Source organism: Cyanistes caeruleus, chromosome 2 (assembly GCF_971803275.1).
Source record: "Cyanistes caeruleus chromosome 2, bCyaCae1.hap1.1, whole genome shotgun sequence".
NCBI classification, from domain to species: domain Eukaryota; kingdom Metazoa; phylum Chordata; class Aves; order Passeriformes; family Paridae; genus Cyanistes; species Cyanistes caeruleus.
The window spans coordinates 45,400,733-45,897,996 of record NC_141702.1 but is presented as its reverse complement, the minus strand read 5'-3'; the positions used below and the strand labels follow the sequence as shown (position 1 = coordinate 45,897,996).

General features: G+C 40.2%; 8 protein-coding genes and 2 long non-coding RNA genes across 31 annotated transcripts; 6 read left to right on the top strand and 4 right to left on the bottom strand.

The window, feature by feature from the left end:
• Nucleotides 1-6,985: 6,985 nt before the first annotated feature.
• AMD1 (adenosylmethionine decarboxylase 1) lies at nucleotides 6,986-25,181 on the bottom strand. Of its 2 annotated transcripts, none has more exons than XM_086876827.1 (9): nucleotides 24,548-25,181; nucleotides 14,518-14,604; nucleotides 13,093-13,219; nucleotides 12,534-12,636; nucleotides 11,682-11,724; nucleotides 11,452-11,596; nucleotides 10,353-10,445; nucleotides 10,112-10,267; nucleotides 6,986-9,156 (listed from the first exon to the last, which is right to left on the bottom strand). In XM_086876827.1, exons 1-9 carry the CDS (start codon nucleotides 24,676-24,678, stop codon nucleotides 9,016-9,018), a joined length of 1,026 nt encoding a protein of 341 aa, XP_086732953.1. In that variant the 5' UTR covers nucleotides 24,679-25,181; the 3' UTR covers nucleotides 6,986-9,015. The 2 variants fall into 2 exon arrangements, with proteins under 2 accessions (XP_086732953.1, XP_086732954.1); XM_086876828.1 differs by lacking the exon at nucleotides 24,548-25,181 and adding an exon at nucleotides 15,216-19,419 and having other exon boundaries at nucleotides 14,518-15,137.
• Nucleotides 25,182-35,911: 10,730 nt separating this feature from the next.
• LOC111927148 (uncharacterized) lies at nucleotides 35,912-47,501 on the bottom strand. Its single transcript, XR_002863407.2, has 3 exons — nucleotides 47,324-47,501; nucleotides 39,742-40,220; nucleotides 35,912-37,863 (listed from the first exon to the last, which is right to left on the bottom strand). It is a non-coding gene; the product is annotated as an uncharacterized LOC111927148 (long non-coding RNA).
• A 5,205-nt stretch (nucleotides 47,502-52,706) lies between these two features.
• Nucleotides 52,707-177,327, top strand: CDK19 (cyclin dependent kinase 19). Of its 3 annotated transcripts, none has more exons than XM_086876825.1 (13): nucleotides 55,290-56,049; nucleotides 75,410-75,485; nucleotides 102,588-102,698; nucleotides 113,250-113,390; nucleotides 142,054-142,111; nucleotides 143,469-143,600; nucleotides 159,110-159,253; nucleotides 159,510-159,579; nucleotides 160,772-160,844; nucleotides 164,542-164,639; nucleotides 166,151-166,229; nucleotides 170,009-170,275; nucleotides 173,070-177,327. In XM_086876825.1, exons 1-13 carry the CDS (start codon nucleotides 55,922-55,924, stop codon nucleotides 173,199-173,201), a joined length of 1,509 nt encoding a protein of 502 aa, XP_086732951.1. In that variant the 5' UTR covers nucleotides 55,290-55,921; the 3' UTR covers nucleotides 173,202-177,327. The 3 variants fall into 3 exon arrangements, with proteins under 3 accessions (XP_086732950.1, XP_086732951.1, XP_086732952.1); XM_086876826.1 differs by having other exon boundaries at nucleotides 55,307-55,999; XM_086876824.1 differs by lacking the exon at nucleotides 75,410-75,485 and having other exon boundaries at nucleotides 52,707-56,049.
• A 29,424-nt stretch (nucleotides 177,328-206,751) lies between these two features.
• Nucleotides 206,752-241,387, top strand: SLC22A16 (solute carrier family 22 member 16). 6 transcript variants are annotated; one of them, XM_086876814.1, is made up of 11 exons: nucleotides 206,796-206,820; nucleotides 207,658-207,742; nucleotides 208,929-209,036; nucleotides 210,290-210,472; nucleotides 224,875-225,351; nucleotides 227,907-228,024; nucleotides 229,699-230,248; nucleotides 232,154-232,281; nucleotides 232,683-232,792; nucleotides 233,286-233,385; nucleotides 238,395-241,387. In XM_086876814.1, the coding sequence occupies exons 4-11, from the start codon at nucleotides 210,426-210,428 to the stop codon at nucleotides 238,605-238,607; spliced, it is 1,743 nt and encodes a 580-aa protein (XP_086732940.1). In that variant the 5' UTR covers nucleotides 206,796-206,820; nucleotides 207,658-207,742; nucleotides 208,929-209,036; nucleotides 210,290-210,425; the 3' UTR covers nucleotides 238,608-241,387. The 6 variants fall into 6 exon arrangements, with proteins under 6 accessions (XP_086732942.1, XP_086732938.1, XP_086732940.1 ...); XM_086876816.1 differs by lacking the exon at nucleotides 210,290-210,472 and having other exon boundaries at nucleotides 206,752-206,820; XM_086876813.1 differs by lacking the exon at nucleotides 206,796-206,820 and having other exon boundaries at nucleotides 207,625-207,742.
• Nucleotides 241,388-245,724: 4,337 nt separating this feature from the next.
• On the top strand, nucleotides 245,725-256,381 carry DDO (D-aspartate oxidase). Of its 5 annotated transcripts, none has more exons than XM_086876822.1 (6): nucleotides 245,800-246,192; nucleotides 248,547-248,631; nucleotides 250,474-250,681; nucleotides 250,873-250,981; nucleotides 251,780-251,956; nucleotides 254,493-256,381. In XM_086876822.1, the coding sequence occupies exons 3-6, from the start codon at nucleotides 250,510-250,512 to the stop codon at nucleotides 255,058-255,060; spliced, it is 1,026 nt and encodes a 341-aa protein (XP_086732948.1). In that variant the 5' UTR covers nucleotides 245,800-246,192; nucleotides 248,547-248,631; nucleotides 250,474-250,509; the 3' UTR covers nucleotides 255,061-256,381. The 5 variants fall into 5 exon arrangements, with proteins under 5 accessions (XP_086732945.1, XP_086732948.1, XP_086732947.1 ...); XM_086876821.1 differs by having other exon boundaries at nucleotides 245,921-246,136; XM_086876819.1 differs by lacking the exon at nucleotides 248,547-248,631 and having other exon boundaries at nucleotides 245,725-246,136.
• Nucleotides 256,382-264,227: 7,846 nt separating this feature from the next.
• On the top strand, nucleotides 264,228-265,954 carry LOC147654772 (uncharacterized). The gene is made up of 2 exons (XR_015283094.1): nucleotides 264,228-264,534; nucleotides 264,930-265,954. It is a non-coding gene; the product is annotated as an uncharacterized LOC147654772 (long non-coding RNA).
• Nucleotides 265,955-271,734: 5,780 nt separating this feature from the next.
• On the top strand, nucleotides 271,735-318,226 carry METTL24 (methyltransferase like 24). Its single transcript, XM_086876818.1, has 5 exons — nucleotides 271,735-272,058; nucleotides 292,374-292,472; nucleotides 296,219-296,358; nucleotides 302,120-302,348; nucleotides 316,704-318,226. Exons 1-5 carry the CDS (start codon nucleotides 271,750-271,752, stop codon nucleotides 317,016-317,018), a joined length of 1,092 nt encoding a protein of 363 aa, XP_086732944.1. The 5' UTR covers nucleotides 271,735-271,749; the 3' UTR covers nucleotides 317,019-318,226.
• A 7,825-nt stretch (nucleotides 318,227-326,051) lies between these two features.
• CDC40 (cell division cycle 40) lies at nucleotides 326,052-365,259 on the bottom strand. The gene is made up of 16 exons (XM_086876801.1): nucleotides 364,892-365,259; nucleotides 363,692-364,017; nucleotides 354,476-354,562; nucleotides 353,079-353,208; nucleotides 344,008-344,091; nucleotides 341,887-342,026; nucleotides 341,192-341,288; nucleotides 339,370-339,509; nucleotides 337,889-337,963; nucleotides 337,197-337,242; nucleotides 335,735-335,836; nucleotides 334,350-334,465; nucleotides 334,133-334,266; nucleotides 329,397-329,473; nucleotides 327,827-327,971; nucleotides 326,052-327,034 (listed from the first exon to the last, which is right to left on the bottom strand). The coding sequence occupies exons 2-16, from the start codon at nucleotides 363,884-363,886 to the stop codon at nucleotides 326,857-326,859; spliced, it is 1,746 nt and encodes a 581-aa protein (XP_086732927.1). The 5' UTR covers nucleotides 363,887-364,017; nucleotides 364,892-365,259; the 3' UTR covers nucleotides 326,052-326,856.
• Nucleotides 364,548-452,430, top strand: WASF1 (WASP family member 1). Of its 10 annotated transcripts, none has more exons than XM_086876804.1 (10): nucleotides 364,559-364,868; nucleotides 377,415-377,446; nucleotides 423,573-423,733; nucleotides 434,706-434,840; nucleotides 443,964-444,117; nucleotides 444,832-444,949; nucleotides 445,735-445,907; nucleotides 447,905-448,084; nucleotides 449,416-450,053; nucleotides 451,516-452,430. In XM_086876804.1, the coding sequence occupies exons 3-10, from the start codon at nucleotides 423,601-423,603 to the stop codon at nucleotides 451,671-451,673; spliced, it is 1,689 nt and encodes a 562-aa protein (XP_086732930.1). In that variant the 5' UTR covers nucleotides 364,559-364,868; nucleotides 377,415-377,446; nucleotides 423,573-423,600; the 3' UTR covers nucleotides 451,674-452,430. The 10 variants fall into 10 exon arrangements, with proteins under 10 accessions (XP_086732928.1, XP_086732932.1, XP_086732934.1 ...); XM_086876810.1 differs by having other exon boundaries at nucleotides 364,710-364,868; nucleotides 445,738-445,907; XM_086876802.1 differs by lacking the exon at nucleotides 377,415-377,446 and having other exon boundaries at nucleotides 364,548-364,868.
• A 22,505-nt stretch (nucleotides 452,431-474,935) lies between these two features.
• Nucleotides 474,936-476,418, bottom strand: GPR6 (G protein-coupled receptor 6). Its single transcript, XM_086875190.1, has one exon. It carries the CDS (start codon nucleotides 476,403-476,405, stop codon nucleotides 475,419-475,421), a length of 987 nt encoding a protein of 328 aa, XP_086731316.1. The 5' UTR covers nucleotides 476,406-476,418; the 3' UTR covers nucleotides 474,936-475,418.
• Nucleotides 476,419-497,264: the final 20,846 nt, after the last annotated feature.

Sequence of the window (497,264 nt, the reverse complement as noted above, 5' to 3'; positions counted from 1 at the left end):
GACCAACAGTAAATGATAATGATTCATTTACTTGGCTTTTTCATTTATTTGGCTTTGCTGCTTCTCTGGAATTCCCAAATTACATCTTTTTTTTTTTTTTTTAGGAAGTGTGCTCAAGAATTTTAGGAACTATAAAACTAATCCTAATCCAGCACTGAAACAAGAGATACTATGATGAGTATTTTCACTGCTATAGACAACAAAAACTTCAAAAAATATTCAACTTCTACACTATTCAATCTTTACACTGGTGTCTTTACTCAGAAGAGCGTGAGTTGTTCAAATCTCTTGACCTGATTTAGAATATATATATATTTATTCATATGTAGCCTTAAGGTTGTCTCATCAAAAGAATACCCATAATATTGTGGATTTAGGGTAACTACCAATGAAGGATCCTTGCACTCAGCCTCTCCATGTTACCACCTTTTCTAACATTCTATTTGCCACTGGCGCCTCTATGAAATGAAGTAAATGCCATTATTTCCAGCCTGTGTAACTGAAAAGACTTCCATGCACTTCCATTCCTGCATGCATCTCAAGATGAAGATCTATAGGTCATGTCTCCTTCCCACTTGGTCCTTGAAGAGACAGTTGTCTGTCTTCCTGCGTGGTTTCAGATTCCAGCAGATTTAAGGGTATTCCAGTCTACTTATCAGTACAGTAAAATCCTGCACTTTTTTTTTTGTATGGCAACAGAACATCCTGCATGTGACATTCCTATTCTCCTCAGCATACAAGCAACCATTCCTCTGATTCCAATAGAGTCCCTGAGGGCCTGACTTTAAATCTTACCATTTCACCCCAGAATCCATTAAAATATATCTTTCTGCAGATGGATAGAGGTCCACTAAGAAATTGTATGTGATGTATGGTTCCTGGAACAGAAACTTCCCATCAAAGCTGTCTCAGAGCTCAGGCTCCACTGCTAGAGTGCAATTGGTTAGATTTGCAGATAGAGCAATCAAAATAATTCACAGTGCCTACAGAGTCCTAAACAATCTTGAAATTAAAGGATTCCAAAATAGTAAAACTTGGGGAACTGCTACAAAAGTGGTAGTCTAGAACTGCTTATTTTTTTGGTGTCATTTACACCTTTCCATATCAATATACATAAGTATATACCAGTGTGTATTTACTTTGTATCTAAAATGTGTATTACACATGGAATACAGAGATTGTAAAAATTTCTTGAGTCACTATCATATCAGCTGAAAAAACCTGAATATTTTGAGATATTCAGTATGGACTGAACATCTGTTTCTGTAACTATCTATTTTTTTGTCTATTAATTTGCCTTGACTACTACAAGAAATTGAGCACAATGAAATGGCAGTTACCTAAATTCAGTAAGAATACCTAGGATTATGATTCTTTAAAAAGGAGTTAAGATAGTTTTATTAAAGCTAGTTTAAATGTGATTTCTGTGTGTCTCTGGACTACTCGCTTTGTGAAAGATCAAACCGGATAGCTTTTTGGAGTAGCTGATTCATTTCTTACCAACTGCTTGACATAGTAACTTGAGCAGTTGAAAAGAAATGCACTGGTTCGAAACTTCTTGTCTGCTGAGGCCTTCTGGGTGGTCTGCATAGTTTAAATATTTCAGGAATGAAGTGTTTAAAAGATTACAATGTTAAGAGAGCAGGTAATCAGAAAATGTATCTTTCTGTTATGTAGCAGAACACTAAATGGAAGAACTGAAAGGCACTGTTACATGTAAACTGCTCAGCTTTTTCATGTCATGGCACTTAACAACAGAGTACAACTACAAATAAACTTTTTACCATGCTTAGAACTAGAATATTAAAACATATGAATTTGCAGTTGGTTATCTAAAAACAGTGCAAGCACAGCTGAACCAATGAAATATTAACATTTAAACCAATATTAATCAAGATTAATTAATTAATTAATCAAGAGCACAGACAATTACAGCACTGGCTGTTTGTCTGTTTGCTTTACTGCTTTTACTAGCCCCATCAGCTTCATGCTCAGTATCTTTCTGCTGCAGGTACTGTAGCCTCAGAAATTACACCCTGAAGCCTTTGCAGCTTTTTCTTGTTGTTATATATGCCAGCTTTCATTTCCCTAGCACACTAGGGGAAAATATACCTTTCATATATTTCTTTTATATTCATTATATTTACATAATGTAATATTTCTGTATTTCTTTTATAATCATTAATATAATCATTAATATATTTATTTTATACTCATTCTATAAGGGGAATGAGTAATTTTCTTATTTTTCCATCCTCTTTCTCTAACCCCCCCCCATATTTCACAAAAGTTTAGGGGAATAAATAAATCAGGCCTTTACTTAAATTAGCAACTTCATCAACACTTTTGGTTTTATATCAGATTTTCATTCTAAATAAGATTTTAAGACTTGAGAATTAGAAACAATTCAATATTAGATTATCAAATAAGATGAAAAAATGACTTCTGCACTATCTGAAAAACACATCTGTAAAACTGCCAAATTTGGGCTGCGAGAGAGATGGTTTGGATAAAGCATCCCACCTATAATGTAGCTGATAATGTGGCTTTAGGAAAGATACAGCCCAGAAAAAGCCCAAGTCTCCAAGCCTAATCAAGTGAACACAGGAGTAGACCCGATGATACATACCTTGCTGGATATTGTAACAGTATTGAGGATGCTTTAAATAATTGAATGAATACACATTCTCTCTCCTCTCGGATAACGCAACAGCATTATCTTGGTTTTAAAACAGCACTATGAAATAAAAACAAGAGAGAAGCATCTTTAACAAAAAGAAGAGAGTTTGGAGTGGGTTACCACTAGAGAACAGCCCTCAAGGGCTTAGGCCCTCTGGTTAGTGTTGAGTTTCACCCTGAAGTAGCATGGAATACATGTGCATAGGCTGTATGGGGTTCTGGCTGCAAAATACCACAGCAGCTAAGAAATAATCTTTTAGTTAAGTACAGTCTAGTTTATCTACCTTTTTATAGCTTGGATTCTAATTTTGTATTTGAAATCTGACCATGTATTTGGCTAAATATTTCCTAACTTTTAAGGTCAGTGCTGTTCAAGATGAACCTAGTGAAGCTGACAGGTACTTAGCAAGTTCCTCTTTGAAAGAAACAAGTCCAATTTTAGGGACTGGAGATGACTGTAAAGCTACAGTGACTGATGTGTTGATGGAGCTGTCATATGGTGTGTTTCAATAAATAATCTCTGGCAGGCACAGAGGCCAGTGCCTCTTCTGGAAGAAGCAGATGATGAGGAGGCACCAAATTGTTCCAAGTTACTGAGCAAGAACAATGGATTTGGAACATTTTGTCTTGTTCTGTTACATCTGTGTAACTCCTGTCCACACAGAGAGGAAGCTGAAACTTAGTCCTATAACTGCAACTTCCAACTCCGTTCAATCCTATGCTGGCTTTTCCCTGTCTCTCTTTGTTGGTGCAGCAGTTTTAATAGTATAAAACAAGTACCAAATACTTACTTTTGCCCATAAAGTAAGGTAATGAAATTTGATACACAAAAATTTGACAATTTTCATCTTCTAGACTTCTGGAGCCGAAAGTCCATTTCTAGTGGAAATAAAAGCCAGAAGTTCCATTTCTCTGGCTACCTTGCAAACACAAGCCAGAACTTCACACCTTTCTAATGTAGAGGTGTCCATACTGGGAGTTATTTAATATCTTCTTTAATGACATGGACGAAGGGACTGAGTGCACCCTCTGCAAAACTGCAGATGACACAGAACAGATCGAGTTGACAAACCTGAAGGATGGGATGCCATCCAGAGGGACCTGGACAAGACAGAGATGTTGGCCCATGGAAATCTCATGAGGTTTAACAAGATCAAGTACAAGGTGCTGCACCTGTGTCATGGCAACTCTCATATCAATCCAGGCTGGGGAAAGAACAGATCAAGAGCATCCTCCCAAAAGGCCTTTGGGCTGCTGGTGGACGAGAGGCTGGACCTGACCCAGCCATGGGCACTCCCAGCCCAGAGAGCCAAACCTGACCTGGGCTGCATCCAGAGCAGCGTGGGCAGCAGGGGAGGGAGGGGATTCTGCCCCTCTGCTCTGCTGAGACCCCGCCTGCAGGGCTGCATCCAACTCTGGGGGCCAGCACAGGAATGACAGGGAACTGTTGGAGCGAGTCCAGAGGAGGGGCACTAAGTTCATTAGTGATGTGTCACCTCTCCTATAAGGCAAGGCTGAGAAAATTTGGATTTTTCACCTGGAAAAGAGAAGGCTCTCAGTGACCTAATTGCAGCCTTCCAGGACCTGAATGAAGCCTGCCATAAAGATGGGGAAAGACTATTTACAAGAGGATGTAGTGACAGGACAAGAGGGAATGGCTTTAAACTGAATGAGTAAAAGTGTAGATTAGGTGTTAGGAAGAAATTCTTTACTGTGAGGGTGGCAGGACACTGGAACAAGTTTCCAGAGAAGCTGAGGATGCCCCAATACTCTAAGTCTTCAAGGCCAGGCTGGAAGGAGCTTTAAGCAAGTCAGTCTAGTGGAAGGTGTCCCTGCCCATGGAAGGGGGGTTGGAATCAGATGAGGTCCCCAAGGTCCCTTCTAACCCAAACAATTCTGTGATTCTATGTCTTTAAGTGGGCAGATGCCTTATATGTTATTTTGGAATCTTAGTATTTAAGAAAAACGTAGAGTGATGAACTGAGAGGATCTGTATAATCTAGAAAAACATGTGGGAAAAATAACAGGAAGGCTATAAAGAACATAATTTAGAGTTAGGGATTAGGTAAAGTGCCTGCAATAGGAACTACAGGATACAAAAATGTGTGTTCACATTCTGGCTAATCCAGGAATGAAAAATGCTGAGCTTATGGTATTCATGTGTCTGGTCTTGCTCCTAAAAGTGACTGTACATATTTCATTTGTACACATATATTTAAAATTAATAGCGGTTGCCAAAGGCAGAATTAAGCATGTTATAGAGAATGTAAAATTTATATAAAGATATGGCTTTCAGGCAGCTGCAGAAGCAGACTCTCTAGGGCCTGCTTAGTTTTTAAAAATGTAACAGCAGCTCCAATATTATAAGTACAGTGCATAACAAGCAATAGAAGAAAATGGAACAGTTTACTTGAAATAGCTTGGGAGCATATCCTCACCATTTTCTCCAAGCCTTGTGCATTTAGCTATTGGTGGCATTTCTTTTGGGACTATTGCTAGGGAAGCCTGAGTTTACACCACCCCAGTTGGCAAGCTTCAACATTTCTGCCAACACATTATCCTGCACCACCAAAGCAGCAGCCAGACTGACAGCCAGGATCCATTTCAGTCATCTCACCCAGATACAAGTACCAGAGCAGCATCACCTCTTGGGCATCAACAGTAAAGGTCCAGGACTGTAAACCACTGGTTTTTAATACCTATTCAAGTGGCTTAGTACAAGCACTGGTGTCAGCATCTTCCTTTCTGCCCCATAAATGGACATGAGAGTGTTCAGGCACAGAACTGCCTTATCCTCTTTTCCTGCCCTCATCATGCCACCTTCAGTCTGCCCATCCCCTCCATCCCGACAGAGTCTAATATAGAATCAGAGAATGGGCTGGATTGGAAGGAACCTTAAAGCCCCCCTGCCACTGGGTCAGGCCCCCCTGGCTTTGCAACCACAACACTGAGTGCTGGGGAACACGACTGGTGACCAGGCACCCGCTAGATGTGGCACCACTCACCCCCTTTCTTTCTCTGGGTCTGACGACCCAGCCCATTTTTTTACTCAGCAAACAGTGCACCCAGTTTCTTCAGGATGTTGTGACACAACATCTAAGGATTTACTCAAATGACAGATGGACACCATCCACCTTTCCCTCATCCACAGAGTGGGTCAGCTTGCCATAGGTGGAGATCAGGTTGGCCAGTCAGGACCCGTCTTTCACAAGCACATGCTGGCTGGGCCTGATAGTCCTGTATGTGCTGTGTGACAGTGCTTAGTACCATGTGCTCCATGACCTTTCCCTGGCAATAAGGTCAGGCTGCCAGATCCTTCTTGTGGCCCTTTTTGTAGGTGGGCATCACATTTGCTACCCTCCAGCCAACTGAGACCTTTCCAGTTAACCAGGACAGTGGCAAAATAATTCAAGTGTCTTGACAAGCTCTTTCATCAGCTCCATCAGTATCCTTCAGAGGAAGATTATTGCTAATTTGTCATGGCTGAAATTGTTAAAACAGGATCTCTTGATGCTTCAAATTGGAATTTATTTTCATGGCGTTTGCTGGGCATTTTAAAAAGTCTTAAGTACTTGAAGTAACTACAAGGCACTACTTACTATCCACAATACCATTAGAGATCTGTAACATGACAGAGAAGGTTCTGGGTGACTAATGAAACCTGTATTCAGAAATAAACAATTGAAAGGTTTTAGACTTCCAGTACAATACGAACACAATACTTAGGTGACTTTGGGGCTTATCAGCGCTGCTGGAGCTTTGCAGGTATGATTAAACTGCAGCTGCTCTTCCGGTAGGGCTTACCACATGAACTCAAGGAATTTTCAATTGTGCTGGTTGCATCTGCTTAGCACTGACATTCCCAGCCACTACCTTCTGGTTTAGGTTACTATCTAGATTAGGTATACCTGCCTACTTCACCTTAAGAGATAAATCTCACCCTGAATTCTCAAAGCCAGTCTAAGCTTATGCACACAAATGTATGCTAGTTTGTTACTTAGAACCAGTTGTCTTAATTCAGAGGGCTATTTAGAATATTTAATGCTCAAAGAAAAAGATATAGGTTAAATGTAAACAACACATTTCTGTGTTCATTAAACTGTTTTAGTTTCAAGAACAGCATAACATTTTCACTTGGCTTCATTTCACACGCTGCCTCATTTTAAACTGCCAATGTGTAGAGATGCATCCCCTACCAGAGCAGTGCAAATTAGGACAGTAAGGACAAATCTATTTCAGAATTAAGCCATTTGGTACCAAAAAGCATGAAGAGAGCGAAGGATAAAATTGCTGGATCATCACTACAAACAATTTAAGCGAACTTTTATTGAAGCATTAAGTTGTGGTACAGATATTTTTAAATGATCAAAGTCTAACACCACAGAAATTATAAACACCATACTCCCCCCATCCTGATCACCCAGATAGTTCAATAACCCATTCAACAGCTTTCATTTTCATAGACGAGGCTTATGCTTCTTTTGTAAGATGCATTCTTTCAGTATTACTTAAAAAGGGATCTTCAGTCTACTTAAAGGACCTCAAGCCAAAAAATGTCAGAACAATTGGGACAATGCAAGAACAAAAAAAAGAAACCCCATTGAAATATTGGTCCTCAATATTAACACCAAAAAGCATTAGTGCCATTTACAGCATGTAATTGATAACATTGGTAGAGAACATCAATAATATGCTTAAAATAAAAAAAAAAATCAAAATGTTCCAACCACTTGATTTCTAACCAAGCAGACTTTAGTTTAGAAGCACTGAAAAAGCGCTCCATTCATAAATACGGAAGGAACAAAAGAACCATTGTATCAAACCAGAAAGACTCAAAACATTGCACGGACAAGAGGGGAAAAATAATCTCAATTTTGTTGTTAACATGCTGGTCTCACAGCTGTTAAATCCCAGTATTTGCAAACAAACATAGCTGAAAGTGTGCCAGCTTTTCAAAGCCTACATTTTAGTCAATACTCATTAAAGTGACTTTGAATTACACACTAATTCATGCTCCATGAATAGCATTCTACTTTGCTGCTGTCCAGGTGTCCCAGACAGCTCTTGTTCTACACCTTCACTTAATGCCCTCAAGTCACAGTAAGAGGAACCACCTTAGCAATTAGGAGGAAAAAACAGATGAAGTCACAACACTCAAGTACAACATAAGTCACATGCACAACAATGTCACAGGACTGTCACAAGACAGAGGCATTAGCTTTGCTTGGAACAACAAAATGAAGTGACACTGGACCAGTTTAGAAGCACTCTTTACAGTCCCAAGTGGCAGGTCACAGGTTTTACTGAGAATAATCCAAGCCAATCAGCGCACCCAGACGAGCAAATCCCAGTCCTCCACTAGCCCTACCTGCCTGTGCTCAGGAGGAGCAGCAGCTTCCTGTTCTGACACAGCAAAGGATTAGGAGAGAAAATGCCTGCTGCCAATATGAACTTGCACTTTGCAAAGCTGTCACACAATTATGCCAAGGGCCTTGAAGCCTGGCTCAGCTCTTCCCCTGTCAAGTCTTGGACCTTCATCAAATTCTGCCGCCGCGTAGCGGTGTGACAGCTTGGGGATGTGGACAGACAAATGACCAATACGGTGAGACAAAACTTAGCCTGCACTAGTACCGATACCCAAGTTACTAAAGGTGAAAGACCAATGCATTAGCTCAGTTCTACAGAAGAGCTGAGCAAATTCCTAGAAGCTTTATTAGAGCATGAAAAGTCAGTCTGATTTAAAAATAAATCAACCACCACCTGTAGTAGCTAAACAATTTGTAACTGTTTTAAGAACTTTCTCCAAACATGAAAGTGTTAATTAGGAATCAGTTTCATTAGAAATCATAGAAGTTCATCAAAAACTGTTTTAGACTGAAATCACAACATAGATTAAAAATAAAAAAGAGTGACAATTTAACAGAGAACTGTCCCCAGTAAGTAGGTAGAGGCTGAAGTCTAATGAGGACGAAAGCCTTGTCTGTGGGGAATTTTTGGTGATACTTGGAGAAAAACTATACTGTGTGTTATTCTACCTGAATCATTTTTACAAGTGTTGTAAAGTTTCATACAGTAAGATTTTTCTACATGCACTTCAATTTCACAGCAAGAGTGGCATAGAGTACCTAAACACAGAAGAGAGCATTCATGCAAGATATCTAACTCCTTGATATAATAATGCATACAATTCAAAATGGTTATACTATGATTACACCTAGGGCTTTCCACAACTACAAGGTGGTGGGAGTGGAAAGCATGGCCCCCTGAATCATTAACTAGAAAGCAACCACCACCTTCTATACGGGATTTCTTTTTGCGTTTTTTCTTCATTCTTAATCAACTGTGCTGTTGCTGGCGATTTTTTGTGAAACTGGTAAAAACAAAATTATAATCACTGAATTGGGCAATCTGGTGATCAAGACGTTTAAACCCCTCAATCTTCTGGGCAGAGGAAAACACTGTGCGACATTTAGAGCTCTAGAAAACAAAAACAAAAAAAGGGAAAGTTACTTTAAAAAGTGTCATTTAGAGATGGATTATCACACTGCATTTCATATATGGTTCTTACTAATACATTTTAAAACCACTCTTCCTGACAGCAGAAAGTTTCATTCCCAAGCAGTGATTCTGCCCCCTACATATGGTACTGCTGTTCTGTGAACAATTATGGGGGGTGGAGCACCTCTCTTATGGACACAAGTTGAGAGAACTGGGGTTGTTCAGCCCAGGGAAGGGAAGGCTCTGGGGCAGATGCTCTTAGAGCACCTTCCAGTACCCTAAAGAGGGCTACAAGAGAGTTGGAGAGAGCATGTAGTGGTAGAACAAGGGGTAACAGATTTAAACTGAGGGAGGGTGGGTTTAGATTAAATATTAGGGAAAAAAAAAACCAAACCCATCTTCATTGTGAGGGTGGTGAGACACTGGAACAGGTTGTCCAGAGAAGTTGTGGATGTCCCATCCCTGGCACTGTTCAAGGCCGGGCTGGATGGGGCTTTGAGCAACCTGGTCTAGTGGAAAGTGCCTCTGTCCACTGCAGGGGGTTGGAACTAGATAATCTTTAAGGTCCCTTCCAACCCAAATAATTTTGTGGTTCTCTGATTAGCTGAGAGCAACACCATTAACAACAGGTATTCTGCAACTGACAGTTGCAGACAAATTGAGAAAAAATGCCAAAGCAAGAAATTATGCCTACACAGAACTACACAGGAATCATTAGAATTCTTGGACTGGGATGCCAAATCTTGCTGTTTCTGAAGTTTTCTGAAGATCAGATTTAGTACATGCCAAAGCAAGACTGAAGGGTATTTTTGCTTTTCAAACTTTTACTTTTCCAGGCAAACTGGAAACTTAATCTCCAGTGATAATCTCTAGCCTTGCTTCATTTGTTCTGTATGTATCTCATCAGCCAATAAGCTAATGCAAGAAAACTCACCTGATTGACAAAGAGAGTTGTCACAAATTTTCCTGGCTTGAAGACCTCTACAACTTTTCTAATCAGGTCATCGTAAGAGGTCTGACTTATGTTTGTTTCAAAACTAACATAAGAAAACTCTGGTTCTGGAGTGATGTGAATAGTCCAGTAAGTTCCCTGAAAAAAAAAAAAGGTATTATTATCACCAAATATTTATTTATTTTATTTACCAATGTTAATTATTAATGAGTGTATAACTTACATCCGATTTCATCCCATTCATTGAATACCCACAAGGATTGAACATTGTAGCATCAATAACAGAACCTGGTATCAGGTCACGAATTCCACTCATCTGAAACAAAGTTAAACAACTCTGTTTATCATGCATCCTTACACTTGTTTAGATTTAGCTCAAACGCAGAATGAACATTTACTCAGCAAAGAGGACACCAGAATTCCCCCAATAAGAAGCCAGTGTGATTAAGTGTACCACTACAGATGACCTTGGTTTGCATCCTGTCACTACATCAATGGCAGTGACAAGCTGCATGCAAGCTGCATACTGCCTCTTACAGAGCCCAGCTGCATCCATCCAAGACAAGGAAACAGCTTAGAACTGCAAAGCATTTTTGCTTTTGCTGCTGAAATGGAAAACAGAGCTTTTCTTCAACTACTATCCACAAAGTGAAGGCTGTTTACATTTACTCCAGAGTAAGGATATGCTACTTCATACCCTAGAAAGAAGAGCAATCCCAAGTGTTTTGATTTACCCTGCAGTACCTGAGCTACAGCCAAATCTCAATAGCAAATACAGTATGAGAACCAAAGCCCAAGATGGAAAACAAGATGAAGTCAGTATACTTGTCAGGAAAACTTATTCATGTCACATGACTTCCCCATCTGGGAAAAGGAGGCAAAGTCAAGTTATGCTTCGACCCCAAATCTGCCCTTCTCCTCATGGAAAAGGCTCCCTGATTTAATCTTGATTTGGATAACTACTTAACCTTTTTGTTCCTTATCTCCAGTCTGAGCCTTACTGCTCGTGATCTACATCCTTAAAAGTTACTCAACTTGTAGTTTTATTCCTATTTGCACATTCTTCAGAGTAAAAGCTTCCAATTACCCAAAGCACTGCATATTGCTGCCTTCACTAAAGGAGGGCATTGAAAACATGAAGTTATATTCTCCCAAAACACCCTTGTGTTAAATCCATTTTCCTCACAAAGTATTAATCCAAGACTTCCTATGACATCTCTCCTACCACAAAATAAACCTTGTACTAAAAGGTAAGTGAATGATGCATTTTGTTGCTCAATTTCCACCATTCCCCAAAATGCTCAGTTTTCAAGCAAACATACACGAGTGACATCATTTGCAGTAACACCATCTTTCATGTAGAACTGGTCCATAACTACTGGGTCAAGCTCACTCATCAGAATTTCCAGTGTCTGATCAGGCTGATTGGATATCCGACTCTCTGGGAAATCCAGGGTGTACAGGTACCTACATGAAGCACAAATCAAGTATGTAACACATATTGACAGCACCAAGTTCCACTGTAAAGACTTCAAACTCTTTACATACATACCAGCAATCAGAGTTCATACGCCCCATGCAATAAGCTGCTCCATCTAGACAAGACAAAAATGCTTCAGTTAATGTACCACAGTTGAACATTTATGTAAATTATCATATTCATTTCTTATTTAAAGACAGGGGCCTTTCACAGAACCCCACGAGATTCACTGATGCAGTCAGTACCACATCAAATAACCAGGCATTTAACTTCAGGAATGCAAAGTTAATAATCAGAAAAGCAAGCTTCCTTAGAAGTGGGTCTGGACACCCCAGCTGAGAGGCTACTATCAGGAAATCAATATTACAGTTTAGCTATGCACAGAGAGAAGTACATTACATGGTACTCTTAAAGCCTCTGTTAAATGCATTTATGATTATAATTTCTTTTCAGATAACTCAGATGAGTACCACAGCTTCCATGTTCCTTCAAAAACCTGTCACCTTAAATTTTTAGATTCTTCTTAAAAGTCTTAAACTGCATTAAATGTTTAAATTCGGTTTTTAGCATAGTAACTTCTCTGAGAAGTCACACATTTCTCTGAGAAGCCCACATTTTTCTCCAGTGCATTACTTACTTTAAATTACTATCCTAGCTTTTTAATAGGGCTTTCAGAATTTGGCAGAGTGACTGAAAGTCTGAAGATGACCCAGTTAAGACAAGGTACTAAATCAAGCTTGGTATAATTTAAATTTTGATCTTGGCAAGCTAGTATCAGAAATTCAGAAAGTAAGCATTTACAGCTTTTGACTTTCATGCAAGGACCGCTGAATTCTTCACCTGGCAGCCTGTACCCATTGTACTGCTCATCACTTTTCATACATCAATCCTTCACCCAACTTTGTTGAAGTTTCATCAACTTACTTGGGAAAATTTCATTAAGAAACTCTACTTCTTCCTGGAAATTCCTATGTGGGTACTCCTGGTGGGAAGGCTTCATGAAATTCTTACGTGAATAAAAGAAGCTCTGAAAAAATAAAGGTGCATCTTAGGTATTGAGTGTATGCATCCATCTTGAACCTAAGAGTTTAGAAAACTGCAAGCATGTATCATGAACTTTCACAGGACCTAAGTTTTCCTTGTCAAAACACTGCTATCTGTATTCCCATTTCAGAAGCACACAGTTATTCCTATCTTAATTTCTAAGCTTCAGGAGACGGTTTACTTACAAAGTTGTTTTCCACTAGACAGCATGGGCACAGTTACTCTTAAGTAACTCAGCACAATAGCTTTTGTTAGTTAGCACCCACTAAGAGACAAAAAAAGGGGCAACTGCTGCAGCAGAGCAATCTTACATTACAATCTTCCCATTATGGGAAGTATACATAAATGTCCAAGTTTCAGAATATTTAACGAAGAGTGAATTTGAAATATTAGCAAAATGGTTTTTTGTACATTCCAAGGAAGATTTTTTTTACCTTACCTGAATTGAGTCAAACCCACTGTACTCCCTAGCAAGCTCCAACAGGGGAACCAGTGCTTGCAGTAAGAGGGTGGTACCACACGTCTTCAAAATGAAACGTCTCTTGGAGACAAACATGCTACTCTCACTGTAAAAGAGGTGTTAAGACTATATTAAGTGCTCTACATAAAACAATCCAGGAGGGAGTTGTTAGGTCTTGGTACTTATCCCAACCAAATGCATTACTCTAAGTGAACATTCAGTATATGGCACAAACATACCTAGCAAATAGATCAAATCAATAGAATGCAGCTAACATTTGAAAGCTGTCATTATTTCCCAAAACAAACACCTGCTCCAAGCATGGTATCACAGAGCTGTCACACTACAGGAAAAGGCAGACACATTAGACACCCTTAAACTATCTGAGAAATACAAACATTCTGTGAAGTGGATACACAGGCACAGCTATATGATATATATATAGAGATATGGCTCGTAAGTAAGATACAGAAATTAACTATATATCAACTAAGTCAGATACTTAACTACAGCCCAGCTGAACTGGAGATAGGCATTCATACTACATCCAGAACATTTAAACATGCTTAACAAGTATCTTTCCATCAGGTAACTGAACAATGGGAGTAAAAATTAATTTAAGTAACTCAGCTTGGAATGCTGAGTATACAAATTCAAAATCAAGGTTAAATTTTATCCAGGATGCAGTGCAACTAGTTACTCTTTCCAGAATTTTGTTTTAAATATGTGAATCTTGAAGAAACAAGACTTGAACACAGTTTCTTTGACTAGCTTGCTCTTAGCACAACCTTGCCCTCAAGGCAGTCTTTTAGAGTACAAAAGCTTCAGTATTTGTAATCTGAAATAAACCAGAGAATGTCAAACATTTCTGTAAAGTTCATGTACAAAAAGCAAGAAAAGTATTTTGCGAGATGAAAAACACATGGCAAAAGTAGTGTCCTTACAATTAAATGCAGCACAACAAAAAATCCAGGGTTCCAGGAAATCTACAGTTTTACAGATACCCTTAGGTCAGCTGCAAGTGTTGTTCCACTTGATTGCATTATGTGCAGTAAAAGCTGATCTACCAATAAGGATTTTTTTTTTGCTGATCTATAAGTGACACCTATAGCCTATTGTGCTGAAGCAATTAATACTGAAATTCTGTATTTGGGACACTTATTTACCCATGGACAAAAATCAGTGATGAGGTGCAAAGCCACCACAGCTCTGTCAATCCTTCTGGTTAAAGGGAAAGAGAAATACAACTATGATGAGATTTGCACCTCTGAGCAGGAGATCCCTGCAAGTTGTAGCCATCAAATTGCCATTAACCCAAGACTGGATTCTCAGCCAAGTGAATCACATATGACAGCTTTCACTTTTTTTCCTCCTAGGGACTAAAAGAATGAGCCAGTGCCTTACCTGAGTACATAAGCTTCCTGCTTGTCAGTTTTTGTCACACTTATGATCAAACAATGCACATTCTCCAGAAGTTTGTCCCACTCAATCCTGTGAAGAAATTACAGAAGAGCACAAACAACAGGTTAAACAAACCAAAGCTTGCTGGAGCCCTGGGTAAAAAGCCCGAACAAGACTGGAGTCTTGAGTTACTGGATCTGAGAGCATAAAATGGGAAGAGTTTTCATACTGTCTCTCACAATGCAGTAACACTCCATTCTTTGCTCTTGATGGCTCAGTAGTCCTCAAAAATCTGTTACCATGATCTGCTGCATGCAGACAACTGCTGAAGAACAACCTCAAGCTTCTAACCAGGTGAGCCAGGATAACCTTAAATCCTGCATCCCACAGGTGGGTAACTTAAGGTATGCTTTAGCTTGAACCTCTGTGCACTTCAATCACAGCAGTCATTGACAACTACTACAGTAATAAACCAGTAGGTTATCATTGAGATGTTTTAACTGACTAGTTTAGAGTCAAGTTTGTAATTTAACTGAAAAGCTAAAAACTATTATTAATAGATTCAGTGGTCTGAATGCCTCTTTGAATAACCAAGATCACAGAATTCCTTCATACAGTGCAAACTGTAGCTATGGTGCTAGAATTCAGTATGGTGGTAGAAGTTCAATATTTCAATTCTTTACCAATATTACTCATTCTACAAAGAATCTGAAACAAAAATAAAAAAACCAGAACAAAACACCAACAACCCCCCCCCCATAAAAAACAAATACAAAAAAACCCAACAAAAGCCAAGGGCTCAAATTAAGCCAAAAGACTGAAGTACTCAAGAGAAACGAGGGACTCGCAAAAAAACTACTCCGGTTGTCACTTTAGTCTTGTGTCTACACCAGATTAGTAGAATTCAACATAGTCAATTTTGCTAAAAATAAGACAGGAACAGATACAGCTTCCTGACGTCACAAAACTACAAGAGTGCCAGCTGTCCTACTTCTCCCTTCCCTCAGCATATTCCACCTGCAGGTTTGTGCTGGCTCCTGTCCTCGGGGATGTCATGATCCAAGAGATTTACTAACCCAGCACAAAACTAAGCTGCCCATCAGTAGAGCTAGAATAACTGCAGGAGCTAGGAGTACGAAAAAATGGCCAATTTTTCATCACCAAGCAGGCTCAGCTTGGCCATATAAAACTGTCAGCCTAATCCTTCTTCAGGAGGCAGACCTCTCAGCCTTTACTGACACTGCAAAAGCCCCAGGGCTGTACTCCAGGACAGAGCACTCACTGTTAATTCCATCAACACTTTCTCCTGCAGCCACCAGTCTTTCCCCTTAGAAAACTGGTCAGCTTGTGAAGTTGAAATTTTGTATTCTGACATATGTATAATCAAAACATCCATATATTCTTTAGCCTTTCTAAACAGTCAGCAAATAAATGCCTTAACTTCTCCCTTCATGAATTCATTCATTCAAAAGAATGCCTTTTCAAAATTAATTCTGTACCTTTACTAACTCGAGGATTTTCCCATTTAAAATACATATTACACCAGAACAGTAATACTCATGTATGACTCAACCAGAACATACATTAAGAAAATTCTATCCATTAAAAAACCCTCATAAGCAAGTGTACATCTGATTAACTTAGAAATTCAGTGATATAACTGGATACTTAAAATGAAAGTGAGTTTTGCTCCAGTTAGTGACCCTCGATGAAATGCTTTTCTGCAAACACAGACATGACAGCACACTCAAATCTCCATGTTAAATGAAAAAGCTTATTTTGAATGCTCAGGCCCACTCATTTACTCAGCTCTATGTTTATGTCATTGATTGGATTTAGTTCTGTTCCTAAAACTCAAGTGTACACAAAAATGCAAGCAGCTGCTCACCTTAAAAAGAGTGGTAAATGCAGAGAGCGAAATAGGTATCATATAAACTATCTTCTAAATGCTCCTAAAAAATAGTACTACTTTGCTAGTAAGAATACTAAAGGATTTAGTTTTCTCTGGCTACAGCACACCAGCATAAGTTTGCCAGACACTCCTGTAAATTGAACTAAGTAATGTATTAGATTGTTCAAACCATTCCAGCATCCCTACTGACATTTTATCTGCCATTAAATAAACACCCAGAGTATGACACTGCATTTGGGAAAGGTGAGGAAGGGTTCCCTGATGCTGAGCTGTACTAACTCCATTTGTACATTACTACAAATCTGATTTTGTACTTGTCCAAGTATTAATGGACATGTAACTATCTTAGGCTTTGCAAGAGCATACGTCTCAGCCTTCACAAGCTTCTTACTCGGTCAGACAGTCAAAACCTCAGGCTTAAGCAGGCAAGTGACACTTTTTCTTTAAGTATCACTGTAGTGCAGTTCTGTGCATGCATTTCAGGGCAACGCCTTGTGCATGTTTTCAGACACATATTTGCAGAGGAAGATGTAACAAGTTTGACAGTTCAGTGAGGGGCCAGTATAGCACCAACAATGCACTGTTGTGGGTTAAGTGCAAAGCCCAGGATGCAAAGGAAGTCCCATTATGCTTGCTGGTACCACAGCTGGTATTTCGGTTCCATGGCTGAAATCTGCAGTTGCACGAGACCTTTGCACCACAGCTTTGCTCAAGTCCTCACTGTGGCACTACAGAAACTGTAGCTAAGCATACACTAAATGTTGTGTTCAGCCTTTACAGAAATAAAGGGCAAGGTCATAATCCAATCTGTCTAGGGCAGCATTAAGGAAAAATCCTACAACTTCAGAATCAGACAAGATGCCAGGCTTGCTCTAGAAGCATGCACAGACTAACAAAGGGTTGCAGCACCAGGATCAGACTTGGCCACATTAGGGAGCAGTTCTGCTGGGATACTGGCCTGTATCTAACTGCATTTTAAAGTTAAGTACAGAAAACTAAAGGAAGGCTGGATTTGATCCAATATAACCTATTTAAACAAGATGACCTTACTTTTTGGCATGTTCTATTGTTTAAAGCTAAGGAAGAACATCTGGGACTACTTTGTACCAAGTAGATTAAGTTCAGTACAAGTCTAATCCTTGTATTTCTTCCCCCTTTTTTTTCTTGGCTCCATATAATTGTCACTAGTTGAAACAATATCTACTCACACTTGAATGAAGAAACAAAATCAACCTTAAAAGTAGTATTTCAGTAGTTATTACTACATGTATTGCAGCTATTCAATAATAAGTAAAAATCCGCTAAGTTAGTAATTTAAGATATTTGAGAGCACTACTAATTTGCATAGCTGAGTTAAGTTTCAACTTGGAAGCAAAGCCTGCAATGGAAAAAGGGTACCAAAGTAAGACTGATTCTCAGTGTAGTGCCATCGTGGACATGCGCTCTTCAAAATTCCCCCTTCAATGATCAATGTGCAAGGCATTACTAGTTCCTAAATTATTTCCCATAGCCAGACATCAGGACAATGCCACTTTGGAAACTGCTTTCCTATACTCAAGCATAGCAGAATATGATCCATGAGAGTCATTGGCAGATTTCACTGGAAGCAAGTTCTGCAGCAGACCTGCAGACACGGACTTGAGACTGACTCCTCACTTATGTGGGCTTATTGACCACTTCCACATTACAAAGTTATAAGATCCCCTTTCTGAATTTTCAAATAACTGCTACTGATCCAGAGTCAAATTAGTTTCTTGAATGGGCAAGCATGATACAACTCAAATGACTGCACCTTCTCAGAGAACAGCATCCATGAAAATGGAATACATCCACTCAAGTGTGACAAACTACCCTCACTTGAACAGTAAAAAGCTATTTGTTATACACTTGACTAGCAGAACATCCCAAAAAGAAAAAAACAAAACAAAACCAAGTTTAACAACCTGCTCCAATACCTGTGTTGCAATATTTAATGCCTTATCAACAGACTTGTTACCAGAGTACAAGTAACTTCCACGCAAAAGCCAGCCAGGTATGTCAGTAGGGAAAAGCTATTAGAACTTAGAGAGAAGTAGCTTAATTGTAGGAAGTATGCTTCATGAATAGTCAACAGTTCCTCTCAACCAAGTTCCAAAGCATCATATTTGCTCCTTTATTTCAGAAGGAAGTTTTCCTTGACAGATAAAACCATGCTTTTGAACACAAGATATTGGTCTCTTCTGAGCCTTTACCTTCAGGGGTAAAACACATCCTATGACAAGAGTCAAGCATGCCAGGCACAACACTGCTGCTTCAGGCCAACTGGAACTGGGAACAGCAATTTGAAGAGATTAAGAACTACATCGAGAACTCATTCCTATCAGCAGCCAACAGCCTCCTCAAGCATACCACCCCAGTAACAGGACCTTGCTAAGGCTGCCACACAGCACTGTAGAGAAAAGCTGTACTGCAGTAGGGCAGGAATTCTTAGGAAATAAATCATATTTATTATAAAGACATCTTTAGCCACATACTCTTGTATAGCTTTTCATTAGAATAGAACAGCTGACAATTCTGTAGTACCACAAGTAATAAGCCTTTTAATCTTGACTATGTAAGACCTCATTCTAATATTAAGCATTCAAATGCAGAACAATCTTTCATCCCCTCAACTGTTACCTACTAAGTGGTTTTAGGAGCCACATAGGTATCAGTCACCTCATTAGCAGGCTACAGCAAATTCCTACCAGTACTGTAATCCAGACAGCCTAAAACTCTGTCTAAACTGCCTAGGCAGAGGAGATGCAGCCAAGACACAAAAAAGCTGGCTAAACATCGGTGTCAGCAGAGCTGGAACATTGCTTTCAAGCATCCCAAAACAGGCAGGAACAGTACAGAGCTCACAAAAGTCACAAGCATTTTAAAGCACCTCTCATCAGCTTGTGTATTTCTCTGCAGACAGGTGCACGTGAATTACTTCCTATTAGAAATAATTTATAAATTGCTGTTTAAGATAGGTTACCTTGAACCACTTACACAGCCTGAGTTCAGGCTCAAAGCACTTGCAGCTAAGATAAGTTTACATGGGCAATATCTGTGGGGTGCACAGAAGTGTCACACCCTCTATATGTTCTGAGCACAGCTATACAGAGAGACTGTCCACATCTCCCTTATCTTAAACCTAAGAAGCCCTCCAGGGACAAGCACTTAACATTGAGAGACAGGCACCTGGGTGGAAAATTGCATCCACATTGAAAGTGATTCTGTGCAGTACTGATCACAAAATCCCTCTTGCCTAGAAAGTCCCAAGCCAGCTACTTAGGAGTGTCCCTCCCAAATTAAACCAAGATATTTCAGCAATGGCACAAAGATGGCCACAGCTGGGGCTCTGAAGGCTGCATATTTCTCCTGTTGTGAGCCTTACACCACTATTGCAGTTTTATGGGATGGGGACTCCATCCTTTACATCCAAGGAGCTCAATGGGTATTCCCAAGCCTCTCATATGCAAGGACATTGGAAATATTTGAGGAAGCATGAGCCCCAGCAGGCACAGCAGGACTTAAAAGCAACATTCAGGGCAAATTTGAGTGCAATTTGCTCCAGAAGGAACACAGTAAGACAGCAAGTATCTACCAAGAACTCCAAGTCTTCCTGTTCTCCAGGCCAAGCAAACAACCATTAGGAAAGCCCTTTGAGGAATACACCAATAGCTGCTTATTTATATTCTACAGTCTCAGTAAGGGCCCAGACCTTTGACAGAAATTGACTACCCAAATGCTTCAGCACTTTTAGTGGTAACGGAGGAAAACGCCAGAAACTCTTGAACAGAAGTCTTCACTTCCTGCAAGCAATATCCAAATCAGTAGTAGTGAGAATAAAAGGGCTTGTTTCCATTGTGTGAAACCAATCTTTAATTACAATTTTGCATTATAAGAAAGCACTTTACCTGTAGTTTTGAACCTGATCAAAAATCTAGTTGATTAATATCCATTCTGATGAGGGGATGACTGCACTCTTACATAAAGTTCTCCAAATAACCTTGCATCATCCGGGAAAAAAAGCTCCACAGGTACAAGGGGACAGAAGCCCTTATCTCAGCACAGCCCTGCCTTCTTTCCAGAGTCACTTCAGTTTTGTTCCAAAGCTCTGCAGGAGCAGAGCAGGGCTCGTGGCTCAGCTTCCTCATACCTTCAGCATTTGAGGAAACAGGCAGGTAACACTGGCCAGGACCAGGGGAAGGGGCAGAGATGCCACGGCACTGCAGCAGTGAGCTGACTCGGGCTACAGGGTGCAGTACACAGCAAGGATTTACATGACTCCTACCAAACCCTTGATTGTATTGGGTGCTTGGGAGCTTTCTTGTAGCACAGGGTCAGAATGTCCTAGCAGTGTCACCCCATTGCTGAGTTTCCTCCAGCTTGTGTACAACAGAGACATAATATAGACAAATAGGAAGATTAAAAGTTCATAAATAAGCTCAGTTTCTGAGTATTCCTCACGGTTGAATGCTTGAGAGATGAGCTTTTAGCACTGGCATAATTTATTTATGGTTTCAAACTTCTGTACATTCAAGATCCTGATAGCCCTTGAGAAGGAAATTGCATAGCTGCACATCATCTGAAGGAATTTTACTGTGGGAATAGTGAATGCACTACACAGTCACCATGGAAATCCAGGGCTTGCAGCAAGTTCATCATGTTTTCAACAAACCCTCTGCTTTCTATACATAGTTTAAGGCTATTTTTTCAGGGGAAAAAAAAAAAGCTTTATAAAGCATGGTGTGAACAAGCAATAAAATTAAAGTAAATTATTTTGAGACCACAAAAACATTAACTTCATTCCACTGCTGGATATAAGCAGGGGAGGCATATTTAGATGCTTGTCAGTAACTATTTCAACCACAAGACCTTTTTCATTAGCAAGTGACCAAAAACACCCCAAAACTTAACAAAATAAAGCTCAAATTCCCTGCTTTTTAGTAGGGACCTTTATTGAATGTATTACAATGACAGATCTTTTCTGAAATACATTACACATAATCCAAACTTTTATCCAGAGAGTAGGTTTCCCCATAAGAGCGGAAAAAAGTGGAAAAAAGTCTTAATTGCATCAGGTCAAGAACTTTTTTTGCTGATGATATCCAGCAAAGACTTTAAAATATCTAATCCCTAACAAGCACGCACAACACGGAAATTTTTAGCTTTGAGCACCAGCTTAGTCATTCAGTAGATGAATGGTTCACATTTCACTACTAAGCAGGTATTACAATACAAAAGGCAAGCTCAACTGGTTTGCAACTTGATTCTAATTTAGCTATTGTTCTACAGTTTCAGCTTTGATTTCAGGTTCAGTTCAACATAAACTAGCTTATTCAATCACCTTTATAGAATTATCATGGCAGGATACATTGTATTCAGTTTGCATCTATCAGCTGTAACAGGTAATTGAATTCTAACAGTTTTCCAGAAGGTAATGTTTGTAGAAGGTTATTTCATGCTAGAAACACAGTATCACTGATAATTACAAGTGGACTCAGGTTAATAGCAATCTCACACATGTCACAGCTTCCTAGCAAAGAAAGTAAGCTAGTTCCATTAACATGTTGTATTAAGAGCCAATTAACACGAAAGTCTTCAAAGCCTGCTCACAGCTCTGACACCGCATTAAAGACTACACGTTCAACAGTTAACAGTTCTTATCCACTCTATTAAAACTTTACAGCCATATCTAAACCACACAAAGGAACTATCCCAGCACCCACCCTGCAATTACTTTAAATGCTCTGGGAGCAGCTTAAAAGTTAGGTTCGAAGTTTTGGAAAGTCTTTGCAAAAATTAGTCTGAGCCGACAAATGGAACATCAGAGAGCATGAATGTGTCAATGAGGAAAGCATTCGCAGAATGCCATCTCTAAACTACGTCGGCACATCAACAAAGTCCAACGAGTACTTCTTTGGAATTTCACATTTTAAGTCTAACACTACAGGACTCCTCCAGCACCCAAGTAGCTCACATCATCTGCAAGCGTTTCAGCTAGGATTTTCCTTCCAGGATTGCCTAGACATTAACTATACAAGCTGTTACCCTGTGTCTACTACACCACTAAGCCTCAAAGAGCTATAAAACCACATTCGATGATTTCCACGTTAAGTACATTATTCGGAAAGGTCTATATACCTTCACAAGTCAAAGTTACACAAGCAAATTACCTCATTACACCAACAGGTCAGAGGTAAAAATGTATTCCGCAGTACTTCTGGTACAGCAGAAATGAAGCTTCTACTAACCATGGACACATGGGCTACTCAGACTTTAAAAAAAAAGGTATCAGCTCACTGCCAATTCACATCTGTGAAGAGCCAATTCTGCCGACATATAGACATGGGAAATTTTCTGAAAAATACCAAAGCAAAGAAAAAGACAAACAAGACACATCCTCTGAATGGAGATCATTAACATACTCCAAACATTAAGTACACTATTACAAGCTCTCTTGCTCAATCTCCCAGAGCAGCAGAGACGGCTGGGTAACAGCGCTGTGCACAAGCAGATCTGGATACACCGAGAGCCAGATCCTCCAGCAACCTGAAAAGCTGAGCAGCTGACCATAGTGAAAGGTGAACTACTCACTTGAGTATAACCTTCAGATTTGTCCTGTTTGCTTAGGACATTTTCTTAGCTACATTTTCCAGCTATGTTACTGATCCCACCTACATGTCATTTTTGTTGTCACCGCAAGCTCATCCCTAGTTCTGCAGATTTTGCTTTGTACTTCAAGCTTGCAGCTACCATTTTCTTACACTTCCAGAACACAATTTTTTGTGGATCAACAGCTGGACCTTCACTTAGTCTAAGTGTTCCACAGAATCCTAGAACGGTCTGGGATGGAAGTGGCCTCAGAGATCCCCTAGCTCCAGCGTTTCCACACGGTACCGCTCCAAAACACAGCGCTGGCAATCGGCAGCACAGACGGCCCGTGCCCGCCTTGCCCAGCACGGCTCCCGAGCCCCCCGAGCGCCGGCAGGTGGCCATCGGCCCCCGTGCTAACAAAGGCGGCGCAGGCACATTCCCGGGCGGCGGGCGGGGAGCGGCGGGAGCCGGTGCCGAGCACGTGCGCCGGGAGCGGAGCGGGCCCCGGGCCTTCCTTCCCCGCCCCGGGCGGCGCCGAGCGCGGCGCCAGCGCATTCCCCACATGCCCATTGGGTGACGGGCGCGGCCCGGCCCTCCGCGGCGTCCCGCTCCCATTGGCCTCGGCTCCTCAATGGGGCAGAAGGACGGGAGCGGCGGCGCGGCCCGGGAGCGCGGCCAGGACACTCACGTGTAAACCGCGGCTCCGGCCACACTTCTGGGGGAGGAGGGGGCACCGCCTTTCCCGGTGCCTCCCTCGCTCCGGTGCCCACCGCACCGCTGGGAGACACGGGAAGGGTCCCCGGGTACCGCCTGCTTCCCCCGGCGAGAGCCGCCCTATGGACCTCTCCGGCTCCGCAGTGCCACACCGGCCATGCGACAGGGAACCATCCGCCCTCGCCGCGACAGCCGCAGGGATCTCCCTTCCCAGATGGCATTAACGGGGAGGGAGACTCCCGAGCCCCCGCTCTCCGCACTACGGCACGGGCAGGCATTTCCCGAGCCTTCTCATCCCGAAACTGGCCGTCGGAGCGGGACGAGCCGCCGCAGAGGGGTGGGCTCCAGCAGCACTGCGCCACCGCGCCCGCTCCCCCCGCGGCGCTCCCGGCCGGCGCGGCACACGCCCGGCTCCCGCTCCGCTCCGCTCCGACACATGTTGCCAGCGGGAGCCGCGCGGGGCTGCACGAGCTGGCGGCGCGGAACGGCTCCCGGCACCGCCGCCTCCCTGCCCGGGGGTCCCTGGAGGGCGGCGGAAGGTCATTCCCAGCGGGGAGACGCCGGGGCTGTCACCGGGAAAGCGGGAAGGCGGCCGGCAGCGCGGGAGCCCAGCCCCCCACCGACGGCCACCCCGGAACCTGCCATCCCCCGGCGCGGCCGCCATCGCCCCCCAAAGCGCCGCCACACCCGGGCCATTCAGGGACCCTCCCGCCCCGCCGGCCGCCCCCCAGGGGCAGCGCTGCCCCCGCCACCGCCTCTCCCCGCTCCCACCCCACCGCGCCCCGGCCGATCGCGGACCTGGGTATGGTGCGGAGGTCGCCGGACCCCTTGCTCTGGTGCGGCTCCTGCTGCGCGGGCTGCTGCCGGGCGAACCACACCTCCAACAGCTTCTCGGTCCCTTCGAAGAAGTGTGCACCGCTCTCCTTCATGGTGAGACAAGTCGGCAACCAACAACCACAGAAATTAAACGACAACCAAACTGCCGCCCCCGGCCGCCACCGTTCGCTGCTGCTGCACGGGCCGCGCTGCTGCCGCCGCCGGGTCCCAGTCCGTCCCGGGCGGGTTTCACCTTCTGGGGGATTTGCGTAATATTAATTTAAAAAAAAAAAAAAAAAAAAAAAAAAGGAATAAGTAGAAGAAGGATTTTTTTTTTTTTTTTTAAACGGGCGAAAACCACCCGGAGTGCGCGGCGGCGGATGCGGCGTGAGCGTGTGTGAGCGGGTTACAGTCCGAGCGGGGGTGCGGGCGGGCGATGCGGTTCGGTTCCTTGTAGTCCGTGTGTTCCCCTGTTACAGAGAAGAGCGTTGAGCGAGCGCTAGCTAATGTCGCCGGCCATACTGTGTAAGCGAGGGGCCAGTGCGCACGCAGCCGCCTTTATACCCCCGCAGGTAACCGCATCACGCCCGACCGCGCCGCTCATTGGGCGCGCCCCGCTCCGGCCCGCCCCTGCCCGCTTCCCATAGGGTGGAGGGGACGCCTGTCAAGGCATGTGCCGGTTGCTCTGGCCCCTCCCGCTGCAGCCCGCCCGCAGGGAGCGGGAGATGGAGCGCGGGCGGCGGCGGGGCTGGGGCAGCAGCGCTCGGGGCCGCGGTGTGGCGGCCGTACCGGCGTGGGACCGCCCCGCCCCGAACAGGGCTGGGAAGCACGGGCTGTGGTCGGCAGGGAGCCGTGTCAGGGAAAGCAGGGCTTGAACATGGCCTAGAGACGGCGGGGGAGCATCCCCCGAAACCATTCGGCGCGTAGCGAGGGGCGAGCCCGAGAATTTCGGCTCTTCCGGGGCCGCGGCGGCAGCGCTGCGCCCGCACCCGGCGCTCCTTCCCTCTGTGCTCGCCGTGAGGCGCTTCCCTCGCCCGTAAGAGGAGCTCAGCCGAGCGTTCAGCCGTAGTTCCCGTTCCCTTCGCCCTATGCAGGAGCCCAGCGTGTGTGACTGAGAAATGGGGAGTCACCGGAACGCGGGTGTGTGGCACAAGGAGCCAGGGTCCGGGCAAGACATGTGCGAATGTGGGCGCCCACGGGAGGGATCTGTGTGCGCGGCTCATTGCCTGATAACCTGCGACTCTTTTTTTCCTGATATTTAGAAGAAATTATTGAAAACCACGTAGATCAATGGTCGCCTAAAGCGTTTTCTAGCTGTACTATAACACATTATAAACTTGCTGTTGCAATACTCCGTAGTCTGAGGAAAGTCTCGCTACTGACCAAATGAAGAACAGAAAATCCCGTCTTCCCCGACGAGCCTACGGTACTTGCAGTCCATGGGACAGGCAGCAGCAGATGGCTGGGGGCAGATGAATGAGTCCCTAGTAGGAGACAGTAAGATAGTATCGGACGGCATAATAGGCAGTGGGCTCTGTCCACCGGCGGAGGAGTGAGTCACTGAGCCAGTGAGTCATTGCCAAGGCAGCTGGACGTGAATCATTCCCTAGGTGGCTGGATGCCGCTGTATGCTCCCATGGCACAGCCTTAATAGCTGGCAGAGAACCGCGTTCTCCAGTGCTGGGGCTTCACTGGTTTTTATTAACTTTGTGTAAGTTGTAACAACTCTAAAAAAATAGGTTTTTCCTTTCTCAGCCGTTTGTCTGTGCCTCCATGCTGCCTCCTTCCTTGTGCCGGTACAAGCACTTGCTTGGCTGTGTACTGGACTGCATCAGGTTTAATGCTGACTACTTAGTTTTAATGATGGTTAATCGTTTTTAATTGTGATCAGCTTTAATTTGCATCAGTTTCCCAAGCCACTTCATGTTCCAGCTACATAGATGCTTGTATTGGTATAAATAAGAAGCTGTGCTTGTGCATGCACATCAAATTATGGATGGGGAGTGCAGGACCACTAGTTTCAGAAGTCACAATGGATTAAATCTGCTTAAAGTGCTCATAGAACTACACCTGAGAGTTTGTAGACTTAGTCCAGCCATATTCCACATTTACTTTTAATACCAGTCTACCCATCCTTCTTTTTAGATATGCAGAACTAGCTCCTAGTTCTGTCTTCTGTTAGTTTAATGTTCTCTCTAGTTTTTAGTCAGGTGTTTGATCCTACTTGTTGTTTGCAAGTGATCTGTGTGACATTGCTCCAGCTAGATATGTCTTTTTCTTGTCATGGACCCTGTCTCATACGGAGTTTCTGACTTCCTGATCTTGACTATGATGTGGTCTCACAGCGTGTCTTGGACCACGTGCTCGCAATCTTCCATCATTTCCTGAAGTCTTGACTGTTCTCTTGTCTGCCCTCTCAATTAGTTCCTTTTCTGACTTTGCCAGTTCAGGACTTGGCACCTGCTACAAGACACAGTTCACTGCAGTCAGAGTGGCCCTAACCCAGTAGCCGTGACTGCTGTCCCTTGGTTTTAAGGCACACCAATTGCCTGTAAGAGTGTTTCTGAGACATTTTGGAGGAGGACAAGATTTAAAAAAAAATTAAGTACATTATTTTTTTATTTCTGGGAAACTTCTCAGTGGATTGGATAACCTATGAAACCACATGAATTATTTGTTTGAAAGTTTAATAAGGAACAATACAGCTCAGTATCACCAGCTGACATGAGAAGGGAAATGATCTCAACGCTGTGTAAGATGAAATAGTATTTTTTCTGATGTGTTAGAAAAGTAGCAGGGTGATACTGTATATTTGAAGCCAGATCACCTAAAAAGAGATTTGCATTAATGCTGAAGGCTGCAGGCCTTCCTTCACCGGAGTCTGGATTGCTGACAGATACACAAAAAACAGGTGGAGGAGGGAAAGGAGGGAAACAGTGAAAGCTCTTTTTTGAATTGACTGACAACTAGACATGAACAAAGTATTGTCTGAGAGACAGGCTGAGGTTTCAGGAAGGACAGAAGGAGATTGTTTTGGATTAGAGGGAGGTTCTGTGAGTCAGCGTTGGAAAGATGTTTGCTGAATTCATGTTTACAACTGAGATTACCCAGAGATAAAGGGCAGGACAGGAGCTGAAGGACCAGCAATGTCCATTCAAAGGGGTTGCATGAATTTAACTAGACCAGTTTTGAAATAGTTTTAATAATATTAATCAGGCATTTGAATCTGGAGGAAGAATGGCTTGGGAAGACAGGACGGCTCAGATATCATCATATGATTGTGAGACACAGGGCCAAAAATTGTTTATGATCTTGTTCCTTTGTAGTAATCTGCTGGCACAACAGGCTGTAACTGGCCAGGTACATTCCCGTGTGCAGGAGGAAATTCTATGTTACAAAAAACTGTTGTGACTATTATTGTAACCTTTTTTTTTTTTTTTTTTTTTTATTTTTATTAATGTTAGGTGTGTTACCAAGCCAAACAGTCAGAGTGGTTCAGAGTTTCTGCATACCAGAACAGAGCTTTGGAGCAGTCAGAAACAGAATGCAAGCCTGTATGGTGCTGAAGCTGCTCCCCATTTTCATTGCTATAACCAGCTGCAGAGCACAGAGCTCACAGAGTTAGTGTGAAGCTAAGTTGCTCTTACCCAATATTCTTGAATGGGGTAAGCTTGGTGTCAACAAATAATCAAGTCTAGAAAGAAAGATGAGAAAGCATGAATTTTTTTTGTATTGAAAGGACAATGATGAATTCTGTTTTCTTAGCCAGTCTCTTTATACTTTCCCAGTAGCACAGAGGGCCTGTAGAGTTCTTGAAATTTCTCCCCAAGGAAATACTTCTTGTGTAGAGGTTTCCTCACTTTGAAGGGCTATTTTGAGCAGCTGGAATCATCCACAGGGGGCTGTGGCAGCAACGTAGTGTAGAGCAGCCAACTTACATGAGAGGCATTGCCAAGAAAAGTTGAGATTCAAGTACGGAATTAAAGCTGCCTTTACCAGCCCTCCACCCACGGGGCAGTAATGGGTCGTGCTCACTCTTTGTGGAGGAGAACATTCCTTGTTAATATTTGTGTGAAAGTGATATTAATGCTAATTCTATGCATCTCTGCTATGTCACCACGAAAAGCAAAAACTAGTGTGCTGTGAGGAGGAAACACTGCCTTAGTGTCTTCCCCAATTGTTTCAAAAGGAATGGGAAAGCAAGTTGCTGCAGAGCCAGTGTAGGAATAGAGAATGCATGACTTTCAAGGCATTTTTTCACTTCTGTTAGAAACAAAAGCACTCATCTCTACTGTTGCCAACCTGGCCCTGCTCCTCCATTTCCATTTTGATTTACTTGCTCTGCTTCTTGGGTTTCTGCTTACAGAAAGGACAGCAACCGCAGCCAGATTCACAGGTCAGAGAGTCACAGGTCTCAGAACAGAATTTCTCAGCAAATCTGGGCTGTTCTGATACATGGTAGAAATTGCAAACTGTCATAGCAAAAAGCAGAAATAATCTTTCAGTAATGGGAGCTATTTTTAGCTCAAAATAGTGATTTCAGCACCTAATGCTGTTATTCCCCACTGAATAAATTGATTTATTACCTATAACCAGGAAATATCCTTCTATATTAAATGAGAAAGGTAAATATGAAGAATTGTCCTGTGAAATCATTTTCAGGGTGCCATTATGAATTCCTCTGCAGCTCAGATTTGACTGATAGTTGTAAGTGTAGTGCTGCCATATGATTTGTCTCATGATAAATGATATTTGCTGCCAAAAAAAAAAAAAAGGGAAGTGCTGACGATTAAGTAACTCTTGTAAAATTCTGTAAGTGTGAAATTGTAAAGCAGAAATAGCATAACTTTAATACTTGGACAGTGTAGGTCTTATTAAAAACATTAAATTACTGAAGCTTCTTAAGGTTTAATTTGTAGATCCAGTTGCAAATATTTGGCTAATGGAATAATCAATCAATTACATTTGGAAAAGATGAATTAAATGAAAAAGTTAGGAATTTCAGTTTTGATCTAAGCTACACTTGCTGCTAGTTTATGTGTTCTGCAGGCCTGGATGTCATGGTGATAGTCCATAAAAACTCCACTGCTGAAATTAACCATCACTTTAGTGATGGGTGTGAAATTTGCTCATCTCCAGCCACCTGGCAGTAGACCCATGAGCTCACATATCTGTTCCTTTTAGAAATGGGGTGGAGAAGATGCAGAGTCTTGCATTCATTTTCTTGGGTTCTGGTCTGTCCTTGTTCTGAATGATGCTTTGCCCCACACTCCTGCTGTTGTCTAAACTGACTTTGCTCCCATGATCAGACAATGTACTCATTAAAATCTGAGGCAAAGTATTTATTTCAGATCAATAGCAAAGTGCAATTTATATTTTGCCAAGATTATTTTCCATTTCTCTGCACTTTTTATACCATAGCACTACAGTTCTTTTCTTTATTGTCTTTTGTTTATGGAGATGAAGAATTTTTTTGTTGTTTGCTTTTCATACCTTTTTGAAAGTCTAATTTAGCCTGACTTTTGGCAATTCTCACTTTGTCCTTCCTTTTCTTCATCCCTCAGATAACATTTCCTTTGTGCTTAAGACTCTTTGCCATTTTGCAAATGTTTTGGGGTTTGCTTGTGGTTATTTATTCAACTAGCTCTCTTCAGTAAAACTTTTCCTGCTTTCTTGAGACAAAGTCCACATACTTTTATCCTTTTCACTTCAAATAATTGTATTATCCTCAATATTTTAATTCCTCAGTCCCTGACTTCACAAATAAGTTCTCTGGTTTCTCAAAGCTTGTCTTTGTGAAATTGAGAATATTGTTTGCTTTTGGATCTTCTGCCAAATCAATTTTTACCTTACCAAATTGTTGTATATCTGTCAAACCCCTCTTCTGTGATTGTTCAATGGCAATGCAATTACTATCATGCCTATATAGGTTTTCATATGTGTTTGATTAATGAATGTAATACACTAAATGCAATAATGAATTTAATTCACAGATAGAACATAAACATTTTATCTTTATCTACAAAGTTTTAGAAATACCTTTAGCTCAGTTGTAATTACCTGTCGCCCTGAAAACTCAGCTTCTGAGCTTGCTGACATAGTTTTCTAAAGACTTTCCCAGGACAGTAACTGTAAACATAGATATGTGTACATTCTTTCTCTTACATGTCTTGTGATGGACATCTCTCATGGCCAGTGCAGTGGGAAAGTGTTATCCTGACCATCCAATCCCTGGCCGTGGTCAGAAGCCTATAAATCCTGGGAGGAAAAATAAACTTTCTCTTCTTTTCACCACACCTCGAGCTGTGTCCGTATGATCTATTCATCTTCAGCAGCAACAGTTACCTTCAATTTTTATTTGTACCTAATTTGCTAAAGATAAGATATTATTCAAACAAAAACTAGTTATAACTGATCTTCAAAGAGAGACTGAAGAAAGAGAATTGGGTAATCCTGTTTTGTTTTCTTATTGGTATCAGTTTTTCAGTGGTCTAAAAGCTTGTGTCAGCCCTTACATTTGGGCAATTAAAAAGTACATGGAAACTGTTGCTTGAGCTGTCTTGTAGTTGTGTTCCTGAAAATGAAAAGGCTCTCTGAGAAGACTGTTTTACTGAAGGAGACAATACACACATATGAGCAAAACTCATACTTTCTCCCCTTCCCCAATCTCCAAAAGCCACATGTCATATCAGTCATTTTAGTCTGGTCTAAAGGAAGCCAGTACACAAACTCAGGCCTTGTTCCTGCAAACATTTACACATTTAACTTTTAAACTATATTTGAGGTCAACAAAAGTACACAAATCTAAGAAGCAATCTATGTATAGAAGTATTAGCAGGCATGACAGAATGAGAGGGGCAGACTCCTCTTAGCTCTGCTGGAAGAAAGGAAGGAAGGAATGGTAATTTACAGTATTATCTACTGTTTTCTGTTATGAGGGTGCAGAATAATCAGAAATGACCTTCAGAGAAGGGGTTCCAGGGATGAAAATGAACTGTGCCCTTTCTCATCATCTTTGACTTTTTTTTTTTGTCAAACCAAATTTTTTTTCTGCTTGTTTTTACAATAGGAATTCAGGGTGCTATGTGCTCTACTTTCTTCCATCTGTGCATGGTGAGAGACCAGTAGAAACATTACAAAGATATATTAGTTAAATTAATGAATTGCATTGGCACATACTGTAGTTTAATACTGAATGAACGTATAAGAAATCTTTATTAAAAGTTTCTGTGTCTCGTTTCCTTGATGTAGATAGTTAACAGGTCATATCTGAGACCTCTTCATTGTCTTCCAATAAGCAGCTAAACTAAGAAAGGTGCAGTAGGCAAAGGGAAAACAAATAATCTGTTAAAAAAAAACCCAACCCTCAAAAAGGTTTTTCTATTTTAAGGACGAGATAAAGCTCCAGCTTTTCAAATGCCTAACCTGGCCTGTATAGAAAACTTTGTTTAAAAGAACCAACCAGGGAAGGATGGGATGTAAACCACATAGAGGAGTTTTGTTTACAGAGCTAACAAAGATGCATCTCTTTTTTTATGATCCCATATACAAGACCTATGGTTGAAGCTGAAAGGATTCTTGGGGAAGCAACACTGAAACCCACATTTCCCTCAAGAGAACCTAGGTATATCCAAAATTCAGTTTAAAGTTATGCTCTTTTTGTTTTCACTTAGTCTCTCTCTGAGTTAAGTTCATTTCTTTTAGACTTGATTGAGGAAAGCCAGGCTGTCTCCTCTTTATGCTGGTTGCTTCTGCAGAGATTGATTGTTAGTGATTTATAATCAGCCTTCCACAGGGAAAATTTCATATATTTATCATTATATAACCAGAAAATTAATGAAAAAATATTTATACAGCTTGTAATTGCTTACATTGTTTCTAATTGCTCATTTATTTAAAGAAGGGATTTACATTAGTTATATTATCATCAATTTTAATAAGCCTAACCATAAAAAATCACCAGTTAGATCTTAAACTAATGAGATTTATTCAAAAATAATGAGATTTCAGACATTAATAAATTGGGATTTGACCTCTGGGGTATTTGTCAATGTGTACATTGAAAATTTCAAAACTGTAAAAATGGAGTGAAAAGAAAACTTGGGGCTATCACATGACTAGAAATACAAATCTTAAATTGAGACACTGAGTGATAGGATAAAAACAAAATGTCTCTTTCTATGGCTTTGGGCACACTTCTATATTTCATCCAGAGTAAGAAAAAAGCTTTCTTATATCAAAGAGGAGTAGGTACCAGATTTAATATATAATTATCTGATTTACAATTGAAATAACTTATTCTACTCTGTGTGACAGCATCATTTAAGTATCTCGGTAGTAGTGTTCTCTGTAGACAATGCTAGAGCTAAGCTGCTGTCAGCATTTCAAAACTAAAACCTTTAAACAAAGGTTGTGACTGATCTCTGAAAGTTTCTTTAAGATAAATTGTTGCAGAGAGCATATTTCTGGATGACATAAAAAGTGATCTGGCTGTTTTGGAGACTGGCAGACAAAGTTATTACACAGTGTTGTGCATAACTGGAGTTCATCAAAAAACCCAAGAAGGCGCTGTCCAAAAATATAAATTTTTCATAACAGCAGTATTTTTTTTTCTTTTTTAAAATATTTTTCTTTTTATTTTCCTTTTTTTTTCTTTTTTTTTTTTTTTGCTATGGATCAGTAGTCCTTGATTAAACTGGAATCCACTTGGTGTCCCTTTTCATAATATTTCTTCAGTAGTTTAATACTGCCCCTCCCTCTGTGTTTTCAAAATACTAGCTAAGGTTTAAATTGCACAACTGTCTTTGATTGCAGCTTTGAATTTGTGAACCAGCTATGCCTACTGTGGTGGAAGAAATACACTGAACTCTTATACTTACTGCTAACTGCAGGTGCAGGAGCCTTTTTGTCATTTGGTCAACAGAGTATCTCTCACCAGTGATTTCAGTCTATGTGTGCAATTATGGAATATATGCTGCCTGGTTATGAAAAGACACATCTTAAGCAATACCATCGGCTTAATTATAATAATTAGATTTTTTTTTTTAAACTTAGTATTTGGAACATGTAACACAGAATCATAGAATCATAGCATGGTTTGGGTTGGAAGGGATCTTAAAGATGGTCTAGTTCCAGCCCCCTGCCAGCAGTAGGGACACATGCCACTAGACCTGGTTACTCAAAGCCCCATCCACATGGGGCAACAACAGCTTCTCTGGACAACCTGTTCTGGGGCTTAAGCATGCTCACAATAAAGAATTTCTTCCTAATACCTAATCTAAACCCACCCTCTTTCAGTCTGAAGCCATTACCCCTTGTCCTGTCACTACAGGCCCTTGTAGAAAGTCTGTCTCCAGCTCTCTTGTGGTGCCCTTTAGGTACTAGGAGGTGCTGTAAGGTGTCCTTGGAACCTTCTCTTCTTCAGGCTGAACAACCCCAGCTCTCCCAGCCTCTCTTCGTAGAAGAGGTGCTCAGGCCTCCTCTGATCATCTTTGTGGCCTCCTCTGGACTCACTCCTGAAGGGGCACACCCCTCTCATGTTGGGGGCCCCAGAGCTGGATGCTGGGCTCCAGGTGGGTCTCAGGAGAGCAGAGCAGAAGGGCAGAATCCCCTCCCTTAAACTACAGGCCACACTGCTTTGGATGCAGCCCAGGACAGAGTTGGCTCTCTGGGATCTGAACACACATTGCTGGATCATGCTGAGCTTCTCATCCACCAACATCCAAAGCCCTTCTCCTCAGGGCTTCTCTCAATCCATTCTCCACTGAGCCTGTATTTATGTTTGGTATCACTCCAATCCAGATGCAGGACTTTGCACATGGTCTTGTTGAACTTCATGAGGTCTGCACAGTCCCACCTCTCAAACCTGCCAGGGTCCCTCTGGATGACATCCCTTCCCTCCAGTGTGTCCACTGCACCACACAGCTTGGTGTCATTGGCAAACTTGCTGAGGGTGCCCTTGATCCCAATGTCTGTGTCACTGACAAAGCTGTTAAACAGTGCTGGTCCCAGTGCCGAGCCCTGAGGATGTCTCTCATCACTGGTTTCCCCTTGGACATTGAGCCATTGACACCAACTCTGAGTGTGTCCATCCAGCCAATTCCTTATCCACCCCGTGGGCCATCTGCCAAATCCAGGTCTCTCCAGTTTAGAGACAAAGATGTCATGTGGGACAGTGTCAAAACATAATCTGATTATATGTATTAAAAACATTTATTTTTTTTCTTCTCCTACCTACCATCTCTTTGGTCTCTTCAATTCATGTGTCAACAAGGGCATCAAGAAGAACTGTGCTGATTTAGATACTCTATAAGCAAATTGTGGTCCACATAAACAATGGTAGGATACTGTTTTAATTTTTTTAACTCATAGTTACCTGACATTGTTGAGGTAAAAGAGGTTGATAACCTCAAGTTAATTTTTCAAACTGTAAACATCATATATGCAAATACATATACTTAAGATTTCTGTGCTCTAAAATGGAACATTAATTCAGATATACTCTTCAATCTCTAGTTTTGTCAGGGAAATGTCAAGATTTAGACAAGTAATCTAAGAATTTATTTCTCCTTCTTTGTATCCATGTCTGTTTATATCAGGAAAAGAATGTAATTCAGCATGCTAACATTGTTCATTTGACAGGATCACTAAAGCAATGAATTTTTTCTGTTTCTTAGTTTAATTTTCTAGCCTAGTTGGGATACTAAACTTTCCATATTGGGTTTTACATAGGAAACTAGAAAACATTATTTATATAGAACATCATTACTAGGCAGTAAGTTCTGCCCAGGTTCTATTGGTTTCCTCTGCCTCAGTTTATAGGATCCATATTTCTACACATTTTCCTGTTGGTGCATTCTTCTCACCTGTGTTTGTGTGCATTTATTTTGTGGACAGTTTTCAGATGTTAATCACTCTGTGGCAAAAAAAAAAAAAAAAAAAAGAGGAAAGGCTGATCAGTGTTTTCCTTTGGTCAAATGACTTTCAAGTGCTTCCTTTGCTTTCAAAAAAAACATATATTTGAGCTCTTTGAAAGATGACAGTTTTGCTAGGAAATGTCTGAAGCAATTGCAGATACCACCAGAAAAATGAATCTCATTTAACTTTTACATATGCAATGCAGATGTTGGTGAATAAGATGAGTCACCCAGGGCTTCCCTTGGTGGTCAGTGTAGCAGAACAGGTAGGTTTAGGGCATGAATCACCCAAAATATTTTAGATAAGGATTCATTAAATTTTCTAGGTACACCAAAGGATCTACTTGTTCTACTGGAAGAGTAAGTGGAAGTGTGGCAGTGAAACTGAATGTCCAGTCTGGGAAGAGTGAGCAGAGAAATGAACCATCTGTGCAGGAATTGCAACAGTTTTATTACTCATTTTCAGGAACCCTATAAACTATGTTATAATAAATCACAATCTATGCAATAATTTATATTTACACTGCTAAGAATTTTGCACACAGACTGCATGAAAAAGTGGCTGCATAAAAATCATGCCTTGCTGTTTCAGGGATTGAAAGATTGACGCATCTTTACTGGAAAGAAAGTGTTAAAAAGTTTCTTTGAAAATTGTAAAGAATGTTAAGAAAGAGCCCTGCTGAACATTGACCTGAGACCATTTGTCTTCCATCTTTACAGCATCAGCACTGGAATTTGCATTACCTGACTTAAGATGTCTGCAGTTCTGATGTCTGCATCTGACATGGAGTCAAAGTGGACTTGGTAACTGACAATCCCAGGGTTTAAAGATGTGGCTCCATGAAAAACTCTGCTGTCAGCCTGCAACAGCTGACACTGCAACACCAGAGTACACTCATGCAGGGCTACTCAGCCTGACACAACCCAGCTTCACCAAGTGTGACTGTACAGGGTGGAGCCACACCAAAATGTGATGTCACCCTGTGCTAACTTGCCCTGCACTCCTCTGTCCAGAATTTTTCCATTTGATGCATTAGGATCAATTTCACACATTTCTCTGTTGCACAGTTTTTATTTTCTTTTTCTATTTAACAAAAACCCATACTTTGCAGCTTTCTGTCATCAGCACAAGATCTGTAAAAGGTAACGTACCTTGCATTTCTCATCCGCATATCTTTCATATACATGGAACTAAAGTAAGTCCTTCTAAAATGATGAGTCATGATAGGAAAAGAATGATTTAATTTTGAGGAGCAGGAAAAAATCACACTATGGAATAATGCTTCTGGCCCTAAAAACCACTGCACCAGGATGTGAAACTGTTTTGCAGGTCTTGTATGACTAGCACTGGATGAAGAAATTCAGAGTGAAGAAAGCCACATAAATGAAATTGCATGCTGAAAAGGTGCTGGCCCTGGCCTTCATCAAAGAGACACCAAAGTGAGAGCCACTCTGATGACAGATAAACAAATAGCATTTATGCTCTAGAAGTTAGCAAGCAAAGCCAGCTTGCCAGACAGTAGGCAATCAATTGGGCTGGAAAATCCACAGTGAACACAGTTGTTGTGCAGGTCTGCAAGATCATCAAACATCTACTTTCTTGAGATTATGAATCAGGGTGGTGCCTGAGGAACAGAGGAATCTGAAGCGGGGGATGATGAGGTTGTGGTAGGGAAATAGGTTGGGCGCATCCTGAGTCTGCATCCTCTGAATACAAATGGGCATATTTGTCCATGATGTAAACCTTGGCTGATCAAGGAAGATATACTCACAGGAAACATTTTTCTTTGACTGTTTTTTATTGAAGGGTGGATAGTGAAACTTGGCCTTCCCAAATGCAGAAACCAAAGAGATTCAACTTTTGTTTTAGCAAATGCAAGATGAATGTAATTGATTTTCTTAAAATTCAGAAGCAACACACCCTGTTAAGCCTGGTCTGAGTGAAATAAGCACGCTCTTGTGACTGCTGTGTACTTTTAGTTTAGGTTTTGTGAGGCCTGCTTTAAGGAACAGGAAAAGCATGGCAGTAGGTTGGTAAACTGAGTAGGCAAACATTTGGTCAGTTTCTATGGCATTGTTTGGTTAAAGGAAACACAGGATCCCTTCAGAATTGTGTTCTCAGGAGGGTTATTTGCTGATAGTCAGTTTTCCCATTATTGACCTTGGAAACAATAATCGGTTTCAAATTAACTACATTCATTATTGAATTCTCCTTGGTTTGAGGTCAGAGTCCAGAGGCTAGAGAAGGGTTTGGAAATATCCAGGAGCATAGAACACACTTTGGAAGCAAAGTGAACATGCAGCACCGATGCAGGGTACGTCTGGGGAATCCTCCTCTTGCTGCCACCCACACGATCTCAGCGCACACTTCTAGGAGGGGATCTGCAGAGCAAAAGACCTTCCAAATCAAAATACTAACGTGTATGCACTCTCTACTCAGCCAGAACATTCTCTCTGAATTCCCTCCCCCTCTTTTCCTGCAATTAGAAATTCATCACTTCAGGCCCTGCTCTCTTCTCGAACTGCCAAGGAGCACGGTGCCCTTGCCAGGGAGCGCAGTGCCAGAGGACGAGTGGCAGGAACCACCCTGCCCGCACTCAGGGAGGACAAGGTTGGACTCGATGATCTCAGAGGCCTTTTCCAATCTAATTGATTCTCTGTGATTCTGTGACAAGGAAAGTACAAGGCAGATGGGGCTGCCTGGAGCTAGAGATGAAGTGTATGGCTGTTAAGGGCAGCTAGGATTGAGGAGGGGGCTGGGAGTCAGAACTGAGGACGAGGGTGTGTTACAAGGACGTGTGGTCAAGCTTGTGTTGGTACAAGGACATGTGGTCAAGCTTTAAATGAAAGTGCTTCTACAGAAACGTCTGCTTTTCAGTCAGCATTGTCATTACAAACCTATTCTTACGCTAAAGAAACTGCTGGGGTTTGGCTGCTGCTAACATTAGCATATGGGCACTCAGCACACCGGTAATGTACTCTGCAGTTTTCCATGCTCAGGGAGAAAAGCTGAATTGGTACGGTAGAACAACTTCACAGGAAGTTAATATTGCAATTTAAATATCCTTATTGAAAGCAAGCAAATAAAAAAAAGCAGTGAGTGAGTATGTACGTGATCGAGAATCAGTGCTTTTTGGCTTGATAGATTAATGGGCTAAACCTGGCTTTTCCCAGTGAGCCAGTATGGTTTGTGTACAGCTGCTCAAGAGCTTTACTGGTTTCCCTGGCTGGGTAATCAGGCTGGTAAGGAAGGTGGCGATAGCTGCTGTTCTCAGAGCAGACCGGGAATTACAGCTCTGCAGCCATGGACATCTGAGAAATTCCAAGGAGGAATTTGAGCCTGAGGGAAAGCTTGTTTCTTTTGCTCCACGACTTCTCAACTTGTCTAAAGAGCTGATTGATAACAGATGCACCTATCTGCCTTTCTGTTTTTATTGAAGCATGTTGTTTTTCTGCAACAGGATTTTTCCTGTGATCTCCCCAGGATATTTCTCCCTTTACTGTGTGTACTAATGTTCAGCATTCTTTGTGGAATGAAGAGGCTCTGGAAGTGTATTATCTCTTGTTTAACCCGTTTTTCCCCTTAATCTGCAACCATTCTTCAGCAGTTACAGAGACTGCAGTTTTCTAGGACCTTCCATCAAAGGAGACATTTTTAGATTTTCTTGGTAACAGGAAGGAGAAGGAATTTGGAAATTCCTGAAACTTCTTTCCCTGCAGGAATTCCTGCCCCTTTCCAAACAGCTTGCTCTGGGTAATGGCATTGCTGCAGGGAAGCTAAATTGCTGGGGATTGCCTGTGAGTCCTATGAAAGGGGGAACTGATGTAGTGGATCTTAAACTAGGAGGACTGGAACAGCGTAGTCAGTCTCAAACTCAGTACAGGAAGCAGTGGTTATGACCATTTTAATGTCCTCAGCAGTGACAAAGGCCCAGGTACACACAGTTGTAGGTTCCCAACCATATGTACTGGGATGACCCAAGGGTATATCCTCATGGAGTGAAAAAAAGCTTGGGAAACTAAGAAAATTATGTGGAGGGATTAAAAAGGATCCAGGGGGATGAAAGGGCCATTTTTCTATAAGTAAAATATATATATTCTGAGGAAATCAGGATTTTTTCCTTGTCTGCAAGCTGAAGAAAATCCAGCTACCACTAAAAGCCTGTTCATTTCTTATGTTAAGAGACAGAAGAAAAGGCTGTTCCTTTCAAGTGAAAAAAAAAGTCAAGTTCAAGCATTCCAACAAAGGAAAAATCATACCTTTTAAAGTAATATGCAGCAGGACATCCTTGAGCTCCCATCCCCTTTCCTTGATGTACTTGACTTTGTAAATCTGTCTCTAATCCCACCCCGTTTCAAAAAAACATGTGTCTTTCCACACTGAAGCCTGCTCTGCCTTAATATTCTGCACTCTGCTTGCTCTTCAGAGCTGGGGATTTTGATCCATTTCAAGTGTGAGCTGTTTGGGGGGGGGGGGGGGGTTACATTATTCAGGCAACACAAAAGCTGAGTTTTCACATCAGTTTTGTGGTGGAAATATGGATAGAGATGACAAAGTTAACACTTGGATTTCTATAGAGGATGTATTCATTATGGGTTCAAGAGAGTAAATAAAAAGCCACTCAGCACTATGGCATCACTATGGAGGTTGACCAGCAGAGCATACTCTCTGTCCTCTCATACGCTTGTCATGATGATATCCCAAATAAAAGCAAGTAGATTCAGGATCAGTAGTCAACCTGTAGGTCACAAAAAAAAAAAAAATTATAAGCCCTTCCAAGAGTGCTTGTTGTACCAGAGAAACAAGATACAAACAGCTTTGGCTTCTTCAAATTACATCTAACTTTAGTGGAAACTGTGGTAATTAATGGGCTCTCACATACTAGTACAGAATGACTTGAGCAGGACTCTACTAAAAACTCTGGGTGAGCCCAGTTTAGTCAGGTGTTAAATATGATTAACTGCAGTGGCTTTGGGTGGCTTAACATTTTATTTCCAACACCCAGTTTCTTACAGTGCCATAATATATGAGGCAAGCTGAAGATAATATGGCTATTGTTTTTTTTTTTAAATGACACAAGAACATTTAATGTAAAATGTTAGTATTAAAAAGAAAAAAAGAATATGTATGATTATTAACAATGTATAAGATAATGTAATAAACCTAAAACAAAAGTAGCATTCTTAGAATGAGAGTAGAGTGGTTAATTTTGCAGCATAATTCCAGATGATAATAGGGGGACTATACAAAGGTGGAAAACATTCTGGATACATGCCACACACAGCTCAGGAGCTACACTGGTTCAAAAAATGATAGAGACAACAAACTCCTTATTCTCTGTATTGTGTGCTAAATTTCTTAGAGTCACAACTGGATCTCAGAGAAACCTTTAGTCTGTCAGTGAAATGACAGAGTGAATATCTTCCTGTCAAAACCTTACCTCCAATGCAACTTCTTTCAAGCCACAAATTTGGCTTCTGAGCATTTGGTTTGTTTAGATCTCCTGGGGCTTGTGTTCCCTCCTGTACTGATAGTCTCATAGTGAGACTTTATGCAAATGCCTACAAGGTATTTGTATCTGTCCAGGACACACCTTGGACCAGCTGCTGAGCATTCCTGCATTTTCTGCATAAATGCAGTAGCAGTAGCAGACTCAGGCATTTCACTGAGTGAGATAATGTGAAGGCAGGGTCTGCAGTACCTGGTACAGCACATGTTTATCTGCTTGAACTCAGGGCAGTGAGGAACACATGTGAAACACTCTGGGCCAGGAGTTGACATGGTGTGTTTTGGGAAAAAAGAAGGGTATACCACTCCCGTATTTTTTATCAACAAGGGTGATGGTGCAAGGCAGCCTCTACCAGACAAGAGAGTGCAAGGCTAATGGGACCTGCTTCAGCCTTCCCACCATGGTACCAAATGGTCCTGTTGTTTTGAGCTGCTGAGCACTTTGGAGTTATATTTTATCAAATCTTTTCTGAGACAGAGTGTACTTCAAGTTTGCTCCATGTCTTGACTTTCAGCAGGAAGCACTGTTTCTTTTGCTTCAAGGGTATTTTGTCTTTGGGGTTCTTCTCAAAGGTTTCTGATTCCTGAGCTGGGAAAGACACATCTTCCATCAAACTCTCTCCGTTATACAAGGTTATTCTAAAGGAAAAACAGGGAAGGCTAGGTAATAATCCCATTAATTACAGCCAGATTACATAATTATGGCTGTTGATGTGCTTTCCCAGAATTTGCCCCTTCTCTGGGATACCCTTATACAATTCATTATTGGGAGATGAGCTCCTGCCACTTCTTTCTGGTACTTGCCTGTCCAAATGTTTTTATTCCAGTAAATGGAATCTTGGCTAGAAATAGGTGGATTCACGTCTTCACATGCACTCTTAAGTCTCATCTAAAGTTTTTTAATGCTGTATCTAAATTATTTAAATCAAGAAATTAAACTTCTTGCCTTCATATGCTGGTACTGCTATTTTTTATGTTAGCAGGCTATTTCTTTATATATATATCTACCCCTCCCATATATATATATATAGAATGACTTCAGCTTCAAATCCTCTGACTAAGAAAGATATCTGAGTTTGCTATTTTAATCCAGAAATTGTCCCATGGGATCAAATTATTTGATTTGGATTTGTTATAGGATTGCAAATAAGAAACCTCCTGCCAGGATCAGAGTGCTGCAAAATATTTGCATTCCTAAGACATTGTGGATTGCCTAGGTGGAGCTTCTACCAAGTATTAAGCCACTTCTGAACTCTCTAGTTGTGATGATGTCTTTGGGAAGACTGTCATTTAGTTCTTAACTATATTAGAAATTTGGGTGGCTGAAGGTACAGCATGGGATTACTTGCCCACCACGTGGCCATGGGCACTGGCAGGTGCTCAAATACACATTATTGCCTGCGGGTTTTGCTTCTCCAGATCTACTGCGCTTGTCCACAGCTCCACAACTCAGCAGGACAGTCAGTTCTGAGGACTGTGTGATTCAGGCGAAGGGAAAGGGAAGAGCAGACTTTTACAATGGCATGTAAACATGCAGAAGGCATGTAAAAGTTACACCCACAAAGTCAATGTACTGATAGAAGCATCAAAGCAGGTAAGCAGCCTTACCCACGTTAATGCAATCTTATGATTAGAAAAAGATAATAATTTTATGTGTTATGTATTTTTGCATTCTATATATATTTGCATATAGCAATGATTTCTTGCTAGGTTTCTTAGGGAAAATACTTTTAAAGTAAGAGTTATAATTTTGAAATATATTGTGTAATAAAAAAAAATTGTGATTAAAGGAATTTAATATCAGAAATTATAAATTTATTCTGCTGTTTTACTTGGCTTCAAGTTGTATCCTTTCAAATTGCCACCAAAGGGCATTCAGGAGACCTGGCTACAGCTGGAGGCTATAAGCACCCCTCAGTGTGGCACATTCCATGTCACACAGCATGGGAACAACATAATAACTTACAGCCTGACCCTCCCAGATATCCTGCAGATTCATTTGGCCCTGCTCAGTAGTTTTTTTGGTCTTCCTTTTGTTTTATTTGGCAAATGAAGGCATCCTAAAGCTACTTAAAAACTGCACTATTTTTCACTGCAGTGCAATTAGATAATATTAAGAAAAAATGGCCTTATGAGATGATAGATACTCATCTTTCATGCTTATACATTGAGTCAGGATGCATTCTACTTCATGCTGTAGATTATGATAAAATTACTTATTTTATTAGAGAGAAATTTATAGGAATATCCCATCAGTGAAAGAAAATCCTGTAGAATGCTATAAATGTGCTTGCACAGTGGTGGGGGGGTACCTGCTTAGCATTATTGATTTTCCAATCAATATAGCAAGTATATTACACAAGGCTGTGTGCAGTCACGGCTTTAGCATGGTTTAGATCTGTTTACACTGGTTTAGCTGTCAGCAGGGCAGCAGATGGATGTTTCCTTCCCAACACAGCTGGAACTGATGAAGATCCAGCACCTCATCACTTGTCACCATCCAGCAGCAGGTTACTGCACCCACACCTGTTGCGTTGGCACTCTTTGGATCATCCCCTTGGATACCTCACTGGAGGTTGCTCACCAGTCTCACTGGCACCAGGGACCTATTTGGAGTCAGTCTGGCAGAACTCTGGCCATAAAAGGCCTTTTGCAAATGGTCAGTGATAAAGGCCTGGGGAAAAGTAATGACTCTGAATGGAGCAAATGTTTGCAAACTTAATTTGTGCTTATGGTGTAAATGTATAGTTATAAAGCAAACAGATAAAAATAGTTCTAAGTCGATGTAAGAGAAACCACACACAAAGTTTGAACTTGTTGGGTTAATAGCACATGAAATAAGTCCACTTAGCTTCTGTACATAAGAAATAGGTCCTGAAGGGGATTTTACATGACTTGCCTGCTGAAAGCTCTGCAGTGGTCAGGACACAGTACTTAGATATGTATTTTACATGATCAGTTTGAGCTGGGAAATCAAATTCCCCACATTCTGAGGCTTTCTTCCATATTTTATGTTTATTTCTGATATTGTTCCTCATATATATGTGCAGAACTTCTCTATTAGCCCCTTTCTCTGTGAAAGTGTATTATGTGCTCTGCTGCCTGACCAATAGGAGCTACAGTCACTGCATATTATTTCCTCATCAGTAATTTTCCAAATTTACTCCTATTTTCAGTTTATTCAGAATTTGTATGACCACCAGAATTTCAGACATTAAGTTCTTCTGAAACATTTTTGACACTAGATGAATTTTTCTACTATTTCAGGGACCTGACATATTTTCAATGCAATCCAAATTATTGCCAGTCATAAATAAATTCATTAGGAATGTCACTGAGTTCAGCGCATGTCTTTGTCTTCCTTCCATAAAGGTCATGTCAAGGTGAATTTGTGTCTGGCTTTTTTTTTTTTTTTTCCCCCCCCTCACTTTTAGTGTGTTTTGGAAGGGATAAGCATGACATGTGGTATCAATACACAAATGATATCAAGGAAAAGAGATTATACAGAATAGAAAGCATGCAATTTCATCAGGCTTTAGAGCAGGTATCATGTTACCTGCACCGTGCCAAAACCAGTTCTTTTTGCATCTGAATTCAGGTCAGGTACAGCCTAAGATGCTCAAAATGTGAAAAAATAATGCAGTTAATAAAAGCAGAAAGTACAGTCAGACATATACTGCCTATGATTCTATCTGTAGATGTTCAAGTAGAAGATCTTTTGTATGCAGGAAGCCCTAAAGGAAGTGAAAATGTTTCATTCAGTAGAATTGTATAGTATAGACCTATGAATACTTTTTTTTCCTTTCTAATTAATATATAATCCTATTTAGGATTAAATATAATTCTGACAAAAAACTACAATTATATTTGTTTGGGAAATGATGCCTAACTGCTGGAGCAAAGACATTTAACATGGACACATGTTCTGGCTCCTGAAATGTTCTCCCAGTGTGTCTACTAATTTTTGTATGAATCCAAATAAATCAAAACCACTGTGTTTTTTCTGCTAAATGGCCTTGCAGATTTCCCTTGAATATTGTAAATGGTATGGAAACTTCTGAGATCAATATTTTGCATATTGCACATACCTTCCATCGTTAAACCTTATTTATAAACTTTGGGGAACTGTATCTATTACATCATCAAAGGATACTTTTCTAGGACTGTAAACCTCAGGAAACAGGGCTTAGGCAAGATGTTGTTTGCCTACCCATCTTGTCAGACCCTCTCTAATAACTTTTGAATCTCTAAGTTTGTTTCATTTACATTTGGCTCAGAAACAGAAAACTTCAGGCTATGAAATTCCTCTAAGTTTTAAGAAACATAAGAGCTCAGTAAAGGAAAGACTACTTCCTTCAAATTACTACTGTGACTGAAAGGCTGCAGCCTGAGCTCAAAGGTTATTTATTATGTTGAGTTTGCTGGCAGCCAGCACATGCTCAGCTCAAAGGCAGCCACATCCCCTTGGATCTCACCCAGCTGGTAGCTGGGAGGCAGGAGGAGGGAGCTGTGGGCACTGGGGGAAGGGAAGATTGATGATGGGCAGTGAAACTGAGGTGTGGACATGGGGAAATCATGAGGGATGAAGCACAGATCCAAAGAAGCAAGGGCTTTTCACTTCTTAAGAGCAGAAGTTGGTATCTACTTGGGAGTGACTAGAGTCAAAAGCAACACATCAAAATTAAGTAGATTGAAGTGAGCTTAGCACCAAAATGCATTCTAAGTGTAACCAGCACAACGGTCACCGTTTCAACAAATTTTCTTTATCTTAGTTTATCCTCTTTTCCTTAAGCATCCAGTTCACTACATACAATGGTTGGGATTTCGCTACTGACAACAGCTTGGTAATCTGATGCCAGTCTACTGTTATTGTTTCTGTTACCATTGATAGCACAAATATTTTTATTTCAACATGCTTACTTCTATAACAAGCATGCTAAATTTACAGCTCCCAGTGTTTCATCTTATGCCAGAGAATCCACTGCAAGTGATGGACTCAATGGGTTATATGAAGAAAGCTTTGTTTGCACTAGCAGCTATCATTTTGCATTAATAAAATACTACTAATAAAGGAAAGATTAGTACTCAGAGTGCCCACAGTTACCAATTAGATTTGTGACAGCCCTATTAAGGATGTGTGAAGATGATTTTTCCTACTTTATAGCCAGAAGAAATGAAACACATGCAATGCATTTTTTCCAATGCTAACAAAGTGGTTTGAAACAGACTCTGAGTTAAATATGTCTCCATTAACTTACTATTGAAGCTCTATTTAAAGTGTGTACTAAATGCACTTCCTAAAATTTGAGTCTCCTTAATCTGAGATGACAAACAAACAAAAAAAACCCCTTCCATGTTGTTTTTTTTGCTTTCCAGCAGTCCCAAAAAGCTCATGCATGTGTAGAATCCAAATTCCTGCAGTTTCTTAGAAGCCTCAGGGTTACTGGAGGAGCTTGTTCTACCATAGGTTCAACCATATGCATCAATAGAAAAACTGCAGTCAGGGGAAAATTTTGGTTTGGATGTTATGGTATCAGACTGGGGCTGTGCAGAATCAAATACAACAGCTTCAGATTAAGGAAGATAAGAGATGAAAGCTCAAGTTCGTGTGACACCCCATCACACCAAAGAGAGGTCAAACTTCAGAATTACATTATAAGCTGCTGGTAAGGATTCTGCTGGAGAGTAGAGCTGGGCCCAAGGTGGCAGGGTAGTTTTGGCTTTACTGGCCTCAATTTGTTTGCTTTTTCTGACATGTGGACATACAGAAGGTGCAGGAACTTTCACAGCTGCACTGCCTGCTACCTGTCTGTCACGTGGTGTTCCTCTTGCAGAAGCCACATATGACCTATAGGTTGCTAATGCCTGCATTAAAGGTTGGAAGAAGCAGCACATTTTGTTTGGTTGGTTCACATAACAGGAACTATTACTGGTTTGTTAATCCTTTTGAGATCTTCCTTCCTGCTGGCACCAGCAGATGGGAAAGAGAAAATGAACTGTAACTTCTTCCACCCAGGCCCTAACAAAAAGGATTTGGTTGTTTCCACCTACCGCACTGAAGAAGAGAGCCATGCCAAAGCAATTAGACCAGTAAGATGCATCCCATTTCCTTCTCATTCTTTCCTTAGAGCTTTTCTGTGGGTGGTGGGTTGACCCTGGCCAGCCTCTCAACACTCACCCAGTTTCTCCCTTACTCCCCCTGAGGTGGGATGGGGGAGACAATCGAAAGGGCAAAAGCAAGAAAAAGGCATGGGTCAAGATAAAAACAGTTTCATAAGGCAATGAAAGAAAAAAGATTGAAGAAAAAGAATTAAGTGATGGAAAGGCACTCACCACCTCCCACAAGCAGACTGATGCCCAGCCAGTCTGCAAGCAATGGCAACTTTGCAAAACCTCCCCCCAGTTTCATAACTGGGCATGATGTTACAGAGCATGCAGGACCTTTCTGGTCAGCTCACGTCAGCCTACGTGCTGTGGGGGCAGAGTGAGAAACAGAGAAGGCCTTGATGCTGTGTGAACACTGTGCAGCAGCAGCTTAAACAAGGGTGTGTTATCAACACTGCTTTGGTCACAAATCTAAAACACAACACCACACAGGCTGCTGTGCAGAAAATTAACCCCCTCCCAACCATCACAATATACTACCAGAGGCTACAGGAAACCAAGGGCACTTCATCCTTCAAGGAAACATTAACGTGGAAGTTAAATGTACTTCAGCTTAGGTGCATTGATTTATCACTTTTGATTGTTCTAATTTTACTGAGTCACTGTGGAAAATTGGAGTGAAGGTAAGACAGAGGCAAGTGATAAGAAGTTAGCAACAAGGTCATTCATATTCTGTAGTAAGAGTGATTGTGAATGCATCATCCCCATGCTTCTAGTCTTGTTTCTGCATCTTCTGTGAGGCCAAAGTCACAGTCACCTTTTCCTTGATACTTCATCCAGCCAAAAGCACTGTAGGGATTCGACAATAACATTTTTGAGGTCTGGTAGCAAGGGCTTAAAAAATAATTTTTCTTCAGCAGTCAGAGCTTAAGTCTTTTCTATATATAGCATTAACAAAGGGAATTTGACTCAGGATAATCGTTTTTTGGTCAGTTTCCTCTTTTAGGCTGACTGAAATTTTACTGAGTGCAAATTTTTACTGGTTGATGAACAGAGCTAGTAAAGCTAAGTGATAATTTTAGTAATACTTTAATATAAAAGTTTTCCTAAAGATGGGAAAATATTCTACATTGCATTACAGGTAGAAAACCTTCTCCCCAAAGAAATATAATCATGCAGGACAATGGAACTTCTGGTTTCTGCTCTCATTAGACCATCTGGCTTTCTTTTATAATTCAGACTTGCTCAACTTCTTCAGCATTGTGAGCCAGAAGCCAATGCTGTCATTTCCTATTTGGCTGTAAATACAGTTCTGGAATCTAGATAATTTAGGATTTTGCCACTGAGGCACAGATGGAGTTAGGAAATAATAAAATTATGGTGGAAATAAGAAAACCAGAACTCCTGCAACATATAGAGCCTCTCAGCATAGGAGTTCTTAGTTTTATTTAAATCTAATTCCACCATAGTTACACAAAATCATTCACAGGCAGAAGGAATTTAGCTCTTGGATCACTTGGTTCTTTTGTTAGCATAGCTACTCATATTCTAACAAACTGTGTTACAGTGAATTCCTGTACTGGAACTTTCCCCTGGACCATAGTATACAATAGCTGCAAATGACACAATATTAATCAAATATGTCTTTTGTCTCAATTTATTTTTTACCATTTACCATTCACCTCCCCTCCCCCAAATCATTTATCCTCCCAGCTAACAAATCCAGATGTATTTAGCCTCTCCTCACAGAATCCTCATAAGAACGGCTGCAGTAGACAACAGAGACCCAATGAGCACATGATTAAAAAGTATCTGAAAAGGGCAAGGAGGCAGCAGTAACCCCTTCTGTATGCCTTCTCATCTTCCAGTAATGTGAGTGTTGCAGAGTTGCCAAAACAGTGCCAGTATTTTGTATTTAAAAGCTGTTAATATATTTGTATTTTGTCATTTTGATTTTCTAGGTTTTGGTTATTCAATCCTGAACATTACTATAATCTTTACTATATGCATTTCAAGATGGTGTAACTAGAAGTGAAAGCAACATGCAAGTAGTGCACTGCACTATAAATGTGTTTTACATTATGTTTTCTTATCCTTTTCCCAAAAAGTTCATCCTTTTCATGTTATTAATCACTTCTGAGCACTGAACCTTTGTTCAAAGAACTACTCTTAGTGACTGCAAAGCTCTTTCTGGTTGACACTAGCTTTTAGAATTCATCATGTCTGTATGACTTTTACCCCCTTGTGCATTATGTTGTTTCATGCTTTGGAATACAGTGCTTTTCAGCCACTGCTCACACACTGTCGTGGAAGCCTCTTGCAGTACTTTTCAATCAGCTTCAGATCTGAATTACTAAATATGTTATTCAAATGTTGTCACATCATCATTTGTGCCTTTCCCCAGTTCATTTATGAACTGTGAACAGCTCAGTGTTAGGTATTAATCCCTGTGTGATAACCCTTCCATCATGAAAACTCACAGTTTACTTTGTCTTTTAACTGTTTAGCCCGTGAACTGAGGGTCCTTCTTATGCCATATAGAATAACAGATACATGGAAAATAAGTCTGGAAAGAAAAAACAAGAAGCCAAATTTTTCATCACATTAATGCTACCTTACCTACAAAATTTCTGACAGAGTTTTACCTGATCTTAAAAATATCTAATGATTTTAATTTTAGTCTAATGATTACACAGTATCTTCAGATAATTGATTATGTAATTGTATTTATCACTCAAAGGTTTTCCCATATATACATATCACTTGGTACAACTGGAGATTTTTATTCCTTGTTCTATGTCTCCTACCCTAAGATAATTTATTGATGCCCTTATGAATGTTTGCTGTTAAAAACCTTTGTAATAGGGCGTCACAATCTGATTGTCTAGGAGCAACACTAAATAATAATATATATTCCCTCTGTAAAAATTATGTACATTGTATAGAGCTGTCATCAAATACTGTTCTGTAGCTGTAGCTTGTATTTAGGATAGATTCTGCCAATATAGTGGTATAAAACTTATTATATCCAAGGAAAAAGTTGAAAACCTAAGAGTAGAATTCAAAGTGGTTCAGGTTATTTTTTAGCACAATTCTGTTTCTTCTGTGGGAATGAATTTAACAGCAGAAAGCTATCAGTGCAGTTTAGCTGTATTCTCCTTTATATGCTTCAAGGGTAAGAAAATAAACATCTTTCCTTTTTCATTACATGGAACTATCTTTTCCAGTGCAAAGTTTTGAATTTTCTACTGCAAAGCTTAGAATTACTTCCAAAAACTTTAATGACTGTCAAGGAAATACAGTGGATGGAATATGATGGTGCTAGAATGAGAATGCCAACAATGCAGGAAGACTTAAACCATGTATACCAATGAAGAAAATTCAGTTACACTGACTCTGCAGCTCCAATTTTAGGCTGCTATATTCAGAATCAGAGTTTATGCTTTCTCCATAATTATGGGCAACTTCTACATTTTTTGAAATTCAAGCCTTTCTCTAAATCTCTGCTTTGGAGGTATTGGCTTACCTTCTAAACCAGCTAAACCTCTAAACCAGCTGTCATATTGATTCTCAAATGTGAACACAAAGGCATTAGTTAATAGTATTCTAGTATTCTCTGGCTTGTTTTGTTTGGTTTTTTTTCTTTCTGTCAAACTGAAGCCAGCCCACCATACTGCGTGCTGCTCCCCAAATGAAATAAGCTTGTGCATCTCGTTTCACAATTCACAGTGAGTAAGTGGATATCCTAAGAAAGATATACATGTGGTTACACTGCTTGAGCAATAATGTTGAGATAAAGATGCATAATGATGAACTCTAGCACAGTGAGCAATGCAGAATTATTTAATTTTAATTCATTCACTTTAATCACTATTCTTTCACATTAAAAAAAAAATTACTTGGCTGTCTCACACTGTTTTTTAGTTTCTGAATTCTAAATTACCTTGATTTTGTCAATAAATTCAAGTTCATACTTGCTAGTCTGCAAAGAGAAGGTAGGGAACAGCTTTTGGAAGGATTCTCTTAACATATCTCTTAATATGGAGTAAAGCAGTACAGACTATTCTGGGACCAGGCTCTTGGATTATGCTCAAGAAAAGCAGCACAAGGTTTCTGGTTTAGTACTATTTGGATTATGGTACTATAAAAATGAATTTAAAAAAACCAAACAACAAAACAGAGCTAGCCAAATAATTATGAGTGCAGAAGTCAGCACTCCCTTCTTTCACTCCTAGCATGCTCTCTAGATTTACTGTAAAATCTTGATAGAGCCCCTTAGTTACATACTTTGTTTTTTGAACCAATATAATAACATTAATATTTTTACTATAGGGGTTTAGAAGTTAATTGACATAAAAGATTCCAAAATTCAGAGTTTTACTGGGAATCATAACATATGAACTTACAACCAACTGGGAACTTTCTAATCCATCCCTATTAGAAATCATCTGGGGTATGCTATCCCACTTTCATTAGGCTCTTCACACTCATACTAATATGCTTAAAAATCCCAAGTATATCTCTACACATTCTGGAACAGGTCTTTTAGTTTTTCTCTGCTTATGTAGAGATGATACTACAATACATATGAGACCTCTATTCATCCTAAGGTTTCTCTGCTTGTATCTCTTGGAATTCTAAGAGCCATCCTTCCACTCTGGAGTGAAGCAACATTGGCTTTAAATGTGACAGACAGAAGTCAAGGCTGAGTGCATATTTTTATTAATATCCCACTCAAAATCTACTGGAAAAAAATTCTATCTTGATCCCTACGAATCAAAAGTTTCCCATTAGATTAACAAGTAAAAGCTTACAAAGAGAGTGAGTTAAGAAAAGGTGCTACTACTTCCAAATGTGGCCAAGAAAAAGAAATAATCCCACCACCTATTTTTGGTCTCAGTAACAAACGAAGAGAGAATTCTAAGAGATTGCCCATGGAATGAAACAAGCTGGAAAGAAAATAAGAGTATATTTTAAGTGCAAGGCAATCCACAAAGAAGAACAATGTTCTGCATGTATCACTTTCTTGACCCCGATGTGTTAAAAACCAAATTTTTCCTTTTTACATTAGAAATTAATGTCTTGCCTGTGTTGGAGAATTGTTTAGAGATCTGGTGAGGATACACAATTCCTCAGCTTTCAGCCTTGCTTGATAAATCTTTCACCCCCTGTGAAACTTAACCACAGTGACTTGAGATTTGGAAGAAACGGTGATTCTAATGAGTGACAATGTGGCATCTTCATTTAGGCTGGCAGGCTGAAAAATGTCCTGCTTGCAATCTGCAAGCCCATAATTTTCTTTGCTAGGGCTACTCAAACTTTCTGCATCAGCACAATTAACAAATGATATGGCATTGCGTATTAAAAATGTTGTAGTCATTTCTCATCTGACCACAAACAAAAAATACAATTGATAAAACACTTTAAAAGAAAACATGAATGCTATTAAATATGTGTAATATCACAACTGTTCTACTAATTTGGAAGTGCAATGGAAATGTCATAGTATTTTTCTGTCTCTTTCTCTTGAACAATTTGCTGTCGCTGCTCTGTAAGTGGCTGCTTGCTTCTGCTTCTCCTCTGGGAACCACCTGGAGAGGAGATGCCAGGCAGCTGTTTTCCAGCAGGTCTGACAGCCTGTGCCTACAGAAACAGTTTTTTCCACCTTTATGAACTTGAAACAGAATCCTGCCATATACTCCAATCTCAAGAAGAAAAAAATGTGCCCATTTCCATCTTTAACTATGATTCAATAAAACTTCTGTACAAATGAGACGGTAGCCTCATTCTTACCAGCCTCTGAGCTGGCCTGCGCTTGAAACTTTAGAAGAAAAATTGTTTAATTGGTTCTACGCTTTTAGTGGCTTTTGTGTGGCAAACATACGGATGCAGAAAGTAGAAGTAGGGCTGTGTCACAAGAGAAGGAATCAGGGCACTGATCATATTCAGTGTTTTTCATGACCAGCTTTGTGCCAGTCCAACTTTCACTGGCAGGGGAAATTCCCTTCATGACGAGAATGAGAAGAGCATGGCTTGATTAGTCCAGCAAAATGAGACTGCTGTCTATAAATACTTTTGGCAGAGGTACACACAGGAGAGCGGGAAAGGCTACTTCAGGACAGTATTTGCACAGAAAGAAAAGATAGACGTGGTACTGGTCACAGGGAAATGTAGGTTTGACATTTTGAAAAGGCTTCCAGCTGTTAGAGAGGTTTTTCTCGGACAACCTCCAAGTAGCAACAGTGAGGGCCAAAAAATTTACTGGCAAAGCACAATTAATTTACTTAAGAAAGGATAAAATGGCTGCTTGCAACACTAGGGAGCTGTGTACAGTATAAGGTGGAGAAGAAATTATGCTGCCTTGGCTTACAAGTGCCAGGTTACCATAATTGGGGTGCTCTTAGTCCTCTCTCACCAGCGCCGTGGACTTAAAATGAATTCTAAGAAAAGACATTCTTGTCAGTACATTGTAAAATTGAAAGTGTAAAAAAAAATGCCTCAGTGGTGAAAATGGGCAGTAACAGCTATTTTTCTTGTTCAAAGAGGGCAATAGGAACTACTTGAAGAGTTTATTATTACCAACAACACGGTAGTCAATATTCCCATTTATATTAAAATTGGCAGAATAAATCTGGGTAAAATAACCTTCTACAGTTAAATTTTCTTTTTTATGTCTGTGCTCCTTTCTTCTGAGTTTTAGTTTTGATTTCTAGGTGACCAAAGATGTGAACACTTTGCAAAATTTAAGTGGTTAGCTCAAATTTTAGTAAATGTCTTTAATGTTGATACTGAAAGATTGATGGTGCTCTTCCTCCTGTTCAGGAAAATTGCCAGCTCATGATCAGGCCTTGCTCAGAAAGACCCACATCTGCAACTGCAAAGCAAAGCACTTGCAGTTCTCTGGAAAATATTACTTTGGTAAATGAGTGATGAAGTTTTCTGAGAATTTCAGTTGCTAGCTACCTGTCCCAAGGGAAATTCTGAATCATCCATTGCCTTCTGGAAGAAATAACCACCTCAAAATGGTTACACTCCTGCCTTTCCTTGAGAAACAAACTTCTGGCTATGACCTCATGACTTAGCTATGCACTAGAAATCATAAATAGCATTGTCCCTTATCGTGCAGTTGACACCTCCCTGTGCTTTGTCAGCAATGACAGCTTCTCATCAGCTCCCCTACCCCTCCCATCCAGCACGTGGAAAAACTTTCCATTGTGGTAAGTAATGCTGGCAGAGCAGGTGATAAACTGAGACCATTTCTGTATATGGGGAGATGCCATTTTTACTCTGCCCTCTAATTTAATTCTGCTTCATTCACTCGCCGCTGGCATGATTAATCCAAGTTGAATACGCAAGGTGGGGATTGTCCCTTGCTTCTAGAGCGGGATGTAACCAGCAGGTTGTAGAAGGCCACGTCAAGGTTGACCTTACACTCCCTACAACTCCCTGAAAGGAAGCTGCAGGGGCGGTCAGCCTCTTCTCCCAGACAAGAAGTGACAGGATGAGAGCAGATCATCTCAAACTGCACCACGGGAGGTTTATGTTGGACATTAGGAGGAAATTTCTTTACAAACAGAGTCATTAGACATTGGGACCGCCTGGAGAGATGGTGGAGTCACCATCTCTGAAGATATTTAGAAAAAGAATGGACGTGGCACTTAGAGCCATGGTCTGTACTTGACATGGTGTTTGGACACACACTGGATTCAAACTCAGAGGCCTTTTCCAACCTAAATGATCGCGAGATTCCGTGTGATATTGTTACCTCTGCGTGGCACTTCCATAATGCAAGTAAGCTTGCAGTTACGCTTTTCACAAAAAAAAAATAAAAAATCTTCGAGATACCGAGACACAACATTAAGAGGCCTGAATGTTTCTGTGATCTCAAAGTCCTTAGATGAAATCTGAACCCCAAAGCAGCGCCGCGTTTATGTAAAAATCTTCTCCGCGCTGAAGCGGCACAGTCTTGCTACAGCATCGGATCAGAAAGACGCAGCAATACGCCTGGGCTGTATCTGAGCGCCAACGCAGTACGTCCCGCTGTATTTCTGTAAGTGATCGGTTTATTTAGCACCATCAAACTGCACGAAGCCTCCAAACGCTCTCCTTTCCAACATGGACCCGCAGCGCCACAGCGCTGAGGCCGGCCTGGCCCCGCCCCGCCCGCCGCACGGCGAGGCAGAACTGACCAATCACAGGACAGCATCCCGCAGGGAGGCGGGGCCGTACCGTGAATGGCAGCTGGCGAGATAAACAAGTCGCTGCACTGTTTGGCGCCCCGCAGCACGGGGTGCGTGTCCGCCGTTCGTTCGTCTGTTCCTCCCTCCTTCGCTCCCTGCCAGCCAGAGGCGCCGTGTCCGGCCGCGCTCGCCGTTCCCGCCTCTGAGCGCAATGTGAAGAGTCAGCAAGTTCCCAGCGGCCGCTGAAACGCTCCGGTGTCTCCGGGGAGGGCAGTGCGCCGACGCCGCCCGGCCGGGGCGTCTCGGGGCATGCCGGGAGTTGTAGTTCTGCCGCTACGGCGTCTCGCCTGCGGCGGTGGGGCCGGCTCCCGCAGCCGCACTACGACTCCCGGCACCCCGCGCGGCGCGCCGCGAGGAGCCCAGTTGAAGCGGGTGGCGGCGGCGGAGCGCGCCCCCTCCCCCCCGCCGAAAAGCCCCAAACCAAAACAAAAACAAACCGCCCCCCTCCCCCCCCCATCCCCCTCGCCCGCCGCCCCCGCCGAGCCCCGGACATGGCGGCGCCGGGAGGGGGCTCCGCCAGCTGCGGGTGCTGATCCGGCCGCCGCGTCCCCCTGCCCGCCCGTCCCTCCCCGCCCATGGGCGAGACATGGACTACGAGTTCAAGTCGAAGCTGGCGGCCGAGCGCGAGCGGGTGGAGGACCTGTTCGAGTACGAGGGATGCAAGGTGGGCAGAGGCACCTACGGGCACGTCTACAAGGCCCGCCGCAAGGACGGGTAAGGGCCGCGCCGAGAACCCCCTTCCAACCCCCCTCCCCCCCCGCACCAGCGTCCTCCCCCTCCTTCCCTTCCCTCCCTCCCTCCCTCCCTCCTCGGAAAGTTTCTGGCAGCGCGGGGGCCGGAGCGCAGAGCCCGCCCGGGTATCCCCCGCCCCGTGCCGGGAGCGGGCCCCGGTGGCCCGGCCCCGCGGATCCGTGTCCGGCTGCTCGGAGTCACGGAATCAATTAGGTTAGAAAAAAACCTCTGAGATCATCAAATCCACCCTGAACATCACCATGTTCAACTAGACCATGGCACTAAGTGTTACATCCAGTCTTTCCTTAAACACCTCCAAGGACGGGACTGGGCAGCCTATTCTAATGACCCTTTATGTAAGCAGTTCTACCAAATGTCCAACCTAAAGCTCGTCCCGCTCTGCCCCGCTTCCCTTCCTTATCCCTGGTGGTGCGGTGTCAGCAGGCTGTGCCCTGGGGTCGCCTTTGCTTTGCACGCCGTGTTTCAGGTCGTCGCTTTCGTCTTTTGTGTGACCGCGTTCGTACTTGGATGTTCTGTTCCGATTACTTGCAGGGGATTGAGAAGCGAGGAGCACCTGGCTCCCGACGGCCCCTCCTCGGCTGCTCCCTCCCGAGCGGCCCGGGAAGCTCCCGGGGCGTGTGTTGGTCCCTGGTGTGTCCCCAGCCCCAGGTATCCCGCCGATCCCAGTGCCGGGCACGCTTGGCTTGATGGCCTGTCTGGGAAAGCTCCTTGCAGGCAGAGCTGGTGGCTTCTGTCCAGTACCTACGCACAGTTGTGTCTCCTTTAGTTTCCCGTGAGAGAGCAGGATACAAGTCCCTGTCACCAAACACCTGGCTTGATCCAGAGAGGTCCTTCAGGCATCATGTCCCCGTATGTTGGCTAAACAAGGTTTCTTCTATTCTGTGGGGAAGAGACGCCTGGAGCTATGGGATAGGTATTCCATGGATGCCATTTTCATGGTACTATGGCTAAGAGAGCAGTGGGGAACTAGGGTTGCCATGTGGGTTTGCTTAGCTGGCAGTTGCTGAAGGGGAGCAATCCTGAGGGCTGAGCAAGGCTCTCGTGCAGGTGTGGGTTCCAAATAGAGTCCTTTGCTTTCAGAAGAGCCATTGAGCACTTTTTCACTGTGGTGTGTGCCTGGTGCACAAACACAGGCTGCGTTTATAGAATGTTCTAAGCATACTGTGAGGTTGGATAAAATATATCTGTGAATTGAAGGTGATTTCTTTCAGTCAGGATGCTAAAGGGAATAGCCTTCCATTATAGCCAACTGAAATTTTGGAAAAGAGGAGACTGAATATGGCAAAATGACAACTTTTAAGTAAAATTTTGGAAGTAGTTAAGGAAATGCTGCTGTTTTAGATTAGTAGAGAGGTCTAGGGATTCTTCAGTAGGAATAAATTGCATTCATGTGTGTCTTGAAAATTTAAACTCTGAATTAAGAGGTTATAGTATAAAAGTGATTAATAACTGAAAAGTAGACATTAATTCCAGAGAAGGATTAAATACCACGAAATGAGCTCTGGTTCTAACTAGGTTGCTCTGCAACCTTAGGAATACTAGAGCATAGCTAACTTGAAATATCAAAGCTTTTCCAGGTATTAGAGCTGTCACTGAGCTCGTCCAATATTTTTGAGTAAAGTGGTAATGGTTGCTTCTTTTTCCTAGGTATTAATTTATCTATATATGTAAAACATACGTGGGATATATGAAAGGAAGTGATAATAAAACCACCAAAAATGCTAGTTAAATGTTTGTTGCTGTTCTTTGATACCGTAAGCCTAAAATTGCAGCATAGAAATAGGCAGAGCTTTAGCTTTACTGTTTTATGAAAGAAAGAAAGAAATTTGATGTAAGTCAAAACCAGACATTTTTCATTTCCATCATCTGCAATGGAAAGCCATCACAGGAATTACATTGCTGCTACAAAGCACCATAAAGGACATGTCTTCAAAATCCTTAGAGCAGTAGCAGTATGACAAATGCAAATGGGTAGTAAAGCAAGAGTAAATATTATAAAAAGATAGCTAGTGTGTCAGAACTGGGAATAATCAAAGGGAGACCTTGAGCCATAAGAAAACTAACTGGTAAAAGGAAGTGCAAAGTTTCAGTGCTGTCAGATAGATTGGCATGTAATATAACATGGCACAAATTCAGCTGTACTATACTCAGAGGCTTTACTTCATGAAGCTCAGAAAATGGTTATTTTTTATTTTTTCTTGGTCTTTATTTTATGGCATTGGTGAGTCCACTCTAAGTTGCTTTTGTGTAAATTTAGATCCTTGGGTGAAAGTAAGATGAGAACAATTTAGGGAAAAAAAATTAGAAAACAACTAAAACCACTAATATGAGAGGATTTCCTTATGTAAACACCTACCTAAAGTGTATCTGCAGGTTGGAGGATATTTAGCATTAGTTCTGAACTTTAAGGGGTTCCTAATGAAAGAAATCAGTAAAAGATTCGTATCATATATTATTCATATAAAAAAATAGTGGTTCATTATTTATTGTGTTCTTATCACTGGGGGTTTTTGAGCCTTGTGTAAAGGAATTCTTCTTTAGCTGGCTGCAGATACCATTAAAGTATTTCCAATTTTCAAGGCATTCCTGTATAAAAAAGAAAGATTCTGGCTTCTTGCTTCATATAGTCAATTTACAGTATCAGGAGGCTGAGGGCAATAAGAATCTCGTAGCTCTGTAGAAATTCCACTGAAAACTTGTCACTTTGCATTTCAAAAAGTAGGCATATGAATTTTATGAAATAGTAAAATGTGTTTATATGGAGCTTGGCAAGCTGTTTGATAAAATGCTTGTAAAAAAGTGGTTGTGTTGCTTAGATCTCTGTGACTGGCTTGTGCATAAAAGCAGTTTTTTGACAAAGTAACAGCTTAGTTTGGCTTTTTCAGCCTAGAATAGAGTATCATTTGGGCATGTTTCTAGTGAACTGACTGGTTTCTATGAAAATTGAAAGATTTTTTTCTTTTTTAAATAGATTTGAACAATGTTGGTGTTACATTTGAATGCACTGCACCATTATGTTTTTTAGAGATTTTGAGCAGCTGCAGCTTCTATTTGGTTCAGTAGTGTTTGTACGGTTTGGTGAGGTCTGGAGGTACTATTTCTGTTATATGTTTAGCTAAATTAGGCCCCTGGGTTTACAGAATTTTCATTAATACTTCTGTAGTCCAGAAGGTGTAGAGAATAGGTATCTATATTAAACTGTCCAATCCTTTATTTCATGTACACTAAAACCAGACCAATGACTTTGATGGGGGAAATCATGATATAAGCCTCATGATTGCAATTCAGTTGCCAGTATTAGGTTTTCAGCTCTTTATGTAGTTGGAAAAATCTGTTACAGTTTTTTTTTTGTTTGTCTATTGCTTCAAAGCAGTACTTTTGCTAAGTGTTTTTTTGGACGCATTCACATCTGTCTAATAAAGCAAAGAATGCAACTTTTCCAGTCATGGTTAGGAAAACCAAGTTTTGTTTCATGGCTTACCTCTCCTCATTATGTTCCTTGCCTCTTCTTTGATCACTATTTAAGCTGCAATGTTGTGCTTAGTCGTTTCACTTCTTGTATGTCCTTCTCATATGAGAGACAAGGTTCAGGATGAGTGAGTTTTGGAAATTCTGTTGGTTGTGTATGCCTGAGTTATTTTCCCTTACTTTTTCAAAATGATTGAGTCCAGGCCACTACAGAGTATTTCTGTTCCTTCACCAGGATGTCAGTTCACCTGCAGATGGATGTTTGCATGAGTCAGCAAGCTGACAAGATACCACTGCTGGTTAGTCAGGAGCGCAAGGAATAGTGGGATACTTGAGTCAAGTAGAAAATAGGCCACTCTGTTCTTCATTCTGTAGCAGCCACAGCAGATGCAACATTTAAAAAAGCTGTATCTTCATGTGAATAAACCCTTCCTATTTATTGCAGCTTCTGCTCACCTGTAAACAAACAATTGAGGTGTCTGCTTTTTCTCACTCTAGGACTATTTTTTCATTTGACTCACTATCTGTGTTTGGGCAACAAAGGTTATTATAAATTACCTTTATAGCCACTTGGAAAGAAAAAAAACAGTTTGTAATTTTAGTTTAATCTGTATGTTTCAGAAGACCTTTCAAAAAGCAAGTATGTGCTTTTTAATCTTGTTACTGAAGGAATGACAGAAATACAAAGTGATCAGCTTTCAAAACGATGGCAGTAGAAGGGCCAGGATTTGTACCCTGGGCAGCTCCCAGGCTCGCTGCCAGCTCAGTAGCTGGCGCTGCCCTGGCAGACCCTCCTGCCATGTTATCCTTTGGCAAATACAAAAGGTTTGGCACTGCCCTGTACTTACAATGTATCAGCTGAACAAAGTGTATAGATTTATATGCTACTGTAGTAGTATACTTTTGTAACTTGCCAGATTACTTTATTGTTACTGTACTTGTGACTTTTAAAAAGAGAATTGGTATAAAACAGGTGTTACCTTAGTTGCCAAATACGGAATTCCCCTTTGAAAGCTGGGTAACAGTTATGCAAGTCTGGAAACATCACTGTGGGGTACAGGCATAGGAAGGGGAAGGCAAATGAAATATTTTTTCTGTCTTCTTTCCTCTATTTTTCAGTACTGTAAGCTTGTAACTGAAGAAGAGTCTGTTTTCCTCCTTTGACTGACACTGGCATGCAGAATCATCAATGTGAGGTTCTTCACTCACAGCATCCAAGTCCACATGAGAGAGTTGAGTGCCCCTTTCCTGGCAATGTTCAAGGCCCGGTTGGATGGTGTTCTGAGCAACCTGGTTTAATGAAAAGTTTCCCTGCACATGGCAGGAGGGTGGAACTAGATGATATTTAAAATTCCTTCCAAGCCAAATCATTCTATGGTTTTGTGAAAGGTAGGACATGGGAAAGAAAGAAGGATGGAGTATATAGCCAAGGCAAGTATATAATCTTAATACAGATTACAGATGCTTATGGTTGTGGCCATGTCAACTTTTGTTGTTATGAGACAACAAACATGGCTCCCATGCAATGGAGCCATGCTTCATAGCATTTTGAGCTGCTATGAAGCATGGCTCCATTGGAAAAACAGAATTTCTCTTGAGGCAGCTTGGTGTATTTGGTATTTCTGCTAATATTGTTACATTGTTCAGAGGTTACATCTGGTCAAGGTGGTGGCTCAGGTCACTGTGGTGGTAGAAGAGGTAAAGGTAATCTGCTTGATCTCTTAAATCAGTATTCATGTAGCAATTGATTTGTGTACTATTCTCCCCATATTGTTATTTTGTCAAACTTAAGTAATTTAAGTTCTATAGCAGGAGTTTGTCAGGGGAGGAAATTTGCACTCAAATTAGCTAAATGCTGCAAATGAACAACGTTGGTGGCAAAATGACAGGGAAATGAGTATTGCAGTTGCATTTACTCATAAAAGAGAGGCAACTCACTGATGTGGCAAGGATTGTACTCTCTTGAATGTGAAACTGGAGTATTATTTCCCAATGCAAGTTGATACTTGTAAGACATTTGAGAGTCTATAATATTTTATATCTTTACATTTTCTTATTTCCTCTATTTGGCATTACCTTGAACATAAGTAATTTGAGTGTTGTGCTGTAGCTGCTCTTTACTAATATAAACCTGTGTCAGGCTAAAACACAGAATTATTGACCAAAGTTGGAAGCACAACCTATTAGATCCTAAACAATTACTTCTCTCTGCAAGAAAATCTCTTACCATTTTTGTATCTGAAAACCTGTGATTTGCTTTCCATTTTCATATTTTTTCTTTTCCTGATGAAGCTTCTTATCTTGGGGATGGTAGAATGGCTGAAGGTGTTTATACCTTGCTAAAATATCTCAAAAGAAAAGAAAACTTAAATAGTAAATTTACCTGCAAATCCTGAAAATATATCTTAACCACTGAACACTCTCAATATGTGTGAGAAAGAGCAGCAGAACTAAACCAAACCTGTCAAACTAGTTGCCTGCTATGCATTCTAATAGAAGAGTCCCCATCTAGGAGGAGATAATTAGTACTTCATATCTGTGCCTTAATGAGAGCTGCCGTTGCAGCTATACCATGGCTTTGCTTCCTGCCCAAGAGGATAGTGCAAGTGGTGACGAGTAATTTTTAGTGCTTCCCACAGACTCTTGCATATGGTTTCTCCCATGGCTATTTTGTCCCTTCTTCTGTTACTCTTCCTGAAACTAAATGCAGAAATGAGCTGTAAAGCGCATTGTGACTTTTCAGTAAACAAATAGTATTTGGCAGGTGTTCTGTCTGCTACTGTGGCAAGCACAAGGGTGGTGTGGTGTGGTTCCTCTTCTTGAGGAAGAAAGGGAGGTCAATAAGATGTAGAAGAGGTTGTGTTTGAGAGAAACAGGTGATTTTTCCTACGCTTGCAAAGCAAGAATTTTACATAAATTAGCCCATAAGATGTGAAGGAAAAACTTTCAAAGTTGAGTGGTGTTTTTTGGTTTTTTAAAGAAAGGAAGAGGGAAGAAGATTTCTGTACTGAGGGGGTTAAGAATTTTCCAGTAGAGCTGCAGGAAATGGAAGTAAGAGATTGAAGGGGAAGAAAAGTTCGTTTTCTGTCCCCCATCTGGTAATAGGGAGCAAAGCAAGATAGACCGTGGACTAAGTCAGAAACTAAATACTTGTGCAAACTGCTTGACATAGCAATTTAATATATTGTATTTCTGGGTCACCCAATGTAACATGTTATATTGTGGGTAGAAGTGTAGAGGTGTTTTTCATAAATTTATTTTCAACATGAGTATTTTTACATCGTGTGTGATTTAAAAAGAAACCAAAACATCAGCAAAAACTCCCAAGCCCCAGAAATTGCTGTGCCTCATAATGTTGCACATATGTTTGTACAAGTAACCAAAATTTCTGTGGAGTATCCTAACCAGATTGCACTAGAGGTTTATCAGTAACATTAAATTTTCACCTGTGTTTTGAAAAAGCCTACTGAAATGCTGTTTGCCTCTTTTGTGGCCCTAATCAAGCTCGTGATTTGCATAGACTTGGGTCAGAAGATGCCTTTGTCCTCTGTTTGTAGCAACTGGGTTATGTGTTGTGAAGTGAATCTGTTTGTGCTTGCTTCTGCTTTATGTTCAGTCCAGGAGGAGGTACAGTCTATGTGTGTGATCAGGAAGGGATTGTCAGCAGCAGTGACAAGAAGCTCGTACACTGTGCTTCCAAAGATGTGCTGTTCTGAGAGCTCCTTTGCTGGCATTTGAGAACTGACATATACTGCATTTTTTTTTTAAACTGAAACGAAGTGTTAGAACTTAAAAAAGATTTATTTATTTCAATAACAGCACATTTGCTTGAAGGAATGCTGAAAGTAGTCCAGGACAATTGCATTTAGAATAAATTGGCTAACTCAGTATGTGACTTCAGGAAATGAAGAACAGTTTCTACTTGTGTAGCAACTACAAGAAGTTTATTGTTTTGACTTAACTTGAGTTTCATGTTTTTTAAATATTGCAGGTTTATAAAAGACCTCCCAGCTCTGGGACTTTGGTTTGCATGGTTTGTTTGACTCTAAGTTAGATGACTGACAGATGGCTAATTGTGATGATATTAAGAAATCATTATACCTCTAGTGAAATTCACTATCTCAACAGATTCAAGAAGAAAAAAGTGCAGAAGTATTTTTAACCAAAATTTGTTGCTGATAAAGTCCAAGTAAAGTCTTTAACTCAACTGAAATTTAACTTCTATATCTGATTTTTTTATCAACATTTTTTTTAGACTTCTCTGTGGGAGTGCAGTCCTTTCATTTAGTGGTGGGAGTTTGAGAGAGCTTATAAAATACTAGTGTATTTAATAAGACTGGAGGGAAGAAATGGTGTGGAGATAGTATCAACTGACCTGTACAAAACGTGTGTCTGTAAGTATGGGTTGGGTTTTTTGCTTGGTGTGTTGCAATTGGGGTTTTTTATCTTTTATTATTTATTTAATTTTACTTTATTGGAAAGCAGAACTGACTTTTCTGCTTGTGAGAAAGATTGAAGAAGCTGAGATTACTGAAAGAGTGGATCCCTGAAGGGCATTGTTCATGTTCATGTTTGTTTCTGTCTTTTCTGGGCTTAGCAATCTTTAAAACAGTATTTTCAAATGAGGCCACTGTATAACTGTTTGTCCCTCAGTTGTCATTTGTTCTCTACAAAATTAATGATCCTGAAATATTCTGTAGTTGTTCATCTTGTAGAAGAAACCACACTGAAGGTAGACTTTCCAATAGGCAGACCAATGGCCACAGCTTCCCGTGTGTGCTGGGGGTGTCAAGTTACTCTGTTAAGTATCAGGGCTCTGGACTAAGTAAAAATACAGATACAAAATGGGGACACTCTGGGACAGTGATCCCATAAAGTGGGCCTTGCATGCAGTATGATTATTTTTTTTTTGGTCACTCTGTGCTGACTTAAGTAGAAAACGCTATTGATTTCTTTTTGCAGTCAAGTGAAAATAAGAGTTATAGGCAATTGACTAGAGGTGGAAGCTAATATGTTGGAATGGAAACTACATCTGGAGGTGTGCTTCACTATTTTGAAGCAATGTATCTGCTTTCCTCATGCATTAGTTGAAGGAAAAATCAATCCTTTTTGTGTGGCCAAAAGGTTTTCTGCGTGTTTTGTCCCCCCCTTTGTTTTGCTGTCTTTATTAGAGCACTTGGAAGCATTCGCACAGGTAATGCTGGAATTCAGCTCTGGCTGTGATTGTCCTTGACTTTCCCACCTCTTTGCTAATGTTGTGTGGTATGAGAGCCTGAAGAGATGCAAGGGGCAATCATGCATGCCATTTTTAGCAGCATGTTTGGTTCTGAAGTTGGCTGTTTTGAGAAAGATACTTCTTGAGTATCATGAAGTCATGAATTCTGCAAATTCAGAGGTGTTTAGAGAAAATTCTCACCTGTGTTTTATAATGAATTACTGTGGATTCATGTTAAGATTTAGCGCCTTGCACATTCAAAAATGTGGTGTTTGTTGCTTGTGTTAATTATTGTCTGTGCTGCTGAGAGTGGGTGTCAGCTCATGTCTTTGAATGTATCCGTTCTTGAAACGGAGTTTCTGTATCACTTGTTGTCGTGTTCTCAAGGGCATTGTAGACTTCAAAGTTAGCTTATGTTCATATCTTTTGATTAAAACCAGTCATTGTACTGGATAACCAGTTGTTCATTTGCCCAGTTCTGTCATGCTTCAGATGAGAAACAGAGGTAGACAAATTGCCAAATTTAACTTGACCTTCAGAACAACCAAAGGACTCGGTATGAGTAGAATGCCATTTATTCCACTTTTAGTGTCACTTCAGTGATGGGGGAAAAAGCAGCATAAAACTTCATCAAGTGATGTTCTTAAACCTCAGATTGTGACAGAAGCCTGTTCTGACTATGGGACATGGAGTTCTAACATCCAAAGGAAGCAGAATGCCCCTCCCTTTCCCTGGGAACAGATATGATAGCTGACTAAAGACCTTGTTTGTTCTTAAGAAGTAGCAAAGTTGTTTTAGTGGCTGCAATAAAGACCTCTGTCTTTGAGAAATCCTCATCCCCTGACACTGAAGTGAGGAAAAAAGTGGAGATGCTCCCTTAAAAAAAAAAATCATCAAAAATATGTTTTTTTTTACATTTCAGACTGAATTAAATTGGATATTGTGGTGACTTCATGGAGTTTCATTCCAGTTCTTCTACCTTCTTTTGAGGATGTTGTTTCAACTTTGCAACTTTTCAACTGTAGTAAATGTGCTCTGTGTTACTCTGCTCTATTCTGCCCATATGGGATTTGGGTCTTGCTTCTTATTCATGATCTGGGTGTAGCTTTAGTACCTAAAGGCTATTTTACCACCTAAGAATTACACTAACATTGTGTTAGCAAGCTTTCATGTAGATCTGGCTTTGAGAATTGATAATTTCACTGTAAATGGTTTGAGTTAGGAATTTTGAAGGAAAAACCAGAAAATTTGTGATAAGTCTCTCATAATCTGGGTTTTCAAGTGCTTTAGGGGAAGCATTTGATTATGTCATGAGTCAGAAAAGGAAATCTGAGTAACTGCAGCTTTTAGGCCATTGTCCTTCTGTTAGGTTTTACATTGAGTCAATAGTTCTGCTCATTCTGCTATAAGCGAACCTAATGCATTGTAGGGATTTAGGAAAAAATCTGCACCTGGTATTTTAAACATGTTCTTGCTAAAAAAGACCCCAAGAAAGTACAGACTTCCTACTATTTGGTGATTTGATAGTAATTTCCCACCTATCAAAGTTGCAGTATTCAGCCAGATTTAGCACTACGTAGAAAGAGCTGTGATGAACTTGAAGCTGGACTATGTAGTTACGGTATGGCTTTAGGACTTAAAAAATTCCAATTTCTTGGAATTAATTTCTTCACATTTATAGTTAGTCACAAGCATTCTTCTTAAGTGGTTTTATGGAGCAAGTGGCTGATTTTTTTTTTTGCATAGTCTTAGTTTGGCATAGTCTGTTTCTGTGACCTTGGTACATAATTTGCTGACAAATAAAAATTTGTTTCCTCTTTATTTCAGAGGTATTTTTCTCCTTGCTGCTGCTGTTCCTTGTTTTAAGGTAGCAAATCCTGACATACATTCTCCTTTCGGACAGGGATGTTTTTCTTAGATCTTTTCATTATCTGTAATCAAACCTGTCTGTAAAGAAATAAAATCAGGTGCAGCTCTCTGATCTGCTTAAATGTAGCAAATGCTGGAAGAAGTTACCTGGAGCAGCAGAATAATTTTACAGCTTTCAGGGTTTAATGTGAACGCTTTAGTTTTTACCCTTACAAACAGGCTGTCAAGTCTGATTACCCCAATCTGCTATGAATGTACTTGTATGAAATTCACAGTTCTCAGTTGCTCCAGATACTTAGGAATCAGTCTAATTTTAGCTATGGCAACAACTCTTTAGCTGGTTGAGTTCTCTGAATTTTCATCAATAAATCTGGAGTGAGGGTGGCAGTGATTGAAGTTGTGCTCTCTTTCCTTGCAAATACAAAATTTTATTATTATAGTGTAAAGGCTAAATTTTAATAGATTAAGTTTAGTAAGATTTCCAGTAGTCTGGTATTACATAGATCTTAGACTGTGATGTGAAATAATTAGGAATTGTTGTTAACAGAAAGTATCAATGCTACGAAGATTTGCTTTTAAATTTCTAAAACTACTGGAATGAAGAGAAGAGCATATGGTTATGTGTAATGGAATACTTTTAGTCGTCTCATATTGATTTTAAGAGACCTCTGCTCTCCACTCCCAGTCTAGTGAAATCATAGCTGGGAAAAGGCATCTTTTTTTTTTTTAATGGCAGAAAACTTTATCAGTGCTCAGATTCACTTTTTGTCCTTTTTATCAGCTGTCTCCTCATGAAGAATCATTTATGTTATGTGAAGTTTGTGGGGGATTTATAGGAATTCAGTGTCTTTTGAGGGGCTCTGTGGAAGCAAGAAATGTCAAGGGCACTGTGTTTAATGACAAGTAGCTTAGCATCACTTTAAGAACTTGCCTTGTTCTTTAACATGCACATTTCCTCCTGAGTTCATAATCTGGTTTACAGATGAGTAAACAAGGAGAAGGATAGCCATATCACTAGTGTGATTTAGAGATACATTTGGGGTTGTTCTACAGATTATAAAGCAAAATATGTTTCAGTATCTCATGGGATGCTGTGATAACACTGGGTGTCTATTAATGTGATGCAGTTGGTACTTTTAATACGAGCTCTTTTAGTCTGACTGGAACATGGCAGATTTTTTAGCAGGCAAAGCTGTGTGTAATGGTTCTTCTGCCTATTTCTCATAGTGTATGTGATAAAAGTCAGATATCTTTTTAAAAAGCCTAATTGTAGTAATCAGTTGCTCTGTATTTGAGTGTCTCTGCCAATTTATAGTAGACTTAAACTTAGAATGCTAAGTTCAATAAAAAAAAAAATATATATTTTCTTGAAAGTTTTTTTTTAAACCAACCAACCAGGAAAAAAATAATTATTTAAAAAAATCACAGATTGAATTTTGATTCCCGAGTTAGCCTTTTTTTGGCATACATTTGTGCCACCTGACATTGGCACTCCATTGAAAAATGGAGTAGTAAAACATACAGCATTCAGGAATTCAGTATTGTTGCATTTTGAGAAGAGTAATGTCTAAAACTGCATACAAATTTCTGCCTTTTGGATGTGTTCTTAATTCGTTCTAAAGGGTTTTATGGGTAGACTTTAAGTCTTGGAGGTAGCAGAAGATAGAGAAGTACAGTCGCCTTGTTATTCCATGTATACACTGAGCTATCTGGTGTCAGGAGTGGGACCTAGTGGAGTTGGGTAGGTATCATGAGGCAGTGACACCAATGAGCTGAGAAGCATTTAAGCCCTTTTTTGAAAACAGAGATTGTAAAGACTTGAGATGAAAAAAAAAATCAAAAATTTAAATTTTACGGTAGCATATTGTCTCCATTACAAAAAGCTTTTTCCTTTTGTTTACCTGGATCAGCCTTGGACATTCTCTTTTCACTCTAGTTCTTTTTAATATTGTATAGTGGACTGTCCTATTTGATATAAGTTTGTTGCATTGTTTTCACTCCTCAAGTTTACTTGTAGATATTTCAGATAAGATACAATCTCAGCTTCTAAAGATTGAATAGTTACTGTCTGATTGGGAGGTTGGTTTACCACCCTTCTGTTGTCCACAGAAATTGGATTTGTTACCCAGTGGGCAACAAGCTGATAACTACACACTTGAGAGAGACATTAATTATTTTATTTCAGAATTCTGCAAGCGTGGGTGCCCAGTGGAATACCACAAATCAAGCCAAACAACTATCAAAATCTTCTGCTATTTATACATGTCAGCAAACAAAGGAATTAGTGTTCATTGGCTACATGTTACATAATCCTTGTATTAATTACTCTTCTATCTTCTATTAGTTAATGATTCTCTTGCTTCTCGTGCTAATCAGTCCCATGGTGTTTCTCTTTTGGGCCGATGGGTTTTTGGGTCAATGATCTGTGAGTCGGTGGTTGGGATCTCCCCCTGCAGGATTACCTTTTACCCAGTCAGAGTTGATCCAGCACAGTTGTTGGGTGAGGTTTATTAGTTTCTTCCTCATCCTGGGGGTTCTGCCCAGTGTCCTTGTGGCTCATAAATTCTGTATTCTTTGTGTCTGCTGTCAGTGGCACATCCTTATTTTTCCAACTTTGTTAGCCTCCCTCTGTGTGTGAGATCACTGAAATCTGTCAGGCCCTAAAGCTGTTCTTTTTCTACCAATTCTACCAACCAGTAATTTGTCTTTCTAACACCTGGACATCACTTAGGGCTCATGGGCTGCTGTCTGTTTCACAGACTAAATATTTCTTCTTGTTGATTTAGCTTTGAAAGACCAAACATTAAAGAATATATTTTCTTGAGAAAATTTTACACATTACACATTTTGCAGCACTGCCACTAAGAGGAAAGCCCAGGTCCAGGTGACATACATGTCTGCTCTTTCTTTATGAGAAGTCCTTCCTTGTGACTGACACACATGATGTTCTATTTGCAACACCAAGAAAGTTCCCACCAAACCTCTGGGGGATGCATCAGCACAGAGGCCAGCTGTGCAGTCCACAGACATTACTAAAACTCTTCACAGCAGCAGAACAAGGTAAACGCCTGCTGCTTTCATCCATTCTTTTCATGGCCAAAACCAGCCAGTTCATCCTGTAGTGAACTTGGCTGGCTCTGGGTTGTAAGAGCAGCCTGTAGCTGCTGTGAAGTTCTAGCTGCTGTCTGTGAGGAAAGGTAAACATTTTAAAGGGGTGATGTTGTTAGGGATTTCTTTTCAAATTTCTGCTTACCATCCTTACTGTTTTACATTTTGAGTTTCTTATGTAGGTCTCAAAATGAACTAATGCAAGTGCATTGAAATACAACATGTGTACTGCTGGCTAGAAACAAGTTAAGATCAATATGTAGATTCACAGCCTCTGTGATTTGTGACTGGTTGTCACGTGGATGAAAATGAGCTGGCTGAGCTGCTGACTGGATAAGGATTGATACGTTTGGAGGATAGCAGTAAAAGAAAATTACTTTTCTAGTCTGATAAAGAGCATGTACCCTAGAGACACCATGTGTAGTTTTTTTGATCTAGTAATTCATTTGGCTTGGTGACTGCTTCTGTATCCATAAAAACATTAAAGCACAAGAACTCACTACTTTTTGCAAAGGATTTATGTTCCTTTTCCCAGTCAGTAGTAGACTTATTTTCTGGTACTGTTACCTTTGTAAAGGTTATGGCCATGTGCTAAGTACAGGATTAAATCCATGAGCATCTTGGGTAAGGTAACCAGTGCTGAGCACGATCTATTTAGTGGGTTGGCTGCTGAGTTCCAGATGAGGTTTTCAGTTAGCTTCTAGTTGCACATCAGTGTCATGGTTTTGCCTTTTCTCAGAGGGAGAAAGGTTTGCAACTCCTTGTGATCTCCTGCTGAGTGACTAACTTCATTTCTGTCTGGCATTAAACAAAGTGATCAGAATGTAACCAGATACCTGTATGGACATTGTGTTCTGGTGCTGTGCAGGACACTGAACTCCATAGTGTTCACGGGCTTTGTCCTACAAAGTCACAAATACATAAATTCCATTAGTGTTGTTACAGGGGTGAATTGTTGTTCTTTTTGTTATAGATACATATATTGTTGGCTTTTCGCAAATATTAAAATGAATGTTATGTGTATAAGAATGGCAATTTTTGTTGTATTAATACAGTTTTCTTTATTTCTGTTATTGATGAAACTTATTAATAGTGGTATAGTACATATATGTTAAGCTATGACATAGCATTAAAACAAAAGCTACTTTTGTCTGTATAATCCAAAGACTGAAAAAGATAGCTGGAGACACTTTCTTTTTCCTTTTGTAAACTATCTTATCCAGATGAAGACAGCAGTGACCAGAACTCTGGGGGGAGGAATTTATTGCATTTCTGGTATCAGAGAATATAAATCTCAATGGCGCCAAGAAGATTGATCTATTGGAAAGGGGGCAAGAGAAAACTAAACAGAAGAACACCAAAGATCCTAAGAAGAATGTATGAATATGTATGAGAATTTATGGATATGTAGTATGGTTCTGTTTTAAGGGACAATCCTTTGTCAGTAAGGTGTGCTCTCTTGGCTGAATGCAGAGACACGTGGCCGTATTTGTATACTTTAGTTTTTTTCTCCTAATTGTTTTTTTTAATTAGACTTTTAAATCCTATAAAAATTATGTGAACCTCGTTTTTCACATTTTCTATTTTTTTTTCCCTAGGTAAGTCTCGAAATGCTTTTATGGTGCACTTTTTTGGCTTAAGAAAATGTGCACTTTAATTATTATTTATTTATGGTATTGTGCACTTAATTTAAGGCAGCTATTGTTTGTATGTACTGTAATGATAATATCTGTATTAACTGATGTGATAGTCACAGTTCTAGCTTCAGAGTGATTGCAGTCTTTCAAGCCAGTTCCTTGATGTGGATAATTAATTTTGAAGTTGGAATATATGTTAAATCATCTGTGTATTCAAGAGAGACCATCATTGAAAGTCTTCAAATTTGAATAATAGTGATAAAACAATTGTTTGAACCATGCACTATTTTCAAATCCTCCTATTTTTCTTACGGTCTTGGGCAAGTTGTTTCTAGTTTTCCATTAGCTTGTTTGTAAAGTTGTTTCTCATATGATGGGAGGTCTCTCAAGTACAATTGCGATAGTTAAGACAGTTTAGCTCCTTTGAAATGTTGTAATTATTCTAAATCTTCTGAACTACATTTTTTTAAAGTGCATTTGGTACTTTTTTCTTTCCAAAGCATTTGGAAAATGGAAACTGAAAGTGTTACCCAGAAGTAGTAGTAATAATATTTTCATTTTCTGTATTGAATACTGCCGCTGGAGATCAACCACTGAGTACAACTTTTTGGGGCAAGAGAACAGAGTTTTCCTTTGCATAGAACAAATTAAAATATTGACATTAACCTTAAGGATTGCACAATGGGATATTTATTGGTGAGGGAGAACTTGAAGACCACGTTTTTATAGTGGAGGAATGTTCTCAATACTTGCTGGTATACATGAGGACCTTTGTGTTTGGGTGCTGCCTATGGCAGTCTGAAATACTAGTTTGGAAATATTCAGGTGGGCAGTATCTCATATTGGCAGTGTCTTTTTGGTAAAAAGTTAATCCCTCCTAGAATAACAAGAATTGTAGTATTTCTGAAACCAGAAGCAAGGCTGATTTTAATCTTTAACCCCTAATTTTGGGTAAGGGAGCTTGAAGCATAGAGAAGCCTTGTAGTGGTGTGATGCAATGCTTGTTTTATCAGGCAAATTCTTCTGCATCAGTTTTGAAAAGCATTAATAAAAATTGTTAACTCAGCTTCCTAAGGTATGTTTTCCCTCTGAGTTCTGCTTTGCTGTATTTTTTGTTCAGATTAGCAAACACATTGCTGCCATTAGCTTGTGGTGGCTGTTTGATACAACCTGCTTGATTAAACCTTGATCTGTGCTGCTTGCTTCCTGCCCACAAACTCCCATACAGCTGGAGGTTAAGACCTTCAAGGTAGTTGACCTGTTCCTGAGACAGTGTTACTGCGGACCAGATAAAAACAGTTGTGAGCAAAGACCTTACTTTCTGCTTGGCTATCCCTGCCATTGGTGCTTTTTACCTCATACCAGAGCTGTGTGGTTTGTGGTTGTTGTTTGGATTTGGTGTTAACTTGATCGTGCTTGCTTCGCTCCAGTAAAAAATGTACTGATATAGGATCTGTCAGAAAAGGATTTGTAAAAACTTTCCTGTTGTGTAATTCTGTACAATTTCTTGAAATGTGTTCAGAGTTCACTAGAGTTTTTCTGAAATGAAATGTAAGTACTTCTCCCTGTCTCAAGTGTTTCATGAGAGCACTGGTCTTTAGGGAGTCGAACAGTGTACTTACCTATCACACACACCGTTTGATATTATTTATTGAATTGGTACAAGTAGGGAAATAGCTAATAAAGTACCTGTGCATTCTTTTCTTTGGACACTTTACTGAATAACCAGAATTGTGTGTTCATCAGATGGCACTGGCTGACTTGCTTTTGAAGTTTCAAATAGATTTATTTCTTTTTCAGGTTTTCTTGAATGGGAAATATTATTAGCTAAAATACCACTTGGTGGACATCGTTTGGAATTGGCTATTATGTTTTCATAATAAGGACAGTTAACTTTGGGAAAGTTATAGACTTGCATTTCTGACAAAGCAAGTAAATAGTATTTAAAGGAGTCTGTGTTTATGATTCCAAAGCTATTGGTAGAAAAAATTGTCAGGTCAGGAATACAATCTTTTTGCAGTTCTTTATCCTTGCCACCTATTTATTATAAAAAAGCATTTAATTTTCCCTATTTTTGCTCATTTTTTTGTAAAGCCTAGTGTTTTAGAGTTATCTGGGCTGCAGCTCAGTAAGATTCCCTCCTTTTCCCACATGCTGTAATACCTTAGGTTGTTGGATTGGTTAGGGGTTTTTTAAAGCATATTTCATAATTTCCCATTTGTATCTTAAATTCCTGCATGGAGTGGCTGTCTATCAAGTGCTGACAGCCTTGCCGTGGTGGTGGTGTTCAGCAGTGCTGCTGAAGGCAGTGTGTGCCAGGTGTCATGCCTGGTCTCTGCAATGACCTTCGCTCTGTGAAGGTCTGAGTAGCTGGAGGGAATGCTTTGTGTGGAGAACTAGTTCAAGGGTAGCCATATCAGTGTGGTCCTGTGCCTGGTTCAGTAGATGTGCCAAAAGAAGGATGTGATGCAGTGCTGTAGTGACTACATTGCTTTGGGATTCCAGCTGATAGTTGTGCACGGGATTGTTTGTGCTGCATAGTTGAAACATGACCATAGTTTAAATGATCAATTTTCTATATCCAGAGCTGGTTTTGATTCTGCAGACAATATAATTTTGTCTTCACTGTTTCTGTAAGTGCCCTGTGTTAATACTTTGCAGTGTATGGAAATCCTCTGCATAGATAGAAGGACCATGTATAAGAGGGGATGGGCATTTACTATTTACCGTTTAAAATTTGGACTAATTAATGAAATCAAAAACAATTCCTGTGAGATAAGGTATGATCTTATTACTTGTGAAGTTACACGTGTTTTCACGTGTAGTTGGAAAACATCTAGAATTGTTAAAATTTTATTTCAAAAGGTGTATGTCAGTGTTAACTATAGACATGCATTGAGGGTTTAGCTGCTACTGAAAATTACTGAGAATAATGCTTGCCTGTGTTACGTACAATATGTGTAGATGGCTATTATTTCAAGTTCTCATCTTGTCCCCATATTTTTCCCACTTAGTCACTTCTCTTCCTGTGAATTTTGGAGGGAGAGGGTCTGGCAGAAGTTGGGAAACAGGCTGAAGCTGGCAGGACACAGGCTTGGAGCTCAAAGCCAGAGAGACTGAAGCAAGTGCAAATTGAGAATCTTTCTGTGTGGCAAAACAAAATGGTTTGGGACTGGAAGAAGGGCTAACTGAGGTCTACCATGAATGCCATGGAGAATTTGGATAGGGGATTGTGGATTGCTGAATTGTGACTGGTGAGTCTGCAAAGGGACATCAACTCTGTGGGCATTGATGCCTACCAGCATCTGTCACTGACAGCTGAATCCTGCAAAAACCGTGCTGTAGGCTGGTTCTGTTGTATCATGAAAGCTTCAAGATTCTACCTGCTTTTCTTGTTCTTTTGGTGGTCTCTCTAAATCACTTCAAGCTGTGATTGTTTAAAAGGGTAGTACAGTGTTTGGGCTGAACGTTTTCTCATATTCTGGCTTTGTACATCAGAGCTCAGAGTTTCACATGCTGTGTAGGGATCTGTCAATAGCCAGTGCTTATTATATAATTGGTTTAAAGTGGTAGTATTTCAGAAATAAAAATGGTTTGAGAGTGGCTCATAAAATCAAGAGAAAAGATTGCCATTCCCAGATATTTCTAGGGCAGTTTTCCAGGCATGGGATACAACTGCGGTGTTTTCACAGTTGTGGGCAGTAACCAGGAATTTCAGGGAAAGTGTCTTCCAAAACTGTGTTTGCAGTTATCTGCAGATATTATGCCTGTTTTTAGAGAGAAGTGAATATAAGTTAACTAAGTTTTTTTATGAAGTTTTCATTTGGGATCTGTAAGGTCTTTGTTAAAAGGCAACTTGCTTTTCATATCAAAGTGTAATTTATGCATAAAAGTAGATTGGCTTTCAGCTTCTTCATCCAGACCAAATTAAGTGTTTCACCATTATACTTATATTGATTGGTGTTATGTAAGTCAGAGCTAAATATATTTTTCTTTCTCTCTTTTTTTTTTCATGTATGTACAGAAAAGATGAAAAGGAGTATGCACTGAAGCAAATTGAAGGTACAGGGATATCCATGTCGGCCTGTAGAGAGATTGCAGTAAGTGTACATAAATGAAAGTAATTTTACTGACATTATTACTCAACAGGTACTTTATTTTCCTATAACTAAGTAACATAAAGATTATCCAAATGTTGTCTTTAAAGTATGCAAGCATTATTCAGATCTGAGCCCTTTTAAGAAGCTTTTAAAATCATAATTTTCTTTTCATTCTTTTCAGGTAATAGCAATGCCTCTTTCTGATAAATCTTCTTTCATCTTCTTTTATGTGTTGAGGGGGAAATAAATGTGAACTTCTAAATGAAGACTTACTTTAAAAAGGAATATTTTTAAACTGACTTGAAAGAAAAAGGTTCTGAAAGATTACAAGTACCATCTGAAGTCCACTTACTAAGGATGTATTTTATTTTAGACTAATGGTAACTTGTTGTTCTTTAGTATCTGAGAACAGTTTGTTCTCCTGATTTTTAATTTGTTTTGCCAAGTACAAAGAAGTTTCATAGCAAAACGAAAAACAGCTTTAATTATATTTTTATTACATGTCTTTGTTGCATACCTATCATTCCTTCAAATTTGGTAAAAATTGTTTCTAAATAAAGGTAGAATTTGATCTTTAAATGTTTTTTATGTCTGAAAATGTGCATAACTGACAAAATACTGAATACTGAGTAAAATTTTGTAATGTGTTTCTTGCATTGCAAAAGAAGTGCACTTGCTTGATTAAATATTTACCTTATCTTAATGCTGCCACTATGCAGTCAGCTGTTGAAATGTATTTTAGGACTGTGCCTAAAGCTTTTTATAATCTGGTAATGTTGCCTTGAAATACAGCATCCGGTTGTGCAATGCAATGTGAGGCATTGGAAACTTATGGTGTCTGTGAACTGAACAAACTACTGGTTTGTGTTTAGTGTAGTGTCCATGGTGATTCTGTATGAAGAGACTTAACAGATAAAACTGCTGTCCTTTTCAAGTACTTATCACTGTAAGGTCAAGGTTTCTTGTGGATTTGAGAAGTGGCTGCATTGCTGTCAGTCACTTTACACAGGATTTACCCAGTGACCTTTTTTTGCTAGTATTTCTGCCTTTGGAGGAAATAGGAAATCCTCTTAACATCTGTATTCGGCTATATTCTTGGAATTACAAAGTCATTTTTGACAATATTGAGGGGTTTTTGTTTTTTTGATCGTTATCCTTTGTTTTAAATTGTGCTGCTGTGAAGATGTTGTGGATTAGTCTGAAGGAGACTTTCCTGTGGGCATGGTAGCACTGTGATATGGCGCTGGTTCTGTCTACCTGGAGACAGCAATGTAAGGAAGGAGACAATGTCAAATTAGGTTTTAACTCTCATGATACATAATTTTTTATTTTTTTTTTAATTAGTAAAGCTCTGTACAAAGGTTAGTACAGCTTGTGAATTTTGGCATCTACTGTGTAAGTTACTTGACTGCTTTCAGCAGTTCTTCTGGTAATTATTCCATGAGTTATAGTTCATTCTTCTTTAAACCTTATTATAAAACTCTGTGACCTGAGCTAATGCAGCACATCAGCATTTTCTTCAGTGAGATTTCAGGTAAAATACTGGAAATGTGAAAAAGGTAAAGGTGAAATAGTTGAAAAAAAATGACAATGTTTTTGTCATACAGAAACAGACCAAAATCAAGTGCATTTTCCATAAAAAGAGGCAGATTTCTAAAAAATGCATCAATAGCTTATCTTGTAGTTAAAGGCTTAGATAGGTGACAAAGAGGGTCGTGTTTACTGATTAAATAAAGATTATCAGCCTGGACAGAGGTAATTTTAAAAATGTCATGGGTAGTTCTTTTGGCATTTAACCCTTCCACTTTTCTCCAGCAGCAAAACAAACCCAAATCCCACTTTGGAAGATGAGAAAATGACAGGGCACCAGTGTACCTGGTTCTGTGTGTATATATTCAGAGTATTTTAATAGTTTTGTAAACTTTAGACACTTGACATTGTACTCAAGAAATACATTGCTGAACTGAAAGGCATTCTGTTTTACAGTCCAAGACCATTTTGTGTGTCTTATTGCATAAATACCTATAGTAAGATCTACTGGCTAGCTTTCCCTAAAGGAAAAGGCAGATGACTCTTCTCTTCTGACATTACAAATCAAATTGGTCTATCTTTGCTTAGGATTTCAAAACCCATAAAGTTTCTCTTGCCGCTATTCATTTGTAGGAGCTTTTTCTGGAAGAAAGTTTATATCAATAAAAAGATTATATAGGCAGGGGTTTCTGTGGCAAGTGATTGTTGCTTTATTTCTGCTGTAGGGTGATCCCCGCTTAAAGAATCCTTATTTCAGCCAATTCTGTTATATTGAATATGACAGTATTAGAAAGGACCCTTTATACCTCAAAGAATTGTGTATGTGTAAAAATCCAGTAAATTTCTGTAACTCAAGTGTGTTCTGCAGATAACTGAAATGCTAACTAGTGCTCTTGTTATGAGGCAGATTATTGCTTGGCTTAAGCAGCAGCATTTTTTGAAGAGCAGAGCTGTAAAATAAGAAAATAGTGTTTATATTTTTAGATGATTATTTAGTTAATGAATGTGACATTTCTTTCAGCTCAAGGCTTGCATTAGCTTATTTTGGGAACCTGAGGTTGCTTGAAAGGAAGTCTTTAATTCTGCTGCTTTTGTATTTTACATTTTTTCCTTACCTTATTTAAGTAGGTTCTTTAGAACAAGAAGTGGAGACACAAGAAACAGACCAGAGGAGTATTATTTGTTAAGGCTGTTTTTTTCCCTGTTGAATATCTTGGCCATCATCTTTTAAGAACCAGTAGCTATGACCTGAAAAATCTGCCAACATGTAGCAGTAATGGAATTTGATATTTCTTCATCAAAAAGCACCAGGGTAATACAGCTTTATCTGAGATTTCTTGTCCCAAAGGCTTCACTTCCTGTGAGAGTATATCTGAGTTAATTCAAGGACTTTGTTTTTTGCAGTAAAGAGACTATAAACTTTTAATTGTGGATTTTGGGAAAAAATAATTCAGAATAAAAGAAAAGTAATAAGCCTTTTCTTGGTCAGTGCCATTCAGCAATAATGTAAATAGTAAATATATGGATATGTATCCTGTCCCTGAGCATGGAAGAAGTTCAGTGCAATTTTTATTGGCTTATTTAGCTGATATGATGAGGTTCAAGATCCTATGTGAATGGAGCATGTCAGAAAGCAGGATCACAACCCTGGACTTTAGGAGAGCAGACTTGAACCTTTTCAGGTATCTGCTTGGAAGTATTCTGTGAGACACAGCCCTGGAGAGAAGAGGGATCCAGGAAAACTTGTTGGTATCCAAGGATCATCGTGTCCAAACTCAAGAAAGTTCCATCCCAGCAAGTGGGAAAGAAAGCAAGGCAACAGGAGGCCTGACTGGATGAGCAAGGAGCTCCTTATTGAACCTGGACAGGAAAGAGAATTATATATGAATTGGAAGCAGGGATAGGCAGAACAAGTGAAGTATAGAGCTGCTGTTTGATCTTGCAAGAATAGGGGTTAGAAAAGCCAAGGCTGATGTGGAGTTGGGTCTGGCAAGGGACTAGAAGTGCAACAAGGAAGGATTCTGCAAGTACGTGAATATCAGAGAGATGACTTAAAGGAAACATGAACCTGCAGCTGAATGGGAATAAATGGTATGGAAAAGGGCAAAGTACTCAATTTTTTGTCTCAGTGGTTAACAGTGAATCCAGCCTTCAGGAGTCTCATGCTCTTGAGACCAGAGAGAAGGTAGAGGAAGGAAGCCTTACCTTGGTGGAGGAGGTCCAGGTTAGGAGCACTTAAACTGGGTATACACAAATCTGGGGCACCTGATGAGTTGTACCCACAAGTGCTGGGAGCTGCTTGGATTTCATTATGAGACTACTCTGTTACCTCAGAAAGATAATGGTGAATGGAAGAGAACAAGTGTCATTTCTGTTTCCAAGGAGGACGTGGGGAACTGCAAGTTGGTTGGCTCCACCTTAGCTCCACCTCCACTGAGGGGATGATGAAGAAAATCCTCATGGAAACCATTTCCAAACATGTGCAGGACAAGATGGTGATTTGACGTAGTCAGCATGGATTTTCAAAGGGGAAATAATCCTTAACCAACCTGTTTGTTGTGTATAAAGAGATGTCTGGCTTGGTGAATGCTGTAGATTCTGTTCATCTTGACTTTAATATCTTCCATAATATTCTCACAGAGCAGCTAGCACAGTCTACAGATAAAAAAATTACTCTACTGAAGGTTTCAAATGAACCAGCGATTTGAGTTAAGACTTAGATAGTCTTTGGTCAACTTCTGATCCTTTCTAGCTTTTATTTGCACCCTTGCCAATGAGAACTTCCCTTCTTCCAAGGATAATTTACCAACTTTAGCCTTCTTTGTAAACAGTGACTTTAATTCTAAATTTAATTCAATTTTTCTGTATCAGGGTGGTTTTATAACTAATTTTTTTTTTTCCCTGTAGGGAAAAAAAAAAGAGACCAGGCTGTTGCAGATGATTTAAATGGGGGAAGCAGAGCCACAAACCAGCATTGCTAGCCTGGTGTTTTTTTTAAGGAGTGCCCTAAATTGGTGCTGTTTTGCCCTGTGTGAATGTTGGGTCTGGGTCCTGTAACCATTTTAGTTGCTGCATCCAGTTCCTCTGTGTGCTGCTTGTTAGGGAAGGCTGCTCCTTCTGGGAGGCCTTGAAATGGTGCCAGTATGCTGTGGCACAGTAGTGGGAGCGTTAGTCAGCCTTTGTTGTTCAAACTTGCATTTATGGGTATAGGCTAAAATAAATTCAGACTATAATGTTAAATGAGTTACTGAAAGCTCAGTTGAACAATTTGGCATGCACAGATCATTCTCAGGACTTTTGCCTACTCATGCAGTATAGGTTCCAAAGTACTACAGCATACAAATATTTGATTTCTGAGGGTGGGAAAAGTTTTAGAAGCCTTGTAGGTTAAATAATACATCTTTGTAACCTTTTTGTGTTTGTCAGCTCTCTTGAAGGCAGCTCTTTCACACTGTATTTATGTTGTTTTGTGCCATGCTGTCCATGCCCTTTCCATGTGGGCAGTTCTGGGGTTGTGTCCCCCTCTTCTTGGGTTTGGGTATGCTGTGATGCTGTGGTGAGCCAAGGAAATCAGCCAGACTCGCAGTCTCCATCTTGAAGCACTTGGTGTCTTTGCCATGTGTTTCCTCTGGTGCCATTGGCAGCATGGCACAGGGCCTCAAGGGGACATGTTGTGCCTTGCAGGTAGAGCTAGTAAAACTTACTTGCTTTTGTCTTTGTCAGGTGCTGCACATCATTTACAAGCTGCTCTCACCTCCCTGTTTGGAAACTGCTTAGTCAAATGAGCTAAACATGAAGTTACTTAATTTGGGACAGCGGACCAGGCTGGGCTTAAACATCTTTGACCTGTCTCTGTGTCTCTTAGTAATGTGGAAAAGGTCAACTGTACAGGAATAATAACTTTTCAGTATTTATAAAACACTTAGAAGATTTGTACTGCCATTGGCTCTCTTCAAGTTGCATAAAATTTCATAATAGGTACAAGTTCTGTGCTTCAGCTGTATCGACCTTTTCTTTGTGACTATCACAGCAGCTTGCAGTACTTGCTGCTATGTAGGCTTATGTAGACTTTGGTCCCTGGATTTGTTGGAGGCAAGGCTGAGTAAAAAAAAGGCTTTTTGAAACTCTGTACCTGAGTACAATTGCTGTAGGAGATTCCTTTTGAATGTCAGGACTTCTTTTCCCATGCCAAGACAGGATAAATGGGTAGAATATTTGGCAAAGGAAGATCTCCCCATAAATTCTCTACTACCTAATTAGAAAAGATTGTTTGTGGAAACTTTGAAACTCCACTCCTCTTTCAATAGCTGGAGGTAGTGAAATAAGTAAAAAAAAAACTTTTTTGAAGGGATTTTTATTAGAGACCTAAGGCATGTGTTGGCTAGAAGTGTCTATGCATTGTGATTTTATGAGTATGAATCAGCTGGAAAAAGGTTTTTTGGTTCAGCTACATGACAACTCGTGTTTTGCATGCCATAGGAAGAATGAGTTCTCTGCATTACATGGTCTAATCTTGTATAATCTGTGTAATTTAAATGTTTTTTATGTAAGAGAGTACTTTAATTCCTGCTTTGGTTATTTTTCAAAAGGGTTCGGTGGGCATTTTTTTGTCTTTATTTTATTGCATCAGAAAGAACAATTAACTTCATTAAATAAAAAAGTACACAAGTAGTAAATAAGTGGAGTAAAACTGTTTTCTTTATCAATTAAATTGATGTTTTTATCAGCCCATAAATACACTGTTGTGTTTATGAAAATGAAGTTTCACAGCTTGAAGTACAATTTTGTATCAAGAAATTGGACAAAAGTAGATAATCTGAAGCAGCTAGTCAGCTCATTGTCTTAACTACAACTGTTGTTCCGATTGGGAATGGCTAGGAAGAACGACACAAACTCTCAAGGGAGTTTCAACACGAGAATTCCCTAGTTTATTGCTTCAGGCCTGTCTTATAGACAGATACGTGGAAAGGTACAGAAAGGAAACTCTTATTGGTTAACAAAGTGCTACATCACCATCATTGGTCAGGGGCACTCTGCCCCCCTGACTCTCTCCTGCAAGGTAAACAAAAGGACAGACAAACAGCACCTGGCAGTTGTTTTCTGTCTCTGAGGATTGTTTTGAAATCCTCCTTTGAATTCCCAGGCTAGCTTCTCAGGCAGGACTGAGAGGCCATGGGCCTGCAGTTTCTGCAGCTCCCTGCAGCCTGCTCCAAAGCTAGCATCCATATACAACTATCTCCTTCAGCAATTTAACAACAAAAAAGAGCATGCAGAGGACAAAGGAAAAAAGAAATGGTGCTTTTAGATTAATAAATGAAAAGTTTGACTTCTTTCCATGCACAGGTTACTTTTCTTTAAGTTGTGTTTCTGCTCATAGCAGGAGAGCAATATAAATAAATCTATGGCAAGATACATTAAAAAAAAAGCTTTTACCCCTTTCCAACATGGTATGAGCTGAGGAAACATCTGAGTTTGATACTTGACATCAGTTAGGCTATAATCCAAATTCCCTGTGCAGCTTGACTAGGGAAAATGACTGTTCAGTGCTATTTAGGCTCAGTTATTTTCACTTTTAATTTGTTATTTTGTTGAGATTCTGAATATTCTCAGAACACACAAATGCAAAATCACCTGATGGTGCCTTCAGCAGAAATGAACAAAAAGCCAAAGCCAACTTGCTTCAGATTAAGCTTTAGGCAGCAATGCACTAAAAGCAAATAGCTACTTTATCACTCAGGTAAAGAAAAACAGAGTTGCTGATGATGCAAAGAAGAGGTTTTTAAAGACTTACTTGTGAAACCTAAATACTCCTTGCTGGAGTATTATGGGACTGTGTGCGTGCGCGCGCACAAGTGAACGTGTATACTTATATGTTTTAAAGCTTCAATTGGAATGTTTTGTAAATTTTGTGTTCTTTTCTAAATTTGTCATAAACTTTGTTTTCTGTTTCCCATTCTTTCTCTCATGTTGCATATTTTCCTTCTGTTTCTCCATTTGTGTTTTCCCTGTCGTAAAGGAAAATTAGTTTGTACATGTTTTAGTTTATTCTGTGTGGAGTTGTAAAATTGTTTAAATTAATATATCGACTTTGCATAACTAGAATGTCTCTAATTTCACATTACATGTGACTATTTTTATGCCTCAGGTGGAGAGGTGATGGCATGGGTTTTCAGATGATGGATTATTTTTAAGTTGTAACTCCTATTATGGAGTTGTCCGCTTCACTTAGAAACAGGCTCACATTTGCCTGTTCAGCCTTTCATAACCAATGTAGTAGCAGAAGCTCTTGTTGCACTCAACATCCCTTGTGTCAAATCAAGGTGAACTTGAGCTTTCCTGACACCATCCCTGCATGCCTGGGCAATGTCTGTAAACTCCTCCCATGTAGCTTGTTCCTGTTTGCACCACTCTATACACTTGCATTTGAGCTCTGACAATCTGCTTAGCCAAACAGCTCCCCTACTTGTATTTCTTAATAGACCTGCCAATTTTCCTGAGCAACTTTGTTCTTCACAGCTGCTTCCTGTGGCTACTTACCAGTTCTTCAGTAAACTGAATGCTGTCCTGAAGCTCCAGGTCTGTGCTCTTCTTCACTCGGGATCTTAGAATCATACAATAATGGAATGGCTTGGGTTGGAGGGGGCCTTAAAGATCACTTAGTTCCATCCTCCCTGCCATGGGCCAGGGATGCCACCATTAGATCAGTTTGCTCACAGATCCATCCAACCTGTCCATGAACACTGTGAGAGATGGGGCAACCACAGCTTTTCTGGGCAACCTCTTCTAGTTCCTCACCACCCTCTGAGTAAAGAACTTCTTCCTAACTTCTAAAAAAATATTTCCTCTCTTTTTAAGTTCAAAATTCTTCTCCTTTTCCCTATCACTGTCTGCCCATGTAAAAAGTCCCTCTTCTTTTTATAAGCCCCCTGGAAAGCTGCAGATGATCTCCCTGGAGCCTTCTCTTCTCTGTGCTGAATATCTTCAGCTGTACTTGTTAATGGTTCCAACAGCCAAAACTACCTTGTCAAATCTCCAACCAGTTCTTCATTGCTTGAGAACAACTGTGTGCTACTTTTATTGTATTTATTGTATATTTATATATAACTTCCAGTATGTGTATCAAGAAGCTGTTCCTGATAGCCTTCCAAAATTTACTGAGTTAATTCCAGTGGATGTCAAGGAGGCAAATGTCTTCTCATAAGAATGATGGCTTGTGGATCAGAGACTTCCCTGAGTTGTAGAGAAGACTTCACCCTATTCTCCATCCTTATCAGATCGTTCTGTAATGTACTCCAAACACAAACTGTCCTCCTTACTGGTTTCTCTAGTGTCCCAGATCCATAAACTGCCTGAGACTTCTTGGTTCCCATGGAGTCTGTGAGGCAGAAATTAAATACTGTTCATAGTGTCTAAACTGCATGAATTTAATATAGAACAGAGATGGTAGGATTGCAAATGGATCATCACTGGAAGAAGGAAAAATTCTTGGAATTTGATCAAATGTTTATTTTTTAAAAATAAATTATCTGGCACTGTCTTCAGCGCTGTGTATGGCTAAGTGGATAGTGCTTTTAGTATGCAGTCATATTTTCCTCTGCAAATTTTTGTGTGCAAATTGTAGTCAGCTTTGTTATGGAAGGTAAAATGTAATCTTCTACTTAAACTTTATTCACTTAATTGAATTCCATTATGTGAAAAGTTTCAGTGTGGTGTTTTTGTTCTTGTGAACCTCTGTGTCTATTTCTGTGGTAAATTGAGCAGTAGCTCTATTTAAATACAGCTTCTACAGTGTTCTGCTGAGATTTTTATCGTCTTTATGATGACTGGAGACATTAGTGTATGGGGGTTTTAAGATACAGAGAGGCTTTCCTGTTTTGACACTGTAGTTAAGAGTACAACACAAAGTGGATAGCCTGGTGTCTTTAATTCTGTGATGCGCCTTGCAGTGTGATGCTTTGTTTGCATTTTGATAAGAAAGGTGTGAGCATCATAGGGGTGTTCCCTGCTCCATTTGGCCAAGTGCTTCTGGTTTGTAGAAGGAGCATCACGCTTATGCTTCCTCTGTCACTGCAGTGTCAGGATGCTTCCTGGAACCTGTCTGTTGCCTGCACCTAGTGGATGCACTAAGTTGTGGATATGTAAATATGCCACAAGTATACTTGACCTCGAGCTTTTTCATATGCTGCCATCTGAGCATACTGAAGTTAATGTAGTCCAGACAGGCTATACTTCTGGAAAAAGTTATTAGTTTTTTGAATATGTGGGCTACTAAAAAAAGCTATCAGTAGAACGATTTTGATTGGAGGCAGTTATGAAATAGGAGATCTACTGCCAGTTCTTGAAGACATGGAGTTCCTGCCTTTTCCTTCTGTGCTAATGAACTTACGCCATCCCATGGCTCCTGCAAAGTTTATTTCTCAATTGTCATTGTCTTTCCATATTTTCACTTGCTTATTAGATTAGTTTCATTTTTACCTCAGTTGCCTTTTGTATGATTTCCCTTGCTTTCCTTTATCTCCAGATGTCTTTAATATTGGCAGGCAATATAGTGGTTTTGTGTCTGCTAGTTCTATCTTGGATCCATTTTGGCTGTATTTCTCTAAGCTCCTACCCTAAAAAGCTGCTTATTACTGTGATTAATGATCTCTCTCTGACCAAAGTCCAATGTTTGTTCAGTATCCTCATTTGCCTTAGTATCTTTGCACTTCAGACTAATGATTGTTTCTTCTTTTTCAGCATGTTGTATTTGTTATGTATTAGTGATTTTCTGCTTGCCTCGGTTTCACCCAGTCTGTTTAATTTTTCTGAAGATGAGTGATCCTTGTAGCTTTACATTCTGTCTCTAAATATTTATTATACTTGTGGCCTAAACAATACTTTACTGTTGCTAAATGATCTTCTGTACTGTTTCACATTTGAAAATCACTGAACATTGCTCAAAGCCTTGCACTCAAAATAAGGAATTCTACTGTGATTTTATGTTTTAATAATTTTCAGCTATCTCCATCATTCAGATTTTCAGTCTGAGGCCAGATGGATCATTTAATTTTTGCTTCTTCTGAGCATCTTGAGTCCAGACCAGTTTCAAGCTTTTATTTTTAATCTTCAGTAGTTTTAGAGCACATGTTTTGGTTTTTTTCCCTTTTTTTTCCTTGTTTTTTTTTCCCCAGCAGAGATGTCCCTGGAAAAGAGATCTGTGGTGCTTTCTCACTAGGATTATTTTCATAAAATTATAGAATGGTTTGGGTTGAGAGGGACCTTAAAGATCATCTACCTCCAATCTCCCGCCATGGCTGGGGACATCTTCCACTTGATCAGGTTGCTTCAAGCCCCATTCAGCCTTACCTTGAACACTGCCAGGGATGGCACATCCTCAGCTTTTCTGGGCAACTTGTACCAGTGTCTCACCCCCCTCACAATGGAGAATATTTTCCTAATCTCTAGACTAACCCTGCCCTTTTTCAGTATAAAGCCACTGACCCTCGTCCTATCACTACAGGCTCTTGTGAAAAGCCCCTCTCCGACCTTAATGATTCTACAGTTTCAGTTTCTATGTTCTTTGGTCTTCTATCACATGCACACAGGAAAAAAGAAATCCATCCATCTTGCTAAAGCATGCAAAGTAATTTGGTCATCTGGTGCACTTCATCATTGTTGTTAACATTTTATCAATATTTATGGAATTGTGGTGAGTTTAAGGAAAAGGCATATTCAAAGTTTAGTCTGCTGCTTCTCTCCTGAATTTGGCTAGAGGACACTAGTGAGTGCCAGTAAGGAACCAGTCCCTTCTGTGCTAGAATCCAGTAATCAAGAGGGATGGCGGTGCAAGTAACTGTTTCTGCATCACATTCAAAGGGACTGAGCTATCAATTTTTGATTTGATAAAACTTGCTCTCAGGGTACCCGTAAGCTGTACCATTTTCACCTTGATAATTTGGCAATCACAGTGGTGGAAACTGGCTGAATAAAGAGCCTCAAAGTGACTGTTGCTTGGCCAAAGGACAGTGACACAGCTGCTGCTTTAGTACATGTGAAAGTGGGCTTGAGTGTATGTGATCTAATAAATATGAGCTTAATGTTAAAAAGTCACAGCATTTGGCTGCATTAGCAGCGATAAGGGAGCGGTGGGGAGAGTGACTGTGCAGTGTGACTTAGGCTGATATTGCCCTTTTACAGTGCATGATGCTCAGAAGGATTCTGTTGTCTAGGTAACGCGGTCTGTACTTCATTTCTTAAGAAAGATGGAACAGATGTTCCTACAAGAAGCAACCAATTATCACCAGTGAGAGCACTGGCAGTATTTAAACTAATTGCTTTGTTGTTGCATACCGTCCGATTCATATGCTGTGAATAGTGAAGGAAATTTAAAGTAAGGAGTCCTCCTTGCATGGATTTTCCTGAACGAGGCTTTTAAAAAATATTTGTGGTTTATAAAATAGCACTCATTAGTATGCCTTTTAAGTCTTCCATTTATCATTGCTTTTTTCTCTATATTGTCCACTCTTCTCTCTTTGATATTTGCAGCGTCTCTTTCATGATCCACTGAGTCCCATTGCTCCATCACATCTGTGTCAGATCATATTAATCTATTGTTTATTTAAAATAACTAAAAATCTGAAGGCGGTGGGGTAAAAGGATTCTTGCAGTGGTGTAAGAGATGGAAGATTTTATAAATTATATAACTGTTTTCTTAGATGGATTTTTTTTATTTTTGTGGCAAAATCCAAGCACAGCAACTCAGGTAGGGATGGTGGTATATAAGATCTGTGGCAAAAGGAAGCCCTGTTTTCTTAGATGGATTTTTTTTATTTTTGTGGCAAAACCCAAGCACAGCAACTCAGGTAGGGGTGGTGGTATATAAGATCTGTGGCAAAAGGAAGCCATATAGACACGTGTATACGTGAAACCCCACTGTGGGCTGCTTAAATGGGGGCACAGCTTGTGTGTGCTGAGATAAGCAGGTGGTGACAGTGGCAAGAGAGAAGAGCTGAAGGTGACAGTGTCAAACAGGGAGTGCCTGAGCACTCATCAGCAGTGTACCTTGTTTTTTGTGAAAAGTTGTGCTAAAGTAACTTCATATATGGATTCAAATGTTTGTTTTCTTTATGGATATGGCTTTATCAGTCTGGGAGGTTATTGTAGTCCTTACAGCATAAGATATGCTCCTGTCTTCTGTAAGAGATGTAGAGGGAGGGGTGTGTGTGTATGAGTCTACTTTTTTACCTTTGGGATTAAAATATGATGTTGGTTATTAAATAAGAAGAGGGCATTGGGACCAGATTCTCAGGGCACTGTTTAAGAGTCCTTAGCAAAGCCAAGCCATAATGTTATGCATTTTAGACAAAAGATCTGGCCCATTGCCTGAACTTTTCCATGCTTCTTGCCAAATATAAAGGCAAATACTCTGTTTTTCACATGGGGCATTGCAAAAACATGTTTTTTGTCTTGACAATAATAGGATAAAGGAAGAATCCTTGACCTACTCTCTTTTTTCTTTTTTTTTTTTTTTTTTTTCCTCTGATAAAGGACATGCTGTTTTGATTTTTATCTAACTGTGGAAAATGTCATAATGTGTGGAAACAAAGTGTGTGTTGCTCTTCTTAGATTATTTGGCTGAGTTATCCTATTGTATAGTTGTGACATGTTGATTGGGACAATGTCCTAATACATCCAGTTATTTCAATAACCATTGTAAAGTATTTGCAGTCTGAGTAGGAAAAAAATATTAATTCTAGGGGTTTTTAATCCTTTTTGCAAGACTCCTTGCATGTAACTTATAATCTTTTACTTGTCATCCTTCCTCTGACTCTGTCTCCTGGCTTTTCAAATGTTATCTCTAATTTCTATTCCAAACATTTTCTTTATTGTACAGTTTCTTCTTTCTATAGTATCTTTCATATTCTGTTGCTTAGACCTCCCTATGATATCTGGTGTGTAAGTATTCACAACTTCTCAATTGTGATTTCATTCCTGCTTGCTTTTCTTCTGTTGATACAGTTTTTGATTTTCTTTGCATTTCCCTGTTTTATCACAGGGCTTGTCAGCAGCAATATTTACTTTTGCTTCTTCTTTTTATTTTAGCCTACTTGTAATAAAATTGTAACCACCTTCTGCAGATTCTTCACCTGATTTCATGAGAGCTTTCTCCATTTTTGCAGTTTAATTGTATCACATATTGCCAGTCCCAGGTTCTTTTCATCACCCTTGACATAAACTTTGAGGCCTCCTCTTCTTCTGCTGCCCCTTTCCATACAAATCATTCTGACTGATTTTATTCCTGAAGGTCATGCTCAAAGAATAAAAGAATTTGACAAGGACAACATATTTTTCCATTTGGAAATAGAAGTTTCTTCCTTATGCCCCTTCTTTTCCCAGCACTGATTCATTTCCTTTATGCCTCATTTTTTCTCCTTCTTTCTGACCTTCTGCTCACAGTACAGCCTGCCATCTTAAGTGACCTCACTGTCATGGGAACTAATGCTTAAAAGAGGAGAACAAGAGGACAGTTTTGCCGGAGGGTTGGTGGGCCTCTGGACTTTGTGCCAAGGCTAGGAGGAGATTTGCTGTGTTGGAAACATTTCTGTACATCTCTCCTCCCTTGACATTTTTTGTATTTGCCCTTTGCTTTCCCCTCCACTACTCTTTCCCTCTGTTCTTCCCACATAGTTTATTTCTTTTTACACTTCCATATCCTACTCCTCACCTTACCAACCATTTTTTCTGCCTTCAGCTTTGCGAGTGTTCCCTGCTTTTTTTTCTCCTCCTCTTCTTCCCTACTGTTTCCACAGCCCGTTGCATTCCTGATATTCCATTGTAGTCCATGAATCCTTTTCATGTGGTCTAGCATCTTTCTTCAAGATCTTGCAGTTATCCTCACTTCTCATTCCAGCTCTGCCATTTCTCTTCAGTGCTACTGAGCAGAGCAGCTGGTAAGATGCACCTGTGCTCATCTCCTCCTGTGGCTGCCATGCTGATTTTCTTCTCCCTGGGATGATTCTCCTGACCTGCTTTTCCTTCACCTTCTTACTACCCCTCTTTCTGGAGTGAGTTTCAGGTCTATTGCCCCATAAGAAGTCATCCTTCTCCTCAGGGACTGAATTAAGCAGGGGGAAAATGAGGGACACTTTCTACTTTGTTTTAGTGCCAGAGCTGTCTCTGACCTGCATAATTTAATAGCTCTAAAGGTCTTTCTAAAGACTGTGCTCAAATAGTTTGTTTTTTTCCCCCGCAAGGGAAAATGAAGTGCCAGGTGGCATTTGGATGATAAAAAATTGCTTAGCCTGATTTTGCTAACCTGTGCAGAAGTGCGAAAGGTATCATAATACTGTGCAGCTTGTGTAATAAAATTGCATTTATATCTGTCATCTTTGAATTTTAATGTAGTGGATATGGGAGAGAAACTATCCTACCTGTTTACAGACAGCAGTGGCTTCTTGGATGATCATTACTTCAAGTGCAAGTTGAGGGTCAGAGGAGAATCTTCATCTCTCTTCTGTAAAGAGCTCCAAGATTAGGAGCAGTCAAAAAAGCAAATTCGAAGTTACTAGAATGATTTTCTAGTGAGTTTCTTAAATCAAGACCTGACAGTAAATCAGACTTGGTCAACCACATAAATCCCTGATATGTTCAGATTATGAATCTGTCCTGGTCCCTTTCCACTTCAGAAGGGATACAGTAGCACTAGTAAAGGTAGAGACAAAAGCAGTCAAAAAGTTGGTGATACAAAGCTACTTCAGTATGATGGGAATCTGGGTGGGAAGGGAGGAAAGCTGAAGGAAGATGTGGGAGGTCTAAAATCACAGACTTAGATGGGAAATTTAATTATGGAATTGTTACTCAGTGTTTATCAGAACAGAAGAACTAAGGCAACTGAAGGAAGATAGTAGTCTCCGATTCTTAAATACGTGATCTGGTGGGTTGCTCATATCATATAAGGCTTGTACTGTCTGTGCACTGCTCAACTTGTTCTTCTCCTTGGTGTATGCCTCAACTACACTGTGGCAGGATAGTAAGCAGACTTGAAATGAGTCTGAATCAAGAACAGCAGCTCTTACTTCTTTGACTAGGGACGCACATGTATTTTGTGTTTTTATTGCAATAGTGTTCTTTATAAACGGCTAAATAGTTTATGTGAATAATCAGGTGTTCACTAGTGCCCAGACTAGAACATTAGAGGCAATAACCATGCAAGAGACTTGCCATATTCTTAGTGGGTCATGGCATCATTGTGTAAGAAATGTACCTAACTTCTGAAAGATGTGGCTGCTTTTCTTCAGGCAGTCCAAAGTTGTTGTTTCAGAAGGAAGATGCACGTAAATGAATGCTGTTATTTTTGCTGGGATTAGAAAAATGTTATTTGCTGCCCTAATTGCATGCTTAATGAGATACTGGAGGAGTTCTGTTGCAGGTCTTTGGAGTTTTGAGAGACTTCCTATTACTCCTTTGTGCATAACATCTGGGGCAGTGTCTGCAGTCAGTTCTCAGGAAGAAAGTCTAAGATGAGTGTTTGTAGTATGTTGTTTTCAGGGCCACATGGCTTTTGCTCCCTTGGGCAAAGGGTCAGTTCACTACCCATTTACTTGCAATCTAAGTTACTTTAGAGGAGTATATTCATTGGAAGATAAATGCACAGTGCCACATGCTTAGCCTCTTATGTTGGTAAATATTAGCCAGTTACTAATTTCTTTATTTAATAATAACCTACTGTTGTTTCCAAAGTTCTCTTACAAAATGGATGTTTTGAGTTCTTATGGGCTGCTGTAAGAGCATATTTACCATACCTTGTTTATATTTTTATCTCTTTGCCTACCAAATTTTGTAACTTGCATTAAGCCACCTTTTGAGCATTCCTGTATTGGTCTTCATTGAGGGAAATGTGATTCTGCTGCATTCATTGTGTCATTAAAGAATTTTTCATATTTAAATAGAAGAATGAGGAAATATCAGACTTTAGATTACAAACTGACTTTTTTTTATCCAGTTGCAGTCTGATCCTAAGAGTATGAGAAGAATCTTGTGGTAGGCGTTTAATGACTTGGGAGACTGCCAGTGAACATCTTGTTTTAGCTTGCTTCACACATTAGATTTGTCTAACGCGTGGCTGAAGATTGCAGAAAATTTGGGTAAAAAGTGGAAACCTATGAGCAAAAGCAGAACAAATTTAATGGGTAATTGTGTTAATGAATACTAAGAGCATTCTAGTGTTGTGCTTCCAGAGTGAAATGCTGAATTTTTTTGTATATAACTGTCAACAGACTAATTATAGAAATAATTATTGAGTAAAAACTCTGAAAGAATAATATTTCTAAAGTAATCTTATCTGGAAACAGTATATAAGAAACCTGATCTTTGTGCACAACTTTTGCTATTTTAAACAAACCCAAGTTAATAAAAGGAAGTTAAAACCCCAGAATAACACATTATTTCCTGCTGTCTGCAGACACATTTCTCATTTGGAGCATGGTGTTAGACTCAATTTACACTTGCAACTACAGGCTTGTGTATTAGCTTGTTTAAGTAGAGGTAAGACATTAAAGCACATCAGTTGAAGTACGTCAAAGTTTAATGAATGCTGTCATTCAGAACTAAAGCGTTTTTAACTTGATTCCCATAAGGAACAGAGGTTTAATATGCTTAATATGTTTTGAATTCATACCTCTGATTTGATTTAATTTTCTATTTAAAGAAGACTGTAACTATAAATTATATATCAAAATGCCTGCATCCCAGTCTCGATGAGCAGAATAAGTACATATGAAGCATAACCATTAAGGTTGTGGTTGGTTGGCTGATTAGGTTTTCCTCCCTTTTTTTTTCTCTTTTTTTTTCCCCCACATTTTCTATACAAAAGTAATATTTTCTTTTAATCCTTAAATGCTACAATGTATACAAGTTGCCACATTGTTGTGTCACAGAAAACTTAACGGGATTTTCAAGACTGTTACTTTTCAATGAAAAATCTTCTGTTTCTGTCATTCAGCATCATGAAAATGGTATATAACAGAGTTGTATCCTGGCTGGAGGTTTCTGTTTTGTTGCTGGTTCAACCTTCTTGTTAGGTCCAGATTGGGTCCAAGGCACTTAATTAAATTTCTTTTGAGTTTCTCGGAGCATGGACTTTATGCTGGCTTTAGGCAGACAGGTGTCCTGATTCTGGCCATGGCAGGGTTAATTTTTGTATAAGGACTTCCTCATGCCGTTTTCCAGGAATTAGAGAAGGGATCCCTTTTGGGTCTGTGTTGTCAGACCCCCTGTGATGTGGTAGTGAGCATTTGCATATGAATCATTAACCTCTCTTGCACACATTTTTGTTATTAATATTGTTACTGTTCTTTTTCTTATTTCCAGTAAATGTTCTTGTCTCAAGCCTGATCTTTGCCTTTTTTTGCCTTCAATTCTCTCCAGCCCTCCAGAGGGTTTGGGGAAGAGGGAGGAGTGAGCAGGTGACACATGGTTTGAAGTGGTTTCAGTGGGAATACTACATTGGAGAGTACCATTCCTAAACCATGACACAGGATAACTGATACCTGATCTAGCATACAGCCCCTGGATACAAAATTAAGCGAAGTTAGTTATCTTTTTTTCAAACAGTTTCTGAATTACAAAGGACTGTTGTGTTAGTACTTTGTATTGAAGAATGCCTTCATAAAATGCTGTTGGACATGATAAATTGTTGTTAGAGTGTTGTCTCATTATAATTGTTGATTTATATTCATGTATATTTCTGTATCGGAGACATAATTGCCTGCAAGTTCAGAACTCAGATGTGGGAGTACTCGCTAGCAGCATACCTGACCTTGAATAATACACCAGGTCTTTTTACAAAGCAAGGGTAGGTTTTTCAGTTCTGAAGTTGGATTTGTAACTTGCAGCATGCACACTTGAGAAGCTTCATTTTTTGTGCCTTTCCTGGGAAAGGGTTGGGGTACCTTCAGGCTGTAGGGAGTCTCCTCTTTTTATCTGGAATATTGTCCTGAAGTGCTTGAGCTGTGTCTTTCCAGGCACTGTGTCCCTTGTGTTCAGCGTGTCAGAGCAGTGGTGAGGACTGAAGCCAGGTTTGCCACTTGGTGGGAGAGCTTTGGTTGTTGAGCTGTCAGGTTGAGAGGAGATGTTGGCGGCCTCACAAGCAATTTATTATGGAGCCAAATCTGTTATGCATCATCTGAGAGAACCCCTCACGCATTGAATTTTACAGGTGGTTCTGGCAGAAACTTAGGATCTTGGGCATAGGTGTTGGATCAGATCAGCATTGTCACACTTTATACCCTCTGGTTCCAGCAAATGTGGGAAATTTTCGTAGCATAGGATAGAGAACTTCAGGATAAGAAGTAGAGGCACAGAATTGCACTTTTCCCTGAGCCCAACAAACATATTTACGAAGTTGGGAGGCTGGTGATTGTTACTGTTCAGATGCAAGAAGTTGTTGGAAGTTTTTTCAAGATCTAGATTTTTTTTTAATGGTATCTTCAAATAACTTGTTTCACAATTTGCATTTATATAGTTTGTACTGTATAAAATGTGGAAAATGACAAATAATCCCAAAAATTAAAAATAGCTTTAGTAATAAAAGCATTAATCAAAAAGTCAGTTAAGTAGAGGAGATAAGTAAACTTTAGGACTAAAGTGAAAAAATGGACTGTAAAAATACTATCTTTGCAGGATACTATTGCAATCCCTGCCCAATACTTTGTATAGGTTAGAAATTTATTACCTTTGTAGAGATGCATCACTATGGTGCCATAATTAATTGAGGCTGGAAAAACATGCCTTTTGGCTGTTCTTTGCTAAAACATTGTTTGTCTTACTCTGGTTCGTATAACATTTATCTTTCTGAAGTCTTCTTGAGAGGAAAGTCTTCTTCGAAAAATGGACGATCAGCATTGATGTCTATTCATTGCCCTTCTGCAAGAGTTTTAGAGTACTGCAGTTGCCATTACTGTTTATGCACTATGAGATACGGTGCTAGAGCAAGGTGATAACTGGTTGCCAGGAATTCAGAAAATTGTGAAAATGTTAGAATAAGACCTGCAAGAGAAAGCTTGTTGCAGTTTAAAACTCCAGACTGAATGCGTAGGTTTGGGGAATGGTGTGATGCTACTTGTGAGGTGTTGTATTCCCTCTGCCCCATTGTAACATTTTAATATAGCTTTAGGTTTAAGAGACTTTGTTAATTTGATGGAAAATTTCTTTATCCTTTCAGTAACAGAAGAAATTTCTAGTCAACCTAGAAGCAAATTCAGGGTATCTTAAAATCTTCAGAAAGGACAAACATTCACTATTACTTATTTAACAAGTTACTTTCTATAGATGTTTTCAGTTTAGTTGGTGGTGTTATCTGTGGTTGGATGTTCTTTTATTGTAGGCCAAATAAGGAGAAAAATCTCTGTTGAGAGAGACAGAGCTTTAATTTATTTATACCTTTCAGCTGGGAGGAAAACGGTTATTGCTAAATCTCTGCCAGACTGACCAAAATTAAATACACAACTGCCTTTAAAAGAAGAGAGAGCATAGAATTCAATTGTCCTAAAAGAAATGAGGTTTCTTTTAGAAACATGCCCAAATTTAATAATAATTCAGACTTATTTTGTAGTAAAGATCTGAAAATAAATTATATTTTTAATATGTGCACTGTAGCAAAGCTGATATTGTGTGATCTTAATGTCAGCATTTCCTTATATAGTTGTATTAAAAATTAAGTGATTTCTTGCTTTGGAAGTAATTTTACAGTAGTCCTTTGTCTCTGTTATTAAGAAGTCTGTCCTCTAGTATATGATACTGCTAAGTAAGAAATGGAAAGAATTCTTAACTTGTATTTCTGCTCATGTCTCCAAGACAAATGCCAAAGATAATTTGGTGGTTTTTTGTTTTTTTGAGACCTTAAGAATTAAAAATGCAGTTATCCTAGTTTCTATTTCTTCAGTTTAGTTACAATGTAATACTTGCAAGAAGTCTTTTGCCAAGCTTTTGTTTCAGAATAATAATGTTATTTAGCAATGCCAGACCATTTTCAGCTCCCGAAATGAAAATCTTTACAGAATAAATACTTTCTTAATCCTTCTCATAGGAGAAGGGTGGGGCACATTTTTGCCTTCTTCCTGTCCTGACATTTGGCCATTTACTGGTTAGATTCTGTTCGTTGTCTTCTTTTTTTTTTTTTTTTTAAACACATTTGATCTTTCTCTTCTGATAATTTTGAACCCTCGCAATGAGTTTGGGGACTGCATGCTTTGAAGAGATGCAAGTGTGAAGAAAGAAGGTTGAAGAATGTGTAGACCATACGTGGAGGGATGTCTCTTAAACGTGAAGAACTGCTTGGGATCAAACTGGTCATAATTAGATGCATGTATAGGATGAATTAGAGGGAAGAAGGGAGTCTGCATGGACTCTACTTAGAGACTGTTTTGAAATATTTTAGCTTGTTAATTTTAATTTGGAGTATGCCTTGTAAACTCAGGCAGCACTCCTAGCAGTTTGTGTAAGAATGGCAATTGTTAATTTTTGGCATTTTACCTCCTCTACTTGGTTTTGCATGCCAAAAGCAGTCCAAGGACAGGCCTTAGCAGACCAGAGAACAAAGAATATATCCTTTGTAAAGTAGAACTTAAGCTAATGCTTAAACTTTTATCTTTCTTTTTAGATTCTTTGGGTAGTTTATCTTTATTTGTGTATGTATATATTTCTCTATGTCTGTTTTTATATTGCCTGCATCTTTCTGAGACCTCTTATATAAGTGTCAGCCATGGACAACTTAAAACTGGAAACAAACCCCCCATACCTGCTCAGTTTGAAGCTATTACTTATTAAGGCTTTTGGTACTTAAGTTATACAGAGTTATTAACTCTGTAATGGTAATTTCTCCAAGTAGAAATGGGAGTCCAGACTGGAAAATCCCTAACTTCGGAATCAGCTGGATCACTAAAAAAAGCTGAATTTTGAGTAGTTTTCTAATGTGATACCCTGTTTGAATTTGAATTCCCTTCTCTTTTCTTGGTAACTTCTCATCTTACCTTGATAACTTCAAGATCTGTAGCACAGTTAGCAAAGGATTGTATTTACATGTTAAATAAAATAAATAGCTGCCTGGTTTTTTTGAGAGGCCCATATATATCCCCCTGAGGCAAAAGCGGCAGCATGGGTTCAATATGATAATAGGCAGCAGAGGGTCTATGGAAAGGATAATATTAATAACATGGAGAGTATCTAGTATTGATTAATAGCATCTAAACCAGCTGGAATTTTAAAAGACTTTCTGAAGAAGTAAAATTATGATCTTTATGTTCCTTTGAAAAGTTCAGCTTCAATTAAAAAATAACCAGTGACCCTAGAGGCTTTGAATAGATTCATCACAGAAGAAGTGGCTTTAAAATTCTCTAATGTGCAATTGCTTTTATAAGCAATCAGCCTCATGCTTTGGCCTGTCCTGTGATTTCTTGTGATCCACGTTTCCACCTATCAGTTTCTGTTCTAACCTTGAAAATGGTTAAATGCAGTACAGTGTGCATTTCCATCAAAGAAACTACCAGTGCTGTTCCAGATCAGTTGAAGTACATAGATCAAAGGACGGAAGTAAACTATGTGAAAGGTGGGTACACCTCTTAGATGAGATTGCCCCCTGAATAAATTTTTGAAGGTGGTTATGGGTTTTGTCATCACTGACACAGAAATACCATGTCTGCTGCAAGATTTACTAGTGTCAGTAGTGAGAGCACTGGTTTGTCTTCCTGTTTTCTCTGATTTTTCTTATGTTTCCTTCACAGCAAGATGGAAATGTCTGTCCTCACCCTGCTTTTGTAAGTGATAGCTAGAAAGCGTTATTCATCCTGTGGCATAAAAGTATTCCTGGGCACAATTTATTTCCTTGAGGAATGTACTGTTTGACTTGTTTTTCAATATGCTGAAGTGTCCTCATAATTGATCACATTGTTTATATTGGTAACACTGCAGCTCTTCTCCCATTCACAGAAGTTGTCTCTCTCTTTGGAAGGAAAAAGGGAGAATTTTGCATATCTCAAAAGATCAAGAGACTTCCTAGTTGCTACTCTACTTGTAAAAGGAACTTGCATTATATGGTGATAGGTGATTTGCAGGCTCAGTTCAAGCATTTAAACCAAATTGCTGTAGGAGCTTGGTGTCAATCATCTTTTCCATCTGCTGGAGATGATCAGTAAAACCTCACTAAACCCATTTTTCATGAAGGCTTCTACAAGAGCACGTACTGCATAGGCATCTGGGGAATCTAGTGGTGATTTATATCAAGTTCATCAACTGAATTTGTTTCATAATGTTGATAAAGAAGCAAATGAAATATACTGTTTTCCCTACAATTGAGGAGCTGTTCCTGAACCTTCCTGTTCATGAAATGCTAACTTGCAGGGTAATTTTATCTCTTATTAGCTGTCTTTCTGTTCTTCAGCCATGATTATCATCTAGTGTAATGATTTCTTTCATCATTGATGCTCATATCTTTGTATTTTAGTGGGTATCCATCTTATTTCTTTCGATATTTGAACAGTTAGAGTAATTGAGAATTCCCCATTGAGAGACAGATTGTTTTGCTCCTTTGATCACCCTTTGCCTTTTTCCAGGAGAGTTCATATTTTGTGTGAGTGTGGAGGGGGTGGTGTTTGAGCAAAGAAAACCACATACAGTATTTAAAAGAATATATTACAGAAGCCTTTTATATGTTGATATAAATACATTCTGTTCCCTCCTGTAAGGACCTCAACTAGGATATCTAATATCAGATTTACCACCTTAATTTTCTTCACTGTTTTATGGCAATCCAGTTCTACCATTTCTCACTTGCACCTGCTGACTTTTCAGTCTATAGTAGGAATTCTTGGTTAGTTTTTAAGTGCATGAATTCAGATTTTGTGCTGTTAATTTAATTTTATTTCTGTTACTCTTTGTTTACTCAGTCACAGAATAAAGTGGCATAAAAGATGATGCATTATCACATTCCTTTTCTCCCTTGGGAATTCTGCCTTTATTTATTCAGATAACTTAATTCACACTCATGATGTTGATGCTGAGATGGGTTTTGTTAATAAACACAGTACTTGTTCTTTGGTAACTCCTCAGTAGTTAATATATAGAGCTACTTTACCTTGAAATGTGTCCCACTGTCTCCTGCCCTTTTAGGGTATTTTTCTAGCTCACCTTGAATGTATTCCAATTGTCATCTTTCCCATCCGATGAAGTATTTAAAACTATTATAAGGTTGAAGTTTGAACACAGATCTTCTACTTGTGTAGAAAATCAATTATCAGAGAAGAAAGTCAGGACAGTTTGTTTTTCACACATTTTTCTCTATGTTCATTGTTTCAAAATTGTTATTTTGCGTGCTTTGGATTCACAAGTCTCCAAATGCCTTGTCTCCTTTGTGTCCCGTTTTAAAATATATGTGATATATTTGCTAATCCTCTGATACCTCTGAGTTTTGCTTGTATATGACCTATGATAGTTTCTACTTTCTTAAGTGTGAGGCATTTCTATTATCTGTGAATCATTCATTCCATGATCTGTATCATAACTATTATTAAAACCTGAGGTAAAACATTACAGTTGTTCATTTTTTCTTTGTTTTATGTTATCCCACTTTTACTTGCTTAATCTTGTACACTCTCTTGTGCTCTTTCTCTGGCTAGACAACCTTTACTCTTGGATTTTCTATGCAAAGTCTACCTCAGCATGACTACTGGCATTTTACATTTCCAGGACTTCAAGCTTCTGTATTCTGTTGCAAACTTAACTTTTTTTAAGGCATCTTTGACTTTCACGTCATTTCCCTTCCCCTGCTAGAAGAGACATTAGCTTGTGAGGGAAATTCTCACTGTGCATCGCAGAGAACTTACTATTCATCAGACAGTTGAAGAAATTACTAGCAATTCTGCATATAGCAGATATCCATCTGGGAATCCTAGAAGCTGTTCCATGCTATTTGGGCTATCCAAAAGCATCATTTTAAACTAAGCTTTGGCATCAACTAAAAATGATGCTTGTACAATTCTCATGTTAATAATTTCAATAATAATCATCATATATATTCTGTTTAGATGAAAGCCATTTTACAGGACAGTTAAAGTTGCACAGATGTAGACAATTCACTATGAAGTCTTTCTCAAAGGCTTTTTATCTAAACTGCTCTGTGTGCTGCTACAAGAAAGAAATGTATTGTAACTGAGACACCATTTTTTATTAGCATTTTACCCCAATTTGGGTATGATGGAACTTAAATTTTAGAGGAACATTAGGTTAAAGTACTATTCAAATATGATGCTGTGTTCAGTTACTAATAAATTATAGTTGTCGCATATCCTTTTTAAGTTCAGGTTGTTACCTTGTAGTACAAGATATTGCCAAGTACACCAGCATCTTTCAATTACTAGGACAATATATTAATTTCTTCCCTCTAACTTAAATCAACCAAGTCTTCAAACCGATTTACTTCTGCAGAAGACCTAAGAAATTAATATTGGTATTGTGTTTTGTTTATCAGTTCTCTTTCTTTAAAGTTTATACAGCAATCTGCTGCAGAAGAACTGTAGGCAGTGATTTACTACATCCCAGAAATTGTCCTTGTGGTTCTAGGTAGAAAATGGTAAAAATGCACATTTGTGAAAGTTGTTTATGGTTTTGCATGGACATAATAATCATTTCCCAAAAAGGTGCATCATTTACCTATTAGATATATGTATAGGAGGTAAATATTGACAAAGTTCTAGTCATACATTGAAGTTGTTAGGGTAGGTGGTAGATTCAGTTGTGATACAAGTAGCTTTGCTGTGTCACCCTAATTTTCACACTGTTGGCTTCCACCTGTCTGCTGTAATGAAAATACAGTTTCTGAAGTCACTCATTTCTTTTTGTCTCAGCCTTAGATCAATACTTATCTTTGAAACACTTGTCTCAAATTTGCTGTCTTTTGATTTCCACAACTGTGTATTTGGTTCTGCCCAGTATTCCTTTCTGATCACATCTTTCCTGTGCTTTTAGAATGACTTCCCTTACCTTTACTCTTTATGTACCTATGAATTACTTCTCTTCAGTCCCTGTGGTCACTCTCTCTCCTGCAGTAGTCTGTTCCTAGATGAGATGGTTTTTAACATAAATCTGACAAACAGCTTGTGTTTGTGGCTCACGCTCATCCCTTGTACCGTATATGATTATTTTTGACCTCTTCTACTTGGTGTGGAGCACCACTGTAAGTCCAGCATAGCTAGAATAGAGCTCTCATTCTTGATGTGGTGTCTTAGAGCCAACATTTCCTTGGTCGCTCTCTTGCTGCTGAAGTGTTGGCTGCTGTGGCATCCAGCCTTGACAGCCTGAATGTAACAAAGAATAAGCTCACAAGGAGCTGCTCAGGGGACTGGGTTTGTCTGGCATGCAGAAAAGGAGGTTCAGGGTTAGGGAAAGAAAGAAAAATAAGAAAACACTGGTAAAAAATAGCCTCTAAATGATTTAATTTGCTGGAAAAATGGAATAGGTTTAAACAGCTATGATATTCTTTAGATTTCTTGTCTTGACAGGTATTTGTATAGTCAAAGGATAATATAACTTAAAATAAGTATTTTATTTCCCCTAAAATAAACATCTTGAGTCTTTTTCTGTTGGGTGAAAAAAGGGAAGATTAATTTCTCCCAAATGTGCCTTGGAAGCTACTCCATTTACAATTTTGCCATTATAAATTGATTCTTGGCAATGTATATACTAGTGCTACAGATGCGAGCAATTTCAAGATAAGACAGAAATGATCAATCATTCTGGTGACTACAGTGTGTAGAGGGAGGGGAACAAAAAGTGATTCCATGGAAATTATGTTTTAGGGAGTACCACTTCTCAACTCCTCCTGAAACTGGTTTAATCTGGCGGAAGGATGACTTCAACAGCAGAGCCTGCTTTAATATGCTGTCTAATTAGTGATGAGACCTAGTTTTCTTTCTGGCAAGCAATAAATAAATTTGGGATTATTTCTGGGTTACAGAATAGTAGTTGAAACCAACCAGTAGGAAACCCATTTTGGTACGCTTTCCTTTGAAAACACCCTGATGTTCTGAGAACATCAGCCTATGAACTTTGAGGCAAGTGAGGTAGGGATCCAAAGAAAAAAAAAATAAAAATATTGGTAATAAAATAATTATGTGATGATCAAGAACTGTGTTGTCCAGACAAAGAACTGGACCAGCTGCACAAGCTTCATTCTGGCATCCTGAAATTCTGATGTTCGCCTTTGATAAGAAAACTGTTATACTTATGTGCAATAACTTTTTCAAAGGAAGGTGCTGATGGCAAGTAGGATGAATAGGTGGGATAGGCAGCTCTGTGCTGAGTGTGGGACAGAGAAAGGTAGGTAGTGATGGGCAGCTATGCTGTTAGAACAGCAACCCATGCCATGGAGGCTGTGCATATCCTGATTTTGATGTTTGGAAGGTAATGTGCTGAATCAGTGGTGTCTTTCCTTCTAGGGCCTGTTTTAGGATTACTTGCTTGCTATTTGACCTGTTTGGTGGTTTTGTTGCTGTGTTTGCTTTTCTTAAGCGCAGAAGTAACAAGAGCTTCTCTGTTTCTCTGCAGCTTTTACGAGAGTTGAAGCACCCAAATGTGATTGCATTGCAGAAGGTTTTCCTTTCTCACAGTGACAGAAAGGTTTGGCTGCTGTTTGATTATGCTGAGCATGATTTGTGGGTAAGTACAGATTTCCCTGAGTGTTTGAGATTGTGCAATAAGTGCTTGTTCAAACTGATGTGTGTGGACATACCTTCACATAGGCAGAGATGCATTAATTTCTTGCTCTGTAATTAAGGGTCTAACTAGTAATCCTGTTACTTTTACACTTTAAAGCCTGCCAAAGACTATGTAGAGGTTTTTTTTTTGGAGTCAGATTGGGTTTTGATATGAAAGGAATTTTTCTGCATGCTTTAATTGGAGTTAAAGAAAGCATTCCTAAATTGAGATTTTCTAAAACTGTGTTTGGAAATGTACTTAATACTTTTTCCCTGACCTTTTTCACATACAAGATAAAAACGAGAGAGACAAGTGACTAACATTCAATCATCTGTATTTTAAGCAGAATTTGTTACAGTATGAGTAGAAATTAAATAACAAGTAAGCTAATTTGGCCTACTGATAGACTCTCATTACATGGAAGAGGAGACACAGATATCTTTTTTTAAGTTTCTAGCAATATATGATACAACTTGGCTTAGTCTGTTGTAGAGGTGGACATCAGTGACATTGTGACTTGAACTCAGATGAAAATATTCAAGCTCCACATCATTTGATAAGATGTGAGTTATTCAAACCTGAATTTGTATTTAAACATGAAAGATATCAAACACAAAGTGTAACCAATATGTTTGATTCCTTTGAAAATACTGGCAAGAAGAAGAAGTGGCAATATAAATTCCAGTATTGCTTTTGAGGGCTTCAGTAATACAGATGTTATTACAAATGTTAGTGACAAATCGCTCAATTTCTTTGTACTTGGCTCTTGAGCTTGTAAATGACACAAAATTTTAATTGGATGGAAAGTAAACTTAGACCATTCAAAAAGACACTTTGGTCTCAGAACACATAAAATCACAGTAATTTGTTTCCCTTCATAAGCTTGAAAGATATTTAATTTCACTTCTCTTATGGACTAGCAGGTTTGTATTTTGGAAGTTTTCTTCATCAAAGTTCAATGGACACTGAGAGCTTGTGTGTTTCACATAGCTGGTGGCAGTGATGATGAAGGGAAGTGCATTAGCTAAATTTCTGTATGACAGAGTTTATTTGTGTATTAATTGTGTTTAATCATTTTATAGAACATATAACAAACACATTTTACTGCTACATTTATTGCCATGTTTTAAACACCTTTTTTCCTAACTTTTTCCATTTGATTTTACTTTGGGCGTGTCGTTTTTACACTACATAGTGATTTTTCACATGATTTAAGAGCTTTAGAAGAAGAATCACTGCAGTTTGATGTTCTTGCCACTCCTCCCATATGGCTGGGTATTGGATATAATCTCAGTGAAGTTAATTCTTTTCTATTATTTAAGACTGAAATGTTTGTTACAATGAGGTACTTTATATGAACTGGTCTCCCACTTCCTAACTCTTTTGTTTTTATTTTTTTCTATGGGACATGCTACACAAATCATTTCTCCTTTCCTGTATAATTGCCCATGTTTCCTCGCTTCTTAAGCCTTTGCCAGGAATTTTTTCCTCCCTTGCATAAAGTTGGCCATGTTCAAGGCACTCTTGGTTCTGGCTTAACCTTGGTCCTCATTTCCTTTACTGTCAGCACTTCCCAAGCATCGCTCTTAATTCCCCTTTTGTCTGTTTTGCTCACTCCCGACTTTGTGTCTTTTTCCACGCTGCCTCCTACACATGGAACAGCCTCCCAATTAACGTACGTAAAGATCCTTCACTATCCTCCTTCAAAAAACTCCTGAAAATCCACTTATTTTGTAACGCATTTCAGTAATACCAACCACTTGTCATTCTGTCTGTGTTGTGTTGTGTTTTGCATTTCCTGTGCTTTACAGCTTGTGCCCTTTCAACTCTTTGGGGTAGAAGTTTTAGTGGGGGTTTAGCACTTTTTTTTTTTTTTATTGCTTAGCACCATGTGCTTCCCCAGCACTACATAAAGACAAAAAAGTCTATTTATCATGGATAGATCAGTTTATAAGGATCTAAGTTTTGGAAATGAAGGTGTGCTGTCACTAGAAAGATGTAGATTTCCAGACACTAATATTTTCAAATGTAGGTAACTTAGAGTTACTTACCAAAATCAATATGAATGGAAACTGTCTTTCAAAGCTGCCCAACCTTAGTAGCTCCTATTGGCTTCAGTGAAAAGAATAAATACTCATCACATTCAATCATTAGATTAATTAAAATCATTATATTTTTCAGCTTCTGTACTGGAAACATCTGGCAAGAGATGAATAAACTATATTAGATGTTATCTTATTCTGTTAATTTTCTAATACTGAAAAAAATGTCCTGTTCTAAAGGGTTGGTGCTAATTAAGCTTATTAAAAAGTTCTTCTATGGTGAGCAAGAACTTTTGTTCTTGTTACTTCTCAGTTAATTCCCAAGAAACTGCTCAGATCTGAAATTTTATGTTTAGATAGCACATACTTAATAATTTTCTGTAACTTCTGCTGATACCATTACCAAGGGATGTAGAAGCTATGCTAATTTGAGCTACTTTAGGGGAGTGTTGGTGAACACCAGTTATTCTGTCCTTGACTACAAGGATAGTCACTGGTAATTAGTAATAATTTTAATTATTAAGCCTATCAAAGATACTTTCTTTTCTTATCTCTCAAGCTACATTATACAAAACAGTGCAAAACCATGAGATTACCATGGAGAAAATCTAAGACTATAGGAATTCTTTTGATAAATGGATTTATAACTAGTTTCCTTTGATTACCAGAATTCTTAGTGTAATACGCAATGTTATGATTTTTCTTGGCTATTTGTCTCTGCCAAAGAGAACTGGTAAAGTCCTCAGGCTGTAGAATGTTAACTTGTCAAAAATTTGTTTTAAATGCCAGAGTTTCTGCTGTCTTATTGGCAAAAAAAAAACTTCATTTTTTATTGAACTTTCATGGATGTTCTTCATCACCCTAGTCTTATTATTCTACACAGTATATTCCTGTCCAGAACTTCCTGTGTAAAGCTAGTGTATTTAAAGACATTATTCAAATTTACATCAAATGCTTTAAATGCATGATGATTGCTAAAATGGACTTTAAAAAAGTTTGATACAAATGAGATCTGTCCCGGAGATGATTTTTATTGTCAGTCCAGTTACTTTTAGCCACCACTGAGGTTACCATATTTAGAATTTTTCTTTTGTTCCCTTTTAGAGCAGATTTCTAATATTGAAAGAATTTTTTGAAGTACACATTTTTAGTACCACAGATAAACACACATTTGATGACCTCAATTTCGTAGCCTCTATACTTTAAGCAGGATTTTTGTAGGTTTGTTTTTTGTTTAACTTTTTGTATTCATGGGTTATCTATATCCTTTCCTAGCTATGGTACAGCGTTATTTCTCAGACTTATTTAATATGTGTGTATAAGGTAATTTTTTTTAAGATAGCCTTTTCTGGAAATATGTGGTGTAACTTAAATAAGAAGCTTCTGAATGGGTTTGATCTCATTCTGAAAAAGGGTGACAATTTTATCATAGTAAAATGTGTTAAATATTTTTATAGGAATAAAAACCACTGCTTGTTCTTCATAAGTACATAAATAATTACCTATGATTTAAAGATATTGAATATAATGTGAATTGATATTTGAATATATTCAAATACTGAATGTTATGATACATTCACTATCCTAGACAAGTTAAGCCATGGTCTATGAGTTTTTGAGGTTTAGTTGAAAATTTCTCTCTTATTGTTAGATTCCAGTGATCTCTAACAACTAAATGCCTAACAGCAAATACTCCTGAGAAACGTGGAGTAAAATTCATCTAGGAATTATTGTTGATGATAATGAAACTATATGTGCAGACTGCTTTTGTTTTATAGGAATTACTTGTTATGTATATATTCTGCTTTTAGAAAATGTAGGGTAGAGATTATTAGCATAGTCACGAGTACCTAAGAATAGTGATCAAATAATGGAAAGGAGAAAATATTCTTCCTACATGTGAATTTCATAGCAATTCTTGATGCTCTCAGTCTACAAATAAATATACTAATTTCAGCTAACAACATGTTGAATAATCTTTTATGATAAATGAAATTGGGAGTGTTGCATACTGATGTATGCAATAAACCTGCACATTTGTTTAATCACATGAATGTTGTCTAACAGCTGAGTTTTAACATATTCCTTAAATATGGTAAAATCAATTATAATTCTTTCTTTAACAGGCTTCAGTTTAGCTCTAAAGCATCAATATAATTCAGATGCTAGTTGATGACAAATATCTTTATGTACATAAAAATACTTTTCTCAGTTTTTTTTTTAATCTTTTGATTTTCTAAGTCATGTCTACACTTTCGGTGTAATTCAGGTGATTGTACCAGGTGATTTTTCATGTAGTCTATAAATGTAAATGTATTTACCAATATAGGCTGGAAGAAGAATATAAGATTTTTTGAGACAAGAGGGAATGGGCTGGCATAGGTCTTTATTGATTCATGATTGATTCCTTCCAAGTAGAATGGATGGGGATTTTTTGACCATCAAAGTGAATTGGTTGAATTTCTTGCAGAGGGCAGTACCATTCCTTGCCCATAGCTGTTTGCCATATTCTTGGAACATACACTTGCTTTTTCTGCCAGACTTGTATGAATTTGAGGGTAGTTTATGTGGACTCATCTTCTGTACCACAAAGCATGAGAATTGGAGGAAACAACAGGTAGGAGCAGGCTTCAAAACAAAGGCAAAGTTCAAAAGCATAAATGTGTGAAAAATTAATGTGAGCAGAGTGGTGCGAGTACTGTGTATTTCACTTTTATGTGTACTGAAAGGGTAGCTAACTTTGGATGATTTTTATTAACATTGTATAGAGATATTTTGCAATATTTAGGGCTGAAAGATACAAGACCTAGAAAAACCCAGGCAAAAGCTAGGAAAACCTGTTTATGCCAGATCTGTGTTTCAAAGCTTAGATATTTAAAGCTGGCATTAGCAAGAGTTGCTGTATTAAGGTTTCTGTTCCCTGTTACTAAAAATGTTCACCTCTTGTCACTTTGGAATAGGATCTTTCATTAACCAGTTTGGTTAATGATGTTTTAAGCAAGATACTTGATGATGGCCATGCACTGCCACCATTTAGAAGGAACAAGCATGCTTTTTTCCCCTCCTCTTTTGAAGGATAGTTTATGTTCACTGTTCCTTCCAAGACTGGAAACTAAAGTGATTGCTCTAGAGGTACTTCTACCCACTTCTGTTTTGATTTGATTTTATTTTACTTGTGATAAGTAAATTGACAGATTTTTTTTTTAGTTTCTAAAACTCTGATGTTTGAAATGAGTCGTAAGTGTAGGCACATGAAACTATGATTTATTTTTGGAACAGCAAACAAATGTTACTGGAGTTCATTGGGTCTTTGCTTTCTCTTTTTGAAAATCATGGAAACAACACATGGCTAGTTTTTATACCACCTTAACATTTTGATTTGTTCTTTCATACTCTTTTTGAGTGCTTTATGTTCGAAGTAAATGTAGTAATTTGAGGAAGTTTTGTGTTTAAAATGAGACTGGAAACTGTATAATATGAATCCTCTTGGTTTAGTATGGATTAACATGTATCCAAGTTTCCATGTCCTCAATATTACAATGTAACTTCACTTTTTATTGGCACATTGCCATAATTCTGGTTTGTTCTCAAAGGCTGGATTAGGGATTGGATAGAATGCAGGGTTTTTGCTAAAGTGTGGGAGCGCAAGCAGTTTGCTCCAGCAGGGAGAGGCATCTGTGTTGGCATGATTGCAATTCAGTTTGATGGAGATGCATGTGATTTTTCAACAAGCATTGCCTTAAGCAGTAGAACTCAAGGAGTCAGGTTTTCTAGAGTCTTGTGTCTATGGATTATCTCATGTAGGTTCAAATGGGAGCTCACTGTAACTAAATTGAGTTAGATGTGCATAAAATCCCTCTGTTAGCCAGCTTCCTACTTTTGTCAAAAGTTTATAGTTCTAACTTGTTTGTTTGTTTTAACCTCCGTCATACTGGACAGCAGTTCTTGGAACTGGGAATGGGATGACACAAACAGATTTGAAAGAAGACTAAGATTCGGGTTTTATTGAGTGCTCACTTAACTGCTGGGTAAATCCTAGAGATTTGAATTTGATCTGTGTTGTTATGAATTATGTTTGCCTTGTTTGTGGTTGAGAATTTAGAAAATGCCCATAGTCCTTCACCAGCCAGCTTTCAAACCAATTTCAATGCATTAGGTAACATAGAAGAAGGCAGGCAAGCTCCTAGATTGAATATTGTTTCATAATTTTAGTTCCAAATGTCTAGCTCTGTTTCTCCTCTTAATTTGTTATCATTTATACAGTCTTGCCTTTGCAAGAGCTAAAATGGTCTTATTGAAATAATGTGGTTCATCCAGTTTTCCTTGCAATTTTATTACATTATTTGAAGTTGAAAATTTGGAATAAGGAGTTAGTAAGTAAAACCTATAGTCCCAGATATTGCAAATAGCAAATTATAGCTTCCTTGCTTTCCTAGACTGCTATTGAATGTATACTTTAATGTTGGTCAGTGAAGTGTTAGTTTAATTTAGAATGAAAACTTAAAATCACTTCTGCAAGGTCTCTGTCTTGTTTAAATTAAAAACAAAATATGTACAAGCAATAGAAAATTTTTTACATTATATTTATATTTAATAGTGATTACCTAGTTAGCTCACACAATTTTTGGGATCCAATCAGTGGCAGCATGCTTTTAAGATTTAGGAATCAGAAATATGGATGCACAGAAAGGGAAAATGGCTACTTTTGCTGAATAGACCCCAGTATTCCTTGGAGTTATGTTTACCTCTTATGACACGTGTGTTCGTCTTTTATTTTGAAAGGTTTTAAATATATCAGAAGAGAGCTTGCATCTGCAGTGTTCTAATGAACTAATTAAAATTAATTTATGTCTGCACAACACTGTGGATGGGTTTCTGTTCAGTAGCATGCAACTGGTATAGTGTGGACTGACAATAACTTCCTTCATTAATTTTGCTGAATGAGTCTGGGTGTTTTCCAGCTCTCTTGGCCAGGTGATCTCTTAGGATATGTGGGTTATCTTTAAGGAGTTGCAGTGAGAAAAGACCTGGGGAATACTGAAGCTTTTTGGTCCGCTGCTTATTGTCTTGTTACAAACATTCCTCTGACTTGCCTGGATTGTGAAAGTCCTCATGTTTTGTCCTTCATGGTTATCCAACTGGTGTAAGATTGAGCAAAGAGCTTGAGTATACCTAAAGGTTAGAAACTGCAGTGTCCAAGTGCAGCTCATGCTTCCTAGAGGGAGAAGGCAGAATATGCTTCATACCTGTCACAGTTCAGATTTATACTCTCAATTCACAGGACAACCTTAATTTTGTGCTATTCAGCAAAAAGATTTATTGAATGAGGGAAGTGTAATTTTGAAGCCTAGTGGTTGGGTTAATTTTCTGGGAAACGGGAAATGCAGGCTGTAATTCCTGTAAATTATTCCATGCCTTTATTAGGTCTCAGGTTCTGGCTGTTACGTGCTGTACTTGAAGCTGCGCTTTGGGACTCTTCAGGTAGTGAGGCTGTGCCTCCTCTACGTGCAAAGTGCACTTATGTGTAAAGAATATCCTAATTTGTGTCAGTATCTGTGCCCATTTCTACACCTGAGGTCTTGCAATTAGACTCTTAAATATGAAGTATTTTGACATAGAAGGAGGACATCTCCCTGCCATAGCTGAAGTCAGCATAATTGTTCAAGTTAAAAGTTCCTTTAGCATTGTTGTACTGCTGTGGCATCCTTTGCTTTGAAGCTCACTATACACCTGATCCGCAGGGTTACCAAAACTTTTGTCCCATTGTTTTCTGATTTGATGCTCTTACCTATATTTTTGCTTATTTAATTTGAGGTATAATTTCCCACAACAGTAGTAGGGCCATATAGATGTATTTCTGAAAATACGAAGTAATAAAAGAGAGTTTAGGCTTGCTGCCTCCAGTGGAAGAGATATTGTTCAGCAACAGCACCTGTTTGCTCTTCTATTTCTTAGATGGACATGGCCATTAAAATTGCTGTTTAGTGTATGCTAGGTGTGTTGTTCTTTCTTCATATGGCTAGTTTCTTGCAAGAAATTGGCTTAACTACTTTTTTTTAGACAACTTTTCAGTATAGGTCTTGGTCACAAGCACTGTGCATTCATTCCAACGTCATGGGGCAAATCTAGCTTTTCAGCACTCTATACTACTTGGCCCTGCAGTATATTTTTAGCTTTTGTTCAGTTCTCTAAACTGTGATGGTTGCAATCTTTTGGATATAAACTTCCATAGAGTAAGCTGGCAACAACAGGTTTTATTTGCTTTTGCAGGAAATTGGGTTTTACCTAGTGGTGATATTGCTTGCTTCGAGCAAAACTGTCCGTTTGAATTTGCTTTTGCCATTCAATAACCCTTTCAAGAAAGGAGCTTGTTTCCTTAGCCTTTCTAACTGGGAGACACATGGGAGGGCAGGGACAGAAGTCTGATGGCATTCAGCCTGGTGCTGTCTCACTCCCGACCTCCAGAGGTACCAGATGTAGAAGCTGAGGCAGAGCCACATGTGTTGTTCCTCCTCAACACATCTGTGGTTGTGTCCCGTTCTGCCTCATGAGACTCCTTCATTTTCTCTGTGCCTAAGGAGTAATGTTTTGTGTAGGTAGTAGTTGGTTTTTGATAGGTGTAAAAATCCCTTCTAATGATTACATACACCTTGTAAAAGGACTGGACTGGATTTATGGGCCTTTGTGTATGACCTTTGCCTGTTGGTTCCTCTGTATTTTTTTTCATCTCCTGTATTAATAAATATACCAATTTGTGAGTTTATAGTATCATTACTGCTTTATAAATCATGTTGTAATTACACATGAAGGTCACTGTCTGGTAAGCATTGTGTAGTACTAGGGACTCCTAGCTGAGACAATCGTCTTGTGACATCACAAGAAAAAATTTTCTAAGGAAATAATCCCTTAAAGCATTTAACTGCAGTTTCCAGAGTGATTACACAACTAAAAGATCAGATACTAGGAGCTTGTCTTGTCTATTGATCGTTACGAGTATATTAAAAACTGACAGTCCTGTAAATTTCTACTGCTTTTAGTACAAAGCCATTAAATACTGTACATTGAGTAGTGGAAGGTTCTGTGGGAACATTGTTGATAGGGAGTAAGCAGGTTGTTTTAATTTATTTGGTGTGTTCTGCCTTCCTTATTTCTTTTTAAACGCTATTGTTTACACTTTTGCTAAGTACAGTTTGCTAGTGGCTAAAGTACTGGTGACAGCAAGAGGTAGCATTTACCATGAGTAAACATTAACTCATTACCATTTTCATTGGGAGCTCTAGTGACAAACTGGGTGGGGAGTGGGGATGGTGGAGCAGTGGTCTGATTAAAGCACAACCTTTGGCTACCTCTTTAACCTGGGAAGGGAGAAGATCTTGAGCTAGACAAATCCTTTAAAAAAATTGGATAATTAATAGTCCTACTCTAGCATTTTGATTTGTTGTCAGAAAAAATGCAAACTGCCTTTATAATTTCCGCCTTTCAAAAGACAGATAATTGAAAACTGTTTTGTTTTTTGAGGTACTTAATTGAATTGCCTTCAAAAAGATATTTTTTTTTTCCATCTGAATGAACATATATTAAGATTGCATTTGTGCCTTGCATAGCCCCACCTTGTCTGAGGATTGGAAAGGTAGAATGGCCTGACTCCAGTTAATTTCTTGTACAGTGTAGCAAAACCAAACCCATTGTCTCCACATTGATCTTAGAATTAATTAGTTTGCCTATTTCATGATCTCTCACCAATCTTTCGATAGCTTTTTTCATTCCTTCAACTAGTACTGGGGTCCTTTACTGCATTCTGTGTTTTCAGGTGGTGTTTGTCCTCTAGTGGGCAGACTGACTTCTGTAATCCAAGAGCCACCAGCTTGTCATCATCAATGAAGTATGCAGCCATAACTTGAAAGCATGAACACCACCACTTTGAGGTGTCTGAACATGATCTCACCCAAATGTTGTGGTGTGGGGTTTTTGAAGTTATACCTTCCTCCCTTCAAATATGTATAAAAATATTTATTTAGTCTGTCTACTGGGATTCTGGTTTTGGGGGTAATAGTAGTTGCAAGTATGCTAGCCTGGGTGTTTTTCAAGAGGAGGGAAAGTCTCTATGAAAGCTTAGAGTGTGGCCCTCCTACTGGTAGATACTCCTGGTTCTGCTCTAGCTGCCAAGGGTAAGAGGATGCCATATGGGGAGGAGGGAGGAAGAAGAATGTCTAAGGCCCTTTACTGGAGGTAAGTAACCAGTATTTAGATATTCACAAAAATTTCACAGCTGTTCTTTGAAGCAACTCAGGGAATAAAAACAATTTAAGAGAATTGTGAATGCATCACTATTACTTTAATTCCAAAGTTCAACAAACTTTGTATTTCATTCCATTATTTAGTGTTAGTAGTTAAAATATCCTAAAACACCCAACCTTCTCACCTACCTATCACCTAACTTTCTTCATGTTTCTACTTGTTTTATTTCTAGCATATTATCAAGTTTCACCGTGCCTCAAAAGCAAATAAAAAGCCCATGCAGTTGCCAAGATCTATGGTTAAATCCCTACTCTACCAGATCCTCGATGGAATCCATTACCTCCATGCAAACTGGGTGCTTCACAGAGATCTGGTAAGTGTGGCATGCCACACCTGGCTAAGAAAGTTCCACGTGCGTGTTGTTGGGTAAGACAAGAAAAGCTCCTGTTCGTAATCTTGCGTATCGATCCCTACAGCTCTTCCTGTTATTGTTGCAGGAGACCAGTTGTGACTTTAAACATGAAAACAAACTATGCTTTCACATTGTTTTTGTCTGAGTCATATGAGCTTGGACAATGATGCCGGATTCGGTAAAGGGATTGCAGATATCAGTATCCAAAAACAGTACGTGAGACAGCTGATATATGTTGGTTGAGCATTCTTACAACTTTTCGCATGACTTTGAAAAGGCATCTAAATAGGAAAGTGATTGATACCCTTTTACATTGTTTGGATTACGTGCAAGTTAGCATAAAAGCTAGTGAAAGAGTAGTTTTTTCATGGAGTATTTCTTTTCCATGTGGTATTTTTTTGGACCGTGGGAAGAGAACTATAAAAGAGTTATCATTTTGAAATTTCTCATGACCTGAAGTAGCTCTTGAAGTTGATTGCAGATTACAAGGGCAGCCAGTTGCCTTGTCTTAGCTCCCCTTTTCCCCTTAAAGTTTTCCATCGCTCCTTTTAGTTATGTGAAGTGCTACCATGGTTTACCAAAAGAATACTAATACAGGTGTGCTGCCACTTGCATTCTAACTAGAATGTTTAGCATGAAACAGTGTGATGGTTAATATGCCAAACAGCACTCTTAGGTATGGTAATCTGTGTATAAAGTCACTACTTTTATTAGGTTATTTTTCGTAGTTGCCCCAGGATGTCAAAATAGGGCTGCAGAAACTTAGTCACTAATTAAGTTTTGTGAGACACAGATTGTTGTTGAGTTTTTAATAGTAAGTAGGGACTTTGATTAATTTTTGGTTGTAGAGCAAATTTTTTTAATAGACAAGTATAAAGTAAGGCAGGCCTGGAATATAAGCCATAAACATTTTCTGAACTGAATTTTATTTAATTTTTGTTCTAATAACTAACAACAGTACCAGTGCAGGTTTCAGTTTTTGTTATGGATCATTTTTTTACTTTGTTCCTTGGTTGTTTATTGTTGGTTTTTCTGTTAAATTCCAGATGTTAGTATATTTTGAGGAGGGGTGGGGGGGTGTGGTTTGCCTTTGGAATAATGGTCATGACCAAAAAACAGGAAGCACGTACAACTCTGATTTCCACGTTACAATTACTACTTTCCTAAAGAGTCAGCTGTTGCTTTGGCAGAGTGCTCAGCTGTTATTAGCTACAGCTTGAGAAGTAACACCTGAAAAGTCTATATCCACCTCTGTTTAAGGGAGACATAGCTGTTCATGGAACTGTTAATTATATATACACTTAAATATAATATATATATATATATTATACATGCGTTATATACATGTGTGTGTATATATATATATATTTAAATACATACACAAACTCTATCTTTTGATAGGAAGTACAAGATGGCATTTAAGATAACCAACAAATACCCTCGAGAATTTTCTTGCTGGTGGTGTTATTTCCAGCCTGCAGCACCAGGTGTTTTGCATGACTAGTGCTGCTACTTTACAGGTTTTATCTGTTGCTGATGAGTTGCTGCAAATCTGTTGTCTAATGTCTTTGTCTTTTCTTTTGGAATGCTGGGAGATGATGGTTGCTGTTGTGAAAAGATGACTGTATTTTTTGGTTCTGGAATGATAGTGCTTGAATGATGTTTGCATAATTGAGAAGGGAGGAGAATAGTAATTTGTCAAGTCTTTGTTCTTGGTCCGAAAATAAATGTAAACTGATGGATTCTGGGATGCCTCACTAAGACAAAGGAAACCATTAAAAAATTGCTTTGATACAGTAGTGACTTAAAGGTATAATCAAAATACTTTGCCTTTTAAATTTTTTTTCTGGATTTCTAAAGAATTCAAGTATGTCAAATAGTTCTATCTTGAGCATAGTAAGGAAAAAACCTGATGCTATTTTGGATGTATTCTTGTGTCTGCACTTGAAATTAGAGGTTAATGTAACTAGTAACCAATTTAAATCCTGGATTAACCAAATTTTTTTTTTTCTTTGTAATTGTTACTACTGTGCTCATGCTTGTGACTTTTTGCTATTAAAAATGATACCTCAGGCACAAATTCACAGGAATCAATTTCTTGCATAATGCATAAATACCAGCTCCTTGGTGTCTTCATAAGGTGGGGGAGCAGTTTTTCTGGTGATTTTCTCTTAGGTGTTTGAATTTACAGCTGCTGGAAAAAGTATTTTTCTATTTTATGTAAACCAAATATTGCATCAAAACACCTTGTACTTTCCTGGTTTAATATAACTCTGTCCTTACTATTTTTAACCTGTATTTGGATGTAGACCAAAGATGGTGACATCCATAAAAGTCATGTTATTCTTATTTCATTGCTTAAAAAAATAAAATTAGATTCTCCAAGAATATTTATCATAATATTAGTCAAATTCTCCTGAGCCATGGAAATGACCTCTGTAATTTATTTAACAAATGTTGTTGTGGAGAAACAGAAACCTGTGACATTAAGTATTTGCTTAGAGGTATTTGAAGAACATTGTTTAAATTGTAATTTACTACTGCCTTAAATCAAAGAGGTTTTTAAAGAAGCTAGAATACTATATTCGTTACTTAAAAACCTTAGAATTACTAAGATATTTTTAGTTAAATAATTTTTAAGATCAGCAGTAGCCAGCAAGTGCATGACAGGATAATAAAAGTGGTAAACAATGTGAACTTGCCAACTTGAATTCCATGTCCTTTCCTTGGGCTGAGCTAATGGATGGCTGTTGGCACAAGCAGGCGGTCTCGTTCCCCTCCTCACCGCTGCCGGACAGCAGCACCCATGCTAACAGCCTGGCAGGGGACAATCACCTGGCTCATGGTGAGCTCATTCAGGGAGTTAAACCCACAGAAAGCTTTTCACCTGCAAAACTTGTTTTCTGCAGGGCTGGGTCCCAAAGAGACCTCACTGGGAGCTTAGCTGGCAGTAGGAGCTTAGCTGCAGGAGCTGGTGCAGAGGCAGCGTGGGGCAGGAGGTGGTGGCAGAAGGCTCAACAGAGGCCGTTCCAGCATCACCTGTCATTAGATCTGGTGGTTTCATTGTTAAAATGTACTATTTTGAGTCTTAGGAGGGAGTGCAAGTGTTCTTAAAAGATTAAATCAATGTAACTTTGTAATGCAAGATTTACAGCAGACTGCCAACACAAGTCCAGTTTTAGGAAAGTGCTCAAATTGAGGCAAACACCAAATAGACAGTGCAAGCTCGTGCTTCTAGAAATGGGAAACTAATTTAGTGTTGTGTATATTTCAATTTTTTGTAGCATTTGGGTTATCTTGAGTTTGGCTTTTGTATCCTGAGGGTAGCTGAAAAGTGCTTAATGACTTATTAGGTATTTTTTTTAGCTAAGCTATTAATTTCTCCCAGTTAAAACATTCAGCCTATATGGCAAGATTCAAACAGGTATAGACTATGGGACAGGAACTCTGGGTTACTGATTTATTTGAATAGCGTTGTGTCAGTTCATACACCTTGGAGCTGACCTAAGTCTGTGAAAATCCATCAAAATTTGTTCTCCTGTGAGCCCATTTTGAGTGGGATTTTGCTGTTGAATTGCATGCTGTTGGGCAGTGATAATTTCGCCTTTTCAACATAGCAGCACTCCTGAAAGCCATGCATGAAAGGAGGGAGGATTTGCTGGCTTTGCTAGCTGCTGGAGCATTCTGTTATGAACAAGAGGTTAACAGAGATAGGTATTGGAGAAAAAAACCTTTGAGCACTAAGCTTTTGGCTTTTCAAAATACTTTATATATACTGTGGGCTGTAGGGTCTAACCAGTGCTCCATACCTTGAGTTACGAGCAAGTTAGAAGATGCAGCACTTGAAGGCCACTGTTTCAGAGTGCTCTGAGATCTTTGTCCCTTCCCTTCTTCTAGAAGGGAAATACTTAGATTATACAGGAATGTTCAGCAGAGGTCTTAGTTTGCCAAGATATCAAAAAACAGAGATCTTCCATATAGTGTTTGCAATGTCTGTTCATGTTAGCAACTGAAAGGATTTGGGCACTTTGTTGTGCTAATAATCCCTCTAGATTTTAGTTGCTTAAGGTCAAAAGCAGATAGAGACCATATCCTTTAGAACCTGATAAAAGCAATTTCTATTGGTAACAGAATGTATTTTCCTGAAGGGAGGTGTTATCTGTGAGATGTTTGAAGTGCACAGAATCCATATGGAGAAATTAATTTAAGATTCAACTTACGTCTTTGGGCATTTCTTTAGAATACTGCTTAATATTAAAATAACTGGTTGAAAAGTGAATGTTGGAAATCAGACTCACCAGAGAAATACAGATTTCTTCTTCCCCAGGGAGTTAAATGGTTGCTCTAAGGATTCTGAAATAGAAAACTTGCTTGTGATGGTCATGCAAAGCAACTTTGTAAAGTGATCCAAGTTACTGAAGTGTTTTTATTATATAAACATTAATCTGGGCACATCTATGTTCATGTGGGGTTTTCTCAGTGTAACCTGTTCTCTCCAAACCAGCCTAAATTCACTAATTCACTAAGGAGAGGGTGGAGGAATCCAGTTGTGGTAAAGACTTTGCTACTGATTTCCTATATCCAGATTTTTAAATACCATCTCCTTGTCTCTTAAAGAAGGAGAAAATAGTATCTGTGTTCTTTAGTTTGTTTCACTATGGCATCTGTATTGGTAGAAACTATTTTTGTTGTATGCTTAAGCTAAGCAGTTTCTATTCCTTTATGGAGTAGATTACGGAGATTCTATGCACTTCTCCCACCTTCAGAATATATGGAGAGCTAATCTGGGTGTTTTTGGTGGAAGGACATAGACAATTGAGATTGACATAATTTTGACTCTGCATATCTGTCTGTATAGTAAATGTCTACATGCAGCCTTTAGGATGATCAGATGTGTGAGCTCTCAGATTCAGGCATCTTAACAAGGCCCCTGGATACCCAGCTGGTGTAGTAATAGAAAGTCCAGTATCTTTCCAAGGATAAATTTTGAGCAGAGCCAAGAGATGCCAGTGTGGTGTCTGGCTCCAGCTGGCTGTGATTGCACTCAGGGCAAGCTGTCTTCTGCAGTGGTCCTGCTCTGCATCTCTTGTGGAACTGTGCGGAGTGAACGGTGCAGTGTTGTTGTCTCTCAGGGTTCTTTAGAAACTGCAGCCATCTGGAACCTGGGTTTTCTTCTGTTAGAAGTAAAGCAGAAAGGGAAAGCCCAAGCTGAAGGGGTCAGACAGATAATTTTCTGTCAGAGTCTGCTACTTCTGTCTCCATAAAAGCAAAGCCTGTTCAGAAGTGATTGAACTAAATAGGTTTTCATCCTTCAACTCTGACAATTTTTTAAGTTTTTAAGAAATATTTTTATTTATTCAGAATAAGTATTTTACATGACCCATCACAATGTTGCTATAGAATAGCAACATTTTAGTAAATTTCCAGTTATTCAGTTATATTAAGTTCAGTAAAGTTCTAACAGTTTTCAGGTTTTTAGTTGACTGATAGATTTTTAGTTTAGGGAAAGCCCCATGTCATTTTCTCATAGTAATAATTTTCTAGCCAATACGTAAATATGGAGTCTCTTAGCATGGACCTATACCTGGACTCTGCTCTAAAACTTTGCTCCCACATTACACAACTCACTTAACTTGTCTTTGCCTCTGTTTCCCAATCTGTTATCTATTTATGGGTCTATTTTGTAGCTTACTGCTTAATGTGCTATGAAATTGGTATAGTATGAATGGCTTATGTAGGTGACTTATTTTTGTCATTTGATGTTCCTTTTCTAAAAATAAAAATAATTTCATGTTGTATGAAGGCACCAGTAAACTTACAATTATGTTATGTGGATACTTACTTTTTGCTTCTGCTTTCATTTCGAAGTCTTTGATAAATAAATTCTTACTGTTACTAGTTTATATCACTTAACTACTTCCCTGACTTCCTCTCTGTGCCCTCGCAAGATTTTCCAGTAAATGGTTAAATAAGTTACCTAAAAATCAGAAGAACTGAAATGCCTTTTAAATTTCCCACTTGCATTTTGCTAAGCAAGCAAACTGTGGGTTTGAAAAATAAAATGTAAATAGATGAGTGTGGGAAACTCCCCTTTTACTAACAATTCTAAAATGGGATTTTTTATGTGCTGGTATCAAAAGTAAATTTAGATACAGGTTCATACATCCCTCTCTTGACAGGCAGCTGCTGTGTAGGAATGTAGAACTGTTGGGTCCTGCCTTCTGCCAGTAATTTTGTACTGGCTTGAAAAGCTTCTTGACCCTGGTACACCCATTTGAGCATACACATGACTTCTATAAATAAATACCAAGTCAATCTGTCTACCAGTTTCTTTAAACTTTTAAAACCCACTGTAATTGTAATCTCCACCATTCTGTGTCATGGGGTGTGTGTGTGTGCATGGGAAGGGTGCAGGAATATGTATGGACATGCACTCCTGACTCGAATTCTTCCCAAGCTGTGTATGGGTTTGGACCTCCTAATCATTTATTTTTCCATCTGCATGATCTCTTTGGGATGGAGGTCACTTTCCACAGTGTCAGAGAACCATATGAATGATCATACTCTGCTTGCAGATTTCCTAAAAGAAAGGAAATGCAAGCTAAACCCAGATATTTCAAGATATAAGACTCCATTGATGACATTAGAAGGTGACTTGAATTTACTAACTGAAAGGTCAACACATTTTTCCTCTTTTACATGTGGTTAGAGTGAAGATATTTTTTTTATTTACTGGTGAAGAAGAGCAGTTTGTAGATGCCTATACGTGTATCTGTATGTGCTTCTAGATAGATAAATGAACCAGAAACTTTACATGCTGATTAACAAACTGAGTTTTATCAACGTATACTTATATATATATATATATATATATAAAGTATTAAGCATATATTAAGGGCACCTCTTTAAAATGGTGCATTTCTCACTACTCAGAACTTTGCTTTTGTCCTTCAGTTGTAAAAACTAATCTTCACATGATTTAAAAAGGTATGTGAAGACGTGCAGACTGTTACCTGTGTTGTGTACATGGAAACAGCAATTTTTCCATGGCTGACTAATTCATACCTTTTGGTTTGTGGCAAGAGTATTAAGATGTTTGTAGATTAATTTTTACTAATAAAAATAATTACAGTTGAAGAGAAATGCTTTACCTCAGGTTCTGAAACAAGCTTATACTCATAAAACCCTGCCTGGATATAAATTCAATTGAGTCAGAAGAAACAAAGGGACTGATTTAATGTTCTTTTTGCTGCGTTTTACTGCTAAAGTCAACAGATGACATATGGCCTGTGAACTTCTTATCTCTTTTCCTGAGATGGAGAAAAGGGTGACAAGGAAGCAAAAGTATTAAAATAATTCTAGAATTTTTTTCCTGATACAGAACAAACAGACTGAAAACTATATTTTCTAGTGGCCCCAGTTTAGGTACCATCTGCTGTAAGGAGGTTTCTAGTAAATATGTGATGTATTTAAGCTTACTGGTGCAGCAGACCATTTGGAGTGAGCAGAGTTTTGCCTTCTAAATAAAAATACAAATGTTAGAAGCTGATTTTAGAAGTTTTTCTTTTGTAAAAGTATTACTACTTTTATTTTTTCTTCTGTTGGAGAAAGTACCCTTGGGATAATGGGATTGACTACAAGTGCATTTGTGGGATTATTTCTGTTTGGACTCATTACATCTTCTGAATAAGGCTACAGAGGTTGGCACCATGTTGTTTTATAGTAATAGAAATTAGTGAAGCCTAAGAAAAGTATGTTACAATCACTAAATACAACTAAATGTAAACAATGTTTAATCAAGAAAAAAATTTAAAAAGGTGTTTTTTCTCCATGTTGCTTGCCATCTTGTGCTTTCCCTTGTGCCTTTCTCTTCATTTGCAAACATGCTGTAGTTATTGCTGCTCTACTAAGCAGTTGCAGTAACATTGCAGATTGTTTTGCATTTAAATTAAGCATCTTTGATTAGTGATCCAGGAAGCTGCAGTGCCTAGCAAAGGATGTTAGTTTATTTCTCGTTTTACTATGTGTGAACTTTATCAAAGAAACTGGCTCTGCTGCAGAAAATGACTGATCAGCTGGTGTTTCCTAGATGGTGTATCTCAGGGCCTCTGTCTTCTCCAACTTCCATGCTTTCTGGTTACTGCTTCAGAAATCACTGACCTTATGGTAGCTCTTAAGACCCAATAACACAGTTATGTCAGTCAAAACAAAGGAAATACTTGGCATAATCTGTCAAGTGACCCTACTGTGTGAAGTGATCCTCTCTGAAACTGTGCATTAGGCCTTCAGATTAATCTTTAGGGAGGATTCTGAATTTCACATAAAACCATCTTGGAATTAAAGTTTCAAGACATTTTAATTAATACAGGACCAGTTCCTTCAGGATATCTGGACCACTGGTAAAATATTTATAATATTCTGTCACCTATTTTAACAGCAAAGATTACAAGACAAAAAAGACTACTACTACTTGTAGTAGTGCAAGTAGTCCAAACACACACAATTTTCTGAATACCAAACCTCAGTACTAACAGGATTTTTTGAACTGCTATTCTCTGTTGTTGTCCTGCCCTCTGGAAGCTAAAGCCCATGTGAATGACAGTAGTTTTGACAGACCCCATTCCCCTTTGTTCAGGACCTCAGTGGCAGAGCACAATTAACCTTCTGGTTTCTTCTGAGTGGCTTGTAGAAGCACTTGCAAGCAGTTCAGCAACATTTCTGTGCTACTATGTAAAGTAGTTGAAAACTGTGTGGAAATTTTTTTATTCTATTTAAGTTAGCTGGTGGCATCTGAAAAATGTTCTTTATATTGAATTATTTACATTTTCCTGGAATCCCTTCTTTCCACCCTCAAGCTAGCCCTCCATCTGTGATGTTTTGGCTCCTACTGTTATAATAATCTTTGAACATAGGTTGGGATTATTTTTCTATTAGTTTATTTCTACTTAACCAATTCTGGTTTGTTGAGGATGCTTTTTGGGTTTTTTTGGTTGAAGTATTTTACCTAACCAGATAATATAGTCATTCAAATGAAGTCAGGTCGTACTAGTATTTTATTCCTGCTTGTTTTGCTAGTTCAAATATTGAGCCCAAATCCCAAAATTTAGCACAGTAAAGTTCTGTGTAGCTGGTGTTCTCAAATGTAACTCATGAAAAATAAAATTCCATAGCCAATATTTTGCTTTCCTGAAAATCCTCTTGGAATGGGGCATTTCAGCTGCTCAAGCCATTTTGTCTTACACTGTAGTTGTTGCCAAAGAGAAGATTTTTCAGGTGTGTCTTCTGTTCTGCATTCTTCTCTAATCCATGAAATGCACTTGTACATTTTTACTTTGATTTGTGTTTCATGTAGTTACTTTCGATGTAACAGTTGTGGATGATGAATGTTAGAATTGTGAAATAAATGCAAACTCTAGTAGGTTACATTTTAATGAACTGATATTAACTTCTAATGAAAACTATGAAAACTTTTTTGTGGCAGTTTAAGTGTGAGTATGATTACCTATTTGGCAGCTCAGCTGAAATGCAGTTTCTTAAATAAGATGTTTAAAGTTTGGTTTGTTTCTTGACATTGTGTGAATCCCAGTCTCGGCCCTAAAACTTTATCAAGTTTATCAAGTAAATATTAATTTGAATTCTTGATAGCTAAACCAGATAGAATTGCAGACCCATTTAGGTTTTAGGTAAGGTGTGTGCTTGAAATTCTGGTTATAACTGGATAATATACTATATTTTTAGTAGCTTCTTAGTAGTTTTGCTGTCAGCAAATGTATACGCTGTTGCTGGCTGGCTGCTGCTCTTTCTAGGATGAAGGATTTACTTAAGTTTGTTGCTCTGTGTGCATCTCCTTGCTCTGGTAGGAGCTGCTCTTCTTCTTTGGTGCCAGCTTCCGTAGTGCAATGGGAAGAGCTTCCAGTAGCAGTAAACATTTTAGGCGACATAAATGTGATCTTTTCTGTGTACCATAAGAGTGCCTGAGTATATATTGCAGGTGGTTTGATAAGTTTGAAAACATGTTACATCAAGCTGTTTTCTTGTTTGTCTCATTTCAAGATTGTTTTTTTCATTCTTCAATGTGAAGTTTTGATTCTTATTTTTTTCCCTCTCTGTAAGGGTACGTATTCCTATTCCTTTTTTTATTCCTTTGTAACTTATATCTTACTCAAGTGCTGTTCCCCACAGTTCTGCTCATTTCAGGACTTTTTGCTTCAGTGGAAAAATGCTAGATGCTAATCTCTCTTCCTCACTCCCACAGGTGGTGTACATGGGGACACTCAAGGTCTACATAAAGTTTTGAAATAGATTAACTAAACTGCATTAAACTTGTTCTGTGGCTCTTCTGAGTGGTCTGAAAAGAACCTATGTGGCTGTTCTGAATGTGGTCCATGCTCAGTCCAGCTGTGCCAGTGTGAGGCAGTGGCGTCCCTACCCAGCCTTCTGCGGCACTGGGGGCGATGCTGGGTGCCATGCACTCAGTGGTGTGAGGGTGCTTCTCCACTGTGTCTGACCCAGCCCATAGTCCCAGTGCTGCCTTTGAGGTGCTAAAAGTGGACTGGAGGGAGCCCATCCTTTCCAGCCATCTGCTGCCTGGGTGATTATTTCCAGCCAAGACAACATGGGCTGTTAGAGGTAGCAACATTTTAAACGATGCTGTTGCTTTTCTTGGTGCACATGATGTGGTACCCTTTTTTAGTATTTCAGTAATTTAGTTAAAAATCTTAAACTAATACAGAGGGTATGAGTACATGAACAAGTTACAGCAAGGTAGTCTAGGGTGTGGATTTACTCTGCATAAGGTCCTCTGTAGTGTCTGCTCACCTGCATGTTTTTATGCTGCAGAAAACGCATAGTGCTTTGATACCTTACTCCTTAATTGGGTGAGATAAAATTGTTCTATTTACTGTCATTAAAACTGGACAACTATTTCATTAATTTACAAGTGCTTTGCATTGTTTCTGAGAGCAATTTCATTAAAATGTAAGTTACTAAAATGTCAGAATAATAATGACAGCATGTTACTGGGTTTTTCTGACTGGTACCCATATGCTGAGCTTGTAGAAGAATTTAGCCTTTTGGGTACAGTCCTCCTGCAGTGTGTGTAGTTTAGGCTTCAGCATGCAAGAAGTACTTTAGTGTTACGAAAGATTTTGTTCAGAATTGAAGGTGTTAGTGTCTCTTTCCATTTTATTAACATCAAGTTGTTAAATGTGTTGATAGCTTTGGGATTTTTAATAGTAGAAACATTGCAGCCATTAAATCTTTATCAAAACTATTATTACCTCCAGTAAAGCTTCCCTAGACTTTAATCCTGGTCCTAAATTTGTGACTATTCTCAAAATTGTTGTTGCAATTATAGAGAAGAATTTCAGCTGATGAGCTGTAGACTATACAAAACATGGAATGGAGTAACAGGAAGTATAAAGTTCTCTGATACTGTGTTCTGAAAGCCAGGGATTTTCTCAAAGGCATTTTGTTACAGAGTAAACTTTACAAAAGTCATAATCTGGTTTTGAGTAGCAGGACTTGAGTGTCTAGCCTGTTTATGCAGTTTGAAAAAGAAAATAAAAATTTCCACAATGAATCTGTTTGTATTTTAAGCACTTGATTTTTGTGAGAATATCTGAAGACTTACTGGCAACATCAACAGTGAGGTAAATCTGAAGACCTGAGCACTGAAAATGTAGATATTTTATCTAGTAAACTGAGGCAAATTTGCTGTAGCAAGGATGCTTGTGTTTTACTTTAAAAGTGTGGTGTGTGTTTGGAGTTATTTAATTTAAAAAAAAATAAAAATTAAAAAAATTAAGGTAGCTTGACCTGCCACTCTTTAAGATGCTCATGTTTTTGACATGAATCACAAAATGTTTCTCAGGAATTGGCACTATCTCACAGCCGTTGCATGTCTATGCAGGTTGTTTTTCATTTTTTAATAGGGCATAATTGTTGAATGGAAAAATATTATAATTAGTTCTGAACTACTTGAGATTTTGTTTTTGGCACGTAGAACCTTCTTCACAACTATTCTGTTTTTTTTTCTTGACACAAATCTTTCATTTGCTTCCAACTTCCTTCTCCTCTGCCCACGTTCCGTATCTGTTGATCTGCCTTTTGCCACTTCTTTAACATTACTCATATAACCTTGACTCAGCTTTAACTTTCCTGAAATACTCCTCCATCTCATCTTAACAATCTTAATTATCGCTCCTCCCTTTGGCCTTTGTAACTTTGAGTTCTGTGGCTGGTGTGGGTAGAATGCTGTGTTTCATAACTTGACCCCCATGTAGGAAGATCTCACACATTCCAGGTGGAGTGACTCTCCTTTGTTTTAGGTTATCATTAAAACTACTGTGCTCATACAAAAACTTTATGGGCTCATTAAAACTTAGTTTCTAGATTCTGAGTTCAGTAACACTCCGTACTGTAGTGATTCTGCCTCAAAAAAGATATTGAGACTGTCTTTTCTAAGGCTTTTGTTTCCCAAGACAGCTTTTCTGTATTTTCCCACTCAAAATTATATGTATTAGATCTTCTTTCCCTATCTCTTTTAGCTTCCTTTAGTAACTTTGTGTGAATATGATCATGTATGTTTGAATTTCTGCAATCTATAGTTCTGCTATGTCTTAGTTTTTATGTAATTCTTCTAAAGCATTTGGAGGTCACTGAGAAAATAGTTTACAAAATAAAAAAGGGGTTTATCCATTTTGAGTTTGGCAGAACTTTTTTTTTAAACAGCAATAACTTTTTTTGTCAGTACACTGTAAAAATTAAAAAAAAAACAAAACCACCAAACTTTCCAGAAGTGTTTGTGTTATTTATATTATCAGAAGTATTACTGACTACAGGCTTTTTGGAGGTGTCAGGCTGATCCCTTATCATAATAAACTAGCTTGCATGAAAGTTGATCAACCACAGACTTCAGTCTAGAATCAGCCTTGATTGACAGTTGATTGAAAAACTTTTAGTAATTGGTGTTGTAAACTGTCTGCAGGCATTGCAAGTCAATAACTAATTAGCCATTCCACACAGTATTAGATACAGCACAGCAACTTCAGTGTGTAAGAGGGGTCTTGATGCTCACAATAAAACTATTGTAAAACTGCTGCAAATAACTCCAGAGACATTAACAAGACTTTATTTAAATGTTAATATGTTAGGTTTAATTTTTCTGAGGTGACTTAATGATTTCTTTGTTCTTTGCTGTGTGTGTCATTTGGAAAGAGCCTAATCTTCAAAAGTAGTTAACAGATTCTCACATCTTGTTTTAAGATGGCTTATCTAAAATATTTAAGCATCACCTGTTAATATCCTGCCAAGAAATGCTTTTTGGTTTGCACTAATGAGGCCAAGTAATGCTAATACCTGATGTATGTGATCGTGAAATGTTCTCTTGACGTAGTTGTTTTCTTACGCATTTTTATTAGGCAGTAAAATAAAAAATGAAGAGTCTGTCAATATCCTACAGAAAAAAATTTTAAGAATCTGAAATACCATGTTGTAGCAGTATGTTACACTATATTAATATATTTAATGTACTTTCTTTCCCCCTAATAAAGCTGTTGTACGCTTCTGAAGAAAGGAAATAAAGAAACAACTTGCTTCTTGTGTAACTTATTCTGGCCTAGTTGCCATCTCTGCTTCCTCAAACATGTTTTTTTTTTCTGTTTACATTCATAAATCAAGATGTTTTTAGGAGAGAAGATTAGCATTTTGCTGTAGGTACTGTGCAGCTTTTAATAAACTGTAGTCATTTTTATTAACACTTCAAGTCCCTGTATCAAGTACGTTCAATACAAACACTCTTCTTTATCTACCTAGGTTATTTTAAATTTAAAGGCTGAAAAGCCTAAATTATGGGAGCCTAAATGGAATACTCATGCATCTGACAGTGTCATCATCTCAATCTTTTGTTGGCTTTGTAAACACAGTTAAGATATTGGGTCAGGTGGATAAACTCATTATTAATCTAGAGAGGTTTCATCACTGATCTGCTGGCACCTCAGTTTTCATTTCAGTTACGAGTGTAGTCTCTAACCTGAGGAACCTCTTGCTCTGAGACTTGCAGGTCACAGAGTATAAGCATGTTCTCTTGAAGGAGATATTATTGTGGCTGAGATGGGGAGTATGAACTCAGAGCCCTTTAGCTGCTCTGCGTGCCTGTGAGCACACTTTTACCAGTGGTATCGTGTGGTAAATATAAGATACGTTCATGCCTTCATGAAAAGGAGCAGGTTGCTTAATGCCTGCTGCAAGATACCACATGATAAGAGCATGCCCATGGCAGTTACCTGCATGTTGATGGAGGTGCTGACAGCTCCTGCTTTCATTTAGCCTAATTTGATCATCCAGCTGCAGGAATATCTAAGGCTACTCCAAACATGTAACTCTGCACGTGAAAACGCCTATAGCAAATACTAAGAATATAACGTAACTGTTTAATAGATGTGTTGATGAACAGTTTTTAAGTGGCATCTCACTCATTTATGCTGTGGAGAAGTATGCCATTGAAAACCTACTGATTTTGGTTATTCAAGCAAATGTATGAGGGGGCCTGGCACTTCCCACTAGCATGGAAGTGCAATGTGAGCTCTTTGTGGCCAGAGTTTTTAGGTTCAAGACCAGGTTTGTCTAAACTCTTGTGAAATTTTTGGTCCTCAAACACGATCTCCTTGCTAGTAAGAGATTCTTAGACTGAAAGAAGGGAGCAGTGTTACCAGCCCTGAAATGATGGTGTTGTGGAATTAGGAACCTTCCTTGCTCACATCCAGCATACTTTGCCTCAGCATCTGCAGAACCTTTATTTTGAAATTTTGGAGGTCCTGGTTTGAAATGAATGGCTGCAAGTATTCTGTGGAAAGACTCTTCTGAATAAGTAAGTGTTTTTCTCCATGAAAACTTGGAAACTGGATCAACAGTTAGGCAGAAATACTCATGCCCAACGTGGCAGGGTACATACTACTTAAAGCCTTTGCTTCCAGCTTGTCTTAGGCTGACTGTTGATACTAAAACACAAATTACAAATGTCATTCTTTAAAGTGAAACTGTTTGATTTCCAATAACACTTTTTAAAATATAAATATTTATCAAGCTGTGTAAATAATGTGGCATCTGAGAGGGGAATATATTTTTCTTTTCCAAGGCAAGAAAACTTAGCAGTCTTGGACTATACATACAGTAGCTAAGTAACTGGGATAAATACTCAAGAGTCTTAAAAATAATTTGTGGTCTCCATAATTTTTTAATTGGCATATTAAATCTTCAAATAGTTTTCCTTTTCTTCAACTGTTTTCAGTCTCTGTATTCAGAGCCTTTTTTCCCTGTTTCTTATACACCTTTCACAGCCTTCACCAGCTATGCCTGTGGCTGGAGAGGTCTTCCTTGGTCTCTGTCCCTTGCTCCACCCAGTGTCAATGTTTTATATGTCAGTCTTTGCTTGAAAGAACCTCTCTGGTTACTGTTCTGCAAGTTCTCTTCCTTCTTGAAACCAAAGCCCTGAGCTGTGTTGGTGCAGTTGCTGTGTCTTCCTTACACAATATGCACTGCTCTCTGTTCTCTCCTGTGTTTGTTGCTGTACTGGCCTTTCCCAGACTTGAGTTTTCCAAAGCAGGAGCTGTTTTTTGGTACTTTAGATACTGTGCCCTTTGTGCACGAAAGGCTGAATAAACAAACAATACAATACTTGAATTGGGTTGTGGTGTAGGCAGTGTTCACTCATGTTTGGAATAGCAGTATTCCAGATCTGTGCCTTTCAGTTGTTTATGGTAATTTTGGAAAGTACATTCTGTATTGAAAGGGTTTATGCTTGTTGCTGCCTGGCCTGTTAGAAAATTATTTTAATCATTGGAAAATCTTAAACACGTATGACCTTTAATTTATGAGAATAATTGTTGTGATGAGATGCTTTCAAATTGTTTCGAGATGCTGATGATTCTGAATTAGTGCTTATTTAAGGGCTAGGTCTTCAATTCTTCAGGCACATCTAGACCATCTAGACCTTTTTTGTTTCACTGGATTTGTAATGATTGGAGCTTATACTACAAAAGGAACGCCATAAATTTCAAAAAATTTGAATCCCAGCTGAGCATTAGACTCCTTTCCTATGTATTTACTGATGAAATGAGAAAAAAGGGAATGCATTATTACTCTAAATTTTACTGAGTGCATTTGTATTGAGAATCATTACCAAGACCTCATGAATGTAAACACATGCAGATGTGCTACTTGGTATCTCTTAATCTCATCTGTGTGTAGGAGTAATGGCAGGTAATGAATACATCTCAGGATTCAAAAAACAAGTAGGAATACTATAACTTAAGAGCCTATCTGCAAATATAACCTTTGTTACCTCTTTCTGACTTTTTCTTCTACAAAAAAAGACCCTAAAAAGATTTCAGAGAATCACCCTATCTTGTTGGTACTTTAATAACTTTCTAATATTGAAGTCTAATACTGAACACTGCTATAGCATTATATCTAGAAATGTTTTGCTGTATCTCCTGTGAGTTTCACAGCCTCATAAAATCTCATCGGTGCCTTTTCATCCAAGGGAATTGTTGCAGCCCCAGTCATGACAGACTACCTTGAGCATGTGAGCAGGTTTTTGGCTCAGGGGTGAGCACTGCAGCGGTCCAGGGACCCTGCTTTAAGGAGTACAGCAATGGAGATGTGAGCTGCAGAGACAGGACAGCTCTTGAGATGGTCTGGGGATTCTGCTCTCCTATAATCTGGTTAATGTTGTGAAACAAGTGCTCTCTTGAATAACAGTGGAAATGAGTGTTATATACATACAGTTGTAGCATGCCGTCACCTGGCTGCGTTTACTGGTTACTTAAAAGACTTCATAGCTGCTTGTTCAGGAGCACCTTCAGAAAACCTCCAAGAGAAAACTAGGAGCACAAGACTTCTCTGACTTTGTTACAAGACGGAGTCTGAACTGTTGCTGAAGAAGCTGGCCATTGATGCTTGTCGTCTTAAAAATCAGAGTCTTTGTGAACCTAAGGATTTCTCACAGGAAGCTGAGAACTGAGAGATGAAGTGAGATTTAATTTCAGGGTTGAAATCGATAAATCTCAGGTGGTGGTGATAAACTAGGAAAAAAGTTTCTGTTAGGATGGGTTTCAAAGGTTGCGTTTTATTTAGCTTTGTTTGTAATGCATGTGTCAGCTGAACAGTGGTACTTTTTCTATCTGCTTGCTTTGGGGTCTGTGGTTACTTTTTTCCCACTGGAAGACACCTGGGGTTGTGCTGCCTCAAATGATACATGAGTAAATTGTCTAAACATGGTAACTGGATGGTGAGTTTGAGACTTTAAGGTTCGGAGGACTGTTAAATCCCAGTCAGTATTGTTGCAGGCATAAGGCTTGTATTAGGGTGATAAAATTTCTCCTTGAAACCTGAAAACATGATCTGCATGAGGAAAAACGGACACTTAACCTAGCCCTGCAAATAATGGTACTTGGGAGCTTGCTTTAACAAGATGCTCCAAGAAAGACTATGTATGAGGATTTGGGTTACATTTTAAATCACTGATCTAGATTGTTCCCAAACAGAGAAGAAAGTTGATGCTATAGTGTGACAGGCATCTGAATTACTCATGTAGGTAAGGCTTAGTTTTAGTCTTCAGATTCAATGTGGAGGAAGGAGGGGAAAAGAGAGGGGATTTTGCTTTTTTTATCCTTGAGAAAATGAGCATAGAAGAACAGCACATGTGAAAATGGATAAAAAATGTAGCTTGATGCTGTGAAATTATGTATGTAATAAACTGACAAGAGCTAATAAAAATATATTATTAGACATAAACATTTGATTGTTAAAGTCCTGTAAAATGTAATGTTTTTATTGCTTTTCTAAATCTCGCCAAGCTTATACTCCAATAAAAGAAAAAAAGTATTCCATAGTTCTGAGTCCCTTCAGCTATATTCCCATGTCCATATGCAGACAAAAAGGGACTTTTTAAGACCCACTCAGCATGGAAGTAACCACTTCAGGTAATTATGCTACCCTATTCTTTTCCTTCTTTGAAATTTCCATTAAAGGGCTTTTAATATTTCAACCTAATTCAATCAGTCTAAGCTATCCAAGCAGAAGCTTGTTTGTAATGAAAATAGGTTACATTTATATCTATTCATTTGGTAGTATATTATTTATTGCAGTCAGAAAAGCTTTGTTAATTATTTGACTCTGCCAGACTCTTGGGGGAATGGAGATATTGGAGGTTTACTGCCAAAGATACTTTGTGAAAGGCAATTAAGAAAATGTTTCACGATGGTGTCACCAGTCTCACTTTCAATCATTTATTGCTTGATTGGATAGAGGCTTCATCCTCCTGACTTAATAACCCTACTAAATCAAGAGGAGTTGTCAGAATATTGTATAAAACAAATACCAGGTTTTGGCCGTGGTGGAATAGAATGCTGCAACTGAAAGAATTACCAGTTATGGTAGCTAATTTTCATGCTGCTGTAACAGAAACAAAGTAATTCAAGGAACAGGTGAGAATTGCATCATGCCATTTCCCCCTTCTCTTCAATTCTAGTCCGGATGTTAGTACAGGCATAGGCTTTCTTATGTTACTGTTCTGTCAGACTTATTGTCTTCTGGCTTTTGCCTTTAAGAAGGTGAAGAAAATAGTAGTGTTTGTAATGTTTCACACATGCACATATCTTCTCAATTTATTTGCCTTTGGGTTATAATTCTGAGTAAAGATTACATGTGAAGAATGTGTAATGAGAACTTGATGGCAGAGATGCAAAGACTTGGCTTGACCACAGCATCTTGGGGCATTTAGGATGTATTTTCAAGGCCCAACAGAGAAAGAGTTTGACTGTGCTTTTATAGAACAAAATTTATCCTTTCTGTTTTTTGGGTGTTTTTAAATTTTTTTTTTTGTTAATACATTAAAAGCAGAACATTCTTCCAAAGTATTCTGAGGTGAGTCTTTCTTCTGTTCCCCTGCATGGTGGACCTGCACATCTCATTGTTCAGAAACAGGGTAGGAAAGGTTGGACAGTCTGTCTTGTCCTGTGCTATGCTTGGTGCTCCCAAAGAGCCCAGGCAAGGTCTAAAGACAAGGCCCTAGATGGTTGCTGGGTAGCTTCATGGGAATTTTGCTTGAGTGTGTACTGCAATGTGTTGAAAATCCCAGGAACAATGTGAATTTAGCATATTATTTGAACATTTGCTTTATTGTCCATTGAAAATTTATGATCATATTTTTCTCTTTGTTTCTGGCTTCTCCCTTCTTTGTCCTTCTCAAGGTTGCATGTAATATTTTCAGTTCAAGTATGCTATTGCAGCACTAGTAACAGCAGAATGCTTTGGATAATGTTGCATAGCAACATAAAATTTAATTTGTGTCAAATGTTTTGGCATTCTCCTAATGTGACTTTTATTCATCCTTTTCTTTTTCACTTAAATTGCTTTGCCATTGACTGGGGTGAAGCTATTGGTACACTGGTACATTGTGAAGATTGTTTTAATCAAAGCAATGCCCAGCATCCAGAGTTGTCTGGAGTCTTCGTTTTTGTCTTGCACTAGTTTAGCACCCTGTCAGTCATAAGAAACCTAAAATGTTGTGTGAAAGGAAGACTGTTGCATTTCTGAACTTTTATGCAGTCCAGAATTATATTCCATTCTGTTAATTTCTCTTATTTCATATTGCCTTGTGTTTGCAGTCAATTTTCCAATTACCTAAGTGCAACTATATTATCCATTGGTTAACCAGGGAATAGAGTTCGTGAATAGTCTTTTACTGTTTCAACAATGACCAAAGCTCCTTGAGTTTATAAATCAAATATTTTTTCTTGAAATTGCCTAAGAAACCATTGTTCCAAATGGATTTTGAAGCAGAGTATTCTTATAACCATGGACATTCTGGCCATTTCTGGGGAAGGCCTACATAGAAGTGAGGGGGGGGAATTTAAAGAATTAATGTTAGTTGAGGTATATGCTTAATTACATGTCAAGAGAACATCTGACCTATGAAAAATCAAGTTAAACAGAGTCATGAATATTCTACCTGAACAATGATTTCATTGTGCTAAGGGTGGTTATATATAAGAGTAACTGAAGGAATATCAACTTAATTAGAATGTACGTCTGTGTGTGATTATGTGTGATTTGGTTAAAATGAAGACAGGAGTGGAAAAGTCTGTCTTTCCCTTTGGTAAAATACTTCTGTAGTGAGTGTGTTCTAGAGACTGGACTTCAGGCTGATGCTGTCTTCTCAGATATGTTTTTCTGGTGTTAAAAGTGTGTCTCTGGAGCCATTCAGCCAAAGGGGCAATAGAATTGGTTACAGCAGGGTGACAGAGATGTCTCTGGGAGAGTCAGCTGTGCTACCACTGCAGCTCGGCAGCATGAGTGCTTTGAGGGGACTTGAACTGTGGTCGTTGTGGAAAAGGTGAAGCCTTCTTAAGGGGAATGCAGAAGGAGGAGGGGGGACAGATCTGTTTTAATAAGAGACATTTTGATTAGGTGATGGGAAACAATTTTTTTGTCAGACAGTGCCAGGTGTTGCCCACCAGAAGGGCTTGGTAACTGCCAGTGTTGGAGTCTTGCAGCTCTCTTGGTCGTGATACTGAGCAATCTGATGAAGCTTCAAATTTGGCTCTGTTTTGAGCTGCAAAATAATCAGTTAACATCCAGAGGTCTTACCCAGCTCAAAGCATTGTATGATTTTGTCTGATCCTCCAGATGAGTATCCAGATTCTTGGGCTGTTGAAATCTGTCTGTAATGAAGCTTGTGTAGTGACATCTTTGCTTTTGTTGAAGGCTAGATCACCTTAAGCTTAATTCATGGACTTTTTTTTAAAAATACATGCAGATCTATGGTTGGATTGTGGCCCAAGTTTGTTTTTTTCTGCTTTCCCTTACCTTTGCTTTTTGTGCCAAATTTTATAAGAGTATATAAACATGAAAAAATTTCTTTGCTAACTAGCTTCCATGTGAAAACAGCACATTTCCTCTTTCAACACATAATGAATACAAGCAAGGAGTGTGTTTAACCAAAATCTTTACCTAGGGCATTCCAAATAAATATTTTGGTTTATCTTCTGTACAGTTTATTCCTACTCCTAGTTAGTAATGCTTTGCCATCATTCTCAGGTAAATTCTGCAAATGTAGTTGCTATTAGAATTCATGGTAGCTGGAGTTTAGTGACTATTTTGACCATATCAGTTCAGCTGCTGTGAAATGTATAAGTCATTATCGTAATCTGACAGCATGGTTTGTGACTGAATATGCAGTTTCTGTATCTCAGAATCCCGCAAGAGTGGTGGTTTTTTTCTCTCAGAGTGGCACGTGCTTCGGTTTCTTCATCAGTTCTGTACATATTTCATTTTAAAATTATTTTATAAGGACCAAGAGTGGAGATAAAAAGTTACTGTGCATTTTTAAATGTTTCTTATGCCTCTAATATTCCTCTAATGGTAATAAAATGAATTTTGACACAGTCTGGTGATGCTTAGCTGTAAAATTTTGTGTACCATTTTATGGTGGTTTGACCTGGGCTGGATGCCTGGTGCCCACCAAAGCCCCCTCAACTGGATAGGGGAGGAGAAAACAGAAAAAAAAGGCTGCTGGGGTGAGAGAAGGACAGGGCGTGATCACTCATCAGTTGCCATCACAGGCAAATCAGACTTAAGGAAATTAGGTGAATTTGTTCCCAGTCAAAATCAGATCTGGATAATGAGAAGTAAAACAAATCCTAAAACTGCCTTCCCCCCTGCCCTTCCCTCCTGCCTGGGATTAACTTTATTCCCTATTCTCTACCTCCTCCTCACACTGTGGCACAGAGAGATGGAGAATGGGGCTGGCAGCGAGTTAATCCCATGTTGGTTCTGTCACTGCTTCCTCCTCATGCAGGGGAGTCCTTCCTCTGGTCCACTGCCGTGTCCCTCCCGTGGGGGACACTCCTCCATGATCATCTTCAAGGAGTCTTTCCCACGGGTTTCAGTTCTTCACAGACTGCTCCAGCATGTGTCCTTTTTTTTTTTTCCTTTATTTTCTTTCCATGAAGTGTAGCACTTTACAAACAGGCTGCTCCAGCATGGGTCCACCATGGGATCACAAGTCCGGTGTCACAGTTGTCTTTTGGGCATCCATCTGCTCCAGCATGGGCTTCTCCACAGATTACAGGTGATCTCTGATCCATTGTGGGTCATCCTGGGCTTCAGGGAGGCATCCTGTCTCACCATGGTCTGTACCACAGGCTGCAGGAGAATTTTTGCTCCAGAGACTGGAGCACCTCCTGCCCCTCCTCCTTCACTGATCTTGGTGTCTACATACATACATATATTTCTCTACTCTGACCTCAATTACTTCTGTGCAGTAACTTTTTTTTTTTTCCTTTTAAAATCTGTTATCCCAGAGGCACAAGCACTCTGCTTGATGGGGTAAGAGCATTCTGTTCTACTCTTTGCTTCCTGTGCAGTCTTTTATTTACTTAATGTGTTTATCTCTATTTTTTTTGCTCCTTTTCAGATTTGAATAAGTTTTGAGTTCAATTGAATGATCTACCCTTTCAAAGCATTTTGTTTGCCTTGAGATTTTGCTGACTGTTTAGATCATGTTATGTAGTAATCAGTTTTATGTTTGGCCTTTGGATAATTTGATAATGTCTGTATTATTGCATTATTGATTCAAATGAAATTATAAATATCTTGATGGGATTTGTTAATAATATTACTTTTGAAGGTAAATCATTTCAAAATAGAGAAATAGTGGGAAAAAAATTGTATGGATTACAAATCTAGGCCAAAATGTAATGAAATATGGTTGGGTTTTTGTAAACCAAAGGTAAGGATAAGGTAACTGATAAAAACCAAGCTGAACGTGATCCTATGTAATCACACTGATGACTCTTATATGAGTTTGTAGTACATAAGGCTAAAGAGAAGCAGATATGAAGATGCATTACTCTGTATGGAATACTTCTCTCTAGTGCTTCAGAATCAGAAAAATGTTGACCAAACATTTTTCTAAAAGGAGTAGTGGGGATAACAATTTTCCTACATGCATTTCAATATATGGAAGATTTTAAAATGAAGTGGTAATGATTTTGAGTTTTGCGGTGCATAATAAAATCTTTAAAGAACCTTTAATTTTTTAATTAAATTTAATTAGCTCAATTATTAGCAATAGCATTAATGCCTATATGCCAATTTATTGATCTGAGCACAAAGTTTGGGTTTGAACAGTGTTGGTTTAAGGCAGGGAAATGCCTACATTTCCTTACAGATGAGAAGAACAAAAGCTTTGTTTACAAATTTCAGTGAACAATCAGCATTTCCCTCTTAATCTTGAACTGAGAGGCTCAGTGGTCTTTGGAATTGTGCCTGCAGAGTGGGACAGTGCCATGTCATTCAGGACCTTTGTCGTTTGGGAAGCAGCATGCTAAAAGCTGAGACAAAAATACTATGGCTCTCCTTTAGCTTGTGAAATGAAAGTATCTCTGTGTGTCAACACTGTACTGTTTACAATTGTTTTTTTAAATAAGGGAGACTTGAAAAGACCTCATCACAAGGCAGTGTCAGTAACTTTTATCTGTAAGGCTTGCAATCTCTTTTACAATAGAAGCCTCCTCATTTGAGATTATTCTTTGTCCAGTGACACATTCAAAAAGGGAAACACATTTGGTTGGATATAAACAATAAAGAATAGTGTATGGCAAGTGGTATATCCCTATGGACATTTTCTCACAGGACTGTAATTCTGCACCAAATCTCTTATGAATTGTGTCACTGCTGTACTTAAGGAGATAACAACCATTAAACCTGAAGTATTGCCATCTATTGTTAGGTGGTTGTTCCTGTTTTGAACTGTTATATCTTAATACCATAGATTTTCTTTTCTTTCAGTCTTTCTTCTGTTTTGCTGTCTAAATATGAAAAAAAGTGTATCTCCAGCTGGATGTCTGTATGAGTCCGTCGTAACACTTCTAGTATTTGTGAAAACACACTTGTTAGTCCAACATTTTCATTTCTCTCCCACCAAGATCTTTTTAATTGCTTTATTCTCTCTCCCCCACCAATGTAGAAAAGTAAATGTTATTATTCATGCTTATTACTTGTAAAGAACCTATTGTAAAGGTTCATAAAGAATCATCATCTTCCTCCCTTTTTCCAAATATTTCAGATTTTTGCTTTACTTGTTTGTTGCTGTTGACCTTGCTCTTTTTGCAAAATATTTTAGACAGTCAAATCCCAACTGAATTTCTCAGCGGGGATTTGCCTGTTCAATTTTATAGCTTATATTAAATGTGAGACTCCTAATTCTTACTGTTTCTGTTGTTCCTATAGCAACTAGATAGGGGGAGATGCAGCAGCATCACTTTGCTTCCCAGCTGGTGTTTGTGTTCTCAGCAAGGGGGGAGAATATGAGGAAAACAGAGTATTAATTAGGATGTAACTGGTAGAAAAGTATACTCCTTGCTGGGCCATCTCACCCTTTACTCTAGAGGAGTTAGTTAATGATTTTAAGCATGGATTCTCAAACTTTCTTTATTAAAATTCTGTCCTCTTCAATAGACACATAATTTACTCTAAGTATGTGCCAGCTTTTGGTCTTTCAGCTGCTGCTTGGTTCTTGATGGTTCCTTCCAGCTAACACCCTGTTTTCTTCATCTCATGGCTAGCAGTAGGATTTGTGTCGAGAACTAGACTGGTGCTTATGACTTACATATAGCCTGAACTTACATGAAATGTGGGACTTCTAAGTCCTGCTTTTTAATCTAATTTTTGCAGCTGTCCAGTAACTATAGTATACTAGACTGTAGTTTTATTGTCAGCTAAGTGACTATCTTGGAGTAAAACGTTTTGATATTTAAATGCTACATTTTCAGTGGTTACTAAGGTAGAACTAACGCGTTCTACCTTCTCTAAGAAGCAGAGGCTGTTTGAATTCTCCTTTAGTAGTCCTTTCTCTTCATGATGGAAACCTTCATAAGATAGTTTCCTGAGGATCTCTGATGCCAAATTACTCCCTTTGAAGTAAACCAAAATCTTTCCTCCAAACCTGAGCATATGACGTTCTGCTGCTCTGCCTTGGTGCCTCTTGTTTAGCCAAATGCTACTGCTCTGTGAGGGTTGTGTTTCTCTCACCGTGGTATATGCATTGTTAAGACTCTGGGGAGAGTTTTACAATATTCAAGCCATTATTACATAAAACTGTATTTGACCTATATTTTAAGCTTCTCTGAAGCTGTTTATTTTTATTAAATAAAAATTCATGGACAGAGGAACCGGATATCATATATTGCATCTCAAGAAGATGGGTCTCATCAGGTTTAGCATATGTACATTGAAAAGCCTTTCTTAGCCAGAACTGCTCTGATTAGCAAGAGGAACTCAGAAAGTGCCGATTAGTAGATAATCAAGTAGTTAATTTGTTCATGTGGGAAATAAGTTAAGGTGTAGGCTTCTTGTTACTTAAGGAGCAGGTTGGAACCAAGACTTCTCACCTTGCAGGAAGGTGCCACAGTGCAGGATGTTATTGACACAGTGGGGATCCTGTAGGCATCAGGTTGCCATCCATGAAATCCATACTGTCTTCATATTGTTGGTGGTGTCTCAGAAGAAGCCCTTGCTCTTTTAGAAATAAGTTTTTAATTGTTTCCCATGTTATTCCTTCCCTGTTTCCCCTGCCCCTGACTTTCTCAGAGGGATTCACAAGAGCTAATGAACATGACATCTGCTAAGTTTATAAAGCAGTTTGTTTCTCTGCTGGCTGCCTAAGCAGGGTTTCGATCCTCAGTGGATTACATATTAGAACAGATTTAAATTTTAGTCAGAACAGCATCTCTCCAAAACATTCTGGCTTTAAAAATACATAAATAGACAAGTCTCTTGCTTCCATAGATTCTAATCTAGTGTATTTCCTGTATTTATGGGACCAGTAAGTCTCCTAGGGCTTTGGGGAGTCTTTCTGAGGCTGAGGGTGCTGGGGCTATTTAGTCTCAAGAAGAGAAGGCTTGTGTAGGGTCTTACCAATGTGTGTGTGTGCCTAATGAGTAAAGAAAACAGAACCAGACTCCTTGCAGTGCTATCCCATGGCAGTATATGCAGGAGGCAGTAGATGTTAATACAGTGTATCAATAAACCTTTTTTACTGTGAGAGTGGTCAAATACTGGAAGTTTCAGAGAGAGGTTGTGAAGTCTCCATCTGTGGAGAAGTTTAAAACCCAGCTAGGCTCAGGCCTGAGCAGTCTGCTGTAATTAACCCTTCTTTGAGACTTGATCTGTAGAGGTCCTTTCCAACCTGAAATATTCTGTGAATATTGTGGATTTTGTCAGCAGATAAAATAGTTGGGAGCCTTTTTTTCCATGAAGAAATTGCTGCTTGGAGAATGTTTTTGTATTGTCAGAGAGAAACTATGGCTTTTGTAAGATGTTTTGAAAATCCTTCCTGCTTAGATTTTAATTTTTATCTTAGTCTTCTGGAATTATAATGTTTATTTATTACAACCTCATTCTTTTATTAGAAACAACCTGACCTATAAATCAGTGCAGTAATAACATTTTTATCATCATGCTTTGCTTGACAAATAAATGCATTTTTATAGTGCTTAAAATCCAATCCTGAATGTAAAGGTCTGTTGATGTATTTTTGATTCATAAAATCAGTAAGACTGGAAAATCCCACTAAGATCAAGTCCAACCTCACACCATCACACCATCATGTGTGATGCTAAACCATGCTCTCAAGTGCCAAATTCTCACTTTTTTAACATGTCCAGGGATGGTGATTCCACCAGTTTCATGGGCAGCTTGTTCCAGTGACTGCAGCTGTAACTTTCCAGCCACTTTTCCCCAGCCTGCAGCACTGCATGGGATTGTTGTGACCCAAGGGCAGAACCCAGCACTTTGCCCTGTTGAACCTCATACCATTGGCTTTGGCGCATCAATCCAGCAAGCTCATCATACTCAACTCTGAATCAAAGTTGCTAGGCAAAAGTTTAGGAAGAATTTAATCAAGAAAACTGGAGTTTTGCTCTCTTGGTTAGGTTAGGACAATTGTATCCATATGATTCCTAACAGAGGTAAAATGTAGTGTGAACTTGCATTCATCTCTTGCTGCCTGGTTACTGAATATGCAGCAAGTGATTAGTCTGTTCTCCGGAATATTCAGTGCAGGGTAATACATAAATGTGCAACCAGAGTTCAACAATTGCCTTGAGGTGTTGATTTTATTATCATTAGATATTAGCTAAGAGCAAGCATCATCTTTCTCTCTCCTAAACTTGCTGGTGAGTGTTTGCTCAAGGTCAATTGAAATAGTTTGTGTTTTCCAAGAAGGAAGTGCATGTTGCCTCTTGAATGGTTCCAGTATATGCTGGGAAATTAAAAGTCAGCGATGGTGTTGAGAATTACAGATAAAAAAAGGGAGAATAAAAGAGGCATCTGGAAAGAGAGGCAGTGGTTGGAGCCAGGGAAGAAGCAATATTAACACTGGGTGAGGGGTGGAAAGAGCAGCTTCCTGGGGGAAGAAGAAAGCATAGGTGTGAGGTAGGGTGCTTTTGTTTGTTTGTTTGTTTGCTTCCTTTTTCAAAAAAGCTAAAGATGTGTAATTCTGAGCTAAATTAGTAACTCTAGTTTGAGTATCTCATTTCAGGTAAATAGCAGCAGAGAACTGAGAATTTAAGTGAGATTCTGACATCGGTTTTCTGGACATCTTTTCAGATTCTTGAACAAATCCTTCTTGAGCAAACCCCTCTGCACACATTAAGGATTTAAATACAATTATTGTTTAGATGAGCATTCCAAAAATTCTGCTTTGAAGCTTTGTTATGCATCTCTTCATTCAAATCACTTAATGTTTTCAGTCTTGTTTACTTTTTTACAGCTGTTAACACAATAGGGCAAAAGCTTCCAAGGAATGACTATTGATGTCTGAGGGAACCTTGATCCTAATTGCAGAACAATTGCTGCGATGTCATGTGCAGATTTTATGTGGTGTTCACAAACAGCTGGTTGCAAACAAATAGATTGCAAAAAATGCTTATAAAGGTTTTGTTCTACTTGTAAAGCTGCTGTCTGCACTGTCAAAAGCTTTTGGGTTGTAGCTGTGTGTGAATACTCCTGTTTCAAGAGAGTTCTCATGGCATGAAATCAACTTTGTGGGACAGAAAGTGCTTTTGCCCATGTGATTTTTATCATTTGTACACTAAAAACAAGCTCAGCTCTAAAACTGTAGTTATATAGGATAAAAACAAAAGTGACTCTCAACCATGCACTTGCATACTGAGATTTGGCATCACTTTAAATAAGTTATACCAGCAAAAGTGGTTCTTGCTAGATTATTGATGTGTAGCATAAAAGTTAATCTAATATAAAACTTTCCTCTAGAAGAAAATCTCTCCAGTGAATATAATTATTCTTGTAACAATAGAAATGCACATTTAATTATGGATGGCATTTCTTACTGCGAAATGTCAAAGTATATTTCTATTTTCTAATTGTGAAATTGGTAACCAGAGATAAAAACTAAATGTCAGCAAGACAAAGGTAATTTTAGACTTCTAAGGATATTTCTAGAAATGTTTTCATTATAAAATAAATGTATGTAATGTTATTCTCAAAAATAATTATTAAAGGCTGATCAGCTAAAAATTCTTCTTTTGTTTTCCAGAAACCAGCAAACATTCTGGTAATGGGTGAAGGTCCTGAAAGAGGAAGAGTCAAAATAGGTAAACTTTTTGAGAAAATTTAATTGTGCAGCTAAGAGATTACTATATAAAAAAACGTGTAAGATAGAAGCAAGTTCTGTGTAAGATAGAAACAGATCTTCATTATTTTTTGAGTGTATGTATTTACCACCTCTAGTTAAATTTTAAATCTCATTCACTGAATTTACAGACTTAAGAAATTCTAAACATATTATTAGATATTTCTAAACTTGCCAAGGGTATTGGATGAGACATAAAAGCATTTGTATGAAACAAAAAAAGCAATAAGCACAGAGAACGTTGGTAATGACCAGGGTTCTTTTGATTTCTATTATGATCAGTTAGCATAAGTTAGCATTGTAACTTCTAAATTGTGGGGTGTGGGTTTTTGGTGCTGTTTTGTTTGTTTGTTTTTGGGGTTTTTTTGGGGGGGGTTGTTGTTGTTGGTGTGGGTTTGGTTTTTTAAAAATACAAATCACATTATTGCACATGTTTGTAGAGATACAAAGGTTTGTTACGCAAAAGTTATTTGGTGCTAAGGTGAGTAACACATGTGGCTATGATGGTCTTTATCCAAAATCTAATTACTTCCGCAGTTTTAGTGATGTGGATATTACCTTTTTTAAATAAATCATGTGGCAATACTCAAGTTTGTGTATAAAAGAGAAGTTTCAGATTTGAATTGGGTTTAAAATGTGTGGGTTTGACGGTACACCAAATTTTGTACTTTCTCATCTAGCATTTCTTACTGGTCCACTTTTAATTCTTAGTGTTACTTACCAGGCTCATTCTAAGGAGAATTTTTGGGTTCTATAGAATGAATGCTTAGTTTTAAAATACACCTCCGTAACAGTGCATGTTGACTGACTCTGGAGCTCTTCCGTCCGAATCATATAGGAGGCATGCCTTGAAAAATGGTGCAAAGCCATCTACACTGCAGTCATTTTAGTTTGGCACTTTGGGTAAATATATAGCAGTCACAGTTTTGTGAGCATGGACTCAGTTTTGTAAGCATGTGTAAAAGTAAAGGAGAAAATGTACATTAAAAACCTACTACTGCTGACTTCAGTTAACCAAGTTTCTGTTACGCTTCTGAAAAATGAACAGGCATCTGTGTTATGTAAAGTTTTACAATACCATGATGAAAACACATCAGATGTTAGCCTTCATAGTCTTAGGAATGAAGTAAATGGAATTTAGCCTTAGAAAAATTTGGTCCAGTACTGTTGTAAGTAGTTTTTGTTTTGTTAGAAACTTTGATTTGTAATTTTTAATGTTTTCGAGCAGTTATTGTAATTGTTTTTGACAATACTGTTGAATTCTGATTTATTTGTATTAAAATTTAAATATTCATCTCATTTTTCTCTTCATTCCCCAGCTGATATGGGTTTTGCAAGATTGTTTAACTCGCCTTTGAAGCCATTGGCAGACTTGGATCCAGTTGTGGTGACATTCTGGTACAGAGCTCCAGAGCTGTTACTTGGGGCCAGACATTATACAAAGGCCATTGGTGAGTTGTCCTGTAAGAAAGACATTTGCCTGCAAGTTCTGTAAGGATAGTAGCCTTATAATAGATAGGATGGTCAGCTGACCAGCTAGTTTTGGGGTTTTGTCATTGAAGTAGTAGCAGATGATCCCATCTATAAAAGATTAATCAAGATTAAAACTTCTTGAGGACCATGCTTTTATTTTTCAGTATAACCTAGACATTTTAAATATCTAGTTTGTTTTGTTTTTAAAACAAAAATATCCCCATAATTAGTTTATGTTTTCTTAATATTGGCTTAGAAATCTTGTAATGCTGTAAACCTTCGGAAGGGAAATAGCTATGGCATTCTTACAGGGTGTTACATGTCCAGATGCTTCTATGAAATGTGTGGCTTGATACGCAGAAAGCTGGACTCCTGTGCTATGCATAACCTGCAAATCATTTGCTCCTGGTGCCTTACGAAGCTCCATGTTCAGGAAATGCTGGTAGCCAGGCTCTTTCCACTTTAGTAAGTTCCAGAAGCACAATCAGCCTTGGTGCCCAGCTGTTTGGAGAATTAAAGTATTGAGGTGCATGGGAGGTATCCTGGCTGCATGGTTGGCTCATATATTGAACTGCAAAGGAAACAGTGACCCTCTGTTAATAGTGTTAAGTCATTCCTATGAGTACAGAGGTGACTTTCTTGGCAGGCATTTTTCTGTTGCAGAAGTTTTTGGAGATGCTCTGTGGGCCTTTGTTTGGAGAGTTAAAAAATACTGTGTTGTTCTGGCATCTCAGTTTGAGTATTCTCATGGGTGAACCAACACTTTTAAGGACTCACCGTGTTGGTTTTTTTCTTCAAATAACTCCTGTTTATTCAGCTACCATATACAGCAGGAGATCTGGAGAATGAATGGACACCTGACTTTTTGAGGTAGACTTCCATTTCCTGTTTCTTTATTGATTTCCACTTCTATTTGGAATCCTCCAGTGCAGGAGTTTACTTTGTGGACTGTAGGAGAACTGCGCAGCAAAAGCTGATGTATCAGAAGTGAGGAAAACCAGATCCATTTCAAAACCAAAAACCTCGTCCAAAATAAAATACTAATTGCAGACAGATTGAGTCAGGTCAAAAGGGAGCCTGGGAGGCTTCTTGTTCATCTTCCTGTTCAAACCAGTGCCTGGTTTGAATTCTGCCTGGTCTGATAAGGGGTTTGTCTAACTTGAAAACCTCTAAGAACAAAGATTTCACACTTTCTCTGGTTAACCTGTTCCACTTCAAAATCATCCTTGTAGCAAATAATTTTCTTTTTATACCTAGTTACAACTTTTCGTTTTGATTTATGCCAATAATCTCTTGCTCTCCTGTTGTATGCCATTGTAAGAGCCTAGCTCCATGGTTACCTCTGGTTAGGTACTGGGGGGGCTGCTCATTGATTCCTCTTCAGTCTGAACAAGCACATGTGCCTTGGTAGCCTCTCCTGGAGCAGGTTCTCCAGCTTCTGTCCATGCTGGTTACCTCTGCTTCTTGCCTTTGTTTCTCCACCGTTTCATGGTTGTTACAGCTAAGGCTGCCAATGATTATCATATCCCCAACCAGTTCTTCCTTCTTCCTCAGCAGCAGATCTGAGGAATGACACATATAGTTTACTGCCCAGTCCACTAGGAATCTTTTCAGCATCCCTGAAGTGACCCTGTTTGTGTTCTGTTTGTTCTCCATGATGTCACATGGTCTGCTCACCTTCTCCCACAGCTCCTTGTGCTCATGTCCCAGTGCCTGAACCAGGGTGTCTCTCAGTGTGAGGCCAGTGTCACCCTGCAGACTGACTCCTGCATGGTTCCCTCCTCTGGAGCTCTGCCTCAGCTGCAACAGAGGCATCCCAGGGGATCTGCTCCAGTGGGAGCTGGGGATGGAGCCTTGTGATGCCCCTGTTCCCTGCAGGGTTCTGGCACAATCCCATGGTGGCAGGAGCAGACTCTTAGGGCCTGCTTCACATCTGCCACTATGCAGACTGGGCTGCTAACTAGCAAGCTGGTGTTTGCTGAAGTGTTTTAAAGAAAATACCAACAGAATTGCCTCAAATATATTAGATAAATTAACATAAATTAGATGCTTAAATTACCCTGTGTTCATAGTGGAAAACACTGATGTGAATGGACCAGATTGCTGAGTGATGTGTATGTGTGTGTGGTACAGGGAAGTTACCTCAGCTGACAGCTACCTGGTTTTGATAGATGACATATTGTTTGGAGATTTGGGTGAGTGATATGCACCACTATCTCAGGGTATCTCTTTGAAGGATGAATTAGTATAATGCTGTTGTTTGTTTAATTATGTCATAAATAACTTGGGTCTTGCCCTGAGGGATCTCTAGTCTATACTAAAATACAGAAAAGAAGTTCCTGTGAAACTTCAGAAGACTTTGGAGAGATCTGGTTTTGCTTGTAGTTTATTATTTCTGAGGCTTTTATTTCTTGTATCACACCAGTGAGTCACCCAGGAGGGGTGTGAATGGTTACATAGTAGTACCTAGCATGCAGTGTGTGTGCTGAGGGCACTCAAAACAGCTTGGGCAGCAAAATAAAAAATATGGAAATGAAAACAAGGAAAGTTGCAAGTTGAGATTTGTAGGTTGACTGAAGGATTAGAGGAGCATGTGATTGAAGAGAAAAGAAAAAAAGTGCATGGAACTGATCTGTGTGCAGCTTTAAAGCAAAGGGAAGAAGTAACAAAATGACAGTAGTGGTGATGTTCATGCAGTTTATTGAGTCCAGACTTGTGTTTTGCTTCTAGCACTATGTGCACTTAAAAAAAGGCCATTTTCATGAGCTAAGAAGCATGCTACTGAGAGTTTAATTCGAATGCTGATGTTTCTGGCAACGGATGCAACTCTTAAAACTTTCTCTTAAATCTCTGTGCAAGAAATACAACTTTAATATCTCTTATTATTATGTAATTCTCAGGAAGTCTAATGTATTGCTTTTAGTAATAACTCAGAAATTAAGATTCCCATTTAATTGCTCTTGAGTTGGAAACAATAATTTAAAAGAAAGGTGATTAGACAGAGCAAATTGTGAAAAAAACCCAGATTATTTAGTATAGCTACTTGTTTTCCATAGTTATTTTCCTGTGTCTTTTGAATAATACATAACTTTTATTGATTAGTAAATACAAATAAGATAAGGCTAAAATCAGAATTTTTTCTTTCAGTTTTGTCATAGTAAGAAATATTTTTGTTTGAATGTACTAGGAAATCATTGTCATCAGTTCTCTTCTGCAGTGTCCTAACATTGTCCAACAGTTGCTACATGATGCAGATGTTTGCTTAGTTTTTTACTGAATTTGTCTTGATTTTACTTTAAATGTATTTTTTGCATTCTATGTGTAATACTCTCCCTTATCTTTGTTTCACATATAATTTAATTATTAGCAGTTTATTTAAAGTATCCTAGACACTGTCCACTATAATGTATAAGTTGATTTTATTCTTGTAATAGTGCCTTTAGGTGTGCTTTCTTACATGTACATAATTCTCATATGATCAAAGAATGAAATTAGAAGTCGACTTTTGACTTGTTCAGGATTTTTGTCTTTGAATTCTGGACCCGATCTTAGTTACATTTTGTGGGTTTAACTTTGAGGGAAAATTGGAGTAAATGCAATGTTTATTGCATTTTATATATTACACAAAGCAATACATAAGCATATTTCATTATTTTAGGGGTGATTTTTCAGTGATATTTTTCCTTTATTTAGTCTCTTCACCCTAATTAAATATTCTACTTTTATTTTCTTGCAGAACAGATAGTTGGTCATCATATATGTAACTTCATGTTTTAAAGAGATGTAGGAATCAGGAAAATACTATTGCTGAAAAACAGAAATAGCTTTTGCTTTCTGCATGTTAAAAGGGTAATAAAAAGGTTAGGGTTTGGTGGAGAGTAATATTTCATTCCTGAATTATGAATGTTTGTAATCTAAGCCCTATTTGTTAATAGAAGTTCCACATATAATATCTGCTGCCATAGTTAAAAGTAACTAACTTACCAAATGAATGCAAAAATGGAAAATGGTGTTGTAGAAACTGAAGTTCATTCTCTATTCCATTACCACAATATGAATTTGTACTAAATTCACTATAGCCTGTGAAGGCTTTCTGAATTTTCAGCATCAAAATTCAAAAATAGAATGTGTTTCTGTGTTCATCAGGCCTTAATACTTTAGCAAAGACATAAAACCTGTAAATAAAAGCAATTTAAACAAGCTTCAGGTGAAGCCAAGTTGCAAAAATGCAAATTGCTTGCCATCATGGAAACTTAAATAAAATTACTGAACAACTAGAAAGTCCAGCACAGCAGAAAATGCCTTTATGCCTAAAATACTTAAGAAACAAGGTTGATGAAATAAGTGGCAAGGTATAGTGCTCTTTTCATGTATGGGCAAAGACTTCTGCTGTTTCATTTTAGGGAAACTAAAGGAAATTACTGTGGTAAAATGAAGGAAACATTAAGCTGACTTTGAGCTTGAAAGGATACATTAATCAGAGTGTTTGTTTCACTCTGAGAACATCAGATTAGAAAAGAATGTTTTAGTAGGTAAAGCAAATAGTAAGAACTCTTTCATCATAGTTTTTTAAGAAAGCAAGTGGCAGTCTCCAATGTGATTCACTCTGGGCCATCTTGTAGCATATCAAGGTAATAACATAATTATGACTTGTTTTTATCAAGCTGCAGCTTGTATAGTTATCAGTGCTATCAAACAGACATGTTATCTTACCTCTCTTTACTACTTGCCTTAATTAAAGCAATAGCATATTTGATAAATGGCATCAGATGGCTTCTTGTATTTAAGATGGTTGGGATTTTGTTGACAAAAAAATTCTTCAAAGGGATCATTGAGCCACCCATTAAGCAAGGCTAAAACACTGTCCTGAACAGAAGAAAGATGGGCTTGTTTAAAGTGAAAAAATAAATCTGGAAACCTGAGAAATCTCCATTTCTTTTTGCACTTGTCTAAATTACAGGTCAGCAGAAATGTCAGAAATGGCCATGTGGTAACTGCATTTACCAGCCCAAATGAGACTTAGGTGCAGAGAAACTGTAATTCAAAGCCTGGGTATTGCACTGTTACCTCATTCTATTTCCAGACTACCATGCAGTTATGGAAGCTGGAAATGTGTGGAAGGTCTAACCAGATACCAAAATGGCTTTGAAAGCAAATGTCACAGGAAAATATTTGGTGTATCAGGGAATGAATTTATAATGAATGCTGGGATCCGTCAGAGTTTCAACAACTCCATTTGACCTCATGCAGGAATAAAAGAGAGGGAAATATCTGGAGTGTATTATGTAGGATTTAGGATGGAAATATGTGCATATGTGTTCCATATTGCCTATGCAGTGAGTCCCACACATTCCGAGTGCATCAGATGTCCCTACTGTGCATGCACAGATTGTTGGCATGCTAGCCAGGCTGTGGGGCCTCTGGAAATCTTGGACTGATGCCTGAGGCTCTTTTGGTCTCAAGTTTTGGGAGGGTTGGGAGGAAAAAAAAAAATTAGACCTGTGTGGAAAATCTGGTAAACCAGAAATTACAGGTGGGATCAGACAGAAGTTTGAAAACCCTTCAGGAAAATTGTGCTGGGGAGGTTCCTGTATACCTCCACACCTGTCTGTGGAGCCACAGGAGCAGGGAGACTGCTTTTAGGCATCCATGAGAAATAATTAAGAAGAACAAATCCATAGTCAGTCAGCATTTGGTTGCTGCATAGGGGTCCACATTCTTGTTTGTGAGAGATTGTGATTTGAGGAAGGGGTTGTGGAAAAACTAGAAAAATAAACTAAATTAGAGAGGTTTGGAAAATATTCATTTATGCGTGCTGAAAAGAAAAACTCAGGCTGCACCATGAAGGGAGCCTTGTTCATGCCCTGGGAAATGTTATACAACACGAGGAGTAATTGGATTCAGATGATATTTTGTGGTAAACTTGTTTTGGCATGTGGTAAACTTTCTTAATTTTGATTATGAAAGTTGTTCTTACACTTTTTCTGAGAGACAACATTTTAATACCAAGGATTAATTGTTGCTCTCTTATCTAGTTATTGCAGGTACTGGATCATTTACTGCTCTTTTTCCCTCTTGCTCTCTAAAATGGAAAAATATGTCTAAAATACTATACAAGCTTCTTCTTTTATTAAAAAATAAAAAGCATTTTTGACTACAATAATCTAAGAAATGTAAAGTTATATAAAAGATCATTAGATCACCTAATTAGAACATTTTAAAGCTATATTAGTAAGTATTTTGGGAAGCTTGGGATGCTGACATCAACTCAAGGAATATCAACTGAAGGATTGTTGTGCACTAACACATTAACTGTTTTGTGATCTAGTTCCTGCCTTTTTCTAACTCCTCTATTACTCTTGCTTCTCAAATATGTTAAGTCTGGAAATTAGCTGGTGACCATTGTCAACTCTGAAGAGTCTGAGAGATGTGTAGTAGTTTAACAATCAGAAGAATGAGAACAGTGCTGTGGGTCTGACCTGTCTCTGCTGGTGTAAAACCAGCAAAAAATGGAGATACTGTAATGTGGGGCAGACTAAGTTTCATTTCTTAGGATGGTAAGCTGGGTCTCAAAAGACTTAGCTTTAAATACTGATTCAGTCCCAAGGGTTGTATGTAGTTGGCTATGTGTAATTTATTCCATCCCAAGTGTTGTTTCATTATCTATAAAGTGAGGACGCAACATAATGTTATTGTCCTGAAGATAAAGTCAGTTAAGGATAATAGGGAACTCCAGTACAAGCATGCTGTAAATTTTTTTTTGTTAATTCAATGAATGGATTATTTGTCTGAGAACCTGGGATGTCACTTAGCATCTGCAATTAACTTGACAAATTTACACATTCTGGACATTAAAAACAAGGAAAGGAAAGAAAACAAAAGCACTAAACCTGATTTGGATTGCTCGGTAAATTAACCTGTAAACTTCCACATATGGTCACACAATACTTTTTGTATTCTCATGGCTCTCTCCCCTTGCAACAGTTATGAAGGGAATTACTGGATGTTTTTGCCATTTTGTTTAATATCTTGGCAGATTTGCTGCTGCATGATTAGTACTACGACTTAACCATATATGACTTATTTTAGAGCATGAAAAATAATATAAAAATACTCAGAAGACTCAGAACACTCAGAATATTCTCTATAGCAATAGCTCTGTGATAAAAACCCACTTTTGAACAAGAGGTACTTTCAAATATCTGTCTACATTTACTCCCATGTACCTCAAGAGTCATTAATGATTTGTGGGCAAAAAATCTTCTGTACTGGTCATAGTTTTAGTTCCATGCCTTTTTTCCTTCTGTTTCTCGCTTCCTATCAACTTTGTGTTCTTCCAAACAGTTAATAACCATGGGACCTCATATGGGATTTTTCTTCCCTAGTTTCTCACTGACTTTGCCCTTTACCAAACAGATGAGTTTTGCAGCAGCATGTTGATTCTCTAATCTTCCTGAGCAACATATGCCATGAACTCAGTTAAAAAAAAATAAAAAAATAAAAAAATAATATTTTTTAAAGAAAGATTACTTAGTAATGTAAGACGGGAGATTTTCTTGTGTAAGTTGGTTCCATAAACATCTTACCCTCACTATACTGTGCAGTAATGAGTAGCTTTAAATGTGCACTTTTTGCTATGAAATCTAAAATGTTGGCTTCCAAAAGTTGATTTTGGCTGAAAACCAAGTGCCTGTTATCATAACAAAATACATACTCCTGGTGCAGAGGAGTTGTTTTAACTGATCCATCAGTTTGATCTTCAGGGATAATTACTTCAGTAATATCAACTGAAACTTTCAACATTACAGCACTGATTGAGTAGAATGACTGGTTTTCAGGACAGGTGTGATTGCTTCACAAGTTGACTTCATGTCAGTAACTGTGATTGACAGCAAAATTTCCCTCCACACCAATTTATTTCATGTATTATCCAATGGAGTTGCTTATAATTACGTCGGAGTTATTGTCAGTGCCTTACTAGAAGTAGCTGTAAGGCTGAAAACCGTAGCAAAAGCCATGTTAAGATCTTATAAAGTAAAACACTCTGGAAGGACAAAGAAACTTCTCCAGTCGTACTGTTTGGGAGGCGCGGTTCTTCACGTGCATTCCTCTCCGTTGACTGAAATAAAGTAGGTATCGAAAACTTTGATAACTTCTAGAAACAGCTGTCATGGCTTGTGAATTGGAACAGTCCAAGAAAGTATTCTTCACAGATGTTCCTTGTGCTAACTCAGTCTACCAGATAGCAGGGCTTTTGCTCACCTTATGTTAGCTCTAAAGGTGTTGACATATCGGATCTGTGAAAAAGTTATAATAGTTAAAGACACAAGCCAAGTGAGAGCACACAACAGAGAGCAAACTCACTGTTCCTCTTTAGTTAGTGTGGAGTTAACCTGCAAAGAGTGCCAGGGTGTACAGAAAAGCTGGTTTATTCAAATATTTTTAATTAGAAAAAAATATATTTCCCTTTCAAAGAGTATGTACTGCATTCTTATTTGCTGTTGTCAGTAATTTTTTTCATATGATTTTATGAAATGCAGAGCTGTGCATGTTTCTTGAAAAGCTTTGTTAATACTATTTTGCCAAACAGTGGCTAATCTTGCCTGTTCTTAATTCTGTCATCATTATAGGAGGAAATAGTAACAATTTCTGTGTTAGACCTGCCTAATACTTTGCAGTATAAGAGAGATTCGAGAGATTTTTGCAATAAATCTTCATACTTCCTTTGCTTGCTGCAGTTTGTTATTTTGTAGTGGGAAGTAGCCCTGAAGCTACAAAGCTGCCTCTTGTCACCCTTTACATACCTCATGCTTTTAAAGTGTTGTCACTGGAAGGCTATTTTTCTTCTTACTCTTGTTTCCATGAAGAGTTTGACAGTTTGCCAGGGTACCTCTTGGACCTTGGGGAGGTATTTGCATGCCTGTTGCTGAAACAAAAGCAGCAGTATTAGTAGCAATTTACTAAATCTTGGAGGTGCTGGAGTTGTCATAATGTTCCTCTGCCATCTCCAAACATCTAAAGATTTAGGATTAGGGAAAAAGCAAGACTGTAACACCCTTTCCATGCCAGAACTAGGTGCTTGTCCCACTGACCTAATTCCTTGCCCTGAGATGACACCACCTGAGGCTGGAGCAACGCCAGGTTCTGGAGGAACTGAGAGAAGAAGAGGAAGAAGATGGAACTGTCACTCTATTCTGCGTTCATGCAACCATCACTCTGTGCTCCCAAGAAAGTTGGCTGCTCTACTGCTAGCTAGTAGATAATCTGGTTTATACAGCAGTAGTCTTGGAGATACAAGTGGAGAATTAAATAATTGTTGACGAAAATGTGGTATATAGGATTTGCGGGGGGAGGGAGCAGAGGAGTCTTTGAGAAGACAGTCACTGAAAATCCTTGCAAAAGCAATATAATGTTGGTGAAGGTTTGGTTCTCAAGGTACTGATGCTGGAAAAAGTCAAATTCTTGTGCTCTGGGGTTACAATTGTTGGTAAGATCTCAGCCTTGATGATTCCTGTCTTCAGGAATCTGCACATTTTAAATACAAGGTTTAATGTGGAATCATAAACCTGGAATTTCCAAATTCTTGTATGTGAAGTTCTGTAAACTAAGGATTAAGGTCTTTTACAGGATTTTCTGTTTGAAATCTTATTTTTGCTGCATGAAAGGACTACTTAGGGCCTCTGGATTTGTTGCCACTCCCTGTATTAAATCTATTGTACCTGTGTTGTCAAGCTTAGCACAGTAATTTTAGTCTAATGTTGCAAGCTAGATAATGTATCTAATGCATAGCAGAAGTCTGAAATCTTATAATCCGGGATCTTCATTTAATGATATACTGAGGAGTAGAAATTTAAATGGGAAAAGAAAATATTTTGACAACTTTGAATACCTCTGTTAAGACCGAATGATGAAAGCCTGGCCCATTAAAGCACTGCAGAAAATAACAATTATTTTAAGTGAATTCAGAATTTCAGTCAAGATGCTTTAAATTTTTTAGGGTTGTATTAATTGAAATTAATTAAATTGTTAGTGCAAACATGAGAAGAAAGCAGTTAGTTTAAAATGCTAGGATGAAGGCATAGAGGTAGAAAGAAAAGTAAGGAGGGTGGATTTCATTATTAATTCAAGTTAGTATGGTTTTGCAGTTAAAAGTTTTGAACTTTTACATTTTTACATCGTGGCACAGAAGATGCACTTTCAAAATAAAACATTGTTCTTAGATACATGGTTAGCTGGCTGTGAACATCCCTCAGATTAGTGGGAGGTGTTGTTTCTGTCTGCAGCACAGTCATCTTTGTGGCTTTACAAGTGTAAGTTACTCTTCAGTCAAAGTCTGTTGAGATGCTGTTTCTTAAAAATTGTTCAACATTGCCTAATGTCAAAGAGTGAAAGCAAATTTCTGACCCTTAACCCACTGACACCATTTTTTGCTTCCCCTTGAAAAGCGTATCACATGTAAATGTTTGACTCCATTTTCAATTCTTCATAGAAGGTGTCAAATTTGAAAGGCTAGTAACCACTTCCTCAACCTTCTGTTTTGCTGACTAAAGTTTAAATGAAGCACATAGAAACTGGGACCTTAATGTATGAGTGGGAAGGTCTTTCCCTTGTGTATATGTGTGATAACAGAACATATGTAACAGGCATGTTCTGTTCACCTTACGAGGCCGAAGAAATCCCTGTTTAAGGATATATTACTTCCTTAAATCTAATTTCTAATGCTAAAACCAGCATAAACATCAATAAACACTTTTTCTATACAATCTCTGTGCTCCTAGACTCTTGTATATAAAGATTCCAGGTAAGTCTAGAATGTGCCATTGTGCTCAGCATGAGGTGGAATATTTTTTTAAGAAAGGTTATTTCTTTTCATTAGAACAAGTGATGGCTATTTGAAAAAAATAGACACATTTACCTATACAGCCCCATTTTAGGTTTCTAGTCCATTGGTGTGTTTGATGTCCTTGCCTTGACTGGAAATTTTGGAGGATCTTAAGTAAATTCTGTAACTCTTACAGGTGGCCTTAAAAGCACTGTTTGGGCTAAGGCCCTGCTAACCAGCTCTTGGGTACCCTGGTTGTTGCATTAGCCTTTGACAGGTGCAGGGAAGCTGTATTCTGCTGTCTGTCCTTCTGCTTTTCACTGCCTTTGCCACCATTCACACGTGTCCAAGAGTGTAGACTTTGTGTTTAAAAGAACAACAGGAAAAAAGCACTTTGAGTGCTGATGCTATTATGCTAAACCTCACTAATGATGAATTGCTCAGATTGATTGCACCTAAATATGTTTTCCAAGCCTTTACTTGCTTTCGTTAAGAGGATTTTATTAAAGAATTCAGTGAGACTAAGAGATTGTTCATTTATTTCTTTTATTGGATATAGTTAAGAATTAAGATGTATTTAATCTTGGATTCTGTTCTGTGTTCAGTGAAAAGTTTCGGTTAATATGCATGGGAAAATGTTTCATTTTATGGGTCAAGGCTGTTGCTTAATAAATTGTCTTATTGTCTTAAGTGGTCATACTATTCTTAAAGAATGTTTCCAAGATACTGGAACAAATAGAGAAATGAGATTATTGTGCCATAGAAATGGAAGAATACATGAGCATTTGTCTGCTTAATCAGCCCTATCATTGAAACAGTATCCCTTTGTTCTTGCTTCTTGGCTACAGTGCTAAAGTAGAGCAGGACATGCAGGATTTTCTCAGCTGACCTATAAAGCTATTAGAGTCCCAGGTTTTAAAACTGGGACACAGACAGCCATACAAATACTTTAATGATCTGTGCACACAGGCATTTATACGGGGAATGTTTACCAAACACAAGTGTCTATCCATAAAAGGCTAGTTTTTTTTTTTCTTTTCATAAAATTATGTAGTACTTGAGAAGTATTGTCATAGTGGAAGGATATTTTACTAGAGAACAGGTTTGAATGGAATCTCAGGAAGTTGCATGGTTAAGAGTCACTCCCACCCCTCTTTCCAGAGCCAGGGAGGAAATTTGGCTTGCACTGGGGTCCAGTGTAAACCTGGGGGAAAGTGAGAAATCTGTGAGTCTGGGGGACAGAGGAGAACAGCAGCAAAACAACACAGCCCAACAGACAATAAAAACCTTTTACTATGGATCAGTCCTGAAGTCTAATGACAGCAGAAGAGACAGTAGGAAACAGACCCATCTTTACAGGAATGTTTGTGTTACTCGGGTAACCTTACTTGCATCCTCCCAAAACATCAGATGGGAAAACATGTAGTACAGTGCAACTCTGTAGGACTTTTGTGTTCTGGTTTTCGGTGGATCTTGGGTATGGATGCCTTCAGTAGTTTTAGCTTTGACTTCAGAACAGTGAGCACTGTCTTGACCATTTGTAGATGGGAGAGGAAAGAATTAATTGTTGGATAAATCTTGCCACTTATTTTGGTGCTTGCTTTAAAAAAAAGTTTTATTTATAATGAAATTTTTATATAACATTATAAGAAGCTCCTTTAGTGCAAGGGGCAGGTGATGCTCATTAGAATAATAATACAGTGTAGTTGAAATCACTACCTGTGTGTTTTAAGCTCTGCTCTGTCAGTGCCCACTACTGAGGAGTAGTGCATGTTACTTGGAATATATTTTAAATAGATGTAATAATCATTAATTTTTTAAGGATCATAAATGGAAAACCTTAAATGGCACTAGACAAGTGCTATTTTTAGTGCCCATAGCTGGGCCTAGAATTTGTAATTGGATGACTACAATGAACAGTGTAGAAGATTAAGACCTATTAAGACTGCTTGTATCTATGAAGTGTTTAAACTTAGAGGAATTTAATTTAGCATTCCTGCTAGAAAAAGGTGCCAGATGTGGTACATTATTATTGCAAATTATGAATATTTTTTAGAAGAAACAAACAAAAGGACTAGCTAATCTTGGCAGAAAATCATTAACTGTGAATGGTATCAATATATGCCAAGGACGCGTTCAAGATCAGGTTACATAAAAGGTTCATGAAGAGAAGACCCTGACCTGCATGGCTGCAAGGCCTTTTCCATCTGTTTAATCTTTTCTTACATAAATTAAAGCTTCAGGTTTTCTGTACCAAGTCTTTTGGGTTACTTTATATTAGTTCTTTGGAGATGAGGAATATCTGGCAAGAAACATAAAGAGCTGAACCCCAGCATATGGACTGCTAGAGAATATAACAATTGATCAAATTAAAAGTAGTCTCATGCTTGACTTGACTAATAATGCCACCCCATAGAAAATTGTAACACCATCTTGGGAGTTTCCATTATTTACAAAGATGTAACATCCAGGTGGTACAGTGTTTCTCTTTCTGAATTCTCAAAGGATTTAAAATGCACTCACTTTACACTGTATAGTGGCCCTTCTCTCACACAGTGCAGGTGGTGGAGAAACAGTTTTGAAGTTTGCTGTGTCACATCAGGGAGATTTCCCAGTTCAGCTTTGCTGTCAGGGGGAATACTAGATTTTACCTGTTTTTTTTTCATTAAGAGGAAAAGGTCAATCTGGCTAGAGCAGTATGAATGGTGTAATGAGCAGTGGCCCAGCCTCTCCCTCACAATGTGATGGGCAGTGAGCACTGTAGAAAGCCATGAAAACTAAGAGAGCTGCAATTCTTTTGGCCTCTAGATAAGCCATCTCCAAAAGGATTTGCTGTCTGTTATGAAAATGAGTGAATAGATGCTGTTAAATGAAGATTCCATTCTCATATTAAAAAGTAATTTCCATTCCAGAGTAGATAATTTATACCTACTACCCAGGCAGCAATTGTGATTAATATGCTGCATTAATTGCTTGAGCAGATAAAATCTGAACAGCTAAAGATCTTGTTTTCATGCAGATAAGGCTAATAGGGAAATCAAAGGAAGATAAAACCATGAGAATGTGATGTAATGCACAGAGCAAGTTATACCCTGTCAAAAGTGTAAAGTCTGAGTGAAATGTAATCAGATTTTCCTTTAAGGGAAGTTGGAAGAAAGGGTTATATATTGGGACACCTCAAGCTCCACATCTGTACCATGATGGAACAATGGAACTGACCCATTTTGGCAAGTTGAGTGTGATGGCTTATTTCTTGATTTCCTACAGAATGAGAACAGTGCTTTTTTTAAGGACACCCTGTCTCATAGGCAGCAGGGGCCAAACACCACCATTGATAGCAAGGTGGGGTTTGAAGTCTCAGATTAATTGTGATAACCAAGAGAATTTTTCTTGGTATTTTCTTTCATTTGAATAAACTAAGCTCTGGTTAGAGAATTTTGTATCTTTTAGACTGACACATTAAAGTTAAATTGTTTTTTTGTATATTTATTCTGTTAAATTAGAAAAATAAAAAAGGTTTCCTTGGGTCATCTAATTTAACTTCAATTACTATGCAAGTCTCCACTCTTGTATTCAGCAGACTATGCTTATTTTTAATCTGATCTCAACACCTTTTCCGAAGTTATATCCCAGTATCCCAGACACATATTTATCAGTGGAGTAAACTAGCCAATCCATAAATCCTTTTTTTTGGGGGGGGGGGGGGGGGGGGTGGGAACAAGATTTTTATCACTAGCAAATTCACACTTTAATTTTAAGATGCATAGTAAACCATTTGGATCATACAGAACACTAAGATGGATGGTAATGAGCAGTAACTAGAATGCATACACGTAATCTGATAAACTCTTCTCTTGTAAATTAATGCTTTAATCCACAATAGATTTAATCTAAAAAAGCGTATTAATGAGAATTTTATGGAATAGAAGTTGTTGTTTTTTTCTTTCAGTGTATAGAATTATTAAGGTAGAAAACATCTCTGAGATCATCAAGTCCAACTGTCAAATATCAAGCTGTTGTTTTCTTTATGTACTTGAGATGTCGATGAGACAGTTAAGTATTATTGCTGTGGGAGTCAGTTGTCAAGTAGGATTTTAATTTTTTCAAAGTTTGGTAGTCACTCTTCTAAAATTGATTAAATTTAGGATCTTTTTTTCCCTCATTTTAAGTAGCTTACACCCGTTGTTGGTGGCTTAAACATATGAGCCATTAGTCTTCTCCTTAGTATTTATTTGGTTATCAATTATAACCAAATTGGAATTGATTTGAATTGGATTGAATTTGAATTGAATTGGACTGAATTGTTTGGAATTGTTTTGAAATATGTGGTAGAAGTATTATTTCCATGTATCTTTGTGAGGGATAATCTTTGGTCAACTAAATGCCCTTTAAGCTATGTTGTAAGCATTGTGTAGGTTTCTGACATAACTGAATATGTTAAGTGCTGGACTGCCACTATGCAAATTTGCCTTTGAGACTCTAATTTTGGTTTCAAGAAAACATCTCCAGATTTTACCCTTTTTAATGTGTTATATTAATGCATTGTTTTTAAATGTGAAGCATTTTGTCTTACTGTTGTTATACAGGTTGAGAAATTGTGCAGAAACAAAAAACAGAACAATAGAGTGCAGTAAATTTTCATTAATTATCCCCCTTCTTTTGCAGATATTTGGGCAATCGGCTGCATATTTGCTGAACTATTGACTTCAGAACCTATATTTCACTGTCGCCAGGAGGACATCAAAACAAGTAATCCTTTTCATCACGATCAGCTAGACCGCATTTTCAGTGTAATGGGATTCCCTGCAGGTAATTTATTTTCATTAAAGCAGCAGACATGATGCTAGTGAGTTGTTTGTTGGTTTTTTCCTAAAAGAAATTACTAGTTGTTTGTATAGGTACGAAGAAACTGTCAGTTTGATGGATTTGGAAATGCTGACAATTAAAGAACAATAGCACTGGCCAACAAACAGGAAGTCGACTCCTGTAGTTATTTCTTCTTGAGTATTACTTAAACTACATGTTCAGAATTGTAAATGCTTTTTCTTTTTCTACACTATTGAAGATAAAGACTGGGAAGACATAAGGAAGATGCCAGAATATCCAACTCTTCAGAAAGATTTTAGAAGAACAACGTAAGTAATGAGAATGTAACAACAGTTCATTGAGTGTGGTGGAGGCAGAAATCAGCTCCTATGCTCTCACTTTTTGGGGAGGGGATTTTGAAGTATTTGGGTTCTAACACTGTGGCAGCTGTCCTGTTTGAATTATCTGGTTTACATGACTGGTGTTCTCTCCCTCAGCTGCTTGTTAAGAACATCAGCTGAGTGGCCTCCTCATTTCTCTTGAAGGGGTTGTTATAATTTAATCTATGGCAGGCACAGACAAATGAGCTTCCTCAACCCATTTCTATTACATGTTCAAGATAATGTTGTTCATTTTGTGTGAGAAAGAATAGGGAAACCCTGGTATTTTTGCCAAGTGGGTATGTAGAGGCAGCAATGTATTGGACAGAAATTTCTATTGAATATAACTTGTTCAATAGGTTGTGATTCAAAACCTGTCTGGGATCTGGGAATTTTCCATTTTTACTGTTTCCTGGTGCTTTGGCTAAATTAGTCAAGTGGTGATAATAGACCAGAGCTGGTAAAGAGTCACATGGACTCCTCAAAGTAAGGTAGAGGACATGGATTTAGGAATTTCGGATTCTGTTTCCAGCTCTGACATGGATTCATTACACTGGCTTTACACAAGATACGAAGCTTATCTGTGCATGAAGCTTCTTTCTTTTGAAAATGGCTATAGATGATAATTTCTGGAGCTGTAAATTAAAGGCAAGGCACAGATCATAGGTATTTAGGGCAATTTTGAGCTTGGGAGCTGTAGGGTCTGTATGGTTTTCTGGAGGTTGGAAAGACAGAATGGTAATCTAACTACTCTGCCAAGTTCTAACCAGAAACATTAGCTTAAATGTTGAGCTGTGATGAACTGCTGAATGCTTTCTGTGGCAGAATTGCTTTAGAAAAGTAGAGTATAAAGTTCAGCTTGTGTCTCTCTGTCATTGTCCTTATCAGCAGCTTATCCCTATACTATAAAAGTTGCGTGTTTCATGGAGATAATCTTTACACACTTGATAGCAGTCCTATTGGTGAAAAGCACACTTTGTGTGTAACTGCTAGATAAATATCTGACATGTCTTCTGATGTCAGTTCTTTTTACTGTTTACTTACTGCGGGTTGGGAGATGTTTCTGTGGTCACTTGATAGAGTTCCATGTTCTAAATGCACTATTATTTCAGACATGTCTTTCTTTAACTGTATTTTTCAGATATGCCAATAGTAGCCTCATAAAATACATGGAGAAACACAAAGTCAAGCCTGACAGCAAAGTTTTTCTTTTGGTAGGTGCAACTTGAAAATTGCTGTGATGACAGGAATGAAATTGCATTTCTAAGGGTAATATCTATGTCTGTTTTCCTATCTCATTCTAATGAACACCAATATTCAAGAAAGGTATTTAACACTAACTGGCCATTTTTGAAATGTATTTTCTTCATATATAAATTGCTTAACTGTTGGTATTGAAGATCTCAGAGTCTTCTCTAAGTAAGATCTGCAAGACACTTTTATACCCAGTTTTACCTTTAGGTCTGCTGTGCAAATAAGAGAGTGAGTATAGTATGTTTCTTGATACTGTGTGGCTTCAGAGAGCTAAAAAGCCCCCAAAAGCTAGAGTTTTGTGTAGAAAGGGAAGAGGAAAGGAGACATGTATCTCCTGTAGTAATTTTGTATTCTTTTTCTTCCCTCTGACAGTAGTCCACCACTGTTCTGGGGATGATTCCAAACAAAATCTCTATATATTTGCTGGTTGCCTAGTTGAGTCATCCATTGTAGGCCAACACAGGGCTTCTCTGTCTAATGCAGCATCATTTCTGGATGTCTCTGTGATGACTTAGTGCTGTCTAAATTTAGGAATTAAGTTCAAAGTGATTTTGCTAATGCTGTATACAGGGAGCTCAGTAATGAGGTTCTTAGTGCAGCTTGACTTCCAGTGGTCTGCCTTCAGTTACAAGTTCAGCATAGCAGTCATCTCTGACAAAGATTTGCTCATTTACTCATTAGTGGCTGCTGGATGATGACACAAATAGCTGTGGCAACAGAATAGGTTAGTCCCAAGTGGGTGTAAGGAAAGAATTTCTGTAAGAAAAGTGAGACTCAAAGAAAAGTTAATTAAAATTTCTTAACCTCAACTTACTGGGCACATATTGGAATCACCTAGAGGGCAAGTCTAACTGAAAAGATGACAATTGCAAGAGACATCATTGGTTAGCACATGAATTTCCATGTTTTCCTACTTCAAGTGGAATATACAAGAAAACCTGCTTGCTGTCAGCTTATATTGCCAATTCTTTAAGGTTGAACATTGAGCTGAGAGTCATCTTGGGTCGGTTGGCTGCTTTTCCTGGTGGAAATATTAACCAGATCTCTGAAGAACAACAAAACTAACCGTAGTTTGTCCTTCTTTCTGAGCATTGTGAGGAAGACTTAGTTTTCTAAGTAAGGCAGCTTGTTAGATTGTTCTCACTGTTCAGAGGGTGAACAGGGGTGATTTAGTGATCAGCTACAGAGGCAGAGGCTGATCTCAAATAGGTCAGTCTCCCAAAGGTCTGAATAAAAATGCCCAAGAGTATGGACTACCTTCCCAGTATCTCATTGCTGTACATTGGAGGTACATGTACTGTGAAGCAGACTCCCTAGAACTTCTTGTTCATATCCAAGCTAGTTATTTTTATGAGATGACCTCCATCTTTCAGGGTGACCTCTGAAGACATCTGCTTTGTAGCAGTCATTGACTGAGCCTGTGCTAATGAGTACAGGAAGTGTGGTGCATGGGGAACAGATGGCATCAAATAGATCAGTACAGGATAGCAAGTGACTCCTGACAAAGAGAATGATATTATGCCATTCTGCTGATTGACATTGAATGATAATGTCTACAGGAAGGGCAGAATGTTTTCCATTCAGGAAGAGGCATCTGTTCTTGCTGTCCTGGAAAAGTTACAGGCATAGTATTCATAGCTGTCATGTTAGGCCAGTGGAGCCTGAGAACTTGAGACCTGCTAGGAAGTACAAGATTTTTGATGAAATCTAAATTTCTCATTGGTTTTCTATGTTGTCTTAGCAGCTGCTGCTCTGAAAGCAAATTGTCTCCAGACATGTTTCTTATTAATTTTCCCAGAAGCTACAGATAATTGGAATTTCTCAAAGAAGTTGGTTCACAGTAGCATCACCAATAGGCAGGTTATCTTGCTGGGAGTGATATTGTGTGTGGTATTACTTGGAATGGGCTAGCTGATTGTATCCTCAGGAGTGAAGCAGGAATGCTAAGGGAAGGAGTCCAGAGGGCAGAGGCTGATGCCCTGTGCTCTTCTGTCAACAATGACATCTGGTACCAAAGATCAGGCATGGCCTTGCACAGAATATGCATTTTTGTCTCTGCAAGTTGTGGAGGAACTGGGAAATTTGCATAACCTGTAATGGTGCCAGAAGCTGCTTCAGCTGACAGAAAATTTTCATGTAGGGAAAGGTGATTTGAAGTAAAGATACTGAGTACCAAACTATTGTCTATATTGTATTGTGTGAGGTCACTATGTAGAGAACCAACATATCATTAGAAGTTCAGTTTGTGAAGATGCACAGAAAAGGTAGGGTTAAGAGCACACAAAAATACAGTAAATAAGTGCCCATTCAGACCCTCCATATGTATATAAATCAGGAATATCTTGAGGTGTATCTCTAGGCAAGCAGCAGAAATCCATTTAGGAGCTAGTTGCAAATGAACTGATGGGCAGAGAGACAGCCCAAATGGCTCTGTTTTGCTGTGAATCTGTTGAGGTCTGTGGCCCATAAAGTATGTGAATAAGTTGGGAGTTGGGAAGGAAATGGCAAAAGTACAGAGAGTTTTGAGACCTTATCTATCAAATAGGGTTAACTACAATTATTGAAAAAGATGATTTCTTGTATTTCCTTTCTTGATGAGAGTGAGTGATTTTTACTGAAGCTGTTTGCTCTAGCATATATATAAAATATATTGTAGCATATATATAGAATATAATATATACATATATATATATAATATACATAGAATTCTATGCCAGGTTTTTAATTTATTGGAATAAAAAGCCCCAAATACCCATGCCATAATCACATTATTTTGTTGAATATCCAGGCAGATTCTGTTGGAGACCTGAAAGATAGTTTGGGCTGAGATGTCCTTTTCAGAAGGAAATTTATTTTCACTGCTGGTTTGAATTAAGAGAGTATTGTGTGAGAGCAGGATACTGTGTAATGTAATTTGAGCACCCAAATTTCCTACTGTAAGTTTACCAGAATGTGATAAGTAACTATTTAAAATGGTGTGATATGCCTATAAGTCCTGTTTTACACTGCTAATATATTGTAATCCCCTTTTATAGCCTGTTGCAGTCAAAAGCATTCTAGCTAATAAATTTGTGCTTGTTTTCCTCCTAACAAGGAAGAAAGGTTACTAGGAAGGGTCTGCTCCTTCTCATTTCAGTACCAATTAGAGTAGGTTTGGGAGCTGCATGAGTAGCAGAGTGTTCTGATTCTGGAATGTTGCCAGTGCAAGAAATGAAGATTTATTGTTTCACTCCCTAAAGCAATACAGAGAATCCTGGTCATGTTCAGTCCATTCTTTTTTCCTTTTGTGTCAGCAGTGCAGAACAGTGTAAAAGCTGTACATGTACCACAACAGAAAGCCATTACTTAGAAATGATGTTTTATGAACCTGTAATAGGTGAATTTAGCATTGCTTTAGTGCAGTGGTTCAGCCTGAGCAATTAATACTGTCTGATATACTTAACTGTTTATTACATGAGAAATACTTCACAGCCACAGTACTTTGATGGATGTGCATTATAGTTCTTGGAAACTTCACTGAACAAGCAGTGCTAACTTTGGCTTGTCTGGACAAGCTAGAAATAATTTAGCAATCCACAATCCAAGACATACAAGTCATAGTTTGAAAAGTGATAGTTTGATACGCTTTTTTGCTATTTTTATTGTTATGCTTTGCAGCTTCAAAAGCTTCTTACTATGGACCCTACGAAGAGAATTACCTCAGAGCAGGCTTTGCAGGACCCCTACTTTCAAGAGGATCCTCTGCCTACATCAGAGTATGTATTCTCTCTTCTGTGTGCATCTGAGGTGACTTCTTTCTGCTACATGCTAGTCTCTGAAATGACATGACAGCTGAAAAATTCACAGACACCTATGTGTGTCCAAAAGAAATAGCAGTTCAACCATGCTGAGTAGAAACAAGTGTAGTACAGAAGTGTCTGTATCTACTTGTGCCACAACTGAGTGGTCATGAAAAATAACCCAGTACCTCAGTAGTTTTGTAATTCTGAGCATACTACCAAAGCCAGAGTGACAACATTACTGCAGTGTTTAGAGAATCAATCTCTGCCCTCTTCTGTTCTGCCTTACACAGCCAATGTTCTCCATTGCTTGGCTGATTGTGCCTCCCCTAGGAGTGGGACAGTTCCCTGACCTATAACCCATTCCCATGCCCTCTTTCACAGGGTAACAATATGTGAAAAGTGAAGAGGTAAATGGCTGCCTAAAATCCCACAAATCTGTAGTTCAGAAGGCTTGAGAGTACAGAATTGATATCTTGATATTTTGTTGTCATGAAAAGTGCAAATGACATATTCAGTCCCAGCTGGCAGATTTTGTCAGTTTCTCTTCCCAGTTTTTGGCAGCATAGTGGTGCATAGCATTATGATCTGTGTGAACTTGGTGCAGGTAGACTTCTACCTTTGCTTTCACGGTTTCCTCAACTAGCAGGCAACACCAAAAGGAGGGAACAGTCACTGGAATGCAAAAGGAGTCTGGTTGTGACTAGTTGGGTTTTTTAAATTTCTTTTTTCTGTTTAAAAAAAAATCGAACACTACAGAGCAACTAGATTAAGAACTGTTTACACCCTCTTGAAAAACACGTCATGTTGATTGTATTCTGAATGTTGGCACAGAAATCTAAGAAATTGATACTGGTCAAGATCTACCAGTAATTTTCCGCTTAGAGTTTATCTGATGCTATACTGTGGAGAACTCTAGCTCTTCATGGATTACCAGATAACATTATGATAAGGTCTCTGCCATAAACATTATGGAATGTTCCAAATTCCATTGGTTAGATGAATTTAAAAGTGATCTTTTTTTTCCTAAACAAGGGCTGAGAAGTTAGTTAAAGTGACTCTGCAGCTGTGATTGGCAAATATATTGAAGCCTGTTGTAAGCCAAGGCAGGCTCATAAGATACTTATACTCTTTGGATCAGTCCCTTTATTCAGTGAGCCATGCATGTTCCAACTGGGTGTTGTGGAACCTCTGACACTGTGTTTTTTCATTTTACCACCTGGATCAACAAGTGGTCGTTCTGGCATTTGGGCATGTTCAACCATGCCATGATTTCTAAATGATAGCCTTGTGCCAACAGCAAAGAGATCTGACATTACAATCAGCACCTATCTTGGGTGTTCACACTGCCACTCACTTGTGGAAACAGGATTTGTCAAATGCAAGAAATGAGGTTGTGTTATATGCACTTGTTTTTAGCATAGAGTTAAGGAAATGTATGCCATGTGTACATATTTGTGGAGTGTTTACTGTTTGCTGTGTTTCAGTGTGTTTGCTGGCTGTCAGATTCCATATCCGAAAAGAGAATTCCTCAATGAAGATGAACCTGAAGAGAAAGGGGATAAGGTATAATAAACTTGTTTGGTTGTTTGTTTTTTTTTTTACTTTCAAGTGTTCAATAAGAAAGCATCATGGTGCCAAATGAAAACTAATGAAACATGAAGAGTTAACCAAAAATGTGTTTCCAAGGCAAAGCTCTCTAAGAAGTGCTTCTCAGACAGTTGAAAAGTATCAGATGCCTTGGGGTGTCTCAGGTGGTATCACCAGCACAGTTTGCCCTGACCTGTAGGGAATGAGCTGGATGGGCTGTTCTGTCAGCTGTAGCCGGCTCTCAGCTGCTGCTGTTCCAAGAAGACCTTGCTACCTCCTCCAGCATTGCATGATGAAAATACGTTGTGAGCACATGAAAAGAATGGCATTTTCATTGTATGACTGGCATCCATCCAGCCACTTGAATGTAGATGGCTGTCGGGGTCTCAGATAAATAGTGGCAGCCTGCTTCTGGCACTACATCAGAACATTTCATCCATCTGCACGCAGTTTCCTGATCATGTTTTAAGAGCCCTCAGACAAAGGAGTAATAAGGATTCTGAGCTGTTCTGGTAGCAACAATCTGTTCTAAATATTCTCTTTCCCATAGCCCTGTAGACATGAGCGAGAACTTGTTTGTGTGCATAAATTTTGGTGTGTTTGCAACATAATCTGATCTTCTTGGTGCGTGTAGCTCAGCTGTGCTGTGTGACCACAGCGATTGTCCTGTTGTGCTGTGAAGGCCAGACAATGGTGCTACAGTGTAGGAAACAGCGTGTTATTTTCACTGAGCAGGGTACAGTGAGGCACCAGCGGTGATGTATAGCTAACAAAATGTGAAGACAACAGTCTTAAACTGTAGTTATCTGAGGACTATATGAGAGGGGCTGTTGTCTTTTGGAGAAACCATTTGAATACATGAATCTTCTGTTTGCAGTTTTCTGTGTAGCATGACAAACTAACTGAGTTTAAAACTATATTTTAGAGAGCAAATTTTGTTTTCAGAACTGATATTGCAGATTCTTCTTTACCAAGAACAACATTATTGGTAATATATCATTGATATATCCATATATCAGATATATGGATACTACTAGTGGTAGTATCCATGGTTTTTGTGTCCAGATAATTTTTTCCAAAGGAGGAAACAGACCCCTGAGCAAAAATAAAATAAAATTCATGATACTGATTTCACTATAATTTAGTTACTAATAGTTGTTTGTTATATATAAATAAAATAAATATTTCTTACTTTAGTTATTTTGCTTCAACTCTCACAGCTTCAAAAAACAAGAAGAAACCTTCTGAATTTAAATTACTCTGGCTTTTTTACATTTAAGTCAGTGTACTTGAAAGTAAATATCTGTGTTTTCCCAGGGAATGTTGCAGGGATGATGACAATGGCACGTTTATATTTTTAAAAGCCAACATATAAATGGTCTTTGAGATTGTTGAGGGCAGTCAGGTATTTTTGCACACTCCAAATTAAACTTTTTCCTAGACCATTTCTGTAATACAGGTCACACATTAGTAAATGAATGTGTTCCCACAGTGTAGAAAATGTAGAGGTAAAGGCTGTTCTGAAAGTTGAATCTGTGCCATGTTTTGTTTCTTTATAATGTTATTGTAAATGAAAGGTTTTATTTTTTATTTTTTTTTAGACTGGCTTGTTACTGGTTTGTTTTTAAAACCATAAAGATCTGTATAATCATTTGGAAACCTGGAGAGATCTCTGTTTGTTTATTTGGAATTTGCATCTGAATTAAATAACATTTTGCATAACTAACCATTTTGCAAAATGAATACTTAGCAAGACTAAAATGAGGGTTTGTAAAAGAAAGTGAAAATATTATTTTTCTCATTTAAATTCTGTTAGGCAAGTTTCTGCTAGGTTTGTTTCTAGGTAGGACTGAAATTTCATTTTGGTAATTTGTGCCTGAGAGGTGACATATGGCAGTGTGGGTTGTTAAGTGTAGTCCTTTCATGAGTTTAGTCATGTAGGAACTGCCACGAACCAGACTGACCTGAGGACAAGGTTTTTGCTGGTGAAAGCCATTTTTTGTGCAGTAAGGTGGTGCAGCCAGGCCTCAGCTGGAGACTGACAGAGCATATCTCAGTCTCTAGCCAGGCAGTAGCAGAAATAGTTCCATGCAAGCAAACTCAGGGTAGTCAACTAAATTTTGTGCTAAAATCTGAAGCACAAAACCTGGGTCCTACAACAAGATATTGCCTTTAATTGTGAGACTCACTTTAATATTTGTTTACAAATATATATTGAAGTTTTTCAGCTCACACAATATTAACTACCTTACTTGTATCCAAACACTCCTATGAAAACACAAATTTCAGAATTCTAACACAAATTGTACCTTAGTTATCGATGTTTTGTTTGTGTAAGTGAACCTCAAACCATTATGAAAAATAAATTGCTTCTTAATAGTTTTTTTTTTTTTACAAGCTAGTTTGATTAACTCTTTTAATTATTGAAGTTTAAATCTCCCAGGAAATAGAGTCTGACTGAGATGAGATTTGAGGACTACATGCAGGAGGATACATTGTGGGTTTTGCTAAATGTGAAGTGGAATTGCAATTCACCTCTTAAGTCCTTGAAGATGTGAGTCTTCTTTGTAGTCTTAAGTGAATACATCACAGCACATTTTATTGGAATGTATCTTGGGAGACCATTGCAATGAATGGCATAGATGCAGGTCTTTTATGTCATTTATCTGCTGTAACTAAAAGCCTCTTGGTGAAGGGGGGCATCAAGAATTTTCTGCCAGTGGCAGCTGGTTGTCATAATTTCTGAGAAACTAATAAAGTAAGGTTTTAATTAAAAGGCTGCCATACTAAAGCTTTAGTCATTATATAAGCAGATGCTCTAGGAAAAATAAACCCTATCCTGGAATGTTCCCTACAGTATATTAGGGGAAAGATAGTAAAGTTTTTAATTCAATCCATGTCAATTGAAGTTTTTTTATCATGATGAGCAAGTGACATATCTCACATTTGGAGTGAAGCTGCATTTCTTTGCAATTCTCTTAGGTGGTTTAGTGCTGGGATGGAGGAGCCATTCCTGCTGTTCGAAAGCAGATGAATGTGTTGTCTTTCCCACAGCTGTAACCATGGAGGATGGAATTGCACTCAGTTAATTTTCTGACCTTCCCACCACTTCCTCAAATACTCCTTTTAGTCTGTACCCCTCTGAAGCTGGAAGAGCTCTCAATGTTTTTTGTTCTTGTGTTCTTCTTCTTAACCTTTTTTTTCCCTTCTGTGACATTTTTCTCTGTTTATTTTCCTGCTAGGAACCAGTATCATATTAATTATCTTCCTTGTCTTCCTTTGCTAGTCTTCTCCTTCCCTTGCCAGATTCTTCTTTCATCTGTTTCCTCCTCTTTTGTCTTCAGCATCTCTGGTCTATTTTCACTTTTCTTCTATTGCAATAAGATTTTCTGACCCTATATGTTGTGCACCGTGCTGGGCCCTATTCCCTTTACAGCACCCTTTGCAAGGTGCTTTGATTTACTTCATTAGGCGATTACTGCTTTATAAAGGGTTCCTTTTATCCTCTGAGCACCTGGGTAGCTGTAGGAGGCACTAGGCTGTCTTTCCAGTTTAAGTCCAGCTTGTTTCATTAAAAAAGCAAAACGACCACCAAAAAGTGGGACACCCCCATAAGGTGAGGGTGAACTTCTCCCAGCATTCAGCCTTGCTGCGTTTTCCCATCGGGCAGGTGGTGACACCAGCATTGGCAGCTCCATGGAGCTCACAGACCTAGCTCAGAGCAAGTGACCATGTTGTGTCTCTTCCTCCCTCAGAATCAGCAGCAGCAGAATCAGCATCAGCAGCAAACAGCACCTCAGCAGCAGGCGCAGGCAGCGCCGCAGCAGCCGCAGCCGCAGCAGCAGAACAGCAGCCAGACCAACGGCACGGCGGCGGGCACCGGCACGGGCGCAGGGGGCGCGGGCACGGGGCTCCAGCACAGCCAGGACTCCAGCCTCAACCAGGTGCCTCCAAACAAGAAACCACGCATAGGGCCTTCAGGCGCTAACTCAGGCGGGCCTGTCATGCCTTCAGATTATCAGGTACCTCTGGAAATTTTGCTGCTTCTGATACTAAAGGGCCAAGGGCCAAAATGTCGTTTTCCCCCTTCCCAACTGCAAGAACAGATTACGTTTTAATGAATTTTTGGTGTAACCTGAAGCATCCTGAGGTTTTGTTCCGTGATTAGTAATTTTCAACCAGCTTGAGTTGTATCTACTGTGCTCTGTAAAGTCTCAAGGACTAGTCCACTCCAGGAAAGAACTTGGTATTTGCTTAACTTTGTATTTTAGAGTAATCTTGCTGAAGCCAGTGGATATAAATGCTCCATGGTATCAAGTTCAGGATACTCGAGTCTTTGCAATATTAAATCCCATGTGAGGTGTACATGTGAGACAATCCTGAAAAGGAGAAGCAAAGTTAGAACCAGGCTCTCTCATCTCATTCCTCCTATTGTCACGTGTATGAAATGGTTCTGTAGTTTATTCTGGTATCTTTCTAAGTCTGCTTCTAATGTTAAAGAAAAAAAATGCATGTAAGCACATTAATGACAATTTGGTTCATCCGTTTGATTCATACCAGAGAAGGGCACAAAGACACGTGTTGTTTCTAATGTGACCAAAGTAGAACAGATTTCATATTTTCTGGTACACTAGCATTCATAAGGAAAAGCATTATCACTGAATAATTTTTGAATTTGCATACTTGTCATTGCTCACTAGAATTATATTTTCCACTGAAAAAGTGACTTACATTAAATGTAGAAAGCACTGAACTTACCAGGATCTTCAGTACTTCTCAGTTTATACTTGCTAGAGCAGTAATTAGTTTACAGAAGAATTAAACAATAAAGGCAGATATTAAGGGTAAATTTTAAATTATGCTAGGGATTCTGTCTGCTCCTAGCCTCCAAGAGGATCCCTTTTTGGAGAATGGTCTTTTCAGGCTGCTTTAAATTTAAAATAAGTAGGTTTTAAGGCACCAGCTCTCAAGTTGTCTTGAATTAGCTCTCCAGACCTTCTTCACAGACAATTGGTTACTCAGTGCCAGACATATTTCTCCCATTTTTGTTTGACTCTTTTAATTACAAATGGTCATGAAGGCATTGAGGGCAATTTAAGGAGAAAAACAACTAAGTTTGTTTTTTGAAGAGTTCCAGACAGGCTTGAGGCCTGGACAGATCAGTACATCTGTCTGACTACACAGTATTTATAGTTGGTCTGGTTTGGGCTACGCTTAGAGGACAGGTGGGATGCATGTGATGAATTCTAATATGATGCATTATAGAATTCTTATCCAGTTCTCTGAACTGTTGGCAAACTAATGCCTTACAAGTTTCTAGCAGTCTAAATATTCTTTTCCTCAGTTTTTTTTTGCCCTCTATGACGCTTTTCTTCTAAACTTTAACAGCTCAGGCATCAAAATTATGATCTGTATGTTACCTTTACGTCATTCACTAAATTGCATGGTCTGATTATCTGTTTTTACACTTGTGATTGGCTATCTGCCTTTAACTCGTAGCTGACTGTCTTCTATTCCAGAAAGGAATGTCTGCAATTTGTCCAAGTCTGACTTGTTAAAAACAAATTCTCATATGGGGAACAAATATAAGCATGGGCAAGTTAATGCATTCTTGTAGACTTACAGCATTAATTTTGCTTCATTTTATCTTATTTAGAACTAGGTAGAAGATACTCTTTGCTCTGAGTTTCATTTAGCTTGTGGCCTAAAGTCTCTGTTGAAGTGTTTTTTGTCATTCACCAGCCTCGATATATGTTACTCCCACAAATAATGCAAACTCCTTGTTGAATTTTACTGAGCCTTTCTTATGTGATCTTGGGTATTTTGGTTAGCTGGTGTGCTGATGCTTTTCATCCAGGAAGAGCTCCTATGAAGTCATAGAATTTATTACAATTCTTTTTCTTTTCCATTAGAAGTTGAAAAACTTTCCAGAATTTTGAGAAAAATTTCAGGTTTCAGACACTGTGTTACACAACCAGCCTAATCATGTGGATTGTGGTGGGGTTTACCTCACTGCACAGTCTCCTGTCCACCAAGCAGTACTTCTCATGCCAAGTGATTTTGCAACTTGCATTATTGGGCAGCTCATGGTTAATTCTGGATGGGGAATGGTTATGAAAATGAAAGGGAAAATTCAGCAGGCTGGAGGTTGCAAGATTCACAAATTTGTCTTGCTGAGGTTGGAGTCCACTGAGCTGACTGCTCCAAACTGCAGGGGGGAAAAAAAAGCCTTCAGGAAAATGAATGTTAGCTTATGTACATACATATGTCCATCTTTAAGCAGTTTTCCTTGTTTGCAGTAGCAGGTTGAAAGACTCGCTTAAAATTATATTATTTTATCTTAATGGACAAATTTTCATTTAGATAAATTGAGTAGTTCTTAAGTCATGGTTGTCTCTTTCTTAGAAAAGAATAAAATGTTCCTCTATAACATTTAGTATTGCCTATCTTGAAAAGGGTGTTTGTAGCCTTAGCATTAACAGCATTTACAATAACATAGATGTAAGTTTAAGAAACAGATGAGTTTTGAAAGGGAGCTCTCTTGTCTCTTGTGTATTTTTTTTACAGAAAATGGGTGTGTACCTGCTACGCTTTTAGGTGTCTCCAAGGGTTCTTGTGTATTTTGTGTGCTGTGTTAAAGCTAATTGCAGATCAGAATGATGACTTGTTTTGTGGGACCCTAAATAGTAGCACTGTTTAGTTGGCTTCCACAACAATCATGTTTTAATGAGCACCAGAGAGGTAAAAAATTTCCTGAGCTGCATGATCCTGACAGGCTGGGTTTCATACCTTTGATCCCTCTCCTTTTTCCTGCAGCACTCCAGCTCGCGCCTGAGTTACCAAAGCAACATTCAGGGATCTTCTCAGTCCCAGAGTACAATGGGCTATTCCACATCATCTCAGCAGAGCTCTCAGTATCACCAATCTCATCAGTCTCACAGGTACTGAGGGGCCTGACAGGCTGCACTCAGAAAGGAATGGACTAGAAGCCAGAAGACTCCAGCAATATGAAGTTCATAACGATGAGAAGACCAAAAATACAAACTATGATGCAGAATTAAAATTCATGATGACAAAAGGAAAACTTCACTCACTGAAGACTTCCCCCACCCCTGCCCCATCCCCATCCCTTTATTGCCATAAAGGAGATTCTTGTGAAATTTTCCTTCCTCCCTGCCCTTGCATGTGCTCCATTGTGGTTACTCTAATGAACCCTTCTGATCTGAACCCAGCACTTAACTTCTTTATCCTTTGGAATTTTGAAGGATTCCTGGTGCACCTTCCTTATGCTGTAGTGATTGCCATAAATCTGTCTTTTCAATCTCTTTGATGGGATTTTAAAAGTTTTAAAATCTTGAACTCCCAGGCTTTCAAGCTTGTATATAGTTAGTTTTATACTAGGCAAACCAGTTTAGCTATACAGGTATATTGCACCTTTTTAAAGCACTATGTTATTTTCACAGGATATTACTGTTTTGCTCATGGATGTCAAGAACAGCAAAATTTTACTGTTCCAGAGTATTTTACTATTCTGTTTTTATTAGTCTAGTTTTCAGGCAAAGTATTAAAAATAAAAAATTTTAAAAATTAATAAAATGAAAAAAGAAAAATGAAAAAAGAAAAAACCCACCCAAGTCTCTGCAGCGACAGATATGCTTCATGCTACTGGACTGAACGCCAAACAGAAGATTGCTGATATTTCTTAACTCATTCACATTGAATTCTTGAAATCACAGTGATCATGCTCTGACTAGTTTTAAATTAAGCATTACTTCAAATGAAACCAGGACAGTCACATAAAAAGGAGATGCTTTCAGGATCTGTTGGAACAGAAGAATGGAATGTCTTCCCAGGCTGGACACCAAAATAGTCAGGAAAATGTATTTACTGCCCTCAAGTCTCAGTAGGAATGTGGATGACGGGCTTTTTCTGTTTTTCTGCTAAGTAGCTTATTAATGTGTGTGAGAGTTCTATAAATGTAGCTTTCTTTCACATTCCTGAGTCAGTTCTCAAAATTTAAAGGTTACAGACTTGCAAAAACAAATGCATTTAATCATTTTATGTTAGAATTTATAATTAAGAGAAATTGTGCAGTTTGAAAAGCATCTTGAAAATTGTTCCTTTTTCTTGTTTATAATGCATATTCTGTGTCCCTCACATTGCTGTGATTAACCAGATTAGTTACACCAGATGCGCTTGATTGCACTGAAATGTTTCTTTTTCCCTAGAGCAAACATGTTTTGATTGTGCCTAAGGGACTGTAAGTGGATGGGTAGTTGGCAGAAAATCCTCAGTAATTAAGCGAGAGTTCAGAAGCATAATCAGAGGATTATTGTCCAACTTCTGGAACCACAGTTACTCGGAGAGACACAACATATAATTTGGGACAGCTTCATTTTTGCTTCAGCCTTCAGAAATAAGGCTGACTCCTGTGGCAGAAAACGTAGAGGAATGCATTTAGAAAGCTACTGGCAGTGAGTTTCTACAGCTGGTGTCCAGAGAAGAGGTGAGGTGAGGGGAGTTCTGTGATATATCAGGTTTTTATACTCTAGAGTGTTCTCTTCTGTCCTGTGCCCACACAACAAAAATGGTGTACCCATACACATTCACACTGAAGGTGTGATCAGATGTAGCAAGATGAGTAGATCTGTTTGCTCTGAGGAGAATCATTTTTGTCACAGCCAGTCATATACATGGTTCTACTGCATTTGATCTCCCAATCATCTTTAGTGCCCCCTTCCTCCTCAAACTCATGCTGTTTTCCTACTTTTTGTGAGCAGTTGGCTTGCTTTGGCCATCCCTACCATCCTGTGATTTTGACAACACCCAGCTGCTCTGGAAAAGCAGCTAAAACCTGCTTTTGTCATCAAATGGATAAGAAGGTGGTGAAAAACTAAATTAAGCAATTGGAAGGAAAAAAAATTATTTCTGGGGAAAAAATCTCCCAAAGGATACTTTCAATGTGTAACACTTGAAGTGCTACATTTTATACATACTGTAGTCTGTCTACTACATATATATATATATATATATATATATATATACTCTGTTTGAAAGAACAGATTTTAATTGTTCCTTTATTTCAGTGACTCTGGGGTGACATTCTTTCTGTCTCCCCCCTGCTGATGTTAGGATGAGGTACTTTTGATCAAATGGATATTTGGCCAATGCCATTAAGTAACACTTCTTTTATACTTCTGCGATTTGAATGTCACATTTCTGGAAATTAACTTAATGGCAGAGTGATTTTTGTCCCCTCCTATTCTTTTCATCCTTCTGTTCTCTCAGAATTATTCTTTTCTGCTATGGTTATCTAACTTTTTTTTTTCCCTTCTGTGACCTGCAGCTGATCATCAAAATTCATACAAGATCAGGAGGTGGCAGGGATCCATTGGTTAATTAAGGTGGGCTCTTGTGCCAATAATGCAAAATCATGGTGTAGATTAATCTGTATAAAGAGTGTGAAACTTCACAGCAATGTAAGGTGCTTTAATTGAGTGAACTTCCAGCTTCTAGAGTGACTGCCACAACCTCTCTAAGCTGCACTTGCATTTCTTGCCTTGGTTGGGTTTAATAGATGACCACATGCCACTCCTCTCTCTAGCTTTTGTGTGCACAGGTGGAGCCAAGCTGACTTCCTCTGTTCCTTCAAATTCACAGCCAGGAGAGCGAATAAAACCAACAGCACTGGCTGCAAAATGTAGGCTCTGCACACTCTTGTAGTTTCTTCCTGGGGGTGAAATTGCCTTTTCTTGGGAGCTTGATGCATGCTGCCAGGGTGGGTGGCAGTCATAATGGAAAAAGCCTTGCTGCCTAGGGGTTATCCCATGAGGTAAAAGCTCCCCTTTCAGAAGAGAATTGTGCAGTTTATTGTGGGAAACCAGGACCATGTCATTTTTATCAGGTTTTTTTTTGCCTGTGCAGTTTCTTTATTACTCAGCCTCTGTCTCTGCCCATAACCTGTAGACCCACACCAAAGTGTTTCACGCTTGTACCAAGAGGTGCAGAGCTGTCTTCTCCAACCCGGTGGGAGAGCGGGCTGCTGAGTACAGCTTTTCACATCGTGGCTCAGAGGAAACAAACGTGGGGAATTAATGGGATGAGCATCCTGGTCCACATTGGTGAAGTTTTATGTAGCACAAACTGCACAATGAAGGAAAAATATAGGGAAAGCTGCGACTCCTGCACTGTATCTGTGACACTGTATCTGGGAAGGGGGAGGGAAGCGCATTCGTGGCGGGAGGGGTGGCGGGAAGCTAGAAGTGTTCAAATATGTATGATATTTTATATAAACATAATAAGCTTAGTTCCCCTTCATAATCTTCAGGAATGGTACTTTAACACCATTAAGCAAAGAATTGTTTTAGGATTAAATAAATGTATTGTACATAAGGCCATACGTAATCTTCTAAAAATGTCGCCAGACAGCAGCGATGTGTATTACTATATGAAAAAAGTCCTTAATGCACTGTTATCTCCTAAATATTTAGTAGTAAATTAATGCTATTTAATTTTTTTAAAAATTTGTCTTGTGTAGACACTAAAAAAGTATTACACAAAATCTGGACAGAACATGTCCTTTTTAACAGCAATTTAAAGAACTTTTTATATATGTAAGGTAGTAACTTTTCAAGTTGTTCTAGTTGTATATTCCCATGTTTACTATTTGTGGAAGTGTGCCTGTCTCTACTCAGTTATTTTTTTTTTTCCTAATAATTTCATGCACGCATCTTTCATTTTTGTAGTTTCCATTAGAAATTATTGTGTATGCACCTGGTGCTGCCATGGAACTTTGCCTCTCCAGATCTGTGGTGGCCTCATTCAGCAGTGCCCATGCCAATGGGCTACCAAAACCACAAAGCAAAATACTTGTTTCTCATTCTAGAGTTGAGAGTTTACGGCTTTTAAGTTGTCCTGATGTCACTCTTGAAATGACTGTTAAAACTAAGCTATGAGTTCATTGCATTTATTTTATATTCTTGGTTGTAATGAAATGGAATTGACTTTGCTTCAGTGTGAATTTTTTTAATAAAATAATATACATTTGTAATAATAATAAAAAGTTCAAATCAAATAAGTTTGCAGAAAAGTTTTTGTAAGCATCAACTTTGGGCTACCAGTAGGGAAAGTACAGCCCACAAAATTGCAGTTGTAATTATATTCAGGATGTTTATGATATCATACACCACACAAAACAAAGCTTGCAAAACCTCAGAGTTGAAATTACAGCTTTTAGAATTGTCCACGAAGATATTCATGGCTATGTGTCTATCAAAATAGAATGAAGCCTTATGGAAAGCAGGATCGATGGAGTGTTCTCTTAGGTTTTGCTCTCTGCTTGTAATTGTGCTGGTGTGCCACACCGATGGCATTTCATTATAACTTGCATGACAATCTTGTAGGTGCGTCTTCAGAAAAAGAAAGCTGGTTTACTCTGTTCTGGAAATAAATACCTTACTAAATAAATCCACCTGCTGGACCTTGGAGCATTTCAAGTATTTCAGGTGGCAACATGGAAAGTATGAGCTAGAGCATATTGGTGGGTTTTCAGAGTGGGATTCTGTGTGCTTTGCTAGTCTGTGTGATTCTGTTCCATCCAATGATGGATGCATGGATGGATAACTTCTTCCAAAAATCCTACTTGTCCTCTCCATAACAGCTGCATGGATAAGAATGGTTGGGATTTACTTGGCACTGCCCATTGCCTTAATTAGGCTTTGTTTTTTGATATGCCTCTTACACAAGGATGGGAGTAGGAGTGGCCTTCTGCTTAGTCTGCATCTCTGATGCCTCAAGACAGAGCAGTTCCTTCAGTGCAACTGAATATTCCCAACTCTGTAACCCTCATGATTTCTGCTTCTGTTGTCCTTCTGTAGATACAATTGTGCTTAGTAAACAGCTTTGACTTGGACGTTTCTAAAGCCTCCTATGCCAGCTCTGTCTCAATCTCCATTACAGCATGTCTCTCTCTCTGTTTTTCCTACCTGGTCATGAAGTTTACAGTCTAACCCAGCCTGATCATACTGATCTGAATTATGGTGTTCCTTTTTTGTCCTTGACAGCTAAACAACTTTGATTTCACAGCCACTGAGAAAGTTGCAGAGTGGGTTGTTTATTAGTCTTTTGCTTTGACTTGTTGCTTCTTGCTTTGTGTTATTTCTCTGGCTTTGCCATCTCTATTGCATTAGTTGTAAAGCTTCTCTCTTCACTTGCTCATGACTACCAAAGCCTATTGTTACACCATCCCTTTTACACAAATCAAGACATTATGTAAGTTGTCTCTTGTTCTGATTGTCCCACCAGGTCAGCCTCTGCACCCTTCATTTTCAGACTTCTAAATAAGCATTTTTAGGCTGTTTCAATTGCTCATTGTTCCTGAAGAGCTGTTGCCTAAGTTTCTGAAAAATGCCCTTCTAGGTGTCTTCTGCATCTGTCATTAAAGCCCCTTGGCTTTAATGTATACACAAGTTGAGTATTTTATGGTACTAGTGTGCAAGGAGTCATATCTGTTGTGTTAATGAACACTTCATTTTGCCTTCCAGTCTGTCTGCATCCATCTATCACCTCCCTGCATGCCCCTCACAAGCTCCCTGTGACAAGAAGAGTCATTTTGTTCTGATGCAGTAGCTTCCTGACTGGGGCTTGCAGCACTCTGGAATATGAATAATAATCACTGTATATATCATGGTGTTTTACTGCTGACAATACACAGTGGTATTGTTGTCGCTTTCCATGTGCTGTTTCAACTCCAGAAGCGTCATGCTAGTGCCAAATACCAATTTCATATGGCTAATCACAGAACCTGAGCAAGTGTTGTTCCAACAGGCAACAAAGGTTAATGATGGTGTACCTGTAGTTTTTTTAACAGGTGGGTTCTGCTGCATTACTTTCCAGGGAGCCTCATGTCCTTGTTTATGATCCCAGAAAAAAACCCAAAAGCTTTGGTTTATTTTGGTGGTTTTATCATAATTTAGCAAATTATTATTGCATCATTACTACAATGATTTTTTTTCATTTGCAAGAAATATTTATTAGAGCAACAGTTGTTGAGGTAGATTAAAATCACCAACAAGGTTATGAAAGATGTGTGTACAGTCATAGCTGAGCTGCTGAAATTGCTGGGGGAGTACCACAGCTGTTATGTAACAGATTTCCAAGTTAATCCAGAGTAGGTGTTTAAAAAATTATTGTTGTTGTTATTATTATTATTAGTCTGAAAGTTATACCAACCTACCTAATATTTTAAAAATAATGTACTTGTCTTGGAATAGGATATTTTTTTCCAGCTTGGTGAAATGGCATGCTGCTATGTGTATTTTAGGGTCTGTAACAAGCCATTTCTATTATTTTTTTGTGTGTTCTTTGAAGCATTATGAAGAGGACAGACACGCTGAGAGTATTTACCTTCCACGTGTTAATTGCATGCACAGAACACATGGTTGAATGAAGTATTCAGCAATTCCCTTAGCTAAAATGTCTTATGATGTTGTTCAGTAAGAAGTTGTTTGAATAAAGCTGGTATATGAAATCATTACAGAAAGGATACCTGTGCCCCAGTCCATTCTCAGAATGGATTTTTGCTTTGCTTGCACTGTCAGTAAACACAGTAAAAAAATTAGTAAAGGAAAATTCAAATTATTTTTTAAATATTAGTTATTTGCTACTGAATCTTGGATGTGATGTTACAGCCAACAATAATACTTTTTATGCCATCTCCATCCCACAAGACATCATGTCTCAAGTACAAAAAAACCTGATATATGAAGCACTGAAGAAAGGGATTCTTCATGGGTATCAGCAGCAGACAAAGTTTTAATAATGAGCCAAATATGCCAAGTGATGTATGGCTCAGACATCCTTTCTATGACCTGCATAAGCCATAAGTAAGCCTACACTGGTAAGATTCTTCCCTGTATCCACAAATAGGATTTCCGTGGGATGTTGTGGAGGGGAAAGGAGTGGAAGTGTGCAGCCTTTTGATTTTGTAAAAAAGTTTTAATGCTGTCAAGTTTAGGTATCTGAAGTTCTCCAGATTGTAATAAAATTCAAAATACTTTTAAGTATGTGTTTTTAACATTTGTTAAAAATATTTTCCAGCCTTGTCTGGGCAGTGTGGCACAGCCCTGCTCTGAAAAGATAACCTCAGCTCAGCATGCGTGACCTGGATAGGGGCACATTTGTCAGTTCAGAGTCTTGCAGACATTTTACACAAGTGGACACTGAACTTTAACCTATAAGCTCAGGTCACACAGGTCTGTGGAAAAGCAATCAGCTTTTACAGAAAACACACTTCCTTGGCTGTAAGGTGAGCCAGAGAACTGCGAAATTAAAGGCTTAAAGTCTTATGCAAAAGGTTCCTGTGGCCCCCCAGTTTGACAGACAGTGTTATGAGATGATTGTAAATTATCAGATCATATAATTGCTGCTAGTCTGTGCAGTTCTGAAACATCTATTGTTCTAAAACATCTTGCCATTATCTAGTATGATGTGGAATGAGTAATTTGTGAAAGTGTAATTGTAATTTTGTAATTGTATGACTTGTTTTTGCAGCGGTACAGAAGAAAGGACAGTTTCCAGTAGTTTGGTTTTGGCAGTAAAGCTCAGAACATTGACTTGCTAAGGAAGAGGAACCAAAGGAGATCAGGCTTCTCCCTTGCTGGTGTCAATCCTTCCACTGCAGCAGAGGAGGCAGGTCATATTGTGACATTGTGTAGTAACTGCAATTCTTGGGAAACGCTTGCTTTTGAAAGAGAAATATTTATAAGTGCAGCATCACAACCATATAAAGTATACCCAGCAAAGTTGATGTGAGTTAGTCAACTTTATGAAATTCCCTGCACATAGCAAGCAGACTGACTTGATTACATTGAGAAGTTTATAGACTTGGGTCTTTCCCACCCATTAATGCATGAAAATCTGCATAGTTTGTGGTTTCAGAATACTTCCCCTGGTAATAATGGAGCTTTTCTTTAAACTTCTGAAAGTTTTCTTGTAGCTTGCAGTATCCCACAAGCATAGAAATAAATCCCCACTCATTTAAGAAACAATGGGGCCATTTACTAACACACCCTGGTGGTATGTCCCAATGGGGATTATCAAGAGTTGTTTCTACATCATGCTGCTACTAGATGAAAGCTGGAAGTCCCCTGTGACTTTAAAACAGTTGGTTCTGGAAAGCAGGAAGGAAGCAGCTTCTCTTATCATTGGAGCGATATTAGAGGTGTTTGAAGTGCATTTGGGTCATCTGAGATTGTGACATGTATTGTATTTGAACAGTGGCCGTACACTTCCAACTCCAAGAACTCAATCGCGCATGATAACATTTACATATATTGTCTGTGGAGACGTGCTCAGCTGTGACTTGCTAACTTATAAATCTTATAAAATACTTGTCAGTGGATCTTGTGTGCTGGCGGATGTAAGGAACAACCTGCCATCTCTACCAGAACCAGGCATATTCTCTTCCCACCTAACGTGCCAGGCTCATAAATCAGTCGCAGTGCGTCATGCTTTTATTAATACATGGCAGTTGTACTATTCCAAGACTGTGTTATCACTGCTGCTTCTCGTGCATTAGAGATGTGGTAATCCATCTGTATTCTGCCTTGCTTCTTCGGGATGTTTCGTGTGTGGCTGTGGGGAGACCAGCAATGCACTGGCCTTGACTCTGGATAGCCTACACATTACCTTGAAAATGAGCTCAAAAGAGCACCACAGCAGCATCCAGTCTTGTCCTTGTGTGGCCTGAAATTCCAGTACGTGCAACATGTCACACGGAGGGGACACAAGAAGAGAGTGGGAAATACTCCTGCTTCTGTGAGGTTAGGGATGGTTTCTAGATATGCTACATGTGAATATGAAGACAAAACACACTTTGGCTTTGGTATTTCAGGAATCTCATCTGACAGGTGAATTCCAAGAGTATGCATGTTTAAATTATTGGGATATGTCCTAACTTTGTTTAGGCCAGTGTGATAATAAAACTGTGTTGACAGTGGTAGTTGCTGTCACTGTCTATGCCTTGCTGCTCTCACGCACATATCCAAATGTGGAGCTAAGGAATAACTGGTTTCCCAAAAATGCCCTGAGAAAACAGGATACCCTGTGTAGCCAGCATAGCTATGCATCCTAAATATAACAGCGCTGAGCATTCACGGAGCAGGGTTCAGGTTTACGCCACGTACCGCAGCCTGGGATGTTTGGGGCCAGATGTCCCCACCGTGTAACGTGATCGCTTCCTTGGGTGCCAGACCAGCTCCTGGCCCTGCAGCTGCTGGCTGGGAGCGCAGTTACCTGACCCAGACCCACCTCCTCCCGGCTAGAATGGTCCCCTCTGCAGGGGAAGGTGCTGTGTGGCACGGACAGGTCTCTCAGCCCCTGCACAGACCCGATGTGGAGGTTTGCTGCTGTTGATGGATGTCAGCTGTTGGGTTGGTCCGCTGGGAGGCTCTGGGGTGGGCATGGAGGTCCCCTCTTGGGTGGCAGTGGTGGACGCAAGGGGCGGTGGATGCAACGTTCCACCATGGAGCAGCTCCAGAGCAGAGCACGCGTGTGGAGATGGGAAGGAGGATTGCCCGGCCCCCAGGAGCCAAGGGCCCCCACCTGCTGCAAGCTGTCCACACACGTTGCAGCAGTGGGCGTCCTGGGAGGGTGCCAGCAGTGCCTGGGGCAGCCTGGAAGAAGGTAGTGCTGCTGGTGTGCCACTCCTGTCTGGGACTCTGGCACTGGGATCCTCTCTCATGGATGCTTTACAAACACTGTGGTGCTTCATAGAAATTCTCTGGACCTCCTGAAGCCCCATGGCAAATCCCAGCCTTACAAACTGGGGCAGAAGCAGCTGGGAGCATGAGGGAGGCTGGTGCCAGCAGCAAGGTGCCAGCCAGCGCAGCAATGGGCATGTTGTACATCGCTTCCCCCCACGCATGCCGCTCCCCAGGGCCTCCGGGGGGAGAGGCAGAAGGGAAGGCGCCACGTGAAGACCAGCTCACTCCTGACTGGAAGGGTGATGCACTGGGTTGCCCAGCTCCGTGGTTGCATGTGTCCATGGAGTGGGGCTGCAGTACCCATCTTCCAACATGTTTTTGGCCCTGAGATTTCTTGGACAGTCTTACAAATCCCACGTGTGGGTGAGGTTAAGACTTCGGGAAGTTTTGAGAACATGTTCCATTTCTCTGCAGTGCCCCAGATACAGATCTTGTTTTTCTGTGCTGACCCATAGGAGGGTCTCACAGTAACTCGCAGTTCACTGGATTTAGGTGGACTTGAGGAAGATTTGATCCCTTCCAATCTTTTTTTCCCTGCTCTGTTCTCATCTGCTAAGGCTGCTCTAAGCTTTGGCAAAAATGCTCCTTTTCATATTATGGCTCAGCTTTGTCCAGTCCTACACAAAGCCTCTCCAGACACCTGTCAATCTGTATCTGAGGAGATCATGCTATGGTTAATGGCAGATACATTTTTTAAAAAGTGTATTCAAAGAGCCCTTGGATGGTTTGTTTCACTTTACTGTCAGGGAGGATATCTGCTGCCAGTGCTGTCTGCTGTCCTGGGGAACTGTCTGACAGCTTGGATATTTGTCTGTCAGGATATCTAACATGACAGCATGTATTTCAGAGCACAGCCTAAGCCCTCTTGGGATTATAGTCTTCAAATTTTCTTACGTATGATACACCATTGTGAATGAAAGCACTGTGTGCCTCATTGGAGACTTCTGAGGAAGCTGTGAAGAAAAGAACAGTCCTACATGGGAGAGGGTTAGGCAGTTTGGCAGTATGGCAGGCATCATGTGCCATGAAGCTGGATCCTCTACTCAGGGAACACAAGTCTTGCTGAGGAAATGCATCTCATTGACCTGCAAGTTAAACAGTAAGGGCTGATGGAAACTTGAATTCCTTGACCATGGCAGGCAAAAGGAAGACTGCAAGTACTCTTTGCTCGTGTGAGGCTCCCGATGGCCCATCTAGACTAGGCAAGGTGTGATTTGTGCAAGCCCTTCACAAGCAGGAAACTGCTGCCTGCTTAAATTGTCCGCTGGGCAGGCAGCCTCAGCCTCTCGAGGGAGGGCAGGTAGCAGAAGGTCAGAATCAAGAAGGGGTCTCCAGCATCTTGTTGCAGGGCTGCAAGGCTCTGCAGAGTGGGACCCTGAGCGCCCACTGCTCTCCTCTCTCTGTGGCCTGACCTGCTGTGCCCCAAAGTCCCAGGTAGCAGCTGCTTTGGAGGAAGATTCCCAGCTAAAAACTACACTGACTCAAATGACCTTCCCATTTCAGGAGAAGAGGGTGAGAGCTAGACCCTCTTCTGGAAAACCCTCGAAAATGTGCATTTTTGCTTCCCTTTGGATGCTGGCATGGAACAAGGACAGGCTTATTTAGGGAGGGTCTGAACAAACCCTGACAATCCATTAGAGAGACTGATGTCCTAGTAGGGGGAGAGAGGTGGGGCAGGCTTCCAGGCCTCAGGGGCTGCTCTTTCATATTTCATTTATGAACTGTTGATTTGTATCTGGCTGGGGTTTGAGCCCACATGAGTCACATTCACACGAGCAGGTGGGAGTGGCTTCATTGTTTTCTCTTGAATCACCCCACATTTCTCTGTCACCAGAACATGCTTTAACAGCCACGTGCGTGTGGGTATGTGTGGTGCGTGCCAGACCCAGCCAGCCTGGTGGGAACAGGCTCAGATGACTTTGCCTCAGCTTGGTGGATTTGGCTGTGCTCACCTTACAGTTGGACTTGCTGATCTTAAAGGTCTCTTTCCACCTAAATGAAACTAAGATTTTATGATATGTGAACTGTGGTATTATGAAGTGTGAGCAAGTGCTATTCCTCAGGAGTTTCTCACTATTTGTTTTTTACACAAGGCTCTCCAGTGAGGGGTCAGGATCCCCTTTTTGACTTCTCCACTGAATTCTTGGAACACCAATGTGCTTATTCTCTTTGCTTTGTAGCTGGGCAGCATGAGCCTGTAGCAGTCACTGCTGTTGGACCTCAGTAGTGCTAATGTCACCACAGAGCTGTAGAAAGAATGGTTTGTTTAGGAAGGGGACCTTAAAGATCAATCATCCAGTCCTGCCCCTGCCATGGGCAGGGATACTTTCCACTAGATCAGGTTGCTCAGGTACCAGTCCAACCTGACCTTGAACACTTCCAGGGATGGGGCAGCCACAACTGTCTGGGCAACATGTCTCAGTGCCTTTCCACCCTCACAGTAAAGAATTTCTTCCTTATATCTAATCTAGACCTGCCCTCTTTCAGTTTAAAACTATTGGCCCTTTCCTGTCACTATCTGCCCATATAAAGTCTCTCTGCCTTCTTTTTGCAAACCCTCTTAAGGTACTGGAAGGCCACAAGGAGGTCTCCCTGTAGCTTTCTCTTCTCCAAGCTGAACATTCCCAGCTCACTCAGCCTGTCTGGGCAGGAGAGGCACTCCATCCCTCCGATCATCTTCATGGCCTCCTCTGGACTCACTCTAACAGGTTCACATCTTTCTGGTGCTGGGAACCCCAGAGCTGGATGCAGCACTCCAGGTGGGGACTCAGAGAGCAAAGGGGCAGAATCACCTCCCTTGACCTGCTGGCCACACCTCTTGATGGAGCCCAGGATGTGTTTGGCTTTCTGAGCTGCAAGTGCTCAGCTGGCTTACATCCAGCTTTTCATCCATGGGAGCCCCAATCCTTCTCCAAAGGGCTGCGCTCTGTTCTTCTTGCAGCCTGTACTCACCTCTGGGGTTTCCCTGACCCTACAGCACCTTGCACTTGGCCAAGAACCTCATGAGGTTCTAGTGGGTCCACTTCTCCAGTTTGTCCAGGTTCCTCTGGATGGCATCCCTTCCCTCTGTTGTGCCAACTGCAGCGCTCAGCTTTTTGTCATCTGCAAACTTGCGGAGGGTGAATTCAACCCCATTTTCTATGTTCTTGATGAAGATTTTGAGGAGCATCGGTCCCAAAATAAGACCCATGAAAGGGCCTGAAATCTCTCAGAGCCACTGGTAGCCTGAGGGCATAGGACCATCACATGCAGACAAGGTGTAGGGCTGCCCAGTGCTGCAGCAAGACCAGACATCTGGGCAGTAGAGCTGTCGCTGTCTCAAACCCCAAACTGTGCCCACCGCAGTGCCTGGCAGGCAGACGTGATGGCTGTCCTGGCTTGGAGGAGCTGGTGCAACCCCCAGGAAAACATATATGGAAGAGGAGAGGCATGGGGTAACACACCCCCTGTGTGGGCAGAGCTGGCCCTCTGAGGGCTGTGCCATAGCTCCTGACAAGCTTGGAGAGAAGAGCAGCCTTTCAACCATGCTGGGAACACACCAGCCTGCAAACTGTGTTTGTGTGAACAGGGCAGCCAGGCTGATGGATGCTGTGCTCAGCAGTCCCCTCACACTCCAACTGGCTCCTGGTGATGCCAATAAGAGGGGAAAAAATGCACTGATCTTCTGTGTCCACTGGGAACTGCTGACCTCCTCTGAGCTGTTGCATGTGCGCCTGCAAATGGAGAACTGCAGTGAGAAGCACCTCAGGATGTGCCCAGGCCTTGCACATCCCAGGTGCCAGAGTATGAAAAAGGCACAGGCAGTGTTTGGCAGCTGGTCAGAGTGTGTGGTGCAAGCTGGAGGAAGGAGAAGAGCCATGAGGCCCTGCTGCCCAGCCCAGCAGCCCACAGAGCTGGAATGGCCACAGAGCCAGCTCCATCCCAGCAGCACCAGCCACAACTCCTGATAAGCCTGGGAGAGACAGGGCTTGCAGGCCTGCCAGCAGAGGGGTGGCTCTTTAGGAAGAGGATCCTGTGTATTAGTCAGGAGGGGTTTTGGTGGGTTTTCCCCTCTGAAGATACCTACAATCAAATGTGAAGTTCACATTTCCCTACAGGACTTCAGCTAAATTATCTCCAACACATAAAATGCAAAAAATTTGAACACAGTTCTGAGCCAGCTTCTTTCCCAGAGCCTTCCAGAGCAGGCTTGTCACTGGGAGGTTTCACTGGGAGGTTTCAGAGCAAAACTATTGCATCCTGGCTTTGATTTTACAAACAGCTTCTTGAAGCTTGAAAAATAAATGCCTGTCCCTAGCTGTTGCCATTTTCTGCTTGGCAAGAGTCTCTGCCAGCAGAGACACCTCCATGGCGTTACGATGGGGTTTGTGAAAGTGATTTGTGTTGGCCCTTGTCCCAGGCAATGACCAGCGTGAGCAGGTACAGGGCCCTCAATCTGAAGTCTGTGGTGCAGCATCTGTTTGCTCCTTGGTGTTGGCATGGAGTGTTTGATAATGGGCCTCTTCTTTTTTAAATATAGGAGTGGGGAAGTGGCCAGAGAGCTGGGAGGAGACCTTTCTGCTCTTCAGGTGGAGCTGAGGGGTTCAGTATCCAAGCACTGCTGGCCAAGACTTCTGTGGCTGGCTGGTGAGGACCTCTGCCAGGGGTTGCCTGCCATCTGCTGGCAAATCCCGTGGGATGGATGGAGCCCAGGAGAGTGCTGCAAAAGGAAAGCTGTTGGGGTTAGGTAGTATTGCTCTGGCCAGAGTCAAGGATCAAGGGACGAGGGTTCATCACTCTGTTGCTTCCAGCTGGTGAGACTGAAGACTGCATTACTGTCCAGTAAGATTCCATAGCCCCATTGCTCTGGACAGGTTACAGAGGTGTATGACCTTCAAAGAGAAGCCCTGAAATTCCTGATCTGCTACTGCCTGGCATTCACATACATCCTGACGCCAGCATCTTGCCTCTGTTTCCAGCTTCTGCCCACCACCACCAAGGCCTGCAGTGACCACCATCCCACACTAAGCCTGTTCTCTACAGTTTTGTAGCCCTGGGCTGTGCTGGATTCAGGGCTGTGGCACTTTCTTGCCAAAGCAGGCATTGCCAGTGCCTTTCCTCTGGGGCTGCAGGAGGATGACGGCGATGCCTATGGGGTCAGCAGGGCAAGACCACAACAGGAAGCAGGACCTGCCCACACTGGGACCAACACCACAGCCAAGGATGATCTCTGCAGGCCAAGGAGGAGCTGCTGAAGTGCCCAACTGGGCCAGGCAGAGCAGCATGTGTGCCCTGTGTGGGCAAGGGGGAGCGGACAGCTGGGCTCTTCAGTGACACCATGGGGCAGATGTTGGTGAGTTCAGAGTGGCCAGCTGGGAGTTCTGTGCCTCTGAGTAGCAGTGCCTGAATCTATTTACATACAGAATGCTCTTGTGGTCCGGGGCCCAGGCAACCAGGCAAAGAGGATCTGTACATGCACTTGGTGCAGAAAGAGCAGCACTGTGATTTACAGCGAGTGCCTCCCTTCCCCTATCTCTGCCATGGAGATAAGCAGTGTTTTGCCTGAGTCTTGCTGTTTGTGCAGGGAACCTGTTTTCCAGATTTCTCAACACTATTTTGCCTTCTTCATGTCTGAGCTGTCAGACAGTGCCAGAAGCTGAGTTAATGTGCAGAGCAGAGGCAGGGCAAGGGCCCAGCCTGCTGGGTCAAGCACCATTAGCACCACCAGCAGGAGCAGCAAATTGCCCACATGCCAAGGGCTGCTGCAGCTGATCCACAGCTCTGTGCTCTCCAACAGCTTCACTCCTCTGCTACCAGGCTCACTGCTCCTTGGCTGCAGAGAGTGAATCCCACTGACAGTGAGGCAGCCCCAGGCAGCATGTGATGGGCTTCTGTAGGAGAGCAGGAACCTGCCCAGAGGGGTGCTCTTTTTGCTGATGGCTCAGCCTGCCTTCTCTCTGCCCTTCTTTCCCCTCTGTGAATAGCTGGGCTGGAGTAAACTGCTCTGCATTGACCCTCATGGGCATGGTTCTTTTTTTATGTTTCCCTACTCATTTTCTTTTTGTATCCAGTAGGACTAGATTAGGTGGAGTTTTGTGGCTGGGCAGGCTGGAGTAGTGTTATACCCTGCTTGTGAGCAGTGGCAGTTGTATGAGACAGAGATTTTGGGCAGTTTTTTCCCAGGAAATTGTGGCATTCCAGCATATCCATCTGTGCAAAACCAGGCACTGTGTCTGCTCAGACCCTCCTGTACATTTTCAGCCGTTCCTGAATTAAAGCTATGTGTGGGCAGTTCAGAAATGAAGCTGGGAGCAGTTCTGGTGCCAGGAGATAGGCATCCTTGGGTGTCAGCTCTGGCTCCTGTGACAGTGACTTCTTCTAGCCTTGAGAGTTAGAGGACCCAATACCTGCAAAGATTTTTGCTACATCTTCACTTTGATTTTTTTACCCACAAATTTCCCCACTCTGTTTCACTCTCTTGTCTCACTCAGGTGTGCTAGCTACATCTTTTTTGTAATAAACTTATAAACACTTGCAAAGATGATTACATCCCTTACCTGAGGAGGGGATTATTACTGGTTATGTAGAAATCCCATCTGGGAGCGGCAAGCCCCACTACAATCACTTTGTATCAGCACCTGAAGGCAGACACACGGCCCTAAATATAAGGCAGGTATTTGTAAATGGGATGGATGAGAACCATGATTGTAAAAATAAGTGTGTTGAAATGGCCTGCGTGATGCATGTGTGTGACATTCACTGCAAAGCTGTAAAAACTGTCCATGTTCCTCTCTAAGCTGCTTTTGGCCATGTATCTATGTCCATATCCCCCTCAATATGGAACTGTTGAAATGGATCAAAATATTCAGGGTATTGCACAACTTGAGATAAAGCTGCCAGTCTTGCTCAATGGCAGAGGGATAATAATGGCAGGCTCTCACAAAAAATACCTGCAGGGAGAGATCCCAGTTTCTTTGGTTTGTTTGTTTTAAGCTGAACTGCTGTGTTTGCACTTGTTGGTGCCAAATTCTTTTGCTCCCTCTGCCATATAACTGAATGCTGGCTTAGTTACCTTAAAATGTAGCATGAATTCCCATGCTGCACTAACTGCTGGAAAACATACAGCTGAGAAGGGAATTCAGGTGTTTTCAAGACATACTTCATCAGTGAGAACGGAAGGTGATGCTCAGGAGATTGGCACCTCACATTCCTCTCTGAGGAAACTCAGTGCAGGGGGGGAAGGAGTAACAGCAGTTCTTGCTTCACTTGCAGAGCCACAGCCTTTTACTCTGCTTTTCCTGAGGCTCCTCACCACCAAGCTTCTCCTCGGTGTTTTAGCCATACCCTACTAATCGCTGGCATTAAAAATAGAGGGGTTTCTGTGCTGTGCCAGTAGAGAGGGTGTCAGCCCCTGAGCCCTTTGGCAGCCGTGCAAGGGCTCCCATCGACTCTGGCGGGTGTTGGCACCTGGCCCAGGACAAGCAGCGCTGCCAAGAGCCGTGCTGCCACCCGCTCTTCAAGTGAGAACCCGACACCAGGGCAAAACCCAGGACAGCTGCAGCAGTCACACACCAGAGCGCCATTTGAGGCTTACACAGAGGCACAAAAATGAGCCGTGCCTTAATATAACCTCTTACAGCCAACTAAACCATGCTTTGGAGAAGGAAATTGCATCTCCCACAGTATAGCCTAATGCCTTTGCTGCACGGAGGTGCTCTGAAGGCACCATAAAATCTCTGAAAGGCATCAGACAAAATGAAACGTTTTTCTTATCGTGGCACAGTAATCCTGATTAGGGCTATAACGCACGAAGCTGTGAGATACAAGGTTTCTTAAACAGGGGCTGTTTATGCAAGCATTTCCTTGCCATGCCTGCTGGGAATACAGCCTCGACAGGAAAACGACATTTGCAAACAAATGAGCAGAGAGACACCAGCAAGTTCTCATCTCAGAGGGAAATTAGCATTTTAATATTCAGTGCAGGGTTTTGCTAGGCAGCCAGGGCTCATAGATGCTGTGTAATAATGACACCAATAATTAATAATGAATCTGATGCTGAAATGCCACAGTTAAGGCTGTCTGCATCCCTGGAATGTGGCAGGGGCTCAGAATGGGAGCTTTTCTTGTGGCAGATAGCTTCCTAAGAATATTTTAGAAATGGGGACAGGATGGCTAAAATTAAGGGATAAGTGGGGTGGATGGTAAGAGAGCTGAGTGGCATGGAAGTAAGGAAAAACTTTAGTGCTGAGAGAAAGAAGGACAAAGGTATCATAGGCCTGGTGCTGCTTCTGATGTTGCACTGGGACAGAGCATCCCTGAGCAGTGCTGGCCCAGGCTTTCCACCCCTTGCAAACTGCTGGTCCCATCTGGGCAGGGACAGTGAGGACATGGTGGCTGTTGGATATAGAGTGGGATAAACAAGGATGGAGGCAGGGAGCAATGGAGCTCCCTGCAGCTCTTTCAGTGGGACGGGGGGATAGAACCTGACCTGGGGGATGGGAGAAAGGGTGGACAGAGCCACCACTGATGGCAGGCTGGGAGACAGCATGAAGGGAAGGTGGGAGTTGTTGGCTGGCAGGTGAAACCTCTCTGTGCCTCCAGGAAAGCGGATGCTGCTGGTCTGTGTCTGAGTGCCTGGTCTGGGGACTCACATTTCTCCTTCAAAGCCTTGTACAGAGCTGGGAGGCAATGCTGCTGCTGCTCCTGGCTGGCCCAGCTCTACCATCCATCACAAAATCTTCTAAAGAAGGGGTGGAGAAAATATGGAAACCATATGGAACCTTTACATGGAAAGCATCTCCTATGAGCAGCTCCTCCTGTGGCTGACTCAGGACCACCAGCTTAAGATCACAAAGGTCTGAAGACTCCTTGGCACAGGCTGTTGAACCTCCACCTGTCCCAGGACTACAGGATCCAAGCTAACTGGGAGTGTTTATCCCACCAGATGGCTTAAAGGGGTTTTGTTCCCCAGCAAGCTGCTTGGAGGGATGCTCTGGGTGGTGATTTTTCACAGGCAAGGCACATCTCGTAACACCACCGTATGCCGCATAGCCACAGTGAGGTGTTTCTGGCAGCATCTGATGCCATGGCAATTAATTAACTGTGGGCACAGCAGGTGCCTCTTTAGCCTGAAGCTGCAATTTCACCACAGGCATTTCCCCATAACCTGCTTCTGATGTGATTTTTCTGTCAAATGTATCTGTTGCTCTCATTCTTTTTCTTTTTTTTTTATATTTTAAATTTTAATGACACCTTTTACTACTCTCTCCAGAGCCATTTGCCAGCTGCTGTAGTCAGCCATTCCCCACATGTGCAGAAAAGGCTCAAATTAGGGCTTCATTTCACAGAAGGTGAGAAGTGCACAGGCAGGGGCTAGTGACAGGCATTGCTCCTTCCCAGGGTACACCTGGAGCTCCAACTGCTCTTTTCCCTCCTTCCCAGGCCTGGCCAGCACAAACTCATCCTTGCTGCTCTGGGCAGGAGCCTCTGGGAACTGACTGCTCTTTGTTGTTTTATCTCCTATTTCTGTACATGTATTTTGGAGATCTTTCTCTGAAGTCTGCCTGGGTGGCTTTTGCTTCTTTTATGGGATTCTAAAATTATTGGCTGATGTTTATTCTCTTCATTTGGTGAAAGGCTTACAGCTAAATCTGAACAGTTCCTCTCTAATTTGTGTTTCTCTCTTCTCAAACCTTAATGGGAGAGGGAGAGATATTTTGAGTCCAAATTAGTTGTTTGAAAATTGTGCTTTGAGGGGAAAGCCATGCTGCTAACTGTCCAGTAGGAAAGTTGGAACCCAACTGATGCGGGGATTCTACTCAGGTCACTTTCTTCTCATATGCCTGCCCATTTTGCTGGGCTACATCTACTGCTAGTGTAAAAGGGAGAACTAGTTTTAGATCCCTGATTTCATACTAATGTTATGGGCTCATATTAGTAGTTGCCAAGAATGTTGTTGGCTCATACTTTGGAGTTTGGAATCGGGTGAGGAGGAAGCAGGGTAGCAGATAAGATTACAGCCATGGACTTGAGGAGAGCTGAAGTTGCTGAATGCCTTCCTTGCATCAGTTTTCACTGGTAAGACCATCCCTTAGGAATCTCTGACCCAGGAGAACAAGGTAAAGGACTGTTGGAAAGAAGACTTTCCATTGGTCAAAGAGGACTGTGTTAGAGAACATCTAGGAAAACTTGGAATCCACAAGTCCATGGGCCCTGATGGGATGCATCCATGTGTGCTGAGAAAGCTGGTGAACACCATAGTGAGGCCATTCATGATCATCTCTTTAAGGCTGTGGCAATCCAGAGTGGTGCCTGAAGACTGGGAGAAAGCAAATGTCATCCTGATCTTCAAAAAGGGCAAGAACAAGTACCCAGGGGACTACAGTCCAGTCATCCTCAATCCCTGGAAAGGTGATGGAGGGTCTTATTCTGGAAGCCACCTCTATCCATATAGATGACATGGAGGTGATCAGGAGTAGTCAGCATTGGTTCGCTAAAGGTAAATCCTGCTTGAACAGCCTGATTGCCTTCTGTGATGTGGCAGCTACCTGGATGGATGAGGGCAGAGCAGTGGATATGGTCTACCTTGGCTTCAGCAAGGATTTTGATGCTGTCTGTCTCACAACATCCTTGTGGGCAAACTCAGGAAGTGTGGCCTGGATGAGTGGACAGTGAGGCGGATTGAGAAGTGTCTGAGCAGCATATCCCAGAGGGTCACAATCAGTGTCTGGTTGGCAGCCTGTCACTGGTGGTGTCCCCCAGGGGTTGGTACTGGGCCTGGTGTTGTTCAACAATTATCCATCAATTACTTGGATGGAGAGGCAAATGCCTCCTCAGCAAGCTCTCTGAAGACACAAACCTGGAATGGCCGATTTTCCAGGGTGAAGAAGAACATGAACAGGTTGGAGAAATGGGCAAACAACTGTGTGAAGTTTAACGAAAACCAGTGCAGGGTCCTGGACCTGGGGAGGAATAACTCCATGCACCAGTACAGGCTGGGGGTGACCTGCTGGAAAGCAGCTCTGAGGAGAAGGACCTGAGGATCCCAGTGGACCACAAGTTGTTGAGCCAGCAGTGTGTCCTTGTGGCCAAGAAGGACAATGGTATCTTGGGGTACATCAGGGAGAGCATTGCCAGCAGGTCAGGGGAGGTGATCCTGCCCCTCTACTCAGCCCTACAGAGGCCACATCTGGAGTGCTGTGTCCAGTTCTGGGCTCCTTAGGACAAGAGAGACATGGAGCTCCTGGAGTGGGTCCAGTGGAAGGTAACAAGGGCGATTAGGGGTCTGGAACATCTCTTTTACAGGGAAAGGCTGAGGGAGCTGGGCCTGTTCAGCCTTGAGAAGAGGTGAGTGAGAGGGGACTCATCAGTGTCTATCAGTATCTGAAGGGAGGTGCCAAGAGGATGGAGCCAGGTTCTGCTCAGTGGTGCCCAGCAACAGGACAAGAGGCAATGGGCAGAAAGAGATGCACAGGAAGTTCCACCTGAGTCAGAACAAGTTGCCCAGAGGGGTTGTGGAGTCTCCCTCATGGGAGATACCCAAGAACTGCCTGGACGCAATCCTGTGCCTTGTGCTCTAGGATGACTTTGCAGAGGGGTTGAGGCAGAGGAGTTGAACCCTCTGTAGTACCTTCCAGCCTGATCCATTCTGTGATCCTGCAGAATCTTAATGCCTCATGCAAATTACCAAACCAAGCCCAGCCCCTTTAGTATGAGTTTCACCCTACCCTCTCTACCATGAGGTGTCCAGAGGTTTGGTGTTTGCTGTTGTCCTTAACAGGCCATGAGCAAGACAATTCTCAAGCTGTGAAATTCTGTACAGGCTGGTGGCACTGAAGCTGCAACCTGGAACACTTATGGAGTGGATCCAGGCTGAACAAAGATGAGCTGACAAGACTGCAAAGTAATTTTTTCAAGCAATGGAGATGGAAACAGCCAAAAAATGGCTCCCAGCTAAATGGCTGAGAGTGTTTTAGCAATGGTTTTAGGACAGGCAAAATGTCCTAAGTAGCTCACATAGCTTCTGAGAAAGGAAGATCAGCCTGTAATTGGAGCGATAAAAGGGGAAGACCTGCAGAGGTCCATGTTTTGCAGTTATTCCTAGCATGCCTGTGAGGCATCAGGCCAGCCACACAACTTAGTGTTAGGCAGGGCTTTCTTATCCTGCCACCCTTTGCCTGTGCTTAGAACCACATCCCTCACAACCACATCAGTCTTGCCCCAAAGTAAATGATATATCAATAAATCAGGAATGACAAAAATATTGCCATTTCCATTTCAAGAAGCATTTAGGCAGATCTGTTCTATTTTTTGTCTTTATGATCTGGTCAGTTCTTGCATGAGTGTGGCTCTGAAGGCAATTTGTAAGAGCTGGAAGCATGAGAGCAGATTTTCCACAGAGGACTGTGCAGATCAGTGATTTACACTGCTCTGCAGATCAATGATTTGCACTATTTTGCATCTACATTGGGAAGAGAACTCTGTTAAATAAAGGGAGTTTTTTGAGAGAAAGTGATTGCCAAATACCTCCAGGATTTTTCTTCGTCAGAGATGAAGAGGATGCTATTTGCATTCTCAGAGATAAATATATTTTCTTTATCTCACTGGTGTCCAGACCATGCAGATTCCGTAAAGAGCTCTGCCTTCAGTGCTCCTCTCCTGTTCATTCACAGACATACAAAGGATCATACTAGGAAGCAAGTGGTATAGCTGAAGTTGCAGTTTTTTCAGCTCTGTAAATCTAGCCAGGATTCCTGAGTGAATCAGTCCATATTAGATGGACTGAAGAAATCAGCATCTGCACAATCAGGAGGTTGTCTGTAGCCCGATTTTCACAGTTATTTTTATTTTTGAATCTCTCAGGCTGTCGTGCTGCCTCCCTGGCTCTGCAGCGCACACAGGCATCTCGGATGGAGATAAAGCATTACCATCTACTGGCGGCTGAAAGGATAACAGCAGAAAATTTTAGAAGGTAATGGTGCTTTAGCCAGGTACCGGTGTGAGATGATGCAGAGATCCCTGCTCCAAGGACAGGGAAGGTGGCTTACAGCCTCTTTGGCTGCGTTAGAGCAGCTGAAGCCTGGCAGGTAATTTCTCATTTACCTTTGCTGTGGCTGTACCTGTATTGGTCCTGTGTGCAGGAAATGTCGATGCTCCTGGCACTGTTTTCCCTGGGTTTGCATGACATATGATGGGCTGAAGCAGTTGTGGCTTCACTGTCTGGAAATGAGACCTGAGGGCTGAGCCGTGAACCACGATGCCCCAGGAGAGAGCCAGTCCCTCACAGGATGTGGGCTCAAGTCCCTGGGCTGTGAAGGGCTCCAGCCAGCTGGACACCTTCCAGGCTGTCAAAGCCAGGTGTCAAGTGCAGAAAAGATCCAGTTTCTGCTATGCCCTTTGCAGCAAAGTGACCCGTGAACCCAGGGCAGGGCTGTGTGAGGGTAGGAAGATGCTACTTGCTGCTCTGACTCAAATGTGCTGATAGGTTGTTGAGCTCATCCAGGGATGTTGCAAGCTGTGATGACCCAGGGGACAGGGAGGAGGTGGGGGTCACCTCCTGGTATCAGGGAGGGTGCTCCACAGCCCACAGCTTTGCTGCTGTCCTTGTCTAAAGAGTGGAGCAGAGCACAGCTCTTGTTTTGTGCTGCTCAGCAGAGACATGGAGTCCCACAGCCCAGGCACAACTCCTGGCAGGCATGGGTGAGCATAGAGGGAGCACTGCTAGGAGCTGGATCTTTGCTCAAGGGTCCCCATAGCTATGGAGTCCCATGAACTGCAGTCAGTGAGAGGCAGTGGTGTACAGGTGGTGGCTCTGAGCTGCACCTCTGGTGTGGGCACACTTTTGTTGAGCTCAGAGAGTGGAGACCATGGAGCTGACCACAGCAGCAGGCAGGGGATCACCTGCACCTGCCTGGGATAGCTTCCCCTGAGAGCTGCTCACAAGTCCCCGCCTGTCTTTGGCCAGTGCTCACCAGCTCCTTCAGGATCTGAGGGATATGGAGCAGAGGAGAAAGAGAGATGATGGGAAAAAACAGAGTGAAGGGATATCAGAAGACAACTGGGAAACTGAGAGGAGAACACCCAAGGATTTCATGAGGGATCTCCTTCAGTAATAGCAGCTCCTGCTCTGTTTCCTCAAGATACTCGTGTGACTTGTCCTTCTAATAAAACCTTGCCTTTGGTTCACATGTGGAGTGTGTCAAGGTGGCAACCACCCTGGAGGTTACAGTATGATGTACATGGCTTTATTCCCTACATGGTCATTTGTTCCCTACTTGCTGGATGGATTTTGAAGCTGGGGCCGAGTTTTGTGTTGCTGCAGCTGCCAGCATCCAGGTTTTAGCATGGACACAGTCTCTGCTGAGACAGCGGGATAGAAACAGTCTGCGCATACCTTTGTGTCTCTTGTCAGTAAAGTTATATAGCAGATGTGTCTCTCTTCTTCCTAAGATACTTGGACTTGTGCAGAATATTTCTTAAAGGAATTCCTACTAACAGCAGCACCCAACAGATGGATCATGTGGACTTCTTGGATAGACACCATCATGCTCCACTAGATCTTGACTTTGCTTCTGATTGCCAGTTAAAAGGCAGTCATAGAGAAGAGGGATCAAGAGCCACCCCATCTTCAGTTGTTTTATGCTTTTTCATGCTGAGGACATTATAAATTCTCTTTATGCACCATCATCTCCTCTCTCTATTTGCAAAAGGCCACAGTAAAGCTGAGAGAAACACCTCCAGGTTTCAAGGAAACAGTGTTAAGGGTGAGAGTCTCTGTCCATCCGTCACTGCTGTTTCCCTCTCTTCAATCTACCATTCTTGGCATTTGCAATGTGCCACAGCAATCACAGCCCACAGCCCTGCACGGCAATGCCTGTTGCTCACTCCTCTGCCTGTTGCCAACAGAGCAACTACTGCATTAGGAGGTTGTGCTGGGAGCCTCCTCTGACACTGACACAAGGCATTTTAATATTTTGGTCCTGTTCCACCTAGCTGCAAAACTCCAATACATCAGAATTGCTATGGAAGGGACTTGCAACCCTGGCACTGGAGAAAGCAGCAAGTCCCACATCCTGGGAATTGTGGACCTGTGGGCTCCTGAGAAGGTGAAAATAGAGCAACTTGTGTTGCTGATAGATGACTCCTTGCTAGGCAGCCAGGGAGGGGTGCTGAGGGACTGCTTAGGACAAGTGTGGGCTCCTCTGAAACTGTGCCAAAGTCATAGCCCTTCCAAAATATTTCAACACCACTGAACTGGCAAATTCTAATGAAAAAAAAAAAAAAATGCTCATTTTTCTTTTCCAGGGAAGAGACCCAGTTTGTTGGAACAAGTACTTTGGTAACACATCCAAAGCCACAAAATTTCTTTTTTTTTTTGTCCCCTCTATCTTCTTCATGTATGCTTCAAATCAATCATAGCCTGATGTTTCTCTAACAAATGGAAGAAAATTCAGAGCCTCATTATGTTACTTCTTTCATTTCACAACTCTTTGCCTGTTTTTTCCATCTGACTTGAAGCAGTGTGGTAGGATGGTGGACCTGATTTACTGCCCAAGTTTATGTCAGGAGAAACTGTCCTGGGACGATTTTTGCTTGTGTATTGGGGAATCTCAGAGAAGCAGGTGAGGTATAGTAAGCAGACAAAATCACTCTTTTAGTTTCCTGAGTTGCTGAGTTTTGAGCTGTCAAAACACCGAGTGGTTTGATTTGGTATTTAAATCAAATGCATTTTTATAAAAACCTTTGGAAAACTCTTCTGTGTATCCTGTGCGATTTGTTTTGAACAGAAACTATATTAAGTACCTTGAAATAATTGTCTTGAGAGGACTGGAAGTCCTTGAGCCTGTGCAGTCTTGGTTCAGTCCCTCTGGAGGCAGCCAAACAAATTCAAAAGTAACAGGAGCAGCATCCTGAATAATCACTGCTTTCTGCTTGAAATCTCCCACAGGCCAGCATGACAGGGTGTAGGTGGAATACTAAACAAACTGTTAATCCCAAAGGCTTGGCAGGGACTTGCTGAGCATACCTGCCTCACTGTGGTCTTACAGCATATAGCAGGCATTAGAAATCCAGTAAAGGAATAAACTGGGTCAACTGGGAATAAAGTAATTGCAAAAATTGAAAATAAAATCGATGTAGTCCAGGTCATTTTCACTGCGAGATTGAAGAGCTGAGTGTATCAAAGTGGAAACAAAGCAGCTGAAATGTTGTGGATAGGATATTGGCTTCTCTAGCATGTCACCAAAGTTCATTTTTATTTTCATATTTGTCTAAAGAACACAGGACCCTGCAAATCTGGAACAGCCACACATGCCAGTTTCAGAAGTGAAAAAGAGGGACAGCTTCGGCTGGTATCAGGTGAAGCTAGCAGTGGCTCTTAATAGCTCCTTTAAGTAAGGGGAGGCACAGGAAATGCAAAGGTTTTTGGTGCAGGGTGTGTGTGCTAGAGTGTGAAATGACTTCTGTTGTGGGATTCTCTAGCCAGATATGAATTATCTTGTACAGGAAATCACTTACACTTAAGTGCATAATAGCCAAAATTGCCAGTGAATTTTGCTCAGATGAATTTACAAACTAATTTTTCTTTCCTCTGTTGTCTAGGAGTGGTGGTGTGCCTTCAAGGACAGACAAGACTCTTGGTAGGGCTTCTCCTGGAAGGTCCTTGCTGTAGTGTTATCCATCTGTGCAGCTTGACTTTGGTGTTATCTTCACTTCCTTCTGTTTCCCTTGTTCTACTTTTGCATGGAAAATCCCATCTGGAGTATTGCTTGCTGAGAGTGGCTTCTCCATACCTCCTAAGAAATAATGGACATGGCCACAGGACTTTGCACGCAGTTTTCTGTGGGGCTGTGCTTCGACAAGGTTGTAAAATTAGAGTTTGGATTTGCTTTCTAGCCATTTGTGGATTTCACCTGGTTCAGCTTGGCAGCAGGATTCAAATCTTTAAAGTGTTTATGTAGTCAGAATCAGCCTGAGATTGGGATTTCTGAGTGACGGATTCTTGCATGTGTCTTTGGAAAGTCAGCCTCGTTTTTCTTTGACTCTTCACAGCCTAAATGCAAGCAGCCCAGTGAATGCAAATTCACCTATGGCATTTTGTATCCCAAACTATGCAGAATAATTTTGCTTCTATAATTGTGTGAGGCAATAGTTTTTGAATCTCTTGACAAAGTTGTCTAAATTTTTTGCCTTCAAACTAGAATTTTTGGTGAGAGTATCTGACAATTTCTGCCTGCATATCCACACATAGCCTCCACCTGATTTTTGTGAAACACACATAAAAAGTGTCTCTCATTTTTGGTACTTTTCTTGCACTAAGGAAGTAATCTTTGCTCAAAAATTTCAGTTACTCTTCATTTCTCTTTACCATATGTTAAAGTCATATTACATTAGAAAATAAGTAGCTCCTGTTGACGCATGGTCTGCTTCATTAGCCAGGGTGTTATTTTGCAGTGTACAGTACACACAGCATGCATTCCAGATCCCTGAGGTGCTTGTTCTTGGCATCCTTCCTGCTCTGAAATCTGTGCTGCCACTTCCTCCTTGCTGAGACCACCAACAGACAGGATCTGGGAGTCCAAATGTAGGAGTTTGAGATACTGCTGGCACTCAGGTCCAGCCCATGTTTCTGCCAACACAGAGAGGGCCAAATAATATGAAATCTGAACCTCATCCAGGCTGTTTCACAGACCATGTATTTGCTGAGGCATCAAGCAGAGAGCACGGAGCAGACACCTGGTACTGATATCATCCTCAGTCACTTCATCTAACTCTGTCAGATCTGTGTCCTTGGTTAATCATGCTAAAGAGCTTAAGCTAACATGATGTGCTGCTGGTTTTTCTGCACTGTTAAGCACTGTTAAGGAACCACAATGCTTTTCTTTGAGGTCCCAAAGAAAGTCCAGTTTTCAAAAAGAGCTCCAAACATCGGCATGGCAGCAGTGAAAGGAATTCAGTAATTGCCAGAGTGGTTTCACTAATCAACTGCAACAAAAATTTCATCCCATCAATTTTCTCTCTGAATATATTTTTTAAGTTAGAAGGCGCTCCTTGCATTTGATTTGATCATTTGCATAATGAAGGATACAGACTTTCGTCTTGGTTTATGATATAACTAATTTGATAAATATTTCTCTATATGAGAATATCTCTATATAAGCAAATAGGGATCTATCTGTAGAAGAAAAAAACATCTAGTTTGATGATGTTTAGAAAATTTTAGGGAGTGGGGAATACATCAGTTCCTTTGGTTGATGGTTTCAGTAATTATTTACAATTTCTGCTATGGCCATGGACCTTGTTTCTCATTTTAATGGATCTGGCTTAAACCTTCAGCTTCTAGTTTATATTATCTCTGCCTCTGCTAGTGTATAGGGCCATTTGGTTATTGTATTTTTTTCCTTATTCAGGTTCTAATGCAGCATAAATTCTAATCACTTCTTAGTCCTTCTAACAAGATTACAAAATTGGACTGTGGGTTCCCTTCACCCTCTTTGAAGCATTTTCTTATCTATATGTTTTGGTAAGAAAGGTACAAAAGATCAAAACATAACCAGTATAAAATGCAGGATATTCTAAATGATACGTGTTCTAAAGAGGCCTTCACAGTTCCCCAACTAAATACAGACTAGCAGAGAGTAATTTGGTAACTCTGCTTACGCTGCTGTTGCACTCAATGCTGCTGTTTTAGAAGGTCTCTTGGTAATTCACAAGGCCACATTGTCACTTTGCTGGTCACATTAGTGTCCAGGAAGTTGTGGTGAAAACCTTAGAGCAGACAGAATGGAGAATATTTGCCACTGAGCCTGTGTGTGCTTTCCAGTGCTGTGTCCTGGCAAATGTGGGATCATTGGTAGCACAGGAAGAGGGGAAACCTGCTAAGGCAATAATGATGGAATCATAGAATGGTTTGGGTTGGGAGGAAGCTTAAAGGAAGCTCCAGTTCCAAAACCTCTGCTGCAGACAGGGAGACCTTCCACTAGATCAGGTTGCTCAGAGCCCCATCCAGCCTGGCTTTGAACATTGCCAGGGATGGGGCATCCACAGCTTCTCTGGGAAACCTGTTCCAGCTCCTCACCACCCTCACAGGGAAAAATTTCTTCCTTATATCTAATCTAGATCTGCCCTCTTTCATAATAATTAAACAAAAAAATCAAGGATGGGATTTTGAGTGTGCTGTGTTTTGTTTAATTACAGAACTCTCTTCAGAATTTCTCTTTAAACTTTTGCTAAAATGTATTTTTACAACACCTATCAGATTTTTTTCTGTCTTTCATGCAACATTCTTGAAGAGCTGTGTCATGAAGTTAACATGGAGTTTAGCTTCTACTTTCCCTAAATGGAAAACTGTATGTGTACAGCCTGTAAATGTAATCTGAAACTGAAACAATATCCAGATAAATTCTCATTGCCATCTTCCTCATAGACTAACAGGCTTCTGTTACCCCAGACACTTGAGATGGAGTAATGACCTGTAAAGATTTCATTGTTTTCCTGAACATTCAGCTTGCTTTTCTGAATTTCTGTATGATTTTAAGATTATTCAAGAGGCATATTTATTCATATTGGACCAGTAAAGTTTCCATGATGAAACACTCTGTTCAAATACATTCAACATCTGTATGGCAGCAATAACTAAATACAAAAGCACACTGTGGAGGAAGAGTTCTTGAAAATGTGAAGCTGAAGTGGCCCACACTGAAATATCATGGTTAGATGTGTCCTTGTGGGTGTCCACAGTACAGCTAGGAGACACTCTCTAGGCTTTCAAAATCCTATCTGGGCCTTTATTGCACTGAATACAAATCCTGAATTCTCTAGGGGAGCCTCTCATGATTGTTCCAGAGTTCTGTCCAGGAGAGTGTGGAAGAAAAAAATATAGCCAAAGCCATAGTGAAAGACTTTGGGCTGCTGCCACTGCCTCGTGCCTGCCTGGCCTGCTTTGAGCAGCATCAGGGAGGAAAACAAGGTATATTGAGCATATTTGTAGCAGCTGCCAACAAATCACTCTCCCATCAACCTTACTACAGCTCTGGTTCTTTCAGACTGATGAGACCGTGCTTGGACTCCTGAGAAATCAGGGAATTGTAGATTTCCTTCCTTGTAGTTCAGAAGAATCTCAAAAGTTTTTGCTTAGCTGCGTACATGTGCTGATCTGCTTTTTCAGCCTGCTTGCTAGACTGCTGACCATGTTGGTAAATCTGTTAAATGTAAAATTATGAACAAGCTACTGCAATTTAATTGCAAAACTTCTAAACTCCCAAAGTAAATGGCATATAATGCCTTGGTTTATTTTCTAGCAGATAAAAATAACATCTGCACCACTGGTAACCTTTCGTAAAGACAAGTTTTCTGCAAGTGTTCTTTAGCACCAGCAATTCAATGGCTGACACACGTTTATGAAAGTAAAGCTTGTTTTGGGCTTACTCTCTAGAAGCTGTGTTTTCATTGATAAATACACTTGTCATGGGTCCTGCAGGCTTTTTCCTGCAAGGGAACAGAAATTTCTAACTTCAAAACAGGAAATGAGAGGTTACATTCAAGATGCGTTGTGGTTGATTTCAGTGAAGGGTTTTTTTTTCACTAGTGTGATAAAAGCAGATGCCAAGAGGGCACTCTTGGAAGGATTCCACCTGAAAGCCTGGGGGAGAGCAGGCAGTAGGCAGATCAATTGTGTTTCTTGTTTCCTGCAGTTCCTGCACTGCTCCTCATCTCTGGTCTACAAACCTTGCCAATGGGAGTGGGGAAACAGATCAGCCAGGAATTGGCTCTATTTAAGAAGTCATTATCTGTGTCCATGGAACGATGTTGGCAACACCGCCAGTTATCTGCCATCCACACCACATCGGTGCTTCGGGCTCAGCTGCAATGTGAAACTCTGGGTACGTACATGGATGTACCAGAGCCACGTCACAGGCACCTTCCTCAAACACCTCTCATGTACTGGTGACACTGTTAATTGACTTGAGAAAGGGGAGACCATGAACAGCCCTTACCAGTAGGTGCTGGATTTTTCCTAGTGGGAATGTCAGACTGAAGGAAATTATTTTGTAAGCCGTCTCTTCTCCTGTTACAAATTGTAAAGTTCACTCCTTCCTCAAGGATTTTGCAGTATCAAATGTCTCTCTTGAACAACAGCCTGCTTGTGAGTGCCAGAAATGAGGTTAACTCAAGTTTTCTAGTGATGAACCCTTGCATGATTGAAAGACCAACATTTTAAACTTCTGGAATACCCTGAAGAGTGTTTTTCTCTTGTGAACACCCTTGATGTTCCCACCTAAAGACATGATAGGAAAGGGATCACAACTTTGCTTCAGTTTCTTCTGAGTAAATCCCTAATAAAATCCCTACAATTCTTCAGTAAGTAGAGTTTAGATGTGGATGGCCTCACCTTGACACATTTTAATTACAGAAATTCATCATACCTTCTTTGATGTTCCCTGTATTTTCTGTTGCACAAGAGTTTATTATGGAGCACAGTCCTTTGGGAAGAGAGCTGTGTATTGTGTGTGAATAGTGCTATGACAGTGCTATGACTATTTCCAGGTGCCTGGTGAAAAACATCTCAGTGAGGAATGACGGGGACTAAATGCACAGTTACTACTTCATGTAGGGTTGGCATAACAGGATTGGAGAAAAGGCAAGCTTAAACCATGTTGTGCATCTTCATAGGCTTGAAAGAAACAAGGCAAATCTCTGACCACCACAAGTTTAAGAGAGCAGACATTAAAGACATTTCATTAATAACCCTTAGAAATGCAGGCATGTGGGGGATTGTTATTAACTTGAATAGGAATGCGTTCAAATTTCTTTCCTTTACTCTGCTATGGGCAGTAAAATCATGATATTATCAAGAGACAAGCATAAAAATGTGTATAAGAATGCCTACAAGGGATTCCAAAGAGGAAAAACTATTTATGGATCTTTTTAGGCTTCAAAAATGGTGCTGAAAGGGATTAGGTTTTCTCTCGTGCTAAACTTTAAACCAAAAATAGATATTCCCTACTCCCCACAATGCTGCTGAAAACTGATTAATTTACTTATAGGAAGCAAGACACTAAAACCAGGCACATGACCAGCAGCACAATATTTAACCAGAATGTTTACTATGCATTGGTGTTTGTTTATGCAAATAATAATTTGGCTAGTGTGGCTCTTCCAAGAAAGAACCGCTTTGTTAAAGTACCTGTGCTGCATTCAAGCACATACCATTTTTAAACCTGAAAAACATTCTGCAGGAAAAAAAACCCCAAAAAAACCCCAAACCCCAGGATGATTAAATTTAATGCTGGTATTTATAAGGTAAAACTGAAGCAATTCAAAAATGCTTACCGAAATTAAACAGATCTATCCTTAGGCATTCTGGCTTACATATTCTAAGAAAGTAACTGCAACAAAGTCTAGATTCAGTGTTAAAAAAATGTCCTTTGCAGATGCACAGAGACACGTGAGGAGTTTTGTCAGAAGTAGCAAAGCCTTCAGAGCTGGTGGAAGAGGTGAGTGGTCTAACAGCACCTCAGCTGCAAGGAGCAATCCACTGCTGAACTCATCATTCAGGTTCCTGGTTGTGTAACTCACTATTTGATCATTTTGCTGGTGTGGTCAGGAGCCGCTCAGAGCCAAGGAGCCTGACAAACATCTGCTTTTTCCAGGTCTATGCTGGAACAGATTGTCACCCTGAAGCCCCAACATCTGCTCTGCGCAGAGGAACAGTTGTGGTACTTGCTTGGTGCCAGAGCCTCTTAAAGGCACATTTCCCTGTGAAGCAGCAGAGCCTGAGTGTGTAGCAGAAGGGTTTGGGTCAGGTTTTGGAGACAGGTTGACTTCCAGGGATTTAACAGGGGTTTGCCTCTAAGCTTCTTCTGTGCTGTCTAAAAAATGAAGTACACAAGTAAAAAGGTTGAATTTACTTTTTTTTTTTTTTCGTTTTTGGTGGTTTTTGGGTTTTTTTTTTCTGATTTGTTTTGTTTTGGTTTTCTGCCTTTTTGAATAGAGCAGCCCTGAAAGAGATCCTGCAATCTGCTGGAAAATGTGTCTTTCATCACAGAATCATAAAATAACTCGGGTTGGAGGGTATCTGCTCTACCTCCTTGCTCTGAGCAGGGAAAACTTGCAACTTGTATCTGTCTGAGAATGGAAATGAGGTTCTCTAGAGAAGAAAAACCTTAAATATGAGGGCTGTATCTGCGACTGTTTGGGGATTTTTTTTTTTTTTCCCCTGTATCTTGCCTTATTCTCAGATCCCTGAGTGACTGGGCTGCTAAAATGTATCTGTTCCAACAAAACCCTCTGCTAAGTTAATTACAAAGGTCTTCTGTTGCAACTCGCTTTGCTAATCCTCAAACAATGTCAAATTGATTATCTTGGCCTATTACAGGCAAGGCAGAAAAGTAAGCCCAAATGTAATTGAGGCTTCATTACAAATTTGAGAATTAATGACAGTCAAGCAGATATGGGACACGTTACGTATTTTACTTTTATTAAATGATAATTCCATTTTACACTGTGTGCTAAAACTTTGGGGGCAGGCGAGGCAGTCGATGTATCCAAATACCAGTGCAGATTGTAAGGCTACTAAAAAGGATTCAGATATTGCCCTGTGGGGGAAAAAAGAAGAGGTTTTACTCTCTTTTAATTCAACACGTCCACGTGAAATACACTGGAGCCTAAATACACTGGATTATTGGATAGTAAGAGGAGGATTTAAGCACATAACTGCCTCCTTTAATTTCCTTTTAACGCGGTAAACACGAGCGGGCGGAGGCGCTGGGTCAGTGCGGGAGGTTGAGCCGCTCGGACGGGAGCAGAGCTGCCCGGGGGCAGCGGGGGTTTGTGAGCGGCCCGGGGGCAGCGGGGGTTTGTGAGCGGCCCGGGGGCAGCAGGGGTTTGTGAGGGCTGCCGGGGGCAGCGGGGGTTTGTGAGGGCTGCCGGGGGCAGCGGGGGTTTGTGAGGGCTGCCGGGGGCAGCGGGGGTTTGTGAGGGCTGCCGGGGGCAGCAGGGGTTTGTGAGGGCTGCCCGGGGGCAGCAGGGGTTTGTGAGCGGCCCGGCGGCAGCGGGGGTTTGTGAGGGCTGCCGGGGGCAGCGGAGGTTTGTGAGGGCTGCCGGGGGCAGCGGGGGTTTGTGAGGGCTGCCGGGGGCAGCGGAGGTTTGTGAGCGGCCCGGGGGCAGCGGGGGTTTGTGAGCGGCCCGGGGGCAGCGGGGGTTTGTGAGCGGCCCGGGGGCAGCAGGGGTTTGTGAGGGCTGCCGGTGTCAGCGGGGGTTTGTGAGGGCTGCCGGGGGCAGCAGGGGTTTGTGAGCGGCCCGGGGGCAGCGGGGGTTTGTGAGCGGCCCGGGGGCAGCGGGGGTTTGTGAGGGCTGCCGGTGTCAGCGGGGGTTTGTGAGGGCTGCCGGGGGCAGCGGGGGTTTGTGAGGGCAGCCGGGGGCAGCAGGGGGTTTGTGAGGGCTGCCGGTGTCAGCGGGGGTTTGTGAGGGCTGCCGGGGACAGCGGGGGTTTGTGAGGGCTGCCGGGGGCTCCCGGTTCCGGCGGCAGCTGCGGCCGTTGGGCGCGGCCGTTGTTCCCGCCCGCCCATTCCCCCGGCCGCGGGCGGGGCGGGCGCCGGGGGCGGGCGGGGACGGACGGGACGGGACGGGACAGGACAGTGCCTCTTCCCCCACCGCCGGGACAGCGACGCCGAGGCTCCCGGCTTGCAGCCGCCCCGCCATGGCTCTCAGCTCCGAGCGGCTCTTCGACTCCCTGGGACATTTCGGCAGGTACTGGGGGTGCCCCGCGCACGCCGCTGTCGCAGCCGGACATCCCCGTGCGGGGACCGATGGCTGCCCGCGCTGGGCGGGTGTCACAGCTGCCCCAGGGGCACACAGCGCCCGTGTGCCCCCGGCATCGCGCAGGCTGCAGGGCGCTCCCGCAGACACGCAGCGGCGGCCGCATCCGCACATGGCCGGCGGCTGTCACACGCACACAGAAAATGACACGGGCGCTGACACGCACCGCGCCGCGCTGTGCGAACCCACACGGAACGGACAGGAGCTGCTGCTGCTTGTGTTTGCAGCGCTCGACGCTCCCCATGCACATTTCCAGGCACATACAGCGCTCCGAGCGAGTGCTCGCTCCCGCCGTGCAGCGCATCCCGTGCTCGCTCCCGCACGGCCCCGCAGAGCCGGCGGCACCACGGGCGGGTGGGCACCCGGTCATGTCGTGCACGCCGAGACGCTTAAAAGTGACACATTTCTTGCACATGTGAGCGCACACACGCAGACACACAGCCCCAGGGTGTGGAACAGCCTGTGCGCTTCAGGGGTGACAGAAGGGCACGAGCAGTATGCAGGGCATCACTCTGTGACACTCAGGCTGTTTCTGCTGAGGGGCGCAGGGTTGTTGAGTGCAGGAGATGATGCGGTTTTTATTGAGGCCGGGTTTGTTGCCTGTATTACGTGGATATGGAGTATGTGCAGATATCTTTATCGGCAAGGGTTTACCTGCGCGGTAAATGATGTGTGCATGGTGGCGGGTTTCCTTTGATGTGCTTTGTGGCTGTGGGGTGTGTGTGTGTACAGAGGCCTGGGTTTGTTGGATGGATACACAGACATGGCGTGTGTGTGCACGTGTGTTTGCGCTTCTGTAGCTCTGGATGCAGGGCTGGCATCTGAGACTGCTTATAGCAGGTAATGGAGAAGAAATGTTAGGCAGGGAAATTAAGTTTTAGAGGATGTGACTATTAAGGCTAATGGGTGCACATCCTCACAGTGAGTTCTCTCCTGCACTTCCGTGATGTGCGGCTCATCGTGGGGTTTGCAGGCACACGCTCCTCGGAGCAGATGGCTGGAATAGACCCATGTGTCACAATCTGGCTGCGAGTTCAAGCTGTTGAATTGCAGTGCTGTGCTTTCTAGCTTGGTGACCACTGAGCCAGCCTAACCCACAATGTTGATCTTCTCTCAGGGGCAGGCAGGAGCGGCATTTTGGACAAAGCCTGGGAGCTCCTTGTAATGGTTGAAGTGCCTGAACTACAGCAGGAGAGGCTCTTAATATCATGTGCAAGCAGTAGTGGTGGGTATCAATAGCCTCTTCAGATGGTTAGGATGGAAGGACATTTTCTTGCCTGAGTGGCACCTATGCTTAAATTAGATATTTGGATAAGTTGTGACTTACAGGCGTGTGCACCTGAACAAAATCTCATCTGTTATCAGTTCTGGGTCAGCAACAAAAAGACCTTGTTCTGTGTGAACTAGGAGAGAAATCCTAGCAATCAGTTGATTTTGCTGCTGCTGTTGTTCTGTTCTGTGTGCTCTTTGTGGAAAGCAGGCACTTGACACTGAATCCTGAAATAACACAAATGTAGTTATTTTTATTTACTGGAGTAGTTTTTCTTCTTGAGAACATTTATCAATACTCTAGATAAAGTTTCCAAAACCATCCCTTGCAATTAAAAGGAGACCAATTCTACAGTAATAACTGGAGATCTAGGGTCCAGATCATTTGAGATGCAGTTCAATAGGAGCTGCTTTTAGGAGATTTGAGATGAGATGCAGACTACCAAAATTTGCATAGTCCTGGTAGACTTATGGCTGTTTGAGATTTCAAAGGCCACACTAGTGGTATAGTATAACAGCAAACATAATAGCAGCTTGTGGTGGGAAGAGCTATTTAAAAATATTGTAAAAACTTTTTAATCCTTAGATAGTGCTAGATAAATGACCCTATTTCATACAAATAGCTGTTCATAACTGTAACCATCGAGTTAGTTCTGTTCAGTTTCTAGCATCCTGGCACTGAGAGATAATCAGTGGTTCCTTTCTTCAGGTCAAGCAATTCCCATAAGGCCCATATAACCTATGCACTATATGTAGATTCTATAGATTTGACACAGTCAGATTCTGAGCAATCCAAGCATGACTGTTAGTAGTTTGAGACTGTTTTGATTTTCTTAAAATCTGACAGATGCAGTAGAGAATGAGCAGCTGTTCATACATATATAAATACAGAGATAGTGTGTATGCATTTTATATATGTAACATATAATATATATCTATATAGAAGTTATTAATATACAGATAATACATAATTTTTTAGTATACAGATAATATATAAACCTTTCACATTGATTAAGATTTTGAATTTTACAGAATTGACATTCACATGGATGCTGACAATATTTTGCTTTCTATTTGAGCTCTCACAAGTCTCAGTGAGGCCGTTGTTCTTAATAGGGTCTTGAGGCATGCATGAACAGTCATAAAAATGCAATGGCTCCTGTAGCCTATACCATTAAAAGAAGACTTTATGCTTCTGTTTGAATTTAGGCATGGGTAGCATCTGTGGCCTATAAATTCAAGAAGGTTGTTTTAAACATTGTTCTTGAGTCCGTCTGTGGAGCATGAGATCACTGGTCACTATTGCAGAGATTGGGTGACAGACAAATAGTGCTGTCTGACTCAGATGGCCTCATCACTGAAGGGTTGCCAAGCCTTAAAGCTCCCAATGAGGTGAGTGAACTGCACCCTTCTCCCATGCAGCAGATCCTGACAGACTGCACCTATGGGATCTCCCTCTCAGCCCCTCTCTACCCACCCACTCCAACTCCAAAAAGCAAAAACCCTCTCAGGGGCCCCTCAGGTAAAGTCAGGTGCAGTCAGACACTGGCTGTCACTGCTGGGAAAGGGGAGACACAACCAGTGGCTATCAGGTTGGTAGCAAAGCATGGGCAGAGCGGGTAGGTGAGCTTTAGGAGATGGCTCACACTGCCTGCACATCTAATTCCCAGCTAACCTAAAGGACTTTTAATAGCTTCAGTGACTTTAATCTACCAGCAGGACACAAAACGTACGTATGTGGCTGCTGGTGAGAAACAGGCTGTGTGTTCTGTCTCTCTGATCTGCACCATGGCAGTGGGCTGAGGGGAGACATGATCTAATCAGGAATAACTGCCTGGAGATAGACCAGGGGAGGTACCCCTTACGGTACGTGTGGATGAGGGTAAGGATTTGATTTCCCAGCTGGAACGTCTGGTAGCTCTGAGATGCAGCTTACACGGTACGCAGTGTTTTCCTTGTGATTAACAGTTTTCAAATCTTGGCTCATACTTTAGCTAAAAGCAGGTGGTGAAAATTGCCAGGGAGAGTGAGGAAGATAGGGTGTCACTGACACTATTTCCAGATTTTAAAATGAAGTATTTCCAGAACCTTTTAAAGTATCGCCTTTTCTTCTGAAATATTCTGCCTCTTATGAAGTTGAGTACATTACCTAGATTTTCAAATGTTGGTTTTATAAATAATACATTTTACTAGCAGCTAGACTATCTAATAAATTAAAAATTACTACTACTTATCTTTACTGAGATGTTTATATGTTTATTCAGGTTTTGACATTTTTGCACTGTAGTATTCTATGAACTTTTTGCCTGGTCAATGGAGTTGCTACAGTTTGGACTTTAGAAGCAAGCAAACCAAAGATTAGCAATGGCTATTGTGAGGTTGTGAGGAGGAGGGAAGCAGGACAGGCGCCTGTTTGGATAGAACAGTCACCTGTTTCAGCCAAACATGGGGTTTAGTAAACATTAATACACTTACCAACAGTTTCAACATCTTCTCTTTATTACCCTGGAACTTTTTGAGTGTTTATAAATATATGAGAGAGCCTGCTTAGCTCAACAACTCGCTTGACTTTTGTAGGAATTCTTTGTGGTGGACTTCTGTTGACTGCTTGTCAGTGCCATGGTAGCAATATTTGAGTGGCCAGTGCTAGCACTGTTTCTCTTCTCCCTGCTTTGCAGAGCTCTTGTTTCACTTCTAAAGCTCCACACCAAACTGTCTGTCTTCTTCTCACATCTCAGAACTTTTCCAGGCTCCTCTTTTCATGCTGTTGCTCTCATCCTCTCTCTTGTTTCACAGCTCCTGTGATCAGATTACATCAGCAAATTGTGCTGTGTACATGTTACTTCCAGAAATTCTTGGTTTGTATCAAATAACAAGGAGTTCCAAGTATCTCAAAGATTGTGCTCACAACTTCTTTTCACAAAAAGAAAAATAAAGAACACTTTCCAGCAATGATTTTTCAAACTCATGTTTTTTATGTATACCTTGAAAGGTTCTTTCCCAACAAAAAATTATTTGTCAAATAGAGAAGTGTGCTTGCAAAGAAATTTGTTTTCCTTTTTCAAGTCAGTATGGAAAAGCAGGCCATTGTATTCACATTCAGCCTTTGAACAGACAAGTTTTAATTAAAAAAATGGAAGCATTACAAGATTTTTCTCAAATACTAGTACTTTTAGTATTTAGTACATTCTACACACAATATTTTTAACCAATATAATGTGAATTTTTGTTTAACCTTTAAGTAGTTTGCTGAAGATGAACGAAGTGCCATGGTTTGGAGATTGTTTTAAAAAAACAAAACCCCTTTTTCCCCCCATATGCTACCTTATATAGTGGAAAAGTTTATTGCAACATATCTGTCATTCAGTTTTCAAAATGTACCAGTGGACAGCTGTTTGTATTTACTGGAATGTGCCAGACAGAAGAATCTCAAATCTAAGTCTCCCTTTGGCTCCTAGTCAGGGGTGGTGTTTGACAGAAATGTTTGATAAGCATTCTATATGCTATATTATAACATCTGAGTCAGCCTGTGCTCATTTCAGATGTTCATAGGATGAAACCTGGGGGACTTGGCAGCATTTTTTTACCCACCCCCCCTTTTTTACTTTTGTGTGTGTTTGCGGGGGGGGATATTTTGCAAATAGTACTTAATCCTGTTGGTTGAAAGGCATCATAATAGCTTTGGAGAACCGAGACAGCCCATGTGTTTTCAGAGAGCAAACTCTAGCAGCTTAAACAAAGGCCTTATTATCTATGCCTGACTAGGCAAAAGTGGAAATATTCTCAAGACTCAGAACCAAAGCTGGATGCTGGCAAGTGCCCTGGGATAATGGTGGCAATGCAGCAGCAGCATGGTCTGCAAGAGGTTCTAACAGCATTTGCTGGGATCCAGGTCATACTGGGGGCAGTCAAAAGCAAGATCTGCATAGACAAGAGTGTTCTGCCACAGAACGTGCTGGCATCCTCACCCTGGAGGTGCCTGCCTGCTTCTGGCTTGAAAAAGTAGATTTTAGTAAGAGAAGCAGAGTAAAAAGTAGACTACAATAATAGAGAGATGACCAAATAAAAGTCAGGATGAATTTTCATGTGTACTGTCCATTGCTTCTCGAAGGCTAGAACCTGCAGTGCGAGCAACACTGAAACTTAAAGCTGGTAAATCAATTATGATTTGTAAACCAGACGGCTGAGATTCACCTCTGAAATGTTGCCAACCGCCCTGCAGGGTGGCTTCTAAACAAAGTTGTAGCACAGACACAGTTATGGCAGCATAAGGCAGTATTCACACATGTCAAGAAGCTGATGATCAACTGTTTCATCCTGAAATATTATGGTGCAAATGACAATTAATGTCAATATGTAAGGCACAGTGTGTTCCCTGTAATACAATGTCTAGGACAGAGATGCCATTCCTATAAAAGCTTTGTCAGTAATTTTCCCATAATAGTAATGATTTTCAGTAGTATTAAGATATCTCAAAGTTGGAAGGAAATTTTTATTAAAGGCCTTACTCATGGAAAGTTTGACCAATTTATTGCAGGAAGTAAAATCATGCAAGTAGAAAACACCTTTAAATTTAGGGAATTTTTTGAAGGCCCCAGGAACCTTTAGCACATTCTCTGACAATTTTCTGTGCCACCATTTTGCTATACACAACAAGGATGGTACTGAGATACATACACTGCTGACATTTTATTTGAGGTAGCTTGAGGCACGAAACTATAGCAGCTGAACAAGCACGTGAGATCCTCAACTCATCAAAAATATGGAGAAAATAGCAAGCCAGAGAAGATACCAGCTGAGGTAGCTATATCTTGGTTACAATTGCAAGACTGGGAAAAGTGTGATGACAAACTGTAATCTACAAAAGTGTAGAGATTTACTAGTCCTAATAATGATGGTTGATCTGTCAAATTGTCTGTACGATTGGAGATAAATCTTAGCTGTCTTTGGAAAGCACTGAAACTGCCTAGAGAGCTAATGTATACCTTAATATGGTACACAGATGGCCAAACTACAGTGCTTACCTCATGCAGAGCAGATGTTCTTTGAAAATCACATGTGATGAAAACATGATTTGAGTAATCTAGAAGCACCATCCGTTGGATCATATACTGAACCCTTTTCTCAAGGAAACGTTTTCATCAAGAGGTGAAGTTGGGTTTCCTATTCCTGTTATCTGCAGGCATTACCATTAGGTAGCTGCATCTGTGATGCAGCTGCAGCAGTGTTGCTGAGGCAAGAATCTTCAGGACAAGCCCTGAAGAATAGATGGAAAAGGCCAATAAGGCAGCAAGAAGTAGAAAAGAGGTGCTGAAAAGGTGCTTCAAAGAACTGGGAATAATTTGCTGGTCTATAAAGAGCACCACACTTTGGATGGAGTTCATTGCCATTTAAATGTGTTATATCCATGATGGCCTGAACTTTTCCAGCTGTATTGTGACTTCATTCTTCTCTCTAAGTTGTGAAAGAGATATGGGAACATCTAAGTTCCTACCTGATACATCAGTAAAAGTCTGTTCTAGCTCTGTGGGGAATCAGCTGTCCAAATCAAAGCACTAGAGAGCCCATCTCAGTGTCTTCATAGGCCTGTAGTGTAAACTTCAGACATCTCAGTTAAGTCACCTTGTCTAGAGGGAGAATTGGACTATTAAGGGCATGGCCCATCTGTCTTATTTCCGCTATGTGGTTTAGGACAAGGTAAATCGTGGTTTGTCTGTGGTTCCTCACCAAGTGGAAAGGAGATCTAGGGAAATAGTATAGATGTATATGGTCTGCATACTGTATACATTATATTGCATCTAAGTGAATGTAAGAATGGTGAAACTGTACTGATGATATCCCATTTCATTTAAATAATTTATGTTTATATATCATATTCCAGAACCAATTGTTATTTGATCTTTTTTCCTGTGTCTTTAGAGCTGGTGTATGTCAGCAGAGCTGGGAATACCATAAAGGTGCTACAGCTCCACCTTTCTGAGAGAGATAATTCGTGTTAGTTCCAGGTTCAGAGAAACTGGAACCTCATCTCATTTACACCTGTATTTTAAGCTCCTCAAAGAACTGTCATCCTTTGTAAATCAGTGTAGCCAACCTCAGTTCTGTCTCACTCACTGAGAATAGAGGGGGCAGTAGGTACAAAAGTAGATTTATATAGAAGAATCCTGGTAGGTCTGAGCAGAATTCAGCTTCTTTATTTTTGTGGAGAATGGGCCCTCTAAAATTCTTATAAATATTGATGTCCAGTTAGAATACAGGATTATTCCAGATCATTCCCTTGTATGAGATACCATAAGGGAAAGACTCAAGGAAAGAACCTGACAGTACTTTGGAAGTAAAGAATGGGTTAGGCATTTGCAGTGAAGAGGAACAGTTTGGAGGGAAGATGAGCCACGAACCTGCAAAAGAAGCCGAAAGTCCTCCTGCTATCAGTAGCTGTAATTTCTGTGGTTTTGGAGATAACTTGCCTTGCCTTGCCTTGGAGAAGATGTGCTGTCAGAGCTACCAACCTGAGCCCTCCCAAGAGCTCTTGAATGCTTGGTGAACATCAGTGCAGACTCCTGAAGGGAGAGGAAGATAGGAGATATGTTTTACTCCTCTTCCCTGTCCTAACTGGTTTTTAACAAAGCCTGTAGAAGACTTTGAGGCACTTTTATAGTCAAGCTACTCTGTTACGGAGAGGGAGAAGAGCTGTAGGTGCGGAGGCTGTTTAATTTATTTCTCATGGAGAACATATCCACTAAATACAGGTGTACTTAAACAATTCCAGAAGCTAAACCATGTTTAACAGAAGAAAATACTTTTACCATACCAGACTCTGCATTAAATAGAATCCCTTTCTTCAAGCTGTAGAGCTACAGAATTGAAAATGTAGGATTCCATATAGGTAGAATTGCAACTGGTAGTATTCTCTTCAACAGAAAAGAATCTGTAGCTGATACTGAGATGCCTTTTCTGAAGTGATGCCTTAATTTACATGTTGGCTCTGTCCCAAATTTTAGAAGACAGAGTTATCTGATACTTAACTCCCTTAATGTAATATCTTGTTAAGCAGTATTTTTTTTAAAAAAAAGAAATATTCAAAAAAAAGCTAATAGAGCAAAAGTATCTACTTCAGCTTTTGTGTTTTGCTTTTGATGAAGCTTCACTATGGTGAATGTCAGAATTAACAAAGAACATTGTAAGAGTTGCAAATGGAACCAGGGAGAGTAAAATGACACATTATCTAGTTAAAACTGCTTTATGTAGCCCATAGAAATAGACTAAATTACCTTAACCATATTCAAGGCTACAAAAGTAGTGCTATGGATGAAATCACTGCTTATATTAAGGAAGACTGACAGAATGGAGTAACCCAAAATTCCATGGCATTTCTCTCAAGTATTTATAGAAATTATTTAAAGATACTTTGATCCATGGAGCTAATATTCCATATGATTTCTAACTGAAAACTCAGAAGATACTCATATGTACAGGAACAGATACAAACATTTCCTAGGAAAGTGATGTCCAATGTCCTTAAATTAAATACAGCCTTCTCACTTGTTTTACATTTTTCCATGAGAGCTTTGAAAAACCTGTAAGAATGAGTAATCTTACAATAATTTTCCAGGCAGAAAGGAATTAGATTTCAAGTATAGAAATTTAAAACCTTGGGTAGTGTGCTTAACAATGTGTGGCATGTTGTGAAGAGAATTTATGTAGAATTTTTACTGAATAAGTCTCTGTATCCAAATCTTCCTAGATGCAACAATAAATAGGAAACAACAACAAAAAAAGAGTAGCTGAAAGGCATAATATAACTATGACAACTGCAAGACTTAATTACTTTACTGTAAGACTTTTAATTGCTGAGTTAATCTTTAAAAAATAGTTTGCTCATTGCTTCAGAATAGGCAGTTTTCATGACTCCGAAGTAGAAATTCAATTCATGTGTTTGTACTGTCAGCTGCAACCAATTCAAAGTTTTGCAGTAGAAATATGTAAATAGAATAACAAATGAGTAAGAAAGTAATTAATATGACAACCAGTTAGTTTTATTTCAGGATTATAAACAGAAAAAAAAAAGATAAAATAAATATAAGCTAGTTTGAGCAAAGTTGGTCCATTGTGTGAGCAATGTAACCAGCAGAAAACATCTGATTTACAGGAAAGGAAGAATGAAATATAACTGTTTATACATGAAGTACTGTCCATGTCTATAGTTAGATGGAATCTCAATAAAAACACTTAGACACTTTACAGATTGTGATGTGAAATGATTTGCTTATGTAAGCAGATGGAAACGTTATAGTGTGGAAGGGAATGAAATACCTAATTTGGACTTGTCCACAAAACAGAGGCTGACCAAAAGAAAACAGTGTTACCAGAGAAACTGGAATTGAGTTTTCCCTGTGACAAGTAATGCTAGTAATATATCATGCAGAGTACATGCTAATTTTCTAAATGGTAGATGTTTATAGAAATGCCATTCCTGGAATAGAAACTTCCAAGTATAGAGCCTGAAGTGTTAATACTGTTCAAGTGTAACCACTCTGCTGTGTAACACTAGCTGAAATAATTCCAAAACAGAGCTAAGTCACTTACAAACTGCATGGTCATGCTCTTTCTTAATTAAATTACCTGGCATATGTCCTTAACACATGTATAGCAGAAAGGGCAAGTGGGTAACTAGAATAAAAAATACAGACTCCAGTGTTGGAATTGCTGTTGCTCCCCGTGATGTGTTCCCCCTTAATCAGAGGTTGCTTTCCCAGGAAAGTTGAGTGGAATGTTGATGTGTACCTTGGTTGCTTGAGTGCAAATCTAGAGCCTCTGTGTCTTTCCCAGTTTCACTGCCATTTGAATGAGAAGGTTGGGAGCTGGGCTGGAGGGCTGAGCCATGGTCACACCATTTTCTTGCCTGGCTCTCCCCTGGGGGCAGCCACCCTTGGCAAAGGGGCAGCAAGAAACACCAAGGCACCTTTAGCAGCAGCTCCCTTCCAGCTGTGTGTGGCTGTCCATAGGTGAAAGCTGTGCTACTAAACTGTTGAAACCCAGAAATATTTATGATTTTGTTACAGCTGATGACAGGAACCTTATGTGCCTGATTTAAATAGTCAAAAATTAAGAACTGTAGAACTGTTCTATGGAGTTTCAAAAATATATATATATATATTTAAGTATGACCCTTAATTCTTTAGCACTGTTTCTTTTCATGCTTATGTGACTTCCTTCATCTAAGCTGTCATACCAAATGCAGAGTAGTGAGCAGCCAATGTATTTTTCTTCTTGACTCTGTGAAAAAATGCTGGACTTAATGAAAGGCAAATGTTCATAAGTTTAACAGGATAGAAGTGAATTCTTCAGAGAATCAGTTTTAGATGTTAGAATGATTTGGTGTCTGATGTCTGGGGACTGCACATTGCCATTAGTGATGATAATATATAATTCCTGGGGTTTTACTGATCTCCACAGTTTTCTTTATTCCTGTTGCATCTGTGCTGTTGATAGGTTTAAAGTGGACATCCAACACAGCATCTTCTGCCTCTGAAAACAAATTCTGGAAATAACCATGTGGGCTGAGACTCTCAGCATCGTTCAAACTACCATTAGGAGGGAAGGAAGTTTATTCTTGACACCATAAGTCAAATAAGGCTGTGCATGTTGTATATTTAAGGCTGCTTCCAAATCTGTATCTCTGCACCATGGCAAAAATTCTCTTGAGTCACATTCAGTTCCTTTCCTCTCAAAATATAAATGTGTAAGTGCATGGTAGCTTTTTGGTTTAAAGTGGAAAGAATGCTGAATGGCTTTTCTCACATGAAAAAAAAAAACAACAAACAAACCAAACCAACCCAGGATGGAACAGAGGTTAAAGTGGTTACTGAACACAAATTCCTTCAGAAATAGTAAATATCTGGATATTTCTTTCCGCTGAATCCATCCTATTGAGTGTAAACTGCACAACAAAAATGTACTGTGTTTTCTGACTTAAGCAACTTACAAATTAGGTCATTTGAAGACAAGCAGTAAAAATAATTCTTGTAAAGCCTGTGGAATAGTACAAATCTTTTGCTAATCACAGAACAGTTTTGTGAGTCTGTTCTACACCAAAATGATTTAAAATGTTTGTATTAGATTTTTATGAGCATCTCGTAATTTCCCTTCTTCTCTTTTTGATGGACAGACAAGGAAATCAGAATCCTATTTTATTTAACATAAAATTAATGTCCAACAACAAGTTTTGTCCCTTCTGTACTCTGCAATAACTGACAAGGCTAAAAGTACTCTGAGGCTGGGGATTTAATCTCTAACATATATGTGGCAATGTGAACTTCAAGTATTTTTTGCATGCACCACTTTTCAAAGTAACTGGTGTGGATAATTTGTATGGATGCAATATAAATTAGACTGAGCAACTAGTCTAGCTTGTTGGTTTTGTGTTCCTTTTTAAAAAAAAATTAATATCTATTTTGACTGTTTTATTCAAGTCAGATCAGTTTGCCAGACAAAGTTCACAGATGGTCCACAAAAGAAATACCACCACAGCTGAGGCTAGAGTGCCCTGTGTCTCAAGGGGGGAATAAACAGTGGCAAAAGAGAAGGGAGAAAATATCGTGCAGTGACTGTGCCACAGAGATGTTGTGTCGTGAGACTGCAGGCAGAGCAAGAGTGATCTGAGATCCAGTTCATTGTCTTTATGGAACAGGATTTCTTATATTCAGGTACTGACATGATATTACCAGTTGCCCTTCTTACTGATCTTAAAACTTGTGCAGAGGAAATAGAAAATGCAAAAATATTTTTTTATTAGAAGCTGCAATCTGAAAAAAAAGAAAAAAAAGACTGTGGAGAAATATCACAAGTATTTTAAGAGGGAACATTTTCATGTTGTGTCTTGCTCAAGCTTTTGTGAAGACAATTTTAGGCTCGTTTGACTTCTGGCATTCATTAAGTGCCTTTATACTGGAGCAGTAACCTATAAAGTCTTCTTGACTTCTATATTTGACACTCCTGGCAAGAGTGACAAAATGTACTTGCCAAATAATTATTTCCCATGGCAAGTCACTGAAGAGATGGAAAAACACTGAGAGAAATTATCATACCTTTTAGGACAGTCGTCATGTTCACAGAACTTTTTTTTTAAAATGACAAAAGGTGGGTTTTTTAAAAAGGAAAACATGTCTATAAGATAGGTTATTCAAAATGACTGTTTGCAACAATATATGTTTTATAATCTGTTGTGTGTATGTGAAAATGACTGGTACCTAAAATCCCATTGCCAAAATCTTCCCTTTTTGAGATCAGCCCAGGAAAATAAATCACAGAATTTGCTTTCTTTTGATGAATTTGTATAGTATTTTTTGCTCCTGCAATGATATTTTCTTATGCATCATTTTGATGCATGAACAACAATATTTCTTTATTCAGGGAAATTTAAAATTGGTGTGGTTAATAAAGAGATTATAGTATATATTTGTCTGCAACAGACATTTAAGCTCAGTAATAAAAGATTTGCTTATCAGTTTGGTGTTCTTAAATTAAGAACTTGGGGAAAAAAGTTAATAATTTACAGTAGGGAGCAAGGACAGCCTAGATCTTACCCTGTGCCCCAGGGTCAGAGAAGTGGGTGACCTGTGTATGCTGTGCTGTGACCTCCTGACCCAGCACAGCGTCCGGGGGGCTGCTCCAGGATCTTGCAAAGGCCAGAGGCTGCTCAGCCATCGCATGACCACGGGCCAAAGAACTGTCCCAGGGCTCTGAGACTGGGGCAGGGCATCCACATGGCCACACACAGGGTTTGAGATACAACTCATGTACCCAGGGGTTCAAAGGGAGGCATCCCAGGTGGCAACAGAGGATGCAGCAGCTCTGTGCTCCTCCTTGTTAAACACTCTCTGCCATCCCAGTCTCTGCCATTCCAGCAGCCCTCTGTCTGCCCTGAGGCTGGATCTGTGTCTTTGTCCCTTTTCAATCTTTAGCTGTTCTGGAAAGCAAAATTCCATGAGCCTGTAGTATTCTCCCATCTCCTCCCATCCCTACTTACTTCCTACATCCCTAAATATCGACCTCCCTACACTTTTCATTCTTTCCCTAGCTTGTCCCTAAGGGGCTGATTGATTCCTCTTTGGTATCAATACAGGTTAAGGAATTTCCTGGCATTTACACCACTTTCTGGAAGAAAAGCTCTTCCTACCCACGGGAGATTTCCAGAAGCTCATAAGGTTGGGATTTTCAATCTAGGATCAGTGGGAATGCTGTTAAAACACTGCTGTATTCAGCAGTGGATTTTGCCTTCACAGCAAAGCAAGGCTTTCAGGATGGTTTTTGTGTGTTTTGTATATACAATAATATGTACCTACAGAGTACATACAGAGAGAGGCTTAGCCAGCCCAGTGTGGAATTTTACTGGTCAGAGCAATAAATAGTTTTTGCAGTTGGGGAAACAGCCTGTTAGTGTGGTGCAGAATGCCTTCAGACCCTGGTGCTTCAAAATGGTTTTCTAACTTCACATCAAGCTTTATTCCCTCCTATTCCAGCTCCCCCTACCTGCTCCTTGGCTCTTTTATTGAGCAGACAGAGGTCAAAAACTGCAATGTAATCCCTCCTGCAAAATTCTGAGCAAAATTGTCATTTCGCTGTAAAAAGACATTTTCCCATACTTAAATGAAGTCATATTCAGCATAAATTATGTCTGTTAATGTAAAGATCTTGTATTCTGTCTGACTTCTTGTGCTTGCTTAGCTTTGATGCTGCAAATTAGGAAAGAAAAATAATGGTGCTACAGAGTGGATATCTTTGTTGAAACTGAATAAGATTTTCATAACATTGAAAATGGAAGGATGTTTTTACAAGAATAAGCTATATCTAATTGTACCTTAAACCCTTGAAAGATGGGTGAAATACTGTATGACAGATATTTCTTTAAAATGAATCCTTTATTGCTTTGACAGAGGTGGAAAGAAGGGACACAAAGAAAAAGAAAGGGTAACAGGCTGTAGATTGTATGGTTGTAGGCAGTAACAGGAGGAGGAGGAGAACTGAGAATTCTGCACAATAAAGTGATAAAAGGGAAGGAAGATTTATTCAAGGTTGCACCAGAGTGTTTTATAAGCTAATAATAGTCTTATATTTGAAAAGGGGACATAGAGCTTAGATTTAATGAGAAACTTTCCAACAGAAAGATTTGACAGTGGAACAGTCTGTCAAAATGGTCATTGAAGTATGATCCCAAGAAATGTTCAGGAAGATATAAGATAACACTTGCAAGTGAGCAGTGAGGGCAGAGATTAACTAGACCTGCTCATAGCCCTTGTGATACTGTTGGGCTTTGAATTTGTAAAAATTTGTGTAGCACATAGTTTCATGCCATCTTCTCAGACCCTCTCCTTAAAAGTTATGTCACTTCAAGCCTCTCTGACAAAAAAAGGCATAAATCTATTTATTTTTCCTACTCACTCTTACTGAGATGAAGACAAATGATGATCCTGATATTTCTTGAATTGCAAGAATTAGAAAACTCAAGAAGTGTGTATGGGATTTTGAAATTATTTCATTCTCCCTCTCTCTCAGAAATACTAAGTAGATTATTTGACACTGCAATTTTCTAATGCATAATGACAGGTATTGAAAATACTGGGGATTCTGGTTCCAAGTATGCCAATTTTTACTAGCTAGTAGAATATGTAAGTGAAGATGTAAGTGTAGTAGAAGATGTAGCTTCTAGGGGTTTAATTCACTATTATCTCTTTCTAGCATTCTGCATACTGCAACAGTAGCCCAGGTTATTGAATTTGATTGCTCTCTGCTATTTTTAAAATGAGTTTGTGTCTTTTGATGGGAACAGTTTAAAATGAAACTAGAGAAGAGGAACTAAAAAACATCATTGACCATATTTGTCTGCATCAATAGGGTCCCAAGATTTCAAAATAACCTTTGCTTTTTCTATGGTCCAAGATAGCCCAAACGCCTTTCAGAGCTGTTTCAGCCTCACTTTGATCTATGGTTAGCTACTTAATCCCCAAGTAGCTGTTCTCTTGAGAGAGAATTGATAGACTTACAAGATTGCTGTGGCTATGTTCAGTTTCTCCTGACCATATCTCTCAGTTTTGCTCGGGAAAGGGCAGCACAGCACTTGTGTGAGGATTTCCTTGCAATATCCTCCAGAGGGATGTGGAGCCAGATTTTGAGCTGCCACGATGGGTTTAGCAATTCAACTCACTCCTCAGGCTGCTGTAGAAAAGTCAATCGAGCTGTTAGTCAAGAGAAAGGGGGATAAAAAGCACTGCAGCAGAACAACAGCAATGTCAAATGCCATTGGAAGGACAGGATAGGCCACTGGGTTTACATTTACCAAGGAAAGAAATAAGAATCAAGATAAAAGGCAGAGGAGAATGAGGATGGTGAATGGAGGTGTGTTTTACAAGAGAACTGTTTCACTGGAAAGGTTAATTGGGTATTAAGACAATGTAGCCAGTAAGTTCTGCTTCAATACTTTGCTGATATCTAGTTTCAAAATTATTTAGAAATTTTGATGATAGATTTAAAAGTCCTAGGCTATGTACTGTTGAGATCTGTATTATGGGAATTCAAGGCTAGATTAGATACATTTTGGAGAGGAGCATCTAGAGGCTGCATTTGTTACAAGGATTGCTCTGATTTTTCCCAAAAGACATTTCAAGGTAGTTGGTTTTAGACCTTATTTCCTACAACTTCAACAGAGATAGCCTCTGATCATGTAAAAAAAAAAATCTGTTTTTTGTTTCACATTGCCCAGGTCTGCTGTGTCCTGCAGTAGGAATGTATGTATAGAAGCTCACTGAATACTTCTTCAAATCATTGCAATTGATTTGTCTTCAGGAAATGAAGGAAGGAGAACAAAAGCTATTTTGTTTTTTTCTGAACAGATGTTGTACTAATTATATGTATAATTTAAACACTTAATTGAGAAAATTACTCCTTATGCTTAAATTATCAGAAACTGTTCAGAATTTGCATACAGTGACACTAGAGTTCATTGCAAGTCTTTTGAAATTTTGAATACATAAGCAATTTTTATACTAAGATTTACTTGCGTCTCAAACAAGTTTAAAAGCTGTTAAAATGCTAAAATTCAGGCTATGCATAAAACATTCTTTTACTAGGTTTGCTTTATGATACAATCTTTAATAGATAACTGCACACCCTGTTTAAGCCAAAACCCAGCCCAGTTAAGAGCTCTGTTTTGGTACAAAACATTTCACATTGTTCAGATTCTATCTTCTACGTGTGTCTACATGTATTCTCTCTTTGTCTTTTGGCTGCAATAAAGAGAGGTGAAAAAAAGGTGGAATACAGCTATAGAGATACAATTGGATGGAATGAGGGGCATAATGTGTTTGGATTGTCTTATTTGATGTACATATTTCTATCCCTAAGAACCTGAGGTTGCAACATTTTGGTTTTTCTAACTATTCAAGTAATCCAAGGCCTTATTTTAAGTGGATGTGCTACAGAGAATTGGAGGGCGGAAGGTTGATTCTAAACTAAGTGCTTAAGGTCAGCATTGTTTCATTTTAAATGGTATTCTCTGTATGACTGAACACATAACTAAGAGCAGCACTCATTTCTTAACAGCAGATTACTGTGGATCTTTTTCTCATCTTTGGTCTCTTGCAGAGCTTAGTTAATATTGAAGCAACACCACACTAAACAAAACACTAGACACATTAATGGTATCTCCATTTATTGATCTACCCAAACAATTATGCTGAATATTTTTTTTCATGTATAGAGGACTTTTCCTCAGTAAAATGTTTTCTTTCCCTTTACAGATTTCAAGCATGTGTTTATTTTGCATCTGTCTTTCAAGCTATGTCATGTGGTATCCATTACTTAGCATCTGTGTTCATGGCTGTCACTCCTAACTTTGTATGTGGGTTCCCTGGAAATATGAGTAGTGTTCTTTTCCACAACTCCTCTGCATCAAGTATAGAGGACATCTGGACACTATGGACATCAGCAGAAAATTACATTGTAGTCCAGCTGGAAAATGGAGAAATTTGGGAACTTGATCAATGCAGCAGGTCCAAACGAGAAGTCAGTTTGGAACTGGCATATGAATACAAAGGCAACAAGTCTGTATTTCCTTGTTCTGATGGATTTCTCTATGATGATACAAAGTGGAAGAGCACTGTTGTTACGCAGTGGGACCTGGTCTGTGACCGAGAATGGCTTGCAAAATTAATCCAGCCTACGTTCATGCTTGGAGTCTTGATTGGAGCAGTGATTTTTGGTGACATTGCTGACAGGTAAAGTGCCATCCTCTTGAAATTGTAGCTTCAGACTACAGTAACTCCACGTGTATCTACCTGTTTTTGTTTACTGTGTATTCATAACTATATATGCAACATTTAGGAGGTTTGGATATTGCTTTATTCACAGACGTGTTTAACTTGGTTTATTTTTCCTATAACAAGAACTAATTTTAAAATGTATTCTCAAGCCATTTACTTTTAAAACTTTTTCTTACTTTGTCATCCATTGTTCTAGGCCTTGATCCCCAAAATTGCTCTGTGCAGCTAGTATTTACCTTTACATTTTTATTTATTTGTTTGTTTATTTATTTTGACAGGAATAGCAATAGCTCATAATACCAGTGGTATTCTACTGGTAAATCTACTCTACCTGGGAGTAGATTTTCACCTTAATTTTCATGAGAAGAGGTTCCTTGTGGAAATGCAGATTTTTATTTTGTAATGTGACAAACAGCTGAAGGTCTACGAGAAAGTTAAATATCACGTATTTGAAAATCACCTTTCCTAACCTCTGTCATGAGTACAGCTCAGTGGGGCTGATGCAAAGGCTTCAAGGGTTTAATCAAGCCCCACCTTCATAAAATAAACCCCCATATACTATTTTTCCTTGCTGTCCAATTGTAGGTTTTCCCTGAAAAATTAGCTTAAACTTCAGTCTCTTGAAAGCTCTTGAACATAAGAGGAAAAATGGGCGTGGGTGAGCTGTGCTGTAGCTTCACTTATTTACCAGCATTTACAAAGTTCTGTTGAGCACGAGGACCATCAGTCCTGGACGGAATTGACCAGAGCAGTCTTTTGGCCACGGCTCCAAGGCCCATTCCTGTCCAACACTTCCTCCCTGGGTGCTATCTCAGATCATGCACTGAAATCCAGCATCAGAGCTGGACTCAGAAGCAACAGGGAGCCTCAGGGTGTGTATCTGTGGCCTCCTGCCTGAGCTGGTTTTCTCCCTCAACACAAAACAGGCATATTCCTGCCTCAGAAGAGCACCCAGCCATGTCCATATGAGAATCAAATATTCAGGCTATGTTGAACTTAGCTTTGTCTTGGGCACTTTCTGTACCTGTGCTTTGCTTTGAAGGCTGATTTATTTATGTCTTTCTGTAAAGGAGCTTTTTGACTGACTGTTCTGTTGGGTGGACAGTGACATTTCATCCCTCATCTAACAGTGTAAGCAGAACATGGAGATCAGGCATGTTGTTTTCTGATTTTCTTTCATTAGCACAACACTACGGTGTGACAGTCACAACATGGGAATGCAAAATTGATGATGAACTTTTTTTTTTTTAATTGGCTTTTAGAACACATGGAATCAATCTGCCTCCCAATCCCAGGCTTTGTAAAACTGTATTTAATACAAAACCAGAATATAATGCAAACATCTGTTTTCAGTCCCTTTAAGTAATTCATAACTTTATTAATTAATATACTTGGACATGATTTATAAGGTTAGGATTGTATTGTTCTCATTTCCATTAATTCAACCCATGGACAACCAGTTAAAATAATACACACATTCTGAGTTGCAGATTTACAACTGCAGAATTTACAGCTGAAAGTTATTATTTTCTGACACATCCTGGCTCATGGGAAATAAGTTTGTGTATCTCTCCCATTACCAATTAACAGATTTCCCAACAGAAGAGCTCTGATAACTAAGACTTATTGGGATCTTTTCTGGCAGGGATCAAAGACCAAATCATGACTCCAGGTCAAGGCTGGAGAAAAACAGGAGGAATTTTATTGCAGTACAAAATACTCACAGAAAAAAATGTCTGAAAGCCCTCAAACTCCCTGTCTAAAAGTAATATCCTCATTTGTGAAAGGCTTTTTGCAATGGAGGAGATAATAAGAGACCAAGGAATTATTACAGAACTATTACAGAGCATTTGTAGATCGAATGTAGTGAACTCTCAGTAGAGTCTTGTATATCTACTGCTGAAGCTAGTATTTGACATGGTTTTTTTTGCCATTAGTTTACTTTCTCCCTGGATTTCTGTGTTTTGATATGCATGCATATGTGCTGTCAGAAATCAAAAAATTATGGGGAACTATATGATTGTCATGTGTTAGAGAATTCAACTTCAAAGAATTTAAAAACATTAAATTCTTTAAGATTAAGATATGTTACAGTAACCTTTCATTACTATCAAAATTGGTTGTTACTTTGACAAAAGATGGCATGTGTTATCACAGCTAACTTTTGTTAGAAATTATTAACATGATGCTACTTAATATAAAATACCTGAAAAAGTGATTTATGTCCTCATAAATAAGAGTAAATTTACCAATCAGTTATGTAGAAATTAAGACTGAAGATGAGCATATGTAATGCTCACTGCACATTCCTTTCAGCCAAGAATTGTGGAATGGAAGTTCCATTCATCCTTTTTCTTGAAAGCTGGAATTAATGACAAATTAATACAGGTAACTAAGCCAAAGTTTCTGTGGTGTGTTATTTACTTCCATCTAGGCTGTCTGGAGCTGCAGGTGTATTTTAATAGACTGTTTGTGGTTATTCATTATTTTATTAATGCTGTGATTTGCAGACTGGGAAGACAGCGTATTATATGGTTCACAAGTGCTGGTCAGTTTGTATTTGGCGTCGCAGTGGCCTTCACATTTGACTACTACAGTTTCGTGATTGTGCGCTTTCTCCTGGCTATGGTAAGGAAGGATGTTCACCCTGGCCCTTTTTCCATGTCATTTCTTACCCCTTCTCAGGAAAACCTCCCTTTTGTTATTATTTCCTCTCTTACTTCATTATTCTAAAGCCCCATCTGTTGCACTTATTTCAGCAGAGCAGGGAGAGTCTGAATGTTCTTGGACCACAGCAATTTTCCTCTTTGAATTAATAGAAAGCGTCTGTATGAAGCAGTGTTTGGTACTTCCTCCATCCCAACCTCTGCTGGACTGGTAATTAAATACCAAGTGTGAGCAGCAAACTCTGGATTCTGCATTGCAGCTACTGTTGCATTTCTCCTTATTGTTAGAAATGGAATATATTTTTTCTTAAACTAGCAAATCTATAATAAGTATTATTTTTATCTCTACCGTTTTGAGTGATGGAGGAGAGATGCACATATTCTCTTCCATGCATCTCTTTGGTCTTTCAAGCTGTATCTGGAATACTAAATACATAGGCAGACATGTTTAACACCTAGATGTTTTATACTGTACTTAAGGGTATTTCAGTATATGTGTTTATGCAAACCCACACACAATTTTATGTGTGTGTGGTATAAATCAAATATCTGACACATATTCAATATTTATACATAGTAACCAATTTTAAATAACTATTTTACAGCCTGAAGTACATGCTTGGGCTTTTCACTACATAATGCAGAAAGAAATTAGAATGCCTGTTGGTGCCAGGTCCTGCAGTAGTTTAGAAAAACAAAAAACTCTGACCAGACCAGTGCTGTAGGTTTTATCTGGCCACTGGGACTGACTTGGAAGGTGCAATCCTAAACTCTAGCCCTGTGCTTCTGATGTCAGTGCAGCTTTCCTATCAGTGGGTTCAGAATCAGAGATTATTAACTTGAATATTGTTAATGGAAAAATTGATTAAAACAATATACTGAAATATTTTCTAGTCTATATTCTCTAGCTGTGTTTTGAAATGTTTTAAGATACCAGGAATTTGATGTTGATATATTTGAGAACTTGAAATATATATATTCAATAATATATATATATTTAAATGAAGAAATACTATTATGCAGAACATGCCAGTAGTTGCATTAACTTGATACTATATGGGAACCTGTAATTATGTATATATATGAGATTCTCTTCCAATATTGTAAAAACTTTGATTTAATGAGATATTTTACAAGGGTGTGGAAGGTAATTCTTGTAAATGTGCGGTTTTCTGACATGCAGGTTATTAATACTTTGCTTAAAAGCCAAGATCAAGATTTTCAGAAGAGATAATTACTTCAGAAGACCTCTCTTTTCCAAGCGTCCAGTTTGTGGTGTCATTAAAGGACCTGATTTTTGGAGGAGAAGGGATTAATGACATCAGCAAATTAAGTTTCTTCACAGGTGTCTCTTGCTGGCTGTCCCCCACTACAGAGAAGCATCCAAATTCACTTCACATTTTTAAACAGTGTCCAGACAGTCTGAAGGTTTGAGTGAATTTTTTCTCCAGCTGATTCATTTTCATAGTTGCCTTTTTTTTCTGTCAGTGTGAGACAGGCCAGCGCAGTGACAATTAAGCATACCAGATGTGGAACACTGTTAGCTGTTTGTTTTTACTGCTGGTGCACAAGGAGAGTAGAAACAAACCTCACTCTGTTTTTTGTTTTTTTTCTTTTCTCTCTCCCACCCTCCCAGGTTTCAAGTGGCTATCTGGTTGTGGCTTTTGTTTATGTGACTGAATTTGTTGGCATTAAAGCACGAACCTGGGCTTCTATGCATGTCCATGCTTTTTTTGCTATGGGAGTTATGGTTGTGGCACTCGTGGGATTTTTGGTTCGGACCTGGTGGGTCTATCAGATATTTCTCTCCATAGCAACTCTTCCCTTTGTCTTGTGCTGCTGGATGCTCCCAGAAACACCTTTTTGGCTCCTGTCAGAGGAAAGATATGAAGATGCACAGAAAGTGATTGATACAATGGCAAGATGGAATAAAGTCAGCACTCCCTGCAAAGTTTCTGAACTGTGCTCAGTCCAACAAGATAATCTAGCCAGTGGCAGAACAGGTGATGATGATATGTCCTCAACAAAGAAGCACAACATCTTAGACCTATTTTGTAACTGGCAAATTGCAAGAAGGACCATCACAGTCTGGCTGATCTGGTTCACTGGGAGCTTGGGGTACTACGTCTTCTCCCTCAGTTCTGTCAGTCTAGGAGGCAATGAATATTTAAATCTCTTTCTCATAGGTAAATATTTTTTTACCTTATTCTGTTAATGACAGAACTAGAACATAACATTTTAAAATGTCTATACATTTGACAGGCAATTTTTCACTTTGTTCATTCAATTGTGAACCTTGTTTGAAAAGTTTCTTGCTAACTCTTCATGAAGTTGACTAATACAGGAGTAGTATCATTCACCCCAAATTTCACTGTATCTGAGAAAAAAAAAAAAATCAGAATTTGTTGGTGCACAGAATTCTTCTCTGTCTTTTTGATTGTAAAACTATATTCTGGCTTGTCTTCTCTTTGCCCTGGAAGCTTATAGCAGATCCACACAAACACCAGGGGAAGCAAACAAGCAACACAACATTCACGCAGCTCTCTTAAAGACACAAACTAGGAAAATGGCAGGAAAAAAATATTCCTTTTAACACTTACAGTCATGATATATAGGGTTTGTCTGTGTAGAAACCACAGTCATAATCGTCAGAAGGAAGAGTCATTTTTGTTTTCTCAAAAGTGTATTTTTAATTAAGTTGTAATACTCTTTTATTTTATCATTTTGGCTGTAATCTTTCTCTGGCATGTAAGTTGTTTATAAAGGCAGCTCAGTGCATTCAAGGCCTGATCCAAAGTTTGTTAACATCAGTGGAAATATTCCACTGACTTCAGAAGACTCTAGATCAGACTTGCAGCTCTGAGCCAGTGAAGAATTAAATCATGTGCTTTGCTTTATGCAGCTGAGTACTCTCAGTGAAGTGAATGTGACTGATCGTGTACACAGGCTCACAGGAGGACTGGGGCTCTCATTATTCCAGTTTGTTTTGTCATGTATTGCAGTGTATTGTCAGACTGATGTGTTGAAGAGTGAGTGCTGGTATTGCACAGATAACCAAACTGCTATTGTGGAGTACGCTGTACCCACCTCTTCTAAAAATATTTTAGCAGGTCAACAGACACCAAATAATTACAACCTGCTTTTTCCAACACAACCCCAAAAGACTGTTTCCTGATATTATAGATGTATTGCTGTGCTATATGTAGTTAATAAAGGAATCCAGGCTGTTCAGAGATGTATCTTAAATTCTTCCTTGATTTTACATTGGACATAGTAGCATTCTTCCTGAGCAAATTGGCTTAAAACATGTCCAAACTGGCTTTGGCTCAATATTACTTGTCAAGGGGCAAATCATGTTTACACAGTGCAAACAGGTCTAGCCAAATGCCAGATCCTTTAGAGTGGCAAAAGTTTTTTCCTCTGGAAAGAAACATTAGGAAGGTATGATCTGTATTAAGAGTGGGATATTGTAAGCCCTCTTTTTTTATAGAGAAGGGAGAAGGCTGGAACTGCACTCTGTAGTAGTGGGGCTTACTCAGAAAACTAGATGTGGACAGACCTTTATTGCCTTTTATTTTGGGATGATTTTGAGCTGATGCTGGGGGAGGCATTTGTGGCTACTGTTGCCTGTCCAGGTGGAAGCTGGCAAATCCTGAGAGGTGTTGTCAGTGTGACACTAGCAATATTCCCTGTGGGCACACTTGAGCTGTTAATGTGAAAATACCTGAAGGAGAAGAGTAGCAAATTTCAGTATTTTAGAACTTTCAGACAGAAGTGTCAGTGTCATAGAAACAGAACTGTGGCCTTGCTCTTTTCTGTAATTTTCCACCCCAAAGAGAACTGGAGCTGCTCTGTGCTGTGAAACCTGTTTCCCTTGCCCTTCTCCACTCCCACTTCCGTATTTTAGGCTGCTCTCTGCCTTCTGTCACGCTTTCTGTAAGCAAATTAACTAGCCCAACACACTGGTTATCTTTAGATTTTACTTGTTCACTACCCCCTAGATCAGATAAATTCCTCATAAAGAGGAAGTTACAGTTATAAGATGCATATGTGTAATCATGACTTAAACTGAGATAATTTCATACTGACAGGTGCTGTGGAGTTGCCTTGCTATATCATTGCTTGCATTGCGATGGACAAACTGGGAAGGAGAAACACACTCATTCCGTTCCTTATTTTAAGTGCACTGATCTGTGTTTTAATTATGTTCATACCTCAGGTTAGTCACGTATGGTTGGAAGTGTTCCTATAGCAGAAATTGATTTTAAAGGCTCTTAAGTCAGTAGATGCAGCTGCTCTTTCTAAATCATAGAATAGTTAATTAAAGGCTGGTTTGAAGTTGCAGCTGCCTAAGTTGCAGTCTAAGGTAGATTTTTGTAATTTCAGTACAAGTTTCATTGTCATTGCTGGAGTCACACATAAAATGGTCCCAGGGCTTCAGTGAATCAGGACTGGTAAAAAGTGATGTGGAAACTAGTAACTTATTGAGCAATTTTAAAAAAGCAAGCAATGAGCATTGCTTATTGTTTAAAGAAGGTTCACAACTTCTGAAGAATGTAAATTATGTTTGGAAGGGTGCTATTTTCTGGTGACATATTTATTTGTGCTCTCTTTCAATAGGATTTCAGTATATTAATTATCTTAGCAAATATGGCTGGAAAATTTTCCATAGGTGTGGCATTTGGCCTTATATATCTCTACACAGCAGAACTGTACCCAACAATTGTAAGGTAAGAACTTTTGGCAGTTACATATTTTTCATTAATTTGATGTTACTTTGTTCCCTTTGTTATACCACACCAGATTCAGCTGCTCTTGGCATCAGTGGTGGTAAAAGATGTGGGGTGGGATGAGTTCCTCAGCTGCCTCAGAGCTGTCTGGAGTTTGGCTGTACCATTGTTTTTTATTTCTTTTGCAGTCCATGTGCATTGATAGGTTCCACTGGGGAAACTAGAAAAATACTCAATACTTTCTTAAACATTTTTTATGCCTTATAAGTCCTGGTTATTCATCCTGTGGGCTGTGCTGAATGATAATTATATTTTTAATATTAATTACAGAAGCAGCTGAATTTCACTACAATATAAATTTACACTGGCATAGCAACAGCTTCCTGGTACAATTGCTTAAAGACACAAATCCTACTGATGTTTTAAGTGTCTGTGCATCTCTAATTGTTTCCTTTAACTGCCAGAATTCTCACTCAAATTCTTTTCTGTCCAGATCACTTGCTGTTGGAAGTGGAAGCATGATGTGCCGTGTAGGAAGTGTGGTTGCTCCTTTCTGTGTATATCTGAGAAGTGTTTGGATTTTCATGCCACTTGTAGGTATTTATTTCAATGGTAAATGTTTTTTGAAAAAGTATATGTGTCACTTGTTTTCTCTTTAGTAACTTACCAAGTATGTTTTCCACATGACAAAGGAACCAAAACATTTAATTCAAAAGGAAAATTGCGTAAATCACTCTTGTTTGGAATGTTCAAGTATGCTGCTAAAGCAAAAGGGAAACTTTAAATAACTGAAATATTCTGAAAAGTTTTTATGACAGAAAACAGAAAAATATTGATTCTCTGAATTCTAGCATAAAATTGATTAAAATATTCTGCATCTACCATGTAATATTTAAGAAATGTCATAGTCCAAGCCTTTTTGCAGGCCCAGCAGTTTTTCACCATGATCCTGATTTATTTTCACGTTTTTTCAAAGGCATAGTTCTTCCCTTCCCGAACACACCACAGGTGGCTGGATTTTCTTACATTATGCCTTAACATTTTCCTTGGCTTCTTTGGAATAGCCTCCCAAAAGATCAAGAAGGTTTTGTGCTTACTGTATTTGGTCTCCATACCTGTCCCAAAGCTCCTGTTCTGTGTTTTTCACCAGAACTGAACAAAACAATCAGTGAGCTAGAAAAAGAGAAAGAAATGGTATATTGATGAGCTTCATGGTGACTTTGACAAGCAACAGAACCTTGTATTGATTAAGCACATCTTGTTTTTTAGGTAGCTCCAGGTCAGGTTACCATTAGGTTTTGGTTTTTACACCAGTTGCCCCAGAACCATTCCCACCCAGAGGTGGGACCATTCCTTTGTGTACTTTTGGCATTACGGAGTAATCCACTTTGGATACAGTATTTTTTGTATTTTCTACTCACACATGAATCATGTTTCTTCATTGCATTTCTGTTATGAAGCATTTGCTGCTTAGAAATCCTGCAGCAATTCAATCCATTTTTTCTCCTGAAGGATAAATGATGCCAATATATGTAAAACCAGATGGGATTACAAAGTTTGTATTAAAGATTTAAGTAAAGAAAAGTTTATTAACGATTTAAAATAGTTTGAGTTCTTTCAAAAACCCCTTAGAATTCACTGTGACTGGGGCACTGCTGTTATATGTTTATTATATGTATTAGATTATACATGTCAGAAAGTGAAAGTGTAGTGGGATCTGTCTTTAACCTGGATTCTTAGTCAAATTTTATCCACCATATTGGAGTTTCCTAAACAAGGGTATTGGGTCCCTTTGATGTGGCAGCTATAAAATCTTTAATTACAGATGCTAGAGATTGCTTCAGAGAATTCTTGTGAGCTCATTTCATTATTTAAATTAATTACTTTTGGTTGTTTTCAATGAAAACTAAGAGGATGAAGGAGACCACAAATAAATTTATTTCTTCAAGTTCCTAAAAATGTTTTCTTTCTTAACAATGCCTCCACACAAACCAATATATGATCCCAGAAAAGACAAAGAACATTTGCACAGCAGAGTGGTCATGGGAGAACATTTATTTTTTCCTCTTGTCAGCATTTTGCCTTTACTGGATGAAATAAGATGTATCTGTGAAGGAGTGTTGCAGTTAAACCACAGATGAGGGAGTGCTCAAACATTTTAGAGAGTGGTTCAAATGGCAGTATAAACACAGGAATTATTTCAGCTATGATCAACTCTCAGGGTACAAAAATTATCCAGAGCTTTTGTAGAGTTGAGTAGTAGTTCACAGTGAACATGTTTCCATTATTAGCTCCTGTTATAGAGCATTTGTCAATTTATTAAATAGGCTTGTCTTGAGTTGGAGCATAGTGTGCCAAGTCTCAGGTCAAGTAAGTGTTTGGAATGGAAGTGAAATCAAATGGATTACATTTGTAAGTAAACTGATACACATCACCCTGATCTATTGCAAACACTACACACTGTTGAACAGTTACTACTGCTATTTGTTTGGCTCTCTGCCTCATGCACAGTTATGCCACCTGTGAGTACTGCAAGCATCTTGAGTGCCTATAAATCTTGAACAACTTGCCAAGTATGTTTTTCATGTGACAACTTTATAGAAAATGTGCAGTGAAACAACTGCTCCTTACATAACCTATTTCTATTTCTCAGCTGTTAAGAATTATGTTGTAATAGCCCTTTAGCAGGCTTGATTTTTCTCTCAGAAGAAACCAATTAGAAATTTAAAAAGCCCACACTTTAATAATTAATTGTTAATCAATGAATACAAACCCTCTGTCAAATACAATCAGTTTTTCATGTCAAAATATAACTTTATAGATTGGTTCAGAGCCACCAGATGTGAATATAAATATGAATATGAATATAAATAGAAATATCAGACTATAATAATTTGTTCTCAGAAGTAAAAGTATTATTTTATAGGGATATTTAATTCAAATTATCTTTTGTTCTGGAGTATATATATCAAGTCCTAGTCTTAGACCACTGCAGAATTATAAATGTTGCTCCAGAAAGGGAGGAGGACATAAGAAAAATGATGGTAAATATTTTCTGAAAGTTCTATGGTATCTGTTAGAAGCTGCTGGTTGTACTGAAGTGTTGGGAGCACTCTAAGAGTTTGACCAAGGAGAAAGTCAGATTTCAAATTAACACCCTGAAAATACAATGCATTTTAGCAGATATGCCTGTCAAATTACCTTCAACATACTTAAACATGCTTAAATACTTTGTACAATAACATAAATACACTTTATTTGTACACATAAGCATTTGACCATATCAGGAGAACATTTTCTGGTACTGAAGTATGTATTTAAAATAGTAAATACATACATACAAAATGCACACATTTGTTGTGAGCAAGCAAAGGGCTAGATTATGTCAGATGCCTTATGAAGAAGTGTGCCAAGACTGCAAAAGAGTTGCTTTTACTAAATGTGACTGACTTCATTGATAACTGGCTACTGCCCTTGAAAAGGCTGATGATATTTGATAAGTCCTTGAGTTAATACACTGTGACTTAATTGTTTCATACTCTGGTGTAGGAAATATTAGAAAATGGTTTGAGGACCAGGGAGAAGGGAAATGTACTGTATTACTCAGCATGCAGCAGCTTTCACATAGAGGGGAAAAAAAGGAAGCTAACATGGGATGAAATACAGTTATGAGAGCTGAGATGAAAAGGCCGGAATGATGGTAGTGTGTACACTTACAGAATAGTGAGAATTCTCAGGGGAATGAGAGGTAGGGAAAACATGAGAAGAATGCCAAGTGTCTAAAAAGAATAACGAAAAAAGACACATATTCAAAGGACACAATGTTACTTTAAGCTTGTTCTTTTGAGTCTCACTAGTGACCCAGTTCTCATACACTCCAAATTTATGGGTGTCCATAACATTCAATATCCTTCACAGGCCTCAGTTATATCCTCAGTTATAAACTTCTGACACACTGAAGTGTGTACATAAAAGAGGGTATTGTGGAATAGCTGCCATGTGTAAATTTATCCTGTCTTTCCTGGCCAGAAAAACATGTTTGAATAGGAGAGAGGAAATTTGACACTCAGAGATGAGATTTTAATATTTTGGAATATATTTTTAAATATCACTCCTGCCACATATATGTCTAAAAGGATTTCATTCAGTTTGTGCCATTTCCTCTAGTCAAATTACTACTAGGATTTTTTTTTTAAACTTTCATGGTTAGACCAGGACTTTTATTTTCACTGCAGTCTGTAGTATTTAACAGTATTTTGATTTTATTTTTGTCTGCCTCTATATTTATTGCAAATGCAAAAAGGAGGGTATGCAACAGTGTGCCTTTTGCTTCTCAAAATAATACATGAGATAAACTGTCCCCTTTTTTTTGGAAGGGAAGAGAAGCAAAGCCAGCATGGTGCATGAGCAGGCAAATAGCACTGTTCAAGGTTACAGTAGGGAATTCTGATTTTAAAGCACCTTTCTGACTTAAAGTCTGGCTAAGTTGCAGATGGCAGCTGGGCAGTTCTTGTCTCAAGCTCTGTGTGAGAGACGTAGACACAGTGATTCCAAATGTTCTTTCTCACCCTTGGAAAGAAAGCATTAAACAAAGAACAGATTTCAGAATCAGCACAGGGCAAGATAAGGATAATACAGCAACAAAGTTCACAGTCACAGAATGGAAAAACACTGAGACCAGGCATGATGTTCTGTGTGAAAGCTTTTCTATCAGAAGAGAATTAGGTCATTTATAACCTGGTGTTGGAGGACTGACAGGGGTTTAATGCTGTCCTGTACTCAGAGAAGCAAAGTGGGAATTGATGTCTTTGAACAAGACACAGAAATGTCTGTGTGAAGGGAATGTGAAGGGAAAGAGCAGATATTCCTGGAACAAGTGAATGTTTCTCTACTTACCCCACATTATCCTGATCCTTGCACCACTCATGCTGTTGTTGTGGAATTGTGTACGCCATGGACAACTCCAAAATGGGATCCCAGTGCAGATGTTAGTAAATGCCTGCACTCCTAACAGTTCTTTGAAACTGAGTTTAGTAAAGTATTCCTGTTGAGAGATAGCTCATCATCTGCTGAAGAGCTCTCCTGAGCACAGATGTGCATTTTTGTGGCTATGGGCCAATGAGCCATATTGAGAAATTCCAGTCTGGCTCTGTAAGAAGAAACAAGCATGCAGGTACAGGTACACAGGAGCTGGAGTGTGAATTGAGATTACTGGTGGCAGGGAAATTGTAGCTCTGTGAAAATGCCTGTAAAAATAAGTGTATGTAATCCTAGAATAATTTCTTAAATACATGCCTGATACTGGAAATACCAAATAAAGGTAATATGTATTGTTTACTCAAATAGAATTTTTCCTGCTTGCACTGTATTGATCCCTTGTGAACACAACACTTCACTTGCTCGTTCATTAATTCTGCTGCATAATATTTTCATTTATGCAATAAAAAAATGGTAGATCTTTTATACAGGCAACATTTAAGACTTATGATCTTTGCTTTACAGTTCATTGTGCTTTATCTTAAATTTACTCTCGAGCAAGATCAAAACTACGGATAGCTTGAAAGACTTATCTACCTTTACAGCTACTGTTTATTTCTTCCAGTTGCTTGTTGGAGTCATGGCTCTTCTGAGTGGAATATTAACCATAATGCTTCCAGAAACACTGGGAAAACCATTGACTAACACTTTGGTGGAAGCTACAGAAATGGGAAGAAACAAGAAAAGCTGTTCAGAAAAGACTCCTTCAGCACATAGTGGTGCAGCATTAGAAAAGATAGAGATGTTTGGTCAAGAAAAAATCAGCACTGACAAATAAAGCAGCAGCAAAATGGCTGTTACCAATTTTAATCACTATCTAATTTATAAGATCTCTGTATTCAAGAAATGTGACTGTTCTATAACATCTGTGCCTTTCAGATTGTATTCTGTCCCCCACTTTTCAATAGAGCAATTGTATGAAACCTTTTCAAAGTGACCAAGTTACTGCAGAAAATTTGATAGGATTCCTAGATCCTTTGTCAAACTTACCCAGACTTTAAAACACCTGTCTGACTTGCTGTAACCAGTTGGAATGATTACTCTAAATGTTGGAACCTACCTGACTACATGTATGTAAAAAAAAAAAAGCCAATTCTTTGTTTCACATTTTCTGCAGTTAGATTTGTGAACCTACAACAAAGTGCCCTGCTTGGTCTCATCCTGTTGCAGCTGCCAGTTACTGGCTTGAGACTTCAGAACACAGTAAACTCTGTTACAATTCAAGAGAGAAGCCTTAACATTGCATCAGGTCATATCAATAATTTTAAACTAATTTATTCTTTTTTTTTTTTTTCCAAGTTTTCTACTAGAAATGGTGCCATTGCTAACAAAGGAAAGTATTCTGTGGCACAGCTTCTGACTGAAAAAATAATACTAAGTTTGCAAAATATGCAAATAGTTTGTATATTCATTCTGTTGAATGGCAAATGTATTTTTATTAGGGGTTTAGAAAAAAAAGTGTTCACTGGATCTACTGCTGTTTTAGTTTAGGTAAAACTAAACTGCCTGATCCCATTTAAAGTCATATTCATTCCACACCATTTTTTTCAGTGCTCCCTTTCTCACTTAGCTCAGATCTAGCATCAGATTTTTCATAACTTCTAAGAGCCAGACCAGCAACTTTGCCAAATGCCTCTATCAAGGTCTTCATAGTCCTGAGTGGAAAAGAATAAATGGCATATAGCTCTTATTCAGACTCTCTACACAGAAGTGGATTTAGTTATTAATTTTTGATAGAAACGGTTCCTATTCACCATTTTCTCATAGATATATATCTATAACTCATTTTTTCCTTATTATATCACACAAAACCAGTTAGAAAAATGTAATTTAAAAGATGGTAGCTGGAGGACACTGATCTATAGAAGAGTTACTTGTAATAGTTTTAGTCGAAGTGTCAAAACATCCCACTGCTGCTACACCTCATGTGTGCATCAACACTACTGTTGGTGCAGTGGTTCTGCTTTATGACTCTGGACCATAGAAAACTGATGGATAAGAATGCGTCATTCTGGCTGCTTCTTTCATGGCTTTCTCACACCTCCCTTTTATTTGTCAGTCTATCTCTAGACCTGTGGGTTTCTTCCTTGTCTGAGGATCTGCATCTCCTTTGCTTGACCACCCTTGGTTTCAGGGGAGCAGCACAGGAACTTCTGCACGTTGAGTTTCAGACAGCCCTCTCTTTCCTGGGTTGTGTGAATTCAGTCCTCCCTGGTTTGAAATCAGTGTTTAGGCCCTCATTCTCATGGCATGGTCTCATCAAAATAAGTCTTCCTTGATCTTTGCCATGTACCCACCCAGAAAGATATTTATATTACTGTAGATATTCTATATGCTGTAGAAATTAATGGTCATATTTTTCAATTATATCTGCACAGTTTTATTAGTTTCAATGACTTCTGAAACCAGAATAATGGTTTATATCCCGTTATAAAAGATTTTATTTCTTCACTCCACTGTCCTAGAATTTGGTCCTGGTATTAGGAGAAAATAATATCCTATATGAGGATTAACATGCTTTGAAGCAAGCAAAAATCAGTAAATTTAAGTTTAGGTAGTTTCTCTGAGATAATTACATAGAAAGCAGAAAGGAGTCTTTATGTTCCTTACAATCCTGCGGGTGTTCTAGTGTTTGCAGAGAAAACCTCCAGAAAGACCTGCATAGAATACTGTGGCTTCTGTTGAGATGTATGAGTTCAGCAAAAGCACTTAACCTTCCCCCTGTGAGTAATCCCATCATTATTCTGAGAATGACTTGAACACATACTTTGATGACTGAAGATCGGATTACTCACATGCTGTGGTTTTTTATTTTGCAGAAGAGCAGACCCAGTACTCTTCCACTGCTTTCAGGTTTCCCCCTCCACTTCCCAGAGCAGAGCAGCCCTCTCTATCTCCAAGATCTACTGCCAAACTCTGCAAGCCCTGCCTTAAATAAGGGTTTAATCATGCTAAAAAAACCACCATCATGCAATAGATCTAACAAGGAATTAAACTGGTACTGTCTTGCCTTACAACCACGCTCCCCACACACAGAGTTCCAAATTCTTTCCTTATTTTTGGGTTCTTTCACACTGATACACCCTTTTTTGATAGTACATCTATCTTAAAACTCACTACTTATAACTTTTAGGAACAGTATAGTCTATTTCTAACAAGGTACTAAAGAACATTTATAATTAATTTTTCTACTTCCTTACCTCCTGAGTAACTGATTTGGGTCTTACCCTGCCAAGAGCAGCCAATGCATATTCTGTGTTCCTTTGGCTTGAGGGATTCAGGACTTGGTCATCTGTAATCAGTAAGGTAAAGAGGTAAGGTAAAGAAAAGAACAAGAAAACAGTTAAATACACAATGATACTGATATTGTTTACAACTAAAATTTAATTATGTTTCTAGACCACAATGTAGCTTGATGGCTTAATCCCAAAAGCCATTTCCTCCTGTCACTAAAGCCAGTTGGTATTTGGTCTTTGATTCAAATGACCCCTGAATTTCCCTGACCTAATGATGTTACTTTTTTTCCTTGGAAATAAAATGTTTGTTGATTTATAGGTACACCTTTTGTGATTTTATGCATCAATAGCTTAGAGATTGCCTTGGGGTATCCTATTCTTTAACTTGAGGAAGGATATTACTTTAAAAAAGAAGGAACTAGCATGTTTCTAGCATTTCTATTTGCTTGTTTTTTTCATATGGGCAAAAATATGTTTAACACTAGTCATGCATTATGAATGCAGCAAAATCAGGGTGAGTTGATTTCTTTCTCTTAAATATCCATAGATTTTTTTAAATCCTCTTGCAAGAGAGCACTGAGTTTGAGAAAAAATGCTTCTGTTTCTATGGGGTATATTTTCATTTCAATGCTCATAAAAAGAATTAATTTTCATAGTTTCTTACTTCAGTTTATAAGTCCTTTTATGTTTGTATTTGTCATCCTTAGTGCAAATTTTTTGTGCTCATCAACGTCTCTGGAGTTACACAACAGTTTTATGAGATAATGAATTAGAATCCTTATCTGCCTTAATTGCTGGTCACTATTACATGATGGCAAATGTTTTTGTCTGGAACTGGATATCCAGTCTCATTAGATAGTCTTGCAATTTGTTAAGGACATACCTTTTTGGATTAAATATAAGAGTAACTATTATTAGTTTAATGATAATTAAGGAAAAATAGTAAGTACATGTGCTTGATATTTCAAAATTGTATTTTTAAACTATAGAAAAATATGTATTTTCTACTTTTAACAACTTCATTCAATTTCTCTGTGCAAAATTCTGTAATTTAAACAACCATACAGAAAAAAAAAAGCTATGCAAATCATGTGCAGTTATCATATGCTTTGGGTGGAACCCTGAATGTCTGAAAAAGGGATGAAGCCTCCTTGAAAGCTGAGGGCTATTGTGTAGTGGCTCTGTGGAAGGACAAAATGGCCTAACATCCCAGCTCTGGGATGCAGTGAAGGACTTACTGGCATTCTCTCCTGTGTCCTTCATAGTTTTTTTTTATCAACCCAGTCACTCAAGAAGTCTCTGTGGCATCAGGCTCAGCAGTGTGCAAGGCCTGTGAGTGCCTTTTGGAAAGGCTTAGGAAAAGGTGAGCTCACTTGTGCCATGGACTCTGGTCCAGAAAGGCATTTGTGACAGCAAAAAGGAGGCTCTGGATTCATCCTGTGCCCTTTATAAACATCTGAAACATGTTTGTCTGAATCCTAGAACAGATTCCTAGGGGAGAAATTAAACACAAGGACCAAAAAGAAAATGGGGAGTTGACAAAACCAGTTTATTCTAGCAGGGAAAATTCTAGTCAATGCTGACAATTAGTTACCTCTCACAGGAAGAAAGACTAAAGCACATCTATGTTCTGGTAGCATAATAATTTTGTACAATATTCTGTACTACATGAGGTATGTCTTTTGGTTATATGGGAGAAGTATGTACTTGTAGGAAAGAGTTTGTTTGCCCAGAACTTGAGGATTTAATATAATATATTTTAATAGGTTTTTTTAAAATATGTATTTATTATCTGCAATTATGTGCAAGAATAAAGTCAGACATGCATTTTTTAATCTTTACACTTTTACCTAATTTAATGAACTTCTATCAACTGTTCATTTGGTTCACACTCCCTTAAAGAGGCCTGGCTGGTGTTTTGGCATTCCATAGAGATCCTACGGTTTAGGATGGCAAATGTCATGTTTGTGTTTTTTCCCTGTTTGTCTTTGAAGGTGTAAACCAAGACTTGGGTAATGTGTTAGGAGGTGACTATCACAAAATGTGCATTAAAAATATGACATGTTTTGCATTTCAGTTGCAGGAAAAATATGATTGTTTCTTGCCTTTGTTTGTATTAGCTGACTGGAGCAGTAGTCCCTCAGACACGTTCAGTAGTGACAAAAATAGCTGCAGATACTGAGGAATGGCTATGAGTTACCAGAAAAGAGAGTAGGTGACCACAGGAATGACAGAACAATGTACTTGTAAGCACGTGGTGTTCACTGCATGTGAAGACTAACTATAGCTTCTTCATGCGGGAACTGGAGTGGGTTGACAGCACAAGGAAAATAAGAATTGCAGCAATTCATAGCTCTATTGTTATTTGTCCCCTTAGAGCTTCTCAGGAACATATTTATTCTTCCCTTCCCTTAAATCTCTAATTAGTGCAAATGACTCAACTTTCCATGTATATTTTATTAATCTTGCGTTTTCTGATCAAATTACACCCATCACTTTGCTTCATCATTTGTGTTTTGAAGGCTTAATGTGTCCTTGCCAGGTGATTTACGTTCCTCTCTGAAAGTAACAGGAGTGAATGGTACAAATAGTTGTTGCTAAAGCTGAGAAATTTGAATCAAGCCTGATAGACTGATTTCAAGAGCACTGAGCTCAGTGCTCTTGAAATCAAGCTGAGAAAAATCAAGCCTAAGAAGTAAATACTTCAAAGGGGGAAATATCCTTTTTAGTATGACTGGTATATAAACAGTGATTGCAGATTGCAGGTTCTGGACAAAACAACTCTTTCCAAAAAAATTACAAACCTAAATTTATGAATAATCAGAAATAATGGGGAATATCTCATTTAGTGACAAACCCACTCTTCTGTCTCTGCATTCCTGGCTAGCATACAAGCTGTGGATACTGCTTGGGTCTTTGTTGCAGATAAGTAGGATCCAGCTATGGAATGTTCATAGGCATTTAGTTATCAACACTGCCTCATAATCTTAATCTGTGGAGATGAACAGACTTGCATAGGAATAACAACAAAACAGCATCAAGGGGTGATTCTTGTAAAGATTGTCTCCACAGTCTCATTGCCAGTGATGAGATTAAAAAGTGGTTTTGGCTGAGGTAATCAGGAACATGGTGAAACAACCAGGGATAAATGGGGTCTCAGTAAATATTTTTACAAAGCTTTTCAATAGGAATGTCATCACTACTGGTTTCTTCCTCATAGAGAGAGAATTCACCCAGAAGTAAGTAAATCACATGGAACAACAGTGAACTGAGGCACAGCTGAAACTCCTTGCTGAAACAGTAACTTGCTATGGACACTGATGCTTGACCTGAACTGGTTAAAAAGTGGCAGATAAATGGTGCATGCCATTCACAAGAACTGAAATAGGTCAGCACTGCTGTGTTCAGAGGGGTGATTTCTGCCTGTTGTTAAGGCTCTGTTCAGGATAGCACACAAAGCAAAGGGAATGCTAAGGTAAAAGGAAACACTGCTTGAGCTGGGTTGATGGTGTGCTGGGATGCCACTGCCAGTCATGGTTCAGGAAGAGCTCCAAGTACAATCAGGGCTGTGTTTGTTCTGTGCCAGAAGGCTGGCAGTCTCTTCCCAAACGCACAAATCATGACTTGCACTTTACCAAATACAATGTGTTTGTTCACCTTCGCAAAATACTTCAGCCCATAGAAGATTTTTTTCAATTATATTATTAAAGGATTTGGTATCACAAACCTGTGAATTTCCTGCATCTTATTCTCAGAAAAAAACATACTGGGAATTCCCTGAAACATTCAGACTTGCACAAACATATGTCACAGAACGTTTTGATCCAAATCATTCCTGTTTGGCAAAGTTCTAAGCAATAAGCACTAGAATCTCAGGAGAAGTAGCAGGCAGATTTTATCTTAGCTGGAACTGCAACCTCCATGTATATTTGTAGATTTCCATATGTGAAATGACTCTCTCCAAACCTATTGCAGATGCCCTGCAATGACTCAGAATACTGTTCATTTTACAATACAGCAAGCCCATCAAAAATTTAATTTTTAAACAAGCAAACCTCTGTTCCTCTGCTGCCTTCCCTGTCTTAATCCTCTATTTTCAGAACACTCAGAAAAATCAAGCCATACTATAATTTGGGAGAATTATGCCTTGTTCCTGTCACTGTTGAAAGGAAAAATCTTAAAAAGAAAATATGTATCTTAAAGACCAGTGATGTATATTGTATCATGGCTTTAATTTTAAGAGCACGGCTAGACTGGGAGGCAAGAACATTGTAAGTGTGTGGAGCACGCTGTTGCTGTTCATACAGATACCCTTTGGATGGCTGCTGGTCTGAATTCAAACGGCTACAGAGAAAAGGCACCTGCTTGGAAGATCCATTGCAAATGCTGTTCGACAGGGCTGGAGGGAGTGGTCGGCAAACACTGTCCTGCTGAGAATGTTCAGGGACGAATGCTCAGGCTGTCAAATATTAGCCAAAATATCCTGCCAACGGCTAATGCCCCGGAGGCAATAAACCGGGGTATATGGCATGCAATTTCATCCTAGAGCTCCTGCAGAGAGGTTTGTTTTTGACAAACTCGTGTTTTTCTGCTGAAAACAGCCCTCCCCGGCTGCGCTCTGGGATTTGCGGTCTGGCAGGAGCCCGCTCGTTCCTCACCGACCTGTGGCGGCCTGAGTTCCCCTCCTGGCCGCGCGCGATTGCTCAAGCGCTGTGGCAATCCTCAGGCAGCTCCAGAAACACTCAGAACATGACTGCCTGTGAGGGAAGCAAAAGGACAGGGTATTCCCTGCAGCACAGCCGGTCCCGTTGGGCCTCCCCTGGAGGGAGTATCAGGGGGAAAAGTTCTGGCAGGCGGCGAAGCACCCGGCCCCGGCAGAGGCCGCCGGGCGCTCCGGGAGCGCTGCCAGAGCCGGAGGCGGCCCGAGCCGGGGCCTGGGCACAAACAGCTCCTCCGTCCAGCAGGGCGCGGAGCCGGGCCTCGGAACGGCCTGGGACAGGGGGGCGGCGGGCCCCGCGCTTCCCGGGAGGTCGGCTCTTCCAGAGGGGACCGGGGGCCTCCTCCTCACCAGGTATCGCCTGCTCTTCCCTCTTGGGTTGTTTCCAGCCCCTACTACTAGGTGTAGAAGTAAGTGTTGAATGTCGGAGCCCTTTTGCTGCCGAGGGCCGGGGAAGCGCCCGCAGTGGCTGCGTGGGGAATTCCCGTGGGCAGATCCCATCTCCCGGAGCCGGGCAGGGCTCAGCCCACACACCAGGGCGGGAGGGGTGAACCGCAGGGCTTAGCTGGGGGGAAGATCCGGGATCGCAGCTGCTCCCTGTTCACCCCTTCCCCGCCCAGGGCGGCGACATCCCGGCCCTGCGGGGAGCCAGGATCGCAGAGAGGATTGCTTTCCTCTCCCGTTCGGGAGGAAACAAGAGCATCCCTCGGCGTGTAGGTGCTCTTGGTGAAGGCGGCTCTTGCAGGTGGCTTATGGAGGGGTATACCTATCATCCCTTGGAAGCTGTGTCCCAGGCTTGCAAGCGATCCACCTGAAGGAGGAGCTGAGGCCTCCTGGTAGCCCCGGGGTCCCCTGTGACAGTGGCTTTCCGTGGTCGCCTGTGAATCCTGCTTTCTGGCAGCAGGGTTGTGTGTGCAGAAAGGCTGAGGGAATCCCAAATAGCCCCCAGAGTCCTTTGTTCAGGGAAGAAAGATCATCCTCGCCTTTCTCCTGCAGCACTTCCTAAATGTACATCTCACAGGGCAGCCCAAAGAGCAGAAAGGGGACCTGGCCAGAGGCAAAAGGCCAAAATCAGGAGCTTCTCCTCTGCAAAGACCCAAGAATGGATCAGCCTCTGCCCAGAAAATCCCCTCTCTGGGGTCCTGTGAAGGGAAGTAACACCAAGGGTGCTTGTGAACTGGGGAAGTGATTAAACAAAGTCATCAACAAAAAAATTAAGGGAGAAAGGGTTCCATGACATGCACTGACAGGGGCAGTGGGTACAGCTGCCCTGGTGGATGAGGAGCCCCTCTAGCAGCTCAGAAAAGCTTGAGCCTTTGCTCCCCAGTACCACAGGCTTCACATGATTCCAAACAGTGTTTCAGCATTTATCTCATTATGATGAGAGACAGTTAAAAAAAACAAAAAAAAAACCCCAAGAAACCAAGGCCTTAAAATATAACAGGTTTTGGTTTTCTTTAGTTACTTCCTGTTCTGACTTTTCTGGTCAACAGTTCAGCTGGGCTTTTTCCACTGTTTATTTGGGTGTGTAAATATGCTTATTTTGGTAGGCTGGCTGGGTTGCGACACAAGCTAAGAACATCCAGCGTGCCGTGACCGTGGGCTACAGCTGCAGCTGGCAGTGGATGTACACATTCCTCTGTGTGTGTGTGTTTGTGTGTGTGTGTGTGTGTGTGTGTGTGTGTGTGTGTGCTGGGGAACAGTGTATTTATCCGTATTGGCCATGTTACCCACTGCCAGAATGATGTTAGAGCTGAAACTCAGTGGCATTTAATGGTGGCATACTATTTGAGGCAAGAAAGAAAGAATAAAGACCCCCTTGTGTCACATGAGGCTGACATATCTCCTCAGCTGTGGGAGTTGAGAGGTGAAGTCACGTCACAAAATATCTCAGTATTTTTTAAACTAATTCATTCTGGCCTGGGAGAATCAGCAGGGTGGCAGGGACATGACATGAAACCCACATCAGGCAACTGGGGTCCTCATTGCTGGGGGAATTGCAGCTCCAGGTGACTCTCTCTGGCTTCTGGCCTGTTCTGTGTACACTATGAAGGGACAGAGAGCTAAATAATACCTGACACCATTTGCCTCCCTCCTCAACAGCTACTGCAACTGATCTGCCTTTTGAATGCTGATTTTTGCAAAATGCTCAGGCCTGTCTGAGGGGATGAGAATGTCTCCCCTGCTGGGACTAAGCTGGGCTGCCACATCAGCTAAAAATAATTTCTCCTCCTGTGCTCCCCATCCCACAAGATGCAGGCTGTGCTGCCAGGGCAAAGCCATAGGTGGGCCTTGCACTCAAAGTGGGGTCAGTGGCTCTGCAAAGCCAGAGTTGCTCATACAATCTGTGTGTAGACTCTGCTTTGAACCCAGTTAGTTTTTGGCATGAAGTCTTGTCATGTTCCTGGACTACAGCAGTAGGTGCAGGAAAAATGGTGCATTGAACAGATGCCTGCCTTCTGAGCTGCTCCTACAGGCTCCAGCACTATCAGCAACCCCTTCCTGCCCTTACTGGATTTTGCAGCACAGGGATCAGTTGATAAAAAACTGGCTCATCTGCAAAAATCCTATCTGAACTGGGTAGACTTGTGAAACCTGAATCTTCACCAAGCCACAGCTCCCCTTTCTTCCCCGGGGACAGGGAGGTCAGTCGGGAAATTCAATCTCCACCATGGTCCAAGGGCTTCAGCAAAGGAGAGTTGTGAGGGACAACTGAAAGCACATCTCTGGCAGGTGGATAATGTACCCATTGCATATGTTCCAGGGCAGCTGAAAAAGCTTGTCCATGGACTGCTGGGAGGCTTGAGAGCCACACACCATTTCTACAGCTGACAGTTCTGAGTGAGAAGGTTTGTTCATAAAGATGTGTTTAGATACTTTTCTCAGAACTAGTTTTCCTAAGTAATTACAGAATTATTACCCAGCCCCCCAATTTCTTGTTACTAATATTTTTCCTTACTTTACATTTCCCCTTCCCCCAGCATTTTTCCAGACTGGGTTTTTGCGTGTCAGCCATGCAGGCCAGCAGTTCTGGCCCAGGGTCCATTTTCCCTCCCATACTGTGTCTTTCTCTGCTGTGCAGGCACTTCTGTAGTCAGCTTGTGAAAGAAAATGTGATAATTAACAGAAAGAAACTTAATCATTGCTATGAGTGGAAGAAGACAGGTTGTAACAACCCTTGGCTATTGGCAGCAGAAGGAATGAAATGACAGGCAACAGTGCCTGCTGCTCTTTCCCTTCTTACATAGCAGAAACATCAAATTTTAAGTAGCAAAACCTCAGGGGTAAGTGAGAAGCTGTGTGAACAGTTATGAACAAGGATCTCATAAATAAACCTGACCTATCATAATTCCACGCTGTCTGTCTTGCCTAAATTTACATCAAAGATGCCAAAAGCTACAGGAAGATGGTAAATCAGCCTGTCATTGTAAGCGCAGGCACTGGTTTCCAGTAAAAGTTCTCAGAAAGCAGTTAGAAAGGCTGGATTTCTACAGTCACTGATAAGCAAGCCCCATAGGAGAAACCAGAACCATCAGGGCACAAAACTGAAAGTCTGTCTCACTCAGCATCCTTTCTGAAAGTGCATGTTGTAGATATTCCAGGAAAAAATTAGTTATAGGCAGAAGGGATCCTCCCCCTATATCCTTGGTCTGATTTTGACAGTAACTTATTGAAGGGGTGCTTGACCCAGCAGGAGCATCCCTATTCACCTGGTTCAAAGCTGCTAAAGGATTCATCACCTCTGAGGTTGCCCAGTCTCTCTCTTCTAGGCCCATTTAGCCCTGGCTTCGGGGAGTTTGCAGGATGCATGGAGCTGCATGGTTCAGTTCTGCTTGGTGCCTTCACCAGTGTGAGACCTGTGCTGGCCATGGCCAGGAACACAGTCTGGCATCTCACTGGGATGGGCAGCCAGGTGATTGTCAACTAGGAGCTATGTGCCACTCCCCAGGACAGGTGCCAGCTCCAAAACTTGCCCAGGACAGGGAAAATAGAGACATTGCACTTCCTGGAGTAGCAATTAGCAGATGAGGAGTGGAATAAAGCTGCTCCAGGGCATAAAGCATAAGTTATAAACTAAGGCAAAGAGAGGCAAAAATATAGGCCCTTGGAGCAGCAAGACTGGCTGGCATGTGGAGACCACCATGTACTGCTGAGAGAGCATGGCAATCTTGGATGCCCATGAATCTGTCCAAGGTAGTGGGTCATGCTGGCAGGTACAAGCACCAAGAATAGATTGGAGACCTCCAGTGTGATTTGCTTCTGCTGCCCAGGTAGTGACAGCCCTCACTGCTGGAGATCCCAATATTCATGCAACCTTTTTGCTTAAAAAGCTCTAAAAAAGCCAGTTTCTCCAGAGCTCTGTGACTTTTGCACCTGATACAAGAGAAAACTTGATGGGTGCCTCACTCCCACATGTTTTATTTAGGAAACCTCCAAACCAGCCCAAACACTAGTGGTGTACATGAAAATCACCCTCTTGTGCCGAGGATGAGGTACTGAAAGAATTTTCAAAATTTTTTGTCATATCAAAGGCTGATTTTTTTAGTCCACACCACAGTCCTGGTTGTGTGCAGTAGTCAACCTTCAATTAGTTGTCGGGGAGTGATTACATTACATCGCATGTGGGTGTTTCATAGCCTGATACTCACCCTGGATGATAGTGACATGTGATATGTTGTTTCCAAATGCAGGTAGGAACTTCTCTGCTCTAGCTCTGCATCCTGGAGATGGCCTCACCCAAGGTTGCAGTGGTGGGCGCGGGAGTCATTGGCCTGTCCACAGCACTGTGCATCACAGAGACTTGTCCCAGCTGCTCTGTGGCAGTCCTTTCGGACCAGTTCAGCCCCAACACAACGAGTGATGTGGCAGCTGGGATGCTCATCCCTCACACCTACCCAGGTTTGTTTAATTCAGGGTAGCACTGCTCATGGCACCTCATGCAGCTGTGTCCAGTTGTGCAGCGGTGCATAGAGGCTCAAGAAGAAAAGTGCCTTGACCTGTGTTCCCTGTCTATCCCATATCCCTGACATTTGTATGCTTCTTTTCTTTGCATTATTCCTGTCTGCACATTTGGTTTTGTTCACACACAGACACACCGATCCACAGGCAGAAGCAGTGGTTCAAAGAGACCTTCACTTACCTTTTTGCCATCAGCAACTCAGCCGAGGCATCAGAGGCTGGCATTCACCTAGTCTCTGGGTAAGAACAGCCCCTGGGGCAGCCTTTGGTACATTTGTCCTGTGTTCTGGAGCAGACAGACAGGTTTTCTTTGCTAGAATTCAGGGGTATTCCCTTCAAGGAATAGTTTTTATGTCTGCATTCCAAAGAAAATGCATTGTAGCTGCTCATATACGATGTATTTTTAGGCAAAATTCAGGGACAGGTGTGCACAGAAAAGCCACTCCAGTCTGAGCAGCACCAAATATCTTTTAATATTTAAACTGATGTTTTCTACACTGTTACCCACTAGTTGTTTGCAGCAGGGGTCATCTCCAGAGGGGTGGGACTGCCGGATCCTCCAGCTTCAGCAGCTAGGTACAGGGATTCAGCTGGGGATTGTGTGTTGGGGATGTTTTATGCTGCCTATTATCTACTCAAAAATTCTCCTCTTGGGAGTATTGAAACTGAGCACTCTGTAGCTTTATGGATACCCCAGGAATGGTGAGCAGGTTTGCAGGTGGCCCCACCAGGTCCACCAGGTGTCTGCAGTTGTGGTGGGGACACTGAATGAGGGCACTCTGTACATGCACCATCACTGGAAGGGCTCTCTGCAGTTTATTTACCCTGATGTGCCACCCTCAAGCCCAGCTGTGCTGACTCAGGCAGGTATTGCAGGAGCAGGAAGCGATGTTTACCCATTGCTGTTAACCTTGCAGAGCTGCACTGATGGGGGAAAAGAGGTTCCTGAGCTCCTGGGTTTGTGCAAAGATTGCCATGACACATAACATGGCAGAGCAATACCAGTGAAGTTTTCCAGGTTTTTCTCTGTCTTTTTAGCTGGCAGGTCTTCAAAAGCACTCCCAAAGAAGAGCTACCTTTCTGGTCAGATATTGTGCTGGGATTTCGAGCAATGTCTGAAGCGGAACTCCTAAAGTTCCCACAGCACCGATTTGGTCAGGCCTTTACAACTCTCAAATGTGACTGCCCACCCTACCTGTTGTGGCTGGAGAAAAGGTAGGTTTTGCTGCAGGCTGGGCATGCAGAGGGAAACTCTGGCAGAGGGACTGGAGGCAAGACAGGGTCTCCTTGAGAGCCTTAGGTTTGAATAAAACTGGAAAAAGGCTGTTTCTTCTTGCAGAAAATGCAACAAACTCTTGCTTGGGGAGAAGCACACAAAATAAATACCCAACTTTTCTAAACTTTGAAAGGCCCTGTTTATGCAATGTCCACTTTCTCCCAAAGTGTCTTTACGGTGGGCCTTAGAGTGTGAGTGACCCTGGGCAAAAGCCAACATAGCCACAGGCACCATACTTGGCCAGCCAGACCTTGAAGGTACATCAGGAACCTGCCATGTCCTGAGAAAACATTTGGCTGCTCCACATTTGCCAAACTTCCCAAATTATGTCCCTCTGTTTTTGAAGATTCATCCAGCCCCTGAGAGAATAAGCACATCTAGGAAGGTGTCTTATTGCAAAGACTTTGCACTTATGAAGTAGCTGGACCAATTAATCTCAAATTTGTTCAACAATTGGACTAATTTCTTAATCCATTTAGATGAAAAAAAGCCCAAAATGTTAAACAGCATCATCTTGAAACAATTTTTTTGAAAATGTTTGCCTGCATGAGATGGGTGATGCACTCACTCTGAGGAGTAGTGGCATCAGAGTTCATGCCTGGATTGACATCAAAGTTAGAAAATCTGCCAATTTTTAAGTTTCCCCTCAATACCTCAATTTTGGAGAACCATAGAAGAGACAGGATGCAGATCTAAAAGGGCTTTGACACCCTGGGACATACTGGGATAAGTATTTAATCTGAGTAAGTACCTCTAAAGTGAGCAAATGGCTGTATCCACTTGAGAGAAAGAGACAGGCTGCAAGCTGATTTGGGGTTAAGTAAAGAGATGTGTACTGACACCAAGGTACAAATTGCCAGCTCAGCTGGTTACTTGGATGCCTTTTATCACACTGCAAAATGCGAAAAAGCATTTCTTCTTGTAGCAGCCAGGCGAGCTGGGAGTTCTCCTGTGGCACCAGTGCCGTGTGGGGTCTGTGCCATCTACTCAGTACACATGATCTGTCATATTTCATTGCCTAACTGAAGCAAATTTCTGCTGCATGACAGCTAAGTTGTACAACCCATTTAGTATCTGCCATGTGATTTCTGCTCCCTCCTCGTTCCTGCTGTAGTCTTCTTATTTCTCAAAGGATGTAGTCTAATGAGATGATCAAGCTCTTTTTTTTCTCTTCTCCCTGGTGATGAGAAATGAGAGAATATTAAACGTGTAACTAATTCTCAAACCCCCAGTGACCTGAGCAGTATTTATAGACCATTCTCCTGGCAATCCACAAGGAAAATTGTTGTGCCCACCTTGCTTGGCCAAAAATAGACTTCAGGAATTTTTTCCTGCTTACTTGCCCAAATGCAGGAGTTTTCAGCAGGTTTTTTCACTGGTGTATTTTTGGTGGCATGCTGACAGAGTCCCAGTTACAACTCTTAGGAGCTCTCCCTGCAAGTTGCCCAGCCACAGCTGCTGCATGAGGTCTCCCCTGTTTTTCCCAGACAGCCTCAGTGTCCTGCTACATCAGGCTCCAAAGCATCAACTGTGCCCTGGATTCTTGACTCACTCATTGCTCTGTGGGAAACCACTGCCTTTACAGTGGGATTGATGACTTTGCCAGATGCTAGAATGTTGCAGAGGATGGGATTTTCCACTTAGTGCATCACAGACCTGTCTCCTGACTTGCTTATGCTAAAATCCCCAGCAAAATCCCTGAGCAATGGGATCCAGCTGACAGCATGCAGGGACTCCATCTCATACCAGTGATTTTCCACAGGGAAGATCTTCAAAATTCAGGCAAGTTCAGAGGAGGATTTGGCTTGAAATTGAGCTTAAAAATGAATCTCAAGAAGAGGTGACTTTCACTGAAGAGTAGACATGCATGTATAGTGCTCTGAGCCATCTTGGGTGACGCCTGGCTGCTGCTCCAGAAGGTTATGGGCACTCTGGGGGTCCTGTGCCACATCTGCCCAGCCTTAGTGCAGATCTCAGGGCTTGGCATGTGGCACTAGATGGTTACGTAGCTCAGGAATGAATGAATGTGACAGCATTGGGAATGAATGTGACAGCATATAACAGGCAGATTAAAAGGGACATAGTGCGATAGCTCTGCCACTAGCATGAGCAAGCTGATAAATATATATTTGTTGTTTCCCAGCTTGCTTGGGCTCTTAAAGCTTGGTACTGTTACAGAAATTAATCAAGACCACAAGGACCTGACTGTTTGCCTAGGGTCTGATGCCAGACCCTTCTCTAAAACTGCTTAACTTGCTTTTTCCAGCCTGACCAGGCTAAGTACCTTTGGTCAAATCAGAAAAAATCACAAACAGAACTCCCATGGCATTTTCTTTTCTTTTTGTCCCATTTATTGTTTGGTTTTGATCAGTATGTAAAGGCAAAGGCAATCCATCTCATTTACTTAATGTTCATAATAATTATGTAAGGGTTTAGAGGTTTCTTTTCTGCCTCACTTCTGGAGTCTTTTTGCAGGTTGAAGGCAACTGGCACCCAGATGTACACCAGGAAAGTGGCAGACTTGTGGGAACTGCACAATGAATATGACATCGTTGTCAACTGCACAGGCATGGGAGCTCACCAGCTGGTGGGGGACAAGCAGCTCTTCCCTGTCAGGGGACAAGTACTCAAGGTTCATGCTCCTTGGGTGAAACACTTCATCCGGGATGGAGATGGCTTAACTTACATCTACCCAGGGATACACAGGGTGACCCTAGGGGGAACCAGGGAAGAGGGGAGCTGGGGTCTCTCCCCTGATGCTGGCACTACTAGAGACATCTTTGATAGATGCTGCTCTCTTGAGCCCTCACTGCATAAAGCTCAGGATATCCAGGTGAAGGTGGGCCTGAGGCCGTCCAGGAAGTGTGTGAGAGTGCAAAGAGAGGTTTTGAGCCAAGGAGGAGTTAAGCTCCCAGTGGTCCACAACTATGGGCATGGGGCAGGTGGCTTTTCAGTGCACAGGGGCACAGCCAATGAGGCTGCTCGCCTGGTGGGAAAGTGCATTTCTGCTCTGCAAGGCTCCTCATCGAGGGCCAAGCTTTGAATCCCAGATGCTCCTTTTCCATTTACAGCTACTGCTGCATCTCCTAGCAGCAGCTTGATCTTTTAGTCCATTACTGTATAGAAGGGAACTAAGTCAACAGCTTGTTCCAGTGCAGATACTCAGTGGTATCTTCTATCACCTTGGAAAGGCATAATGTGTTGATCCAAGTATTAGTCCAGCTGATCATCTCCTCCATCTGCCCTGGCATTTGTCCTAGCCTCATGTGAAGAAGACAAGATAACATAAATACTCTTCACATAACAGGGTTCAGATTGCTGCAGTGTAGTGCAAATAACATCAATTCAGCATTTCTGCATCTGCATCTAAAGGGTGTCAGATGCAGTAGGCTCAGATTCAGTAAAAATAAGTTGTCTCCTCTTGTACCAAATCTAATCTAGAATTGCCCTTGTTTATCATTGTCTATATGATTTAGATGGAAAAGAAAACTCCATGCAGCACCTCATTACAATGCTTCAGGTCAGCTCTTACAGAAAGCAGTGTTAGGTCACTGTCACACACAGTGACCAGGCAAATGTGATTTTAAGAGCAGGTCTGTGATACCCATCACTGCATTTGCTCATATTGCACCTCAGGGAACTTACAGTTTCTGCTAATATTGCCCCACATGAGCTACAGTTTTGTGCATATTTTCTCACACTAGTTTGCAAATCTGTTTTCTTCCTTCAAGGCACTCAGATTTTGCTCTCAGACACCAATGATTTCCCCCCATCTCCTCCCCTCCTCCCCCACACAGCAGCATTGATATGGCCTTTGTTCTGTTGAAGAGGATTTTTCAGAGTGGGCTTGGGAATGCAACATCTCTTTTCTACTTCATAACAACACTGGCTGTTTTCCTTGCAACAGCTGATATGAATAAATTGGAGACAATCCTACAAGGATTTTAACACCAGCATCAGTTTCATAGAAGAGCCATTTAAGACAAGATACACACTTTAAAGAAAAATTTGTCTGTAACTGGACATGAACAAGCTCTTCTGCTGTAAAAAGGCTGAGTCACCACAGCCCAGATCTTTTCACTCCGTGGCAGAGGCTCTGTTGGGCTTTACACCCCCCTCAGCAATTCAAGCCCTTTGATGTGTCTGAAGATAATCACTCCCCAGAATGGCATCTTACCATCAAAGTACAGGTTTGACTCTTAGTGATTAAATGCCTCATTAAATCTTAAATGGCTCACTTGAGAGTGTTATCATCCATTTCTGTCTAGCTTTTTTGTCCATAGAATTACAAAACTATTCAAAATCCTTCAATAATTTCAGTGATTAAAATTAACTGATAAATAAATTTCTAATAGTGGATCAAAGGTCACTTCTGTAGTGTTTCCTTTCATAAGCAAGGGATTTTCTTTCATTTGAGATGGCAAGAAAGGCCACATTCAGCCATGGCTGCCAACTCTTGCTGTTCTCAGGGGTGATGAGGACAGTTATCATTTGCAAGGGACAGCTGTCAGAGGAAACCAAATTAAATTATAGGTCAATAAGTGCCTGGGACCAGCCTAAGCCAGCCCTGCCTTCAGCAGCCTCGTCCTCTTTTCCTCAGTTCTGAAGGCTAATTTTGCATTCCCCCCCCTCTATCCCCCCCATTTGTCCTTTCCAGTGGTATGAGAGGACAGAGATGCAGCTTTTGGCATAGGGCTTGTCAAACTGCAGCTTTGTCCTCAGCTAACACAAAACATAAAAATACATGGAAAAAGAACTTAAGAATGGATTCTTTTTTCTTAATCTTTATTTTAAGCTTAAAAATAGCAAACTGTAACTTACCCTGGAGCAAGAAACACTACTACTAATAATAGGGTGATCATAGCTCCATAAAAAAAGCAAAGCTATGCTTGTGCACTTCTCTGCAGGGCGATGGTGTTCTTCTAAAATTGTCTGGTTGATACAGTGTCAGAATAGGTTTGGCTGCAAAGTTCATCTGTCTGGTGTCCTAGCTCTGCTCATGTCCAGCAGAGGAGACAGCCACTTCTAGCCTAGGATCTTCCTCATCTGAGGGGTAGCTTAGTGTTTCAGATGATTTATCTTTCACACAGTTGTTGACTTGCTTCTAAAACCATTCTAAACCAAACATCCTGTGAAAACAGGTTCTAGAAAGGCAGAAACTTCTTTGTCTAGGAGCAGAATTTGTTGCCTTCAACTTTGTCTTGAACCTGAAAACATTATCTGATGCCACTTTCTTGCATGCTATGAGAGGTAGTGACTCCATAGCCCATTTTTGTTTAGAAAGCTCCAACATATTCTCTCTCAGAGTCTTCTTCCCCCACCTTGGAGTATCTTGCTCACTTTCACAAGCCCTGGTCCTCATGGGGACATACCTATTGGAGAAAACAGCACAGTAAAGCATAAGCAATCCAAGAGGTTCCTTCTCCAAGTGACAGAGCAGCCAACAAGGCAAGGTGCTGTGCTGGACCCTGTTCTTGCCAACAAGAGGGGCTGGTGTCCCAAGTGAAGTTATTTCTCAGGGGTCAGCTTTCTTAAACAGCTGGTGCTGTTTAAAATCTTTGTCGGTGACACAGACATTGAGATCAAGGACACCCTCAGCAAGTTTGCCAATGACACCGAGCTGTGTGGTGCAGTGGACACACTGGAGGGAAGGGATGTCATCCAGAGGGACTCTGGCAGGTTTGACAAGTGGGACTTTGCAAACTTTGTCATGTTCAACAAGGCCAAGTGCAAGGTCCTGTGTCTGGGGTGGGGCAATCCCAAACACAAATACAGGCTGGGTGGAAAATGGACTGAGAGCAGCCATGAGGAGAAGAACCTGGGAGTGTTGGTTGAGGAGAAGCTCAACATGACCCAGCAATGTATGTGCTCAGAGCCCAGAGAGCCAACTGTATCCTTGTCTACATTGCAGCAGAGTGACCAGCAGGTTGAGGAAGGTGATTCTGCTCCTCTGCTCTGCTCTTGTGAGACCCCACCTGGAGTGCTGCAGCCAGCTCTGTGGCCCCCAACATAAGAAGAAAATGCACCTGGTGGAGAGAGTCCAGAGGAGATAATGAAGATGATCAGAGGGCTGGAGAACCTCCCCTATGTACATAGGCTGAAAGAGCTGGAGACAGCTCTGGGGAGACCTTACAGCACCTTCCAGTACCTAGAGGGGGCTTACAAGAGTTGGAGAGAGACTTTTTGCAAGGGCAGATAGTCAGGACAAGGAGGAATGGCTTTAAAAAGAAAGTGGGTGGATTTGGATTAGAAAGAAGTTCTTCACTTTGAGGATGGTGAGGCCCTGGCACAGGTTGTCAAGAGATGGGGGTGCCTTATACCTGGAAGTATTCAAGGCCAGGTTAAATGGGGCTTTAAGCAACCTGGTCTAATAGAAGGTGTGCCTGCCCATGCCAGGGGGTGTAACTAGATGATCTTTAATATCCCTTCTAACCCAAACCATTCCATAACTCTCTTCCCTTTATAATGTATACAAATGCTTTATAGTCATTAATAAGCATTTAAGTGTCAATGAGATATCTGTTCTGAGTAGTACTAGCTGTTTCAGAGGCCATGGTAGAGGCAGTCTTCCTCCCAGCTCAGCCAGGTGTTTTTCTCTGCTTCATCATGAGATGGGTTTTGCAACTCCTTGAGGCAGTTTGCATTTTACTGCCTTGAACAGACTGGTACCACCAGCAGTTCGGTCATTTGCCTGTCTGATTGGTCTGTGGATGAACACTGGCCCTACCACAATCCCTCTAAGATCCACTCTAATTGGTGGCTTCTCTCCACTGTGAAGAATGGATGATTTATCCTTACCTTGTCTCTCTATCCTGTATGCAGTTGCTGACTCATGAGAGGATCTTCCCTTTTATCCCATGCCAGATTAGCTTCTTAATGGGTCCTTGGTGACAGATGTTGTTAAAGGCTTTCCAGAAGCTGAGCAGATCACAGTGAGCGGATTGCTCTCATCTGCAGCTTCACAGTTTCCTCTGAAGCTGTCAGAGGGTGGTGGTGCACAGACTCATAGGTTCTCACTGCAAAGCTCTGCCAATTCTCCCCTCTTAGTCTCTGTCTCTCCTTGCAACTATTCTGTTACTATGGCTTTTGCTGTTTGCTTGCTACAGGTGTCAGATTTAATGGTTTACATTTCTCTAGATCCCTTACAGTGCTTAAAAGAAAACAGTATCACTTGCCATCCTCTTTTTTCTTCAGCTGTTTTAAGTAAAGGCTTATAAACAGGCTCTTACAGTGCAACAATTTCCATTAGCATTCCTTAAAAACTCACAAGCAAGTAACATCTGCTTTTCATGTATTTGTTACTATCCCTTGCATTTATTTGTTCTAAAGTCTCATCTAATGACCCTTCAATCTGAGGCAGCTTCCCTGCATTATCCCTTTAACAAATGGTTCTGCCATGGGAATTTCACTAAGCTTTTCTGTGCTGAATGCAGACACAAGTAATCTGTTTAGCTGTTGTGTTAGGATGTGTTTTCTCTCAAACTCCTTTGCCACCCTGATCACTTGATGACTGCACACCCTGGACACCTGCAGAGCCCTCCAGCAGGCTCCCTCCTCCTGCTAGGAGAGAGGAGGCTTTTTGTCTAGTAACTAGTTCCCTCAAAATATTTTTTTAGTCTTCCTTTCCGTTTCTGCTTTTAATTTGACACAGTTCATGTCCTTTCCCTAATGCGGAAAGGATGTATTTTGGTTCTTTACCATGTAATTTTTATCATGCTATTACAATGACCTAGTAATTATCTTCCTTCTGGAATATGTCTGATATTTCAGACTTGTGGTTATAAAGATGTCAAAATGGCACCTTTAAACAAATGTCATCATGGTTCTCTGCTCCTCTCTTCCACCTCACTTCCCCAGTTTCTAGCTTGAAATTCTTTTTTAAATCTTACTCCTTCTCACAGAGGTTTTCTCCCTGATTAAAATCATGCCACAAAAAGATCGAGCATTCTATTCAGAAACATCATCTTTTTGTTCCAAAAGCTTTCAATTTGCCAAGAAGATGCCCTAAGATTTTGGGAATAATTGAACATCCTTCCATTATGCTTCCCTAGGCATGGAAAATTTAAATAATCTAAAATATATCTTAGATACATAGTGATACTGCCCTGTGCCAGCTGTACACCTCCCCACAAAGGGGAGTCACACTTTCAGTGCCTTCAGACCAGCTCACTGACACTCACTGCTTTCAGGCAGTTGAAGTTTGTTGAGATGAGTCCTGTCTTGATCCAGCTGCCCAGCCCCAGGTGTCAGCCTCTGACAATATCTCATCAGCCATCCCTGAGTTTCTGGTCCTCACCCAAGACTCATGCCAGGAGCTGAAGCAAAGCTGTGGCCTCTGTTACCTCTCCAGCTCCAGCTGAAGCTGAGCTGGCAGCTGAGGAATTTTCAAAAGTCCATTTTGATCTTAAATCTCTCTGTGCTGCCTCATCAGCTCTGCAGTTTTCATCTGAAATCACAGAACAAGTGTCAGAGAAATACTCACATTTGGGAGAGGATTAACAGTGGAAGGTTCATTAAATCTCCCTGACCTCCCCATGCTGATGAAAGGTGTCTTGAAAGAAAGACTTAGCTGTCACCTGGACAAAGCATTTTATCCCTCTGCTGTTCCTTAAGCCCCTGCATGTCTGGACATAAGTTATCCAAACTGTGCTTGAGTATTTCCTCCTTATCCACACTTTCTGATCTACATTGAAGAGGCACCCCTGGCAGATGGCAACCAATCTGTCATACTCACATGGAACTTCAAAGGTGTAATTGTGGTGTAGAAAGAGAACGATTATATTTTGAGACATTTTTATCAATCCTTGTGATTCCAGAGAGCAGATGGGATGTGTGATGGATTTTAGAGCTTGAGCACAAAATAATAGTTTTCTGCAACGGGGAATTTTGTTGATTTTCTTCACAGAAACAATGCCATAAAGTCATATTGTCCTGATGTAGGCTTTTGCCTCTAAAACAAATTTCTGGAAAATGCAGGAAAATTTTCATTCACCATTCATTACCATTCTCTTCAAGTCAAGGACTATTTGAGATAAATTGCAAATTCATTAGGAATAAATGTAGCAATTAGAGATAACATCATGGCCTGGACCGAGATTTTTATTGTTTTCACAGCAATCAAGTGGCTATTGTTACGTTGTCCGCTGCTCTATTCCCTGCTTTCCACCAGAGGGAGATATTGGATCAAGCAGTTGCTGAAAAAACCCTCACACTCCATCTCAAAGAGCAAACGGAGTGATGCTTAATTCAGCGGAAATCTGTGTGCCTGTGGGGCTCCCACACACCTGCAAGGCTTGGGGGACTTGGGTGCTTCAATAGAGCTCTGAAGAGGGATTGTGGAGCAATTATTTACGGAGAACACGTAAAAAAGTACAATAAAATATGAAGGTAGCAGCATAACAGAAGCGGTTGTTAACAAAAATACCAAACAGCCAAACAAACAAACAAACAAAATAATAATCCTAGATAAAGCTACTGCTATAGCAGCGTGTCCCAGAGTTTTTCCCCTACCAAAAGGCTGGAGAGGAAAGCATTGTAGTTCCTCATGTTGTGGGTTCTTGGGGTCCCCCAGCCCCTCAAGTTATGCTTGGGCTGGACATTTTGTGGGGCACTGGTCCATGTGTCCAATGGCTCCTGCCCAGGCTCCTGGTGAGCCCAGACACCATTCTGGGTGCTCAGGTATTAGAAATTACTGGTGCTTCAAGATCTGAAGTGGACTGGTTTCTTTCTGGGAATTTTTCCCTCATGTCTGTTTTTCTCAATGAAGAAGTAAAAATTACGTATTTTGGAGAAGGAGGAGCAGACACGAGTAAAAACCCAGGCTTATTAAAAAGCAGAGGTGCTGGGAAGAAAAGAAAGGGGAAAGAAACTTTTCTGAAAGTGAACAGTTTCATACAAAAGGTATTTCCAAAAGTAAAAGCAGTTTCAAGGGAATATTTTTCCTGTGTTTTGCTTTCATCCTTTGAGACTTACGCCGCTGACAGCAGCCAGCACTAGGGGAGCACTACCCCACATCACTTTCCTGTGTTCCTGTTAATGTCCATTATTCACCATAAGGACAATATATCTCTCACACAGTAAGACACATGAACCATGTGCATCATATGCTGTGCTCCCACTGTTGTCACATCTCCCACCTTTTGATTCAACTTCTCCGAAGTCCCAGTCAACTAGCTGATATCTAAGCCTTACACTAGCCTTTCCTTCAATTTGTAAGCCAAACAGAGGAAGGGAGGTTTGTTTATTCTCTGCGCCATCAGAGAATTAAGCAACTGAGCCAGCTGTCAGTGTTTCAGAACCTGTGTGTGAACCTTTAGTCAGCATTTTGGCTAAAATGAAGTTCTTAAAAACAACCCTTCCCTCAGGGTACACAGTAGAGCCATGGAGGGAGCTTCTCTGTTACACAGAAGAGTGGTTTAGGTGGCTTAAAGAATCACCATCAAATATATTAGTGAAAACAATCTTTCATACAAATTCACAAAAGTCAGGCAAAGCTCAATGGCAAGGCTTACTCTAATACTGCATGGTAGAGGATATAGAGGATAACCAATTAGAATCAATTTAGAGTGATTTATATGGAGGCCAGGGATGTAAAAAGGGGTAATGAAGGAAAGGTTAAGGGAGACTGGCAGGTCACGAGATTCAGGGTGAACTCCCTTGCTTGCTAGACTTCTCAGAGAGGTGCCCACACACGGCTGGATTTGATCTTAGACTCACACATGGTCAATTGTTTATGTTTAAGGAATCTAGAAGCACTTAAATGTTAGATTAAGCAAGGATCAACTACAAACAGCAATAACAATTATGGATTCAAGATAATAATATGCATACTATGTTTGCTATAGGGTGTCCAAGTCAATACACACACCCAGATGTGTGCATGCAAATGTTCAAATCCATGTGTGGGCATGGATATGTAATGTATAAGTACAAAAGTGTACATATATTAAAACATTTCCCTCAAGACTCAGTGAAATATTCATGTCTAATGCCTTTTTGGCATTTCTTAATGGGGGTGAGGTGGGGTGTTGAGTCTCTAGTAGTGGGATATCAGTCCAGATTCTGTTTCCAGGTGACACTTCTCTGAATTTCACAAACTTGAGAGTTTGAGCACTCTGAGAGGTGTCCCACACAGAGGGAAATACTGATGCAGCCCACTGCAGTCCAGAAGAGCTCAAAGGGTCTGTCTTAGGACCACTGGTTTTAGGGATGTGAGATGTTGGCTTAAGCCACTGATATATTTTCATCCTGGCTGGAATCTGGGTTAGTTATTACTGACTAGTAACTGATTTTTGAAATTCCAGTGAGTATGGTACATTAAGCTACATTTCAGATAAGGAACATTCCAAGGCTGTCAAGGGATGACTGATTATTCCTGCTGTCATCTCCCACCTTGGTAAGGCAGCAGGAGTTCCTGGTACGGTCAGTGCCACCCCCCACCTTAGCTTTCCAAGAGCTCCTAATATGATCAAAAGATGCTTCACCACCAATCTCTTGTGGGAAGGCCTGAGCAGGCCAGAGGAGATAGGGAGGAGGGACGAACCAACACACTCATATTTGCTTTCCTCCTTGCCATACAAATGCATAGTTTGGCTTCAAGGAGATGAAGCCTCTCTCCTCTGCACAGAGCTTGCAGCCTGGTGAGTCAAATGATTTCTTGGTCTGTGGGAGAGCTGGTCTCCTTTGAGCATTCAAAGAACTGGATTTGGGCTTCTCACATCCCATATTGCTGTGACTTCAAGAAGAGCAATCCCACTCTTAGGTGTGCTTCCAATGAAAAAGCTCAAAGGATATTTTGAAATAAAGGAGTCGAGGCAGCTGAACTCCAGGGAAAGACTCCAAGAAACAACCCACTTCTCTACAGAGGTAAAGCACTGGCTAAGCACTGGCTATACTGCTTCTGAAAATCCCTCCATAAGCCTGGGTGGGCACCTTTTTTCTGTGTGGTGAGTGTATCTGCACAGTGTCAGCACTCCAGGAATAATCACAGGACGAATTGACACAGAGATTTGCAGCAGGATAATTGCTTCAAACAGAAGGATAAATAGCTTTTTCTGGCATTTAATGGGCCTCTTAAGTGAACGGCAATAAACTCTATGCGAACAGATGTTTTCCCTCTTTTTCGTCCTTTTGCATCTCATCCATAATTATGTACTAAAATGTTCTTGTCTGGGTTGCTGAGAGCAATCTTGTTGCTGTTTGTCTTTGCAGTGTAAGACTGAGCACTTCAGCACAAAGATTGAGTGAAAAGCCCTGGATTCCTAAAGGCTCCTGCCACTATATGGCAGTGATCATCTTCTTCTTTTCGCATTAAGCCTGAGGGAGAAGTGAAAAGTTAAGGGGAAAATTTGCCTCTTCTAACTGCTGCTCTGCATGTCCCAGTGTTGGGGTGTCCCCCTGCAGGTGTTGGTGCCCTGGGCTCCAGCTAGTTCATTCCTCTGTTTTCCCAGCTTCTGGCATCGATCCATCTACAGTTCAGGAGAAGCCACATCTTCTTCATCTTTGCCTTGCAGGGGAGGTAAGTGTCCTGTGAGACACTCATCCCCACTGTGCTGACTGGACCATGGGGAGATGGCAGAGCAGGCTTTCCTCTGTAGCTGCTGGCTCTGCCTCCAGCCTTGCCAACAGGAGAGTAGCAGGCACAAAGCAAGCCCTGCAAAAAAGCCTTTATGCTTTCAGAAACATGTACTTTATCTCCTGATAAAGTGCAGAGAAATGACCTTGTTCCTGAGGAAATTCAATACATTCTGGTAAAGGGATCTCCTCCTAACAAGGAGCCTGTGTGTGAGCCAGGAGCTGGGGCACAGCCACAAGCATTAGCCCAGCTAAGTGTTCGATTAGCCATTGCTGGGAGTGATGCTGGTAGAGTTGCTACATTGCTACATTGTCACAAACTCACTCTGTCCTCCCCAGCTCATCTTCAGAGCATCCAACTGGCCTTTGCTTCCCACATCCATAGCTGAGGATGGAGGCAGACATGCTGCAGGGAGGCACAGCACATGCCAAAAGGATGAGCCCTGTGGTAGCACCTAACCTACATGCAAATTCTTGGCTGAGAAGGTCATTCCACTTTGGATCAAAGTGGTGTCTCTGCATCATTGATGCTGCTCCACATGACATTGAGGGCAAACTGCTTGGAAAAGAGCCTGCGGGAAGAACACTGAGTTTTATCCTCACCGTCTGCTCCTAGACAGGCTGCTCAGCTGCAGGGGAGCTGTGGTATCTTTTCTGCTGAGGGCAGACCATTTCTCTCCTCCTTGTTAGGATTGTACCTAAGACTTCAAAATGCAACCAGATGGAGGAGAGGACTAGCTGACCACATGGTAATAGTTCAAAAAAACAACCTTTTGTTACAGATAAAGACTGAATTTCAAACTGTCCCAAAAAAATTAGATGCTTTCCAGACACATGGATGAGGCCTTTATTAGAGGTGGGTGCATATTATCAAGTTGGCCTGCATACTGGTCCAGAACATTTTAGAAAGCCTTCTATCCTAGGAAAGCTGCTTTTCACCCATCAGGTCTCGAGGATGCTGCCAGCCACTCCCAGTGGAGTTTTTATTGCTTCTTGTCACCTTTAATGATGCATAAATTGTACAGACACACGCCAGTGTATCGAACAACATTGAAAGACAGACCATAGAAAGAGTGCAACTACGTTAATTATGGTCTTAATTTGTTTGTGAATCTTCTACAAAAAACATTTTGCTACTGTTCTTCTCCCTGTCAGCCCCAGTACTTTGGCTTGCACCTCATCCCCTCTTGGAGACCCCTTTTCCCTGAGTGCTTGCAGATGAAGGAAGGTCTCTCTCAGTGACATCTGCTCGATTGTTCCAGTGCCGTTGCCATCCCCTATATAAATACTTTGGCATTTGTACTGTTGTATGTAAGCCCATTAAAAACATGTAATAAAAAGGCTTATATAATTTCTTAAAGCCATCGTTACTTCTCCAGCTGTGGTGTTTTGTCAAATTCTGACAATTATAGATTAATCCCTATGCCAAATTACACTTTTTAATGAAAGACATTTTTCATCCTTGAGCTTAGAAGTGTAAAAATGTAAGTCAGATTTATTGCATCCAAAAAAAGGCAGAGATCTGAAGCCAGAATAACACTAAGGTAATCTTGAAAATACATAGAAAATAGGATTTTTAATAGAAACTCAGGATAATTTCTAAGCAAAGCTGGACATCTGGGATTACAGTATAGATACAGGGGAAATACAGATGATGAACTGATATCACAAAAATATTTGTGCAACAGTATGCGAACCATCACTACCTAATTCCTGTAAACTGGAATGTCTTTTTTTTTACAATGGCAATATACTTTCAATTTTTATACTAATATCTCTTCAATAAAATTCCCAGCCCTTATTTTAAAAAAACGGGCAGAATTTTGATTGTTCAGAATGATTGAACAATTTAGTAAAAGCACTGTTATTCCTCTCCAGGACTGAAACACAGCTTCTGGAGGCAACAGTTCTATTTTGTAGATAGCCCAATGATTAAGGTTAAATAAATAAAGTCAAGGCCCAGGAGTAGCAGAGAGCTGCAGAGCATCTTCTCCCAAAGGGCTGTCTCATTCTTCTTCTCCTTCCTGCAGTGGATGTGTGTGTACAGGTACAGGTATGTATGAGTGCAAATGCACAAGGATGTGACTCACAGGTAAACCTTGAGCTATAATCCCCTCTCCAGGCCAACAATTATCAGCCATCTCTTTTGTCAAATTTGGAGCATGTGGCAAGGCTGTGCTGTTTGATTCCTTCTGTAGCTGCAGGGAAAGACAGCTTCTGCCTGTGCCTCGTGCTGTGCTGCTGAACAGCAAGATCAATCTTGTGTTAAGCTGCCTAAATGGCCCACGAGCTTGAGGAGAGCTAATGGGAGACTGGATGAACATATATTTTTTAGTTGTTATCTTCAAACTTACCAGTGGTGAGCTGAGAAGCAGTTTTAATGATTCACACAGCTGAGCTTTTGCCTTGACAGCTGTTCAGACACGTATTTCTCAGCAACGGTAAGTGGGTAATAGACCAATACAGCCAATTTACTTCTCTGTTGCTAACATTTAAAAGTTAACACAAAGAGATTTTTTACATAGTTTTCAGTGGGATTTAAGGCATGAGAAGGAGTAAGGGCTGTACCTTCCTGGCAGAGCTGTGTGCAGGTTCCACAGAGGTTTGTCACTTGGTGCATAAAGAAATACTTCCAGGATTTTGAGCTCAAATTTCAAGGAACAGAATTGAAACCAGGCTTGCACAAAAGCCATCACCAAGAAGTCACCCAGGGAGCTACAGACTTTTAATTCCATGTTCCTCAGGGCTATGGCAGAACTTTCACACATAAATGTACAAGGCAATAAACCAGGCCTGGACCAAAGCTCTGACTGCTGCAGACTCAGGATCCGAGGCACATGCATCTTCTGTGGGAAGGACACACCGTGCTTGTGAAAGTTTCTACACAGAACATCTCTGTTTTCAAGTGCATGGAACAACATCACTCCAATTTTTGAAGCATTAGTCAGGAGTGTAGGAGGAAGGAGAGGGAAAAAACTCTTCCTCTGCTCTGTCCTGAAGAGTTTGGCAAGTGGCTCATATCACGTCCAGAGCACAGAGTCGAAAAGAGTGTTTTTATTCATTTACTCATTTTATAGGAGGAATGTTTGACTTGTATTAGCAGCCCTTGCTAAGACTGCTAAGGCTTGCAGAATCCTAGGGAATCCTAGTGGCGATTTTCCTGCCTGGGGTTTAATTTTGCACAGGAATTGGGGCAGACATTTTAACTAACCAGAAGATAAACAGAAGCCCTGACAGTGGGTGAAGGCAGAAGATGAATGGGGTAGGAAAGGTGCTTGAACTGAAAATGGCCGTAAGAGAGAAACATTAAATAACTGCTGCAAAGGAGAGATTTCACTACCAACAATATCCCAGGCAAGAGGTAATTTGTAAGCAGCAAAGACAGCACTGAAGCAATGACATTCCATTTGTGTTATACTTTTTCCTTCTAGAGGTTTAGCACTGTGCTCTTACTACAGACAAATTTGTAAATGAGAGAGGAATTTTAACAGTTTAAAGAATTTTCCTGGAGAAACTGAGGGAGCTGTAGCTCTGTGGTACCTGCATAAAAAGTAGATACTGGAAGACCAATGTCTGATTTTGGTTATCAGGGCACGAAGCTCACTGCTCTCAGCAGAAATTGCATGCTCACATTCAGAGTCGCTGTTCCAGTTACTTCTTGCGTTTCATGGCGGCAGCTTGTGCTCAGCTGGGTCCAGCTTGATGAATGTTCCTCCAACACCATCCATCTTGCTTTAGGAGAGCAAGGAGGACAGGTTATTTGCTGCCTGACTCAAACAGAGAGCATGCTTGGGGAAAGATGTAAAACTTTGCAGAAGCTGTATTTCCCAGCAATCACCTCAAAAAGGCCCATCCTCCAGCTGGACTGGAGTTTCATGCATTATGCTAAAATTTTAATTTGCTCTTCTTCTCAACAGGCTTTGTTCACACACATATCTTTGCAGCCAATTCCTGGGGGAGGAATTGATTTATAATGCACTTGTTAAAATGAAAAAGTGAGACTGTTTAAGGACTATCTTAATTCTTACTGATTCTCATGCTAACCCTGATAAGATTTCTCATTGTCCCTGAGATTTCCTGAGATCATTCTCTACCATTGTTCTCTTATTCTCTATCTTTAGAAACCCTCTGTTGTGTTTTTAACAGGCATACTTATATTCATAAGAAATTGCAGGGCAGGGGGCTGGGGAGGAAGTACGAGAAATTAAATTGTTTGTTAAAACACAAAAGGAAAATGAAAACACCGAGTTAAATTAGTGAACTGTTCTTTATCAGGACCAGTGATAGCATGCCCAGAAAATGGGGTTTATCAGCTTTCTAAGGAAGGGAATATTTTGTACAAGGTCAGCACTTAGAGCTCAGTGATGACAAGAAGAGTGGCTGGATTCATGTATTTGAGCTTTTTGCTGAAACTGCACAATGAGAGAAGAAACTCTGATGCTAAAACCAAGAAAGACCTTGTGGTTTCTATTCTGCTCAGATACACCTCTTTCATCTGAGTATGCATTGTTCAAGCTTTAGGAAAGCTTTGATTTCTCAAGGATTAAACTTCAAGAGAGAATTTTAAAGTGTATTTCTGAACTTGATACTTCTGGAATCAACCTGCCTTCAAGATTTCCTCTATAATCATATACATACATGAACATATATTTTAATAGGACTTCACATAGCATTATTTATTGACAAGGTGCTGATAGCTTAAAACAACATTTGTGCTAAGAATTTTGTGAAATAATCCCCCTGCATTTAATGTTCTTGAGGAAAAATCTCTCTTCCCTGAGCAGCAACATTACTTTTGTTCTCCATATGAATGCTTCCATTTCACAAAGGAGCAAAATCATGCACAGGCAGCCTTGTGACAGCCCAAGTGACCTTCTGCTGATGAGCTCCAGGTGATGCTCACAAATGGATCCAGGTACATGTCTCTTAAACTGAAGTCAGTCATGACTAGTGCAGTTACACTCTCCCTTTGCACTCATAAATAGCTCCTTCCTTACATGATCACAAGGACTTGTCTGAGATCCATTCCTGAGCCACCTAAGTGGGGTGGAAACAGGAAAAGTGTGTGGTTGTCAGAAAGATCCACTTCCAGAGCCAACTCATTTCCCTGTGGTAAACATATTGAGGCTGTCCCATGCTGGCTGTAAGGTGATCAAAAAATAGGATGATATCAACAAATGTGTCCAGGTCTATTAGGAAACTGCTCCAGATAGGGTTTTTTTGAGTTAGTTTTCAGCTGTACCAGGACCTGTTTTGACTTAGTTTATGACAAAGGAGCCACCCTCCTGCTACAGGAATGGCAGGTAGGACTGACACTTATACCCTTCCAAGAGGGGTCTACACTTATGGTGTTTTAAAACAACCATGAAATGCTTTAAACCAATTGAGAAGGACAGTTTGCCTGAAAAATAGAGAACATCAATGTTTAAATTGCAGGAATCATGCACCTCACCTACCGGTGCATCTGTGCTTGGAGCTGCACTGAAATCCCACTTCTCCAGACAGATCATTGCTCCCTCCCTTATCTTCCTGCATGCAGCTCCTCCATTCTGCTGCCAGCAGGTCAGGTTGCTTCTGCCAGTGCTCCTCTCTGACCTGCTCCCCCAGCAGCAGCCAGCTCTGGCTCTGCTCCAGGCTGTGAAGAGACAGGAGAGGTCAGATGGGAGAAGTGCAGCCTGCTGCCGAGGAGAGGACACCAAAAGGAGCTTGGTGCAGCAAGCCTCTCCTTGTCAGCAGACAAGGCAGGGACACTGGAAGCACAGTACTACTCACAGGAGACGAAAGTCACAACCCCTCTCCCCTACTTGGCAAAAAAAGGAGGAGTAGTCATGTGTCCAAGTCCTGCATATCCCACCTGGGAATATATTTATTACTCACTGGGCTGCAAATTTGTTGCCATGGTCCAGTCCCTGTTCCCACAGACCTTGCCTCCTGCCATTGACCCTGCTCCCCACCTGTGCTCCTGCTTCACAAAATCCTACCACCCACTGCTCCCTGCTCATGCCTTAGCCATGGGTTACGGTTGTGCCTTAGGATCAAAGCCCTCTTGAGCACTTCATAGTCCTTCATAGTGTGTTTCCATTGCAAAACAAATGCAGGGCCTCCTGTGCTCCCACTGAGATGAGCAGGACACTTGTCCCCTGCACTGCCTCTCAGCTCATGCAGATCCATTCCTTCACACGTGAAACCAAGAACATGTCATGAAAATCAGCAGGATGGTGTGACTACCCAAGAGAGAGACTAGGAGGCAAAGTATAAACTTAAAAGAGTTACTCATAAGCATGAATTGTTGCAGCCAAATTAGGGCACCACAACTGATGTTTCACACAGGCTTCTCACACCCTTCAAAAGTTCAGGACCAACATGATTTAACTGGTCACTAACAGCCATACCAATCATAGTAAACTAATCATAGTAAAACTTTACAAAGCAGGTCTATTTTTGCAGCATTCTTGCTGCTTGTCTATTGATCCAGATGTCCCTGGAGTCAACCTTGCTAGAGTTAATTATCTGTACTGCCAGATGATACTGGAGGGAGAAGGGAGGGTTTCAAAGATGTGTCAGAGGAGCTAGGATTTTGGTGTTATCTTGGCTGTCCAGGATCCTTTATCCTTCGCAGGCAGCTCTAACCTCACAAGATGCAAAGTTACTTTGGGGTCTTCCTTACCTCTAGGGCCGGGCTGTCCTTCTGTTTGACTTCAACATAAACAATCCCTAAGTCTCCAGTAAAATTTCACTCCCTCGTGACATCACAGTGTATAATCTGAACTAATACGTACCTTAACAAGTTAGCACACTTCCATGCTATAGAGAGGGACTGATACACTAGCTTGGGCGGAGGGGGGTTGTGTCCTCTCTCAGGCCCGCTGACACGCACCTGTGGCTACACAGCGGCGGGGCCGCACCTTCGTACCGGGCACTGCCCCGCCGGGGCGCGGGGCATCCCTTGGGCCGCCTGCGGGCGAGCACCGCTGCATCCCGCAGCCCCCGCCGGGCCGGGCCGGGACAGGGGCATCGCGGCCCCACCCCGGCCGGCCCCGCTCGGGGCGGGGACTCCCAGGTTTCGGCGGCGGCGGCCGCGGAGCCCGGCCCGCCGGCGGCATGAGCCCTGCGGCGGGGCGGGGGGGCGGCAGCGCCGGGCAGGGCAGCCCCCGACGCCATGCCCAAGGAGCGGCCGCTCTGGCGGGGCGCCGCTTTCCGCCTCTGCCTGCTCTCCGCCGCGCTCCTCCTCTGCCTGCAGCTGGGCATGAGGCGGTCCTGGTGTCCGGAGGACAAGTCCCGGGAGCCGGCGGCGGCGCGGGCGCCCGCCCCGTCCCGCGGCGCGGAGCAGCGCCCGGCCGGGGTGGCGGTGGCGGTGGCGGTGGCGGGGGGTGGCCGTCGCAGGGTCACCTACGTGCGGAGCGGGCGGCGGGGCAGCGCCGCAGCCGCCTGCTGCGCCCCGCAGCCCCCGGACAGCCGCCGCAGGAAGGTAGGGCGGGCTCCGGGCCACCCCGGATCCCTGCGAAGGGCTGAGGGTGAGAGGGCACCGGGGCCGGAGATGGGGCTGGTACCTGAGAAGGGGCGGCCGGGAGGGCGGTGGTGAAGCGAGGCGGTGTGGTGTGATGTGGACTTCTTGGGAAGTGGTCAGACGACTTTTTGAGCAGGGCTGCTCAGCTGCAGGGAAGCGGGAGTGTGCTGGAGCGGGGCTGTACATGGTGAGAGCAGGGTCTGAGAACAGAACTCGGTGACAGTGGTCCCGAGTCACCAGGAGGGCTCCGCAGGCCGTTGCATCCCGAACAGGATCAAACTTGGGCAAAGACCATTGCCATTGGCGTTCTCGGCGTCTGAGTGCCATTGCGTTCACAAAAGGCCATCAAGAAATGGTTCTAAGACCTGGTCTGCGTGAGAAGGAGCGAGTTAGTGAATGAGCTGCTAAATCTGCAATTAGGTTCCTACGTGGCAATGACTGTAAAGCCTTTTGAGGGCCGTCATTAGGATCTGAAGTTCAGCGAGAGTGAGGAGTGCCAGTGAAACCTTCTCCCCCCGGCCAGCTGCGTGTGTGGCCAGTAGCGGGATGTTGCCTTCTTCAGTGATCTCTGCGTCGTCCTTGATTTTGGCAGATGCCACGCTCTCAGGAACTACTTAGAAATTCAGATAATTATTTTGTGGTGTTTTCTTCTCAGTCTTTCAGGGGGAGAAGAGCCAGCTTCGAGGGCAGTGAAGGAGTAGTTTATCATGTACTTTGGGGTCCAAATGTCAGGGTGCGGTAGGTCTGGGCAGATGGTCCATGCAGAGATGTGCAGGTTTTTAAAGAAGCTGGAATTATCACGAGGAGGAGCACATGGGATTTTGCTAAAGATAAGACCACCTTTGTGGTCAAAGTAAATAACTATTTCTGATCTTTGCCCCAACAAGGATAAAACCAGTTTTCTGTGGAATGGCTAAAGCTTGTCCTTACTGCCTTGATGAAAAGGCTACTTGCTAACATCCAACCCATATCTGACCAGATGCCCTGTGATCTCTCACAGGTCATGCATGTGGTCTCAGCTGCAAATCTGCTTTCTTTTCTTTGCCTGTTCCACACAAGTAATCAATTTTTTATTTCACATGGAGATGGACAATGAACTCATGTATAGATTGACTTCTAGGTTTGGCTCATCTTCTGTGGGAAACTGTGATACAAAAAAATAAATTACTACTTTCTGCCTCTGCTTTCCTGAAAGGTTTAGAAGAAACTAGATAATCCTTCACCATGCTTCCTTCACCACTGGTGGTGATGAGGACAACATTGCCACATATTTGTTCAGAATAATAACTATGTGGTGTTCTTTTGTGCTGTGGTATTGATACCACTTTGAGGTACTTATGTCTTGCAGCATCATTTTGTGACTTTGGTTGTTGATGCTCTGTTACTTGGCATTATCCTAAAGCGCAACTTTTAAGTGATTCTAATTATGGAAGAATTTCAGCATTAATGGAAAAAAAAAAGGCTTCAATTCTGTGGATTCAGAGAGTTTCTTGAAAATATGCTAAGAATGGCATCAAAAAACAAGAGGCAAAAGTAAAACACATCCTAATTTAGTTAATGATTTTTGAGGAAATCCTAGTGGGGAAGTAGAGGAGAGACTGCTCATTTGTGGTGTTGGAGAGCTCAAGGCTCTGGAAAGCCCAAGTGTATTTTGGTGCATCTCCAGGTGAAGTGTGTGAAAGAAACATCACTGCTGTGGTTTGTGGTGTTGGGCATGTTGCTGCTGAGGTCTCATTTGAATCCCTCTAGTTAAGTCAAAGGAAAAATATTAGTATATATAATAGAGGGTGGAGTTGTTGCCAGGGTAGGTTTGAGACCATGAAGTGCCTTCTGTATTCAGCTATTTGACTTAAACATGTGGTTTCAGGCTAAGAAAAATCCACTAAAACATTTGGGGTTTGGGGATAGCAGGACTGAACTTTGAAATAGAGTTGTTAAATAAAAATATAGAGGCAAAAGTAATGGTAAAGTGAGGGTCTGACATTTTTTCATGAGAAGAATCACAATAGCTAAAAAAAAAATATTAATGGGTAATTTCCAATTTTGTTTTTGTTTTTTTTTTTTTTTTTTTTAATTAGGAAACATGGTATTCCACATCAGACTATTGTATGACAAGATGGGGGCATTTACCAAAACAGGCTGCTTAAATTTGTGGTCCATGGCTTCTAGCAGCAGCTCTGGAGAAAGGTGTCAGGGTGCAAGGGCCTCCAGTGTGCTGAACTGCTGAGTGTAAATCTTGCACAGATCTATCCTATGTTGGGTTGGGATTGCTTTTTGCTGTGGCTTTAATGTGTTTTCAGTGTCTTCTGTCTGTCCATAAATTATCGTCAGTCCATTTCTAAAGCCTGCAGAAGCTTTCAGGTATGGGAGTTTTTTCTCTCCTGCTGTTTATGGGGATGGTGTTGAGCTATGTTGGGATGTGTGAGGCAGCAGGATGGCAGCAAGGAAAAATCAGTGAGGCCAAACTTTGCTCTGTTTTCCTAGTGCCTCTAGGTTATAATTCTGCTCACACTTACATCACTGAATTAATGCAGAAGACTGATGAACAGAGTGTTTCCATAGATGAAGTTGAATATCCTACTTTGTGGCTGTATAAAAAACCATAAATTGCAAAAGCACACAAGGAAATTAATTGATGGCTGCTTTGAATCACTTTAAAATTTCCTGTAGCAGGGTTGTGTTATTTATTTCCCAAGCACAACTGCAGTCATCAACCAACACCAGCACCACCAAAAGGGGAAAAAAAAAGACACAGGATGGGAAAGATAGAGACTTGTCCATAAATGGTCCCTAAGTCTACAGGAAACTGTCTGTGCTTTTCCTGACCACTGGTGAGGCTCCGTCAGCAGAGACCATGGCAGTGCAGCAGATGAGAAGGTTTGACCGCCAAGGTTCCAAGCGTCTGTTTGTCCCTTAAGATGCATATATAAAAAACATTAGATGAAAGCAGCAGGGAATAAATTAATTTAGCTATGTGACATCTCTGGGAACTGCTGGAGCTGCCTGTTGTGGTGTTTTTGGGAGCTGTGCTGCTCCCAGCTGTTTTGCTCCTGTTTGAGCCTACCAAAGAGCAGATGCTGCTGCTCTTGCTGACAAATAACAAGCAAGATTTGGCACTGACAGCTTGTGATGGTCATCTGAAGAATCAGAAGTTTTGTTGTGCTACACAAGTAAATCAAATGGAAGTTCATAATCCCACTTAAAGCTGCATTGTTACTAATAAAATTATGTTTTTAAACTGTGATTCTATGCTTTAGTCGTGTTAAGCACTGACCTGGTAACATACGCAGCAGATTAAAAACTCCAGCTACATGGAAACACACAGATTCTGCCAGGTGTACCTGCTCCTGCAATAGATATTAGCAGGGTGTGCACCCACAGAGCTGAGGACATGAGGTGTGTTTTAAAAGGTTATTCCAGGGTGCCATGGCAAAAGGAAAAAAAAATATTGCATTTGGAATTTGAAGTAACAGCAGATTCCTGTCACAATAATTGCAATAACAAGGTTATGTTGGCTCTTGTGCACTGAATTTGGGAGGAGCCCTCTTCAAGAGTCTGGTTGAGAAAAGCTGGAATTCCTTGCCTTATGGGCAGATTTATTTCCATGGAGCTGGGAAGTGTGGTACACTGCCAAACTTAACCTGATGTTATTTTGGATGCTCTTTTCATGTTATATCTAGGAATAGAAAAGTATTTACCTTCAGTGATTAAAAGCAAAGAATAAGATTTTGCTGCTGGGCCCATGTGTACTTTGCTTGGGATTATAACATATTTTAAAACATGATGTAATATTGCCTAAAACCACAAACTCTTTTGAGATTATATTTTTTTAGGTGTTGCTTTCACTTGTATACATTTGTCTTTTGGTTCATTATCAATGCAGACTAATTGTCTTTTGCTGTTTCTTGTTGGATTGAAGGTTCTAGTTTTCTTTAATAGGAACTATTTCCAAGAGGTTACTGCTTCTCTGCAGTAATGACTGATAACAGTCTCATCTTTAATTGTCTGCAAATTATTTTGGAGTGATATCTTTGAAATTATGTGGAATAACATATGTTTGCCATTTAGTAATACAGCAGGCTCATAAGAACCTTATTTGATTTTGCATTACACTATTGCTAACATTTTGCTTAAATTTACATTTGGGCTTTAACTTTAGAATGACAATGCCATTTACATTTGTGTCAGTGGTATGTAGGGCTTATGCCAATAGTCCTTTATAATTCTAGAAATTTGGTTTATAAAATGTATCAGATGTTTTCATTGCCTAATTGCATGCATAGTGTTTTCAAGCTAGCTTTGCATCTTTAAAAGCATATTAATTTTTGGGTCCTGCTTTTATAGGAAGTTACTCTGAGTCTTCATGAGGAAGAGACGAAATTCTTGGAGAAAACTTGGTTATTCTGAAATTAAATTGATCCGTCTGTCTTTCTGAAGTTAAATTTATCCATCTGTCTTTCCACATCCCATGGTGTAATAGCCTGTCTGTTTTGGATTGAGATTTAACTTTTATAGGTTTGTTAATTCTGTTTGCCTGGAGCAATGATTTAACATTACCCCAGAGTTTGACACGGCAGGGCTTTGGGAGCTGTGAAGGGAATTCCATCAGGCTGCATTTGCAGGAGCGGATTTGCCCTGGCTGGGACAAATCAAAGCATTGGGTTAAAGTGGCTTCTTGGATCTCCAAAGTTTATTCCAGCCTTTCCACCTGTGTCCCAGCATGATGAGCTGTGCAGTGTTGTTCCCTAAGTGCTGTATTGAGGAGTGAATTACATCCTGGCTTTGATGGATGCGAGTGGCACGTGGGATGCTGCTGCGGAGGAGTGCAAAGCTGAAGAGCTGGATATTGGTTCCTTGGAGTGTGCTCCTTTTGGGCACCTTTTTTAATAACAGGTAGACAAACTGAAAAGAGTTTCATTCAGAGGAAAATGGTATTAAGAGGAGCAGGAAGGCAAGTCTGCAGGGATAGCCCAAAGTACTTGTACTTGTTTTGAATAGGGAAAAGTAGGTTTTGAGGGAATGTTCTGAGACTCTTCCAACTACAAAAAATAATTTTTTTGGAGGTCATAATGACCGATTGTTCCCTAGATCCACTTGAAGGAGGACAAGAAGTAACTGGCTTCATTTTCAGGCAAGATATTAGGAAAATCTTTTAACTCTGCAGTTGGTAAGGAATGGAAAGGCTCCTTAGAAAAATGTGAACTGTGGGTGTCACACAGGGAAGGTCTAGGAATGTTTTCCATTGTGCTTCAGGGCAACCTCCTGAGGTCCCTCTGGCTACATTTACCTGCTCTGCAATTAGAGAAGCAATCTGGCAGATACAATGTGATTAGCCAAATTGGAATTTAGCCTGAACAATGATCTAACATCAATAGAATAAAAAGAGGTAATGTAGTCTTTTAAGACTATAATAAGCAATCTTTGCCCTGGCTTAATACCTCACTAGAGAGACCAGATCCCACCATAACTGTTCTGTGTGATGACTTAGTGGACCCCAGAGGAAGGGACACTAATTGACAACTTTTTCCCCCTCCAGCACTTGGAGGTCTCTTAGCAAATATAAACCAGCCCAAAGTTGCTTATTTGGTAAGAATAGCACAGGATAGGAGCTTGTGGCTTCGATCTGTTAGTACCTGGGGAACAGCCTTGGTTTGTTTTTGCTCAAATATTCAGGCTAATAGCACTGACTGAGCGAGGTTATTGTCTTTGGAAGAAAAGAATAAGCTTTTATTGAAAGCAGTTTTCATCAGCTGATAACCAAATCTGGGGAGCATCAGCCAGCTCTGCCAGTAAACAGGGGCAGCTAAGGTACCAGAAATTACCCAAACACAGGAATCCTTCTCCAAGCAGTCAAGCAATAGCAATGCTGCGCTTTTATTGTATTTTAACTGCAGATGAAATGTGTTTATAGTATACCGTAAAGAGGAAATGGTAATGTTTTTTCTGACAATGATGTCGCTTGCAAGCTTGTGAGGTAAATGATTACTAAGTGTAAACTTGATTCTTACACACTTTTTACTACCTGAAATAGTTCTCTCTTCATGAATTTTTGAGAAGCAGATGGGGAATATTATTCTTCAGGAAGTCATTACAGTGTTATGAGACTATATCCAATAGCAGAGATTTCTTTCAAAACCTTTCAAATACCTGCTTAAGGCTTTCTTTTGGCATATAAGGACAAGAGAAGTTTTTCTAGGTAGCTGTGGCACAGAAGAAAATAAATCTAGGTGTTTAAGCCTTCTCTTCCAAGGGACCCAAGGACTGAGGTGGTAATTTATTCTGCAGATACCTTGCTCTCTGGGGCCATTACAGTTGTGCTATTATTTCCTTGAACCCAGAGAGACAGTTCATGGCCTTGTGCAAAGTGTGAATCCTTTATAACTGCTGTAGCAGATCAGGAAAAAAAAAGTGTTCCTGTTTGCTGTCTTCAGCTCAAACTGTTTCATGGGACTGCTCTGGGGGCCAAGTGACCTGAACTGCCCAGTAGCAGCAGCATAGTTAGTGCCAAAAATGATCTTTTGTCACATTTCATGTTTTGAAATAAGAAGTGAGGACAGTTTTGAGGACACACAGCTTTCCTTGCTCAAGCAGCTCTCAAGGTGGCCAATCTTTCCACATTCTTTTCTGAAATTTCCTTTTGTGGAGAGAAAATTCTGCTGAATATCCCTAGGGTTTTTACTTTACATCTCCAACCTTTATCTGCCTTCTTACAAGACAAGTGTTTAACTTCATTGCTAGTAAGGTTTTCATCCCAGTTAGTTCAGTCAGTTCACATCAACATTTACTCAGCCAGCCAGGCAGTTAACAGAGACATGTCTGCTTGGGGGCTGCACGGATGCCAGTGGATCCACATGGATGCCAGCATGCCAGATATCTCTCTCATGCCACTTTCACTGAGCTGTGGGCACAGTTCAGACCAAGGTGCAGCTGGGGGATCTTTGGTGTGAGCCCAGAGCAAAACTCCAGCAGCTCCTGACAAGAGCTGAAAGAAATCCTGTGGTGAAGAACAAAACCCTCTCACAGCTGCCTTGCAGACTTGTGCAGACAGTGTGACGAGTGCATCATCACTTCTTACAAAACAGATGTAGAATTTGGAGATTCAGGTATCCTTAGGGAGGGACCTCTAGCCTTTGCTCAAGCAATCTGGTTTGGACGTGGTAGATCAGGCTGTCCTGCAGCCTGGCAGTGATGGCTGCCACTCGTGGCACAGATTAAAGATTTGACATGTGAGAAAGTTTGTGTGAACCACCACTAATCTTTGATGGCATCCACAACAGAGCCCACTCTTATCGCTTGTTCTAATATTAACTTTGAGCTGAGTTTGTCTTGGACGGCTGTTCAGTGCTCCAGAGATGTGTGCAGTGGATGTGAGTCATTTCATCAACTTGAGTGCTTTTGTAGCTAGAAGATATGCACCAAGATACTTTTGTGCATGATGAAATGCTGTTGTCCAGAGCCCTTCTGTGTTTGTTAGTCTAAGATCAAATGTCCTGCAGTTCAGTGGAACAACTATAAAAGAGGGGAAAAAAAGGTGTGATTCAATTTTTCTTTCAGTTGTGGTATACAGCATATGTATCATGAAATCTCTATGCATACACTCACCCTAATGCTGTTTTTTTTAGTGTTTTTGCCTACAAAAGTGACTGGGTGACATGCTGCTCTGTTTTGAGCTAGCCAATCTTTCAGGGTAATAGAAACCATGTGCACAAATGGACCAATGGCTAGGGTAACAGATGAAAGCCATGATTTTGAACTCAGTCTCAGGGCAGCAGCTGGGTCAATTTCCACAGGAGATGGTGGAAATGTTCCCAGCTGTTTATGCTAAGTGGAAGGGCTTGGATTTTCAATGACATTGTGTGGTTTCCCCATCTGATCTTCTCTTTCATCTTCAGTAGTCTTGCTTTTGAATGTGCCATCAAGCTCAGGTTCCCCCAGGAGAGGCTCTGGCTGCAAATGCTCATGAACTGCACTGTCAGAGGATGGGTGAATAGGGTATCCTGTGGTCCTTGCTGATCCCTTGAAAAGCACAAGCCCTGGGTGTGGTTCTGGGGGAACCCCTTGGTGATCATTTTTCTTTCTTACTAATTTTTTGCAACATTTAAAAACTAGTGCTGTATTTTATGTCAACTCTGACACATGTATAAATAAAACAAATAAACCTTTTCTTGTGTCTTTGTGTGATGATAAATATAGTAGTTCCAGCAGCTGTTAGAAGACAGAAATCTTGCTTCTCACCAAAGTGTTCTCCATTTTCTTTGCAGACTGGAACAAAATGGCTTTGCAGAGTTCTTTGAAAATCAGAACAGAATTGTTGTGGGTTTGCAAATCCCAGATCCAGGGTACTTGTGAGAAACATCATTCCTGCTGCCACCTCTCCCCATCATGCAGTGGAGGCTTCTCTTGTCTCTGGCAATGTAGGACTAGGAGGACTTTGCAGTGGGACGTTGGCTTTTGAAGTCTCTTGGGACTGTCAGGTCAAGCCAACTGCTTCAGATTTTATATGGAGAACCTCTGGCTTTATGTACTTGTGGAAGAAAGCTGGCCAATAGCTCATTTAACAAGTGACCCACTGAAGTTTACTTTGGGTTCCACTTTCTGATCAATTTCAGATGTGCTGGAAGTTCTCCTGGTAGAGACAGAATTCTGGGTTCTTTCCAGGACTGACCCTGTGGCTTCTACAAACTGGAGGAATTGAAACCTCTGCCCTTCTTGGCATGTAGAAGACAAATTTGTAGGCTTTGAGAGCTTAGCAAGGAAACACCTACAAGACTCCATTAGACAGCTTGTCTGTCTTAGGGATATTGCTAAAAATACATTCTTGCTATTAGTTTTGATGAGGTAGGGTCACTTTTTGAGTGTGTGTGTGTGACACGTTGGTCCGCTGGGGAAAATCAGATAAAATTGGCAGAGAAGCAAATATCTGTGACGTTCCAGCGGCTGTACCTAGTTAGGAAAGGTGTGCATTTGAAAATGATGTTAGAACCAGCAAACATTAACATCACAGAGTTGCTGTTGCTTCTTTGTCCTCCCCCACTTGGCCTCATCCCTCCCCAGCCTTCTTCCTCATTCGTCTCCTAGCAGCTAGCTAAGTCAAATAATCAACTGGGAGCTTCAAAGCCCCTTTTTTAGCATCCTCTTTCATATTTCACAAAGAGGCACTGTTTGAAATGCTAGGGGGAAGAGATGGTAATGTCTATTGATATGGCATGTAATGTTAGAAAATATCTGCCACTTAGAAGCCTAAAAATGATAGGAATCAGTTCCAAATCTTTCCTGCTCCCTGCAGAGTGGACAGCAGTAGTAGAGGAGTGAGATTTATCCAATAGATAAACACCACAGGCTAGGAGCTGTCTGAAAAAAACCAGTTTTTTGGTACTGGTGCTCTGTATATTTTTGGGCTTTCCTCATGGTTGTTCTGCAGCACTGAAACTTCCAAAGAAGCAGACTTGTGTTTCATCCTGAATAGGGCGAAGCAACAACATTGTGTTCCTTTTCCCTCCCTCTTTTGAGAGAATTAAACAAGAAGCAATTATGTGTCAATTGCTTGCTGCTGAGCTGATGTGTTTCTTCTTCATTAGATGTCTTGATTAATGGTTTGATCTTGCAATTATTATTCATTATGAAATCTGTGGGAATTCTGGGTGCATCGTAAGTTCAGGGTCACACCATGTAGTTTTTCAGTACTTTATCTGTATAATGCTCAGAATTAGTGATAAAACATTGGAAAATATCCTTGATTGAAGAGGATGGTACGTATTTGCCCATGCCCATCCTCTATGGGATTATGATGCTTGGTTCTATACTTGTCTTGAACAAAAAATATTTAAAATTTGTGTGCTTTGAAATGAGCTTTTTTTTTCTTCTCTACAGACTGGAAAATAATTCGTACTTAGTTTTGTACTTAAAGTCATAACAATTTGTAAGCTGGCTGTTGTTCCCTTTCTAGACAGAGGGAACTACTTGCCCAACACAGTTTTATTTTATTTGGAAGACTTTTACATAGCTCTAGACTAAGGGCACTAATCCATAACCATATTAAAAAAAAAAAGGGAATATGTTTCAAGCTAGAATACATTCCGTTCAGTGAAACTCCATTATCTAATGCTTTTATGAAATAAGGAGTTAAAGAAGAGAAAAGTGAAGTTTGGCTTTTTGAATCTTCCCTGGCTATCCAGTAAAACACAGTTCAACCAAGTGAACTGATAGCGGGTTGAAGGAACAGTACCCTCAGTACCTGTTGTAAATCCTGTCTATCTTACCTTAGGGTTTTACACTCTGAAATCCAAGTACCTGTAGAAGTTACTCAGCCTTTTGGTTTACCCATGGATTAGAGCTGGTATTTACTTGCTTTATGAGATTATAGATGTATAGTGACAACTACTGCCCTCTCCTGCTCCCTGGCCACAGAGGGTTGTCCTGGTACTTACCCAGGAGGGGAAGATGAAGAGGATTTTCTGAGTCTTTGTATCTCCATTTAGTCTGGAAGGTGTGGTGGACCATTTCTGTTTAGACATTTGCATTCCACTTGGATGATAGAAGAGGCTGCACAAGTGTGAAATGCTCTTATTTGTGTGAAAGCATTGGTTTTACTCTAAAGCACCTTCTTTTTCCCCAGTTCTTAGCCCCAGGCAGAGGTTCTGAAGTCAGTGGATGGGCTGCCAGAGGCATCCCTATATGTAAATCAGAGTTAGAGTGCTGGAGCTTGCACAAAATAAACTCAGCTTATCTGGCTAGCTGAGTATTTACTGATGTATTCTGTTTGTTGTATTCTGTGGTTTAAATATTGCAGTAAAGTCAACCTAGAGGAAAATAGCTTTTTTCCCGTATTGTATGGATTATGACATCTCCGTATTTCTCAGCCAGAGCACTTCAACTAAAGCAGTTATAAATACAGGCTGAAACCACAGTCTTGCTTCTGCTTAGCAGAAACTGAATTTGACAAGCAGTGACCAGTAGTTGCTGTATCTGTTTCTTGCTGTTATCCTTAAGTGTTGGCAAAGGCATATGGGCACTGGAAAGAATTCGGCTGATTGAGCTGCCTAAGCAGTTTTGAGAATCTACTTCCATAAATTTCAATCTGTTCTGGCTCCTGGTTTTATCTCCATTAGATATATTATCATGCTGTCAGCCTCTGGATAGCACTGGAATGCTGCTGCCCGATTTATTTATTTTATTTTAGAACCATAGTGAAGAAATCGTACTTGGCTATTTTCAAAGCTGTCTCTTAGAGTAAAATCAATCTCTCCTTTAATAAATGTGTATTTTTCCCATATGTTGCTGGGATTCCCTGTGGCAGAGCTGTTAGTCTTTGGTGGCCTTTGAATGTCTGAGGAGAGGTTCCCCAGTGCAGCACTGCCCTTTCCTACCCCTGCAGCCCCCCAGATCCTTTGGCTGCCGTGGATTTATCCCTCAGAAGTAGTGAGGAGTAGTAGTTATGCTATGTCAATTATGAATGAGATGTAATGCTTTCTGAATTCATAAATACCTACAAATTAATATTTTGGCAGGTCTTCTGAAACCCTGCTTCCTGTGAGTCCCAAACCTGCACTCAGGGCGATGGTGAATTTACAGGGGTGTCCACAGTGGCTAATGTAAACCTGGCAAGTGAGTTCCCAATACCCTTCCCTGGGGAATTCAGGGTTACTATTTGAATTCATTGGAGCATTAGTCACGTAAATTCCCCAACAGATTTGGCTTCCTCATTTTAATTTTGGAAGCTGCTCCTTATTTCACCAAATCAATTTCTTGATTCTCAAAGTGATGTAAATTCTGTCACTTGTAGTCAATGGCGGGCATCCTTTTTTTTTTTTTTTTTCCTGTGGCTGCTTTTCTTATGAGAAAAGCGTTATTTAAGGGAAAAGACACAAACCTGAAAGTAGAGTTGGAGATAGCTTGAGTGTGGGCTTTATGTGTGAAATGCAGAACGTCCCAGGGCATCCAAGTTGTTGGTGTTTTGCATGCAGGTCGCTAGTGCAGCTTGCCTGCAGGTAAGGGCAGCAGTTCCCCCCAGAGCAATAATTTGTATTCGTGTGGCTCGATTTCACACCATCAGATGGGAAATGAGAAGCAAAAGGTGCAGAAAATAAACATCGGTGTTAACAAAAGGAAAGCAGAGGTGAAATGCTTGGTGATTGCTGCCTTTTCAGGGGTTGTTATGTATTCATGTTCAGACTGATTTGCTCTGCAAGAGTAAAGACTCTTGGTTTCAATCACCATACAGTGACTCAAAGCTTTTCTAATGAGAATTGAAATCAGAAAATAGTTCTCTTCATTTCAGTGTAAAACTTCACCTTTTTCCCTTTTCCCTGTTAAGCCTAAGAGTTTTACTTACTGGTGAAAACTGCAGCCTTGTGAAGCAAGTGCTGATAAACTGCTTTTAAGTGGAGCCCTCTGGGTGATGTTTGGAGCTTCCTAAGTTGACTCTTGCCGCACTCACATTCTGCTCCCAGGCAGACAAATGTGTGCTGCACTGCAGAGGCTTGGAAAAGATGATGCACAGAGAGTGAGGAGCTAGGGGAGACTAAAGTGCATCCTAGACATTCCCTCTTCCGTAAAATAAAACACACAAGTCCAGACATAGAATTCTCCATATAAAGATCATGTTGGAAACCCATTTAAATTTAAGACACACACTCATTAATGCAGAAAACACTCTTACCATGGGACTAGTTTCCATAGGCAGGATTTACTTTCCTGAGCACCCTTCCTGCGTGGGAAAGCTGGACTGTATTTGTGACACGTTGCTTGCTTGTCTTGGCACAAAGCTATTGTTCCTCAGCCTATTGTTCCAACATCAAATCTTTGGATAAGATCGTGGCCTGGATCCTCCTGGAAGACACGTTAAAACATGCTGAGGACAGGGAATTGTTTAGGCACAGCCAACATGGCTACATCTGAATTGGAAAGACGTTGATGTGATGGATGGACTGATAGATGGGTAAGGAGCTGGTTATAGTCAGTGGCTCAGTGTCTAAAAGACAACCAGTAACGAGTGGTGTCCATCAAGGGTCTGCACCAGGGGGGATACTATTTATTTTGGGCAACCTGACCTAGTGTAATGTGTGCTCCACTGAAGTGGGTTGTACTGGGTGATATTTGCAGGTCCTTTCCAACCCAGACCATTCTGTGATTCTGTAACACACTGCAGATTTTTTAGCTTGAGTTTGCCTGTGAGAGGGACTCCCTTTGTGGCCTGCTCATTGCACTGCACCAGTGCTCAACTGCATGCAGAGGACAGAGCAATCCAGTGGTGACTGGGTATGGAGAAGGCTTGTGTGCATGTGTGTGGTTGTGTCAGAGATGTCTCTGTCTTAGATAAACTCAGAAAAGTAGAAACATGGAGATATAAAAGGATTTCCTGTATTAATTTTTAAATTTTTTAAAAATTATTATTATTTTTAAATTTTTTTTTCCCCACAGTTTATCATGTGCAATGTGTGGAAGTTTCACTGTTGGAGTGGAAATTCTCAGTTTAAGTGGCTGCAGGACTAGGTGTCAGCTGCTTTTCCCTGTGATTCCTTCAATGCCTGATGCCTCAGAGGGAGCCCACTGCTTTTCTCTTGGTACAAGCACACACATGGAGAGGGGGAATGTATTAGCAAGTTTTGCACTATGGTTTCTTAAAAGAAAACCTCATATGTTTAAGAAAGCCAAACTGCAAAGAAAAAAAGAAAATAATAGTAATATGAGAGAGAAAAGAAAGGAAAGAAACAGCTCAGACGTGTAGGGATGGAAGATCTATGAAGCCAGTTGTGCTGGAAATTCACTCAAAGCTTTAAGTATGAGTCAGTCACTTTGTAAGCCTGTGTTTTAAATTACAGCTTACTGAATTTATGTGTGTCCCTGCTAGTCCTAAATTAAGGACGTAAGGTAGCAGGTTTTTATGAATGTGTCTTGTGAGCCCTCGTGGTGCTGGTTACATTTAGCTAAAGGGGACTGTATGAATTGACCTTTCTCAAGGAGGTCTGTGCCAAAGCTGAAGGCATACTTGTTCCTTCCTACTGATACCTCTGCTTTGAGGTGCAGTTTGTTTTACTTGTGCCACATACTGCTGCTCCAAACGTAAAACATTTGGAATTATTCGACCCTGCTGAAGAATGAAGTGCAGACAAATGTTGCTTTACTCTTATAGCTAAAAGAGTAGGCTCAGACCCCTAAAATGCATGTTTTTCTGGAGCATGGGGTGTGTGAATGTCTGGTCTGGGGGTTCTCTTCTGTGGTGTTGAGAGTCTGTGGTGTGAGTGTTCCTGAGCCCATCCTTCAGGCTTCCTTTGCAGGTCATGGAGAGACATGGACTTTTCCAGTGCTTGACTCACCTTACATATTTTACATGTCTGCTCTCTAGTGAGATGAATCATTCCCTTAAAGATCCTGTCTGCCTCATCTGTCCTGTCAAATAACTTAGCTCCCCAGCCCACTGTGGCAGCTTCGTTGATGGCTGGCTGCAAGCACGAGTGTTTCTTCCCTCCTGGCTCTCCCTGCGAGTCACCCGGCTAATTGCCTCTGAAACGAAATGTGGGCGTTCTCGAGGGACTCTTTACTGCTGGAGCTGCTCTGTGCTGTCAGCAAGAGGAGCAGGGTGCCAGGTTTGGCTGCTTCACCCTCAGCAGCCCTCCCAGTGCCCTTAGCAGGCTTCGCGCTGCTCGTGTGTCCCACGTTGGTGCCTCCTGCAAAGCCAGGGCTTGTGTGGGCTGCAGCACACAGCTTTTGCTGTTTAGGGTACTTCTGAATTGAGGGGAAAACCCCAAACAGTAAGTCCACAACAACCTAATAGGTTTAGGGCCTCAGGTGCTTGAGAGGGACCACAAATGAAATTATGTCCAAGCTCTGTAAGTCGTATCTGGGGACAATCTGTTCTCACAAGGGCAAGCCTTCAGGAGTACAGTCTAATAAATTTGCCATGTAGATGTCTGAAGTTTTGCAATCTGAATCTGAAACCCATGCATTGCCTTTCAAACTGATAAAACCCCTGCAAAACTTCACCCATGAGAAGGTTCTGTTCTGCTGAGTGTGGCTGTACACGGGGTACAGACAGAATAATTGAAGATGTGTATGTCATTTTTTTCTATGGCTAGCAAATATTTATGGTTCTTGATGGAATTTATTGCTGCAAATGATGTCCATGGACATTTGGTCTTGCCTCAGATGTAAAAAATTAAATTGTTGCACGATTTAATCAGAGGATTTGCTTAAGGCATCTGTGTATATATTGACAAGTCTTTAGTTTCTTCATTGGAAGTAACAGACTGCTTGGCAGGGCAATGGGATTCCCGAATTTTTGTTTACGAAAATGGCTAATATGTTTATGTATTTTAATTGGATGCTGAAAAGGAAGGAGATTAAAAGGGGGAGAAAAAAGCTACTGAGTTTAAAAATATGGAAATTTATGAAAAGCTTGCTAATTCCCTTTCAAATGTAAGCAGAAGGGAAGGAAGACATTGGGTTTTTTTAAATTACTGCACTAAAACTAGAATTGGTCTGGAAAGAATTTAAAGTTTTTTGTTTAAGTTTAGGCTGGAAAAACCAAACATTTGTCAGAAGTACAATTTTACACCTGCTGGTTTGCAAGCTCTTTGTGCATTTTGATTTAAATTTTATATTGAGATTTCAGATTTCTAGGGCAGATTTTAAATGACAATCCTTTAAAAGTATATCACATATATACTAGAGGTTATTAAAGGATTATCAAATGACTACAACAGATGGCTATGAGGGAAAAAAACAAATCTAGGAAAAAGTGGTCTCCAGAGAGAAGTCTCTGCAGATTACTGTCAGATTGTTCTGAAGGAAACATTAGTCCTTATCCTTAAGTCTGAAGTACCTGGAAGAAAAATCAGACCTTCAAGTGCGTCCTAGTTTTCCTAACAAAGCAATGGCATTGTTTTAAGGTTTTCTTTTCTCTGTGGTTATCTCATGTGGTGGAAATTCAGGCACCACTCTGAATAACAGTTTCTGGAAACCCATTACCCTTCAGGAGTAGCTGAAGTCAGTGTCTGAGCAGTGCTTGTGATAAAGTCTTCCTGAAGATTGATTTTTTCTTACAATGTTAATTTCAATTAAAGTGAAGCAATATACAGAGGGATAGTTCAAGATATTGAGTATATTTTTTAGGAGGCATTGTAACTTTCCAAGTACTGTTATCTCTTTATATTGTGGAATATGAATATGGTGATGATGGGGAAACACAATCAAGGTGTCTGGTTGGATGAATCCTTAGGGAGAGAGCACACCCATGGCGATAGGCAAAAATGCAGATTGTCTGAACCCATTTTCTGGCTCCTCCTGGGCAGCCTTGGGGAGTTCTGCCTGAATTTCATATCCAGAGCTGTATAATCTGGGCTGTAGTAGCTCCTCTGCTTCTCTTACTACAAAACCCTCTATGAAAGGAGCTGCTCCTCAGGCTGTTTGTTCAGCAGCCACAGAGACCTGCTCTCAGTCATTCTAGAGATTTCCACGATACAGGTGAGAAAATCCAAATCATGATGCCACAGTCAGGTTTGCTCTGAGTAAATAAAATTGCAAAGGCAAGAGAAGAGAAACCTCCTGTCGCTAAAGGACACGAAATGATTCACGCGACCACTCTCAGTGTCAGAACAAAACTCAGTCCTTTTATTCTTTGACTCCAATATTAATAGATTCTCGACAATGACCAGGGATTGGATAATTAAGTTACCACCTTCCCAATCACACTGGTCATGAGAAATGTCCATCAAAAGATGTTTCTTAGAAGGAATGTAATAAACAACTTATGTTTACAGGACTTCCATGGGAAAGTAACTAAAACTATGAAAACATTATCAGAAGGCTTCAATTTTCAGGGCAACACCTCCTCAAATAAGGATCCTTTTTTTATCAAGGATAAACCTGATTTTCACAAAGCATCTGTAGAGTTTATTTGAGAAAGCTTACATGGAAACACTATGATCCAGGCTGAAAATTACCTGGAAAATGATAAACAAGGGCTGCTCCTTCAGAAGGATATTTTGTATTCCTGATCGTACCTAAAAGGCATCACCGACATTTGTAACCCTCTGGGGGAGTGCACCCGGTCTGAGAGATGTGTTGGATTTTCACCCCCATCCATTGTCTGTGAATCTTATTGTAAGGCAGCTATTGAGGTACCCTGTAGGGGTGTTTAGGAGGTTTTAGGAACAGGACTCTCTTGTGTGTTCATTAGTGAATGGAAATAGGCTGTTGCTTCCTGAGGAGCCGGGGCCCAAGTGTGAAGTTTGGGAAGCTATCCAAAAGCATTGCCATCAAACAGGAGCCTCGGGTCTGATCTCTGTCACAAAAGCAGTGTTTAGGTACTGCTCCTAAATTTAAAGAACTATACAAAAGCTTGATCTCTTTCTGTTTTTCCTTTTTTTGCCCCCTATTTTTTTAGTGAAACTGCATTGGTAAGTCATTGAGGTTTTTATTTCATTTTCATGTGTTTGTCAATAGTTTGGAGTCAGTGGGAAGGCAGTTTATGTCTTCAGGATTTTAAGAACCCGAGAGTAAGCTGCAGTGGCTCTTGGACATTGCACTCTGCTGAAAAAGAACCTCATTCATGTGGTTCATTATTGAGATTTTTTTTTTTCTTCCCTGTCAACTCTGTACAGAAGGAATTCTTGCTGAATAGTCCACAATGGCCACCCTGCAATTCCTCTACTTAATGAGCTACCTCTCACACAAATAGATTTCAGAATAACTGGGCACAGATGTGTAGGTATCTGGGTGGCTGGTGTTTTGTATTTTTGTTTGTTTTCTTTGGTTTTTTTTGTTTGGTTGGTTTTTTGTTGTTTGTTTTGGTTTTTCCTTTTTTTTTCCCCCCTGAAAACGATTGTCAGTCTTCATTTTCATTTCAGCTTTCAAGCCTGTTGAAACAGCAGCATTCCTGTCATTGCAAATGTTATTCAGGCGTGTGAACTGTGACTCATTCTGAAAGATTACACGCATTTCCCTCCCTGGTGTGCACCTATCCTCCTGCTGTTCCCTGTTTGCAGGCTGCCTGCTGCAAGCAGAGGTCAGGGGAACATGCTGCCGCAGAGCTGGCTTGCTAGCTTGCTTCCAGGCTCATGCTGTGCAGAGTATGGGAGTCAAAGGTTGCTGCAGGCAGGAAGTTTCAGGTTGAGAAATGTTACTTTTGTCTGCTTCTAGGGGAGAAAAAATAAAATCTCGATATCCTTTTCAGCATCTCTTTACAGTTAAAAAAAACTAAAACACGAAACCCACAGCAAATCTGAAAAATAACCCCTGAAGGAACAATAAACCTCATACAGACCTCCTGGCTCACATTCACTGTAGACTGTGTTTATTTACGCTGCAAAAATATCAATTCATGATATCAGCTCAAGGCAGCAGCCGTCTGGTCTGGTGGTCCTCTTTAATAATCTTTTCTAATTTTACCTTCTCTTTGCTGCATTCCTCTCTGGCATCAGAGGATCCCTGCTGTCACTGTACTGGCTCTTCTGGTGCCACAGACCAGTCCTGTCTGGGGGCTCAGTGCCTCAGCTCACTTGTCTGCCTCCATCCTCTCCAGCTAATTGCTATCTCTTATAAGTTTTCCAGGGCTTCATCTGAAATACAGTCCTGTGGGAATCCCGAGTGGGGTTTCTGATTGTGTTTTATTGAATGCCAGCATGAGCCTTTGCAGGATGTTATAGATACATATTATATTATTGGCTTTTGCAAATATTAAAATGAATGTTATATGTATAAGGTTAGAAAACTTAGTTGTATTAGTGTGGTTCCTTCTATTTCTGTTGTTGATGAAGCTTAGAAATGGTAGTATAATATACATATATGTTGAGCTATGGCATGGTATTGGAGCGGGGACTACTTTTGTTTGTATAACCCAGGGACTGGAGGAGATGGTTGGAGACCCCCTCATTCTTAGATTATCTTGTCCAGATGAAGACAGCAGTGACCAGAGCTCTGGGGGAGGAATTTACTGCATTTCTGTTATCAGAGAATGTAAAACTCGGTGGAGCAAGAAGATTGATTTATTGAGAAGGGAGCGAGTAAAAAACTAAACAAAGAAACATCCAAAACTTAAGAAGATTGTTTGAATCATGTATGAGAATTTATGAATATGTAGTAGGACTCTGTTTTCAAGGGACAATCCTTTGTTAGTAAGGTGTGCTCTCTTGGCTGAATGCAGAAACACCCGGCTGTATCTGTATACTTTACTTTATTTTTATCTCCTAATTGTCTTCCTATTAAACTTTTAAATTCTATATAAAAATATGTGAAGCTCGTTTCTCACAAGGAGAAACCCCATCCTGCCCATTAAGGAAGCTCAGTTAATTGAGGATGATTAAAGGGAAGCTTGATACTACCTGCCTAACGGTAGAAGTGAGTTATGGCGCCTGAAGATGAAAAGCCACGAGGAATCAATCTTGATTTAGTACAGCTTAACACCGTGCTTGTATTTTTATCTACTTGAGGGCAAGAGATGACAAGCCTAAACTTCCCGGCATGACAGCGGGCAGAATTTGGAGAAGGTGGCGCAGATGGGAGCGCAGAGCGCTGTTGCTCTGCAAGCGTGTGTCTGAAAGATCTTTTCTGTCCCGCTCTGTCTATGTGGGAAGTGTTTCTGGAAAAGCTGACAGGATCCCCGAGGTTCAGAGCTGAGGGAACACCCACCAAAGCTACTTCCTTGGGGCTATGAAAATGAGGGGTGGTAGGGCTACAAGCAGCCACACTTATATTTTTTCAGGGAAACAAAGGACTCTGGTATACCTGTCAGGCAAGCATGGGAGAGGACCAGGACTTTTCTCAAAGCCTACAAGAAGCTTGTTTTTCAATAAAGTCTAGATCTTAAAAAAGAAAACAGGTTGCTTGCAGGGGTTTCCTTTGGTGATTAGTGTTTGCAATCCAAATTTTTGTTCCAGTGGACATTCAAGCAGAGAAACCTGATGGATATGAAATTAAAATGATATCGCTGTTTTCAGATGTTTTGCTGTACAATTTGGTTATTTAGATCTTGCTTTTCTTTATGCATTTCTCACAGCTTACTTGGGTGTCCTAGGATAACTGGGTTAACACATGTATCCTGTATGAGGAACACTTTCTGCATTACCTACACCTGCTTCCAAAGCTGATCATTATAAATCATATTTAGATGCTTTTTCACTGTTATTGAAACCTTGCTTTATTCTGAAATGTTTTTCATGTGTACACAAGCCCCCCAGGAAACTCTTTTAGTTTGAAATGAAATCTCCTTAGTCTATTAGCCCTTGTCATTTATGCTTGCACTGCCTTGAAGGTGTTTTTTGGTTTGCTTTGTTTTACAGACTGTAAGATGGCACATTGAACTACAACCATGGGCAAGTCCAACCCCTTCCCTCAACTATGAGGCCTCAAGGTTCCTAAAATACATTAGCACTACTCAGGTAGGTTTTTTGTTTCAGTCTCCATTTAGAAAGCACTTTGCCTGGCGCAGATTGTTCCCTCGTATCTAAGGAATTAACCTCACACCAAAGTTTTTTGAAATGTATTCATTTCTAAAGTTGCTTAACCTAGCACTGATGGTCAACACAAATATAAAGGTCAAAATACAGGTTAGAAAGAATGCATTATTTCTATGTTATTTATTTCCAAATAAGGGTTTGTGTCCTGACCAGAGTATTATATGATTGAAATTCTAGATGTGGTGTTTCTCTCTCGCTTTCTCTCCCCTCTCAGATGGAAAAATACAGAGCACTCTGTATCAAGGGAGTGTATTCAACCACTCCACCTCTCAATAATAATATGATAACCAGGCTCATTTTACTTCAAAAGGAGGTATTTGAGGTTCCCAGTAAAATGAGAACATGGCATCAGACCTTAACTTAGACAAGTTGTTTCAATGATCCCAATAGAATATTGATATTTTCAAAAAAAAAAAACGATGACCATGGAAATTAGTGGGTTTATATGCTTTTTAAAATATGGTATTTCCAAAAACAGATTGTTTTGATGGCTACTTCCAGCATTCAGCATACATGGAAATTGGGCCATCATGTCTTAACAGAGGCATCACTTATGCATAACAACATTTGCATGTGCATTTCCTGTAATAAAAAAATGGAAAAGGTGCTGGATGCTCACAATTCCAACAGGGCAGCTGTTTTTGGTACCCAGGTCTGTCAGCAATTGACCCTTGAATACAGAGTTGACAGCATCATTACTTACACAGAAGAACAGCAAAAAGCCCCAGGTGCCAACATCACTGAAATGTCATTCATGTATGAAATTCTTTGTTAATGCAGTGCTTTCAAGGCTGAGATTAATTTGAAACACCTCTATAAAAGAGAATAGCAGGGTGTTCGTGTATTCTCCAGCTTGTGGGTACCCCTGGCTAAATTCTCAATAAAATGTCATCTCTGCTGCCACTCATGCCAGCACTGAGAGAGCAGGGCACAAGGTGATGCATGAGGGGACAGCAAGAGATGTGTGTAGAACTGCTTGTTTTGTTGTACAGAAGTTTAGACTGTGGCAGATGTATTAAGTTTGAAGGCATCCTTCATCTCAGTGACTTAATAAACAGTGGCAGATGCTGCTAAACTCCACTAGTTGGGTCAAAGACTACAAGGACGCCAATTAACAGAGAGTTTATTCCTTTTGACACACTCAGCGAGAAGTTTCATTCCCAGAGTAACTGACCCTGGTTGGGGGAATAAGCATAAGTGAAGACAAAAAAGGAGAGGAATCCTGGCCTGGCAGATGTTACAAGATGAATAACTGATGGGATAACAGCATGACTGGTATGAGCATTTCTGAAAATAGCATCCTGCTTATGTAGATAAGCATGGGATGTCATTTTCCTTGTTTGCTGAGCACTTGTCTACTAATTACTGTGCCTAAGTTCAGCCCCACGCCATTAGCGTAGAATGGCTCAAGCTGCAGGAGCAGGAAGGTGCCATGCCAGCAGGGTCAAGGTGTGGCCAGAAAAAGCATTTTCAGTGCTAGTATTTCATGATCAGGAGAAGCATCTTTCTCATGCTGTTGTTTGTATGATAGGAATGAGCAGAAGCCCAGGACAGGATGTGAGCTCAGTGCATCAGTAAATCAAGCAACAGACTGATGATGGTGCTGAAGGCAGGTTCAGGGTTTGATTTTCACTTGGATTTTATATTTTATTAAAATTTTTGTTGTTGTTTTTTAGGTTTTTTTTGATGGCAAGAGCTATTCAGTAGCAAGAGCTGTTAAAATTGCTTCAAACTCTGACTGTTGTAATTGCTCATAATGCCATGAGTCAATTAAGTGGCAGCATTGCAGAATCTTAGTTTGCTGTAGAGAGTACATTATTCTTCTGTGTCTTAAATTAGTGCTTATTATTGCAGTGCCTTTTATTCCTTGATTGTTATGTGACTGAAGGGAAATATGTGGTGGGGTGCAGTGCAAATCATTGCTTAAACTTAGTGAATCCTGGGAACAGCATGAAGAGATGCTGTATTTGCTTTTATGAATTTTCCATGGGAATTACGAACCAAGCAGGAGCAGGGACATGGTGATGCAGTGTGCAGCTCTTTCAATGTAAAGCTACAGGTAATGACCTTTCAGAGCATACACCTTTTAAAGAATGAGAGCTTTATTTACTTATTATAAGGTACATGGTGGAGAGTGCCTGACACATTAAAGATTGGGTTCCAAGTTTTACTCTCACCCCTGTATAAAATTGTTTCATTTCTGTGGTTCCAGGTGGGACCAGAGCTCTGCCTTTAGTTTGGCTAAGACTGAGAACTGAGCCTATGCTGTCTGCTATAGATGAAGGAAAGGAGCAAGATGAGAACAGTCTGTTCAGGACTGATATTTAACCTGGTTTTGTCCTTTCCACCATTTTAGTTGCTGCCTTTCCAACAGTGCAGAAAGCAGCCTTGCATCGAGGGCTGGTACTGAGCCCAAAGAATAACTTTTCATCATGATGGCTCAGCTAGATTCCTGCAGCTCTTCTCAGTCTTTGCTTTCTTATCTGCATGATTGCAACCTGTGCCCTGCAACCCCTGACTGATGGCTGGGCTGCGTGGTTTGAGAAACCCTTCAAGAACAAACTGTGGATGCTGATGCTGGTGCAGAGCACTTTTCTGGGCAGAAGTAGCCAGAGCTTTGGTGCTTCCTTCTGTTTCCCCTTGCCTCTTAACCACTGCTATGGCAAGAGCCATACCAATTGTACCAGCTCCTCATCGACTGCTGTGCTCTAGCCCCTGTGTTCTGGAAAGGGTGCAGCACTCTCCAGCTCTGTGCCTGCCTTTTCCAGAGTGGCTTTGGAGGAAGAAGGTGGAGTGGAATGTGGTGGCCTGAGCTGCTGGATGGGCAGGCAGAGCTGGTGCTGCAGGCAGGGCTCCTCTGTAGGGTGTCACTCACAGGGCCATGGCTTTGCTGGCTCGGTCACTGTGGGTCTGGCTGCCCTGGCTGCTGGCAAAGCTGACTTCACCCCTCAGTGATTTTTGACACATCCAGGTTTCTGATGAAACCAGTGCATTTTCAGTCTTTGCTTTCTTGGTCTGTATAAGGGCTTTGACTTAGGGTGTTCCTCCCTGAAGGGTCTCTACCTCTTCTTTTGCAGGGTTTTTATCCTGGCTTTAGACTCTAGATGTCCCAGACAGCTCACCATAGACCCACATGCTATGGTTCCTCTGTTAGTTAGCACTTGCCTAAATCCCTTTGTTGTTGGAGAGGGTATGTGTTGGGGTAATGATTAAATCCCTTCTGGAGCTGAGATCCAGGACATTCTGGGTAAGGTACACGTTGCAGAGACACTACAACTTTGTAATTACAGTCTTGATTTTAACATTATTCAGGATACAGAATCCACTCCAAGGTCTGAAAAGAAAAAAAGAAATCAAACATGTAATTGCTGAAACATCTTTTCCTCATGGAAAAAAAAAAGAATTTGGGTATAGTACTAATGCTTAATTATTTGCTTTTCAAACTGCATTGCTCTCTGGGGAATCATGTAAGCCTTAAATTTCACCATGCGGAACAGACAAACAAGGAAAAAAATATCATCAAATCTTTGTAGCCATGTATCAGACTGCCAGTAAGACTTAATTTAAACCAATGAAAGTTTTTCTCTTTTCTACTTCTCCCCCAGAGGGCAAATTAAAAACAAATTAAAAGTCCTGTCTTAAAATGAAATATCCTTTGATTTCAACAGATTTCATGTGAACACATGAACCTGAACAGCTTGAAAGGGTACTCTGAAACCGCAAAAAAACCTTGGTCAATCTGTCTTGATGAGAGGTTTAGCCTCATCCATCGAATCAGAAACAAGCAGTGCCGTCTCTATTCACTTGGGTAAGTGCTCTCTTTAAAAGATAGGAAATTGTTTCATGGCAAATAGCTTCAAAAAGCCCTAGAAATACCACACAGGCTGCAGCAAGGTTAACTGCTAAAATATAAACTTTGTTCAGGTGTGTTTATCATGTGTTGATGTGCTTCTTTAAACTTCAGTTTTAGGGAAAATACCTTTCTCCATGAGGGTCTTTATTTTCCTTTGCCTTTCTAATATTGGTATGAAAACAAATTGCTTGATGGTGAGTTGTGAGTGGTAGTTCACGTAGAGGAAGATGGAAATCAAAGAGGTAAGCTGAGAAGCCTACAGCGTCTTCCTTGAGCAGAGATAACTTGCATAACTGCCAAGGATTTCAGCAGGATTACTTACAAATTTTCATTAACTACCTCTGGGACAAAACAGTACATCTCCACATGAGAGTGTGTTTGCTCAACACTTCAGGGGCGACATGTGCCAAAGTGATAGTGATAAAGTCATCTGTGGCTTTACTTTGAATTGTTTGCAGTGTTTATGATGTTTACAGCACTTGAGAGTGAAGTTTTCACTCTTCACAGAACAAGTGTTTTCACAGGCAGCAAAACCACACATGCAGCCTGTTTCCCTGCTAATAAAACATTTTGTTTCCCAGGAGGATGATGGAGGTCAGTCCTCAGAGTGCATCAGGCCATCAGCACACGGGTGCATTAAGAGAACAGTTGTTGATATCTGGAGCTCATTTCACACAGATCACCACGTAGAGCTGCCTAATAAAACCGTACTTGCTGTCCTGGGGCAGGCAGCTTTAGGTTGGAGGTGTGTTGAAAGGCTTCATCTCCCTTGAACCAGTGCAGTTTATCCCTGTGATTTTGCTGCTGTGGATTTACAAAGGGTGGATAACAAGGAACTGTGCCGGGCTGGCATTTCTCAGCCATTAGCACATGGCAGGTAACACCTGCAGTGAGCCTGGCAGGGAGGCAGGGTGCCCCCTACTCAAAGGGAGTGGTTTTGGTTAATTTGGGTGGGTTTCCATTTCGATTGAGTTTATTTGAGTGGTAAAGACCCAGGTCTTCCAAGAGAGAGGTGTTCTCAGGTTTTGTTGTGCTCTGGGGCAGAACAAGAACATGCCCTTAGAGACAAATCACATATACAGGTAGAAGATTTCTCTTGACTACTGTTGCTTTTTACATTCTGAGTGTTCATTGCAATGTATTTCAAATGCTACTTGCCTGGCATTAATGCAAGATAGAAGTTTACATGTATTTTTTCCTTCTCAGCTTTTCATGTTTGTATAAAAGTTAGGAGAGACGTGGTGTTACCCGTGCTCAGTTCCAGACTTCATTGTCTGACTGTAGTACTGAGTTATTGCCTGAGGGCCCTTCTAGTAGTCAGTAGGGAGAGGCAGGCGCATTCAGGCAGAAAATCAGCTAAGCTAAATAGCATTCTGGAGGCAGGTATAGCTTTCCTTTGATTATAGTGGAAGTCTGGGATAAGGGAGCTGCTGATTTTAGATGTCTTGGCAAAGTACTCAAAGTTCAGTGGAATTAACCTAGACCTTGCCCTTCAAGCTGCATGATTATTAATATTAGACATAAGCTCCTGTGTTGATGTCCTTTTTCCCTGTTGTTAAGAATCAAATGTGGGTTGAGAATGGTATTTTTTTCCAATTCACCACTTGGTACAATGCAGAGTTGATTTAATCTGTGCTAGGAACTGCAGATTAGGCACCAAGCTGACCAGCACGGAGATATTTTGCTCATGATTTTGAACAGAACTGTGCTAGTGTGTGTACACCAGTGCTTTATGGGGTGCTGTTCTGTGTATGGTCCAGGGAGCACGAGTGCCAGATTTTCTGCAGTGATCGAACGCTAGGGTTTAGCAGAGATGGAAACTGATGTTGGCTCTCTCATCATCAGATACACATATGCAGTAAGTAACCAACCAGGATACATAGCATGAAACAGCTAAAAAATAAAAGGGAAATACTTAAGGTTGTGGAGAAGCAGTCTCAAATTCACCAGTTTACTTCTGCAACTTTTGGAGCTTGTTACTGCATAATTCTTTCTCTCAGACTCACTTCCTTTAGTTTATGACAGACAGAAAAGTAATTTTGTTCTAAGGCAAAAATCCCCTTTAAACATTTTTGTTATCTCATATGTTTCATAAAGAGCAAATGGGGAGCAGCTGCTCCCACTGAAGAGCATTCTCTGCAGAGAGGATGGATGGAGAACAAATGTGAAAGTTCATTGGGAGTGTTACTGGGAATCGTGAATTAAATCCATATATCATTAAAACTGGAATAAAACATGCTGCTTAGGCTTTGCCTCCTTGAATGCTATAGAAGAGGTTACTTGTGAATGGGAGTGAGCAGTGTCTGGAACATCTGGGGATCACTTTAGATTGGTATTAGTTGCTTCCACTACTGGGAGGCAGCAATATTTTTGCCTGGGGGACAGGATTTCCCAGTGTGATACATAATTGCAATATGCATTAGTGAGCTCCAGTTATTAGTTCTAAATCTGCTTAGATTAAGTTAAATCAGTTACAAACACCACAGGCAGGCACTCAAGCTGGGATAACATAAATGAATAGGATTTCAGAAACTTAGCAGCAGAGGTTTAAAGAGTCTTGCTGCAATACAGCATAAATGCCATTTCAGGTGCATCCTAAAGTGTATGTAGGAGCTTTAGGATTCAGGCAGGGGGTCCTCCGTCTTTTCCTGAGCTGCTGAGCTCAGTTATCTTCCTTTAAAAGAGAAGAGGAGTGGCGGGGGGGGGAACAGAGAAAGGGAAAGCTGGATCTTAACTTGCATGTGTTTATAGCTCTGTCCTGTGGTCGCTGTGGTCGCTGGAGTACCTGCAGTTTTCAGGCTGGATCAGCTACAGGTGGCCACTAGAGCTGTGCCGGAGCAGACAAAGCAGCTTTTGTGCCACTCGGCGCTGGCTGCGCCCCGGGCTGATGCAGGGGCCGGGGTGATGCTCCGGGGTGATGCAGGGGCCGGTGTGATGCTCCGGGGTGATGCAGGGGCCGGTGTGATGCTCCGGGGTGATGCAGGGGCCGGGGTGATGCTCCGGGGTGATGCAGGGGCCGGTGTGATGCTCCGGGGTGATGCAGGGGCCGGGGTGATGCTCCGGGGTGATGCAGGGGCCGGTGTGATGCTCCGGGGTGATGCAGGGGCCGGGGTGATGCTCCGGGGTGATGCAGGGGGCGGGGTGATGCTCCATCCAGCGCAAGCTGCAGCCCAGTGCCTATTCTGAGCGCAAGGCTCAGGGTCTGAGCTGACCCTCTGTGAAGGCCGGGAGCAGGGCAGAGCCGAGGGAGCGCTCCCCGCTGTGCTGTGTGCCGGGTCAGCGTGGCTGCCCCGCTGCCGGCGGGGAGCGGAGCCAGCCAGCCCTGCCTGCCCTGCGCTCGCACACAGCCGGGCTGGGCTGCTGCTGCCAGCGCCTGCCCCTTCCCCGCTTTCGGGAAAAATAGGTCAGCCTCTTTCGGCATGTTTTGTCTTGCTGTTGATGGAGGCGGCAGCTGCTCTCTCCTGTTGGTGAGGAAAGGCCTCGCCAGTCTTCTGTGACCTCCACACCTTCCTTTTAAAGTCATGGTCCCTTTTTAAGTAACACGTCTTTCTTTAAGTAACTGAATCTTTCTTAGGAGACCTAATTTTTTTATCTTTTTCATGCTGCATTATCCCTTTACATGATCTCACGTGGGCCAGGCATTTTTCAAACCAGTTCCTTTGGAGAGGACCTTATTTTCTCTCCAATATATTTGTTGTTGGCTGGATCTCTCTTCAGACATACGTTTGAGCTGTTAACTACAGTGTCAGAAGATACATCATGCCCATCTTTACCCCATCTGTATTTTTTTTTTCCCGTTTTCCACCACCGTGGAGCTCCCTTTGCAGTCCACATGAGCAGCAATCTGTTTGGAGGCAGCCTGAGGTTTGTCTGCACCACAAGCATCTGGCCCTCTGGATTGTACCAGCTGCTATGCTTAGAAGCATGTCACGGACACATGTGGCCATCGGTCGCTGGTGGGCTCATCACTAATGCTGTAACTGTCCTCAACAATTCCCATGCTGTTCATTTTTAGCCAGCTTCTCATTCCTAAGGGATTACACTGGTCTTTGTTCATCACTGTTCCTTCTGTAGAAAGCCACATGCAAACAAACATGTTGATTCACTTGGTTAACTTCTGAACTTTTTTCCTAATGTGTGTTGAATGTATTAAAACTCCTCTCTTTTCCTCCCACACAGCTGTATGGGTTGGAATCCTGTGAATTAGGGTTGTACTTAAAAGCAGGCTAGGCTATTTTTGCACGCCCCATCTCCTCCTGTTTTCCCAGGGAAAGGGAAGATGGCTGAGGAGAAGACAACTTCCTAGGGTATTGTTACAGTGTGCTGAGCCAGTGTTACAGCAAGTCTCATACTGTATTGGTAATTCCCAAAACAAATGCTCTTCCACGCATTGTTTCATGAGTTGAATCCCTTTTATCTCACCTGTATGGAATTTATGTAGAACATTCAGTGCTGGGATAACGCTGTACCATAGTGCACAAAGTGATTTAAAATGTGTCGTGTTTTACATATTGGTGCAAATAGCCGAAATTATTTCATGTTATGCTTAGGATAACTCTGGTGTAGGGCAGCAGGTGCTCTGACAGCACATCTAAGAGTACTGCCCTGTCATGGTCTGTGCAGATAAATGTTGTGCTGTTAGTATGGAGTGAATAATCTCAGTTGTACAATTTACAGTACGACTGATTTAAAAGACCTTAATTTTCTTCTCAGCCCTACGTGTGTGTATATCAAACAGCTTAATTTTGTTTAAGTTTAATGTTTAATACATGATTTGAATCACATTTGGAACAAACTTGGAGGAGTAGGAATGAAGAGAACATCCTGTTTTATGGAATAGGGAAGGCCTGTGGTTCAGATGTGTGACTGCAATGGTAAATACCAGATTTTTTTAGTTTTAGTGCACCCTGTGTGAACTACTGGGCTGTAGGAGGTGGGAATAAGGTATAGCCCTTTAAAACACATCTTCTCGCAGAGGCAGGGACTGAGACAATGTACAATGAGGCTATTAATTTTTCTTCTTCTTTGGGATCTTCACCAAATTAGCAGCAATCTTTCTCTCAAGTTTATGTAACAACTCTGATGCTATTGTAAAGTGCTTATTTTTAAATATGCTTTTTAAAATCTGTGTCTTCCTGCCCACAGAGAAAGAGAGGCATTTGGTTCTTGTGTCTTGTCCGTACTGGTGGTCACTGTGGGTCATGCTTGTAACAGGGGACAGATGTGGTGTGAAACATGCCAGATTTTTACAAAGTGGTATTGCATAAATTTTAAATGTATTTTCTGCTTATTGCTTAGTTTTTGTAAGTTTGTGCAGCTGGGACTAAGGAAAGTATTGTAAACTTGTCAAGAAAAAAGCAAATTGAAAATAGAGAAATGTATATGAACATAAAATATGAATAATGACAGCACAGAGATTCCAGTGTTTGATTTACTTCTGTATGAAGTTTTTCATCTTCTGAATTAAGGAAAAGCTCTTAGGGAAAGTTATCAGCCTGGATAAAAGTGGTTTAGTTCTTGCCTAGATAGGAGCCATTTGTTCTAATATTGCATTGAGCTTAAATTTTCTTCAAGTTAAGTTAGTTCATCCTCAGAACATCCTACTCACTAACAGTTCTTTTTGCTGCATTATTTAGGCGCACTACAACACATTAATAGTTACTTTTTCTTTCTTTCTTTTTTTTTTTTTTTTCCCCTTTTTTCTTTCTTTGCATAGGCTAGGCAATGATGACAACCAGTTTGAGCTCAGCATGGCCAACAGTGGATGTGAGGTGCATCGCTTCGACCCCAGCATCAAGTCAGCTCACATTCAGGAGGGCCGGCACCTCTGGTACCATCGCCTCTCCATTGACTGGAGGGATCCCAACCCAGCCATTGCAGCTCATAAACTTCACAGCAACACAAAGAAGCTGGGCACAGTGATGAATGAATTTGGGCATCAGAAGGTAGGGAAGGACTTGGGTGTCAGGTTTCTGACTGCAGGGTTAGGTGTTGGGAGAGCTCCAGATCTCCCTTCTTGCTGCCTGAGGAGACCATGCACTTTCCAAGTTTTTTCTTTTTCCAAGGTTTTTTCTTCAGCAGTACTTCTAATGCAATTCTTGCAGGGGTGCCTTTTCTGTCTTGCTTTCTCTGTGTGCTGATAACAGCCACAATGATTTTAAATGCCTAGCCCTATACCAAGTACTTTCTTTTTCCTCCTCACTCCTTTTCCCTTGAACTATCTGGTGACACTGGGTGCTAGCACATTTAGTCCTGTGGAAGTTCTGGTCTTTGCCTGAGTATGGAAACTGAGCCACTCACACAGACAAGTTTATAAATAATAAAGAGAAATAAAGAGAAAACAATATTTGCAACAGTAATTAGAAGAGAAGAGGTAATGGATGGTTTGTTTACATTTTCAAGGTCACTGTTCCTAATTACAGTCCTCAAAAACAAAAACATCCTGTTTTGAAATTGGCAGCAATCTGTGGGGTGTTTTTTAAGCATTTCCCAGTTTGTTTTTAAGGAACTATAAAGTCATCAAGCATCTTCAAATCTCAAATGTTGCCATAATACATTTCAGGAAGTTCTTATGTTGCTTTTAAGAGAGTTTTTCCTTCAGAGGATATACAAACGTGAATTCAAATGCTAATGTTCTTCATTGCCTGCAGCTAGTTCTGCGTATCTTTGTTTTTTAAGAAATAGGCAGCCTGGGCTAAGGGAGGAGCTCTTCTGTAGGATTTACAAAGCAAGCAGTGCAATGTTTGTTTGGTTTGTTATTTAAAAATGCAAGATTTCCTTTTTGATTCGCTTTTTACTTTTAAAAAATGTTTTCTTTTGGTACAGCTCTACTGATTGGAACATTTTGAAGATAAGAGCAGAGAAAAAGAGCTTTTCCCTTCTTTTTCCTAGTCATACTGTAGCTGTACTAGGCTGTGCATTAGTGAAACATCTGGGGAGACAGAGAGAAGGCTTTTCTTTGATGTGTGCCTTGCACTGTTTTGATTTTAGAAGAATTAGTCACACAGCAAAAAATTAATGACCCAATCCAGAAAAAGTGTACAAGTCTTGTGATCTACCAGACCTGCTGAGGTCAGTGTCAGGTTATCATGGTAGAACAGAGTGGTTGTAACACCTTCTGTGGATGAGAAGGATATATGGGTGAATTCTGAGTGTGTAAGTTTCTGAAAACAGCGGGCTGGATGGCAGCCAAGGAACATAATGCACACATAACACAGGCAACCAGGCTTTCCTCTAGCTGTGTATGTATGACATGGGATTTAGTTAAGTGTTTTGGTGCATTATTAACAGTGTCTAAAGATACTTGCTTTGATAGCGTCTGGGGAGCTCCCCAGAGCAAAGCTTTGGCTTAGAGAAGTCAGGAGCTGACTCTCTCCCAGTGGGGATAAAGGTGTTACACACTCTGAGACTTTCTGGTGTTTTATACTTATGAAATACCTGAATGGGCTGACTGTCCTCACATTCTTCTGTTTAGGTTTTCTTTAACTTAGAAGGAAGGCAGCCTGAGAAGTTGTCTATTGCGTAGAGACATCATTCTTCTGGTGAATGTGAGTGGAATGTTCCCTCAACCAAATAAATAAGTTAATTCAAAACAGTTTCACAGAATATTTTCCGAAGCACTTTTTTTCAATTAGAAAATTAAAACATGCTCTTCGTCCCATTTTTAATTTAAAAAACTCTTCTGCCTACCCTCAATGTTGTTCCATTCCCCCTTCAAGGCAGGAATTCCAGGCAGCTGCATTTGAAGTTAATGCCTCATTTTATCCATGCTTTTATTCTTTAAGATTTGGGACTTGATCCAAGACCCTACAGGCGACTGAAACTATTTCCACTGAGGTTAGAAAATCAGGCTGATGAAGACTGCACAGACAAGATCTCCTGGAGTTCTTGCTGTTGTATTTTGGTGTAGAAAAGAAAACTTGCAGTTTGTGGTGTTTGTGTGCAAAAGAATCAAAGAACTTGGATGGGCTCATTTTCACCCTGACTCAGATGAGAGCGCACCTGCTATTCTGCAGGCAATACTGGGAACTCATCCACATCAGGGAAACCCATCCTGATGTTTTGGCAAGAAACACAAGCACTTTTTGGAGTCAGAGTGGATGTGAGAAAAGATTAGGAGAACTTGATCTTTCTAACTCGCTATGTGGCAAAACAGTCCTCAGTTCTGAGTTTCTCTGTAAATAGCCTGGAGGCAGAGGACTTACCTAGTGCTATATTAGGATGTGGCTGACAAAGGAAACATGTAGTCAGAGTATTTTTGGGAACTCTTAGGGCATGAAATCTCTTAAGCCCTGGAATAATCTCCGAAGGATGTCATGGGAATCTTATTTCCTGATATACAGATCTAAAGTGAAAATTTACTGGTGTATCTTCTGAGAAGAGCAATATTTTATCAGCCACAGGAAAGCATAAAGATGTAAAAATTGATCTTGCTCATCTTCTCCTCCCCCCATGCCCTCAACTTTTCTGCTGAACATGCACACTCTGTAGTGCACTCTTGATGAACAGTGGGGAAAAAAGAGAGAAAGCCACTGAGGGCCCATGATTCTTATGGCAGTGGAGTTCAACTTCATCAAAGCTTTCACTTTCCTGTTCTTTAACTGCCTACGGGGCTGAGGATACTACAGGGCTGGTGTTTCCCATGTATTAGTGGTAGATGCATGGGAAGCTTCCTTCCTAGAGGGTTGTTGGATGAATTAATTCAAGTCAGAAGGGATCTTGAATGGCCTTTGGTTCAGTCCTCTGCTTGAAGCAAGGCCAGATGTGAAGTCAGGCCAGGTTGTTCAAGGCTTTATCCACTCCGGTCTTGAAAAACACTGAGTTTTCTCCAGAAGAGACTGCCCAGCTTCTCTGGGTCAGCTGTTGTCCTGCTGGACTGTTCTCTTCATGAAAATGTTTCTCCTTATATCCAGTGTGAACGTCCCTGATTTCCATTCATGCCTGTTGGCTCTTGTCCTACTTCTATGCACTGCTAACGCTTAGCCAGAAATTCAAACCAAGCTACTAAGTGTATTCTGTATTCTGAAGACTGTGCTGTGATGCACAATTAAAAAGCTTCAACAGAAAGGCCCTGAGCAGCAGAAAAAAGCAAGAGTTCATTCTGTCCCAAATGGGCATGTGTAGTCACACATGCAAATTCTTATTTCAGTAGTAGTTTTCCTCCCTCTGGAGTTCTGCAAGGCAAGTCTCTTGTCATGCCCTCAGTGTGCTATGAGTTTGCATTCCTTGGCAGTATGGCTCACCAGTGGGTGAAATTGTTTCTTGTAAAACAAATTAATCTGGAAAGGAGAATCTGAGAGTGCAGAGTAAAACCTTAATTTAATCAGGAAGTGCTCATAGCTGTAACTTTCAGGGGACAGCAGAGCTGCATTCAACTCCTGCCATTCAAGTTATCTCAAACAAATTGTGTAAGAGATCAAACTGTGTCATTGTTTGTTAAGAAAAAAAATGCAAATCAATCCTGAGTTCAATTTGAAGGCTTTAATTTACACTCTTTCTTCATGTAGATTTTTTTTTCTCTGTAACAACTTGGGTAATTTTGCTTCATTTTAATTGAATAGGCTTCGATTTAGGATTTCAAAAGGAGAAACCTCCTTGCCTTCACCTGTTATTTAATAATCAACACAACTTCAAAACACTATACCCTGAAGTCATTTTGATTAATAACATCATCTCCTCCGAGGCAAGCAATTTATCACTTGCTCTTCTCCTCAAGTAGATACTATAGAATTTATTTCATGCTGCACTTTCAGTTTTGTGGAGGCTGATGGGAAAGGACAAATATTAAAGAAAAGATTAACCATTTTTGCTTAAAATCAGCTCTGTTGGTAGTACACAAATAGATATAAAATGAAGTCCAGAGAAAATGTGTAACAGCTTAATTATGCATGGTGATTTTATTAACAAAACAAAAAATAATCTCTTCAGGTTGGAAAATGTCCATGTTCAAGATTTATAGCAATGAAAACTGTGTAATTACTCTTTACTGTGCGTAGCTTAGGGCTCTAGGGGCCAGAACAGGCTTTTGAATTCTTGACTCTGCCTAGACAAAACCATTTAACTTTGGTTATCCCTTGCAAGGCTAGACTTTACCCAGGGAGCCTGGGGGCTGCTTAGTGTGAGTTGCATTCACTGAGGGGCTGCTGTGCCCTAGTTTGGTGTGTGGGTGCCAGCAGTGTTTGCGCGCTCAGCTCATCTTAACTCACAGCAGGGCCTCAGTACCAGCACCTGCAGACTGGTCCTGATGTGGAATCCTGAGCTCAAGATGAGGAGCCAGGAGCTCAGAATTCCAGGAGCTCTTGCAGGGATAGGTGTCCTTGTCTCTGCTGCTGCTGCAGCCAAGGAACAGCCCCCCTCACCTTGCTGGAGCAGGAGGCACAAGTTCAGATCTGTTACATGTGGCTTAGTGTCAGAAAGAACAGATGAGACCAGGTCTTTTGAATTGTTGCACCTCAAATCCTGAAGTAAATGTTTGGAATTCTGAATTCTTGAAAGGGCTAAATTTTTTCTTTGCTTTTTATGCTTATTTGGGGCTTTTCCAAAATCTCAATTCTAGAAGGAAAAAACCCACCCTTCATCTGATCTTCACATTATTTTCACATCCAATTTTTCTTGTGCAATCAATGGTCTTTAAGCTTAAGTGGCCCTTTTTCTGCAGCTGTTATTTACCATCCACATATAGCAGTGAAGAACAGCCTTTGCTTTTGTAGGGTTATCATGCTGGCCTTTCTAAGATTTCTCCAACATGAGAGATCCTGTATTTCCTGTAGCAACTTATTTGTGTTGTGCTGCCCCTCCTGCAGCTGGAGCATCAGTAATCAGTACTATTCAGAAGTGCCAATGGTGTCTCTGCTAAGGCTCAGGCTGTGACTGCCTTCTTCCTGGAAATGTCCTCAGTGTCCTTCCCTGGAAATGTCTGCACTGTTACTGCTTATCATCTTGTTTGCTTTTTTGTGACTCATCAGACTGTCTCCCTGTTATATCAGCTTCTGAATGGCACAGTAGAAAGAGTTTTGTCCCAGAACACTGATTTTTTTCAAAGTGTAAATGGCTGGTCATAACCTATTTGCAGAAGGACTAACTCTGCACAGCAAAGTCCCATTTTAGTACTGCACCCTTTTACACGAGGCAGATGCAATACCATAGCGTTTAGAACTCGTAGTCTAAATAAATGACCTGCCACAGGATGGAGGAGCATGAACCTCACCTCCATTAACTTAAATTTCTACATTGAGATAGCTGTTGAGGTCCTTATGGACTCAAGCTAAACCGTTATGGTGCCATTTGTCTCATTCGAGGGCAGATACTGCTGCAGTTTGAGCATTAACTGGTGCCACATGGGAACCTTTTCTTTGGGAGCCTCTCAGAGAGCTGGCAAATCTTACTCCCCTTGCTGAAAAGAGGCAGTCAAGCTGGTGCAGATGTTTCCAGCTGCAGTTGGAGATGCTGCCTTCTGTAGCCTTGTAATAGTTGCCCCTGAGTAACCTACGAGCTCGCGGCACACAGTGTTTCTTTCCTGCATGTATGTGTTTTTTTCATTTTCAGGGATAATGAAATCAAGGTGGTGATAGGTCTCTATTTGCTTAGTCACCTGGGGCTGCTGCTGCCTAAAATATTTTATTTGTAAGTAGATTGAAGAGTTTGGCTGCAACTAAAAATGGGTTTGACAACCTCATCTCTGGAAGCAAAGATCTTTGGATAGTGACCTACTGCACACCACCTCTTGCTCTCGGTGTTGTGTGCACAAAGTGCCTCATGCACTTCCCTTTACAGGGTTTTCTCTTGGTCCCTTACATCTTCTCTGCCTCATTTAAATTCTCTCCACCAGGAGCACTTCTCAAGACATTGTTAAGAATATTGGTATTTCTAGAGAGCGACCTGAAGGTGCTGTTTAGTATGCAATTGTCATGCATGGAGGAAAGATCTTTTTAATGACACTATTGGCTGAATATGGTGCAATCCATAGCCTGTTCTTCCCCTAGGAAAAGGCCTAGTTCGATGCCTGAATTGTAATGAAAGTGTTGAAGTATTGCACTGTTGGAGCAGAACTTACTCAGGTCATCTTTCAAAAAAAAAGAAATAAAGGCACTTTCAAAGCATATTATTGTCTGCTAAAAATTAGAAGGGAATGACAATTCTTTATAGGGTTTTATTTTCTTTTTTTTTGTTGTTGTTGTCTTTGTAGTGGTTGTTAACACCTTCCTGAAAAAAAATCAGGTGATAAAAATCTGCTTTCCCCCAGCTTTGCTAGAGGGCTGTGCAAGCTGTGTTCAATTCCACCTTCCTATTTGAGTTTTTCAATGTCTAAAGCTTGCATTCAGAGGAGCATGGCACTTGCTGCAGGCACTGTGGAGTCAGCATTGCTGCGCTGCTGCTGCAGGAAACTGGTCAGTCCTGGTTTTCTCCTCCTGTAAAACCTGGAGCTGGGCAGGAGCCTGGGGAGCTTTCCCTACTTCACCTGCTGAGCTCAGACCTGTATGACACACTCCCCAGCTCCTCCTTAAGCCATCGACCCTGGCTTAAACACAGTAATGTAAATCTCACGGTTTCAATTTGGCCAAGGTACTGACTATCTGATCCAGGTGGTGGTCCATGACACGGCATGGGTTTAATGAGAATTGAGAGCAACCCCTTTCTATGACCATCCTGGTTTTTCTGTGCTGCCCATCTTCCTCACAATATTCCAGTGGTGTTGACATTAACAAACACTTCAGATAAATGTCCTATCCAGAACCTCTAGGAACTTTCTAAAAAAAATGTACTTTTGTTTTTCTCCCCACCTCCTCCTCCTGTCATTGTTTACAATTCTAGCCATTGGAATCGGCCATATCTTGCTTAAATACTTTCACCTTAGTGTCTGGATCCTTTCTGGTCTCTTTTGATCTGACAGCAGTTTAAGGTTCCATTCTCAAAAATTTGAAGTCCAGAGGTCAAAGGCTTATAAGCTCTTCCTGCCCCTCTTGAATGCCTGTCCCGGATGAAATCTGAGTTGTGGAAGCATTTTGTGATAGTTTTTATTCACGTTTTCAGGAATGTACATGCAGCTTTCTTCCTGTCATGGTTGCAAGCAAATAGCAGAGTGGACAGACAGAGAGACAGAAGAGAGGCAGGTTGGAACTTTGGACCAAAAATGGAATGAAACAAATAGATCCCTATGGAAGGGTGTAATTTCAAAGGACTTTATTGCTCTGGCAAGTGCAGATGGGAACCAATTCCTGCACCAGATTTAACTGGAACTACTTGGATATACCAGGGCTGCAGATTCTCATCCTGCAAGAGATGTCCTTTGAGGTGTGGTAGACATTTTTTGAAGATGGGACTCTGATTCCTTTCTTCAATTACTTACATTTTGAAGGCCCCCATGGGCGCTGTGTTAATAAACCATAAAAGGTCTTGCAGCCAAAACGCTGCTTACTCTGAGCAACTATTTTATGGTAGCCTAAGCCCTCTGTCCCTTGCACTCCCTGCACACACTTGCAGGTCTTGCTCCTCAGGGCTTTGGAATCAATTGTTGCTTCACCATTTGCCTTCTATCGCAGACCTCCTCCGCTGACAGCCCCCTCGTCCTGCTGCAGTGTGCTTGTCCTGTTGCTGCTGGCTTTCACTTTTAGCAAGACCAGGACAGTGTGGCTTTATGCAAGCATGGAGCCATGTCCCACCATCCGTGTGTGGTGCTGGGGCAGCACAAACAGACTGCAAATGTTTGTTCCCCTCTAATGAAGAGGCTCGAGGGTCTAGCATACACCACTTATTCTTTTGAGTAAATATCCGTTCCCACAGGCATCCAGCAGCGTCTGGCAGAGGAGATCAAAAGAGCAGAAAGGAAAGGGCTTTCCCCCCTTTGTGGGGGGAGTGGGCAGCAGGACATCTCCTGCAGGTTTGGATGGCTGGATGTGCGTTTTGCAAAGCAACCCGTGCGCTCCGCCAGGGCTGCGCACGGAGCGGCTCTGCTTCCAGCTTGGCTGCTGGAGGAGTGTATGCAGTATTTAAAATGTCTCTCTGCAGCATGGGCATCAGCAAGCAGAGCTTTTGCAGCTTATCAGGCTGTTAATAACTTAAACTCAGCGTTTCTGCAGATCCCTGGTGGGATTTATCCTTTTTGGGCAATGTAGACATTGGATTGAAGGACTAGGTGAGGGGTCTGGGTTGTTTTCACCTTTTAGTGTACAACAGGAGAGCCATGGAAACTGGAAAGGGTAGCAGGGTGCAAATAGGAGCTGGGACGCAGTGTTTCTGAGCAGAGAGGCACATTTGTGAGCTTCTGCCACTCAGAGCAGATGAGGAGGTCACTGTTTGAGGGCTTATGTCCTCACCGTGACTTTTCACCATTTCCTCTGAAGAATCATCACTTCGATGAGGTGAGGTTCCTATTGCCTGCTCTGAGACTATTCTCAGTTTAAAGAAATGGGGAACAAAGATCTTTGATACTCACTTTTTCTTGTAAGGGGAAGGTCTTCTCCCTCAGCCATGTCCATGTGCAGTGTGTGTCTGCTCCATGCAGAGGGTTTGTAGAACCTTTTCTCTGGGTCACTCTACAGGAACCTTGGTCTTGCTGGGTAGCAAGCTAGACAAGATGTTTGGCTTTAAGATCATTATAGTGTAGAGCTAGCTAAACCAATCAAACCTATCTGAAAATCAATTCAGGCTTGGGGACCTGTATTATTGTATGACCAGAAGATGATTAACAAGTGACCCACTGTCTCTGACTAGTCCAGTGCCCAGCATAAAATAGGAAAGATGCCAAGAACTGGTCCCATGACAAAGAACGATGTTTGTGGTGACAGAAGGCTACAGGTGAAAACCTGTGACCTCCTGACCAAATGCAGCCAGGGAGAAAGGATTTCAGGCCATGCTGATCTTATAAATCAGCTGGGGGTTGTTTATCCAAAGATTATGTTGTCCATTGGTGAAGTGTCATTGAAAGGAGCCTTCTGCCAACTAAAAGGCCTCTTCTTCTCTGCCTGTCCACTGGAGTAAGAGGCATTGCTTCACTGGTCCAGTTAACTGGACTGGAGGGGGTCTATGTATCTTTTATTCTGTAATGGATCCTCCGAGAGAAATTGCTTCCAGATGGAGAGAGTATATGGGAAATGTCTTGGCATCAGAGACCAAGGGAAGAGCTAGGGAATTAAAGTACCAGATTTTTCCCAGACCTGGGCTTTGAGGCTATGGGAAGGAGACACCTGGGGTGGCAGTATGGATCTTTCCTAGGAACTTCCCCAAAGTGCTCGTAGTGCTTCTGAGCATGCAGCTGAGATTGATGCCACCTTCAAGTGCTGGCTGGACTTTCTGGATGGGTGCATTTGTTTGGGGCCATTACTGCATCTGGCAAGCTGTTGCTGTGTGGATAGTAGGCTGTGAGAGAGTTAAATAAGGTTTTTAAAATATGATTTTGAAACATTTTCTCTGATTTAAGTGGTAAGCATAGTATTACTTTATATCCTGCCCTGGATGTGGGTTCGTGGAAGTACATCACCAGAACTGAGAGACTGTCACTTGCAAGGCTGTGGAGAATAAGTGGTGAGAGCAGAGGAACAAAGCTTGCCTGCATTCACTGCAGGTTTTCTGTTTCAGTGATGTGTATATTGTATGAGTAACTTCCACTGGCCAGTTGCCCTTTACTGTAAAAAAAGAGCAAAGACCCTGTAAGTACCCAACTGCACAAATCAGCTTTGTGACTTTGATGCCTTAAGCAGATTCTTGAAGATGTGCCCTATCTGTCACACACTGGGAGTGAATAATCTCAAATGACACAATTGTCCCAGAGCCAGTTTAAAACGGGCTGTACAGACCACCACAGAGAGGTGGAAATGTGACCAGGAAGGAAGGGAAGTAGCTTGAAAGAGAAGAGCTGCCATTTGGAGACATACATCACTGATCAGTGGTGATTGACTTTTCTCCTGGTTTCAGTATCTGTGTTGCCTTGGCCAGGCCCCCAGCAGTCGTGGTCTCCTCAGCAGATGCTCAGAGAGAGAGAGGCAGGATGTTCACCCCTCCCACCGCTCTCAGGGAGCATGGGAAGAGACAGTCCCAAGCTGCTGGGAGCATAATTTTCTATTAGGCTATGTGGCATCCTGGCTGCCATCAATTACAGCCTTCACTCAGAATAAAAGGGAATGAAAGGGACTTTACATCCAAGCCATCCCCTGCTGGTGAGGACAGGCTGTGGATGCATTTTGAGAGGAAAGAAAATGAGCAAAGTATCATGCTGAAAATCTGCATATGGGAAAAGCCTAAGAGGGAAGATACGGTTAAACAAAACACACTCAAGAACCTGTTGTTGCCTGCAAATATGTGCTATCAAAATGTAAATTAAACAACCTTTTCTAGAGTTTTGTTTGTTTTCTGAGGATAGAGAATTGTACTTAGGTAGAGAGGGGAAAAATTGATGCACAAGCCAGCAGACCATTTCTTGCTGTACAGCTGATGTCAAAATGGTAAGCTGGTATCACACGGAGCCAGAACAGAGGAATATTTTCCTCTCAAACTCTAAAAGCAGCCCCACAGTTCAGGAGGCTGGGGTGGTCCTGAGCTCTGTCCCTATGCCTGAAAGCTGTAGCCAGCTCTCCTCTCCCTCCTCCCAAGCTTACACTGCAGACCTGCTCCTGCAGAACTGGAGGCATCCTCTGTACCTGACCTGCATTTGCTGGTTTTGCCTTTCCTGGCTTCCACTTCCACATGCTGAGCTCATGCTGGAAGTAATACAGCTAAATTGCTTCCTCCAGCTACTCACTCTCAATTGACTCTTCTCCATGGGGAGCTTTAAATGATGCCCACGGGGCAGCACCGAGCCTGAAATCCCCGTTAACCCTGGTATTTCAAAAGCGATCAAGGTGAACAGAGCTCAGATCTCTGCTTTAGGAAATGATGCACACTTGTAACAAGTCATTACCCTAAAAAGAAGAAATGAGCCTTCATACAGTATATGTTGACCTTCACTGAGTAAAACACAATTTTTTCAGCTGTTTTATATGCTTGAGCATGCATGAGCATGGTCCCCCCCCTTTTTTTTTTTCCCCAAGTGTAAGTGATACAATGCTGCAGTGCTTTTTCAAGGGAGCTAAACTGAGAAAACATTCAAAAATCCACATTCTTTTTTACTTTTTTTTACTTTTACTAACCTAGTTAGTTCATGGAGGATAAGAGGATTTATGGAAGGTAAGAGGAACCAGCCTTTGTGAGTGCTTGAAACTCACTGCCATAACTTTACCTTCAGGCACTGTAGGTCTTTGCCCTCCAGGATTTATTCACAGCAGCAGACTCCAGCTCCTGGGTGAATTAGAGCTCTGGATTTATAGATTTGTCCACTAATCCTTTCACTGCCACTGATCACTTTGGATCAAGGCAACTGGAAGGTGGTAATGCATTTCTTATCGGCAGTGTGCTGCTTATCACCGATGGTAAATGTCTCCTGAGCTGTCTAATCATCACAAAACTTGCATTTGGTGTTAGCAGGGTGCTTGTAATTTGCTCAGATACTCCAAAACAGAGCTGTTCTGCCACTCATTTTACACTATCCATGGCATGCAATGGAGACTCTGGGCAGAGAGGGACTGCCTGAAAGGCAGTCACAAAAGTTGGTGGGTTGAGACAGGTACCTTCCTCCCTCCAGGTTTCTGAGCATTGCAGGGCACTAAGAGCAACAAACAGCCTCTGGTTTGTGTATGCAGCACATCTCCACTAGCCTTGTGTTTCTTTCCCGGTCATTTCATTATGTGTTCAAGCTGTTATTGTGGTAACTCATTTTCTCCTACTAAAACACTGGTTAGCAGCCACTTTTCAGATCAATTTTGCAAATACAGCACAGAGCATGCAGAGTGCCTGCTGAGCAGCCAGAGCAGCAGTTAATGTCACAAGAGAAAAACAAACAAACCTGAAGGACTGGAAACATTACCATGGGAAAAAGATGTCCTACTGATGCCATAAAAGTAAGATCATGGGAAAACAAAACCAAATGCCTAGAAATATTTCTTCCCCAATCCATCCACCCCCTTCCCCAAGAAGAAAAAAAGGGTTTGAGTAATTTTTCCACTTTCAAAGTCTCGTAAGTCTCTCAGAGATAAAAATCTGTGGTTTCCTCAGTGCGGCTGTGGTCCTGTGGCAATTGCACCCGCGTGGAACCAGCTGCCTGCAAAACTGCATTACAGGTAGAGATATGAGTTGGTATTTGCAAAATAAATAACCAATTTAAATGTATGAAGGAAAACAAGTGAGCTCACCCATGATGTAGTTCTCAGCTGAAATGTCATGAGCTGCATCATTTACATTCAGCCTCCCCTTGAACCCAAAGGAGCGCTGTGTTCAACTGTTTCGCTGACCCGCGGATGGACAGACTGACAGGCTCTTTGTTAGAGAGGCAAGCTAGGAAATACCAGAGCTAAGGTTGTCCGTGCAACCTTCCTTTCCGCTCCCCATGCGGACATACCACAATGTGGGCTTTAATTCCACAATCCCTCGGTCATTTTCCACTGGCCCCCTGCCTCCTACAGTGTGAAGGAGGCACAATGCCTCCTTAATGAGCACACAAGCGATGCCTTGGCTTATTATGATTTGCTCTGAGACCATGGACCTCATTCAAGTCCTGCTCTGAAAATGTGGTGTTTTGTTTCCAGCTGTTTTACAGCTTGTTCCACCCAAATCTCGCAGCCCTTCACATGCTCAGCCCCTGCACTCTCACTCAGTGATTAATGCCCTTGTTTTACAGATGGAGACCAGAATGGGCAAGTGTCCAGCACCTACAGATTCCTGCCATGCCATGCCCATCCATAGTGCTGGGGCACAGCCCTAGGGAGGGCTGACGTGGCTGTGAGCTCTGCACCTCAGCCCCCAGCATCTCCAGTCAGCCATCCATGGAGCAGGGGAGGGTAGATGTGGCCACCTCTTGCCACAGACCTGTGGTTTCTTGGCCGTGGCCCATGCAAAGCACAGCTCTGGTTGTACTGGAGATGTGCTCACAGCACAAGCCCTGCCCTGTGCCCAGGGCAGAGAGGTTTGTGACCCCCACAGATGGGGCATGGCATGACACCAGCCAGGTGCCCTGGGATGGGGCAGCTTAGGAGAACAGTTGCCTTGGAAGTGCTTTTCCATTACCTGCCCACATTTCTCTCCTATGCCTGCACAGGTTCCTTTTTTTGATACTGCCACAAACAAATGGTTAAAGTGGACTGCCAGGGAGAATCTGGGGGTTTTGTTGAGTTTTTGGTTTTTTTGGTTATTTTTTTGTTTTGTTTTTTGCATGGTTTGATTTTTGTGTTTTTAGGAGTTTTTCTTTGGGGTTTTTTTTTTAGGAATTCTTTACTAAATAAAGTCTTCTGTTTTTCACTTCAAGCCCACCTTGAGTGTGAGCAGATGGGCAGAAACATCAGCTCAGGTGGAACTGGCACAGGCAAGCCCTACTCTCATGGTGTACGACTTTCTCCTGCTGGGCTCTGGAAAACAAGCTGAGCTCTGCAGTTTGTGACCACTGCTGCACTGTGGTCATTGTTTTCTACCAGGTGTGAAATGGTGATGAAATGTTCTTTTTATGTTAAAGCATCAGCTCGCCTGCCCCAGCTAATCTCTAAACAAAGTCAACCCACAGTTGTGTTGGGCTGTGAGAAGTTGGATTGCAGAATATCTCAGTACAAAATTAAATAATGGTCTAAAACTAGAACACAGCACTTTCCTGGTAGATCTGTTACTCCCTTCAAACACCTTCACATCTTCTTTTCCTCTATGTTTTTTTCTTTGGAGGAGCTGCCCTTAAAATCCTGAAGTCTTTGCACAGTTATCCTTTGTTTTGGTCCTCCTCTCTCAACATCTGTAGTGATGCCTGTGAAAGCTTCAGCCAGCAACTTGGCCAAGGGCAGCAGATCACCTGAGCTGCTCACATTGTTCATTTTTTTGCTTTGGCCTCCTCTTGCACTTGTGTGATGCATGTAGCATATGGCCCACGAGCACTCAACTACAGTGCAGGTAATCACTGTTAGTGGGTTTGGGTCTGTCATTTGGTTTTGTGTCTTCTTTCATAGCTGTGATGCCACCCAGGAACTGTGAAGGAACCAGTAACATGCTTTGGTTATAGGAGGAGCTTGGAGTACACAGCATTTCGACCATGAGTTGGAGGTGGGAGGGAAAGGGCTGTGAACAGTCAAGCGTGAAGCACTGTGTACTGCCTGTGTTAGCCCTCTGAGACTTTTTGATTTTTTTTTTAATACAAAATGAATAACCATGTGTATTGAAAAATGGTCAACCCTGGCCTCAGATGTTACTGTTACTGCAAAGTTTCTCATTTTCACATAGTAATGGTGCTTTTGTTGCAGATCGATGTCCTCAAGGCAGACGTGGAGAGCGCCGAGTGGAAAATTTTGGAAAACCTGATCCTGGAAGATGTTGTTGAGCAGATAGGACAGCTGGTCTTTGAGGTGCACATCCACTGGCCCGGGTTTGAGGTCAGTGGCAATGACAGCACCGTGGTGCGGTACTGGTACAGTCTGCTCCGAGAACTGGAGCTGAAGGACTTCAAGCTTTTTCATACCTACAAAGACTTATCAAAACCACAGGTGTTTCTGAAAAAGGAAGCCTTCAACGCCAGTAGCTGTTACACACTGAGCTGGGTAAATACAAGATGGAAATAGCAGAAAGGAATTTATGATGTGTGATTGCAAGCCATCTGGCCCCGTAGCGTTATTGAAGAGGATTTTGGCGTCACTGGCTAAAGTTGCTAAATATGCACACAGTGACTGCTAACAAAATGAGCTGGCTTTTATATTTATATGTTGTCAAAAGAGCTGACACTAGGAGAAGATACACGGTGCAGTTTTGTATAGCAATGTATTTGCCAGTGGGTACATTGTCCCAGAGGACAGAGGTTTCTGTAAAGATTTGTCTGGGGGAGCTAAGAGCAAGGCTTTTCCAGGCTGCCCTGTGCTTGAGCGTGCCAGCAAGGAGGGCATTCCTCTGGGCTGCCCTGGGAAGCTGTGCTGGCTGAGCAGGGCCAACCCCTGGGCAGGAGAGTGTTTGTGATGAGGTGTCTTTTTAAGAAAATGTCAAGTGTTACTTCTCTGTAAAGTGATCATCTTTGATTTATACCTATTTTACTTTGGCCTTGTTTCCTATGGAACAAATTTTAGGCAAGAACAGTATGTTCTTGAACCCACTGGCAAATTTCAGCTGAATTTGGCTGAGACAGAAATCACCACCAAACTAAACTTCTATTTCTTTGTGCAGTTTCTGACTGCCCTGACTTAGGTTTTTTGAGCTAGTCTGGCTGCAGAAAGTGACTTCAACGCTTCTGACAAAGGAGACAGTGGGACAGAGACACTCAGCTGCTGGATAAGCTGCTGCCAGAGCTCCCCTTCCTCACCCACAAGAGCCTTCAGCCACAAAAGACAGGGCTTCCCTAGTTCATCTGCTCAAAGAACAGCTTGATTCAAACTACTCATGCAATGGCTGCAGCTAGTGGTTTTTGATCTAGTGAGTTATAGGTAAGAGATGAAAATGCAACCTGGTCGTTTTTGTTTGTTTTGAGGTTTAGTTGAACATTTCCTGGGGCCTTTTCCAGTGCTGTGCCTCACCACCTCTCTCTGGCATAAGAAGGCCAGACCCTGGATCTGCACTGATGCTGGCAGAGGTGGTGGCCCAAGCAGGTGCCCAGGAATGCAGCTGTGCTGGGGCTCTGCAGGCTGGAATGTGGATTGTCTGCAGTCCCCCTGGGAGCTTTTTGACATTCTGAAAGAGCTAAGGAATTGGGGAGCTAAGAATATACATATAGCGGGTTGGATTTTTTCTTATCTTTGGGTGAATTTTGACATTAAACTTTGCATTAAAATACAAGATGTCACCACTTTTGTGTGTTTTGTATGTGAACTTTGGTTTCCGACTTCTACAAGCCTACAGCTTCCTCAAGGGAGGTGGTGGAGGGGGAGATGCTGATCTCCTCTCGTGACCAGTGACAGGACATGAAAAAATGGAATGAAACTGTCTCAGGGGAAGTTCAGATGGGGTATGAAGCAGAAGTTCTTAACCCAGAAGGTGGTGAGTCAGTGGAACAGGCTTGCCAGGGAAGTGGTCATGGCACCAAGCCTGTCAGGGTTCAGGGAATCTCTGCATGACTCTCTTAGTACTAAACCTGGTTTAGGTTTAGGTCCTGTGAGGAGCTGCAAGTTGGTCTTGATGATCCTTATTGGGTCCCTTCCAACTTGAGATATTCTATGATTCTATAAAAGTAGTTCCTGCTTGTGCTCCTGCACATCCCACCTGGACCAGGGCTTTGCAGACACCCAGAGCAGGGTGCTGTGGGTGCCCACCGTGTCCTCAGCTCTTCATCGAAATCAAGACAACCTGATGCAGATGTGTTAAATTCTCCATGTCCAAGGTGTTGGGCAAAGCACTTTTCTCCAAGCTGAGCTACCTACTGCCATCCCAGGTAATGCACAATCCAAGAGATCCACAACCTCTGAAAAATGAGTAACAAATGCCTTCTTTGTGACAGCCAGCCTTGCTACAACCCTGATACATTAAGTACTGGAGTTGTTTAACGATGCAGAGCCGTGAGGAGATTCATCAAAATGCAAGAGCCTGCCAGGGTTTCCTAAACTAATACCTGGCATGTTGGAATGGCCACGCTCACTCTCCACAGAATGGCTCAACTCCCATTTTTCAAATAATGGGGTGGCAAAAGTCCAGCTGCAAGTTCTGATTAATAAAGTATAAAAATATGGGCTCTAGCACTGTACAGGTTTTTCCTCCTAACTAGTCTTAGAGTAAACAGCCTAGTAGCTTATTATAATTTGTTTAAGAAACCAATGGACAGAGGTTAAAAAATAAATTACATGACCTCTCTCAGATGTTAAAATTCAAAACAGATACATATCTTCCATCACTTATTTCCCTGAAGTAAAAATGGTGATATGCAAATTACAGAAGTGGAGTAGAAGTCTATCCTGGTTCTTTGGTTAGTAAGGGAGTTTAATAAACCCTCAGCTAATCTCTTGCTTGGGATTGCCAGGTAGTGTCAGGAACACTTCAGGCTACAGCAAATACATCTTTGGCAAAAAAAGATTCCAATAACTATGGTAATTTTAAAGAAAACCTTATCTCTAATACAGGGTAGATAAAAGCCATTTATCATTCTGGAGGCAGTTATGTGATATTATAGGAGAAAATGAGCAGTGCTTATTTAATGCACTCTCTGTGCTTTTCTACTCCACATCTCTTAGAGCAGAGTTACAGCCTTCCTTTCTGAGGTCTTGCTTTTATGCCTTTACCCCTTCTCTTTTATTGATCTCTTTTACCTAAAGGACAGACCTTTAAATGAATTCAGTTCCTGTCTGCTAATGACTGAGCTGCTGGGTATGTGCCCAGAGACACAAGCCAGTGCTGGCTGACTGCTGCAGTGGACAGGCTGGTGCTGAGGGATGTTGTGTGGGGCCTGAGTCTACCCACTGCCATACCCAGGCACAATTGCCCCTGACCTGCTTAGAGATCATCTCCATCCAGTAACCACATGCCAGTGTTGTACTCCACAATTCTTCTCAGATCACACCTGCACAGAAATCACCACAGCTTCCCCCTTCTCCAAGGGCTAGGTACAGAGAGCACACCATTAAAACCAGTGGGGACAGGGCATTCTGCCCTTGTAGCCACAGCCTGGAGACTGGGAACTGCATGGCCATGGAGGAATCACAGAATCACTTGGTTGGAAGAGACCTTCAAGATCATTGAGTCCAACCAATACCCTAATACCTCAACTAAACCAGATATGGCACTGAGTGCCATATCCAGTCTCTTTTTAAACACATCCAGGGATGGTGACTCTGCCACCTCAGTCAGACTCAGCCCCAAATCTGCTCAGCATCACCATTACAGGTATTGCCCAGCTCTGCTCTCCCCCATTCTCCTGTCCTGCTCTCCCCAGGTGCACTGGGCATCGCCCCACATTCCCTACAGACCCGTGCATCAGCTCTCCAGTGCAACCAGTTCATTGCTTCCAGCCCAGGAGCCTCCTTCCTGCCCAATCCTCAGGCCATTCATAGTGGCCACAGCCAGTGCCAACCCCAGCTAACAAAGACATAAAGACAAGTCTTGTTCCTGATGTGGAGCCATTATTGCATCAGCTGGACAATTCCACCAGGAGATGCTTCAGGTTGGTCTAAAGAGGATGCTTGCAGAGATGACCCAGGGGTAGGGGTAATACTGCTTTACAAATCCTTTTGTGGGTGAGGGCATTTCTCTTTCAGATAAACTCACAATGATTTATAAAAATCACATATTTGTGAATCAGAACTTAAAGGTGCTGTCCATAACCTGAGGAAGATGAAGAGAAGCAAACAGATGTGAATCCCCTCAATCTATCCTAGCTGATACTGCAACATGAGCTTTCCATGGTGACCCCATAGCAGCACAGAGGGGAATTTGTTAGAACATTAATACACGCCTCTAGGAAAACTGAGCCCTTTCTGAATGTCACATTGGCTTCCTTGGAGGTTCCAAAATTTGCCTAAACAAAGGTCTGAACTCCTGCTGCACTCCAAGACCTGTCATTTATTGCATGTACTTCTGGCCCCAGGCTTTGATCCCATTGTGACTTGTGAAGGATTGTTCTTCAAGTGCCTCTCAACTGTGAAAGAACAAAGAAAGTGTAAAGGGAACATATGTCTGGTCTCTCTTGGCAGATGCCAAGAAGACATATCACCCAGTAGCACACCTGAAGAAATGGCACTCATTCTCTCTGGTGAATAATTCAACAGCTGAGACCATCTGGTTCATTACAGACCTTTGATTTCATGAGCTTCATTAGCCGCTCCCTTGTCCTTGAAAGGATACTCAGGGTTATTCAGCAGGAAATCACTCTTGATTTTTTCCTGCTTGTTAACACAATGTGACATTTAATTGCAGTCAGTATAGACCTGGTTTGGTGGCAGTAGAAGTTCAGAGCTGACCTACATTCAGGGATGTATTTATACCTGCCCCCCTCCACTGGCTTTCAGGGGCAGCATCTGCAGAGCAAGCTTGGCTCTTGAAGGGAACCACCTGGAGTAATGAATGGAACTCTGCCCTTAAATAGAAGTCCCTGTTCACAATGCAGTTTGATCTCATGCAAAGAGTTTTATCTTGTTCAGAAGGAGACCTTTGTAACAGCCCATGTTCCATCCCTTATCCCAACAGGCAGCACCTTGCACAGGGAAAACAGGAACCTGCTCTGCACTGCCTAGAAGTGATGACTCAAATGTGAATAGCAGTGCCAGGTCTCTGCTCTTTTTGGTGGATTACCCACATAGATCTTTGAGTTTAAGCAATTTTCTGAGGGGAATTGCAGTGGTACAAAACTTCTGCAAGTAATAAAAACACTTTAGGGTCTCAGCTGGTATTTCCCCCCTCTATATTTGAAATTCCATTTCTGAATCAATCACAAACAATGTGAATCCCACCCTTGTATCCACCTGCAGATATCTAAAGTGGAGCCATCACCCAGGGTGCCACTGCCCTTGCAGGGAGGTGGGGACAGGCGCCTGACTGGTGTCAGACATCTGAGGCAGCAGCAGCAGCTCTGCCCTAAGAGGACCTGTGGCTCTCCACTGGCGGCTCTCCACCGATGCCAGCCAAGAGCAGCCAAGACACAGGGACTAGAACTTCTTCAGACAACCCCATGCTGACCTCTCAGACTGACTTACCAGGCAGGAGAGGCCCTGAAATGACTTCTAAATTCTTCTTTATGAAAGAAAAACTGCTCCAAGAAAGAGGAAAATTCAGGATCCCAAGAAATATTCCATAATGTTATTCCACTCGTTTAATATTGGAGAAATAATGACAAAAAGCAAACAAAACCCACTCATCCTGCTGCCCCAAGGTACTCTCAAAGCATCAGCATCAGGGCAGAGAAAGGAGCTTGCTGCAGGGAAGCTCTTCTGACAAAACTCAGCAAGGTTTTGGAAACTCCAGGGAATAGGCCTTCCTTCTTTTTCCTGTAGATGTCTGGCCAAACAAATGAATTCAAGAAGTCTGAGTTCCCTTTTTATCTCCAAGGAATACTGGAAAGGATTATTGTTTGAGAGTGTACATGAGGAGGAGCTGACAAAGCAGGACTGTATGGGGATGCCAAAGCAAAATATGAACAACAGCCCTGAGCAAAGGCCTGGGGGTGCTTGGGGAAATCATTCTGGAGCAAGCTAACGTGGGAGGTGAAATTGTTACAACTCCTCTAGGGCAGTGCATTTTTCTTTTTTTTTTTTTTTTCTTAATATCATTTTGCAAGAGTTTAAACTCCACCAAGAAAAGGAAAGACTTATTTCACAATTAGATAGAGTTTAGCTGGGGAATAGGAGCAAGACACCAACTGTGGGGCAATTACACTGGGAGAATGGGAAAGATTTACAGCTCCCAGAACTATGTCTGGATAACTGTCAGTGGTCTTGAAGCTCCATAAAGTTCCTATTACTGAAATGAGTCCACAGAGGATTTGCATTGCTGCCTTCCTTTCCCAAACCAGAGAAGCAGGCTCAGTTAGCCTTGACATCTTCCAGATTAACCAAAAAGGCCTAATGAGAACCTCTTACTCTTGACCAACGCCGCAATATTTCATTTGAGCAGTCCCCCAGTGGTGTGAAGCACAGCAGGGCAAAATGAGGCTCAGAAAGGCTCAGTGCATTTAACACATTTTAAATATTCTGTCATACAAGATAACAAACAGATCTGAGGACAAACTTCCAGTGTGCCTGGTGAATTTACAGGTCCATGGCTCACTGAAAGTTATTGCAGCTTGTTTCTGAAAGCTTTAAATTCTGCAAGCAGCTTCTGTAACCATAGCCCTGCCACAAGCAGTTTTCTCTGAGTGCTGCAAGACAGCCGTAGTGTCTGCTTTGCTTATCAGCAAGCCTAACAGAAAAATACACATATTTTACTGCAAAATAAGAGGCTTAAAATTTTGAGTGTATGCTAGTGAAGTCAACCTACAGTAACAAGTCCTTTAAGTAGTCTCCAGAGGAACTACCTCCCTGGCAACTGATTTTTTCTGGTGTATAGGTTATACTGTTTATAATAAAGTCTTCCAGGCAAAACTCCCCTCCCTCCTCCGCTCTCCGCGTGTTCCCCCTCGTGCAGGCTGCTTGTCATATGGAGTCTTCCTAGCGAACGGGAGCAGGATTTTGTAATAACCAGCTGGTAGAAAGAAGGAGAGTACATGGTGTTACTGGGCTGCCAGAGCTGCAAGGCTCCCTGTTTAAATCAGCTGTTAAAGACCACGGCGTTAAACAGCGTACTGAACATCTGCCTGCTGCTAAAAATCGGATTTTTACAAGACAATCTTGGACTTCCCTGGATCTACAGTAATTTTAATGTTTGTTCTTCATAATGAGGGCAAAGACTGAGCAGCCCCATCTTACTGGGGACAATTATAAACTGAGCAAGACAGATGCCAAGACCATCTGCTTCAAGACAGCCAGCCTCCTTACCAGCAAGATGCACGAGGATATGTGGGCTATATTCCCCTCTTGCATATGAAAAAAAGTCCAAGAAAAAGCTGGCAAAAGGTCAAAGGAAATAACAAGTTTCCCAGACAGAACTCCAAGAATGATAGAGATAGTTGACTGACCTGTAAAACTTCTGCTATAAAAGCAATCAGTATTAATAAAAGCAGCAACAAATTTGCCTGTCATTTCTGAAAGTTACAGGTGGATGATCAAGGGGAACAAAATAACGATGCTGTGATGGCAGCCCTGCAGGCCAGCTAGCCTCTATTCTTCCCTGGCAGTGTAACACACCAGCCTCCAGCCCTCCTGAGATGCCCTTTCAGCTTGAATCACTATACTCCATTCTCCACTAATATCTGAGGAAAATTAACTGGGGATCTCGAAATGCACTCTTCCCTTTTCTCCCAGTGCTGCCTTTTCCATGGATCTGTCTGCTTACAGGCCAAGTTTAGAGTAGACTTGCTCTGACCAACACCTGTAATAGACCAGTTTCTGGTCAGACATGAAATTGGGAAAAGAATGACGTGATTTGAGTTGATTAGCCCAGAAAGAAATCTCCTCATAGGTGGCTGCTGGAAAAACAAGTCTGGACTCACACCTCACACACACACACACACACATACACATTTATCCTTCTTCACAGCAAACTAGATGACAATGTGAGCTTTGCAACAAGAGGGAATTATCCTCATGAAAATTCCCCCTGCAGGCTTCAATGCAGATGTGAGAAATTCCACAAAAGATTAATGCAGTGACCAACTGTGAGGGACAAAAGATTTTATCTGAAAGTTTCTAGGGCAATTTTGATTCTGGGCATGCTGCAAACGTTTAATCCCAATTCATCAACTCTAGCTGAATTGACTGAAACATTTCTTATTTTTTGCCTCCAAAGACAACATCCAGTATATGACTACAAAAATTTATACACTTATTTTTATATTTTGCATATACTATTTTACAAGTATATATCTAAAGTTCAGCCTGGTAGGTGACACATGTTGAAACACAGTACCAACAACAGAGCCAAGCATTTTGTGTATTATCATTTAAATGGTTTTAAGCATTTGGGAAAGGTGTTTCTGATGTGAAAGCCAGTAGGTGTTCCTGTGGGAAGATTTTCTATCTGCTCTATTCCTTTTCTCCTCCCTATTTCCCTGTACATATAAACTGTTAACAGTCAGGGCACACTGCCACATACCCATTTGGGAAATGTATTTGAAGGAGAAAATCCATTCCAAATTACCCCAGCCCACTTTCTCTTGAAGCAGCACCTGGCACACAACACACCCCAGAGCCCAACTCCCAGCTCAGGAATCAAACTTTCCATGTGAAAAAGCACATCAGAAATTCATCCTCTGCAAGACAGCAGCAGCTCTTTCCCACCCACATGCTGAAGAGCAGAGAAGCAGGAACAGGCTCTTCTCTCCCTACAGAGGATCAATCCTCAGGACATGCTGGAGCAACTCCTTCCTCTCTCTCCAGGCTCTACTGTTTTGTATCTCAGTACTTGCACAGGAACAAAGCTGGGCAATACCCAGGTACCACCAGGCTGGTGCTTGTGAAAACAGTGAGTAGAGTTTTTCAGGCACACAAGGCTGCTGGGATGGGAAAGTAACTGGGAACATGTAAACTCAGTGCAGTTACACAACAGCATGGACTGACAGTGGAATGACTCTCAAGCTCAGCATCACAGTTGGCCTAAAAATGTTTAAGGTTCCTGTTTACTCACAAGGGCCTAACTTGTGTAACTCACTCTTTGAAAGACCAGAATTTCTTGCAACCAGTCAACCCAAACCCCACAAAACAACCAACCATTTCCTTCCACCTCGACTATTTGGGATTCTTTGTCTCAGCTTCTATCCCGCTGTCAATTAAGGCAATTATTCCTTTGCTATCTTTTATAATGGTTGAGCAGTGATTTGACTTACAGTAAACAACATAATTCAAAATTGTTATTAAAGACTGATCAGTGGGATAAAATTTGCTACATGAATTTATTTTTATGTGCTCAAAAAAAGAGAGCAGACAGGGAGTCAAAAGATTTTTTTTTTCTCCTGCTGCCAAATGGCCTTAGCTTTAAATGAGCACTGCAAGAGAATGAGTTTATCTGAACACTGATACAAGTGCACATTAAAATACCAAATGGTAGGAAATATTTTATATGGACACTGCAAGACAAAAATTGGATAAAGATAAGTAGAGTTTTTATAAAAAGATTTATTAAAAATAAGTTCTTTAAAGAGAAAAAGTGTGACATGTATATACATTAAATTGTCAAAATCTTCATGGGGTTTATAATACAAACTATTCCAAACAGAACAAGAGACATTCACTTTTTTTAATATGTCATGCTTATTGGAACAGAATAGCATATGGGAAGACAAAAAAACAACACACAGCACACAACAATTACGAGGAAAACCCTGAAAATGAAGACTACTTGCAAAGGTGAAAGTGAGTGATCCTCATGATTCTACAGACAGAAACTAAGACTATGAATGGCATCTTCAGTTGATAAGAATTCACCTGACAACTGCTAGCTTCCAATTAACTCTCCATTTCTACTGTGAAATAGCAAATCTCAGCAACTGGATTTGTGCTTATCATTTTCAGCTCTATTGCAGTAGGTACCAAAGATTTCTTCTTCGGAAGAAAGTTATAGAATTGCTGGTTTTCTCTTTAAACTCTCTGACAGCCAGAACCACAAAAATAGTTTTTCTTAAAATTATTTTATTTTACAAGAGTGTTTTGCACAAGCAGAGGCAAGACAAACTGGCACATGATTCTGCATGCTTCAGATGACCTCAGCTTAGCTTCTCATTCCCAGATGCCATATTTAGAACTATATCCTTTCACTTGAGTCTTCTGAATTTCCTGGTGTTTAGTGCATATATACAGTGAGCTGAGAACTGCAGTATTACAAATGTCTACCCATCCTTACAGCAGAATGCTCCCTAATCTCAGATGTATGCTGGACTTGTATCTTTAGGTCTCTGTAGCATCTTCTTTAGTCCCACAGTTTAATCAGACCATCCCAGCCGCACGTAATGACTTTGGATGTTTCGTGTGGATGCCACACTGCACCGATACAGACTTTGTCATGTGCTTTTAACCTGCTGTAGAGTTTTGTTGTCTTCCAGTCCCAGATGTTTAATTTCCCATCTGCATCTCCAGATATCACATAGCTGTATTGACAGGAATAAAATGAAAGTTGTGGCACGTGTGCAGACTGCTTGCTACTACATTTGTATTATTATTGTATGCTATTACATTTATATTATTGTATGCTATTACAAGTAGCAACTGAGCAACAGAAAAGAGCTTCCCCCAGGGAGCTTCCCATCTGAGACAGACTGCAAACATACCTACCAAGGAATTAGCACTCATGCTGTGCTCTAAGGGCACACAAGTCCTGCAGAAGGTGATTCATCAACTGCAAGGAGAATGTGCTAAGCAGTGTGATTATACCCTGCACTGTGTTACTGGAACCCAAGAGAAAGTGACACAAGTTTCTCTAAAATTATAGATGCTTTTTCCTCTGGGTTTGAGGTTATTCCCCAGTTTTTATAGTAACTCATATCTTATGTATGAACACACAATACTGAATGTATGGGCATGTTACTAAGCCAAGAGGAAGAAAGAGATGGTTCTCTGAACAGTACATGAGGATACCCACTATGAACTGGGGAAACTGGTGACTTCAAATCCCAGATACTCTAGACAAGTGCACGTTGTGGTAAGAGACCCTGCACTACACACCATGTCCAAAAAGATGGGAGTCAAATGTGAAGCCTTTCTTGGTCCTGTCAGATGCTAAGAGTAAACTTTCTGTTCTGGTGCTTGGCAAGGGAGCTCTGCCTGATGCTGAGCTAACAGGAGGACTGTGCATTCATGAGTGTTGCAGGAAAAATTCAAAAGGAAATTTAGGCTCTAGACTTGCAAGTTTTAACATGAAATTCATGGCCACAAAAACTTACCTCATATCAGGTGAAAAATCCACTTGACAAGCGTAGCCAGCTACCATGTGACCTTTGAAAATTTTCTTTTTGTTTAATCTGAATCTGTTCTGAGCTCCAAAAATCAAGATTTGGTTATCCATCGACTGACAAGCCAACCATTTCCCTACAAATGCAATAAACAAAGGTAGTGTCAGGGTGCTGCATCTGAAGAAATAGACCTAACCAGGATGTTTTTTGAGATTTTGACAATTTGTCTTGCACTATCTTAATCCTTACTTTCATTATGTAGCAGGCTTCCAGGTAACAGCTGATATTGCTTCTGTCTGATACAACTGCCAAGAGTTGAAACCTTATGTTCGACAGGATTTGGCATGTCTATTCCTACAAAATGCACTCAGGACTCTATTAAAGTGTAGAGACTTAGACTGTTCCAGCTATGTGCTGCATCAACCCCACTGACTTACTGTCAAGTTTTTAAGATACTGTGTAAACTTGCTGGTGCACATAATCATATAACTCAGCGAGGGGAAAAAAAATCCATTTAGCTGCACTCTACTTGACCATCTGTTTTTTGTGGGTACTCTAAGGAAGTGACCCCCTCTTTTCTTTATGGGAAGATAACTGTAAGGTAGACTAAAGAGTTTGCAACTATATAGTATTCTGACATAATAGAATGCAATTAATAAAGATATTTTAGGGAAAGAGAAATCAAAGCTTTTCTAATCTTAACGTCATCTCATTTTGCACCTTGGCAGTGCATTAACTCCTGCCTGAGAACCCAGTGAAGATGATGTGCTACAGAACAGCCAGAACAGAGACTTCTGTCCTGAACTCTGCATATTGTCAATGCCTTTAAAGTGTTTTATGCAGTGACAACATAACATTGGCTGTGCAACAAGTTGATCAGCCTCTACTCAGCATAATGGAACTGTTAACAGCAAGTCTGGCAACACAGCAATAATGGTGACACTAAAGCTATTTAAATTTGGCCAAAACAGATAACAGGAATTTTGTCCTGTTAGAAGGCTTTTCACTGATTACTTGAGGCACAAAACAATTATCCTTCTTCAGCATGATTCTAATTGAAGAACTTAAACACCAGTGAAACATTAACATTAAAGAAACACTGAGATAATTTGGGATTTCTCTTAGCAATAATTATTCGGACTAAATTCATAACAGAAGGGAACAGGATCATGTACAACATGAGTTTCTGCTTTAGCAGTGGCACCACAAGGACTGCTGAACTTACTTAACACTTTGCAAACATTGTCTGTTCCCTTCATGTTTCTCTTAATATTTTAAATACAGCAAAGAGCAAATGGTAGCTCTATGGAGAGTCATTTTGCCTTGTCTGCATAAAGGCCTAATTTTAAACCGATACAGTTACCCTGATATAAACCCTCATTTGACATACCTCTTCTTTAGAATTTTAAATCAAAACAAAATCCAGTCCAATCTTGGAATAACTGCATAGTGACTGGGGAGAGGTGAAAGGAGGATACAACACAGCAACATCACAGAGATACAATCAGTAAGAGGTGCCTATATAAATTAGGTCTAAGAAGGCAGTAAAGTGTTAACCTACCATTTGGAGACAAAGTCACAGCTGGCATGGAATGCATACTTGGCTCAGCTATGTACTTGAAGTCTACAGGAATGTCCCTGCAAAAGGAAGAAGTATGTGTTTAATGAAGACATGGAGATGTTCCAAAGAGCCGCTTCAAGTCAGCTGATTTATGTGGCAACTGAACCATGGAGAATGTATGGTGGCATCCAAAGGAAGAACATGCAAAAATTCAAAAATATTATGAATGTCAACCCGAGAGCTCCAGATGCAGAGCCATCTACAGCATAACCTCTGAGGGTGTGGATTTACTTCAATCAAATGAGCCAGAGTCTAAATTAGAGTCATAATTCTAATTGTTAAGAGCAAAACGGTAACACAAAGTTCCTTTACTGCCTCCAGTATAACTGCAGCACTTACAAAGTTCCTATTTAGATAGCAAGAACATACTGACATATGCATGGATCTTACTGGAACATCTTATTGACTTGAGTTTTGTTTTAAATCAAGTATTTCTGCCTTTTTAAAAAATTCTTCTTTTTAAAATATTTTTTAAAGGAAAAGAAAACAGGATTCTCTCATCTCTCTGATGTGCTCTTTTCTTCCTCATCTCCTCAGCTGGGATGCCAACCAATTCCAAATATTCACAGCTGAACTGAATGCAGAAGCTCAATTGCATGAAGACTGCATGAAGACAATGCAATCCCCAGCTCAATTGCATGAAGACTGTGCCAGTGCATGTTCTTAACATACGCTGTCCTGTACAAAGACCTAGGGTAAAAACAAGGGCAGTCTAATCCTTACTCTGCAGAACTGCCATTTGGTTTTGACTATATAAATTGAATTACTAACGGCTTGTGCATATTCACAGTATTCCTCGTATCCTGTGCACTAGAAGACTGGAAAAAAAGGAAGGCATGTACATGGCTTTCTCATTAAGCAAATAAAACCTCCAGCAGAAAATAGATTTGATTAATGTATTCTGCAGAAAACACAGGCAAAATGTTCTGTAGCAACATTAATTAATACAAAGGGGATGTTTATGACTTCATTGTCTAATTCACAGAGCAGAAGGGCTGCTGGGACACTCTCGGAGCAGAGAGCGTGGGTGGCTGCCTCGTCCCAGCTGCCCGAGCCTTGTTGGATGGCAATACGGTCAGCATTAGCAAGGTAATTACCATCCTGCTTTATTGTGGAGGAAGTTATTTCCCATCATCTTGAGTTAAGCAACACACACAGGGGCAGCAGGGTGAGAAGCTGCTCTGTTGTCAGGAAGCGACACAAATGCTCCGGTGAGTTAAAATCATTTATTCCTCAGAATAAGAAGGGCAACCCACTTAATACACTAAAGCATACGCTTTAGGCCAGGGATAACCAGCTTCCAAACAGGCAGACCTAAGACTGCCATTGGGCAGCAAATCTGTGAAGAAGTAACTAAAAATCCACATCATCTCGGATCAACACAACAGCACAGGAAGTGCAGCCCCTGTGCCACATCCTACCCAAAGAGTTTCCAGCTCCATTTGCAACAGGACACAAGGTTATTGCTGCAGCAAGGCCCGGCCCTGATCCACTCTCACCACCCAACACTCCTGCAGACCAACAACCTTCTGGAGTCCTCAATGCCAGGTAAAACCAATCCCACTGCAAGCCCCATTTAAGTCTCATCACAGAAGATGCATCTCCAATACTGACTTGTACTGCAGTCAGAAATTTAAATGCAGCACCAGTTGTTTTGCCTTCTTTTCCTTTTACAAATGAAGGCAGGCTCACCTACTAGAATTTATTCACAACAGCTCTGCTTTATGTTGATACCTACCAGGCACACTTAAGACAGCAGCAGGATGTGCTGCATTAAATTATTAGGCAGAATAAAGAGATGCATTTGTATTTCACATTTGCTTCCAGTCAAATTGCTAAATAAGTAATGTCAGCCTGCTCTCTTAAAAAAATTACCAACAGGGATGCTATCATGGTTGCCCAACCTCAAAACTCATGTGATATATTTGTTTTTTGTGACAAATATTTAAGCTTTAAATATTTTAAAGTCTTTTCCCCACTTCATAGCATTTCAAAGCACCAGAAGTGATATCTGCTAGCCAAGATTTAGAAGTGCTATACTCTGGGGTTCTGATGCAACTTCCTCCCCAAGCAAGAGGTAGAAAAATCTTAGAGGTTTTTGGCAATAAGGAGGTAGAAAATTTTTAATGAAAGAAGGAAAAAAAACAAGCCAACCCAAACCCCCAGTCCAACCCAATCCAGTTTTGGGACCTACACATCATGAAGACATCTCTGAGGAGACTACATTACTTCTACCAGGAGCCATGGGCAACAAGGCCCACTGAAGGGCACAGCTTTACAGAGATGACAAGCCTCCCAAGCCTGTCAGCGTAATAGCCAAATTATCACTGCACAGTTCTTGCTTTGCTGGCTGATTTGGAGGTAAAAAGAAATAACAGCCTCCAAAGTTAAATGCCCAAATCATTTCATTGCTTATCCAAGCAGGATCAGATGCATACAAAGCAAAGATAAAATAACATTTTGCATTTCTAAGGGAGAGTACACCGAATATAATATCCCTGCCAACTTTAATATCCCAATCACACAAAACACAAAAGCGGGCAAATTTTCAAGTACTCCCATTAATATTCCTAAATAAACCATGTAATCTACAATCTACTATACTTGAAGTCAGAACTTTCAGAAACTAATGAACTGCAATTCTATGTACACGCCAGTGAAATCTGTGCACGGGACAAATTCTTGGGGAAAGGAGATTTAAGTTCTCAGGAGTTTCTCACTGTGATGAAGTCAGACATGCCATCCCAGTACCAGCTCTGGCCAAGTCAAAGTGTTTACAAAACACTCCAGAATTCCTCTAGACAATTGAAACTAAGTAATTAGACCAACTTTTAATTACTGGCTTTTAAGGCCATACTCAGGTCATAATTACTTCCACTTTGTTTCTGTAGGATACTGAAGAAACATTGTGCTGAAGAACATACCGAAGAAAAGTACCAAAAGGTGCAGTAACCAAATCACTGCTAAATAGCAAATAATTTTTCTTATCAACTTAGGAAAAAAAAGGATTTGAGAAATAATTTGCCATGGATGTTTCTGAGCTCCAGAATCTTCCATAATGTTAGTATTAACTTAGTTTAATGTATGTGTTAACTTAGTTTTAAGGCATTTTAAAAATCTGGATCTTGGAATTATAGAAATACGCTTCCAGACCAATTAACATATGTCACGGTAGGTTGTGGGGAAAGGTTTTCAAGCCATGCCCAGGAAGATGGCATTCCATTTGCTCTTTATAAAACCAAAGAATTTCCCAACAACTGCATTACAGAATATTGCCTAGAGTTCCCTATAATTTCAACAAGGGAGCTCTTTCTTCAGTGTACGACTTGCTATTACATGGTTTTTGCTTCAGAAGGAAAAAAGCTTCTGCTACTGGAACAATCAGGTTGCGATGTTCCCATGCCAGAATCTTTTTGCCTTTCCTGCTTTTCTCCACAGAAAGACTAAATCCACCCACTTCACTATTCATTTCAGCCATCACACAAAGCTCATAAAAACAAGGGGCAATCCAGTCCCAAGGAAATAACAGATTTGTGCAAGCAAGATCATCCTCCCACTCAGTAAAGAGGAGACATTCCTTACCAGAGATGGTATTGTAAAGATTTTTCTTTAAGGAGCTCAGTAACTGCATGGCTCTGCTTATGAAGTACTGAACAGAGGCTTTCTTGGAGTGGCATATGGTGGCAGCATTTTATGTCTAGCCTGAACCTGGGTTCCCAGACTTTGGTCATTCCCACTGCTACTGGCAATGACAGCAGCCAATCATAGCAAGCTGAGGATTTAGCTGGCTGCTTGGGTGATTTTCCAATACCACAGATTGGAGTCTCTTGTCTAGGCTACAGGGAAAACAAAAAAGCAAAAAAAAACCAAAAAAAAAAAAAACCCAAGCAGCTAGGAAGGAACTGATTAGTCACAGAACTGTCAAACTAGTGCCTGTATTATGCAACAGCTTTGAGTGTGTGAACAGCAAAAGGAAATGAATACCTCAAGATACGGGACTGATTATTTCAAAAATAAATTCTCAAATCCTAAAGAAATCTCAGAAATATCAAGTTCAAGATCTTAATACCTACAACTTTGCAAAAAACATTTCAGACAGGAGTGATCTGTTTTCTCTGGAGGTTAAATGCTAAAAACTGGAAGCCATTTCAAATATTTTGTATTACTTTTTCTTGGACAGACTCCCTTTTCTGTCATCATTGTATTCATACTGTGTGTATCAAATATTGCCAAAAAGACAGACAAACAGAAAGCCAGAATAATGCTACACTAAGCTAGTTATTTCAAACATGGGCCAAGTATCATATAATATTATGGATATCCACGTTCAAAGCATTCAAAATCAACAACACACCAATTTTTAATAAAGCAAACATTTCTTTATGAGTTAATTTAAGGACTAATACACCCTTGGGGAAAAGGGAGAGAGCAGAGACCACTAACAGAATGCAGTGAGCTTCAGGCTGATAGGGCTGCCTCATGTTTTCAGTGGGGAAGAGGAAATCAATGAAGTGTTTCAGGCATTAAGTCAGAACAGGGTTTTAAAGCTTTTTCTGAGCTAGCTAGAACTCAGTACACTCCAGTGGCCTATGTGCTATGTGCACTTTTAAAAATGAACTCTCCTCTCAGTTTGCTCACAATATACTTTGAGGTAAAATTCAAAATTTTAAACTTACCATTCCCAAACTCTTAAACTCTTGTCATCAGATGTGCTCACAAACCTTCTATTTTCATCCACAAACACAATGGTGTTGACAGCTCCCAAATGCCTATCGTATTCCTGTACAATCTCACCACTTCGAATATCCCACTACAATTAAAAGAGTCAGAATAAGAACCTGTTTTTCACTAAATGCCAGTACTTTGAGAGAAATAAATATTGAGTAGACATACCTGTACAATTTTCTTATCTGACATCCCTGCAACAAAGAGATTTTGTTTATCTTCATCAGGATTGAATTTGACACAATAAGGAACCTTCCTGTTGGTAAATCTTGAAATACATTGCCCTGCAACAGAAAACCCATTTATAGTGTATCAGGTTGGAAGTGCTATGGCCTGATTGGTTGTTTGCAGATACTGATCAAAAGCACTTTACTAAGAGCAGACAACACTTCTTTTAAAGTCCTTGAGAGAATCAGAGGGCAGAATTTGCCCTGCTCTTTAATTAGTCCCTCTTTCACGTTTGTGTGCATGCACCTGCATAAATATGCACACACACAAACTGTTCTGTAAGTTTGTTACAGCTTCCCAAACAATGCAACTGCTCAGTCCCCTGTATGCCACCAGGACATAACAAGAACAGTAAGGACAATAACATAAGGACAGGTTTAGGATACCACAAGCTGACCACTGTCTTTGCAAAGCATCACCTCCTTAGGATCAGATATCTTCTCAACAGGAGATACAAACTTGGGCAAGAACTCAAGATTAACCTTAGAGAAGCGTAAGAGTAATCCAACTGCAAAATAAAGCCCTGACCTCCTTTCTTAGCTTCAGCCACAAATACCTTGATTACTTGTTATCCGTAACTTACAGGAGCCGTGTTAATCTAAAAACTCTGTCTAATAACTGAGTTCAGACTCAAGTTCAGACTCAACACTGGAGAATTAGACTTACACCTTTCTGGCTATCACCTGTATAAGATTAGTGGCACTGGTAACCCAGAAAGCTAACAACTTTTTCAAACATGGGAACTTCCTGTCTTAGGAAGAGGCCCAGGTTTAAAAGGATACTGACAAAATCTATCCTGTATTTTTCTTTAACTCAACAAACTATTTGTAGCAGAATGTTACAGAGCACCTCCAGGCATGAAAGCATCAGACCTACCCTTCAACACTCTATACCAGCAGCTCAGTTGTCACCACCTTTTCTTATTTGGAGTGCTCTTTGGGTTAAGCAAAAGACCAAGTGAGATAATTTTTCTAAATTAAGCATATTTAGGTGTAAAGAGTAATTTTATGCCTGTAAATGTAAACATGTAATTAAATAATTTAGCAAGATGACTTTTTGCTGAAACACATTTTAGCATTACAAATAACTATCAAACTTTTCAAATGAAAAGGTATATGAAAATACAGGTAGTGTCAATTGCACTATTACAGATAACAACAAAACACGTGGGAAAAAAGACTAATTATCCTGCAATGAAAGCCTAAACAGTGAACTACAGGACAATATGAAGGATAACTGGAAACAATCTGAATGCAAAGATATATTTATAGCCACTATTAATTAAAAATAGTGCCAAATAACAGCACCTACAAATACAAGCCTACCTGTTTCAGTGTCCCAGAGTTTTAGATAGCGGTCATATGCAGCACTAAGGAACTGAGTGCCTGCATTGTTAAAACAGATGTCTCGAACAGCTTTACTGTGTCCTACAAAATAGAAAAAATGCAATGATAAACTTTCATCCATTCATACTTAGAGCTAATGTATTGGATTTTTTAAAAAAACCCCAACCCATATTAGTCAAGTTAAATGCTCTAACAATGCAAAGAGAAGAAGAAATCACTTATTGAAGTTCTTCATGAGAACTAGTAAAGAATAATTCAAGTGAGAAAGAAAAAGTAACTCCTAAAGAGTGATGAGAATAAAACCCCCATATCACCTTCACACCTCTAAGACACTAGAGAGAGAAACAAAAGCATTGCAAGAACCAACTTGATAAACAATTATAAACTTGTATAAATTGATACATAAGCAGAACTTCAGATGAAATTTAAAACACTCTAATACATGGCAACACCTAATAAAAAAGAGGAGAGAAAAACACTATATGAGACACATTTAATGGAGAAACATTTATAATTAGAAAACAGGTACAAAATATGGGAAAGGTTAGATCAGAAAACTAAGAATGCTTTCGTCTGATGTTAACCTTGCTACCCCTCAGCCTCAATACTTTTATCTGACCACCACATCAGACTTGCAGTTCTTTTTAGTTTAAATACTAGCACAGTAATTGATATATAGCAATATGGTAGGCAAATCTGGTTGATAATAAGAACCTTCTGAGAGAAACAGTCACACTGCTCAGAAAGAGTAGTCTATTGAGAGAGAACCTTTTTTGAGCCATCATCTTTGCCACACTGCTGTCATCAGAAATAATAGGTGAAAAAAGACTTCTTTCTTGTTACTCAACATATATTCACTCAGCATTCTAGAAATGTTCCTATTTCAATAGGAGAATCAGCTACTTTTGTCCTGCATTCAAGGCTGCTAAGAAGTTTGTATTTCTCTCCCTCTCAGCTATCTGCTTTAACAAGCACCTGTTACATGAACAAAGGCTGCACCTAAAAAAGATTTCCCATGCTTTTGCACCAAAAACTCAGCACAGATGGAATGACCTATTTAAAGAGGGATCATCAGACCATGAGATCAGACCACCTCACTGGTGAAATACAGAGGGTTGCTGTTCTCAACATGAAGATGTGGCAATTTCATGTAAAAATTTTGCCTTCAGAAAGGAGTCTTGAATAAAGTACTGATGACTGTAGTACGCTAATGTTTTAAGGGTTGTAAGGCTTTACACATTAACATTAAATTGCTTGGAATGGTGACAAAGTTATTAATGAAATATACATCTTTTTCAGTTCTTATTGCCAATATCATTCTGAACAAACATTGCCTGGGATGCACACAAGTCCTCTCTATGATAAATTAATAAGCTAACCTAAATCATATTCTTCCAGGAAGTTGTTCTAGACATAAACGAGTTTAAAAAAAGATTATTACCAATAAATGTTCGTAGACATCTTCGATCACCATATACTTCCCATAGCTAGGAAAAAAAAGATGGGGGGACATATGTAAATTGTTAAACAGTAATGATGCTGAAATTAAGTGTAAACATATATGGCAACACCTCTTAAGAAACTAATTACAAACATATACTATGCACTGATTAATCACAATCTATCCAGAAATTTGCTAGAATGTTCACCTTCCTGTTAGCAAAATCCCCTTAGAATAACTAAAATTCTCATACCATACTCCAATTTTAACAACTTAAGGTTTTGCCACTCAAAAAAAAAACCCCAAAGCATCAGCTTTCTGTTGATATATGCTGGACAGAAGTGAGATTAGTTCACACCACAAATGCTTCAGCAAAAGCAGAGACCTGTTGTTAGCTGTAAAACTAGGCTTCACAGAAAATGACTTAATATAACAACAAAGGCAATAACGTGAGAAACTTGTGACCTTACAAATACTATTAAAAAACAACTAACACTGTTCTAACAGCTTCAGTCTTGTGTACTATTTCTATCTTTGTTCCAATGAATTTGTAATTTAAAAATTAAGTGAGAAAAATAAAAGCAAAACAGACAAAAGGTATTTGGTAGAATTACCAAATGTTTATGTATCCTAGAATGCACTGTCTGTATTCCAGGATGAAATGTATACATGAAAACAGAAAAATAACTCACCTTAATTTTGCAATCCATAGAGCAAGACAATAGTATATGCCCAGACAGAGGAAACAATCTGACTGCACTAACACCCTATAAATAAGAACATAAGTTAACAGTAAGTGGATCATCTAGATGTTTTCTCAATTTGTTTACTCTCTTTTCCAGGCAAAAATATAAATATTCATAAAATATACAGATAATGTTCTAGAAACAGTGATGTATTTTGAACAATTGTTATTGGGAAAAAAAAGTATTCACTTTAATGGCTGTATATATAACCTCCTTTAAGATCCACACCATTACTATGGTAAACACAGCAAATAAATACAAACTGGAGGTTGGGGAACTATCTCTGCATAACAAGCCTTTTCATGTGGGGCAAGTATGGAATTAAAAAAAATATACTACCACTGCATTCTACCCACTGAGCTCAGATTTCCTGAGCACGGCATCTTCACAGTTTTCTGTATCCCAGGTACTCCTTTCCGGGAAGTCCAAAGAACCCCCAAGTACTCGTGTTTTTAACATTCCCTCTTCCATTTCATGTCGATTACTCTATTCATATGCCATCCAGTTCCTTCCTCCCACCCCTGGTTGCAGCTGGGTACTTTATCCTCCCTATTATTGTCTACTTATATCCCCCAGCTTTTCTAAATTTGTCAGCCCATTTTTCTTTTGCCTCTCCCATCAATATCATTATTCACCTTGTTTGAAGGAAAAAGCCATTTTACACATTAGTCTGTTGTAGGATAATAGACAGAAGAGGGACTAGAGCTTAGGGGAGGAGATTCATTCTGGAAAGACCTGATAGCTGCAGCTATAAGCTCCTTGATGCAGTAATCATTTAAGAAGAGCACAGAGATGCAACTCAACTAAAAGAAAGGGTAAAAGCTAAAAATATTCCCTGTGTCCTCTTCTCTTCCATCTTCCAAATATTATTAAGGTGATGTCCATTGAAGTGCAGCATATTCCCCCTCAAGCAATACTTAAAATTAGTGATGAAAGAAGCAACAAACTGAGTATGTGCTATACAACCCTGAGCAGTGAAACACTTTTTTAATACCAGCAGTGTATATATTGTTTTGGAATCTGACAAGAAGGAACTGTGGATGTTAAGCAGCATCAAAGAAAATCAAGACACACCTCTCAAAGGTATGAGCTATATTTGGGAAACCTGTAACGCTAATGCACCATAATCGCAAAACTTATGTAACTTAACCTAAGTTTGATATGAAATAGCCCTTAAGTACTCTTACTACAAAAAAACCTCAAACATTCTTAGTCACTATGTTAACACAAAAGTATATGCAGCTGGACAACTGCAACTGAGCAGGCATACACCTTATGTGAGCAAGTAATGCCACCAATTACATGCAGAGTAGAGTAAAGAGGAAAATACTCTTTCCTTCTACTGATTCTTCAGTTTTATAGAAATTATTAGCTGCAGACAGAAAATTAAATGGGTTGTTATGCTGTATGCTCACAAACACTCCTACCTTTGTATGCCCAGACCACACATGGATTTGCTTCTTTGGAAGATAGCACTTCTCAGGTGGTACTGTAGAACGGAGATTAACTCCAACATCTTGAGGGACATGAAGGTAAGATCTCCCCTGATAATCATACATTTCTTTAACTGAAAAGGCAAACACAGAATTCTCAGAATCCATATTTTAAGAGGTTAGAATCTTTTGAAAGGCTCAACAACTCACACAATTATGGTTTTCTCAACACAGCTGCTCTGCTGTAGAGGGAGAGGTGAGAGAAGCAGTATAAGAAAAACCAGCTTCTCCATACAGATGTGGAATCTTATTTGACACCAGTTAAACTCTAAGTCATTTCAGCAAAGTCTAATTGGAATCTTACAATCCAAACATTAAGACAATCTTTCTCCTATCCATTTTACTCATCAGCAAACAGCAAGAGAGTTCTCCTGACCAAAAAGACTTTGCTTACACTAACGCTACATAGATTAAACTGTGAAACTCTAAACCTGACATTTGCTTGCAACTCACATTCTGGCCAGCTCTGTGCTGTGTCAGTCATGTCAACAGAATTACAAATCAAGGAAAAAAAGATTCATTTGGCCAGCATGAACCAGTATCAGTCAGCAGCAGCCAACAGCTGCTCTTTAACTAGATTTAAGAAGCGATTGGACAGCCAGAAACACAGGGATGCATTGTGCATGAAAATGGATTATTTCAGAATAGACATGTGTTGGGTAGCCATGACAATAAACTGTGGACTGATTAAATTAATTTCTCAGTTTCTGGAATGTTGTTATGGCAGTTTTGGTTGTACTCTTGCACAGCATCCATGCTTAGACTTAGACTCCATCTTCAAAATGGAGTATTTCTGGAATGTTTGCATGAGAGAAGATCATAGCTTATATGGCAAGGTCTTTTCACTGTGAAATTTCAGGTAGAGAGCACGAAAACTTGGATACAAAATAATTAGTCCATAGGAGGCTCAGTGGCTAAAATTTCATGTTTGTTATGCTCACTGCTGTTCAATAAATGCCATTATGATCTACTACACATAAACAGAAAAATGTTCTAATGCCAGCAACGCTTATCTCACAGCCACTTCTTCCTCAACACACATTAGAAAGGATGCTCACAGCTCATGTGTGTGAGCCTGGCTGTAGAAGCTGGTAGACAAAGAGAGACCCAGTCTACCAAACTATCTGCACCAAGCAGAATAACGCAGGGCTGTTTTGTATGCAGACAGCCAAAGTAACAGTTTAAAAAAATTACTGAATTTTACTTAATTACCAAACCGTTTTCTTTGAAGGTACCACATACTACAGGCTTCTGTAGAGTAATTAATTCATACGCAGTTATTCATAGTATAAGGGCAAGAACATCTACATTAAAAATTGAGGAAGTGTAAAGAAAGACCAAGTAATTTTCTAAATTGTTCATGAACCATAACTCAGAGCCCTACCTGCTGATGAAAATACTGACACATAAAACTACAGTAATTCTGAAGCTGAAACTAAGCCAAACTCTTAACTTCAGTATGTATGCTCTGTGAAACAGAAAAGGGATACATGCATCTAGTAACATTAGAAATAAATAAATATATCCAATACCCTGAAAAATGACATTTCCACACTGCTCTTCACAGTACAAAGTGGAACTAGTCCAAGTTTATTTATCTCTTTCCCCATTCTTTATGCTTTTGCCTGTGAGTGCTGTTATCTCCAATACAGACACATCATGGTGCTGAGGCTGTCTGCCATCCTTACTAATTAACACAGCAGGCAAGAAAACACAGTGAGCTAGAAAATGCGAACAGCCAGGAAGATGCCATTACCATGTAATATAGTCTTCTCCTCTCCAGGTTTATCATCTTCTAGTTTTCCTCTTTTCTGCCTCTTAGCTGTTATTTCATCCAACTCCTTCTGCTCTTCCTGGAAAAAAATAAAACATGATCTCTTAAAAAAGCAGCATTCAGAATCATAACAAAATTCAGAACTGTACTACTGTTTACTCACTATTAAGAACACATCTATTTTCTAAATGAGATTAGAAATATTTCTAAGCATCAATAAAGAGAATACCCCATAAACCATAAAGACCTGAAAAGCTATGTACACTGAAAAGCAGTATCATCTTTTTATTCACAGACTAAAGCTAAGCTGACTGGACAAGAAGGATACCTGTTGGTTGGATGGTTCAGGATGTGTGTATTTGTGTGTGTGATATTGGGGATTTTCATTTGCCAGTTCTTTTAAAAAAAGTTTTACTTTCACTTTTTTTCCCCCCAAGCTGTTTCTTTTAATCAGACTCTACACACAGGTTGAATTACCTGTATTTCCAAAAAGTGTTCCAAATAATTGAATGCAGAATATTTGGAGCATCTTATTTGGATGTATCACCCAAAATGTTTCTATTACCCCCAAGCATAGCATGGGTCTCCTTGGACAAGCACTGGTGCAGCTGGATGTCTGTTGAAACCTACTGCCATGTACTGACAATTTATATCCATTTCATTAAAGCAGTACTTACTTCTGATGGTTTGGCTACTTCTTTTTCATCAACATATTTTGCCCATGGTCCCAAGAAACCATCAATATTAGATGCATCATTCTCCTTGAATTTCTTCCTTTTTTCAATTTTCCTCTGTCCTGTTTCAAATACTGTTAAACCTGAAGAAGGAAACAATACACTGACTAACTGCTAACACAGAATACATCAGAGGTTACACCATAGTCAGTTTAAAAGAAAAGGCCACCACCGCCGCTCCTTTCAGTAGAAAGGACAACATGGAAGAAGTATTTGAGCAAAATTGGCCAAAGCATTGCTCACTTTTCCAGCCATGAACACTACTAACTATGCACAGTAACAGTGACCACTTTAACTGTGTATCCTTGCTTGTTAGAATATTTAAACATGCATGTACCATAAATTTTTAACAGTAAGTCTGAAGACTGCATGAATATATCAGTTTTCATGCTTTAAACAGTTTAGTTTTGTGCCTAACAAAACAGGGTAGTTTTTGAAAGCAAAAGTCTTCTTGGCTTCTGATCTCTCTGAACCATCTCGGTTTGAAAAAAAAACAGCCCCAAAATGAAAATGAGGCAAGTGTCCCAAAATCCCAACCACAACTGTGCATTTTAATACAGAAAAAATTAATAGAATTCTAGAATGGTTTGGGTTGAAAGTGGCATTTAAAGGTCACCTACTCCAATCATCTTGCAAAGAGCAGCAACATCTTTAACTAGATAAGATTGCTCAGAGCCCTGTCCAACCTGAACTTGAACGTTTTGAGGGATGGGGCACCCACTACCTGTCTGGGCAACTTGTTCTAGTATTCACCAACCACACTGTAAAAAATTTCTTCCTTATAGCTTAGTCTGAATCCATCTTCTTTTAGCTTAAAATCATTACCCTTGCCCTACTGCTACAGGCCCTCTTAAAAAGTCTGTCACTATTGACAGTCAATTCCCTCCAACCATTATCTTGTTCTTTCATAGAAATACTAGCTTTTCACAAATATTGCACCCTCAGAATTTCATGTGTCAAAACCACTATACAATATAGATGTGGAAGGAAAAAAACCCTGTAGGAAATTATTTTAACATATTTTAAGTTTTTCAAGTTTGTATATAGGATTATACTTAATTTTTAAACAAGGTTTTTCTGCAGCAGCAGTAATACTCATCTAGTGCAACAGAGACTATAGAAGCTTTACACAAACAAGGGGAAAATAGGCAACATAAAAAGTTCAGTAGTGATCAGAAGGAACTTCACATTAATCAAGGGTTTTCTTAAAATTAAATAAGAAATTCTGTTATGAAAAGGGTTTTTCTAAAAAAAATTTAAATGGTTTAATCTTAGTAATTTCCTTCTTTGGAAGGAAAGAGTGAAATAAGCTTTCATGTATTTTAAGGAAGAGGACACAGAAATAAAGATCTTTTGTATACCCATGTGAATATGATATTTGAAAAAGACATGCAAGTGAAAGCATAACCATGATGTTTACACAGGTACAGTTTTCCAACGTGAACAAGTCCCTTTGAGCATTAAATATCTTGTATCAAAGTATTAATTACAAACCCCATGCCTCTGGTAGTCAATCCTCCCAGTGGCATGTCATGCTGTTACCATTTGGCAATCTCCCAGTGATTTTTCTTTTCCAAATAACCCAAAGAGTTTAACTTTGCTAAGCAGAGATAACATGCAGCTCCCAACAGGAGTGCACACAGAGGTTGCACACAGAGTGATCAGTTTGCTCCTGAGGAGTAGTTATGGTGATTAGCTCAACATACAGGTATCCTAATGCAGACACATGACAATGTTAGCTAAGACAGAATTTAAGAGGACCAAAAAGCTGTTTCAAATTGTACAGATAAATTGTATTCATGCAATGGCACATTGCAAATCCTCTTCTGAGATTTGTCATGACAACCTGAAACATTTGCTACTTCAAGAAAACAAAACACTCCAATATCTCTCTTCCCACTCTACATTAAAATTGCAACACACCTCTTCTTTATTTTGTTTTTGGACATGGGTAATTTTCCCATAATACCTTCATTTGCTAATACCTATTTCATTTTTTAGTAAAGAAAAAATGAAAACAGTTAAGAGATGCAAGTAATTTATACAACATTCTGAATTAATTACCTTGATTTTTTTCAGCTTCTTCTACAGAACCAATATATTTGGTAGCAGCTTCAGGGTTATCTACAGAGGGATCTAGTGCGTAACCTGGAACAAGAGTTAAAAAAAATACTGTTATTTCAAGCTTTTCTGTTTTGTACAACTTTTACTACTCTGTCCCTCTGCAAATTTTTTCCTGTTAACTATGAACAAGCTGGGGATGACAAAGAGTTGAAATTTTGGAATCCAATTAACTTTTCACTTGGCTGGAGTATAAAGATTACTGTGAAGTAGTACCATGAGGCCCTTGAGTACACATTGCTATCAGAATGCTTAAATTTGCACAACACAGAGAAACAAATAAATGTAATAGGCAGCAGTTAACAACATAAGATACAAAGGGTGGGTAATCACAAGAAGCCAAGTCACAGAATCTGGTGGGAAGGGACCCCAGGATGCCCCTGCTCCGAGCAGGGTCAATGCTGAATTCAGGCCATTTTGCTGCAATGCAAACATTAGATTTTGAAATGCCATAGCAACCTCTTCTTGTAAGAACATGGCATCAGGAAAAGATTAGCTCAGATTCTTTTTCAGAAGCACAGGATGTTAAATAGATGCTGCTTTAGCACAGGGCACTGCTCCTTGGTTTGGAAAGCCAATAAGTCATGTGGAAACCAGCCAGTGGCTGCTGCATACAGAGAGCCCTTTGGTTTCAGCAGCAGCCTCCTGCTCTGCCCACTACTTCTGCTGGGTCAAAGATAGTGCTCCTTATCCTTGGCAGTCCTGGGGTGGCAGCAGCTGGAAGGCAGAGGATAGAGATGGGGGAGAAAAGAAACCAAATGAAGTTTACTAGGGCTTTGTGTGTATTCTGTCTCCCACAGCAAAAATTACTTAATCCTCTTCTTAACAGAACTGAGAAAGCCTCAACTTGAAAGAAGTTGCTTTAACTAATGTGGATGGTACCAGAAGCAGCAGTCATGGCCTTTCATTTTTCAAATCATTAAGTATTCACATCTTCATTTCCTGACTACAGCTATTGAGCCTCAATAAAAACAAGACAACCCCAACCCCAACCAAATCTGCTGCATTTACTCTTAAAAATAATTTATAAAATGAGCCAGCATTTCATAGCTATTCAGGATATTTACAATTTTAATACATACATCCAACTTTTTTTTCCCATTTCTCCTGAAGTGGATAGCATGATCTTCTAAGATAGACAAATAAATTCATTTAGTTTCCAAGGAACAGGTCAGGCACTGAACGCTTACTGACCACCATGGTTTTTTTTTATTTTGGGAAAGACTGCACCCTGGTGGACATAACACCAGTTTTTATTAAACATTAAAGTGACAACATGTCTCTTGAGGAGGCAATGAGAATTTCTCTGCATCAAGGATGGTAAAAAAAAGAGAAAGAAAGGTATCAAACCATCAGTAAAAGAAATCAAACACATAATGAATTAAATCCTATAGCATACAATCCAATTCCTGTATTTCTGTTGATTCACAGAGACAATGATGAGCAGGGGGAGATTATCCAGTCTACTCTGGAGACCAGTGGCTCATAAAGGCACATAAAAATGCACATGAGTTGAGAAGCTATCAACACCATTCCGACAGCCAAAGGAGATTGTCTTCCCAAACATTTTTCAGAAAGACTACTCTCCTAGAACATGGTCCAGTTAATTTCTTTTTAGATGCTGGGGAAAAAAGTACTCTTGAAATTGGTGGAAGAACCATTCCAAGAACACAGCAGGTATTCCCATCCAAATAGAGCATTCTACCTGCCAACCAGCCCTGTCACTTCAAACCTGGTAAGACCCAGCTGTGGGCCAACATATGTCCAGATGATTCATGAATACATATGATATAGGGAGGGAAATACACACCAATGTCATTTTACAAAATATATATTCCCACTATTCCTCTGTTAAACAATAAAATAATTTATTCTAGACTTTTAGTAGGATTTACTTCTATGGATAACCAAACTGAGCCAACACTGCAATCAGATTTCCCTTCATTTAGCTGCCTGCTTTTACTAAGCCACTATTTTAATGAGTTCTCTTCCAAGCTATAAGGTTCCTGTTAACAGAAGAGAGATATTACTTTGGATTTCTGTCAAAATCAATACAGTGGTTTACTTGTCCTCCAACTGCATTGACACTATCTCTGGGACTCTATTTGCTTGGTACTTGTAAAAGAGGGACAGTATTCCCATGAATAGGGCCCCTGGGCCAAGCACAGCTTCCCGTGGAAGTGGAGACTTCTTATAGTTAAGTTGAATTTGGTCCAGCATCATTCTCATAGAAAAGCTCTGAACAATTTCTACTTTCTAATGGATATGTGAAAGGGAATATTTTCTTTCTGGCTGGGACTCCAAAACGCAGCTGCAAAAGACAGCTTGCTTTTATCCCACTCAGCTGGTATCCCACATAATGTGCCCTGACTTCTATGTCTCCTTCAGTTCAGTTAGGAGGCAGATATTTCCCACAACATTTTAGCAACGAAAGATACAATTCCACCTACATCCATAATTTCAGTGCACCTGAAAATCGTTGGTTAAATAATTAGCCTTTGATGTGCATTCCAGAAAGACAGCTAATTAAAGCCTGTTTACACCACACTGTGCAATGCAGCCCATAGAGACCCAGGGTAGCTCAGGTATGAAGAAAAATAGAACTGGACTAACCCACTCTGCACTGGCATCTCTGCAGAATCAAAGTAATCAGAGAATAAAGTGCCTACAATTGTTAACAGGTAATAGTGACTGTAGGTGTTGCATGCAACATGAGTAGATTAAAAAAAAAAAATCACAAGCGTTATTTCCAAGTCAGTTATTTTAGGCTCTTAAAATATCAGTGTTAGCGATGACATAATCCTGCTATAGCCAAGTTACTGAGCACTCAATAAAGAGATTTGAGATTCATGAAGAGAAGACTATTTCTTATTAAAAAGGACATTAATATCTTGTGAAGAAGAGATTTAAAAATACCAAATGTTGCATGAATGAAGCAGTCCACTTTTAGGATGTGCACTGATGCTCAAATAGCTATGAAATGGCTAAAATATTCATGAATAGTTTGTGTGCAGCATGTAAAAAATAATCTGTAATTCTGCTTCTGAAATTGTATATGTACTCATATATTGACTTCTTTATCAATATTCAAAAGGGAATTTTCAAGAAAAGAGACTCCTTCAGTTGAGAGCACAGATACAAAAGAATAAACATATGCTGGATGTTAGGACTTCCTAGTCTTTTTGACATGCTCCAAGGAATACAACACTGAAAAAATAATGCTAGTTAAGCATTTTAAATTTAATGACATGTGAAGGGGAATTTTATTTTCTAGAGACAGCCTTCCTTTGACAGTTGAAATTAAAATAGGAAGACTACCTTACATCAATGGAATCAAACTAGGGTAGATTACCTGGGACTGCAGATGCAAAACTGGTTACCAATTAAAAAAGTCAGACTCCCACAGTGCAATTATTAATGGCTTTCCATAAAACTGGGAGAGGACCTTTCACAAGATCATAAAATGCTCACTTGGACTATTTTATGCAATGTTTTTTGTGGATTATGCCATCAGCATACTCCTTTCAGCTGTAAATGACAATAAGGTTGTCCCCCACCCCAGGACTCCTTTCTTCCAAGCTAAACAGTCCCAGCTCTCTCAGCAACTGTAGACTTTAACCCTAATGTGGAAAAAATCTCCACTGCCTGCGACAAGTTCACTTCCCCAAACTCCTGGAATAAAGGGAGCCTTACTGAGATGGGTAGGTCTCATTTAAATTAAAAGGCAGATGGCACTGAGAAGGTTGAAAGAGTACTTTTTGATAAAATAGCTGTGGTACTTAAAGAATACCTAAAGAAATATAATACTTAAAAAAATACTTAAAGAAAAGTAAGCAATTTGTAATGACACACAATCTTTAGAAACCCATTTTGTCAAGGAAAAGGTAGCACAGAAATCTGAAATCTCAAGTAACAGGGACAGTAATGATCACAGAATTCTATTTAAATGGAAGGCAGGGAAATGGAAAACCCAAGCACACATGCAAAATGACAAAGGCTAAAAATAATATGCAGTAACATTGAAATATCTTGTTTTAAAATAATAAGCTAACATAATTGGTAGGACAGTACTGACATAATTGGATATAATATATGCTTTACCAGGTAGAAAAAATACAGAAATAAGACGGTCATGCCAGTGGAGAAAAACATGCTCTATGCCATAGAAAGCTTAAGACAAATCAGATTAACAAGTTAATAGTGTTAATGAGCATTAAATTATCCTGTGGACTGAAATTCCAGGTCTAAGTAGTGGTGAGTACAGTTGCCAGAACTCCCAGAGTGACCATAAAGACAGAAAATGCAATAACCATGAAATGGTAACAGAGATTAAACAACAGGTACCAGGGAAAGAAGCACAGTAATAATGACACATTTTAGTCATCTCCTTGTAGCAGACTGCACAAATCTCACACAAAGATGTGATGGTTTTTACACAATGTACTTGTACCATGAAGCAGTCACACCAGAGATTCACATGAAAAAAACCAGTTTAGTAGTGCAGGAAACTTGATTTTAAAATACTTTTTTCTAAGGACACACATTTTAACAATGACCATAATGGGGTATAAAACTAATATTGTTGACAAAGCAAAGGAAGATATAAAAACATTTATGACAATGATTTCAACCTCAAAACAGGAGGGCTATATAAAGAAAAGATTTTTAAAAGGAACAGAAAGTGAGCACCAAAGGGTAAAGCCTTTTTCAAATGCAGGGGCACTTCAAAGACAAAATACAGAAGAAAAAAACCTAATGCCTGCCAGCTAATAAAAGATGACTTTAAAGCAACTAGAAGGAAGTGAGCACAGTCGAATAGTAAGTAAAGAGAAACTATTAGAAATAAGAAACTATTCTTCAAAGAGTTGAAGTTGCATCAAGATATGGAAAACACAAACACCAAACTCCAGCAGACAAAGTAAACACAACACTAAGGCAGCCTGCCCCCAAAAGCAAGGGAAATCTCATAAGATATAAAAAATAACACTTGTACTTTGTCAAAACTGGCAGGGACAGAAAGTGTACCCGACAGCGTGCAGGCCAACAGACGATCAAGGACTGAAAAGAGCATCTATGAGGGCTGTATTAAACACATGTTATGGTGGAGCTTGGGTAGACCCCTGTGCCAGAACCCTTCTTTATGGGCAACATGATGTCATTATCTACCTCAAAATGAAATGCCAGGAGACTAAAGAGTCAAATAAGTGGTAACAAAACACCAGGATCAGAGGCAGTCACCCAAGAGATCTAAAGTCAAACTACAGTGCAGATACTCTTACCTAATATCACCTCAATATGACAGAAAAGGAATGTATCAAATACAACGCTGTCTTTCAAGAGACGTTTCAGAGAAGATATGGAGAACTACAGATCAACCAGCCAGACATTTGTATGGTTAGAAGATTCAAGGAGTAGAAACTGCAATAAAGAAAATGAGTATGCACCTGGATGAGCATTTTATATTGCAGGAGAGCAGACACCACAATTTTCTCTACAGGTAAGTGACAATGACAAAAACTCCAGAATATTTCTGAGGTGACAATCCTGCGAATGAGCAAAGCTTAGCTGATCTTGGATACCTTTACAAAACCAAGTTAGGCTGAGTACAGGGTGCCTCAAAAACACTTAAAAAACCCTACAGGTCCTAACATGGTCAGTAGATGGAAAGTTATTAAAACACTGTCAAAAATAAATGGTTGGTTTGCACAGCACAGGAAAGTTGCTGGCAGATTCATGCTCAAGCCCATGACATTCAACATATTGATAAATGATCTGGAAAAATGCAGCAAGTAGCTTTGAGCAAGTTACTCACAGAACAAATTCACAGTGAGATTAACATGTAACCACTGTGCAAAGGTTTGCTCTCCATCTTAGGAGCAATACAGTGGAACTGGAAGAGATACAGAAGAGAGACAAGGACAGCCATAGGCATAAAAAGGCTGCAATGAGGAACAAGATTGATCAGATCCATCCAGGTGGAAAAAAAAAGAGACTGAGAAGAAGCTGTGGCAAAGATGTATAAAGTAAGAAATCACACTGAAATGGTGAAAAAGAAATGATTGCTCATTTTGTTTTCCAGCATAAGAAAATAGGGTATGTGAAGCCAAACTAGAAAGCTGTTCAGTTCCACAGGTTCAAAACAGAGATACTTCCACACAAGGAGCTAAGCTGCAGAGCTGACTGAAAGAGATTGCTGTACAAAGAAAAATTATACAGGTTCAATAAGCAGGTGGAAAAGTTTGTCAAAAAAAAAAATCCATAAAACCCCCAACAAATTGTCTGAAAATTAATAAATACATAAGCATTGCCCGTGGTTCAACTTGGTTGAACAATTGCATATTGAAAAGAAGTATTTAGTAGTATATAAATATATATATTACTATATAAATATAATACTTATATAACTATAAAATATAATATTGTATTTTATATAAGTATAAAATAGTATCACTATTTTCTTGCTTCCTTCTTCTACTCCTCACTAGATACTCATTGCTGGCCACTTGTCTAATGGAATAAAGGGCTGGAAGGACCATCAGTCAATGACAGCATGGATGTTCTCAGCTGTCGAAGCATCACAAGAAAAATGTACTTTTAAGAATAAATATTTACTGCTCAAGAAGTAGACAAGAAAGACTAATTGCCAAAAAATACTTGGGTTTTTTTTTGTGATTAATATACAGGTTTCTCTATGAATATGCATTTACTTTCAGGATTGTATCTATTATAAAGCTGTCTTTTTTTCTGGTGAAAGACATTGAGACAGCTGAGCTGTTTTGGATACGTGATCTCATTTACTACCCTCATCCTTCATTTACAGTCACTGCTTATCTACTTGCCAGCTATTACAGATTTGTTTGAGACATCCTGCCTTAGCGCAATGGTGCTAAACAGAGCAATGGAGACCAGAAGTCTCAGGATCTGCAGCTTTTGAGAGAGGGTTATATCTGTTCCTCTAATAGGTTATGACTCACTCTTGGAAAAGATATATTGCCTGGGTTTATGCCTATCAATTTTACTTGCATTTTTATACTTGGTGTTTTCTGAGAAGATATTTATTATATCCTTCCAAATGGAAAAAATATTGAAAATGTTAATAGATAACTTTCTGACAACTTAAAGGAGTGTTTAAAGTTTTTAACAGATCTTCTACTGAGCCAGAATATCATGCCCACTTACTGCATCTTCTACTTGAACTTCAGCTTCTCAGTGCTGGTTCCTGATGTTTAAATTGCCTGTATCTCAGACTTTTCATAGTTCCATTGTCAGTGTATCCAGATCATTATCTATTGAACATTTCTAGAAAGCTGAATGATAGCTGCACAGTTGCCAGTGTTACAAGGTTTAAAAATACATTTCTATGCTCACTTTTAATACAACTTTCAAGACAGTTGCTATACAGTGATGACATAACCAATAAAAGTAGTTTTGAGTAGACTTGCTAGCTTTATCTTTCTCGAAATGAAACTTCTAAAATAAAAAAACCCAAATGAAACACTATGTGCCTACAGGCACTTTTTACCAGTAACTATTTTACACACACAAAAATATTACATTTAATTTCAACCCACAAAATGTTACATTTCCCAGAACAAAATCTAATCTGTCTATTCAGATCTTGAATGGAAGCTCCTACATGTATCTGTCAAGTTCTAATATCAAAATTACAGTCAAGTAAGTTAAAATTACGCTATGAAACTAGATATCCATTTCTCAATATTGTCATTTTGCTTAAATTCCACATCCTAACACCTTAGTGAAAAGTACCTATTAGCTAAAGCTATGTAAGAGAAAAACTCTGCCTTTAATATATTTCAATTTTTAACATTTACAAAAAAGCTTCTAATAAAACTCAAGTACAAAGAAAAATAGAATGAGGGATAGTCTCTGATGTTAGGCATTTTCTTCCACTGCAATACCTAGCTACCACAGATGTTAGCAACAAAGTCACAATAACCTGCACCACAAAATGCAGTAAATGAATTCAGGCATGCATAAAGCCCTAATGAAATTAAGGATACTTGTTTAGGAAGGTGATTTTTGAGGCAAAACAGTTTGCAAGAAGTAGTATGTTGAATGTAAATACGAATAACGAAAGATGCAAATCTCTTGTGCAAAAAGTTGAGTGTTGTGACATCTCAAGTTAACACAGGAAGTATCAGATCTTGTCTAATAAACTGAATTTCAAGTATATAAAGGATACTTCATCTGAACAAGTACTTGCAATCAAACTTAAAACAGAAATAAAAGCTTACAATGAAACACAGGAAAAAAATTAACCATTGTTATACGTGATCATGTGGCAGCTTTGTTCTTTCAAATGTGTGCAAAAGAATGTTTAGAATTTTCTTACAATTCATAAGAAATCTGCTTGAACCTCAAGCTTCCCCAGTATTCATATATTTTATTTTTCAACTGCCACTATTTACAAGGGAAAATGTTATTCAAGATAAGAAAGCAGTTACAACACTGACCACCAACACAATTCTTTGAGTCTGTCTTTCCCAAGACTATTTTAGTAATACATTCCCATTCTCTGCAAATCTGATTCATTCAGTTTGTATGAAGAGGCAACCATTGAAGAACCTGACAATTCAGTAAGACTTCCTTATGGTTTGGAGAGAGTCAGAATCACATGAAAGAATCTATTTGCATAATAGATCTACAGCTAGTCATGTGAGAAGTGTGATATTCTGATTTGTGTTTTCTACACTTGATGCAACTAACAGAAGGATTAATTAAGAGGGGCTTGCTAGGGGATCATACACTGGATTACAGTTCAAAAGGGAACTACAAAATGAGTCCTCCCAAATAAATACTATGATCTCTATTCATATGTATTCTTATACAAAAGCCTTTTCACATTTTAGTAATTCTAATAAAAATAAATAGCAACAAAATGAAAAACATTTTACAGAAGTTATAGTCCTATTAAATCTTCTATCAAGACCATCATAATTTGTCCAGCTTGGGTATGATGAAGATGGAGGTGAATTCCACTGTTAAGGACTTACCATAGGTTGCAAATGTTCGTCTTTGTTGTTCAAACATGAAATCATTGATGTGAGCTGGTTCTGCATATCCAGAAAGCATGTTTCTAGGTGCAGCCATTTGCTGAGTCCTAAATGGGTTTTCTGGTCCAAACTTCATCAAAAATGTTAAAACAAAGTGGAGCAGAATTAGTAATTTGTTATTTTTGTGTATTTATTTTTTCAGAAAAAAAACCCCACAGAAAAAAAAGAGACCTCTCTTTCAAAAATGGTAATTCAAAATCAACTTTATTCAATTCAAAATTCAACTTTAAATTTCTTTATGACTACTGAATAAGCTTCTTTGTCTGTTACTTCACATGGTAATCATTCAGTTGCTCTGAACAGCTGATTTCAGGATTGAACTTTCTAGCCTCTATTACTAGCATAGAGCTCAGGTTGATACTGACTACCTGACAGAACCAACACATACTCTCGTTCAGTATGGGACCAGTACAAGCATTCAGAAGACAAAACCCAAGGCTGTCCCACTTTAGGTTTCCCTAACTAAAATATTTACACACAGCAGCACTGAAGCAAGTTAAAAACAGTAGTTTTGTTCGTACACGTGATGGCTTTGATATGTTGCAAGCTTGCTGTGAAAAAGCCAATTTATGTGGTTCCTCAAAAGGTTTTCTAAACATAAAGCACAATTAATGTAGAAATTTGAGTCTGATGCATTAATATTTGTCTACCTAGAAGGCGAAGCCCTGGTCAAAGAGAAGAAAAATTGTACAAAGAAGTTAAATATGGAAAAAAGTTAAACGCTTGAACAGCTATTTTTATCTTTCAGATAGCCTGTCAGTTATAACAAAATGGAAAGTGGTTCACATGGCACCAGGCAGTCTAAATTCAGTCTTAAAAGGTTTTTCAGTATAAAAATTTAGCATAGCTCAAGTTACTAAAATTCTTAATACTGATGTGAATAATTAAACTGAAAGTACTTTGATTTTAATGTTAAATCCTCCTCTTAAAAGTCTTATATCTGCAAGTCTTACAAATGTTAATTCTGCCCTAATGAGCACAATGAGTAAATAGCAAAAATGTGAAAATAGTAAAGGGCCACTTCAATGCAGTTCATGTTTAACTCAACATCTTTATAATGCTATTTTCCCAGCTTAATTTTTAATTTTTGTAGATATAATTCTGATAAACATTTTAAGACTCTTCTTAGAAGAGCTTTATGCAGAATATTAAAATTCAAGCACTAAAAATACCAACACTCTTGTTTAGAATCTATTTTCTAGTTTTCCCAAACTATATTCCAAAATGCAGCAAACATTCGAAGAAGCTGTCTTACAGGAAATTCACACAAAATTTATACAACCTCTGCCCTTTAAGCCAAAGGTATTTCTGCTCTAAAAACCAACATTGTTTCTTACCTCAGGTGCAAACATAGTTTCATAAGTGGGATTGTACTGAACTTCCTTGATAGCAGGATCAAGGTGGACTCCTGTTTCCACATCTTCCTGAAATAAAACAGACATATTAATAACCCATTTTTCACACACAGACATTTAAATATATGACATCACCTTCATTCAGTCCAAATGAGGGCTGTAGTTCAAGATGACACTTTCAGCACTATGAAAGAGGAAGAGCACCTTGGCCAAAGTTTCTATTTTTAAAAAATCTTGATTGCAAAATCAATGTCAGGTGGTCACTGAGAAACTCGTCTAAAATACTTGAAGATTTTTGCATATGAATAATTATTTCTTCTTATTTAAAGATTTTATGCACATGTTTTAAAAACTGCATCAAGATTGAAGGAAAGCTTTCATTTTTTAGGATGTTTGAAAACCAGACTTGTAAAGAAGAACCAATTAAAATGGTCACAAATTCAATTTAAAGGTATAAAATCTAGAACTCTACAAAAGGTAGAAGGCCGAAATCACAAATAATTATTCTGAAAGACGGTTGCAAAGAAAAAAAATTACATATCAACATTACATACAAGTGTTAAGTGTAACAATGGTTTTCACAGAATGCAATAATCTCTTATTTCCAAAAGGTACATTTTCATACTGAAAGGTATAAATGTAATTCAGCTTTAGTACTTTAACACATTTGCAAGTTTGTAGTGACAAAAATTTAATTTGATAGATGAAGGGACAAAAAAGAGGGATTAACCAAAACAATAACTTCAAGCAACTCACAGGGGAAAATTCAGAAGGGCACATGCAGCTGAAATAGAAGACAGAGAAGAAAGAAAATGGCTGACAAGGTAGCAGTGCCCAAAAAAGACCTGGTTTCAGAGCTTTACGAAGGCTCTTTCACATCCACAGAACCCCTCCCCTCATTAAGACCTCAGTTAATGAACAAGAATGTTATCTTTCAAATTATTACTGTAATTGTTTCCTGTATTTTTATTCTAGAAAAATAGCAATTGAAAAGGACTCAGAATACTGCGCTAGTATACTGACAAAATCCATAGTAATCATACTGAAAAAGCTATCTTAGCATCATTTCTTAGTGCTTATCTACAACAGGATCCCAAAGCATTTGTGACTTACAAAAAGAAAGTGGCACAACAAGAATCAAATTTTAGCAGTCGCTTCCTTAATAGAAAACTATCCCAAATAAACTTAATCTTGCTTTGTATGATAGTATCTTGAAAGAGCAAAATGGCACATTCTTAACCTGTTTAATATTATTAGCTATTCTCCGACATGCTACACCCAGAAGCTTTTTTTCTCCCCCAATTTAACAGCAGGTCAATTACAAATTTGCTCATGCATACAAGATTTAAAAGATTTTAAAACCTGATTTTCTATAACATAGAAAAGAAAAAACAATACCTAAAGATCTCTGGCTTGTTACCTGATGGTATTTGATTAAAACTGCTCAACAAAGGAAAATAAAAGCATGTTAAAACACTCCAAACAAAAGAAAAAACAAAACAAAACAAAACAGAAAAAAGATATCTGCAATCCCATTGTTTTTCTACTAAGGATACTGTCTTAGTAGAATTGTTAAGTCCAACCAGAAATCTTTACTCTCACCATGTTATCAATTATTCTAACAGGCAGGTCCAGCCATTGCACTGATCTTGCCTGAACCCTCAGCACTACCAGTTCTCAGCCTGACCTCATTTTTCTCATCACGCAACCTTTCCGATTCACTGGGCTTGGATGTCAACAACTACTGCTACATTCACAGCCCTGACTTTCATACACCATGAACTTGCCTGCAAACAGCACAGTAGGCCTAATCCTGTCATTCAGCAAAAAATCCACATGTCCCCAGTTAGAACAGGAACATACCAAAACCACTTCCTAACCTGTGTCACCTACAAACTTGCACTTCCTTTTACTGCTCCATGTTGTGAGGACATTTTCCACATTTCAAGTCACATCATACAGCTTACTCTTCCAGCTACACCTCACATCTTGTCCACGAAACTCAACATTTGAGAAAATAAAAATTAATATAATTGATAATAAAGCAAAATTTATCTGATCAATGATTACTTGATCAGCTTACTTGAAATTAGGACAGTTTTTCCCCCTGCTCTTTAATCTGAAAAAGCAAAAAAAACCAGGTTTGCAAAAATGCCAAGAATTTTTCAGTTCTGCTATTTTTCCTCCTCTTTTCTTCCTGTGAAGTTCTATTATATGCTGCTTGGTAATTGAGAAAAGAAACAGATTGTGCCATAAAAGCTGGTCCTCTGCTGGATGATTATAGCAATTCTGGTTCTACTTCGCTGCTGGTGGAACAGTGCTGAGTCACTTGAAAGCCACACAATATGTTCACTCCTAGACCACCATAGGCACATTCTTTCTGTGTGAAAACCACCGAGCCTTGAAATTGAAGCACATGTTATATTTATCAGAGCTGCACTCCTCAAGACCTCCAGTCTTATTCACTTTTACATATATTAGGGCATCAAATGACAATCTCATAACATGCTACTGAAGCACATAATGGTTATCTCTTCATTACGTCATTTTGCTTTAAACTAGGAAATAATTTGAATGTGGTCCAACTACCCACTTTACTTTCTCAGTATTTTTAAAAAATGAAATAGTGATAGGAATATAAAGTATTGACAGAACATATTGCCAAATGTCAGTCCCTAGCAAGAGTTCAAAATGCAGCAGACAAATTATCCTTTGGTCAGCACTGGTAAGTGCCATTTTGTACAGCATTACGAGACTCTAGTAGGTAGCAGAAACATTAAAAATATTAACCTAGCCCATCATTCATTTCATCAATTGCCAAGCTATCTGCATTGGGGTATTTTGGTTGTGGCTTTATTATTTTTATTTTTTTTTCTGGATGAGAGGAAAGAATTCATTGGCAACCTCTGCACATGGTGAAGATCTCTGGGTACGGCTGCATGCATCACCAGAAGACCATTTCAGCAGAACTCATCTTTCTAGGACCCAGAAAGCAAGAAAAGGTAATACAGGTCTCACAACACTGTCCCTTTATGCTGGCATCAGCCTTAACTGCACGCATTCCAGATGCATTTGCCATAGCTCCAGCTAACAGGGAAGGGATCAGAGGAGAAGCAGTCTGACAGAGCTGTGACTGAGATAAGGTAATCTAAGAGATCGCCTCTCTGCTATGCTGTAGCTTTTCCTTTGGTCACAGGAATGACTTATCTAAAAGCCTAAGGTGAGCAATCCATCCATTATATGCCAAGTGTGACACAAGTGGCTCTGTGGGACAGGAGATGATCAGTAGTTAAGCTGAAAGAGGGGGGCATCTGTGATTTCAGTGAAGGGCTAAGTATTACCCTAGATTACTCCCACTCTCAAAGGCACAGGAACCATAAAAAGGGGGTGGGGGGGGTGTGTGTCAAAAAGCTCTCAAACAGACAGTGTTCCTGCAGAGAAAGAAAAGTTCAGCTATATGACTGGCAGAGGAGCAGCTGCTGTTTGCTACAACTCAGAAACAGTATTAACATTGGCATTATGGCATGCTGGAATATCATTGAAGGGCTGTACACCCCATATAACCTTGTACTGAAAAATTAAGGTTTTAGGAAGTTATGTTTTACTGAATATGGCTATCTTGAAAAACATAATAGGAAGAAGCTGTAAATTCTGTATGTCACCTCTTTGCTTTTCTCAGCACTAGTAACAAGCACCCAACTGAAATACAGTGGCTAATTGGGCACCACATGTCAGGTAAGACACATGTGACTGAAAACTGTTCAAAAGAAAAAAAACAACCATGATAGAAGGCCTAAGAAAATACAACCTGAATAGAAAAATTGAGCAACCTAATTCAGCAGGGAAGAGATTCAGATTATACAACTTGCAGAAATAAGGACAACCAAAAACTGAAAACGCTCTCTCCGTAGATCTACTGAAATTTGGTAGACAGGTTGAATGAATTTCTGTCCAGAGAGATGCAAGAATAACTGCTCATACAAGGCAAAAAGAGGCAGATGATGTCATTTCACCAAACTACTTACTGCGCTGGTTGTGTTGTTTTGGGTTTTTTAATAGATGTGATGTCTACTTGCAATATCAGGTTGCTTTTTCAGTTGAGATGCTTTGATGAGGTAAAAAAAATCTTTTAATAGTTAAATGTTGTCCTTTTGCACTTTTTGTTTAAAAAAACACAATCACATTATTATAGGGGAATGACACACGGGGCTGTAGTCTGGAGTATTAGCATTGCCTAAGGAATCTGTCTTGAGACAGAAAGAAGCTTTTGATGCTAAGTGTAGACAAGGGGGTGCTTCATTGGAACTCCCCAGAGATCAGTGAATGTCTGGTTCCTTCTGAGGCACACTCCTTCAGTCCTACCATAAAGCTTGGCCACTTCAAAGCACAAGAGGAAAGGAAACAGAGGGTATTTTGGACTATAAATACAGTAAATCAGATTAACTTTCCACCTTAAACAAGTTCCTTAAACATGCCACAGTCCTCTTTTTTCTTCCAAAAAACTCCTACCCAAATGCCATAAAACAATAGTGTTACTTTCTATGAAAATAATTTGATTTATAAAATAAAAAATAGCCTAATAAAAAAAAAATGTTAAAAAAAGCTTGCTAGAAGTTTATTTGTGTGCACACAAAACATTCCTTGAATTAAACAGCAGCAACATCCCTGTAACAGACAACAAAGCAAAGCCTTAAATAAAAAGATCAAGGTGCACCATGTACTGCAACACTGGATGGTAATTCTGCTAATTTCCTTAGAAAGAATATAATGTGGCTTATGTTTTCCAGCTTCATCTCATGCAAGCAGAGAATTTTGATGTCTACATGTTGGGAGTTTATTTATTTTTTTTTCTGGACATTTCAGATAATAAACCTACAACATTCTATTTCCCCAGGTAAAGTCATTACTAGTTAGTCAAATAGCTAAAAAAAAGCAGGCTGCTTTGCATAACATTTAATTAGTTTTAATTATCGATCATATTAAAATGCGGTAAATTAAGACCGCATCCCATGAGCCACCGAGACTTTAGCAGTTTGTCACTTATCAATTCTTGCCTAAACCACTTGGGCTGTCAAATGCACATTATCTCATTCTGAAGATTTACAAATTTATTAGCAAGATATAATTCATTTGCAGTGAAGCTCCAACATTAAAACATGGCTGTTATCAGCTTTTACTCTTTCTACCCATTCATGCACGCCTAACAGTAAATGACCGCTTCACTAACTTCAACAGAATAAAAACAAACCAGCAAGAAAAGCATATGCTAAATGGTTCTGTTGAACTAGGCCAGACTCCCAGCATCTTGCTGGGTGACGAGTTCTAGATGTCTACTCTCTACAAGATATTTTGTGTCAAAGAAACCTGGAAACCCCACCACGTCAGAGAAGACAAACATTCCTAACAAGTAACACTTCCCAAGTCTAGGAATGTTCAATCACTGCTACAGAATTGTCACATGCCACTTTGTATCTTTCTTCTCTCCACAGCTGGCAGGATTAGGTTTAAGTAAGAACTGTGACTGAAGTCTATTTCCTCCTCTTATATTAAACTTTTCTGGAAACCTGAATAGCGCCAAAGGTAAACTAGATTCAAAGGGAACTGACACTTCCAATCCCTTCTCACATTAAAGGCAGCACAGATCCTCCAGCTCCTGTACTGGGCTGGGGCAGCTTGGTTATTTTAACCCAGTTAAATATCCTCTCCTCAAAACTACCAAAGGGCATACTGCAGAGAAGTATCATAAAATCCGCTCCTCATCTGAGTCTTACTCTGGACACAGATCAAACAATAACTGTTCTCTCAAAAGCAAAGCTTACAGCCACAGTGCTTCCTGTAAAGTGATTTCTTCACAGAAAGTGCAATTTCCTTAATTTCCTTCTACATTTATAATTAGAAAGTGAAGGTAAAACTGTCAGGAATGTTAGGGTGAGTTCTTCATAGAAGTAGAAACTGTAGGAAAACTAATTATAATTGGGTTTGACAATGGCCTGATTGTTGGCAACTGGGCTCCCTTCCCTTTCTTGAAGAGCCTCTATTTACAACACTGTCATGCTTACCTACTATTTGATGATGTATTTGGAGACAGAAAATATCTTGATTAACCTGACCACTGTTCCCACAAAAGAAAACATCTGCCTTATGGAAACTTGGCATCTAGGGGAGAGTAAGAGCAGAGCAAGGGTATATGATGATACTTCTGCACTCTCCCAACAGCCAAATGTTTTCAGGTCTTGGTGAGACTTGAGGAAATCCATGTATTTTTCCTCATCCTTCAATGGATCTCTTCCAAGTACTTGTCCAGACTCTCCTTGTAACAATGCAAAATTCTTCAACACACAGGACTTCTTGGCATGACGATAAGCCCTACTAGACATTGCATGAAGAGTTGCATCCTTTTATTTGCTTTGAACCTAACTCCTACTAGACAGCTTATGCTTGTGCAATGGAAGAGACAGTGAGTATTTAATTCCCTCTCTGTGCCATTTAATGATTTTGTAGGTGTCTATCCTACTTTACACTTCAGCTGTCTCTTTTGGTCATCTCAATACTTCCTCATACAGATGCAGAACCATTCTTCAGCCCCACTGTCCCTCTCTGAATGCCCTGCAGTTACAACCGATCTATTTCTGCATGAAGGGACCAGAAGCACAAACTTTCATCCTCTGTTTTCTTCCCTGAAGTGATTTTAGTGGTGCTAAAAACAGTAACAGAAGCACACGACTTTCATCCAGTGGGCATTCCAGTTTAGAACGAGAGTAGAAGTATTACTGGATTGGAGTCACCAATAATTATTGCTGTTATCTACTATGAGCAATTTAACATCATGATAAGCAACAGGTCAACTTCAAGAAGCAGACTGTAAGTAGAGGGTGTAACAAAAGCCAGCCCCTCAAACTTTGAAAACACATTTGCTAACCATTAGTACTATGTCCAATTACAGAATAATTATTTTCACAGAAATGTGACTTTATGTAACTGTGATGTACTTTGAAACGAGAACTCGGCAGACTTCTATAGAAAAAATGAAATACATATTGGAGTAACATATTAGGGCTATATTTGATATGCACACTTTCATAGCCCAAATGCTGTCAGCTGAATGTGCTAACAATGACACCTGCTATCAAAGACTGTGGACTCATTCCTGTTTAAATCATATATAAGTCTAAGGTCTATGCCAGCTAATAGGCCAAAATTCTGAACCAGAAACAGGTAAAAGTGTTAGAATGCAGAAAACCAACCATTTAAGGTTTGCACTCTCAACTGCCAAAAATGCAAGCTATGGTTTATATTTATTGTATGACTAACCCTTCTAACCTCCCTTCTTACCATCAGCTTTTGTTACCCATTCCTGGTTCTTTGTGCAATAAATATCTATGCACTTAAGAGTACTTGATCTTTATTCATATCAAAACAACATCTGCACAAGTGAAGTGATTTTAATGAATTGTAACTTTGCTTTCCTACTTCATCAGCTTCCTGTTTTTCCAGGCCTGTATTTAGAGAGGACTTGTGACTTACACCCAAAACACCACATCTTTCACGTCTGTTCAGTAAGGGCTTTCTAATTCTAAAGAATCAGGGTAAATTCCTGAGGAGTGTCTGGCAAGCTTCCACTGCTGACTAGTGGGACACTTGTCATTCTTAGACATTGAAGCTATTGAGAACATGTGCCATGTGAGACCTGCAGTTATTTCTTGAACCCTGGAAGTCCAAAAAGAAAGCATGATATAATTCTGCAAAGAAACGATCTGTTGTTACTCAGAGTAGGTTGTAGTGCTAAAAGAAGCTCCAGTATGCTGTGTTCTGAAAGTCTCAGCTTGAAATTGTTGCTATTTGCAGTTACATGCACCTCATCTATGTTCACAAGTAAACGTTATAGACAACATTATAATCAAACACCTTGATATTGAAAAGCCTCACACCCTTTTAATCTTAGTTAGCATACTGTCTGAGGCAGTTCTAGATGTGCTTGCTGGCAGATACTCCTTCCAGAGCATAGCCTGGAAGCTAAGTTTAAACAGCTTTAAACTGAATGCACCGATGATACTTAACTTTTATCCAGCTGCTTGTTTCTGCATTGATACTGGAGATTCATCTCCACCAGCACAGCACTTGCGCAAACCAGATCAAGGAATGGATCCAAGGACAAACAACTTCACCACTGTTTTGTTTTTTCCAAAATTCAGATCAGTTCCCTGATGTCAGTCCCTGAGCAACTACAAAAACCTTTGTGCTGGCATGGCGAAGGGAAAACCTGTTGCTACAGGCCTAAGGGTGGTGGAAAGCACATCCAGTGCTACTTGCCACTTATCACTAACACTCAGGAAATATTATAGATGTTAATCAGCATTTATTTTGAAATGTGCACAAGACAGCCTGCTGGATGCTGCAACTTGAGAAGCCAGATTTACAAGCTTCTAAGAGACAAACAAACATAGTAACTATATGCAATAAAACATCCACACAAAAATATGATAAACTGTGATAGAATATGAATTAACTAATGACAACAAAGTGAAAGAGTCCATCCACCTCTTGGTCACTAGGCAAGAAACTTTTCTGAGCATGTGTCAGCAGGACAGTAACAATGACAATTATCACAGCAAGATGCCTGCTTTTAATTAGAAATTTGTTGCCTGCACAAAAAATCCCAAAGCTAAATCAGTGGCCTCACCCCTTCCCTTTCTGGTATCACAAAGTGAGCCAATGTGATAATGAGAATGGAAAATGAAGAAATAGCGATATGGACAAATATACAGCAATAGCGAAATAGAATCAACAACCATCTCTCAGTCTGCCCTTTAGATCAGGATTCAGTTGCAATCACGTACTAATTTCACCCCACCACCTGGGAAAAACACCCAGGAAAACACCTTATACTGGGAACAGCAAACAAGTATCCAAGGTACTGTAATCAAGGCACGCTTTGAGATGGAACTAACACGCTTTAATAAACTTAACCCCCGCAGCCGGAATCCACGGGAGCTCCCCGATACATGTTCTCCCCTCCACAGCTCCAACCCCCACGCCTCAGGGCCAGGCAGGGCAGGGCCAAGGAGGCAACGCACCCCCTCTCGCCCCGCTTCCCCAGCCTGGGGCTGCTCCAGGGTTGTCCCCAGCATTGTCCCGAGGTCGGTGGTGCGGACACAACGCCGGGCAGGCGGGAGGCCTGGGCTCTGGAGGGTTGCCTACCTTCACGGCTACTTCCGGGGCCGCATCGACGGCCAGGGCCGGGGGCGCGGCGGGCGGCGCCCGGAGGTGCAGCACGGCATCGCGGCTGGCAAGCACGGCGGCGGAGCGCTGGGAGCCGCCCTCAGTCTCGGGCTCCGAGTCGGGCTCCGAGTCAGAGCCGCCGTAGGAGGCGAGCGCGGCGATCGCCGCCGACATCTTGGCGCGGGGGATGACGGGACGGGCAGGTCCTGGCAGCTCCGCAAGGCTTGAGGCGTCCCTTCCCCCGCGGAACGAGCGGGGTGGGGCTGCGTCTTCAAATTGTGTCTCGTTAAAACATAAAACACATTCTAAAGGATAAATTGTGGTCTGTTACGGGATATACGGGCATTTGATGGTGGAACATTCAACTTGGCTGTTGATGGTGCTTAACCTTTCAGGACTCCATGTCAGAACTACAAGCTCCAGCATGCAACGCGGAGCCACGCTTGGAAGTTTCCTCCCTGCGCTCGCCTGCACTTTGCGTGGCGGCAGGAGAAAATATTCGACAGCCCCGGGAGAACTCCCAGCCGCCTACTTCTTCCGCACACAAATCATCTTCGCCGTCTTTGCGGCAGAGGGCAGAGAAGCAGGGAGCCCGACCCTGCAAGACCCCTAGTTGTCACCTCCAGGCTCCCACCGCCGCGGTCCCGCGCCGTGCCCCGGGGAGCCGCGCCCCCTCACGCTGATTGGCCGCAGGCGTACCCGGCTTCGGTACGTCACAGCGGCGGGGCCCCGCCCCGCCCGCGCCGGGGAGAGGGAGCCCGGCGGGCCGGACTGTACCACCTGCCCGCCCGCGGGGTGGGGGGCGGCGGCGCATGGACCAGCCCGAGCATCAGGCGGTGGGGGGGGGGCGGCCGGGTTCGGCCGCCGGGTAAACAGCGCTTCCCCCCCGCTCCCTCCCGCCCGGCTCGGCGCGCCGGGAGAGGCCCCGCCCCCCGCGCGCGCACACACGCGCACACACACAGAGACACGCGCGCGCTGCCCGGTGTCTATTGTGAAGCCGCCGGGGACGCTCCGCGCCCGCCGCCGCCCCCCGAAACGCGGAGCAGCCAGCTGGGAATGGCCGGCGCCGCCTGAACTTCCAGCGCCCCGGCGGCCGCGGAGGGAGGGGCTGAGGGTGAGGGCGAGCGGCGTGAAGGTGCGCGGCGAGGGCAGGCGAGTAAGTGCCCCCCACCCCCGTACCTTCCTTCCCTCGCGGTCCCTGCGGCGGACGGGAGGGACCGGCCCCCGCTCCCCATCGCCGGCGGGATTGCGGGACGCGCCTACCCCACAAAGGGACCGGCGCTCGCCAGGTGTTGGTCCCCTCCCCTTTGTCCGCGCCCGTGCGGGGGGCGGCGGCGGGAGGGAGTGATGGAGGGAAGGAGGGAAGCACACCGCGGAGCCGCTTTCCCCCGTCTCCCCGCCGCCCCCGCAGGCAGGGGCTTGAGGGGGGCGTGTTGCGAGGAGGCGGAGGAGGGGAGGGGGCCGCACTTGTGCAGGAGCACGGCGCTTCCCTCTCCTTCTCCCGCTCCCGGCCGCCCCGTGTGCCGGCGGCGGGATCGGCCGGCGGGGAAGGTGCGGCGGAGCGGGGCCGGGGTCAGCACGCGGGCGGGCGGGGGGCGGCGGGGTGACGTCACCGCCGCCAGGTGCGGGGAGAGGCTCCCGCTCCCCTCCCGTCCCCTCCCGGCCGTCCCCGCCGCGGGGACCGGCGCTGGCGAGGGCAGAGGTGCGGGCGGGCGGCGGGACTGCCGGTCGGAGCGCAGGGGGATTCGGACCGATTCCAGGGCAGAGCTGCCCGCTGGAACACTGCTACCATTGTTAGGAGGGCTTGGAGATCGCGGGGGATGGCCGGGAGCGAGGAGAAGCACGTAGGTTCCAACTTCTCCCAGCCCGCTCCCGAACGCCTTCCTGCGCGCCCGCGGACAGGAGGAATGGGAAGTAGGGAGCGCCGGCCAAGGGCTGGCTGTAGCGCCAGGTGTGAGCATTGCACGCGCTTGCACCTGGAGCGGTGCAGGGCCGTGACTTCCCTTCGAGCTGCATGTGCTTTCAGAATTAAAGTGAGCACACAGTGACATCTAATTGTGACACAGTGGCATTTAATCTGATTAAATGCTCTACTTTGAATTTTTCCACCCTTTTTCAGCAGTCACGGTTTGAAACATTTGTTTTCTTAGCTTGAGAAGGTATCGCTTGGTTTCATTTGTTTCTTAAAAAAGGGTGGAATAAACGTGGAGGGCATATGTTGATAGCGTGGAGTGGAGCAAGGTGCTGCATTAAGGTCTGTTCTGTTAGACACAGGTATGCTAGAATCAGGATTTTAGGTAGAAGTCCCAGACGTTTCAACACCAAGACCTTTTGTTTGCATCTCCAACAGCTGAAATATGCCACATTGAACTAGCATTTCATATGGTAACGAGCCGACTTTTTAATCTTAAATCTATTGATAAAGAATCCGTAAGTAAGGAAAGCTATATGATGCTTCACTTGAATCACTGGTTATTAATATCAAAAGTGGTTCTTCCACTGCACCTGATTGGTTTATTGGCAGTAATTATTAACTGATTCCATATGACTGCATTCCTTTTTCTCTTGGCATGCAGATAGTGGGTATTGTCTTGCAGTTGAAAAGTGTGCTTCCTGAAAAGTGAAAAATTTCAGGGTCTGTCTGTGCAACCAGTTTGTGTGGAGAACTGTGTTGAAAATCATTAAAGTAGTTCTGCCTTGTTATCCTTGAATTTTAAGTGTTTGATTCACAAAGCTTTGGTAGTTGACTTACGTAGCTTCAACTATGTTGTGTCCAAGCATCCAAGTTTGCTTGCCAGTGAAATGTAATCATCTGGGATGCTAGATGCTCTTGTTGTAGAACCTACAAAAACCACCTACTGGTTTTAATTAGCTGCCTTTCTGGTACCAGCAGTAGTAGGTAAACAAATACATAAGAAGGTGTTCAGGGCAATACTGTTGCTTAAATAGTACCAAAGATGAATTTTCAGCAAGCAAGCCAATGTCACTTCTGGATATGAAAATCTGATTTAAACATGCTTTAAAAGTGTAGATGGCTAATGTACACCATGAACTAAAATCTGGTTTTGTCAAAAAAGCTGAGGAGTTGCTGCTGGTCATTTGTGTTGAGCTAATATACTGGCTAATCTTGACTATCAACTGCATATTTGTAATTTCAAGAAGAGGTTGGTTGGTATAAAATAAACTGAAAGAATGATACAGCGTTTCTAAAAAGCTCTGCTCATTGATCAGTGTATGCTGTATGCTCCCTTTTAACTGAGTTCCAACAAAATGTGTTATGTTCTGCATTGGATGCTGCTGGTTCTGAGGCAGACTGAAGTAGTGGGTGGAAGGTGTTTTGGATTGCTTGGCTTTGCTTTCCATCCAGCTTTTTCACTGCTGCTTTTCCTTGCAGTCACTTTGCTTCTCTTGCTTTAATTTTCCACAGGAAGGTAAAACTGTCTCCCTTTGTACAGCACTTTTACATATCAAGAGGGCCTTTTAACACCTATTCATTATTACTCCCAGCCGTAAATACTATATCAAGTATTTCCATGTCTTTTCCCCTGGTAAAAGGAAAAAGGAAGGAGTATTGTAAAAGAGTGGTTCCTTGAACAGTAGAAGCCTGGCTTTTACCTTTTTTCCATCTATTTTTTTGTGTGTGTGGGTTTGTCCAGGTGTTTTGGTTTTTTTTTAAATCTTGAGAGTGGTTGTAAGCTCTAATGGATTTTTTTTTTTTAGTACAGTCTCATCCTTTTGTGGATCATCTGATGTCCGACAGGGTGTTAATGTGTTCTGAATCTTTCCCCTTGGTCAGGACAATCACAGCATCTTGATTTCATGAACTTAGCATTTTGTTGGTATCTTTGAGAATTCTACACCTCTGACAAATTTGGTTGGATTCAGCCAGCCAGTTTCCAAGTGGAGGAACACCCATCAAACACCCCTCAACACTTCCTGTTTGAGACTGATTTGCTTCTCAGTTTGGGGTACAATATATTAAATTTTAACTTAACATTTCACAAATTTTCCTTCACATCAGTTTTTTTCTTCTCTATAGCTGATCATGAAATCTGCTTCCCTCTGCTTTTAATGTATTCTATCCTACTTTCTTTTCCCTTTACTTGCTCTCTCATAGTTCTTTTTTTGTTGCTTTCCATGAAGGATGTGCTTTATCTCACACCCTTGTACTTTGGGCTGGTTTTTCTTCCCCACAGAAAGTGATGCATATAATCCTGCTTATTCTATTTTTTTTTCTCTATGTTTTTTAATACTCTTAAGTTGATATCAGCCCACTTGCATATATGCTCACTTCTCATCCACCGAGATCTCTAAGTCTGCAGTTTGGAGGAACGGGGGAAAAAAAAAGCAGCATGATACTTATCAGACAGAGGATTGAACTAAAATATGAAGTTCTATTGTCTGTGGGAAATACAGCATTTGAAAGAAAACGAGTTTTTTTTCCTTTGTTCATATGCTTTTGGCTGCTGAAAAAAGGTATCATGATGCAAGTCTTATCGGGTTACTCCTACTGCATTCGGATTGGGCCCTTTTATAAGCACCTGCTTGTGTGTCTGATGCATCTCAGTGTACTCTAATTTAGCTGCTTGGAGACTGAAGCACATTTTATAACTCGCGCTCTGCTATTTCTACCACCTTGGAGCCTCTGACTGCTGCAAGGGTGATAATACCTCTTTTCTAGTTTTTGTTATTTTGGACTATGTCCCGGATTCTGAAAGATACCAAGGCGCCAGATTGCAAAAAGAGTTCTCTGTTCCAGTACATCTGTGAGTCAGTCTCTTTAAATTTTTTGGAAGGGATCTTGAGGTTGTCTGACACAGATTACATGCTATATATTTCATGTTTACAAGGTGTGGTTTCAAAGAAAGAAGGATATGGGATAAGACTGGAACAACTTAGACTGTTGTACTTACTTCAGATGACTTTGCAAACTAAATAATATTTGTTGTAGAGCCACCTCTTCCCTAGAGGATGGAAGGGAAGCTTCTTCAAACTACTCAGCTACATGTGCAGGGCTGTGAACTGCATCTTACAGCACAAGCTGAACGAGTACAGTGTTGGAGAAGCAGCAAAACTAATTATAGACTTCTGGGAATATAAACTTAATTAACATAATTACAAATTTATATTGGTTTTCTTAATTCTCTGAAATATTTTTTTTTAATCAGTTAAAGGACAGAAAATGTCGTCAAAAGTGTATATGTTTCTGAAAACGTGTCTATTTTTGGGGGAAGCTAGATTGACAGCTTGCTTATACTTGCTTATATATTATAGTCTGTTGGTATAATAAATTACCTTATACATTCAAAGAACTACAGAATAACAAAGAAATGTAGTTACATTTTAGCAAAGCACTTGACAAAGAGCAGAAATAATGGATAATTTTCAATGAGTTTATACCTTTTTGTTGGTTGACTTTTCAGTTAGATGCTATGGTTGCAGGCTGAATTTAGTCTTCTGACAATTGATTCCATACAGAAGTAAAATATTATAAATGTCCTAGCAGTATGACATTTAAAACTTATTAGAAAACAGGAATCTATTCTAAAGCCAGGTGTAAGTTTTTGGCATATAATAAAAGGCACAAAATTCTGTTGAAGTGTTTTTTAATAGCTAAGGCTTTTGTACTGTCTTTTCCCCTTTTTTTCTGCTCTGTGGTAAGCTGTATTCATTTTCTGCAAGTATTAATAGAGTGTCTGTTCTCTATTTGTCTCTTGTTTTCATAAATTTGAAAAACAAATTTGGTACGATATTGGTCAATAGATCTTAAGTTACTGGAGGAGAGTTTCCAGCACATACTCTGCAGATGGTCTCATAAAATTTGTGTAGGGAACAGGTATAAGAAATCATTAGGTTCTCTTAATGAAAAATATGCACATGTAATTCTCATCCTTTACAATCACAACTGCCTGTAGATAGAAGTATGTGATGACAACAAAGACTAATGGTAGGCTCAGCAGTACTAACTGAAATCACTGAAATAACTGAGATCACAAGTAGTTGGTACTGCTTCTGCAATGACAAATGTGCCTCACTAATCTACCAGGGGCTTTGTTTGCAATAGTAGCATAGTGGATTAAATTTTAATATAGTTCTAATTTGCATACATTTTTAAAAGGTGTAATTGAAGGTTCTTCACATCAGGCTAATTAAATGAAAAAACCATGATATAACAGGTAAAATATTTTCATGGATCACAAAAATCTCTGAGAGAAATTAACAGAAACATTAACTTACAAGAGATTTAATTTTTTCTCTTAAATATTCAACAAGAGCTGTCCAATATCTTTCATTAGTCATCTGTAGAATTTGTTTCATAAAGCAGAATTATTTACTAAGGATTTAAAACAATTTAACCAAATTCACAAATATTGGAAAGGTCACCTAGAAGTCTTAAGCAAGATTTGTGAAAGGACAGCAGGATGACATGTAAAACTGCTTGTTGGTATATGCAAACCAGTGTGTTCTAGAAGCAGAAAATAGGTTTCCATGTCTGAAAAGTTTCTAAAGTAACAGTATTAATATAACAAAAAATTTGAGCATTATTATGGTTTGATAAGGTGCCATTATCCAAATTATAGCTGTAATCAGAAGTGGGTAAAAAAACAGAGAAGGAATTGCTATTGTATACAAATTCATTAATTCGTATCCACTATTCAAAGTGCATTATTAACTGTCAATTAGTTTAAAAGAGATAAATCACAGTATTGTAGGGAGTTTGATATGATGCATATGGCAGAGTTTTTCAAGGTAATTAAAAGATTGGAATTATTTACCGAAGGAAGTGAAAGTAAGTGAGAAGTTGGCTATTAAATACATGTGAATTTAAGCTCTCCAATAGCAGAGGTAAAAGCAAAAAGCCCTTCAGTCAGTAAAAAGCAATTTATTGAAGCCATACATTTTTTTGTGAGAAGGGAACTGAGACTTTTTCTTTGTATCCGCTAAATGTACCTGTGTTTCTCTTGATATATGTATGTATCTGTATATCTGCCTATCATTCACTGTTAGATTATTTCTCTTGAACACACAGAACCAGCTTAAACTCCTTGCTTTACTTGCTTCAAACCAATAATTTGAACTTTGTTCTTTCTCATCAGAGGTGACTGCTCAAATAAATTAATATTCATTGCAGTGAGATATTCTCAGTTTTCTATACCTAAAATCAGTGTTGTAATTTCAGGGTTTTGGAGTAATATTCTGGCTGGTTTATATAATTAACTATCTTACACAAAATGAAGCAGTCCAACACAGAAGGATACCAAGTGAAACTCCTGCATCAATAGATTGAATATGGAAATGACTCGTGGCATGAGGATGGGAAGTTTGAAAAACCATGAATGAAAGTTGATGTATGAAGAGAAGCTTTCTTAGACCGGTCTGGCAAGTCTATGAGGACCCTTTTTGGGTGTGGAGTCTTCTTTCAGAGTAACTCTTTTCCCTGGTATCTGCACTGCATAGAAAACTGAAAGTGATTGCCATTAAGATACTTTACTGGTCATATTTATGCTAAATACTATATTGAAGTGGCTTGTCCAGCAGCTCCCAGTTGCCAATTCTGATGTAATGGCTATGGAGTGGCCAAAATTAGAGTTGTTAGATATATTTCTCTGACATGCCACTGTTCATGGTTTAAGAATCTCTTATCTTCCCAGCACATTCAGGTTCACATAAATTGTCTGACAGAACAGCTGTACCAGATAGGTGATTTTCTACAAAAAGTTCTTACTATCATAAAACAAAACTGCACCCTCTGTCATAATTTTGAAGCAAGCCTTCAAGTAATTAAAAAAAAAAAAGGGAAAATCACAGTAATTTATAACTTGATAATATGTGTGAACTTAAGTAGTAGTTCAACCAGCACTTGTAAAAGTGGCATGCAGAGTCAGCTTTTCAGTAAAAAAAGGAAATGCTTAACTTGTTAAATCTTGTTCAGCCACTAGCCACTGAATGTCTGTGCAGAAATGCTTAGAGAGGTCTTTTAACTCTCAACTGGTTCTGCCTTTTGTTGATATTAAAGGAGAAGGCTGTGTTTGCCAACCTTTCCCAACTGTGCAGTTGTGAAACTTAGCAAGCTTGAGAAGACAACTGAAAATACAAGTTGAGTTTGTCATAGGTGCTGTTTCTTTGGAAGCCTCTTTTCAGGAAGAAGAGCTTTACAAAAATTGTCTAATATCTGGGGAGGAAATTTCACTTCTATGCCACCCAGCTATCCAGTATGGCAAATGTTGGTCTCTGCTGGTAATACAGGACAGTGGTATTTGTTACATCTTAATACTCCTGAGCAAACTGCTCTGGCTGATCTTGTTTTGGGCAATCTTGAATGTCCTATGATTAAATGATCTTCACAGTAGGAGGAAAAACGGTCTTACAGTTAATTCAGGAGAAATGATAGGTGGCTTAGTTTGCTGTAGCGATGGTAATGAAAGTTTCTGGCATTGCAGTTTGATCTGAATTTGCCCTTGTGAAAAAGGATCAAACCCTCAAACAACACATATGTGGTGTTCCAGGGCCCTACACTGTAGCTGAGGAATGGCATTACGTGGCAGAATACATACACGCATCAGTCATATGCAGAGAACTGAGGTTACTCCACAGTCTTGAAGATTCAAGACTTGTGCCACAGAAGCTTCCACTGTGGCACCCACTGGAAGCAGTGCTGTGTCCCCAGGCAAGACAACAGGATGCATTCTGTGGCTATGACTAGCATGAGTGGTGTACAAAAAGAAAAAAAAAAATTTAAAAAAATCCCTGAGTTAAAAAGAAATTAATATTTTTTGTTTCCCATGGAAATGAGCTTCAAGTTAATCTGCCTTCAGCAAGTTCCATACTACAGGGAGAGAATCTGTATAATTCAGTCCAAAAAGAATATATTGTCTACTAGTTATGATGTTTCCAGTAATGGAAGTCAGATATTAGGAATTATCTGTGTCTAGACAATTTAGCTAGACTTTTTTTTATCCATTTTACTTCTAACTATAAAGAATTTATTTTTTTGATTAGAAAATGGAAGAAGTTTTATTAGCAAAGAGAAAGATTTTTGTTTATTCTACTGGTCTAAAAGAGGTCCAGTTCTTGTGGGAGGAGAATTGGACCTCTCTTCCATGCCTGTCACTACTCAGCTGGTCAACACATTATTTTATTCTGGCCTGACAAATGAAGTTACCTGACTTTAAGCTCTGGACAGGTTTGTATTCCTCCTATATGGTTATCTGTCCTATCTGCAGGAGAGTTCAGAGTAGTGCTTCAAGTCTTTTCAAGTACTGGCAGTATTCATAAAAAAATTGATAGTGGTGATATTACATTCAAAGGGAAAAGAAACCAATTGAGGTAGATGGGATTGATTCTAAAGATCTATCATAGTTCATAGATTCTTGAAGCTCTAACATATTTATAGGCTGTCTTCCAGTAAACTATAGGTTCCTCATAAGTTTACTATCTGTTTATTCATTAGAGACCTGATTAGTGTTGCCAAAAGTTCAAAACCTGTGGATAGTTCCTTTGAGTATCTGATGATTTGCTTAGTACTGAGTAACATCTAACACTTGGAATGACCTTCTCGTGGTGGATTGCTGTGGCCCAATGATGGGACATCTTAATAAATGTATGTAAATTTGTGACCTAAAATTTTTATTAATTCTTAACTTCTGTCAGCTTCTGACACCATGCTCTCTGCCTAGATATTAGAGAGTTTCCATGGGAAATAGCTGCTTAATGATCAGTGTTGTCCTAAAGCAATACTTAGTAAGAAGTAAGTTACTGGTAACTTACTGGTAGAGAAAAATCCGTGTTACTTTTAATATTTTCAGTCTCTTGCCCTGTCAGATAAAACAGCCCCTTAATTTTATCTTTCATTGTTCCTGGGAATACATTGAAAAGCAAACCCTTTTGTATACAGAAACAATCTAAATGGGTTATCTTCTGTGTCTGAATGTTTTCAGACCTATAAGTGCTCGGTGGTTACAAATGGAGCACAGCACTGGCTACCAAGGCTGATTTTTGAGCCTGAATGTGGTAAGAAGTGTTTCAGATTTTTGCAATCCTAAACCGTACGCTGATTATAGATATTCTAGTCCATCCTTGATTGTAATGAGCCTCTTTACTGATCATAATTTTTTTTATTTGAAACTGTGTCATTACAAAAAGAGTCTTTTTAGGTAAAAAAAAGATTTTATTGAGCAAAGAGATGAAGATGTCGTTTTAAAATACAGTTGGAAAAAAAGCTTTAAGAGCTGTGTAATGTGCTCATAAAACATCTTGGATGTTGAGGTACTATTCTGTTTTTTCGTCAGTTTTTGTTTTGATACATGTTTGCTAGAGAGAGCTGAGAACTCTGCTTGGTGGTAACTTTATAGAAGTCTGAGAGACTTTAAGGACAGATTCTTTTCTACCTGTTCTGTGTCTCCTTTTTTCAGGAATTCATGAGATCACACTGCAACACTTTCAAACATGCACTATAAGACTTTTTAGCTTTAATTTCATACCTTCCTCAAAAGTCTGACTTCCAACATGAAGCTTTTAATATTTGGGTTTTTTTTATCCTTGCAGCTTGCATGTATGCCATTTTTGCAGGTTGGCAGTTTAGCTTAATTTTCAAGATATTATGTCCATTTAGATCCCAAGACACATCTGTTAGCTTTATTTTTAGAGTGCTCAGCTACCTCTTAGCTGGAGTTGCAGACAAAATGATAGATGATTTTGATTTCATGTTGAAACAAGAGCAACCATTTGGACACTGCTGTTGAAAGGATTGTAGAGAAGCCTGATTCACCTGTACTAGGGAACAGTACTTTGATTCAAAAGAAACACTTCAGAAAAATATGTGTTGTGTGTGACTGTTGGAATGTTGAAATATCTGGCGCCTTGTAGAAAGAAAATGCATGTTAAGTGCACAGAGTTAAAGCTCTTCAAAAAATGGAGGCATTTTCAAATGCTTAAAACAGACAATGACACACTTCGATATAATTATAATATATTATTATTCAGACTGGCATGGAGCTTTTCTGGACTTTCTTAATATATAATATTCTGATACCTGCTACATGGTGTCTCACTGTAGTGCATGTATGAATTTTGGCTAGAACTATGCAAACCTTGGAGATAAGATTTAATAAGTGATATGCAGATCTATTTTAAAAATATAAGATCTGGAGGATGTATTGTGTGTCCTAACTGCTGAGTCATACACTTAAATGTTTGATCTTTTTCTGCTCTTTTCAATTTTGACTTGTTTTGTGCTTAGTGGAACAATGGCAAAGGGAAGGTGAATAGTATTTCAATTTGTGTTTGTCTGTAATGTATTTTTAATATGTGTTGTCCCCCACAGGAGGTAGGAGGTATGCTTTTGAACTCCCAGAAAACCAAGGAAGATGCTTCTGCTTTGTAGGGGACAGACCTAATGTCAAAGATGGGTACCCTGTCATTTTGTAAGAGAAAATAAGGACAGCTGCTTCATTTTTTGAAGGAAGGAATGTAAGCAGCTGAGTTCATCTTCAGTGGATACAGAAGGTTGCTTATAGGTTTAAATCTGACACATGAAAACTAGAAAAGGGATGGAATATAAAATTTACCTGTCTTTACTGTAATTCATAGATTTTATATTTATATCATACTGTATGCTGGTAATCTGGAAGAGGTTAAAAGAGTTTTCTTCTCTAAAAGGCAGTCCATACTGTCGTGGGCAGTATGATGGGGCTGAGGTAGTGCTGGCTCATTTCCAGATATGAACAGATAGCTGTCTTCAGCTGTCCATGTAGGTGTACAGTAAATGTTGTTAGATCTAAGCTTTAACAGTATGGTCAGATTTGACCAAACTGTATGTAATAAAAAGTTGCTTGACACAACTTGTAAATAAAAGCAAAGTGGGGTGGGATTTTTAATTTGTTTATTTTGGTGCTTTTGTTGTTGTTGGTTGGAGTTTTCTGTAAAAATAAAGCTGTCTGTGCAGTACTGAAAAAAATGTATCTTTTACAATAAAACTGATACACTTGGGTCTGTGGAAATGGAGTCAGTGTCTCTTAGTGTACTTATTAGAAAAACTAAATATGCCTCAAACTAAACACTACTGATGGTTTGGTTTTGTTTATATCTCCCCTCCTAATAATATTTCCGTATGGAGTGAGGTGATTAGGTACACTTTGGATAATTTAAAGGTTTTTTTATAACATATTGGTAGTCTTGAATGCTATTTGGGGATAGACAAAAATTAAGTTGACCAGTAACTGTCATATATCATGGCTTGGTAAGGAAATGCAACTTGATAGACTGTGGAGCCATGTTATATTGTGATAACAAACTTCTCTCCTTAACCCAAACTCCAGTCTCAGAAAGATCATGTCCTTTCCTGAATGTATTAAGTTTAAAGTCACAGTATTTCCCTCTCACTCTTCTAAATACACCACCTCCATAAGTGCTGATTTACTGTCAGCTTTTTTATTGCAATGGAGTATGAATTTATGAAGGTGATTTATTCCTACAGGCAGCAGAGAGACTTTGAGCAAAAAATTCTACACCTATCAGTGTTGTTCCCCCATTTTCAGTGCCTGATATGCTTAAACATCTCTCCCTGAATCTGGTGGTGCAAACCTTCACTGCTGTGATGCAGCTAATAAGAGTGTATATTGATTTTTTTTTTCTAAAAACAAGCTTCTTTGAAGCTGCTGAGCATCTGTTTACTGCAGTTTGAGAAACACTACCTTGGTTTGACTATACCTACTCAGTTGTACCTCTGTGCATACCCACAAAACAGAGCTGAGAATGAGGAATGCAGAGAGGCAATAGACTCTTTCAGTGGAGAAAGGAAGGTACCCAGAATGCTGCTTTTCTAAAGGGCAGTGATGGCCTTCCCTTAGAGAATGCAGTCTAATGTCTTTCTTCTCACCTCAGTGTTTGCCATCCATGGTCTGTCACACCTACCCAAAACGGCCCCAGAGAGAGCCTTATCTGTATGGGGACATAATATTTCAGTGCAACATTAAAAGCCCTTCAGATTGACAGCTGCTGTCATGGAGAAAGAGATCTCTTCGGATGTTGTTTGACTGCTGCTTTTTAGTAGCTGAAGAACCTTGAGTCACTTTAATGGTCTGTTGTGACGTATATAATGGATATTTCATGGAATTCATAAGTTGCACTTTGTCAGAACATTTTGAACTTAAGGTATTAGAAGCTAATTGAAGTGAACATTTCACTTCAGCCCTTGCTGACCTCTGCAATCCACGTTACTGCTTGAAATAGTAGTTGCATTCACTCAGCCATTAAACAACTTCTAGAGCTGTACGCTGATCTCAAGAGTGTAGTTCTCTTAATGTTTTTTTTTAGTTAGCCATAAAAGAAAGACAACAAGCTACTGTCAGAAGTATTAAGCAGTAGTGTGCAATGTGAACAGGGTAGTTTAACTCACTCCTAAACATAATTCTTCTAAAAATAACTGTGTTCCAAACAATAAAAACTGACATAAGTTGACAGCATGCTTTAGCAGATGTTGACAAAATGTTGACTTCTAATTTTTGAGCTTTTATCTAAAAAATAACTGAAAAAGCAATTTTAAAAAATTTTAACTCTTCTTACTGTCCTTGTCTGGTTTTTATGTCAGGTGAACAGTAAAAAGAAGCATTTCATTAGTCTTCTGATTTTATTTTTTTTTCCCTCATCTCACCATTGTCTTCTCCTGTTTTCTACAAAATGGTGATGCTTGCTGTGGCTCTAGTCTGAGCAGGAGAAAAGATCCTCATTTGTGGAGTAAGTTACCGTTCAGTTTTTACTTTTTTGTTCCTTGCTAAGTGAGGCAGTAAATAAAATGCTTTGTTCTCTTTTTGTGGTATAGGCAAATGTTGTCTGCATGATAAAACAGAATGATGACATGCAGGACTTGCTTTAATGTGTAGATATACACAAGGCTAGGCAAGTAAATGTATTACAAACCGTTACAGCTGGTGTCAAGCTATGTTTGCTTAAATTGGTGGGTCACTTCAATGGAGGTGGAAAGCTTAATCATTTTAACAGCCTAAGTAATGAGTAATAAATTACAGTTAGTGCTTGAAATTTTTTTCTAATTGCTCTAAAAATGTAATTAAGAATTTCTGTCCATTGTTATTCTAGTTGTGAACCTTGTCACTCTTTCAAATATTTTAAAGATTGGACTGCTAAAATGATGTGTTATACTGTGTTTGTTTTCATAAATTCATCCTTATGTATCTAAGCAAATAACCTGCATTTACTAGGAGTTAATTTTTAAACTGAAAGCTATAAATTTGTATAAGATACAAAAGACCTCAAAAGATACAGAAGATAGCAAAAGAATAACAAGTGACCAATAAATTCTAGAATGTAGTGACTATAAACAATTTTGGCTTCTTTGTAATACTGTCATAACTCGTATAACTAGTATCATTTAAAGAGCTACTGAAAAGGTACATGGTGTGATTCTTGGGGCTGCCCTATGCAGGGTCAGGACTTGACCTTTCATGATCCTAGTGGATCCCTTCCAGCTCAAAATATTCTCTTGTCTTTGACTTGGTAGTATGAAGAGAAGGAAAAAATTTCTGTCAGAATTTTGAAATCTTATGTCATATGTTTTTTTGGTTTGTTTTTGGTTTTTTTTTTTTAATTATTAACAATGCTGATAGGTGTGGGGATTTTTTTGAGGAGTGTTTTTATATCATGATATGTAAAGCTTGCTCAGGAAAGAAATTTTTAGCTAACTCAATTAATTTGTTTATACCTAGGGCACAAAAAAAAAATCATTCTAAGCAAATATTTGCAGTTACAGTTTTAAAGATTTATTTATACTTTCATTGTAGGCAGAACAGTATTTGAAGAGAACAAAATAAAGCCATAATCCTGAGTGAATTTTTTTTATTGCAACAGTTTTATTAAAATAAAGATGCAAAAGGTCACACAAGTCATCTTCAGTGATAGGTGATTTGTGTATGAAATCCTAAAGGATTGCTGTGTGACCATTCACAACTATAATAAATATAAATGTCATGTAACATCTTGTAGCATTTATGATTCTTATCATGAAAGCCAAACCATTTTAAAGCTTCTCTGCTCTCTAACATCTGGTCAGCAGTGTTAATAAGGAAGAAAACTATTTGGTTTCACCTTCTTGTTGTCTCAAGACTGGAAGAAACCATTAACTACAAATGAGGTTTAAGAGGTGAAAAATAGGATTTGGAAAAGTATAGACAATTACTAACAAGAACAGTGAACAGCCTCAGCATCATGCTGGCAGTTGTGTTCAGGAAAATATTTGCTCAGATTCCCAACTGAGTCTTAAAAATTCTGCCACCAAATTAAAGGAAACCTCAAGTGTTGTTGTCTGCAATAATAGTCTCATTTCTGGATATTGCTAAATCACCATTATAGCACAATTTATGTGGACATCTCAGGAAACCATTTTTTAAAGTATTACAGGTTTTTGTAATGAGCCAGATTTAGCAAAATAAAATAGTATTGAAATCTGCTAAGATGGTGTGCAAAATAACCTCTTTACTTGGTTTGTTCTTCTATGTCAGTTGCCATGTTCAAGTGAAATCCTGACTCTTTCAATAAATTTGCGCTTTTTACATAGAATACATAATTTTCCTGAAAAAGGAAGCTTTGCATTTGTCTGCTTCTCAATGAATTTGGTTTTTTCCCATTGCTAGTTACCAGAAAACATCAAAGTGAAAAGTCAGAATCTAAACTTTTTTTCTTTCCAGTTACAGACTATGGATAGAGATGTTTTGCCACAAGAAGAAAAAGTTTGATTTAAGGGCCTCTTGTGTTAGTGCAAGTACTTTGATGGGCTGTGGGTAGGGATGAGATGGGGAGATTGCAAAGTTCTTTTCCCAAGCCTAGTCTTTGGCAAGAAACCAAATGAGTACTATGAGGAAAAAACCAAACCACTAAGTAAGAGGTGAGGGAAAACTTGTAGCTAAAAATTCATCAGCAAAATTCCCCCTCTCTTTTACCTACAAGACTGAAACTAGACCACAGACTAGTCAGTCATGATTTGAATCCACTAATTTGACATTTTGTTTTGTTTTCAAAGTGTGTTCTATCTACTTAATTTCTGTCCCTCTTTGGGAAAAAGCTAAGCCTGGCAAATGATGAGAAGGGGATGACAACAGTTCTGCAGACATGAGAAGACCCCTGTTGTGGTCAGTCTGCCATGTGTGAAAAAGAGAAAGTTTTTTTTGTTCCTTTCAGCATGGAATGAGAATTATGATGTCCATAGTTGTCTGTGATCACATCCTGGTGTGATGACGCTGCAAGACACATGGATGAGTGGGATTAATATATGACATTAACTGTGAAGGCACTGAAGTTCAATCATTGAGTTAAGATGGGTGAAGCAGTGCAGCAAGAAACTGTAGGGAGGAGTCAGATGGAATAGAAAAAAACAAGCATTAGCAATTTTTTTCAAATTCCTACTGAATTTGAAGGGCTTTGGAGGCTTCAGTGTGATTTCTCCCCTAGGAAAATTAACTTTTAAAACTTCCAATTTTTCTCTTAAATTATTTAAAGCCCCCACCCTTTTGAAATTGGTAGTAAAATTCTCAAGGTTTTCTTTCATAATGTATGGAATGTTGATAGCTTTATATATATATATATATATATATATATAGATTGTACGTGCTGTGAAGGAAGTTGAAAGAGTGGAGAGGGATTGAAGAATAGAAGATGTGCTATAAGGAGGAAACGAATCTGGGAGCTGGAAAAGGGGGAAAGGAAGATAAATGTGGTGTGCTGATAAACAATTTAGGAAGAAAGGAGAAGTGACGGAGCTTTGGAAGAGAGCTCAAGCAGGCAGATACGTACACCTGAGAAGAAATAGAGACTAGCAGTTAGGGAAAGGAAAATAGCCTTCATTATGTGAAACAAAATCCTGTGTACAACTATAATCAGAAGAAAACATGATTGAAAACAAAGTGGAAGGAGAAAAGCAAGCAGAGAAAGGTAACAAAGGTAAAAGATAAAAAAAAAAACTAAGGATGCAGAGGATCAAAATGCAGATCCTTCCTAAATCAGGGTCTTATTTAGGAAAATAAAAACACGTGAATTTTTAATCTTACAAAAATGTGAGGGAAGGAAAAGGGTTATGGGATACAAAACTAGATCAAACTGCAACCCGAGGCTTGAAACCCTATGCAGAACTGAAGCACCTGTAGGTATTAGTAGAGTTTATTTATAAGCAATATTTGTTTTATTTGAAGAACTTCTAGACAGTCAGTAATATATTGTTAGCCATTGTCATTCATCGTACAGCCTTAGAATATCAGTTAAGTTTTCATTTTACCTCCTGATAGATGCTTTTTTCCTTAAAGATAGCAATACAAGGTTTTGCAGAGCCAGTTATTTGTGTTTAAGGCTTGTGTGCCTTACGTTAACAATCTACACAAAGTCTCAGCAGTGTCTGGTTTTAAGAACATTATGCAATCTGAAACTTTATGACTAACCTAGGCTAATATGTTTTATAAAATTCTTGCACTGTTGACACTGAACCTGAGGCAGAAAACCTATCTCTGTTTTGCTTCTGTATCTGTATTTTGAAAAAAATATGGATTTTGTGGATATAGTATTTTAATTGTAATATGTAATACATGTAGACAATGTTTTGATTTTGTATCTATAAGGCTCATTGATTATCAGAAATGTGCTTATTAGAATGTAGATTGTCAAGAAATTCTTGAGGTACCAATTTCATTAAAACTTGCTGATTGTTCTTGCATTCAAGGAACCCTCCAGTTGTGTGGTCTTAGAGTAAGCAGGATTGGGTACTCATCCAAAGTATTTTTTGGTTTTTAGGGTTTTTTGTTTGTTTGTTTGTGGCTTTTTGTTTTGTTGTTCTTTCTGGATTATATTTTATGTGGATTAATACTCTCTTCTTTCCAGGAAATTTTACCTGCATGCTTAAAGTAGAAACACAGGGGTAGAAACTGCAGGATTTCTATCTGCACTGCTTAAAAAGTGGTTATTAAGTTATTACCAAAGTATTCATTGCAGATTTATGCAAAACTCTTCCAAGAATTTTTGTCAAATCTATTTCTGAGCTTGTGAAATCAAGGAGGCTTTGTAATTTATTTCAATAGAATCAGACTCCTTATAAAAAGAAGTAGGGAAAGCTGAGTGGCTGCAGGGAATTCCTGAAGTTTCTCTTTCAAGACAGAAGCTGTCTTCTTCATTCTCATCACAGTATGCTTAATTTTAAACTAGCAGAGTAAGAAAATAAGGCATCTGTGTAGATTTGGAACTGGACTTTACAGTTGGGCTTTTGTCAGAAATAATTGTGATGAGTATTCTGCACAGAACATTCTTTCTAAAATATCAGCTGTAACTGGTCCTTATTCTTCTTAAATTTGGATTGTTTTTCAGAGGAAAATAATTCTTGTAAATATGTTATTTCAAACTGGAGACACCCTATTCTGTGAATACTTTCAATTAACTTCTTAATTGTAAATGTGACATTATCGATGGGAAGACTTTACTGATGAACTTGGGGATGAGGGAGTTTGAAATAAAATAGGCAATAACAGTGACTGTTCAAATTAAATAAGATTTTATACTGTTAGTTCTGTAAGATGGTAGAAAGAGATGATTCTAAAATCTAATAGGCAGTTTGCATGCAGAAGTTAGTTATCAATAATCTGATGCCATGTCAGACAGATATCTGTAATTGTTTATTTTTCCAGAAGAAATAAATGCATAGTTTAAGATAAAACATTAAAGAAGTGCTGGGATGGGGGGGGGAAGGGAGGGAGGGCAGGGAGTTTATTTTCCATTGTATTCTTCTCAGAAAGTAATCCTTTAGTACATCATCAGAACTCATTTAATTTAGACTGTTTCTTTGTATGTCATATGCCTCTGCTGATGTGATACATTTTGTTTTAGTATTAATTTCAGTCTTTCTGTTTTATTTTGTATCAAAACAACTTCTGTAAAAGAAGATAGTCCTACAATTCTAAGTTAATTGCCATAACACTAGGAAAACTTGGTTAATTTCTTAAAAAAATTTAATTTTTAATTTTTCATATATGTCTTTCCTTATTCTTTTAATCCTTTAGCAGTTTTCAGTCATTTACCATGCAGAAGGGCCCTGTCCAATTTCCTAATAGTCTTTTTGAAGCTGGAACCCTGAAACCAGTATTCTAGGTTTTCCCTACTAGTGCTGAGTTAGAGGCAGAACGGTAACTTTTCGTTTGTTCTTGTTTCTGGCTTGTTACTTTTCTTCCTAATGCAGCCTAGTGTGCCATTTTCCGTATTTGTGATGAAAAGGCATTGTTGGCTTGTCTTCAGCTGAGGCTCTGGGTGTGTTGCAACCCTCAGATCCTTCTCAACAGGGCTGCCACTTGCCCAGTCAGCTGCCAGCTGTCAGCTTTTTCTCCTTGTACTTACACTGTTTCAGGTGACTCATTCCTCAAGTACCTCCATGTCATTCCTTCCACTATCATACAGTGAGTTTGGGTATGGGATTTTGTTTGGGTTTTGTGTGTCTAGGCTTTTGTGGGGTTTTTTTTTCCATGCCAAAACTGGATCAGAACTGTATGTCCACCACTTCTTACAATCTGTGATAATTTAAGGATGATTCAGGAATCAAGGAGTTGGAAAAGTAAAAGAAAAATGGTCCTGAACATCTTGAAGGCCCAGTCCACAAAGGGCTTCCTTAGATTTATGTCTCAGAAAAGAAAGCTAAATTTCCAAACTTGTAAATTATCAAGAAAAGGAATACATCTCTTAATTTTCATCTTTGCTTTGTGAGAAGTTATTTCTATTTAACAGTTGCATAATGTTGAAAATTCTGGAACTTCTTAGTAGTAGTCCCAGCCATAGTTATACAATCACTTTAACTCAGTGTTATTCTCTGTTGGCCTTTGAGGATGTCACCCCAGTGGAGACTGTCCATCCATATATTACATGTTGAATTTTTTTTATAGACAAATAAATACTTACTTTTTGGAGATGTGAATACCAGCAGCTTTCAGATGATGAAAAATGAATAGATATATTAAAAATGGCATTACAGTCACATTGTGAATATTTGCAATAAAACCTGCTTTGTACCCATGTATTTAAAATATATTTGTCATCATAATTTGTTTTGATTAATATAGCTAATATTGGGATTATTTTACATAAATAATGAGATCAAACTAAACCTCTTATCATCTTAAGTATTTCTTTTGAAGATACAATTTGAACAGAGTAGAGGAATGAGGTCTGATAGATCTGTGTGTGAAGAAATTAATTTTGTTAATCTTTTGTTCATGGAAATTTTAAAAGACATTTTCTGACAACCTAATCTAGTAGTTTATTTTTCCTTAATATTGGAGCTGGAATTAAAGACATCCATCATAATGATGTAGATAAATAAAGAAAATATTCCTCACAAAGGTGCTACTACAGGCTAATGTTCATTTGGTAATGACATAGATAATAAAGAATAATTTGAATAATGTGCACAAGGAAAGTTACTGTGACTAAGAATGCAAGAGTGTTTTGGTGTCAAAAACAGACACTAAGATGTTACAAATAAAACTTCCATGTGATTCTGATGGTTTTGTTACTGTTTTACCAATTAATACTGCAAGATTAGGACCAAAAGTGCTTATATTCGGTAGACATATGACAAACACTGGTAGTAGCAAAGCAAGCCTCCTGCCCACACACCAAATGCTGTTACTTGCTTTCAATTCACATTTAAAATAGTCACTTAAAGGATGTGGAAGGAAGCTGGGTGTTCCTTTCCTTCTCCAAACTCAAAATGGTTTTTTTCCATCTTTAACAGTACTTTATTTTGTGTTTTAAATTGAGGGTGCATAGATATGACTGGTCTCTTCTCTTGCCTTCTGAGAAACTTTCTGATCCTTATGAAGTCCAGCAAGGCCAGGTGCAAGGTCTTGCACCTGGGTTAGGACAATGCCAATCCATACAGACTGGACTGCGATTCAATTTAGAGCAGCCCTGAGGAGAAGGGCTTGGGGTGTTGGTGGATGAGAAGCTCAGCATGATCCAGCAATGTGTGTTCAGATCCCAGAGAGCCAACTCTGTCCTGGGCTGCATCCAAAGCAGCATGACTTGTAGTTTAAGGGAGGGGATTCTGCCCTTCTGCTCTGCTCTCCTGAGACCCACCTGGAGCCCAGCATCCAGCTCTGGACTTACTCTAACATAGGAAGGACATGGATCTGTTGGAGCAAATCCAGAGGAGGCCATGAAGATATCAGAGGAGACTGGAGCACCTCTCCTATGGAGACAGAGCTAGGGTTGTTCAGTCTGGAGGAGAAAAAGTGTCAGAGACCTTACAGCACCTCCCAGTACCTAAAGGGAGCTGCAAGAGAACTGGAGAAGGACTTTACATGGCCATGTGGTGACAGAACAAGGGGGAATGCTTTCAAACCGAAAGAGGGTGGGTTGAGATTAGTTATTAGGAAGAAATTCTTCACTGTGAAGGTGGTGAGGCACTGGTACTGGTTTTCTGGAGAAGGTATCTATGCCCCATCCTTGGGACTTTTTAAAGCCAGGTTGGATGGCACTTTGAGCAGCCTGGTCTAGTGGAAAGTGTCCCTTTCCCTAAAAATGCAGGGGGGTTGGACATAGTAATCTTTAGAGGTCTCTTCCAACCCAAACCATTCTGTGATTCTATGAATTTATGGTGCATGTAAATTAGAAAACAAAGGTCTGTTGTCATTTCACTGCACTTTTACTGGAACCCCACATTTAATTTTTTCTGTGTGCTTTGTTACTGCAGTAACATATTATAATCAAAAGATGAGTGCTGTGCTTCTGGTGTCTGAGCAGGGCGTATTTTTGATGGATACTGAACTTGGTTTGTTCAGTTGACTTTCTCAGCTGGAAATGTAGCATCCACACGTGTAAAATCTCAGAATGGATTTCTGAATTCCCAATAAATTAGATGATCTCAAAAAGATCAAGTAACTCCACCCTCAAGTGGAGTTACTTCTCCATCTTATGTTTGTCTTACCTATTATTTTGCCATGAGCTGACTAATTCAGGCAAAACTGTAATCCCTGTAGGTATGATGGCAATCCAAATAGTGACTATGGAAATAGATTGTAGGACATTACGTTCTCTGTATTTCTTCATTTTTACTGCAGGGCAAAGAAATATATATTCTTTGGCTCACAATGAGTACACCTGCTGAAATACAGGACCTTTGCTCAAGACTATTTCTCTGTGCCAACAGCATTATTATAACTGTATTTTTTTTTCAGTCAGAAGAGCAGTAGGAGGAATAATGCATTTAAATATACCAAATCATTTTTAATTTGTTGCTTAGCAGCCAAAGCAAATTATGGAAATCTCTGAGACAGATCAAAGGGATTTCAGATCATCTTGCCCATTTTTTGTTGTTACTTAATGCTACACCAAAGTTCAGAGTTTTGGGGAGAGAGGTCTCTTTTCCTAGTTACTAATGTTCACCTTCAGGAGAAGAGCAAAAGTGACCGTTAAAATAATGGAGAGAGGGGATAAGAGTACAGACAAAAAGAAAAACAATTCTGCCTTTTTATATGTCACCAGCTGAGCACTTCAGTTCGATACATAGATGAGAAAATGTTACATATTCTTGATCTGGATGTTGAGGGAACTCCCTGGATGCCAAGTTAATTTACAGGTTTTTTTCATCATGTAAGTTCTAGTGCATGGAAAATACACTAACTAGTCAGTGCTATTGCAAAGGTACAGGTGATTCACGTTGTGCATAGGGGAAGCTATGTTATATGTGAAATCTCAGTTGTTTGGTATTAATTTAGTTTTTCTGTCTATAGTTGGATATGAAATGTAATAATTCCCACAGCAAAAGCAGACACAAGCTTTGGGCACATACAATTTTTTCAATGTTCTTCTGCCTCCAATATTTTGCACAAGAAGGAATTGCTATGAATTGATGTTTGGGGGTTGGGACTGTGGAACAAAATCTATTTCAAGATAAAAGTACTTTCAAATACATTCAAAAGCAAGGTATGTATATAAATACACAAAAAATAAAAGTAAGAAAAAGGTAGATACTTTAAATATGTAGGTAAACATTAAGGTATATGCAAATAAAACCAATTTACTCTCCACTGACTGAGGAGCAGACTGAGGGGATGTTCATATATGAGTAGTGAGAGATCATCTGAGGGACTGGTAGACCTCTATAAAAATGCTGCCAAAGCTCATGCAGTGGAGAAGGATGTAGACTAGAAAATCCTTTTTGGTTTTTTTGGTTGGTTTTTTTTTGAGCACAAAGGAAGCAACTGCTGCAGTGCATGACAGCTGGGCACTAATGGGAGATGTGCATGCATGTATGAATTGAAATTTTTAAGCTTAAACCATGAAAATGGACTAATTTTGAGTCAAATGTTTTGTGATTGCAAATCTGTTGCTGTCATGAATTATTCTTCAGAGAAACTCAAAACCTTTTGAACAGAAAAATCCTTTTGGTGGGAAATCTGATATACACTAATATCTTTGGTACCCAGCACACAGGCCATAGTCCATTTTCTTTGATGGTCAGTCAGGAAATAGAAGTTGAAATTCCCTGGCTATGGCCACAAATGTGATTTTTAACTCTTTGGGGATTTTTTTTCCTTTCAGTTTCTTTTGGTATAAAGATAATGCTTACCGTTATTTTAAAGTAACTCTTTTTGGTTTAAGTGAGTAATTCTTATGTGTGGGCAGCATCATTTTGAGGGTAGCTTTTGATGCATATAAGCAGCTGCTGCAGAGAGATACTGGATATTTATGGAAGTTGGGTTCCAGGGTTTGGGGTATTTGTGTATGTAAAGGAGCAGAGTATTTTTTTATCCTAACATAGAGAAAGAAATGTATACTTTTAAAAATAAGATATAGCAAATGTCAACAACTTTTATATCACAAGTATTTTATAAAGAAAAACTCAAACACACTACAACCTGAATGTTTACTTTACTGTGAAGTATTTCTGCTGTTTGTATTGCAGTTTGGTCTTCTAAGAATTCTGTTTATGCAGCATCCTTTGTTTAAAGGTATTTATGTACTTCAAGGCTTAATTTGATTTAGTAAAACATGTGAGAAATACTGGAAGTATGTTTTCTTTCATAAGCAAAAGCTAAAGGAATGGGGAATCTTTATGGACTGCTTAAAATTAACACAATGGGAAAAACTTGGAATTAGAGCTGAGTCTGCAGACTCCTTATGGCCTAACCTCAGAATTCTTATTACATTTTTTGGCATTCAGAATTTAATTTCAAAATGTAATTTTAGACAGTTGCAAAATTGTAGTTTACACAACATTGTTGACATAAACGTCATGTATGTTAAAAAGATTTTTTGATTCTAAACCTGAAATTTTACAAGCTAGTTTAGTTATAATTGAGGGAAGGGGCTCTTAATATGTTGTGTTTGCAGTGTGGTTTGGTTAGGTTTTTTCCTGACAGAAACAGTGTTATTATAGTCTGCAGTTTCAATAACAAAAAAAAAAAAAAAAAAAAGAGAGAGAGAATGAAGAACATGCAGTGAGCAAGTCACCAGTGGGCATCTAACGGACAGTTTGCTGACTGATAAAAGCCTTAAAAGAGGTAAGCTACAAATTAGAAATGAAATCACCAGAAGTGATCTCTTTCTGTAAGATACGACTTTTAGTTTGATTTGTAAGACAAATTCCTTTAGCTGTACAGGAGCTCTGTTTTTCTCACAATTTATGATGGACAGGTTTTTCTCCTTTTTTTTCATATGAGCCATATAGCTTCAGCTATAGGGGATGTTTTGCACAGGCCCCTTCTTGTCATGTGCTCATTTTTAGAATATGAGATCTGTATATTTCTGACAGAGCTGTTGCTAACTGTACATGTGTGCTACAGCAAAAGCACTAATAGAGATTCCTGGTGTCTATCAGAAAGGCAGGAACCAGAAATGTCCCCAGAGCAATTTTTGTAGTATGCTCCCAATTGTAATCATTCCTCAGAACCATCAACACTATGATGATGTTAGGCAGCCAATCTGTTTCCATTTTCTGGAGCGTTTCAGGGCTGGGTGTGCATATCTTACATGGAGGGGGAGAAAGACAGGTGTCAGTCAGTAAGGGGCAGACTGCAGATGCAGAGCACTTTGGTTATCTGCAGCCCCTTTTCTCCTGGCCACATTTGAAAGTCCTAAACAGAGTGTGGACTACCTGTCAAGTGCATTGGGATAGCAGTTTGCATGTGAATCTTGAATTACCTCATTCAGGAAATGGTGGTGCTCCTGTGAGGCTGAAAGCATTCTGGTGATCCTGCTTTTCTCTCAGTGTCTGGGATGTAACCAACCACATACTATGTAGAGTTGAAAATTATTGGCAAGAACAATGTTGAATCTTGCTTCCTAGCCTGCAATCTTGCAGGCAGGGCAGATAATTAGGATTTTTGAGGGCTTTGTGTGCATGGGATGATATTTAGAAAGCAAACTTGTGACAAATTGTTTTATCTTGATTTGCATTGAAATGCATTTGAAGATTACATAATCTTGCAGGATTGGATCATTAATCTTTATTGCTACGTTTCTTCATTTATGAGCTTGGAATAACATCTATATCCCTGAAGCTAATAGTGATTTTGTCTGCCTGCTTGCATTTATATTCTTAGCATAATAAATTCTAAGCCAGCAGAAGATACCACAATTGTCGATGTTATTCAGAGCTGCAAAGCTGTTATTGTAGCAAATATGTGAAGTTGTTTATTTTGTACAGAGAGATGTTGTGCTTACAGAATAGAAAAGTGCATGCATTTTGAATGTTTTGTGATCTCAGGTAATTTTTTCCCTTAATGCATAGTTGAAGTTTACTTGAAATTACTAAAGGTAATTCTTTCCTTAGCTTCTCTGGGGAAATTAATTCTAACTGCTTTTCATGAATGTAAAAAAAATTACGGAAGGCTTTCTGTGGAATTGCAAGTCACGTACTACACTTGCTTGGTGCATGCACTATTAACAGTCATTACCCAATGAGCACTGGGTTAGCACTGTGATGCCATTAAAAGTCTCTGAATGTTGTATTGAATTAAGATGTTAATTTAATTCTAATATCAATAAAAGCTTCTGGAAATTTGGACTCTGTGGGTGACAAATTTTGGTGGGTTTTTCCTTCTCTAATTGCCTGGGTGCCTTTTTTAATGGTTTTATTTATTTTAACATTTGGGTATATAGAAAGGAGCATCAACAGTCGCATTCAGGTGTTTGGAAGAGACAGAAATGTATTGGAGTGAAAGGCCACAAAAGGATTTAAGGGATTGGAGCATCTGTAACATGGGGATTGTCTCGAGGAGCTGAGGTTTAACCTAGAGGAGAGAAGGCTCAGAGAAACCTCATCAATCTGTATAAATGCCTGACAGAAAACAGTAAAGAAGATGGAGCCAGGCTCTTCTCAGTGGTGCCCAGTGACATGACAAGAGATGATGGGCACAAACTGAAACACAGGAAATTCCATTTGAACATAAGAAAAAACTTTCTCTATGTGGGTCTAGTTGGAACTGGAAAAGGTTGTCAGGACATTGTGGACTTTCTATTTGTGAGATACTCAAAACATGATTGGAAAGGCCTGGAGCAACATAACTTGGTCTAAATGATCTTCAGAGGTCTTTTTGACATGCACCGATTCTGTGATTTATCGGCCAAAGTTCTGACTTGCTTTCTGTGGAATTGAGCTTTTAAATCTTCAAATGTGGTCTTTCTTAGACCTTCTTGAAACATTCTAGGAGGATCGGAGCAGCACTGGAAGTTTGCTCAGAGAGATTGTAGTCTTTGTACTTTCAGGTTTCTATACCGTGATGGATCAAAACCAAGGCTGTCCTGCCTTAACGCTGGTAATAGTCTCCACTTCAATGGCAGCTTGGCGTAGATGATCTCTGGTGGTCCCTCCAGAGAAATGTCTGTGATTCTGTGTTCTCCTTGTGAATTTTAGGTCTATGTGTTCATCCAACATGAAGTCAAATGAGTGAGGATTCTTTCTAATTGCTGTGGATGGGTTCAGAATGATCCAAGCAACTTAACCTCCTGTAGCTGCAGTACTTTGAGGGGCTGTCATAGTGCATGATACCTTCTACCTCTGCGTTCTGAATTTCTGCAGCTGAGAATTCCTGCCACTGTACACATACAAAGAACAACTTTGTTGTATCAACAGGTGTCATATTGTAGAGATGGTGCAGCAAAAGAATATTCTGGTTAAAAAGAAGCCTGAGTTTACCTGGGTGCTTGTAGACCAGCAGTGAAAACTCTGTGGTCAACACATACAAAATAACATCTGGAATAGTAACTGTATTCCATTTTTAGGACAGATGGAAGTTTATGTGACAAAAGTTCCTAAGTTCCACTGCTCTCTTTTCTTCAGCAATAACATGGAGAAATTGTCATTGGGGTAAGGATCATTTGCCTCTGTGCTGATCCATTTTCATGATTCTCTGCAGTGAATGAACTGTAATGAGTAATCAAATCCCTTCATATTAGCTGCTAACTTGTTTTTGCTGCAGTGTCACATTGAATATATCATGAGATAATGATACATTGTCATGGCTTTTCATATATCTGAAAGGTTATAGCATGTGGGCTTCTTTTGCTTGTTTTTAATGGTGATTATCATGAAAGATTCTCCTCATGATGTTCTGTATCTTCTCCTCCCTTAGAAAATGGGCGGGAGGTGGGGGAAGGCAGGAGAAATGAAGAATAACGCTGAAAATTATTTTGCAGCACATCATCTGGAATGGTGGGTGGCTTCAGGTTGCATGCATTTTAGGATTCTATGTTTTCAGAAGCTGACATAAAACCATGCAGCAGATGAAATGATAATTACTTCACTGAGTGACCCAGTGTGTAGTTACGCGCACACTTGCACATAGGTCTAAATTTACTTGTTTTACTGTAATTAATGTATCATATTAGTACATATGGTTTTGAAGTGAAAGACTGAAAAAATGTTTTTCACATTTACAACTAATTATAGTTAGGCCTACTTTAGTTTCAGACGAATACTGTCAGTGGCTTGATTGAAATCTTGAAAAGTACAGTTTGTATGTCTTGGCACGTGTTCCTCTATATATAGCATATAATTCTGTTTTCTGTGTGATATGTAATAGCAGTAACAGTTGCTAAAATACATTTGAAATGTCATAAGTTTTGTAGAATTCTGTCTGGTTATGTAAATTCAAGACTTATTCTCCCCATCCCAGTAATTAAAAGTTTTTAGGAATTACTCATATTTTATCTCAATAACAAAAGAGAGATCATAAAGATTCATCCAGTACAATAAAAATTAATATATAAAAAACTTTGGTAAATTCAACTTTAGGCAATTTACATTGTGCCCAATATTTGTTAATCTTAAGGTTTTGAGCCTAGTTTACACAGATAGAGAAAATGGGAAAAAAATGAGTGGCTTAGAAAGTTAAGATCTACATGTATATGCACAGAAAATGTTGCAGGAAAGCAACAGGTGTCTTCAAAAAAATGATACCGTTTTCCTCTTTGTCTTAGTTTTAATGTTGGCTGCAGAAGCTCCTATGGCAGATCACAGACCTAAGACTCTTTTCTGTGCCTCTGCCACTCTGGGTGAATAATGCATTCTCTTATCCAGCAACATGTAGCTTTTTGGTGACTGGAAGAAGAATCAGAGAACCAAGGTGCCAAAACAGAATTGAAATGCAGAGAAGAAACATACTCCAGAAAAAAAAAAAAAAAGAAAAAAAAAAAAGGAGAGAATACATGAAGAAATAAGATGAAGAGGGAAATATGTATTTAGTGCCTTCTTTACCCTGGCTGGATGCCAGGCACCCACCAAAGCCTCTCTCTCACTACCCTCTGCAGCTGGACAGGGGAGAGAAAATATAATGAAGGATTCATGACTTAAGAGTTGGAAGAGATCACTCACCAAATATTGTCATGAGCAAAACAGGCTGGAGTTAGAGATATTAATTAAATTTATTATTAAAAAAACTCAAACCAATGGTTTATAAGGATATGGACAAAGGGAAACAAAATAATTTTATCTTATATCATATTTATCATTCTCAAGACAGATGAACAGAAGCTATGGGAATAAAAAAAGGAAATGACCCCCCAGTACAAACCAACAAAAAACACCCTTCTTTCCTTTCCATTTTCTGTCCCCACCAAAGGTGTTCTGAAACTTCTCATTCTAATAATGGGTTAAATAATTCTAAAAATGAAAAGGCAAATAAAAAAAACATAATCTCAAACTGTTGTTTAAACAGATTGTAAATACATTCTAGCCCTTTTAATAATATCAAGTGAAATACTTAGATACTGATTTGGCATTGTCTGGGGCCATAAGGAAGCTAAACTTACCAGCTGCTTGGAAGAATAGTTTATGCTCCATTAAAAGTGGTTTCATTTCCATCTTCATTAAATATAGTAATGGAGGAGTCAGAAAACTAAACTAATTTTTAAATCAGTGTTGTTAGACTTCTTTTGAAAATCAGCAAGTTAGTTGAAGACCTAAAAGCAGGCAAAATTACATGTAGAAGGAAACTGTTGTTTTGTGTTTAACATTTATACACAATGGTAGGATTGGAAGGCAGAGGAAGAGTAGAATGTACATACTTCAGCACGCAAAAAATGTAAGTAGTTATATGTAATTTACCTGGGGTGTTCCTAAATTTTTTCTAAACAGACACTAATACAGAAACTAAGTATTTCTATAGTACTGACAATGTTGTAGGTTTGTAAGGAGGGGTAGTCCGCTGTGAAAAAGCTGAAGTGCTGCCTAGTCCAAAGGCAATAGTTGTGTTTCTGATTTTTATACTCACAGAACAGTAGAAATAAAACCCATACTGTTCAGCTTGAATGAGTTATTTAATTCTAGATGAATGGCTGGATTTTTAGTTGATTGAAATTCCTTAGAGAAGCATAATGATTTGAAATACATGGATTTTGTCTTTCTGTACAGAGGTGTTTTATTTGTGGGTTGGGTTGGCTTTTCTTTCAGTTCTGATTTTCAATTTACTGTGCTCAAAAACTGGAAGAAGAATGAGAGATGAGCAGCTGAGGGTTATGCATAGTAGGAAGAAGATGGCATTGTTCCCTGTAATAAATACCCATGATGTGGTTGGGACCACTGGTGGAAATTATGGCATGGTTTTGTTTGATCTTGCTTCTAGGGCTTGAATAAAATTATGTGTTATGCACTGAAATGTACAGACTCACTGAGGTATAAAGGACAGATGATCCTTCAGCACCTTCCCATACCTCCTACCCCCCATGCAGTATTTTAGTGGGGGGAAAAAAAGGGGATCCTAAGCTGGATGTTTTGAGATCATGTGACTTCTTCTGTGAAAGACCTTAAAATAGTGGAAAGAAGGGTTCTGCACAACAAATAGTCATGCTAAAAAGATCTTTTTGGAGGAGAAAAAACTCCAAACAGATAAGCAAACAAAACTAAATGGAGGAAAAACAACAAATACCCACCAAAACCAAAACCCTAAACAATCTCCACTCCCCCTCTCAAAGTGCATGAAACAAAACAAAACCAACCCTCAATGGAACTAACTGCAGAGGCTTGTAGTAATTGTGATAAAATACAGCAAAATTGCAGACTAGTCATCCTTCAGGTAGAAGGTAAAAATTAAAGTGAGAGCTAGTGCTCAGGACCCCTGAGTACAATCTTCCCACCAACATTTTTTTAACACCAAAACAAAATCCATTATCATTAATGTCTTGTATGTACAAAACATAGACTATTAATTGCAAGATAGATTATTTTTTAAAATTTCTTCTGTCTTTAATATGTTCACATCCATTTGACTTTTGATCCCATTACTACAAATTGTTTTGATAGAGTAGAACTCTGAAAACATTCTTTTTTAGAAGACTTTGTAGGCCTGGGATTTCCACAGGATTGGAATCTTATTTCTCATTGAGAGGCTTATTTTCAGACATTGTAATAGAGCATGAAATTTTATTTTAATATGATAAATTTGGGATCTCACATCATATAAGTTTTCTTTATATTTAAATAATACCTGAGTTTGCTCTCTGAAATTTTGAGCTCTCCTTTGCTAAAAGGAAGAAAAAGGTAATTAATCTATTAATCTATAATTCTATAAAGGTGCCAAAAGCAAACTTCAGCATTTATTCTCTAGAATGCATATTTCATATTTTTGGGTGACATGGTAAATGTATCTTATTTCAGAGAGTGGGTCTTAAAAAGATGTACATTATAGATTTTTCTTTCCTGATTTTCATCATGGCATTATGTTAATAGAATTGAGCTGATAACCTCAATCTAAACCAGTTTAGGGACTGTATTGCAATATTGAGTAAGTGCATTACATAATAACTTAAAAAAAGACATACAGCCTTCTCTCTTTCATTATTTGTGTAGTATATTCTATGGCAAGCTTATTATTTCAATTGATTTTTCTTTAAAGTAGCAATTTAAAAAGCTGGTTTATATCTGCTGATTTAGCTGTGACATTTGAACTTTTTTTTTTTAACAAAACCCTTGTGTATTTCCTTGGCTTTTAAAAAAATACAGTGTAACTATTTTACTTGTTTTTACTCTGGCTGCTTAGCATGATAACAGTAATCACACTAAAAATTCTGTGCATATTTATGACTACAGTTCTGGTGTCTGTGCCTGTTTTAAAAAATTTATTTAGCAGAATTGGCACCAAGATTGTAAAGCAGTCCATTAACCTACCCTTCAAGTCGTGCTGGTAAATACTACTGGATTAGAACAATTTTAGACAAGCATGAGTAACAGCAACAGAAGAGAGTAAGTGGAGTGTGACTGATGCTGTTGCCTTCTAGTGATGGGAACAACTTTGAGAGGAAAGGAAATACTACTTTTCTAAAGTCTATTCATTTCAGGAAGCCTTAAATATGGCAGAGTTTTTTTTGCTTCAGAAATTCTAATCTTTGCTTTTAAGGTAGGCAACTGCAACTCGGTTCTTTAGACTTGGCTTGTAATAATTTTTTATCTTGGTAACATCACCCAAGGAAAGGGAAAAATGGTCTTTCATAATTGTGAACCTGTTAGTGCATCTGTCTGTAGTCAACTACTTAAGGCAGGTGAAGGTGATCTTTCTGTGTCAGTGTTCAGAATCCACATTTTACAATACAGTTTCCTGAGCTGTTTTGTTTTACTGTTGGTCGGGGTTTTTTAGTGTTAAGTGGACCACTGACAATGGAAACCATAATCTAAAACTTAAGCTTTGTGTTGGCTTGAGTATAACCCAAGGACTTTAGTCAAGAAGGTACTATAAGGTACATGCACCATCAATTGTGAGTCCCTTGTCCTTCAAAGTACTTCCACTGGAGTCAGGTTGAAGAGTGCCATAACAAATCAAGACAGAGATACATTGTTTGTGTTGGAAAAAATCATTATCATTGCTACTTCATTATGTATCCTGGTCTTGATATTATATAATACCATAATAATTCAATTATTAGTTGGTAGTGAGAAATATATGATCAAGTCCAGAATTTCTGCAGAACTCTTTCCAAATTAATGTTGCCCAGGATTGTTGAAATGGTTTGATTAAAAATTCCAGGCTTGTCTCAAATAAATTAATCTAAGATATTTTATTGTAATATAGATAGCGCTTCTTGTGTTAGGCATGAGATCATCTTGTGTTCTCAGTTGTTCAAACATATGACCAAATGCCACTTCTGTAGCCTTTAAATAAGCTAAGGCCTTAAGAACAAAAAAATTCTTTGGCAAACTGTCCCTCAGATCTTGCTTCTAGGAGAGAGCATCTTCATAATGTCCATTGTCTTTCCTCCTCAGAGTCAGCTGATGTTTTTTTGCCAGAACTATTTGGAAAGTTGCTCTGCAGAAAGCTCCCAGCATGTTTGTGGAAGGAGTAGATTTCTGGACAAAAGCTAACTTTATCTGTAGAAACAGCTTATCAGATGCAAACTTTTATTCCTTTTTCATGAATCTTGTAGATATACAGAGAAAACTGAAGACAGATTGGTTTAAATGTTCATTGCACAGTGCTGCTTTCCCTACTGATGCAGTTTAAAGTTATTAAAGAGACTGCATTTTTAAAGTGCTTGGAAAGAACTTTCAGATTTTTTCAGGCAAGAGGATTAAGGCAGATTTATTTTCACAGGGCATGCCTGCGCAAGTCACAAATCAAAAATATTTTCTCCGTGCCTTGATCTACGCTTGGTTGGTGGCTTGTTTGGTTTTTTTGTTTCAAATCTAGTACTACCACTGAGAAATGTTGTTAATAGATGGAGTGATAAAGTGAATGATAGAAGCTGTTTTTGCTTCCTACCAGCAAAGTGTGTTGGCACTCACCAGTAAAAAAACCTAAACACTGACAGAACTGAACTTTGGGAAGTAAAGTGAATAATAGTTTAGGGTTGCTTGTTTTGGGTGTGTGGTCCTGTTTGTTGTTGTTTTGGGGTTGTTTTTTTTTGTTTTGTTTTTTCTTTTATAATTCAAGTGTAGACAAAGCTCTAGAATTCTGGAAAAGTGTGAGTGGCAGAAAACTGACCACAACATTCTCAAACCTATCTTGTATATTGATGACTTCAATTCACAAGCATATCCCTGTGTTTGACAAGCCATCTGTCTTTCAGCTGGCTTTTCTTGTGTGTGTAGTACACTTGCATTTCTATGAGTATATATATTCTGTGTTGTAAAACTGGGGAATGCCCTATAGTTGTAACAGTACAGCTTTTATTATCCTGCTTTGTTTTGTTTTCATAAGCTTTAAAAATTCATTTATGGTGGTAAGTTGATTTTGCCTGTGATAGTAAGCTCCATATGTTTCTCTCCATGAGAGCAAGAGAGGTGCTAGAAATCTCTTTGTATACAATTCTACATAGAGTATATGTACAACCTTGACTTAAGGTAGAAGTAAGCATAGAAATTGTCAGAAGTCTTGAAAGCGTACGATTTTGTTGAGATATGCCTTGCTGTGGGATAATCCAGTAGGGCAGAGGGAATTAGAGAGTAAGTGTATTAAAAATAAAGGGAACTTTAAAATTTTAGAGACTGATTGGGCATGAGTATATAAAAATATTTATGTTCGTCATATGTTTAAAAAGTATTTAAGAAAGTATGGTGCTAAAGAAATTATTGACATTTCCTGTCACCACGGTTGATAATGTAGAGTAACATTGATGTTGGGGGGGAAAAAAAATCACTAATGCTATGAAAAATACATGTAAAATAGCCAACTTAATTAAATTAAAGCACCAAAAGGTGAATTTCTGGGAAAACAGATATGTGAAGTGCTGCTTAAGAGCTGTGCAGAGCCAAGCCAAAATGGAGGAAAAAATCTCATACTCTGTCTATGGAGCTGGGTAAGAATAAGAACAGGGAAGGCCACACAGCTTTTCTACTCTGAAATACCTTCCCAGCTTTGACTTTGCGTGGGAGTCAGATTTCCAAAGTCAAGAGGGTGATCTGAACAACTGAAAAATTTAATTAGCTGCCACTAGTGTCTAAAAGTTTCTAGTAAAAGCTTTCATAATCTTTGAAAACTGTGCCAATTCCTGGCCTGGAGATAGAGCCATCATCATGCTTAGGTGTCCAGCATCCAGAAAAGGCTGTTTAGAAATCATGGCTGAACACTTGTGCTACTTCACTCTTCCAGTAATATAAACCAGGAGGAATTAATTGAGCACATTTGATGCAAGGAGACAGTAGGGTGTTAAGCCCAAACCACAGCTGTTTTTTCTTTGTCAAATTTCAGAAACAATGCCTTTATCCAGGTGCTTAAGGCATTCTATAAAGAAGGATCCCCTGGAAGGATGGATCTGAGTAGATGGGGATTTCTGATTAGTGAATCATTGTTTCCTGATAGTGCATCAGTGCTTAGATGTTATGGGCAATAGCACCAATTAATCCAATTGTCTGAACACAGGCAACGTGCCTGAACAAACTGAATGTTGAAAATGTTTAACATAATTTGAGGTGCTTACTTCTAGTGTAGCTTGGGTATCTAAAAAGATAAGAAGTGCTATTTCAGAAACACATTTTTCTTGCACATTTCAGTTTGGTAGTTGAAGGTATTTCCTCAGGATACTGAGTGTTGTGAATACTGTTTTGCTATACCTAAAGCTGTACATACAGTGTCTAGACAATTAAGGTACCTCCTGAAGCCAGTGAGTTAGATCTCTAGAACCAACCAGCTATTTTCTTGTGCTATGTCCTTTAGTGCAGGCCTTTTAATTTTGTATATGACCCTTAGATACACTTTAACAAGAGCAGTTAAGAATTGGTATGGTTAATTCAGTGAGATACTTAAGGCACATTGTTATTTTTATATTGTTATAGAGAATAAAATATTCAATTTTTCAGTTCTATAAAAAATTCATGTAAGCATTCTGAAAGCAGCCCTATCATCTTTGATTCCTAATGAATGTATCTTTAATGGAAAAGAAACACAAGCAAAGAAAAAAACAAAAAACAAAACCTTTTAAAAGGTTTTCAGTGTACATTATATTACAATATGGTCAGTGCATGTGTAAAGAAAACTTTCCAGGTGCAATTTGCATGCACATTCATACAGAATCTGCTGCTTTTCACGTTGCTGTTAATGATGTTCATTAATCTGTAAAATTACTTCATTATCATCCATCAAAACTCTTCTTGTAGCTTCTTGTCAAATGCCTACCTAAACAGGTACCAGCAATACTAATGCTAAAATTTGTGCCTCTGTTTTTCTGTATTATTTTTTTTGTCTCCTGTTGGCTTACAACAGTATCTTGGAGACAGCAGTCTTAATCAGTGGACAGAAAGTGGGAAACTGTTGATGTTCTCACCTGTAGATGAGGAATTGGAAAGCCTCATTAAATGGTGAAAGATTGAAGACTGAATTGATTAGGGTGAAATGTAATAGAAAGTGCAAATGTCAAAAGAAACATTTTTACATTTAACCGTAGAATAGTGCATAAGAAAACTTGAGAAGCCCTGGCTGACCTAGACAGTAATTGCCAAGCAAAAATTAATCTGAATTCTGCAGAAGGCAAATTTGCCATTAGTCTGTATCAGATTAAATTTTCTGAAATACCTAGAAATAAAATAGTACCATTTTACAAAACAGTGGAAAGATCTAATTTAAAGTTTTGTATTCAGAAATTATATATTATAATATCTTATTATTTATGATAATATATTATCATTATATATATTATTTATTTTTGATTATATGAATGTAATACAAGCAGCTAAGGAGTAGGGTTTTGGTTTATATGATGTGCACAAGTTTAAAGGAGTTGTGACACACCGCCTCCATGTTAAGTACATCAGAGGGTAAATGCTGAAAGAAGAAGAGTTGCTTAAGATAAAGGATAGTTTTGGCAAAAGAGCAAGTATCCATAAGAGTGGGCATGAATACTCTTAGGTTGGAAACTGGAAGGAGTGTTTAACCATCCAGAGTTTTGTGGTTCTGAAATAGCTTTCCATTAAAGTTTTATTGCCCTGCAGTAGATACCAACTGGAACTTGGTTAAAGAAGAATCGTATGATGGGATTGGCCATATTGGACCTTCTTGCCTAAGTCTGCCTGTCTGTTGCTGGTTAAGCAACGCAGAGCAAGAAACACAGGAAAATACCTAAAATTCAAAGATTAATTTGAGTAAAGGGCTATACATAAACTATTTATTGTAGGAGCAATCATACCTAGCTTTCATAGGTTCAATGACTAAGTTGCAAGAAGGGTTTGAACTTTCAGAGAAGGAACTTCCATCTGAGCGTGAGTTCAAGGACAGCAGAATGCAATTTGAGTGCTTTTCTCTTAAATACTTAAGCTACTGCAAAATTATTAGCTATGATTGTACTCCCTTGCTTCAGCCTTTATAATGTGATTGTGTGTTAGTTTGTGGAAAATTGCCTCCAAATATCTAACCAGAAAATGAATTCTGCACCAATCTGTCTTGCTCAATATTCATACTCAACAGTCACCACCAGCAGAAGCTTGGAGGAGAGTAAGAATAGGATTAGCCCATATGATACCTCCTAATACTCTTTCAGCTTCTGAGTATTTTCATCTTGAAGGTTTTGTGAACTCTCGGGAATTAGTCTGTTTAGGAACCTGCAGTGAACTGTCACAGGTGCTTGTCTGTTCTTCCCTTGATTTTGTCATGTGAACTTGCATTCAGTGTCCCCTGCACGAAGTCCATGGTGCTGCTGCTTGTTGTTTGAAGTCCAGCCACATTTGTGTTGAACCTGGCTCCTCTTACCTTTTTTGCTATCCATTTGTTTGCGTTTTTTGGAAGAAAACATGAATACCTAATCTTTATGTAAGATGTTTCCACTAAATATTTTGAATGTCTCTGTTACAGTAGCTCCCAAACTCACATTTTTTGCACACAGAAACATTCCATGCATTTGAGTTTTCCAGGTATGGAGACAGTTCATACCATAGATCTTTCTTGCCCTCTTGGAACCTTTTCCACTCTCTATTGAGAGAAGCAGGCAGAAGCTTCATGCAATATTTAAAGTATGGAACAAGTGTAATTTTATAGAATTATAAAGAATAATTTTTTTGATTGATACTCTTTTTCTTTCTTAATATTCCTTAATTTTCATAATGCTTCTTGAATTTTTTAATTTGCTTTTTTTTTTAGGGGCCAAGCACCAAACACCAAACTGATGCTTTCATGGAATTATCTCTTCTGCTCCTTAGTGTTGCTACTAAGAGCTTCTTGTTTTATATATGAAGCAAGGATTAGTTTTCCATACGTGTATCATTTTACATGAATCTAAATTTAATTTCACCAACTGTTTTATTGCCTGGTCCCTCAGACTGATAAGCATTTATTCTGGTCTTTAAGGCGCACCTCTTTATTACCTTGCAGTATGTGCTATCAGTAGATTTTCTCACTTCCCTGAAGAGCTGCCATCCCCTTCTCCTTCTCCCTTCCCATGTTATTTATGAATGTGTTAAACAGGGCAGTTCCCAGTACAGCTCCCTGTGCAAGTTACTCTCCTCCATGGTAAGAGTCTGAACTCTGATCTTTGGATTCCTCTGTTTTAATCAGTTATTTTTCCACAAAATTTGCTTTTATGTTTCAGCAGCTTAGTTTGCTGAAAAATTTTTAGTGAGGAATTTTGGTGACAACCATTTTTAAAAGGCGAGTAGGCTGCATGAGCCGGATCACCCTTGTGCATGAGTGTAACCCCTGCAGAGAACTTCAGCTCTTGTGAGACTTACCTTTACAGAAGCTGTATTTGTTCCTCACTGATGGATTGTATTTAATGAAATGTTCACTAATTCTGTTCTTTATGACACATTCTATTATCAAATCTCATGCTTACCTAAATGTACTCCCCAGAATTTCCTTGTTACTCAAGCTTGGCCCTGCATTTGTCAGCTCCAGTGTTTAGGTACCGAAGAAGTTTCAGTAAGTTGGCTGTTCCATCCTGTATTTTATTAGAATCCTTGCACAGATACTATGGAGCCTGGGTAATGTTTTGTGTTTGTACCATAGCTTGTTCCATAGTTACTTTCACTTTTAAACCTCTGCTTATTGATTTAATAATTTTTTTTTTAATGACTTAATGTTTTACTTGTTATTTCAGCAGTTTACACTTTACCCTGTACCAGCATTTGCTTTATTAAGTGTGTTCTCTGGCACTGCACTTCTGATATGATATCCTTCAGTAGTCTCTACTTCTGCCTAGAACAGTTTAGTTGTTTTAGGAGCCCCTTCTGACGTTTTGGCAACCATCCTCATTTTCACATAACTTTCACTTTCTCAAAGTATTGCTTCAGGAAGTAATTTTTCTCTTCTCAGGAGTCAGTACTGGGGCTAGTTCTGCTCAATACCATTATGGAAGATCTAGACAATGCTCTCTCAAGTCAGTTTGCAGATGACACCAACTTGGGCACGAGTGTTGATCTGCTGGAAGGCAGGAAGGCTGTACAGCAGGATCTGGGCAAGCTGGATGTAGAGGCATAGGCCAATTGTACGAGGTTAAACAAGGTGATGTGCTGACTCCTGCTCTTGGAGGGCAGCACTACAGGCTGGGGCAGAGTGGATGGAAAGCTGCCCAGTGGAAGAGGACCTTGGGGTGCTGGTCAGCAGGAGCTACCATGAACCAGCTGTGCCCAGATGACTACTCTGCCCTGTATCAGAAGTAGTGTGGCCAGCAGGACCAGGGCAGTGGTGGTCCGCCTGTATTCAGCACTGGTGAGGTCACATGCCAATGGTTACTTGTTTTGTCATGCTAACCATGAAAAAACCTCTGATCTGTGAGATCTAAAAAATGTTGTATTTGTTTTGTTTTTTTCCATCTATATATATGTTGAATGCATTTGAATGCTCTGCTGTTGCTATATCTCTGATGTCTGTTAGCAAGTGCTGCTTCTGTTATAATTGGTGTCACTATCACGGTTGGCAGGTAGCAATATGCAGCAAAATCTTTTATTCCTGTCTAAAATTTCAATCCAGCTTGTTTTCTAGCCACTGAAAGGCTAGTTTGTTACTTAGATTTGTCTTCAAACTCTCTGTTACATAATTCTGTTATCACTGTTTGCATATATTTTGTTCCCAGGCTTCCTTCCACGAAGTTTCTGATATGCCTGATATATTAATGTTTTTATTTAGGACAAGAAATTGATGTAAAATGGTCCATTGAATTTTCAATTCCTATTCTAATGCTGAAAGTATAAATAATGTATTCTGAATTATTAATGCATCCATAAATATTGAAACATAGACATTAATAATTTGATAAAATTAAGCATTTGAAACAAAATTTAAAATATAATAGTATATAAAATTAAAGAAAAGAAAAAATGGCAAGAAGTACAAAATTATATGTTTTCAGTGCTATGCACTGGAAGGAAGTATGAGCTATATAGTACATGCTGTTAATGTAGAAACACTGGTAATGGAGAAATATGCAAATGAGTACTTTTTCCAGCTCTTCTGTTGAAAGCCCAGAATAGTAAAATGGAACAAATAGCTGAACAGATCAGCTAGAATAGCAACATTAGAATAATATACTTGACAGAACGTTTTTGTTTTAAATGTATATCCTTATCATTATAAGGGGAAACCAATTTTTTTGTTTAAAAAAAATAAATGGCATTTTACCTTAATTAGGAAAAAAATCCAAAAAACAACCAAGTTGCATAATAAGCATTTCCTCCTTCTGATCCCCAGTACTAAGTCCAGTGCCAGTGGGTCAGGGTTCCATAGTTATTTGAGATTTGATTTCTAAAACTAAGTGAGATTTTCAGGGTAGTTGTGTAATTCCCCATCTAGCACTAAATAGCATCTCAACATGATAGTGCAGTAAAAATTATAATAAGCACAAAAAGAGAACCTTCACAATTTTCTTTACCCTTTGTTCTGTGTGGTCTACTAGGAGAACCTGCTCAAATAATTTGGCTTTCTTTGGATTAACTTTATCCAATTTTAACACCCTGAACACTTTAGAATTATCCTAGAAGGATTTGTAGAGTGTAGTCTCTACCTATACAGACTTAGCGCATGGTGTTTTGAAGCAGTTAGCCCATGCATGAACTAGGGATGCCTTGTGAAAGTTCTTTAATCCATGCCTCAGAAGACTTTTCAGCTGATCTGTGGAATTTACAGAATACTTAAGATTAACTATCCTCATTTCTGGAACAAGCTCCAGGAAGCCTGTAGTATAAATAATGAAAATAACCTAAGTACTCTCTGTGTTCCCTCCCCCACCCACTCAATTCTTTGTTTGAAATTCAGCCAGCTCTTCAGAGCTCTATGATAAAGAGATTTTATTCCATTATATTCCATTCCTTTATATTTTTGTATTGTCACTTTCTAATTGTCTTATTTTATATCTAGTACCATTAACACATGAGGAAGTCTGTAGTACAGAGGAGCAAGCAGTAACTTCATGCTTAATTTGTATAGCATCTCTAAAGGGTGTCTTTAAATACTAAAAGTATCAGGCTGTCTTTAACACATAGTATACACCAAGCCAAAGATGATAATTTAAAACTTTTTGAATACTGAATATAATGTTAACTTCCTTTTTTCAATAGGAAAACATAAGTGATTAGTCCAGTAGCATTCATTACCAGTTAAGAATTTAATCTCTGTGTGTACAATATTTGTAACAATTGAAATTTGCCTCACAGGTAGTAGACATTTACTGTCAGCTCAGTACATCAGCAGACACCATTGACAGCTTAAGCTAAATTAGCCAGAGCTTGTGTTATTGCAGCTTTGAGCAAGGCATAAAACCAAAGCACATTTTTCTGAGGGTTAGATTGTTTCCTAGATGAGTAATTTCTGTTGTGATAACTCTCCCCCTGCCCCCCATCACACCTCCATCTTTTCTTCTGTGTTTTCCTGATATTTTTTATTTGTGGCAATAATATTTATTCACCGGTATAATGAAATATACTTGTTCTCCATTATGCAGATGACCTGTAGTTTCTGTGAAATGTTGCAACAGCTTTCTTTGGGAAAGTTTGCAAGACTTCTTAAGACATCTGTGGATATTTCTAAGGATGGGTTAACTGAGCATTTGCCAGTAATAACTTGAGCATAATTGATCCTCCCTTGTAGTGGAAGAATGGACTGTAGATGACCTGAAACTTTCCCTTGCTTTTACTCAGGTCTATGATTCTTCAAGTCTTTTAAAGCTCTCACAGGAGCACTCATGATTTGCTCATTGTAGGGTCTTGCAGTCTTCAGTCTCCTGAGCATCTGGATGTGTTCAACACAGAGACAGATCTTGTTGAGTGACCTCTGCAGGGTAGCAAGCTGAAGGGAGGAGTGGCAGAAGTTGCCTTTGCTGCTGCCTCTTTTCCCCTCAAAGTCTGGAGGGGTTAGGAAAGCATACAGTGATTCAAAACGTGCTCTGTGGAAGATGGCTGATTAAAGACTTCAACTGACAAGTTGGGGTCTCTCCAAAGTGACTCAAACCAGCAAGAAATTCTGCCAGCTGTCCCTAGGCGAATCTTCTTTGAGAAGGCCTGGCAGAGCTCCTTGTGGTGTTTTTGCTCAAAAGTGCAGAGTGGGTTGATTTTGTCTTGAAAGAAATGTCAGGGCTTCCTGAAGTGAAGGTGAAGTCTCTGGAAAAGAGTGCTTTCATGCCAAGGAACTCACTGTGTGGAGCCATTTCAGCAGGCTTCATGCCCTTTGTAGTTGCCTGATGTCCAGGGATGCCGACCATGACATGTTCAGTACTATTTCAGTGATCCTGACCAGAAGCTGAAAGGAGATTTTTTTAGAATTGGTGTTCTCATCTGCAGTTATTTTTAGAAAAACAGGTGATCTTCAAGGAAGTTGGAAGTAGCAGTGGAGAAACTGAGGCCCCTTGAAAACAAAAAATATCAGTCTCATGCAGACTTCTGAGAAGTGTGGAAACTTGTTTTCTGCTCATTCAGTATTGGCTATTAGAAATTTCTAAAAAACCACGGTGGTGATTGAAAACTACTTACTCAGCCAAGCACTTTCACAGTGAAATTAGCTACTTTTGTAGTGAGAAAAACCTGTTCCTAAGCTTTTTTTCAGTTTAACTGTTACTGTTGTTATGTTGTCTACAAGGAACAAGAATCTCCTCATCCTCAACTGTTTTGCTCCAAGTGTTGCATGATCATTTGGTTATTTTGTCTAATTAGGTGACAAAATGCTACTCTTTCTTTAATAAACAGTAATATTTTTGAGTGATATCAGCAGTAGAGAATAATTATGGCTAGGTAAACTTGTAACCTTCATTAGGAATGACTGTATTACTATAAGGGCTGGACAATTAGTTTAATCCTTTTTATTTATGGACAAGGTTGTCCAAATATTTATACAATGATAATTTAATGGTATAAGTGTAAAGCCTTGTTCAAGGTCACTGTTACTTTTTTCTTCCTTTTCTCTTATATTAGCAAACTATTATCCCTGTAGTGATACCTAATATAAACTGGGTATTGGAAGAAGATGCTTTAGACTTGTGATGTAGCTTAAATTGTAAAACAGAGGAGTTGTCTTCTTTCTATTGAGTTTTTTTCGGTGGTTTGGTTTGGCGTATTTTTGTTTGGTTGTTTTGGGTTTTTTTGGTTTTGGAGTGTTTTTTTGCTTTTTTTGGGGTTTGTTTTGTTTATTTGGGCGGTTGGTTTTGTTTTGGTTTGGCTTTTTTTGTTAGTTTCTTTATGATTAGTTCTTTAGAGGAAAGTAGGTTCAGTATATGATCAAGATATAAATTTTGAAACCTCCTTTCTTGTTGCTCTAATACTCAGATTACTGTGCCGCTCCCTCCCCCTGGCTCTTGTGCGTTGCAATGATCATCTCAACACTCATAGAATAACTCCAAGCACGTAGGAGTTGCCATGCAAGATCAATCTTAGTTCATCTAAACATGTACATGGCAATGATCATCTGAGTTCTTATAGAACTCCCAGAATGTAGGAGCTGCCATGTGAGTTAAATATAAATTATCAACGCTGGTAATTTTGTTAGACTTTTTAGTCCAGGTTCAGCAGTGAATTCTGGCAGTATTTTTCACCACAGGAGAATCTAGGTCCTTGGGAAGACTACTAAACTGAGGTTATGGATTATAAAAACAGATGAAGTTGCTGTGGTTTTTCAGAAATGTGCAGAAATTGTATCATGCCAATTCAAGTTCAGTTTTCTTTCTTAAATCTTGTCTTTGGGACCTTTCATTGCATCTATATATAAATATAAAACTATGTTCTCTTAGTGAATAAACATCAGCATCAGTTTTGTCACCAGTGTGGTAATCTCTCCTGCTTACTCATGCAGAGCATCTCCAGACTATTAGTAGGAACTCATTATCTACTCTATTACGTGCGTAGCCATGTCTCTTGTAGCATTGATCTGCAAGTAATATAAATGGCATTTGGTGGCTGCTTTAGCTTTTACATGTTGCATTCAGAAGCATTAATTTATTTCAGATTGCATTAAAGGCAGTATTTTTTTTTTAGCAAGCTTTCTACTTTCCTACTTGTTTATTTTCTGGTCTTTTGATAAAGGTTTTGATTGAAGATCTTGCAGAATAACCAAGAATAACCAAGCAGATTATTATTATTATTATTATTATTATTATTATTATTATTATTATTATTATTATTATTATATTGCATCTGTGCTATCTAAGGTAAGGCAAGGATTTTATTTACAATTTTTAGTTATAACATTTATTGGGGAAAATAGAAATTTAGCTTTTTTAATTTTTTTTCAAATTTGTTGCTAAGAATTTTAGTGGTATAAAAATATTCTGTACTATCATTGAAATTAGGATTTTATTGCATACAAATGTTAGTTTTATTAATTAATTTTGCTAGTTTTACTTATAAAATTATCTGATTTTGTTGGATGAATATTCCCATGAAGTTTTATATGAATCATAGAATCATTTTGATTCAAAATACCTTTAAGATCACAGAGTCCAATCAATAACCTTACACTGCCAAGGCTATCACTAACCCAGTTTCCCAAGTGCCACATCTACATGTCTCTTAAACACCTGCAAGCCTACATCCTCTTCCCATACGCTGAGTGACTCAGATATTCTGTGTCATATGACAGCCCACCCCTGTGCTGAATCCAGGTTAAATTCCATGTCCGTTCTTTTTCTGGGATGTCTTCAGATTGTGTGAGTTCCTGACTGGTGTTTCAATGTACCAATTCCAGACTCCTGGACAGTTTTCTCATCTGTAAGTTAATAAAATAACCAAAATCAATATCCAAAGAACACCTCCTGACCTGGAAGAAAGTTCACATGTTAATCAATGTATTCTGAACTTCCTTTACTACACAACTTGTCCTTTCCTCAGAGAGGTGTACTGTTTCCTGGTTTTAATGAACTTAAATTCAGTTCTAATATGTTTTAATTATATAAAACAGGAAAGATAGTAAAACATAAAAATACAATTGGAGAGACAGAATTTTTTAAGGGAAGTGGTCAGTGAAGAACACTTCTCAGATGGGAAAAAAATAATGTTTGTTATTAATCTTGAAAGGAATTGACATATTGTCTCTTGTCATTTAAGGAATGAATTGTAAATTTAATATTAGTATCAAGGTTGTAACTAGATTTAAGGTTGAGCTTGATTAGTTTAGTTCATAAATAGGATTGTACAGCATTGTCTTTTGCATTACATAGGATTAGATTTGTGGTTTAAGCATGACATAGCCTACCCAAAATATATATATATCACAGATAGTAAAATCTGTTTATTTTCCAAGACTGCTTAAGTCTATGTTTATAACTATATTAAACTCCTCCCTGCCTAATTGAGACATTTAATTTGAGTCACCCACACATGCTTAGAGGTGCTTAATTTGTCTAGGTATGTGAAAGGCCTCCTGAATTCTCTGTTATTCCCTGGAGAAGCTTGAAAAGATGAGCTGGGGATTAGATCTATGACCAATTTCATCTCCTCTGTGGGTGGTCATTACTGTCTCTGACTGAGAACATTTCATTGGTTATGCCATATTAGAACACTGAAAAATATGGGTACAAGACAGGTGATTGAAACCTACGTCTTCCCCTTTCTAGAGGAGAAAGGCCTAAGAAATAGAGGAAAAATGGAAAAATGCCTTTCAAGTGACCAGGACATTAAACTGTAAGGACACATATCTAATTTTCTATTCAGTAATTCTTAAAATGGTTTTATCTAATGAATATATATATAATTTATAACATTATATATTTATATAATTTATAATGATATACTTTTAGATAATTTCTATAAATATATTTATCACAAATAAATTAATAAATAATGAATATATAAGTATAATATACACCAAATTGTATTTATAATGCAATATATTTGTATATTGTATATTTATTATGCATATAAAATTTTTTGTATATGTTTTAGGTGTATAATAATTTTCTGATCCGAGAACTAAGTTCTGCCACTTGCAGCTAATGTCCCAGTTTCTGGATAAGATTTGACTTCTTTGTTTGCTTTCTTGGTTTCAAGTGCCTACACACAAAATTGTTCTGTGGCTTAATGCTTTTGATTACTGCAGTAAGGGAGGCATGAATTCTTTCCTCTTTATGTTGTGTCCATCCTTTAATCAGTCTTTCCATTTCTTGAGTGAGTTCTTCAAACATCAGCCTGCTGTTCAGGAAGCAGGAGTCATCCTACCTTTGGTGCCTGTGCTTCAAAGAGGATGGATAGAGTTAACCTGAAGTACATGGAGGCCTTTTTGATTTCCTGTTTGTTCCATATGTACTTGGTTAAAAAAAGAGAAAAAAGTGAATTAAATGGATGGCTCTTTTTAGGCACATGTGATTTCTGGGCATTCTGTGGAAACTCCAGCATTGAGCTGGCTGTGGTGATTTCCAACTGCTGTCCACAGAGGTAGCTGAAGCGACTATATTGGTGTCTTCACAGACATGTCCATTTCCTATCTTCTCCTATGCTTGAAACTAGTATTTTGTTGACAGCACCTATATTTGACAAGTAGCATTTTATACAATTCTGGTCTAATGCTATGTCTTAAATTCTCTGAATTTCTACAGTTAGCATATCTTAATTGCAAAAGGAATTACTGAAATTATTGAGTTCTTACATTATATACCTTTGAGGCATCTTTATTACTTGATAATTATATGTACTAGTTCAAAGTCTAACAATTCCAAGCTATCTTTTCAGAGCTCCCTGTAGAGACAGCTAATGATAATCTCATTTCTACACCCCTATTCTTTCACTATCTACTCTCTGCTAAATATTTGTTAAGAGAGAAAGAGTCAAGTTTATTAATTCCCTTACTAGATCTGCCCTTCCTTGTGGCTGGCTGGGCTAATCTTTTTTCTGTATTGTATCAAGAATAAACAGATTTACCTTCTTTTCCTGTATGTGGTCCCTTGACTCCCTTGAAGGAGCCAACAGAGATCTGTGCTAAGTCAGCGTTTCCTGTATCATAGGAGGTGCTATGCTTGTCACATGTATTGGGCCTGAGGATGTTTTCTCCCTGCAGACTGAGGATACCTTCTTTTCCTCAATAAATATGTACCTGCAGGTTTTCTGCTCATGGTGACTTAATCCTGTTGATGCCATAAGCCACGAAGGTGTACCTTTACTGTCTCTCTATTAAGATGTAAGGTGAATGCACAACTGGAAGCACTCTTTTGACCCAGTTCCCTTGAAAAGCTTCCAAATGGGACTAGTTTCTCCCTGCTTGAAACCGAGATGGCATCTCCAGTTTGCCAACTGTAGTTTTCACTTTCATGAATTTTGTCTTTCCAAGCCCAAATCCTAAAGTACAAGGATGTATGAATTTCAAAATGTTCTTCTTTATGTTTGTGCCTTCAGTTACTTCAGCCAGTAGGTTTAAATAATGATTGTTTGATGCATAGCACAAAACCAACTTAAAAATTTTAAAAATCAAGTTTCCATACCTGGAGTGGAAATGAGGTGAATGCAGTCATTCTTTGTTTGTCTGATTCCTATTTCATCTCAATATTTTTAAGTGACTGCCAAATCTAAGAGAAACTTCACAGGGAACGGATATTTGAAACGTTGCTGAGCTCCTGCACATATTGTTAAAATGTATGTCTTTGCAAATGTTACAGGCAATGGAAAGGTGACAGTGTTAGTTTACATGTAAATAGCTAGAGGAAACCAGAGAGGGAAGGCATTCTACAGATATCCCAATCATGGGAACAGCTTTAGTTAAAGCTCACAATCAACCATGACACAAAAGCCTTGAGAGGACTAGCTTTAATTAGTTCTAATCTTCACAAAAAATTAGTTTTCTCACCAATGTTTATTCATTTCATGGCAAGAATACTTCTCAAACTCAGGCATGGACAGTGAAAATAAATGCTGGTTATAATTAACTTGAGTATTTAAATTTAGGAGAAAATACTTATGTAAATATGAGGACTTTAAATGCTGCTTACAGAATTACAAAAAAATCTAATTTTGTCTGGAAAATAAGTTTTTCCTTATGAGGTATTTTAGGGGTTTAAATTATGGCTTGCAGAAACTATGGAATATTAAAATTAATTTATTAAAATACAGCACATTTAAAAACATTCATGCATGTAATCCCTACTTGCTACATAAATTTGGTAAATGTATACTGATTCTTTTTATAATCTTTCATTGGTGTTATGACAGAAGGGCAAATAGCTCACATTTCTTCTTAATAAATATTGGCATGACTAGGTTCCTTGATTTTGTGTAAAAAAATTATTTATTCACTGGAAGTCATACAAATCAGGCTAATAGAAAAAAACTTCCTATTGCAAGTTCTAAATGTCATTCTGTTAAGACTCTCATTTCATTCCAGAATAGCTACTTAAAGGACCAGGAGCTTGAAGGTCTGGAACTCGGACCTCAACCTTCAAAGGACATCCAAACAAGTAACTTAATTGGGGGAAAAAAGAATTTGCAAGGTTGAATTTATGCAGTTGGAAATCTAGAGTAGGCAATAGCAACAAATGATGTCATAATTAAAAGTATTCACAGAACATAAGATTATTTGTACTGGAGAGGACCTCTAAAGATAACCTAGTTCCGCACCTTCCCCTAGGTCGTGCTTCTTGGAGCCACATCCAGCCTGCTCTTGAACACTTCCAGGGATGGGGCATCCACAGTTTCTCTGGGCACCCTGCTCCAGTGCCTCATCACCCTCACAGTGAAGAATTTCTTCCTAATGTCTAATCTAAACATTAAATATCTATTTAACTATAACTTTTCAGTTTAAAGCCATTCTCCCTTCTCCTATCATTATGTGCCCTTGTGAAAAGTCCCTCTCCAGGTCTCTTGCAGCCACCTTTAGGCACTGGAAGGTGCTGTAAGGTCTCCCTGGAGCTGTCCCTCCTCCAGAGTGAACAACCCCAACTCTCAGCCTATCTCCATAGGAAAGGTGATCCAGCCATCTGATCCTCCTCTGTGGTCCTCATCTGGACCCCTCAAATTTTTTTTCTGCTAAATAGGAACAGAAATTTATAACTTAGTAGAATTGCTAGCATAGAAAGCGTGTGACATCTATAAATACCTGAATGTTACAAACAATGAGAAATAAGAATTAATGTATGTAATCTGAAAGTGTATACTAACAAAGCTCAGAGGGAAAGAGGGAGAAATGACACATTTTTGTATTTATGATGTGTAGTTGTAAGAGATTACCCAAGAAATTACTAGAAATACCCTACTTAAAACAATGATATTTTAATGGAAAAAATTATTGTCCCGTACAGCACTTCACTGCTTAGAAAACAGGCACATCTGAGTCCTCCAGTCTTTACTTAGCAAGTCTTTAACTCACTTGGGTGGGGAGATTTGTTGTTACACCAAGTGAAGGATGTAATTATCTGTTTCTAGCCTGCCACAATATAAATAATATATATTTTTATATTTTATATATTATAAATAATTATTAAATCATCAGTGTTTCTGGACTGTGGAATATTTAATAGCATTTCAGTTCAAAAGTAAGCAACTTCTCTGTAGATGTTAATACCTTTTTTCTGCAGCATGGCTCTTCAAACATGTTAAGTAACATAAATGGCAGTAGACAGGAAAAAATGTTTCTTTGCATTGACTTTTTTGCAACAAATCCTCTTCTCAGGAATTCCATTGTTCACAAGAGGAGAAAATTAATCTACAAAGAAGCTCAGCTAGTAGTAAGATATTACACATCTTTATATCCCACTTGATAGTTGGTATACCTTAATTCTTCCTTTAAAACTGTGAAAAAGAAAATCAAAGCAAATAATCTGTCATTTGTGGGTTTGGTATCTAAGCATAAAATGCATTTAGGCACTTGGTGTCATAGCACAAAGTGCAGGGAAGATTTTGTTCTTAAATACATGTCTCCTCAGTGGCTCTTGCAGTGCTAACATCACTTCTTCAAATGCCTGATAATGTTTTGAGTCATGAAAAGCTGCCAATAGGCATTGTTGACACCTGTTACTTGTTTTAGGAAGGGAGTGCTAGTTAATACAGTGTGTATCACTGCTGAATTAGTATACAGGAACTGCGTAAGTAGCTCCTGCCTTGTGTGCTGTTTCTTAGTCACAGTCCTCTGTACATTGGTCTAATTATTACTGTAGGTGCCTGACATCATTTATTTTTTGAGTAATATGCAATTTCTTTCTCAGATTCATCAGTAAGATCAACACAATGCCCAGACTCTTGTATTCCCCTCCCTCCCTTTCCTCACCAATAAACAGCAACCTATTTCTTTCATTTTTGGCACATCATAATTTAATATTTACCCATTGTAGCTTGGTACCAAAGGAATAATTATTTCGTAATCACTTTATCTTCAGGGGGTTCTCCACTTGTGTCTGGGGAAAAAGGGCAGTTTGGTCAGCGGGGGGGAGCGTGTCTGTGTTTCCTTTGTAAGGACAGCCCTGTTGTTAGGGCAGGGCACTGTGTGTTGAATTCTAATGCCTCGGTGCAAGAGCCAGCCTGTTTGGAAGGGGCAGCGTGGGAGGTGTTGGCTGTGATCAGCAGAGCCCCAGACCAGGGGCTCCCTTGGAGTGAGGAGCTCTGGAAGTTGTCTGGACCGTGCCGATGGGGAACGCAGCCGCTCCGCGCCGTAGCCAGGGTGAAAAACCTCATCCCCCCAGTACCTGCCACGCTGCTTTGCTTAGCAGCCAGGAAGTTCAGGTACCTTTTCTTTAAATATTTATAATATGCTACCACAAAATACTGTCCGTTCAAAAGCAGGTGGTTGTATCCGTGCAACAGAAGCGTACTGGCATTGATTTTTATGTGCATTTTGTAGATTTCGTAAGATTCTTTAAAATTCACAAGTGCTTGTAATAGGTCTTATCCTGGATTGACAAAGGACTATGTAAAAAAGATAAATGTTAATGTATGGAATATTTATTTTCAAGGAAAATGGTAGAAAATTTTCAAAGGTAGCATGTTATGATAAGATATACTTAAACCACAGCAAAGGTACCTTTAGTTCTGGTACTAAGGTTTTGATTTTAAATTAACACTGGATTAGTTATCTGTCTCTGTCAAGACTATAATAAAGAGCTTTTGTTGCAATCTATCATAGGGCTTTTGTGTTATACACTATACATAGAAACTGTTAACAGGAAGACTAGATTAATGCAGAGAGAAAAAATGTCATCAGATAAAACATAGGTCTCAAAAAGCAATTTCGAGTTCCATACTATGTTATGCATTAATACATTTTTAGCCTTTGGGGAAAAGAGGAAAACTTGTAATCAAAAATTAATTTAAGCATTCTTGACTGTACCTAAATGAGAACCCAGGATACTTCCAAAATTGTTATTAATCAAATGACCTGACAGGAGCTCACTAGGAGAAAATTAATGAGTACAGGCTATTCTGAATAATATTTAGGAATGCTGCTAAGAAATTTTGCAGCTCATTTTCTAATCTCACATGTAATAATGTAAAATATTTCTATTTTAAGGTACATTTTACATATGTGTCTGTAAATGTATGTTATGCCAATATGTTGTACATATGCTTTGTATTTTTTAAATTAACTTCTTCAGAAAGCTTAATAGAAATACAAGTGCAAGAAGTCACTATTTTTCTTGATTAATATCTTAACAATGAAGTGACATGTGGTTCTGTATGACTTAAATATTTCTCCATTAATATATGGACATACTTGTTTAATTTTATTAATTTTTTGTAATTGTTTTTGTAAGCTATCATTGCAACTTGTGTCTGTTTGGGTATAATGATTCTCATATTTTCTGTGAACTATTCACAAGATTGATTTTGTAAGTCTTCACTGTAATTTAGTGCCATATTGGAAGGAAAGAAATTGGTGATTAGTATTTTCTGCCTTTAGGATTTGGATTTGAAGAATGTAGTTCTATTCTATCCAGTTCCTGATGATTTACTGCTTTGTAAATTTAAAATATGACAGGCCGTGAAGGGTTTGGGTCATCATACATGTAACAAAAGTTTTAATTTTGAGATACCAAGAAGTAGAATTATAAGGAAAAACAAGCCTAAATACCAATTAATTCACATCTAACATCTGGAAATCCTTAGTGGTGTTATTATATTTTCTTAATAGACCTAGGAGAGTTGGTTTTTTTTAACCAGAAATTTTAGTCTCTGTGCATTCTGTGTTTTTAACATAATATGTATTTTGGAAGTAAGCTGCTATACAAAAAAATGCATTATAATTTTCTTATCTCTATTTTTGCTTAACATACTTAATGTGGAGAAAATTTTTAAGTCCTAATGTTTCTTGCTGTAGATATGCTAAATGTGTCATGTCTAACTTTGTTCATTGAATTTTGTCTGTAAGCCAGAAGTGTAACTGGCTTAATGCCTTATTGCCCCCAGCAGTCCTGCTGTTCAGAGTAGGTATTGTTGAACCTGATCTGTTTTTAATGTTTGGGGTTTTTTTTATTTTTCCAAGAGCAATTTGATTCAAATACCTTCTTTATTAATATGGACAAAGATATCTTTACAATTATTAACAAGACAAGCAACTGCAGTAATTATGGCTGGATTTTTATTTTTCATTTTACTTTTGCAGTCGATTGTTAAAGTTGACATGAATGACTTAAAAGACACCATAGTAAGATGGAAGCTGTTGGGAAGATAGTGGGAAATGATGGATGTAACATTTGATGCTTAATAAATTGACAAATCAGCACTTGTGTATATTCTGGAAAATCATAGATAAAAACAAAGGAGGAAACTTCAGTTATGTGAAATCAAGCTGAGTTTGACCTTGTAAAAAGAATCTGTCTTGAAAAGCCACAGTTAGTAAGCTGTTTCACTCTGAAGTGTTTGTGTTTGAATTCCATTTCATTAATAGGAATTCTGCTTAATGATAGGGACAAGATTTGCAAAATCCACATGCTGTTTATTTCACCCTATTGCATTTTGCTCTTGAAATTGGGAAAAAACAGCCAATAGTGACCTGAATATTTTCTCCTTGTATTTAGGACACCTTAAGTTTTTGCTCTGTACATATAATCAGAGGGAAATTTATCATGAGGGTGAGAGAGGAGAGGGGAGAGAGAGGGAGAGGGAGAGGAATGTATAAATGATGGTGACAACCTCTCCCACCTGCATACAGGGGCAGGAGGAGCCACGGAGGGGAGGAATTCAAGAGAACTGTGTGGGGACACTGAGGAAAGCCCAAAGTTAAAGAGGAGCTTGTATCCAGAGTCAAGAGGTAAATGATTTTCCCCAGCAGAATGGGAAATGGTGTGCAAGCCCTGAGGGGTTGCACTCAGAACAGGACTCACAGGGTGAGAAGTGGTTGCTGCTGCTATGATGTTGTATTTTGTTTCATGGAGCTCATTGACTTGACCCAGATTGCAGTTTCACTCGCTGAAAATATGCTGGTGTTTCCTCTCAAACTTGAGATAGCCCCTGTAATTATGAACTGATATGTCAATTTTTTCCTCTGAAATGTTGCTGCTGTTTCTGTTAATGGAGTTGTACTTGTTGCATTGCTACTGGGGACTCATGTTTTGCACTGTTGCCCATACTGAGAACTCTGCTGACACTGCCATCACCAGAGTCATCTCAGTGACAGTGGCTATTTAAGATTTTCTTGAAAAGCTATTTTATCACAGATAAAGCTCTTGAAAGTCAGCATGCCAGTTATTAATAACTTTATTTCTTTCCATCCCTAGCTTGCCAAAATTGCCTTCACTTTTACGATACTAATTCATGGTAATCACAAGCTTCGTAGGGCTTAATATACAGCTTTTTCTTTTCCAATGTAAAAAATTATTGCCCTTTTTTTTCATTTGTTTAGTTGAATAAATATTAAACTTTTAAATTTTGACAAGGAAGTAGGTGTGGCTGTAGTTTGTTTCTGTAATCGAATCTGAATTGATTTTCAAATGTTTTTTTGTGTTCTTTAAAGATGAGTGAGCAGGTGTGCATACAGGCATGGGGGAGAGACTCTAGTCTTGTGATACGCATCTGAGAGAAAATTGCCTGGATGGTAGTAGCTGAAAAATAATTTTTTAACACTGTAATTATGCCTTAGAAATCGAGTAGAACTCAAGTCGTACCTGTGTTTGTGACTGTGCTCTCTTTTCTGCTTATCTGATGTGACAGATGTGCTGAGATGATTACAGATTGTTCTACAAGAGGAAAATACTAATTACCACAGACAATTAATACGATACAGAAGTCAGTCAATATTAAATACAGAATAAATATTACAAATTAATTTTAAATATATTTTATAGTTATATGAGGTAGGTTGGTTTTCACAATCTGTTAATTACTGTCTTAATAATCAAATGTTTTCCAATATAATGTTATTGAGCTAGAGCCTTCAGTGACCCATTGACATATTAATCTGTCCCTGAATAATCTTATCTCCAGCTACAGAATATTTAGAGAATGTTTTGAGAGATTTGTTATTACTTGGGGAACAGTATTTTTTATATTTGTGACTACAAATAAAATATGAAATATTTTAGTGGTGACTCTGTGGTTTAATTAAGAAAGAAATTATGAACTTCCATTCTATACCCTCTTTAGGCATTGCTTCTTAGTTTAACCAAACTCTTGTGACCAATGACAGGAGTCAGGATGAAACTGAGTCAGGGGAGGTTTAGACTGGATATTAGGATAAGTTTCTTCACCCAGAGCATGGCACTGGCACAGGCTCCCCAGGGAAGTGGTCACATCACCAAGCCTGTCTGACTTCAAGTGTTTACAGACAACACTCTCAGGCACAAGGTGTGATTCTTGGAGTGTCTTGTGCAGGGTCAGGGGCTAGACTTGATCGTGATGGGTTTCTTACAGCTCAGGCTATTCTATGATTCTATAAGTGTGTAACAACATTTTTGAATAGACAATCTAGTATAGGAGGTCCTAAGATAACAACTGATTCATCTTACGCTCGTTCTTAAAGAGCAGTGATGTCAACACCACATTCTAGTGATATATTCCACATTTATTTTCTTTCACATGCTTTTTTATTTACAAAAGAGTCTTTTCCTAGTTAGTTGGAGTTAGAAAAATTTTTTGAAAGTGATTTGCAGAAGACTAAGATTTGAGGGAAATATTCCAAGGAGAAGGTTTTCCATTCTGTGACATGGTTCACAACAGAAAGGATTTCAAAACTGTAATTTTAACATATTCCTGTTGAATTGCCAATTTAAGATGCCAGTTGTCATCTTGTCAGTTCTGAGGTATATCCTTTAAGGGATGTTAATTTGCTTTAGAGTTTTAAAATCGTTATGTTGACTCAGCAGTGGGTGGTTGTGGCCTACTTTGTTGAAGGACACCACATGGTAGGTATCTGTTTCTTAAAGTTGTACCTGATCTTGATCTTTCAGTGAGAGTTGCAGAAAAACTAGGAAAGGAACACAAATTCTTTGCACATTTGCCTTTCATAGTAGAGGTGTGCATTATAAGAACATCTTCGGATTTTCTGCAACTGGTATGACTTACGATGTCTTGTAATATAATTAAAAGAAAATTTGTGAGGAGAATGAGCTTGTTTTTGTTACTTACGGAATTCTGATTTTACCAGACTTATTAACACATTTAAGTTTTTTTATTGCCTTATATATAGCGTAGTTGCAGTTACACGATTATGTAAGCAAATATAAAAACTATTATATATTCTATTTGTGTTTCCTAGAGTGGGTGGGGGAAGTATTAAATTGATTGTTGTATTTGAAACTGTGGACTGTTCTGCGAGCAGCTGGAATGTGATCAATTAAATGGGGCATATGAAAGGCATTGCTGTTGCACATTGTTAAAGGAAAATTACAAGTAGTATTTTAATACTGATGTATACACATATACTCTAGAAATGGTTGGAAATCATTTTGACTCCATCAAAGAAAGGACATTCAGTGCTGGATTATTAGCATGTTATAGAAAAAAGAATAGATAAATATCTTTCATTAATACTGAGAAAATAATAACCATTTTAGTAAGGATGAAATGTAACCTAATCAGAAGTAAACTTTCATTAATAAAAATCATGTGATCATGAAATTTCATTAGTCTTCTGAAAAATGAAACTAAAGTGTAATTTCATTTCTAGTTAAACTGTTGGGCAGGTTAATTCATTTTCCCCACCTTATTGTTGTGCTTTCATTCCTACTTGTCTTCCTGTACTCATTAGGAAACCTGAATCGTTTCTGTGACTACCAACATTTCAGATTTTTCACAAGCTTCTAGTAAGTCATGTAACATTTCTCCACACATCTTGCAGTTCTGAAATATTTCTCTACAGGAGGGTGTTGAAGGGAAAGTGGTAGCTTGTTTCCTAGCCCGATGCTCCCCAGGGCCTTTTCTGAGCACCGGCAGCCGGGGACACTGTCCTGCTCAGAGCCAGAGGCTGTGGGCATGGGGGCAGGTGCCCTGAGAGCAGCTTCATGAGCCACTGCCTGCAGTGCTTGAGAACTATGAGACAGAGGAGACACTTACCCACCCCCTAAGACCCCTAATAGCTGAAGAGGATGTACAACACACTCAACAACTTGCTTTTTTGATAAGAAGTGTGGTCAAATCTCATTAAGGCCATTCTTCTGAAAACATTTTAATTAGCACTCTTTAGTGCCATTGTTCTGCTAGTTTTTTAAGCAATAGGAACTAATCGAAAAGCAACTCAAGCATTTTACCTAATTCCTGAAAAATCACGTATGAAAGCATGGTAGCTTAACAAAAACATTAGGCAGGCGTTATGTACACAAAGTTGTATTCTGTACTCATACTCGAAGCATATGTGAGGGGGATGAGTTTGTGCCAGCCATTGTGCAACTGAAGTAGCAAAGGGTTTTGCAAAGAAGATTAGAGTTGGCTTCTCAAGTGGATTCAGAGTGCTTCAAAGGATGTATAGGAAGTGGGGCAGAAGAGTTTTCAATAGTGGCACTCCAAAAGACATAGGCATCACTTTGTAAAGAGAAGTTTCATTTTAAGATCACCATGGAGTAAAGTACTTCCACTTAACTGAGTGTAAACTGGTGCCGCTTCACTTCAGAAGAGCTGCCTCCAAAGATTTGCATGGAATAGCTGGGAAGATGAGGTAGTTGTGTTTGAGGGTTGCCTTGCCTTCCTAAGTTCTGAGCTGGGAAGCAGCAGAGCTGAGGGGAGGGAGACCTGTGTGACAGGAGGAGAGCTGTAAACCCCTGAGGAGGTGTCATGTAACCTCTCAACCGAGAGATCCTCTTATGCACTGACAAGCTGCTTCTCTCTTCTGCCTGGCTGGGGTTATGAACACTTTCCAGGGCTTACTTGGGAGTGACATGGTAACAGGATTTCATTTCAAAGGAATGAATTTTTCCTTTGCTGCCCCAGTGGCTTGAGTAATGTATGGTTTGGGAGCTGGGGCTGGTGGAGGGGAGGGTGTGTGTATTTTTTATTTTTTTTTTATTTTTTTATTTTTTTTCTTTTCATTTTGCCTGAAGGATATAATAGATTGTAACAATGCCTTTTTTGTTATTTCCTCTTTCACAGCTTTAAAGCTATATAGTAAACATAGCGATTTCAGATTTTTTCAGTTTTCTTGTTATGAGCTACGTTTTGAAAAACATCTTTTATAGGATTGAAGAAATTGTGTGAGTACAGTAAAGTTCCATTTGCTGTTGCACACCTGTTATTGCCGTGTTGGGATCACTAATTACAATTGGGAAACAATCATCAAGACCTTCTAGTGGTTGCAACAAACTGCAAAGAATATGAGGTCCGTAGTGGACAAATTACCAGCAGGTACTTTTGTTGTATAGAGCATCCTGTGGCAATTATCTCCAGGATTTATTAAATGTTGTGTGAAATGCCTTTTTCTTTGTTTTATGCATGTTTAAGTGGTATTTTCCTTGGTTGCCTCGCTTGCTTTATTTCTTTGGGAATCTGGTAAATATCATCTCTTCAGGCCTTGCATAGTTTTCAAACATTAGGCATATTTCTGAAGGTGTCAGTTATATCTTCTGTCATTTGTTTCCCTTCCAAGTTTATTCCTGTTTGAAAACTACATCTTTTAGCATACTTACTGCACCTACTGCTACATTTTTTTATTATGCTATGTGTTTGTGTGGGACAGGCACAACAGCATTACTCAGATATTAGAAAATGTTAAAAGTGTGAATTTTTTTCTGTGAAAATATTTATTTACATACTTGTTTGGACCATCTTTAAAAGACTTATCTACTCGGTATTTATGCAACACTGTCATTAAAACAGTAATCAAGAAAGGGCTCAACTTAGGAATTAATATTTGTTTCTTTAGAATGTTGTTCACATATCATTTGTTGTGCTTCTTTGACATGGACAGCGTAGTTCCTTTAATTTCTGTTGGGGAACCGTGATAATGAACCTGTAGTTAAGCATTCATGAACACTTTTTCATTGCTTCTATCTTATAGAGTTCAGATTTGCACTTTTTATTTTACTTAGTTTGTGTGAAGTCTAGCTTTTCAGTACGTAGGTACTCAGTGACTAGAAAGATTTGGGATATTTCTAGAAAATAAAAGTAAATAAAAAACATAGAATATTTTTGATTGTTCTGTTAAGAAAATAAGGGTGGTAGACATGATGTTAAAATGCAATGAATGAGATGTGATCAGATCCTGGAAACACAGAGGTGTTTCTCAGGTCCACTTAAGGATCCCACCTGGGTCCCTCAGCTATGAGCCTTGGCTTCAGTGAAAGAATATACTCCCAGGAAACGAGGCAAGGAGAAATTGAACCAGTCTGCGAGGTGAAAGTACTCCTTTACAGTCACCTTTGCCTCTTCTAATTCACTGTGCCATTCTAGGTCAGCAACATTTCAGCTCTACCATATCCTATTGTGCAAAAATCCCTCTCAGTTTTGACCAAGTAAGGATAACAGTGGCTAAACATATACTGTAGGGAAAGCGCATTCTGTGGCTCAACACAAAGCCCTGGCTGCAAAATTGAGAACATTTTGGGGTAAAACTTCAAGCAGAGGACAGATGAAACAGGCAGGCTGGATGGTTGAGGAGCTAGGACTGCGTATGAGTTGTGTTGTGGAAAACCTGTTTTCCTTTCAGTCTGGAGAAAGTGTAATCTCTTCTGCAGTGGGAAGGGAGAATAGGTTATACCAACACTAAATGTTATCCATTCTCTGTATATTAAGTGGGAGTCTTGTCAGAGTGTTACATGACAAATTATGGAAAAAATACAGAATTTTAGGGAATCAGCTTTTAGTGAAGAAGAATTTTAGTAGATGGGTCTTAATAAGCGGCACTAATAAGATGAGAGATGTAACTTGCTCTTGGGAAACTCCTTCCAATCAGTGTCATGGGTGCAGAAAATTACCAGCCTGGGATTCACAGCCTGTGACAATCCTTATGCTGTCTGTAGAGCTAGTAAAGACTCTTGCTGTATTTGCCATTTGGATTTGGAAAGTGTGAAGGGGTAGAGTTTCTGCGTCCTGGAGGTTATTGCACTGCAAGTCCACTGTGGAGACTTTCATATTTAGAAGATGCATTGTTAGCTGAATTAATTGTCAGTAGCAGTGTAGGGGGAAGGGCAACATCTTCTTTTTTCTTACCGTGACTAAGTATGATTTAGAAGTGATGTTCAGATTAGAAGGGTGACTCCTGCTGGTAACATGGGATAATGAATGAATCATATCTACTTCAGCTGTAATAAACGACAACTAGTTTGACTTTGACCTCATAATGAAAGGACTTTTTGTTGGACTTTGCTTGCCCCAAATAAGGAAGTAGTCCATCAAGAACACAGTCTTTCTCTAATGGTTTTGTACTGCAGAGATTTTTCTGTCTTTTTTTAGGGGAGTGGGGGGCTTAGAAAAAAACAAGAACTATAAAAATTTCTTTGACACTTCACTGGAATCTCAATCAGGTAAAGATTTAAAGAGAGAGAATGAAATAATCTTTGGGCAAAGAAAAAAATATTTAGGTACTGACAGAGCACTGAATTCCACCAATACTATGGCACTATTTTTATCTGTTTGGATTAGTCAATTTAACTTCAGACACAACCTGAATTTAAAATATTTATAACTTCAATTATAACAGTACTGTGTCTGTTTTCTTCACAGGTTTGCTGGTCCTCTGACACATTTCAGAATGCCACTGGTAAAAAGGAACATAGACCCCAGGCACTTGTGCCACACAGCTCTGCCCCGAGGCATCAAGAATGAATTGGAATGTGTCACCAATATCTCCTTGGCAAATATTATCAGACAACTGAGTAGCCTAAGTAAGTACACTGTCTTAAAAGCTGTATTTAATATATTTTGCCAGTCACAGTGTTTGAAGTACAAACACCTTTTCAAATTCTCAGTGGAAAATTGTCACTGGGTCTGGAATGTAGTACTTTTGTGGGTAGCATCCAGCATGGATGTCTGTGAAAGAAAACTAAGAGCTTTTCTAGCAGCATGTCTTGAAACATTTCATCCATATATTTCTGTTACCAGTGGAATATGACAGGAAAAGATACTTGGTAATTAATTAAGTCAGTAATTGCTAACCTTAGAGCAATTCTTGAGTAGGGAATATGACTTAATGAGAAATGTATCACTGGTTGCTTAATTCTCTCAGCTTAAACCCTTGGTCATGTTGTGGTCATTCAGGAAAAAAGAGGAGTTGCCTTTTGAAATAGTAAACTCAGAAATGTAGTTATTATATGGTACTTAAAATAGTTAAATATTTTTCTTCCTTCTTCTCCCTCTGTCAGCAATTGTACCCTTGGTGCACTTGAGAGGAGTGAATACTTCTCGAGCTGTGAAACTCTGAAGGAGATCTGCTGAAAAGCATGATCTCTGGCTTGTTTTTTCTTTAAGTTGCAGCAAAGTATTTAGTTGTCAGATGAACTAGCATGCTCACATTTTGAATTTTCAATAACACAAGTGCTTTTTAACCACTAGGACATCACTAAAACTACCAATACATTAAATATTTAAATGTGCATGTATATACATCTACAGTGTGAAAAGTCTTTCAGCTCCATCATTTGCTTAGAGTCACGGGTGATGTAGCCTAATTTATTGATTAGATTGATTTAATTATTAGTTTGATGATATGCTGTATGGTGAGTCTGTTGTGGCAGCCTTTCAAAGCTGTTAGGGTGCCATTAGGTGAAAGACTTAATTGAGGACACTGAATTATGAAATTTAGACAGGAATGCTTACAGCACATAAATATGAACATTATTAATATAGCTGCAGCAACAAAGGAGAATAACTATTTGAATACTTTTCAGTGAACTAAAAGCATATCATATCAGGATGCAGTATATGATCACCATCTGTGGTTTTTCTTCATTCTGCCAAAAGCCCTTCCCAGACTAGCTGCTCACGTACTAGCTTCCCCTTCCAAGTCACTCTTATTAATGTTGTATTAGTTTAGTTTAGTTTGCTTGTTTTAAAAATTTTTACTTGACTGTAAGCTTCAACTGGGGGAATTTGCTTTTGTAGGTGGCATGCCAAATATCTATTTGGCATTTTCATCTGGAAGTATTATTTGACCCTAAAAAACCCCAACAGTATCTTCTAACGTCATGGTCTCAGATTGACCTATTGAGATTCAGCTGCCTTTGCTATGTTCCCTTGGTACTCAGAGCTTGTATCTGATGTTGTATGTACTGCTGCTTATGAGGAGGTCAGGATGAAGCAATACTAGAACAGAAAAAACTCAATTAAGGAAGAAAAAAGAAATTAAGAATATCCATTGAAGGCTTGCACTTTTGTTACATGGTTTGCCTAACATATAGCACAAACACTTGGAATGGAATGTAACCATTACTGTGTATAACTCCTCTTCCTAAAAGAGGAGTGGTTCTTCCCTGAAACATGCATTCATGTGTTTATACCAAGTTCTTATCTGATACTGTGTATGTTTTCAAAAAAAAAAAACAACAAAAAAAACCCCAACTTTTTTTCCTACAGTTAAAATAGAACATGTTTTGCAAAATAGTCCTTATTTCTCAGCAGTGCTGAGGACTGTTCTTTAAAAATGGGGCTCATGTTACAAAGGTTTGGGTGAAAATATAAAATAAAAAATATAAAATACTTGTGAAAGAATTTTGTTCCAGAATTCTTTTAGCTTTTCTGTCTGTTAACGCCAGGAGCAATACAAATTCAAAAATATTCAGGAGTTCTGGAATAGGAATTTTGTGTCTCATGCTTAAATCCAAATAACCAGTCTTCACTTGGTGTGTCACTGTTAGGGGTGTACAGTGAGGTCTGCTGACATGTGGATAAATTTTAGTAGTTGCCTGTGAGTCACAGCCAGCAGGCATGGTTTCGCAGCAGTCCCCTGGCAACCAGCTTCTCTGCAGTCCTTCCCTTTTTGTTTTCCATGGATTATGTGTGTGTTTGAGAATCAGCCTTTAAGTTGTAGATGAAATGAAGCTTTACTCTGAGCATGGAAACTGAGAGCTCTGATAGAGTTTCGTTTCCTTTAAACTAAAGCTGCTTTTGCTTTTACTGGTAAAGTTATGCAAATTTAAATGAATGGTCTTTGACCTGATTAGCAATCAGTCATCTCTGCCTCTAAGATTTTTCATTTACTGACCCTCAAATAGAGGATCAATCTTCTGCCATTATGGTTATGATTCTCATGACCAGGCAATCTTAACCTTTATTTTGACATGATATGGAGAAAGAGTGCTGTCATGGAATTGGAGCCTTCACTACTCTGAACAATACCAAAAGTCATTATTGAGGAAAAATAAGCACAGTTTTTCATGTAAGTCATTGGATCTCCATTCTTGGAGATATTAACAACTCAGCTGGATTAGTCAAGCAGCTGGATCTAATTGGATCTGCTTTGCACAGGGTGTTAAACTAGGTGACTTCTGGAGATAATTTAATCTGAACAGGATTGTGTTTCCATGATCTTGGATACTACATTTAAATAGGATATGCAAGCAGAAACAATACATATGAAATGACAGGAATTCTGTTTCCCTGTGTTTCACTATAAAATTAAAAGAGCTTTATATCAGTATGTCAGTGATAACTACCATGTGTCTCCATAGAAATTGAGAAACCTTTCATAGCTTATTTGATGTGCTGCTTCTAATTGTTCAGTTTTAGAAATTTTTGACCTTTAAAAGAAGTAGCAATAAAAAGATGAAATATTTATTTCTGCTTTGAGTGATAGTCCTTGCCTTTATCCCTGGAACATGAAAACATGTCAGTCTGTCTTGATACAACATACAAAATTGCTGGTGAGTAATTGTTTTCCCCCTGTCTATTCCCAGTCTTCTCTTACTTCATAAAAGGATCTGTTTTCTGACAGCTTTTCTTAGCACTGTGGCAGAACAGAAACTCTCTGGACAGCAGCAACAGCTGTCTTAGTTTCTGAGCCATTCTTCCTTGTATTTCTTTCTTTCTAACAGTATCTGCTTTGAGGAAATGCTTACCTAATGCTTGCAGCAATATTGCACATACATTCGTTCTCCAGTTCTCTGTACGTTGGTGTATGTCAGGCCATAACATTCCCGCATACATGGAACACAACTGATAGCGTTGTGCAGCTGTGCCATTGTTAGAAGGCAGATAAATACTTCTCTTGTGTGAATGTAGCCTCCTCATTTTGTTCACAGCTATTGACCAATCTTGTTTTTCCTATTATTCAGCTGTTCCGTGGACACAGAATCTCGGTACCGCATAAGAAACCAAACTGATGGGGTTTGTTCTCGGCCCCAGTCTCTGACACCTCCATCTAGGGAGGAGAACATTTATCTTTTTGAGTATGTGCTTTTTATGAATATTTATATTGTAGGCACTTAGACTAGGCCTTTTATTCAATCATAGCAAGATGGCATTCCCAATTTTTTCTTTTACCTCTGCATAACCAAAGAGAATGCTGCATAATTCTGCTAAGCTGGAGTGCCTTATATGCTAGAGAAAACAATTTTCACTTAACCTTTTGTAGCCTTTTCCCTCTTTTCTATCTTTTCTGTGTAGTATATCTACTTTTACCACGTTCTTCTAATTATTTATTTTCCTTGCCCCTTATTTGTTAGCTTTCAGGAGTGAAAGCCTGACTTTGGAGAAAATTATTTCTCTCCCTTATTTTTTTTTTCTGAGACATGCCTAATTTTTCTCTCTTGTTTTTTGCTTACCGTGCTTTCTCCAAAAACATTCTGTTTGTGAAAGACACTTTCTCTTATCTTGTGAGAAACACTTTTTCAGCTCAGGAAAACCTTCATTTTGTCATGGCTTAAGGTGTTAACATTCAATGAATGGGAAGTATTTCTCCAGAAATACTTGGCCACAAGGTGTTGGGACTGCAACTAATTTTTAGAACCAGGCCTCTTGACCTCAAAGACCAGCCTCTCTCTTCACCTTGTGTGGACAACATCTTCAGCATATGTAAGGTTCCTGCCTGCTGCATGACTGGAAGTAAGTCTCTGCAGATCTGCAGCTAGAGCTTCAGTCTGTATTCCAGAAACAGCAGAAGCCCTGTGTTGCATCTTGCCCTGCCCATCCTTCTTCTCAGTGTGTTCAGGAGGACATTCATTGTGAAATTTCATTAGTCACATCTCTTAATTCATTATTACTACAATTGCCAGGGAACACAGGAGAAAGTGTTCTCGTGCACAGGGAGGTAAGGAAACTGATGGACTTGAAAACTAAAGGCTAACTCAGCTTGAGAGCACCCCACCATCTCAAAATCTTCCATCTGATTTCTTGATGTTGTCTTTGCAGCAGTGGCAATGTGATGCTGTTTTGTGTGGTTGAATGGTAATGAGAGGATGAGCAAGGTGTCAGTAAAGTTTTGTTGGAAGCAAGAAAATGTGTTAGCAGGAAAAAGTCCCACCTGTCATTAATTCCTTGCCTACATAAAGCAGTGAATTCAGGTTATGTTAGAAATGACAGGAAGAGAAAGACTTCCCTGTGAAATGATCATTAGCACTGCTACTTTCCACATAAGTTCAGCTCTCAGCAGTCTCTTTCACAGATTTCTGAATACATAATGGTAATCTCTGCTAGTTTACGTGATAATGTCCTCAGTGGGTGGTAACAAATGATATCTCAGACTTCCACACCTGAAGATTTTTGGAAGGCTGACTTTTTCTTTTTGGATGTCAACAAAGAAGCATCAGACCTGCTCTTGGTAAGGCCTTTAACAAAGTTTATTTGATACTTTTGATGCCCTGGTCAGGTTGTCCGATAAACATCTGGTTCAATTTTCCTGGCTAAAGGAATCAAGTTGTCTCCTCAGTACTCTGATACTCTTACTCTAATCCTTGTGGACTGCCCTCACACTTCCATAATGAAGGTTTCTAATTAGCATCAGTGTTATGTATTTAGTATGTAATTTTTCAGAGCTTGTTCAGCCATAACCAATGAGGTTCCCAAGGATCTACCAAGCTTCTTATCTCCAAATTCAGACTCCTAGCTTTTAGTCTGTTTCCTAATCACTGAGCTATGAGACTGAAATGATCCTGATGAGGAATAAGCCCAGACTTTCAAACTCAGATATATCTCATTTTTTTCTAAAAAGTAAATTATGTAGTGAAGATCTGAAGCTGAATCAACAGACTATGGGTATGTTAAATTATATGTCAGAAATAATGGAGGAGGAAAAATGTATTGATAGACTTAGAATATCTTTCCTGTTTTGCTTTATAAAGGAACCTTGATTATATATCGTGAGTGGCTTATGTGGTAACTAATTATCCTGAGAGAATATTTTCCAATAAATACACTATATTGTGTAGAAAGGAACTATTCATCAGTGAATAATGTAATTTTCACTAGTGTAATTATATTGGGAAGGGAGTGGGACATGACAGGTTTTACAGCTACTCTTGTTCTGTACCTTTATTTTTTAGAAAATGTAGTGGACAAAAATATTGTATAGTGTGTGAAAAGGAATGAAATAATAGAAATCAAGGAATGATAGTGCATAGGTGGGCAACAGGCTAAATTCTCAGCTTATTCTTTGAGACATTTTACCAATTTATTCATATTTTTTTTTAAATTGCCGGACTCATCTTTTTAAACTAATAATATTTTGGGGTTTGTGTAATTCAATATATCAACATATTTACTATTTTAATATCAATAGCATTACTATAATTTTAATGACATAACCCTTCATTGTACTTTGTACCTAATGATGTCAGCACATATTTAATGTATTATGTATTTTTACAATTTAGTTCAATGATAAATGTGTTGGGTTAGATTTTAGGTTTGTAAATGTTAAAATATCAAACACACACACACACAAGCAAACACACACACACCACTGAGCTCCTGATGTCTGAAAGATCACTTAAGGCTAAGTTAATTAAGAACAATACTTCTGGCAAGATTGAACTATTGTCTTGTTTTGAATGTCCTGCTTGCTGCATCTTGCACTGGCCTAAATTTTTCCAGTCATCCTCTTGAATTTCAAAAAATGATGCTGGTTTATGAGCACTATATATGGTCAATGTGTTTATCCAGGTAGCTACATCAAATTCAGACCACATTTCACAAAGGCTGCCAGTGCCAGAACTGGTCTGCAGGCTGCTGCCTCAGGTTGGGATGCAGTTAAAGGGTCTGTAACTCTTTTTCTTTAACAATGCAGAAGGATAGTAAAGAAGTGACTTCTTCCACAAGTCCTGGTTCAGGAATCATGTCCCGGTCTTTGTCTGAGAGCCTGTAACTAAATCTGTTGGTAACTGATCTAGTGTTGCAAAATGTTTTATTTAAATGGCCTTTCCTTAGGGTTTGCCAACAGATACAGCATTGAGAATGTTCAGGTGGATTTAAGGACTGGAATTCTGAGAGGACTGCTAGTGTGTGCCCTTATCTTTGGTGTGGTTCTAAGAATTTGAACAACACAATAATAAAGTCTTTGAAGTTATCTCTTTGTCATGCTTTATTTAATTAGCCTGAAATACTGTCCAGAACCCGATGTGGCACCTGTGGTTGACTTCAATTCATCTGATACGTACCCAGTCCCTCAGAACAAGACAAAAACCCCCCATTTCTTTTTCCTTAGCATGCCTTCATTTGAGTATGTTTTATAATTAGCAATTATTCATATATGGATAGAAGCCTGGGTGGCTGGACAGCATATATGCATTTATTAACATAAATGGTTAAGACATTATGGGGGGAAATTAGGAGATAAAACAACCTAGAAGGAACATTTGGTGAAAGCAAAGCACTGTAAAACTGATCAGTATTTTTTTGACATTTTATAAACCATTGTACACCTATTGCCATGGTAATGAATGGAAATAGAGTGGATTATACATGTTTTGGTGGTTTTAATTTAAAAAAAATGAGGAAGGCAGTAAGCAATATAATTTTTACTCTATTTTCAGTTAGTAGCTACTAGCTACTGTTCTCTTTTCAGCTCATAGGTCTGTTTTAAAAGCCAGAAAAATAATTGTTCAAAAATCCATCAAAGTGCGTACATGTTGTTGAGGGGAGAAAGGACAGAACATTGTTTCCAAGACATTTTGTCTGTCACAAAAAAGGATACTGACTGACACCAGAGAGAGCATTCCTGTATCCCTTTCTTACTGAAGGTTTAATTGTGATCAGAGCCCTTTGATACATAAGGAAAAGTTATGAAAAGAATAATAAGGTGAATAATAAATTCCTTAATTAAAACGAAATAATAATGTATCTTCTTATTCAATTTTTTTTAAGTGTTGTGTTAATAAAAATAAATGCCAAACAGGTTTTGCAAATACAGTAAAATAAGCTTTTCACAGACATTGAATTAATTTAATTGCAGAAGTCTATATTGTCATTTAATTTAGTAGGCAAACAAGACTGCTGATCTTTCTAATCTGGTATTATGTATCCAGCTGAGAGCAGGATCCTAAGGTGTTAATATTTTAATTGTCATAGTGAACTGTCGTTCTCTTCATTGTATTGTGTGAAACAAGAGTAGAGTTTTTCAGCAGGCCCATAAGATTGTAAATTTTAAATAAATTGTAAAAGTGTTAATAATACTTTGGAATATTCATTGTGTATAATGGAATTAATTTTGCATTCTTACTCTTCTGACATATTACCTATAAATTGCATATCACCTATAAATGACATAAATTACGTGGAATAAGATCAGCTTTGTTTACTAACATGCTTTTTTCTTACACTTTCGTTTCCTTCTTTGAGTTTGTGGCACTTTGTTCAGTATTATCACCTGTAATTGTGTCCTTTGTAATCCATTCAGAACTGAAGATAGATTCCTATAGAATACACAGAGATGGCAACACACATACCAGATTATGTGCATTATGTATGTATTTATACCATATATGCTGTTCTTTGGAATGGCAATTGTACATTTCACAAAAAGCAAACATTTTGCTTTGCTAGAGGAAGCATTTGGTTAAATATACCTCTGGCTAAATAAAGAGACCACCAACACAGAGGTAGGTGGAGACATCATGGTTGGCATACTAATTCAAACATGACAGGTTGTTTTTAATGTATTTCCCATTTGAGGATTAGTGTTCATAAGCATAGGCAAATTATTCCTTGCAGTATGTTTGTGGTTGTATGCAACGTAATGAAAAGATTTCCAAGACAGATTATTTGCAATTGGAGCTCATTAATGAGGTAGATGAATTTTAAGCCTGATGAAATGATACCGATAAAAATTTAGCCTCAAATACACCTATAAAAGGGAAGTTTCTGGATTTTAAAACCCTGCCCCTAAATTAATTTTTTATTCTATACATGATATTTTATATTTGATTTTAATTTTAGTTTGTATGTTTCTGAATGTTAAGTGAGTTATCTAATTAAAATTAATATTTCTGAACATATTATCTGAAATGCATTGCCTTTTTAATATCTGTGTATTAAAACTTCAATAATCTTGTTCTTAGTGGATCACAGTTTTAAGAAATTTCACTTGCTTCAGGTACAGGTTAAAGAACATAAGCTTTCAGAGTTTCAAGACATATGTTAGAAAGTCTAATGTTAGGCGAGTTGACAGCTGAAAAGACTTTTACTAACTTTCCATCCATATTTTTCTGTGGACTTTTGCTACAAGACAAATGAGTTTGCAGAATGGAAGTGCCTTTTATCTGCTTCTCACTGTGGCTATTAGCAGTTGTTGCAAGAATGAGAGGAGGATAGCATGTAGGATATTCCTACTAACCTCCCTGCTTCCAGCACTTTTCAGCCTGGAAGCCTCTCCTGCCTCTCTGAGGTTTGTCTGTATTTCCTAATGCTCAGTGTGTTTCTTTTTCATGACTTTGTATCATTGGCAAACTTTTAATCTTGTTTTTTTTCCCAAGTAATTTGCACGTATCTTAAATAACACAGATCCCAGCATAGAAACTTAGTAAAACTCACCTGTCTCAACTGTGAAGACTCGTGATTTACTCCCATGTCCTCTTTTGAGGAATTATTTATCTGTGCCATTTCATTTGTATGCCCCATCTGTTAAGTTTTCCCCAAACCATTTGATTAATGACTTTCTAAGCTCTCTTGGAAATCTCAGTAGATCATAGCTCTCTATCTATGTGCTTCTAAACCATTCAGAGATTTCCCTTTCCAAAAGCTGTCCTGCCTCTTCTGTCATGAGTCATCCAGATGTCTGCTGATTCAGTTCTTCATAATGATCTATACTAATTTCTATGGATGTCAGGCTTGTGGGTCTCTAACTTTCAAGCTCTCAAGATGTTCCTTGAAAAAAAAGCCTGAACCTTGCTTTTGTGTGTTTCAGTGCGTATAAGGGGATTTACAATTGTTCCTAGTATTTGCTGATCAATTGTTCATTTAGTTTTGCAATTTTTAAGTAGGCCCTTCAGTTTCTTTAAGCCTCCCACAATGAGTTCTGGCATCAGGGTCTCTCCAGTTCTCTTCAGTGGACATCAGTGAGAAGTGTAAAATTTGCTTGTCCACAGGGGTCTTGTCTTCTCTGTATTCCTTTATATTTTCATTGCCAGTCAGCTCTGCAGACTCCCTGGCAGGTTTTCTTATTCCTCATGTCTTTGAAGGAATATTTATTGTTAGTTTGCTAGTTGTTTCTCTTCTATTTTCTTCTTCTGTACATTTCTTCTGATATCCTCTTTTATATTCCATTATTTATAGTCATGTTGGTTTTCTATTGCTGTTCCCTAAGTCTTAACAAATGGTATGTGCTGGCCTTGTGCTTACTCCACAGCATCTCTAAGTAGTTTCCGCAGTACCTGTAGGGATTTAATTTTTGTTCTTTTGATGTGTTTATATAAAAATGTCCTTGTTTTTATGTATACTTCCAGATGTATTGCTCACCAAAGGCAGAATTTCCACAGCTATCCTTTCCTTTTTTAACCGTCAGAACTTCAGTGCAAAGCAGGTAGTTAGAAATTTGTGAGATTTATAATTCCAAAACCAACATAAGTGCAAAAACAGTACATGAATTGCTTATGCACAGTATCATAGACGGTTTTGAAAGCTATCACATTTTATTTCAGAAGTGGGGCTACACATTCTGCTGTGTAATCTGGTGGGGTTTTTCCAGTGACATTGGCAAGCTACTCAAATGGAGTCTTGAGAGCATTAGAAGCAGTATGTGGAGTACTCTGTAGAAGAGAAGTTCTTTACTGATCCTTTTCTCATAATATTTGAATCTCCTGCTCTTTTGTGCTAAAATGATGTGAACAAAGGAGGGTTTTTTTTTTTTGTTGTTGTTTGGGGTTTTTTTTTCTTCAGTGTAAATGAGTTAATTACTAGAATTTTGATCCTTCAAAGTAGGATTTATTATTTTACTGTGTATTTTTGAATTGGCTGGTTCTAATTTACCTGGTTGTGAATATCTGATCTTTTTTTTTTTGTCAAGTTCTCCATTTCATGCTGTCCTATACAGCAGGAGTGGAAGCTATGCTTAATTTTGAGAGCAGTGTTGAGGTAAATTTAAATATTAGTTATCGCTCAGACAGGAGCAGTTTCAGATGCTGGAAGTTGTCCTCTTAGAAATACCCACTAAACTGTGCAGTCTACTTCCATGCATATCAGCATAGTTAAGTCATTTTGTAGCAGCTGAATATCTGTCCTGTAATGTTTTAAATAATTTCATTTCTGATAGATAAGTTGTGTATTAAGTATTTAACTTCTATTTTCTTTTTTAAAGGACTCTTAATGGACTCAGTAAGAACAGGTTGTTACAAGTGATACCCATGCATCTTAGAATTACTTAATCAAAACAGTAAGAAATCATTTGCCTGTCTTGTGGTATGCTTGAATTTTATTTTTTTCCCCATGTTTCAGGTAAATATGCTGAAGATATATTTGGTGAACTTTTCAATGAAGCACACAGTTTCTCATTTAGAGTCAACTCCTTACAAGAACGTGTAGATCGCTTATCTGTCAGTGTTACACAACTCGACCCAAAGGAAGAGGAATGTAAGTTACCTCCTGCAAGGAGGATTTCTTATTTTCTCACTCAGACAGCTCTGATAGGTAAAATGGTAATAATAGTTTAATAGTTTAAATCACATTTGCAAGAACACAGAACAAAGCATCGTAAGAAAGGTCCATTTCTATTTCTGCTGCAAGTTTCTTTTATAGCCTTGAGCAATTTTCTGAGCTCAGCATTTTCATGGTTACTGAATGATACTAAGGAATTTACATAAAAATGGCTACAGGAGTATATGTCACTTCAATAGTGTTATGTATTTGGAATATTAATAATATTGTGTAATATTATGTGAATGCCTGGAGATAAGTCTATACACTTTTTTAAACCTTTCTACTAATTCTCATGGAATGTAAACATTTGTTCAATGAGGATTTTTTGCATTTAACTTGTGCCATCTTACTTTCTGTACAATGTTACAGTTATATAGCTTCATTTACTATTGCTGTAAAACCTTCTGAATTCTTTCTAAATAACTTTAAGTATTGTAAATATTGGTTAGCACTGAGAAAACAAATACTCTCAAAAGTCATCAGCTCATGCCTTTAAGATAGAATTTGTGTAGAATTTTAAAGGATGCCTAGGCTTTGTTTGACCACCTAATACATAAAAGCTCTTTTGCCTTCTTTGATAACTGTTGGTTGCAGGTGGAATTGTGAAAAATCTTGTAACCCCAAACAATTTATGGTGTTCTAAACTATGTGGTTAAGACCTAGAAAGCAGAGGAATATCCCATCATGAAAAGTAACTTCAGATTGTTTGTGGGATCCAATTTTAAACTGTAGAAAGCTGTTTCAGTTCCAAATGTCTAGATATAATAATTGTGTATTATTACATTGTGTGATTACAGTTGTGTATGCAGAAAAAATGAAGTGTCAAACCAGGAGAGTGGTCTTCAGGCTGTCTTTGGTTATAGATGTCAAAATTTCTCTAGTAGCAAAATTAAGCAAAGGGAAGTTTTGATTCTGTATTTCGCGTGACATTAATTTTAGAACAGGTTTTGAAAGACAGCTGTTCACAGCTAGTAGCAGATTTTCCACAAAATCATGACTTGCCTAGGGGAATTCTTACATTAACGGGATTTTCCAAGTCTCTTGATAACTGAGCATAAATCACCCCCATAAACCTCTTTTTCCAGTTGTTGTGGTTTAGCCTGGTAGGCAGTTAAGCACCACACATCCACTTGCCCACCCCTGCTCCACAGTGGAAGGAGAGAGACAGTTGGGGGGAAAAAAAAATAGTAAAATTCGTGGGTTGAGATAAAGATATTTTAATAGGACAGAAAAGGAAGGGAAAACATCCATAATAATATTAGAATATACAGAACAAGTGACGCACAATGCAATTGCTCATCACCTGCTGACTGATGCCCAGCCAGTTCCTGAGCAGCAGCCCAGCCCCCAGACACCTTTCCCCCTGGGTTTATATGCTGAGCATGACACCATATGGTATGGAAGGTCTCTTTGGCCAGTTGGGATCAGCTGTCATGCCTGGGTCTCTTCCCAGCTCCTTGTGCCCCCCCATCCTGCTTGCTGGTAGGGTGGAGTTAGAAGCTGAAGAGTCCTTGACCACTGCTCAGCCACAAGTGAGACAGCAGTGTGCTATCAGCATTATTCTCACCCTAAATCCCAAACACAGCACTATACCAGATACTAGGAGCAAAGGAAATCTCCTGCCCAAACCAGGGCATTTTTGCTATGATTGGATAATGATAAAAAACCGTTTCCATGTATGATAATAAATTGTTGGCAGTTGTAATCTTGTACAAACTGTAACACTCCAGAGTGCTAATGGAATTTCCGCATTTACTCTTGACAGCCTAATTTTGGTTTAAATCTGAGGGGGATGTATTTTGATATATCCTATCTAATATGTTAATCAATCTCATTTCCACAGATTGGAGAGACCATATTAAGCCATTGAGTTAAAGCATCCAGGGATCGTACACAATAGCAAGATGGAAAATTGTACTGTCCTATGTAAAAGGCCTTTGACAAGTTTGGCTCTAGGTTTCAGGACCAAAAATTTGTAATGTTTTGATGCTAGAGAATTGCTAGAAGTAGTTTTACATAGTGTGTAGTCCCCAATGCACCATACCAACACATTTTCACAGAATTGTGCATGCTGTAGTGTTTGCTAAACTGTTTAGCTGAAGAAAGGTGCATACACTGCAGTTAAGGAAACGGGGCTGGGAATAGGTCTGCACAGTGAAGTCCAGCATAGTTCAGGGTGACTTGAACCTGATCCTCTGGATTTGTGTCTCACACCATAGAATAGCAGTGACTACTTGTACTTCAGAGGAGCACATGCAGTCCTCAGTGTCAGGAGCTGTTAAGTGACAGTTTTTATTAACCTAAGAATATCCAGTCCCTGAGCTGTACCCAGTGCTTCTTATTCACAAGCATCTGCCTGGAATGAGTCACCAGATGAGGACAGTGGAGATGAGGAGGTATTTGATATTCTATTTCCTTAAAAGTCAGGGATCAGGAAACATTTTTTCTTTCAATATACTGTTTTGGGCTTCACTTGTAAATCCATCACAAATAATTTAGGTTTAGTCCTAGTGTGGAATAGCATAGCTGAAGGATGAAGGTGAGGGAAAGGGAGGAATATCTGAATTTACCATTTTTAACTCTCTGTGCAAGAATTAAGCAACTTTCAGTACTTCTACTCAGCTCACAGCATGAGTAAAATGGGATATACTTGTGAAATGAGTCTCATCTGCTCTTTGCCAGGAGGCAGTAATAGAAGATTTAATGGGTTCCTTTGGGCCTATGCTATTACACAAGAGAAAGAAATTAAGATTCATTTAAAGCTAAGTGGCATGAACAAAACCAGCCCAAGTCAGATTCACTAAACGAGGTGCAGATACTTGACAAGATGTTTCTGGTAGAGTCAGAGTGATAAAGAGCTCTGAATTTGTTTGAACAGTCTGTGTGTTTTCTCATTTTGAATTATTACAGTATCTCCGTGAAAGAATAAAACCAATCTTTAGGAACCTAACTCCTCATACACAATTTTTCTGTCATAGAAAAGTTGCTATGAGCTTGTTTTGGTTTAAATTATTAGATTGTTTTCAAATTCTTGATTTCTCAGTATCATTAATTTAATATTTTAGTAGATTTTTAAAAAATACTTTATTCTTGTCATATACATGTGGGTTTTTCCCCTCAGAAGATACCAAACTTGTATGCAGACAAAAAGAAATCCTCTGCTTTCTTTCAGTAAACTCAACTTTATTTCAATTGTATGGGAAACCAGCCCATATGTATCCAAGAGTAATATTTGAGGTCCTTTTAGGACTGAGAAAACACATTCTTGCTATAAAGAAGGTCGGCATCTGAACTAAGGTCGACAGCTTCACTAGCCCTGCAATATAAGGTGTCCTCATAGGTGAGAAAATAAATACTGAGTATAGTTTCTTTGCAACCATTTTCCATTTCAGTATTTACTTTTTAAGTAAAATGACTGTCCATATATATATGCAGATCGTATAAGTAAAATAATATTTTTCTTAATTGATCAAATTTTTGTTAATTTAATTGTGCCTTTTAAGTGTGAAGTACCACTAAAAGTGAATAATGTCGTAGCTGTAGAAAACTGATGATTTTGAAAAGAATATTAATTTTAACATTTATGTGGTTCTTTTTTGAAATGGTACATGGTACATCTCTCATGTATAATGTCATGAGGTATTGGAAAATAGTTTTGTATCACTCAGATATAAATAACATCAGGGCAGAAGGAAAATTCATAAACTAAAGAGTTTATCAGGCCATTTTGGGATTAATTTACTGGTTCTTTCAATGTGAGCTGCCTAATTCTATTTAAACTTCAAACCAGAGAGGATTTTAATCTCAAAGGCAGCGTATCAAATTCTTGATTTCTATAACATATTTGTTATAACTGTGACAAGCAAATTAAATAAACCTAGTGGCAGAAGTACTGTGGGTGAGCAGCCTGGCAGCTTCAGGAAAGGAATCAAATAGAAGCCTACTGAAACAAAATTCACAACACTGCCTTTGAATACGTGTTCGTTGTTTTTCTAAACATTCTATAAATATTGCCCTGTCATTAGAACAATAGTAGTTCAGAAGTTTGGCTGGAGTAATGCCAAAAACAGATTTGATGTTTTCCTGGGGGAAAAAAAAATAGCAAATTTGGTGGGGAGAAACCCAAAAAGCTTGGCAGGTAATTGTGGTCTGTATATTGCTGGAAATGGGAGACTTGGTCAACTTTAAGGTTTGGATACTCAGCCCATTGTGAGACTTAGAAGGAAAGGGTAGTAAATCCCTGTTTAAGTGGCAGCTCACTGTCTTTAGCCTCTGAAGATTTTGCTGTGTATAAAAAAGTATAAATGAAATCAAAATTAAGAACAGGGAGCACATGAAAATTGGGTCATGATCTCCACATGTACTATATTAAGTGGAGAGTAACATTATTGTCAATTCATTCATTAGAAATTTTATCCTCAAAGGCAAATAAAGACTGTTAAATTACACAGCAGGTCACTTCTTGCACATCTCTGCTTAAAAAAAGTTGGGTTTGAGTGTGTCTCCCTCTCGAAATTCTGAGTGGGTGGGCTGGGCTTCAATTGCTCTCCATGTTCCTTCTCCAATTTTCTTAGGCCCTTGATTAAATTTATGGGTTATTTAGTAAGTAAATCAGTTTTAAATTAGTGTGTCCAAGGCTTAATAGTTCCATGATAAGACCATGATACTGGGTATTTTGTGTATAAAAAGAGGGATTTGGACAAAATACCATTTGCTAAACAATGTGGTGGTTTTATTGCAACTCACCAGCAGATGCTATGCTTGATGCCTGTGGGTAATTCACATCTTAATGGGGCTTGCATGTTTTACGTGTTGCATTTGAAGCAGCTTCTGAGTCCTCCTAAAATGATTGCTCTAATAATTACAACTTCTTTTTGTTTATCCGTAGTAGTTAAGCTACATATGTTCTATATCCAAAGAGTTCTTGAGTTGTTTTGGAATTTTTTAGAAGAATATTTCAGAAAATTTCAATTTCTTGTGTAGGGGACAAGCCCAAGAGTCATGTCTGATCTACAGAAATAATCTCTCCCCTTAGCAACTATCAAATCCACAGTCAGAGTGTTCTGATGGTAGAGAAACCTAATATGTGTGCATTCTGGTCATTGTTTAAATGGATAATCATTAAAAAAATAAAATGAGTAAGGTAGAAATCAGACTTTGAGATTGCAGTGTCTTTAGGAACTGAATCACACAAATCTTTACCTTCAGAGAATTTTCAACAGCACCACTCCCTACCAATTAAGTTCCTTTAATGGGCAATTTACAACTAAGTTATTTGTTCAAGGGTATTGTTCTTTCCTCTGCACTTTTCAAATTGCTGGGTAAGATTTTGAACAGAGAAAGGGAATTGTGGGAAACCAAGTCTCTTGATTTGAATGAAATTTCCCCTAGTCATTTAGTTCTGCAGGGAGTCAGAGCTGTGATATTCAGGAGTTTACGGTCTTGAAACTTGCCAAGATGAAATTCTGCATAAAGTATTAAGAGAGCAGGTTTTTAAGAGGAAAATATATGATTTATGTATTTGCTGTCTTTAGGAGAATGGCATTTTTTGGCCTAGAACCTAATCATAAACTGTGTAGTTGAGTGAGTGTAAAAGAATAAAAGTAAAGCTAATAACTTTTTTTCTTCTGGTGAGGTAAAATGTAGTATTTAATGTATTTGAAAAGTTAAAAGCAGTTACTTTCTATCAGTGCACTGGTGTGCTCTACACCTGACTTTTACTACAAATCGGGGATTGCAATTTAATGAGATACCTGACAAGAGGTAAAACATTATTTAGTAAACACATTACTAAACACAAAGATGTGCTTTTATTAAATTTTTGCTTCACCCCAAAAGAAACACAGTTATTGTATCTCATCACAGTGCAATATAAATACCCTTTCCCCCCCACCAATTTGTTGTTGATTATAAGTAAAAATGGACTGGCATCACTTTTTCAAAACCAAGTGTACAAAAGGTTGACAGTTTAGCTTTCTAAAAGACAATTTTTGCTTATGCAGAAAATATTGTTGTGTGCAGAGGATTAGATTGGCTGATATAATACATCCTTTCATACAATCCAAACAACAGGCACAATAAAGACAAACAGGCATTTGTTTGGATTGTTGAATGAATCTTCAAATTAAATTGTGAATATCTCAACATTTAAGGAAATTATTTAAGACCCCGGTTTTTGTTAATTGCAGTGAACACAAGTGGTAGAGTAGATGGACATTCAGAAAAATATATCCATATCAAATTTAGGATCTTGGGGCTATACAAAAAGTTCTGGTACTAGTTAGGAATTAAGCAACTGGAAGCATAAATTTGCCAGCATCGAGTCAAATGCCTGCAGCTTTTCCAACTCCTCCTTCAGCCGCTCGTCTCTTCTCACACCTGAATTCATACATCCAATTTGTCTGACCTGTCCCCTCTCAGTGCCAGTTTGTCAGTCAGCCAAAGCCGGGTGGCTGTGGCACCAGCCAGGTTTTCACATCTTCCCCCTGCTGAGGCTGTAAACCATGCAGAGCTTTTGTGCCTTGGCCAGCTGGCAAGCTGAACAAGTGGCTTTGTAAGCCAAACACAGCCCAGGATTACTCTGGGTGTGCAACATGGGATTTACCTGATCCCTCTGCGTAGGCGAGTTATATCCATGTCATGGTTCTCTGTATTTTGCAAGCCACATCCTTCCATTTCCTGAGCAATGCTGGCCTAATGTAGTCTGTTGTTTGGAATAATGGTGTGCTTTTCAGGGAATGCCTGATACAGGTTATCAGCATAGGAAATGCTGCTTGAAATTCTATACTTTATCTTCTCCATGAAGCCCTCTGCTGTCTATCTTAGGTTTAGAGAGAAAATTATTATGCTTATTGTTTGGGATAGATTGATTATCCTCTGGTGTGTTATACCCCTGTACATGTGTACAAAATGCAGGGTTTTAAGCAAGAAAAGGGAAGTTATGAATTTGTCTGTGCTTGCTCATTGAAGAGATGGAATGCTAATAAGGAGTTTGTAGAACAGTCTCAATAATATGGTGTCACATATGCTGTGAGCATTTTAATATTAATCCAAAGTAATTTATTTATTTATTAGAATAAATTGATTAAGTTCATTGTCTTCTGAATGTACACAGGTTCAAAGAGAAGTATACTAAGTTGTACTTTTGTTGGAAATGTCTCCAGTATATGACAGGCAGTTAGAAATCTTGCAGGATTGCCAAGCAACTCTGAGCAAGTACATTTGGTGTTATTTGTATAACCAACAACCCAAAGGAAAAGCAGCTGAAGTATAAAAAGATCTAAGACTTAAATTTTTACATGAGGTAAACCTCAGTTATTCTAACTGAACTTTTGCCAGCTAATAACAACCTGTACTGCATGACAGGTACAAAATATATAGGGTTATTTATGACTGCAAAAATACCTACAGAAATTGAGACTCCTAGCTGACATTTAGACATTATAATACTTCTTTCACGCACTTAAAAAGCCTTCTGAGCAGCTAATTAAAGCTATTAAAAAGAATAAAAGACACTGTGATGAATTAGAACCTAAGGGTAAAAAGGAGGAAACTTCTCCAGGAATACACAACCTTGCCAAGTGCAATAACAATCAAAAGCCAAGCTGAAAAGCAAATAAATCCCATCTTTAGCCTCACAAAGGATGTTGCCAATATGCTTAGGTAAGAAGACAGAACATTCCAGGAACTACATGCCTTCTGGAAAAAATTCTGCCTTCTGCCCCTTTGTGATCACACAGAAGAAATCCAGCTTGGTGTGTGTACACATATGTGCATGTACACTTGTATGTGTTACAGGAACCCGAGTAAAAAACAGTTTTCAGCTTAAATAGGTTTTTCTTTAAATTGTTGTCAAAGGCCCAAGTAATAGTGGGGCAGAGGTAGAGTTGTCTTCTCCAGTTGCATAAGGGGGCATTACTACCAACCTGTTTCTATAAAATAAACATAATTATTTATAGATAGAATGTATGTACTGAAAATACTCTTTGCTACTACGTCAGAAAACTGTTTTCAGTATTGTTTGTGATTTTAAAAAAAGAGCACAAACTAATGAAAAGATCTGCTGCTTTATCTAATGGAAGTCTCATGGTGGTTAAAAAGGTAGCTTTGAGGCACACCTGGGCTTCACAGGTGCAGTAACTGAAGACCAGGGAGGGAGAGAAATATGAGACTAAATAGGTATACTGTTTCCAGAATTAAAAGTGCAAAGCTTATCAGTTGTGGTCACTTTTCCATTAATCTTTATCTAAATTTTAATGCAATAGAAAAAACTCTTTTGAAATTGAGAATGATATGTAGGCTTTTCCAGGAGTGGTTAAAAATAGTTGAAATCCCTGTTGTGTTGTGTTGTGTTCATGTAGTATTGTTTTCCTTTGGATCTTGCATAAAGATAATGGATTATTCCTAATGACTGTGCTGAAAAGTCAAGGTGGCTCTGAATTAGACAGAGGAGGCTCATGTTGATTAAACAGATTAAAAAGCATTTGACTATTTTCATATGTTGGAACATGGAATCACCTCCCATTAAAGCCCATTGATCTCAGTAGCACAAGCTTAAGTGATTTGCTGATTTGGCATCTAACTGGGCCCTCAGTGGAACTGCTGCCTACATGGAAGGAATGCAAAGTTTGGCTTGCTGATGCCATAAGGGTAAAATCTATACCTCAAGATAGAGAGCAGTTTTTAGTAGCAAAAGGATTGTGAAATGGGGTTGGTAAATGTCATTAATTACTTCTGAACAATCAACTGATATTTTACAGCTACTGTACGCCATTTGTTGAACTGCTTAGGAGGGACAGAGTTCTGATATCTATTTAGGTGAGAAAAATTTCCTGTGAAGGTAAATAGAGGGTAATGTGCTAGAATATTACAGCCATGTTTTTCACAGTCTGACAATATCTTGCCATGGCGATAGTGCTAGATGAATCTGTACTTGGGTAAGATGCCCAAGATGCAAGCAGTAGTACTTTATATTTTAACCAACATTAGGCAATTCCAGATTAATCCAAGCAAAATTTATCTGGTGGGATTTTATTAAATGGCAATATCCCCTTTCAGTGTCACTGCAGGACATTACAATGAGAAAAGCTTTCCGGAGTTCCACAATTCAAGACCAACAGCTGTTTGACCGCAAAACTCTGCCAATTCCTTTGCAAGAAACTTACGACATCTGTGAACAGCCTCCTCCACTTAACATTCTCACCCCTTACAGGTTAGTAAAACAAAATTAATCAAAAACAATTACTAGCTTATTTTGTGTGATAGAGAGGTTGCCATATATACATGATACAGTGTGAGCACCTTGCTCACACTGAGTAGCACTTGAATATTTAAGGAGCCAGACTAGAAAACTGTGAAGCTGCTGGAGGATTGAAAGCAATGGAAGACATTATAAGCATTAAAACTTTACTCCATTTTACTCAAATCTTAACTCAGTGTAACATGGTAGGAAAAAGTAATTTTTATTTTTTGTATTTATTAAATCATATAATGTACTTGGATGTGAAGTGAAGCAATTAAACAGGTAAGTGTGTAGAAAGAAGGATCTTTAATGGAAATGAATGTTGTTTGCTGTCCCAGAGATTGTTTGAGTCAGTAGCTGAACATGAGCAGCCATACAAATTTGCTCAGTATTTTAAAAGCAAGATTTGAGTTATTGGAGTGAGAGTTCTCTGATTTATGACACTCCTTTTTTTGTCTGGGCTTGTGTTAAAGTTGTCTTTCTAAAATTAGGACCTTGAATGTCAGGAAAGATAGTAAAAAGTGATGGTGCAGGAAGTCAATGATCATCTCTTTGGTGTTCCTCAGTAAAACATTTCAGGGTCTGAGATACTATGTATTTCTTAATATGCCCTTGCTTTGTCTTAATGTTTGGATTCATGTCTTGTCAAATAACTAGTATGCTGTTTGTGTCACTGTGTTTCAGGGATGATGGAAAAGAGGGTTTGAAGTTCTATACCAATCCTTCATATTTCTTCGATCTGTGGAAGGAAAAAATGTTGCAGGACACCGAGGACAAAAGAAAAGAAAAGAGGAAGCAGAAGGTACATGTTAACTTTATATGGCTTCTCTTTGTTTATTCCAAGAAAGGGTTTGCTTGCAGATATGCTACTTTAATAGCAGTTCAGACTTTGACAGAGTCACCTTTATTCAACTAAAGCTACCTGTATTCATTCAGTTCCATCAACTTTAACAATTAATAGTAGTAGTAGTAAAATTATATAGAAGGACTTACAGCTTTCATGCTGTCCTGACATAACAACTTTTGCCAAACTTCTAAGTATTCTAGCAATGACTCAGAAAGGAGGAATACAGTAGGAATAAAGGATTTCACTTGAACACTTATTTGTAAGACAAAATTTTGACAATCTTACAGGTGAAAAAGCTTGAAAGACATTGTAATGTATATGTTTAAACTAGAAAGAAATTAGTATCAATTAGAATAAAACACTTTGCTTATATTTTCTTAAAATTAAATAAGCACTTTTGCAAGAAGTACTGCTACTTTTTTGTTTGACCAATTCTATATGTTTCATACATAGTAGAGAGAGTATATGAGTGTCAGATTGATAATTTGATTTCAGACTTAGAATAAAAAACTACTTAAACAGGTAATTTTTCTCTGTATTACTCAGGTACTTATCCACTAGACTGATGTTTCTGGCTCTTACAAGTCTTCTTGGCCTACGTGTTATGTTTAGCCTGAAAGCAAATTTTTCTTGCATTTGAAATGGGATTTGTTTTCATAATTTTGTGGCTGATGTCTATATGCAAGTAATTAAAAAACACTGTCTCAGCTGTCAGTTTTGTTTGTACAACTCTCTTACAGCAGAAAAATCTAGATCGCCCTCATGAACCAGAGAAAGTGCCAAGGGCACCTCATGACAGACGGAGAGAGTGGCAGAAGTTAGCCCAGGGTCCAGAGCTCGCAGAAGATGATGCTAACCTCTTACACAAGCACATTGAAGTTGCTAATGGCCCAGCTTCACATTTTGAATCAAGGTTTCTTGTTGGTTTTTCTATCCTTTATGAAGCGTATTTGTACTGTGTAGTGAACACGCGTGAAAAATGGCCAGTGATGAGATGCTACTGCGCCACTTGAAATGCACTGGAAATCACTAATTCAGCCTAACCAAAGCTCAGTTTTAAAGTTCTTTGTGGGTCCTTGAAGCAGTAGTTACTATGTTGTTGTTTTTAAGGGTAGCATTTATCCTCATTGTATCCTTGAGGATGTGTTGTCCTGTGCAGCTTGAGGAAGGTGTAGTGTCACTGCTGCAAACTTGCACCCAGGTGTGTCACTACATTCCAGTCCTGACCTACAAAATCCCTATTATTCCAGCCTCTTGATTTTTTCTTAAGCAGACACTGCCAAGACTATATCATGTGTGTAACGTGAACAAACGTCCTCTTGGAACTCAAATGAGAATGCTGAGCTTCTCTTTACTCTTGAACAAACCCATTATTTGATTGACATTTCTGGTTATAGCCTATTACAAAATCCAACCTGTTGAATTCTCATTTCACAGCACGTATTTGCTGGTGGCTAAAAGTAGCATTTCACATGGTAAACACCTGCTGTGCTTATGCTTCTGGTCTTGGTGCAAAATCAAGTCCTTTTTACCAGCCAAGAAATATCTGATAGCAAAGAGGGCTGACAAGTAATGTTAGGACATTTGGGGGTGTATTTTTGGTTTGGGGATTTTGAGTAGTTTGTTTTGTTGATTTTTTTTTTAAATTTAAAAATGTTCATTGTCCTCCCAAAAAGTGGTTAATTTTTTCCTCAATCTTTCTGTGGTCAAAAGTGCACTATAAGAGAGCATTTTATTTAGCTTTGTAAGGCCTTCAAACAAGCTCAGTAGTGATGGTGAGTAATTATGACAACTCTAGGAAAGAGTGTTGCCTGAAAAGTAGAAAAACCTGCTTGTAAAAAATTTAGCTTCATTCAGAATGTGAAAATGCTCTTAGTCCATTTCACTCAGTGGGGCACAAGTTAAGTTATGGTGATTAGCATTTTTCTAGGAACAGTTTTACAGTATCTCTGTAAACTGCTGTGTCAAGTCATTGGCAGAAACATCTGCTTTCCTGCTGTCCTTTTGTTGTGTTGTATGTTGAGTTCTGCTTTAGACATGCTTGTTTTATATCCAGGACCCTGGCCTAAACCTTGATTATCTCATTACTATAATGCCTTTATTAATAATGCTGAAGTGCTTGGGAGCAGTGCATGTGCAGAACATGTTCAGATACAGAACAGCACCATGCTTTCAAACACATGAGGAAGATTTTCACCCCTGAAGAATTTAATAGGCTTAGATACTACAGTGGTGGCAGTATGTAGAAATGTAGAGTCATGTAGCAATGCTCTGCTTGTTGGAAAGTGTTCTACAAACACTTTTGCTCTGAATTTAATAGAGATTTTTTTAAAATAAAAACCTGTAATTGAATAGTTAATTAAAATTTACTAACTGATCAGGTCCTTGAGGTGTGTCAAAAGTTTTCAGTAACAAGCTGAATCATCTTTATTTACTGCTACTACTCAATAATAGCTGTTGATTGAGTCCTATGTCTATTAAAGCAGTGAGTTCTCTGTATATATTTGAATAAAGATCCTTTGACAGAAGTTCAGGTAAATTATTCCATTGTAAATTCTACCATTCTAACATCGATGGATGTTTCATGAATGTTATGAAAGAATAGTTCTGGTTGTATTGCTGTGTTTATTTAACTCAAAATAATGTGACTAATAAACACTAAGGTCACACACATACTGTAGAAACTATCTGATGTACCTGTCAAAATCAAACCCTTGAGCTGCTAGAAGTAATAACAGGGAGAGTGGGATAAATCATTGAAAAGCCACACTGTATAATATGCAGCAGTAGAGGAGAGAAGATTCTTGTATTCAGAAGTCAGACTGAAGTTCAGAACAGTAGTTGAGGGCACTAATACTTACTCCTGCTAAAGGTGCAAAAGTTGGATCATTTCTCCCTGATTTTCTACAGATCTCAAGCATACGTGGACCACATCGATGGATCGTATTCCCTCTCTGCGTTGCCCTACAGCCAGATGTCTGAGCTCCTGAACAGAGCCGAGGAGCGCGTGCTGGTCAGGCCCCACGAGCCGCCGCCGCCGCCTCCCATGCACGGAGCCGCGGAAGCGAAGCCTGTGCCTCCCTGCGTTAGGTACGAGCCAGAAAAGCCACATGCAGATCTATTGGGGCTGGTTTTGTTTTCTACCACCCCACTAATAGTTGTGAGAGTTATTTCTGTACTGCCCAGAAATGCCAGGGGCTATGGCAGCCCACAGTCCCAGCGCTCCCGCAGGAACAGGGCCGCCAGGAGCTGGATGGGAAAGCTGACATCTAAACCCATGGAGTGCTCTGGTGCAGACAGGCCTCAGCTTGACATTGATACTGTGACCATGTTGCCTTCTGAGTTTAATGGCAAGACAAATAACTGTATGGAAAATGTTTCCATTTGGCTGGCGTTTCAGGATGTAGCTTTGGAGCTTTGGAAAGCTGAGCTGTGTTTCAGCCTACATGAAAGGAAGAATATATCACAGTAAAACAGTCAGCTGTCAAAACTATGTATTTGTCACATTTGCTAAATTGCAAGTGCTTCCTTCTCCCAAAGTGTTTTTATTTTCTGTTTCTTTCTACCTTTTCAGAAATGAATACATACATAGAATATTTTCTAGAGGTGAAAATTTCTTTGTCACTCCCCTTTTTTTTTATACCAAAAGTCTTACTTTATGGTCAGGTACATACAACTTAGAATAGAGGACAGTTAATTCAGATGGGGTTATTACATCAGCAAGATGTTAGTCTCTTGAAAATAATGATTTTTACTGCTTGGGAGATCATACACAAAAATGCATAACTGTGTAGATTAATTTACCACAACAGTTTGAAGAAATCCTCCAGTGGCCTTTTAGGAAAATAAGTTTACTGTTCTTTCTTTTTTTCTTCAGTTCACCTATTCATTGTCCTATAATGAGTATCTACCATATAACTGTACCTCTCTGAATGCAGTATTGATGACCTTTGATATTAGTCTCACTCATTTTGTCATCACACCTTAAATATATATTTCAAATTAGCATGTCCTCATGGTTTGCATTGTTTTGTTTTGGTTTTAAAGTTCTGTAAATAAAAAGAGTTAATCAACAGCTAGTTCCCTGACTTGAGAAAAATAATTTTGATTTACTTAGGGACAACAGGGAAGAATTATACTAGTATAGAAAACATTTGATAAAGCTGCAGGTACATTGTATAAGAACACGAATTTGGCTAATAGCTGAATTTGAGCAGAGGTCTTTTGGAAACCTGATGCATGCTCCATACCAAAAATTAGATTTCCTTGTTTATGAGGTGTGGACAAACACCCTGAAGTCATCATAGTATATAATGCTCTTTAATGCCCAGGTTTCAATGTTTAAGTTGCAGAAGTGAATCTATTACTATTTTTTCCACTCTCTAGCTCTAATAACTTTGTTATTTTGTTGGATGTTGCAGTTCTACTCCTGGCTTGGTAGAAAATCGTCCTCAGTCACCAGCAACAGGCAGAACACCGGTGTTTGTGAGCCCCACTCCTCCTCCTCCACCGCCACCACCTCTTCCATCTGCTTTGTCGACTTCATCATTAAGAGCTGCAATGACTTCCACCCCTCCACCCCCAGTCCCACCCCCGCCACCCCCTCCCACAGCTGCTCTGCAGGCCCCAGCTGTGCCACCTCCACCAGCTCCTCTCCAGATAGCTCCTGGAGTTCTTCATCCAGCTCCACCTCCAGTTGCTCCTCCCCTAGCACAACCCTCTCCCCCTGTCACTAGAGCCGCCCAGGTGTGCGAAGCTGTACCTGTTCACCCAGTTCCTCCACAAGCCGAAGTACAGGGACTTCCTCCACCACCCCCACCTCCTCCCCTGCCACCTCCTGGCATTCGACCCTCTTCCCCTGTCACAGTTGCAAACCTTTCTCACCCTCCTCCTGTTCTGCACCCTCCTCCAACAACCGTTGTCCCAGGCCCTCATGCCCCCATAATGCCTCCATCTCCACCAGCCCAAGTGATTCCTGCCCCTGAGCCCAAACGCCATCCTTCAACTCTTCCTGTAATCAGTGATGCTAGAAGCGTTCTGCTGGAAGCAATACGGAAAGGTAACATTGGCTATTAAGCAGCAAAAAGTACAATCTTCAGAAACCTGCTAAATATATGTGACCTTTGAGAGATGGAATATTTCATGTGTGTAAGAAGTTAGAGGAATGCATCTTAAGTCTGTTTCTGTTTTCTATCCTCTGCAGTGTATGCACTGTCTAGTAAAGAGGGTTTTCTTCAATTTGTAATTGCACTTATCAGATGTTTGGTTTGGATGGTAAAGCTGGTTCTCTGTGGAAGTCAGATTAGAGAAAAAAAATACAAAAGCGTGTTTGTAGATGATCTGTGGAGATTATCTTTCCATTTCTGTTTACCTGCAAATGTAGCTATTTCTGATTATCTACAGATTGTGTAGAAGACGAAAACATTGGTTTTCACAGACTATTAGATAAAAGCAAAACAGATCAATTGGCATTGGAATTTTGATCATCTGGGACTGTATTACAACAAGAGATAAGTGATGTTCAGAAATCATTGCTGAAGACTTCAAGCTGTTAAGTGTCTGATCTGGACACAGCGCAGTAGTGGAGCAGCCTTTGCATTGCAAGGTGCCCGTGGCAGAGTGCAAGGGAAGGGCAGAGCTGCAGCTTTCGTGATGATCTCATGAGGAGCTGTGTGCCAGCTGTACCTTTCAGCTTATGGTGCCCATGGCCAGGAAAATCCCCACTGTACTGTGTGTGCTGCTGTTTGACAGTGGGGTATCTTTCAGTAGTTAAGATCTCTCAAATGTTTCAAGTCCTACATTCTTCTACTCTTCCCCTGCAGCACAGCACAGAATCTGTATGGTACTGTAATATCAGCAGATAGGCTATAGCACTAACTCAAAATATTTCTGCATGTCTATATGCACATGAATTGATGACATCATTGAAGTCTAAAGAAGTGTTGACAACAGTTGAGTACAACAGGGGTGTGTGAACACATGTAGAGAATGTCAGCAAAAATGAGAAAATAGAGCCTGCTGGTATAATCTAGGTGATTGCTGAAAATGCTTTTGACCAAGTCATGCCCAAAAAACGAAGGCTTGAGTTAGCACAGCTTTGATCTCCAAGTAATACTTTATCCCAAACCAAATCATTACATGACAAAAAACAGGGTTACAAGAGGTCGTGTCTTGTAAGGATACTCAAATAGCTATAACCTTTCATTAAATTTATGAATAGAGTCTAGAAAACGTTTGGAAATGCAAATAGCAAAACGGCTTAATCACTTACAGTGGTACTAAAAATGTATTTTAATGGGAAATCAGAACCAGGATGTTATACTAGAAGGACTCAAGATCTTGTCTGCCACTGCAATTCTGACATTCCTCTCTTTAGAAGCTTGACAAAAAAAAATCTGCCTGAGCAGGACAGCGTCTTCTGTCTTCATTTTTGCTTGCAAAGCATTTTATGAATCATGAGCTAAATGCATTTACGGCGGTGAAGGAGGAGCGTGACATGTTTGTGATCTGATGTTTTTCAGGTATTCAGCTCCGCAAAGTTGAAGAGCAGCGGGAGCAAGAAGCTAAGCATGAGCGCATTGAGAATGATGTTGCCACTATCCTCTCCCGTCGCATTGCTGTGGAATACAGTGATTCAGAAGATGATTCAGAATTTGATGAAGTAGATTGGCTAGAGTAAAATTATTACATTGCTGTATACACTGCAAAATCGAATGCTAATGTCCATTGTGGTGCTTGTTCTTTGAAAGTTGAATGGTCATTTCTAGTGTTTTTTGTATTCTTTTCTTAACATAATTAATCCATGTTTTTCTACTTTTCAGTTTACAAAGAGCTCCTAGTGCATCTTCAAAACTAAATGTTTTACAGTGGCTTTTCTTACACATCTCTTTTGAAAGAACATACTTTGTTCCAATAGACCACTAAGTATTAAGCGCATGGGCAGCTGTTGGTAGAGTAGCAGTTTCAATTTTTTGGCATATCTTAACTGTGCACTTTGTGAATTTTAAGTTGATGAAGGCAACTGAGATTGACATTCCAAGGGCAGCTGTGTGTACTAATGAGCCTTATTCCACTTCTGATAGTGTTTTAAAATGTTAAACCTAGCTATCAAAATATCACTGCCTCGATCACACCTGTACACTAAAAGTACATATAGTTAGCAGCACTGAACACACTGAAAAGCAAATGGATCTTTGGGGGGGTTTATTATTGGTTTATTGTTGTTTTTAAATAATTATGGCCTTATTTGAATGTTTAGAGATTCCCCTTCCCTTCTTCCCTCCCAGGTACATATTGTGTGGTACTATTTTTGCCTGCATAATAAAAGTTTAAAGTTTTTTTTTTCCTTGTGAAATCTTTTGACTTAAACATGCTGTGTAACTTATGTAACTGTTAAAATAACAGTTTGATTTAATAAATGGTTCATTTTAAATGTTCCTGGGTGTTGCTGTTTCAATGAAGCTTGCTTTTCACTGGTATACCTGGGAGATCCTTGGATTTCAGGTATTTAATCTGTGGTATACAAAGTTACAGTAACAATTCTGTACCTGATCTAATAAGAGACTATCATTAAATGATATCTGTATGCACATCTACTGGGAAAAAAAAAAATCCAGCTGAAATCTTACCACAATCTTAGTTTACAAAAAAAATACAGAATTGGGAACTTGTGGCTAATTTGCTTTAGGTTTTTTTTTTATTTTTTTAAGTACTTTACCATCAGTGTATCTTGAGGAGATGCAGCAGTTAAAATCATGGTTGATGAAAGATGACTTTTTAAGTGCTGTCTAGCAGTGTAGTGCATGTTTTGCACAGCTTTTTTGTTTTTCTTCCCTGGAATAACTCCTTCAATTCTGAGCACATAGTCAAAAGCCTGTTGAGAAGGGAAGCATGAGAGAGCAAGAGCTCTCTTATCCTGTGATCTCATTCCTGGAAGATGTAATCCTGTAATAGAGGGAAGTAAGTCTTGAAAGTCAGAATGAGATTTCTGAAGCTGGAACATTAAATGTTCTATGTGTTACAAACCAGTTTGCAGGGACATGTGGTTGTTAGCCTTCTCTTGGAACTGGGCAAAACTCTCAAGGTGTAGACTGGGGTAGGAATAGTGTGCAGCAACTCTTCCAGCTTCACTCCTCACACCATCTCAGCCTCCACTGTAATTTTGCACATGGCCTGCCATACTCAAGGCTTTTTCAACTGCAACAGTAATGCCTTTGTTAGTTTTCCAGAAGGAAAAATATTGCCACAATTTGTGAATCTGCATCTTTGTAACTATGGCTGCAGATCTCTGTGCCCTGTTCTCTCTGATAGTTTCTCACAGTAACATCATCTGGTTTGTTCTGTGGTTCTCTGTCGACTTCTGAAGTGCGTGTCCTTCTTAACCCCTCATTGTAATGGTAAAGAAAGGATGTCAGAGGCACTGCTGCATGAATATTAGATGGTGTTTCCTTGGATCTCAATAATCCTAACTCACCAAACCTAACTAACTTGTCCAGGAACTAAATGTGAGTTCCTATTGATGCAGCTGTAAAGATTTGAGATCATAAAGCAAAGTGCACTGTATGCACCTGCAGCTCCCCTTTAACCAGGGACCAAGATCTGCCCTCCAGGCAGCTGAAAGAAGAGCTTATCCCTGAATTTTGTGTGTAGTTAGTTCTGCCATTTACAAAATTATATTTCAACTGATGTTTATACCTGTTCCTTGCTCAATTCTCTATAAACCGATTTTTCTGGTGGATATTATGGAGAGCAGCCTACGTTGTCACTTAAATGGAGCAGCAGCATTTCTGTGCCCAGGATGTGACTGTTCAAATTAGAGCATCTCACCATCATGCCTGCATTGGTGGGTGTGCTCTGAGTGTGTCCAGGAACTGTGAACTGGATATAACTTACATAAAGTGAAGAAAAAGGGAAGAAATTAAAGCAAAAAAAAAAGCCCTTATGTAACTTCAGCTATCACATAGCAGACCTGAAGGTATTAAAAAAAAAAATCCTTATTTACAAATGGTTGCTATTGACCTGTTTTGCTGCTGATTAATAATATCCCTTCCAAGCCAGTACCCAAGGCAGACAAAGCACTCATTTAATATGACACAGTCACACAATGTAATGAACCTTGTCTGTGAAAAGTCAAGAGTTAAATTCAGTTAACATTTCAAAGGCAGGATTCTTGTCCTTCTGCCACTGCTACAGCTTTCTGCCATAGCAACTCGTCTCCAGATAGCAATAGCATGATTCACTAGTAGCAAGAGGTGATTGTTGAATTTGAATATTTGTGTTTGTAGATCAACTCTAGTGCATTTGCTGTCTTGGAGATTTGTGTCCCTCTTACTGTGGGTCTCCAGCCGCCTTTCTTGTTTGGTGGAACGCTGTGCAGAGAGCTGCTGGGCTCTTCATGCCTGTGATTAGATGTGTAATAGATTATTGATTGCTTTGTCTTGTAGGGTACTAAATCAAGTCTTCTGTATTGAACTGTTTACGGAGTCTGTTGTTTACCTCTCTACATTTGCAGCAGCTGGTTAAAACCAAGGCTTTAAGTCTGACACAAAAATAACGTGTCAGTAATGTTCCATATAAGTGAAGAGAAACCTTTGTCTTCACCCTTTTCTTAAACTGTAATCTGGGACAGTTAAAAATTATCTACCTCTCCTACTGAGAATTGGGAGGGAGAGGGGAGAAGAACATTATAAAGTGCAAAGAAGAAATTAAATCTGCTTGGTGGCAGATGACTAGGGAGGTGTAGAATTGGTCACTCGGGGGTTTTATCAAAAGATAAAACAGTAAGAATGCAGCCATCATGGATAAACCAAAAACAAATCAGTAAATGGAAGAGAACAATGACCTAAAGGAGAAAAAATTAAAAAGAGACATAATTCTGGTGGTTTTTTTTTTTTTTTTTAATGGTGTGATATGAACAGCAATGATTAAATACTAGGTAATATTAAGGGATTATGTTATTTCCCAGTAAACTGGGATTTTGAAAGCAGGAGGCATGTTGAAAGACCTTTAGTTGATAAAATTATTTTTTTCTGCATGTTACACAGGAGTGCACTCCTCAGCACTTAGGTGGACACTGATGCACCATTGCCCGTCCGATGGATGCACAGATTAGCATTCCTCAAAGTGCCCTGGGACCCGAGGGTGCCAACAGGTTCCTGCAGTCCCCAGGGCCTTGCGACAGACTCTTGAGGATGACGGGACCATCTTGGCTTGGATGCAGCTGCCAGCCCTGAAGTGCATCCCCGCGTGATTTACCTGGAGGCTGAGCCTTTGTCTGACACAGCTGGGAACAGGCTGTGCCTGTGTCTCAGTGTCCCCAGCCCATGGGTCCCCAGGGGAGGGGGGTTCAGGACGTGGAGCAGAAGCCCCCGTTGCTCAGGGCAGCGCACCCACAGCAGCAGCGCAGGGCCACAAACCACAGCAGCTCCAAGAGCCTCCACACAGGCTCTGCATCAGCAAAAGATCTGACAGAAATTCGACTACAGCTCCATCAAGTGTCCGCTTGTCTCCTCAGCTACAGGCCAGAGCGAGTTTTACTCTCCCCGATTCTCTTTTGTAAGTAAGGGCGTTAAACCCCAGGGGAGGAATCACAGCCACAAACCAGGGGCAGCAGCAACAGTGATCCCCTTTCTGGAGCCTCCGCCAGTTCTCCCCTCTCCTTTCCCCTCCTGACTAACTTTTCACACTTGAACGATTCTCCGGGGAGGTTCTCTGCCCACAGGAGAATTTAACACACGTTAAATTCCTTGCGGCTGCAGCTGGGAGAGACCTCCCTGATTCCCACACTGCTTCTTGAGTACATCACCAGCCCTCGGTAGATGTGAGTTCCCTCCGTCTGTCCTTCGAGCTGCTTGGGACTGCTGTCCCTTCCCTCGTTCAGCCCTAATGAGCTGGGTCGGGTTTAAAAAGCGGGTTCCTGGCAAGCCGGGGACTTGCTTTGTGCCAGCGTGCGTGCAGAGAGCGCTCCCGTGATGAGTGACTTGGCTGGCAGCTCCGAGGGCTTAATGAATGCCTGGCAGCACAGCACCAGGAGGAGCAGGCAGGGGATGGGGACCTCATCCCCATCCCAGCTGCTGCTAGAGGGGGACACATGGACAAACCTCAGGAAATGGGCACTGGGGTACAGAGCAGATACGACGAGGCTGGAGCTCTGCACCCCGTTCTGTTGCCATGGGACTGGTTGATACTGCACAGCCTGTGCTTATTCTTTGATCTCTGCCCTCTGCAAGCAGACATTTTTCCCCCCTGCTAACTCCTGTGCCTGGAGAATGGGTTCTGCCACATTAGTCATCGCTCATGTTCCTCAGCTGCCAGCAACCCTTGACAGCAGCATCAGTAACAGCCACTAAAGAAAATTGCATCCATCCCATTTCTTCTAAATTCTTATTTTTACCATATTTGCAGGCTCTGAGCAATTGCTCCAGCTACCTTCTTTTTGGCAACTGGAAGTGTTTGGGTACAGATCAGAGAAGTCATCAAGCATCTCTCACCAAATGGGGCTGAGTATTCCCATTCTTCTGTTTCTTTATCTGATGGTTCAATAACTTCACTTTCAGACACAAGACAGCTGAGTGCCCCCTACAGACAGGTCCTTTTCATTTCCCGCCTCCCTCATTTTAATGTCAGAGTGTCATTTATTGCAAACCTTGTGACATTTTTGCACAGCTCCACAGCAGTATGATTCCATGAAAAGCTGAAAAAAACACCTCTCTTCCATGAGATCTTCCACATCTACTCCTCTGCAAGGCATTTCCTTCACCACAATTTTAAAATCTCAGAGCAGGTCTCCTTCTCAACTCACCACAGTGCCTCCTGTGGAGCAAGATCCATGCTCAGTGTCATATTGTCAGAGCTTGATTTTGCACTTCAGTATCAGCCAGAAATAACTCCAGAATCTGCCCAAGACTTCTAGCCTTGTGAGAAAGCAGTTCACAGCTCAGGTCTTGGCGTGCTGGTGTAGCCTTTGAAATTTTCCTTCACGCCAGGCAAATGCTGGAGGCTGGATTTTTCCAAGTTGCATTTTGGCAAAGCCAAACCCAGCTTGTAAGCATCACCAGCAGGACACACAGCCCCATACAGGGATGTAGGAGGCTGCCCCCGACACTGAACCCCAGATAAGGATGTATCTTCTGGGTTTTAAAAGCACAAAGAAGCTAGCAATGCTCCCAAACAGGACAGGTGTTCCCCACAAGCCAACATCCTTTGCTGGTCAGTAGGAATCCTGGCAGTAATTCAGCTGTGGTTAATTAGAAGAACACATTAAGATAATTCCTTCGTTTCTGTATACTTTGTTCTCTGCATGATAGCTGTGCACCATCACCTGCCAGGGAAGTTTCAATGCCAATGGTTATCTCTGGATGAATCAGAGGTAGAAAGGGCAACTCAGTCCCTGTTTCCACAGGAGAGAGAGCCCAGCTCTGGGAGCAGACAAATATATTGGGACTTCCCAGACAGCTCCTGCAACTCACTCTCTGTAGATCTCTCTGATGGAGACTCCTAAGGTCACAGGGAAAAGTTACCGTGCTAAATCCCAGAAATTTTAAGACCAGGCTTTTTTGCCTCCTTGGGTTTTGAAGCTTTCCACTGACTTGTCACATCTCTGCAGTTTGCAAAATCCCAGGATGTGAGGTTCTCCTGAAGAACCTGCAAGTGGGGGTACAGCCACCCTTATCCCTACAGTATCCCCACAATGCTGACTTCACATCCCTTGAAACCAGGAGGAATTTTTGGGAAGATGTGTGCCGAAGCTGTGCCCCAGCAGTGGCCACTGTGGCCTCTGTCACAAGGCCTGAGAAGATCTCACAAGGACAAGGTGAAGGGGCTCTCATGGCAGCAGCCCCACCTGACTGTCACCCCACATTCAGACTTCACAAATTACTGCTGGAGCACCCTGCTGCCAGTCACATCAGCTCCCAGTATTGGCCAGCCTGTGACACCTGTAAGAAGTGTTTAGCAGAGGTCTGCTGGCAAAATATCATCCCCTCCTAACACACATGGGAGCAATTACTTTTTCAGGTTCCTAGCCTGGTTTTAGTAGTCCTCATATTCTCCATAAATTTCATTAGCTAGATTTATGTGGTCACTAAACTGCATGATACAGTATTATAGGCACAGCAGGAAATTATTTGCTGTTCTGGTGAAAATGAGTATTTCCTAGTTTTGTTGGTGCAGGGAATTACATTATCAGGGAAATAATAACCAGCTGAACTGAAGGAGGGTTTGATTCATGGTAATTACTGATTGTATGCAGATTACTTTATGGCTTTAATTCTTTCGTCTCCCACTGTTTGCTTGCTAAACCTCTGAAAAAAAAAAAAAAAAAAAGGCAGTGAGTATATGAGAGTCTTGTTTGTAAGGCAAATTACAGAACCTAATTTGTTGATTACATGAAAGGAAGCAGAGCTCTGCACAGACCAGGACGGCGGTGGGAAGGAGCCAGCAGAGAGTTGTGCTTGCATCCATCCTCAGCTGCAGCTGCTTCTGTGCTGCTCTTCAACACACAGTTCACAGTGCCAAGATTGCCACCCTAACCTGTGCTTAGGGCTGGTTTTACTGGGGCAACAGCAGGCCTGAAGGTGGTCTGTGCCCTTTGTCCTTCACCCCTCATCAGGTTCATCAGGTGGAGATTAGAGGATGTATCAAATAATTTGTGCTCAATATGCACCTAAAAATATTTCTTCTAATCCAGTGCAACAACCAGGCCCTTGCAAACCTTCAGTTCTAACTAGCACCATGCTTTAAGGCATCAGAAGCTGGTTAGCTGAACCGCTGCTTTTGACAGAAAGCTATCCAAAAATAGAGCAGAGCATCACCACTGCTTCTCAGACACTCCTGCCTTTCCGAAACAGCTTTTCTCTTACTTCCTACAGCAAACCTTCTGCAGAATTGCAATCCCCAGAGATTAAACTAGCCCTTTGATCTCTTATATTATTCTTAGCATTGCTGGAGCAAAATTTCAGACCGTGTTCTCTCTGCAGTGGAGAGATGGGGAGCAAGACCCTGCTCCTCCTGCCTCTGGCTGCCTCCCTGACCGGGAAGCTTCTTCACTTCCATTGTGCCCAGGGCAGTGTGCTGATTGCATACTGTGTTTATTCTTAAAATACATAGCTACGTCCTCTTAAGTAAAGAGCAAGTGCTGGGGTTTGCATCAAAAAATATCACCCTGTGTCAGGGCAGGCTCAGAAGCACGGCTGGGTGCTCCACGGTGTCTGGGTGTGTTGGTCTGCAGCCGCTTCGGCACACGTGCCAGCTGGGGATCTTTCAGCTGCCAGCACTTTATCTGACAGATGAAAGGGAAAAAGAGAGAAAGCACTGTAATTGCCAGCCCAAAAGACAGCACCCTGTGTCAGGCATGCCTGCCTGCACCCCTGGGGGTGTCAGTGCAGAGGAGCAGGGGCGAGCAGCACCTGTTGAATCAGGGTTGGATGGCACTTTCAGCCCATGTGAGCTCTGTCCTCATCATGACACGGTGCAAGGCCAAATCCAGGCTCTGGGATGAAGGCTTGGCACCACCAGCATCCCTTTGGGCGCCTCCAGAAAACCACCCTGTCCCCTTGGTTGGTACCAGCCATGACGGCTCCCCTGGTCCAAATATGGGGCAATACTGTTCCTTCATAGAATAATAGAACAAGAGTGGTTAGGGTAGGAAGGAATCTTAGAGATCATCTAGTTCCAGTCCCTCTGTCATGAACAGGGACACTTTCCACTAGGCCAGGCTGCTCAAGGTCCCATCCAACCTGGTCCTGGACACTGCCAGGGATGGGGCATCCACAGCTCCTCTGGACAACCCGCTCCCGTGTCTCACCACCCCCACAGTAGGGAATTGCCTCCTTATATCTAGTCCACCCTCTTTCATTTTAAAGCCTTGAAAGCTTTTTAACCTTTGTCCTAAGTCCTCATTACCATTGTCCCTGAGTCCACATTGTCCCCCTCTCATAAAGAGTCCCTTTCTGAAAGCAAAAGTGTATCCTTGGCTGCTCCCAAGTGCCCCAGCAGATGAAACACCATGCACGCTGCAATGCAGAACCCCACTGAAGGGGCAGTGTCTTCAGGAGTGGTCCTCATTCCTGCCAAGATGTCCATGGGTGTGTTTCTGCCTTTCTGTTTCGGGCTGCAGGATCCCCCAGTAGGCTTTGATCTGCCTGTGCAGGATGGCCACTCTTTGGAACGCTGAACTTTCCGTTCTCCCTTTGCAGGTCTTTAGAAAAGGGACACATGCCCCTTTGTGCTGACCAGCAAGAGCTATTCATCACCACCCCTCGCCCTCTCATTTCTCTTATTTCAGTGCAAGAATAATAATTAAATGGTAATTATAATGAAAGAAATACTATTTAAAGTGAAATATTTTCCTTTTGGCTGTTTGCTTTGGAAAGGCTGCTTCTTCCTCTGCTGTTTCACTAACACCCACGATCAGATAACATTTGATGAACCACCACAAATTAGGACGAAGCTGAGGTCCCGTTTTTGTGCTGTTTGTGCCTGGAGACAGTGTGTGCGGTTTTGCTTTATCACCGAGCTGGCTGCCCCCGGGTGCTAACCACAAACCACTTCAGGCCGTGCCGAAAGCCGCCTGGATGTTTCCAGAGCAGCCAAAAATGCCCCGGCTCCCTGCCGGGAGGAGCGGAGTGCGGGGCCGCGCCAGGGATGCGCATCGGGAGGTGGCAGCATTTCACCGCCGCGCCGAGCCCGGCCCGGGGGGAGAGCAGCCCCTTGCCCAGCCACTCTGCTCCGTTCGAGAGAAAATCAGCAGCTTTTAATCCTTTTGTCATATTTTCCAAGTATGCCGTGCTTTCCATTTGCTGCTTGCTGCTTTTATAGCTCTCCCGTTTTTTCCCTTTTTCCTTCCCCCCCCGCCCCCCTTCCTTCTTTATTTCTTTATTTCAAGGGAGGAAAGGAGTTAAAAGAGGCAGAAAAAAGGCAGCAAACCACCTGCAGTACCCGGAGCAACATCCCAGGGTCCTGAGCGTTTCTGGTCACCCCAGTCCTGGTGACAGAGGGTATCAAAGGTATCAAGCAATAGGAAGGCCATAAACCACAGGAAAACAGTAAAAATGTGTATCTGAGCTGGTTCCTGTAGCAAGAGCTTTGTAACACCTTCCTTTAGAGCAGGCAGCCCGATGCTGGAGCAATGCCTGTCTGCTCCTCCCTGTGCAGAGCTATTGCTCCTCTGGGTGATTTTGTCAACAAGCCCATGTCCTGCCAGCTGCACAAAATGCTCCTAAACCCCAAAGCTCTTCCTTGCTCTCAGTTTGCCAGGTTTGGGCTCCTGCAAGCCACAGATCAATGTAGATACAAGGGAGTTTGAGAGCTTTCTTTAAAAAAATCACCCAGATAACTTTGGATAAACCCTGAGTTCTCTTTTCCAAAAGAATCCACAGTGCTTCAGAGCCTACTTGGAAGTGTGTGTGCCATGTCTGCCAATGGGACATAGCTGGCTCCAGAATATATCCCCTTGTTTGCAGAAAGTTCCTGCAACACCTTCCTTTACAGCAGCCAGCCCAGTGCAGGAGCATCCCTGGGCTGCAGCTCCCAGTGCACACCCACATCTGGGGAAGAACAACCTGCACACAGTGGCTCTTTCCACCCCTGGGGAGAAGAGAAAGAAGGCAGGGACAACACTAAGACCTCTGTGTCTCATGTTCACAGCACAAGTCCCAACGTCCCTCCAAGGAAAGCTGCTGGAGAATGGCTCACAGAGGTACTTCTCTATGTGGAGCCAGCAGAACAAGCATTTCACAAAAATAAATCGGTGAAGGTGTATAAATTCAGAGCCTGCTGCCTCACAAGAGCACCCATGTGCGTGGGGTGGTTTGCACCTGTCCTGCTCCTTTCAGTGACCCTGCACAGGTGGAGCAGGACTGAGCTGTGGCATGAGCCAGCACAGCTTCAGCCAAGGGGCCAGACTGCTCAGAAATAAACGTGGTTGGCAAGGCAAACAGGCCCCTGAGTCACTTTAAATTAAGTAACTGATCCCCCTCTCATAAAGGTTTTTGTGCCAACAGTGGACTGCACCTTTATTAGTGACTAGATATTGGTGCCCGTGGTTTTGGCAGCTTGTTCAAGAGAAGATTTTCCTTTTACAGGCTGCAACAAATGTGGCCAATTACGTTGGCCAAACTATTTGTTTTCTTTTGGCTAGTTATCTGCAGATTAGAGTTTTCCTATTGCTGATAGCTGCACCTATTGTTGTGTCACATACCTTCCTTACAGGAAGATTTTTCAATAGTAACTTAATAAAAGTACTATGTAATAATATTAATGAATTATATTATTAATTACTATTTAGTAATTAATAGTAATTTAGTAAAATTTATTACTAAAAATAGTAATAGTGTTTTTTTAATAGTGGAAAGAATGTTTATGTAATGTCTCCCTTTCTCCTCAAGGCTAAACCGACAGGAAGAACCAGCTATAATACAATATTAACTCTTATTGCAGTCACATGGCTGTGCTAAATGTCTGTACTAACCTGATGTTCACACAAAAGTAAATGCCCTGAGAGGATATCAAGAAGGGTAACATTTTATTTGGAAGTGGATCCCACATGTCTCCTCTGTGTTTTGCTATGACCATTTTAAAGGTGGTTACCAGCAGCTCTGGGTGTGCTCAGCTGAGAAAATGGAGAGACAGAGTGTTACAGGTGAGCACTGGCAAAACTGGAAGACCAATGGGAACTTGCTCTGTAATGCAGATTTTTAAAGCCATATATAGGTTTTCAGACAACAGTTACTTAGCATAGTGAATGAATAGGTTTCTGCACAGGGTGATCAGTGCACCCTACAGCTTTATGGATGTTTGACAGCATCTGGGCCCTGATCCTTATTCTGTCTTGTCAGCATCCCTGACTGAGTCCAGAAAACTGAATTCTTGTCTTTTTATTTTTTTATCTAACCAAGTTTGTCTAATTCAAACTCAGCAGCATGATTGCCTGAACAGATTACTTCCCCCAGGTTTTTTACAAGGTTCTTTTTAGAAAGTTACTGTAATTTAGATAAATGTCTGCTGCCATCACCAAGCCTTATAACTTTGACAAAGGCAGCTATTGATTTTGTCTGATGTGATCTGTCCCATATGAGCACACAGCTTCTCACTCATCAGCTTATCTGCTATATTATTACTTATTGATTCCCTTATTTGCTTTTATTTACTAGCTGTAGAAGTTGATGGAGTTGTTTGGCAATTATGAGGACTGACTTTCAAGAAGACACTTTGCTTTACTCCAGCTTTCTCAGCAAAACTTGGCTGAAGTTTGACAGAGGGATGGCATTATTTTCTGCTACTTTCCACAGGTTCCCTGTATGGCCTGAACAGAAACTGGGTGATCCCTTAACCCTCCTATCCTGACCTTTCTGTCAAAGCCATAAGGTCTGTCCTCTGAGGTTGCAGACACCAACCTGTGCACATATGCACATGAACACCCACCTCCGTTCTGCTGTCAGACACCACTAATTCTGTCACTTCCCCTTAGTTAAAATTAATGTCAGTGTCCTAATGACTTGGACTAGAGTTTAAGGCCTTTTGTTTACTCACATTGTTATGACTTAATCTACAGTCTCTGTAGTGCTACAGAGCACATACTGCAGACATCAGTGCCTTAAGGACAGCAAGCAGTCTCTCACACCATAAAAATGAGAAGGGCTCAGATCTGGGGCTGGTAGTCTGGTATTAGGAGCTTGCAGTGATTCAGTAACCCTTCCCTCATTGTTTGTAGGTAACCTGGAATAAAGAACATTTCCACAGAAAACACTTTACCTGAGACATTTTTCCTAGACTGTTATTTTTTTGCCATCAGTTTCCAAACTCAGCTTTAGCTAAGAGGAAAGATGATTTACTCCATAATATTTTTGCAGTGAAATAGAGTGTTTTGACTCGTACCTGCAGGTACAGATGTCCTCAGACTCCAGTCATTTCTCTTTAAAATCCTGGAGGTCAGCTGGGAGCAGTAATCACAGGAAGCTACCAAAGCACCTCCTGTGGTGAGGGATGATTTGTAGCACTCTCTCCTGGCAATGGGCTTGCACAAAAGGAAGTCCAATGAAAGAAAAGTTGATTTTAAAAGATGTGTATATACACATACACAGGCAACCTCAGAGTTGCTTAACTCAATGCTCGGTTAAGAAGATGCTATCACTCTGAAGGAAATATTTTGAGGGGAAATCTAGCATATTTATTTATAATCAATTCTGCTTCCATGGGCTCCATTCTGCTGTTTAGACATTGTATTAATTGGAAAGTAATCACAGAGTCTTCACTAAAGAGAAGGCAGAGAACTGTGGCATTTGTAGCACCTGACTACCCGCTACTCAAACTGCAAATTGAAGAAGTACACATGGCTGTAACAGTGACAAACTAAAATAGCTCAGGTAGAGACCACACAAGTTTATGTGACCTGTCACCCTCTCTGGAGACAGGATCATTCTCTCTGTGCTGTTTCAGGTGGACCTTTGCAACTCACTTTGAGAGATTTCCAGTGATGAAGTCTCCATAACCTCCCTACACAGATCATTCCCATACTCCTTCGTTTCTGGCAGTTTTCCAGTGTCAAGCCTGACTCTTCCTTGCTGTCATTTAAGCTCATCATTCATTGTTCTACAAACCATGGATTTTAGATGCACAAGATTTCTTCTCTTTTTTACAGCAGCTTTCACATACTGGAGGAGTTCCCCTGACCCCTCACAAATGGTGAGGAGAAGCTGTTGACCAAGCTCACCTCATGATACTCCTCCGTGTGTTTGCTGCATGGCTGCTCACTTCCCACAGTGACATTTCCACTGCTGATTTCCCACTGGCTTGCTGTGCTTGCCTCTAACAAAATGTCTTTTGTTTTTTGGGGTTTTTTTTTCCAGAATCTCTTTCAGACTTGATAAGATCATGTAGAATACCAAGTCAATCCTCTGGGGTAACTGCAGCCCCTCCCTGATGTCTGACAGCTGCCCCCTGAGTAAGTATTGTCCCTGCTCCATCACCCAAGTAATTTATGAGAAAATTGAGTCACACTTTGGGTGAGACAGACACCTGTGACTCAGTACATCCTCCTGCTCTGGCAGCACACCCCCAGTGAGTGCTCTCACAGGGGGCTTTACACAGAAATTTCACCCAAATGAAGGTGTCCTCCCTTCCTTTTGAGAGGCTACACAGAAGAAGAGGGGGTTGTGTCAGGCTGTCTTCCTTCACTGTAGCTGTGAAAGATATTTTCACAAAGCAGCTGTCATATTTGTAGAAAGAAAAATAAACACAAGCAAGGCACAAACGAGCAATAATAAGGCTCCCAGGCTCTGTAGATTCCTCAGTCATGCCGTCTCTATCAGCTTCAGGTAAGACCTTGGCAATTAGAGCCAGAAAGAATAATATAAACCATGGAGGGTCTTGCTCTCTCTACATAGAAACATTTTCAAAAGTTAGAAACCTCTGCCATCAGGTCATGGCACAAAGGAGCTTGCAGAAAGACAACAACTCTGTGATGGATGGAGTGTGCAAGCAGCTCTTGGGAAACACAGCTCGATGGGAAACCGAGCCGAGCAATAGCTCTTCTCTCGCCTCTGCTGGGGTGAAGCGGGGGTATGGACCTGGCTAACCACAGCACTGCGAGCACAGCACAGCCAATCGATAGCCCCAAGTGCTGGAACAGCCGAGAAATTGTTGCTGTGGATTTATATAGGGTTATACATTTTAAAGGGAGGCCACCTGAGAGTAATCTTAAGAAGCAGGAACAGCCTCTGTGTGGAAGCAAAGAGAGGTGATATCAGGACAGACAAAGTTATAAACATCGTATTAAAGGCATTCGGGAATGCAGCGAAAGGCAAGATGGTGTAAAAACTGCCTTTGGTTGTCTAAAAGATATTTTTACTGCCTGTGGATGATATGTTCAAGGGCATAAATGTGTATTTCTCAGTCTCAGTTTGTGATTAAAAATGTCAGCTAACTCCAGACCATGGCTGGAGCCTCTCTGAGAGGCTGCAAAGCAGAGTGGGGAGGAAGGTTTCCAAGCAGCACAGCACCACCACCTGCCCCAGACCTGGGGTTTGTGTGACCCTGCTAGGAGAGGAAAGACACCCTTTTCCCTGAGGGAGTCACAGAGGTGCTTGTGGTGGAGCTGGCAGCTGCAGATTCCCTGAGTTTGGCAGCCCTCTTCATTTTACCTGTTTTGATCCCTCCCTTCTGCTTCCTGCTCTCAGGGGTACCCAGGCTTGTATGTCCCTATCAAATGGGAGCCACTGCCAGAAGCCAGATGAGGTCACCTGCTAAAAGGTGAGAGTGTTTTCCTCCACCAAAAGGTCTGACTGACCTCTTTGATATGTGTAAAAGCAGCTGTGGGGTGCTTTTAGACCAATCTAGAGTGTGCCTGCATATTGGCTGTGCTCTGTCAGTGGGACTACATTGCTTCACCCAAATTTACCTCTTCTGGTCCTACCCTGGTGGGATGAAAAACTGAGCCACAGGGCATTTCTCTGCCTATTGCACTCCAGAGACAGGTCTTGAAGACGTCCTTCAGAAAGCCCAATGGCATGACAGGCCCTTCAGAATTATCCTGGCCATAAAACATCACATAGTGGTGAGGCTGTCTAAGCCATCAGTCAGGCATCAGGCTCACTCTGAAGCCCTCAGGAGTGTAATACACTGGGTGTCCTGAAAAATACCACTCCTGTTGTGTCTTTTCACCTCTGGTGACTTTCAAAAAGCAGGGAATAAACCCCACTAGTCACTGACAGGTGCTTCTAAGGAGCGCTGTGAGACAAGTGAGTTGTAGGTCTGAAAGATGCAGTCATTTTTGCTTGTCTGCCAGACCAGCCAACAGATCTTCATTATTTATGATTTCTCCAGATGCAGCAAGAGGAAAAGTGGCACAGAAGTAACACTTGGAGCAGTCCCCTCTGAGGGAGGGGACTTGTAGAAAGAAAAATGAAATCCACCCAATTCCTCACATGTGAAACTCCTCCAAGGGAAGCAGCAGGAGTGCCATCTGAAAAGAAAAGGAAATGGAGATGTGTTTGAGGAAAAGCAGCTCATGCCAAGAGCAGGAAACATACCATTGTCACAGGGTCTTCAGGGAAGAGAGAAGGAAAGGCCACCTTTGGGGAAGAAAGGGATGTGAAGGGAGTGTCAGGGGAAGAAGACAGGTAAATAGGAATAACAGAAGCATATGGATGTTGCCAAAATGGGAAGAGAAGGTAGGCATCCTATCTGTGCACTGAAAGCAGATAGGTTTTTCCAGGAGGAAAAAGACTTTCCTGATGTTCTTTGGTAGCACTCAGGCAATTTCACTGCTACTCATCTTCCCATATCATCATTTTCTGCCCTGCAGAAGGGGAGGATTACCAAGCACAGGTTTTCATGCAAGCGTTCAGCTGTCGCCTACAACTACACAGAGCAGTATCAGGCACCTTCCACACCTTGCACTGTCCAGTGGTGTGCTGTACCCATGAGAAGTGGGGATCCCCCTCAGCACTGAGTGCTACCAACACATTCCTTTGTTTGTGGCAGGGATACAAGGGGGAGGGGGTGACAGGGGGCTCGTGCCCTGCTCAGCACTGGCTGAGGCATTGGGGAATCACTGGAGAGGTGGGAACAGCCACACAGCTTGGCAGACAAATGGGCTCAGAGAATGGCTGGGCAGTAAAACCTGCTCTGCTCTCTGCATGATAGAGAAGCTGGACTGACATTGCCAGGTCAAGTATCAGACACATCCAATATGTTTCTGTCTGCTCAGATAAAGTAACAAGTGCTCATTTCAGACCACGCACGGCAGGATGGGAGGGTTATTATCCACCTAATCACCATGGTTAGGCAAAAAGTCCCAGTTTTAATGACAATGAAGGCAGACACAGAGCTTTTTCCAACTTCTAAAAATGTCTTATGAAAGACGAAAATGTTCTGGTTGACACAATAAGAGCTGCATGCTGCTATCATAGCAGCAGAGACAGCAGCAGGGTATTTACCTCAGCATGGCTGGGACAGTCGTGGGGCTCCGCAGAGCCTTTCTTTCCCACAAACACATCTCACGTGGAACTAACGCTGTGACAGCACATACAGCAAACTGTTCTAATCTTCCCAATTTCATTCAAAATAAAAATAATGCAATTAGCTGTTCCTGCTGATGAATAGGCAGTATCTGATTACTCTTAGAGCTCACTGTTCCAGTGTTACTAGTGAGGCCTCGTACAATGGGCTGCTCTGCAAGTGCCTGTCTCACACGTGACGCCTTGGACTGCCACGGGGCAGCTGAGATCCCTGCGATGGAGAAGTCCATCTTCAGCCATGTCCAAGTAAGGGAGCCACTCAAAGTCTTGGGTTTGTGCTTGGTGCATTGATCACACTCCATACCCAAACTCTCCCTGCAAAAGGTTTTCTGATGCATTTATTTGAGCAGCATAATTCAATACAATTTAATATTTTCTTTGAGACATGAGTATAACAGCAAGAACAGAAAGAGGGAAGCCTTAACTTATTTGTCTCCCATTCTCCTTATTTTTCACTTCAAAATGAAGTTTAAAAAAAAAATACACCCCTGCTTGGGAAAATCAGATAAATTCTTTAGGAAAACCCAGCTTCCTACTTACTAACAAAAATTGGCCACAGTATCAAAAGTAGGACTGATATTGGAATGTTGCAAGCATGATCCCCACATTAACTGAGACATTTATTTTCCATCAGAACACATTTCTTTTGACAGCATCATAATATTACCTAGATGTACTCCTTTCTATAAAAAGCAGCAACGACTAGAAGTGACAAATTATATCTATCTGCAGGTATACAATCATATTATCTCTCTGTGATGCAAAGGTGCTGATTAAAAAAAATAATTCAGTCATTCAAAAAGTGTCATAGATCTAATTACATTTCGTAGGAAACTAAACCTTTATTTAAACATGTCATAGATCTAATTACATTTCATAGGAAACTAAACCTTTATTTAGACAATCTACCTCTTGTAGAATATTTCCAGAACCACTCCTTCTGCCTTGGTTTTAAATATAATTATTAATATGCATACCATCTTCTTGGTGGTGATAAAATGAGTGCTGATCCACACAAAGTATGCTTTATCTCAAAAAAATAGAATGTTCAAGCTCAATCTTCAAAATTATTTTCCAATTCTTTCCTGAAAAATCTCAGTCTTTCAATTAAACTACAAAATGAAGCAACTGCACAGCAAGCAGGTTGCTTGGAGAAAATCTCTGGAAAAACAACATTGTTTTAAACCAGCCAGGAGCTAGACAGTGAGTAGCATGAAAAAAAAAAGAACCAAAACTATAAAATATTCCCCCAGTTCAGAATTTCTTTCCTTCCCCAACACTCAGTTTGCCTCCTCCTGACCCCATCCATCCCCTGTGCCTGAAGCACAGCAAGCAGTTTGTCCCTGCTAGAGAAGCAAGTGTTCCCAGCAGTGCTGATCCACCTCCATTGCATAAAAACACCCCCATCTTCCAGTGTCCTGGGCTCAGACCCTTTCCCTGCTGGAGTGAATTAAGTGTGTGGAAATGTAGGACAGCACAGAGACAAAAAACCTGGACAGTTCTTATCCTATGTGGTATTCCTGTGCTTTCCTAGCAAATGAAGCTGTGTGGAAAACACAGGTGTTTTCTAAATCCCTAAATCCCCACCAAATGTAGTGGGAAAAGGCAACATCCAGGCTGCTGGTGTTGCTTGGGCAAAGCACTTTGTGGATGTACTGCTGCCTGGCTATAAAAGCACAGAGGATAAAGGCACAGAGCAGCTGACTGATTTGGTGTTTGCACATCCACTCAGCAAGCAAGATTGCTGAGAGGCCCACCTTTAGGTGTATGGGTGCTTAAATCCTTTTCCTACTTCTTATCCTAAGCATCTCACTTTAAAGTGCTGACACATCCTTAAAAATGTGCTACTGCATGGGTATAACTCCAGTCTTGCACAGATGGAGAGAGCGCCTGTGCTACAGAGGAAGGTACAAGGGACAGTGCAAAGACCACCTTGTGTCAGGGGCAGAGATGACAGCAGGGGATAAAAACATGTTGTCTTGTATGTGATTGCCAAGTCTGGGTTTGTAGCTGGAAGTTTAATTGTGTTCAAAAGCAGGACAAAAGTTGAATCTGGACTATGTTTCTCCCTTCACTGGCTGAATGGAAGGTTGGGCAGCTCAAGAGATCTGCCTGCACTTGTAGTTTTCAGCTCTGGAGGTGTAGGATCGAGGATAACTCAAACAATGCTGCAGTGAAGAAATATTTTTGGTCTTTTGTCTTGTGTGTGGCCCCAAACCATTGCTGGAAGGGAACACCACAGCCAGCTGATGTATCCGAGGTACCTGCCGGGGAAGCCATTTCCATGCCCTGAGTCATACTGTGAACCTCTGCACACTTTCCCTAACCACACACAAGCACATCCATCTTTTCTTTTGCTCTTTCTCTCCCACCACTTGTATTGTGATGCCAACAAAGTACATTAATTTTAAAAAAGAGTGAGGATCTGCTGGAAAATGCCCTTCACTGTGAGACTTTGCTGCAACATGCGGAGCCTTCCCAGAGACCTGACCATTGTTTCACCTCTCGCTGCCTTCTGTCACTTCTTTGCAGCAGCCAGAGCTGACACGAGCAGACCTGCCTCCTCTGAACCGGCTGCCACCTCTGCTGTCAGCACTGAGTCAGCGCTTACTGCTCTCCAGCTGCCCCAGTAGCAGCTGGGTTATTTCCAGGACACTGGAGTTACTGCCCTCAATAAATGGAACTGCCACCTGGGGAATGTTGTCCCTGGGAGAGCTTTCTGTAGTCAGAGGAAAGAGCTTAAGCATCAAGAGGGCAGGGAAAGGCATAGTGGTTTTCTGCCCAGGGGATTTTTGTGAGGCACTCCTGAGCAAAATGCAGCAGCCCAGGAGCTGCTTTCTGTGAGCTTTCAAGGGAGGAGCTCGCTCAAGGAGGATCAGGTGATGGGGAGACACCTCACAACACAGACTGCCCCCCAAACAAGCAAACCCAGCAAGCATTAAAGTGAGATCCAGATGTGCTCATCCTCCATGCAGAGCTGAATCTCACCTGCTCAGTCATTCCTTCCAAGTCACACTTCTCATCATAAAGCAGTGAGAAAGAGAAAACATTTTTGTTTATTTCCCTTAATCTTTTTTTTCTTTTTAATAATGACTGCTACAACAGGTAGCTGAAATGCTGAGGGGCAGCTGCAATATCAGAAATTATTTTTACCTCGTTACAAAAATTTATCCTTTTTAGAGGGAGAGAAGCAGAATGGAGATTAGAGGTTCTAATGCTTCGTCTGGTGTTACTTAGTACCTGTGGATCATTACATTGATAAAAATATGTACAGACTCACTTTTCAGGTTTAAAAGTGTTTTGTCCTTTTGTTTGCTCAGCTAAATAAAGAGGTTTTGTTTGACCTGTGATTTTGAATCCAGCTGGCTTTTTAATATACAGTGACTCATACAAAGCAGCCTGCAGAGTGAGTCTCTTTTCCACTGTTTTACTGCTGATTTAGGCAGAAGCCCCACAGAAAATCAAGCAGTGTGTGGGGCTTTCAGCCCTGTCTGGCTCCCAACCAGGTCTTCCTCACCAGAGCTCTGCTCTTCGTTCTGTAATTGTTCCTGCTGAAACAAGGGAGCTCATCACAGCGAGAGGTACTTCAAGCAAACCAAGTAACTGGGATTTGGTCATGAAAGGCATTGCAAGTCCTCTAAGATTTTCAAGGTTGGTAATGAACCATTAGTTTCTAATGAAGATTGGAGCTGAGGCCTGTCCCAAAATGATAACTTTTTTGTAATGAGATACTGCCATTATCTTGGCTGAAGTGCAATAGAGCATCACTTCTCTGGTTTCAGTGGGAACAGGCTGGGAGCTCTTCATACCACGTCTGTCATTATTTTACCTAGATCAGAATAAGGCAAAGATTTTTAAGAGAGGTAAAGCAGGAAATCTCATTTCCATTTCCAAAAAAGATTACAAAGAATACACCACAACCAAACATTGGGCCTAATCCTTGCATCTCACTCAGTGTGTGTTTTCTCTCCTCACAGACTGCATCACTGACACAAGAACATAAAAACCATTGAGCCCATGGGCCTGCAGGGATAAGGAAATAGTAATGGCAATTGCCATTGCAGTCCTGGTCTCCATGCAGGCAAAGCTGCCCACAGACTTGTGGAAATAAAAGACCAGACACAGTCCCCCTTGAGCAGATATGTGGTTGTCCCCTGGGCTTTTTTTTGTCTCCAGGAATTTTTGTCTCCCCAAATAATTTCATGATTAAAGTCAAAGTGCCATCATCTGATAACAGGAGGAGTTTGTGGGCCCAGATACTGCAAATGTAACATCATTTTCTCAAATAAATGTCTGCTGTTTCAAGAAAAAAACTCAGAAAGAAAAATACAGGTGTCATGCTATAACTCCTGAACTTCCTCCATCATCTAAAATGAGATGTTGTTTGGGGAGAGAAGAGAGTGGGTAGCTGCCTTTATGTTATTCCACTCAGGTGTTCCTGCAGATCTGGATTCACTTTGAAAATGAAACCTGTATTTTACTGCAAATGGGTTGATATCAGCTCCACTGCCAGGGCTAACCAAAACTTATCAAAACACTCCACTCATCTTTTACCTTAATTTTTCCTAGAAATTATGAGTCAGCATATCTTTCTGAATGTGGAATATAGAAAAAAACTCTTGCATCTGTATTATCTCAGGAAAATGAATGGCTAAGATCACTGTAACCCAAATTTTCTTCCTGGAAGAGAAGAATGCTTGGGGCAACACTTTGAAAGTGTCACATTTTTAACAGGAGAGATCCAGCTTTATTTCTTAGATACAGTGAATCATTGGAGAAAGGAGTAACTGAAAATGTGATCATAAAACAGAAAAAAAGGAACAAAGTCTCATTTAAAGCACCATGGACTAAAACTGGAAGAGTAACTCACCTAAATCCTTTACACTCCTCGATTAAGTGGTTTATTACTGAAGTAGGATTTTATTCAGTTAAGTTCTTTATCTAATCTTTATACAGCCTGTCACTGCAATGAATTAATGGTGAAAATCCTCCCATGCCAGGCAGGTTTAAAGGAGGGATGTTGCGTCAGAGGTGATCTGTGGCAGGTTCTGCACCCCTAAGGACTGAAAGTAAGGGTAAGAAGTTTCTCCTTAGGGTTTTAGAGCCTTAGGTCTTCAGAGCCTGTACAGGGCTGCCAGAAGCCAACTCAGGTCCTACACACCATCTCACACCTGGGTGCAGTGTCAGTGCCAGGGTCTGGGGATCTGCATTCAGCAACCCTCTCCCATGGTTTTGTTGCAGTCAATACAGGAATGACAAAGATTTATGAGGCTAAAGCCTAGTAGATGGCACGTTTTCTAGTTTTAACAGAAAGCTTTGCCACATTTCACCTGTCTGAGGTGCTCATTGGTCTTTTCCCTCAGCAGTTACTGCTGTGGGTGTTGCAGCACCTTTGGCTGAGTCTCTGCAGGGAGAGGTCAGAGCATGGTGAGGATGCTCCAGACAGCAGTTTGGTCCCTGGCTTTGCAAGGGGAAGGGAACACTTGAGCACACTATGTGTGCCACCCAGCCACAGGGCTGGAGGGAGGGTCCTCTTTTATTTGCTGGCTTAGACATAGCATATGAGATATAAGCTTAAAAAGAGGGTAGAAAAATCTTTTTTAAAAGCAACTAGAGAGTTCTTAATTTGAGCAGTATTTTGACCTATAATAAAATCTAGTTTGAATTATATTTGTAACACCTCTGCAACAGCTCCCTGATGAACTGCATGCCTGAAGGTAGGCATCAATTGCAATGTCAGATTTATGATTATCAGAATTGATAAAAATAGTGGAACCAGCAGTCTGGAATACCCGTTTTTCTTTTAAATGAAATATCTTTGTATTACCAGTGAAATGTTGCTGGGTTTCATAATACTTGCACATAATACAGCATTACTGATTCATAGCCTCTCTGAGGCTTGCTGGATCCTTGTGGACCCAACTTCTCCAAAAGGCAGAAGTTTGATCCATTGCCCAGTCATAAACTGGGAAAAACACTAGTCCAAACTTCCTGTATGGTACCAATCAGGTAACAGTAATCTGTTTCAGCCCTTAAGCACAAACAGAAATGGTAGTGATTAACTATAACATAACCAAGATGTAAGTGTAGCATAACTATAAATAAATGAACAGCAACACTGCTTCTGAAATCTGCTGCACGTGCCATTGTTCTGAATAAATCAGACACTGGTGGATTTGAACCTGGGTGAAGGAGTGCTCCAAACTCTGAACAACATTGACCTCTGATGGACTCTTTGAAGCCACAAAGCCATGGAATTGTCAGAAGACTGTATACTGCTCTGAGACAGGCAGACAGCAAAGATGCACTTAAATGACTTTTTCTACAGCATGCAGTCCAAACACAAGGAGGCAGAGAAACAATTCAGATTCCCCTCAGAGCTGCGGATGATAAGGAAAGTCTACATATTGTGGCATTTATAGGCTTTTGGGAAAAAATATTGTGCTTCCCCCCCACCCCATTCCTTTTTTTCCCTTTTGGCATTAGATGAAAACAGGAAAAAAGAGCCCAGCTTAGAGAATGCTTTTCCCCACAGTCTGATAATTTTTAAATGGGTCATTATTGTAAAGGATTAATTTATAACTTGAAAATTAAAGCTGCTGGGAAGCTGGTGAATAACTGTAACAAGCAGCCCATTTGATCAGGCTATTTGTTTCTTTGGTTGTTGGAGGGGAAAAAAAAAAGAAAAGGAACAAAAAATAGAGTTTGTGCTCTTCATTACTCCTTGCTAGACTAAAGCAGAGAGCAAACAAACAAGCAGGAAGGTGTTTTTCTTGGTCCAGCATTTCATCTCCACAGTGAATGATGATCTTTTTAGGCAGAATTACATGGGGAGCCTTCAAAAGGAAACAAAGGGACTTTGCTCAGGCGGCAAATTTGCCAGCTCTCTTCTTTCTAAATGCATCTAAACACACAAGGTTCTATTACATTTTATGTATGTTTATTTGTATACAAAATGTTATAATTTATCAATGTTGTGCAGCAAAGTATAGATAGACACATACATCACATACATACATCCCCACCCCCTTCCCTCCCCCAACACACACACTTAGAAATACAACACGAACACAACTTTCTTTCTCTCTGCCCTTCAGAAAGGCAACACTGTTTTGGCAGGTCAGCAGCTAGAAATAAGGTGCTATAATTAAGCGGTACCGGAATGTCTTCACTTCACAAATGTGATGTGCAAATTTATATACAACCACATTGTTATTTTTTTGTTTGTTTTTTCAGGGAACCCGAAACTCCATACCCCGAACCACTCTCCGAGATACAAATATGTATAAAGTGCTAATACTTAAGCATGTTTCCAATGACTTCACGACGTGGTTTGAAGTTTAGAACAGGCACTGTGATAGTTCACTGGGTAGATTGTCAGTGGGTGCAGTTCGACAGAGAAGAGTCACTCAGACATCGCTGGGGGACCGTGAGCGAAAGGACACTTTAGCCTGAAAGCAGCCACAGAAGAGCACCCACATGGACCTCTGGATTTCCTGGTTTCTGTAGGCATAAATGATGGGGTTGATCATGGAGTTGTAGGTAGCAGGTAGGAGCGTGGCGTACGTGTACACAGACGGGTAGTCAGGATCCCCCACCACACAGTAGATGGCAAAAGGCAGCCAGCTGGCTCCGAAAGTCCCAAGGATGATAGCCAGGGTAGAGACTCCTTTTTTGGTGGTGACATAGTGCGAAGCAGTCAGGAAGTGCTGCTGGAGAGCTATCTGGTGGGCATGCCTGCAGACGATCTTGCAGATCTCGATGTAGAGATGGAGCATGATGAGGAAAATGAGAAAGAAAGAGGCAGACAGCAGCGTCACGTTACTCTTGGTCAAGGGTCTGACGACGCTGCAGGAGGTGCGGTCGTGGAGGCAGTTCCAGCCCAGGACGGGCAGCAGCCCCAGGCAGAGGGAGACCCCCCAGGCACCCGCCAGCATGGTGTGAATGCAGAGCACCGTCCTCTCCGAGTAGTAGGTGAGGGCATTGTAGAGGGAGAGGTAGCGATCGACCGTGATGGCCAGCAGGCTACTCACGGAGGCGGCGAAGGAGGCGACGAGGAAGCCCACCGTCAGCAGGCTGACCGTCTCCGAGCGGATCACGTACTGGAAAACGAAGTTGAGGATGAGGCCGAGGCCGGCCAGGAGGTCAGCCGTGGCCAGGCTGCCCACCAGCACGAACATGGGGGTGCGCAGGGCGGGCGAGTAGCAGATGATGGCAACCACCAGGGCGTTCTCGCAGGCGATGGCGGTGCCGGACACGCAGAGCATCACGTCCCAGGGGTTGAGGGCGGCGGGCGCGGGGGCCCGAGACGAGAGCTCCAGCGAGGCGTTGCCGCCGCCGGCCGGCAGCCTCGGGGCCGCCGCTCCGCTCTCGTTCAGGGCTGCCGCTGCCTCCATCGCCGCCCGGGCGGCCGGGGCCGTGCGGGGAGAGCGGCGGCGGGGCGGCGGCGGGGCGCGGGCAGGCGGCGGGGCGGCGGCGGGGCGCGCATGCCGGGCGGCGGCACCGCGCCCGCCCTGTCTGTGGTGCTGAAGGCGCAGAGAAGTTTCCCGCCGGCCCGGCCGCCGCCGCGCCCCGCCCCGAGCACACGTCAGGGGCGGGCCGGGCAGGGGCAGCCCGGACAGCCGGGCGGGGGCCGCGCAGCGGGGACAGCGCCGGCCCGCTCTGCCCGCCCGGCTCCGGGACACGCGGGGGTTGCTCGGGGGCAGCGGGAGCGAGAAGTGGGCACACGCACACTGGCACACTGGCACACTCGGACACACAAGGAGCCGCTTCTCCCGCCGCTCTCCCCCCGCTCCGCAGCCGCTTCTCCCGCGGTGGGTGCCGTCCGTGCAGCGCTCGCTGTGAGGGCTCAGAGCCCAGCGGGAGCTCCGTGCTCCGCCGGATGGAAGTGTGCGCTCGAACAGCTGTGAAAAAGCCTGTTCCGCAGTTAGGCTCTCTGTGCTCCGGGGCTGACAGTCTGCTCACCGCCGAAAGCATCCGCACTGCTTTCTGAGGTCCCCGAAATTATAAGGTCAAAGACTCAATCCTATGGGCACAAAAGATACCAGCTCTCTCCTTGTCTCACCCTTTGTGTCTCACAGCGAAGTAGCAGCCAGCATGTTTCCTCTCTAAAGCATGAACAGATGAAGCAGAATCACAGAATCATGAGGGCTGGAGGAGATCTCTGGAGATCGTGCAGTCCAGCCCTCCTGCCAAGGCAGGGTCAGTATAGAGCCTGTGATGCAGGAGCATGTCCAGCTGGGTTTTGAATGTGCCAGAGGGGGAAAGTCCACAGTCTCCCTGGGCAGCCCGTTTCAGTGGTCTGCCACCCTCCCTGTAAAGAAGTTCTTCCTCAGGTTGAGGTAGAATTTCTTGCATTTTAGTGTACAGCCATTGCTCCTCATCCTGCCTCTGGGGACCACCGAAAAGAGCCTGGCACCATCCTCATGACGCCTGCCTTTGAGATATTTATACATATTGATGTGGTCAAAAGATAAAGTTCCTGTATCCACTGCTGGCAGAAACAGGATCAAACAAATGTGGGCAGTGAGCAGCTTCCCTCTGCAGCAACACAGCTTTCCTAGGGGACGAGCCAAAAGGTATCCCCACCTCAATCTGAGAGATTGTGTTTGTTCTGTGACTGACGATCAAAAGAATGTGGAGACAAAATAACCTCTCAGTTATGGGAACAGCATGCAAACCATCTAGACACAATTTTGAAAAATACATTAGAAGAAAATGTGTTTACTGTCTTGAGCAGTCCAAACGAAGAAAGCGTGCAGGCTGTACCACAGTAAAAGGTGGGCACATTCAAAGAGAATTAGTGTCAGCACTCATTACATCCACCGCCGTCAATGTCCTCCTGCAGGCTAAACACTATCATCAAGACAAGCTGTGGACACTCTGTACCTCTGTAAACAGCTGAAGCCATTGCTCCCCAGGAATTCTGAAACACAGATCTCAGAAAAACTTAATTTGGAAGGGACCAGTGGAGGTCAGGTCTGAGGCATCTCTCCTGTCCCACCCCCTGCTCAGAGCAGGGACAGCACCAACGGTGCAAGGATTTTCCTCAGGGTCTCACTCAGTCAAGTCTGAGTATCCCCAAGGAAGATTATACAGACTCTCTGGGCAGCCTGTGGCTCTCTTTCACCCTCAACTGTAAAGATTTTTCCTTTTTATTTAGCAATTGCCTTCACTACAACTTGTGCCCACAGTCCCTGTGGGGTGTTCTGCCATCTATTTGTTTCCCCTTACCTATCCAGGCATTACAACAGCATTAGTAACTGCAGCAAAACCAGTTTCAAGTGGAGTTAAGAAGAGTTTGCAAGTCTCCTCAACTCCAGCACTCGGTTGAGTACTCCTACTTTAGGTCAGAACAAAGCAGTTACTCTATACCCTCTGCCAGCTGCAGGTATGGCCAATGTAAACTTGGATTAAAATTAATATTGAAACCACAAGAATCCTAGTGCAGAAAGAGCTGCTACAGAGCAACAGAAGGCAAGGTAAAATCTGAGGTAAAGCAAAATTCTGTATTTTCCTAAAGTCTATCACTTAAACAGGGGTGGTTAATTTCAACATTAATTAAAATGACTGTCTCAGAACAAATTATTCCAAACATCTTTCAAAATTGATTAAAAATGCTGCCGTCATTCAGACTTAGCAAGTCAGGTTTGCAAAGATGAACCAGCTGGGGTCCACTATAAAGCTGTAAGATCTGCAGTATTTTTATGGCATCTATAAAGCAGAAAGAGAAATGTAATTTACCTGGTCTTCAGTAGTGAGATGTGGTGTGGAAAGTCTTGGCTGTGAGCAATTTGTCAAATCTTTGACCAACCTGTTACTGCTGGGAAGCAAGTATGTGGCAGGTCTTGGCTACAACAGTATGTATATCGTAGAGCAGGGTATTTCTTTTTATACTATGGATTTTAAACAGTTTTCCTTAACTGAAAACATTAAGAGCTGATACTGCCAAGGCAGAAGTCATTTCATGTGTGGTGAAACCTTGTGAGTTTCAGATCTAGAGATTCCTAGGATCTCAGAGTGAGATGTAGGAATGGTTTTTAGCCTGAGAGCGAGGTAGTCTCACACCCAGTGCATGTGGTCACATATTTCACTCTGACAAAGAATTACTCAACCACCAAAGTGTGTCTCTGAATGGGAGATGCACAGATTCTCTTTGCTCCTTGTGTCAGGTCTTTTCTGAGTTCTTCCAGATCTTTAGTTCCCTCACTTCCCTGGACTTTTACCCTTTCAAGAGGAGGATGCTCTTACAGTCCTCATTGGGTTCTTACAGAGCCCAGGGAGCAGTGCTGTGCAGCTTCCTCATCTCCCTCACATTTCCAAGTATCAATTGGCAGGGTTAGAGACCAAATCCACGCTTATTAAAATGGTTACACCTCCTTGGGAACTGTTTGTATTTCCAGAACTGTCATTAAAGCCCTTTTATCTTCTTAATAGAGATTCTTGCATCAGTCATTCCAACAAAGGTGAGCCATCTGTATTGCTCCTAGTTTTAACTGGTTGTGGGAAAAAAGAGGATTCAAAGAGTAGATACAAAACTAAGAGCCTAAGAGCCATCACATTTCCCACAACACCATAAGGAGAAGCAGAGAGAAAAGTCTGGTCAGACCTCTTGCATTGTTATCAAGATATTTTCATCTTGCCCTCCTAGCTGAGGCTGGATCTGCAGATCTCATAGGAAAAGATAAAAATAAAGAGCCATGTTCCAGCAGTGCATACCTAAGCATCGTGTATGATATAACTCAGTAATTATCTTAGTGAGTTTCTGAAAATTAAGAAGCAACAAAATTAAGAAGTTGCTGAAACAAATAATTTAAAAACCTCTCTGCTTGAATTCTCCATCTGTTCTGAGAGCTGAGCAGTATTGTAGTGTAATTTTAATATGTGATTACTTAATTTCAGTTAACTATGTATTATTTTGCTAGCTGGTATTTTTAATGATTAATAAGTAGGCTGAGTAAATGTTAAGTATTATTAAACGTGCTTTACATAGCAAGAGTTGGAACCAACAAAAATTCCTCTTCAAAATTTATCTTTCCAATAACACGCTGAAAATATTGAAGAGTCATTTTTCTTCTGGCAACATAAAGAATCCTTAAAATAAAGGCGGGAGGAGGGGAAGAGAAGGGGGATAACACAGATGGTGAGCTAACCAGTGCTGGCATTTCAGAGACGTCTATGCAGCTGGTGTGAAAAGATGTTTTAAGCCCTTAGCAATCCATTTAGGCACTTCTTCAAGTTTATCATTTTCCTGACTTGGTGAACTCAGCTGAGTTACCTGGTGACACTAATTTCTAGGTTTTTACTAAATCTCTGCTTGATCCTTCATATTTGGACAGGTGTCCACCCAAAAGTGTGCCACATTGCAAAATCTACCAGTGACAAACCTCAGAGGGGTTCAGCTATTTAGAATTCACCATTTAGAATTTCAACCTCATTCTCAGCCGTTCCCGTTTCTCCACCACATTTTGTGTTTCCTACCTGGACCTTGACTGTGCTTCTTAATGGAGCACTCATGGTGCCACCACTCCTTCTTGGTAAGTTTCCAGCTGCTTGGCTGCTGTGCTCCTGGAAATGGAAAACGCATTCCAGAAAACAGCCTGCATGTCTGTAAAATCTGTTTAACTTGCACAGCGAGGCTACATGGGTCTGCATAAATGAAAGAAAACAACTATCACACTTTTTCTAGCACATGCTTGGGTCGAGAATCTTGGTTTACTCTGTGACATTCACAAGGCTGCATTTCTCCAGTGGATTTTATAGGTGCTTTGGAAAGTCATACAGCATCTTACATGGTCTCCGAATCACTAGCAGAAAGTACAGGGACAAGCTTTACATAAGTAGGTGAAAATCTGCTTTCAAAAGTGTAACAAATGCCAGTCATCAGGAATGGATTCAGGCTGAACCTTAGCTTGAAAGTTTGGTTTTGAGGTAGAATTCCTACCCAACTTCCTCTGGCTCTGCCCCACTCACAGTTTCAGCAGCTGCTGGTTCTGCCCTTGGCTGACAGTGGCAAGGTTCCAGGCTCTGATTCCTCCTCCTCCTCCCACTCCCACTGCAGACAGGATGAGTTTTGGATGCAGCTTTGACCTCTTAAGCTTAGTCAGACAGAGACGCCTTTTCTGAGTGTTCACCACCCAGAGATGTTTATTTTTTTTTTTTTTTCTGGTAGTGCTTCATATAATCATTTAGAAAGGGCACAGATTCTGTGAGAGCTATCAACACATGTGCTTAGCAATCTCCACATCTGCCAGTCCACTGCCAGCAGACAGCCAGGCTAAGGCAGAGGAGCTGGCTTGTCTTCCAAAGGAGTAACTTAGGCCAGCAACTTTGGATGTGGGAAGAGCCACACATGGGTTTGTATGGTCATTGCTTACCCTGATTGGAAAAGTTAGCCTCTGGTCCACTCTATTTATTTCTAGGGATTAGTGATGAATCAACTGAAGCTAAATACACACATTTTGCAACCTTTCCTTCCTTGCCCTGCTTGTTCTGTTGATGGAAAGAAAGCAGAAACAACAAAGGTCATTCATCACTAGATGTGTCATCAAGTGCAGTGGAACAAGGTCTTTTATTCTTCTTATTCTTTTAAACTTTTTCAAAACCTTTTTGCTCAAGCTTTTAAAAGGCTTAAAATTGGCCTTTAAATTGCGCATCTAAGAGAGGGAGTCCAGGGTCCACCAAACAAATGTTGTTTTGCAGCTTTGTAAAAATAAACTGCAAATTTATTTCACTAAAATAACTAAAAACACTGGTTTCTGTTGTTTCATGTGATCCTATAAGTTGATGAACAGTGGCTACACAGGAGGGTGTAGATAGATTTTTTTCATTAAAGTTAATAGCGAATTTGAGAACAATTTTTCCAGATACTAGAATGCAAGCTAAAAATAAATTTCATTGTGGAAAAAGCACTATGCCCATCTTCCTTTCTGAAACTGCTTTCTTAGAAATTACAAAAAGACAGCCCCATCATCACCCATGGGTAATTTCCCTGCCTGCAGCACAGAAGTGGATCTGTGGGCCAGTCCCTATAAAGGGCTTAGGGAACAACAATAAGGTACATGCCTCCCCAAAATGAGAAAAAACATATTTTTAGTCCAGGAATCCCAATGCTGAGGATCTATTGAGCAAGTAGAACTCAGAATAGGATCCAATTGGAAAATAGAATAAGCTCAACTGTGGGTCTGGCCAGAGGGGTGGGCTGAGATAGCAGTTCTGCACTTCTACCCTAGAATGCTTTCCCAAAAATTAGTACTCATGTCTTTGTTTGTAGAGACCCAAGCAGGGCTTATTCACCCATTTTTATAAAATCTAGGAGAGAGCATTTTCCCAGACACAGCCCTTTAGATACTCATGTAATGATTGAACAAGTCCCTAAGGAAATGGTAGGTGAAGTCTGATTCTCTGCCCCACATCTCCCACAGGAATGAATTATGCCCCACCTAAAATTTGGGCCAGCAACCATACTAAGCAACCACTGCATGTCATACAGAAACATCCCATTTGAGACAGGACCAAATCTCCAGCTTCACTCACCTTGTGAGGATGTAGTCAGGCTTTTTTTTCCTCTTCTTGCTCTGGTACCTCTCCACACAGCCTCAGTACAAAATGAACTGTACTCAAGCTATCCCCTGTAGCTGGTTTTCCAATTTTCCCTTTAAAAAAAACCTGAAAATTGCCCTTAAAATTTCAATGATGGAGTTGGTCTGATCTCCATAGGCAATTTCTTCTAGGGCTCAACTAATTTCCCTAATTACAAGGTGGAAGCCAAGAAACACTGGGTGGCCTTGAGTCACTAAACTGCAAGAAATCCCAGGCATCTGAGAAGATTGCATATTAAAAAGACACAATAGAACAGGTGGGATCTTTTCTGTTAACGGCAGGAAAGTGGGCAAAGAGCTGCTGGATTCTTCTTCAGAGAGGAAGGCTGTACCTTCAACAGTGGGGCATGTTATGGGGAGAAGACAAAGTCCCCACCTAACAGTGGGAATGTTGTCCTGGGATGCTTGGCCTGGGAATTTGACATCACAGGCATAAATCCATTCATCCCAGCCAAATATATTATATATCAAATTAGATATTACCCAGAAACACTAATAACTCAGGTGTAAACCAATAGTATCTACATATATACCGTTGTTATTATTAAGTTTAGTTCTTTATATATTTTATATGAGTCTTCCAAACACAAATATAGTTTTATATTTCTTTACTTGTCAGCTTGGCAAACCTTACAGAAGACATTTCTTCTAAGAGAACAAATTAAAGCAAGTCTAAAACAAGCCAGTTACTGCTCAACAGCCTGAGTGCCTGCCAGCAAGAAACAAATTGATGAATATTTAGCTGTGTCAGTAACAGAAAATTGCAGATTGTCAGATTTTTTTTTTCCCCTGGTGATGTCAACTTTACAATAGTAAAACCAAAGGTAGAGCTGGCAAGGCTGAAGTTATCAGCATTGCAGGGTGCTTTCAGGGCAGAGCATAGGAACAGGGATGATTGCATCTCCTAAGGCAGAGGAAAGGCTGAGAAAAATCCACAGACAAAGCAATATATCCAACTTGCTCTCCTCCTCATCCCACAGGTGAACACATGCCTAGCATGACAGCACCAAATGCAGGGACCCAGTGGTGTAATGTCCATAGTTCTGGAGTCTTCCATTCAAGTGCTCTTCTGATGTAGATCACAAATGAGTAGTTTTCCAGGCAGAAGAACAATTGTTTCACCTCTGTAATCCCTAGAGAATGGCCTGCTCCTTGACATGAGCACTAGAAGGACCTTCTAATATGTAAGACTTTTCGCTGTTATTTCCAAAAAGCCTTATGAGGTAGAAATATGGGTTTGAAATACAGTGCTAGGATATGGAGAGCTTTAAATTCAAAACTATGGGTTAGGTCACTAGCTAGAAGTTAATGAAAAAATGAAGTATTTTGAAGGTAGCTATGTGGTCTGTGCAGGGAGGGAAAGAGCAATGCCCAAGCTGAGCTTCAGTACTTCCCTGTTGGTATATGTGCTAGTTGGTAGCATCCACCTTTTTATCTAATCAAGGAGGTGCGTGTATGTGTGTCATAGAAAATAAAAATTGATTGCTCCCTTCTTTGGCCACAAGCACTGTGGCATGGTGTGCAAAGGCTGAGCTCAGCCTTTGGTTCCTCTTCTTGGGAATACTGGAGTAGGGTGTCGCTGTCCCTAAGAGACTGCTTGTCTCATGAACATCCTTATTTGAACAAGGATAAAATGCAGCAAACATCACTTGCCACCATTAATAAAGGCTCCCAGTGTCTTAAAATAGCAAGAAGACCTTTTTTAATCCAGAAAGTGCTATATTCAGCTGGAGATAATTTGATGGTAAATTACACTCTGACAAAGAAGAGTTAATCACTGACCTCAAAATTAGCTGTTGCCTAGGTACCCCTGTTCAGGCTGTGTTGACATTTATGTTGTGCAAACAGAATGCAATACCAGGCACTCAGATGTATATTTAGGGCTTTAAAAGTGGTCAGTTTTCCAAAGTGTAATGTGGTGCCTGTGACTGTGAGTTTAACAGTGGAAATGTTGATGCCAACTGGATATCATTCAGATCATTCTATGTGATCTCCTGCAGATGTGGTTCTCAAAACGTTGTAAAAAACTCAAAAAAACCAACTAAACCAAAAACCCAAAACCAAGGAAGACCCTCCACAGCATGCTTTATTGAGGAGAAGCCATCCTGGTTAAAAAAAGATGTGAAGATGGCTTAAGCAGCTAAGATTCATAAAGTGGAAGACTAAGTAATGTCATTAGCATGGCTTCTCAGAAGACACACCAGTCTAAATAATTTTTCTTTCCCTCTGTTATGGGGTCAGACACCTCTCTGAGATGGGAGCAACACCTCTATGCAGAAAAATACACTTGGATTTCTCCAAATGGTGTGATTTGGTACTGCATGACACTAGGCATTTTTGTGACGTGGCGTTAACAAGATGTACAGGGTCAAAAACTGACTGGTTGTCAGACTGCAGCAAGTGGCTGTAGGGGGAAATCAAAGCTTGTGCCTTCACTGATGTCTCATAACCACTATTACTGTTGTTGTTGTTGTTGCTATTTTCTAATAACCTGGCAGGCAGTGGTGGTGGTCAAAGCAGAGGACTCCTCACCACCAGGCCTTTTGTATCATGACACCTTCAAAATCGTGCCCATTGGTTGTGTGCCCCTTTGCCATCCAGTGAGGGGACTCTGTGAAAGCACAGACAGCTCAGGAGCAAACCCTGCCTGGCATGGGAGAGCATGATTTTGGGATCCTTAGCTGCCCTGCAAGCCTTTGTTCCTCGGGTGGGTCTGGGGGCCTGGGATTTTTGGGCCAAGGGATCACTGGGAGGTGTTGAAGGAGCACTGTCTGCTCCTGCCACCCTGCCAGCTCACTGCTCATCTCCTTGGGAACCAGCCCCAGGCACACACTGATGTGCCAGGTGGGGCTTGCAAATATTAGGTGTGAAGATTGGTTCATTTGCAAGCTGGGAAGATCGACAATTCCTGATTTGCACTTCCCAGCCTCAGGATCTCCAGCCGAATTTTTTTGTGGCCTGCTTTGAAAAAACAAAAAAACAAAAAAACCCACCCAAAGTTTTAGAGGATAAATCCAAAGGTCTGCTCTGATATTGGCTGTAGCACCTACTTCTGCTGCACACTCTTTAGTCAATAGTGTGTGTTCCCATAGCAACAGGAGGAATTAATTTAATGGCATTATTAGGCCTTATTTACATGCATGCACACACACACCTGCACGCCGTGCACACAGAGAGAGAGAGTCTTACTCTTCAGGAAGATCCCCATGAGAAGTCAGTCTAGTACATGAGGTTCACAGAGACTGCAAGATCCTGATTTTTCACTTTACAGGCACAAACCCAAAAGCTGACTGACCAGCCAAAAACAATTCAGCAGCACAGCCCCACAACAATGGGGCCCAACCTCATACCAGTGATACAGCTGGGAGGGGGGATACCACCAGAGGAGGATGGAAGACCTCTGCTCTTGTTGTCCACCCCTCAGTGCCAGGCAGGGGGTCCCAGAAGGGAAGCAGAGCCCCTCTCCCTGAGTGCTCCCTACAGAGGATTGGATTTGTGGCAACATTTCTGTCCCATCCACGTTTCCTCTGCACTGTGGGAGGACGCTGAACACTGAACTTCACTGTGTTTTGCCTGCTTCATCCCACACCTGGGGGCTTTTGGACAACCTCTGTATCATCAAACATGAGTCAGTGATTTCCGTAAGCCCTGAAGATTTTCTTGTTTATTGACCTTCTGCTATTTGCAGTTACACATTAGCCAAATAAACTTCAGAGAGAGCGTCGCTTCTCTTTGCATTTCAAAACACTGGCACTTTACATTAAGGTATCTCACAAAAATCTATTAACTGAGGGAAAGGACAACACGTTTTTGCTCAGATACCATTCTCAAATGTTTAGTAACTTTGGTATTTAAACTAAGTATTTCAGAAAACCTTGTTGTAAATTCCTTGTGGGAGTCAAAAGATGTAAAAATCCAGATACTTTGTAAGAACTCTCCAAAAATTATGCTTGCTATCTTTTTGACATTTAAAATGCTAATATGGCTTTTTCTTGTGTTGATTATTTAAAGGCATAGAAATATTTATTTTTAAATGCCCAAAGGGTTAGAGTTGATCTCTAGTTAAAGACATTTTGCAGATCATCAAGATCAGACAACATTCTAAATTAATTTGGATTCTTAAAGTGAAAAAAAATTAATCTTTGCTAATTTATCTGAAAGTATCCAGTCCAACTTTAGAGATGAGCCAGTCTTGTGCTTTTACACATCCCCACAGCTGCTGCCTTGCTCTGTGAGCAGGGTAAGAATTCAGATCTGGGTTGAAAAAGACAGAAAGCTGATTTTCAGGGAAGAATCACATAGTGTATTTATAATGATGTCCTTTTTGCTGGTTTTGAGTTCATGCACAGTGTCAAAAGTAAGCACAAGCTTTTTTTAGTGCACTGATAGCCTTCTAAGGGTGTTTGTTGATTATATCTCACCTTCCTCTAACAATACTCAACATTAAGCCACAATTTTGTTACTCTAGCCAGTAAGTGATCTAATTGATCTACTCTGTAATCATGAGGATACATGCCTCTAGTATGGACCTGAACATTATCAGAGTTGCCAGTCCAATGATGCTCTCCTGGGTTGCATGAGATGCCTCCATTTCTAACACACAGCTTCATTTTTATTCCTTCCCTGGGCAACGCTGTGTACTTTTTAAAAATCCTGGAAGTGAGCAGCTGAGTGACTGTGGAGGCTAGTTGATGAGCAAGGGGAGGAATGTGACACAAGGTGACTGGCACAGTCAACAGACTGAAAAACAGAAAACCTTCTGTTTTCTTGGCAAAAAGCACATGTCCTTTTTACCCCATTGGACCTCTCCAAATGCAGGAGCTGCTTCTTGACAGCATGGATGGACATCCATTGTAGATGGACAAGCAGTGCACCCTTGTGCAGGGATTTAGTCCTTCCCTCATAACCCATTGCCCTTGTTCTTACCAAAGGAGAGAAAGAGTGACAGGAGCCACTGGCTCTTCCCCACCACTCTCACTGTGGTGAGATGGAACCCTGTGCTGTGCTGCCCCCGCGTTTTCAAGGCACTGCCTGAAATTCTGGCACAGGGATAGCTTGACTTCCATCTGGGCAGCAGATGTCAAGAGACAGCAAACCTCCATAGATGCTCTCCCATCGCCTGCTCCCAGACCTCACCTGGCTCCTTTGTGCCACCAAGTTCCCACAGATCACAGCTCAGCCATTTGCAAAGTTCAGCAGATAATCAAGTTCTGAAAGTTTTGCTGCTTATGAAAACAAAATTATTTCAGATCATACTGTGGGGAAGGAAGCAGAGAAGTGGAATTTGTTTGAACACTGAAGGAACTCCATAAAATAACTCTGCTGTATCAGTAGGCCCCACACAGGTACCACCACCTTAACCACACTGTGAAGATGTGGACTCCAAACCTCTAAATCACTTAGGGTTTTAAAGCATCAAGCCCTAGACTGCAGATTCAGAAGTGTTAATAAACTATTTGCATGTTCTGGGTGAGTGGAAATAATGGTTTTATATATATATTTTTAAACACAGAAACAGACACAGGCTCATCAGTTTTGCAGGCCAGGGCCATGGATGCCACCTCTCCAAGCAGCTACACAGAGGTACGTGGAACAGGGATTTTGGGTCGTGGCTATCCCAGGGCAGGTTTTTCAGTGGGTTTAAGTCTTGCTGCATGACATGGTCTCTGAGTAGCTCAGCACTGGCTGCACCAGGAGGGGAGCAGCAAATCCTCACTCAAGAGCACCTGTGAAATACCAGCCTGTCCCAGCTGTGGCTGCAACACCCTCAGCTCCTGAGGGGGGTGAGTCGAGATACTGAAGCAGAAAAGAAGGAACCCTCTTCATCAAAGCAGTGGATATAAATTTGCCTTTATTTTGGTCATTTCTCCAACCTGCTGTTATACTTTTTGTCCTGTCTGAATTGAGATTTCATACTTGGAATTCATCCATGCTCCAAAAATATCCAGATACAGAATGAAAGTGAGTCACCAAAAATCCAAGCTAAAGAATTTAGGAATGCATTTTAATTACTGTTAGCATTAATTTAATGCTAACTACAATGCCTGTCATTACACAGTCATTTATTTTTAGCACCAAAACACACAAAATACACTTGAATTTTGAATATGCAAAATTCAAAAGGAAAACCAAACTGTAACCAACGTGATTTTGGTTATGATATTATTGATTCCTAAATATGTTTGAGGCTCACAAAGTCACAGGCAGGGCACCTGAAAAACCTAGAAAATTAAGTTGCTGGACACCAAGAACTGAGGACATCAGTGCTCAGAAATAAATTCTGCTCCTGGTGAATATAAGGCAGCATACTGTGAAAAGGCAAAGCTGCTGAGTTGTTAGAAACTGTTTGCAGGTCACTTTTAAAAAAACAGCTCTGGTCGTGCCTGTTTCCAAAAAATCTACTTTTGAACCTGATGGCTTAGCAAATAACCATCTAATATCAAATATCCCTTTCAAAGCCTTAATGCTGGAACATGCAGTGCTGATATGGCTCAATATAAGCACTTAAATAAAGGTTATTATTTCCAAGCCTACAATATTAAAAAAAAAATGCATCAATAGGGCAGCTGAGTTCAAAAGATGCTGAATAAACTTATTAAATGATGATTCTGGTCATCTTTTCCCTTCTATGAGATAGCTGCAAGCCTGTTAGTCCCTGCCTGCTGTAACAGTGCTTACAGCACCTTCCTCAACAGCCCTTCAAGGGTAACCATGTCTCATTTCCAGGGATGCCAGTGCACCCCCTTCTCTTACAGTGCCAGGGCAGTGCTTTAAGAACTGGGCTTCAAAATCAATTCACACAGTCATATTAGTCTTTTGTGGCCTAGTCCATCACTTCAATGCAGGTGAAATTTTGATCAGTTGCTTTATCCCCTGTTAAGAAATAAAAAATAAGGAGAATCCTCATGATATTGCCCTTTCATGTATTTGCTGCAGTCAGCAGCAGCTGCAAAGGTTTTCTTTGATGCTTCCATCCTTTGAAGCTCTCACTGCACACTGTGCTTTGCATTAAGTGCCTTTGAGGTCTGCACCTGGGAGCGCTCCTGCCTCTATGTGGAAAATCACCCCTAAAAATACATGCATGGTATTCAGGGAACCCAACCCATGCCAAATGCAGCTGTTGTGTGGCCTGGACATTTATTCTAATGGTCAAAATGGTCAAATTCCCTTCTTCCATTTGAACAGGATTCAAAGCAGGGTATGAAGCAAAAAATATACTCACTGGCCTGGCCTTCAGGACCATGTTGTGAATCTTTGGAATTCAGATGGATTTTGGCCTTCTCTGTAGTCATCTTCAAGTTACTTTCAGTCAGTTTGTGGATGTATACACTGATTTCAGTCATGACCCCAGTCTGCTGGATTTAGGTCAAAGAGCCACTGAAATCAGTATAATTGCTGGCACATAAAGGTGGTCAGAGGAATATAAAGGAGATAGAAGTCCCCCTTTAAGGTGTTCCCATTGCTGGTTTGGTTTCATTCTCTCTCTCGAATGTTTTAAAATACTTGGGAAGGACATAGCTGAGTTCTTTCCCTCCCAGCACCGGAGAGGGCTCGGCCCAGGAGGCTGCCAAGTGCTCTGGCCCTCCATCAACAAAGCACTTAAGGGTGTGCTTGTTTGTAGGTATTTAGGCAGCACCACTGACAGAAATACCCATAGTACAGAGCCCTCAGGATCCAAATCAAGGCTACATGACATGTGGTAGATCTTAAAATGGCTTTTTTTTTCCTTTTCCAGCAATGATGCAGGACTTGCCCAAATGAACAAACAGAACTCTCCCATTGAAAGGCTGCCCATCTGGCTCCTCTCCTAAGAGTGCTAGGGATAACAATACAGCTTATCTAATTTGGATTATAATTATATAAACACATTAAAAAGCATATTATATTACAGCATAGTGCAGGACAGTCTATTGTAATACAGCATAAATATAATATCTAATATGTATGTGATATAAAAGGTGGACCCTGTCTTCCTCATGGCAGACAGTAACATACATTGAAGCAACAACATGAAAACAACAGCAACTCTTGAATTTCTTCCTGTTCTACCATAAAAAAACTCAGCCCAAAGAGTGAAATTCAGCAAAGGCGTAGCAACCAAAATCAGGATTCTGGAAATGGTCAGGGAAGCAAAATGGATGTCACTGCCACCTATGCTGCTGCTGAGAAGAGAGGTGGAAACACAACCACAGTCTGAGATGAATGTGCCTCTGAGTGTTTCATAAATCTGCACAATCCTGGGATACATTTCAGAGGAAGATACACAAGGACTGTGACAGGTTGCATGCTCCGGTCATTATAATGCCTGTGTACAATGTGTGCAATGAATGATGGATAAAATGTCACAGATTCTGTAGGATAAACACTCTAAAATAAGCACATTTTCAGCTCAAAATAAGTGAAAGGTAAGCCAAACTACTTCAAATTCAAACCAAATGCAGGTCAGTATTTTCCTATTTTGTAATCTTAAAAAATAGATGCAGTTCCTGCCATTAGCTCCTCATGATTCATCCTTAACCTGGACTATTTCCTCCCAGGTTCTATTGATATTTCCTACAGTGGTGAGTTGACTCTGCCTGGACACCAGTTGCCCACCAAAAGCCACTCCATCACTCCCCTCCTCAGAGGGACAGGGGAGAGAGAATACAGCAAAGAGCTCATGAGTTAAGGACAGGGATACCTCAGTGTGCCCCAGAATCTGCCTTCCTCAGCAGCACATCCCAGGGACATATGGGGCCAGCACTGCTTTACAGGGAAATAGAGAACAGCAGGGAGATGTTAGGACAAAAGTGTGCAAACATGTGAGTGAAAGCAAGTGAGTTGTCAACACCAGGCAGATGAGAAGAAGTCATGGTGAAAAAAGGAAGGGGAGAACCATTATACCACATTTCCGCTGGAATCTGAAAAACAAAAAATCCCCAGAATTGGGGTCTCTGTGTCAGAGGATGTCAGGGAAACATGTATTTCACACTCTCCTTGTGTTTAGTTGGTGCAGAAGGTTACACCTTGCAGCACTGTTGGTTGCTGTGTGGTCTGAAGCAATAAAGACCAGGGCCATGGACCCATTGACTTGGTGCTGGCCGTGGACCACCTGAACAGACTCTCAAAATTACAGTTTGAAAGTCAACAAAATTTTCAATTGTCAACTGAGGGAGAACAGGCAGCTTTCTTTCACCCTGCCGTGAAAAGCAGTGCCCATGGATGTAGCACCTGGACTCTGGGCAATTGGATTTGCTTCCTTCTGGGTCCCATGTGGGCTTTCTTCCCTGCCTACATCCCCACCTAGGAGTTGTGGCTTTGGTATCTGGCCACTGTGCTCTGCCCAGGTGAGCACAGAAAAGAAAACGTTTTCAGATGGCAAGGTAGGAAGAGAAGAAGAACAAGATGGGAAAGCAAAGTGCACAGAAAGCAATGACTGAAGAGCTGTGATTCTGGCCAGGGAAGAAGCTACTTCTTCTAAAAATACCTTTCTGATGGAAATTGATTTTATTGGTTGCATTTCCTAGGAAACTAAGTAAATGAAAGATAGGCTTTGCAATGTACTCTTTCATTTATTCTTGCCTAATATAGGTTGAAAGTAATACTTTTACTGCCAGCAAAAGACATCTATAGTGTGCAGAATCTTCAGTGTGTCACTGGAATGATGTCCCTGGTTAAACTGTAACCTCGCTGCTGTTAAACGTGGTGCTGCTGTACAGTGTGAGGAAAACACTGTGTATATACAGTATGGCTTAATTCTGCCCATATATCACAGGTTTTAGAAAATTTTTATGCTCACATTTTAAGCCTGATGCTATTCCCGCTGAACTCAAAGAAGTATTCCCACAAAACTCTCTGTGAGAAAGACTTGGCACTAGATATCAGTGTCCTTACAAGTGAGTTGTTTGTGATGAGGTAGAGACCAAGCAATGCTTTCCTGAGCAAGCCAAGCAAGGCTTTCCTTCTGCCATCAGGTTTCCAGAGTTAAAACTCCATCATAGCCTTTGTAGCTGCAACCTCCCTTCATGTTGGTGTCATTTGAAATGACGTATGTTCTGCCCAGACTGAAGTGAGAGTGACAGTTTCTAGGCACGTTAAAGCAACTAGCAAGTCTCCAAACCCCCCTTGCGGTTACTGGATGACTATTTGAAAGGGAGACCATGGAGTGTAGCATGCCAGCATGAGCAAACTACAAAGCAGAGGAGGGAAAAGGGAACGAGGGAGTGAAGAAAAGAGCGTGAGTGTGAGGAAGCTTAACAGCCACATTGGCAAGAAGTAGAGAGTCAGCAAAGAGGATGTTTACAGTCTTGAAGTCAGGATTCAAAGAGCAAGTGGCTGGCATGAGTCTGCACTACAGCCCCTTGGGATAGAGTAAGGCTGAGAATACAGAACACCAGGACCAGTTCTCAGCATAGATGTGCTCGTGCTCCCGCTCATGCAGTTGTTGAGTTACAAACAGGACAATGCACAAAATGACCCTGAGTGAAAATGTATGTTCTAAAATTACAGCACTGAAAAGCATTGGCAATGTAACAAAAAAAGGAACTGAGAAATAGTTAAATATTCATTACACACAAATATCAAAGCTCATTCATTTCTTTATAGGGGTGTTGTGATTGCTCCATAATTAGATGTTGAAAAATGTCTTATGCTTATGAGGAATGCATGTGTATCCTTCCCGGAGTTACAGCACTTACATTGGGGATAAATATTCTTCAGGGGATTTACAGACTAAGCTAATAATCAGCTCAAGGTAAACATTTCCTTTGAAAAAATTCTTACTGTACCAAACACTTTGTAATACTAACAGTGCTTTAATGATATTTTTATTTTGCACTGGAAAACTTATGCTCTAACATAAAATAAAGCAGTTCAGTTTCAGGGAATTCTGTGGGAAAAGTGATGCTCTTTCAGAATGCCTCCCACTTCGTGCTGTGACCAAACACAAGCTGGCCCATCTCTGTTGCCTGTCCCTGTGTGTTGACACACAGCTGTGCAGAGATGCTCAGCCTGGAACACGCTGATATCCTTGAGAATACAGGCGGGGTCTGGGAATGTTTTCCCGTCGTCTGTGGGAGAGGACAAGCCAGCTCCCTGCGTGTGCACGGGGCTGAAGAGCTGACAGAGATTTCAGTGGACAATAGGAGAGAACTGAGACAATGGTGAGAGACAAGCCTTTGATAAAGGGGGAAAAGAGACACTTTGTGTTTATGTCTCCTCAGGGTTTTTCTGAATAGCCTCTCCTCTTATGAAGTGATGAAGTGGCCCTAGAACGGTATTTTGGGACTGCACCCTCAGCACGTAGACCCTGCTGCAATTTCAGTCAGTGACAATATATTGAAAGCATGGAAAGGATTTTTGCTGCCTTTACGGACTGCAAGCACAGCTAATAGCCAAATCACTGAAAAAGAAAAAAAAAATTAAAGAAGGAAAATATCAGGGGATATAATCAGAGACATCTAGTTCCAAGTCAGCCCAAACGTGCAGTCCAGAAAAAACAATGAAGGAACAAACTAATGCCTAGAAGAAAAATTAGCAAGGAACACATCCTTGACTAAACTTTTCAGCTTCACATTTGCAACTGTAGACCTGGAAAGAGAAGAGATGTTTTGTGATTGCTCACAGCAGGAATTGGGACCCTGTGCTCAGACCCATGATACTGAAGATGTGCAGAAAGATCGATAAAATCAACAATGGCAACAATATGCAAAATGAAAGCAGGCAAAACCCCGTGTATCTAAGTTATAAAAAAAGAAATCTAAAGGGGACAACTGCAAAAGCAACTAACCAATGCAGTATTTGTGTTACTACTGTATGCTCTACATTTAATAAACAGGAGTATAATAATTCACCAACATCTAATAAATGGAGGAGATGAGTGGTGATGATTAAAACAGACCAACAGATTCAGTGATCTGGGGGACAATTAATACTGAACATCCAAAAGCAGGATGAGCTAGATGAGGGTCAGGTAGTGTTCATATGGCAGATCAGTGAAGATTCCTAATTGTGACCAATTACTTCTGATCAAAGAGGCCGACAACTCATCTTCAGGTGAATGACACTTTTCTGAGCTTCAGGCAGAGTGAAGCTCTCTCAGAAACTTCCCCATATGGCTTTTGCTCAGCAGGCTACACTCTCCAAAACTATCATTTGAATGGAAGGCATTTATTGAGTGGGAAGTGGATTATTCTGTGGAGTCTCTAATGGTATAAATGTTACTGGAGAAGTTTGTAAGAGATTCAAGCCAAGGCAGCAGATGGAGAACATGCTGCCAGCAGGCAGAAGAGAAGCAGAGCTATGCTTTGGAAGTCCCAGGGGAGTCAAGGAGAGTTGGTCCCTGCATGAGGCTCCTGATAATGGGTAGACAAGTCACCATGACCCATCAGCAACAGAGACAGACAAAATCCTGTTTTGTTCAAAGCCAGTGATGATTGGCAAGCTTCTCTAACCCTGAGCAGCCTGTTCTCTGGCCTGACTGGTGATAGATCACAAGTCCCATCTACCCCTGACAACACAGGGTAGCCCTGAGGTGGCACACCCCCTTATTTTAGAGAAGTACTGTACCAGAGGAGTACCTAGCTGTGTCTGGAGCAGATGAGACAGAGGTTAAAGCCATAAAATTCTTTAGTAAAGGACCCTATAATGTAGCTGTGTACTTATCTCATAGCTCTGCCAGGTTTATAAGGCTACCAAGGGACTCATCTAATTTTAGTTTTTTAAGTGCAGGTGTTTTGGCTAAGCCATTTGTGTATGTTCCTCCAAGGAGGCACAGTGGAGAGAATAAACTCCTGCAGAAGGGTAGCTTCTTGTCCCCCGAGATCTAACTCGCCTCTGGAAGTCCCCCTCTCTGTTTATTGCCTAACTGGCTTTGATGCCACTGCCACCAGGTAAGCGGGACGACACCTACACCTCCAGAAAAATGCCCAGTAGGTTTCATGCAACACTTAGCAGGACCTGCCTGCTAGGTCAAAATCTGATCCCCTAGGTAGTGTGTCCAGGACACAGCCCCATCTCCCATGACATGCCCGAAAGTGGAGTGCAGTGAGATGAGACTGAAGCCTTGGGGAAAGCCCCATGTGCACGACTTGGTTACAACAGCATGTCCTGAGGACATTGCACAGGGCCAGCTGGAGACACTTGTTAATGAGAATCCTGGCACACAGAGAATGAGAAATGTGACCTTTGGAAATTTAAATCAGGCTTTGCACATGTGTCTTCCAAATGACTGCTGTGACACCCGTCAGGGCTCATGTGGATATGGGGTATGTCTCAATGGCAGGCTTGCTGCTTGTTTTCCACGTGCTGTGACCCAGCCTCCTCCCTGCCCCAGCAGCTCAAGCCCTTTGCTCCACGTGTCCCTGAGCATGTTGGGCCATGCTCACACACTGAGCTGGGCTCTGGGAGTCCGTGTGCTCTGGCTCTGCACCCTCAACCTGCCCACCCGGCCGGCAACGTGCGAGCAAGTGCCGTACACAGCTCTTCTGCAGTTCCTAGCAACTAAATTGCAGCCTCCCTGCCAATCTGCTCTTCCCTGTGCATCAGCTTGCCTATTCAAATATACCTCACTGGTGTCCAACCCTCTCTTTTCACCCAGATGGCTCCAGCTCTTCCCTTATTTGCTCTTTTCCTTTCCTCTTGCCTCGCTGAGATGCATTTCAGCTCTTGCTCACCCTCAGTACTAAGCCCACTGTAAAGGATTGTGAGTTATGTGGAACAAGGGAGACCAGAAGGAAAAATACCTAAAACCCTCCCTTAGGACTTACTGTAGAAAGGTTGCCAGAGCATCTGGGGAAAAGGATTTTCTACCAGGTAACTGGTCTAACTCTTCCTTAAAATCTTGCCTCTCTTAGGAAAGGTTTTCTGAGGGGTCCCTCTCTTGTTAAAAAGGGAGTTCATGAGCCTACAAAATACCCTTGTAAGCTGTGGAGGAGAAAAATAAAAAAATTCCTCAAAACATAGCGTAGAATCTTTAACCCAGCATCAGGATTCATAGCTTAGACTTGTGAGCATCTGAGTCAATTATCCAATAGTCTGATCTGGGGAAAACCCAGGAAGAGAGTGGCACAGGGTATTTAATTTTATTATGGGAAAAGTTATTATGGGAGTTCTGGCCTGCAGAGGATGTCTCCATGCAAGGTTCAAATTTGACTGAGAATCTACATCTTACCACTTTCTTTAGTTTCTCCTTTTATTTTCTCCTCTTTACATAATCCACATTGTATTTCCAGGGAAGTAGGTGGAAAATCAAACAAGTTAAGAAAAGTTACATTGTCTCATTGATGGCAACTCGGAATACATCAGTAATAAAACAAGCAAGACAGTGGATTAGAACTAGAGAGTTTTGCTTCTATATATGAAAATTCCAAAAGGAGGAGATGGATATAGTGGGAAAGCTACAACTTGTGGCACAGTTATATGTGAGAAAAAGGATACTGAACCACAGATGCTGGAAAAAATCAAACACAGTATCAAAAAATCTGAAGAAAAAGTAGGGGCATAAACAAAAGATAACCCCTTTTTTTAAAAAAAAAAAGTACTTGAGCTGTTAGGGAATATAAAATAAGAGACCCACCACATCTGTATCTCTCTGGAAATGAGAGGTGGCTATTGCAATGATTGAAAACCATACTGGGCTTTAATGCTGGCAGCACAACTCACCTGGGAAATGCATGG

Bases quoted from the DNA above. Each gene is read 5' to 3' on its own strand.
- AMD1 (XM_086876827.1), bottom strand. From the start codon at position 24,678: ATGAAGGAGAGCGGTGCACACTTCTTCGAAGGGACCGAGAAGCTGTTG. The intron at 11,597-11,681 runs GTATGTATGTAA...TGCTTCATGTAG, and splicing joins CGTATGAACTCTGATTGCTG to GTACCTGTACACCCTGGATT. The intron at 10,268-10,352 runs GTAAGTTATACA...TTTTTTTTTCAG, and splicing joins TGAATGGGATGAAATCGGAT to GGAACTTACTGGACTATTCA.
- CDK19 (XM_086876824.1), top strand. From the start codon at position 55,585: ATGCCGGGAGTTGTAGTTCTGCCGCTACGGCGTCTCGCCTGCGGCGGT. The intron at 160,845-164,541 runs GTAGGTGCAACT...TATGCTTTGCAG, and splicing joins ACAGCAAAGTTTTTCTTTTG to CTTCAAAAGCTTCTTACTAT. The intron at 166,230-170,008 runs GTATAATAAACT...TTCCTCCCTCAG, and splicing joins CTGAAGAGAAAGGGGATAAG to AATCAGCAGCAGCAGAATCA.
- SLC22A16 (XM_086876812.1), top strand. From the start codon at position 207,693: ATGGCTCTCAGCTCCGAGCGGCTCTTCGACTCCCTGGGACATTTCGGC. The intron at 225,352-227,906 runs GTAAAGTGCCAT...TGTGATTTGCAG, and splicing joins TTTGGTGACATTGCTGACAG to ACTGGGAAGACAGCGTATTA. The intron at 230,249-232,153 runs GTAAATATTTTT...TCATACTGACAG, and splicing joins TTTAAATCTCTTTCTCATAG to GTGCTGTGGAGTTGCCTTGC.
- DDO (XM_086876819.1), top strand. From the start codon at position 250,510: ATGGCCTCACCCAAGGTTGCAGTGGTGGGCGCGGGAGTCATTGGCCTG. The intron at 250,682-250,872 runs GTTTGTTTAATT...GTTCACACACAG, and splicing joins CATCCCTCACACCTACCCAG to ACACACCGATCCACAGGCAG. The intron at 250,982-251,779 runs GTAAGAACAGCC...CTGTCTTTTTAG, and splicing joins GGCATTCACCTAGTCTCTGG to CTGGCAGGTCTTCAAAAGCA.
- METTL24 (XM_086876818.1), top strand. From the start codon at position 271,750: ATGCCCAAGGAGCGGCCGCTCTGGCGGGGCGCCGCTTTCCGCCTCTGC. The intron at 292,473-296,218 runs GTAGGTTTTTTG...TGATTTCAACAG, and splicing joins AATACATTAGCACTACTCAG to ATTTCATGTGAACACATGAA. The intron at 302,349-316,703 runs GTAGGGAAGGAC...CTTTTGTTGCAG, and splicing joins ATGAATTTGGGCATCAGAAG to ATCGATGTCCTCAAGGCAGA.
- CDC40 (XM_086876801.1), bottom strand. From the start codon at position 363,886: ATGTCGGCGGCGATCGCCGCGCTCGCCTCCTACGGCGGCTCTGACTCG. The intron at 344,092-353,078 runs GTAAGTCCTTAA...CTCTTGTTCCAG, and splicing joins ACGAACATTTGCAACCTATG to GTTACGCACTAGATCCCTCT. The intron at 337,964-339,369 runs GTAGGAGTGTTT...TCTTATTTATAG, and splicing joins TGTGGTCTGGGCATACAAAG to GGTGTTAGTGCAGTCAGATT.
- WASF1 (XM_086876802.1), top strand. From the start codon at position 423,601: ATGCCACTGGTAAAAAGGAACATAGACCCCAGGCACTTGTGCCACACA. The intron at 444,118-444,831 runs GTTAGTAAAACA...ACTGTGTTTCAG, and splicing joins AACATTCTCACCCCTTACAG to GGATGATGGAAAAGAGGGTT. The intron at 450,054-451,515 runs GTAACATTGGCT...GATGTTTTTCAG, and splicing joins GCTGGAAGCAATACGGAAAG to GTATTCAGCTCCGCAAAGTT.
- GPR6 (XM_086875190.1), bottom strand. From the start codon at position 476,405: ATGGAGGCAGCGGCAGCCCTGAACGAGAGCGGAGCGGCGGCCCCGAGG.